We start from the raw sequence: 487,500 nt of genomic DNA, 5'->3' as shown, positions 1-487,500 counted from the left end.
TCATTCAGATTTCCAAAACCGGAGTGATATTTCTTGTTTCTACACTAACTGTAGACTTCAACACTACAGGTTACAACATACGTCATCGTCTTTCATCTTGGATTCTTCGTCAGGACTCGAACTTGAAACCATTAGAAAATTTTATTATTAGGACTTCAAAAAATTGTATTCGTGGATTATTTTTGAATTTGATTCTTAAAACCGTAAGTCATATTTTTCATTTTTACTGAATTTTTTCAGGGAAATAAATTATTGTATTTTTCAAAGCTTGTTGTTTTCACATAGCACGAGAACACACACACACACACACACACACACACACACACACACACATATATATATATATATATATATATATATATATATATATATATATATATATATATATATATATATATATATATATATATATATATATATATGCATTTTTGGGAGGGGGAACGTAAAGCAGCAACAAAAATAATGTCCCTTCCCCTTCTTTTTAACATCATATATTTATAAATGCAGTGTATTTTACTATACAGTGATCAATGGCGAATCGGTTCTTGCATGGACAGTGATGTTTGCACTTTCTTGAAATATCCTGAGATCTGATAAGGACACGGATTGTTGTGATATTGTAGGAAGTAACGTTAAGCATCATCATTGCCATAACGTAGCTTTAAAAAAAATCAGTCATAATGTTACGATGCCTTCAGTGTGACAGTTTATGATGAAGTCAAGCACGGGGGCATCATGCCGCAGACATGTAGCATCATGTCCCACCCAGTCACATTATCCTGACACCAGGCCGACCAATCCTAACACGAACCTCTCAATGCTGAGCGCGTAGCTCGGCAGCCACAAGTACCAGTTTTATAAGTCTTTGGTATGACTCGGCCAGGGATCGAACCTGCTACCACCTGCATCCGAGGTTGACGTTCTAACCACTAGCACACCGAAGTGGTCTACGGTAATGTAATTATATGGTAATGTGAACAAAGTCATTATAATATGTTGAAACAGAATGTATCCAGAATAAACAGGTTTAGTTTGATTTGTAATGCCATTGATCCTCTCTCTCTCTCTCTCTCTCTCTCTCTCTCTCCATAACCGCAGTTGGCATTACCCTGACTTGGCAAATATCTCTCGCAGGCACTTAAATAGTTAGTATACATGATCTTTCAAGACATGGATCCCGGACAATAACTAAACAATATAGCAATCAGACAAACAGTCAGATTTATTGTGAAAATGGAATAGTACGTGTTGAAACTCGACAAAGAAACTTGTTTAACAACTTAGAAAGAATAATGAACAGTAATGATCGAAGACAATATTCATGGGGAGTAAGGAAACTCCAGGTTTTCTTTCTCGACCTCTGACTCAAAGTGTAATTCACTTAACCAGCCCCATTTCATAAATAAACGTAACGAAATTACCGTTTATATAGATGTGGCATTGTAGAAAATACGCAACGCATTATCTTCTTTTTGTGGTTACTACCGGTAACTACGTCTTAAGACGATGCACACCCTAAGATACATGTACTTTTACACTAAACGCTTTTGATTTCGCCATCATAAAAGTTAATATTCATTTATTGAATGCCGTATATACATTATAAAAAAGAAATATTTTTCTGGTTAGCTTTACTTGAATGTCATATTTACGTCTATGACACGTGGTTGAGTTTAGAAATTTGGATATGATTATACAAAATATGTGTCCATCATGACAAAGTAAGCCATTCCATTAGGAAACCGTGCCTTCGATACATAGCATGATGTCATTTATTTCTATTAATTCCTTCTTTGTTATCCTCTTTTCTCCGTCATTCACATTTCACACGTAAGTTTCATTCTGCATGTCCCATACTATTCCTGCTATAATACAAATGCATGGCCTAATGAAACGATTGTAAACGTTGATATCTGTTTTACTTATATTTTAAAAAGTTATGCTTCGATATAAGTTAGTTTTTTATCTAAGTTTACTATGGTTTTGCTTGCGTTTTAATCAAAAGTTATTATGTTTTTAAAAAAGAATTTGAATGTGATTCAGTCAGATTAAGGAAGAATATATTGATATTTAGAGGAATGCTTGCTTGACGGCAAATGTTTAAAGCAGAACATATTTGTTCTTTGGTAAATTTTAAATAAACGTATAACGTACCGGAAAAATTTATAGAAATATTACATACAATGTGCTTGGAATTATTATAACTGATTTTCTAATAGAAAATAATCTTACCAAGCATTTCTGAATCTTTAACAAGAAACCTGTTTTATTTATTTATTTATTTATTAATTGATAATTGGCTCACTTTAACTACCCTCGTATGTATGTATGTATGTATGTATGTATGTATGTATGTATGTGTGTGTGTGTGTACGTACGTGTGTGTGTGTGAGTGCGTGCGTGCGTGTATGACAAATGATGGATCGTCTGATTGGTTAACTAACTGTTGAATCGTCATTTGCTTGTCCTTAACGGTTTTAATTGATGATGAAGAAGTGGCGAAGCCAATATCATTTTCGTTCGTAAATAGGGTATGTGTCATAACATTATATTTTTTTAATTTTTAAAAAAATATCTAAGCCTAAATGTAGAAAAGACACTTACAAAACTTGTAAACATTGTCCCAAAGGAATAAAGAAATAGCTAGGTCATTTATCTCGCAAAACAAACTTGCCACGTTACACATGTCTGCAACAAAATCGCTTCTCCGTAAATCATCGCTGAAAGACATGCCGAGGACGGACCGACACAGAGGTGCAAGTAAAAGCATGTTCACTTGCACTTGCAACATGAGCTTAAAAAGAGTTGTGGGTCAAATTGCCGATGCCCTGACAGGACATTGCCCCTGAAAAAATAAGAATTATGCCCGTGGGCACACTGATGAAAGTGATAAATCTAACTGTCAACCAAAGAGTAATTTATTTTGTGTAAGCCATTACCTCAACGTAGACGTGTGTGTTTGAAGCATCAGTGTTACGCTAGTTTGTCGGTAATCTAGCTTTTTGTTTTTTATTATGCCCATCAGTTTTTATGACGCATGGGTATTATACTTTATTGTGTATAACCTATATAACTTAGTCATCATGTTTGAGTCATATAGGAATAGTATTTGTAATTGGCTTTAATCATCTAAACCTGACCAGTATATACTAGGCAGTGAAATGAGAGAGAGAGAGAGAGAGAGAGAGAGAGTAACTGAATGAAATTTAAGTTTCTAATTTATACAGCTGTACCTAGCTTGTTCCGGATCAAACTGGTTTTATATAGAGCACTAAAGTTACAAACTTGACGGCTAAAGACGTTCAAGTGATCAGCTTTAATGTGATACATTTAAAACATGTGACCTTTTCTCTGCAAGGGAAGGACACACACACACACACACAGGAAGAACATGAATAAACTGTTAACATATACGATTGATGACAGATTCAGCTTCCAGTCTTTCCCCCTGTGAGTGCTGTTTTTATTATATTGTTTTTGTTGTTGTTGTAGGGTTTAACGCCATTTTTCAGCACAAGATAGGCTATACATGGCGGCCAGTATTAGTGGTGGAGGAAGAACCCAGGAAATCCCCGGAAAGAACCACCGACCCTCGAGAAGCTACTGGCAAGCTTTCTCACATACCCACATTGGCCGAATCCGAGACTCGAACCTACGCAGACAGAGGTGAGATGGCAGTGATCCGTAACGGAGAGCGCTTTAGACCACTCGGCCACTCGGGGCCCCTATTGTTTTTGAAAATGTGCATTGTTTTACAAAGATATACGTTTTGTAAATCGCCTTATGTTCAGTGCATTGCTAGAAATGTTGAATGCGTTTTTATCCTGAAGATAAGGTGTGTTCGTACAATTATCATAATAGAGAAAAATACATTAAACTTGTATGTTTTTTCTGCTGTTTTTGTTTGAAGTTAAGTCGAATGTTACGCTAACAAGGAAATTGTGTGTAGTTTGTTGAAAAAACGGTTAGATAATAAAGTAAATGCTTTAGAGGGCATATGTTTAACAAAGACACTACTGGTGACATTAGACACTGACATTGGTATCAGGCAAAGCTTACAAAATATAAAGTTGCATAAAGAAATCGGTTGAAATTAAAACTGTTCAAAACCATATTGTGCTGAATCAAAGTATATGGGTGGCTCTATCATTTAGTGGCCATAGCAACCCTAAATGATAACGTAGAATGCTGATTGTCAAATTTCGACGAAGATCTATTGAATAGAATCCGACACATACAATGTTCTTGACACCCAGTAATAATTAGATGAATAATTTTGTGGAAAAAGTTGGTCAGTCCAACAATCAATGGTCACTGAATTATGATGCATATGGAATGCTGAAAAATCAAGGGAATATTTAATTGGATAAAACGTAAAGAAAAAGAAAACGAATGGATCAAATATCCAGGACTGGAACTCCGTTAAATGTATACGTGGAAACACATAATAAAATCCGAGGACCTATCTTATCAAGCTGTCTGCAGCATTGATAAGTGGATGGAACAGACATTCACATGCACTAAGTCGCTGAAATCGAACCATAATTAAGGAAGGTTTTATGCGGAAACAAAAGTGGGAGGGCCTGATATTATAGGACTATGACTCACTAAACGATTCTGCTTACAATATGACTCACTCTAAATCTCCTCAATATCAAATTCAATGTCGAAGATTAGTTGCAATGCATTCAGACTTAAGGACGGCTTTGAGAAGAAGCAAAACAGTATGTGCGCCTAACAATCTCTAAACAACAAATCTGGCTGAAACTTTAAGCGTGAACTAAAATACGGAAGGAGGAACATGCCAAATGTCTGATCTCCCGTTTTAAACGAAAACCATAGGGCAATTAAACGTTGCCGTTATTATCTTAATTAAAAATGTCTTTTCATTTGAACATTTCATATTACGCTGTTTTGGACTATAACTAAATTTTCCACGTGGTCTGGCATTGTACAAATTCCTGTCGATGAAAAATAGGTGAAATGTTTAAATAGAAAATGTTAGGTCGACATTGTAGAAACGTGATACTTATGTCCGGACTAAAGTTGGCGCTGCATGATTTTACCGTCAACGAAGGCAACTACCGTGCCAGTAGTTGTTACAAACAATTAAAAGTCACTTAGATCTAATTTATATAAAATAAATTAAAAATAAATACTTTTCCTTATCGAAAAATAATTAATTGCAGCTTAGAATACCTGATGCAAACTCGGTAAAAGCTAATACCTGACAACTTTGCGTGGGATGTAGTTTTTGAAAATGGAAGTTGTTTAATGTTTAAAGTAAATCTGGTCTGAAACAAATGTCTCCCATAACTATCACAATCAGTACGTTATTCTCTCTCTCTCTCTCTCTCTCTTTATTCAGACTCTCTTTCTCTCTGACTGAAGTTAATAAAACAAATTTCTAAGGATGAGCGTGGACATTATGTTTTCAAATTTATCCAAATTAACAAGGAGAATTAAGGTTGCATAAATCCAGGTATCACAGTCTTTGATAGATCCTATTAATGTTGGATACATTGTTTAATATGCATCACTCGAAGAGCACATGGTTTGGAGCGGTCCAAACATACAGGAGATTCTGATAAAAACAAGTGCCACCGATTTCAGAGCCCAAGTATTAACAAACTTTGTAACCATGTCGATAGACGTCCATGCTACTCCTAAGGGTGATCTTTCGAAACCATGCTAAACTGAAGATGATGGCGGGAAATAATAGACCAAACTTGATTTATTTCATTTTATACACCCCCGTCTCAAATAAAACCATCCAGGAATTTTGTGTTTGTGGCGATGAAATTTTAAATTACCTATTATATGTTTAATTATATTGTGATTTGGTCATAGATTGATAGTAGGAAAGATTAAAAAAAATGACTATATTTATACACGAGAATAAAATTTTCCTCTAAAACTAATGTCGAATGTCGCAAAAAATGAATAAAATTTTGTCCTGAGCGATAAAACCAAACTCTTGTCAGGACAAACTTCTATGACTGTAAAATTGTTTCGACGAAAGTTATTGTTACCAATCAAGAAACGAAAAAGATATTGAAAATTCTAAAATTTAGAAAGAAAATTAGATCTGTTAAGTGAATTTAGCGCCTTACCTGAATGGAAAGATATACCGTTATTACTTTATTCCTGCTTTAATAAAAGTTAGCTCAGTTTATAAACTGGTGACATATTCCAAGAGGTTCTTGTAGTGGTGGTTTACATTTGCCTCTTCTTTTGGTGAGGTTCATAAGGGAACTGTTCTGTGAAATGCTAAAGAGTTTAAGTTTGTATTACTCCCTCACGTTGATTTGTGACGTTTGCAAGTTTTACGCCTTGTTATGACCTCTCCACACACACTCTTCTCTCTCAAATTGTACATTTCTTCAATAGCTTTTGCTTCATTGCTTTTAGTAACAGCTTATGAAAATTGATTCTGGTGCGTAAGTACTTCTCTTCTCCTAGGTCGTATTCCCTTTCACATTCATAATTTAGGCCTGATAAAAAACTATACCATGCAGACTCTTATTAAAATAGACAATCGTGGTAGTGGGAAAATGGCGGTTTTGTTGGTTACTGACATAGGTCGTCGACTTCTATTACCATTTACGGCTGTCTTGTTTGGTTACACTTGGGTCACATTCACTTTCACTGATTATAATCCATGGGTTGCATATGCATAACTGGTTATATGCAGTCACGGGAGATAGAAGGCCGTAACCTAGATAAATAACATAAAAAGACACAAAGGTTTAAATGAATGAAGCAATGTTACCTACTACTCAGCTCTATATGCATGACTGCAACATTCTTAACAAAACGCCAACAATAATTAAGAACTCCCGAGACCGATTGAACTTTTATATAATAAAGAAGTCACCAAGTTAATGTTCTCAATACCACAACTCCTCTCTCACACACACGTTAACGGGTAGGGTAGGTGGAGGAAATTCAAGATAATTGTTATTCTCCCATAATTTTGTTTCCCCAAAGCTTTCTATACTATACATTATTAACAATCCTTCTCAGCGTCAAGGTTATTAAAACTATATTGTATATTTTCGAATGATTAGTTATCTATTTGATAGTTCTGAATTACTTAAAATGTTAAAATTTAATTTTCAAAATCTCGTATTCTTATACAGAAACAATTCTGTACCACTCATACTTTTTACACACTATCTTCCTGGACCATGTTAATAAATGAGAGCTGGACCACTCATATTTTTCCGAAAAGTAAAAATAAACTCGAGCACAGGACAACAGAGTAATCCATTTAATCACAAATAAAACTACGGAACAAGTATTGATGACTGCTGAAGGAGAGTGTTAGCAGATAAAATAAATTATACGACAACGATGAACCGACTGGTTTGACATGCTTCTTTCTATGGTATTTTAAATGTCAGGGTCATCAAGGTATGTCCAGGTGTAACCAAAGCATAGGATCATATGTCATCTGTTTTGTAGACATGCAGGTACAACATAGAACATCTATCATGCAGTCTGATTTGACAGTATAAGACAATGTTAAAATGCTAACGGAAATAAAACGTTTAGGACAACCAGGGCCGAGTTTAGGCCGAATGGCCCAATCGGGCCCCTCGCTCACAGGGACCCCGCGTGTCAGTAATTTTTAACAATATATCTATAAAGTCATTTTAAAGCGATGGAAGAAAATTTGAAGTTCAGTATCATAAAACACTTGTTAAAAAAGTTTATTTCCAAATGCCATGATCACACGGGGCCTAACGTGTAAATCCCTTGGGGCTCCGCTAAAATGATCTAAATAGGGCCCCACGTTTTCTAAGGACAACTATGCTAAGACACAGATGAGAACGTAAAGGCAACGCTACATCAGCACTACACAGATTTAGACGATTACATGTGCTATGCTGTTGGAATTAGTGATGTTTCGATAACATTTTGTGTTCATCACAAATCTCTCGTGAATAAAAGAGATAAAAAACTGGATTCGTGAGTCTCTGTAGGTAATCAGTCAATGCTTCAATTCTGAACAGCTTACATAATTAAGTCATTTTCAAAGATGGACCAAAAGGTCCAGGTTATGTGGCGTATTTCAACAACTAACATTTAAAAATAATATTTAGCATTACAGTTACTCACAATACACATATACACATCAAGCGTCTATCTAAATTATTTTAAACATAGTACGGATTCTAAGCACCATTACAGCTGTAAGACATGGATTATCTGACAGCCATTTATATCGTTGATTATTTGCAACGTTTAAACAGCGAATATTCAGATATATGTTATATACATTTTTGCCTAGTTGAAATCAGACCAAACAACTCCCAGAAGAAAAAAAAAGACAAAACGGCAAACATATAATACAAACTTTTACTTGTCAGTTATCAAATTAAGAAATTCTCTATAACACCGACAACATAATTTCCACTGCAATGCTTGCAAAGTGATAAAACACCCGATTCATGTGGGTGTCGTTTGGTACCATTTACAGTTACATTTCTCTGGTTCTCTTTTCCATGATAGCGTAACCGATTACACCTTTGAAAAACATAATTACTCCGCTTCCACTAATATGTCCTACTGTCACCACTGCTACTATTTCTACTACTGCTAATACTTTTTTTTAACACAGCAGCAGCTGCGGCTAATAAAAAGCCACTACAGTCTCTTTCTAAGTGTAAAAATCCCGAGACATAGTCGGTATGATAACGCGACAGTTTATGAACCCCTCTGAAATTATGACGCTTCCCTTGCCCTTATCATTGGTAAGTGTAATAGTGGAGAAGTTATTGACTTCACAACCTACGGCTTAGCCATTGGATGGTACCCTGATTGCCTCCCAAAATTCGAAATAGCATGAATTTTGCAGTACCGATATACAAATATCGAAGTCTATTTGAGTACGATCTCTGGTATGTGAATGTTGCAATTTGTTATGAATTTAATTTTGAAAATTTAGTTCTAGGTTAACATTTGTGTGTGTGCGTGTGTGTGTGTGAAATGTATCTGTCAAACTGGTTCTTCATGTAACACATGAATTTTATATTTTATAGGATTCAAGAAGTCATGAATCAGGAACAATGATTATACACTGCATGAATGGCCATTGCGAATTGAAGGAAATCCATGCATAGTGTGTAATAGATTTGCAAGCTTCATAACTTTAAGAGCCCTGTGAAATGTAAAATGCAGTTTTATAATGACAAATAGTTATACAAATAAAAACAAATCTCAAGAAATACGCAGCAGAATTGTAGTTTAGCCATTGTTTACAAATATTGTCAAAAACACGCAAGAAGGGCGCACGAACACACACACACACACATCTATCTATCTATCTATATCTATATATATATATATATATATATATATATATATATATCACTTCAAAGAAATTGAATTTATGTTGGTCAAGGTACAGCAAACGGACCATAATTATATGCTAGATAGTAATTCTGGTTAGTCTGATAAATATATACATTAAATAGTATACATTGATAATGTATACATGAACAACACCAAGTATAGTTTTTATCAGAAAAAAATGCATCGTTTTTTTTTAGTGAAACTTGATCGTCTCTGTGTTGACACTTGCTAAGAACGTGATGATGAGGGTTCCGCCAAAATATGTGTGTTTCCTTCCTTATTATTCGAATGTACTGAAAATGGTGCCATGCAGCCCGATGGATGTATCACGTGGACCGTATTCGAGCCTTTCACTGCCATTACCTGTAGGAGGAAACATAAATCATTGCGCTGTAGATCCAATTACCTGTATTTGTACAAAAATAATTTTGGTGCTATAGAAACAAGAGTGAACGCAAGAGTAATGGTATTTAACAAAATTTTAACTGATGCATGAAATGTGTGAAATGGAAGGAATTTTGTTTGTTCGTTGCATTAAATGTTTTGTTGCGTGGTTTGTTTTGAATGACACTTTTAACAAATTAATTTGCATGTGAAGTGATAGTGCTCTTTGGTTAAGGACAGAAAAGTCTTGTATTTCGTGGCACATAGATGAAAGTTTTATAATCGCATAAATGATATAAGCAGAAGTAAAATGAAACTGTAATTACGGCAGGGATACAGAATTATTACCGATGTTGGCTTGTAAGTGTATGCATATTCCATAAGGAACACAATGATGAAATAAAGCTGAATGGAAGAACTTGACAAGTGCACATCAGAACAAATAATAATAGATGAAATACAATTATGTCTATTAAGCATGGGAAAAAAAACTTATAGAGTAGGGCATGTTGACTCTCACATAAAATTTGACAATTTCAGCATATTACAATACTAAATTAATTCATCTTTTTAAATGTTTGAAGGGCATGGTTCATCAAATAAATAAAATAATCCCAGATGTTTTCACAGTTTTTTGCACCAACGAAACTACTTATTTCAGTAGCAGTAATACCAAAGAAACATTTAAGATGCGTTATGACACTAACTGTACAAAATCTAATATATATATATATATATATATATATATATATATATATATATATATATATATATATATATGCATTTTGTTTCTATTTTCTTTTTTTCTACCAGTAACTTGTATCTACATCACTTCGGTTGACTGTTTTATTTCTACTTTCTACTGTCAATTTGAAAGAATCACATCAGTTGCCTAGATGAAATGATGCTGCGATTGCAGTTCTCAGTAAGAACGGTTGAGCGGTCTCTTTATTAGATGTATTTTGCTGCTTAATTGTATTTTAGATATTTTTTGGTTTGCAGTAAAGAAAATAAAAGAAATTCATGTCTGGTGTCTGGAGTGTCTCTCTCTACTTATTACAAGAACGTTTCCCATAATAGAAATAACGGTGTACCCTGTAAGCACGAAGCAAACGAAACAGCATAAGTGACAAGATCGGACTGACCTTCGTGCCTCTGACAAACGATATTTGATTATAATAGGAGAAATGTGTACACTCCATTCAACAATGTAATGAAAACAGTTTGCATGATAAGAATAATCTATTTTTATCTTTGATGACATGTCCCATTTACGCCTCCTGTGCATCACAGTTTATGGAGGGGAGATCGGTTGAATCATGCACAACATCAGTTTTGAAACAAAATGCACGATATAAAAAACAACTACTACAAAAAAGAATAACCTGAATAAAATAGTTTGATCTTATGTAATTATTTGTCGTCCTTATCAACTCAGACGTGAATTTGTTTTGTGACTGTCAAATCCATTGAACACAATACAAGACTTAATGGTGGTGGGGTGGGATTGACTAGTTTTTATTATAAACCTTATCAGCTACAATTAGGGGGTCACGTGAGCGAAATAGAGTTCTCATATACACTGCAGCTGGATATACTTAGCAATTATAATTTCTGTTTTGTTTTAATTTAAGATTGTCGAATCATCAATCATACCAGGTAATATAGATCATAGTTATTGTGACTTCACTTTCGTTAACGTATTATTTAATTAATATATTAATATTCATATATTCTTTTATAATTTTGCGAAAATATAGTCTAAACATATATTGATAGCAAACGATGCGGTTAGGGTCAGCTATAGCGTTCTAAACACTTATTATCACCTTTACTATAAAATAAGATTTCTAATTCAAAATGTTTAAGGTGGCTACAATATGTACAAAAAATTCATAAGGAACCATCATAATGACGATAATAAAAGCGATAATGGGAGAAGTTAAAAAGAAGAAGACAGGAAAGAGAAGAATCTAGTTTATATGTGACGGATACGGGAAGAGTCAAACGATGTTGGTGGGATCTAACGTTTTGTAGTTTGAAAACCTTCTTATAATAACAAACTTACACAATGATTAGTGCTCTTTGATACATTTGGAATTTCCTCTTCATGTTAGATTCAAATTTAAAATCCACTGCAGGCTTTGTTCATATACTAATTTACATCTTTGATTAGCATGTCTGCTAAATTAAAAGAAATAATGTTCATTGGTTTCAGCGCCTTGCCCACTTACACAGACGGGAGTGTCACTTAAACCTACTCGGTGAAGATGATGTCGTAGGGAGATGCTATTATTCCTCAGCTAGGTCGGTAAAAGCGATAATATTCTATCACAGTGCCATTATGGTTTGAAGTATTAGTTGTTATAAGCAGGCAAGCAGGTATCGTTTGAACACCCCTAGTGACGTAATCTGACGTATGTCCTCTATAAAATTATTCCACAAGTTGATATTGGATAGTATAAATCAATGAATATATATATATATATATATATATATATATATATATATATATATATATATATATATATATATATATATATATATATATATATATATATATATGTTTGCCTCTATTACCTAAGGGAGAATCAATTCTAGTGAAATCAAGTTTTGATTGGTTCTGATTTCAATGAAAGGAATAAAGCCGGTGTCTCAGTTTAATCATTCTTTATTTATTTACTTGACAAGGTAAACTAGTGATAATTTGGTCAGTAAACGCAATACGTTTTCTATTAAATCAAATTCTACTCAATACATTCATTTTGAACTTCACTGGCATAATACCATCTAATTTAAGGCAAGTAAAATTCTAAACAAGTTGATGTGGAAAGTTTATCTACATTGCTCTCAACAATGTATAATTTTTTATTTCCTATTTTGATTATTCCTTTAATCTGGTTGTTACAATTATCGTATTCTGAATCATGAAAACCAACGAGTCAATGAAAATTAGCAAAGTGTAGGTTTTTACCATCTGAAGTAGTTCGTGTGTTTGTTAATTCACCTTTTCAGGGCCAACATTACCTTCATTGTTGTAGCTCTCAGTGTGATTAGCCACTGTTTTGACCAATTATTTAAGTTTTCCAAACAATGTTAAGTCACGTGTTCAGTGAAAGCAGTGTTAGGAGATGAATAATTTAATCATGAGTCATCTGCAACAGGACGAGTACTTGAAATCGTTGATCACATATATCAAGAAAACTCAAGAACCTAGTAATAGACCTTGAGGTACTCCTACATTTATTTTCCTAAAACTGGATAACACTGGTCAACAGTGAAATCATTACTGACTTGAAAAGGCCCTAATCTGTAGTATTTTGGTGTGCCGAACACGAATATAACCGTGAAAAATTTGTATTGGCTCTCGTTTTGAAGATATTCATATACCTCATTTTCTATGTTTCACTGTGTAAATTTCTCCAGTAGGACTGCAGCAACATCCGGAATAATGATGTAACATTGCATAATACCATCATACTCACATCATCCACAGTTGATTGCATCATTTTCTGATGCAATGCAATACTAATGCCATGCGGCTGCTGAAGTAAGTTGACGTCAGCAGTGTACTATACATGTGTAGGCCTATTACACTAATGCCAGGCGGCTGCTGAAGCTGACGTAAGCAGTGTACTATATAAAGCCCAATCAGATAGGTTCAGCATTTAAAATATTTTAGACGTTGTGCGAGACAGTTCAAGCTACTGTTACATAAAACTTATTATTTTATCCATTTACGTACAATAAAGAACAGTAATGCCTCGAAAGTGTGTTAATACCGCGGACAATTTTTGCTATATTTGTGGGGAAGTGACATTTGCCAACCAGAAGAAAAGTATCAATTCTCAAGTGAAGAAGGCATATCATCTTTACTTCGGATGCAAGGTTGGTGACCAAGACAAGCCTTGGGCTCCGCATATATGCTGTGCTACATGTACAACACAGCTTTCACAGTGGTTGAATTGCAAAAGGTCATCAATGCCGTTTGCAGTCCCAATGGTGTGGAGAGAGCCAAGCAACCACCTAAATGACTGTTACTTCTGCTTGGTTCCTCCTCTTTCCGGCGGAATAACGAAGCGAAAGAAGTCGAGAATAGTCTACCCAAACATTCCGTCTGCATTGAGACCAGTTCCACATGGTGAGGGACTTCCTATTCCAGAACCTCCAGCAGAATATTCTCTTGATTCATCTGACGAAGACAAAGGTGAGTCGACCTGTTCTTCTCCTGGTCCATCAGCATGCAGTGATCCAGATTTTCACTGTGGTGCATCATCAACCCCACACAGAATAACACAGGAAGAACTAAATGACCTGATTCGTGATTTGGACTTATCAAAGAACAAGGCAGAATTGCTAGGATCAAGACTCCAACAATGGAATCTTCTAGAAGAAGATGTCACAATTACTGCATATCGAAAGCGCCACCAGCAATTGGAGCCTTTCTTCAGAAAGGAAAGTAATCTGATATTCTGTTCCGATATTGAGGGCCTCATGAATGCTTTAAAAATCACTCATGACCCACAAGAATGGAGACTATTTGTGGACTCTTCGAAACTGAGTCTCAAGGCTGTGCTTTTGCACAATGGAAACATTCTTCCATCTATTCCAGTAGCGTATGCTGTCCACATGAAAGAGACATACGATAACTTAAGGCAGCTACTGAATTCCATTGAGTATAACAAGTACAGCTGGCACCTCTGTGGTGATTTGAAGGTAGTTGCCCTTTTAATGGGACTGCAGCAAGGATATACAAAATACATGTGTTTCTTATGCGAGTGGGATAGCCGAGCAAGGGAAATGCACTACATGAGGAAGGAATGGACTCACAGGCAGAATGTAGCCATTGGAGAGAAGAATATCCAACACCCAGCTCTGGTTGAGGCTCAGAAAATCTTGCTACCACCCCTTCACATCAAACTAGGTTTGATGAAGAACTTCGTGAAAGCCATTGACCGGACTTTGCCAGCATTCCGATACCTGCATGAAAAATTCCCTCGACTCAGCGAAGCAAAGATTAAAGAGGGGTTTTTGTGGGTCCTCAGATTCGAGAGCTTTTCAAAGATGACCGGTTCAACAACTTGCTGGAAGGTGACGCGAAACAAGCATGGAATGCTTTTCGCCTAGTTTCTACAAACTTCCTCGGAAATGTTAGGGCAGAAAACTATAAGGAACTAGTAGAAGACATGTTGATGAAGTATAAGAAACTTGGCTGCAATATGTCTCTAAAGATTCACTTCCTTCATTCCTATTTGGATTTCTTTCCTAGCAACTGTGGTATTGTTAGTGATGAACACGGCGAACGTTTTCATCAAGATATCGCAACAATGGAACAAAGATACCAGGGAAAATGGTCCACTACAATGCTGGCTGACTACTGCTGGACACTCCTCAGAGATGCTCCCGAACAGCTGTACAAGAGACAGGCGAAGAAATCTAAGATGTAGTCAATGACTTGATTTTTTATAGGTAGGCTATTACAGTTGACCTTTTACTATTGGAATGCATTTCGTTATGTAAACATTAATTTCTTGCAGATTACAAAAAAACTAGAGCCAATTTTGCAATTTGACTGTCATATTCGTGTTCAGCACATAAAAATTGATAAGAATTGACTAATTTTATTTCAGTAACATGACTTTTGTAAAAATTTGTTGTCCAGTGTAATTATTCTTTAATAGTAATTCTTTGTTAACAAAAATATAGCTTTCAAACCGGACAACAAGTGGATCATTATTAGTTCATGTTTCCAAAGTTTGAAATCATTTCTTCGATGCAACATTTTGTCGTTTCACTTCGATAGCTCACAGAACACCATACAACTATTTTAATTTCTTTTTCTTGCTAGAGATAGAGTGCGGTAAAGTTCAGTTAACTGAACCGCTATAGATGTGGACGGTAAGACGCCAGACTGAAATCTATATAAAAAAAGAGTCATTGCATAAAAATTATAAACATATTGATAAATAACCTTTTCAAACAGTTTTTCAATGCAGTAGATAAGCTATGTAAGTGCATAGTTGCATACCAGACATTTATCTCCTATTTTGTACATGAGCTGGGAAAGGTTTTCTCTTTCAGAGATCTTCTGAACAACCAGCATAGGATTATATTTAGTAACTGAGAAACAGGTTTAAACACCAAATGACTTATGGCGTCAGACAGTTCGCCTTATCGACATTGCAGCTTTTTATGGTATCCTGTTCTGTACCCTTAATAATTTTGTCGTTTCTTACAAGTCAAAAGGCGAAGTTTGTGAAGGGTCTAGTTTTCATTGTTCCTTATAAGTTCTAATGTTGATGTTTGGAACAGCCTTCTTTTCACTGTTCCTTACAAATTCTAGGGTTGAGGCTTTTAAAGTTCTGGTTTTCATTGTTCCTTATACGTTCTAAAGTTGGGATCTGGGAGGATCTGATTTTTATACTTCACGATTAGTCCCAAGACTGAGATCTAGAAGGGTCTTGCTTTGATCATCAATCATCGATAATGACACAATAAAGGAGTGGAGAAATTCATTTCTTTCAATGTCTTCATATACAAATAAATCTGACTGACGAAGATAGATTTCACCTTCGTCATGAAATTTCTAGTGATTCTCCAAAATGAATGGGAGTGTTTACACGTATGGAGTTAGGGTTGGAACTCATTTAAAACAAACAAATTGTTGCTTAGCCCCCTTTTTCATGTTATTGACTTTATGTGTTCAGTTTTGTATAGTTATTCCAATATGTTGAATTGTTGGTATGAGTAGCCTTTTGTACATAACCTAACCGTTTTTCTATAAACCTATCAAGAACTACGTGTTCCAATGTCTAGAATAAGAACTAAATAAAGATGTCTACAGATTTGATGATTCACTCTTCTTAAGTCTTACCGAGTCAACGCGTCAGTCAATAATGAAATTTGACTGAAAGCAATATGCAGCAAATATTTTAACTATTAAGCGAAGAAACTATTATTGTTAAGAATAGAATGTGAATAGTTATAACAACACGTCTGAAAGTCGTAACGTATGTACTGCACAATCTAGGCTGCAGCAATCAGAGCAAATGGAGCACGAGCGTCCGGCACAAGTGTTGACCACACCTTTTCCCTGGCAATTCTGTGGTTTGTTTACTGAAATATTTGTATGTATTAATATAACCCGGATGTTGCATCACATGTAGGTCAAACTTGAAAGAAATTATTTCGATCAGTGCTATGTTTTCGCGATTTTGTGACAAGGAACACGTTTCATTTCAGTCACCGTTAAGTCGTGTTAACGACCTTGTTTGTGTCCTGTCAGGTCATTGTTCGTTTAAAGTATGAGCAAGGTTTAGAATTAATGCAGCAGACGCAAGACGGATAGACAAAGAACCGACATGTTTTAACTATAGATGCAGAGAGGCAGTGCTGCAGAGGGAAGGTCGCCTTCTTTGAGTTCCCTCAACCTGATTTCGCAAGTGTGAAATACCGTGTATGATTCTCGATACCAGCCCAGGCCATCCCAGGTCGGCTAATTCGGTTCATTCCTGGGAAAAAGTACTTAGCTCCTATTTCATAGTTAGGATGTAGCCAACATCTTGATAAAAGTGCCGTTAAAACCAAAAAAAAAAACAAAAAACAAACAAGCAAACAAAAATGTCACCTGGAACATACACTTTTGATCAGAGAACTAAATGTACCACATAGATGTGTAATCAGTTCGAATTTGATTTAAATAAGTTATCTAGTACAGACGCAAAGAAAAATATATTACCTTTGGGATGAACACGATCAAAATGTTAGCTGTGGTTCCAAGAATGATGAAACCGGAAGTGATACCATACATCAACGTCACATATTCGTCAAGAACGATAGATAAAGTGACAGCAATGGCGCTTAATACCACGACATTATAAATGCACATTCCGATTAGCTGGGAGTCGTTCAAGGCTTCTAACTTCACCTGAAAGAAATGATATGAAGAGTTCAGGAAGCTGGAAATATAAGCCATACAAATATTAATACACTGAGACACTGAACTCGATTTAATTATGTATGGTGTGTACCTCGTTAGCATTACAAGATATTACTTGACATCTGACACATGAATGAAGAATATATTATAATAAAGAAACAAAAGACAGATTAATAAGGGTTCATTGTATTACAATGTAAAAACATTTAACTGCTAACTGATAAACAATTAGTGGATGAATTTATAACAGTAGAATATCAGAATATTTGATTCAGCGTAATACTTGTCGATTCAATATATCCGGCTGAGTTAAGTTCTTCGCTCTTACCTGTCTTGTTTCCCAGGCTAAAAATGCTCCGAAAACTAGCATCACGCCCTCTATGATGTAGAGTGTGAGAGTGAAATATGACGAATATTTCGACACACAAATATGGACGAGTTTCCGCACTTTAATATCGCCGGAGTCATCGATTGCGGACTTGAAAGAAAATGGCGGAAAAGTCAAAATGACAGAATTGAGGAATAGGGTTGTTGATTCGGAACATCGTGCATAACAGACTTTATCACATTTAAACAAAGACCATGTAGACGATATTTATCTTGAACCATAACCAGTTTGGTAAAATTATTAAATTGATAAGGCTTAACCGTAATTAGAATAATATTAATGTCAAGGAATTTAAAATTGCCTTGTCAGTTTATCATTGATTGTTGTTTACACTTTTCGTATAGCATGAAAATGAGTTATCAAAAGTATAGAAACAAAATATTGTAAAAAGTTGTTTTTAGCAGGAATGACTACTAACGTTTGCAAGTACATCAGCTCTGAGCATACAAAGGTAGACTGTCCACACCCACACAGGTACACACACACTATAGTTATGTATATCTAAATTGTGTATTATTTTCATTAGCATAGTGTGCAAGGATCATTTAATTAATAACATTCTAAATACAGTTTGTTTTCTGTGATTGTAAGTTTGCATTTTAAAAATGAGTCATTCGTGTACAGTGCACAAATTCATTCATAAGTTCAAAGGCTGAGTTGAAGTATTAATCCAGGTAAGCATCACGTGATCTCTTTGAAGGACATGATTTCTTGAAAGGCCAGGCTGACCTTATTTCTGACCAGTTAACATCTGATCTGTTTTCAAGTTTTGGTCATTCTAGAAAGAATATGCGTCTTTCATTTGGTACTTAAACTAAGTCTTACCTTATCTTTATGTATAAGAAATATTTACTGGAAAATTATAATATTTTGTATTATTATCAGTCTTGGAAGATATTTAGTTTATGCCTGAGGGCATTGATTTATATAACTGAATCATTCATTGGTATTACAAAATTCTCAGGCTATTTGTTATTATATCTGTACTACGAAATTACTGTGATTCATTTAAAAACAATTTGGGATTATATCATCGTGATTTCACCAATACTATTGGTACATCAGTGTATTAGAGAACATCATTCGGAATACCATTTAAACTCATTTGGATTACTCGGTACTTTTTGAATTGATAGAATATTTTGCACAGTTTATGATTTCATTCACCAAACTGTAAGAATTTTTTTCTTTTTCACTTTGTGCTTTGGGAAATAATTATACTTTAAATTTTACACAACCTGTTGGTTTTTCCCCTTCTTTTAAGACCATCGAGACACAACGATATCAATTATCTCAGACTGAACGAGACTTTTATAGCCTCTACAACATATTGTATATAATTTATTATATAGTCGTGGTCTGGTAGCCTACAAACTTGTTCACTAGGTTTCAAACATAGTGAACAATTTATTGAGTACCAGACTACTTGCAAATGTGTACATAGGGAGTTCTCGAAAGATATTATGTACTTCTGAGAGAGGGACAGGTGTGAGGTGAAGTTGTCTGTATTTGCAACATGCGCAATGGATAGAATGTTGGCATAATTCTTTGTAGTTTTCATATACTGTGGCTGACAGTTCTTTGAATATTGTTGAAATTGTATATGACCTAAGCACACAGTTAATCAAAATGACCTGCCCCATGTGCTCTAAAATTTAGTCTGAATTATTCTAACTACATAACCGTTAGCATTTATTAAAATAAGGAGAACGAATTTTGCCGCATTATACAATGCCAGCTTCTGAATGAATGAATTACAAATTTTATAAAACGTTTTTTTAAAAAAATGGTTGGCTCTTAGTTTGTTTTTTAAATTTATCCCTAAAATCCAGGAAGTGAAAATGACCAAGCGGAGCTAGCAGTTTTTCGTAGATGCATATCCAAAGTAAGGCAAGCTGCTTACTCTATAACCTAAATTGCACCAATCAATCATACACCAAAATAAATGGAAGAAAGAAGTTCTTTTAACAATTCTTAAGATATACAAGGTCTGTTCTTAAATAATCATTATAACAAGTTAGGAAAAGCTGGAGAAAAAAAATTCTTTAAAAAATCTAACTATGCAAATGCAAAACTTTAGACTGCCATCACAATCCACGTACTGTTTCCGCGCAAACGTATACATACAGATGAATATGAAGATGCAATTATGGTTTTCATCACACTGGATGATATCGTTCTTGGCAAATCTGTGAGTGATTCACTTGTGAAATTCACGTTACATGTATTTGAAATATTTGGTATCAAGACGAAAAGTTTATTTTGTACTTTTGTCCATCTATATAGCCGACGTCATTATACAGCGAAAATTATGTACCTAAGGCACTAATCAAATCGATATACAGAAATTGACGTTTGTTGACATGGCATTCAAATAATGAAGTTCGTTTGAAAACGCCACCGCAAGTAACTACTGTACACGATATTACCGAATATTATAGCAGTAGAGAATGCCATGATGTGCATTCAGCTGAGAAGGAAGGGAGCGTTTGTTTTCTATTATTCATTTACTCAGAAATTAGACCTTACCAGGATGACCTCATGGCTATATTTTCAAACATGCTGTAATATATCATTTACATACCAGTTGAAACAATGTAAAATCCGCCCGTCCCTGTGTCGAAATTGTGTTTGTGTCAGGCACCGGTCGTCGGCGGTTTTATGATCATTACTATCAACGCACCTATGTCTTTTCGCTTCTTAGAGTTGCAAAAGCATGCATTACGACAGGCTTTTAACGGTTGTCTCCCATTACAAGGACCTCGTCTATTTTGTCTGATTGTTTCTTTTATTGGTCATATAGATCTGTATGTGCAAATTTAAACATTTCTTTGGCAGCTTTTTATTAATCAGCGTGGTCCCTACCTTTGATGGAATCACACACACACACACACACACACACACACACACACACTGACACACACTCGACTATGCACATCAAGAATTAAAACATTCATATATTAATATATTTAGAACAGTGGTGATTTGGAAGTTTTCTAGATACCTTGTCTGCCACTTCAAAATTCAGTGCTGTTTGCGGATCAATTATCTCCCATATCATCAAGACCATGAGAGGAATGACAACCAGAAGTCCCACAATGCCAATCAGCTCATAGTCCTTGATTACCTGCAATACATTTTTTTGATGTTAAGTTCTAGCATTTCTATATTTGAATGACACTATTTCTGGGTTGGTACAATCAATCAGGTGTTTCATCATATCATGTACAGATACTTGACCTGTCACATCAGTAGAAAGAGTAGAAGTGTAGAGTAAGAAAGATTTTGCCACCGACATCCTCGCACACAAATCAACACACATCCTCGCGGCTCATTCGGTACAGATGCTTTCTAAAACAACATGTAACCAACGGAGCTTTGAACAGTTATGGCTCACTTATACATATGTATGTACAGTTAAAATTTCTCAAAATGCTCAACAGTTAATTGCAATTAACTTTGTTCACAAATCTGTACGTCTTAATTCACTATACAATAAAAGAGGTGAAATTGACGTACGATTTTGTGTCACAAATCTGTACGTCTTAATTTACTATATAATACAAAGGTAAAATTAGCGTAAGATTTTGTGTCACAAATCGCACGTCTTAATTCACTGTACAGCACAAGAGGTCATGTTGGCGTAAAATTTTGTCATGTATCTGTACATCTTGTTTCATTGTACAATAAAAGAGGTCAAATTGGCGGAAGATTTTGTCACATATCTGTACGTCTGGATTCACTGTACAATACATTGGCTTATGATGTTGTGTCAAATAATGAGATGTGTTCGACATGTAGGTGATTGTTATACAATGTTTAGTTTATTTCACGGTACTGCGTTTAGACCACTGCTGAATATCAACGCTTTGTGAACAAAGTACATACTATCCTCTTCATCTTTTTGTTAGAAAATATTTTATACACCCTCCAGGTCTTTGAGAAAAGGGATCCACAAGCTATGGAGAATCCCACTGTTAAGAGCCATGTGCGGAGCTGAAAATAATACAAAAGAAAAATGAATAGAATATTATTGTTGCAAAAAAAAAAAAAAAATAAGAAAAAAAAAATGCCACACCCCTACAGTGGATTATACACAAAACAATAGCTAAACAAGAATTTATTCGAACGATTAAGTAGGTTCTTATGCTCGAAAAAAGCGTCGCGTTATCAATCACACGTTTAGTGAGAAAAGTTTAAAAGACGACCTCCTGTGAGACTGGTTTACTTATAAACATATTTTTCTCAGGTCTTACTAGAACTAACTTAGAACAATGTTCTGAATTTTACGAAAACGATCTTAGCTTATAAGTTGCTTCCAATGGCAAACAGCATAGACCCAATCTGCCGTAGCATATCAGGGTCTATTTCGTTTGCTCTACTGCTTACTTCTCACAGACTACATAGACCCAGATCTGGCAGATCATTATGCGTCTTGGTTACAAATAGCTTTCTAATCTGACGCGAAACCTACAAATTCGCATAGTAGAACGGTTCCCTTCCCAGACCCCAAAACAAACAAAAAAGACACACCCACCTTTCAATACAAAACAAGCAAAAAGCAACACATTTATATATAAAATAGAAGTGAGATTTGAGTTAGGCCCTATGATATTTATTTTATCCATTCATCAATTTATCAGTTAATTGCTATTTCACTCAAATAATCAGCCTCTTAGATAGTTTTGAAATTTGTTAGCGATCTGCAATCCTTCACGTTTTTGGGAACCATGTTTTTCTGTTAAGTAGTATTATAAACTGAGCTAATTTAATGTGTAGTTCCTTGACACCAAGAAGAAAATGTATGCCCTCCATAACTGAATCATAACAGTAAATAATACGAAGTTTATTTCGTGTTAAAATGTCACATGTGTTACTATTAACTTTTCAATGAATTGGAAAGCTTGATAATCGGTGCGGTCTCGAGCAACGAGGTAACCAGATCGTACACATTATGATGGCGGAATATTTTGAGTATAGCTTGCTGGCCAGTTATTTGTATGATTCAAATTATGGTGCGATATTTTTAAAAGGAGGCAATATATTCTCTATCTTCGTGTTATTATTCGTATGGTACATGGACTAGTGGTTTCGAAAAGTCTGAAAAACACTTTAGTTTGTCGAAGCTCTCGATCATAGCTTTGTTGTTCTATCTCCAGGCAAATACGAGTTGCGTCCCATTACACTTTGGACTCAACAGTAAAGTCCTTAAGTGCAATAAAGATTTTGATTATCTTGCCGAAGTTTGTTATGGATCGTGAAAAAAAGTTGATTTGTTTCTGAATTGTTTGAAACAAATAGGTGAAAGCATTTAGGAACTGCATTGTAGAACGTTTGGTCATTTGAAAACGTTGGTATATGTGTGTGGCTGATACATATGTGTCCGTTATCTTCTTCGTTAATTAAACAATTTAAATGAACAAGAAAGGAAGGAAGAACTTTAATCATTCATTAATAAACAAGAAGCGTTCAATATACAAATTTGTTACCTTACCTTACAGAAGACAGCCGCATTGCTCTTGTCAAATGTTTGTAGAAAGTTGGTCGAATAAGCAAGTATGCAGCCAATCAGGAGCACATTATTCATGTAGGGCGACGACATCTTCACAATCCTGTATTAATTAAAATTAGTTTCCATTTACCTTATTGATTTTACGTCAATTTACAGCAAGTGTCAACAACTTAAATTAAGTATCTCAGAGGCTACGGTGTTGCCGCAAAGTTATTATTTTGATGTAGATACAACAAAAGAGCATAGAGGACCAACCAAATACAAATTAGGGCACCAAATTAATTCATGCATCGAAACTGCAAATCAGAGTTCTCACTAAAGAGGGCCGATACGTAAGTGTTACTATTACAGCATCCAAGCTCTGGGTCAAATTTAAACAACAAGCATATTCCAGTATAGTTATTGCATCAATCGTAACATCCAGGAGCTTTCTGCCAAAGAAAGAAAATAAATATAAAAGACATCTAAAATATAGTGGCGATATTATCATATTGAAACTGTTTGAATAAATAAACCATACTAGAACCCATGGTATGTATTGATGAGGTATAATAATCAGTTCACCAGGGGTCATAACTCGTGGGTAGGAATGATGCCTTGCCGAGTTCCTCCGCCTGAATTATGACGGGTGTGGTGGAATTTTGTATCCCATATAAATAGACATGGTGACATTTCTGTCACATTTACGAATACAAACGTATATCTTTTGAACAAAATGGCGTCCTGTTGGTATACTTAAATCATTTTAAAGGCAAAGTCTCCTTTCAAAATTTTGGTAATACACTGAATAATTAAAACAAACTCAAAAATGTGGATAAAATACATATTTCCAGATAGCGTAAGTTCTAGATTGAACCGATGACAAAGTGTACAACTTGTGTACTTAAGATCGACAGGTCACCCCAATGACCTCATTCACATATTAAAGCGCGATATTTACAAAACAGACTCTCTTTGTCCAATATTTCCAACACATAACAATACTAACTTTTTTGATGTTTGTTTCTTTTTTTTTAGAGCGGCATATATATATATATATATATATATATATATATATATATATATATATATATATATATATATATATATATATATATATACATACATACATACATATATATATAGCTAGATTTTACTTTAATAATTGTTCAGATTTTCATAAAAGAGTACAAAACCTGATGACCTTTATATAAAACGATAGGCAGTAATAGTACGTGATAAATACTTTATTTTGAATCTGCTTACTATATCACAGCAGTGCAGGGTTAGTTTAGTTTAATTGGATTAATGGGTGAAAAATAATGTATGTCTATGTTTGCACCAAGATATGGAAATCCCAGTCGTGGGGTTACATTATTTATTATTATCATGAATGTAATCCCTTGACTTGGATTTTCTTGTCTTGGTGAAGACCCCAACATAAATTATATCATTCTCACCCGTGCGGCAGAGAGAAACCTTGCATTTTCGCTAATCTTACTTTTCTTATCTCAGTCCGGACGTCTCAGTCAGTTCGTCTTAAACATGATGTCCACGCGCCAAGAACAATTTATCAAGGGAGACAACCATTATTGTCTTCTGCTTGGATCGAAGGAGTTGTTTTAAAATCAAACAATCGCTGACACGTTCGGAAATTTACCAAAATAGTTTTTGGAGGAGAGAAACAAATAACTTAGTTAAAGAAGATTTAAAAGGAAAACAACTAAAATAATAAGACAAAAAGAAAATGGACTACATCATAGGAAACATCTTGACTCTTAAAGGTTGGAGAGCATAAATCGTACTTGTTTACCACCCATTGGGGACCTAGTCAAAGTACACTGTACATATTTTGGACGATGTAACTTTCCAAACTAGTAATTTATCGAAATTCATCAAGACATGACACAGATTATCTTTCCATTCTTCTCGATGACTGTGAAACAAATGTAATATAGTTGTCTCTGAAACCCAAACAACGTTCGCCTAAGAAAACAACAAAATCAGGAGAGGAAATTAAAAAAAATTGAAACGGTCAAAGAGAGCTGATTTACAGAAGTTACAAATTTTGTTTTAGAGCATGAAAATGTGAATATCAAACGTCAAACATCGGGACACATACAACTTCTAGAAAAATACCTGAATAAAAACAAAGATAGATGCCTATACATGAAGTGCAAGCACCCGATCTAAGCAACATTCTCTCAAGATTTTTCCATTCACTTTGTCAGAATACTCGAATTGAATAGGAGCCAACAACATCGAGAGGTAAACAAGGCCCATATATTGACTAATATTATACAAATTTAATTTAAAGAATCACGTATCAGCAAATAAACTGACGCAAAGAGCAATTTTAGATAATTTCAGTTTGATCAAATATAAAAGAATTTGTGAAAGCTTGGACGAATGGATGATGAAATTACTGATTAATCACAACTCGTTATGTAATGAACAAGAATCTTATTCACAAAGCTTTAAAACGTAAATTAAGGTTTCTTAAATTATACAAATCGTCGAGATCAAGACTTGCCAGATTTGGCTTCAAATCGCATTACAAACTCAAGCGTGAAATGATATTCATGTCAGACACTAATGGAATACAACGTTTGAGACACAGAAGCTGTACACGTCACTGGCCACAAAAATCCTAACACTCGCAACAACTACCGAAATATTAGTAACAATCAGAAATGTGTAGGGTCAAACCTGCTTTCCTCTAACTTTGTGCCCAGTTGAATAAAAGATGTACATGGGGTCAGAAATGACAAATTATACACTTACCAGTAAGAAGGAATCATTTATCCGTCCAAACATTATTCCACAAGCAGATTGCCCTGTAGCATATCCGTGCACTACTAACAGCAACACTTTCCAAATTTGCAAGACAGAAACTATACATTTTCCAAGAAACCGAGAACTGGAATGTCCAGGACTTAGTTACGGCATAGAACGGTGTACTCAGTATCGTATTCATTATTTACCATAGTACATTTATAAATTGGAATTGATGAAAATGAAACATTTTTCTGGAAATAAATATTAATTATTTATTGTTAATTTCATATACAATCCTTCTATTAAGTGTGATAAAGCCTCAGTACTATCAAACGTTTTATGTGATTATTATCTCTCACGTACAAATTTTTTATTTCAGATGCACATATCACGCAACAACCCTTATTAACATATTTGCATTAATGCGGCTTATGTAACCAACATTTGCAAGTGGCTTTCGACCTCTTCGCGAAACTCTTACATAACATAACAATTATAACTGTTAAGTTGTAACTGTTTGTGGGTGGGGATGTATAAGCGGTAAATATAGTTGGATTCTACTGAAATGATTATTCTGCTTTTCATAAAACATTAAAAGTCCGAATGACCTACATATAAATGTGAAGAAATAATAGTGAGTGATGGATACAGTATATGCTGAATGTGCTAATATATTGCAACAATAAAGAGTTCTTTTAACTTTTAAGGGAAATATTGGGTGAGAAAAGTAATCTACGTTGCATCGAGACAAAGAAATCACAGTCCCGGGTTACATTAATCGTCTCCCCATGAGGGGGTGCCGGGACCCTGTTTGATTTCTTTGTCTCGGTGCAAACCCCAACCTAGATTCTCTTATTCTTGACCGAATACATCCCAGGATTATTTCTTTAAACATGAACTCATTTAAGAATACTCTTTTATTAAACGTTCCCAAATCATTACATGAAGATATCATAAATATGTTGACTTTGCTTATATGGCATTTTGCGAATGATTGAGTTCTCCACTAGAGTCATTGATTTCCCTCTTCAAAGCTGTACCACATCGTCGACGCATTTCCGAGATGGTGTGTGTGTGTGTGTGTGTGTGTGTGATTCGGATTTGTAATGTAGCTTTAACAATGTTTCAGTCATATCGCTTCGATGTCTGCAATGTGTCAGTTGACTGCGATGTCTAGCACTTGGGGCATCATGCCGCAGACATGTAGCATGATGTCCCACCCAGTCACATTATACTGACACGAGGCCAAGCAGTTCTAAGACTAACATCTTAATGCTGAGCGCATAGCGATTTAGCTATTAGTACCATTTTTGTAAGTATTTTTTATGACTCTTCCTGGGATCGAACCCACGACCTCCCGCATCCGAGGCGGACACTCTAACCACTAGGCCATCGGAGCGGTTAGATGGAGTTTGATTGAAAAGCCAAGATGTTTTCCGACTAAGGTTAATGGCCGAACTGCCGACAAATATAACCACAACATTTGAACACATTAATCAATCATGTGTTTGTTTCATTCGATTTTTCTGCTCGAGGACAGGCCTGAAATGTTATGTTCTGAATCTCATACATACATACATACATACATACATACATACATACATACATACATACATACATACATACATACATACATACATACATACATACATACATACATACATACATATATCTTATTCTTCTTGGTAGTCTCTGGAGCCGAGGGAGACAAGTTGTGCTATCTCATGGACGGTGGACGCGCATGTGGCTCCTGAGTCCAAATTCCGATGTACAGAGGCAGTTGCAGGTGGGGCATGGGACATATATGGTTGGGGGTGCTGGGATATAGCTCTGTGACGTATCTCACGAGCTGCAGCAAGACGCTGGCAGGTGGTCAGCCTCGAAGATGGAACAGGCTTTTCTGGTCAGGGCTCGCCAGTAGCTTCTTTCTGAGGCAGCGAGCTGGAGCTAGTGGGGTTGAAGGTCTGTGAATTGTGATGTGCGTCTTCAGATTGTCTTTGTACCTCCTCCTTAGTTTCGTTTGCCATGGGCTAGCTCGCCAAAAGAACAGCTGCTTTGGGATTCTGTTTTGATCCATGCGGAACACATGGCAAGTCCAGTGAAGCTGTGCCTGTATTAGTTTGTCTTTGATGCTTGTTGTGTGGCTTTATTAATGACGTCCTGGTTGGTGATTCGGTCTAGCCACTTGATTGGCAAAATGGATCTCAGGGAGCGCTGGTGGAATTGTTCCAACTGACTGATATGCCTTCGGTAGACAGTCCACATTTCACAGCCATACAAGAGAGACGTGAGGACAACTGCATTGTACACGTTCATCTTTGTTGACAGGCGTATGTCCTTGTGCTGCAAGGCCTTGGTTTGGAGTCCTTCGAGTGCTTGACTGACTGTTTTATCCTTGCAGTTATCTCTTTGTCCAGCGAGCCATCACTGGATAGTGTGCTGCCAAGGTATTTGAAACAGTTCACATTCTGCAGCTTCGTTTCGCCAATGGTGATGCAGTGTTGTGAAGAGACAGTAACTGGGGTGGGCTGGATGAGGACTTCTGTCTTTCCTAGCTAATTGTGAGTCCAAATAGGTTGGAGGCTTCATAGAACCTGTCCACGATTGCCTATAGGTGAGTCTCATCTGCAAAGAGTGCTTAAGTGATGAGTCTTTCTAGCGTCTTGGTTTTTGCAGCTAGGCGATGAAGATCAAACACTGATCCATCCAGGCGATATCCAATGTAGATGTCAAGGTCACGGATGGTATGGAGCAGTACTTGTGTGAAGAAGAGGTTGAGGAGTACCGGAGCGAATACACAACCCTGTTTGACACCGTTAGATATGGGGAATTTCTCAGAGGGTTCACCGTCTGAGAGAATCTCTCCAGTCATGTCATCGTGCAAGAGCCGGATGAAGTTGGTAAACTTCTGAGGACAACCAAGCTTCTTGAGTGCTACTCATAGTGCGTCTCTGCTGACTGTATCAAAAGCCTTTGTCAGGTCCACGAAGACGGCATACAGATTCATGTTCTGCTCAAGACACTTCTCTAGGACTTGTCTCACTGCGAAGATCATGTCAACGGTGCTGCGGTCTGGGCGAAAACCACACTGAGGCTCTGGGAGGTTATCTTCTGACACTGCCGCAATAAACCGTTTGAGAATGATGCGAGCAAGTCTTTTGCCAGCTATGGAGACCAAGGAGATGTCTCTGTAGTTACTGCAGTCCACACGTGTGCCTTTATTTTTATAGAGGGTCACAATTGATGCGTCGCGGATGTCGTCTGGCATGTCCTCTTCTGTCCAGATGCTGATTAGCACATCGTGGAATGCCACAAGAGTCTGTTCACTGACAGCCTTGTACACGTCCGCTGAGATACCATCATTCCAGGCGCCCTGCCAGAGTTCATTTATTTAATGGCCGTTCTCATCTCCTCTAACGCTGACGGAACATCCAGTTGGTCGTGCGTTGGCTGTTGGGGTATTTGGTCAAGAACTGATTGGCTGACCGATGAGGGCAGGTTTAGGAGCTGACTAAAGTGTTCTTTCCATCTGTCCTTAATGCCAGCCTTGTTCTTTTTTTAGTGTCCTGTCATCTGACATACATACATACATACATACATACATACATACATACATACATACATACAAACATACATACATGCATACATACATACATACATACATACATACATACATACATACATACATACATGCAGTTAATACATACATACATACATACATACATACATACATACATACATACATACATACATACATACATACGTACATACATACATACATACATACATACATACATACATTAATACATACATTAATACATACATATATGATGAAACATTTATTATTGATAGTCCTACAAAACAATTTATAAACATCTTGGTGGAAAGGAAAATAAAAAATACTGAGAGCATTTCAAACTCAAACATTGAGAGATTGATTGCGGGACAAATGCAAAATAAAACACAAAACCAGACGCAAAGAATACTGTAATAACAAATAAGAAATGAGAACTTACGCAGTGATTTAAAGATGGTTTACCTTTTATTTCTACAGATCATGTTGAAACCGAGGAACAACAGGGCCATCAGTATACCGGCCGCTGACAATGAAGACATCGCAATGTAGATATCCAATGACACGAACACCTCCTGTACTACGATCAAGGAGGAGTCTCGAGGGATAATGTTATCTTGTAAAGAGGTAAAACGTCCATAACTCAAATATAATTCACACAAATACGCGGAATTAGACGAATCGAAGTTTGAACACGCAGATAAGAGAGATTTTATTTCTACAGACGTCTTACAGTTGAACATTTATCAAAACTCTCTCTCTCTCTCTCTCTCTCTCTCTCTCTCTCTCTCTCGTTAAAACAATAATAAGTCTTCACACACTTTAAGACATAAACGCAATTTAAAGACTTCCATTCAAACGGAAGAGCATGCAATTGATTTTAAAGCGAATATCTCGTGAAGTGACGCCCTCTCTTGGTAACATTTGCAGATGCTCATTATACAAATCCATGAATAACTGTCATTGAAATGCAATTTAACAGATTCGTGTGAAAAAAATAATAATTCCGATTTCATAAGATTCGTCTACATTATCACCACCACCATCACCATGACCACTACTATCGTCATCATCATCATCATCATCAAGATCGAAATGATCATCATTATCTTCTTCTTCTTCTTCTTCTTCTTCTTCTTGTGACCATCACATAAAAAAAACAACTCAGTAAGAATATAAACCTTTCCATCTGAATCCTCCATTTCTCCATTCAAACTTTTCAGACTTTTCTGGATGAAAACCAGCAACTGTCACGTGCGTAGAGTCTGGAATACAAACGAGTTCATTCAGACTTTAGCATACTTCTCTTCCAATTTAGTCTCCAATTGGACATCCATGTTGGAAATTATTAATTTTTCTTTGGCGATCCAAATATATCGTTATTGCCATTGCCAGTGGTGTTGCCCAAACGGAGCTATTGATCAAAAGTAATTTTATTTTAATCAGTACCAATATAAAAAATGGTATTTCCTACGACGACTATGGTTGAGGTTCCTGCTTGTGGGAGTTCGATTTCATACTAGATTAAGACAGCTGTTAGGGGTATTGGCATCCCATAAAATATGGACAACACCGTTCGGAAATTCAATTCGACCAACGAAATGGTGAATGTAACTGTTTTCATTTACGGAATTAGGTAACATCATAAACAAAAATACCAAGGGCCTGAAAGAAACGAACCTAGATTACTAAACCCCTTGCAATTTAAAACTACACTACTTCTTTTGTCTTCAGAACAAACGTGTGTATACAGGGAGATGTTTATAAACCGATGAATATAGTTGCATAATATTGCTTATACAAACTGAATCGGAATCCCGGTTGTTTTTCCTAGACACAGACAAGGTCAATGTGTCTAAAAATAGAATAATATCTGAAAAACTAGTATCATCAAACTTTACAATGTACTTCCCAGTTCTAAAATTAGCAACAGATGTAGATAGTGATGAAAAGCATGTTACATGTTTCTGTTTGTGTACTTTTGTCAAACAAGAATTATCATGCCATACCATACCATTCCTCATCAATAGTTGGTAAGGATCAGTGTTGGATTGGAAGTCTGGTGTGATGTGATGTGATTGAATTTTTAACGTAGCTTTAAAAAAAAGTCAGTCATATCGCTACGATGTCTTCATTGTGGCAGTTTATAGTGATGTCCAGTACTGGGGCATCATGCCGCAGACATGTAGTATGATGTCTGACCCAGTCACATTATCCTGACACCAGGCCGACCAGTCATAACACTAACCTCTTAATGCTGAGCGCCAAGCGAGGCAGCTGTTAGTACCATTTTTGTAAGTCTTTGGTATGACTCGGCCGGGGATCGAACCCACGACCTCCCGCATCTGAGGCGAACGTTCTAACCACTAGGCCATTGGAGCGGTGTAGGATTTGAAGTAAGAGTGTATGTTACATATGATATCAAATCCCTGACACTAACTGGCTACCAAGAAAAATTCTGTAGCACGGTATTCCGTTATATTTCTGAACATACCGCTGTGCGTACCACGCCGTATAGCAGTTTAATTAGGGACCAACAATTTAATATTCTGTCTGTTAATAGCTGAATAATATCTTGTTCATATTTATTGCAAAATAATAGCATATTATACCCATTACTTTATTTGAGAGAAGAAAAAAAAAATAAGTATCTGGAGATGAGAGAAAATAAATATCCTATCTCAAACGAAAATCGTAGCCCCTCCCTCATTTCCAAACAGCAGATGAATTTGTAATCTGTATATTAAGAGGCTATATAAGTTGCAATCTAAAAACTAACATGAGCGGGATGACAAAATACACTATTACGGATACTATATGAAAGGCATTGTGCTGATAAAAATAGGAAGTGTGACAATAAAGCTTACAATTTACTATCTGCACTACTGATATAAAAGACAGAGAAACTTTGGGTGGGATGCCACTATGCGGGCAAGATATTTTTTAGATAAAGTAAGTAAACATACAACACACTTACTCAAAAATCGAGGACATATTTATTGCACTTTAGAAACTGCATAATATTCAACAGAAGACATGTACCTTACTGTTAATTGTTTGTAAAGGAATACATGTACTTCAAACATTAACATCTGCTAGTAGATAACTAAACGATGATTGTCACTTCTGTTTTCAAAATTTTGAAATTGTTCCAAATGTTGTACTTTGCCCGAATTTCTATCACATCATTCCATTTGGCCACCGGCTTTCCGTACGTGAGAAGTGAAAACCAAGTGATTAAGGGATTATACGTATTATTATATTTGTAATATTTAAAAATTAGTTTGTGGCAAACACAACTGTTTTTGAAAAAAAGAATATTTTTTTCTTCAAATTATTTGAAGCATGTTGGTAATATAAATACATTCGTAACAAGATTACTTGAGAATTTCCGCAAATTTCTTCCTGACGGAAACTACTGACGTACCGGTACTGTGAAAAAGTACCGTACAACTGGAACAAATTACCTAGGTAAACATGTATAATGCGCAACTCTAACCCTAAACCCCTTTCCATCAGACATTGTTTTGTAATGGTAGGTGTTTGTCCTTAAGGACAAGTGTTGATTTATAATGGTCGATCTTGCCTTATTAGAGTGAGCATTGATAATCATGCAATACCATACACCTATACCAACCATAAAAGGGTTTGTAATGATTTGCGTTGATCTGTAAGGGCTAGTGCTGTCTGTAATTAGGCGTGTATTTTTTGTTCGTAATTCAGCGTCTGTGTCTGTTTATTTGTCCACCCATGTTATCTATCCCTTTGCCATCATATCCTCATGTCCATGTTTAATTTCCTTGTCCAACATTGTCCCGTTCAAGTTTATTTCCTTTGCTCCCCTAAAGTCCCATCCTTGTTAACACAGTCTAACCCATGATAATTACAGCTTTCTCCCACAGTATCTTACCCATGCTACGTCTCTTTTTCCGAGATAAGTTTTCTCATTTCTCCCATATTATGGCAATTACAAACTCCCTTTCCCATATATATATATATATATATATATATATATATATATATATATATATATATATATATATATATATATATATATATATATATATATATATATGTAGTGCGTGTGGTGTAATTGTGTATGTGCATTCTTGTGGCGACGGTCACGTATTGTATTCATTCATTGCGATCAATAAAGCAATCTACCTCTATTGCAAACCGAAAATAATATTTGAAAATTGTACGTGCCTTCAATGTGTTCAATTCTGACGTCGGTAATAATTTCTCCATTTGGGCCAAATGATATTTCACCCGAGATTCCGTGGAACTTGACGTTGTAGAAGCAAGCCGTTATAACGTCGTTTATATGGGCGTCGGCGTAGTCAAATAGATCAAGAGTCTTGTTATAACCTGCAAAATATGTGTAACGGTTTAGAAGAGAGAGAGAGAGAGAGAGAGAGAGAGAGAGAGAGAGAGAGAGAGAGATGAAATGCAATGCAGGTGTATTGGTTAGGTTAACATTTAATGATATGAAAAGATTGGAAGTAAACATATTAGAGCTATTGGTGAGACAGTCAATGCAAACCACTCACCTGAATTGTGACATCGCAGAAAAGGGGTTGAGGGGTGGGGTGTAGGTTAACTGTTATTGAGGAAAACGTTTGCATCGTATTTGGATATGACTTCCCTATAGACGTATTTAAAATACCGTGTTAACGGGTGTTGCCACAAATAGAACCCAAAACAAACCATTGTCTGCACATATGACCAATACGTTTTAATGCAAGTATATCAGAAAAAGTTATTTAAACTAACGAATTTCATTAATAAATGAAAAGACAGTTTATTGCAACTTCACGGAACTTTCAGAAACATTTTCAAGTTTGAGAGAAGTGATAGCATAATGTATTTTCACACACAAATTTATATTTAGATTGTTTAGTCGACTGAACGAGGCGAATGGAAATTGAAGGTAAAGGATATGACATGGGGAATCTTAATTACGTTGCAAGACCCATTTGAAAGCAATGCAACGGTTTATATATGTTTATGTACTAAGCTTTATAAAAGTGTGTGTATATTACATTAAAATATTAAAGAATTGTTGGGTAATTGCAAAACATAATTGTAACTCCTATTACTGTATGTATTAAACAAGAGATTTAAAACAAATTGATATAGTGGAATTTCGTAGTAGTATCATTAATTGGCCAATCGTTTAATGTTCTTGGTATATTGAGTGTATAATATGCAAATGAAGGTTTGAATTTGTAATCATTCTTATCCGTGATTGATTCAGTTTTAAACATTTTTGACTAGATTTGCAGCTTTGTCTAATTTTCTCTAAAATAATACAAATATGTTGAGATACTTCAGATTTTCAAAGACAGAAAAGCCCTAGATTTTACTCAAAAATAGCTCCACTTCAATACTATACCTACTGGAACGAAAGAGGAAATGTAAGTTTAAAAACGTACGTGAGAATACTAGTGAGGGTCTATGCGGAGCTAACTGAATCTGAACAAGGCATGACTAACCATTACCCAACCTGACTGACCAACAACAAAATCTACACCAATTGCAAAGAAACCGAGTTGTATTTTTAAGTCCTTCTGTGTTGCTTTTTCAAGGGAATATTTGCGCAGTAATTTTAAAGCATTCGATGTTGTACAACTACAAACCAACCAATTCTTTTTGATTCTCTGGCATCATCACCAAAGTTTCTGAAAACCTAGATTTCTTTTTCTTTCTCTTCTGGTGAATTTTACAAGCTTGATTTTTCAAAAGAATCCTAACATTCAATGCTGAACCAGTATGACTATTTATAAAATATAAAGTACCAGTTCAACGACTACTACTAATTAATCACTAATACTGCTACTATTACTACTACTAGTAGTACTACTATATAGTCGCAAATAAAACTTTATATATATATATATATATATATATATATATATATATATATATATATATATATATATATATATATATATATATATATATATATATATATATAGTCATATCTCTTGTGGTATATGACGGACTATTATCCGATACATAATACTCAACAGAATTCAATGTTGATACTTAAGTGGGCTTTTCACGGGTAGTTTGATGTGCCATAAGCATTATTTGTTATACATGTTCATTTATTTCCTTGCAGCCACACACACACACACACACACACACACACACACATATATATATATATATATATATATATATATATATATATATATATATATATATATATATATATATATATATATACACACACACACACACACACACACACACACACACACACACACACACACTGACCTTCTTGTTTGAGCTGTTTGTCGGCACAGTCAAAGGCTAATGATGATGCCCATATAACGTCGTAACACTTGGAAGCAATGAATTCGTAAGTTTTGTCGATTTTGTCGTATCCCTCGGTTTTTCTGTATTCCGATTCGAATTCTTGCACTGTCAGGTTAGAGATCATATTGACGGAGTTGGGGTTCAGGTAGAAAAGTCCGGTTATAATACTGCCCTCAGCTGCTTTGTCCATTTCTTCTGGAGTGCACTGAATCCCTTCCAGATATGTTCTCCACCAATATTTTTCATACCAGCCTGGGAACATCCATACAATTTTCGGCCCATACAGACCCTGCTGGTACGCCTTAAAAGATGCAACATACTGTAATTGCCATATATATTAAATTTTCGCGGTGTTTATAATTGAAATCATTATCTCATGTTTCAACTAGTTACATATTTGACGTGCGTAACTAAGAAAAATCAAGAAATTAAACTTGTTTAATGTACTGTGTATGGAAAATTCCACGTTGTATTGTTGAGGCTAATTTTGATTTGTATGTACTCAGTCTATGAATTTGTTTTGTAATCATTTGTATTCCTTCGAAATAAAAGTACTAAATTGTATATATTCCCGCAAACTAGTGAGGTAATTAATACTAGTATTTAATTACTTCTACTATTTTGCTTATTATTCTTGCTCATATATATATATATATATATATATATATATATATATATATATATATATATATATATATATATATATATATACGACAGATAAATCTAGCTGTTTTTACTTTTCGTATCTCAGTCTAGTCATCTCAGAACCGTTTCAGTCATGGTGTCCACGCGCTACGGACTACTTTATCAAGGGACGCAACCATTGTTGTATTATGCTTGGCCTGATGGAGTTATTTTCCGATCAAAACGCTAACACTTTGGGACATTTATCAAAATAAATTTTTGGAGGAGAGAAAAAATAACTAAGAAAAAGAAAATTAGAAAGAAAATGATAAGACAAAAAGAAAATGGACTACAAGCTTGGAAACAACTTGACTCTTACAGGTAGGAGAGCGAAAATCGTAAATGTTTACCACCCACTGTGTACCTATTCCATTTACCACCCACTGGGTACCTATTCCATGTATACAGTACGCTTTTTGGACGATGGAAGTTTCACAAATTATGCTAAACATGAACTAGTAATTTCAGAAAATTCACCAAAGCATGAGTCAGGGGATCTTTCCTTTTTTATTTGATGACTGGGAAACAAACGAAATAAATATGTCTCTGAAACCGAACCAACTTTAGAGAAAATAACAAAATCACGGGTGGAAATAAAAAAAAAACATTGAAACGGTCAAAGAGACCAGATTTACAGAAGTGGATGAACAATATGTCACACATTTTGTTTTAGAGCGTGAAAATGTGAATAGCAAACGCAAGACATTGGGACACATACAACTGCTAGAAGAACACCTTGTGAAAAACAACGAGACGCGCCCTATACATCAAGTGCCGGCACCTGCCCTGAACATCATAATCTCAAGATTTTTCCTTTCAGTTCGTCAGAATGATGGAAGTGAATACAAGCCGACAACATTGAGAGGTAAAAAAGCGCCTACATAATGACTGATAACACACAATTGATTTTAAATAATAATATACAAGCAAATAAAATGATACATTGCCCAAACATAAATGAATTTTTGAATGAGTGCAAGAATGAATAACTAATATTATGTAATGAACAAGAATTTTATTCATAGTTTTAATAGGTAAATTACCTTATAAATTAAAAGAACTTGACTGATAAAGCAATTTAAGCCCTCCCCAACATGGATGACAAATGATAAAAAACAGAGAGAGAGAGAGAGAGAGAGAGAGAGAGAGAGAGAGAGAGAGAGATATTTCACCATAGGTACATGGCTTTTTATATTTAATCATTATTTTTTTATAGGTATGATGGGAAGTTTTGAACGATATCTGAGACGAAACAAATACAATTGCAGCTTGGTTTATGGCCCTGTATTTTATCAAGCAAGAGAGGCCCTAAAAATTAAACAGAAAGCTTTGAAGAAGAATGGAAAAGGAAATAAACCCAAAATAGCGCTGATGCCGAAACTGATGATGAATATAAAAAAAAATGTTAGAATACTTGCTTTTGGGCCACAGCACACCGTCAAGTTTACTGAACACTTTATGGTTTAATAATACTTTGCACTTTGGGGTACGGGGAGGGGAGACGTACACAGAAACACAAAGTGCGGAGACATAATCATTAAAGCAAGATGGAGAACTTAAACTAGACTATTTAGAGTTTAACGAGAGACAGACGAAAGAGAGGAGAGTGGAGGACATAAAATACACGAGAAATGAAAAACCAAGAATGTGTGATAACCCTCTATTTCCAGATATATGTCCGGTAACAATCTACAAATGTTTTATGAACAAACGTCCAAGCGATTTTTGTAACCCTGACCATCCATTTTACCTTGCCCCTGTAACTTACGGCTATGAAAGTAACCTTGCCCGATCTGACTTCTAAACGCATTACAAACGGTAGCGTTAGAAAATATATATGTCAGAAACTAATAGAAAACAAATGTCCAGACACTCAGGCTATTCACATCACTGGCCACAAAGATCCCAACTTTCTCAACAACTACAGAAAACTTAGTAACAGCCAGAAATGTGTTGTGTCCAGCATCCTTTCTTCTAATTTTGTTAAACATCCCCATTATGCCCCAGCTGAATCAAACATATGCATACAATCTTTGATGACAAATAATGCACTTACCAGCCAGAGGGAATCATTTATCCGTCCACACGCTATTCAACCATAACAATTTCCTGTAGCAGATCCTTCCACTATTAATAGCAACACTCGCCTTATTTCCATGACAGAAAATATATATTTTCCAATAAATCGTGAACTTGAAACTACATCACATGGTTATCAGGCAGGGTTTGTATTTGGGGGGTCTTTCATACAGTGTGGTAATTTTACAATCAAAATTAATTATAATACAAGTATGTCACAAACAGCTTCACCACGTCCAAAGAGAATGAGAGTTATATACGAGACTGACTCGGATCTCTAATTACCCATGAATAATCCAAGCACGGACACTTATGCTACATGTAACCTTTCGTCCTAATAAAAGCCTATACATTACAATAAAGGTATGGACCCAGACTCTTTTAATTCTTTACAATATAAAATTCTAAATTGGAACTGATGAAAATTAAACATTTTAATGCAATAAATATTAACTATTTACTGTTAATTTCATATAACATCCATATATGAAATGTGATAATACGTCAATACTATGCAACGTTTTTTATTTGTTTTGGCTCACGCATAAAAACTGTGTACTTCGGATGACATGGTCACGCCACAGTCCTCATTAACATAATTGTATTAATGCACCGCATGTAAACGTTTGCGCGTGAATTATATTGCACAAGTGAGAAGTTCTTTTGTACTTTAAAGGAAATTATTGGGTGAGAAAAAGAATTTACGTTGGGGTTGCAACGAGACAAGGAAATCCCAGTCGCGGGGTTACATTAGATGTCTCCTCCCTCGGCAAGCCTCGAGGGGAGACAACTAATGTAACCCCTTGACTGGGATTTCCTTTCTCGGTGCAAACCCCAACATATATATATATATATATATATATATATATATATATATATATATATATATATATATATATATATATATATATATATATATATAAAGAATGCAAATAATATGGCGAATAACAGTCCTTTCAAGTGCACTGGATCCAGCAAGGGATCATGTTTGTCAGGGATTGATTAAGATAAACTGACTACGAACAGTGCAAAACTCTTATTCCTCATCTAGAATGAAAGATTTTGTAATCGTTACCCGAATAAATGATCATAAATTAGAAAAAAAGAAAATTCTATTTACATTTAGAAAACGTACCTCTATGACAATATGTGCATGGAAGAGATGATACAGAGGTTGGTGCCTACAGGCCTCGCTAATAATAATTATTTAAAATAATATTTCGGGAGTCTAGAGGAAACGTGCGTCCATCTGCAATAACTATTTTGGCATCTTCAGCAAAGTTTTATAATCTGCAAATTATTTTTGTTTTACTTTCGGGAATCTGAAATGAATATATGACATTCCACCATACATAATTGTTGTTGTGGATGCCAAAAGTTTTAAAATGTATTGTTGTCTACAAAACATTTATTGTTGATGCAAAATTATTTAATATAGACGTCTAAATTTGTATTGTAGTTGCACAATCATGTATTGCAAATTACAGAAAGTTTATTGTAGGTGCAACATTTTATAACATTATTCGAAAGCAATTATTCTAGATGCCCAAGAGTCAAAATGTTTAATGTATGTCCAAATTATATTTATTTTAAATGTCCACATGTCCAATTAATATGGAAGGTGCCGAAATATTTGTAATGCGGACAGATATAACGATAGATTTTTGGGAAAAATGACAGTAATATTATAAAAGTAGCCCCTACCTTGCAAAGGACTAGCCGTGCCTTGTCGGCATACATTCCCGTCAGAATGATTCGTGCATCGTGTCTCTAAAAATAAATGTTGATTTATTTGATGAGGTATTTGATTTAGAATAGATCATAGATAGTTAAAGAAGGGAAGAAGAAGCTATTGAAACTGAAGAAGACAATATAAACGATAAAATTAATATCTATCCAGGTTCTTTTCCTGCGGCTTGAGAAATCATTGTATAGAGCTACGTATTGCTATGATAAACCACTCATTTATTATGTTTTTGAGACTTAAACGTCCATCGAAAAGGAGAATATATAACTATGTCCGTTTACAAAACTAGCCTTATTAATTAAACTGGAATTAGTATCGCAACCTATCACTGCAAATGCATGTATATTGCTCCGGCTCAGTTCATTCAAAATAGCAGTGACGACGATAATACGCTTACCTGCAATTGTGGTTAAGCATAGATTAAAATATACTTAGAGTCAGACTTTTCAGATGTTTGTAGAACTGGTACGTTGCATGCATTGCTATCAAACATATGCACTGAAAAAGAACACGCTCTTTCTGAAATGTACTGTAGACACGCGACAGTATATTGTACACGGGAATTGTCACATTCGCTTGACAAGGAGGCTGTAACACCCAGTCGGAAACAGTAGCACCAATTTATATATATTTTTATCACTTTGCTCTAAATATAATTAATGTTACGTGAATCTAATTACGGCCCACTTTATTTATTTTTATTAATCGATGACCTATAGTATACACTAATTTACAATGAGCCTCAGAATAAATACACTTCTGTTAATTATAGATTCTCCTGTATTGTGAAGAAAATAAGGATTGTCTGGGGTTTTCGAAGAGCACTTCGTTGTATAGAACAGTATGAACAGGTTGTGTTCTATTGATGTGGTGATTTTACCTTTAAATTTTCCACCTGTGTACTTGGATCGTTGTGAAAAATTTCTCCTGTGAGTACCGTGATGTTAGTGCCCTTTAGTGATTGAAGTAAGTCATCGGTTACCTATGAAATTGAACGAACAAAGAACGAATGCTAGGATTAGCCTTATCAATCGTTTGTCATGTCATTCCTCTTATACAATTTCCAATAATTCCGTTTATAATGACACTACTACTTTTTATTAAAGGAAAATACATACACAAAAGCACATAATGTAAAGTTCAATTTCGTATTCTCAAGTTTTGTTATAATTACAAAGCAAATCTCATAATGGACAACTAATACAATTTGTTTCATGGCAAGAAGCTGTACATATGAGACTCATTTAGCTCTTATCTAATATGGATTCATATTTTGTTACCCAAATTCGATTTGTTATTTCTTAAATAATTGAAAATGGCATGGATTTAGTTGAAACATTATTTACTAAATCTTTAGAGGATATTTCTGCAAGCACAGTACTAAAACGTTGATATATTCTAGATGGGTGAACCTTCTTTTCATGTAGTATTCCTCTGATTTTTGTATGTGTCATATATATTCAATTAACCTTGCACGAATCATCTTAATCAGTCATCATGAAAGGTGTAGATATCATCAAATAAGTAGAAATTATCACACACTAATTAATCAATTATACCAAAGAGAAATACTCCAGAGCTTCGTGGATTGTGGCTAGTTTGTTCCAATTGAACAATTTCAGTAGAGCGATGCGGGCAGAGTTGTATATTGTGTCCGGTGGTCCCAACCGGAAGAACCTTGGGAACCTCTTCCTGTCAGACAGCGCAGGCGAACCGGAGCCGTATGAGATCTAAACATAGAGAGAACACAATTTTCAAGGCAATAGGAGACTGAACAAAGAGCTTGCTGCGTTCAAATAGTTAGGCTGTTTTATCACTTTAGAATCACAATATTTATAGATCCAACACGTTATAGTATTTGCACAGCATCTTAATTAGCTTTCTTCTCATTGCCAAAACAATCTTCGTTATGCTGCACTTCTATTTCCTCAGGAACTCTTAATGTCTGTCTCTGTAAACCTACTTTTTCTAATAAATGTTTATATTGTTTTTTTTTCTTCTGCCATTGTAGTCATATGATCAATGCTCTCTCTCAATACTCCTTTTATCGATAATTTAGAGAAAACATTAGGATACTATTAGAAATTTCAAAAATGTTAAATACAGTTTAATGATCAAGATTTTTTCTGTTTTTAGCATTTCCTTGATTTTTTCTTCTTGATATCGACACTTTTCTTCTATTTAGAGTAATGAAAATAATAAATCTTCACTTTTCAATCATTTCAATACAACTAATAATATATTTTTTTGTTGTTGCAATTATCGGTAATCCTACTTGAAGATTTAATCGATGAGTTCTAAAATCCCCATTATTATAAGTGGAAAGAAATCATTAAATGTTGCAACATCAAACAACTTGAAAAGGAATTTTTTTGAAGAAAAGCAACACTTGTTTAATTTTCCTGCAACTGAAGAAAGCAAGCAAAACTGACACAAGTATAACAAATTAAACCTATAATGAGATCAGTAGGAGAAAAAAAGCTGACTATGTGTTGCAACAAATAGACGAAAAGCAAATCAAGAAACAAATGAAATCTGTCAATTCAACATCAGATAATATATTTCAGTCATTGTCAGATTTCGTCGTCCATGCACTTCATCCTAATTAAATATTACAATAGTGGATCGATTCTAGTTTCAAGCTTTTCTTTTCTTCTTGTCAGTGAATGCAAACAAGCTACATATTTTCCCTTCAGATGCTCATACCTATTTAGGTTGCAACTTTTTTTAAAATGCATGCCTCCATTCTCACGCCACACAGATTTAGGATAAATAGCCGAATCTGTTATAAACCTAAAGATGCGAATTATACGCATAAAAATAACCCTTGAAGTATTTTATACCCAAATGGAATGTTCAAATGGTTGAGTTCATGATTAATGGTTTTTTTTATTAATCATTATCTAGTTCATTTCTTATTAAGTTTTCATCTGTTTCTCAGAAGGTGATACGTACAGACTGTATAATCTTCTCATCGCATAGATGTTTGTCTGTGTGTGCATTACGGAATTGTATATCATTCTTTGAATTGATATAACGCTTTCTTTATAAAATCGTTGAGACAATGAAGTTATATTTATATATTTTGATTCAATGGTTAGTACTATCTTACATGTATTCTCCGTAGTAAGATTTCCATTCATGACAAGATCAGTCTAAGGTGAAATCAATAACTAAACAGGTCAGGAATGGCACTCGAGTTTGAATGAAACAATTCAAAGTGCAATTGCTCTACAATTTGATTGCTTCGATGAGATTTGAGGGCTATAAAAGGACTGCTTTTTGTTCAAGACAGTTGAACTAGGTTAAAAGCACAAGATATAATTGCAGAGAAATTCTAGTGAATCGGATTTGTTTATTTGAAACACAAAATGACACTATATAAGGAAGATACACGCACCATATTTATTATTCAGTTATAAACAGTGTTAGTAAGTGTTAGAGAGGAATTTGTTGTGTGCTTGTTATTGGGAAAAAACAGAGTGAATATGAATAATCTTTTATTTAAATATTCAGTTCTTCAAGTCATACCAAAGACTTACAAAAATGGTACTAACAGCTGCCTCACTTGGCGCTCAGCATTAAGAGGTTAGTGTTAGGACTGGTCGGCCTGGTGTCAAGATAATGTGACTGGGTGAGACATCATGCTACATGTCTGCGGCCTGATGCCCCAGTGCTGGACATCACTATAAACTGCCACAATGCAGACATCATAACGATATGACTGATTGTTTTTGTTGAAACATTGTTAAAGCTACGTTAAAATCCAAATCACACACACACACACACACACACACGATTAAGTGTTTATTTTCAAAGACTTGAATATGTCATTAATTAAATCGGATTATGCGAAAATATCGAGGACTTCAGTGATATTCTTCGTTGACGAGATTAGTCTAAATGATGATATTTGGATTAATAATTCTGTTGAATTCAGTGTTATCATGGTAATAAATAGGCAATGTATAAGCTTCGTTCGGAATACCTTAGAACAGTTTCCAGATTAATAGGAAATTGAAAAATCAATATCAAATCATCAAGAAAATGTTAAGCTGGTCATATGTGTTATCTGAAAACCAAGCAGAAATAAAGAGACACCTGGAACTTTTAGTTTGAACAATTTACAACGTTTTTATTAATCCTTTCAAACGTATGAATAATCTGCCATTTATGTCCATTTTGCCACTTGCGTTATTAATAAGAAGAAAATCACTTCATTTAATGAGTCATCGTGTGCTATTTTCCATGAATTATATCGCTGTGTTTTCTGAATAGTTGTAGACTGATAGCGTACGATTTACTTGATCTTCGCAGTGCATTGTAAATTGATTTAGTGCATATTACTAACATGAAATACGTATTTTATTCCTTCTTCTTGCGGTGTAGTTTACACTTTGCCACCACGATTATATTTTCATTATATGTGATTTTCAAATCTGAGTAGGATATCGCTTTTGTTACTTGAAAAAGAAAAGCAAACGATTTGCCTCTTGTATATTTTTCCCACACATCTTTGAAAACATCTTTATACCATTCAAGCTTGTAAACAAATATATATATATATATATATATATATATATATATATATATATATATATATATATATATATATATATATACGTCTTATTTCTGGATATTGAGAATCTTGGTTTCATGTTAAATTCATAAAATATGCACATACCCTCTATGAAAACCGTTGAATTTATAATTTTAAAGTTTTGTGTTTTATTTATGCTATTCACGGAATCATATTTTTTATGTGGATGAAAACATGTAGCTGTAAAGTTCACATGACATGCATTTTAGAACTCGATAATTTTACAAGTGGTTTGGAAACTGGAATCGTGTTTGTTTAAGAAAATGTTACAAGTGTTTTAGATCTATCCTAAAATTAGATTAATTAAATTTTAGAATTGAATCAGAAAGAACGTGCCATTGGATTGTATAGATAAATGTTACAAGTGTGTCAAGCTAACCGTACATATATATATATATATATATATATATATATATATATATATATATATATATATATATACAATCAACGACCATTGCTACTACTTTTGACATAAATTTTAATATATCAACAAGTTTTGCTCTGCTGTGTTAGTGATTAGTAGTGAGAAGTGCGTTTTTATTTCTATTAATAACTGAACCAAATCAATTATCCTTCTCCTTATTAAGTGCTATAGCAGACTCAATTGCACATACATTTATAATGTATACCAAATGACTTCATGTGTCCATTGCACGCTATCTATCCAGCGACCCTATTGAAATGACTTCTTGGCTGATAAATATTCTGACTTTCTGACTCTAAAACTATCTGTTATTAAACTTGTACAGATAAGTCCACAAAGTTATCATAGTTTTATTGGAACATTTTCCCTTTTTCCTAAGATAATTTAGTCTTATTACTTCATCGAATTATTTATGATATTGACTTTGGATGAAAGGCCACGAATTGTTCAGACTGAGTACAGTAGAACCAATTATTTGTAAGGAAGATTACATTGTATAAACACTTTTCTTTATTCCTGAAAGTATAAACATTACTTTTATGAATATACCGGTAGCTGTGTCTTTTTGTGAAATACGTATGTCAAACGTGATTCTTGGCCACCCCACAGTCAGAAATGTCAATAGTACTGGGTAAAACCCTAAAAAAATTGTATTGATGCATCCTACAGAAAGGCTTACAACCAATTAGATAGACACCTGTCCTGAAACACTCGCAGAAAACGTGTAAACGTTCTAAATGGCTTGACAATTTGTGCAAATACAAATTAACACTAATTCATACTCTAGGTTTTATGAAATTCAAATCAAAGAGCTGAAAAGATGACATGTGACACATGGAAGTAGACAATATATTGGCTGCTTCTTGAGTTCATTCAACACACACACCTGTGTGAGGTTCCACAGGTGTGATGATTGTGCAGTGGCCTCAGATTCGACTGAGCAGGCGGGGCCAATGATAAGGTGTTTTATCGGATGTTCGTACAGCATCTTATACATCATGTCTACAGCTAATCCTGCATTACACTGAAAAATAAAAAGGATTATATACATGAAATTTAAACCCAATGTCATATCTGTAACCAATACACTAAAATCTTTGCCTTTGTGTAAAATAAATGGTATCTGCTAGACAATCAAACTTAAATTGTACCCGACCCTCTTTGTAATTGTATTTTACTCAGAATCATAGTTTCGTAACATTGCTTTTTCAATTCATACCAACAAAAGATTTTTGGAGATCGTGTTGTCCCTATAGACAACACGCTTATTACAGAGCTTCGACATGGTGGATGGTTTCTTTATTAAAACAGTGGCGTGACTGTTGTTAGAGATATGGCAAAATGATTGCAAAAGGTTACGAGATTTTAACGTAATCATCATTAGCAGACAACTTTAACTGACAGCGAAAATTTTATCAAATCGTGTAGCCGCTAAGCTTATATTGTTTTGATAATGTATTAATGTCAGAGCGTGCTAAAATAGGTGGAAGGAATTAACAAATCTAGAAGACAAAAAGGTATATAATGTACACGAATTAAATGAATCTCTGCACATTATCATCAAAAACCAAATGTGAATACAGATCTCAAAAATATTTTGTTATGATAACCTATGAGGTAGAGTATTAAAGGCACGATCTCCAAAAATCTTTTGTTGGTATGAATTGAAAAAGCAATGTTTATAGTTGTCTGTGAACATTTATATTTCAATAATTATAATTTATATTTCTTTTGGTTTGGGAGTCATTTAAATATCCTATTGACTTTGGATTTTTCTGGTTTTATAAATGAATAAATAAATAAATAAATAAATAAATACAGAACACTAATGCTAAAGCGATTTGTATACGTTCTAGGATAGGGCAGCTTTCAGTGCAGAAACTTGAGAATTTAAAACTTGCACCTGAGATTGCTTCAGACATGTATGTCACCTTAATGAATTATTCCAGTCTCAGTCTGTAAAATGGAGAAAGATCTGTCCAGGAGCAAAAATACATCTTAAGCTTTACACAGGAAATATTATTCTTTGACTTGCAAATATGCCTGTCACTCTTGTATATATACCGATGTCAGACATTGAAAAGAGCGAGACCTCTGACAGTGTCGAGTCAAAGAGCAAGTGATTTTGATAAATGAATGTCCATTTAGGTTGTACCTTTGGAAAGGCCAAATAAAACTCATAATTCTGAAACAGTAGGTTACAATGAACAATCAATAATCTACCTTCGATACAAAATACAAACAAAACCAGAAGACGTTGATTCAAGTGGATAAGATTTGATACCAATACTTAAAGGGAAAGTTAGTTTCACCTACTCCCAAAGAAAACACGAGTTATATACGATAGTAACACAGATCTGTAATTCTCCACGAACAGTCCAGTACATGAATCGTAGTAGAGTACTTAAACACTTCGTAAGAGTTGTGTACCTAGTATCGTAGCATTAGTTACCATAGAACCAGAGTTGAGTACCTAGTATCGTATCATTAGTTACCATAGAACCAGAGCTGAGTACCTAGTATCGTTTCATTAGTTACCATGTAACCTTTACAAATTAAAACTGATGAACGTTAATAGCTACCTGTTAAAAATGTTAATTACTTATTGTTTTTTTCATCTGACATCCAATGAATAAATGTGATAGTACAGTAATAATATCAAGTTGTTTTATGTTACTATTATCTCATGCATAGATCTTGCATACTTAGGATAGACAGGTCACGTCACTGCCCTCATTAACATATACGTATTGATGTGCAGTGATTACCAAAAAAAAAGGATGTTGCTCGAGACGCTCAGGGTGAGCGGCAGATACAGCTATCTTCTACTGAGATAATTAATTATTAGACTTGCCTACAATATAATAGGACTAGATGACATATATAAATAATGTGTGGCAATAATTATGCCTGATGAATAATCTACGTGTTGAAAGTGCTAAATGTAAAGTGCAAAAGTGCAAGATTATTTTAACTTGAATCGACATGGATATATATATATATATATATATATATATATATATATATATATATATATATATATATATATATGCCAGCTTATTTAAATAAGAGCCTAGTAGGATTTATATTTATCCCAAATTCAATGGTTGTTCCAGCCATATGTACTTTTCTTATATGGTCCTTTGTTAATGTATGCGTATTTGTATGAATTTTAATTAAATTCTCTGCCGTATATTTTGAAAATAGGAAAAGAATTTCAAACAATAACAACTTCTAATGCCTTTAATACTCTACCTCATAGGTTATCATAACAAAATATTTCTGAGATCTGTATTCACATTTGGTTTTTGATGATAATGTGCAGAGATTCATTTAATTCGTGTACATTATATACCTTTTTGTCTTCTAGATTTGTTAATTCCTTCCACCTATTTTAGCACGCTCTGACATTAATACATTATCAAAACAATATAAGCTTAGCGGCTACACGATTTGATAAAATTTTCGCTGTCAGTTAAAGTTGTCTGCTAATGATGATTACGTTAAAATCTCGTAACCTTTTGCAATCATTTTGCCATATCTCTAACAACAGTCACGCCACTGTTTTAATAAAGAAACCATCCACCATGTCGAAGCTCTGTAATAAGCGCATGCCTTTTCATTAACCGGTAACTTATCACTGACACAAAATACGAAGAGATCTGGACCATGATGGATTGCATAATATCTAACCAAGTACGAAAGCTTACACATTCTAAGGACAACATCTTGTAGATGATATATTAACGTCAGATGCATGACAATAATTATGAACTTGTTGGATAGATAAAGTGAATTATAATGAACAGCTAAATGTCTAACTGAATTCGGATTATATTAATGCAATGTTTATCTGAGTACAATGATTGCTTATATCATATATTCTACAGGAAGACTGGTTCAGTGGTTAATAAGGACCAGTCTGAGGCAGAAACAACAACACCCGAAGCAGACAAAGCCTCTCCAATGTACTCATACAATCAACTTACGGGTAGAACTAAATTAAGGACACGAGAATATGATATGGTTACTTCAATTACACAAACAATAAAACTCAGAATGAGTTGTGTTCCGTTCAGGTTATGCTTAAATATCTACATAAATTATCAAGATAATGAAATTTTTCATTTGCACATTTACAAGACGGTAATGGAGCCTCTTAGAAAAAACAAATGCTGAATTTGCTGTCTTTGTTAAAAGTAAACAGCTATTATGGCTTCCACCCGTTGTTTTTTTCATACTTCTCACCGCCTATTAAATTTGCCAATACATTCAAAGGGATGTATTATCTCTATTGCTCTAATGACAATCTCATTTACATGTACTTGTTAAATAGAATGTTTGTGAATTTCATCATTTATCTACCTCCAGGTTGCTTACGTTAAAAGTGTTGCTTTTTTCTGTGTAACTTTCATTTCGCTTAAGAATGCTTAAGAAGGCTATATAAAGTAACAGTCACTCAAAATCAGATGCATTTGTCATCATATAACACAATTACTTTGGCTTGAATAATTCCTAAATTGACCGAGGCAGCAGCCGTCCTAAATAAAGTGGAAATAGACTAAAAACATTTTGCCAAAATATTCATTTTGCAAGGCAATTTTCTAGCATGCATTCATTTCGTTTGGATGTTACAGTACATGAAAGCAAGATCTGTAATGAAGCTACTTATAAGGCATTAATCCCCATATCAGTGAAGCACATGATCTGATTGAACTGGGAAGTCGTGACAGCTTTCATATACGTAGCATAGCGAAGCTAGGGCAATTGGTTTAATTAGCGTAAGAACAATATATTTTATAACAATTTCCTTATGTTATATCCTACAAGATACATAGTTCCTCTTCTGTAAACGTACCAACTGTTAAGAACCAAGATTACCTGGATGTTTACATATTTGTTAAAAATCATATAAATTCATCGACGTAAATGGATGACCGTTATTAGCTCACTCTTTCGAAGTTTTAATACGACACATAATGTCCTATATGACTTTCATTGCCGATAACAAATATATTGCTTTATATACGGAAACTATAACAGAAACAGAAAAAATGATTTTCTTATTTTTGTCTTACACTGATATCAATTAAAAGAAAATCTAGTAATATTTTTCTTATAACTAACGATCGAAAAAGAACAAAACAATAATGCCCTTTTTAAAGATTTTGGTGAACACACATAACTAATGTGTTGTAGTTTGTCCGTTTCTCTTCAAATGATTCGATATTGATGCCAAAATCAAAATAAAATGCAATTTGAATGTTTTTTTTTTTTTTTTAATTGGTTTACATACAATCACCTGTTTGCACGCAAATTCTTTTTTATGTACTTTTTCACTGTGGATCTGATTAAACCCAAGTCAATTACACCACGCTTGTGCGTGATTTAGCTGAATAAATCGACTCGTAAAACTTCACAGGCATGCTGATCTGGAGACATTACAGACTTCAAATCCATACCATAATATTTTGCATTACATATGAATAGATTTTGCCTCGAGCACTATTATGTGGTAAGCTAAACATATTTATTCCGTTATGAACATAAAGCATTATCAATTGCAAAACAACATAATTTACAAAAATGTAATTGTGAGATTATTTTAATTGTTTCTTAAAAACGGTTATTAAAACAAACGTTACCCATTAATAAAGGTAAACCATTCTAAATAAATTCTTCCTGTAATAAATGTTAAGTTTATTTGATGAAAGAGGATTTTACCAATGTGCAAGTTTCAATATCGGATTTTGTGTACTTCAGGTTAACTTAATATCATGAGCCTGGTTTTTGAAAAAAAGCAATAAAACTGTAGTCTTCAGATGATGAAAATCTTAAAAATAAAAATAAATATACATTGTTTGATATACCAAGCAAATGTTAGAACGTTTTCATATAAACATTTTCTGCCTATAACGACCTTGACACTGGGCACTGGGCTACCTAAAACATCATATATATATATATATATATATATATATATATATATATATATATATATATATATATATATATATATATATATATATATATATATAAGAATGTCCTTACCTTCCAGACATGTATTGGTATAATTATACTTTGTTAACAGCAAACATATTAATATTAAGATTGTATTGTTATGTAATGTGATCATTTCATAACATATATATTTACATTACGTTATGGTTGCTAATCATGTTGATATAATGTATATTTACACTGATATACTATGACGTGAATTTAGGGGGAGAGCTGTTGAATTGTAACTTTTCTTTTGGCAGCAATTAAAAGGTCACAAAGAGCACGGAAACGACATCTAGAAAGGTAATATATATATATATATATATATATATATATATATATATATATATATATATATATATATATATATATATATATATATATATATATATATATATATATATATATATATATATACATATATAAGATGAAGTAATCATCAATAAATCCGATTAGTTTAACAGAATACAAATATACAACGAACATCAAAATCTGATATTTATTTAAAACGATCTGTCAAAAAGTGATTGGTATAACTGGGAATGCGTGAAATAATACAAAACTGGAGAAGTAAAATGGATAAAATGGTGGATCCTCTATCTGTACATTAAGGACAAAATTTCTTTTCAGTTCTGAGATGAAAAGAAGTTCATTTAGGAAAGTAATGCAAGGCAAAATCTGTCCTGCTAAGTAAGGTCTAACATTCCTCCAGCCATACGTAGTGATTCATCTGATGCGACCGTGGCTGTGTTTATAAGCTTTGACAAGTTGTTATGTTGGCTTAAAAAGATAGCTTTTATCTGGATTTCAGGTCTAGTGCAGGATATACTAAGCTTCACCTTCAGCTTATTATCATGCATGACATCTTAAGTTTGCAGATGAATGAGAGGAGATTCAATTGATATTTGTAATGACATTGGCTGGTTTGCATCCCATTGATACATGAATTAAAAGGCAACGAGTCATTAACACAAAGCTATAAAGGAATATTCGATGCGTAATGCCAGGCGCCTGTGATATATACCATACCTGTACGGAAGGAAACTCCACCCATTTCTGCTTCACGACAAGATTGAAATACATTTTAAAATGCTAACCAATATTGAGGTATATACAGGGAACCTTGTGTTTTGAGCCTTAAGAATATGGCAAACGTGAAATCTGTTGCACTACATTTAACACAAATTAACTCTTGGGCCATACCAAGCAGAAGATATTAGCTGCACATGTATGATGTAACAAATAAGGGGTACATGTATGATGTAGCAAATAAGGCGTACATGTATGATGTAGCAAATAAGGGGTACATGTATGATGTAGCAAATAACGGATACATGTATTTTGTAAATAAAAGAGGTATATGTATGATGTAACAAACAAGGAGTACATGTATGATGTAAAAAATAAGGGGCACAAGTATGATGTAAAAAAGGGTACACGTATGATGTAACAAATAAGGAGTACATCTATGATGTAACAAATTAGGGGTACATGTATGATGTAAATAATAAGGGGGAGACCGCTCCGGTGGCCTTATGGTAAGAGCGTCTGCTTTGGATGCAGGAGGTCGTGGGTTCGAATCTCGGCCTAGTCATACCAAAGATATAAAAATGGTTTTAACATCTGCCTCGCTAGACGCTCATTATTAAGAGGTTAGTGTTAGGACTTGTTGGCCTGGTGTCATGATAATATGACTGGGTTGGACATCATGCTGCATGTCTGTGTCATGATGCCTCAGTGCTAGACATCACTACAAACTGCCACACTGCAAATATCGTAGAGATATGATTGAAAAATTGTTAAAGCTACGTTAGAAAATCCAGATCACACATCATTTAGCTCGGGTATTGGTATCTTCATGTATGAAATAACACACAAAGGGCAAACTCAGAAGGGTATAGGTATAGAGAGGTGTGAGATACCGCACAGGGGGAAAAGATATATTGGGACTTGGTATGTTGATGGTTGATAAAACAAAATAAACATATCTCACGTATTATTTCTTTGAGGTCATGTATAAGTTACGTATCACACAAAAAGAGAGTTACTTTTATCAACAGAATTTGATCTAATTAAAATCACATACATTAATACGTATAGAGAAAATTAAAAAAAGCGAAGATCGTTTATTTTAAGCCGATCAGGAAATAAATTACATTAAACAATAGAAAAAGTGTATCTAGGATAAACAAAAATATCTGATCATTGTAAGAAATAGCTTTAATTCGAGGTCAATGCGCATGCACCGCACGCATATATTAGACATTCTCTACTTTCAGCTTTGTCCAGTAAAGATAAATAACTTCGAAATACAAAGCACAATGAAGAATACAAAGCTTGAAAAGCAACTGCTATGTCTTGCACTGTTCGAAAGTATCAAGAGTGAAGTAAAACAGTTATACCAATATCTTATTGCATATTATTAATCATCCTTGTTATAAAAATAGGTAAATTATATGATATAATTTAATATGAAACATTGAAACTAGATGACCGTGAACAGGGAGGTTCCGAGTATGTAACATTGGTCTTCAGTGTGCGTAAGAAGTGGGAATTACATCTGTCAAAGTTACTTGTTTAGTTTAATGATAGGTATTTTATATAAACAAGCAGATTTTGAAATTTATATTCCGTTTCAAAACATTTTTTATTACGGTGATGGATAGATAGATAGATAGATAGATAGATAGATAGATAGATAGATAGATAGAGAGATAGATAGATATGGAAAGTCAAATGTCATTAATAGAGGGTCTCAAATGAGTAACGATTTAATATTAAATCATTATCCATTTGAGATATTTTTATCACAGTTTTTATTTCAAGGAAAATTATTTATATAGAAAGAAGAACGAATAATTTCGTTCATTCTGACAGACGCTGCACCTTTCATTTGTTGTGCATAAAATATAGTCCCAAACAAAGTTAACTAGTAAAAGTAGATTGTACATATTTACAAACGATAAATCAAAAAAAAAGCTTACATCCGAATAAACAGAACATTTTATAACGACAAAATCATTTTTCAAAACAGAATGATTAATGTGGTGTGATGCCACACTGATATGGTAAACAGTAGGCTTAGGGTACATATTTACCCTAAAATGGCACTTGCAGAACTAAACGTTACGTTGTTGCGATTTTTATGTGAAATAGGATTAATGGATGCAGAAATTACTACATTAACTGCGATGCATTTGTGACCGGATATTTATATTATTTGACTGGAACAATAAACTGTACAGAAGACATATACAAATTTCTTTTTGAGTCGGATTTGCATCCATATATACTGTGTACAGATTTTGTGGTCAGATAAAGTTCTGTTAGTTAGGAGACCCATATATGTCCAAATTCTTCTATGAACAGAGGTGAGTTTATTTACTTCTGTAAGTTAACATTTAAACCACGCTCCTATATACGGTGGATTCTATATCTATGTTACGGATATACCGCTTCCTCACCCCACCCCACCATCAAATAAACAATACCCTTAGTTTTACTTCTTATTGTTGTTCTTGTCTTGTAGTTTTACGTCATTTTTCTCAGTATGATATTGTTATACATGACATAACAAACCCTTGTAGGGGTAACATATCCATATTCAGACAGCCGAGATAATTTTTCCTCAATTTCCTTTCGCGAGTCGAGTTCAAAAATGGCCGCCAAAAATGCTCATTCAAAACCAAACATTACAGAAATCGGGGTTAAAAACGTTTTCCCACGATCCCAGCCACTCAGTAAAGAGGATATTGAGTATAAAGTGCTATTCTAGTGAGCTGGGATGGTTTTATTTTTTCTGGTGATAAGTTATTATGGTCACTGATTGGACTTGTAAAAGACGCTACACCAAGGGAGCTCTCCTTTGCATCATTTGAAGGATATGAGGCTAAATTATGGGAAATCAATTGTGCTTACACATGCCGTAGCTTTATTGTTATAAAACCAATTTGTACGATTTGAACACTCTCAACAGAATATCATTCAAATCAGAATTAAAATTTAAAGTGTGAATTGTTGTAGGGTGATTATCACGAAATTGTACTAGATAAGACATTATTTTTTATGTATCCTTGAACGGATGTTTCCTGTATAATTTCCAATCTGGATGAAGAATATAGTTATTAAAACTACGTTTACAGTATAGAACGAATGATCAGTTATAAACGTGTTTCCAGTTGCTTAAAATTTATCTTGAATTACATTTGATCAGCTTATTATATCACTCTTGACCTAGTACGTTTAATCTTGACCTAGTACGTTTATTCTTGATCTAGTTCTTTTTGCATTTACCGAATAAAACTGTCTCATTACATATTATCAGTGACTATGTAACAGGGATACTAGTGAGATTTATAGTTTTTCTCCATTTTATACTACTATTATCTTTGTTGCCTTTTAAACTCTATCATCAATTCTTCTTGTCACTTGACACTTTTGGGCGACCTTTAACATAAAAAGAACAGATGTTTCGTTCAACAATCTCTCATAGCAATCCACGGCATGATGTTTCCCTTTTCTCCAATTCCTCCGCCAATTTGATCTCTCCTCGACAGCCAGCTTCCCTACTTATCGGAACGTTATTCGTCCCGTCGGTGGTTGCCAAAGAAAGATTAAACTACCGCTGTATACTAATCGATATTGGCATTTGAATCATTACTTACGTTGCTGCTTCAAAAAGTTTTAGCCTTCAAATATAGCTGGAGTTTAAAATTAATCATTATACAAATAGAGCACATTAACATAAACAACAGTGAAAATATGATTAAATATGTCAAGCATTTTTGAAGTTATGAGCTTTCAAGACGTTTCTATAGAAAAAAACACATCTAAGGGATAGTGAAAACGAGCAGCAGGGAAGTTGTACAGACCAGGTGGCTCAGATAAATTTAACCCTCCCACACAAACTTTATCCGTAGAAGCCTCAGAAAGCAGAAATAAAGCCTCCTACGCAAAATAATCCGCAAAATTTCACCCCAAGATGCATTTTCAGGCATAAAAAAAAGGCGGCTTTTTTGGGGGGGGTATTGTAAAATTTGTTTGTTATTGCAGGATTGGGTTGCAATTTTATGAGTAAATTTGATCAAGACCGACTCGATATCTACTACGCGGATCATGAAGATTAATCGTGACAAATCCGTGCGGAGTTGCTTGAGCGTGACTAAAGAAATTTTTAAACTTATTTATATCCATGTCACCGTTGCACCAAGTCTGATGAATATTCCTCAGCGTGTGAGTATCAACGCCATTAAATACCGATAAAATATTACAATTGTCTCTAATAACCTTCGGAATTTGCGTATATCGCTGCGTCACGTAAATCACATCGGTGTTCTTGTGTCGGCCACGCGAGAATATCCTAGCTGGGTTAGTTTGCTTATCCAGCATCACATCATCGAAAACAACAAGATTATTAGTATCGCCGTCTAAACTTTCCACTGATGGAGATTCATTGATATCCGTGATAAATTCTATTGTGCCATCCTTAGTTTTATCGCTAAATTCCTTTAGTACTTTATAACATCGTTGATCATCTACGGATGGCGCAACTAAATATAATTTATCCCATTTCAACCATCTCATTATCAAATTTAGCAATAACTGAGTTTTTCCAGATCCCGACGGTCCAATGATTATCATTCTAATCGAATTCGGTAATGCCTCGGTGTGTTTCACTTCCTCGCGTTTTTTCGTGGCTGAAAAATCAATTACATTCATGTTATTAGAATATTATGGATTCATATTGTATTAAGTGTCGCACTCGAACTGCCACGCTAAATCCAATCGAAGTCGTTACACGCAACAACAGAAATGCAATCAGAGGTGAATGTGCGGTTTGTGGAACAAGTAAATTTAGATTCGTTAAAAAAAAGATAGAAGAACCGGAGGAGACATTGCCGCCTCCATGAAAGATCTGCCAGGATTGCCTTGGGCAAAATATCCCGGAGAGAAACATTTACCAGGATATAATTACTGCGGACCTGGTACAAGATTAGATATAAGACTTAATAATAATAATCAGCCAAATCCTGGCGAAGAACCAGTAAATGCCATCGATAACGCGTGCTACTATCACGATCTCGCATATCGCAGTGGAGATTTAGAACAACGACATCTCGCCGATATTAAATTAATTCACGCAATAGACGCCATTCCTAATAAAAAATTCAAAGAGAAATTGGCAACCTGGTTGATAAAAGGTGCGATGAAAGGTAAATTAGTTTTAGGTGCTGGTTAATTTATAATGGAGCAAATATATTATTCTCCGCGAGGATTCTGGAAAGGAAAATCAGCAATTGCCAAACTTGCCAAGGCTGCAAAAGTAAAACAATCCACCGCTGCGTTATGGTTATCAAAACAAGCTATTTGGCAAATTTATCTTCCTCCGCCTAAGAAAATACCGTATGCGAGTTTCTCCGTCAGTGTACCTAACGAAGTTCATCAGGCCGACTTAATGTTTCTTCCTCACGATACCGTTGATGGAATCACATACAAATATGTTTTGACGATTGTTGATATTGCTAGCAGATACAAAGAAGCAGAACCGCTATCAAATAAAACAGCAACGGAAATAGCAAATGCATTTGAGAGAATTTATTCACGATCTCCATTAACATGGCCGAATCTTCTCCAGATTGATCCAGGACGAGAATTTCTTGGCGCGGTTACTTCATTGATGAAAAAGAATAATGTTAAAATTCGGCGCGGTATAGTTGGTGTTCATCGCAATCAGGCTATCGTTGAAAGATTCAACAAAACACTAGCGGAAAGATTATTCGGATATCAATACGCAAGAGAATTTATTCAAGATAAACGATCTCACGATTGGGTAACAAGATTACCTCACGTGATTAATTCGCTAAATAATGAAGTAACACGAACGATATCAATGAAACCCGCAATTGCAATTACAAAGACAAAAATACCACTAAAGCGAGATTCTACTATTCCACCTGTGCTGGGTAGTGTTATTGTAAGGTATTTATATAAAGAAGGAGAAGCCGAAGGTGGCAGAAAAAGAGCAACCGATCCAAATTGGAGTGTTACAACACATAAAATATCGGCAGTAACAAGATCATCAGGAAGACCAGCAATTTATTTTCTAGATTCACTAGCACCACAACGAGGATTTACCAAAGAAGAACTACAAGTAATTCCAAGAGATACTCAATTACCGCCATCTTCGTTAATGTGAAATCTAATCCTACCTAACTGAGATAATTTTCTTACTCGAGACACGGCCAGATAAACTAAATTTGACCAGGAAATTCTATCATCGACAATCCAAACTTGGCCATCTACTGTTAATCCCTGTGACGAGTGTATTGTTGCTGCGTATCCAAGTTTCCATGGCGATCTTTCTGCGTTTATCGCATCATTGACAAGATTAATATCGACGAAAATAATATCGTTTAAAACTAATATTTTTTCTTCTCCGCATGGCAAAGTAACATTAATATTTTGTTTTCTAGTATCAGCTGGCCTATAGCATAACGGAACCTGCAACGTTGGAAATCTCTCACATTGAAGTTTAAATAGTATTTCCTGAATAGCATCGCGAATAATTTTCCTACTAGCAACAATCAGATGATCTGGACGCCACAAATTTAGAAAATTATCCATCGGAGTCTCATCAATTATTTTTCTCATCACATCACATTGAAACTTATTAGGTTGCAACCGAATTAGTTTTTTAAACTCAGTCAGTAAATTATCATTGGATCTATAATCGGTATCAATCTCTTCATAATAATCTACAAAGTTTCTAAGCCATCCATGTGGAGATTCACCATCAATAGGATCCGGTTGTCCATGATCACCGCACATTATTACTGCGGTATTTTTTTCTTCTAGCCAACTTAGGAATGATTTTAACAAAACTAAATTTACTGTGCAAATTTCATCAAATATTATAATCTTATTAACGTATTTGTTTCCCATTCGAGCTGGATCCCACAATCCACCGCTGTACTTGAAATAGCTGTGATAAGTACAAGAACTAACGCCACGTTGTTTTATTTCTCGTGCTAATCTGTGAGTTGGAGTTAACACGATCATATCAGAGTTTGAAAATAAGTTTATTGCTCTTGTTGTTTTACCACTACCGCCAGGACCATTAAGATAAACGAATTTGTTTCGTGAAATCGGATCAAACGCAGATGCAGCCGTTGATACTTCATCGCATTGGTCTTTGTGAAATTTATCGCAATCTTCTACATCAGCGTCTTCGCAGTAATCTAGAATATCCTCGTTCTTTATTCTCCAGGTTCCCCAATCTCCATTAGTGATTAAATTTTCTAATCTGCACTGATATTTCTTATCGATATAAAACGAATCAGTTGCAACCCTTACCGCGATATCAGCAAATTTATTTATCATTGATAGCAGATTGATACTCACATAAGCGAGCATTGATGATCTTAAATGAGTATACTGCGCCGATTCTCCATCGAGATAAGTTATCACGGTACCTAATTTCGTTCCATCAATAATAATATTTTCTCTGTTGCAAAATATTCCACGCGATACCGTATCGGCAATAATAAAATCCATCTCAGCATCATTGATAAATAACCTAGCGTGGCGATGTTTATGATCAACTGATCCTCCTTGAGTAAATTTACCAATTATTTTTCTTCCAATATCTTTCGCGTTTTCGCAGTCCGTTGGCAACCACACCTCGGTTTGCTTTCTATACGATATAATTGCCTCGCTTACCGTCAACGATATTAACATCGATGAATCCAGCATATATCTCAACAGCACTATGGGAATCCATCTTCGCTGAGATAAATGCCGACCAAACCAAATATAGCAAATCCTATGTAAATTCTCAGCGAGTTCGAACGAAGTAACATTAGCGAATCCTGTCATGACAAAATCAGGTAACGGTCCGTTAATTGCCACTCTCGTCATCTCGCTGGTGGGATGGCCGAATTTAGCAAAATAATCCGCACAATCGCCGTATCCGAGAAAACTTCCAGGATAGCACGCGCTCATGTCAACGGAGATCATATCTTCGAAATAATATTTGGTATTCCATAATCCTCCATGGCCGTATTCGATACAGCTAAGTTGAATATCATTAAGAAACTCATTTTTTGTAGGTTTCCACGAATTTCTTTCTCTCGCGGCGTGAGCGGCAACAGACGGAATAGTAAAGCAATTTGTCAGTAATCGATCTGGATTTGACGAATACTTCTCCGCGATATTTTTCATCGAATCGTGTAATAGTTCATCACGGTAAATATCTCCGCGTGGTAAAATAAATTGATCGTATTTTTCTTCGCTAGAAAATAACCAGACCGATATTGGATCGGACTTGGCTAATAGTTTGATAAACCTAAACATTGAATCAGTACCATCCGTGGAAGATTCCGCGGGATAGAATTTAACAACACGATCTCGTGGAAATATCATTACTGACTGAGTCCACGCATGTGAATTATGATCAACAATTTCGATTGGTGTTCCTCTAGAATTATACGGCGACGAATATAATATTTCACCCGATAGCGTTTTAACCGTAATAGGAAATTTAAGTTTCTTGCTCAGCGCAGCAACATCATCAATCGATGCACCATCAGCAACTGTCTTTGTCCATGAATTAATTTTATTCAATCTCAATTGAGTTAGACCAGATCCTCGTCGTGCGTTTTTCATGTGCTCGATAACTCTCTCAGCAACGCAATTTATCATCGGTGATTCTTTCATCGCTGGTAGATTTTTCGCATCAGGATTGTTATTCAGACGATAAATTCCATAAACAACAGCACTAGAAGGATAAGCTCTAGCGTAATAAGGACCATCAATTCCCAATAACAATCCTGGTTTTGAATTTTTATCAAGAACGACGTTTTTTTTACCACCGCGCACTGGATCTCGTTTGTCGCGAATAATCCAAGTATCGTCCGGCATTTGTGCAATAAATTTTATTCCGAAAATAAATCGCTCTTCTTTGTGTTCAGATTTTATGTGCTCAATTATCTTCTTTGCTCGCTCTAGATTCATCGTAGCATCAATGAAGTTAGTTTTCCACGTCGACCAAACATGAATCGCACCATCATCGAAAAATTCTTTCTTTGCACGATCTACTTCAGGAATGATATATTCTGCCTCATCAAGATCAAATAAATCCATTATTATATTTTAGACAAATGTTTAAATTATAATGAATCAATGTTCATGGATAATAGTCGGATCAACAAAATCATGCGATAAATCCTGCAGAGGTGAATACTGCGGCGCTCATATATACGAAGTTCGACGAGGCAACAAAGGACCACAGCGATGTTTGGTTTGTCAAGTTGGAACTCGAGGAAAGACAAGATTGTGTTTCTCTTGTGGAGGAAAGAAATATCGTGAGTTACGGAGATATTATGAAAAAAGATCCTCGTCAGTGATAAAATGCGAAGAAGATTATATTAATCGATTCAGAGCAAATTTCGATTTAAACAAAGAGAATATCATATATGAATCACAAATCAACGATTCCTGCAATGAAATTCTCACAAGAGTATAAATCACATCCTACCATCGAGGGTTACGAGGCATCTACCGATGGTACCGTTAGAAATATCAAAACAAAAAATCTTGTTGGTAGGGTTGATAACAGTGGATATGCGAGATTTACAATCCGTAAAACAGAAAAACAGAGAAAAATACGTTATTTAAGTCACAGATTCGTTTACGAATGTTATTACGGACCAATAAAGATCGGACTTGTTATTGACCACATTGACGGAAATAAACTTAATAATAAACTTTCCAATCTTCGCGCGGTAACCCAGAGTGAAAATTTAAGAGCTGGTAACGTCGGTAGAAATTTTAAATATGCCAAAGCCGTTGAATCAATAAATCAGGAAACAGGAGAGAGAATTACATTTGGGTCGATGGTAGCTGCCGCGAAATATTATAATATTAATTCAGCATCAGTGCGATTTGCAGCAGAGGGAAAAATTCATGCAACTTTTTCCTACAACCTTAACACTTGGTTCAGATTCTCCTATATCCCAATAATATTTGATTCGGAGAGTGACGAAGAAAATTAATTGAATATTACAAAATTAGTATAATGGACGAAGAAACAATAAACGACATCATTGTAGCGATTGATGATCTGAAGAAGAAAGTTGATCTTCCATCGGATTTAGATACAAATAAAATTCGATCGGAATTCGAAACAATTGTTCAAGGAAAACTTGAATACAAATATACGCTGCCGTCCGAATATAAATTAATAAAAAAAATCCAGATTGCGATATATCAATCACTTGCGACAGTCAGCGATGATCGCATCGAGGATTTTGTTAAATTATCGATGTTGGTAGAAAATGCCAGATCGACTTTATCAGACGCGTATGAGTCACGAAAAATTACAAATTCACGTGTCAGACAACTTAAAAGACTTGTCGATGAAAGTAAAACCCAGAAAATTTCTGGGGAAACAAATTTATGAGCGATTGCTGCAAAACAAAAAAAAAGATTAATTTTTGAAAATTTCCCTGGTTTTTATTTATTTTTTTTCGCTAGTTTTTTCTGGGATATAGATTTAAAAATTTACGATTTCACCAATAGGCTGATACTTAGTGTTTCTCCGCGTATATCAAGTAAATGTCCATCTTGATTCGTTAGTTTGAAATTTATACTTGATAATAGCTGATTGTGACATCGAAGGTAAAACGGATTTACAGGCTCTTTTATTATCAAATAACCCGGAGAAACATTAGGAGAAAACGAATATAATATATATCCTTGCTTTGCTTGATTTGATAATGATGAATCAATAACGTAGCTGCCATCGATAATATCCGCGTGAAGATAAACTGCAATCACATCTGTTATATTAACGATACCAGGCGAAATATGTCGTCCGATTTTTGATGGATCGTTGTCATGCGTAAGAAATAATGCAGATTTTGGTCGTTTATCTACCCACGCGGCATGCAAATTCGGAAAAAACTCATTTACGGTATCGACGATGGATTTTCTCATCGCATCAACATTATAGACGAAAAATTTAATATTTGGTAGCGTTTTCTCGGTTAATTTATATATTTTCATGATTTCTTCTTTCTTATTGTCCGAATTTTTTATGATTGTATCAACAAATATATTGTGAAAATATTCAATATCGTTTGCAAGTTTATTTAATTTTTTTATGTGTTTGATTATTAGTTCGCATGAACTTGATTTGCTTGATATACACTCGTTGAACAGTGATCTTAAGTTAAAATAACCTCTATGGTGTTCGTTATTAAAAGTAATAATAAGTGTTTCTAGTTCGCCGTATTTGAGTATTTTTTTTTTACGATTGGCGTCACCCGATAAATACCAATAAAAATCTACATCTCCGTGCCCAGGTGTTTTTGGGATGACATTATTAACACCAAATATTATTTCGCCGGTTTTATGTTGATTAATTAAATTTCTAACCGATTCGATAATCGGAAGATTTTTTTGTAAAATATCGTATATTTCGTATGAGGCTTCGTCGGTGATAAAATCCGATTTTTTTGGTTCGGGAGGTATAGATAAATCGTCTGGTGCGGTATCTGGCCAGCCTAATATAAATCTAACCGTTGATTGGTAAATATCTACCATATACGGCGACGCTATTTCGATGATTGATGATAATGTTGGTTCGTGAGCTAATATTTTTATTCCCGGTTTAGTATCGCCGGTTAAATTTGATATTCTTCTGGTAAACTCAGTATTCAGTTGTTCTATCTCATAACTGCCCGTTGGTATATTAACATATTTCCAATCCGGCGTTCCATCGGGTTTATTATTCTTTGCAAAAACAAGCGAATTATTTGACATTAACTCACCAAATGATACCGATCTAATATTAGGCCAACTATTATAAACACGCAACTGTGTTAATGCAATTTCGTTGACGCTGATTGGTGGTGGAAAATTAATACTAAACTCGGGTTTCTTTGAACTTAGCGATATTAACGTTGTTGTCGGCGGCGTCGTGTTTGTCACGATCTTGGCTAGTTCGGACATTATTAATATTTATTTGTTCAATCTCCGAGTAAATACCGATCATCTCACAAAATTCTAGATCGGATATAACGCCGTCGTTGAGACTTTCCGAAATCAGCGATGATAATTTCGAATACGCGTCATTGATCTTAGTTAATTTATTTTTGTATAATAATAATTTATCATTTGTGCACGAAGATATTTTTCTTGCAATGATACTTAAAACACCCGCGATTGTTGTTGTTGACGATATTATTATTGTTGCTGCGATTGGCGCGATTACTATTACCGCGGATAAAACAATCCCCGCACCGGCGACTATAGCAGATACCGCGTACACTGCAACATCAATGATAGTTAATCTGCGCTGGTATTTATTTATTTTTATCTGATAATCGTCTATTTGTTTTTTTAGTGAATCCTGCCATGATCGCGCCTGATTATAACGGTAATCCGATGCGGTCATTTATTATTTATTTATTTGGTTAATTCCTGGTAAATTTTCAACTAGTGGGTTTTTTATCTAGTTTGAATACTGTAGTTGTTTCTGTTGGTTTGTGTCCTCCTATTTTGGCAACTGTTGTTTCTGGAACATCATGCCACGTGGCTAAAAATTCTAAAACTATAAAATAATTTATTTGTCCCGTGGTGGTTCTATCCGGTGGTGTTAATTTAAAAGTCTCAGTTTCATTTTCGTTAATGGAAATAACAAAAAATCCAGGGTAATATTCACAAATGCCGTGTTTGACAGCCGTTACGTTAAATTTCATATCTCCAGCGAGAATATATATTCGATAAATACCTTGTATTTGCGAAGTAAAAGAAAAAGAATCATTTTCAGGTGTCCAGATAAGATCTTGTGACCTCAATACAAATGTCACTTGACAAGGTAAATCTTTTACAACTACTTGATCTGGTATATCAATTTTCGAAAGTTTATTAATTCTTAATTTTGATAATTTTGTTTCCGCACCGAGTTGTCTTTCTCGCAAAACCTTAATATCAGCGTCGTACAATAATTGTCTTTCTCGCAAACCCTTAATATCAGCGTCGTACAATAATTGTCTTTCTCGCAAACCCTTAATATCAGCGTCGTATAATAATTGTCTTTCTCGCAAAACCTTAATATCAGCGTCGTACAATGATATATCAAGTTTTTTTGCTGCTAGGTTGTGTGCCAAAGTATTTATCTCGTTGATTTTGTTGGCAAGCTCAATTATTTTTTTCAAATCATCGATAATTTCTTTGATTTTCACATCAGTATATTTTGTTACTGAATCCGACAATTGAGTAAATCGACTAATATGATCGCTGTATTCGTCTCGTTTGATTATATCAATTATTTTGACATTGCTAGTTTGTAATCGCCCTTCGGTATTTTGAAATACAGCAACTTCGCCAGGATCCACCTCTGACAGCGATAAAAGATTGTTAATATCGGTCTTAGTTGCAAATTTTGTTGTATCGATTTCTTTTTCTTCTTTTTTCTTTCCGAAGAAGGATCTACCGTAAATGTCAACCATGATATTTATCTACGGTGTATTCAAATAAAATTTTACGAAAAGGACGGGATGATTTTGAAATTGCATCAAGGACGTTAATTGATTCTGGACCGCATATTGGTTGATCATCTAATGTTTGCGTTGGAAGTGTTGAATACCAAACCGGAAGTTTCAACGAAGAAATATATTTGAAAAATTCGTTTGGTGGCGCTAGTCCATATGAGTCGAAGTAGATGATTTCACGAGGATTAATTGCGTACGCAACCCAGTGAGTGCCAGGACCGGAATTTTTATCGAGGTTTATTATTCCTGTCTCAGTAGGATTTGGTTTATCCGGTAGTTGATCTCGCATAAATACGCCTCTGAAAAATTTTATTTTCTTTTTTTTTGCTTCACTGATTAAATCTAAATTTGAGGCTGGTAGTGCTATTTTAGGTTGGATTAGTATATTGGGGGTCGTCCTAACCGTAGGCCGGATCCTAGTTGCGGCTGCAATAATTTTGCGAGAAGAGAGGAAGGGAGAAATCCTCCTTGTTTTCGATAGGCCACTGCCCTGAGTAATGGTTCGGCGTATGACAGCGGAATTCCTTTTTGTTGCAATACTCCTTTCACGATCTCCATAGCCTTTTGTTTTGCTTCCGCTTGGGTGATATTCCCCCCTTGTCTTAGTCGACCCACTGCCCTGAGCAAGGGTCCGATGTTTTCGATGAGTGACAGCGGAATTCCTCTTCGTTGCAATAATCCTTTCGCGATCTCTTTGGTCTTTTCCCATGATTCCTCTTGGGTGTCGTGTTTTGCCCCCAATTGTTGATATGCTATTCTCGTAAGCATGGGTGTAGCTAACTCCTTTATTTCCTCTTGGGTGATTTTCGGTCCTACTTTTTGAAGTAGTCCCATTATCGACGCCACCACATTCGGCGGAATATTCCCTCCCCTCTTTTTTTTGCGATATCCTCTTCCGACGATTTTACTTCCTAATGCGGTACCTATCCCTCCAAGTGCGCCTAATCCTAATGCCTTTGCACCTGCTATTGCCGCGGGGGCAGCTGCAGCTATCAATCCTGGAATAGCGGCCAATAGAGGGAAAAATCCACCTATTTTCACCATATCCCTGATTGCGCCAACTGAGAGATTTATATGAACTCCAGTATTTGCCGATCTGGCTTTGTTAAAATGACCATGTTGACTTTTAGTTAACGATAGTTTGTTAGGTCCACCGTGAAGTTGGTCATTTTTCAAGTTTAAACTTAAACCATGTCGCCCTGCCATTGCCGATTGAAGTTTTTTTATCTGACCAGGTGTCAGAGTTACACTAACGTGATCGTATGGCATATTATAATATACTTTATCTAAATTTAGAATTTTCTCACATTCGCTCTACGGGAGCATCGATGATTCTCATTCTACCACTGATTCCTTCTAGTATCATTGTTCTATCGCTGAGGAGTATCGCAATTACTTTATGATTAACCGCCCCGGTGTTAATTCGGGCCTTGAAATGAATATCAACAACCGATTGTTTTATTAAGTCTAGATGTTCCAATGAAAAGTAGTAGATGGGATAAAGTTTATTAAAATCCAACTGTGATATTTGTAATCCGGTATCAATATTTTGATCGCGACCCATATAACTTAGCAATCGATGATACGCGCGGGCCGTAGAATACTGATCAAAATCAATGGATATTTCCTCGGAAGGTTCTTGTTGACCGTTTATTCTCAACGAAACATTTGTTGCTGCAACTTTATCAAATACCATATGGTTAAACATTTGATGATATTTACTGGAACGCAGGAAAGCGATAAAAATATGCCTTGGTGCAGAGGTACCTTGCTGCGATGCAATACGCCAAGTAAAATCACCATTAATATTAGTTGTTGCGGAATCAGTTGTTGTCGTCAACCATGACATTATAGTTTTACCCCCCTGATTCATGAACGATAATAATTTTTCTTCTTCTACTATTGATGGGGTCATCGCTGGCATCCACAAGGTAAATTTTAGTAAATTTACTCTACCACCATTATCTGCGGCATCATTATCAGCTGGTACACCAGCGGCAAGTGTACCACTTCGCCAGATAGCATCATCGCTATTTGCTTTTCTGACAAACGATATAGTGTGTTTTGCGCCGTATATAACTTTTCTGAAATGTCTACAAAATCCAAATATATGAGATAACGGAATAGCGCAGGAAAATCTTCTACGATCTGTTATTAGCATAGATTTTCGCGCGGCATATCCGGCATTATAAGTTACATTGGGTTTGATCATTAAAGCTGCAACGTCGGCATCATCGGCGGCTGCGGTAACTTTTTTGGGTCTTCTTATTTCGTATGGTTCACTATTAGGGCTATCATGAGTATCTTTAGCGAACATCATACTAGGACCGGCTGATCTAGTAAAATCATCCGAATATCTTGCTAGACCTATTATTGTTGTTGCTAAATCAATATCATCAGTGATTGATTCAATTTCTCTTCCGTCGATCATATAAGTAGCGTTTTTGAATAATGCCATAATACCGTTGTTGACTAATCCAACATTAAAATTATCTGCATAGGGAGTATTATTTGATCTAATAATTTCACCAACAACTTCGATATATGCCTCGGATGGAAGAAAATATCTTGTTGTATCGTGAACCTGAATTTCCAATCGAGTACTTATATTTGGTTCAATCGCAATATACGAAAAATACTGAAAATCTCGCACCGATGTGTCTCTACTTACAGGCTCATCCATGTCGAACACTTCGTTTGACACTTGTGTGAACATTATTAATAAGATCCTTATCTAAAACGAAGACCGCTGCCTGATATAAAACCTAAATTTGTATCAACAACTCCATTTGTCAAACCCGTTTTAACGATTTCATTTGTCAAACCCGTTTTAACGATTTCATTTACCAAATTCGTCTCAGCAACATCCTTAGCTAGTTCTTTTATTTTTTTATTTGCCGCGATATTTATAACTTTACTGATTTCAGGTGGCATTTCGCTGGTGATAGGTAATTTGACGGATTTCTTTTTACGTATTAAATTTAATATTTTATTTTTGATAAAATTAAAACCCTTACCAGCCAAATTACCGATACCAGAAACAGCGGTCTCACCTATTTTTCCTATCGCTTTCATCCCCAGTTGTTTTAATGCGGGTCCAATTTTGGGTGCTACTCGAGTAACAAGACTTTTAACGATATCGCCGAATCCATTGCCGTGAATATATTTGTATACTGGCAATCTAGAGTTAACTACGCGGACTTGATTAGGTCTGCGTTGATGTTTGTGAACAATCATATTATTTCAATTGTGTTGTTTTAATCAATGAGCTCGTCAATAAGTTCTTTGTAAATATGAGAATCAATTACACCACCGCGAAATAATCGCTGACAAATATCTGAAGCTTCGTTGATTATTTCAGGAGAATTATTTCCAGCTCGTTTTCCTCCGATTAATACTTCAAGACGAGACACGTCGTTGACAACATTGTCGGGACAAACTGAATATCCACTTCCATATCCGCTTCCATATTCAACTTCTGTTTTTGGTGATGCCGATGGCGAGAAAAATCCTTCTTCTTCTTCTTCTTCTAGTTTTGGTTTATCTGGTAATTCTCTTACTGTTTTTTTAAATCTATTATAACTCGGAAGATACGGATCAACTTTAATACCCTTATTAGCAAAAAACACAGCTGGAACCCATTCTTCTTCGGTGTATTTTTCAAATGCCGCGGGACGTAAATACTTGCCTTTTTCATCATAACCATATTTGGCAATTCCGACCAAATCACCCTCAGCTAATTTTTTAAGTCCGGTTAATGTAAAATCATCCTCAGGTTTTTTTTCATTTATTCTTGAAGTTTCTCCTGTCCATGATCCCACAATCGGATCTTTCATAAAATTTTCAAATTGATAATAATGATCTCCTCTAGCCTGAGCTTTTTTATATTTTATTCTGTATATCGCCCTGTACCAGCTATCTCGTGATTTATAAGTTTTTTGTCCTTTTTCATTTAAGTGCATATTTCTATTATCAAAGCTGCGTTTTGCATAATACGAAAGATCCTCAAGATCCGTGGGATTAATTTGGTTTAGTTCATTATTTATTATTAAAAAATTAGCATCCTTAAAATTTTCCTTTATATTCCAGATAGGATCAAGTTTCCTTGTCACTTTTTCTTCTACTTCTAATTCTTCTTCTTCTAGTTCTTCCTCCTCTTTTATTTTTTCTTCTTCTTCTTTTTTTATTTTTTTTTCTACTTGTACTTGTTCTTGCGCTTGCGCTTGTGCTTGTGCTTGTTCTTGCACTTGCGCTTGTGGTTGTACTATTTGCGTTTGTGGTTGTACTATTTGCGTTTGTGGTTGTACTCGTGGTTGTACTCGTGATTGTGCTCGTTGAGTTTGTATTATTCTTTCCGGCAACAATCGAGTGTATTGCTCGATATCTCTTGTCATAGGAATAAGCCCGAGTTCTCTAAGTTTCTTATCTTCCTTTTTACTACCATATGCGACTTGTTCGATCGCTTCGGTGACTGGACTTAAAAACTTTGACGATACTTCGCCAATATGATGTTGTGAATCATCGTATTCACGAACTTTTTTCTTAAATAATTGTTTTGTCGGAATAAGTTTCTTTACTGCTGCTAATTGCTCTCGAGCTAATCTAGCCGAATGAGGCTCTCCAACTGAGTTAGTTTTTTTACTCATCTTATTTTCAATGATATTGTTTTAATGCGAAATAAAATTAGTATCCGCAACCCAATCCTGCAATAACAAACAAATTTTACAATACCCCCCCAAAAAAAGCCGCCTTTTTTTTTATGCCTGAAAATGCATCTTGGGGTGAAATTTTGCGGATTATTTTGCGTAGGAGGCTTTATTTCTGCTTTCTGAGGCTTCTACGGATAAAGTTTGTGTGGGAGGGTTAAATTTATCTGAGCCACCTGGTCTGTACAACTTCCCTGCTGCTGAAAACGAATCGCCCTTTCGTCTTGAAAGGGTAAACGTTATCTGTGCAGAGGGTCGAGTGTACATATTCTACTCTTAACAAATGGTGACATTTAACATTTCTTAAGAGCCAGCGTGCTTCCGTTGTTAATTATTTTTACCTCTTTTGTCCTCTTCTGATCAGAGCAGGACATATCACGAAGGAAGTCAAATTTAGTTTATGCACCTGAAACGGACATAATCTTGATACGAGGATGGAAGCCGACCATACAAATATTACGATGGGAATGAAGAAACAGGTTTACTGTTCTACATTTATTTATAAATTAGAGTGCCCCTTCAAGTCTCTAGATGTGTGTGTCTGTGTGTATGTGTCTGTGTGCAAATCATGAAGTGTTTGATCATTTTCGCTCTTAGGAACATTTACGGCCGTCACCAAGATACCTTGGACAGAGAAATCCATTGACAAATCGGATAATGTTGTTATCTAGAGTAAGTCTTAACTGGACCAGATAAACAATAAAAAAGGTCGGGTAATGTTGACAGTCTAGAATAAGTCTTACCTGAACCTGATTCACTTTATTAAAGACTCATACACAGTCGAATACAGATGCTTGAGCTTGAAAATAATGTATCGGTCACCATTTTGCATTTTCCATATTTCTCAGAGTCAGTGGCAGGATTGATTGCAGTTTAAATGATCACGAAGTTCTACTCAGTGTCCAAGCTAAACCTTTCAGTAGTGCCCAGAAAAAGTGGGTGGCTATTGGGGGTGAGAGTGTGTAAGCTTAATGCAAAAAAAAAAATATTCACAGAGAGATTGAACCAACATTATTCATATCTCCTCGAGTTAACATAGGTACGATGCTGTTATTTCCAGCAAATTGCTATGACAAATTATAATCAAAACAAGCTTCCATAGATGGCATCTGAGTTAAAGGAGCGGTATATACAAAGAGTTTATGCCCTTTGTTTTGCAAAAGAAAACCTGATAACATTTTCCACAATAAAGAATATACATTAATAGAATGTTTTACTATTTAAAATGATACTGTCAATTAAATTTTGTTTGATCTACCAGACCTTATCGACTTAAATTCGCATATGGTTTTTCCTCAGTTTTGGTTGTCACCTGAGGAGTCTCCTTCTTACTAATAATTATAAAACAGTTCTAAGCCAGGATTTATTTTGTCCTAATTTAAAATAGGATATTATATTTGTACTTAAGATATCCATAGAAACCGAGCATGTACGGGAAGCAAGGAAAGGTCTGAGACAATTATATTCACAACGAAAGGGACTCAACTTGAGACGTACAACATAAGCATCAAAGGCTTTCATTATTAATTATTAACAACGACAGGCAAACAATTTCCATAAGAATCGGGTTTTCAATTACAATCAGGTTATGATATAATTATGACAAGAAATCAATTACGATCCAAATGACCTAAACTTGAAAAATGTTGAAATATACTAGATCATCTTCAATAAAATATTAAATTCAAGTTAACATTTTGTTTCGTTTTATCAGATTGACATAAAGAACAAGTCAAATATCTAATTTAACAACAACGTATAATAATATTAAAGATAATATTAAAGATATAACGTATCTAACAACGTATAATAATATTAAAGATAATATTAAAGATAATATTAAAGACAAGATAGATAAATAAAATAAACCACAAACAACTTAACGTTGCTGTGTTGACCTTTCCTATTTAAGTCTATTAAAATGAAAAATCGATGTTATTGATTTAGGTTGAGTACATTAAATAGTCTCACATTTTCAAATTGATGAATTAAGGAAAATTTGTGCCCTTTAATAAATATAAAGTTAGTCATATACGGCTTGTTTTAGGTTGGGATATAAAATGAATATCAGAAATTTATTTAATTTGTCAAAATAATTATCGATTGGCTGAGGTATATAAGAAAATTCTTTCATAATATTTAGTAATGCATATGTGTATATCCGCAGTAGTTATTTATGTATGATGAGCCGAATTTACATTTGAGGTCACAGCGGGAACAGGAAACCCTCCGCTTCCACAGAAGGTGACAAAAAACAGATAGTACAATGACTTTAAAAATAAATTTATATTCTAAGGTTAAATACATACGTTATCTTCAATAATCTATTCTCAGAGTGACGAAGGCAGAATGGAGTGAAAATCTGTCCGAATAATATATCTATAAGAACTCAACAATCACAACTAATGCGCATGCATATTCTCTCTTTGCTTCCTGCTCTTAGCGATTCGGCGCATTACAGCGCGACACTCTTTAATCCATGAAGGTTTTGAAGAAAACTCAATAGCGAGACAATATCAGAGAATATACAGTTCATCATGTGCAGTGATATGTGATATTACTTTCTTACCCATGTGATAGAGAAATCTGCCTGTTTTGCTAACCTTACTTTTCATATCTCATTCTGGTTATTTTAGCCCTGTCGTCTCAGGCAGTGTGTCCCCCCCTCCATTAGGAACCACCTTTAAAAAGAAACCTTTCATGTTTTCTGCTGTGCCTGAGGGAGTTGTTATAAAATACAACAACTACAACACGCACAGACAGACATATATATATATATATATATATATATATATATATATATATATATATATATATATATATATATATATAATAAAGGTCTATCCAACTTTGATAACACAACACAAAACACCTTGACGCATACACACACACACGTCGAGCTATTTGAAAGAGCTCCAGACACAGGCAATACACATCAGTGGTGACACAAAACCAAACTCTCATAAGTGCTACTGCAAAACTGGCTAAAGTCAGAAATGTATTGTGTTAAATTGTTTCTTTTTCTAACTTTGTCGAGCACCTACATTCCTCCCCAGTTGAATCAAATATAAAAATGCAATTTTGTATGCAATCTGCACCTACCAACCAGAGTAGCTCATACATCAGTCCACATGCTATTCCACAAAAAGATTTCCATGTAGCGTATGATTGCACTAGTTATAGCAGCACTTGCCATAATTCCAGGACAGAAAATTTAAATCTCCAAGAAAGTCATTAATTATAAATTTCGTGATGTCACTACACACTTCGTTATAACTGTACCCAGTAGACAGGTATATAACCTTTGTGTACCATAGAACATTTTCTAAATTAGAACTAATGAAAGTTAAAACTTAACTGTATCAAAGATATTAATTATTTATTATTAATTTCACATGACATCCATCCATTAAATGTTATAATACAGTAATACTATCAGATGAATTTATGTCTCTAATTTCTCAAGCGTAGAACTTCTTGTGTACTTAGGTTCGAAAGTTCAACCTATTGCCCTCATTAACATATTCGTCTTAATGTGCAGTATAAACAAAAGCATATGGCTCGAGACGCTCATTGCGCAATACTTCAAATACATAACAATCATAACTTTTTCTTGATTTCTCCCCTTTCCTAAGAGCGGCATTTATATCTAGAATGCACTTAGATAATTATTCAGACCTTCATAAAAGAGTACAAGACCTTATGACCTTAAATAGAGTGAGAAGCAATAATAGTACCTGACGAATACTGTGATTGGAATCTGCTATCTAAATTGCAAGTTTGAAAAGTTAGTTTGATTTAGCTGGAGGAAGAAAAAAAAAACTGCCGAGATCTGTCAGATTCAACATACATAATTGACTCCAAAAGTAGAAATTACGTATGAATTATTAGCGCATATGATTGATTAATTTTCCATTTTCTCTTTGTTACATTATATTGTGGTGAAAATTATAACCACTGGTTATTAACAGCGTGGATAAAAGGCAAGATGGTGTCAGTACCAAGTTATCAGATGCACTTATGTGTGATTTATGTATCGCACATGACTTTTTCTTATGAATAAACTACACCATAATGTCGCAGAAATTAGAGAAAAGGTATTTTGCGCTATAAGATCACCATACATTGTTTTATTTAAGCTAAATCAATAAGACAATAGAGACGCATGTTCTTGCATAACTGTGTGACTATTTCACTTTTGCCTTTGCAATATTTAATAATATAATTACAGCTTAAATGGTAGATAAAGACTTTCTTAAAATTCAGTTTTCTGCAAACACATTGCAACATTAAAACTGTTTATTTTTGTCTGCTTGCTGTAGAGATTTTTTCACCCAGTTTTCTTTTTGGTTGTAGTTGCACTGAATCAATGCACACAAGAAATTTTTCGTCGAGTTACATATCCTATCCTCAAAAGGTGGACACGTTCACCCATTTGAAAGTGTATTTTACAAGCTGAATAATGTCAAATCACATATAGAAACTTCATGTTATTTCGCTTAGTTTTCGTGCATATTATATTGACAGGAAATGCGCTTATTTCTCATTACTGAAGCCTGAAAAATCCATTAGGATCAAGCGATATGGCTGCTGTTTTGGGAAATCTCTGCTAATGATAGTGCTGAGTCCGAAAGAATATTTGTTGTCTCTTTTAGGATAAATTAGATAAACCATGCAGAATGATAAACAAATTACAAAACACGCAAACAGAAACTATAACAGTGGCATTCAGCTCCAAAAATATGGCCCCTTCCATGTCCCATGTTTACGTGCCTTACGAAACCTTGATTCAGAAATAGAATCTACACTGCTCCTTATATATTTACAACCGTCAAACGTAACTGATGTATTTGCGTTCCTTCTTACAACAGTATTATACACTGAACCCGTCTCAAAATCTGAGATTTTAAATGGAAACAGAAACAACTATAGGCAATATGAAGAAATTTATCCGAATGAGGAGTTCTTCAGCAATACAGTGAAATAAAGGAGAAAGACAACCAGTCCCTTTGTAAACATCTAAGGAGTGTGAAGCGAAAGTATGCTAAGAATGAGAAAGAAAATGTGTTATAGAATAGTATGTTCCACAAACCATGAATGTTCTCCACGATCTGCATAAAAAAAATACCGGATCTGAGATACTGTCAAACAATTTGGACGTTATTGGCATCAGTGAAAACCAAGAATGGTGACAATTAACTCTAAACATGTGTTGAAACGTTTCATTGATCAAAGGGATTCCGTAAAATACATGCAAGTGTAGTAATATATATGGTCCAAAAATCACCAATGACGTGCATAACGTAATTATAAACATCGCAGTTTGCCCCACTGGAGACAACTAAAATTATCCAAGAGGAAACTTTGCCAAACTTGCAAGTGGATAAAAGAAAATGCAGTCATCAACAATGGTAACATACATACATACATACATACATACATACATACATACATACATACATACATACATACATGTATTGCAGGTGGGTATAAAGTCAATATGAACAGAACCATTTCCATCGGTCCTCTTTTGTGATCATATTATTTTGTCCTTTTAAAATATCAATTAATTCAAATATATCTTGCAGAGAACACATTTCATATGACTAAGTTTTTTCAATTTGGCCGCATGAAAATTTACTTAGCGAAATTGAAATCTTATTTCAGCAAATAAAAGTATATGAATTACCGTTTGCAGATATATATGGTCTAAATAAAATAATTATTCATTCAAAGTACAAAACTAAAACAAGACGATCAAAATATTCGCATATACGTCCATGTAAACTTATTGTACCTTAATAAAGTAAGATACAGAGGATTCATCAGTACCGAGGTTCATGATCAAGTAATCAATTATTGTCATACACTGTGTTATGTATATTTGTTTTAATTTATATCTGATTTGATTGTTTGTAAGTTTTAAAATCTTTTTATTTTTTTAATTTCATTATATGTAAAAGTAATGTAGTTCCTTTTACCAGGAACTCGCAACTGTTTCCAGAAAATAGTTTGATCTTGGCTGTTTATTTTTGTAAACACATAAGGTTGACCTGGTTCCTGACCTTAATTCAAAATTAGTAACAGTCACGTCAACAAGTTTTTTTTAATTAAATGTATTGTGGGAATAATAAGAGTGAGATAGCGGCTGTATTGAAAACGATACCCTAGGTTTGTAAATAGCTTTATTGAAGTAAAAAACATTTTTAATTTATTTTTTGATAACAAATGATTGTTCTTGTCAGGGCGATGCTGAGAGTACAAGATGTAAACATGATCACGTGACCCTTATCCGGGCAATTGTTTGGCGCGATATTCAAGTGTTAAACCATTGCTTAGAGAGAGATTTCTCAGTTGGGTCTTAATCAATAGGACGTGAAGGTGTTTCTTTTGTTGTGTCATTTTGGGAATTACATTTTAATGTTTATTCGAATTATTTGGATTCTAAAGGATTAATTAATTTTTCCTGGAAATATATGTGTGCTCATTCAGAATTCTTGGACAAAGACAATTTATTAATTCAAACACTTGATTATTTCTTGTGTTTCTAAAAGGAACTGTAGACAACCACACTATATATGATACAGCATACGTCACAGGCTTCCATCTTGGATTCTTCGTCGGGACTCGAACATGAATTAATTAGAACATTTCAATATTAGGACTTCTAAAATTTTATTCGTGGATTGTTCTTGGATTATTTTTGCATTTGATTCTTAAAACCGTAAGTTATTATTTTTTGGGGGGAAATAAAAATTTGTTAAATTTGTCAAAGCTTGTTGTGTTGTTGTTTAGTCGAGCCTAAACACGTAACAAGAACTGTCCATCAATAGATGGTGATGATGATGACATGTTTTCCTACAAGGTGTAAGTTTAATATCAATGTCTGAATGTCCGTCCACTTTATTTTCTATTTATTTTTACAACTCATTGTCTTCATTATTAGGATGCCATTTATGCATTTATATGTATTGCTGTTTGGTACTATGCTTTCGTTCCAATTAGGCTGTGATTTGGATAGCAAGTTTTTTTAAGGCCATATTAGGATAGCGCCATTGTGGGCATTATATAGATTTTGAAGAGCTGTCGAATTTCCACTTTGATTTTATACCAATGAGTTCACAATGAAACCTAGATGGCATTTTCTCTCTGTCTCTGTCTATCTGTCTCTGTCTCTGTCTGTCTGTCTGTCTCTCTGTCTCTCTCTCTCAATGACACTGTATACGATTAATTACGAAATTCAAATAGACATTTAACATTTTTATTGGAAATATAAAATAATAAACTTGATGTTGCATATCATTACAAAAATAACCACTTATTTATTTATGGATATAAGATAAAGCTGTATGTGCCACAAGACTCAGTCCACAAATAGCTATGAAAGGAATATTACAAGAATGATTGTTACAATTAAATTAATTGTAGTAGCATATTGTATATGAATTATGATAACGTGTAGAATTAATTTCTAAGAAATACTGTCAATTTGAATATTTAAACACGCGTTCTTCCTACGCCTGGTCAAAATCAAATTAAGGATATGTCCTCGATAAGTACTCCACTAATGTTCAAAACCAAATAGTTGTCTTATGTGTTTACGTGAATGACAACAACTGCAAAACTGTTTGCTCTTAAAGCGTTATTTTGTATCGATTTCGGTTAAAAAATCGGGAAAGTTCACATTCAGACAAATTTACGTCTATTTATTCTTTCATTCAGTTAAATGTATAAAATTAAAATGAAAAGTAATATAGTCATTTGTGAGATATGCAAAATTATCGAGAAATTTCTTATCATTTTTAATATAATAATGTTACATTTTGAAATAACATTGAATTCAAAATTATGTTCTGTTACGTGCTGTAGATTCGTGAAGCTATAGTCATAAATTCTGCAAATTAAATTTATCAGTGTGGCCTATCTGAATGCCAGTTGTTCCATACAGTCCAAATGAAAATACCAATGTCATGGTCATAAAGACAATATTTTAAAATAACAGTGAGAGTCTGAATAACAGTAATCATATCAACCATAGGTCCATTTTTATTTACGCAAATATATTAATAGAGTGGAATAAATTTGTTATCATTCATGGCCAATGTTTCAATTTTATATTTGTTTTCTGCTTATAATAAATTTGTTATCATTCATGGCCAATGTTTCAATTTTATATTTGTTTTCTGCTTATAATAAATTTGTTATCATTCATGGCCAATGTTTCAATTTTATATTTGTTTCCTGCTTATAATAAATTTGTTATCATTCATGGCCAATGTTTCAATTTTATATTTGTTTTCTGCTTATAATAAATTTGTTATCATTCATGGCCAATGTTTCAATTTTATATTTGTTTTCTGCTTATAATAAATTTGTTATCATTCATGGCCAATGTTTCAATTTTATATTTGTTTTCTGCTTATAATAAATTGCTTCTACATATACATGCAAATTCTGACAACAGTTTAGCTTAGAGAAGTATATACTATTCTGGTTAAATTATACTCAAGTAATGGTTCCTAGTATCGCCTATTCACATCATATCTCATACGTTATTGAAACTATAGTTACGTCTTTTTACGTCTGACGATACAGACTTCTGTTTTTCTCTCTCATTCATAAAGATCATCAAACGCGCTGCCTCCTCAGCGTTTTCTTTGACTCTTTTCTTATCACCGTCCACTTGATATGGTACATTTAGGTGTATAATACAGAAATCAGATCTGTTGGAATAATGCACAAACAGTGATATTTTATTTCTGAACGTAATATTTTACAAGATTCCCTTCATCAAGAAGTCTGAAAATCGATTACAAAATGTGTGAACGTCCATGGCGAAGTATAAAATGAAGCTGCTTTTCAAGCTGGCTCCATAAAGTACAATAAACACGAGATGTGTTGTTTTTAAAATTGCAAATAGTTACAAAGGAAATAACGACTCTCAAGATGTAAATAAGAGAATTATATCTTCATCATTGATTATACATATTTTCAGCGCACACGAGAATTGGGCATAAATACATTTATTGTTCCTTTTTGTGTTACGAACTAATAACTTTTAATTTTTCTGCCTCACAAAAAGCGATTTTAACCAGTCTAAATACTTTAACACAGACTTGATGAATGTTTGAAATTTATTATATGGAAAATAGGAGAATAAAAATCAAATGCAACGGATCTTGAAAAGAACTGCCATAGTGTAGTACGACATTTGCCCCCGGTTCAACATTCAGTTTGTGAACGAATGTTCCGTACCCAGTGATAGGTGGAGCATAAGAACATGGTATACACGAGTCCAAACCGACTGATGTTATGTGTTGTAAAATCTGGAATGGTAGACAAAATAGATGTCTGATCGTTAGCAATGTGATGGCTTCGTTACTATAAATGCACATCGACACTCCCTGAAAAGCTTTACATTAATATGGCCACACAGTAAACCAATTAAGAGAAGCTCTTACAAGCCCCTGAGTAACTACGTAAAAAGGCAGTCCATTTAATTGAAGAAACATATATCATCCGTGTGCAAATACAATAATCAGATACGGTCCAAAACAAACAAACACAAAGTTTAATGTTTATTTTAATAGAATTTTTATTGTTTTCTTTTGTGGTTTTTAACGTTAATCATTTGCATACCTAGCGAACTAGCGTTATTGTAAATAGGAACTCATGCTGCCTGTGTAATTATAGTTTCATCAGGACTAAATTCGCTTTTAATGTGTTCAAACGATTGGATTTAGTTAGATTTATTACAACACATTACAAACAAATAGGTACTTGGGTACTATAAACTGCATTCCTTGCTGAGGGTACATGGAAACATATACTAGTATAGACCTCGTCATTGTATCACATTATTATTTGCATTTTAAACTGCAGAACGTTTCAAGTAAATTTAATTAGAGTCTATGACAATTATAGTAAACAAAGTTATTATGATATCATTGGAATGGGCAAAATATAGAAATAATAACACATAGAGAAAATGCGAATGTGAATATGGACTGAATTAAAATTATTACAGTAATAAGAGAGATGTTTCGTGTGTGTATGTGTGTGTTATTCGGATTTTTAACGTAGATTTAAAAATGTTTTAGTAATATCGCTACGATGTCTGCATTGTGACAGCTTATAGTGATGTCTTGCAAAGGGGCATCATGCTGCAGACATGTCGCATGAAGTTCCACTCAGTTACCATGCTGACCAGTCCTGACACTAACCTCTTAATGATGTGCGCTAAGCGAGGCAGCTGCGAGTACCATGTTTTAAGTATTTGGTATGACTCATCCCGGGTTCGAACCCGCGACCTCCCGCATCCGAAGTGGACGCTCTAGCCTCTTAGGCTAGAGAAAAGTTGAAATTCTCTTCACATTGTACGGGACATAGGCAGACTTAACCTTGTAGCAGAGCTGGAGAAATATGATTTTACATGGAAAGGGGTAGAATGCAAATTTGGCAAACAAATTATCCATACCCTCGTAATATAAGAAATAACAATTTTAGAAATTGGATGCTGATAACTCCAAGTGTTATGGATGAAGAAAATAAATATTGACGAATGCAATAAGCAATAAATGCAGAGAGAGAGAGAGAGAGAGAGAGAGAGAGAGAGAGAGAGAGAGAGAGAGAGAGAGAAAGAGAGAGAGAGATCCTGAAATCAAATATAAATTCATTTATGTTAATTGGGGCTTTGTGTTCTCTGAAATATGATATCAGGCGAAATCTCTGTCTGTCATCTTTCCACATGAGTCTGACGTCAGAGAGTGTTTACATGTTTTGATTTTTACTGGATCGTACCATGTATAAAACAAAGACTCATACACGGGATACGATCCAGAAAGCTGCAAACTCCTTTGCACAGTTCGTATCAAAATACCTCTGTAAATCAATACTTTAATTAGATTTAGTTAGGTGATGTTTTTGTAATTTTATTATGTTTATTGATTCAGGTTTAGTCTACCTAGAGACGTAAACAATATGGAAGAAAATAATTTAAAAGAATAATAAAAATTACGATAGAAAAAGAAATGAGAGATGTAGAATAAATACATGGAGCTGTACATGAACGAACTTGATAAGTATGTACGTTTTACATGTTTAACTCTATAGTATAAATTAAGAAAGTTTTGCTTGATTTCATCTATTTGATACCACTGACAAATTAAGTGCACTTCACCCGTTTCTTTAATGAAAAGGATTTGTGATTCTTGTATTCATCACGATTAAAGCGTGATTATTTTCCCTTCTCTGTCATTACGTGTAGAGAAATCAAATTCTCGTATTATTTTCGGATATCGGTCAGGTAATATACAATGCATTATATTTAAGCCTTACTCTAATATAATGTATGAACCATACACCAGTCAGCTTGAGAGACAATTAGGTCCCTAGACCAGTAGGCTTGAAAGATTATACCAGCTAGAATTTACGCTTGTACGGGTATTGATACAACTACGCCAATACAATGTAGTGAAAATACATGATATATTGTTTGTTAATAGCATTACTTTCCGTAAATTTATTTCGCTTAATCATTATTGTACTTCTATGGGGGCGCTAAACTAATCTCAGTTGTCGCCAATTTCTTTTCCCTCCAACACACACACAAAAGAAAATTACTGTTGTAAAAAGTATCATAAAGGGCTTCCCAATGGAATTTTCCTTGTAGGATCTGGCTGCTATTTAGTTAATGTTAAACCATGTTTATTCATAGATCCAGTTTGCTCTGCTTTTTAAACTAGAGGGTGGTTGATTTATCGTTGAATCATGAATTTATTTATGTTCTTCTGTTAAATAATTTTCCAGTACATAATTTATAAATTATGCAAAATTCGTTACACTAGCAGACATCAGCGACGTTTGAGAAGAAATCTCCAGAAAATATCACCGCGTCACACGTCCACCCCACCCCCCATTTCAAGACAATTCAATAAGTTAAAATGTAGATACTATACTAAAAACAAAACAGTCCAGCATTGTACGAAAGACAACCGCAGAGTGTAGATTGACTTATATATATATATATATATATATATATATATATATATATATATATATATATATATATTCTAAACTTCTCGCATGGTCTTTATTCCCAAATGAGTCATTGCTACATTATGAGATAACGCAAGTCGATAGACTGATTAATGTTCAATTTGTATTATCATGTCGTGCCTTTATCCATCTTCATTCGTAGTTATGGCGCTTATTTGTAGCTGAACTGATTCATCATATTATACAAAGAGTAACGCAAGAAAGCGTACAAAGAGGTAACAGAACACGACAAATCAAATAAAGCAAAATTAAACATATACGACAAAACATGCTGTCAAATTGAATTTAATCGATTTGGAAAATCTCAATCTTTTGTATAATGGAGTACATAATCTGTCGAGGAGAAATGAGATACAGCTTGGAATTTACTGAAGAAAGACAGAAAATATTAATCAAAATAAGTGGAAAGGAATGAAACATAAATATGATGCGAGTGGGAATTTATCTTGACAAGAAGTATCAAATATGAACACACAAACACTTCATAGAATCTAATACTTTTACTAGGAGACGAGATAGTACATTATCAGTAATTGAAAGAAAATATCGGTTTCATTTTCATCATGAATTTCAGACCTACAGGTGATTTGATAATTGAATCTCGTACAGTCGGATATCAAAACTTTGCATTCATATTTATTGTAAGATAAATTCCGTCATATAGGATGTTAAAGAGATGCTGAAATTTAAATTGCGTAAAGGTAAAACATGTCAACATGTAAATGAAACAAAGGTAAAACAAATGTACATGTAAATGACACAAAGGTAAAACAAATGTTCATGCAAATGACACAAAGGTAAAATAAGTGCACATATACGTCTTTAGTAGACGAAACCAGAAAAGCCTATGTAAGGAGATCAAACAAATCTTGAAGTAAATAATCAAACGTTACTTTAATACGTAGAGAGTTGGCGAATTCGTTAGATTTTATAAACCTTAGGTCATTTGGGCATTGTAAAAAATCTGTTACACGTAACCAATGCAAAATTCAAGTTTCCTGTTAAATAATTATATAGGAGTTGAAATGTAGAAAGATAAAAGTTTGTCAAAAACACAGATACGCACGCAGGTATTCCTACTGAAAACTTTTTGTATCAGTTTCAAAATTACTTTGGCAAACAACACATCCTGCCACATTCGTCTGTAATGGAGGGCAGCAGTCCTAGAATGTTTCTATTTAACACAGTTTTCAATTATAATTAACACTATATAAATATTTAGAAATCCTCATTTTTGTTTTCTGACAATGATCTATTTAACGCGCGCGTGCGTGTGTGTGTGTGTGTGTGTGTGTGTGTGTGATTCGGATTTTTAACGTAGCTTTTACAAGTTTTCAGTAAAATCGCTACATTGTCTACAGTGTGGCAGTTTATAGTAATGTCTAGCATCATGCTGCAGACTGAAGCATGTCCAGCTGGTCACATTATCCTGACACCAGGCCAACCAGTCCTAACACTAACCTTTTTCTTGCTGAGCGCATAGCTAGGCAACTGTTAGTACCATCTTAATAAGTCTTTGGTATGACTCAATCCGGGTTCAAACACGAGACCTCCCACATCTGAGGCGGGCGCTCTACATTCGCCACCGGAGCGGTCTGCATGAGCTTAGAGGAAATGGATTATAGTCTAGTGTGATTTAATTAACATCAGACATGCTCGGGCAAATAGGAATCAGACTCCACTAAAGTGTTTCAAGTTCGGTGCTGCTAGAATTACAGTTATAACTATAATGCGTAATCTTCGAGGTTAGTTATGATAATTTACCAATCAATGCACCATATTCAAGACCTCAGTTTCTAGACCAGTCAGCGTGCGAGGAAAGTGGGTCTCTATAACAGTAAGCTTTAAAGACGATTATAGGTACATGTATTTGCTCTTATAAGAGTAAAATATATACCACTGTTCCAAATCACAAAAGGATGGGCACACATAAAGTAGGAAATAGAAACGTAGTGGAAGAAAGTATTTAAGAATTTACTCGGTTGGAACCATTTTATCTGGAACTATTTTTTTCTTCTTCTGTAACTCTTTTATCTGGAACAATTTGATGTGAAAATATCAATAATATATTAAAGTACATATACTATAATATGTGGGAGGGCGTGGGTTCGATCCCCGGTCGAGGCATACCAGAGACTTTTCAAAAATGGTACTAACAGCTGCCTCGCTTGGCGTTCATCATTAAGAGGTTAGTTTTAGGACTGGTTGGCCTGGTGTCAGAATAATGTGAATGGGTGGGATATCATGCTACATGTCTGCGGCACGATGCCCCAGTGCTAGACATCACAATACACTTGCAAATTGCAAACATCGTAGCGACATGACTGAAAAATTGTTAAAGCTACGTTAAAAATCAAAATCACATCACATCACATCATATCACATCAATCTATATTGTATATCTATTAATCTCTAACAACAAATTTATGAAATAAAATATATTTTATCTGGAATTTTTAAACTAACAGACTGGATTTTGATGCATGTAATTTTGTGACTTTAGCTGTACTCAGATATCTGGATGACAAGTGCTTGAGAAAGGTGTTCTCCCCTTAAATAAGTCCATTAGTAGATACTAAATATATAGTGCATATGCTAATCGATAATGATAATGCATGTTCTAATCGATAATGATAATGCATGTTCTAATCGATAATGATAATGCATGTTTTAATCATTAGTGCAGGAATGAAGACCTTCATTGGTATGCTGTCTGCAAATGCTTGCCCCAGGAGAAATTTCAACACTGTGGGCTTTATTCTTCCTGATTGGTTCCGTTAAACGTTGCAACAGAAAGTAAGCAAAGAAATTAGGTCTGATCTATATCACGTGGACACTCTGCTGTACATACATGCAGTTTGTCTTACAAATATTCTGTGAAAACTGAAATTTTACATGCGGTTTTTCTCATATTTTCATTGAATATTTCATTTATATAACATTTCTTGAACTCACAAACACACACAAACACACGCACACAGACACACCCACTTCTGGATGTTAAAACGGGGACACTGTACGAAACAACAAAACAATTCTCAGTGGAAGCCACGAAAATCATATTGTTGACACTGACTCGGTCTCCTTGTATATATACAACACCTTTCGCTTGGTCTTTATACTCGAGTGAGTTATTGCCATTTTTATGAGATAAACCGAGTTGATAGACTGATTAATGCTCAATTTATATTATCATGACGTTCCTTTATCCATCTTGGCAGTTCTGGCGCTAATTGTGGCTGAAGTGATTCATTATATTCTACTAAGAGAAAAGCAAATAGTTGATGAAAGAATACAAATAGGAAACAAGCACGACAAATCATATAATGCCACAATGAAACCTATAGAGCAAATATAAACAATGCATTCAAGATTGAATTTAATCGATAGGCAAGACGTGAACCACTGTATGAATTATGTTTCTACATCTAAAGATTGTAAAGCACATATTTCGTCAGTTCAAAAGAAATTAAATTTAAATTTCTCAGGCATGTCGAAGAACAAACAGGAGATGCCTGTCTCATGTGAGGATGTCGGTATTGCTCATGGTTTGGTCCGGTTTACAAAACCAGCTAACATACGGCGATCTGCCAATTTATTTCCAGGAGGAAATGACTTGGGGAATTTTGAAAAGAAAACGTTTGAAAGGTTCGAGACTTGTAATCAAGGAGGACGTCACTAAAACAGAGGACTTCATGGAAAGCTGAAGTCACGCGAATTCATGGAATTATATAATGTTTTTAAGTTGACAAACACCAGCGTGATCAGAGTAAGACCGGATAACGAATCTCAAAATTAGGAGACTTTTTTAATCGGACAAAGTACAAGTGGTGTTTCATAGCTTGCTGTATTTTTGTTCAACTATTGTTGAATGATATTTTGATACTATATAGTCACTCCATCTCTCGTACGTTTTCCTTCTCACTTCAATTGGGAACGACGATGTTAGCTTGTTTAAGGTTTTTTAGGCAACGTTTCTACCAGTTACAGTTTGAGACCAATAAGAAGTAGCCACTTGCAATATAATGTAATATTACTAATGTAATCTTTCAAAAGCAGAACAATGCACACTGTTTTTTTATGCATATCTATATTGTACGTTCAATTATTGGTCTATGACCTTTGATTCTATGTTTAGACAGAGATAAAACCGCATTAATAGTGAACTTGTTTACAATTTCGAGTAATTTTCTGATTGGATGATTGACTATTGCAAAACATGTCACGTGAGGATTATTTTAAAATATATCGCGTGATGATGAATTGTGAAATATATCACGTAGGGATGAATTGCGACTTACAATAGAGACGCGGACATGTTTACATGTATAAAGACCGAATTAAACAATTATTATTATTCATAATTTCGATTACTGTTATTGTTTGAATATCAGTCTTTATATGTATTTAATGATGCAATTAGATTTAATTTGAGATTAATCATTTACTGAAATTATTTATTGGAATTACAAAGTGCTCATATGACGATCGGGACAAAAGCGACATATTGGGGCTATTGTGAATTCATTCAAATAAATTAGGACTATGCCATAGTGATACATCAAGACTATTGTCACTTGAACGCATTCAAGGATATTAGCACATCAGCACATTCAGAATTTAGAATTCATTCAAAGCACTCTATTCCTTTGGACTTGTGATAGTGCTTTTAGGATCACTTTTGATTTACTTCACAGTACTGTACGTTCCTCTTAAAGTTTCTATTTATAACGTAGATAATTAAATTATTTGTCATGTTTGACAAAACCTTTTGATTTTGACTCTTTCCGTTATGTAAATTAAGAGCATAGAGTCGTAGCGATTTATGCATTGTATCACTATTCATCATATGGAGAATGAGGATCAGTCTAGAAAGGGGTGAAACATAAAATAAACTATACACTGGTTTGACTGGCCAGGACTGGTTGATAAAGAAAATAAAAGTTTACCACGAATGAGTACCCAAATATATATGACGCATTGCACATGTTACGTGTTCATGACCGATGTCGTGTTGAAGAAATTGGTCCTACGTTTGATAATAATAAATAAGTTCATTACCTTAGCGGTGAAGTTTTCAGTGATCTTTTGCGTTTCAACCATTTACTTAAAAGCATAAATGGAAGAGTTTTGGATATTAATCTACAAGTGTAATTATAATATTTAACCAAAATTAACAAGATATTGCACACAATGTTCAATTATTAACTTCCTACAAATATATTTTCTTTGGACACGTGTACGATATTTGGACAGCAAGGAACGAAACATTTAGTAAAACGGCAACAAAATTTAAAGTAATATTGTAATCTTAGAACAGATACTGAATACTTTCGTTCTCACTCCAACCAAAACTGCATTTTTCGCAGCCTAATGTGTTAATTTTTTTTATAACGTATTAGTGACAATTATTCTATGAATAATTTTAAAATTAAAAGATATCACCTTGACATATTTAGTAAAAGGTTTCGCTCTGATATAAATCTCAGACCATTCCTTACTACTTATGTCTTTTTATTTTGATACTTGAATCCACGTTTCTTGGTTAAAGATTCTTTGTAAACAAAATTCAGTGAGTTTGATTTGTAAATTCATTCAATCTTTCCATGATTTTTGAATTTTTTGTATTAAGACGTTTTTCCAAAATCGTTGCATCCAGCTTTTCGTTTTATCATTTCGAAAGGTGTTAAATTACCGTGATCATAAACTAAGTCGTTAAGAACTTCACTGCTGACTTCTTTCCAGGATCTGTATTGATAGGCCTTTCTTGGCTGAAATTTGTTTTAAAAGTCATGGATAAATATTCTGTTGGAATTTGTGGTCTTCCTTCCAATTCGATACCGCCGAAGTTACCTATTTCCGAAAGCTATTTTAATGATCTAACTGAATTCTTGTAATTTCCTTCTCCCTAAATTCCCAGTATCCTTTATACTTCTGAATATAGTTGTATTGAATAGGTTATGTCACGCTCTAGCTTAATTTTCTAGCGATATTTTAACCCATAATGTTTTAATATACCTTATTAATGAATAAATTCGTATCTTAATTAAAACTCTTTCATTCTCTGGGGATACCAGTATATCACATTTAATTCTCTCTACTTTACAACCAGATATAAACTTAAATGGGTACGATTTTTGGATTTGGAAGTGCTGAGGGAAAGATATATGAATATTGGCAGAGTTTTTATAACAAATACTTTATCTACTACTGAAATGTGTCATTGTTCTGATTTTACCAGAATTTTCTTTGCTTTCGTTAGTTACTTCCCAAAATTAATTTCTACCATTTGTTATAAACCTGGAGAAAAATTAATGCCAATAAGTGTAAACATAGAAGAAGAATAGCTTAGGTCCAAACTGGGACGTAGTCTTTAATTGGAAAATTTCTTCCTTCCACTCCAAAAAGCCTATGTTTTGCTGTGGTACCTTAAAGTCCGGATAATAGAGGAACATTGCAAAATATTTATATCTGCCTTAAGAGAAAGATGAGAACAATCGAGAAGAATAAAAGCGTCATCGGCATTCAGACCGAATTTATACTCACCAACCAGTAGCCGTACATCCACATGTCGCCTTGAATGTATAGCTAAAATCATCTCAACACCGATGTTAAACAAATCAGGCGCAATAGACTGTACTATCAATTTAACAATAATGACGTATTTGAATTGTTTATGACGAAACAAAACAGACTAAATACTTAAACTCTGAATCACCAAACTTTAAAGATTGGAAAGCTTTTCCCACAAAACTCCAGCCTTTCGCGTGGAGGCCTTTTTCAAAGTCTATCAACAATAATAACATATGTATATTTTCATTCTCTAACTGACATCATATAAAAGCCTTGTATTTTCTTCATTTAATCTATCTTTCATGACTGCTCCGGTAGCATTGTAGTTAGAGCGTCCGCCTCCGATGCGCGAGGTCGAGGGTTCGAACCCCAACTGAGTCATACCAAAGGGATAAAATATGGTTCTAGCAGCTGCCTTGCTTGGTGCTCAGCATCAATAGGTTCGTATTAGAAACGGTCGGTCTGTTGTCAGTATAATGTAACTGGATAGGCCATAATGACCTCGTCCTTGACATCACTATAAACTGTCACACTGCAGACATCGTAGCGATATACCTGAACAATTTTTAAAGCCACGTTAAAAATCCAAAACACAGGCATGCATAAATTCTCCTTGAGTGTCACTGATTATTGATGAAAGAACTTTTTAATTCTAGCTACAATAGCTCCTTAAGGAAATATATCGTCAATATGAGTGATTTATGTCTCCAGGTTTAGAATATATTCTGTCATTTTCTTAGTTTCTTAGACATGTGATGACTCGTTGAGTCTGAAAATCTGAAAGTTTTACTATGGTATATCCATAATATGTTGATCTGTAAAGAAATCACCAAGGGTCTTCAAAAGAAATTTATAGAACTCTGCAGTAAATCCATCTGAGACGAGACATTTCCCAAGTTTCATCCGTTTTAGAGACATACCGTATTAATTAATTGCAAGTAGACACTCTGATGATTGTCTTTTCTCTTGACTACGTTTGATAGTGTGATTAGAATATCAATTTTGAGCTTCCTGGATCATCACGCTGATCAATTTAACTTTCGTACGATTTCATATAGCGCGTTTTGAGCTTCTAAGACATCTTCTGTGCTTGCTATGTTTGTCCTAATATCCAAAATAATTTCCGTTTTTGTCTTATTTATATAATTTCAACCGACTCGTGCCATTTATCGTCGAATCTAAATACAACACCTTCTCTGGAACTTTCTTATATTCATCTTATTCTGAGTTTTTTTGTTTCTATTGTCCAGAGTTCACCGATCTATGTTATCCGACAATCCCATACCAATTTCCAATGTTTCCTGTTAAATTTTCTTTGATTTTTCCAGTTTTGTTTTCCTGATTTCATAATAGAGTAATATATAGTTTCGACCTTATTTATATGTGCACAATTTTCGAGGACAGTTTATCGTTACAGGAAAGAGAAACACGGGAAGAGTCCTCTGTAACAAGATAACTGGGTTGGGGTCTGATTATAACAGAAGAACACTTTTGATGGGACAAAATACAATGTTTATTGATTCGTGCTCCAACAAAATCCAGATATTGGATATTTAAGAAAATATGCACGAACCTGATGATGTATTGCGATTTAAATGAAATGTGAACTGATGTGCAACATAAAACATTAAATAATAAAAAGACACAACGATATATGATTCAAACTGATTCCACACAAGCAGTAGAAAATATGATTCGCGTAAACATTTACAATTTCCACATGAAAATGATGTAGTTCACTGAAATAGTGAAATATGATGAGTTTTCTCTCAGGTAGTGAAATAAGATGAGTTTACACTCAAATAGTAACATATAATCATTCAAGTAGTGAAATACGATACGAAACATTGGGACATATATCTTGCGGAATCAAACACAAATCAGAAAGGTCTTTTCAGCCCCAACGCTCTGTTGAATGGTTGAGGAGCCACCACTAACGGTCTGCCCGTCCTGGTCTCCTTAAAGATCCGTAAGATATCTTGTTCTCTGCAGACGCGTTGGTCCAGAAGCCTTGGTTCTTCAATATGTGATGACCTTTATCTTCTTCCGGGCCAACGTCACCCACCGACATAAAAAACTGGATATAATACAACCAAATTAGCACCACGGCTAAACAACACCTAGAATACAGTGCATATAAGGAGATACAGCATAACTATCACTCCGTCCCTCCTTCACTCCTTCAGCGCTATACTCAGCATTCACCAGTCACCATTCACCAGTCACAGGCCATCAATCACCCAATCAATCAATCAATCACCAATTATTCCCTTCCGCCATATAATATTCATTTACAGTGTCAGTTATTTATGTTTTGATCAAATCAGTATAAGTATTGTTCCTGAACAGCTGAGCATTAAAGTTCCTATATCCGTTTTCACTTAGACACTTTAAAAAAGCCACACTCAAAATAATAGCTGAATGATCATTTTAGGAAAGTAAGATAATTGCATCAGCTGTATTCTTAAAATCTCGTCAGATGCAAGAACGTAAACTGCTCCACTATGTTTCAAAGGAGATATTTGCCTCCAGGCATACCTATTTAAGTCGTGATTTGAATTTCTCCAGGGTTCGATTAATTCCAGTTCGTTTTTCAGATCTTGGATCGCTGCTCCAGACGGTTGGTGTTTGTCGTATAACATATTACAAGTATCTGAATCTGGGCATTGAACAGTATTCCAGTCTCCACAGATTATATTTATCTCCAATACAAACATATATTTCTTTTGATTTTTAAAAAGCCAGGTTTATCATAGTTATGCCTATACAAATTCACACAGTTATTCATTTTACATGAATTGTAATATCTAACGTAATAAATCTTCCTTGCTTGTCACATCTATCTGTATAGATCGCGAATGCGAATTTGTTCCTAAGGAATATTGAGGCCCCAGCACTGTTACAGTGGCTAAATATACATTTGTATCCCCATTCAGCAGCAGCCCAATATATTTCAACAGTCGTTGTACTTAATAGAACATATCCCTTGGTTTAAATACTGAACCTCGAACATTCATAGATAAACCTTTAAGTTCTTATCCATGAAAACAGCAGAACATTTGTACATTTGCATGTTCTTGTGCATGAAGCTATGAAGTAAGTATCACCTTGAACGTGTCAAACACATGACTTTCACACTCACACAAAATACAAACATTAGACATACAACCATCCTTTAGAAGACAGTACATACTGTAGATTTGGCAGTTAAATATTGATACAGTGGGCAATACTCGACAACTGAATCTAATCCATCTGAAACAACTCGTATGCACCTTCGACGAACCTTACTGGAACTAATTCAATTTAGCTCACCAGTAGGCACAGAAAATGCGAGTATAAATTACAAGTGAATAAATAAAAGAAGACCAAAACAAAAACCGGAAGAAAATTAAACCTTGATCCACATATGTGGATGTGTCTTGCGAACGAATGAATGAGTTCGGATACGGGACTGAAATTTATTTTTAGATGAGTACGGTTGAAAACGATGAGTGAATGATTAAGTAAATGAATGTAAATATGAATGAAAGTTGATGTATGAATTGGTGAATGAATTTATTAACAAAAACTATGACAGTGGATGAATGAATAATGAATATATAGGTTAATGACAGAGCTGGTGAGGAAAATAATAACTTATGGAATGAACCAGTAAAGAATAAAATTAGTTAAATAGACCTCACCAAAAACAAAATAAACCCCAGGAAAAATACTTCTAATAAAACAAGCAAAAAATATGAACAACAAATTAAACTATTTAGCATCAAAATATAAGTTCCACATGCCTCTTTGGCCAATTTCATCCGGCCAATTCAAAAAGACACTTACATTCTAATTTTCTCATCCATTTCGTCATACATGTCATACTAGATCCATTTTCCTGATTCGTATTTTTTGCAAAGAAGCTCAAAGCCATTAAAGTACCATACACTTTCAATCTCCAGATGATTGGTCAAGTTCAGTGCTCTCCTGTTTTGCTTGAAATACTTCCGCTTTCTGAGAATTTGAAGTTTACAACACAAACACCAGAATTTGACAATCACTATCCATAACTGTCCCTGTCGGCAATAAATCCTAGGTACTATGTCCCTATTATCAAAGTTAATTCTTTTGACTTTGTTCAAAATTACGGAATTCTCTCTCTCTCTCTCTCTCTGATTTTCGTTTTCCTCCTTCTCCAGCCCTAACACTTTAACATTAGGCCTCCTCGAGTAGTGTTCGATTTGGTTTGAAGCTGCACTTTTTTGCTTCAAAATTTTGTCTGAGTCTTTCATGCATCTCCTCATTTTTCATTTTCTTTCTTTGCTTCTTGTAATTGTTCTCGCAACTCGTAGTTCTCAGTTTCTTGTGAATCAACCCTATCCATCAAATTTCCTGCCCTCTCCTTTTTTACCCTTTTACATTATACGCGCAGCTCTCTTCTTAGATCTTCCTTAGCGTTCTCTAATAATTCCCTCACAATAGTTCAGACAATGCCCATAAAGTCATCTTTTCTAACTAGGTCGTCATAATAAATGTGAAGACTGGATTTTAAATGCACACTCAGAGGCTTTGCTTTATTTCCGGAAAGTCCAAACTTCACTGAAGCCTTCATCCCTTAGTAAACTACTGTGTGATCTGGTTTTCTTTTGCTTTTTGCTTTGGGTGTTCTTTTCACTTATGGTTGTAGATAATACTGTTTGGACTCATTGTTTGACTACTCATTTGTGACACTAACAGATATTACTCACTATATGCCAAACATTCTTACTAGTGAAGGTAGCTTTCGAACATTGTAAGAAATAGGAAATTAAACTGAAATTATTGAGTCAAGTATACAATGTGAGCAATATCTTAAACAAGCACCACTAAACATCCATCTCTATTTCATCATCCAATAGTTCTAAATGGAAACACATTTTTTCAAACCTGTTTATGGTCTAACAGTAATGTTACCTACCCTGTCTTCCTTAAATATTATGAGATCATCATGACAATTGCTACGACTCTATGGTAACAAACTAAGTAACAGAAGGAAGCAAAACCGACAAGTTGTGTAAACTTTAATAAAACGTCTAATCATGAAAGTTATAAATGAAAATGTAGGAGGAATTTAAAGTATTATGAAGTGAATCCAAAATAATTCTGATAAAGTTCTATCAAAGTCCAAAACAATGAAAAGTTCCGTACAAATTTCCAGACCGGGACAGAACTGTTCCGCCAAGAATCGTGACGTTGTCAAGATGGCGTCATCCAGAGCTCTTTGAATAATTTTCAACAGTTCCAGAATAACATTATATCCAAAGTAACAGCACCTTCTATTTCCAATGAATAGTCCACACAATTGTTTTTTCTCTCGTATACTATCTAAGCACAACAAAAAGCATTCCTGTAGACCTGCAACAGGAACACAAGAAATAAGGATGACTCCAAAATCGGAATGAATCTAATTTATCTGGGGTTCCCGTATATATTCATTCTACTGCGAGTAAACACGTAGCGGATGTTATTACTCGTTTTGCCTTAAACTTGCATATGCATGTGACCTAGCTCATCCCATGGGAAATTGCTGCATTCATTTAGAATCGTCTAAACTCCATCAGCCCATGAAAAATTAAACTAAGGACGTAATTAAGTCTTATTAGTAAGATTGTTTTTAGTAACTGTCAACACATGCGTCAACATCTATGTATAGATCCTATGTACTTTTATGCTCTTAACAGCTTAACAGACTAGGCAAAATCTAACTAAATACATTCTGTTCAATTTAAAATATGAATACAAATTACAAAACGTAATTAACTTCACGTACCAGTTGTTAAAAAGAAAAGATATACATAATACAATTGTGAATCATTTCACTGCAAAAATAATAACAGATAACTACCAGTTTTACAGAGCTACCTCAGTAGCATCCATGTATGGCCGCCATTATTGTCCACGTCCAATTTGCAGATGAGTTTGGCAAACTCATTACTAAATTTAGCATCTGACTCTTTGGTAAAGAACTGAAAACATGTTGATCAAGAATGTATTAATATAGTTTTCTCTAAACAGAAGATGTCATCAAGGATACAGATAAAACGTAGGCTTGATCATGAACATTCAAAAATTCAAATTTATTAAACTTTTAATAACATCTTATTTGCAAGGTTTTATATTTGGAGCTGAATTAGTACCGTCAGTTCGGAAGCTTCCAGTAAACCCCGCTGCAAAATGGAATAGGGGGAAGTATATCTACAGTGTAATAATATATAAAATACTTCCTTAGACTAATGCGGTTCGGGCGATTGTGTTACCTATTTTTGAGTGATATTTTGCACATATCGCGAGTAAGTTTTCGCATAATGGCCACTGGATGCTCAATGTCAACTTTGAGCTTTTTTACACACATTATTATTTGTTTTCAAATATAGTATCACTCATAAGAATAGCTGATAATGTTTTTCTTACTATTGTTTTATTTCTATTTATTTCATTCTTGTCAAGTTGGTTTTCCTTTGCTTTCTTCAATTTTGATTTTTACGTCACTTTTTTTTAAATGAAAAACTCATGTTGTGTTTTTCTTTTTATTATCTTTCCTATTATCATAGATAATTATATTTTGTTTATTTTCGTTAATCTTTTCCGATATTTCCTCCAATTATGATCTACAGTATTACCATTAGCTTGTAGACTTCGATTACAATTAAAGAATTTTACATATCCAAAGCACTTAACTTAGACGCAAAACCTTATCAGCAAACCATATCCAACTGTGTCATCTGGGTTTTATCTGCAATTGTATTTGGTCAACTAAATTTTACACTTCAAAATCTATATTTGTTGTAACATGAATGACAAATTAAAGATTGTAACCATGAATTGTTAGGGATTAGAGAAGTGATCTCTGCACTACTTTAAACAAAAGAAATACAACATATATTTTCGTCAAGACAGCCATTTTAGTTTTGAACTGGAAAATTACATAACATCACCTTGAAGCTATGTGCTTTCAATTCTTTTTCATTAAATTCGATAGGGTTGGCAATCCCACTAAATAATAATGTTCAATTCACCATTCAAAGAACCAAGAGGGACAATGCTGGTAATACAATAAATAATTCTAGATGTATTGTAGAAAATTATAGATTTTCTCTGATTAATATTTACGGTCTTAATCGCGATAATCTAAAGTTTTGCTCAAAAAAAAGAAAAGATGTACCAGACTTTATCTGTTATTGTGTGTGTGTGTGTGTGTGTGTGTGTGTGTGATCTGGATTTTTAACGTAGCTTTACAAAAAAATAAGTCATATCGCTACGATGTCTGCACCGTGACAGTTTATAGTTATGTCTAGTACTGGGGCATCACGCCGCAGACATGTAGCATGATGTCCCAACCCATTCACATTATCCTGACACCAGGCCAACCAGTTCTAACACTAACCTCTTCATGCTGAGCACCAAGCGAGGCAGCTGTTAGTACCATTTTTGTAAGTCTTTGGTATGACTAGGCCTGGGATAGAACCTACGACCTACCGCATCCGAGGCGGACGCTCTAACCAGTAGGCCACAGGAGCGGTCTGTTTTATGTGATTATTAAGTGTGAGTTTAACTTAGTCATGGATCTTGAATTTGATATATGTACTTATAACGCCCTGAATTATCCCAGGCGAGAGCAATGGTTCATGAAATATGTACGGAACATATTTTCTTTGCTTGATATTTTGCAAGACAAATATTGGTACAAAGAGAAACACTTAGAGTAAAAGCAACCCATTTAGGCAAGCCAGATTAGAAATTTCTAATATATCATACTATCTTTCTACAGCAGTGGTAGAAATTGTAAAGGAACCCAGCTACAGAACAATCTTTCAAAATTTTAGTGATTTTGGCTTTTAAAAAAAACTGATAAACATAAAACGTTTGGGAAAGTTAATAACTCAACATTAAATGACAAATTGTACATCTGTCTTGTGATAGAATTCATAATTGCAGATGTCAATATATTTGGTCCATCAAACATCAGATTTTGATGAAATTCCAGCTTCTGAGGTGGTATTCTGTGTCATTGATCAATTTATTTAAAATGTTATTGTTATAAATTTGGGGCAAAATCATATCTTACTCATCCTTTGAAATAAGACAGGAAACCTCAATGGCGAAATTGTTTGTTCATGAAATTAATTCTTTTGGAACAAATTAAAAAAAAACTAATAAATTAGTATGAAAAATGTGGAAGGCGTGATAATACAATCAAGGAAAAATTGGATTAAAGAAGGAAATGGAATATTCGAATAAATGTTTAATTTGGAAAATAGAAAATATTTAGGTAAAATGATGCTTAATCAGTTAAAAGCTAATGGAACGTATACTGGCAATCCGAAGCCATATATCATGAGGTGGATCCAGTCAATCTCGAGTTTCCCTATAACTATAGGGATATTCCTAAACTGCACAGACAGAATCTTCGAATGGTCCTCTAGCCTTAATTGAATTAACATATAATAATAATAATAATAATAATAATAATAATAATAATAATAATAATAATAATAATAAAAGCCTAGGATCAGATAGATTTTCTTTTGGATAGATTATGGCCCATATTATTTAAGGGCAATTCATTTTTCATATGATTCTGAAGACCTTTGATCAACTGAAAGGAAGGTACGGTCACTTGTCTTCAACAAGGGGACAAACCAAAACAGCAATTGAAGAATTGGAGACCGTCTGTATACTTAATGTAGCGTACAAAATTGCATAAGCATTTATTACAGACTAAACCAGGTTCTTCAAGCAAGTATTGTTAAAGATCAGCTTTGTTTCACCAGGTCAATATGTAATGGGTAAATAACCCATATCATCACATGTCTGCTGCTAAAATATAACATATCTGGATATCCTCTCTTAATTGACTTGGGAAAGCTTGTGAATCTGTTGCATTGCCTTTCATAGGTAAAGTATTGGTAAATTTTGTTGGATGTTTTAAAATTTGGTTAATGCGGCTTTAAAAGTCATGCATTATTGTAGTTGGACAAAGTTTAACTTGGTTGGACATTAGCAATGGCAGCAGACAAGGTTATTTCTCTGCCCATTGCTTTCCTTCTATGAGCAGAGCTATTATCCAATAATATCAGAAAGAATCCGTAATATTGAAGGAAAGCATACATATTCTATAGAATATCTTATGTGACAAAATGCCGATTGACACTGCATTCACTCTTGATGGCTCAGAAAATTCATTGTAATCAGCAATTTATCTCATTTATCAAAACGCTTAATTATCAGCCCATAGTATAATTATCAAATAGCAAAATTAATCTGGACTGGAAGTAGAACAGATAATAAAATGAAATATTACCAAGAACACCATTTAGATTGAGATTCATCCTAATTATTTACCTTGGCATAAGATATTCAACAGAGCTACACAATCCCTTGTTCATAAAATGAGTTATTAAACGTACTTATTTTTACTAACGAGTTTACTAAGTCCGGCTCATATAGTGCTCCAGAAACTACTTTTTCTATCTTATAAGGTATTTTGAGTGGGGCAAGAGACAGAATTAAACGAAAAGTAACTATTACAGACTATCAATAGGGATTATAATGATTAATATCAATACATTTATGGAATCTATATTAAGACTGCCCGGATCAGATGAATGGTAAATCTCGAGACCGGCAAGATAAACATTTTATTTGCTCGTCTCTGAAATATAGAATAATTCGGAATAGATTTTTGTAAAAGAGTTTGTATATTGAGTTTTGGATTGATATATTTTCAGCTTACATAAAATAACATAAATGTATTGTTGCACAAAATGTGCTCCTTCAAACACAAATATGGATTAATCACATTATCATTATTTTGTAAATTAATTCTACAGTAATGCATAAACGATGGAAATAAATGGGACCTTCCATACAAATGATGTAGTAAAAGAAGACGGTTTGTGGATGAATCTTGATAAGTTTCGTAATTAAGTTGGAATACATACTAATTTCCTGGAATGTGGGGGGATTTCAGGTGCCATAAAATCAACAGAAGTAAATCGGATATAAGTGTTGATCTGGAATAGCCATGTATGTTCCCCTCTATAATTTGCAGAATAATGAATATAAAGGGCAGTAGAAGAATTTATAAAACACTCATTGGAAATAATGAGGCAGATTCAATTTGTAAATTTAATTGAGAATGAATGGAATAGGCTTTTCCTCTTGCCTCACAATGTAACCAAAAGTCATAGACTTAACTGACTTCAAACTAAGATTTTTTACACACACTTTTAGCAACAAATTATTTTCTTAGAGAAATCGGGAGGAAATTCACGTAACGTGCTCCCTCTCTCTCTCTCTCTGTAAACTCTCTATACAAATTGTATCACATGTTCTATTGGAGCGACCCAAAACAGTATAAATATTGATGAATTAAGTGGAATTAAGAGTGAGTTCACACATCTCTATAAACATCAAAGAGAGAATTTCTGCTTGGCATACCATATCACAAAAGATCAGATGATGTGATTGACTTATTTTCATTCCAGTTAAAATTATATATTTATAACTATATATATAATAATGAATTACAAATTATGTCTCCTTTGAAGACAAAACTGAAGCTACACTTTGTGTCAGAAAGGTATTCTGCAAAGCGACACTTTGTGTCAGAAAGGTATTCTGCAAAGCGACACTTTGTGTCAGAAAGGTTTTCTGCAAAGCGACACTTTGTGTCACAAAGGTATTCTGCAAACACAGACTCCAGTACGAGAAATCAGTTTTACAAATTCCAATCTTACATGAGCCTATTTTGTTACTGCCACTGGTATATGTGCAAGGACATAGACAAAAATTTAAATAGTTAGGGTTCAAGCGAATTGTTGTGTATCATATACCCATGCTTATGCGTCTTCTGAAAAACTCCATTATTGTTTTTTTTTTTGGAAGGGCCTGGTAATTATTTTCCTTAAATCAGCAATTTTAATTTTGATAAATGTGGTATTTACCATACCACCAGATACATTCCATAGTTCATAAAATAATGAGTTGCTTCTGACGCTTAGCTGATTCTCTTGTTGATAGCACTTTATGCTGCAAAGAGAAGGACATTACATAATACGATTTCAGTTGCATTTTCGAACGTCCTTTACTCATCGGTACCGTGAAAGTACACAAAGGATGTGATAAGGACATTGTATTGGCACCAGTTCTGTTGTATCGCATGTCAATTATAAATCGAAATTAAATATAACGGACATAAACCAAGAATAATAAAGTACGAATTGTAATCAGACGAATTATATAGTAGGATATATATTACGTGAATAACATTGGAACCTTTTATGCATCACGTAGCCACATAACCGAATATTTACGAGAAAGAAACGTAACTGGTTATATTAGAAAAGTAGCAATATTAATTTGCCTATCTCTATACACATTCTAACGTAAAAGCTATCACCTTAAACAGGAGAAGTTCCTGAGCTTCATGTTTACACGAGCGCACTCCAGGAATAACACCTCTGGTAAGTGAAATGTGGTCTCTCTCGTATTTGTAATCCTGGACACATTTCCTGCTTAGTTTCCTCTTATATTTTTTAAAAACTTTATATACATTTCAGTATCAATCAAAAATGCTAACTCAATGTTGTTTGAAGTTGAGACTATTTAAAATATAGAAACTAGTATTTCAGCCTGCTTTACAGGGCTGTGTTTGACATTCGTCTGTCAGTAATGTTACAAGAGCCTATGTATCATTACACTTAGGCGGCACGCCTTCTCACAAACGCATATAGTATTGTCTGTTTACAACAGATAAACGCAATCATTTCTTTTTACGGATACGAAGCGTTTCACGTTGGATCTATTATAGAAAACGGTCAGTCATTTTGAATATGGATTGAAGAAGCTTTTGATCAGTTTTCATGGCAAGGAGAGTAACGATGAAAAGGTATGCAAAAGCGGTGACAATGCAGGTTCATTAATCCTTCATTTGGAATAGTTTATGACCGGTATTAACAATTACAAAATCTACATAAAAGCATGCACGATAAATATGCAGCGGCAAAGCATGTGTAATAACCGGAACTTTGCCAATGTAACGGAGTACATGTATGAGACGACCTAGCAAAAGAAATTTAAGCTAAGTCAATTTATGGTCAACAAATTTCAAATAAGTCAGTGTTTAATTAAAAGATTAAGCTGAGTGTGTACATATCAGTGCATAAAAGCGTCTTTGCATGAAAGAAAAATATTTTGGATAACTTTACTTTAAGGTTACAGAGATTGTGAGGAGAATGCAAATTGGGCCGACTGATGCAAATTATTGTATCCGAAAGAAATTTTCCATGGCGATCGCTGACCGGAGAAAGCTTCTGATCCCTAAGATTAAAATGATAAAATTCCAAGAAGGATGGTAAGCATGTGAGGCTGGACCTGGAATTCTGTCCTGGAATTGTAACAGTCCCACACACGAAAAGTTTGTAGAAGATGGCTCTAATAGCAAACTTTCGAATTTTGATTTTCTATTTCTGCATTAATTTCGGACAAATGAGAATAAAACATTGGACAAATCTGGTTTTACTTGTTAGAATTTTTCGGCATATTAAAATAAAGATATGAAATGTTCGGCGGATGAATTGTTTCATTTGTTAGATGTTCATGAACTCCCGACATTACAAATTGTACGTAACCATTTTGATACTAATTTATAGATAACGCGTGATAAGCATTTCTTTCAGTGTCGAAAATATATTTATCTTTCTTGTTACATATATTTGATATAATTTATATTTGATTTAAGTTGTGCTTGTTTTGATTGTTTGAGGGTTTTGGAGTCTTTTTATGTTCTTTACATGTCAACATAATGTAATTTTGTTTACTAGGAATTTTATATTTTCCAGAAAATTCAGTTGGATCTGAGTTTTCCTTAGATACCTAATAATAGAAACAATTGTTTCTATTTTTGACTTAGTTCCTGGCCTTGATTGAGGGTCAAGTAAACAACTTTTTCTAAGACTAAAATGATTGGCTCTTATCAAGGACATACAGGGGCTATGTGACTTTTACATGTAAACATTGATTATGTCATTCTCTATTTCGCAAAGGAGAAACATAGCCGATTGGTTTGATTATGACTGTATCGATGCTTGAACATTATGTATTTAGTCTTTGCATATATTAGTATTAATATGAGCAAATATAAACTCGGTGTAAGAAGAGGTAGATGTTTCAAGCAAAAGAAAAACTGAGGGAATTGAATGCTTACAATAGTATGCATCTAAATATTCTTGGAGGCTAATCTCACTTAAATAGAGCGCCTAAATTATAGCATATTAGATTACTAAAGTAGTTTTGTGAATGAAATTGTTTACATCTTAAACCACGTAGTCCCATCATGACTTGGACAGCAACTAATCATTTTAAAATAAAAATAGAACTTATTTACGTGGCTACTTCTAACTTTGAATCAATGTCAGGATCCAGGTCAACACCTAGTTGCAGATTTTCGCTTGAGACCTCACAAGCCTTTGACAACTTATATTTAAAATTAGAAACATAATCAAGAAGATTAATTTCAGAGTCGTCATTAGAAAGAAGTTTCTCTTTCAATACCTTCAATGGTCCACGCACAGTGTCCAACAACTAGTTCAAAGGGACTGAAACATACAGATTCTTGAACTGATTCCCTCACAGCAAATGAATGCATTCATCCCCATCTTTACCCGTATCAAAACAATATGATCGAATACTATTTTTTAAAGTCTGATGGAATCATTATAATGACCCTTGCCTCTCAAGGTGATAGGCAGAAGATTTGAAATCTTGGGTACGTTATTCGTACATAACTTGCTGGAAAATACCAGTTATGAAATTTCAGCCCTGATCAGATTGGACAGATTTGGGAATGCCAGATTGTGTAAAAGAATAACTTTATCAAAGTTTTTGCTTGTTTTAGATTTTATATTCCTCATTGGAATTTCCTCTGGAAACCTTGTTGACCAACACATAATGGTTAACAGGTACTGGTTACCTGACTTGGTTTTAGGTAAGGGACCAACACAATATACCATAGTTCTACTAAAAGGTTCGTCAAAGGCAGGAATATGTTGTAGATGAGCCTTAGGTATTTTCTGATTGGGTTTTCGTATCATTTGACAAGAATGACAAGATCTACAGTATTTAACAACATCACTTTTGATATTTGGCCAATAGAAGTGAGTTAAGATGTATTAATCCCTAAGTGACCAACCAATACAGTCTCATGTACCAGACTCAGTGTTGTCTGTCTGTAACGTTTTGGAACTACAATTTGATAGTTCACTGACCATTCATCAGCAGCAGGTACCTCAGGAGACCTCCATTTTCTCAGAAGAATTCCATTTTTAATGAAATAACAGACCGGAACTTCAGTAGCTTCAGTTTCACTAATGGCCCTTTGAAACAAACAGGAGGTCTCATGATCATTTTCCTGTTCAACGACAAGTGATTGTCGTTTATCACCGTGATTAGAACAAAAAGAATGAGTCGTTAAAAGAGAATCACTGTGATCAATACATCTGATTGATCCAAACGAGGAGTAAAAGGGACCTCATAAAAATCCTGACCAATACATGGGCCAGCTAAAGGAATGCTTTCCTTATCAACATCATTCTCAAGAGCTTTCTTTTCCATAGCTCTGGTAGCTGTACAAGCTGGGAATAAATCAAGGAATTCTTTTCCAATTGGATCGACTTTCGGATCCAAGCAAGGCTTCTCAGTTACAAGTGGATTAACCACATCCTTGGCTCCAGCTAAGTCATTGTCTACTATTGCATGAATGCCCTCAGCGGGTAAAACTTACACTGTTCCGACTGTCACGGGTCATGAGACTAAGTCTGATGAGACATTACTAAGGCCTTACTCTACTCCCTGAATAAGAACACTCTCATTACAAGAAGACTTCTCAGAAAAACGCAAAGTACCTGACATTAAAAGACTCTGAGAAGCAGATATGTCCCTTATACATTTAATAGGGATATGATTGGCCGAATCATCCAAGGGTGATTTACAACCCTTCAATATGAATGATTCATAATTCTCCATAATAATATCAGACTAGTGTTTTTTAGACCAAACAAATGTATTGCTTTCAATTCATCACCGTGACCTTGACCTCTTAGAAATATGAGCATTTGGAATAGATCTGTATGGTTTTGATGCATATTTGTCAATTTGTAGCAATCAGAAATAAATTGTCATTTTCCCTTGCAATAGGTACATGTAGGAAGAGACAATGATCTTGAATCAAGCTTCTCTGACGTTTGATGTTTAGAAGTTGTGCTAGTTTGAGTATTAAAAGGGCTTATATGGCTGAAAGACTTTTCTGCTAGAAGACTGTTGAGTAGAAGTCTTATTTACAAAATAAACTTTATGAGCTACAGCATAAATGTCAGCGGCACGAGCGGCATTTTCCAAGGTTTCGATCTTATGTTTGTCAAGATCAACCCTAATGTCACTATGGACACAGTTCTTAAATTCTTGAACCAATATGAGTTGTCTGAGACTTTTCATAATCTTTATTAACCTTACTAGAAGAACACCACCTATCGAAAACTGCTATTTTTCTCTAGCAAATTCGACATGAGTTTGTCCAGCTTCTTTTCTATAGTTTCATAATTTTTGCCGATAAGCTTCAGGGACTAACTCATAACACTTTAGGATGCATTCTTTAACCACGTCATAGTTACCACTTTGGTGAACTGACAGTGAATTGTAAATATCACTAGCCTTACCAGTGAGTACACATTGTAATAGCTGAGTGTAATGCTCCCTTGGCCATTTCAAATTTTCCGCAACTTTTTCAAAACGAGTAAAATATTTGTCAGCTTCTTCTCTAAAAGGGGGCACTAAACTAATGTTCTTTGCATAAATTTGGATTTGAAGTATGAATGTGCTTTTCACTTGCCAGTTCCATTTCTTTCATTCCACATTGATATTCCTCTCTTGTTTCTCTTCCTCCAACTGTAAATGTATTTCTTCTTGCTGTAACTATATTTGTTCCTTTGGTAACTGCATTTGTCTTTCTTTCTTTCTTTCTTTATTTCTTATCTAACTGCATTCGCATCGTTTTTTCTTTCTATCTTTCCTGTCTCTCTCTCTCTCTTTCTCTCTCTCTCTCTCTCTCCACTTTCTCACATTGTAACTGCATCTGGTTTTCTTGTAACTGCACTTGTCTTTCTTTCTCCTTTTCTTCTGCTTGTAAATGCATTTGATTTTGTCATTCTTCTTTCTGAAGCTACAGCTTCCTCAACTCCAATTCCATCTTGTATTTTAATTTCAATTCCTTTACTTTGGTGTCAGAGTCTGATACAGACTTTCTGATCGAAACCAAAGCACTTTTATCCAAAACGTTCTTTCTAAAAAGTACGGAACCAAAAGATTTTTGAGTTTTTGTTTCGTTAGGGTAGACTTTTTCTCGAAAAAAAGGAATTTTCTGGTAAGTTGAATCAATTCATCTCTTTTGAAAAGATGTAATTGTTCCTGGGTAGGATTTGAAAGAAATATTTCTACTTTTGATGAAAATGTAGAAACCGCTTGCAGAGTTCATTAAACATTGGAACACATGGGGAATTCAAATTTCAAAAAAAAAAAAATTTCTGAAATATTCTAGCAAACTCAAAATAATCCCTTGGACGAGCCCCAAATTCTTATGTAACGTCTTTAGGTTTGAATAAACAGTAACACAAGAAAGAGTGAAAACAACAATCTTTGAAAATATAATAATTTATTTCCCTGGGAAAATACTGTAAGAAAGACAAATATTTGAACTTACGGTTTTAAGAATTAAATCCAAAAATAATCAAAGAATAATCCACGAATACAATTTTAGAATTCCTAATAATAAAATGTTCTGATGATTTCAAGTTCGAGTCGCGACGAAGAATCCAAGATGGAAGATGATGACGTATGCTGTAACATGTAGTGTGTTGAAGTCTACAGTTTGTTTAGAAACAAAAAATATCACTCCGGTTTTGGAAATCCGAATAAAATTTTATATGAGCTGTCTTTGTTAATGAATTTCGTATGAGCACAGGTATATCTCCAGGAGAAAAAAAAAAGAATTAATACTTTTGAATCCAACTAATTTGACAAACTCCAAACGACACAACACTTTCCAGTGTAAAAGCCCAACTGAGAATATCTCTCCAAAACAAAGGTATTGTATTCTAAAACGCAGTTGCAAAATCGAACAGGGGTGGGGTCACATGATTGTGCTTAAACCATGTAGTCCCATCATGACCTCAACAAGAATGAATCATTTTAAAATACCACTAACTTTGAGTCAAGGTCAGGATCCAGGACAATATCTGGTGTTTACTAAAACGAACAGTCGAGGTCAAATTATTTTCTAAAATTGTATAATTTCCTAGCAAACAGAACTAGATTATTTTGACATATAATGAAACTTTTTTTAAAAATACAAAGATTTTAATAATTACAAACAATTAAATCAGATATAATTAAATCAAATATACTTAACAATAGACACAATCTTTTAGATCTTAAATCTGAAACGCGCCTTTCATAGCATTCAAATGAATACCGTGGGAATATATTTTTATCATGGAATTGACTGCATTCAATTCGTTAAATAATTCTGAGAATGAACATTTATAATTTTCAAATACAAGTCAGTTGCCTTTATGAATTGTCTTGAATTGTATAAATATGCTACCCAGTCTCATGAAATAATCTCTCACATTGTCAAAACGCCGAACGTAATGCCCAGTCGGTGATTATCTTTGTAGGAAAAAATGTCTTGAAAGGGCTGATTTTTAACTCCACAAAAGAGTTTTATAAGTGACGGCATCTACATAATTTCCTATCTTTCTTATCATCCAGATACCAGCGAAACTCCCAAACTCCAGCGATTCCTAAAATGGGAATAATCTATTCGTAAACAGGATATGTTTATGAGAACTTTGTCCATCCGAAAATTGGTTTATTTGCACACACACACACACACACACACACACACACATATATATATATATATATATATATATATATATATATATATATATATATATATATATATATATATATATATATATATATATATATATATATATAGTTTGTTCGACGTTCCGTCTATCCAAACACTTTTCTTGTTCACTTTTCTTGTATTTGTATATATTATATAATGTCCATCTAGAATTACATATGCAGAGGTGACTCTATCTTTTACATCATTTAAGGTTTTGTTTTAAGAAAAAAATTGAAAACCACCCATGAAGTGTTAAAGACCGTAATGTTTCAAATGTCGTGCACATGAATGAAAGGATTTGAATCAAATTTCCGTCACCAAATAATAATTTTCTAGGTTACAAAATCGAACTTGAAATATACATGCATCTTCATGGTCGCGAAAACAAAATCCTTCTTTTCCTATTAGAGTACGCATGCAAACGGTTGCTCTATTTTTTCTCGATCGTTAAGTATGGAGGGATGCAAACTATGACTAGTCATATTTTGGATTAAGTAGCACTCTGCTATACAGCAATTGAGTTAGTTAATCGTGTTTTTAACCAACTGGCTCGATGTTTGTTAACCTTAAATATAACTGGTAAGAGAGAGAGAGAGAGAGAGAGAGAGACAGAGAGAGAGAGAGAGAGACAGAGAGATAAAGAGAGATACAGAGAGAGACAGACAGACAGAGAAAGAGGGAGTTATTTTTTTTTTTCATTCACAAACTGCATACATTCATACTTTCATTTACCTAATATTGGCAAGAATGGATGGATGAATGAATGAATGGATAGGTGCAAGGAAACATGCAAGGAGGCCAAATACATTGGACTGAATGAGTTTACGAAAAATATAATTACCGAACGGTTTTCAATTCTGACAAATTGGAATATATTTTAAGAAAAGTTTTTAAAACTTCGTTGATTTTAAACGTGAAGACTTTTTTCCATTTCATTTAATTACTTTCGGAAAATTATAAAATTCAAAACATACCTGTGTATCTCTCCAAATGAGGTTGAGATTGTAATCGGGTAAGATATCCTCCCGTGCGTTTACATGATCGATGCCCATTTGCATGGCCGGAAGGCATGCGCCTCCTCCTGACCACACGTTCCCCGTCATTGGCAGGAATCCCATCAGATTTAATACTGGTTTCTCTGCCACAGCAACAGCAATTACAAAATACAAAAGCCAGGGAGCATTTTTGTACCATCCTTCTTCCACCATTTCCTGACAGTTATGTTCTAAGCATTGATTTTATCCTACCTTTGTATACTCGTCCGCTAGCCTTGACTGCAGGTAATAAATCCAATACCAGCAATTACTTGAAAATAACAACAAATAAGACATAATGTAATGCAGTGATACGTGGAAAAAATTTCAGTTTATGGAAAGTTCTTAATTAATATGTGTCATAATAATCTTTGAATTATATTCCACATGCATGTAAGCCGTCTGAGGCGATCAGTGTTCGGAAACCAAATTATAATTATTAGGTAATGCTGATATATATATATATATATATATATATATATATATATATATATATATATATATATATATATATATATATATATATATATATAACATACAGCTGAATAGTCAGATAACTATATAATGGTGTGAAATTAGTAGTTTTTGTACTATAGGTAAACAGCGCGTCAGAAAAATACCAGCTATATGTTGCCAATTACAAGTCAGGTTCTGAAAATTTAAATGTGTAGACGTAGCAAAACCTTTGAAAATAATGCCTTCAAACGTTGTCACAAACATCAGGTTATACATTTAAAAGATAAAAGTTTATAAATTATTGAAATTGTATATACAACTAAAGTTTAAAATAAACAAGGTAACATCCGTAAACATACAGACAAACTTTGCAATTAGATCCGAATTGTTTCAGAAAGTCCAAGGTTGAATTATATTACTACATTATATTGTAGTCTTCATGGAGATGACATTCTCTTGGAGTGAAAATAAACACAATCGGCAGGAATGTATTATCATGTCAATAGGCACTGGCAAGTTATAAACTCTATTCAAATTTCACCTTCCAGGCGGTATGCAAATGGTAAATATGAATGTCTGTTACTAGATATACACAAGAGTTTCTAATCTCTGGGATTTGTTATATATGCTGAATGCCAGTCTACAGTGATGGGTTTGATGTCACAAGTTTGTTTGTGGAATTTTCGTTCCTCATACTTTGCTTAGTAGGAAGATCAACCTGATCAATATAATATGTTATGTTAGAATACAGAGACTTCCATTCTTTAACTATAATTGCAAGTCAGCTTTGTTTTTATTTCCTCTTTTGCTGCCATTAATAGCAAGGTGACTAGGCAGTAGCCGATGGCAATCCTTTAGTTTCCAGATTGTACAAGAACATTATGTTTCTGTAAGAATTATCATAAAGAACTTCTAAAATGTCATGTTTCACAAAGCTTTTTTTGTGGAAATGGAATCTAATAAGATGACAAAACCTTATATGTGGGAAGTTCCAATGTAGTTCAAAGAATTACGTACGATTATAATTTGAAGGGTACAAATGGGGCATTGATCCGGTAACCTTCTTGATGTGGTGCCTTAAAGTGTTGTAACAGATGCTAGTACTTTGTTCCTATATTATAAACTGTCTACGTACTAATATCTTAAACAGAAAAATCTGATTACATCAGAAAACAGAAAGTACTAATTGAGAAATTTTGAATTTGCAAAGACCAAATATTATTTGAGAGGATTCCATAAGAACAGTTTTCATTTGGGAATACCAAAGTTTCAATATTAACAAGATTGAATTTTACTATTTCTAGAGTAGATCGATTTCTATACAAAAGTGAAATATACTTTGATGATCAAGGTTGTGTGTTTGGGTAATATCGATAATATCTTTGGATTCGAGGACTGTTTGATAATATGTTAAAGAGCCAATTTACATCACCTTGTATTAAGTGATAGTTTATTTGCCTTAATATAGTCTCTTTCTGAAAAACAAGTACACCTTATTCCAGTCTAAGTCAAAGAACCCATCTGCGTATTGGATCAATACTTTTCATAACATATTTACAAGATGATGCTAATACAGTCGAGCCAGTCAGGTTTTGATCTTTCTTAAGTTTTATTCTTGGCATGTAGTCTCCTGGTCTCCCTTTCTAACCATGTTTGCTACGATCACGTTATCTTCATGGCTTTTTTATACTTATCCCTGGTGCGTATAATATGTAGAAAAAGGGTCAGTCCATGGTAAACAATAGGGTATAAATGGGTTGATATCCTCCACAGCAATGATCAGAGAATTATCAATACAGAATTTGCGGTCATGATGAATTCTCTGAGATCTACAGAAGTTCGTACAAACAAACTGAGATTTCGTAGACCGTAACCTGGTTTATTGTTCCTTTATCTGGATTCTATGTAAGCATACTTGTAGCTGATGATCAATAGCATCTAAGCTCATTGATGTGCAGCAGATCAAATAGTTATCAATGTATACTATATAGCTACTTGATAAATTAAGGCATTTTACTATGTTTGAAATTTTGATGTTGAATAGTGTGACTGACAATAAAAATTTGACTATGTTTGAAATTCTGATGTTGAATAGTGTGACTGACAATACTAATTTGACTATGTTTTAAATTTTCATGTTGAATAGTGTGACTGACAATACTAATTTCACTATGTTTGAAATTCTGATGTTGAATAGTGTGACTGACAATACTAATTTCACTATGTTTGAAATTCTGATGTTGAATAGTGTGACTGACAATACTAATTTCACTATATTTGAAATTTTCATGTTGAATAGTGTGACTGACAATACTAATTTCACTATATTTGAAATTTTCATGTTGAATAGTGTGACTGACAATACAAATTTCACTATGTTTGAAATTTTGATGTTGAATAGTGTGACTGACAATACTAATTTCACTATGTTTGAAATTCTGATGTTGAATAGTGTGACTGACAATACTAATTTGACTATGTTTGAAATTTTCATGTTGAATAGTGTGACTGACAATACTAATTTCACTATGTTTGAAATTCTGATGTTGAATAGTGTGACTGACAATACTAATTTCACTATGTTTGAAATTCTGATGTTGAATAGTGTGACTGACAATACTAATTTCACTATATTTGAAATTTTCATGTTGAATAGTGTGACTGACAATACTAATTTCACTATATTTGAAATTTTCATGTTGAATAGTGTGACTGACAATACAAATTTCACTATGTTTGAAATTTTGATGTTGAATAGTGTGACTGACAATACTAATTTCACTATGTTTGAAATTTTATGTTGAATAGTGTGACTGACAAAACTAATTTCACTGTGTTTGAAATTTTATGTTGAATAGTGTGACTGACAATACTAATTTGACTATGATTGAAATTTTCATGTTGAATAGTGTGACTGACAAAATTTTTTTCACTATGTTTGAAATTTTGATGTTGAATAGTGTGACTGACAAAACTAATTTCACTGTGTTTGAAATTTTATGTTGAATAGTGTGACTGACAATACTAATTTCACTATGTTTGAAATTTTATGTTGAATAGTGTGACTGACAATACTAATTTCACTATGTTTGAAATTTTATGTTGAATAGTGTGACTGACAATACTACACCCCGCATTCGATCAACATCGCGAGGGTAAATTTCTGACAGAAAAGCAGGCACCTTAACTCTGAAATTTCTATATTTCAAAAACTTGGATAGAACCAGGTAGGTGATCCAATAGACACGGGTTGAATTGGTCCGTGGATTTGTTATACTTCCATGTGATGCTATAACCTTTCTTCAAATGGCTGTTTTGTGCTATTTCTTTACAGTCGCCCCTTTAAAAAGTGGCCGAGTGGCCGAGTGGTCTAAAGCGCTCACCGTTACGGATCACTGCCATCTCACCTCTGTCTGCGTTAGTTCGAGTCTCAGGCTGGCTAACGTGGGTACGTGAGAAAGCCTGCCAGTAGCTTCTCGTGGGTCGGTGGTTCTTTCCGGGGTTTTCCAGGGTTCTTCCTCCACCAATTATACTGGCCGCCATGTATAGCCTATCTTGTGCTGAAAAATGGCGTTAAACCATACAACAACAACAAAAATGTTTCCAATCTGATTTAATGATAGACTATACCTTTATGGTTACTGAATCCACACGAAAAGTCTAGAAATAGTTCGTTGGACTCAATATAACATGGTTAGCTTGTGATTCTCTTCAATGCATTGAATAAATACAAGCTCGTAGCTAATTTCCCTGATTCGGAAAAGTCTTCTCTTTCGATTCACTTTTTAAGTTAGTCCATATCATTTTGATTGCAGGTCTTACGGTATTAGTTAGGTTTTATTTTCTGGTGTGCTTTCTCATAATGTAATAATAATACGATTTCCTTTTTGTGCTACTAAATTGCCTCCAAGATCAACTAGGGGACAGAGCTTTATGATCATTTTTAAGTTTCTGATGTGGAGGTTGCACAGAGTGGTATACATGAGCAAATCAATAAACTTTCCTTAAATGACATTAACTACTGCCTTCTGAGGTTATGTTCTTTGCAACATTGCAAGAACAACAACAGGTTTTTCTAATGAGTGTAGTGACCTTACACACATGGAAATCAAATGGAAGCGACTGTCTTTTACAATACCCATGACGCTTGGCATGATTATCTGATGGATTAGACTTCCAGGATTGTCTCACCCTAGAACATAGGACACAACTCACTGCAAACTTGATTCCTCCACAATTTCGCATCTTACGACATGCTCGAGGACGCATCACTCCCATTATGCACAGGAGAGGACGACATGAATATAAGATAAATAAATAGATACACACACACACACGCATATATATATATATATATATATATATATATATATATATATATATATATATATATATATATATATATATATATATATGCGTGTGTGTGTGTGTGTATATATATATATATATATATATATATATATATATATATATATATATATATGTATGGATGGGTAGATAGACTGAGCAAAAATTACTAACTTCTGAATTTGATTTGAACCATTAGAGCTTGCATTTATTTTGCTTCGTGTTTTTTTTTAAAGCTAAACTGTTTTCAAAAAAGATGTAGATATATTTTGCATCTCTCTTATTAAACGGACTGTCCTAACCCATTTTTGGACATTACTGGATAGTTGACAATGCATGCAAAATAAATCTGACATTCTGGGTACATTGTGAGTCCCTCAGTGTAATAATTCAGGAAAATAGTACCTGCATTAGCACCACTGTACTGTACTTACTCATGTAGGCATCTGCGGTCGAGGATAATGACACCCCGTTTGTGCTCGATTTCGTCGATTTGAAACTGCGGATATCATCTTTATATAAAGATGATGATGATGATGATGATGATGATGATGGTGGTGGTGGTGGTGGTGGTTGTGGTGGTGATTCATAATAATGGTTTCTGCTAACGGGATTAAATTTACTTTTCTTGAACACGTTCTTATTTAATGTCCCTTTTTTTTTTAAAAATTGCGTTTTAATTACGCTATTAAATTCAAAGAGAAAACAAAACCCAAAAGATCGAAAAATATTGGAACAATTCTCTTATGTTCTCTCTTATTTGATGCTTACAAAAGAGAGGCAAAATCTGTTCGATCTTTTGCAACCCTTAGCTTAAAACAGTTGCATATTTTAGAAATATGCGCTGACGTTTCACAACGTGAAAGCATTATCACATGGAACTGTTTGTTATTCACCTATTCACGCGGCCACGATGCACGTTTCTTTACGCTTCCAATTTGGTATTAGCTGCGAATTAATGAAACCAGGTACTGATATCGGTAGTTATTGCATATGTTGTCTTCGTGTTAAGAATAATTTCGTTTGTAATTATCCGCAATGCAGACGACATACTATTGCATTCTTTTGTGTTTTTTGTTCTTGCATTTCATCTTTGATGCTTATACTAGTAGTTTCAGTTAACTTTGTAAGCTTCCTGTTGTGTAATTTTTCACTCTTTTGTTATGCCTAGCAAGATTAAGGATTTAGCTACCAGTAGCTTTACTTGGTTTGCTTTTATGCGGCATTAAAAATATTCTATCACACACGTAAGTTTCTATGGCAATATATTAGGTAGAATGTAATTTAGACATTCCAACAGTTTTATCTGGCATAAGCCTCATTCCACACAAAAAATGTACATAGCCATACACTGATAGTACAATTCCACATTGTATAATATTTTACAAATTCATCATTATATCAAATTTGACCAACTCCACATTGTATAAAATTATACAAATTCCACATCATCTTAAATTTTACAAACTCCACATCGTAATTTTTTTTACAAACTCCACATTGTATATAATTTTACTTACTCTACATTGTATAAAATTATAGAAACTTCACATTATATCAAATTTTGCAAACTCCACATGATATCAAATTTGATACTCTCCAAATTGTTCAGAACTGTAATAATTCTAAGAAATCTATTTTTCTGCTTGACAATTCAGTTTAGGTATTGTCTCAATCGTAGATTTAGTATTGTTTTTAACATCCGCAACAATACATGTTCATGGTAAAAAATAAATCTTTTTCTCACTTAAGCAGCTGAATCTTATCTGTTACAAAAACATATTTATTTTTTAAAACAAAACTGCACATATATATATATGAATATAATGTGTTATTATATGTTCATTTTTTTCTCCGTTAACTTTACATAGTCAGAATCGTTCAATATTACCCGAAACTGAACTCGCGTGCAAATAGACATATTGCATTCACGTGTATAAAGGAACTACTTTCTATTGTAAAAAAAACAATGGAAGCAGACGCCAGCACTTTTGATTTGTAAAGAAATTATGTACACTCGCGTAAGAGGTGCTTTACGTTGTGGTTGTTTAAATTTGTTTCTGAATGAACTAAAACAGATGTTTCGTGGACTGCAACATACCAGCTGCTTTGGCACATTCCGCGTTGATACAATGTTTCGGATTTAGGCTAGCTACATTATACAACAGACGTAAGAAAGTGCCCTTACAAATAACATACAAGTGACAAGTCATACACTGTCTTCTTTAGCTGGTTATAAGAATGGCAAAAAAATATACTCACAGTTTTACATCCTGAATTTCCTCAAAATATACTTTCTTAGTTCTGCAAATCCGAATTACATGAGCCATGTATTAGGTTCTCAATCTTGATTACACATTTCGAAATTGTACTGTAATTTCGATGATAAGTGCAATTACATCCTCCTTACTGCACTCAAAATGAAATAAACATGAAATTCCATAGGCTGTTTTTGATAATTACAATTGAAAGACTTCATATTTTTTCCATATTATGATTTCAAACATTCAATGACAGAAACAGAAACATATCTGCAGATGTCAACAGGCTTCTCCCTCACTTCTTTAATCCCATGTATTTCATGTGGAATTGTCACATATAAATCCAGTCCATTATCACGAAATTTCGTAGAATCGAAAAAAAAAAAAAAATACCAAAATCTATTCATTCCAGATCAAGTGGAAAAGTTGTTGCAATGCGCATTCATTCACAATATGACTCCAAATTTCAATTTTAACTAGACACGCCATTTTCTTTCGAAAGTTATGTCGAGCTCGCGACTAAGTTCAGATTTATCTCGGCGGAGTTATGTGCGCAGTAATAATGTTGTTGTGTAATGACGAATATGCGCTTGTGTATTTAGTTTGGAATGCGGGATACATTTAGTTACTTTGTTCCGTGTAGTGCATTTTGTTAATATAATTAAGCATTAGATAGAATAAATAAATCAGCATATAATGAAAAGGTTACTGCATGTGTATGGGAAAATATGAACTCGTTTGTCGGATGGATATACGACACTCCCAGGGTCGTGCAGTATTTCCATTCGAAACACTCGTTCGTATTTTCCCATACAAATGCAGTAATTTTTAAATATTGCACTAAAAATGCAGTGAGAAATTTGGCATTCCTTCACAATATTGGTGATATTTTAAATATGGCTTGTTGCTTATATTTGAGTTAATTTATATTTGATTTAAGTTAATTGTTTGTAAATTTTAAAGTCTTATTATGTTTAATTGCATTATATGTCAAATAATGTAGTTTCGTTTCCTACGAACTCGATATTATTTTCAGAAAATAGTTTGACCTTGACTCTTGACTCTTCAGTTGTAAACACCTAAAGCTGACCTAGTTCCCGACCTTGATTTAGAAATCTGTGAGAGAAGTAAACAATCTTTTCATGTTTTTTTTTATTCTCAGAGAAAATGATTGTTTTTTATCAAGGTCATAATGGGGCTACAGAATTTTGTTTATATGTGAATAGCCTCCATTTCGCAATTCTGGGCTTTCCGAAATTGCGCATTAGTTTGCTTTAATAGCAAGGCTTAGAGAGAGAGAGATCTCAGTTGGGCTTTTTTCTTTACACTGCAGAGTATATGTTGTGGCAGTTTGGAGTTATAATTTTTATTCGAATTATTTTGATTCTAAAAGATTAATTCCTTTTCCTGGAAACATTTGAGTCATAATACAGAATTATTGGACAAAGACATTTATTTAAATTTTATTCGGAAATTCAAACAACGGAATATTATTGACTGTGGAATAAAAAAGAACTGAAAACGATATAACATCATAAAGGTTACAGTATACGTCATCACCTTCCATTTTGGATTTTTCGCCGGGACTCGAACTTTAATTCATTAGAGCATTTCATTACTAGGACTTCTAAAACTTTATTCGTGGATTATTCTTGGATTATTTTTGGGCTTGATTGTTAAAACCGTAAGTTCTTTTCTTTATTTTTAAATGGTTTTCCAGGCAAATAAATTATTTGTTAAATTTTGAAAGCTTGTTGTTTTCACTCTTTCTTTTGTGACTGTTTATTCGAGCCTAAACACAGTAACATATGATGGGTTAGACAGAAAGAGAAAATAGTATGTCTGGAAGACCTTAGTAGGTAAAGTTCTATGTAAAATTCTGAATTTTGGACATAAAGTAAGAGTCTACGAAATAGAAAGAATTGCTATCAAACTTTTCATCCAAAATTATTTGATTCCAATTTTATTTATCATCTAAGATTAAGATAAAGGGAGAAAGAAACTATTTCGCTCAGTGTCATTTGTTTCAAGTGATGTAATAAAATGAAATCAAGGTAATCTTTCACTGTGCATCGAACATTTATTTGTTTGCTCTCGGGAAAACATTAATTCGGTTTCGTGCGACATTTTTCTGCCATTCACAATCAAACTTAATGTATGATCTCATTAGGAAACTCTTGTTAACAGCTGCACACAGTACCAAACTGGGCAAATGTTAACAGCTGCGTACTGTACCAAACTGGGCAAACAACCATTACGAAACTCGGTACAAATATTTAAACGTTTGTCTCTAAACAGAACCATCAGGATGAGCATCCTGATAAAAGCAGTATTTTCCAGGAATGTCTGTCGTACGGCACATAGTACAGTCTGATGTAGATATAATGGTCCGGTGCCAGCGTCTGGTTTTGGAGTGTTAGGGTCTAGAACAGCACCTGCTAGATCAGTTGCTGTCCAGATGAAGAAGGAACAAGTTTCTTATGAGAAGGATAAACCGTACAAGAAACAAAATAAATGTATTGGCAAAGCTTAATTGTTACCTAGTAAATGCAATATAATTGTGTGCAAATCTCAACTTGGGTGGCCTAGTGGCTAGAACGTCGAATGCAGCAGGTAGCCGGTTCGAGCCGAGTCATACCAAAGACTTATAAAAATGGTACTAACAGTTGTCTCGCCAAGCGATCAGTATTAAGAGGTTTGTGTTCGAACTGGTCGGTCTGTGGCAAGATGTCCCAGTTCTAGACTTCACTGCAGACTGCCACACTGCAGACATCGTAGCGATATGACTGAAAAATTGATAAAACTACTTTAAAAATATAAATCACAAACACATACACATCTTGGCAAGTGGAAAATAAGAAGAGCAGTTAGGTATTTGGACCAGACATATGTTAGGCTAATTACATTTACTACAGTAATCTTTTATTATACAATGCCTCTCTCTCTCTCCACAGAACTTTGGTAGAGATAAAGCACGTACACAAAGGCCTCATTAAACACGTCGGTAATTTTGACAGGTATATTGATGGGTATTTTCATAGACCGCCTGGAATCCTGTCAGTTATAAAAAGTGAGTTTTGTAATGTAGTAGCTCTCTGCTAGATTTTGATATATACTAAGTTTTATTTACAATTTTGGGTTTTCCATGCAGGCGAATTTCTTGTTAAGATCTGTTCCGATGATTTGGGCTGGAGTTCTATGTCGACAAGATAATTGTATGGCCCGCTTAATCCTTTTTGGACCGTTTAACCAACTTCCTGAGAACGTTGTTCATCGATGCGGCGTCGGTGACAATATCAATAAGGTAAGTAGCTTTGATCGGGCAATCTCTTGCTTACTCAAGTTCAACCTGCTTGACCAAGAAATTTGCCCAAACATTTTTCCAGCCATAGTGCGCAAATGTCACATGTATAACTCAAAGTGCATTACACATGTCATACTGTAATACGGTTACCTTCCGCCAGCTTAAAGTGTTTGTACCAGATTCACATAATCCTGCCGATTGTGTTGACATCTATAACTACATAAAGTAAAACGATAGCATAATACAGGTGACGTCAATAACTTTGTGAAAGAGGACACTAATGTCTAGCAGAAATGTCCATGAAAGAAAGTTACATGAAACGACCTTATGTAAAACTAAACAGTTAATTAGCATCAGTTATATACTATGTCAAGTACTATAATTAAATCGATGTACTATTAACAATTATTAGACTTCGATGAAGGGACCCAATGTCCATGGCAGTGAGAAATTCTGATGACATTGAAGACAAAAGGAATAGACATCAACTGCATTGATGGTCTACAAAATGGGGGAGTAAATAAATGCATAATTTGCCCCAAAGATTATGACACGCCAATACTGAAGGACAATGAACTAGAGGTCAAAGGGGTGAAGGCTATGATTTAAGTGGCTCCCCCAATAACACGAGAGGTTCAGGCCAAAGTGACAGATTTATTTATCTCAGGTCTCTCTCTAAAAGTAAACACAAGCGAAGTAATAAACAAGATGGAGAACAAACTAAACACAAAAGTGAGGTCATCAAAAATGGCTACCGTCTGGGGATTTCAAAACGTAAAGACGGGGGTTAGGATCATCACAATTCTTAGAGAAGACGCCAAAAGAATCGCAGTGTATTTATTTATATGTCTTAGGTTTTCTCCTTAACACTTGGTACAGAGGCTGTGAGATGGATAGGTTATGCCCCAGATATAAACAGACTGGACATGCGGCAAAAGACTGTACTAATCGGTCTGCAGCAACAAGCTATGCTTCAAAGGAGGGAAGAAAACAACAAACTTGAATGCAGAAGAAAATGAAGAACTACAAACACAGATAGGAAATCTCATAACAGCATTACGACAAGAAACATCGCAAACAACCCAAACACCCCAACCACCTCAAACAATTAGCAATGGCACAAAAGATACAGAGACAAACATACAGAAAACACGGGAATGAAATGTACAAGAAAATGAAATGACGGAAGATGCCTCATTACAAAATGTGGGATGGGAGAACTTCCTCACTGGAGCCCTCACCCCATCCTTTACCCGGACCTAAATTAAAATGTACTTAAGTTTCATTAGGCTTAAGAAAAAAGAAACCAATGGATGGGACAGAGAATCTATGTGGGGGAAAGTACGAGGCAATGACGTCATAGGGCTATGTCACATGGCGCTACGCGAAGTGAACAGGCCCATGAAATAGTTTGGGATAAACACCCCACGTAGAAAATTAGCAGACCATACAGAAAAACAGGGTAATAGTCTAGTTGGCAACTAATAATTTTCAATACCTTTCCTATCTAACTATACAGCTCCCAAACTGTAGAGTTCTTTTCCCTCCCATGGAAATTTCTTTAAACCCTTTTGGATATTTTGGTTAATAGGGTAAATAATAAAGAGGCGGCCAAACTCGAGTCGGGAGAAATACAATTAAATAAAGAAAGTGTGGACCCCCACTCGAGCACAGCCGGCCTCATTCTAGAATTTAACTAATGCGAGGAACGACACATACCAAATAAAACAATAGGTTTATTTTTTAAATGACAAACTCGTAGAACACCGTTCACTCACCGGAATTCAAAAATATTAATTAAAATTTTAAATATCTAAATTTTATCAAAATTATCAAATGGATCTGTGATATCCAAATAAAAATATGTATTAAGACAACTGGGATGAATTGAAAAAGTCGTGCTGTCTCTGCACGAAAACTATATAGCACACACACAATATAGCATGTATACACATAGTACACACACAATATAGCATATATACATTTAGCACACACGGGACGTAGGAGACCTCTAGCCAAGACTAACTAAGAACTCTGGGGAGGGATTTCGAATAAGGTGATAGAAAACGAACTCGGATGAACAACCCTTTAGATAACACTAGGACATAAATACCCCATCAAATATTTCTTAAAATTTTTTGGGATCAAAATTTTTTTATAAAAAAATAATTAAAAACACATACCTGGTGAAAACAACAACACATAAAACACATTCTTTTTTTATGGGGGGGGGGGGCATCTGTCTGGTCCCACCCACAAGAAAAACCTATTACCTGTAGTGCGGGATATTAAATTGATTTCGAGATGTTCTCGAACGTCGAAGTTATATCAATAAAGTGTACATTATTCTACATGGATAGAAAAGGACAGAAATATAGTTGGAGTGTACTTCGTCGTGTGAGAAATATCGTTATAACTGCCCAAAATTCACACGTATAAAATATTTTGTAATGTCTGTAAAAGGGTGTGATTCATAGTACAAGCGGAAGTAACAATGTAAGTACGGAGGGCATTTAGCGTAAATCCCCCAATATAAGGATAAATGACTCTTCTCTGTATCCCACCTAGCTGGTCAAACTAATTTCATTATTTTTATTACTTCAATAAACCCAAAACAAAACCAAAACAAAACAAAACCCCACCCCACCCCCAAAACGAACAAACAAACAAAACAACCATATGAATGCTGGAATTGTGGCGATCGTACACTGATGTATTAGTATCGGGCCATTCATTTAGTGATACAACTAGGAGGGTTCTTCTGAGTTGGTTACGTAAATCCTATAGAAAGATGATATGATATTTAACAACTGATTTATCGAAATCGGCTCTATGAAATGCTTATATACTTTCTAGTTGTTGAAGCAGGCCCCTATATGGAAATTTCCCCGACTGCTCCAATGGCCTAAGTGGTTTGAGCGTCGGTCTCAGATGCGGGAGGTCTTTTTGTTCATAGGTGGACGTAAGATGTAATTTGTTTACAGGCTTTATAGAGGTACCATATATTTTAATCGCTAGTTTCTGTGGCGACATTATGTAGCTGGTGCACAGAAGGACCCTCGTATTTCTCCCACTGAATCTGACAATTGTGTCCAAACTCGTGAGGATCGAAGAGATAACTCGATACAAAATCTCAAAGAAGGGCCTATATCGTAATAATCTGAGGATATGTAAGGTCTAATTATTCAAGGTAAAATTTTATTTCTTTACAGGCCGTTTTCATAACTATGATGATTATCTTCTTTGAGGAAGGAAACGTGAAACATCACTATTCAGCTCCCAGTCAGCCTTTATATACACTGGCACCACGTGACCTATCGCTTTACCAGACGAGTCTGTTCTTAACGTGAGCATCCAATTTCTGAATACCGGTATACCTATCAAAATGGCAGATTAACGATGCAATGAAAATTGCTCTAGCATGATTGGGGCCATACGGGCAATTACGGAATCGTCTTTTTATGGTCTTTGTGAATCGGCCGTGCGAAGTTTCTATTAATTTATTATAATCTTCGACATGGTCTCTAACCAGAAAATGTCAAAAGGTTTCAAATAAACATTTTCTAAGTATGGGTCTTAGTGAACAATATATTACTCTCCATTCCTGTTTACATCCCTGCAACCCGTATAGGTCTTCATCTTTCTCTGATTCGTGTCGAGAAAGTTCCTAAGTATCTCTTTTAAATAATATATGGAGGAAATTGCAGAGTTCATGTATGAATGTAAGGTTGTTTTTTTTTTTTTTTTGTTATATCTACGATATATTTAGCTCCCTATTTCTCTAGCCTGGCTCCACTACTTTTCATTAAATATATCCTACCGTTGGAACAGTTCATGACCTGTAACTGTCCCAGAGGCGTTGAAATTAATTAAGATCCCTTAATAAGGGAATCAGTTGGTGCAAAATACTGATAGAATCGATCCAATGGCGCCTGTGTTGCATTGTCGGTACTTAAACGTTGCCCCTTATTTCGCTGATTCCTTCGACTACATTCATTAGGACATATTTTGTTGGTTGAAAATACCCCTAGAGTTAAACTCTCAGAAAAGTATATTATCAAATATTCTTGGAAGAGGGAATATCAGGGTCCACATATATTGGTAGGTTTTATTAACTGATTGATTGAAATCAAAGTTGATTTAACTTCCTTACTGCCTATGCTATATCCCAAACATATTTCTTGAAATCTGCTCGACAATGTTTGTTCTATTTTTTTACTGTTCGAAACGTTTCCTAACTGGAGGCTGTCAGAGAGGGTTTCATATGAAAATACTTTAAGCAATTGTTCAAGTTATTGCTAATTTTAATATAATTGGTCATCTGTCTCTGTGACCAGTTTTGTATAGTTGGTACTTGCAAGAACACTCCTATTTCCATGATAAGGATCGACTAAATATATCATCTCAACCTCGAGCCCACAGGGTAGAATAGAATAGAATAATTAATTATTTGATTGATGATTGATTGATTGATAATTTGAGTTTAAACTGAATCTAAATTCTAACTTCTATCTTTTGTTTGAAACCACCGTATTTCGCTTTCACGGTCTCATTGTAGATTTGGTTCCTTTCTCTCTTCACATAATAGACTATAAGAATAATAAGTCGATTATCAGGACTTATTTTGGACATGGATGTCGTTGTCTGGGTAACTGACAAATGTAGGCAAAAATGATTTACATCCTTGGAATACTTTGTTGGTCCCTCTGTTTTAAAAATGCCGGAAAAATGGTGTCTGTATTATTGTCATTTTACTGTACTTATTCGTATAGGTATGTGCGGTTGAGTGCAAGTTTATCCCGTTTCTGTTTGAATCATTCGATTTGAAATGGTGGATAACTTCTTTGTATAGAAATATTTTTACTGGGTCTATGCTGTTAATAATAATAATAATAATAATAATAATAATATGCAATACTTGTTTCAGGTACAAAATTTCTTTTTCCGGGAGACGTTTTAATAATAGTGGCGTTTGTTCCTATAGTTCATTTTACTTAAGCAACTAAATTTGATGAAAAACCATAATCAGAATACTGCTTATACCTGAGTTGGATGCATTTGTTTATCTGTTACATTTATTGATAAGAAATATAGGTCAAATATATTATATCCTTTCCAAGTCTTTGCTTCAAAAATAATCTTACAGTTCGAGAATATGCTCATAAGTTTTGCGACGTGACTGTATCATCACGTGGGACTGGTTGCTATTCTATAATTTATGTTGTCAGTCTGCTCGTTTTTTTACGTCGCCAATTTGGTTTTAGCTGCAAAAAAATGAAAATGTTGAATCACGTTTTACAAAACTTTTGCTGAGATCGGTACTTCTTGTATGCAACGTTTCTTCGTCTCGGGAGCAATTTCATGTATAATTACCTGCAAACCAGACGGTATTCCATTTTATGGTTGTTTTGTATAGCTTCCTCGTCTTCACCTTTGACACTAGAACTTCTATTTCCTGTTATAGGCTTGACACTTGTCTGCTTTTACATTATTTTAGTACGCCTACCATAATTAAGTCTTATTTATTTGGATGGTAGTTATCAATAGTTATTGTCGTTTGCCTTTGAAATATTATATCACACACGTAAATGTATATGTATGAAGAATGTAATTAATAACTTCTTTCTGTTTTATTTTGACGCAACCCACTTTTTGTATAGAACTAAATACGTATATAGTCACCGACTGATAATACAATTTATTTTCTTTTTTTTGTGCTGAGAATTTCACATAATATTCAACTTTGAACCACAATTTACAGAAAAAACACCATGCTTAAGTGCTTCATAACTACAATACTTATTGTCAGTATATTATTCCACTTGACAATTCAGTTTAAATATCTTATAAAACCGTTTTGTTTTTGTAAATCATATTTAAATATATATTTCAGAGTTCAACATTAATAAGTTGTTCTCTTCGTCAGCTTTGATCTTATCTTGTCTCCATTTTATTTTGATGATGCATCGTATACCCTGATTCATAATAATAAAATATCATATTCAATAACTGGTTCCATTTTAAAATGCTTTCTTTACAGACAGCAGATCATGAAAATACATTAAATTAATGTTTAATTAATAGGCAATCCTAACGTCATCAAACCATACCCACAACTCAACTTCAATTCACATATCTTACATCTTTACCATGCCATTGCTTGTACAATTAAACAAGAAAAGAAAACAGGATAGAAGAAAAACCTTTACCGTATATGTTAATGTTTGGGTGTTAGCATGTCTGGGTTTACCAGCAAGGCACACATCCCCACATTATGCGTCTTTACTGATATACACAAAACCTATAAAATCTTACGAACAAAACGGATTTATATTTAATTTATTAAAGTGGTATAATCTATTCCGAAAAAAGAATTTTACAAACATCGTAACTGAACTGTGTAAAAAGATACCCCGTTGTAATTCTGATTGTAAAGGTCTTCTAATCCATGTAGGTTCAGTGGTCATGAAATTTTTTTCGACAATATCCCTATAATATTTAATGTAACATATTTGTATCCCTTTTACAGCAATATTTAATTGAATTATATCTCTTGACCTATTTCAAGTAAATGTATAAGACTACTAGGCCCATTACCATCATAATGTTATGGGTTCGGCCGGACTAACAAGATGTCCATATTTTTTATGTAAACTTAAACATTTTAACTATAACACTTAGTTTTGCAAAAGATGTCAAAAGTCTTTTTGACCTCTGAATCAGTACGTTATTTGCATATCACTAATTTTCGGTAAAGCTAAAGCTGATAACTTAAAGAGTTATTTTTACAACAGGTGTCAGAAGTATTCTTGACCTTTGATTCAACATGCTTTTTACGCGGCCCTAGCGTTTAGAAAGATAATAAAGAGCAACATCTGTTTAGAAATTATTTAAAAATTAAATGTCCCAAATAAATTAAGTGCAGAACAGTTAGGATCATATTGTGTGCAGAATTTAGTTTTACTTCTGCTGCTACATTTATGTTTTCTATATTGATACAAAGACTTGAGCATTATGAAAAATGGTAGATGAGAACCAGGGTTGATATTAAGAGTTTCTCAAAATCGTCCTACATTTCTGTATAGTCTCTAAATGAATGCACAGCATAATTGACAGCTGTCCTATTAATTTGAAATATCGCAGGCACTGTAATTCCAACGAATGATTGGATTACATAAACGAATTCTTCTCAACGAATCACTTCCAAGACTGATTTACTCTAATAAGAATGCCTTATGCTAAGGAGCAGCAGAGGAGGTGAACAGACCGTTTGCTAGAACATCATTTTTGAAAAAATAAAGCTTCCTACGAAAATTAAAATATGAGGTCAATAACGTTAAAACGAAACCTCTAACTAAACCCGAGAGTTTCTCTAATTGGTTAGTTTATTTTGATACTTTATCGTTGTCGTTCGTATTTTTTCTAAATTAGTATGTGTGTTCGTATACCCGCCAAACTTTTCATTGAGGTCGCACCTCCTCCGCTGCTATAATTAAATCATTATTATATCAATCTCTCAACCAAATATTTTATCAAGACCTACACGATATCGTGATCGAGGATCATGGAAATTTATTGTTATAAATCCGTGTGGATCAGATTGTGCTTTTGAAAAGAAGTTTTTGAACCTAATCATGTCCTTATCCCCCTACACCAAGTCATATGAATATTTCACAGAGTATGTGTATCGACTCCATTAAACACAACTAAAATATTGCAGTTATCTCTGACCACTTTAGGTATTTGTGTATATCGCTGAGTAACATAAATGACGTATGTGTGTCTATGTCTGCCTCGAGAAAATATTCTTGCTGGATTTGATTGTTTGTCCAGCATATAGTCGTCATATTCTACTAAATTATTAATAAATCCATCGTCATTTATAGATGGGGTTTCATCAATATCGGTGATAAAATTAATAATATCATCACCCTTTTCGTCCAACAATTTTTCGTTTTCATTAAAATCCTTAAGTACATCGTAACATCTCTGATTATCAACTGACGGAGCTACTAAATACAACTTATCCCATTTGAGCAATCTCATTATCAAATTAAGCATTATTTGTGTTTTACCCGATCCGGATGGACCTATTATTATCATTCTGATGGAATTCGGTAATGCTGAAATACGTTTTCTTGCTCTTGGTTTCGTGTCGCTGAGAAATTGTTGTTGTTGTTGTTGTGGAGATTAACGCCATTTTTCAGTACACGATAGGTTATACATGGCGGCCAGTATTAATGGTGGAGGAAGAACCCGGCTAAAGCCCGGAAAAAACCACCAATCCACGAGAAGCTACTGGCAAGCTTTTTCACATACCCACATTAGCCGAATTCGAGACTCGAACCCACGCAAATAGAAGTGAGTTGGCAGTGATCCATAACTGAGAGCGCTTTAGACCACTCGGCCACTCGGGGCCCCTCGCTGAGAAATCAGTGACACCCAAGTTGTATAAATATAATAAATAACATGGATCTTTATTGTTTTCGATGTAGAGCATCCACCCCCACACGTGGATTAACAACAATAATAATAATAACAAAAAAATAAAAAGCGTGCACTTACAGGCAAATGTGTGAAATGTGGTACAAGTAAATATAAATGTATTTCCTCTCGTATGAAGACAGGTGGCGATATCTTTCTTCATCAGGAAAATTACCAGGAACTCCATGGGCTATGTACCCAGGAGTAAACATCTTCCTGGATATAACTATTGTGGTCCTGGAACTTGACTTGATATCCAACTTGACGAGCGAGATCAACCAAACATTGCAGAATATCAAATAAAAGCGACTGATCAAGCATGTCACGTTCATGATGTAGCTTATGAATGTAATGATCTGCAACTACGACATATTGCAGATGTGAAGTTGATTCACTCGTTAAATTCCATAAAAAATAAATTTGTTAGAGAATCATTAGCTAATTGGTTGGTAAGATAATCAACCGATTATTATAAAATAATGGAATGGATTTAATATAGCCCAAGAGGATATTTCAAAGGTAGAGCAGCGATTAGTAAATTTGATGATGCAGCAAATGTTACACGTTCTGTTGCTGCAAAATAGTTAGCACGACAGGCAATATGGCAAATTTATCTACCACCACCTTAAAATTTCAGCATGCACATTTTGATGTCAGCTCTCCTAATGAAGTTCATCAAGCAGATTTTTTTCTACCACATGATACTATTAAAATTGGAAGGCGTCAATCAAGTGCATATAAATACGCGTTAATTGACGTTGGTGTTGCAATTAGATATAAGGAAGCAGAACCACTATAAAACAGGAACTCAAATTTCTTCTTCTTTTGAACGAATTTATCAACGAGGACACTTGCGACGGCCACAACTATTACAGCTTGATCCTGGGAAGGAATTGCCAGGTGCAGAATAATCTCTGATGAAAAGACATAACGCCAAAATTAGACGAGGACATACTGCAATTCATCGTGATCAGGCAATTGTTGAACGATTGAATCGAACACCTGCTAAGCGGTTATTTGGATATTAATATGCAAAGTAAACCTTTCAGAAAGATATGAGATCTCGCAAATGGGTTGCAAGATTACCAAGTGAGATAAATGCATTAATAAAATTACTCGTGCAACTTCTATGAAACCCGCTAATGCGATTACCAAGAAAAGACATACCAACACAACGACATGAATTTTCAAAACAACCTGTATTAGGTAATGTGACTGTAAGATATTTGTATGAACCTGGTGAACTTGAAAGTGGTAAAAAATGAGCGACTGATCATATTTGGAGTATTACGATACATACAATTTCTAACGTGGTAAGATATACGGGTAGACCTGCAATTTACAGATTAGATTCAACTGCTCCTCAACGTGGATTTCTACGCGAGCAATTACAAGTAATTCCTGAAGACACACAATTACCACCGCATTCACTTTTATAAACTAGCAACTCGACGTCGATTACATTCAAGACAGGTCAGCATTACATTTTTGCGCGTATTACCAAAATTACTATTAATTCTGTCTACGGTAAATTTTCTTGGATTATTTTTTGAACTTTGCCACAACATTACTATGTTACAGCTAGCACGATGATTATTCCGTTGTTCTTTCAGTGTCATGATAAATTCAGCACCGAGATCAAAGTCGCGCTTTTTGTTTTGTTTTTGTTCGTCATATTGATTATAACTAACTAATTTTTTTCTTACTTTATCATCGCCTTTGCCAGTAACGGTTTCCTGAATTTCATTATTATGTTCTGTTAATTATATGACAATTCTCCGCAAATGAGATATTCTTCTGACTCGAGACACTGCGAGATAAACTAAATTTGACCATTCGATATGATCATCGACGATTCAAACATTTGTATTAGAGACGGTTAATCCTTGTGATGAATGAATCGTCATTGCGTATCTCTGATAACACCTAATCGATTATCAATCGTTTCGATGTGTGACATACCTGTTTTAATATCGCCCGGTATTGTGTTAATTTCAGAGAGTTTTACGTCGGCAGTCAACGGACTTGCAAATAAATCATCTGCGATTTTATTGAGTTTTTGAAAGTTTATACGAAGAGTTGAAAACATTTACGTGAACGCCATACTCAACTCGCAGCGTGGTTAATTTAGTATTTACTGTATTATAGTTATTGTCTACATATTTTGTTGTTGCGGCATCTTCATCAGATTTTGGATCTCTTAAAACAACTATTTTATTTCCATTCATGCTGAGTTCACCTGTCATTGTATCACCGGTAGATCGTAAACGATTAGCAACCCTTTTTGCAATTTCATTTCTAATAGTTGCGATTGATATATTTGAGTCCCTGATTTTATCGCCTTCCGTAAATACTGGAATATTATCCGTATTAGCACCGGGAACTCTACGAACTGTCATTCCATTTGATGTTACTTGTCTTTAAAAACACCGTATTTATCCTGAAAAAAACACAACTTCATCTCGGTCAACAGTGAGGTTCATAATATTGGCAAGTTCATGTTTAGTCGCGTAATTTGACAGATCGATGTCATCTTTGTTTTCTTGTTTTTGATAGATATCTTCCGTAAATATATATCATTAAACTTTAAGATCGGCTTAAAACGATTAACGGCTAATTGTATACTCGTGCACGACTTTATGAGGAGGTAATGTTGATGAAAATATAGCGTCGAGTACAGCAATCGCTTCATGCCCGCATATTGACGGATCGGTTATTGTTTGTGTTAGTAATGCTGAATACCATACTGTAGTTTATATTGATTTCAGGTAACTTATAAATTCTTTTGGTGGAGCCAGTCCATAAAATGTACCTTACAATCAATTTCAAAACATTGTTCTGCCTTAATGCCGCTTAATACATTCCACATTTCACGTGTGTGCAGGTCAAAGGAAAGTTATTAATTTCAGCAGAAACAGAGACGTTCATTATTCAAGTGAAAGATAGCAAGTAAACGGCTATACAACGCATTGGAATAGGTCAAATGGACAATGAACACTATTTTAAGCAATAAATCGCAGACATGTTGCTGCATCAGTATCCGAAATTTCAACCGCAGCCCAAGAAATGTTGCAATTAGACTTTTGTGCGAAATATTTCAAAGATAAGTATATATATATATATATATATATATATATATATATATATATATATATATATATATATATATATATATATATATATATATATATATATTTATTTATTTATTATATGCTCATTTTTTCTCCGTTAATTTTACATTATCAGAATCGTTCAATATTTTACGGTATTGCACACCTTCATATTGTACCCACGCGCAGAACACATGTGCCCAATAGTGTATTAGGAACTACTTTGTAAACAAATCATGTACATTCGCATAGTAGGCACAATACGTTTTGGTTGACTAAATTGTTTCTGAATGAACTAAAGCAAATGTTTCGTGGACTGCAACATACCAACAGCTTTGCTACATTCTACGTTAACTTTTTGATACATTGTTCCAGATTTCATAAAAGTGCTTGGTACCTACAAACATCATGCAAGCTATAAAGGCATAAACTGTCTACTTTAGCTGGCAATAAGAATGGCAAAGAAATATACTTACATCTGTACATCCAGAATGTCCTCAAAATGTGCATTCTTAGTTCTGCGAATCCGAATTACACGAGCCATGTCATGAGTTATCAAGCTTGATTACACATTTCGAAATTGTACTGTCATGTCGACTAATTTCCAAGAGCAATTACATCTTCCTTACTGTACTCAGAATGAAATAAACATAAATGCAATAGCTTCTGTTTGATAATTGCAATTTAAACTCTTCATATTTTTCCCACATTATGATTTCAAAGAGGCAATGACAGAACAAACACACATGCAGATGTAAATGCGCTTCTGCCAAACTGCTTCAATCCGATGTATTTCATGTACAATTTGCACAGATGAATCCAGTCCAAAATCACGGACTTTCGTAGAATCGAAACAAAATACCAAAACCTGTTCATTCCAGAACAAATGGAAAGGTTGTTGCAATGCGCATTCATTCACAATATGACTGCAAATTTCAATTTTAAGTAGACAAGGCCATTTTCTTTCGAAAGTTATGCCGAGCGCGCCACTAAGTTCAAATTTATCTGGGGCGTAGTTATATGTGCAGTAATAATGTTGTTGTTGCATAATGTTGAATATGCTCTTGTGTATTTAGTTTGGCATAGGGCATGCATTCATTTACGTTATTTCTTGTAGTGTATTTTGTTTATATAATTAATCCTTAGGTAGAATAAAAAACATGAGCATATAATAAAAAGGTTACTGCATTTGTATGGGAAAATATGAACTCGTTTTGTCAGATGGATATACTTCACTCCTAAGGTCGTGCAGTATTCCATCCCAAAAACTCATTCATATTTTCCCATACAAATGCAGTAACATACGACATTGCTCATATCATGTTGTAGTATGATTTTTTATTTGTCTATTTTGCAATTTTGTGTTTTTATGACACGTTATATAAAACATGATCTAACCATTCTCAAATGATTTTTCCTGTATGTGTCACAGTCGATTCTTTCCCATACCTGAATAACCATAACATACATCTCTTTAAATACAATCTCATTAGTAAAGGATCGATTATCTTACTTGCTTTGAAGAGACATCCCTTTTATATCCGAATCAAATCTCAATGAAGAATGAAATTTGTTCTTATATACAAATTCGTCACATATTCTGTGTGTGTGTATGTATGTGTGTGTGTGTGTGTGTGTGTGTGTGTGTGTGTGATTTGTAGTTTTAACGTAGCTTTAAAAAAATGCAATCATACACAGATTCTTTGAAGTGCATGGCTTGACATCAATCATGTGTTCGTTTTACTTTGAATCTGTCATATAAACGTCATGCAAATTATAGGACATGGCCGAACATAAAAAGCTCTGGTATGTTAAATCATGTTATTTGATGTTATTAATACAAACCATTTTAAAGCATCAGCACTTCCGCTTCCGCTTCTAAACCATACATCACTAGCCATTATAGACTTTTAATGTTCCCCTAACATTACACGTGTCGTTTAGGGAGAAGGAAGACAGGTGAGAACATAATAGTCTCTGGAAAAATGGATTTCTTCAGGGTTAGTAGAAATGTACAATATTCACGATTGCCAATCTGTAATGATGCCTGAATGAGATCCGATTTCGTGCCTTTTCGTTCCATATCGCTCATTTTACTGAAACAATGCTGGATCTGACGATTTTGACGCAACAAGCCTACACGGCTAAGATACTTAATTCGCTCTGGTCATTTTACTGGGATTCATGAGATTCAAAAATATAAGAAGGTGTATGTTTGTGCATGGATGGAGTTACGAAGTTTAATTTTAAGGTTAATTATCTTATCTCTGCACCAACATCCGCCTCTCTCTCTCTCTCTCTCTCTCACACACACACACACACACACACCTTTGGTGGAAGTCCTCCTGAAACTGTTTATATGTATATGTCTATTTCCTCAGCTGATTCCAAAAGCAAATCTAAATCGATAAATTCTCCCCTCCGGAGTTATGAAGGTTCTGGGGATAAATAGTAGAGGGCAGGCACTTTTTCATTCAATTTCAATTCTCCGTCAGTTTTATAACGTTTTTGCCTCCTCTTGTTCTACTGTTCTAGTACGCATGGACGCTTGTGTGGATGCCACTGCTGATGAGCACACGTCTGTTAGGCATTTGCATCATCGTCTTCCTGCTCTTCAAACTGAACATAGGGCGGGTGGTTCACCCAATCACAAATTATTTGCTTCTCGAACCCCCTATAGAATACATCCTTTTTCATTGTTTACAATCTCTTTGATAACTGCATTCTATAAATTCAGTTTAGACCTAACACGTCTGTCAAATAAAATTTGAGCAGATTCAATTTATCAATATTTATGAAATTTACAAAGGTTTTTATTTTTGTAGCAGGATAATTAGCATTTTCTTACCTATGTATTTTTGAATCTTTTACATGTCATTCTAAAGAAGGAGAAACTGACCTTCGTTAAGGGTTATCATCGTAGCTCCAAGTCACCAACTCTAAAACATTGTTAGCAAGACAAACATGATTCTCTCCCTTACATCACAAAGCCATTTATTCACAAAGTCATTTCTAGTTTTAGGGTCATGTTGAATACGGAATTGTCTATTAATGCTATGCACACCTGTATTCAATCAGATTTTCAACATAACTGATAATGTATCAAGTTCACGACCAGGTATTCATTATTTAAAGTCGGCGGATATGCTAAGAAGATGATGAAACAAGTTCCAATACGATTGTACAACAATCTACTTAAAACTATAATTTTAGGTGGTAATTCTATACTATAAATATACAGGAATACACATGTAATGTAAGAAATCAATACAGTGGTAAAGACATTAGTAGTAGTATAGTGGGGCTGTATACGAAACATGGAAAATCCAGTCAAAAAGATCGTGGGGCTGTATACTGACAAAATTTATACGGACAAAAGGTTGGGACTATATACGGACAAAAGGTTGGGGTTATATACGAACAATAGGAATGGAACAGGTAAGGTGACGACACAGTACTGAAGATTCGTAACAATCTAGCAAGGGGATGACCTCAATCGGAACCAAAGAGTGGAAAAAAAAACCTAGAACGTTTTGGCGGGACAGAGATATAGATAACACATAAATATACAATATACAAACACAAACAACTATACAACCAACTAAAAAATTTTTACTAAGAAAGCAAATCTTTTCGAGGCATATGAGTGGCCTTGAAAAGGACCTTTGGGTGTTCTTCTTCTATTTTCTCCATTTCTTCCACCATCTCCTCACTTTCTCAGGATGTCCCATCAATCTAAATTTTTCCTATATCTTCATCCAGTTTTCATTCAATCTTTCAAACTCCCCTTTTTCTTTCTGTTTTCTTTGTCCTTTCTGTCTTTAGCCCAGCTGTATTTTATCTTCTTCACCTCTTCTTCCATCACGTTTCTCATTATTTATTCTCCTTTCTTTAGTTGGTCCAGACCCCACTTCACAAATGACCACTCTGTCCAGTGCAATGTGTCTTCTAGAAAGCACCTTACTTTGATGGCAACATCAAGGGCCTCCTTCAAGGTCCCCACTCTTGCATATGGAGGTTGAAAGAAACCTCTTAACTTTACTTCTTCCTCTGTCATACCCTGTACCATATTCCTGGCTTCTTTCAGGCTAGTGACAAAGTCCTGGCTTTCTGGATACTTCCATTCCTTCTCAAGCCTTTCCACCATATAGACTGCATCCATGATCCAATACCAAAAGTCCTTCAATTTGTTGAGTAAATCTATTGTCATCTTCGTTTATTCAATATTGAATGGCGCTAAGGATTGGTTGGTTGGTTGGTTTATTAAATTTACGTCGATTTCGCCCGTTAGGGCATGCTAGAGGATTTATTCCAGCACAGCTGGATTTTTAATTACTCATGGGAGAATGAATTGGTGCCTCATCCCCCAGGCATTTATGTATTCAAAGAACACTTATTAATTTGGCCATCATATCGTGGGACTAATTAGTCCCTAACGACCTGAATTTAGGGCCGTCATGAGTGGGAAGGAACCCAGCACGCACTCATGATTGGAAACATTGGAATTCAGTTGCTATTGAACGAATCATGTGTTAACCCAAGCAGTATGTAACATCCGCTACGATTGGTCTGCAGCGATGACGTCACATTAGGACACCTGGTGTTTTGACGGGTGGAAATGGTTCCACTTTCCGTCAAGATACCATGTCCGAGAGAGGTCAGGAAGAAAGGGACTCGGAAAGCCAGTACTCCCCAAAACGCCAGCCCGTACTTATTTTCAAATCTAGTCCAGTTTGTCTAATGGGCAGTAGAAAGTACCAATAATGTGTTAGCCACCTGTGCAATTAGATCAAATCCACCAAGTCTAAAAATTAGAAAAATGATTCATTCTAAAGTTGGAGTACATTCGATATACTAAAGTTGAAATGACTTATAAATAGTTTGTATCACGCATAAGTAAAAATAAGAGAATACAATTTTGATGGTGGTAACGAAAGAAATCAAATTAGGTTTGTTGGTAAAATAAATATTATCAAATAGGTTCTCTAGCCAAAATGAGAACCAGGCAACTTGAAAATAACTCGGCAATACATCTCGAGTTCAGGAATGTCGTAGCTTGTCCGGATATGGTCTACACTGGTAATCGGCAGGCATGCCCTTCGCTTGTGCGTATCACTAAGTGGCCTCTTCAAACAAGGTCTGCCATCTTTTCCCAGTCATGATTCTTTTTCAGACGCAGCGTGAATACTGCGTTAATAACACGTCCACCACATGAAGTCCCAGCTAATTTGTCTGTGCAGACCCGATGAGGTAAGTCGACAGGTTTCCACGAGAGGCTTGCACATGTCTATTTGCCATGCTCCCTTTTTGCTATTTGAATGGTTCGACGTGGCCCATGTGCAGCACGGTTTATCGCTCCTATCTCTTCCCCTATCGTATGGCGGTCGGCGTTCCGGTTATTTCTTTTGACATCTCCTAGGGTGTTCCTGCACTGTTACTGGCTGTTCCAAGCATACAATTAGCCCATGTATGGCTGGTGGCTTATCATTGCCCCCATATCATCGCAGTAAATCTCATAGTCGCCACGCGTACGTCAGGATATAGTGCTCCACGATGTTGCCTGGTCGACGTCCTCTTGCTGATTGAATGGAATGGAATAGAATGGAATGTGAGCGCGCGAACTAAAGTTGCTCAATTGCTTTGACTTTATATATGTGAAGCACGGACGTGAAGGAAAACATCATGTACACTAACTTCACATATTATCTACTAAACACACTTGGGAAGGACAAAAAAAGCAAGCCCTGACTAAACTATCTACAAAGCCGAAATATACTATGTACACACGGGAAGGAGAAAAACAAACCCTTACTATAATATCCCCGAACCACAAATATACTATCAACACTAAGGTGAGGAGCAAAACCAAAATATACTATCCACACACGGGAAGGAGAAAAATCAAACCCAAAATATACTATCAAAAACCACAATATCTACTATCCACACAAACGTACGCTTTCAAACCCTACAAATCTACTATACACACAAGCGTATGCTCACTTATGCAAACACACACTCTACTATCCACACAAACGTATGCTCACTTATGCAAACACACACTACTATGCACACACACACACACACACACACACACACACACACACACACACACACACACACAATCACATCAGTAAACGAGTGAGTGTTTATAATCACACTACTCCACATTCACACAAATTAACTACCTGAATAGTGTCTCTTTTCTAGAGCTTTGGGTAGCCATGAAACGGGCTGTTTTAGAACACTCCAGATGCACCTGGCACCACAGATGCAACGACGACTTCAATCGTTCTCCCAATTCACCGTTGTGGTTTGCAGCGCAGAGAGGGGTTGATCGGCTTCACTCTCCTAGTCTTCACCTTCAGGGATGGTGAAGACTTCCCTCTGTCTTCTGCTATTCCACACTCTTGGATGTTGTGGCCTCCTTATATCCTGCGCACGCAGCTGTACTTGTACTGGATGTGGTGCTGGTAGAGGCCGCGGTGTTGATAGTGTTTGTCTCTGTGGAGGTGTTCTTGTCTCAGGCTTCACATCACATAAGGTGTCAGCTATTATTGTGTGGAGAGTGAGTTATGGCAATCTGTGATAGTCTAAGATTGCGTTTCTGTCTGGCGGTAGGATTTCCCACAGGTTAGGGTCTGCTTCTTTGGAAAGAGAAGAAGAACTCTTTTGTGTCTACACGACAGTCGAAAAAACCTCTGTCTGGTTCCTGCTCTCTCTCTCTCTCTCTCTCTCTCTCTCTCTCTCACTGCTTTTGAAGTCTGTACTTCTCCTTCTCCTTCTTCTCCTCCTTGATTTTCTCAATGACGAGCACTTTTATCAGGTCTTTGGTCACTTTCAACATTCTGACATTCTCTATCTTTTCAGGCTTAGGTATCAGGTTTTGCCTGACATGATGTAAATTCGCCTAAGCTTGGTTCACCTTGGCTAGTCTTGAGCACATCTTCATAGGTGGATGAGTCAACAATTCATGGTCAGACTGGAGACTACTTCGCTTTATATTGTTCAAGCGCGGACGCGATATAACACATCCCTACACTGTTGAGGGTCAGAACGCTATGACAGTTTGATTTGAGGTTGAGTGATAGAGAGAAGTTAAAGAGCATGTATCATCACAAAAAATTGCAAACAAACGACAGACGCATTTTTTCTAAACACATCATTTTGATTCAAATAACTAACAACCAACAATTAACAATTAACAATCAACCATAAAACTTGTTTTCAAACAATCAAATTAGCTATCAAACGTTGTTTCAAATAACAATTTATTTTTGACAAGGTTGATAACGTTGTGAAGTGAAGCTAGACTTCCACTGATGGAAGTAATTGGGCCATTGATGTAGACTACGTTTCCTAGCTAAAGACAAAAGATAACCAGAATGGTCACAAAACCATCGATCTACTTTCTCATCGTTTCTAGATGAGAGAGGATCAAAATAAGTCACTAAATGTTCTAACGAAAATACACACAATATGTTCCATACACCATGGAACCCGTACCTTGTAATTTCAAATTATTGAATCGTGTTGTCTGGTCATTTCTGCTCATAAAGTCAATGATGGCGTCTTCCAAAGCTGGCAATCCATACCAATTCAAACACTCCACACAAACTTCTTTAACAAAGTAGACGGTTACACAGTGGGTTCCTGCGAGATGATTGTCGTCCGTGTTGATGGAATAAGCTTGATAGTCTTGAGGTTTGCGATCAGGCAGTTCATCTTTACCACACACGACATGATTCCAAGAAGTAGTGCACAAAATGTGGTCCAGAAGGTAATAAAGTTCCCAGGTATCCATTTTTGTGTTGTTTTTTCTTGTTGTTTTCCTTGACAGGTAATGATAAGTTATCAGTTAAATCCGAACTTTTTGTTTGAAAATCTCTGACAAGTAACCGTTTCTTCGCTTCGTGTCCGCACTCTGAGCCAAGAGAGCTTCGATGTGATGAGTCTCTAGGGAGAATAATGATCACGCAAGTCTTTGCATCACTGATGCAACACGACGTCTTCCGAGATGAGACTCCAAGCTTGGTCCAGATACTCGTCCAATTTTTCTTCTTGACTCAGCATCAGACATTTATCGAGTTGAATTTGACTGGGATTATCGTTTTGACATCCATAACAATCTTTCTTGATCAATTCGGTATTTTTTCTGCCAGGTGGTTGGTAAAACAGGAGACTAAATGTTGTTCTTTTCTGGCCATCTGGACTTCATGACTATGTCCTCTTTGTCTTAGCTTCGGGGTTCTACTTCCACGGTATCATCCCATTCCATTTCCATAGATTCTCCGCTATTCAAAGAGGGATTACAGTCTTCTATAGTCTCTAATAGTCAAGAATGACTTATCTCAAACTGTTGATTTCTATGGTATTATCAAATTCGGCATACAGGATGACGTTCACAGTGTTGTTTACGGCTATTGGCTTTGCAAACTAAAGTTCCACAAGAACCTGACCGTGTTTGATAGGGTGTAAATGACCCTCGTCTCTGCCTTGGTCTGGGGTGAAATCAAAGGCCCACAAAGTGTAACATTCTGCATAATCCTCGTACGTAATGCCGTGACTAGTGTTGTTTTCTAACTGTCCCGTGGCTTCATACAGGGACAAGTACGATCTCAAGTAATTTTTCTCGTCACTAAAGTCAGGTTCGAAAGGCCTGGTACACAAAGTTTTGCCATCTCGACTGACTTCAATCTTGGATGCATTGTAGTGCTGGAACTTAAAAGGATTTTTATCGAAGGTTCTATTGAAGGCTGTATTTTTGAAAATACCAATGATCAAACGTTTGGGAAACTGCCCTTTGAACAGATGATCCTCGATCATGTCCGCCGGGAATGGTGAACGTTTTCACTTCCACGCATCGTATCGGATAAATGGCGGTCGTTCTGCTCAATGTGTGACTGATTTCATGTTCCACTTTAGGCAACATTTCCACATGTCGCAAGTAGAATCTGGCTTCTTGGATGATGGTTTTGTAATAGACAACATTACTTATCAAACGGAAAGCGGCACTGCTACGATTCAGTCTCAGGTGGACATCCACTCTGTTCAGAAAATACTTCTCTTGCAACCATATGTCTAAATGCAAACAATCCGTCAGATCTAACTTTATGTTGGGTCCTTTGATTTTGTTTTGTCGGGCAATGAATCCCACATTGTGGTTGGGGTCTTTATGTGTAATCAAATCGGTATCGTCAAACTTGTCAGCTGTGTTAGGTTTCCATACCACGCAAGCATCCAGATGGGTGTTCTCTTGGCTTCTTTTCCATACGAGGACTACTTTATCTTCGTCCTTTATATCGGGACCGTCCGTCGATGTGTCGATCACTTTCCCTTTCGAATACAAGTAACTGCTATTCAGATCAATGTAATCTTTGGGCTGTCCTTTGATTTCAAACTCGATGTGAGCTGATCCTGAGCCCTTGACATAGGAGATATAATGAAATTCGACCCATTGGGATTCTTGCATCGTCATGATAGTGGGCAACATGGCAAACAGGTCCAGTTTCGACATGGAACAGGCACAAGACTCTCTGTGCATCATTTTGTCTTTATGATTTAATAATCAAAAACGTCTAAGTCTCGATCAGTTCTTCTTTTCTTAGTCTTTCTAGGTTTGTGAGTGTGAAGTCGTATGAAGGGTCGTTTTCGTCGTCTCTTTCTGCCTTGTGCTTGCTGTGGTGTCAGGAAAGCAGGAATGCCTGACTGGGTAGCGTCCAGGGCATTTATAGGAGTTTCACAACGGCCCAAAATATTTGCCCGTTTAAAGCAAGACATTTTTGACTGCTCTCAAGAAGGCTTCTTAAGGGTTTTGTTTGTCGATGATAACATTTTGGAGAAATTCTTTACCATGCGTCAATGCGGAATCTTTCAAGGCGTGCAATCCTCGTGTCACCAGGGGTTTCAACACCGGGGCCACTGAACGAAAGGCCGATTTCAGCATATCTCCTAAACCATGTTCTCGCTTTCGAGCGACTCCCCGATACACTGGATACCTAATTTACAACTCGTTAGAGAATCGTTTTCGAAAATGGACCGTGACTTTTCATTTGACATATCCAGTAAACTTTGTAACATGACCGATCTCTCTTGGACTTTGATTTTGGGGGCAGGTACTTTGTGAGCAATTTGCACAGAAGCTTAAGAGAACGAGGGTGTCACCGCTGGAGGAGAAGTTTTTGGAGACGTGGGTTTCCATGTTTTTCATCAACTGAGGAAGAACGGGTGTCAAATTCGGTTTGGCAGACATCACCAACAACGGAGAAGTGGAAGAACCTGATTCTACTAGAGAAGTGGCGCCACCGTCGCTGCAGGTCATGGTTTGCGAATGTAATGTTACGTCCTGGTCGAAGTGTCTCTCTTGCGGGTAGAAGATGCTTTCTGAGGGCTGTTCTTTTCCTGGGTACTTTTCTTTTTCTTTTTTCGTGGGCTTTTCTTTTTCTGGCGTTATGACCTGGTCTTGACATCGTTGATCTTTTTCTTCTTTTGGCTTCGTTTGGCTTTTTGGGGAGTGGTGTTTTTCTTGGGGGGACTTTGGGGATATTATGATCCCATTTTAAGAGGGAGCGAATGGTGACACCTCTTAGAGAACCGCTACCTCCAGGTTTCAAGATGATTTGCTTTTTTGTTTTAGTGTCGAAGCGGAGATCGGCCAGTTGTGTCAAGGCTACTCTGTTTCTCAAAAAAAGCGTTTGGTTTGATGAGCAATGTGAATGATGCCTTGCAGTAATTGACGTGCTGTCACCGTAAACCATCGTTAAACTTCTTTGAGACTGACTTATTAGACACGAGCACGTATTTGTGGATTTTATTGGCGACTGATGCCATACAAGGAAGATGAGACTAAATGGACTTCATGTTGACGCTGTGTGAGACAGATCCAAAAGAATCTTTTTATAAAAATTTTGCTAAGTCGTCAAACGTTTGACAAATTTGATTTTGCCTGTGCCGCTAGGTCCGGGAATTAGCATGGTAAAGGGATCTTGAAGATACAAGGCACGATCTAAGTGTTCGTCGATGACTTTGAAAGTGTAGGAAGAGGGAGCAGAGACAACAGAGGTGACCATAGTTCAAGGAATGTCACTTTTGAAACGAAGGCAGACAAGAGTTTTTATACTATTTTCAGAACACATTTATTGATTTTTTAAAATGGAACAATACGAAAGACAAAATTACATAAAGGCCAAATGGTTAAGTACAGCAAGAAAAAAAACACATCAAAACGATCAAAATGGAGTTTAAACAAGTCACTGTACAACATGTTTTTGGTAACCAAGGTGTCCTAGGGACAGTGTATATTATTCTGAGAGTCTCTACATTAGGTAGAGTCACACAGGTGTCCTCGCAGAATGGCATTTCGGGAATCCCCGTGATAGTCATGTCCTGAAGGGAGTGGTTGTTCTCGGTTTTCTAGCACTAAGACAAGTTTAAAAGTTACTTCTTTTTTTACTGGACGTTTGAATTGGGATCACAACTCTTGGGCATAATTGGCCACTTCTTTGGTCCAAACCTCGAAACCCCAATTTCTCCAGTAACGTACATCTTTCCACTGAGGGTGTAAGTCACAAGCTACACACACATCGTTGTGCACATTTTCAGTGCTTAAAAGTTGACGAATATTGTTCCCATAGAGGCCGAAAAGTATCCAGATGAAAACGCAAGGCTCTAACAAAATGAGTTTCTCGTGCTCATTTACAGGGACAACTTTTATGTTTTATTAGGTGGCAAGTACTGTTTGTAATGTGACGCACACCACACGTCGACCCCAATTCAATAGACACAGTTCATGTCATAAGTGTTGGGAATCCTCTACCGTCTGAATACTCTACACTCATTGAGTTCCTTCCACGGAATTTGTTGTATCACGAATGATAAAAGTTGTGGCATGGTAGCCCGTTTTATACCCTCTTTTGTCGTAGGTAAAAAGTGTACTGATCGTACTCCAGTAGTGAAACCAAATTGTTTAGTCACTAGTTCACACACTACAAATCGCACGGAAATTTCCTTTAGAGACATAATTGTATAGCGTAAAAGATTTAGGTAATCCACTAACTCTTCCTCTGTTACTAGTTGTAGCATGGCCAACATGTGACAAGTAAGATGAGTGGACACCAAAAGTGTTCTGGTCCTCGTCCAGTTGAGCAATGTCTGACAATTGGAACGTTTTCAAATGAATCAGTCCTCTTATATCATTCAGGTACCAGTGGTGTAAACATCTAGGAGGTAACGGATGCAATTGCTATTTGCGTTGGCGAATCTCTCAACTCTACAGGCAAACCATGAATGCTCTGTTGTAAAGTAGATGCATGGTCTCACGTGGAGGTTGACATTGACAATGAAAACCAGTAAAGAGTCCATGATAACGAGTGGCATCGTTTTCATATCCGCCAGGTTTGACACGTACAGCATCACTTTCCACGATAGGTATGGTAGTTGTGGTAGTAGGAGTTATAGAAAAGTTTCCATGATGTGGTACTGCATCACCGAGCTTGAATGATGTCTGTTTAAAAGGATTCATCTTTCTCACTTGGTCTTGGTAGTGACAATGAACTATTGGTCTTTGACGTTGGCCATTTTTATATGCTGTCCAATATTGACGTGTCCGTACGGCACAGTTAAGTGGTTGGGGAGCCGAAATCTCTTCTGGTGCAAGATTTGATCGGCATTTTCCAAAGGTGAGTGGGTAAAAGTACAATCTTGTGTGGTTCGTAGGTTGTCACTTTAAGGTTTCCATCCTGTCCAGACTGCAAGGCTTCTTTCAATTCGCCAAAGTTCACCACTCGACTGTTGCAATAATTGGAAGTCAGTCCTTTCACTTTACACTACGTGTGCACTTCTTGTTTGTCCCGGTATTCGTAGCCTTAATTTTAGGACCGCCACTATCAAAAGTTAGAATCTTGTCGTCGGGGTGTTCGTCTGTCCAGGCTCCTAACGGTCTCCTTCCATGTCAGGGTGACATGGACCCAGGCGATTGATGTAGATCCAACTGTCTGTGTCAAAGTACAGGACAGGATCACCTAACAGTTCTAAAGCTTCGTACAAAAGCGAGCATGGGGTGTCACGTAAGCCGCAATGATGACAGTTCCAAATTTGTCAGCTTCCACAAAGTCCAGTTCCTATACGTAATTGACTAAGATCAAGTCCTCACGAACGACATCCATGTGTTTCATGTATTTGATTTTGTCGTGAATCATCTGAAAGTAACGGGAAGGTTCTGTCAAATACTCTTGTCTTGGGTAAACGCGGTCGTTGTGCCATTTAGCCCCACAAGCAATTTAACATCACTTTGACAAACGATCGCTTCCTTCGTTTTTGTCCACGTGGTCTAAAGTGATGCCATCCTGCATCCAGGATTTCTCTATGAATTTCTTGTTTCAGTTTTAAAAATGAATCACATAGCCTGCGAAAATGCCTTTGTGATTCTTGTCGCCCTTGTGGTACTGTTCTGTCTTGGAAAAGTGTTAAATTTGGTACACTTCTAACAGTTGGTATCCCAAGTCCCGAGCTTTGAACAATTCCACGCTGACCCACGTTTCCGTCAAGACGCGTTCTTCCTGGATGTGTTGCCGGTCTTGGCTGAATGTTTCGTTGCAAGTACGGCACAAGGGAAACATCAGTTTCCATTGGCAATGGTGAGGTAAAACGGGATGGTACAAGTCGGTGGGAGGCAAGACTTTGCACTTGATCAATCCTTCATATTGTCGAATGTTGTCCAGGTCAGTGTGTTCCGTCAGAAAATGAGGGTGCCCTGAAGGAAAGGGACAATATTCGCACACGTATGGATACAGCGAACACACGTACATGTATTTGATTTATTCTCCATTCTCCTCGTCGGCTTGGTTCTTCCTGGCTACAAACTGTTCCGCGGGTTCAGTGGGTCCATCAACTTGTAACTTTCCACGATGCGTTTAAACTCAGAATTGGTTTTGAATCGGTGATCGTACTCATGTTCCCACATTTCCACCACTTGGTATGCTTGCTATTCTAACTTCAAGCGCCGCTGACAAGTGGTCTGGTACAAGTCTTCCATGGTCCGTTGTAAAACTGATTTTTATTGTCACTTTCAGGGATCGCAGAGGGGACATCCGTGAAAAAAGCAACCGTTAAACTCGTACGATCTAGGGGTTTTCTAAGTCCCAGCCATCCACCGAATATCTTCCGCTGGTCTTTTGCCTCCTCCGTTGCAGGCATGCTGGATCAATTTGTCTTCCTTATCGCAGAAGGAATGTAGCCAGCGTATGGCTTTGACGGAGTATTGACTTTTAACAAAGTTGGTCGTTTGAGGGCTGATGACAGCCAGGGTGTTTTCAGGCAATAATCGTTGGCGGTACACGAAGGAACACGCTTTGGCAATGGTGCAGGCTTCATTCAAAGGATCGATCCCTCCGTGTTCCATGAACAGTTCTCGAAATTTTTCAAAGCAACGCCGTAAAATGTTCACGTCCAAACGAGAATACTGTAACATTTCTTCCTGAAAGTCGTTAGGGTCCTAGGCGTGAGTCTGGTACCAAGCGTAGAAAGTTTCTCGTTGTTCGATACGCATTTTGTCGGGGTCTTAGTCGTGAGCCTCAGGCAAATGGGGTAGAACGGCGTGTTGTTTTTCTTCGGTGTTGAAACTGTGCGTAAAATAACCTTTAGCCATTTCTGTCATTCCAAACGTTTTAGGCATTCGACTCAAAGGCATGTCCAAGTAACTCGTTGAATCTTTAAACTGTACTTGTCCCACTTGTATGGATATGATTTTGACTCCGTTCAAAGTCACTTCAGCATGTTCGGTACTTTGTTCCGTATAGTATCACAAAAGAAACTGCCTATCGTATCCAGAGAATTTGTATGTCATTACCGTGGTTTCAAGTCTCGTCGATGCGATCTAACATCCATTGGGTGAAATCGGCCAGCGTGTTTGGTTCCCGAAAGATTTTTTTCACGTCACCAGGAATCTTGCTGCAGTGAGGGCAATGAATAAAGATAGGTGATTGGATGCACGTCTCGCACGCTCTTTGAGCCACTCAGAAATTGGGAATGTGAATGCCAGTCTCTTGCATGCATTCGAAATCGAAAAAATGAAATTGCATTTATTCTGATCATCTTCCTTCTCCTCCTGTTTGTTATGGTATTTTTGAATGAAGCATTCGTGTTCAAAGTCCACGATTTGGTGACAAATGTGACCTCGTTTCGTTCCCGAACATACGTGTGCCTTGGCATTATTGGTACGTATACCTTGTCCACAAGTAGGCACAATCAGAGCAGTTAACAAGCACTTTACTGCTGTGAACCTTGCGTCTTCAGATGTTGTTGGTAACAGGCAGGGCTTTCAAACGTGCGCTGACTAGAAGGAATATGCATTCGTGGTTTTCATTCGTCCAGACAGGATTGAGAGACCAAACATCCTAAGCATTTCCATCCACGATGTTTGTGTTGCTCTCGATTAGTCACATTTCTCACAGTAATAACTGTATCCCGGGAATAGGGCGATACTGGTAATGGCATCGAAATGTTCATCGTGATGATAGGCGTGAGTTTTTTTTCCGTCTTTGAAATCTTTGCCTCGAAACAATAAAGCACTTATTGAGAGTGCACTTTCAATGTGTAATGTGGAGCCAAGACGTCTTGCAATTTTTGCATTTCAGGAATGCCACAGGATGTGTCATTGGATAGCCCCACTTGCTGTAACCGGAGTTCTGCTTCTCTTCCTTGTTTTGCACAATTCGATGTTTGAATAGTTTGCCAAGCTCTTTTCCATAATACCGTGTCATTCTTGTCGGCATACGTTCGTCCCACCACGATGACACAGACTAAACACATCCGGTCTTGAGGATTGTTAATTTGGACGAGGTCTGGCTTGATGCTACGAAGATCTTCCACCAATAACACTTTTCTGCGTCCTGTCCCTAGGGAAAGAGGCACGTGGTCATGAACAGTGTCGCTTTTCCATCGTTGATGTGAAACGTGTCGTTGGATTGTTGCACGTGTTGAATCGTGTCGATTATTTTGGAAGGTGTCAGTTCTGATGGGCTGCTAAACTCGATCCAAACAAGGCACTTCAAACTTTCGTGATGAATGGAAAGTCTCAAGCGATCGTCTTCTTTGTCGTTTCAGTGAGGTTAACAAAGAGTCCCACACCTCGGTAATGAAGCCTTCTGCTTTCTTCAGCGGTACGTTGGACTTGAAAGCTTTATACTTCACCGTGTTAAGTGTAAAATGTCGTTCGAAATTTTTTTCAGGAGCTCTTTTCCGTCTCTCGAATTTAGTAGTACTTTTCAGGGTTTAATAATGGTGGTGAACTTTGGCTGGGTGTAGAATCTCTGGGTCTGGATTCTGGCTCACTCATGTCATCTTCAAAATCACTGGCATGAATTTGTGCCGCGACTTAGCTACTGTACTAGGCGATAAATCACGTTTCTGCCTCTTACTTTGTTTTCCTTTCTCTTGACTGCGAAAAGTCAAATGGCTACATTTTGAACTACAAGGCTCACTTTACATCCTTTTCAGACCAGCGTATACATAAAGGAGGGGGGGGGTCTTCCCTTCCAATGTTAATTTCACTCTCAAACCGAGCAGAACGATGGAAGAGCCCACACAGATCGAACTTCTGATCTGAGATTTACAAGGTGTCATAAGAAAATTTTCTTCAGACAGGCCGACGGACTACTCCCCTTTCCTTTAGAGATAAAAGTCAAGCTACTTGCTATATCTGTAAAAAGAAAGGGCATTGGGCTATAGAGTATCCAGACCGTCAAAAAAGCAAGACAGGTTCAGAAGAGACAAAAGTCAAGATACATGTTATCATTGTCAAAAGAAATGACATTGGTCTTCCGAATGCTCTAAGAAGCAACAGGAATAAGAGGAAGAGAGGGGTTCCGAACAGGAAGAAGAGGTACCATCCACAAAGGAAGAACCCAGACAAGTACGGAGAGAGAAAAAAGAAGAAACGAAGACGAAGAGAAAGTGAGGAATAAGAGGGGGAAAAATCTGTGAAAGTGAAGAAATTCAACACACACAAAAAACAGACAGTGAACAACAACACAAAAGGAGTCTATGAACTTTTTAAAGTGTTGCGTTTTGATATTGAATTGGATTGTAAAATGTGTACCAGAACAGACCAGGCAAAAAATGTAAGTGTCTCTTGGTTTTGATATTTTTAGATTATGGACCTACACTCGCGCACTCACACACGTACATGATGGGTAAAAAAGGGCTTTTGAGGTGTAATTGATTTTGGCAATTGAAATTTTATCTTTTTTCGAAAGAAGTGGGTGGCCCTGAAAAGGACCGTTAGGTATTTGTTTTAAAAATAAAACTCAGGAACGGGACGTAATCATCTTTAAATGCCTCAAGCCTTTGCCACGGCCAAGGACTAATTCTGGACCTGATCATATCAATGATGATTTGGTAGAAATCACTAGGGGTGGTATCGCAGACATAGGAACAGGGATGGGTTGTTTGACTCGGGAAGGTATTTGTCTCTTGGGTCGTATTAAAGAAGTCTGATACATTTGTTTCATACTCCTTAACTCTTGTAACATGCCTAAAAGTACCGTTATCGATTGACTTTCACTGTCTTCCTTCTCTCTTAGACCTTGTTTCTTCTCTGCTCCCTCTTCCTTCTTTCTTCTGCTTCTTCTCGCTGTTGCTGTTGAAGGAGAAAAGCTTGTTCTGCTTCTTTCTGCTGCTGTAAAAATTTCTCCAATTCTTCTTTCTGTCTCTGTTTAAAATTCTCGACGTGTAGTAATGAAGGAGAAGTAGGCGTATTTACTGATACCGAACAAATTCTCGAGAAGAAAAATGCGAATCGACTAAATCCCAATTAAAATCGACCTCTTCTGGAAGTAGGTCTGTGTTGACTTTGGTAGCCACTGCTATACCATCGTTTCTTGTCTCCATGTCTGTCGCATGGATTTCACTGCGTACAAACGATAGCGTACCTATATAGGGAATATGACATCACAGGTAGCTCTCTTCGGATTGGAAGACAGACTCTGCCCTGTGACTGTATTTTGTAACGCTTGTTAGGATTGGTGAATAAACTAAATCCTTTCCGATCAGCTCTTCCACTATAAATAATCACAGTTCACTACATTCCCTTCACCTGTTCTCGTCACAAGACGTGGACGAAGTGACCGTTATTGTAATATGACGTAGAGAGCGCCTCCGGTCGCCCGATTGAAATGGGGACATTTTCCCGCCAATCCCGGTGTGGGCAGAATCACCATGGAATTTGGATGTACCACAGAAGACATTTCCGACAGGAAGGTCAGCTGGGTGGAATCTAGGTTCTAACACGTTTCCAGTACCCTTAACCAAGTATAAACCATAAAACCACAATGACTATGAAATGGATTATTATAAATTAGGAAAGAAAACTTCTTGGTGAAAATGGACTTTGATTTGGAATTTCGGATGATTTATAAAGAATTTTTAAATAACAAGTTCATAGTGCCTTTAACAAGATATAACAAGTGAAACCACAAAATCACAAGGACTATGATATGGAAGATTCTAATCCAGGAAAATTTCTTGGTAATTCAATAAACATAGAAAAAAATGGAATGGACTTTGAATTAGAATTTCGGATGATTCATATGAAAATTTAAAAAGTGTTAACCCATATTTACTACAGATGAAATGAAAAAGAATCTGAACTTGATTACAAATGGATAGATAACAAAATCAATCGAAGAAAAAAGATACCAGTTGGACAATGACTACTAAATTTACTAATCAAAATTGCCAAATTCTTCTTATACAAGACACTGAAACTTATTCAATATGTTACAAATGGACAGACAATGAAATTAACCAAAGAAAAACTATATCAGTTGGATAATCATTACTGATTTACTAATCAAGATTGTCAAATGATGAATTTATTTTATTTAAGAAACTGAATCTCAGTATTTATACAATACTATAATTTGGCGCGCTTTTGACTGATGAATATTTTCTATCACGTCCGCGTGATGGAAAATTTCAATCCTTCCGGAAGTGCCAAGGTACTCCAAGTTTTGAAACAAACTGAAGCAATCCGTAAATAACTACTATATACAAAAAAAGAAACAGGGCTCTCTTGATAGTTAAGCCATCTAAGGATGTACACTCCAAAGAGAAGCTATACGGGAGAGCCTTGTGATTGGCAACTTTAATCTTTTTTATACACTAAACCTTTTAAGTCGGCGTGATAAAGATTTTTTACTTGACTTTTGCATCAAGATGCAAAAAGTAACAAAACTAATTGTATTACAAACACAAATTAATGACAGTGTTTTCTATCACGTCCCCGTGATGGAACATTTCAATCCTCTTTTTGTACCAAGGTGCAACAAGAAAACTAAACACAATTAGACCACAATATGCTACGGCATATAGAAATAACTGAAATACCTATAAAAATACGCAACGTATGCACGCACTAAACAAAAACAAAAGCACTTAGTCACATCATTTTTAATGCTAAATATTTTATTTTTGGCTTGAAAGATCTTTTTGAAAATTTTATTATCACACTAAGCTTAGATAAGAATAAATTACTTCAATTAATTTGATCTAGATAGAGCTGTCCTTACATCTATATGGGCGCAAATACAATACAACACTCATCAATACACAACGCAATGACAAATGACTCTGGCAGAGTCACTATAATAAAACTAACTACGAGGGACAAAAAGGAAAGGAATCCCTCCCTTAGACTTGATGGTCTTACGGAGGGCTAGTACAATCCTAAGTTCAAAGTGATGATAATTTGGAAATCAAGCCCAACGCCAACCCGGGCATAGGGAAGAAAGTAAAATTATCTAAAACTTTTTCTGGGATAATGCAAAACTATGTAATTACCATTTGACGAACAAAACAGAGAGCATCCCTGTTGAAATAACACTTATTTTATATTTTCATTATTACTTTATATTAACACCAAAACATACAACATTGATCCGGTGGACAGGGAAACCTAACACCTTTCAAAACATCTTTAGAAAACCAGGGTGTCACTTCTAAGTCTTAACCAACTATATGTGTTGGGATGCGGCTATCAGGTGTCAACATAGTAGAATCATCTACCCTCATATCGTCAATGCTGTTCCACACGGACTTACCATGTATGTCAGATTATCATGGACAATTATCAGGATCACCGATACGATCGTTTGGAAAAGAAGAATTTATGTTGAGAGACAAGGTTGTTTGATGAGAGTTCTTATCTATGGTCCAGACGTCAGAAGAAGTTTGAGGAAGAGAAGAAAAAAATATGCGTTGCCCTCTATGTTAACGGAGTGATGTTAACACAAAACCAAAGGCACTTTTCAGGGACACTCGTAAGCCTCGAAAAATATTTTTTAGTTGGTTGTATAGTTGTTTGTATTTTTATGTTGTATATTGTATGTGATATCTATTTCTCTGTCCCGCCAAAACGTTTTAGGGTTTTTCCACGCTTTTTGGTCCCGATTGAGGTCAGTCCCTTGCTACATTAGTAGTTATGTGGGATAGGATAGCGACAATGAAAATTAGCATTACAGGACCCCTTGGGAACATATAGCGACAATGGAAATTTAACATGGAGAAAAATCGTGGGAACATATAGCGACAAGGGAAATTTAACATGGAGAAAAATCGTGGGAACATATAGCGACAAGGGAAATTTAACATGGAGAAAAATCGTGGGACTGTTGAGCGACAAGGGGATTTGAACATGGAGAAAAATCGTGGGAACATATAGCGACAAAGGAAATTAACATGGGATTTTTTTTTTAAATTTTAAAAAAAATTTTTTAAAAAAGGGGTAGGCAATTCAAAGACTATCTCTTTTCGAGAAATATGGCTGGCCCTGAAAAGGGCCTTTGGTTTATGTTAATATGCCCTTAACATAAAGGGCATTTGCGACATCTTCTTGTCCTCAAACTTCGTCTTACAGCAGGGCCATACATCAGAGTCCTCTTGAGGCAACCTTGTCTCTCTATATAGACTCTTCTTATCCACAGGCTGCTGCTGGTCCTGTGGACAACGGTCCACTTGGATCGGACATACATGAGTATGTCCGTCCTGAACATCATTGTTGACACAAGGGTTGAAGATTCAACGTCGGTCCACATGTTGAGGCTCCTACAATAGGTGAATCAATGCACTGAACTGCGCTTATTTATAGGGACAGGTAGGATTGAAACGGATTGAGTTCATTCACCAATCCGAACACGCGTTACAGAATTCAGTCAGCCCGCATCCAATCCGAAGAGAGCAGTCTGTGACGTCACGTAGTCAATATAGATCTGTTAGCGCTTGTGTGCAGTCAATCTATGCGACAGTGATTCAACATGACGGAAACTCAGAAAACGATCCAATGGGGTGCACCAGCAGCGGAGACCGCCCAAGGGAACCCGGACTTACTTTCAGAAGAGGTGAATTGGGATTTTGTGGATTTTCTCTCCTCGCAAGAATTTGTTCCGGAACCTTCGTTACCTTCTTCATTACCGCAAGTGGAGAATTTTAGACAGAGACAGAAAGAAGAATTGGAGAAATTTATGCAACGACAAAAGGAAGCGGAACAAGCTTTTCTCTTACAGCAACAGCAACAAGAAGAAGAGGTAAGAAAAAAACAACAGCAAGAAGAAGTAGCAGCAAAGAAACAAGAGGGTGAAAATCAAACGGTCACGGTACTGTTGGATATTTTAGCGGAGTTAAGAAGTCTGAAACAAATGTATCAGACTTCTTTATCACGACCGAAGAGAATACGACCTTCCCGAGCTAAACACGTCAACCCTGTGACTAAGCCTACCGTACCACCCTTAGTGATTTCAACCCAATCATTATCATCATCATCAACATTACGCAGTCCAGAAGTAGGCCTTGGCCGTGGCAAAGGCATAAGACAGTTAAAGTTGATTGCTTAAACTCACCCCTACATCGTAAAAAAGGCCCTTTTCAGGGCCACCCACATATCTCGAAAAGAAATACAATTTCAATTTGCCAATAACTCAAAAAAAAATAACCCACCCATTTTACCCTTATAGTACGTGTCTGTGTATGAGTGCGTGAGTGTAGCTTCTTATTTTAAAATCATAACTCAAAGACTCTTACCTTATATCATTCATTTATTCTTTTCTCCATTTTTTACAATCCAATTCACAATTCACAACACAACACTTTAATAAAAAGTTCATTGACTTCTTCTTTCTCCTTGTTTAGTCTCTCTGTTTTTTGAATTTCTTCACCGTCACACTCTTTTCCTCTTCTTCCTCCTCACTTTCTTCCCTTCTTCTTTTCTTCTCCTGTTTCTTTTTCTTCACCTGTCTGCTTTCTTCCTCTGAAGAATCCCTCTCTTCTTCTGAAGAATCCTTCTTTTCTTCTGACTCCTCTTGTTTCTTTTTTGGGCAATCTGGAGACCAATGTCCTTTTTCTTTACAATAATAACAGGTATCTTGACTTTTGTCTTTTTTAGCTCCTGTTTTTTGACGGTCTGGACACTCTGAAGACCAATGCCCTTTCTTCTGACAGATATAGCAAGTATCTTGACTTTTATCTCGAAAGGAAGGAGAGTAGTCCGTAGGCTGGTCTGAAGAGAATTTTCTAATGACCCCTCGCAAAGCTCTGACGAAACGTTCCATCTGGTTAGTCTCTTCCATCGTTGTGCTCGGCTTGAGAGTGAAATGAATAGTGAAAGGACAAGACACACACCCTTTTATATACGCTGGTCTGCTATGACTATAAAGTAGCTCATGGTGTTTCAACTTGAGTCATTTGACTTTTTGCTTTCAAGATGAAACGATCCCATTCATTCGAGAAGAAAGAAGAAAAAGAAAGTAAGAGGCAGAAACGTGATCTATCGCCTCGTACCAGGGCTGAAATCTTGGCACAAATTCATGCCAGTGATTTTGAAGAGGACATGAGTGAACCAGAATCAGAACCCTCTAAACCAAGTTCACCACCCTTAGTCAACCCTGAAAAATACTATTCCATTCGAGAGACGGAAAAGCGCTCCTCTAGAAAATTTAGAACCACGGCTTACAAATACACGGTGAAGTTTAAAGATTTCAAGTCCGAAGTACCGTTAGAGAAAGCAGAAGGGTTCATCACCGGAGTGTGGGATTCTCTGCTCACTGCACTCAAGCGACAATGTCAACCCAAAGAAGACGATCGCTTGAGACTTTCCATACAACACGACGGTTTGAAATCCCCTGTTTGGATCGAGTTTAGCACCCCTGCAGAATTGACCGCTTCCAAAGTCATGGACAAGATTCAACACGTGCAACAATCTAATGACCAGTTTGACATCACCGATGGAAAAGCCACATTGGACATGACCCACGTCTCTCCTCCTCAAGGAACCGGACGCAAAAAGATGTTATTGGTGAATGACCTTCGCAGCATTAAGCGTAGCCTTGTCCAAATTCACAATCCTCATGACCAGATGTGTTTAGCCCGTGCCATCGTGGTGGGACGAACCTATGTCAACAAGAACGACACGGTAGAATGGAAAAGAACCTGGAAAACTATTCAACGATCCGATCGAGCCAAACAACGAAGTGAAGCAGAACTCCTGTTACGACAAGCTGGCATGTCCAAAGACACACCCTGTGGCATACCTGAGATGCAAAAATTGCAAGATGCCCTAGCTCCACGATACACCTTGAAAGTGCACCCTCAAGAAGTGCGCGGGTCTTTGTTGTTTCGAGGGCAAGATTTTAAGGACGGAAAATACATTCACGTTTATCATCACGATGACCATTTCGATACCATTACCAGTATCACTGGATTCCTAGGATACGGTTATTATTGTGAGAAATGTGATTATGGTTATAACAATCGAGAGCAACACAAGCATTGTGGATCGAAATGCCCAGGATGTTTGGCCTCTCCACCCTGTCTGAGCGAAGAACCAGTGCCTTGTTCAACTTGTCTGCGCACGTTTGTCAGCCCTACCTGTTACCAACAACATTTGAAAACACGAGGTTCACAGAAGAAATGTGCTTGTCAACTCCTGAGATTGTGCTCTACGTGTGGACAAGGCATACTTACCAACAATGCCAAGGCACACGTATGTCGAGGAAAGAAAAAATGTCACATTTGTCACCACATCGTGGACTTGGAACACCAATGTTACGTGCAAAAATACCAACCCCCACCAGAGAAAGAGGACGGTCACAAGAAGAAAGGCAATTTCATCTTTTTCGATTTCGAATGCATGCAAGAGACTGGCATTCACATCCCTAATTTCTGCGTGGCTCATCGAGCGTGCGAGAAGTGCATTCAAGAACCTATCTTCAGTCATTGCCCTCACTGCAGCAAAATTCCTGGAGGGCGTGAAAAAATCTTTCGAGGACCGAACACGTTAGCCGATTTTGCCCAATGGGTCTTAGACCCCGTCGACAAGACATGGAGCCAAGAGGACATCGAACGTTACCGAGATTGTCATCGTCATGCCACAGTGATGGCTCACAATTTCTCCGGATACGATGGACAGTTTCTTTTGAGGTACTATACGGAACATGGCACCGAACGTCCTAAAGTCACTTTGAACGGAGCCAAAATCATTTTCATGCAAGTGGGACAAGTGCAGTTTAAAGATTCGATGAGCTATTTGGCCATGCCTTTGAGCCGAATGCCTAAAACGTTTGGAATGACAGAAATGGCTAAAGGGTACTTTCCACACTTTTTCAATACGGAAGCCAATCAACACGCCGTTCTACCCCATTTACCTGAGGCTCACTATTACGACCCCGACAACATGCGTACCGAACAACGAGAAGCTTTCTACGCTTGGTACCAGGCTCACGCCTCGGACCCTTTCGACTTTCAGGAAGAAATGCTAAAGTATTGTCGTTCCGACGTGGACATTTTACGGCGTTGCTGTGGAAAATTTCGAGAACTGTTCATGGAACACGGAGGGGTGGATCCTTTGAAAGAAGCTTGCACCATTGCCAAAGCGTGTTCCCTAGTGTATCGACAACGATTCATGCCTGAAAACACCGTGGCTGTCATCAGCCCTCAAACGACCCACTTTGTCAAACGTCAATACTCGGTCAAAGCCCTACGTTGGTTACATTACTTGTGCGACAAGGAAGACAAGTGGATTCAGCATGCCCGCAACGGAGGGGGCGAAAAGACCATCGGAACGTATTCGGTCGATGGCTGGGACTTAGAAAACCCCAAGATCGTGTACGAGTTTAACGGTTGCTTATTTCACGGATGTCCCGTCTGCTACCCTGACCGTGGCACTAAAAATCAGTTTTTGCAACGAACCATGGAAGACTTGTACCAGGACACTTGTCAGCGACGCCTAAAGTTAGAACAGCAAGGATACCAAGTGGTGGAAATGTGGGAACACGAGTATGATCACCGTATGAAAACCGATCCCGAGTTTAAACGCCTCGTGGAAAGTTACAAGCTGATGGACTCGCTGAACCCGAGGGATAGTTTGTACGGAGGAAGGACCAATGCCACCTGTTTGCTGTACCAAGCCGACGAAGAGAAAGGAGAAGAAATCAAATACTTGGACGTGTGTTCGCTGTATCCCTACGTGTGCAAATATTGTCGCTTTCCTGTAGGGCACCCGCAATTGTTGACGGAACACATCGACCTGGTCAACATTCGACAATACGAAGGCTTGATCAAGTGTAAAGTTTTGCCTCCCACGAACCTATACCATCCCGTCTTACCTCACCATTGTCAAGGCAAACTGATGTTTCCCTTGTGCCGTACTTGTGCCGAAACGTGCAACCAAGACCAGCCTTGTCATCACAGCCAGGAAGAACGGGCCTTGACGGGAACCTGGGTCAGCGTAGAATTGTTCAAAGCTTTGGACATGGGATACCAACTGTTAGAAGTGTACGAAATTTGCCACTTTCCCAAGACACAACAATACCACAAGGGTGACCCCACTCAGAAAGGCATTTTCGCAGACTACGTGGATGCCTTTTTGAAACTGAAGCAAGAAGCCAGCGGCTATCCTTCCTGGTGTCACACTCCCGAAGACCAAATACAATTCAAAGAGAAATACTACGAACAAGAAGGCATCACTTTAGACCACATCGAGAAAAACGAAGGCAGGCGATCGTTTGCCAAAGTGATGTTAAATTGCTTGTGGGGTAAAATGGCACAACGCCCGTGTTTACCCAAGACGGAATATTTGACAGAACCTTCCCGCTACTTTCAGATGATTCACGACAAAACCAAATACATGAAACACGTGGACGTCGTTCGAGAGGATTTGATCTTGGTCAATTACGAAGAAGATCTGGACTTTGTACAAGACGACCCTTTTGGAAATGTCATCATTGCGGCTTACGTGACAGCCCATGCTCGCTTAAAATTGTACGAAGCTTTAGAACTGTTAGAAGAACGCGTCCTGTACTTTGACACGGACAGTTGCATTTACATCCATCACCCGATTCAACAGCACCCTGACATCGAAGGAGACCGTTTAGGAGCCTGGACAGACGAGCATCCCGACGACAAGATTCTAAGTTTCGTCAGTGGCGGTCCCAAAAATTACGGCTGTGGAGTTGAGAGAACGCATTTACCGAGAGCTGGTGAAAATAATAGTGAAACGTAAAGAACAATTGCATCCGTTACGTCACCAGATCTTTAACCACTGGTACCTGAATGGTATAAGAGAACTGATTCGTCAGAAATTGTTTCAGTGGTCAGACCTTGTTCAACACTTTGAGTTAGTGAATGATCGAAATGTTCATGATTTTGGTTACTTCGAGATTCACCTACAGCAATACATTGAGGAAGACAAGTTAAAGGATTATCAACATATTTTACGTGGAATCCACTTAGAGGAAGAGGAAACTTCTAAACGAACTCTGAAGTTTCGGTTACAGTATGCAAGATTTAGATTCCCTACTGGAGAACGAAGATCTCTGGCTAGAAAGTACGTGTATTGTTTCCGAAACAAAGAGACTATAAAAACAGGCTGCCATGCCACGACTTATGTCACATGTCATCCAACAGATTCCGTGGAAGGAACTCAATGACCATATTCAAACCGTGGATCATTACCATCGATTATTACAAGAACTGTATCCATTCAATTTGGGACGACAAGTGGTGTGTGTCTTAGTGACTTGTTTTTTGGGATTTCGTTTACCAGCCGATTCTTTGTGGACTCTTTACGATCAGTACTTACCACCTCCATGGCCTTAAATGGTCACGAAAAACTCCTTTTGCTCAAAGCCTTGCGTTTTCATCTGGATACTTCTCGACCTCTACGGGAAAAAAAGATTCGTCAACTTTTAGCTACCCAAGACGTGTATGACGATGTGTGTGTAGCTTGTGACTTACATCCCCATTGGACAGATGTCCGTGCCTGGAAAGAATGGGATTTTGAGGCTTGGACCCAAGAAGTGGCCCAGTATGCACGAGAGTTGTTCAAGGAAAAAAGTTACTTTTCAACCCGTGTTAGTGACGGTGCCAGAAGAACCCGTCACCCAGGACAGGACTGTCGTGGACAGACCTGAAAGACCCTTTCGGGAGGACACTTGTGTGACCTTACCCCCTGTTGAACTGGTTAGAACATTACCCAAAAGATGTGATTGTTGTACAGACACTTGTGTTTATTCCACGTTCATCGTTATCATGTGCCTTTTATCCTTGTACTTAAGCCTTTGGCTTTTATGTATTTTTGTCTTTCGTATTCATGTTTGAAAAAAAACATTCAATAAACGTGTTCTGAAAAAGTATATAAACTCTTGTCTTGTTTGTTTTCGTGTCACAAGTGACATTTCTCACACCATGGCTACCTCTGCTGTCTCTGCTCCCTCTTCCTCTACTGTCAAAGTCATCGACGAACACTTAGATCGTGCCAGTTGGGAGGCTTTGTATCTTCGCCATCCCTTTAACATGCTCATTGCTGGACCTAGCGGTTCAGGCAAAACCGAATTCGTCAAACGTTTGATCGAACATAAACATCATTTGATCGATCGGCCCCCTCAACGGATCGTGTGGTGTTACAAAGAGTGGCAATCGGCGTACAACCTCTTGCGAGAAAGTCAAGGCGATTCCATTGTGTTTGTGGAAGGCATTCCTAAAGAAGACGACGGCATCGTCTCTGACTCCCGTCAAACCCATTTGGTCATTTTCGACGACATGTTAGGAGAAGACGAAGAAGAAATTAAATTGTGGTTCACGCGCAAAGGGCATCACCGTAATGCCAGTGTCGTTTACATCACCCAAAATTTGTTTCAACAAAGTAAAGCCCATCGCACCATCAGTCTCAATGCGCATTACGTGGTCTTGTTTAAAAGCCCTCGAGATAAATCGCAAGTGCAAGTCTTAGCCAAACAGTTAGGAACGCCTTGGCTGACTCAGGCGTACGACGATGCCACTCAAACGCCACACGCCTATTTACTCGTCGATTTGAAACCTACGACCCCCGAGGATTTGCGATTTCGTACCCACTTGTTTCACCACTGGTGCCAAGACGGAGGGCTTGTCCTGTACACGTCTCCGTCCTCGACTTCATTTCACTCCCCATAAAAAATCTATAAAAACCTCAGACCCTTTTTCGTCGGTCTCACACAGTGTGAACATGACGTCCCTTCAGTCGCATCTTCCCGTCAAATTGATTCGTGCCTTGTATGGCATCAGTCGAGAAAAAAATCCACAAACACGAGCCCGTGTCTTAGAAGCTAGTCTCAAAGAAGTCTTACGATGGTTCACGGTGACGGCACGTCAATTACTCCAAGGAATCATTCAGATTCCTCATCAAACCAAACGCTTTTTCGATCGAAACAAAGTCGCTTTGGTCCAACTGGCCGATCCCCGCATCGACACTCAAACCAAAAAACAAATCATTTTGAAACCTGGAGGGAGCGGTACTCTAGGAGGGGTCATCATTCGCTCACTCTTAAGATGGGATCCTAATGCCCCCAAAGTTATCCCCAAGACAAAAGTCCAACGAAGCCCCAAGAAGAAAAAGAAAAAGACCAGGTCCCCAAGAAGAATAACTTCTCCAGTGGCAGGACCCTCCTCTTACCAGACACCACCCCGGAAAAAGAAAAGAAGCCCCCAGAAAAAGAAACAGAGAAAAAGTCCCCAGAAAAAGAAAAGTCCACAGAAGAAAACTAGTCGCAAGAGAGGCACTTCGGCCAGGACGCAACCTTACACTCGCAAACCACGACCTGCCACGGTAGTGACTGCGTCTCCGGCATCCTCACGTTCATCCACTTCTCCGTTGATGACACCCAGAACTGAAGAGTACTTGGAGACGTTGATCACACCAAGAACATCTCCGTTGATGACCCCCAAAAGAACTTCCCCAGTGGCAGGACCCTCCAATTTAGTGGCAGTGGCTGCTGCTCACAAAGTACCTTCTCCCAAAATCAAAGTCCAAGAAAGATCGGGCATGTTACAAAGTTTACTGGATTTGTCCAAGCAAGAACTGGCTCGATTTAGTCCGTTGCGTACCCCTGCACGACGTGTCATGCCTGTCCTCAAACTGATAAAACGTAAAGACAATCAGTGGCGACGCGTTCCAGTATAAAAAGAGCCTGTGACCAAGTCGGGGTATCAGTGAACTTGTAAAAAAGATGTCACCTCCAAGAAGCCACAAAAGAAAGAGACAAAGGCAGACGCGTCATCCGACAAAGCGCTTAGCCAAGCATCGACATTACCCTAAGAAAAGACACAGTCGTTCCAAGAAAAAGAGGCGTCAACAAAGGGGAGGATTCCTTGGCGATTTTGGGAAAAACATTGTCACCTTTATGACAAAGCGATAGTCCCAAAAAAAGATAAAAGGGTGTGCGTTAAGTCATCGACGTTAGTGTCTGTTCGGTGAATGTCCCGGAACCCACAAGCAAAAAATGTCACCCTCCAGAAAACCCCAAGGAAAGAAAAGGAAAGGACTGCCACCACGTTTAGCTAAACATGGGGACCTGTTATCTGTCCTGTCCAAAGCTTCTTCACCCCTACGAAAAAAACTCATTCAAACGGCCTCCAAAGAGGTCATCGATACCGTGTGCGAATGTTGTTTGAACGTTTTGAAAGGCACGATCCCTTTGTCCAAACACCAGAAACAATGCTTAGGCAAACATCGTCACGTTCTTCGCCAAATGGTTCAAAAGAAAATTCCCATTCGTCAAAAAAAGAAGATGTTGGTCCAACGTGGAGGTATTTTACCTCTCTTGTTAGGCCCCATACTGAAAGGAGTCTTGGGAACCATGTTGGGAGGACTGATGGGAGCAAGATAAAAAGGCCTCGGAAGTTCCAAGATCTCAGAATCGACCCCTGACAACCCCATGGAAGGACGAAAACTAGCTTTAGTGCCTTACAAACGATGGATGGAATACCATCGGTGGCAAGAACAACGCACCCCGCATTTACCTCCCAATCCCCATTTGAGCGAGATGTCCCAGTTACAACACGAATTGCAATCCTTGATGGATCGCCAAGATTTGTCCGAAACAGAAAAATCGCAAAAGTACGGTCAACTCTTGCAAAGACTGCAACTCTTTCACCAGAAAGCTTTAGACGAAACAGCTTTACCCACTCTAAAAGATTTTAAGACCTTGATGAAAAGTCCAGCACCATCATCATCATTACCACCACTACCATCCCCATGGGTCACCAGAGATGCTACCCCACAAAGACCTGAGGAAGAAGAGATGCGCGAAGTGTTTCAAACACCGTCAGCAGCTCCCATTTCGAGTAAGATTGCAGCATCCTTGTTGACTCCGTCCCCCACACCCCAACGAGAAGAAATGAAAGCTTGGGTTAAAAAGATGATGTCCACGCCTCCTTCGACAGAAGTGAAAAAGAAAGAAGGGAAACCAGAAGCGAAAAAAGAAAAGAAAACCAAAGCCATTCCATTGCCACCTCCACCACCACCACTACCTTCTACTTCTACTCCCGTAGCCCATCGGACACGTAAATCCGTTTCCAAACCACCCTTTCGACCCACCCAAAGTAGCATCACCGAAGAGTGGGTGACTTATTAACACAGCAAAAAAAATGGAAAAAGTCTTAGCTAGCATTTACTACGATCCCTCGCATCCTGCAGGTTACGCAGGAGTTCAAAAATTGTATCGTGCTGCCAAAACGCGACTGAAAAGTCTCCGTTTACCTCAAGTGCAACGATGGTTACAAGAACAAGCTACCTACACTTTGCACAAACCCATTCGACGCAAGTTTGCCAGAAGTCGCACCCAAGTGGAAGGCATCGATCATCAATGGCAAGCCGATTTAGCCGATGTCTCTCATTTGGCCAGCTACAATCGTGGCTACAAATATTTGTTCTGTGTCATCGACGTCTTTTCCAAATTTGCTTGGGTCGTGCCCTTGACTTCCAAATCGAGCAGCGAGTTAGTGCCAGCCCTGCAACGGGTGTTGAAACAAAGCGGTCGTCACCCTCTTCGATGGCAAACGGACAAAGGCACCGAATTTCTGAACCAAGCTTTCCAAAAAGAATTAAAGAAACGTGACATTCATTTTTTTACCACCGAGAATCCCGAAACCAAAGCCAGCATCGTGGAACGTTTTCAACGCACTTTGAAAGAACGCATGTGGAAATATTTTACGCATCACCACACTCTGAAGTACATCGACATCTTACCGCATCTGGTGCAAGCGTACAACCAATCTTACCATCGAAGCATCGGACGTGCCCCGCAAGACGTGACTCCCGACAACGAAGTGCTGGTGTTCGAGCGTCTGTTCGGTACGTCCCCGACGAGGGCTGTCCCCAAGAAAAGTGGAGAGTTGACCGTAGGAGATTGGGTGCGCATTGGCAAAACCAAACGCACTTTCGACAAAGGTTACTTACCTAACTGGACGACCGAATTGTTTCGCGTCACTGGACGAGTGCATGGCCGTCATCCTGCCGTCTATAAATTGGAAGACATGAACGGAGAAGTGCTCAAAGGAACGTTTTATTTGCCCGAGTTACAACGTGTCACCAAAAAAGAAGACGACGTGTACGACATCGAAAGCATTCTCGAACGCAGAACCCGTAAAGTGGGCAAACGACGTGTCAAAGAAGTCAAAGTACGTTGGAAAGGATATCCACCCAGTTTCGATTCTTGGATCGACGCTTCGCAAGTCATCGACTATAAAAAGAAGTGACCATCATGCCCTTTCACACAGCAGACGCAGCTACGTCGACCACTCCTCCTTCACCTAGTTCTTCTGTGCAAGATTTACAAAAACAACCCTTGTGGGTGTGGTGTGGAGAACGTGTGCCTAAAACGCAAATCGTCTTTTTCTGCCAAATCTTCGTGGTGTATTGTGTCATCGGGGCAGCCATCGCCAATTTGAGTTTGCAACAAGGAGACAAACAATTGTGGACCATTTTATTGAGCAGTTGCATCGGTTACCTGCTTCCCAATCCCTCCCTGAAATTCTCCTCGAACGGGAACGTTGTGTCCAGTGCCAGTGCCAGTCACCACTCCAACAACCACAACCAGAACCCCATTTTGGGCGGAGACACACCTCTGACGTCCAGTAATATCCCCTCGGACAGCCACAGAACTCTGGAATTATGAGTCACCAAAACCAATTTTACTTAACTTTACCCAGTGACAGTTCCATGGAGGTGTTTCCCCACAACACGTTGTGCTGTTACACGGCCAAATTACCTCAAGCCATCCCCTTAGATCACGAAGCCCATTGGGAAGTGGCTTTAGTAGAAATGATTCACCCTACACAAATCCAAAACATCACCGAAAAACAAAACTTTTTTGAGGTGGAAATCCTGAACCAACAATTACAAGAAGCCATGACTGACATCGGGTTTTCAGGGATCACAAGACCAGCCAGCAAACCAACCTTCAGTATCTACACCGTGAAAATTCCAGCAGGGTTTTATTTTAGTGGTCAACATTTGGTGGACACTATTGTGGACAGGTTCGAGTTCGCCTTTGGCAAAGCCCTGAACAAAGCCAAAAAAAGTGTCACCCTGGAGTACCATAAAGTGGCTCGTCGCTTACTGATGAAATTTCCAGATACGGACACATTGTCCTTCAGGTTCAATGGTATTTTGTTTGAAATTTTGGGTGGACATTCAACAATGGTCACAAACAATTGGAGCCCCAAGATCAACAGTAATATGGATTTTTACAAAGCTTTTGGAAAACCGGTAGAACTGAACCAAGGAATGAATTTAATGTTCGTGTACTCCGATGTGGTGGAGTATAACGTGGTGGGACACACCTCTGTGCCATTACTGCGTGTCATTCCTTTCAAAGTGGATTCTACCACGAACGTTGACGAGGAAGGTGGAAACACTTACCACGTCCACCGCGAATTTGTCCATCCTCACTATTTGCCGGTCAGCAAGTCGTATTTGGACACGGTCAACATTACTATAAAAGGAGATTTGGGACAAAATATTCCATTCACCAAAGGAAAAGTCACGGTGAAACTCCATTTTCGAAAACGGTTCTCTCACGACTCGTAAGTCATGTATCCAGTGTACCGAGGGGTGGCTCAGCAGCGAGGACACGGTTTAGGAGACATGTTAAAATCGGCCTTTCGTTCGGTGGCCCCGGTGTTGAAACCGATGGTGACACGCGGATTGCACGCCTTGAAAGATGCGGCACTGACGCAAGGCAAAGAATTTCTCCAAAATGTCATCATCGACAAACAAAACCCTAAAGAAGCCTTCATGAGGGCAGGCAAAAATGTCTTGCTGCAAACGGGCAAAGACATTTTAGGCCGACGAGACACACCTATAAATGCCCTGCACGCTACCGAGTCAAGCATTCAGCAAGGACAAGGCAGAAAGAGACGAAGAAGAAAACACCCTTTCACCAGACTTCAAGCTAGAAAGGCCAAGAAAAGAAGAACCGTTCGAGACTTAGACGTTTTCGATTATTGAGAAAAGAGACAAAAAAAATGATGCACCGAGAATCTTGCGCTTGTTCCAAGACGGAACTGGATCTGTTTGCCATGCCCCCTACCATGATGACGATGCAAGAATCCCAATGGGTGGAATTTCACCCCGTCTCCTCATTGACAGCCTCAGCTCCCATCGAGTTTGAAATCAAAGGACAGCCCGAAGATTACATCGATCTGAATAGCAGTTACTTGTACTTGAAAGTCAAAGTTGTCGATGAGGACAATTCGACCCTAGATGGCGATGAGGTAATAGCTCCCGTCAACAATTTCATGCATTCCTTGTTTAGCGGAGTGGACTTGTACTTGAACAACAAACTGGTCAGCAGCAGCATGGATACTTACCCTTATCGAGCGTACCTGGAAAATCTCTTGACGTACGGAATAGATGCCAAGAACACTCATCTCAATGCCTGTGTGCTATGGGAAGCTGACGAAGCAGGCCAGTTTGAAGAATTCGAAATTATTACAAAGGATAAAGATAAACCATACAATGAGGGATTTACAGAACGAAGAAACAGAATCAAAGATGGACAGAGTTTAGAACTGATGGATCGTTTGCATTTGGACATGTGGTTACAAGAGAAATATTTGCTAAACGGGGTGAATGTCCGCCTGAGACTGAATCGTAGCAGTACCGCTTTCCATTTGATAGGTAAAACTGCTTGCAAAACTGTCATCGAGGAAGCCAGGCTCTACGTACGACGCGTAGAAGTGTTACCTAAAGTGGGTAACGACATCAGTCAGACGTTGAGCAGAACGACCGCTAAGTATCCCATCCGACGCGTGGAAGTGAAAACCTTCACCATTCCCAAGGGACAACGATCCATGATCGAAGATCATCTGTTTCAAGGACAGCTACCCAAACGTTTGATCGTTGGTATCGTCGAAAATACAGCCTTCAACGGAGATTTGGGTAAAAATCCTTTCCACTTTCAACACTTTGGCGTGTCCAAGATCGAAGTCAGTCGCGATGGCAAGACCTTGTGTACCCGACCTTTCGAACCTGACTTTGAGAAGAAGAATTACTTGAGATCGTACTTGTCCCTGTACGAAGCCACCGGCCAGTTAGGAACCAACACCAGTCACGGTATTACGTACGAGGATTACACAGGAGGCTATGCTTTGTGGGCTTTCGATTTCACTCCTGACCAAGGCAGCGACGAGGGACATTTCCACCCTATAAAATCTGGCCAGATTCGTGTGGAAATTCAATTTGCAAACCGAATCCCTGATGAAACGGTGAACGTCATTCTGTATGCAGAATTCGACAATACCATAGAAATCAACAGTTTGAGAGAAGTCATTCTAGATTACTAGAAACCATGGAAGACTGTTATCCCTCTTTACCTAGTGGAGAAACTTTGGACATGAAATGTGAGGAGACTGTGGAAGAAGTGATCATGATGAAGTCAAGATGGCCAGAACAAGAAGCCCATTTAGTCTCCTGTTTTGCCAAACACTTGGTCGACAAAATGACGGAATTGATCAAGAAAAATTGTTATGGATGTCAAAACGATCATCCCAGTCAAATTCAACACGATAAATGCCTGATGTTGAGTCAAGAAGAAAAATTGGACGAGTATCTGGACGAAGCTTGGAGTCTCATCTCGAACAAAGACGTGTTGCACCAGTGGTATAAAGACTTGCGTGAACATTCTTGTCCACCATTAACCACTCAAGAGATCCATCGTATCGAAGCTCTCCTGAATCAGAGTGAGGAAACAGAACGAATAACCGTTTATTCGTCAGACATTTTCAAGCAAAAAGTCAGGATCGAATTGACGACTTATTATTACCTGTGAAGAAGAAAAAAACACAAATCAATGGATACCTGGGAACTTTATTACCTTTTGAACCACAGTTCGTATACGGCTTCTTGGAATCCTGTCGTCTGTGCTAAAGATGAACTCCCTCATCGCAAACCTAAAGACCATCAAGCTTACGTGATCAACACGGACGACAGTCATCTCCCAGGAACCCACTGGGTAGCCGTCTACTTTCCTCAAGAAGGATGTGTGGAATATTTCGATTCGTACGGATTGCCCCCTTTGGAAGACGATATCATCGACTTTATGAGAAGAAATGCTCAAACCACCCGATTCAATAATGTGAAATTACAAGGCACAGATTCCTTGGTGTGTGGACAGTACTGTGTGTATTTTCTGCATCATCGCAGCCTGGGCTATTCCTTAGAACATTTAGTGACTCATTTTGATCCTCGTTCTTCTGCTAGAAACGATGTGAAAGTAGATCGATGGTTTTGTGACCATTATGCTTATCTTTTGTCTCAAGCTAGGAAACGTAGTGTCCATCAATGGCCTAATGATTTCCAACAGTGGAAATCACAATTTCATTCACAACGTTGTCAGCCTTGTTTAAAGTAGATTGTATTTGAAGAAAAAAATGTTTGTGATTTGAAAAAAATTGTTTGATGTTATAGTGTTGGATTAGTGTTAAAAATGTTAGAGTTGTTGTTTAGTGTTAAGTGATTTTTGAATAAAAAATGTTGTGTTTTGAAAAAATGCTTTTGTCTTTTGTTTAGCTATAAGAATGTTGAATTGATGCTCTTTCATTTCTTACTATCCCTCTCATGACAATCACTGAACGTTGCGAATCGAAAACCGTGTGGGGGATGTTTTCCTTCACGTCCGCGCTTTCACTATAAGAACCGGGGTTGTTTCCAGTCAAACCATCCATTGTCGACTCATCCTCTTACGAAGATGTGCTCCAAACTAGCTAAGCTCAACGAAGCCTACGTGAATTTGCATAGGGTCAGACACAGTCTGATACCGAAGCCAGAAGAAATAGAGAATGTGAGAATGTTAAAAATCACTGAAGACCTGATAGAAGAGCTCTTCAGAGAAGAAGTGAACAGGGAGAAAGAAGAATGGACAGAGAAGTACAGACTTCAAAAACAGCAGCAACAGCAACAACAACAGCAGCAGCAGCAACCTGAACCTGACAGAGGCTTTGTCGATTGCCGTATCGACACCAAAGAGTTCTTCTTCTCTTTCCGAAGAAGCAGACCTATTGCCAGAAAGTCTATAATCAGAGGACATCGCATTCTTAGAAACTAAAAAAAGAATGCCATAGCAAAACAAAAAACAGCCCTTTTCAGGGCTACCCAATACTCTAGAAAAGAAATAACGATCGATTTGCCAATGTGTGTAGGTAGAGTAGTGTGAAAATAAACACTAACTCTTTATGAATAGTGGAAGTGTATGTGTTGGTGTGTTAGTAAGTGCTCACGTAACTTGGTATGGATAGTAGATTAAAATGATATCTTTTCTTAGTGTTTGAGGTGTATATTTGGGGTTAGATTGGATTGCTTTGCGTATGTGGATAGTCTATTGAAGTGATTTATAAAAAAATTTAGAATAGTGAGTGAGTGTTTCTTTTAGGTCCGCGCGTTGTTGTTGATTTTGGTCACGATCTAGGTAAGATCAATTTTATGTTTTTTAGGGGGATGTTTTCCATCACGTCCGCGCTTTCACTATAAATTGAAACTCGTTCGGCAGTCCAGCTACCCTTGTTGATTGATCAACACCAAAAAATGAACACGAGACTTGAGAAACTGTTGGAGCTTCATGTGCATCTGGAATATGCCAGGCGCATATTAAATGAACTGGCCGCGGAAGCCATTGTCGAGGAGGGAAGGATAAGAGAGGAGGAAAGAAGAAACAAAGAAGAGGAGGAGAGAAGATATAAAGAAGAAGAAGAAAGAAGATATAAAGAGGAAAGAAGAAACAAAGAAGAGGAGGAGGAAAAGGAGAGAAGAAATTTCAAAATCCCAGAGAGCGAAAATTGGGATTCTGAAGCGAAATATCCTGCCTCTGCTCTCTCCCCCCAAAAGGTAAAAAGTAACTGGGGGATAAGATGCGTATGTGGCGCCAGGCCTGGAAGGTGCCACCATTAACCAGGTGTCCATGAAGTTCCAAACAAAACAGCCCTTTTCAGGGCTACCCAATACTCTAGAAAAGAAATAACGATCGATTTGCCAATGTGTGTAGGTAGAGTAGTGTGAAAATAAACACTAACTCTTTTTTAAAAAAATGTGAGGGTATGTGTTTGTGTGATTGTGTGTTTGTGTTTGTGTTTGTAAGAGCTCAGGTAAGTTTGTGTGAATAGTAGATTATGGGTTTCTTTATTGTTTATTAGAGTATGTGGAGAGTATAGTTTGGGTTTGATTATATGAAATGAGAAAAGTGGGGATGTTTTCCTTCACGTCCGCACGTTGTTTGGTCATGATCTAGGTAAGATCAATTTTATGTTTTTAGGGGGATGTTTTCCATCACGTCCGCGCTTTTTGTATAAGAACCCACAGTATTCGTGGTTCAAACCATTCTGCAAAGAATAAAAAAAGATGATGGCTTCAAACCACCTTAACAAAATGGAAAAATTGCAAAACGTCATGGACAATTTAGGAATGTTTGAGCAAATGTTGGTTAACCTAAACGAGGATCACTACTCATATAGTCCCCATAGAGTGAAGATGGAGATAAACAATTTACGAAAAATGAAGGTAATCATCAGTGATCTGTTGAAAGAAATAAAGGAGGAAAAGGAGGATGAAGAGGAAAGAATAAGAATACGCAAATGGAACGAAAAAATTGAAAAAGAAGAAGAAAATGAAAAGAGGAAGAAAGAAGAGGAGGAAGAGAAGAAGAAAGAAGAGGAGGAGAATAAAAAAAAGAAAGAGAAGAAGAGTGTAGGAGATAAAATAAGAACTTGGTGGAGGAAAAGAAGAAATTAGAAGAAGAAGAAGAAGAAGAAGAAAACCCAAAGGCCCTTTTCAGGGCCAGCCATATTTCTCGAAAAGAGATAGTCTTTGAATTGCCTACCCCTTTTTTTATTTTTTATTTTTTTTAAAAAAAAAAATCCCATGTTAATTTCCTTTGTCGCTATATGTTCCCACGATTTTTCTCCATGTTCAAATCCCCTTGTCGCTCAACAGTCCCACGATTTTTCTCCATGTTAAATTTCCCTTGTCGCTATATGTTCCCACGATTTTTCTCCATGTTAAATTTCCCTTGTCGCTATATGTTCCCACGATTTTTCTCCATGTTAAATTTCCATTGTCGCTATATGTTCCCAAGGGGTCCTGTAATGCTAATTTTCATTGTCGCTATCCTATCCCACATAACTACTTACATTGTTACCAATCTTCAGTACTGTGACGTCACCTTACCTGTTCCATTCCTATTGTCCGTATATAACCCCAACTTTTTGTCCGTATATAGTTCCTACCTTTTGTCCATATAAATATTGTCCGTATACAGCCCCACGACCTTTTTGACTGGATTTTCTATGGTCCTTATAAATCGTGTCCGTATACAGCCCCACGACCTTTTTGCCTGGATTTTTCATTGTCCGTATACAGCCCCATATACTACTATCAGTATATTGCTGTTCTTGACTTATACATACACAGACAAATTATAAAGTGAGAAATATTCATTCTGATCAATAAATAGCAGTATACATTGATATACACCATTTTGTGTTTGCATCCATACCCACCTCCCAACGTACTCGTATAGTTTAACAATATATCCATACATACGTCCACCAACATACACACACACATATATATGTAAATGGCAGTGAAAATATATAACTTTGCTGCTTTAATTTAATCTTCATTTTCATTGTTCAAATATCAGAATGGGTATAGGAGATACACGAATTAAAACTACAGTAGTAGTTATCCATTTTTCAATATATACCACGATTATAAATTTTACCAACGTATCTTGCATTCCATCTTTTAGGGCTGTTTACAAAAGTCGTGCTGATAAATTTCTATGCAAATTAAATTTCATCTTTTGCCTCTTGTTTGTTCCCAAGTTTCCCTTAAATGTCCAAATAAATTCAACCAATGACCCCTCGCGTATTCTGCGAAGAAAAGAATACTTTCTTTCATATGCCATTGATGAAATACAGAAACAATATGGTTAACAATGTATGTATCATGAATGAGTTTCTCCAGCCCGTTCCACCAATTCACCGTATGATCTTACAATGCACTGGAAACCTCATCTGCATAACAATAACGACTGGACAGAATTATATGGGATGTCTAGAGAGCTTACGTTAACCCTCTAGCATACTAGTCTCCCAAATTGCGAAATTCCGTGTAAACGTAGATTCTCAAAAAGACTATAAATTGATTCAGTGTTGAATGAGACATGATATATTAAAGCGGATATGTTTGAAAAAGTAGTTATATGTTGAAAAGTCACATTAATAAACATTGCTTGCACATTTGAATGTTAGTATTTTATTCAAAAGTTTGTTATTAGAAAGGTTAGAAACTGGCTCGTGGTCTCCACGGAATGTACATACCCGGATTATCCTTTTAATGTCCTTCATGACGTACATGCTGATAAAATGTAATTATAAAACCGCTGATAATTTCATATCTACGTATATCTTTCCTGGGCTACATTATTTTTATTCTGTCAGTATCTATCCACATAATTTGTTTATAGACGTCCAAAGATAACTTAGTATCAGCCGCACCCTCTCTCATCAACTTCCAATTCATGCTGGACAGGACGATGGAAGTGGGGCGTGGAAAGAAGGAACCTTTCTATCCATCCCGGGTCAGCACTATCATGTTTATAGTTGCTAGTGCATACTGTGCAGACACCAGATACATGTATTGGACAGTAATCCATCGAGGGAAAATTTACGCCACGGGACACGCAATATTGAATTAACATGATATATTATCTTATATGTAGGGATGCGAGTTTGAATATACGAAATCTCTTTTTTCAAAAGAACTCAAATCAGATTGCGTTAATACTGCTATATATTATCATGGGTGATTGTGGCTCAGAGATAATGGAAGAAAATATTAGAGGCTGTATTATACATCTAAGTTCCGATCAATATAAGTCCGATAAAAAAATTCAGTGTACTTAAACAAACTGATTTTCTTTGGTTGCGTAAAAACAACTGCTGAAGTGTATAGCATTATCCCATATTTGTTTTGGTTTTGGATTCTCAGTATCTCTTTCAATTTTTTTAAAAATATTTAAGTGCCGCTATAACACGTCTGTCTATTGCTCCATCTATTTAGCGGATAATGAGCATAAATTTACAAACTTTGGTAATTTATTAATAAATACTGAGCAATGTGTAACGAAGTATGGTTTACTTCTTTATAGTCCTTGCGAGGGATAAACATATCTAATGATTTCATTTCCGTGAAAGATTCATTTTCTCACAAAACTGTATATATGTATATGAAGGTATAGTATGAACAGGTATACAGTCATGTGCATATTGTGGAAATCTCGTTATTAGCCATTTCACTGGGTGAACGAGATCTCGAGAGAGCGATTAGGTGTCAGTTTGATCCCTGTAAGATGGTCTGAAACTATTCTTTCAATTTATTTGTGAAAAACTATAATTAGTGAGTGCACTTTGAAATAGTACGATTACGTAAGCTAGACTGTTTGAGTTTTGTCAACCTTTAAAAATGTTGAACTTCAGTATAATCCAAACTTTCACGGACAAAACCCTAACATTGTATGCATTATTTTTTTTTAAAAAAAAGTATTAATTGATGTTTAAAGGATATAATGAATTTCACTTGATCGATAATTTTTCTAACAACTCAGGTATGTTTTACGTAAAATTGGAACTGATACTCTCAAACTAAAGTCTTTGCTCGGAATTCTTGTGTAGACCATGTGGAAGATTCTGAATTTATGCAGCAATATAATTGCACAAATATATGCAGTGTACAGTAGAAAATCATAATTACATAATTATGTGTACAATAAGGAAGAAAATCATTACAAAATTGTATGTACTGTGCAGTCGAAAATCATAACTACACAAGTGTATGCACTGTAGAGAAGAAAATCATCATTACACTTATCAAATAAATGTTCAGTAGAGAAGAAAATGATCACTACACAAATATATGTACTTTGTGTAGAAAGTGTATGCAATGTAGAGTAGAAAATGATCACTACACAAACCTATGTACTTTGTGTAGAAAGTATTTGTACTGTAGAGAAGAAAATGATCACTAAACAAACCTGTGTACTTTGTGTAGAAAATGTATGCACTATAGAGAAGAAAATCATCACTACACACACCTATGTACTTTGTGTAGAAAGTGGTACTGTAGAAAAGAAAATGATCCCTACACAAACCTATATACTTTGTGTAGAATGTGTATTTACTGTTGAGTAGAATACAAAACGTGATATAACTCATTGATATAAGTTATTTTTATGTGTTCAGTTTCAGTCTTATTTATTAATTCACCAACTGATCAGGCATCTTCATCCTCTCAGCTATCACGTACTTCATACGTACGAAAATAGTCCAGACAAAACGTACACACAATCATCTCTCTCTGTCACACACACACACACACACACACACACATATATATATATATATATATATATATATATATATATATATATATATATATTCTTATGTCACTTGTTTAGGCTCGAATAAACAGTAACACAAGAAAGAGTGAAAACAACAAGCTTTGAAAAAGTACAACAATTTATTTCCCTGGAAAAATATTGTAAAAATGAAACAAATGCGAACTTACGGTTTTATAGAATCAAATCCAAAAATAATCCGAAAATAAAATTTTAGTAGTCCTAATAACAAAATGTTCTACTAATTTCACATTCGAATCCCGACGAAGAATCCAAAATGGAAGACGATGACGTATGCTACAATCTGTAGTGTTGATGTCTACAGTTCCTTGTAGAAGAAAAAAAAATTATCACTATGGTTTCTGATAGCTGAATAACTTTTTATATTAAAAACTGTCTTTGTTCCACAATATTACAAGAGCACACGTATTTTCCAGAAAAATAACGGAATTAATCCTTTTGAATCCAAGTAATTTGAAATAACTCCAAACAGCACATCATAGAACAGTTTAACTGTCCAGCTTCTACTGAGATTAATTCTCCAAAACATAGGTTATATGGACTTTCTTAAACGTAAACAAGGGTCGCGTGATCATCTTCTGTAAGTTTATAGAAGCAAATACGTGTTACAGATCACGTTTACCCAGCGTGACCCTGACGAAAACCAATCAGTTTTACTCTAAGAAACAATAAAAATAAAAATTGTTTATATCTTAAAGACAAAGTCCCATCATGACCTTGGAAACAACCAATCATTTTAAAATAAAATAGAACTTGTTTACGAAGGTTGCTACAAATTCTGAAACAAGGTCAGGATTTAGATGAACACTTGGTGTTCATAAACTAACAGTCAAGGCCAAGCTATTTTCTAAAAAAAGTATCATCTCTAGTGAATCAATTTACATTACAATATCATGTATTGAAAAATACAAAAAAATTAAAACTGACAAACAATTAAATTAAAACTAATAGATATTAAATCAGATATAATTAAATCAAATATACATAACATTGTGTGTGTATATATATATATATATATATATATATATATATATATATATATATATATATATATATATATATATATATATCAGAGACGGAATAAGGGAGTTTAATATTTGACGGCGCAGCAAGACAAATGGATTATTTAGTACCAACGTAACTGGAGTAAAGTGCCCTGCACAAGGCAACACTAATGTTTCTAACCTTGACCAAGGCGACACTAATGTTGCTAACCCTGACCAAGGAGACACTAATGTTGCTAACCCTGACCAGGGCGACACCAATGTTGCTAACCCTGCCCAAGACTATACTAATGTTGCTAACCTTGTCCAAGGCGACACTAATGTTGCTAACCCTGCTCAGGGCGACACTAATGTTGCTAACCCTGCCCAGAGCGACACAAATATTGCTAACCCTGCCCAGGGCGACACTAATGTTGCTAACCCAACCACTGAGTTAATAAGGATACTCCGAGGCAGAGGAGGAAGATAAATTCGTTGCCAATTGTTCAAATTGCGTCGAGATTCGACTAGTTTCTTTAATAATGATTGCTTTGACGGTTTGCCAAGTAGTATGAAGGAATGTCCAGAACTTGATTTCAGGATCTTCATATTCCTATCATTATGCCATAAAATCCTGTGTCCGTACACGTGTCCGCACTTGAAATCTTCCAAATTCTATACGATGCAAGTGTGAGTGATCAATTGTGTTGTTTATCTTTTACATTGTACATTGACACAAGGATTTGCCATATGTGGAGTGGACCTAACAATATGTCGTATAGATTAGCCACTCAGAAAAACCATGAAAAAGGACTTGACAATTATGTGATCCTTGTAAAGCATATCCGACATCTAATTGTAGGTGAAGTTAATGTGTCAACGATCTGTAGATCCGTTACAAACCACTAGAGTAAAGGGCCCTGCCTATAATCAGAGTATCTTGAAACCAATGCATTGATTTTATCCTCGCTAAATATATTTACATTGTAACAGAAAAGACTGAAAAACAACAAGCTTTGTAAAATTCAACAAATAATTTATTTTCCTAAAATACAAAGTGAAAAATTAGGAAAAGAAGAGTTTAAGATATTCCGAATTATATCCCCAAACATTCCTAGAATTACATACACAAGTCCTGAATATAAAAGCTCTGAATAAACTTTAGTTGAAATTTCGATCGATCGATCGACCATCGTAGCAAGATACATTCGAAAATCCTTGAGAAAACGAGCGTAGTGGATTTTTGTTTGTGCCATGCGACGAAGTCTCTAGACCTATGAATAGTGGTAAAATTTACAATCAGACAAACCGACCAACGGCAAGGCGAGAGAGAGAGAGAGAGAGAGAGAGAGAGAGAGAGAGAGAAACAATTGTATAGTGGGTAGCAATATTAATTAATGTATCATATAAGATATCCAGTCATCCAATGCGACGCTTAACTGTGTGTGCGTACAACAGTTGTACTTCCAGCAACAAAAACGAATACTTTGTGAGCTAGAGCATATAAAAAGAAATGCCTTACATTTCAAACATGGACATCAATCTTTGATAAAGATATCTAACAAAACTCTGTTCTTGTTTCTCTTAAGTCATTTCCTTTTAGTTCCTTGACAACAATGATAAAACCTCTGTGATGCATTGCTGAATCGGACTTGCGTTGTTTTCAGATAGGGTCATATAATTTATCGAATTACAAAACGTAATTTCCTGCGACAGATTAGTTCAACCCAATCCTACTGCTTTTTTAAGTCATGTGTATTTATATGAACAGCATATGAAAATGAGATGAATTTGCGAAAAGCGGTTGGGGTGAGCGTGTTGTGCATAGGAGTGAGCTTTATCCTCTAAAATTGAATTCTAGAGCAACTTTGGTAAAAAATATATAATTAAATTTTTCTTTTACCATGTTAATACCGGATTTAATTCATCTTGTGGTACTATAATTGACAAAAACTGTCACACTTTAGATTCCACACGATAAAATATATCCGTTATTAACGCTGGAAAAGAAATTATCATCTGTGACAGTGTGGCATGATGTGACGATCGGCACTTGAGCAGAAATGTTGTCTTTACTATTTACAAAAGTGGTGATTGTGTTTGAAAGAGAAAAGAAGGTGTATAAAATATAATTTAAATCCCTTCTAAATTAAACCAATATTTATAAGCCTTTCTCCAGCTATGATGTCACTAACCTACTATTTTAAAGAAAAATACAATAACATTCCCTCCTGTCTATTTTTGTTTGGCTCTAGCCTATCATATCTGTTTCCATCAAATATATCCCTACCCTCTTTCTTACGTTCAATTCATTTTCTCCGTTCACGAAAACCATCAAGCACTCACCAAAAAAGCATGCGTGTATGCGTGTTTGTGTGGGACATAAAGAGAGAGAGGGTTAAATTCCGGCTCTCTACTTAGAAATCCCAGATCCCGAATAAACTTCAATTATCTAGTATCCATCATCCACTTTTCTAATATCCACCAACTCATTATCTACTATCCAACAACCAATATATGATATCCACTAGCCACTTATACACTATCACCATCCAGTTGTTTCGTATGAAGCGCTCAGATATATACTATTAATCAAACCAATCTGTAGCTATCAACATCAAATTATCTTATATCCACCAACCAGGGACCTACTAAACTTCAGCCAATTATCTACCATCAATAACAAGCTATATATTATCCATCACTATCCATAAATTATTTGCTATTCAGTAGCCAGTAATCTACCATCTACCAACTAGTTATCTACTGCCAACACCCCATTATCCACTATCCAGAACCAATTTATTTAATATCCTCATGCCAATTATATGCAATCCAGTACACAGTAATCTACTTTCCACCAACTAATAATCTGCTACCATCACCAGAGTTAAATGCAATTTACCAACTAGTTATATACTATCGAATTCCTAGCTCTCTAACATCTAGAACCCAGACTAAATTTACTTTAGCTATCTTCTGTTCACGAACCACATGTGCTATCAACACAAAGTTATACACAATCCAGCTCCCAGGCACCTACTATCGAATTCCCTACCATAATCTGAGGGTGATAGATGAAGGTATAGATTTTTACTTAATAATGGGGCTTATCGGGTGGTCATTGAGATAATGAATTTAATTTTATCGATAAGGGATTTAAATGATACGTTATACCGCCTCGTTTACATGTAAAGATGTGAGGTGAGTAGGTGAGCAGGTGTTCATATGTATGGATTAAGAGGATGATTGATATGTATGTATGTATGTATGTATGTATGTATGTATGTATGTATGTATTCCAGGATGTATGTATTTATGTATTTATGTATGTATGTATGTATGTATGTATGTATGTATGTATGTATGTATTCCAGGATGTATGTATGTATGTATGCATGTATGTATTTATGCATGCATTCCAGGATGTATGTATGTACGTATGTATGTATGTACGTATGTATGTATGTATGCATGCATGCATGCATGTCTGTCTGTCTGTCTGTATGTATGTATGTATGTATGTATGTATGTATGTATGTATGTATGTATTTATGTATTCCAGGATGTATGTATGTACGTAAGTATGTATTCCAGGATGTATGTATGTATGTATGTATGTATGTATTTATGCATGTATTCCAGGATGTATGTATGTACGTATGTATGTATGTACGTATGTATGTATGTACGTATGTATGTATGTATGTATGTATGCATGCATGCATGCATGCATGCATGCATGCATGCATGCATGCATGTATGTATGTATGTATGTATGTATGTATGTATGTATGTATGTATGTATGTATGTATGTATGTATGTATTCCAGGATGTATGTATGTACGTATGGATGTATGGATGTATGTATGCATGCATGCATGCATGTATGTATGTATGTATGTATGTATGTATGTATGTATGTATGTATGTATGTGTATTTTTCCGCACGTTGTAAAAGTGTGCACTATACAATAACCAAAACGATTTCAAAGGTAAATAAAGCAGTTGAAGGAATTTTCTATCTGCATTAGCAGTAAACCATTCTGATGCGTAACGTGTGGTACCAATTCTCTACAACGTAGGCTAATTCCTAAGCGATGCTGTCTGGAAATCACACACACACACACACACACACACACACACACACACACGCACGCACGCACGCACACACACACACACACACACACACACACACATCGTATAGTATTTCAGACAAACTCAGTCATGACAGTTAACACAATGATCTTCCAAATTAGTCCTAGCGGTGAAAATAAATTGCGTACGCAGACTTAATCATTTCACTATTATAATCCACTGTCATAAAATGCCATATATTCTTTTCTGTTAGTACATGGTCCTGGCTATTGACCGTCAGTTACTTTACTGTTAGTACATGGTCCTGGCTATTGAACGTCAGTTACTTTACTGTTAGTACATGGTCCTGGCTATTGACCATCAGTTACTTTACTGTTAGTACATGTCCTGGCTATTGACCATCAGTTACTTTACTGTTAGTACATGGTCCTGGCTATTGACTGTCAGTTACTTTACTGTTAGTACATGGTCCTGGTTATTGACCTTCAGTTACTTTACTGTTAGTACGTAGTCCTGGCTATTGACCGTCAGTTACTTTACTGTTAGTACATGGTCCTGGCTATTGACCGTCAGTTACTTCATATGGATGCACATTTTGTTTTTCTCTACTTCCAGTAATGATTTTCTTCCCATCTGATTTTATCCTTTATCTGTCTGGAGGTCCTTTACATTTTCAGTCTGTTCAGGATGGTTTATCTTGACTGTCTTTCTTTTTGACCTGGAGCTCACTGATCATCTGCATAAAATTTTCTTCAGTAACTGCAGCACTGCTTTCATGGTACACATTTAACCAAGAGTTACATGTGTTCTACGCTCACTTATATCCATAATACTTATTCACAAAAGAAACTGAAAGAGAACCCAGAATCGACAAGTTCATAAATCTCAGAAATGATGTCTTGTATCGAAATGTATCGTATATTCGTTAAGAAGTTTATGCTAAATTATGTAGATATATGTGTACGTCTGTGTGTTTCAAATAAATCATTTATGGCAAAAATATGCTTTTGTTCCTATTTTCAAAAATAGTTAATTGCAAATTATGCTAGTATATCAGTTTTAACAAATATTAGGTTATACGGAATGTCACGTTAGAAAATTTAATCGTAGGCTCTGTGACAGACGCAGCAAAATATTATCAAGTGAAACGTTACTAACCAAGAGTACCGTCATCGATACATTATACATCCACGTCTATCTTAATTGTCTTCTTGGTATGATCAAGTTGGACACGGTTGGCTCTTGAGATTTTTTTACCAGTGGGTGAAAAGACCTGGACTTTTGTCAAGATATGCGGTGTTGACCTGAACATACTGAGCAGAAACCATTCTATATTTGTTAGGAATATAGCCATGGTTCTGTCATTAGACTTCAAGACTTCAGATAATAAAGACGTCTTTATTATTCTAAGTGCATGCCATTCAAAAGATGACTCTACGATAAAACATATTCAAGAACCTTTCCTTTCATCCACCACGAGCTTGTGGGTTCTTTAATATTATAAATACAAAATAATAGGCGTCGTCCATGCCTTAAGTGCAAGACCTCCAACCTTGATAAATATATATGGTTGAGAACTGAAAGAAGTGTACATAAACTATTATCTTCCTTCCATCACAGTGACATTGATCTTTGAATTTTATACACACAAATCAACACTTTTTTTCCTTTCCGCATGTGCAAGTTATCAACAGAATTCATTGGAGGTTTTTGATGTATATGTTGTGTTATAACCATGTTTCTGCTTGTTGTCACGGCGACCTTGATCGTTGACGTTTGACCCAAAACAATCATCGTGCTTTCTTTTTACTCAAGTACGTCTTTGATATATAGATTATTATAAAGATTTACAAAGTAAATATATCCAGAGTAGGATTTTGTCCAAGAGATGTTATGTTCAATGTCAATAATTTGAAGTGATTGGTGTTTTGTAAAGGGAGGTTATTGCAGCTTATTTTAACGTTCGATATTCGTTATTATTCTGATCAGTTTATGAAATCTAATAGTTTCTCCATTCATAAAATGAGTCTCGTATGATACAAGCCTTTTGTTTTATAAACATGCTAAGATCGTGTGAAACAGACAATTATTCATGTTTTTAGAAAATATACGACATTATATTAGGTTACTACTTCATACCACTCATTGATTCTGAAATTTATTGTTCTTTTTCATTTCTACCGCCATCAAATAATTTACCTTCTGGAAAAAATAAATTTTCTTCATTTTATGTGTGTTGTGCACAAACATGAGTTGCTTACAGATAAATTTTCGTATGGTTCCTGGTGGCTTTGAATTGGTCCTTATGAAAGTCTCAACAAATATCTTAAGAAGCTTAATAAAGCTGATAAGTGTTTCCGACACACACCCTGACTCCCGGATCAAACATTGTATAAAAGGGTTATACGGGCCATCCAAGGACAATTGCCGTCGCTGGTGGCATATCGTTCGACATTGGTCTGGTATGTATCTCTCTTCTATAGCTGTTTTGCTTTGAGTGATGCTCCGTGACCCTCTATATCTATCCAGCCTCTGTCATTCGTCTCCATTTACTGTCTTTTAATCCATGCCGTATCTATTTATGTTCATTCATATGTATATCGATTTTGGTCGGTCGTTTACATATCTATATCTTGCCTCCATGTGTATGTATGTATGTATGTATGTATGTATGTATGTATGTATGTATGTATGTATGTATGTATGTCTGTATGTATGTATGTATGGAGTAAGAGAGAAAAACATATTGCACTGACGAAAACATTAAAACTGAACTTGTACCAAGTAATCTAAAGTAATCTGGTTCGTCGTAACGGTATGTTAACGCTTTCCTTAGGATCTATTTACAGTGTTCATAATAGCAATGTGACATAGTTGCAATAACCAGTCGACACTAGGCCTATCCTACATGTTAAATTTGTCGGTTATTATGTAGCGTATTTAATGCTTTGTTGTTGTCGGTTCTTAAACATATTACAATGGGCGTACTCCCCCCCCCCCTCCGGATTATTGTAGCTAGATACGGGCGAAAATCGATGAAAATGCGAGCGTTGGGAATTTTCGCTTGTGTCATACGACCTTAACCCTGGACCTATCAATGATGGTAAAGTTTAGTCAATCCGTCCGGGGGGGGGGGGGGGGGGAGAGAGAGAGAGAGAAAGAGAGAGAGAGAGAGAAAGAGAGAGAGAATTTTATAGTCTTTATAAATGTTAATTAAAGCAGAATAATTACTTAGATGAACTGGCAATATATTAAAATATTTTAATTACCTCTTGTTGGTAGGACATTTCGCTTAGTTTCTATTCCACGCTGATTTCCATACGCCAGTACGTGATTGCCTGACAGCTCAGGTTCAGTGTATATGAAGTTAACCAACCGTGTTTGTAGTGCACGACTTTCTTCATGAAAACTATATTTCATGGTTAAATCATTAGTGTGTGTTATATTTATTTAATAAATGTGAATAAAAATACAAAACTCAAAAATAAAACAATCAACTTAATAATTTGCATATGTGAGTGTGAACAACAAGAAAATCGTAAAACTACATTTTGTAGCGGACAGACTCGCGTGGATGTGAGGAGTTCATTCACTCAGTCAATATACAGTTGCCCGAAGCATATCGTAACTCCATTCAAAGCGCAAATATGTGCATTTGATATAAATAAAATATATGTATAGTATGTACGCTGTATCAATGATATAACGCTCGTTGTATAAATTATTCATTAAAAACTTGCCAAGTCTCGTTTCCTTTAAATGAAAGATGTATATATCTCGTGGTATATCATTGATACAGCGTACATACTACACACACACACACACACACGCACACTCTTGTAAAACCTACAAAACTGGGACAATTGATTTTTACCATCAAAACGGGGACATTTTTATTTAACAAATTATTAGCGATAAAGATCTATTTGAATATACATTTGATACATACGTGTCATTTCTAATTGATTTGTTGTTGATTTCCAAGAAACACTGTGTGAGATTCTTTGCCATCAGAACGGGGACACACACATATACAGAATGGGGACACACACATATACACAGTGTTAGAAATTATACAATCAAATAGGGGACAGTCAATAAGCATGTATTTTGATACTTAATATAAATCAATTCAATCTAAATATTGCAGTAATCTCACCTGATACATATAATTCCCATCCACATTAATCAACTAAATTAAAATTATCATGTTGAATCTTTATATAATATTTGTTGTATATATAAGTAAAAATGGTGTCCAGGAGTCTGAAGAAAATGAATTGTCAGAATTGTGTGAAAATACAGAGAATGTGTCCCTTATTCTAAAATAAAATAATCAAAGATCTGCATGCCAATCTTCAGTTAAAATAATTTTATTGACAAGACTACGGTTTAGAATTTAAAGTGTCCCAGACAATAACACATTTTTATTTTTTGGTGTACAAAAATCTGCCACTTTAGTGCAATCCCCTTCATTAATAAACCAATGCATGATGAGATCTCTTCAATAGGAAACACACCAAAAGTTTATTTTTTATGATGGCATGGTTTTGTTTAAGTGAGCTCAGGTCAGAGCCGCATAAGTGTCCCTATCGCAAAATAGTCCCTATTAAAATCTAATTGTGTGAACTGATTGTGTGACGCCATGTGCATTATTCATGACAGAGACTGGTAAATCGTACAATTGAATGATCGAGACTGTCCCGTTATCTGGAGACGCCTTTTATTCTTACTATGATAATAAATATGTTTTAGAGTTACAGGCGAAATGAGGCTTAAAAACATGATTTGACTGAAATAAGGTAGCGTAGGAAAAATAGTTCCCTGTATTTGGTCTTTGAGTTGTGATTTGTATTTTATGGTACTTATGTACCGGCGCTACGTTACGGAAATGTATTAAGGAGAAACAATGCATTTGTATGTACTTGTCATATATATATATATATATATATATATATATATATATATATATATATATATATATATATATATATATACACACTTTAAGAAAAGAATTTAGAAACAAATATCCTACAAAATATTTTATTTAATGAGAAGTTTGGAAATATATAATTTAATTCTAAATGGCAGTTAATGCATGACTAATAGCCACGTGTCTATTCGTTTACACGATTACCAGTGTCATTGAGAATATGTACTGCTTATGCATTTGGTTATGGAAGTGGAATTCATCGATTTTACCTTTTGGTTATGGAAGTGGAATTCATCGATTTTACCTATTTGGTTATGGAAGTGGAATTCATCGATTTTACCTATTTGGTTAGTAGTTCAACGTAGAGACTACGTCTGGTTTATATATCGTTTCGGTAAAGCCACTGTAACAATGTCACACAGAGGTAAGAAATCTTAATAAGATTAAAACGATCGAAAAACAAGTAGTATATATCTGTGCGTGTGTGTGTGTGTTTATTATATTCGAAACATTTGTAACAATCAGAGAGAGTATGACTGTTTATTTTTAAGACATTAATGCTATGTGTGCATCTGTTCTAATGTGACATGCTATGCAAGTTGTACTTGTTATAAATTTGCATACCACTGAAAGAAGTATAAACAGCAAATACGCTGAATGCAAACATACAAAAGTAAACTAAATGCACAAATTTACTTCGTGAATAATCTAATTGTTAAGAATAACTGTACGTTTACAGAACCAAATTGTCGAATTTTCGAATTATTCATTTCTTTAAACAAGATAGGTTGCCATTGGAACGAGTCATACAAAATCTCTTACCGGATTGAAGTTTCTCTAAAGTAAACGTATGTCTTTTAATGTTACTTCTCGTTAAATGATACATGGTTATACGAATAATTTCGTTTCGAGTTAAAAGGAATATCAAGATTATTTCGAGGTCATTTGTACCTTTAGTTTTAAAATATAAATACAGCGAGGAAGTTTGTTGTTTTAAAGATAAACATATTTCTTGTTTAGATGTAGATCAATGGTACTCGTATGAAGAGAGTTAAAAAACACATTTGTCCTTGACGTTCAGCGAAAAATACTTTATATATACATCAAAGAGATAAATTGTGTGTGTTGTAGCTTCAATCTAGAGTTGAGTGCTGCATAATCAAGAGAGTTTTACTTAATCACACCACACCCGTACTTGCTTAAATGATGTACATTTTTTTATTGGTCGACAAATAGGTGCCGTTGTCGCTGTATAAAATAAACAAAGCAGAACAAGAGCTGCAAAGCTAGAAGAAAATTAAAGCAAATTACTACGCAAGTTTTTTGCTGAATTCAAGGCAAGTATATTAATATGTGAATGATTTTATAATTGTTTCTTTAATATCTCATTTGTTAATCGAGTAATACTGAATATTTCTTTACAAAATGTACTAGTTCGCAAACGATCTAGAGTAAACAATTTATGAGTGACATTTATCAGGTAATACCCTAGCGAAATCTGAACCTTTTCCTGGAGTAACAACAGCTCTATATGGCGCTACCAGTATTTAAATAGTGCCCGACGTAAAGTTGCAACTTTCCTTCATAATCGTACACCCATCAGAATTTGAAACAAACGCAAATAATTTAGACAAATTCACTCAATTCCGATCTTAAGCAAGCCTGTCTAATCCAATTGTGTAGTGATTAGGCATTGCTGAGTAACCGGTGAGGTCCAACAAAATGTTTCCGTTGATCATAGCCTCTTTTATTGCAATGAATCGCTAGGAAACATATCACATATGCCACTTATTCAGAATCTGCACAATACATTTATGAGAAACATTATGAAATCGAGAAGGGAAAAACTGTGTTACGTGCTGAGCTGAGACGATAATTGTAGGACATTTATATTAAATCAATAGTGCTTTGAAAAATCTGATATGTGCAAAACATTATATAGTATCATACAAAACGAGCAAACTGATAAAAAATATGATAATTACAAGCTGATTTCTTGCATTAAAATACTCAGATTTTTATCGGTCGATATGATCATTTTCATTACGATTCAATCAACAACCATAGAGTCAGAACACAATGAGTTTACATTGAAGAATGGTATGCAACAATATATGACCTGTACAAGGGAAGAAACTTTTAAATCTTCAAAACAAGGTTTGAAGTTTAAAGATTACATAATCTCGCTCTCAAAACAGATGTGGGGCAACAATTTGCCATTTGTGATTACAAATTGCTAACCAGACATCGACCATAGGTATTAAAATGTTGCTTTAAAAAAATTGCATGAACAAGTGTTTAACACGTTGTGCTCCCCAAACCAAATAAATGATGCTAGTAAAAGGTAAAACCAATAAACGTTCTTAGAAGGCTTTGCTACTGCCTGCAGCACTCCAAAGAACACCTGTCAGATTCTGACACACACACACACACACACACACACACACACACACATATATATATATATATATATATATATATATATATATATATATATATATATATATATATATATATACTGCAAGTACGTCTGCACGTACGTATACTGGTAGGTTTTTAGTCATTTCTATTCTTTCTCTATTTACAGATGCTTCTTCTTTTGGCGGTGTGCATATTGGCAAATACATTCTTTGTCAAAGTAAGTATGCAAATAATTCAATCATTAATTGACAGTAGTTTGTTTAAAATTAATTAGTCAAGGATATAGATAGGATAATGATTATTAAGTGTAATGAACATAGAAATATAATGAATTGCGTAAAATGCACGTAAAAGAAGGTTAGATTACTGTGTCAGAATTGTTTAAGATACCGCATTTAATGATGAAGGAATGCTCATTATGCGTACATTTCATAGCCAGTAACCTATCCCGTGTCCTAAATGTCCAGACGAATAATGTTTATTATAGCCAGTAACCTAAAGACTGCAGCACTATTTTAACGTTAATTAATGGGCAGGAATGTTTAGCCATGTAACTTATGTATCAAATAACGTTCTTGGCTCTCTGCCTGAAAAATAACATTTGGTGAAAAAAATGTAATCTCAGTCTCCATGCTGAATTGATAGTTTCACTACTTTCAGTATGACCTGTCCACATATTTGCATAAAAAGTCTTGTAAAACGTATCAAAGCTTATTACATTGGTCGTATTTCCCCTTGACTTAATGTAATGTGATTTTAGTATTTGAGCTAAGTTCTAATGATGCGTTTCAACTTGTCAAACTCGAATTAGTCTATACACTTGAGACATTTAACACTAATGTAGAACCTAATCTATGCGTGGCCCTTAAAACTGACATGTCCAATGTAATTCTGTGCAGTCACTTAATATCTCGTAAAACTGCTATTTGTCGCTGCTATTAAAATAAACCTGGATTACTCTATATTCTCTACTTTCTACAGCATGTAGGACCTTGACGGTGTGTGATATCCAAAGCTAAGCAACCGTTGCTAAGCAATACATTTCAATCGTTTACTGGCTTGTAACCCTGATAATTGTCTTCACTAATAAGATAACTTGATTTGATCTATATTCTCTTAATTTTAACACAGCTTTTAGGGCCTTTTCAGTTTGTGGTTCCAAAGCGTGGCATCCATTTTTTGTCTTGTAAGTACTGTAATAAGGAGGTGTCGGGTAAGGTTGATTGACATAATGGCACAATTTCTTCAGCTAATAGCATACATTAAATACATACTAAAGTTTGAAGATTTGAAAATTTATTTTGTTTTATAGAGTCTTGTAGTCACAACATTCTTGGAAAAATGCCTTAAAAGAAAAAGAACAAGCAAGTTATTGGAACAAACCCACAAACAAGTCGTTTATATGGCTCATGTTTTCGATCGATCGTCGGATTTTTCGTTTCAAAATATTACTCTTGAGCAAGCCCATACGAAACAAAGAAAAATTCTATAAATACCATTCTATTTTCTTTCCATTTAACAACAAACTTTAGAAAAGTGATTAATAAGTACACTTATTATTTTCAATGAGAAGGTAGTGAGATTTCTTGTAACAATTCTAAAAATGATTTTTATATTTTTTATTCGTAAAAATTAGCACTACCATAGGCCGTGTCGACCAATTAATTGTCTTTAAAATGGACAATGTTTTTCGGTGTGTAGATAAATGGCATTTTGTATGAAGTATTTTAATAAACATACAGTGACTATACTCACGGTCTGAGTGAGCCTTACTGTTGTGACTATTGTACGATGCGTTAAGTACTACACCTTATTTGTATCACTATTGTCTTTGCCACGCATATACTACCAGAAATAAATAGATATACAAAATAGCAACAATAACTGCAACAGTAACATTTAACAGTACTATCATTACAACACAGGAACAACAAATACTAATACTCTTATTGGTAATCATGATAGTATTACAATTACTATCGACAACATCACCAACAACACACCACAGCAATACCATAACAGAATTTGGTAGGTTGAGCGACGTCAAAATTTCATGAACATCCTTGACTTTTACACATTTGCAACTGTCATAAATCTAAATTTCACTGTCAGATTTTAAATTAGGAGATAACCTCATGCTTTCGGTCATTGAACATGTTTACTACTGCATCAGAAGATGTTTTTAACATAGTTGAATATTTATATGACCAGGCGGAGGAACCACAGGAACTACCTAAAATGAAACAGTTAAGCACTTCCATGGCTAAAGGTAGCGACGTTGGCTTGATATGTCCAGACCCAAAATGGTCCTGCCCAGGGATTCAACCATGCTGTTACTCTTCAGGTGGCTGGAGATGTTGCCCATACACTGGTGTAAGTGCTCTTAACCCTATTTGGAACTATTATTCTACAATCAGTGAGGAAGGGTTCGATAACCTATTCTAAGTTTAAGTTTACACCATTGTCTGTCCGTTGCTTGGTATGTATGTATGCATGTATGTATGTATGTATGTATGTATGTATGTATGTATGTATGTATGAAGGCAACATTATCGTTGAAAAGCACCAAAAACAGTTATTACCAATGACACCACTACACAGCATCATCTTGATTCACTTTTCTTTTTGACACGGTTTCATGGCCAACAAAGATACTCTAGATTACTATAAAGACATCAATTACTAATATAGAAACAGAAGTACTAATGCATTTTTACGACAAAGAGTCAACGGCTTTGACTACTACTACTATTATTACTTCCACCACATAACACACGTCAACCAACAACACTACCAACATCATATTTAATAACATTCCCATGATCTCATCCACGGTACCACTGTTATCGTACTGCTACTACTACTAGTATTACTATTTACTTGTACTCTCACTTCTACTTTCAGGGAACTTGCTGTGCCGGTGGGCTACGTTGCTGCCCCAGCGGTCAGTCGTGTATCTGGGGTTTGTGGTGTCTATAAGGCATACATGTGTTCTTAAATGAAACGGAATTTTAAGGAATTCAATAATAAAAATACTGACTCCAAATTTCAGCGCAGTTACATCTGCCACGTTTTCTTTTCTTCCGAAAAATGGCTACTCATCGTTTTGTATCTTCCACAACAAATTCAATTTTTGATAAAGTACAAAAGTATCTAAAACATAAATATCAAGAAATGTAATGATGTCTAACAGGTGACAAAAGTTTTAATAATAATAATAATAATAATAACGTTGAAAAAATTTAGTATTTGAAGTGTCAATAAATCCTCCCATTTCTGACTCAATGTTCTCAGTGTTGTTTCTCTTTTATAAATGCAGGTCGTAAATGTAGCATTTTTAAGGTGGTACATTTTTATAAAACAATTTTGAAGCAAAAATTATAATAGCAGCAACCTGCTATTCTTACTTTGTTGTTTAAAATAATATGTAAAATTATTTCTCTTGACAAGTTTTAAAAGCTTGTATCACGAACGTGAAAGAAATTATTCTACTAAACTGTCTTATGTACTTTATGTTGGCAGTGAGCGGCACACTGCTCCCCACCCATAACAGTTTAGAAATGAGACTAACAGGTTGGAACAATGTACAACGGTAACAGTTGTTATAAGTTTTAGAAAAAATGTGCTTCTTTGACGTTTGATATTTGTCCCTATGCTTGAGTTAGTGGATATTGTAAAACCTTTCATCTGTCTTCCCGTCCGTCCATCTCTAAGGTTATCTCATTTCCTCCTAAACTGCTGAGTAGAAATTCGCCAGATTGGTTAGACAGGTATGTTTGATCACAACCTTGAGGTTCCTGTGAGGGAGTCTTAGGTCAAATATACGAAAGTATGGCGACAAGCCAATAAAAAAAATCATGGGGTTTTGCTTTGGCAGCCAAAGAAGAAAATGTTACATTTACGATTTTATGAGAAATAGCAATTTACAGAAGATCAAGGTCTGTACTAAACGAGTAAACTTAACCCATGATGTTTTACACATGAATGCATCAGTCTAGGATAAACTTCATACCATTCCTAGCACAAAGAATTATTCCTCAAATTACTAAACACTAATACCTTATTATATTCCACGAATTCCTTATGTTTATAAATTAGCGAGGATCCATTTTATGCATATAATATGTGCTACCATAAAGTTTCAAGTTTCGTGAATACCAAGCATTATGACGTCGCTCCTAATAAATGGCCACTTACTGGAATTAAGAAATATCTTCCGAACACACACTTTCAAAATCAAATAAATAAAGTAGAAAAGTAAAATCTAACTTTTTTTGTAAGTATTTTTGCTCGAATTCATATGCTGATCGTGCGGGAAAGTTTAGTAAGAACCCAACCATCCTATTCCAAATTTAAATGAAAATCACCCATGCCAGTTTCATGTAACCCTTCCATATATCACCCATGCCAGTTTCATGTAACCCCTCCATATATCACCCATGCCAGTTTCATGTAACCCTTCCATATATCACCCATGCCAGTTTCATGTAACCCCTCCATATATCACCCCAAATAAGAAAACAATATTGGCATTATGATTTTTTCCCTCAATTTATTGAAATTGGAATGTAAAATTTAATTTTATTGCGATATGATATTATCTAACTAAATTCTTGAAAATATAGATTTATTTCCGCAGTTTCATCATGTAACTTATTTGAGACATTTTTCCTGTATGCTGTTTATCATAAAAATAATTGACGATCTTTACGATTGCCAACTTCATAAATGAATTCAATAAAATGAAAAAATGATTATATAGATAATGGTGTTACACGTTCTTTCAGCAGACTTTGTCCTTATTATATTTTCTCTGCTTTTCAATTTCCTTGTAATAAACACGTTGCTATGTATTAAACGGCATCCTTTATTGCGAATATGTTGAAACACACTGGAATTCGTTAATGGCGAATTTGAGAGTAGTTATTTATTTGCGTATGTATGTATGTATGTGCAGCAAAATTATTCTTCTAATATCTCGTGTATATTGTGAATACAATAACCATTTTGAATGACAAAATAGTTTATATCTTTTATATCATCAGTTGATGTAACTTTTACAAGTGAACTGAATATAATTTTACTTATTATTCGAATAATTTAAGTTATTATTTGCTGAATTCATTACTTAATTCATTCATTTGTGTTTCTTTTTTTCAATTAAAAAACCTTTAATAAAGTTAGTAAACGCGACAAATACGTGAACTGAAGTGAACGTTTGAGTGTGTGTGATGTGGACTTTTAACGTTGCTTACTTGCTGTAACAATTTTTCAGTCATATCGATACGATATCTGCAGTGTGGCAGTTTATAGTGATGTCTAGCACTGGGGCATCATGCCGCAGACATGTAACATCATGTCCGACCCAGTCACAGTATCAAATCACCAGGCCGACCATTCCTAACACTAACCTCTTAATGCCGAGAGTCTAGTCAGGCAGCTGTTAGTACCATTGTTATAAGTCTTTAACAGGACTCTGCAGGGATTCGAACACGCAACCTCCCGCATCCGAGGCCAGCGGATTGGTCAAGTGACAGTTTGAAATTGATGACATATTCTAGCTGACATAGTTTTTATAACGCGAGCATCGTTAATGAGACAATTCGATGAAATTAGTTAGATTTAGAAGTATGATATCACAACTTGAAGCATAATAAAGAAAATCCACCATTACTGCTTCTGGTTAAGAAAGGAATTTTTCAGATGATGATGATGTAGGGCTTAACGCCATTTTTCAGCACACGATAGGCTATGCATGGCGGCCAGTATTAATGGTGGAGGAAAAACCCGAGAAATCCCCGGAAAGAACCACCGATCCTCGAGAAGCTACTGGCAAGCTTTCTCACATACCCACATTGGCTGAATCCGAGACTCGAACCCACGCAGACAGAGGTGAGATGGCAGTGATCCGTAACGGAGAGTGCTTTAGACCACTCGGCCACTCGGGGCCCCCTGAATGTTTCAGAGGAATGTATGCTGTAACAACCTGAATTATAACAAGACTTACACTTGAAGATAAATAGTGCACGAAATATTGTTCCACAATTGTTTAGAATTAATAATTGTGTGCGAATAAATGAGATATTCAATAAATGTGTCTCAATACAGTATATACAGTATCTAGCTCTGACAGTCGTTAGGGCAGATATAACAATTATCATCCCTGCATAGCGTTTTCATGTCTTTATCAGTACTGAACCTTCCTTTGTGTCCAAATCCTACTGAATCACATGTTAACCTAATGTATCTTGAAACATAACCTCAAGGTGGAACATTTTGTCATAGGATAGCTTGCACGTTTCGATAGGCTAAACTGTAAACAAAAACAACGTGCCATGGGTCATACGTTTCACTTTCGGACACGCATGAATGAGAGAATCACTCACTGTGTACTGTCGCCAAAATGCACACAGACAGACAAATCATATGCACAAACCCTAAAGAGTAAACGAATGCTTTTATATCAGCATCAAAAATGCCTATGGTTCCGCTCTACAGGTGCAAACTTTTCCATAGGGTTCGAATTTTAAAGAAAACATTTATGTGGTTTTCCTCAGGTTCTTTCTCACAGATTTCAGCCTGGTTATTTCAAAGGGTCTTTTATATGCTATGTGTTTCTAAAACAATTCTAAATTCCTTTATTTTACTACAGGATTTGTTGGTGTCCTTTTGGTATTACAAGAGCACGGCCTTCCTTCAGTTGCACATTTCTCAAAACAATGCTGGCTCCTTTTGATCCTGTTCACAGCAATAAAACTTCGTTCCGTGTTTTGATACTTTATAATTCATTTATTGCACTTTCTGAAGTCATTAGTGTTCACTCTGGCAATTCTCATTTTCCCTATTATAATTACTGCTACGACTTGTGTACTTTGAAAAAATTCAATCACACGGAAGCAGCTTTTTCAGACAGCTGTTTGCTTTAAGCAGCGCATTATTTCCCTGATATCACATATAAAGAAATTTCAGTCCTAGTACATACAAGAGTAATTTAGGTATATCAATATTCCACCATCAAGCTTGTTGGAAATGCACACAATTTCGCCACATGCTGGTCCAAGTTTAAGAAGTATGTAACAACTGTAGAGAGAAACCTAAATCTAAGCCAATGATCACCAAAAGAAGACGTGGAAAATACTTTAAAATAGATTGGGACTAGACTCATGGGCGCTGTAATAGTTGTAATTTAATCCTATCAGTACCTTAATGGTGGCATTTCAACTGATCCGAAAATGGACGCCCCCTTTACAACCGTAATAAAAAGTTATATGGTGGTCAGTTTATCCGCAGTTGTATTCTAAAAGTCCGATTCCTCAAATAAAACACACACGAAAGGAAACTTTTTTATAAGGTTTCATCGCAGAGATGCTTGCTAACTATCTGTAGACAGATAAAATGCTTGTTTAGATTCAGCCGTGTTTTCAAAGTATTACTACATATGTCTGTCACCTGTGTTCATAGACTACATCAAGGCACATGACTGAGCACATATGAGGCGTTGGACGATATGTCCGCTCCGTCTTTGTTTGACATATACATATTGGTTCTAATTTTGAATCGACTTATGTCCAACAACCAATTATACGATATCCACTAGCCACTTATACACTATCATCATCCAGTTGTTTCCTATGAAGCGCTCTTATATACACTATTTATTCAACCAATTTGCAACTATCAACATTAAATTATCTAATATCCACCAACCAGGGGCATGCTAAACATCAGTCAATTATCTACCATCAATAACAAGCTATACAGTATCCATCACCCAGTGATTTACTATTCACACAAAAATTATAAACTATCTAGTAACCAATAATCTACCATCAACTAAAAGATATTCTACTACCAAGACCCCATTATCCACTATCTAGAACCAATTTATTTACTATCCTGGTACCAATTATATACAATCCTGTACACAGTAATCTACTCTCCACCAACCAATACTGTACTACAAAACCCAGAGTTAAATGATATTTACCAACTAGTTATATATTATCGAATACTTAGCTGTCTAATATCCAGAACCCAGACTAAATTTGCTTTATCTACTGTTCACTAACTATGTACTATCAACATCAACACAAAGTTATACGAGATTCAGCACCCAGGTACCTACCATCGAATTCTCTACCATAATGTGAGGGTGATATATGAAGGTAGAGATTTTTATTTTATAATTGGACTTATCGGATGGTAATTGAGATAATGAACTTAATTTTGTTGATAAGGGATTTAAATGATATGTTATACCGCCTCGTGTACATCTAAATGTGTGAGGTGAGTAGGTGAGCAGGCGTTAATATGGAAGGATTAAGAGGATGATTGTAGAAATATTTTATAAAAGGCTGAACTTATAACCTTATAAGGGGATCCTATTAAAGTTAGTAATATATATATATATATATATATATATATATATATATATATATATATATATATATATATATATATATATATATATATGGTATATATGGCTAGTAGATAGAAAATAACTGGATACTAGCGGTTAGTTGGTTTGTCCATAGCAGGTAACTGAGTACTGGATATATTTCAAGCATTGTGTTGATGGTAGATACGTTTACTTTGTCGGTGGATTGTAGATAACTGAATGTTGGATAGTACACACGTGAAAGCTGATAGCAAATGATTTGTTAGTGGATAGCATGGCTTCAATATTTTCCCACACGCAGTAAACATTATACTATGTAGCCAATAACCAAAACGATTTCAAAGATAAATAAAGCAGTTGTTGGAATTTTCTATCTGCATTAGCAGTAAACCATTCTGATGCGTAACGTGTGGTACCAATTCTCTTCAATATTTCATTTAGTCAAAGGTGTCGAAATATATCATTTAATTCTGACTGGAAGTTAATGCATTAGTATTAGCCACATGCCTATTCGTTTACATGATTACCAGTGTCATTGAAAAGATGTCTTGTTTATGCATTTCGTTATGGAAGTGGAATTAATCAATTTTACCTATTTGGTTCGTAGTTCAACATGGAGACTATGTCTGGTTTATATATCGTTTCGGTAAAAAGCCACTGTAACAATGTCACACAGTGGCAGAGATATTAATAAGATTAAAACGATTAAAAAATCAAATAGTAGATTTTCAACAATGCATGCATCCGGTCATCTTAAACATGAACATATTTTAGTACACTGCAGTAACTGCAAAGGGGACAAGATAAACGATCCCCATGGACACCTGATGTCACAATCGTACAGTATTTCAGACGAACCCACTTTGATCTTTCTAATTCCAAGCGGCGAAAACAAATTGTGTACACAGACCTCATTATTTCGCAATTATCATGCACTGTCATAAAATGCCATCCATTCTTTACTGTTAGTACATGGTCCTGGCTATTGACCGTCAGTTACTTTACTGTTAGTACATGGTCCTGGCTATTGTCCGTCAGTTACTTTACTGTTAGTACATGGTCCTGGCTATTGACCATCAATTACTTTACTGTTAGTACATGGTCCTGGCTATTGACCATCAGTTACTTTACTGTTAGTACATGGTCCTGGCTACTGACCATCAGTTACTTTACTGTTAGTACATGGTCCTGGCTATTGACCGTCAGTTACTTTACTGTTAGTATATGGTCCTGGCTATTGACCATCAGTTACTTTGCTGTTAGTACCTGGTCCTGGCTATTGACCATCAGTTACTTTACTGTTAGTATATGGTCCTGGCTACGGACCGTCAGCTACTTCATATGGATGCACATTTTGTTTTTTTTTTCTACTTCCAATAATGATTTTCTTCTCATCTGATTTTATCCTTTATCTGCCTGAAGGTTCCTAACATTTTCAGCCTGTTCAGAATAGTTTATCTTGACTGTCTTTCTTTGTAACTTGGAGCTCACTGATCGTCTGCATAAAATTTGATTAAGTAACTGCAGCACTACTTTCGTGACACATTTAACAAAGAGTTATATGTGTTCTATGCTCACTCATATCAATAATTCTTATTCACAAATACAAACTCACAGAAAGCTCAGAATCGACAAGTTCACAATCTCAGAAATGATGCTTTGTGTTCACATGAAATCGAAATGTATCGCATATTCGTTAGGAAACTTATCTGCTACATTATGTAGATATGTGTACGTGTGTGTTTCAAATAAATCATTTATGGCAAAATATGCTTTTGTTCCTATTTTTCAAAATGGTTTTGTATAATTGCAAATTACGCTAGTATATCATGTTTAACAAATATTAGGTCATACGGAAAATCACGTTAGAAAATTAAATCGTTGGCTCTGTGACAGACGCAACAAAATATTATCAAGTGAAACGTTAATAACCAAGAGTACCGTCATCGATACATTATACACTCACGGCTATCTTAACTATCTTCCTTGCCTTGTATGATCTAGTACGAAGAAGTTGGCTCCTGAGACTCTTACCAGTGGATACAAAGACCTGGACTTTTGTCAATATTTGCGATCTTGAACTTAAGATACTGAGCAGAAATCATTCTATCTTTGTTAGGAATATAGCAATGGTTCTGTCAGCAGACTTCTGGGCTTCGAAACAACAGACGTCTTTATTTCTCTAAGTGCATGCCATCCAAAATATGATTCTACGATAAAACATATTCATGAACCTTTCCTTTCATTTGCAATGAGCTTGTGGGTTTGTTACATTTTAAATACAAAAGAATAGGCGTCGTCCATACCTTAAGTGCAGGAACTCCTCCATCCTTGATGAATATATATGGTTGAGAACTGTACGAAATATACATTAACTATTATCTTCCTTCAATCACCGTGACCTTGATCTTGAACACATCAACAATTTTGTTTTCTTTTTGCATGTGCAAGCTATCAACAAAATTCATTGGAGGATATTGATGGAGATGTTGCACTGTAACCATGAATCTGCTTCTTGTTACAGTGACCTTGATAATTGACTTTATCTTTTTGCTCAAGTACGTCTTCGATATATAACTTATAATAAGGTTTACAAAGTAAAGATATCCAGAGTAGGATTTTGTGCAAGATCTGTTATGTTCGAATGGTTTGAAGTTTAGAAGTCTTCAACAGATATGCCTTGAAAGTGATTTCGCATTTTGTGAAGAGAGGTTTTACGCAGAGAATTTACAGCTTATTTTAATGTTCATAATTCGTTATTATTGTGACCAGTGTATTTAATCTCATAGTTTCTCAATTCACAAAAATGAGTATTGTATATTAACAACCTTTGTTTTATATACATGCTATGTTTGTGTGAAACAGAAAATTACTCATATTTATTAGAAAATATACCAGAATATATTAGGTTACTATATTTACACACTGATTGATTCTGAAGTTGTTTGTTCTTTTCCTTTTCTACCGCCATCAAATAATTTACCTTCTGGCAAAAATACGTTTTCTTCATCTTATGTGTGTTGTGGACAAACATAAGTTGCTTACAAATAAATCTTCATATGGTTTCTGGTGGCTTTGAGTTGGTCCTTATGAAAGTCTCAACAAATATTTTAAGAAGCTAAATAAAGCTGATAAGTGTTTTCGACACACACCCAGACTTCCGGATCAAACATTGTACAAAAGGGTTATACGGGCCATCCAAGGACAATTGCCGTCGCTGGTGGCATATTATTCGACATTGGTCTCGTACGTATCTCACTTCTACAGCTTTGTTTGCTTTTGACTGCTGCTTTTTGACTCTATTTATATTCTGCCTCTCTCAGTTGTCTCCATGTACTGTTTCTTAATTCATGTCGTATCTCTTTATAATTCGTACATATTATATCCATTTTGGTCAGTCGTTTACATATCTATATGCTACCTCCGTGTGTATGTATGTATGTATGTATGTATGTATGTATGTATGTATGTATGTATGTGTAAGTGTGTGTATGTATGTATGTTTATTGTGTTTGAAAAATGTGTAACAGTCATTTAGTGAGAGTATGACAGCTTATTTTGTGAGACAATGATGCTGCATGAATGGCTGTTCTAATTTGCTATTCTACGCAAATTGTACTTGTCACAAATTTGCTCATAACTGAAGAAATATAAGCAGCAAATTCGCTGAATGCAAGCATACAAAGTAACCTAAATGCACAAATATACTTCGTAAAAAATCTAATCCTTAAGAATAACTGTATATTTACAGAACCATTTAGACGAATTTTCGACTGATTAATTTCTTTCAACAATATACGTTGTCATTGGAACGAGTCATACAATCTCTCTTACCTGATTAAAGTTTCTCTTAAGTAAACGTATAAGTCTTTAAGTGATACTTCTCGTTAAATGATACATGGTTATACGAATAATTTCGTTTCGAGTTAAAGATGATTTTTGTATGGTCAGTCGTACCATTAGTCTTCAAATATACATACAACGAGGAAGTTTGTCGCTTTAAAGATAAACGTACTTCTTGTTTAGATGTAGATCAATGGTACCCGTATGAAGAGAGTTAAATAACATATTCGTCCTTGAACTTCACCTTATATATACATCAAAGAGATAAAGTGTGTGTGTGTTGTATCTTCAATCTCGAGTTGAGTATTACTCAATGAAAAGAGTTCATCCAAATCACATCACACGCTTACTTGTTTAAATGAGGTACATCTTTTATTGGACGACAAATAGGTGCGGTTGTCACTGTATAAAAGAAACAAAGCAGGACAAATGCTGCAAAGCTAGAAGAGAATACGATCAAATTACTACGCAAGTTTTTTGCTGAATTCAAGGTAAGTATATTAATAAGTGAATGATTTTATAATTGTTTCTATAATGTCTTATTCATTAATCGAGTAATACTGAATATTTCTTTACAAAATGTACTATTTCGCAAACGGTTTAGAGTAGAAAATGTAAGAGTAACATTTATTAAGAAATACCCGACCGAAATCCGAACCTTTCTCTGGAATAACAACAGCAACTCTATATGGCGCTACCAGCATTAAAAAAGTGCAAGACGTTATGTTGCAAATTCCGTCATAATCGTACACCGATCAGTGTCTGAGACAACCGTAAATACTTTAGACAAAATCTCTCTATTCCTATCTTAAGCAAGCATGTCTCACCAGTTGTGTAGTCATTAGGCATTGTCGAGTAGTCGGTGATGTCCAACAAAATGTTTCCGTTCATAGCCTCTTTTATTACAATGGTTCGTTAGCAAACATACCACATATACCGCATATTCAGAACCTGCAAAATATATTTATGAGAAAAATTATTATAATGAAAAGGGAAAAGCTGTCACATGCTGAGCTGAGACGAAATTCGTAGGACGTTTATATTAAATCAATAGCGTTTAAGAAAATATGTTATATGCAAAGTACTATATAATATCATAAGAAACGAGCAAACTGATAAATTGATAATTACAAACTGATTTCTTGTATTAAAATACTCTGCTTTTTATCGGTCGATATGACCATTTTCATTACGATTCAAGCAACAACCATAGAGTCAGAACACACTGAGTGTACAATAAAGAATGGTATGCAACAGTATATGACCTGTACAAGGGAAGAAACATTTAAATCTCCAGAACAAGGCTTGAAGTTTAAAGATTACATAATCTCGCTGTCAAAACAGGTGTGGGGCAACAATTTTTCGTTTGTGACCACAAAGTACTAACTAGACATCGACCATTGGGATTAAAATGTTGCTTTAAAAAAAAAACATGAACAAGTGTTTAACACGTTGTGCTCCCCAAAACAAATAAATGATGCTAGTAAAAGGTAAAACAAATGAAAGTTCTTAGAAGGCTTTGCTACTGCCTGCGGCACTCCAAAGAACACCTGTCAGATTCTGATATATATATATATATATATATATATATATATATATATATATATATATATATATATATATATATATATATACTGCAAGTACGTATATTGGTAGGTATTTAGTCATTTCTATTCTTTCTCTATTTACAGATGCTTGTTCTTTTGGCGGTGTGCAAATACATTCTTTGTCAAAGTAAGTATATAAATAATTATATCATTAATCGACATTTGTTCGTTTAAAATTAAATAGTCAAGGAAATGAATAGTACAAAGATAATTAAGTGTAACGAACATAGAATTATAGTGAATTGCGTAAAATGCATGTAAAAGAAGGTTAGATCACAGAGTCAGAATTGTTTAAGATACCACATTTATTGATGTTGGAATGTTCAGTTCGCAAACATTTTATGGGCAGTAATCTATCCCGTGTCCTAAATTTCCAAATGAATAACGTGTATGGTGTTCAATATTCGAAAATTTGCTATTCCTTTTACTGCATACCTCGGCGAACTTTCTTATCTCACCATTGCATCTGAAATAGTTACGATCTCAAAATAAATAGTATTGGTATTATACAGTCTCATGTAAATCAATAATTTTGTCCCCAATAATTCTGACAAAAATATATAATGCATGATCGGTTTTTCATGAAAACAAAATCTTAACAGAAATTTTACCATACTCTGAGCGGTACGTGGCTGGGGGATAAAAAGGGGTAGGGTGGAGGGAGAGCATCAAACAGTAAAATAAAACATAAAGTAATCCTGGTGCCAAACTTTGGTGCCAAAATTATTTACCTCCCTGTGAAACTGTCCAAAGACTGCAACACTATTTTAGCGTTAATTAATGGGCAGGAATGTTTAGCCATGTAACCTATGTATCAACTAACGTTCTTGGCTGTCTGCCTGAAAAATAACATTTGGTGAAAAAAAATGTAATCTCAGTCTCCATGCTGAATTGATAGCTTCACTACCTTCTGTAGGACCTGTCCACATATTTACATAAAAGATCTTGTATAACGTATCAAAGCATATCAATTTGTTTATATTTCCCCTTGACTTAATGTGATGTGATTTTAGTATTTGACCTAAGTTCTACTGATAGGTATCAACTTGTTAAAATCGAATTACTCTATACATTTTAGACATTTTAACACTGCTGTAGAACCTAATCTATGCGTGATCCTAAAAGCTACCATGTCCAATGTAATTCTGTGCAGTCACGTAATATTACGTAAAGCTGCTATTTTGTCGCTGCTATTAAAATATACCTGAATTACTCTACATTCTCTACTTTTAACATCATGTGGGACCTTGACAGTGTGTGATATCAAAAGCTAAGCAACCGTTGCTAAGCAATACATTTCAATCGTTTACTGGCTTGTAACCGTGATAATTGTCTTCACTAATAAAATAGATTCATTTGAACTATATTCTCTACATTTTGACACAGTTTTTAGGACCTTTTCAGTTTGTGGTCCCAAAAGCGTGGCACTCATTTTTTGTCTTGTAAGTACTGTAATAAGGAGGTTCCAGGTAAGGTTGATTGACATAATGGCACGAATTATTCAGCTAATAGCATACATTAAATACATACTAAGGTTTGAATATTTGAAAATTTATTTTGTGTTTTAGAGCCTTGTAGTAACAATATTCTTGTAAACATCCCTTAAAAGGAAAAGAACAAGCAAATTTATTGGAACAAATCCAGAACCAGTCGTTTAGATGGCTCATGTTTACTATCGATCGTCGGGTTTTTCGTTTAAAAAATATTACTCTTGAACAAGCCTATATGAAACAAAGAACAATTCTATAAATACCATTCTATTTTCATGCCATTTAACAGCAGATCTTAGAAAGTGATTAATAAGCACAATTATTTTTTTCAACGAGAAGGTAGTGACATTTCTTGTTACAGTGAGCATGACTCTTATTCTACATACTGACCGTTGTCATACGCGTCAAGAACTGTACCTTACTTGAACCACTATTGGTTTTGAGTTACATTTACTACCGGAACTAAATAGGTATTCAATACAGCACCAATAACAACACTGCTACCATTACAGTACAGAAATAACAATTACTAGTACTCATACTACACAATGAGGCACAAAATTACCCCTACAACAATAACAACAATAACAGCACATAACAACACATAATTATCACACAGAAAGTTAGGTTGAGCGAAGACAAAATTACCTCATCATCTGAGCGAAAATAAAATTTGTCAAACTAAGATTCCATATCAGCTTTCAAATAAAGAGCCTGTCGCATACGTTCGTATCAAAGATGCTGCTATTTACTTCTTCATCAGAAGATCTTACTAACATAGCTGAATATTTATACGACTAGGCCGAGAAACCACAGGAATTACTTGAAATGAAGCAAGTAAGCACTTCCATGGCTGTCAGTAGCAACGTTGGTCTGTTATGCCCAGGCAAAAAGTGGAAATGCCCAGGGTTTCAACCGTGCTGTTACTCACTGACTGGCTGGAGATGTTGTCCACACATTGGAGTAAGTTCTCTTAGGTACCAATTAATATCCTTGGAAATATTATTGAGGATGGGGTCAAAAACATAATGAAAGATTTTTGCTTACAACATGGTATGTCTTGTTTTTCTATCGGTCTGTTTATATGCCTGTCTGTACGTATGCATATAGGTAAGAAACATGGTTGAAAAGCATCAAAACGATAATTACCATTGAGATAACTGAATATCATCACCTTGATTTGGTTTTCTGTTACATCTTGTTTCATGCCGAACAACAACACTACCATTGTTGTTGTATGATGTTAATAAACATACTTTGATTATACTGAAGACCCGACTGAGTATGACTGTATGACTGTATGACATAAAGGGTCATACTACAAGTATAAAAAGTGAAATATTAACTGAACTGATATACTTATAAAACAAAAACTCAACAGCTCAGACTATTATTACTACTTTTACGAGAAAGGTTTGTATCCATCGGAAAGAAATTTATTCATAGACTTTTACGAGAATGAAGGATCATTTAGGAAAATATAGTTCTATCCACCAGCTTTTATGAGACGGATTTTCTCGTAAAATCTTGGTCAAGCTGTTCCATGATATTCGTCAACCTCTTGTTATGAATAATGATGATTATTTAAGAAATGTCTTTGCCCATGGCGAGAGAGAGAGAGAGAAGAAAAGAGTTATGGGCTCTCTTGAAAGAGGGTGCCACTCATAACGGTGTAAATACAGCTACATGTAGGGGAATCTTTGGCTTGCGAGAGTAATCGGGATCGAGCTGCAAAGACAGAAGCTGTTTGAGTTTCTGGCTAGCAAACTTTATTGAAATACTCAACATATAAAATTACATTGCAATATCAAACTACATAAGCTTAAATTACGGATATAAGAGATACATATAAAACTACGATATTCTTTCACTTGCCAACATCACACATTGTATAATATCTGCCGTTTAGAATGTAATACAGATAATTAAATATCGAATAAATTCACGATAGCAAAAGAATCTAAAATTCAATTTTTCAGACTAATATCGTAATTGAAATATATGCTACTGAATTTATTCTAAAATGTCAACATATTAAACTCTATTATTTAAAGAGTGTTTTATTTCTAAATTAGCTATTACTGAGTATGAAGTTGGTAGCGAAAGTTGCTCTTTACTATAATCAATAATATAATTACAAGTAAATATAAGTTCTTCAAACAATTAAACCCTCCAGTACATTATACTAAAGAACAGTAAAGAGATATTAAAATAATCTAATGTTTAAACATACTGATGTTAGATTAACATCTTAACACTAAAAATTCTTATAACACTAAAAAGTTTTATACTATGAAAAATTGTACATAGACGATTATCTTACCTGCAAAGACAGAAGCTGTTTGAGTTTCTGGCTAGCAAAGTGGCGTGAGCCCGTGGCTGAGGCTTTATATATCAGTTTCTTAAGACAAAGCCAAATATGGGCATGAGCTTTGTTCTTTGCGTTGGCCATGATCTCAAAATGAGGCTTCGTAGTCTCTTAAAGATTATCGTCTGGGTCTATGTACATTATTACGTAGTTACTTCTGCAAGATCAGCACATTTGCCCTCTAGACAAATCTTCGGAATCTGTCTAGTTCTTCTATCTACGTAACCTAGCGAATGTACTTCTTGCAGACTTTGAGATACAGGGCAATGTATGTATAAGACGGTTCATATTTGATCATAAGGGCGCAATCATTGTTAAATAGTATATAATTATAATACCGAAATAAATATATTTAATTTCAGCATATTTTATTAGGAAATTGCTTTCAATATAATTTCATCAAAACTTACTTTTAATACAATTTAGAGAAAATTTCAATCTTGTTACTTGTACTAAAAAATTCTGTCCTAATACTACTATTGCCACCACCATACAACACATCCCAACCAACAACACTACATCGACATCATATTTAGTATCATCCCCATACTACTGCTTCAACTAATACTATTGACCTGTACTCTTGCTTTTACTTTCAGGGACACTGCTGCGCCGGTGGGATGCGTTGCTAGTAGTGAAGGGGGATACATTAGCGACAATGGGAATTAGCATTACCGACCCCCCTGGGAACGATTAGCAACAATGGAAATTTAACATGGAGAAAAATCGTGGGAACATATAGCGACAAGGGAAATTAACATGGAGAAAAATCGTGGGACTGTTGAGCGTCAAGGGGAATTGAACATGGGAATAGGGGACTGTATAGCGTCAAAGGAATTTAAACAGGGTGGGACTGTATAGCGTCAAGGGAAATTGAACATGGGATTTCTTTTTTTTTTTTTTAAAAAAAATTTTTTTAAAAAAGGGGTAGGCAATTGAAAAGTCATTCTCTTTTCGAGAAATATGGCTGGCCCTGAAAAGGGCCTTTGGGTTTTCTTCTTCTGCTTCTAATTTCTTCTTTTTCTCCACCAAGTTCTTATTTTATCTCCTACACTCTTTCTCTTCTTTTCTTTCTTTTTTTCTCCTGCTCTTCTTTCTTCTTCTTCTCTTCCTCCTCTTCTTTCTTCCTCTTCTCATTTTCTTCTTCTTTTTCAATTTTTTCGTTCCATTTGCGTATTCTTATCCTTTCCTCTTCATCCTCCTTCTCCTCCTTTATCTCTTTCATGACAATACTTATCATGTCCTTTACCTTTCTTAAGTTATTAATTTCCATCTTTACACGATCGGGACTATAGGAATAGTGGTCTTCAACGAGTCTTATTAACATCTGCTCCATCATTCCTAAATTGTCTAAAACGTCTTGCAATGTTTGCATTTTGTCAATTTGGTTAGAAGCCATCTTCTTTGTAGAATGGTTTGAACGACGAATACTGTGGGTTCTTATAGTGAAAGCGCGTACGTGAAGGAAAACATCCCCTAAAAACATAAAATTGATCTTACCTAGATCATGACCAGACAACGCGCGGACGTGAAGGAAAACATCCCCCACTTTTCTCATTTCATATAATCAAACCCAAACTATACTCTCCACATACGCTAAGAAACAATAAAGAAACCCATAATCTACTATTCACACGAACTTACTTGAGCATTTACAAACAAAAACACACAAACACATACACTCTCACTATGAATAAAGAGTTAGTGTTTATGTTCACACTACTCTGCCTACACACATTGGGAAATTGATGGTTATTTCTTTTCTAGAGTATTGGGTAGCCCTTAAAAGGGCTGTTTTTTTGAACTCCAGATGCACCTATCTAATGATGGCACCTTCCTGGCCTGGCGCCACACACGCATCTTATTCCCCAGTCTCCTTTCACCATTCTTCTGGGGAGCGCAGAGGGAGGATGATTCGCTTCAACACCCCGATCCTCTGTCTCGGGAATATTGTACGACATCCTCTCTCCTATTTTCTTTTCCTCCTCTTCCCTCTGTCTTCTCTCCTCCTCTTCGTTCTTCATTCTTTCCTCTTCTACTATAGCCTCCGCGGCCAGTTCATTTAACAGGCGCCTGACATATTCCAGATGTATCTGGAGTTCAAGAAGTTTGCTTATTCTGCTATTCATTCTTGTGTTGATCAATCAACAAGGGTAGCTAGACTGCCCAGCGAGTTTCAATTTATAGTGAAAGCGCGGACGTGATGGAAAACATCCCCCTAAAAACATAAAATTAATCTTACCTAGATCATGACCAAAAACCAACGCGCGGACCTAAAAGAAACACTCACTTTTTTATGCTGCCCATCACTATTTTAAAATTTTTTATTAACCACTTCAATAGACTATCCACATACGCAAAGCAATCCAATTTAACCCCAAATATACACCTCAAACACCAAAAAAACATTATTTTAATCTACTATCCACACCAACTTACATAAGCACTTACAAACACAAACACAAACACATACCCTCACATTTTTTAAGAAAGAGTTAGTGTTTATATTCACACTACTCTACCTTTACACATTGGCAAATTGATGGTTATTTCTTTTCTAGAGTATTGGGGTAGCCCTGAAAAGGGCTGTTTTTTTTTGTTTGCTATGGCATTCTTTTTTAGTTTCTAAGAATGCGATGTCCTCTGAGGATAGACTTTCTGGCGATAGGTCTGCTTCTTCGGAAAGAGAAGAAGAACTCTTTGGTGTCGATACGACAATCGACAAAGCCTCTGTCAGCTTCAGGTTGCTGCTGCTGTTGTTGTTGTTGTTGTTGCTGCTGTCTCTGAAGTCTGTACTTCTCTGTCCATTCTTCTTTTTCCCTGTTCATTTCTTCTCTGAAGAGCTCTTCTATCAGGTCTTCAGTGACTTTTAACATTCTCACATTCTCTATTTCTTCTGGCTTCGGTATCAGACTGTGTCTGACCCTATGCAAATTCACGTAGGCTTCGTTGAGCTTAGCTAGTTTGGAGCACATCTTCTTAGGAGGATGAGTCGACAATATATGGTTAGACTTGAAACAACCCCAGTTCTTAAAGTCAAAGCGCGGACGTGAAGGAAAACATCCCCCACACGGTTTTCGAGTCGCAACGTTCAGTGAGTGTCATGAGAGGGATAGTAAGAAATGAAAGAGCATCAATCCAACATTCTTATAGCTAAACAAAAGACAAAGGCATTTTTTTTCAAAACACAACATTTTTTATTCAAAAATCACTTAACACTAAACAACAACTCTAACATTTTTTAACAATAATCCAACATGATAACATCAAACAAATTTTTTTCAAATCTCAAACATTTTTTCTCAATTGACAATCTACTTTAAACAGGGCTGACAACGTTGTGAATGAAATTGTGATTTCCACTGTTGGAAATCATTAGGCCATTGATGGACACTACGTTTCCTAGCTTGAGACAAAAGATAAGCATAATGGTCACAAAACCATCGATCTACTTTCACATCGTTTCTAGTAGAAGAACGAGGATCAAAATGAGTCACTAAATGTTCTAAGGAATAGCCCAGGCTGCGATGATGCAGAAAATACACACAGTACTGTCCACACACCAAGGAATCTGTGCCTTGTAATTTCACATTATTGAATCGGGTGGTTTGAGCATTTCTTCTCATAAAGTCGATGATATCGTCTTCCAAAGGGGGCAATCCGTACGAATCGAAATATTCCACACATCCTTCTTGAGGAAAGTAGACGGCTACCCAGTCGTCCGTGTTGATCACGTAAGCTTGATGGTCTTTAGGTTTGCGATGAGGGAGTTCATCTTTAGCACAGACGATAGGATTCCAAGAAGCCGTATACGAACTGTGGTTCAAAAGGTAATAAAGTTCACAGGTATCCATGTTTTTTTCTTCTTCACAGGTAATAATAAGTCGTCAATTCGATCCTGACTTTTTGCTTGAAAATGTCTGACGAATCAACGGTTATTCGTTCTGTTTCCTCACTCTGATTCAGGAGAGCTTCGATACGATGGATCTCTTGAGTGGTTAATGGTGGACAAGAATGTTCACGCAAGTCTTTATACCACTGATGCAACACGTCTTTGTTCGAGATGAGACTCCAGATACTCGTCCAATTTTTCTTCTTGACTTAACATTAGGCATTTATCGTGTTGAATTTGACTGGGATGATCGTTTTGACATCCATAACAATTTTTCTTGATCAATTCCGTCATTTTTTCCACCAAGTGTTTGGCAAAACAGGAGACTAAATGGGCTTCTTGTTCTGGCCATCTCGACTTCATCATGATCACTTCTTCTTTTTCCACGGTCTCCTCACATTTCATCTCCAAAGTTTCTTCACTAAGTAAAGAGGGATAACAGTCTTCCATGGCTTCTAGTAATCTAGGATGACTTCTCTCAAACTGTTGATTTCTATGGTATTATCGAATTCTGCATACAGGATGACGTTCACCGTTACATCAGGGTCTCGGTTTGCAAATTGAATTTCCACACGAATCTGGCCGGATTTTATAGGGTGGAAATGTCCCTCGTCGCTGCCTTGGTCAGGAGTGAAATCGAAAGCCCACAAAGCATAGCCTCCTACATAATCGTCGTACGTAATACCATGACTGGTGTTGGTTCCTAACTGGCCGGTGGCTTCGTACAGGGACAAGTACGATCTCAATTAATTCTTCTTGGTAAACTCAGGTTCGAAAGGTCGGGTACACAAGGTCTTGCCATCGCGACTGACTTCGATCTTGGACACGCCAAAGTGTTGAAAGTAGAAAGGATTTTTAGCGATAGCTCCGTTGAAGGCTTCATTTTCGACGATACCAACGATCAAACGTTTGGGTAGCTGTCCTTGGAACAGATGATCTTCGATCATGGATCGCTGTCCCTTGGGAATGGTGAAGGTTTTCACTTCCACGCGTCGTATGGGATACTTGGCGGTCGTTCTGCTCAACGCCTGACTGATGTCGTTACCCACTTTAGGTAACACTTCCACGCGGAGTACGTAGAGTCTGGCTTCTTCGATTTTGGTTTTGTAATTATCGTCAGTATCAGCCAATAAATGGAAAGCGGTACTGCTCCGATTCAGTCTCAGACGGACATTCACCCCGTTTAGCAAATATTTCTCTTGCAACCACATGTCCAAATGCAAACGATCCATCAGTTCTAAACTTTTGTTGGGTACCATGATTCTCTTTCTTCGTTCTACAAATCCATCATTGTTGTCTTTCTTTTCATCAGTTTCGAAATTTTCAAACTTTTCAGCTTCGTCAGCTTCCCATAGCACACAGGCATTGAGATGAGTGTTCTTGGCATCTATTCCGTACGTCAAGAGATTTTCCAGGTAGGCACGATAAGGGTAAGTATCCATGCTGCTACTGACTAGTTTGTTGTTCAAGTAAAGTCCACTCCACTGAACAAGGAATGCATGAAATTGTTGACGGGAGCTACTGGCTCAGTGTCTATATCAGTTCCAGTCTTATCTTGAACTTTGACTTTCAAGTACAAGTAACTGCTATTCAGATCGATGTAATCTTCGGGCTGTCCTCTGATTTCAAACTCGATGGGAGCGGAATCGGTCAATGAGGAGACGGGGTGAAATTCCACCCATTGGGATTCTTGCATGGTCATCATGGCGGGGGGCATGGCAAACAGATCCAGTTCCGTCTTGGAACAAGCGCAAGACTCTCGGTCCATCATTTTTTTGGGTCTCTTTTCTCAATAATCGAAAACGTCTAAGTCTCGAACGGTTCTTCTTTTCTTGGCCTTTCTAGCTTGAAGTCTGGTGAAAGGGTGTTTTCTTCTTCGTCGTCTCTTTCTGCCTTGTCCTTGCTGAATACCTGACTCGGTAGCGTGCAGGGCATTTATAGGTGTGTCTCGTTGGCCTAAAATGTCTTTACCCGTTTGTGGCAAGACATTTTTGCCTGCCCTCATGAAGGCTTCTTTAGGGTTTTGTTTGTCGATGATGACATTTTGGAGAAATTCTTTGCCTTGCGTCAGTGCTGCATCTTTCAAGGCGTGCAATCCGCGTGTCACCATCGGTTTCAACACCGGGGCCACCGACCGAAAGTCTGATTTTAATATATCTCCTAAACCGTGTCCTCGCTGTCGAGCAACCCCTCGGTACACTGGATACATGACTTACGAGTCGTGAGAGAACCGTTTTCGAAAATGGAGTTTCACCGTGACTTTTCCTTTGGTGAATGGAATATTTTGTCCCAAATCTCCTTTTATAGTAATGTTGACCGTGTCCAAATACGACTGACCGGCAAATAGTGAGGATGGACAAATTCGCCGTGGACGTGGTAAGTGTTTCCACCTTCCTCGTCAGCGTTTGCGGCAGAATCCACTTTGAAAGGAATGAGACGCAGTAACGGCACGGAGGTGTGTCTCACCACGTTGTACTCCACCACATCGGAATACACAAACATCAAATTCAGTCCTTGGTTCAGTTCTACCGGGGTACGAAAATACTTGGCAAAAGAATCGTTGTCGTAAATGACTGGTAATTCGGGTTGTCCTTTTAGTTCTACTTTCTTCCTCAGCTCTATGTCTCCGCCCAACATGTCAAACAATTCAGGACAAAATAAGAAAGTCATCATTTTACGCCCCTCAGGAAATTTCATCAGGAAGCGACGAGCTGTTTTGTGGTACTCCAGGGTGACGATACCTCTAATGAGATTTTCCAAAGCTTTCAGAAACACGCCATTAAACCTGGTGGCTATGGTGCTGACCAAATGTTGGCCACTAAAATAATAGCCTGGGGGAATGAGGAAGTGATAGATGGTGTACCTTTCATTTTTTGTGCTAGGGGTTTTCTTTTCATATTTGCTATGGGTATCCATCCACTGTTGCAATTGCTCGTCATGAACTTCCACATCAAATTTATTTTGATTGGGAAGGACATTGAGGACTTGGGTCGGGTGAATCATTTCTACTAAAGCCACTTCCCAATGGGCTTCGTGATCTAAGGGGATGGCTTGAGGTAATTTGGCCGTGTAACAGCAGAACGTGTTGTTGGGAAACACCTCCATGGAACTGTCACTGGGTAAGGTTAAGTAAAATTGGTTTTCGTGACTCATAATTCCAGAGTTCTGTGGCTCTCCGAGGGGTTACTGGACGTCAGAGGCGTGTCTCCGTCTAAAATAGGGTTCTGATTGTGGTTGGAGTGGTGACTGACACTGGCACTGGACACAAGGTTCCCGTTCGAGGAGAATTTCAGGGAGGGATTAGGAAGCAGGTAACCGATGCAACTGCTCAATAAAATGGTCCACAATTGATTGTCTCCTTGTTGCAAACTCAAATTGGCAATTGCTGCACCGATGACACAATACACCACGAAGATTTGGCAGAAAAAGACGATTTGCGTTTTAGGCACACGTTCTCCACACCATACCCACAAGGGTTGTTTTTGTAAATCTTGCACAGAAGAACTGGGTGAAGAAGGAGTGGTCGACGTAGCTGCGTCTGATGTGTCAAAGGGCATGATGGTCACTTCTTTTTATAGTCGATGACTTTCGAAGCGTCGATCCAAGAATCAAAACTGGGCGGATATCCTTTCCAACGTACTTTGACTTCTTTGACACGTCGTTTGCCCACTTTACAGGTTCTGCGTTCGAGAATGCTTTCGATGTCGTACACGTCGTCTTCTTTTTTGGTGACACGTTGTAACTCGGGCAAATAAAACGTTCCTTTGAGCACTTCTCCGTTCATGTCTTCCAATTTATAGACGGCAGGATGACGGCCATGCACTCGTCCAGTGACGCGAAACAATTCGGTCGTCCAGTTGGGTAAGTAACCTTTGTCGAAAGTGCGTTTGGTTTTGCCAATGCGCACCCAATCTCCTACGGCCAACACTCCACTTTTCTTGGGGACAGCCCTCGTCGGGGACGTACCAAACAGACGCTCGAACACCAGCACTTCGTTGTTGGGAGACACGTCTTGCGGGGCACGTCCGATGCTTCGATGGTAAGATTAGTTGTACGCTTGCACCAGGTGCGGTAAGATGTCGATGTACTTCAGAGTGTGGTGATGCGTAAAATATTTCCACATGCGTTCTTTCAAAGTGCGTTGAAAACGTTCCACGATGCTGGCTTTGGTTTCGGGATTCTCGGTGGTTAAAAAATGAATGTCACGTTTCTTTAATTCTTTTTGTAAAGCTTGGTTCAGAAATTCGGTGCCTTTGTCCGTTTGCCATCGAAGAGTTTGACGACCACTTTGTTTCAACACCCGTTGCAGGGCTCGCACTAACTCGCTGCTGGATTTGGAAGTCAAGGGCACGACCCAGGCAAATTTGGAAAAGACGTCGATGACACAAAACAAATATTTGTAGCCACGATTGTAGCTGGCCAAATGAGAGACATCGGCTAAATCGGCTTGCCATTGATGATCGATGCATTCCACTCGGGTGCGACTTCTGGCAAACTTGCGTCGAATGGGTTTGTGTAAAGTGTAGGTAGCTTGTTCTTGTAACCATCGTTGCACTTGAGGTAAACGGAGACTTTTCAGTCGCGTTTTGGCAGCACGATACAATTTTTGAACTCCTGCGTAACCTGCAGGATGGGAGGGATCGTAGTAAATGCTGGCTAAGACTTTTTCCATTTTTTGTGTTTGTGTGTTAATAAGGCACCCACTCTTGGAGGATGCTACTCTTTTTCTCTTGGGGTATTTTCTTGGATTGCAATGCTTTGCGTGTGCGACCGGCAATAGGTGTTGAAGAGGAGGATGTCTGAGCGGGGGATATCGGTTCTTGTTTCACTTCTGTCTTCACTTCTGTCTTCACTTTCTTTTTCTCTTGTGATGAAGAAGAGGTGGCCATCATCTTTTTAATCCATCCAATTCTGGAGGTAGGTGGTGTTGTTAACTTGCGTACTTTTTCTGGTGGAGTTTGAAACCCTTCTTCTTCTTCTTCTCCTTTTTCTGTCTTGGTCACGGGTAGTGGTGGTACTGGTATTGGTACTGATGCTGGTGATGGTGCTGGACTTTTCATCAAGGTCTTAAAATCTTTCAGAGTGGGTAGAGCTGTTTCGTCTAAAGCTTTCTGGTGAAAGAGTTGCAGTCGTTGCAAGAGTTGACCGTACTTTTGCGATTTTTATGTTTCGGACAAATCTTGGCGATCCATCAAGGACTGCAATTCGTGTTGTAACTGGGACATCTCGCTCAAATTGGGATTGGGAGGTAAATGCGGGGTGCGTTGTTCTTGCCAACGATGGTATTCCATCCATCGTTTGTAAGGCACTAAAGCTAGTTTTCGTCCTTCCATGGGGTTGTCAGGGGTCGATTCTGAGATCTTGGGACTTCCGAGGCCCTTTTATCTTGCTCCCACCAGTCCTCCCAACATGGTTCCCAAGACTCCTTTCAGTATGGGACCTAAGAAGAGGGGTAAAATACCTCCACGTTCGACCAACATCTTCTTTTTTTGACGAATGGGAATTTTCTTTTGAACCATTTGGCGAAGAACGTGACGATGTTTGCCTAAGCATTGTTTCTGGTGTTTGGACAAAGGGATCGTGCCTTTCAAGACGTTCAAACAACATTCGCACACGGTATCGATGACCTCTTTGGAGGCCGATTGAATGAGTTTTTTTCGTAGAGGTGGAGAAGCTTTGGACAGGACAGATAACATGTCCCCATGTTTGACTAAACGAGGAGGCAGTCCTTTCCTTTTCTTTTTTTGGGGTTTTCTGGAGGGTGACATCTTTGAGTCTTCAGGAGCACCAAAAAACACTGATACCCTACTCGGTCACAGGCCTTTTTTATACTGGAACGCGTCGCCACTGATTGTCTTTACGTCGTATCAGTTTGAGGACAGGCATGACACGTCGTGCAGGGGTACGCAACGGACTAAATCGAGCCAGTTCTTGCTTGGACAAATCCAGTAAACTTTGTAACATGCCCGATCTTTCTTGAACTTTGATTTTGGGAGAAGGTACTTTGTGAGCCGCAGCCACTGTTGCGAAACTGGAGGGTCCTGCCAATGGGGAAGTTCTTTTGGGGGTCATCAACGGAGAAGTTCTTGGTGTGATCAACGTCTCCAAGTACTCTTCAGTTCTGGGTGTCATTAACGGAGAAGTGGATAAACGTGAGGCTGCCGGAGAAGCAGTCACCGCTGTGGCAGGGCGTGGTTTGCGAGTGTAAGGTTGCGTCCTGGCCGAAGTGCCTGTCTTGCGACTAGTTTTCTTCTGTGGACTTTTCTTTTTCTGGGGACTTTTTCTCTGTTTCTTTTTCTGGGGGCTTCTTTTCTTTTTCCGGGGTGGTGTCTGGTAAGAGAAGGGACCCGCCACTGGAGAAGTTCTTCGTGGGACCTGGTCTTTTTCTTTTTCTTCTTGGGGCTTCGTTGGACTTTTGTCTTGGGGATAACTTTGGGGGCATTAGGATCCCATTTTAAGAGAGAGCGAATGATGACCCCTCCTAGAGTACCGCTCCCTCCAGGTTTCAAAATGATTTGTTTTTTGGTTTGAGTGTCGATGCGGGGATCGGCCAGTTGGACCAAAGCGACTTTGTTTCGATCGAAAAAGCGTTTGGTTTGATGAGGAATCTGAATGATTCCTTGGAGTATTTGACGTGCCGTCACCGTGAACCATCGTAAGACTTCTTTGAGACTAGCTTCTAAGACACGGGCTCGTGTTTGTGGATTTTTTTCTCGACTGATGCCATACAAGGCACGAATCAATTTGACGGGAAGATGCGACTGAAGGGACGTAATGTTCACACTGTGTGAGACAGACGAAAAATGGTATGAGGTTTTTATAGATTTTTTTATGGGGAGTGAAATGAAGTCGAGGACGGAGACGTGTACAGGACAGGCCCTCCGTCTTGGCACCAGTGGTGAAACAAGTGGGTACGAAACCGCAAATCCTCGGGAGTCGTAGGTTTCAAATCGACGAGTATATAGGCGTGTGGTGTTTGAGTGGCATCGTCGTACGCCTGAGTCAGCCAAGGCGTTCCTAACTGTTTGGCTAAGACTTACACTTACCATTTATCTCGAGGGCTTTTAAACAAGACCACGTAATGCGCATTGAGACTGATGGTGCGATGGGCTTTACTTTGTTGAAACAAATTTTGGGTGATGTAAACGACACTGGCATTACGGTGATGCCCTTTGCGCGTGAACCACAGTTTAATTTCTTCTTCGTCTTCTCCTAACATGCCGTCGAAAATGACCAAATGGGTTTGACGGGAGTCAGAGACGATGCCGTCGTCTTCTTTAGGAATACCTTCCACAAACACGATGGAATCGCCTTGACTTTCTCGCAAGAGGTTGTACGCCGATTGCCACTCTTTGTAACACCACACGATCCGTTGAGGTGGCCGATCGATCAAATGATGTTTGTGTTCGATCAAACGTTTGACGAATTCGGTTTTGCCTGAACCGCTAGGTCCAGCAATGAGCATGTTAAAGGGATGGCGAAGATACAAAGCCTCCCAACTGGCACGATCTAAGTGTTCGTCGATGACTTTGACAGTAGAGGAAGAGGGAGCAGGGACAGCAGAGGTAGCCATTGTGTGAGAAATGTCACTTGTGACACGAAAACAAACAAGACAAGAGTTTATATACTTTTTTCAGAACACGTTTATTGAATGTTTTTTTTTTCAAACATGAATACGAAAGACAAGAATACATAAAAGCCAAAGGCTTAAGTACAAGGATAAAAGGCACATGATAACCATGAACGTGGGATAAAAACAAGTGTCTGTACAACAACAACATGTTTTGGGTAAGGGACGTAAGGGATGCAATTGTTCTTTACGTTTCACTTGTATTTTGACCAGCTCTCGGTAAATGCGTTCTCTCAACTCCACAGGCAAAGCACAAATGTTCTCTTGTAAAGTATCCATGAACAGATGATGGTAAGAAGTTACTTCAATGTCTCGGTCCCACTAAGGGTAAGTAATGACAATTCGGTGACCATCGAGCATGTTCTACGTTGGCCGAATCTTGCGGTTCCCAGTGGTGAAGTGACACACCGCAACTGAAGCACTTGACTTTATCTCCTTCGCCCAAGTAGAAAAATCCGGCTCTGGCTAATTCTTCGGGGGTCGGTCCTCCCAGATACTTAGGCCATTTTCCTTTGAACGATTGAAGACGATTTTCAAAGTCGCAGTATTCCGACAAACGCACAGGAAACGAATATTCGTCTTTCACAGGTTCGTTTCGATGAGGGTTGGGTGACATGAACAGGAGTTTGCTCAAGGCTGGATGACATCCGTAGGGGGGTAGACGTGAAGGTGAACATTCCCCTTTAAACCCAGTAAAGTGTCCAAGAGGACGAGCGGCATCACTTTCGCATCCCACAGGTTTGACACGCACAGCATCCCTTTCCATGATAGGGGTAGTGACACTAAAGTTCCCATGATGCTTTACGGCATCGCTAAGGTCACAGCGTACAGCATCGTACCCATCGCATGGCTCACAATCGCATTCCACTTCCGAAGCCTCACACTTGAATTGTGCCTTTCTAAACAACTTGTTCTGTGTTTCTCTGAAAGTATTCATCTTGTTCGCTCGGTCTTGGTAGTCACAATGAACTATCGATCTTGAACATAGCCCCTTTTTATACTAGTCGCAATGCAGTCTCCAGCTTGTACATCTTTCCTTTTTTACGTTTTTTATGTCCTGTTCTGGAAGGTACCGTCTCTAAGGTACCGTCAACATTGTACCGTAGTGTGATGGGTGGAAAGGCCATAGAAAGGTAAGGGAAGTGCGGAGACCATCGAGTATGTTCCAGAATAGCTGAATCTTTATAGATACATAGATCCATTCGTAACTTCAGTCCGCAAGCGAAACACTGTACCTCGTATCCCAATCCTGACTCAGGTCCCAAGTAGACAAATCCTGTTCTAGCTAAAACATGCGAAGAAGGTAATCCTTCCCTATCCGTAGGCCATTTCTGAAACGTGTCCAATCGACGGGCACAATCACAATAGTCAGGTAAGAAGACTGGAAAATGGTAGGGTTTGAACTTGGAGTTCTCATCGGGTTTCTCACTCGATTCTTGCTGTGGCGAAGTCATCTTTCTGGTGGGGTAACTATCCTCTTACAACCAATGTTTTATACCAACGTGCCCATACGGTAAGGTGAAATGATTGGGAAGTCGCACTCGCTTCTGGTACACGATTTGATAGACTTTTTCCAAGGGCCGACTGAGGATGTGGTGAGTGGGTAAACGTACAATCTTGTTCGGTTGATAGGTGGTCACTTTAAAGTGTCCATCCTCTCCCGATTGCAGGCTTCTTTCAATACCCCAAAGTTGACCACTCGACTGGTACGATAATTCAGAGTCAGTCCTTTCACTTTGCACGTCGTGTGCACTTCTCCTTGTTTGTCCCGGTATTCGTAGCCATAATTTTTTGGGGCCGCCACTGACGAAACTTAGAATCTTGTCGTTGGGATGCTCGTCTGTCCAGGCTCCTAAACGGTCTCCTTCGATGTCAGGGTGATGTTGAATCGGGTGATGGATGTAAATGCGACTGTCCGTGTCAAAGTACAGGACGCGTTCCCCTAACAGTTCTAAAGCTTCGTACAATTTTAAGCGAGCATGAGCTGTCACGTAAGCCGCAATGATGACATTTCCAAAAGGGTCGTCTTGTACAAAGTCCAGATCTTCTTCGTAATTGACCAAGATCAAATTCTCTCGAACGACGTCCACGTGTTTCATGTATTTGGTACAAACTATCCCTCGGGTTCAGGTGGTCCATGAACTGGTAACTTTCCACGAGGCGTTTAAACTCGGGATCGGTTTTCATACGGTGATCGTACTCGTGTTCCCACATTTCCACCACTTGGTATCCTTGCTGTTCTAACTTTAGGCGCCGCTGACAAGTGTCCTGGTACAAGTCTTCCATGGTTCGTTGCAAAAACTGATTTTTATTGCCACGGTCAGGGTAACAGACGGAACATCCGTGAAATAAGCAACCGTTAAACTCGTACACGATCTTGGGGTTTTCTAAGTCCCAGCCATCGACCGAATACGTTCCGATGGTCTTTTCGCCCCCTCCGTTGCGGGCATGCTGAATCCACTTGTCTTCCTTGTCGCACAAGTAATGTAACCAACGTAGGGCTTTGACCGAGTATTGACGTTTGACAAAGTGGGTCGTTTGAGGACTGATGACTACCACGGTGTTTTCAGGCATGAATCGTTGTCGATACACTAAGGAACACGCTTTGGCAATGGTGCAAGCTTCTTTCAAAGGATCGACCCCTCCGTGTTCCATGAACAGTTCTCGAAATTTTCCACAGCAACGCCGTAAAATGTCCACGTCGGAACGACAACACTTTAGCATTTCTTCCTGAAAGTCGAAAGGGTCCGAGGCGTGAGCCTGGTACCAAGCGTAGAAAGCTTCTCGTTGTTCGGTACGCATGTTGTCGGGGTCGTAATAGTGAGCCTCAGGTAAATGGGGTAGAACGGCGTGTTGATTGGCTTCCGTATTGAAAAAGTGTGGAAAGTACCCTTTAGCCATTTCTGTCATTCCAAACGTTTTAGGCATTCGACTCAAAGGCATAGCCAAATAGCTCATCGAATCTTTAAACTGTACTTGTCCCACTTGCATGAAAATGATTTTGGCTCCGTTCAAAGTCACTTTAGGACGTTCGGTGCCTTGTTCCGTATAGTACCTCAAAAGAAACTGTCCATCGTATCCGGAGAAATTGTGAGCCATCACCGTGGCATGACGATGACAATCTCGGTAACGTTCGATGTCCTCTTGGCTCCAGTTCTTGTCGACGGGGTCTAAGACCCATCGGCTAAAGTGTTCGGACCCCGAAAGAATCTTGCTACAGAGAGGGCAATGACTGAAGATAGGTTCTTGAATGCACTTCTCGCACGCTCGATGAGCCACGCAGAAATTAGGAATGTGAATGCCGGTCTCTTGCATGCATTCGAAATCGAAAAAGATGAAATTGCCTTTCTTCTTGTGACCATCCTCTTTCTCTGGTGGGGGTTGGTATTTTTGCACGTAGCATTGGTGTTCCAAGTCCACGATGTGGTGACAAATGTGACATTTTTTCTTTCCTGAACATACGTGTGCCTTGGTATTATTGGTACGTATGACTTGTTCACACGTAGGGCACAATCTCAAGAGTTGACAAGCACATTTCTTCTGTGAACCTTGCGTTTTCAGATGTTGTTGGTAACAGGTAGGGCTGACAAACGTGCGCAGACAAGTTGAACAAGGCACTGGTTCTTCGCTCAGACAGGGTGAAGAGGCCAAACATCCTGAGCATTTCAATCCACAATGCTTGTGTTGCTCTCGATTATTATAACCATGGTCACATTTCTCACAGTAATAACCGTATCAAAGGAATCCGGTGATACTAGTAATGGTATCGAAATGGTCATCGTGATAATAAACATGAATGTATTTTCCGTCCTTAAAATCTTGCCCTCGAAACAACAGAGGCCCGCGCATTTCTTGAGGGTGCACTTTCAAGGTGTATCGTGGAGCTAGGGCATCTTGCAATTTTTGCATCTCAGGAATGCCACAGGGTGTGTCTCTGGACAGGCCAGCTTGTTGTAACAGGAGTTCTGCTTCGTTTCGTTTCGTTGTTTGGCTCGATCGGATCGTTAAATAGTTTTCCAGGTTCTTTTCCATTCTACCGTGTCGTTCTTGTTGGCATAGGTTCGTCCCACCACGATGGCACGGGCTAAACACATCTGGTCATGAGGGTTGTGAATTTGGACGAGACTCTTTTTGGTGTTGCGAAGGTCGTCCACCAATAACATCTTTTTGCGTCCAGTCCCTTGAGGAGGAGAGACGTGGGTCATGTCCAGTGTGGCTTTACCATCGGTGATGTCAAACTGATCATTAGATTGTTGTACGTGTTGAATCTTGTCCATGACTTTGGAAGCGGTCAATTCTGCAGGGGTGCTAAACTCGATCCAAACAGGGGATTTCAGACCGTCGTGTTGTATGGAAAGTCTCAAGCGATCGTCTTCTTTGGGTTGACATTGTCGCTTGAGTGCAGTGAGCAAAGAATCCCACACCCCAGTGATGAACACTTCTGCTTTCTCTAACGGCACTTCAGCCTTGAAATCTTTAAACTTCACCGTGTATTTGTAAGCCGTGGTTCTAAATTTTCTAGAGGAGCGCTTTTCCGTCTCTCGAATGGAATAGTATTTTTCAGGGTTGACTAAGGATGGTGAACTTGGTTTAGAGGTTTCAAATTCTGGTTCACTCATGTCCTCTTCAAAATCACTGGCATGAATTTGTGCCAAGATTTCAGCCCTGGTACGAGGCGATAGATCACGTTTCTGCCTCTTACTTTCTTCTTCTTTCTTCTCAAATGAATAGGATCGTTTCATCTTGAGTGAAAAACATCAAATGAATCAAGTTCAAACACCATAGACTAATTTATAGTCATGGCAGACTAGCGTCTATAAAAGGGTGTGTGTCTTGTCCTTTCACTATTCATTTCACTCTCAAGCCGAGCACAACGATGGAAGAGACTAACCAAATCGAACGTTTCGTCAGAGCTTTGCGAGGGGTCATTAGAAAATTCTCTTCAGACCAGCCTACGGACTACTCTCCTTCCTTTCGAGATAAAAGTCAAGATACTTGCTATATCTGTCAGAAGAAAGGGCATTGGTCTTCAGAGTGTCCAGACCGTCAAAAAAGAACAAAAACAGGGGCTAAAAAAGACAAAAGTTAAGATACCTGTTATTATTGTAAAGAAAAAGGACATTGGTCTCCAGATTGCCCAAAAAAGAAACAAGAATAGTCAGAAGAAAAGAGGGATTCTTCAGAAGAAGAAAGGGATTCTTCGGAAGAAGAGAGGGATTCTTCTGAGGAACAAAGAAGACGGGTGAAGAAAAAGAAACAGGAGAAGAAAAGAAGAAGGGAAGAAAGCGAGGAGGAAGAAGAAGAGGAAAAGAGTGTGACGGTGAAGAAATTTAAAAAACAGAGAGACTAAACAAGGAGACAGAAGAAGTCAATGAACTTTTAATTAAAGTGTTCTGTTATGAATTGTGAATTGGATTGTAAAAAAACGGAGAAAAGAATAAATTAATGATACAAGGTAAGTGTCTTTGAGTTATGATTTTAAAATAAGAACGTACACTCACGCACTCATACACAGAAACGTAGAATAAGGGTAAAATGGGCTGTTTAATATTTTTTTGAGTTATTGGCAAATTGAAAGGCTATCTCTTTTCGAGAAATGTGGGTGGCCCTGAAAAGGGCCTTTTTTTCTTTATGGTGAAGGGGTGAGTTTAAGCAATCAACTTTAACTGCCTTAAGCCTTTGCCACGGCCAAGGCCTACTTCTGGACTGCGTAATGATGATGATTGGGTTGAAATCACTAAAGGTGGTAAGGTAGGCTTAGTCCCAGGGTTGACGTGTTTAGCTAGTGAAGGTCGTATTCTCTTCGGTCGTGATAAAGAAGTCTGATACATTTGTTTCAGACTTCTTAACTCCGCTAAAATGTCCAACAGTACCGTGACCGTTTGATTTTCACCCTCTTGTTTTTTTGCTGCTACTTCTTCTTGCTGTTGTTTTTTTCTTACCTCTTCTTCTTGCTGCTGTTGCTGTAGGAGAAAAGCTTGTTCCGCTTCCTTTTGTCGTTGTATAAATTTCTCCAATTCTTCTTTCTGTCTCTGTCTAAAATTCTCCACTTGCGGTAATGAAGAAGGTAACGAAGGTTCCGGAACAAATTCTTGCGAGGAGAGAAAATCCACAAAATCCCAATTCACCTCTTCTGAAAGTAAGTCCGGGTTCCCTTGGGCGGTCTCCCCTGTTGGTGCACCCCAATGGATCGTTTTCTGAGTTTCCGTCATGTTGAATCACTGTCGCATAGATTGACTGCACACAAGCGCTAGCGAATCTATATAGACCACATGACGTCACAGACTGCTCTCTTCGGATTGGATGCGAGCTGACTGAATTTTGTAACGCGTGTTCGGATTGGTGAATGAACTCAATCCGTTTCAATCCTTCCTCTACCTATAAATAAGCGCAGTTCACTGCATTGATTCACCTGTTCTCGTTGCTTCAAGATGTGGACCACAGTTGAGTCATCCACCCTTGTGTCTTCCATGATGTTTAGGACGGACATGCTCATGTATGTCCGATCCAAGTGGACCGTTGTCCACAGGACAAACACCAGCCTGTGGATACGTAGGATCTACGTTGAAAGACAAGGATGCCTGAAAAGAGTGCTGATTTACTGACCAACAGTAAGACGCAGCCTAAGGACAAGAAGAAGACCAATGCGGTGCCCTTTATGTTAATGAATACATTAACATAAACCCAAAGGCCCTTTTCAGGGCCAGCCATATTTCTCGAAAAGAGAATGACTTTTCAATTGCCTACCCCTTTTTTATTTTTTATTTTTTATTTTTTTAAATGTAAAAAAAAAAATCCCATGTTCAATTTCCCTTGACGCTATACAGTCCCACCCTGTTTAAATTCCTTTGACGCTATACAGTCCCCTATTCCCATGTTCAATTCCCCTTGACGCTCAACAGTCCCACGATTTTTCTCCATGTTAATTTCCCTTGTCGCTATATGTTCCCACGATTTTTCTCCATGTTAAATTTCCATTGTCGCTAATCGTTCCCAGGGGGGTCTGTAATGCTAATTCCCATTGTCGCTAATGTATCCCCCTTCACTACTGTTGCTGCCCCAGTGATCAAGTGTGTATGGATATCGATTGGTGTGCAAAGAGCACAGAAAGCTTCAGTGTTTCTTACTCAGACAATATTCTAAAGAAATCACTGATGAAATAAAAGCTGATTCCTAATTCTGATCCAAGCAATTACATTTGCCAAGTTTTCTTGCTTCCAAAAATGACTTCTAAGCATTTTGTTTAATCCCTAACAAATTGAATTTTTGATAAAATATGAGAGTATGTCAAACGTAAATGTCACGAAATTTAAAGATGTTTCATGTTAGACAAGAATTTTGAATCATAACGCGAATATATATATATATATATATATATATATATATATATATATATATATATATATATATATATATATATCTGTGTGTGTGTGTGATATTAGTAACTAAGTCAATAGGAATTCAGTATTTGAAGTAGCAATAAAATCTGTCTGTCTCGATGTTATCAGTGTTGCTTGTTATTTTTACCTATATATGTAATAATTGTGGCATATTTAAAGCAACAGCCTACTATTTTGTAGGCTTTTGCTATTGTTCTTTAATAGCATATGCAATGAAAATTCTGTTATGATCAGAAAAGTGCGTGCACGTATAAGACTATTATATTTTCCCAAAATTAGGACGGATTTGGCTTATTTTACGCTTCCATATTTGTAATGATAGTCACATGCAAACATCAGAATCTCACTTGCTACTTTAATGGATCTTTTCATGTTTATTCAAATCGTTTTGTACGTATATGTTTAATTCTTGTTATAGTTTATGCACTTGGTAATTGATCATTACAGAATTATGGTCAAACAATTTTTGCTGTGTATAACATATTTTGAGTGCTCATGAAAGACTTTCAATCAACTAGTTTTGGCATCTGGCAAAATTCTTACCACACGATTAGTAGAATGATAGCACATAGGTAACGTTGTATCCCTAAATAAAAATATTTTGCACATTTTTGAAATGGCAGCGGAAGATCGGTAACATTATTACATAAAATAGTTACAAAGTTATTATTGATTGCTTCCGCTTTATTCTATATTTGCTGCAGATAATGCATTAATTCATAGAGCATATGAGTGGTAGAAGTAGCAAAAACATGTCATCCATCTCATTAGCTGTTTTAAAGTATTGTTCCATCTTACTGCTAAACTTCTGTATGTATGCTAAGTTAGCAGTGAAAGGTACTAGCTGTAGCGAGCAGCACATTGCTCCCAACTGTTGACAGTTTAGCAGTGGGAATCACAGGTTGAAAGGCTTAAAAGCTTTAACAGTTTTAATTATTGGATAGAATAAATCTGCCGCGTTTACGTTTGATAATTATCCCGACTCTTTATCTAGTGGATATTGTAAAACCCTTCATCTGTCCGTACGCCGTCGATCTCTCTGTATGTCTGACCCTCCGACCTTTCTCTCGGCTATATCATTTCTTCCTAAACTGCTGAGTGGAAATTCACCAAACTGTTACATAAGTATGTTTGGTCCCTGTCATGGCTTCCATGTGAGGGAGTCAAAGGTCAAATATACAGAAGTTGCGATTACAGTGAAATTGTATCATTTGTTCCAAATGTAATACTTGAATTTATAGGAGGATGCACAATACAAGTAGAGAATTTTGAGTTATGACCCCTGGGTCAAGGTTCAGATCAGTAGTGGTTGGATGATTGGTGGGAGAGTGGCGACGGAAAATAAAATGCGTGGGGTTTTGCCTTTGAAAACATGGAAGTAAATTTTACATTTTCGATTACATGAGAAATAGTCTTTTACTTTAAATCCAGATCTTCAGTTTTCTGTCGGAGTGTACTAAACATTCTAAATTAATGAATGGTTGTTGAACACATGCGTGCATTCGTTTGCGTTAAAATATCAAACAAATCCAGTCCTTTAAATTCCCAACATTAAGTAACTTTTCATGCACGCAAGTGGCGTTGTAAGCGGTCCCCACTACCGGGATACATTAAATAAAATCAGTACACACTAATCGTCCAAAGTAGTCCCTGCATGCGTTCCTCAGTATTTAGACTTCCAGTGTGTTCAAATCCAAATAAATAAATAAATGCCAAAAAAATCTTTATAAATAGATAAGGACTACAATAACTGTCAGCTAGGTCCGACCAGGGAAGAAATTGTCATCGGAATAAATTGACTTTATAATCGGATGAAACAAATGTGGTTAAAGTTTTGCTGCAAAATTTAAATTCATTTAATAATTTCATGAGACCATTGTTTTAAAACTAGAAGGAAGATCGAAATTGCCGATGGTCAAAAACTGAAAGCTTAACTGTGATGTTTGTTGTTTAAGACAATACTGCAAATATATTATACGTAATATCTGCAGTAAAATTATTAAAACAACTGCTACAGACTAGACATGCGGAAGTACCAAAAAAATTCAAGTACATCATCCTAAATATGAGTTTAGGTAAATATCTGTCTCAACGAGTCTAACTTTATATCCAATATTCAAGAAGATAGGCATTTGTGCATCAGATAAAGCAAGTATCCAGATGCACAATAACTGCACCGTACTAGCATCAACATACATACTTAGAAACATATATACATACATACATACATACATACAGACAGACAGACATACATACATACATACATACAAAGACATACATACATGCATACATACACACACACAAACACACACACACATACATACATACACACACATACATACATACATACATACATACATACATACATGCATACATACATACATACATACATACACACACACACACAAACACACACATATACATACATACATACATACATACATACATACATACATACATACGTACAGACAGACATACAGACATACATACATACATACATACACACACACACACAAACACACACATATACATACATACATACATACACACACACATACATACATACATACATACATACATACATACATACATACATACATACATACATACATACATGCATACATAAAAAAGACATGTTTACAGAAGTGTTTAGAAATGGTGCCTCACACTCATATTAATGTTCTTCAATAAATAAACATCATCCATAAGTAAAGTTACACAAATCAGAAGTTATGGTATATACGCTTAGTTATTTCTCAGCTAAAATTAAACTGAATTTGGCATAAATAGATTAACAAGAACAATATTTTTGTTTATATTTTTCAAAATGTTTATTGTAAGAATGTAATAGAAGTTAGTGTAATATATTGTAAAAAAAATTTTAGACCATTTTTTATATGTTTACAAAATTATCTGGTTGAAAATTAATAATCGGCTCCCTAACGGAAGCATCAAAACATTATTGAAAAGTATCATGAACGGTACAATTTACGGCAATCATGTAATTAATAGTCTTCTATGTGTGGAACGTGTAGATGTACATGGCTTACTTTGGAGATTGTTGATCAATGGATTTCAAGTTATTGAATTAAACTTTCTAAACATTTTTGATATATTAAACCTAATAGAATGATTGTGACCCCCGACCTTTAGACCCAAGAATCTACATGGTTCGTTATTACCCTAAGTACCAACTTAGTTTGGAATAAAGTCATTCTAGAAACATATTTTTGTTTCATCCACGGTGAACTTGATATTTTAACCCTTGACCACAAAAGCAATGGTCTTGCCCATACCTTAAATAAAAGATCGCCTCAAAACCTGATTATAAGACATGCCCATAAACTGAAATCGTTACGGAGAAACCAATCTCCATCCTTCAAGCATAATGACCCTGACCTTTAACCTTTAGATCTAAAAATAAACACTTTTTCTTACCCAAAATCTAAGCTGTACGGGGATGGTTGTTTTTTCTTTCAGTCATAGTGATATACAGCTTTGCTCTTTTATCCCCGAAATCATCAAGCGTTCACATGTGCAAGGTATCCACAATGACTGGCTTAGATCTTCTTTCGGGCACAGTTATCTTTGCAACAGACTTCTTACTTGCTCCAACTGCAAACTATGCACACAAGTGCCATAGACACGAGCTGTAGAACTGAATGTATCGTACGAAAAAGCGAAAGTTAACGAGCAGACACTCTCATACGTTAATATGCTCTGTCCACAAATAGAAATTAAAATGTTTTACCATACTCATATTGCTGACATTCAATTCATTTTCTATTGAACTCGAAAGTTGGTTATTATTGTTGTGATTATTTAGGTTTGTTTAAATAATGCTGGAGGAGACCAGGGTACATTCATTTGTTTTAAAAAATGGTGTAGTGCTAGAATTCGGGATTGTTAGATTTATATATAGTTCAATTATGCAAAGAAATTGCAGATTCCTGTTTTCAGCCATACTTGGACAGTATAATCATTCCGAACTATAGAGCGAAACAGTATCGTTGCATCGACCTTACTTTCGATTGGAATATAAGCAAATCTAACCATTCCATGCGAAAGTAGAAAATTTGACTTCTGTAATGTTTGTAAGACCATCATCCATTATATTTTGTTTGTCCACCTTTTAAAGGTTTTTAAAAAAACATACTCTGAGTAGACTTCGTGCAAGGCATGTTATGTTTTTGTAGCATACTTGAAGTCTCTGAATATTGAAACTTCAAAGTAATTGTTATATTGTGTAAACAAAATTAATGAAAAATATGGCATCCTTTTTCACAAAGTATACGACAATTCCGTGAATGTAACTATGTCCATATTGCTACATTGTTTTATTTTCTATTGTAATGATAAAAATGCATTGTCTTGTCTTTTTTGCTACCACAACCAGTTGCTTTATTTTAATACCTGTATATATGCCCAACGGCCAGATGACCTACTCACAAAAAGAGTTTTTCTACTATCTTGGTGTGTTGTGGACAAACATTAGTCAGTTGATTCTCTGTACAGAATCTGGTAGATCTAAATCAGCGTTTATGAAAATGTAAACAAATAACTTAAGAAGCTAAATTAAGTTTACAAGTGGCTTAAACACACTCAGGCTCCCGGATCAAACAATATACACAAGGGCTCTTCACACCATCCAAGGACATGTGTCCTCTCTGGTGTCAAATGGCTCGACACTGATTTGGGATATCTTTTAAATTCTTTATTTTGACTGTTTGTCCGTGACTTTATCAATCTGGACTCTTTCTTTCATCCCTATCATTTAATCCGTGTCATCTCTATCGTACGCTATGCTGGTACTTTTCTTTTTTTTGCATGCATTAGATATGTGTATTGTATTCCATTCATCTATTTCAAGGTCATATCTACTTTCATTTGTAGAGTATAAATAAAGTTATATCATTCGATCTGATGAGCAAATTTGTCGAGTATAGCATACACATTCTTTGTGCTTCAGGTTTTATATAATGGTATAAAGACTGTGAACCGAGATTTGTTAGTCATCGAAACTAAAAAGCATTGCTTTATATGATATATAAGAAGGAAATGGTGTTTTGTTAGATCCTTAATTTATATCAGCAATTGTATATTACCCAATTAAACGAGATTCCCTTCATCACGCTTATATGTATAAATGAGGTACGCAGTTATTTATGAAAGAAAATGTGATCGGTTTTCCCAACAAAAAAGGAAACAAAATATAAGACACTTTTAAAAGAAAATTCGAGGAATCGAATATGCCTGTCGTCTGCTGAATTCAAACTAAATATTTTGCTATGGGATACATTGTGATTATTATTTCTATACTTGATTTCTGTTTTGATAGTATATTCTGAATGCTTCTTTTAAAAAGTATTTATTAAGCAATCGATTTAGAATATATGAATTGAGAATGACTTTCGTTTCTGAATACCCATGTGAATTCTACAATTTGTGCGGGGCAGAAACGACAAATCTAAATGGTGCCGCAAGCGTTACAATAGTGTCCAACGGTAGGCTGCAAGTTCCTTTACGTTTTCACTGACCTATGGAAATTCATCGCCTGAAATTAAGATAAAATACGTAATTTTCAAATAAATAAAAGAAAACCTAAAATAAATCAAACATGCTGTAAAATAAAATTATTAAATCTCAGACAATAAGATCAATGCTCAAACGAAACGAACGCCCCACAACGAAACGAACGCCCCACAACGAAACGAACGCCCCACAACGCCCCACAACGAAACGAACGCCCCACAATGTATCAGACAAATATCAAAAAAGCTAATAAACTACAAATGAAAGAAGTATGCATCAAACGAAATAAAGGTATTTAAAATAATATGATCAAGGCACAAATAAAACAAATGAGGCACAAACTGATGATGATGTTTGTGGTAGCCCAAATCGATCCTGTTTCGATAGTAAATTCGAAGGCGATCTTGATGTTGTCAATGGCACTGGGATCAATGGAGTGGACTGATCAATTTATGATGGTGATGTTTGTGTGAAGGCAGGGCTTCACAACACTTTTCAATTAACAAATTAAAACTAAGCCTAGCATAAATTAAGCACGCACTAACACATGGCAGTGACAAAGATACTTCGTTAGTCTATAGGATTACATCGGTAGGCAGTTATTGCAAAAGCGATATTCTTTAAAATTGGTTCATACCTAAAATGTATGGCATTATTCAAGAACCAGAGTTACATCGTCTCAGGAGAGTAATGCCTTTCATTGTAAACCAGACCAGAAAAATCAACAGAACTTAATGTTGTTATCATTACATCTCTGGAAATACATAAATGGCATCAATTTTTTTTTTGTTGTTGTTGTTGTTGTGGGGTTTAACGCCATTTTTCAGCACGATAGGCTATACATGGCGGCCAGTATTAATGGTGGAGGAAGAACCCGGAAAACCCCGGAAAGAACCACCGACCCACGAGAAGCTACTGGCAAGCTTTCTCACATGCCCACATTGGCTGAATCTTAGACTCGAACCGCCGCAGACAGAGGTGAGATGGCAGTGATCCGTAACGAAGAGCGCTTTAGACCACTCGAATGGCATCAATAATAATAATAATAGTTAATTGAAGTATAAACCTAACACACACACACACACACACACACCGAGTTTGCTTATGTGAAAACAAGGTTATTGTTCAACAGGAAACAGTCGTTTTCAAATATGATATACCAGACCAATAAGATAAATCCGTTCACTTTATCAATTTAATATGAATTAGACCGAGTCCAGTTTCCAAGTAGGTTAAATGATAAACATGCGCCACGCCATTTTCACCGTCTTCGCATGAAATAAACATCCGTTCCAAGCTTCCAAGTACAGATCAAAACATTTAACCCAGTATAATAATACAGAAAAGTTAAAGTTCATTTTGATAAAGAATCATTCGTCCTAAACAAATCAGGAAAGAATATGAATACTTTGAGCAGAACAGCCTACGAGCGAAAAGGACTCAAGTAAATGGGGAATCTTCAACTTTATTCATCACCATTATTAATACATTATTGCCTTATTGTTAGTATTATTCAGCACCATTATCAATCCATTATTGCCTTATTGTTAGTATTATTCAGCACCATTATTAATACATTATTGCCTTATTGTTAGTATTATTCAGCACCATTATCAATCCATTATTGCCTTATTGTTAGTATTATTCAGCATCATTATCAATCCATTATTGCCTTATTGTTAGTATTATTCAGCACCATTATTAATCCATTATTGCCTTATTGTTAGTATTATTCAGCACCATTATTAATCCATTATTGCCTTATTGTTAGTATTATTCAGCACCATTATCAATCCATTATTGCCTTATTGTTAGTATTATTCAGCATCATTATCAATCCATTATTGCCTTATTGTTAGTATTATTCAGCACCATTATTAATCCATTATTGCCTTATTGTTAGTATTATTCAGCACCATTATTAATACATTATTGCCTTATTGTTAGTATTATTCAGCACCATTATTAATCCATTATTGCCTTATTGTTAGTATTATTCAGCACCATTATTAATACATTATTGCCTTATTGTTAGTATTATTCAGCACCATTATTAATCCATTATTGCCTTATTGTTAGTATTATTCAGCACCATTATCAATCCATTATTGCCTTATTGTTAGTATTATTCAGCATCATTATCAATCCATTATTGCCTTATTGTTAGTATTATTCAGCACCATTATTAATACATTATTGCCTTATTGTTAGTATTATTCAGCACCATTATTAATACATTATTGCCTTATTGTTAGTATTATTCAGCACCATTATTAATCCATTATTGCCTTATTGTTAGTATTATTCAGCACCATTATTAATACATTATTGCCTTATTGTTAGTATTATTCAGCATGATTATCAATCCATTATTGCCTTATTGTTAGTATTATTCAGCACCATTGCTACCTTTAACATTTTAAATTCTATTTAAATTCTCTACCTCATTTTCTTTTCTTTTATATTTCGGTTTATATTCTGCGCGTGAACACAACCTTGAGACCTACTCAAGTACAAACTTAGACGTATGGTAACATAATTGCAAATGTTCTAGAAGATTAAATCGCTATATCCTTCATTTCAAACCATATGAGCTGGCTCACTACGACACATTGGAATCCAACTCAAACACACACGCACACATACACACACACAGAAATATATATATATATATATATATATATATATATATATATATATATATATATATATATATATATATATATATATATATATATATATATATATTGCAGTTGTAGATATGAGAAGATGTTTGTTATACTATGAAAACCAAAATTATGTTCTACCCCTAGCTGACATTGTTTAATACGCTTATCAATAATTTACCGTTGGAGGCTTTAATACTGACCATACCTTGAAATCGAATCATGTCATTTAATGTACTCTTCAATATTAATCCGTTGATTTTATCCAGAAACTGTGATTATAAATTTTAACTTTAGCGACTGCACATACAGTAAGTTGTTTATTACGTGCTGACAGTCAGCGATATTTTGTACCTCTAGGAGACATTATTTAATACGTTGAATTAGTTTTCACTACATAACACTTTATTTGATGTCGACTGGTCGAAATAACAAATGTACTTTCTTTAAAAGAAAATATAATAAATACATCATCTTGAAATCTGATAATGTCATTTTATGAGTACGCCAGTTTCTTTCATGGACCAATAAGAAATAATGATAAGTTAAATTTATCTATTTGGTTAGGATCAAATCAAGAATTCTCCCTGTTCTCTTTTGTGAATTTGATTAGGTGGTACGTGCTCACAGGACACGGATCAAATAGTTCTTAGTATTGTTGTTAGAATTGAATGGATTTCTATAGAGTATCAATGAGAGCGGATGCTAAACGTTTATAGTATGTATTTTCCTAATCTCAGTGTACCACTGCTACATAGTTATTTTCCCTATATATCCTGCTCTTCGACATTTACTGTTCGCTTTTATTTTTCTATGGGCGACTAATGGTTGAAGTGATGTTTTAAACTGATTTATTTTTCACTTGATCCAGTGCAGGTGTAATAGGTGTAATGTTCTCATTAACAGAGTATAATTACAGAGAAATAAAAATAGTAAGTGATTATTTACTTGAAACAGCTAATGATGGTATATAGTACATGCTTTGAACACAAAATCCGTGAAGACGTGATACAGTCGCCTGTGTTATAAAAAAAACAAAATAGTTGTTATGTTTTTTTTTAATTTATCTATAGCAAGCATTTCCAGTTTTAGGTTAAAATGTTTACTTTAGTTGGCATTATCGCTATCAGCAAAACAGAATGGATCTTTGAAATATAACGCCGCTTGCGATTGGTTAGAACAAAAATCTCAGCTAAAGTTCAAATGTTTCAGAGTTTAAAACTTTAATGGCCATGAATAATGCTGATATTGAACAAACACAATGAAAGTATTGTGTTGCCTTTTCTAATAAATCTAATATATTGTAAATAAAAAATTAATTTGCAAGTTGGATAATACGTGTAATGTATACTCATAACCAACCTACAACTTTCGATGTATACATTACAGAATTGACCACCCAATAAAAGTTAGGCCACAGAGTCCAAACTTTATAAACATATCTATTTATGAGTCCTTCTAAGGTGTGTATTAGTTGTCGTAAGGAAAGAGTTACATCATTATTTTAATTCTAATTATGTTTTTGACGTGTGTTAGGTGCGGACATTAATACAGGCTATATTTTCAAATAAAATCCACAGATGTTTCAGAGCTGAAAAACCTAATGGCGCTAATGCAGACTTAATTTGTGATAAGCTGTTTGATTTGGAGTGTGTCCTTGACCTTTATGTATATAGCATATGGTGGAAGAGTCTAACCTTGCGCGCTATCTGTGACAAACACTGTTGGCAAGTCACTGCGTCACTTCCACCAGCAGTTACTGCAAAAGCTTAAATCAAGCATTATCCCCGTCACATCTATATTCAATATTTGCCGATGTTTATTTTGAGCTGATATTATATAAAATATTTTCAAGTTTGTTAAGACATTTTACAATCATAATAATTTCAAAAGCTTCGTGAAATACAAGTACAATCATAGGATTTAAGGGGTTTCATAACTTCATACCTTTCAGTTTCATTGTTTTTGTCTTGATCGGCTGATAAACTTTGTGTATGTCATCTTCTTTGTCTAATAAAGAAACAACTCACTTGTAGAAAAATGTTTTACTATCTTATCCCTATACTTATTCTAGTTTGCAAACAGCTTGATCGCATAATAGTGTTTCTCTGATTTTCAATATGAATATGAATTTAGCAGTTCCAAACTTAACAGTTGTCAAATAGGCGTATTCGTTATTCATTCCTTTGATATGTTTTCGTGTCGTGTACATTGACGTTTGATGTTTTCTTCCTACTAGTATAAAGATTTACAAAGCAAATATATCATGATTAGATTTTTGCAAAGTCTGTTATTTACTTTGTTTCTTGTAGTGTATTTTGTTTTATATTAAAAAATTGTGTATATAATAAACGTTTAGTGTATTTGTATGGGATAATATGAACAAGTCGTGTAGTATCCATCCGAAAAAAAAAACTCGTTCATATTTTCCCATAGAAATGCAATAACCTACAAATACTACTCAGCAGTATTACCGACAACAAAATCAATTAATAGTACTATCAGTACAGCACAGAAATAAGTACTACTTTCCGATTGCTAATGATGCTACTATTAACGCTTTAATCAATAACAATAACAACAACACACCACAACAAATTTATAACACAAAATTTAAGGATGAGCGAAGACAATATTTCCTTAATATATGAGATAAACAGAAAATTATTTTACATTCTCACTTTTACCGCTATCATGAATCTAAAGTTCAATCATAAATTTCCAATTAGAGACAATTGTATGCTTCCATGTCATACATGAACCTGCTCAGAGCTTCATCAGAAAATGTTAATAACAAAGTTCAATATTTATATGACCAGACGGTAAAACCACAGGAAGTACTTGAAATGAAACGAACAAGCACTTCCATGGCTGCCAGTAGAACCTTAGGTCTGAGATGCCCGTACCGGAATTGAATCTGCCCAAGGACTCAACCGTGCTGTTACGTTTCCGGTGACTTGAGAGGTTGCCATATTACCATATAGTAAGTCTCATGCACCTAATTGGAAATATTATTCTACAGTCAATGAGGACAGTTTTTCTTCACACCACTGTTTGTCTCTCTATGTTGCCTAGTCTGTCGGTCTGTCTGTATGCATGTATGTATCCATGCATATAGGAAACTATACGGTTGTAACGCATGAAACGATCATTACCATTGACACCAGTACACACCATGACGATGATTCAACTTTTTTTCCTGTCCAACAACAACACTAAGATTACTAAAAAAGATTCAAATTAATAGTATAAAAACTGTAACACTAAATATTGCACTTGTACCAAAAGAAACATCAACAGCTAAGAATTATTAATACTACTATTGTCACCAGCACACAACACGTGTAGACCAATAGCACTACACCAACATCATATTTCAAACATTCCCAGTGATATAAAGTATGATATTATAATCACCCCACTATTATTGCTGGCACTACTACTGTTGACTTGTACTATCACTTCTACTTTCAGTGAAATTGCCGTGAGAATGGACTCAGCTACTGCCTCGTTTCTCAGTGCATTTAGGGTAAAGAAATTGACTCTAAATTCCCATCTATGACTTCTAAATGTTTAGTAACCCCCAACAATTTTTAATATAAAATTTGATGGTATATCAAGCATACATGTCAAAACATGCAAAGATGTGTCACATGTGACAAACATTGTATAATAATAATAATAATAAATAATACCTTAAATTTCAATAAATAATCTGTTCTATTTCTGTGTTTTCAGCATCGTTTCTTTTTGTACATACCTGCTGTAATTGTAGGATGTTTAGAGTGGTACATGTTTATAAAATAATGTGTAGCTACATTAACAGAAGCAACAACCTGCTATTCTCACTTTGTTGTTTAATAGAATCGATAATGGAATTCCTGTTCACATGTTTTAAAAGTTTAAATCGCGAACGTGACATGTTTAAAAAAATTTAATCACAAACGTGACGGAACATATTCCATCTGGCTAATAAACTTCCATATATAAACAATTAGAGTCATTTTAATGCTAATATTAAAATGCTTCTCATTCCGGCCTTTGGCGCGGTATGCGGTCAACACTGCCGGGATGTATTACACACATCACAGTTCACATTTATTTCCCAACTAGTCTCTGCATGCTTTGCTCAATATTTATTTTTCAAGCGTGTCCAAATGTAAATAAGCCAACAAATGCTTACAAAATACTCCATCGACAGATATGGACGTAATAACTGTCAGCCGAGTTCTATAAAGGAGGCCATTTCATAGCAACAACAAGAAAGACGTTTATAATCAAATGAAACAAATGTTTATGACGTGTCCCTGCAAACTTTAAATGATACTAATAGTTATAAACTTTTTCTGAAACAATTGTTTTAAAACTAGAAGGAAAACCAAACTAGCTGACTGTCAAAACTTAGAAGTTTAATTTAGGTATTTTGTAAGATAAAACTTCGGATTGATCTTAACAATGAAATTGTTACTATCTTCATCTGCTGACCATGGTGAGCAAGCTCACCACATTCAATTTTTATTAGAAAGTGTGTAGAACAAGATGAAACAATGAAATATTTAGTACAAACAAAATCGTAGGTGGTTTCTTGGGAAATATCTTTTTAAAAATAATAGAAAATATACCTGGAATATGATTTATGAAATTTCATCAGCAAATACAACTCTTAGCACATGGAAAATAACAACAGCGCCAAGCGAACAGTTGCCGAGACATATATTTGTTGTGCTTCAGAAACAGGAAAGGCCTGGCAGAGAAGAATAAAACAATTATTTTTTTGATAGTGTTGACGTAAGGCGAATATTCGTCTGAATAAACTCTAAGCAATATCATAAATGAGCGATTGGTTGTAACTTTACATATAATAATGCCAGAAACTTATCTAGTGCGTATATATACCTCATGAAGGCGATGCAAAAATATCAGGACGCTGATATTGGATCTCAGATATCTATCGAAGAGTTTCGATCTCTTCACAATATTTCATTTCGTGTCTAAGCACAGCGAACGAGCTATTGAATCTACCGCTGATATTGAGGTAACGTGGACTTTATAAGCTGTTCCAGAAATTGCTGGTCATCCAGTTGTTCCACAATGTTAGCTTATGCACTTATAACATCTGGTAGATACCTTAAACTTGACGCAGTACGAGGTAGGATGACTATAGAGGTTTGGTGATAACAAATATTTTATGTGATAAACTTAATAATGAAATATATTTTGCACGATATTGATTTGTGCCAATGACAAATACAAAAATAAACATTAGCTATAGCTCAACGGAAAGCTGTGTCACTAACAAATAGGTTTCAAAATGCATAATGAGAATGATTCCAGCGTTACACGCAATTACTTCTGACGCAAATACAAATAAACAAAATATTAAAAGAAGATAAACCTTTTATACTTGACCTGTCAGTGTCACAAATATCAACATTTGCCAGATCGAAAGCGATACTTGGTGGATCAATAGGAAGGGCGATAGCTACATTAACACGAACATTATTGCCAAAGATAGTACCTGTGCTAGGAACCTTAGGTATAGCTCTAGCGTCAGGTGCAATATTAGGCGCGACAAAACAATTTTGTATCCGGAGACGTTATAAAACAATTACTTTAAATGGATTGCACTTGAGTGCAAAGCACTCTAGTGTTATTTGATCAATGATTATAAACAGTGCCGACAACACGAACACGAAAAACTCCTATGTCAAAAAAGAAGAACCGCAAGAAGGAACCGCAGTCAGGGGTTGGTTTATAGTCCCGCTGATAGCAGGATAGTTGGATATTTATTGCCAGACCTGTTATGGTTAGTTATACCTAATGCGAAGACGTACTGGTAGAAATCGTGGCCGAAGACTGATACTACCGGGTACCAGAAGATGATATCGTCCGCCTTAAATAATTTATCGGAGCATTTTCAAAAGATGAGTTAGCAAATAGATCACCAGAAACTAAGCTATGTTATTAATATTAAAATTTCAAAGACGGATCTGGAACTCACTGGGTAGCACTTTCCAACAACAAATATTTTGACTCGTTGGGTCTTCCTCCGAATGATATCATCAAACAGTACATCGTAAAAAAATTATATAAAAATAAACAATAACTCAAATCAGCTTCAGCCAGTCGGAATTTAAACTTACAGTTATTATTGCGTTATGTTTATCTTTCAGCTGTCTGGGACGCTAGCGTCAAGGTCTGATGGAGAACCAGCTACCTTTCTAAACTTTTTCTGTACTTTGACCAGTTTCCAAGTATCAACAGTGATTGTCAAGCGGTACTTGGATTGGAAACGATCTTGCCATTAATTTTGTCTGACATCAAGTATACAATGACAACATACTGTCTCAAATGCAGTACTGCAGTACAGAAACATCAGAAACAAATGCTGATAAGAGAAAAATACTAAAAAGTATAATATTGTGCAATGCAAACCCAGAGTGCTAGCACTCCGACAATTTGGTCCGAAGATAAAATTAGTTTAGTAAGCGACAAAAAATAAATTAAGTGTAATTGCAAAGATGTAAACAAAGATATGTGCCTTGAACAAAATAAGATAGTTGCTTATTGTCAGCGTTGGAATCATAGAGCTGTTATCAGATCAGGATTTGATATACGTACAATTATTGGCAAATTACCAAAACCAAAGGGAGGCTGGACATTGCCAGGACACAAATATACCGGACCATGGAAACCACTTGATCAACTACTCGACAAAAACGATAATCCGTTACCAGGACAAGAATCTTACAACGCCGTTGATGCATTGCGATGTGTCATGATATTTATTACCGTGAACACGTTGACAACAAACTAGGTTGCCATCGGGTCATGCTTGACGAACTACGAGATATGAAACCAGATAATATGCAAGAACGATTTAAAAGAAAACTAGTACGAGGGATCATTGGAGCAAAATATAAACTTGACGTTGGCGTACCTGGTAAACGAGTGATGGATACGCTAGCGTATGAGCTACAAAAGTCTAAGAAAAGGTCGTCGCAAACGCAGTTGATGATATCTTGGTTATAGATGTCATAGATATGCAAAACATTGCACAGTACAAAGATAACAAACGGTATATGTTTAACATTATTGATATCGTTAGCAAATACGCGTTTAATGTTCCTGTTTCTGATAAAACTGGATCGACAATAACAAACGTGTTAGAATATATTATTGTTAAGATGGAGCGAAAACCCAAAACAATCTAAACCGACCATTGATCAGAGTCTTTTGACAAAAGTTTGAGAAGTTTCTGAAACTAAATAATATAAAAAATTATGTTACCGGTAACCAAGGAAAAAGTGTCTTTGTCGAACGAATTAATCGTACGGCAAGAGAAAAGATCTACAAATACCTTACAGCAAACAACACTATATATGGATGGTCGCCAGCGATGGTAACACATTACAATAAAACTAAACACAAAACAGTTGGAATATGAACGAACTAAGCTATAAAAGTTCATATTCTTGCAAAGGAGAACATATATTGTAGACATACCTTTAACGTTGGTGATCGTGTCAGAATTTCATCAACGAAAAGCATATTTGAAAAAGGTTTAACCCAAAACTGGTCCGATGAATGATTTGTCGTTGATAAAGTTCTTATGACAATACCAGTAACATATAAACTAAAAGATTTCGCAAAGATGTTATAGAAAGTTTTTATGAGCAAGAACTTCAACTAACAACAGAATATATATTTGTTATCGAAGGAGTGATTGGAAAGAGTGGTAATTTAAGTTTGGTCAAATGGCGTGTTAACGGTGATAGTTTTAACAGTTGAATATCAATCACTTAATTCAACAAGCTTTGACTAGATCGCTTGCGATACGATTACATCGCTGTAGATCTTCTCGTACTTTTGCAGAACAGACTTGCATTTTATAGGTCTGCACAACGATATCAGTTAATGTCTTCGATGTTCTGTTAAATCTGTCAACAAGTTTAAAATCTTTACATAAATAAATATAAATTGTATATATTTTGACAACCATAAACTTCAAGTTGTCCAGTATACATAAACGGCTTAAGTATCTCCCAAAATATCTTATTCTCTGTAAGAATCTTTTGACAAGAGATTTTACATTATATCTTGATTGCGCTGCAACATAAACTTGTTCGTGCTGAGGTATAATACCTTGTTCATCGGCAAGTTGATCCTCATGTACAGGAAATACATATGTTTCTAGATCGAACTCGGAGTGCTTTGCAACCCGGTGTGTTATTGTCGGTCGATTACAATTTTCAATTTTATCTAGATCAGATCGAAGTGCAGACAATTTTTGAAACATATAATATGTTATCAGCGATGTTATGTATAAAACTTTTGTCTGATAAAGAGTAATAAAAAATGTCAGACGAAGTAAGGAGTATTGTCATAGTTACAATATTTTATATGAACCTATTGTTTGACGCGGTTAAAGTTTTCATGAGCAATAAAGCAACAGAACAAAATTATGTTAATCTTGTCGTCGGATATGATCCTTATTCGGCTTTTGACGTACTGTTAACAGATTCTAAGGCATTATAACTTGAGAAAGATAAAAATATTTGTTAGATATGACGTGGAAACTGACATGAAATGCTCCCACTGTTACCTGACTAGAGAAACATTTAGAGAAGCAAAGTAGTTCAATATTGTGCTAAATAGTTGAATAACATGAAACGGTTTTTTACTCGAGCTGATGCTGTGAACACATATCAACTTGAAGAGGCTATAAGAAACATGTTTCGCGGCTATGTTAACGCGATTGCCCACTTCGAAGCAGAACTAGAAAAAATTATTTTATTTTGCTTAAAAACATATAAGTCTATGACATGTTGAAGTACAGTAAGATTGCGATCGAATACGACATATAAGCTTTAAAAACTAGATTAACTTCTGCTTGACAAACAATGATGTTGCCGCTATACAAAACAGTAAGTGAATATCGAATGAAGATTCTATCACCGCTTGTTTTTTGAGAAAGCGGATTTTGTAGTGCCATCAGCGGCATGTTTTACTGACGTTGGATAAATATTAAAATGTTTCGTTGCTGATGAGACTGAATGAAATAATGATTCTTCGTTTGTTGTAATTAGTTGCTATAATATATCTGTGATTTTTAAAGTTGTTTACGTTTCCAGCATTAGCACGTCGTCCATTGTCTTTCGAAGTAACAAGTTCCAAAGTCCCAAGATGATTATCAACTGTATTGCTATTGATATGGTCGATAACTAAGCCACATGGGATGAGACCATGAAAAAATTCCAACACAAAAGGATGCGAAAGATGTAAAGTTTGATTAGCTTGTGTACCTCTGATCATAACCATGAAATAACCGGTGTTACAAACTAACACGAGAAAGAACCCTTTTCTAATGTCCCTGACAACACCTCTTCTGTTAGCCTCATACAAATCATATATTAGATGTGATTTAAAATCCTCTCTTAAAGACCAATTTGCAATGTTATCGTCGGTGACCTGATCATTGATATGGTACTCTTGTATTCCAGCTGGAATGTCAGCATTGAACACTGTGGGTTATTGATATAAACTTACCATTATATATCATACGTTTTTCAAATCTCTAATTGGCAAATTTGTATCGTACTATTAGAGAAATATAACACAAAATTATATGATGTTGAAACTTGCAGATTATGCCGTATTCGATAATAGCTGGAGATTTGGTGATCAACTTTTACTAACAAATTTCTCAACTACAAATCTGTTCATTTACTTCAACCAACTGTAAAATCTGAGCTTGCAAAGCACCATTGTCTGAAGATTATTGTACAATTTTTCAAAGAAGATTATATCATGGGATCGACAATCTGATCAACAGCAATTCGAAGATCATTACATTACTTCGTTATCCCGCCGAGTTTTCATTGGAACACACTTAATCTCATTGTCCGATGATATATTTCAGGAGAAACGGAAACAGATTTATGAATACACAACATCTGGATAGATTCGATAAATATTTTTAAGCCGTTGCAATCAGTACAGTATAATGTAAACATGGGTTCACTGGTTTTTGCTGCTTTTCTTGATACAAAAAAGCATTTGATACCGTGTGGCACAAAGGCCTACTTTTTAAATTATTCGTGTTGGGAATTACGGTTAAATCCCTTTTGATATTTTTTAACATGTATACAAATTTACAGAGTAAAGTTCTTGTCAATAGGCAATTTTCGGATTGGTTCTCAATTGGCCATGGAGTTAGCCAAGGTTTTTTTTGTCAACCTTGATGTACACAATATTTATAAATGACTTGCTGCTACAGTTAGAAAACAATGGATTTGGAGGAAAGATTGGATCATTAGCTGTGGGAAATCCAACCCTAGCTGATGACATTTCACTTCTGGCTACATATCCTATCAATATACAAAAGCTGTTAGATATAGGATACAACTACAGTAATAAATGGCGATTCGAGCTTAGTGTCACAAAGTCATACATTATCATTTTCGGTCCCCAGTACAAGAATTATGTTAATATGTAATGGTATCTTGGCCCGTCATGTTTGCCGGTTACTTCTACGGCAACACACCTGGGTCACCGGATTAACGCAAAGCTGACGTCACATGATGCAATACTCGACGCATACAAGAAAGGAACAAATCTTTTCACGGTCGGTTTGGTATTGGCATTAAATCGAATGGCTAAAATCCTTTGGTTGCTGCAAATGTAATCAAAAAAGTAGTTGTTTCTTCGATGTTTTATGGAAGTGAATTATGGCGTAACATTTTAAAAAGTGACCTTTCTCTATTGGATAAAACTCTGAGGTATTTTGCTAAACATTTACAAGGCTTCATAACACATACAAGATCAGACATCGCCCTAGGAATGCTAGGATGGACATCAGCGCAGTCCGAATTTTATAGAAGAAAATTGATGTTTTTACACAAATTGTGTTTGATGCCTAATAACGTACGTACTAAACGTGTGTTTAACGTTGCGTAATTTCACATCATTTTGATCGGATGCATGTCAAGCTACGGATTAATTTAAAATTTATATTATACGTCAAAGAAGTGTGATTTGCTCTGGTATCTAACTGATTATTTGCGTCATTCCAAAATTCCAGATAAACAAAATTGGAAAGAAATTGTCAGCTCAAAAATTGCTGGTCTTGAAAATAGTCTATGGAGAGTTCGTATGTCTAATCAAGCAGATTTTGATAGATTTTCTTTGATAAACGAATACTTACGACCTGTCTCAGTGTGGCAGTCGGCTAAAATCAGACAGTACACTAAGGTATTTACATGTGTAGCTAAATAATGGGCTGATGTTCCTCAAACACAGCTCGATATGTGTCTTAGATGTGGATTTGTTTCTTCAGACTTAATACTTCATTATTGTGCTACTCGTCCTTGTATGTCGAATTTCATAAACTCTTTCTGGGATTTCCTTACTGATCAATTTCCACTGAGCCTGCACATTACGTTATTTAATGCAGAAGATGAGCTGCAACTACAATATCTTCTAGGTAAAAGGTTACAAGCAGGTGTAATCGACAAAGAAATCTCCAAGCTATTCGTCCTGTATGCAGCATACTTTGTCATGCAGTGTGCAGCTATCTTCTGCAAATAAGGTACTGAAACATGCAACTTTTGCAGATGACGAACACTTTTTGTTGATTGATATACCGTAATAATTTTTATTCTTATGATATTTTTTCATTTTCGTTTTTATTTATTTTTAATTTTTAGACTTATTTATTGATTGTATTCAGATGATTTATTTTTATATCATGTAATCTTCTATGGAAAGAAATGAAGATGATGATGATGATGATGATGATGATGATGATGATGATAATGAGTATCAAATTCCAAACTTTTAGAAACAAAACATTTTACTTTTGTTTGGTGGTATTAATGTATTTAGAGTTGATGATAATACACAGCAAATCTACTCAAGATATATCAGTGACAGATCAGCATCAGATGCAGCAAGATCCAAACAAACAACAATAAACTTGCTTTCTATAAAATCGACTACGTGTGGATCAAAACCTTTAACTCCTTAGTCGTTGGGCTGTATAACAAGCGCAACAAAAAGAAACATTTATGTTTCAAGTGTCTCCACGGAAGTAAATCCCAGCTGATAATAGATCGTCAACTAGAATATTGTTCTAACGTACAACGAATATATATGCGAAGTAAAGATGAAAACATGTTGCAGTTCACAAATGACATACAAAAGATGAAAGTGCCTTTATAATATACTACGATTTAGAATCGATTCTACTTCATGTGCGAGGAGAGGGAAATAACCCTGATAAATCCTCAGCAAGAAACGTACAAGAACATGTTCCTTGTGGGGTCTCATACAAAATTGTATGTGATGATGACAAACGTTTATCAAAACCTGTTAAACTTTATCGTGGAGAAAATCCTGCTCTGTGGTTTTTGACAAATCTAATTAGCAAGGTTGATGCCATTATGATGTTGCTCGGCAGGATGACGAAATTGAAACAATAAAACAAGAAACAGAATTTGTTTCGACATAAATATGTCAGATTTGCAAGCATGGGTTTACGACTCAAGATCGAGTAAAAATCACTGTCATGTTATAGTCAATCTTAAATACACCGCACCAGATATAGTTCCTGTTGTCGCATATAGTTTCCGTGGTATTGACTCTCATACTATCGTAGAAGCATTCGGCAACAAAGATATAATTAACCGCCAAAAAACAACAACAACGATCAAATACAATGCATTCCAAACAATACTGAAAAGTGTATGTCTGAGACACTTGACAAGTTGAGATTTATTGACAGTCTCCAGTTTATGGCGGCATCGTTAGACGAACTCGCGAAAGGGTGTGGAAAGTTTGATAACTTGACTGATCATTTCGGTGAGAAAGTAAACTTACTTACAAGAAAAGGTATATTTCCATATATATCTTGACAACTGGGATAGAATTAATGAAACAAGAGAAATCAGAGAAGTAATAAGCGTCATAACAAAAATTATGCGAACGCCAACAACAAGTACATGAGCAACTATGATGAGATATTGCTGTCGTTTTTCATAGCTTATTTTTGGGAAAATAACCACCATGGCTATATAATGTCTGAGCCGATGCCGTATGACAGATTTCATTGGATAAGTCCAGGGCAGTTTTTCAAAGTAACGGATAAAACTGTACCTGATAATATTGGTTATTTTGTTGAAGTTGATGTAAATATCCTGTGAAACTACATGACGCACATAATGTTTATCCATAATGTCCTGAGTCAATGTTGATCAATTACAATTTGTTATCAGAGCAACAACGTAATTACTCATCTAATGCCATCACTAATGGTACATATGTTGTTCAAAACTAGTACCAAATCTTCTTGACCAACGGAGATATATTCTGCACTATAAAAATCTGAAACAGGGCCATATCACGGTCTGTTGCTATGAAAGGTTCATAGTGTTTCTAAGCTTAATAGCAGCATAGGAGGCGAAGAGACCTTTTCCTGAAATGTAACTTTGAAAACTAAAAACCTCATACGAAAAAAAAAATATAAGGTCACTGACGATAAACCAAAGCCTCTAACTTTACCGAGAGTTTCTCTCCCAGAGTCTCTATTAGGGCTTACTTTTTTGTTGCTTTTTTATTACTTTTTTGTCATTATTGTTTTTTAAAAAGTTTATATGTTGTCAAATTTTATCAAGGTGTATACGATATCGCGATCGAGGATCATGTAAATTTATTGTTATAAATCCATGTGGGGTAGTTTGTGCTTTTGAGAAGAAATTTCTAAATCCGATTATATCCATATTTCAGCTGCACCAAGGTTGATAAATATTTCTCAGAGTATTTGTATCAACTCCATTAAATACAACTAAAATATTGCAGTTATCTCTAATTACTTTTGGTATTTGGGTATATCTCTGAGTGACATAAATTATCTCTGTATTTTTATGTCTGCCTCTGGAAAATATTCTAGCTGCATTTGATTGCTTGTCCAGCATCACATCATCGTATCCTACGAGATTATTAATAAACCCGTCTAGTTCATCTACAGACGGTGCTTCATCAACATCTATTATAAAATTAATAATATCGTCACCATCTTAATTTAACAATTTCGCATTTTCATTAAAATCGTTAAGTGCATCGTAGCATCTCTGAACACCAACTGATGGTGCAGCTAAATCTAACTTGTCCCAATTTAACCATTTCATTATCAAGTTAATTAATAATTGTGTTTTACCTGATCCGGAAGGACCTATGATAATCATTCTGATGGAATTGGGTAATGCTGAAATATGTTTTACCGGCTCTTGTTTTCGTGTCGCAGAGAAATCAATGACATCCATATTGTAGAAACAAAATAAATAATATGAATATATATTGTGTTCTATGTATAGCACATGCTCCTACGAGCATGTTGACAACAATAATAACAAAGAAAAAAAAGACGCGCACTTGCAGGTAAATGTGTAAAATATGGTACAAGTAAATATAAATTTATTTCTACCAGTAAAACGGTGGTGATATCGCTACTTCATTAGGAAAATTACCAGGAACACTATGGGCTAAATACCCAGGAGAAAAACACCTATATGATGGTCCTGGAACCCGACTTGACGAACGAGATCAACCAAAACCTGGAGAGTACCCTATAAACGATATTGATAAAGCATGTGACGCTCATGATGTAGCTTATAAAAGTAATGATTTACAGCAACGACGTATTCCAGATGTGAAGTTGATTCATTCGTTAAATTCCATAAAAAATAAAAATATCAGAGAATCATTAGTTAATTGGTTGGTAAGATCTGCTATGAAAGGTAAACTGTTATTCGGAGCAGGTAATCTATCAATCAGTTATTAAAATAATGGGATCGATTTATTATAGCCCAAGAAGATGTTGGAAAGGTAGAGCAGCAATTAGTAAACTCGCTGATGCAGCAAATGTTACACGTTCTGCCGCCGCAAATTGTATAGCACGACAGGCATTATGGCAAATTTATGCACCACCACCTATACGAATTCAGCTCGCACATTTTCATGTCAGCACTCCTAGTGAAGTTCATCAGGCTAATATTTTATTTGTAGCACACGATACTATCAAGCTTAGTCGACGTCAATTAACATACAATTATGCGTTGACTGTCGTTGACGTTGCAAGTAGGTATAAATAAGCAGAGCCACTATCGACTAATAACAGCTGCTGCAGTTTTATCTGCTTTTGAACGAATTTATCAACAAGGACCCCTGCGATGGCAACAGTTATTACAAGTTGATCCTGGCAAAGAATTTATTGGTGTAATATCATCTCTGATGAAAAAACATAATGTCAAAATTAGACGAGGACATACTGCAATTCATCGTGATCAGGGAATTGTTGAAAGATTTAATCGAACAGTTGCTGAGCGGTTATTTGGATATCAGTATGCAAAGGACAAAATTCAGAAAGATATACGATCCCGCGAATGGGTTGCAAGATTACCAAATGTAATAGCTGCATTAAATAATGAAATTACTCGTGCAACTGCCATGAAACCCATTAATGTAATTACAAATATATATATATATATATATATATATATATATATATATATATATATATATATATATATATATATATATATATATATATATATATATATATATATATATATATATAAACCAATGCAACCACATGATTTTTCAAAACTACCAGTATTAGGTAATGTTACTGTAAGATATTTATATGAGCACGGTGAACTTGAAGGCGATAAAAAAAAAAGAGCGACTGATCCTATCTGGAGCATTACAACGCATACAATTTCTAGCAAGATCTGGTAGACCAGCAATCTACAGACTAGATTCAACTGCTCCTCAACGTGGATTTGTACGCGAGCAATTACTTGTAATTCCTGAAGACACTCAATTACCACCGCATTCACTTTTGTAAACTAGCACATCGACGGCGATTACATTCAAGACAGGTCAGCATTACACTTTCTCTTGTATGACTAAACTTACTATTAATTCCGTCCACGGTAAATTGTCTTGGATCATTAAGACTATTGCTCCACAACATTACTGTATTACAGCTCGCACAATAATTATTCTGTTGTTGATTCAGTGTCATTAAATTAAATTTTATTAGTCACACTGTTTATAGCTAACTAATTTTTCTTATTATATCATTGTCAATAACATCTCCAGTGGTTTCTGTTAAGTCTAAGATAACCCTCCACAACTGTGATATTTTTCTAACTCTAGACACTGCGAGATAAACTAAATTTGACCATTCGATACGATCATTGATTATCCAAACTCGCGTATCAGAGATAGTTAACCCCTGAGATGAATGAATCGTCATTGCGTATTCTAGCGTCCATTGAGTTTTGTCCATAGCTAACGCGCTCTCAACAACATTGGCAGGAACTAAAACAATATCATTTAAAACAAGACTTTGTTTTTCTGACGATCCTGGTAAATCATCGTCGATGTTGTGTCGTCGCGTATCAACTGGTCGATAGCATAATGGTACGGGTAGATTTGAATTTTTTTCTTTATGTAACATAAATAATTGTTGCTGAAGTATATCACGAGCTATATTCCTGCTTGCCACTATCAAATCATTTGGTTTCCAGAAATTCCAAAATCTTTTAATAGGTTTTTCTGAAATTTCTTCACGCATTATTTCACACTGAACTTTAATTGGTTGTAGTCTGATTAATTTTTTAAACTCTCTTAATTCTGGATGAAGCGCTCTATGATGATCAGTTATTTCTTCATAATAATCAACAAAATTCCTCAGCCATTTATGAGGAGACAATCCAATAAAAGGTGGTGGTTCATCATGATCTCCGCACATTAGTACAGCAGTATTGTTTGTTGATAACCAATCAAAAAATGTTTTTGATGTTTCTAACGACACTGTATATATTTCATCCCAAACGATAATCTTTGGAAAGTCTTTTTCGCCCATTTGATGAGGAGTCCATGCTTCTCCTTTCCATCGAAAAAATCTGTGATAAGTACAAGATTCTACTCAACGTTCGTTCATTACTCTGGCGAGTCTATGTGTAGGTGTTAAAACGAACAAATCAAAATTCCGAAATAGTTTAATCACACGAGTTGGTCCATTAAGATAAACTGTTTTATGTTTAGCTACGGGATCATACGCTGACGGTGCAGATGACAATTTTGATATTTGATTATTCTTACTATAAATATCTTTGATTTCAACGTCGGCAGATTCAGAATAATCGAGTATGTTTTGTTGTTTTATTCTTCATTCGCCCCATGATGCATAAGTGCCAATATTTAATTTTTCCAACAATCCTGAATATATTTTATTGATATAAAACGAATCTGTGGCGGCTCTAACCGCGGTATCAGGAAATCTGTTTATCATAATAGATTTATCGAAACGTACGCAAGCATTGAATAACTTAAATGAGTAAACTGTGGTGACTCACCGTCCATATAACCCACCATTTTACCCAATTTAGTTCCCTCCGATGTTAGCATTACTTCGACTGATAAACGTATTTTTTTCGTTGTATCAGCAATTATAAAATCTAGTTCAGCATCATCTATAATCAATCATGTACAATGTCGTTTATGATCGTATGATCCTCCTTGGGTGAATTTACCAATTATTTTTCTGACGAGATCTTTTGCGTTTTATTTTCGTAATCGGTTATATCAGGAGTTTCATCATTAGAATATTTCTTTTGTTGTGGTAGCCAAACTTCTTTCTGCGGATGATATGATATAATTGCTTTATTTACTGTCAGAAATATCAGGATGTTTACATCGAGCATATACCGTAATAATACTGTTGGTGCCCACATTTTTTCGGAATTTTTTGGCCAAACCATAACAAATTGGACGAAGACCTTCGGCAAACTTAAATGATTCGATACAAGCGAATCCCGTCAAGTCAATATCTGGTAATGGCCCGTTTATCAATAATCAGGTCATTTCGTGTGTGGGATGATCAAATCTTTTAAAATATACAGAACATTCTCCCATTCCAAGAACACTTCCGGGATAACATGGAACCAAATCAACCAAGAGAACATCTTTTTGATCGTATTTAGTATTCCATAATCCACTCTGTCCGTATTCGACACAACTTGATATTATATTATTGAGAAAATCGAACCGAGTTGGTTTACACGAATTTTTCTCTTTAGCAAAATGAGCCGCAAAGAAACAGTACAACAGTTCCTCAGTAATCTTTCAGTATCATCGGTATATTTTAAAGCAAGATTTTTCATTTCTTCATTGAGAGATTCTGTGCGATAAATAACGCCATTAGGTCGTACAAACTTGTTTCCATTACCTGAACTCTGAAATAAGAATACTGATACAGGATCACTTTTACTTATTTCGTTAATCAAACCAAATATATCTCCTTGGTAAAATTTAACAGTTCGATTTCTTGGAAATATTGTTTCTGCATTAGTTCCACACATGCGCATGATAATCAATAATTTCAATCGAAGCTCCTTTTGATTTATAATTTGATTCGTACAAAATCTCTCCAATTATCGTTTTTCCTCTTATTGGAAATTTTAGTTTCTTTCCTAGCTCAGCTATATGTTTGAAAGACGCTCCGGTACCCTTAACTATTTCTCCCCGCTCATTTATTATTTTACGCCTTTTATCCGTTAGACCGTTTCCACGAGTCGAAACGGTAAAATGTTCCGTCACTTTTTAGCCTTGAAAATTTCATTGGTGTTTAATTATTAAAGCTGGGTTTATCATTTATCGGATAAATTCCATAAATAACCGCGGTTACAGAGTACGCTCTTTCATAATATGGTTTGTCAATATCAGTCAACGTTCCTGGTTTATAAATTTTACTCAGCATGGCATATTTTCACTATGAAGAACAGGATCATATTTGTCACGGATAAGCCAGGTATCGTCTACTTCCTTAATAAACTTTACTTTAAAAAGATATTTTCGATTGTCGAGATAATTAATGATCGTTGACGCTGGTTTTTCATTCAACGTAGCATCGACACCTTTGTCATTCCGTATGATTTTGAACGTTGACCATAAATATATAATTATTCAAACAAAGGACAAATGCAAGTTGTTAATGTTAAGTTCTGCGACCCCTTGTAGCAAAGCATGCGTTAACGAATTCTGCGGACATCTTTTGCAAAGCGTGCGCAGTGGAAGTTTATGACCAAAAGCGTGTTTGAAATGCGGTGTTGGAGTGAGAGGAGCAACGCGGTTGTGCGTGCAAGTGGTGGTAAAAAATACAGAGAACTGAAAAGATAATATGATAAAAAAATAACAACGAGAATAATGTCCAGGTTATAAAAAGTGTAGAATATTATCTGACAAGATTTTCAAAGCAATGATCTAGACGAATAATCAATTAAACAAATGATATTATATATAAATGTGCCAAAACTTTGAAAGACATCATGTTATAACAAATTATGAAGCAAAGCGTGATGGTGTAATTAGACACTGTCAACTGAAAGAACCAATCGGAAATGTCATTACTACTGGGTATCTCATATTCAGTATCTGGAAAAAGCATATCTTTGCCATAGATTCATATTTGAATGTTTCAACGGTATAAAAATCAAATATAAAAAACAATTGCAAACAGGGTGATTAAGTCTGTAAATTGAGACTGGCGAAAAATTAATATTCCCGTCGATGTATGCAGCTGTTAAATATTTCGATATTCAACCAAAATCAGAATATTTTGTAGCAAAAATATAACCAAATCTGCTCTCTCTAAGAAATATAAACAAAAAAATAACTTTCCATTATTGCTGAGAGAGATAACTGCCAAGCTAAGATATCTTCCGGTATAGTAATTTAGTAGTTATTCCGCTTATATTACTAACTATTTATTTAATTATTTTTTGTCATCATTCAGTAATTAATTAATTATGACACAACTATCAATTTATCATTTCAAACTGATTTATAATGACCGGTTGTGGATGGGACACTAAAAAATCATCGTGAAGGTTTGTAAATAGTTTGTATGGAAACCCTTACCTACTACTCCCAAGAGAGATAATTCTGTGTATCAAGAGAGATCATTTTGTAGTATATGTTTGTCTGTAGATTGTAATTCATTTTGCCATGGTAATTAATTAATTAACCATCTATGTCTTAATTAATATCAGTGAAGTAACATAATTGTGTAATAGTTAAAATTAGTAGAAGGATAATTTACGGTTTCCATCTTACAAACGAAATCAGGGCAGAAAAACACTCGGTACTTTACAATATAATAGAAATAAACCTGACTTGTCAAGGCAGAAATATATTTAATTGTTTTATACAGCTTGTTTCTAAACATAACTAAATTCACGTTGTATTTTTACACAGTACTGTATGTAAAAATCTTTATAATAGTTTCTGAAACGTATGTCTGTAAAATGTCTCGCCTTCTGAGCATTGCTAGAATGTCGTCTGGCAATCTAGGAGTTCACATGAAGGTTGTGTCGTCCTCAAAAACGGTTAATGATGACGTAATATATTTTATTATTATATATATATATATATATATATATATATATATATATATATATATATATATATATATATATATATATATATATATATATATATATATATTAATATATATAATAAAATTAATTTTGAATTTATTAATGATATTATTTCTGCAATAAAAAAGACGGCATAAAAATTCAACTTGATCCAGAGAAAATTATTTCTGAGTTTGAGTCACTGCAAGCGCGTAAATTTGAAGATAAACATACACTACCTGCTGAATACAGGTTCATGAAAATTTTACAACAGGCCATTTTCCAATCTTTAGCTACTGTAAAAGATACGTAAGTTAAAAATTTCGCATTCCTCTCATGTATGATAGAAAAAAATTTGAAAAAATTTAGCTCACGAATACGAAACGAAGAAAATTGTTGACACACGCGGGAGACAGGCGAAGGCAGTAAGGAGAATTTTGAAAGTGAAAGTGAAAACAGTGAAAGTGACAACGTCACTGAAGAAAATGAAACTGATGGCAATGTCGTGGTTAATTATCCACTGACTTTTATTCTACCCGAGAATCAGTAAAGAAAATATTCTGTTATAATTTTTTAAAATCTTTTTATAGAATAAATGAAATTAGAATTTTGATTCAGAATTAAACAATATTTTTTAAGCTGATCAAAATTAATGCCGGAATTTACAATGTTCAGAATCTGATCTATATCACACGTGATCATAGAAATATGTTCTCACCGCAGTTGATTTAATTGTTCCTGCGTCAATAAAAGTCTTCGTTGCCGTATTCATCAATAACGATATTAACACTAAATTGTTCTGTGTTGACTGCAGACTGCGTCATTATTGTTCTGATGGCTTTTTCAAGTACCTCCTCCTTGTCGTGTATTAAAGCTCTCACATGGTACATTATTTAATATACTTCTTGATTTAATTAATTGTAAAGCACTCTGCAAAATCGTTATGATTTTACGTATAAATTTAAATTCAGATATTCTTTCCTTAAATCAATTAAGTATCCCTTCTGGTTTTTAAGTTTTTAATTCATTCTTGATAATAACGAATTATGACGTCGTAGATAAACAGGATTAATAGCTTCTTGTACAATCAAATATTCAGGAGGTACTTGCGGAGTAAAAGTATACAGAATATATCCTTGTTGAGCCTCATTTGATTTTTCAAGATCTATTTGATAGCTGCCATTCGTTACGTAACATACAAGATTTACTGTGATTGTTGATGTTATATTAACGATTCCTGGTGAAATATGGCGCCCGCCTCTATATGGATCATTGTCATGTTCGAGAAGAGAAGCAGGTGGCGATATTTTTCTCCATGCTTCATCGATTTTAGGAAAGTTTTCATTAATAAGATTGTTAAGTGATCTTTTTAGTCCGTCGGTTTCAAATCCGTGAAGTATAGATTTTTATTTGCAAATACAAGCGAATTATTCGCCTGTAATCCATCAAATGATTTTGATCTCATATTTGGCCAGCTGTAATATACTCGTAATTGTGCTAGTGCGATTTCTTTTACTTGAGTCGCATTTGGAAAGTTAACACTAAATCCTGTATTAGTTGAGCTCACTGATATCATCGTTGTTTTGACGGTGTTGTGTTCGTTACGATTTGTTGAAGTAGTTCGTTTGGCGATGTCAGTAGAGTTGACATTGTTATTTAAATCTTGATTTCTAAATCAATCACAGTCATTGCTTCCTTGTAGATTTTGATAATCTCCCTGAAGTCAAAATTAGATATTTCTCCATCACTAAGGCTCGTTGATAATAACGAGGATAATCTGGAGTATGCTAACATCGCTGTGTACAATTTTATTATATAATCATGTAATTGTGCATTTGTGCACGTACATATATATTTTTTTGCAACGATATTAAGTATACCGGCAATCGTTGTTGCAGTTGAAACTCAAATTGTTACAACTGCTGGTGCCATCATTGTGATTGTTGACAATAATACGCCGGTTCCAGCAAGAACAGCAGACGCTGGATAAACAATTATATCAACAATAACTACACGTCTGCGATATTTCTTTATTTCCACTATATACTCGTCAACGATAGTTTTTAATTTTGTTTGCCATTTACGTGTTTGTTTATATCTATAATGTTGCGCTGCAACATCACGTTGAACGTTGATCGGAACACTCATTGTATTTTAATTAGATGGGAATTTAGCTACTAATTCAAAACTCCAATTACAAATCAAGCCGAATTTGTTTTCCTTACGTTCCACAGTAAATGTTACCTCGTCGTTTTGATCTAACATCACTAACATGTATCCACCTGATGAATAACGCCGTGAAATAGTGGTAGATATTATAAATGTTACAACACCGAATACTGAGAGCCTGTATGTACCGGTGACATCAGCGCGATGTTTAATGGTTTTATTGAGTGGTGACCATAATTCTTGATCAGACGCTGCTGTATATACCATGTTGGTAATTTGCTTGAGGGGAATTTTAATCAGATTAATTTTTTTAACGGTCTCAGGAATTTCGCATATAACATCTTTTAGTTTTTTTCTAATCGTTTCAATATCTGATATAGATGTATTAATATTACAAAGTTTTGTGTTAATATCAACGAGGTTTACGTTAACAGTCAACAGGGTGCCAAAAAAAAAACATCTGTGATTTCATTAAGTTTTCGAAAGTTTCTACGAAGTCTTGTAAACCCGCTTACGTGAGAATCCTACTCAGCTCGTAGCGTGGATAATTTAGTGTCTACTATGTCTACATATTTTTTTGTTGCGGCATCTTCATCAGATGTTGGATCTCTCAAAACAACTATTTTATTTCCAGTCATACTTAGTTCACCTGTCATTATATCATCGATAGATCATAAACGATTAGCAATTCTTTTTGTAATTTCATTTCTAATAGATGCGACTGATATACTTGAGTCTCAAATTTTACCCTTCATTGATCAATATTGGAATGTTATCCTCAGTAGCATTGAGAACTCTACGAACTATGTCATTTCATTTGATATTATTCGTCTTTAAAACACCGTATTTATCCTGAAAAATAACAACTTCATCTCGGTCAACTCCACAGAGGTTCATAATATCAGCAAGTTCATCTTTACTCGCTTAATTTGACAAATTAATATCATCTATTTTTCGTCCGTAAATATCAACCATTATACTTTAAGGTCTGTTTAAAACGACGCGGTTACGTGCATAATCATGCACGACTTTATGATGTGCATCGGATGATTTTGACATAGCATGGATCACATTAATTACTTCACGACCACATATAAGCGGATCATTTAGTGTTTGTGTTGGCAATGATGAATACCAAATTGGAATGTTTCTGGCGTATTTTAAAAATTCTATTGGCTGAGGAAGCCCGTGTGAATAAAAAAAAAACAGAACCATGTGGATCAAATGCGTATTCAATCCAATGAGTACCAGACCCTGAATTATCATCAAGATTAATAAAGCCTGTTTCAAAATTGTTGATTGTTTTGGCAATTGATCACGCATAAGAATGCCTCTGAAATTTGTTATATATATATTTTTTTAGCAGCATCGAGTAAATCAAAATCTGCGATAGGCAGAATTAGCAAAGTGTTCCTGGAAGTCTCAGACCTTACCCGCATCGATAAGAGGTTCCTGGTAATCTCAGGCCCGTTATCTTTTTTATATCAGTTTCCTGTCGCTCTCTTTAAAGAAATTCCAGCGGCGTTTCCAACAGCGCCGAGTGCAGCTGCTTTTGCTACAGCTGGGGCTTCAGCGACTATTAATGCTGGTATAGCAGCAAGAAGTGGAAATATTGAGTCTTTAATGGAACCCAGAGAAAGATGAAGTTAAACACCATTCTTTTTAAAATCTAAAGCCTTATTAAAATGTTTGGGTTGAGTCTTGGTTAATGATAATTTGTTTGGACCAACGCTAAAAATTATATCTTTTGGTAGTGATATTTTTGTTCCGCATTTACTTGCAAGTTTTGATTGTAATTTTTTCGGAAGACAGTTTGTCATTAATATGACTATACGACATTTTTATAATATCATGAGTGACTTAATTACATGTTTTCTACAGGTGCGTGAATAACTCGTATTCTTCCACCACCACCTTCAAGTACTATTGCTTTGTCCTGAGTATAATCGCGATTGCTCTGTAATTAACACCATCAGCTGGGTTTACATGAGCTTGAAAATATATATCAATGACAGATTATCTAGATAAATCAAGATGTTCCAATGAAAATTAATAGATCAGATACAGATTTCTAAAATCTAACTGCGATATTTGTAAACCGGTATCTATATTTTGATCACATATCATAAATGTCAGTAAACGATGATATGCATGTACTATGTAGTTATTTTCAAAATTTAAAGTGATATCTTCAGATGGTTCTTGATGTCCATTTATCCATAAAGAAACTTCACAAATGCAAGGTTGTCAAATATCACATGACTACGTTCTTGTGAATTTAATCGATCAGCATTTTGTAAAGCAATAAATATATGTCTTGGCGCAGAAACGCCTTGCTAAGATGCTATAAGCCACGTGAATAACCCAGCAATATTAATTTGAACGCTATCTGTGGTCACTGTTAACCATTATAATAGTGATTTACCACCTTGATTCATAAAAGAAATTAATTTTTTTTTTCTTCCACAAGCGATGAAGTTATTATTGGCATCCACAGTGAAAGTTTAAATAATATTACTTGATAACTTGTAGTGGTAGGTAGAGTCAAGTGGTAGTATGCACTTGAGAACTTGTAGTAGTAGGTAGAGTCAAGTGGAAGTATCCACTTGATAGCTTGTAGTAGTAGATAGAGTCAAGTGGAAGTATCCACCTGATAACTTGTAGTAGTAGGTAGAGTCAAGTGGAAGTATCCACCTGATAACTTGTAATAATAGAACGTAAAGCGAAGGTGGAGCCCAAAGCTGAAGAAAGGAATAGTAAAGTGTAATACAACAACTAAACTGGTAAATGCAAGAGTAATTCGGACCGACCCGATACCCTGCCCTAGTAGCAAGCAGAAATGAATTTGCAGACCCAGTCGACAACTTATAGCATCAAGCAATAGTTGGATAAACGTGTCGACTTTTAATTCCAGCAAACAGAGTGTATCTAATGCATGTAGAACTGAAGAGTCAAGGGTTTAAGGATATTCATTATCCTCTTACCAAACTAATGTGTTAATATAAAGCAAATAAATGTGATAAACGGAAAGAACATGCTATGGTATTTTAAGGAAGAGAAACAAATACGGAAAATAATCATATATGCATTTATTATTTTATTTCATTTTGTTGCAAGCAGCCATGATAGGACTCCTAATAGATTTGTATAAATACCTTTGCCCTTTGTTTGACAATTGCACGCCGTCTGCCCGGAACTTATCTTTGCAATCCTTGCTTTCGACGGGAAAAGGAAATTTACCACTGTGTTCCCAGAATATAATGTACGGAAAGGAAGTGACTTCCGACCACAGAATTTCATTCACCGACCGTGCAACGTCACAGCAATTATATGGTGTATGACCCGCAAGTCTGAAACGTGGAAGCATCTGGCACAATACAATTTGCCTGACATGGTACTCCCGATGTAATTGTGACGCGAGCGAAATCAGTTTCAAGGCCAATGTGTGTGGGTCAGTATCAAGTTGTATGTCATTGTCGCCCAAAAGCAACACTACAATATCGGGACAAAGAAAACAAAGGGACGACATATCAAACTTCATCCATTTATCCACTGTTCTTCTTTCAACACCGTGCAACTTAGCGGAAGCGACGTTTCTCAACTTAAATTCTAAGGCAAGACGATAATCTGTGCCAGAGGTAAGATAATGTGATAGCCATTTACAAATAGAATGGCCAGTAATTAGAGCAAGAGGCATATTGAAAATAGTATTATAAAGAAATGAATAAAACAAATTTGCACTCAGTTAAAGAATATCCCCAAACGGTTAAAAGCAAGTTTGTGTAGGGGCGGCGGTGGGAGTTAAAACTTAATATTCCACATCAAATGTTTTCTAAATCTAGGATTACGTCTCTGCTCCTCTGCTGTTCAGTTGAAAGTGACGCTAATTACCATTCAGTAACTGTGCACAGTTGCAAGCTCTGACTAATGATTGGCCAGTGAAAGCCATGTGACCACTCCGGGGCAATTCAATTGGCCCTTCCGGGCTATGTTCACTGTCTTAACAGAGTAAGGTAAAAGGTAAACCCAACCTCCTCACACCACCCATAAATGTACTTACGCATGCGTAAGTAGTTTTATGCAATCTTTCGAACAATGCCGTAGTTGGTCCCATACATACACTATTATGCAAAAAGGTGCCGCAAAACCTACAATCACACAATCCGGATTTGCCTATAAGAGCAAGGTTGTTGGAAACATTCATTCTGAGTGAAGATTTACACGGACACAATGATAAGGTGCTTCACTATATCGCTTGAATACGAATTAGATCTAGCCCATTTTTCAAGTATGTTAAATGATATACATGCGTCATTAGCACAGTATTATAATGAAATACACATCCGTACTAAGATTGCCAGTAACTAACAAAGCATTTATCCAGGTATAATATAATAACAAAGGTCAAAGTTCAGTTTGATAAAGCCAAACTTAACGATTCGTTCTGGACAAATCAGGACAGGATCCAGCTGCTTGCCGGGAAAGAACGTGCGAGTGAAGCATATACACGAAACCAAATCATGTAAGGACTCAAGCTATGGAGTTATATTCTGCTTATGTTATTATCATCAACGTCAATGTATTATTGTTTGTATTGTTATTATCATCAACGTTATTGTATTATTGTTTGTATTGTTATTATCATCAACGTTATTGTATTATTGTTTGTATTGGTATTATCATCAACGTTATTGTATTATTGTTTGTATTGCTATTATTATCAACGTTATTTTATTATTGTTTGTATTGTTATTTTCATCAGCAGTTATCGTCATCAATAACATTTTCATTTTTTAAACTCTTGACAATATCATCTTGTTTTCGTTTATCAGCTATTAATTGACAGCTGAACACAACCTTGTTGTTCAAAAAGTACAAGCATACAAAATTGTCAACCGCTGCGACGTATGGTAACATAATAATCTATGTTTAAACAGACTAAATGTTCATGTCAAACATTGTGTCTACCTGTCAGTCTATAAACAAACTGAGAAACTCATTAAATGTGATCATACCTTTAACTGATATATTAATTTCTTGAAATCAACTTCATAATAAACAATACTGAAAATATTATGTAAATTTATGATTATCGGAAAATGAATTCCACCAAAAGGTTTTAAAACATGTATCTCCCATATATTTTTGAGGTTTTGTAAAAGTTAAAATTATATTACCGAATGACGCATTCTTTCAGAAACGAAATAAAAGTTGGCGCACATAGTCACACTGTAATCGAACATCAATTATGCGCTCGCTTTCTCATGCTATTATTAATACAATATTATATCACATTTACATTGTCAATATTGGTTGTAGTTGTAGCATTATAGAATAGCAGGAAGACCTGTTTCGCTTGCATCAGCATACTTTTACAAAGATGATAACAACGCAGTATATATATTACATATATTGTAATAAAACATCGTGTTGACACTATTGTAATTTTTAAGATACATATACACTTGAATGATGAACTATGCACAAACAGCAGGGTTACGTTGACATATGTAAAATGCATTTCTTCAGAAACATATACTTGTTCACCCAAACATGCAATTTTCGTTTCCAACGAACCAAGAAGAAAGACGTTTTTGAGAACCAAATACATTAGCTTTGTACTCTGTCTTCTGTCTGTCTCTATCTATCTATCTATCTATCTATCTATCTATCTATCTATCGCGGGTTTTTTTTCATGCATACATAGGACTGGCCTCCATCCGCTTTATTGCTGCAATGTTGCCGCTGTGTAATGAAGTACAATCACTTTGCTACAAAGCATGGAAATCATGTTGGAACAACGGATGTCAACAAGCTAGGGGATACTGTAATACCATTGGTGACAGTTGCTTTTGTCAGCTTTAAAGATATAATGATGACGTCATTATAAACTAGAGAAAGATATATTGATACAAGGAGATACTGATAATCATTTTGTCGACGTTGTATTTCGACGATAATTCTAGCAATGTCCAGAAAATTTCTAACATTCAAAATTGCATGAGATTTTAATCAAAATGTCGAAATTGCAAAGGGATGAAGCTAAGTTAAATTTAAAACTACCCGGGTGACCCACAGGTTAGACAAGCTCTTGGTCGACTACCCTGACATGATGACTTTAAATACAATCGCTCAGCTATTCACACCTTGCTTTTCATTTGGATTGTTCAGCAATGCACTGGAATCTCTGTTTTGCTGCTTTTATGCCCCAAGTCAATTGATAAATTGGCGGTTGATCGCATCTAACAATCAGCTCTGGCATTATAGAGATTTCAATGGTTGATTAATGAGAGCTGTGTTTGTCACTCTGGTCATATATTGGTTACATATATTAATTTGACTCCAACCTCTTGAATGTTTTGGCCACGAAACTGAATCTCAATATACAAGGACCTATTCCGACACCTACTACCAAACTTATTTCGAATATTTACACGTGTTTTAGGCTCACCCATATTCACACTACTTAATCACAAACACAGACACACAGACAGCTTAGAACAGATATGTTCATAACGCTCGTAAATGATGCCCTGCATTCACAGTAATGATCTCCAGTGGATTAATATGTCGGTTAAAAGTTAAATCACGAAAATCAAAATGTATCGCATATTCGTTAAGAAATATCTCTGCTACATTATGCATATATATATATATATATATATATATATATATATATATATATATATATATATATATATATATATATATATATATATATAGAGAGAGAGAGAGAGAGAGAGAGAGAGAGAGAGAGAGAGAGAGAGATAGAGAGGCAGTCGGACAGATGTATATATGCATGCATAGCATCAAAACTTAAACGCTAAATAAAGTTTTGTTTTTGTTTCTCAAACTGCTTATTGTAAGAAAGCAAATTAGGTTACTGTAACATTTTTTAAATATTATGTCACGAGTACCGTCCACTGTAGATTATGCGCCGAATCCTACTTTAATAATCCCCTGAGTGCCAACTAGTAGGACGAGGTTGGATCTGGAAAGTTTTGACAAGTGGGTTTCAGAGACCTGAACATTTTGTCAAGTTATGCGGTTTTGTATTCAAGTTACTGCGCCGAAACCATTCTATTGTTGTTAGGACTGTTGACATGATTGCGATTTCTGACCTCAAGTATAAAGATGTCTTTATTACCAATTGTGCAAGCCATCGAAATCAGTTGACTCTAGAATAAAAGTTATTCTTAAACCTTAATTTTCTTTGAAGTTGACTTTTTACTTATGAACACAAAGAGAATATACCTCGTCTATACCTTAAGTACAAGTTCTTCTATAAACTTGATGAATGTACATAGCTGAGAAGTTAACAAAAGTTGTGCAGAAACCATTTTCTTCCTTCCATCACAGTGACCTTCATCTTTGAGTTTTGTTAAAAATCCAAATAACCTCCTGTCAATGTGTGTGAGTGTGTGTGTGATACATACTTTGCTTATATATATCTAAATTATATTACTTAGGTGACATCCATGTCCATTGTTTCTTTATTCGGAGCATGGATTTGGGGGGGGGGAGGGTATACCAATTTGAAGGACACTGTAGCTATGTGCACGAATAAAAGGGCAAAACCTATTCTAATGAGACAAATTTATGCAAGTCGTATGTGTAATAAATGTCCTTACATCAGATAAAAATAGCCAGCAAATAAAACCTGATTGTAAATATGCAAAGGCAAACTAAGTAAACGAATGTGTATAATCTGACCATTAAGACTAGCTGTATGTTTACAGAACTAAATTGTCGAATTTTCAATACGATTAATATGTTTAAAAAAGATACTGTTACAACCCAGGGGTATTTGCTTGACCGAGTGGTCTCAAACCCTGGCGCGATTCCCGCTAAAAGTCACAAGTTTACCCCATATACATATATAAAGAACAAGCTCGTACTTATAATCAGACAATCACACATAGAAATTACATATTCATACATATACAAATAGGAATACATTTTGTATGTGGAATTGTGAACGCTTTTTTTTTTACCAATAAAATGGATAATTCTTATATTTTCTGAATCAACATAATATATGAGGTACACAATACAGTTATCAAATTTGAGAACTAGCAGAGATGTTACATCAAAATATATGAGCAGTTATATAGGCCTAGTTCCGTAATTAAAACTGTGCAGTCAAGCTATCCGTAAGATAACCCAGCCCGATAATTTTGAGTTCATCCATTCATCTACCTTTTTTTCGTTAGTTAGCCATAAGAAGCTACAGGCTAACAAACATTCATGTAGGCTTTATGCTGAACATATTGCAGCTGAGTGAGATGATATCTTAAAATTTTATGTAGACATTGGGGTCATTCAGTCCACATGTTTATGCGAATTCCCTTCCAGGTAAGTGCTGAACAAATTCTTCGTCAAATATATTATAAAGATATGCACCAAGTACAATATCAAAATTATTGATAATATGCGACCAAAAACAGATCCCTCATTCTTTGAGTTTTTAACGCTAGAGAAGTATATGAGTAATAACATCAGTTTACGCAGTATTGCAATATTGGCAATTATGAAGTGTCATGCTGTATGGAGTTGCCAGAAACCTGGCCAAAAACCTTTGACCAGTTTAAACTCTTTGCTTGACCAAGGTACTTTCCACAAATGGCGGGTTTAATGGAATTATTTATACTTTGGATCTTTGAAAAGATGGATTGTTACAGCACATGTGCTTAAAAAGATTAGTATCTTATTCATGTATGGTGTTCCATACATTGTGCTTCCATTCCTGATTAGCCAGAAATGTCTTATTTTGTATATAAAATTGAAGTCTTTCAAGTCGTATATTTGAAGAATTCGGTATATAGAGGGAATACATCCCATTTGTTTCATACGGTTATTCCTGCAAAGAAAGGTATACAATCTCATAAAAAATATTTTTAGACAACGTATTCTCACGCATATGGCATAATTTGCAAAGGAAATATAGTTTTGTTTTATCAATTTCAGGGACAATTCAATTAAGTCCAAGCATGATTTTGCTCTTAAAAGGAAAAATCTTGATTGTGCTTAACATATTGATGCTGAAATACATACAATCTTTTAATGTCTTTCTATCCAATCTTGACCAAAACTCGCAACCATAAAGCTCTGTTGGATTAAACATTTTCCTTTATGGACTTGTAGTGGTTAAGGGGTTTAATATACATTCCATTTCCGCAATCCCGATAAAGGAATATAATGATTTTCTTCCATTTCCACTTTTGCTACGCAGCTCATGCCAGCTCTACTACGGATACTTACATGCTCGGTAGTTTGGGAAATCGGAATAAAGTTTGGACCAATTCTCCACTTAAAATTGCAATCTCCTGTTTCGTTTGATAATGATATTGCTACTCTTGTTTTCATTGGCTTTCACATTCCAGTTTATCGAATACAAGTGAGCGATACCAAGCACTGCTTCGTAAATGAGCAGAAGTTGTCGTCATAAGGGTATCATCAGCTGACGCAGGGTTTCCAGAAGAAATTTGTCGTACTGTTATTCCTAATTTGGAATCTCCTAACAACTTAACAAATCATTGACGGTCGATCGTTGAAAGACAATTGGGTTCTCTTGGACTCCAAAGTTGATAATTGATGTTGGCATTTTCTAAGATTTGTTTAATCACAAATGTAGGACACCAGAATCTATTTTTCTTCGTTTTAAAAGAGTGGTTTATTTACCGTTTCGTACAAATTGTAAAATTCGAAATTGACAGATTTATATATAGTTATGTTATTCAGCCTTAATTGGACAGTATTATACATGCTTTCAGCTTTAATTGGACGGTATTATCAACTCAAAATTTAGAGTGAAATATGCTAGATTGTGAGCATCGTTGCATCGACCTGTCATTCGCATAGAGTGATACATTGAGTATTTTAATCTCAAAGAAAAAGGCCGAAAGTCAAAATCAAGGAGTACATCCCGTACGGGTGTTATTTCACATGTATGGAATTTACAATTTCAACGTCATGGAAAGTTTTTTCCCTTCTTGTAGGATCATCTGGAAATAAGTGCTCATATTCAAATAATAACTGTTTAAGTTCATTTCTTTCTTGCTCTTGCAAATGTACAAGTTTCTGGTCCAGATCTTTCATAATTTCTGAATTCCAAAGATTTTTCTCTCTAATGTCATTAGAATCCGTTGATATTCCTTCACTTAAATCTTCACTGAGTGTAACAGGTACAACTAAATTGCATATTTAAATTGGATAACTCTATCAATATACTCTTTTAGCATGTTTATGTGACAGAGTTGTTTTTGTTTACTTCTTTCAGAACTCCATTTATTTATTATTATATAATTTAAATCCTTTATTTTCCGGTCAACTATGTTGGGACCATAATACTTGGCCTGAAGAGGATTTTGTGGTCTGGGCAAGAGAGCCAGGACTCCATCAACAGGTTGAAAGCTCCTTTCTTTCAAGTTTTTATCATATCTTGATTTCATGTTTGATTGAGTAGAGTGCAGATTTGATCTTGCCACCTCACAAGCCTTTGACAACTTATACTTAAAATGGGAAACATAATCAAGAAGATTAATTTCGATATCTTTATTAGAAAGAAGTTTCACGATTAATAACTTCAATGGTCCACGTATAGTGTGTCCTAAAACCAGTTCAAACGGACTGAAGCTTAGACATTCTTGAACTGATTCCCTAAGAGCAAACAATAGTAAATGAATGCCGTCATTCCAATCTTTACCCATATCAATTCAATATGATCGAATCATAATTTTCAAAGTCTAATGGAATCTTTCTAATGCCCCTTGGCTCTCAGGGTGATAGGCAAAAGATTTGAATTGTTGGATGCCTAACTTGTGCATAACTTGCTGGAAAATTCCAGACATGAAATTTGAACCTTAATCAGACTGGACAGATTTGGAAAGGCCAAATTGAGTATTAAAACAAACATTATTAAAGCTTTTACTATTGTTTTAGATTTTATATTCCTCAAAGGAATTGCCTCTGGAAACCTTGTTGATGCACACATAATGGTTAACAGGTATTGGTTACCTGATTTGGTCTTAGGTAAGGGAACACATAATCTACCATAATTATACTAAAAGGATCATCAAAGGCAGGAATAGGTTGTAGATGAGCCTCGGGTATTTTCTGATTGGGTTTTCCTATCATTAGCCAAGTATGCCAATATCTACAGTATTTACCAACATCACTTTTGATTTTTGGCCAGTAGAAGTGAGTCAAGATCTTGTGATAAGTTCTATTAATCCCTAAATGGCCAGCCAATGGAGTTTCATGGGCCAAACTAAGTATTTCCTGCCTGTAAGGTTTTGGAACTTCAATTTGATAGTTCATTGACCACTCATCACCAGCAGGTACCTCGGGAGGTCTCCATTTTTTCATAAGAATTTCATTTTTAATGAAATAACAGACAGGAATTTCAGTAGCTTCAGTTTCATTAATGGCCCTTTGAAACAAGCAGGAGCTCTCAGGATCTTTTACCTGTTCGACAAGTGATTGTCATTTATCACCCTGATTAGAATAAAGAGAATTAGTCATTAAAAGAGGATCACTGTGATCAGTACCTTCTGACGGATCCAAACAAGGAGCGAAAGTGACCTCATCAAAAGCCTGACCAATACATGTGTCAGCTAAAGGAATACTTTCCTTATCAACATCATTCTCAAGAACTTTCTTTGCCAGAACTCGGGTAACTATACAAGCTAAGAATAAATCAGGGAATTCTTTTTCAATTGGATCAACTTTCTGATCCAAGTGAGGCTTACCAGATACAAGTGGATTAAGCACAACCTAATCTTCATCTAGGTCGTTGCCTAGAAATAAATGAATGCCCTCAACGGGTAAAACAGACACTGTGCCGACTGTCACGGGTCATGAGACTGTGTGATGAAAAATTTACACAGTGGAGTGGAACAGTAACAAAGCCACATTCTGCTCCCTGAATAAGAACACTTTCATTAGAAGACTTCTCAGAAAAAGGCAAATAACCTGACAATAAAAGACTCAGAGAAGCTCTGCCAGAAGACTGTTGAGCAGAAGTCTTATTTATGAAGAAACTTTATTTGCTAAAGCATAATTGTCAGCGGCACGAGCAGCATTTTCCAAAGTTTTGATCTTATGCCCATCAAGATAAACCGTAACATCACTATGGACACGGTTCTTAATCTCTTCAACCAATATGAGTTGTCTGAGACTTTTGTAATCTTTATTAACCTTTCTAGAAGAGCACCAACTATCAAACTGTAATGATTTTTCCCATGCAAATTTGACATAGGTCTGGTCAGCATCTTTTTTATAATTTCTGAATTTTTGCCAATAAGCTTCAGGGACTAACTCATAACCCTTCAAGATACAGTCCTTAACTATATCATTGTCAGCCCTCCATTCTAGTGACAGCGAGATGGAGATATCACGAGCTCTACCAGTGAGTACACGTTGCAATGCCAGAGTCCAATACTCTCTTGGCTACTTCATCCTTTCAGCAATTTTTTTCAAAATAAGAGAAATATCTGTCTACGTCTTCTTCCAGAAAAGGTGGTACTAGCTTGATATTTCTTAAAACATCTTAAGCAGGGGAGTGTTTTTTTTTTTACGGCTCTGATTCTTTCAACCGAATTTGAAATTCCCTTTCATCCTTCTCTGATTGTAAATGCATTTGCCTTTCTCTCTCCTCATTCTCTTTTTGCAACTCCATTCATCTTGCTTCCATCTTACTGAGACTGCGTTTGTCTTTCATATCTCTTTCTGATTCTGCATTCGTCTTACTTTGCCTCAGCGGTCATGTCCCTGTTAAGGTGAGCATCATTTTAGATAAAGTTGAGGCAAAAGTAGCCCTTTGACAGAATGGCATCTAACTGCCTTTCCTCGGCTCTCTTCCACAAACACTGAAAGCAGACGAAAGACGAAAGCAATACGTTATCTCCATTAGTGGCCTCTTGCAACTTGCTGGTAGGCGTACCAGGTAAACGCTACATCCACGAACCCACGTTGAGGCTGGGGTGCGGTTTACGGTTCTGTTAAAATGAATTTTGTTGCAAAATATATAAAGACATCTATCTATGAAACCGTTAATCAGCAGACCTCCTAAAGGTGCAAAAATTGTACCTTACAATTAATTCCAGTACATTATTCTGCCTTAATGCCGCTTAATACATTGTACATTTCACGTGTGTGCTGGTCGCTTAATACATTGTACATTTCACGTGTGTGCAGGTCGCTTAATACATTGTACATTTCACGTGTGTACAGGCCGCTTAATACATTCTACATTTCACGTGTGTGCAGGTCGCTTAATACATTGTACATTTCACGTGTGTACAGGCCGCTTAATACATTCTACATTTCACGTGTGTGCAGGTCAAAGAAAGTTATTAATTTCAGCAGAAACAGACACGTTCATTATGCAAGTGAAAGATACCAGGTAAACAGCTATACAACGCATTGGAATATGTCAAATGGACACTTAACACTATTTTAAGCAATAAATCGCAGACATGTTGCTGCATCAGTATCCGAACTTTCAACCGCAGATCAATATATATATATATATATATATATATATATATATATATATATATATATATATATATATATATATATATATATATATATAAATAGATAGATACATATACATATATATATACATATATATACATATATATACATATATAAATATACATATATATACATACATACATATATATATATATATATATATATATATATATATATATATATATATATATATATATATATATATATATATATATATATATATATATATATATATATATATATATATATATATATATATATACGACATTGGTCATATCATGGTGTAGTATGATTTATCTATTTTGCAATTTTGTGGTTTTTTATGACACGTTATATAAAATATTATCTAACCATTCTCAAATGATTTTTCCTGTATGTGTTACAGTCGTTTCTTTCCTATACCTGAATAATCATACCATACATCCCTAAAATACAATCTTATTAGAAAAGAATCGATTATCTTACTTGACTTTGAAGAGACATCCCTTTTACATCTGATATAATTCCAATTTTTATGAATTGACTGCGTTTTCTACGCTTTGATTGGATGCAAGTGGTCACGTGATACTGATCTGGAATTTTACACATAAATAAATTCTGCGAACTACTTTTGGTTCCCTGTTACTGGATCATTTTTGATGTGAAGTTTTATCTATATCAACGCCTTACGCCTAATAATAATAATAAAAACAAGCTCCCCCACCCACTCCCGTGATTTCCGATCAAAAATGACAAGCCACAGCTTAAAATCGATCATTAGAAGTTAAAACAATGTACTTGCACAGACCTTCCTGCACTCCAACACTCACCCCTTTTGTCGAAAAAGGCATATTGTAGGCTTTAGAAGGCAATCTTTAGAAATTATTGCATTTTACCTCGACATCATGTTACAGCAGCAGTTATTAAAGGTCAGGGTCATATGTCAACCAAGGTACGACACTAAAATCGGACACGATTTTGCTTTTGAAAGATCGAAATGCGTAGAAAGTAACCACGAAGTTGCTATAACAACACGTGCCATACGCAAGCGTAATTTTCATAAAAAAGGAATATTCCTAGTTTAACAGCAACAACCATTTTTTATATATTAAAATAATGATCATAACAGTATATCACTGGCAAGACCCGCTATGACATTCTACCCAGTATCACTGTATCAAGAATCGATTAATCTTGGCTAGCTAAGATGAGGCTATGTATTCTATTGCAGTTAAGAGGCTAATGAAAGAAAACTTCGATGTACATTAAAGTGAATGTTTTGTTGGTTAAATCTGCTGATCTGATGTTAGAAAGGAAGTAAATTTGAATTATAAGGATAAAAGGATCATGGTTGGGTATTTATCGGACTTTATTTACTTTGTGAGTGATTGGGTAAAATTTATACATCGATAAATACCCAACCATGATCATTTAATCCTATACTGAACCTCACTGAAGAATGAAATTTGTTTTTATGGACAAATTCGTCACATATTGTGTGTGTGTGTGTGTGTGTGTGTGTGTGTGTGTGTGTGTGTGTGTGTGTGATTTGTAGTTTTAGCGTAGCTTTAACAATATTTCAGTCATAAACAGATTCTTTGAAATGCATGCCCTGGCATCAGTAATATGTACGTTTTTCTTCGAATCTGTCATATAAACGTCATGCAAATTACATGACATTAAGATTATAAAAAAGCTCTGGTATGTTAAATCATGACAATTCCAATTTGTACAAATGAAACGGATTTTCTGCAATACGACTGGCTGTAAACGGTCACGTGATACTGATCTGGAATTTTTTACACATCGATAAATTCTGGGACTACAGTAGTATATGGGGACACCCTAGGGACAATGGGACTTACCATTAAAAACACCGTGGGACACTCTGGGGACAATGGAAATTTAACATGGGAGAAATTGCTGGGACACTCTGGGGAATCTATTTTGTGTCAGTCTAGGGACAAGGGAAATTAAACATGGAGAAAACCCCTGGGACTGTATAGGACAAGGGGAATTAACATTAGGGAATAGTTCGTGGGACTGTTTAAGGACAAGGAGAATTGAACATGGGGAATAGAGTTTGGGTCTGTCTAAGGACAAGGGGAATTTAACATGGGAATAAATCGTGGGACTGTCTAGGGAATTTAATATATGGAAATTGAACATGGTGGGTCTGTATAGCATCAAGGGGAATTGAACATGGTGGGATTGTCTAGGGACAATGATGGTAGAGGGTCAAACACAACAGAGACAGAGACATACATACACTAGTACAAGCGTGAGATTTATATATAAAGCATTACCAAGACCTGAAATCTTGCTGGGGTGTTCAAAAATTTGCATAATTGTAATGATGCTATAAATAGCTATAATCAAGGAAATGCTCAAGGACAAAATGGATGTGACTAAAAGTAACGCTAAAATGAACAAATTGTCCCAGAATATAAAGGAAAATAAACATATTCCCGAAAATTAAGTTACAATGGTTTAGACTAAAATGGATAAAATTAGTAACTACTTACAATATCAACTTGTGTGACGATCGTGGATAAACACCCACGTATCTATTTATAGCTATAATCAGCTAAAATTCCTATCACATCCCACTATCTACTTATACTACAACTTGTGGGTTATTCCTTTGGAAAACCCCACCATTATTTTATAGCCTCAGCTTGAGTGACGTTCCTGTTTATGAACTTTAGTAAATATGTATAACTACAACCCCAAGTCCATATTTATAGTCTCGAAATTTCCAGCATCAGTGACGTCACTGTACTGAACGTTAGCGGATAAATCTCAACAGTGTTGCAAGTGGCTCAGCTGAATACACGCTACTGCAGGTAGGTAGGTAGAGTGTATCTGATAGGGATAAAGTGAGTTTTATAGGGACAAACAGAGACCAATGCACACACACACACACACACACACAACAACAACAACGTACGCGCGCAGATATACACACACACACACATACATACAGAGGGAAGAGGAAAACAACAAACCCCAAATATACTATCAACACAGAAGGGAGATAATACAAACCCCAAATATAATATCCACACAAACGTTCGCAAACGCATACAAACCCCAAATATACTATCCATACAAACGTATGCAAACGCATACAAATCCCAAAATATACTATCCACACAAACGTCCGCGAACGCATACAAACCCCAAATATACTATCCACACAAACGTACGCAAACGCATACAAACCCCAAAATATACTATCCATACAAACGTACGCGAACGCATACAAATCCCAAATATACTATCCACACAACGTCGCTAACGCGTCCAAACCCCAAATATACTATCCACACAAACGTACGCGAACGCATACAAACCCCAAATATACTATCCATAAAAACGTAGGCGAACGCTTACAAACCACAAATACAGCAACCATACAAACGTAAGCAAACGCATACAAACCCCAAAATATACTATCCATACAAACGTACGCGAACGCGTACAAACACGAAACATACTATCCACGCAAACGGACGCGAACGCATACAAACCCCAAATATGCTATCCATGCAGACGAAGGCGAACGCATACAAACCCCAAATATACTATCCACACAAACGGACGCGAACGCATACAAACCCCAAATATACTATCCATACAAACGTAGGCGAACGCATACAAACCCCAAATATACTATCCATACAAACGTAAGCAAACGCATACAAACCCCAAAATATACTATCCATACAAACGTACGCGAACGCGTACAAACCCGCAATATACTAACCACACAAACGTACGCAAACGCATGCAATCCCCAAAATATAATATCCATACAAACGTACGCGAACGCGTACAAACCCGAAATATTCTATCCACACAAAAGTACGCAAACACATACAATCCCCAAAATATGCTATCCATACAAACGTACGCGATTGCATACAAACCCCAAATATACTATCCACACAACGTCGCTAACGCGTACAAACCCCAAATATACTATCCACACAAACGGACGCGAACGCATACAAACCTAAAATGTACTATCCATACAAACGTAGGCGAACGCATACAAACCCCAAATATACTATCCATACAGACGTACGCGAACTAATACAAACCCCAAATATACTATCGACACAAACGGACGCAAACGCATACAAACCCCAATATATTCTATCCATACAAACGTACGCGATCGCATACAAACCCCAAAGATACTATCCACACGACGTCGCTAACGGGTACAAACCCCAACTATACTATCCACACAAACGGACGCGAACGCATACAAACCCCAAATATACTATCCATACAAACGTACGCGAATGCATACAAACCCCAAATACACTATCCACACAACGTTGCTGACGCATAAAACCCAAAATATACTATCCACACAACGTCGCTAACGCATACAAACCCCAAATATACTACCCACACTCTGGAGGAAGAAGAAGAAGAAAAAAAACAACCAAATATACGATCTACACAACGTACCCGAACACACACACACACACACACAGGGAAGAGGAATAAACAAACCCCAAATATACTATCAACACAGAAGGGAGATGATACAAACCCCAAATATACTATCTACACATGGAAGAGGAAGAATACAAATCCCATACCTACTATCCACACGGAGGTGAGATGTAAAAAAATAAACCCCATATCTGCAATCTACGCGGGAGGGAAGAAGAAATAAATAACCCAATATATACTATCCTCAAAGAGGGAAGAGGAAAAAGCTATAATATACTAACCACACAGGGAGAAGAAGAAAACCATTATACACTATCCACACGGAGTGAAGAAATAACCCTTCAAATATACTATCAACAGAGAGTGAAGAAAATAACCCATTATATTCCATCAACACAGAGTGAAGAAGAAAAAGTTATTTGAAAGCACCTAAGTCCTCACCTACAATGACCAACTCTGCCAAACACCTACACCACACCCCCACCCCCAACACTACAAAACCCATTTAACCCGTTATTTTATGGCATCAGTGTCTGATTTAGCAAATATCAGGACACAAAGTGATGGATGAATAGACTGACTATTGTTTACCGACTTGCATGCCTAAAGAGCGTGCGTGAAGGAAAACATCCTTCCATTTCAATTTTAACTAAAACATGATCCAGAGGGATAGAGAGAGGTGAAAGAGGACAATTTGATAAAGTGTGAGTAAAAACAAAACACGCCATTATATTATACAATGTTAAGACCAAAGGACACTTACGTTTTCTTTCTGGTCTATTCTCTTTTAGAAGTTAGTATGAAATTTCACATCAGGGCCAACGCATCGGCTCACATTGTCAATTTTTCCATTTCCATGTCTTCAAGTTCTTCCTCATCTTCAATTTCTTCTTCTTCTTCTTCTTCATTCCTCTTCTCTTTTTCGTCTTGTTTCTGTTTCTTCTCTTTTCTCTTAGGGCACTCTGAATCCCAGTGTCCTTTCTCCTGACAACGATATTAGGTATCTTCATTTTTGTCTCTCTTTCTTAGACGAAGCAGGTATTCTGGAGACAAATACCCATTTACCTTTGCGGATATAGCAAACTTCATCAGCACTTACACACTTTCGTATGACTCTCATCAAATCAACGACCAAAAGAGTAAGTTTTGTTGCCACTTTCGCCTGTGAATTATGCTTTCGTATGGCTTTTAGCATATATTTGACCAGCAGGTCGATCTGTGCTGACTCTTCCATCTTCTTGATCGTTTGAGACTGGAATGAATACTCTGATGCTAAGACACTCTCCCTATATACAGGGACCTGCTGCGTATGAAACCTAGTCAAATGTAATTTTGCAATAAGATGAAACGATTTCATTAAGAAAGTAAAAGGCAATGACGTGCCGCGTCGCCTCACACAAGACCTGAAGTGTTAGCTCAAATCCGTGTCAGCAATTTCGAAGACGACATAACTGAGGTTTAATCTATGCTCTCCATTTATGCCACAAAACCACGAGTCCTGATTCAAGCCAAAAGAAATTTCGTTCGGTCCATAAAAAATAGTATCACATCTGAGAAACGCAAAAACGAACTTCCAGAAAACTGAGAACGACGGCTTACACCTACAACGTGAAATGTATGAGTTCAAGTAGTGCGTAAAACTTAGTCAAATTAAATTTTGTATAGTCAAGACGAAACGATCTCTTTTCGAAGAAGAAAGCAGACACCGAGCGACAATGGCGATCCGTGTCACACAACACTTTTCAAAATGTGTATTATCAGAGGTTTGTTCTAGCGATCTGCACGGTTAAATTAAATGTTGATGTATTTTTCAATAAGACGGACACAATTTCCATGGGATCGCCCATGGTACCATTGTTCGTGCATTAGTTTAATTTTTGTAATATTATTTTATATAAATCGCCTATAGGATAGACCCAGTAAAGCATGGCCATTCTCGTCACTGTGTGAATAGCTACTCAAGTCAATTCGAAGTGAACGCGGTAAGAAAATAAGTATAGCCAATGAAATGGCTTACAACGGGTGATGCATTTTGTTCTAGGACTGTGTGGCATAATAATCCCTACGCTGTTGCGTTGTTACCATTACAGTGCAGACAGACTGGAATGTAAACTTACAAGCCCCCTTTGTGTATTGTACCATTTCTTCTACCACATCAAAATACTGAGCTTCACAGTATTGGTTCGCGTTTTCAAGCTGACAATTTTTTTATATCTTACTTAAACATTTTAAGATAAACACTCACACTCACATCGGTAGAGTCGGAACATACGTGTTACAGTTATCTTTTTTTTCTTCAAACTAATAAATTTGGGGTTTTTATGAAGTAAAGAACCGAAAGTACAGTGAACCTCAAGGACGATGACCCAATCTGTCCGTCTATTGATGCGTGTATTTACTTAAGAAGAAATATGACCTCTAAAACACAAAGAGATACGGCATGCATGATTAGAATGAACACAACGATGTTTTCCTTCACGCCCGTGTAATTTAGAGTTTCAATCCTCTTTCAAGACAAACTTGGTCTCCTTTTGTAGGGCTTGAAATAAAAAAAAAACTGAAAAATCTTAAGCACTTTGCTATAGATAATTTCATCAACAGACTAAACAACATAAATACCGTTGCAACACCAGAAAGCCTTAAATCTTCTATCAAAAAGAAATGCATCAAAAAATTAAAGATTAACGATAACTAACCAATGAAACCGAATTTAACAAAGGCAATGACATGTGAAGAAATGTCTCTCACTTTGGAAAGGTAGGCGAATGTAATCTGTTATGCACCATCAACTTGAAAAAATTATAAACAGAGAGAAATCTGAATTCAAAATTCATTTATTTTTTTTAAAAATTGTTTGGTTTCTTTTTTCTTTTTTGGAACAAATCTAAGCACTAATATAGAATGGAAAAGGGAAAATGCGCATAAAAGCTTTGATATTTCTGAAAAAATGAGGGGATATTCCTAACGTTCATAATCACCTATATATGCTTGGACTTGTCTGTGGCTTATCCACAAAACAAGATGTACATATTTCTGGTCAAGCTGCAAGTGTGTGCGTGTTTTGGAAAAGGGTAAAAATTGGATATACAATTTTCTCGTGACACTTATAAAGTGAAGAGTCTGTGCAAGTGTCAAAAGCCAAAGTCATATAAGTTTTTTATTTTGTAGGGCTTGTAAAGATTTCCACTTTAGAAAATGTGAAGTATCACAAGTTATTATCACAAACAGAAGTGGAACATAGGGGCTTGCAAGAAAGAAAATAACCCAGACAGTTGGTGTCATCAAGAGTGCTAGAGACGGTAGCCGAACTTGCTAGCTTGTTTACTTGAATTAAAGTGATTTTCGCTCCAATGGAGCATGTATCACTGGTTTAATCACGTACCGCGTGATTTTTAATTACTCATGGGGGAAGGAAAGAGAGCCTCATCCCCCAGGCTTTTATGTACTCAGAGACTACTTTTAAATTTAGCCACTCAGGTGTAGGACTAACTAGTCCTTAACAACCTGACGGAAAGGCTTTAAACATGAGTGGGAATAGTCTCACCACACACTCATTTGTCTGTCCGAGCGTGGTAAAGGAGGAAAAAACGTGCTCAGCAAGACAGCCATGGATGTTAAGTACTCCCCAAAACGCCAGCCCGTACTTATTTCAAATCAAGTCCAGTTTTTGCTAATGGACAATCAAAAGTACAAATAATGTGTTAGCCACCTGTGCAATTAGTTAAAATCTAACGAGTCTGTTAAATTTCCTACTTCCTAACATATCTATCTAATATTGGTACTTAGTGTACATAAAAATAGCCATACTGATCTTATTTAAATTAATATGTCTAAGCGACATATACCAATTTGGTCACTGTTAGGTTAAACAAGTTAAGTTTGTCGCGGTGTTCCAATGGGTCAAATTTGTTTCGAGAATAGTTTAGTCAAGGAGGGATACCAAGCCAAATATGGTTCCCTATTTAATAAAAGGCAATCTTTTGGAGCCCTTAAAAAGGCTGTTTTTTTCTGCTAGAAGGTAACAGGTTTCTCTTTTGCCCTCACGATCTTTCCCGCACTCCTAGTCTCATGATTCTTGATATCAGGAAATGCGTAGCCATGATGGGCGGCAATGTAAGCAGCGGCTTCTACCCGTTGAATGAGTAGGTATCCAGTGTAGGCTTGTCTGTAGAATTGGGGGAGAACTCTCACTCCAAATTTCCATTGAGAAGGTCTTGGTTTAAAGGTGTCTAGAGATTTGTAGGCAACGTATTGTATGGCTCTTATAAACTGCTCTGCTTTGTTGACGTCATACAATGCTTGATCTAGCCCCATTTCGGTGTACTTCTCAACGAGGGTCAGCGTCCCCCTCCTCCCTCTCAACCGCCTCTATTTCCTCTTCTGGTTCTGATACTAATTCTTCAGTTGAGGTAGATAGTTTCAAATCCGCTTCTATGGTGTCTGTCGCTGTTATTGTTGTTGTGGTTGTTCATTCAGCTGGGATTGCCTGTAGTATCGGAGTGTACGCATTAGCGACGTTGTGTGTATAGTATATTTGGGGTTGCAGCTTGACCAGAAATATGTACATCTTTTTTTGTGGATAAGTCACAGACAAGTCCAAGCATATATAGGTGATTATGAATGTTAGGAATATCCCCTCATTTTTTCAGAAATATCAAAGCTTTTATGCGCATTTTCCCTTTTCCATTCTATATTAGTGCTTAGATTTGTTCCAAAAAAGAAAAAAGAAACCAAACAATTAAAAAAAAAATGAATTTTGATTTCAGATTTCTCTCTGTTTATAACTTTTTCAAGTTGATGGTGCATGACAGATTACATTCGCCTACCTTTCCGAAGTGAGAGAAATTTCTTCACATGTCATTGCCTTTGTTAAATTCGGTTTCATTGGTTAGTTATCGTTAATCTTTAATTTTTTGATGCATTTCTTTTTGATAGAAGATTTAAGGCTTTCTGGTGTTGTAACGGTATTTATGTTGTTTAGTCTGTTGATGAAATTATCTATAGCAAAGTGCTTAAGATTTTTCAGTTTTTTTTTTATTTCAAGCCCTACAAAAGGAGACCAAGTTTGTCTTGAAAGAGGATTGAAACTCTAAATTACACGGCGGTGAAGGAAAACATCGTTGTGTTCATTCTAATCATGCTTGCCGTATCTCTTTGTGTTTTAGAGGTCATATTTCTTCTTAAGTAAATACACGCATCAATAGACAGACAGATTGGGTCATCATCCTTGAGGTTCACTGTACTTTCGGTTCTTTACTTCATACAAACCCCAAATTTATTAGTTTGAAGAAAAAAAAAGATAACATGCCCCTCAATACTGTAACACGTCTGTTCTGACTCTACCGATGTGAGTGTGAGTGTTTATCTTAAAATGTTTAAGTAAGATATAACAAAATGGTCAGCTTGAAAACGCGAACCAATACTGTGACGCTCAGTATTTTGATGTGGTAAGAAGAAATGGTACAATACACAAAGAGGGCTTGTAAGTTCACATTCCAGTCTGTCTGCACTGTAATGGTAACAACACAACAGCGTAGGGATTATTATGCCGCACAGTCCTAGAACAAAATGCATCACCCGTTGTAAGCCATTTCATTGGCTATACTTATTTTCTTACCGCGTTCACTTCGAATTGACTTGAGTAGCTATTCACACAGTGACGAGAATGGCCATGCTTTACTGGGTCTATCCTATAGGCGATTTATATAAAATAATATTTAAAAAAATTAAACTAATGCACGAACAATGGTACCATGGGCGATCCCATGGAAATTGTGTCCGTCTTATTGAAAAATATATCAACATTTAATTTAACCGTGCAGATCGCTAGAACAAACCTCTGATAATACACATTTTGAAAAGTGTTGTGTGACACGGATCGCCATTGTCGCTCGGTGTCTGCTTTCTTCTTCGAAAAGAGATCGTTTCGTCTTGACTATAAAAAATTTAATTTGACTAAGTTTTACGCACTACTTGAACTCATACATTTCACGTTGTAGGTGTAAGCCGTCGTTCTCAGTTTTCTGGAAGTTCGTTTTTGTGCTTCTCAGATGTGATACTATTTTTTATGGACCGAACGAAATTTCTTTTGGCTTGAATCAGGACTCGTGGTTTTGTGGCATAAATGGAGAGCATAGATTAAACCTCAGTTATGTCGTCTTCGAAATCACTGACACGGATTTTAGCTAATACTTCAGGTCTTGTGTGAGGCGACGCGGCACGTCATTGCCTTTTACTTTCTTAATGAAATCGTTTCATCTTATTGCAAAATTACATTTGACTAGGTTTCATACGCAGCAGGTCCCTGTATATAGGGAGAGTGTCTTAGCGTCAGAGTATTCATTCCAGTCTCAAACGATCAAGAAGATGGAAGAGTCAGCACAGATCGACCTGCTGGTCAAATATATGCTAAAAGCCATACAAAAGCATAATTCACAGGCGAAAGTGGCAACAAAACTTACTCTTTTGGTCGTTGATTTGATGAGAGTCATACGAAAGTGTGTAAGCGCTGATGAACTTTGCTATATCTGCAAAGGTAAATGGGTATTTGCCTCCAAAATACCTACTTCGTCTAAGAAAGAGACAAAAGTCATGATACCTAATATCGTTGTCAGGAGAAAGGACACTGGGATTCAGAGTGCCCTAAGAGAAAAGAGAAGAAACAGAAACAAGACGAAAAAGAGAAAAGGGATTCAGAAGAAGAAATTGAAGATGAGGAAGAACTTGAAGACATGGAAATTGAAAAATTGACAATGTGAGCCGATGCGTTGGCCCTGATGTGAAATTTCATACTACCTTCTAAAGGAGAATAGACCAGAAAGAGAACGTAAGTGTCTCTTGGTCTTAACATTGTATAATAAGGATGGTGTGCTCTTTCACCTCTCTCTATCCCTCTGGATCATGTTTTAGTTAAAATTGAAATGGAAGGATGTTTTCCTTCACGCACGCTCTTTAGGCATGCAAGTCGGTAAACAATAGTCAGTCTATTCATCCATCACTTTGTGTCCTGATGTTTGCTAAATCAGACACTGATGCCATAAAATAACGGGTTAAATGGGTTTTGTAGTGTTGGGGGTGGGGGTGTGGTGTAGGTGTTTGGCAGAGTTGGTCAGTGCAGGTGAGGGCTTAGGTGCTTTCAAATAACTTTTTCTTCTTCACTCTGTGTTGATGGAATATAATGGGTTATTTTCTTCACTCTCTGTTGATAGCATATATAAAGGGTTATTTCTTCACTCCGTGTGGATAGTATTAAATGGTTTTCTTCTTCCCTCTGTGTGGTTAGTATATTATAGCTTTTTCATCTTCCCTCTTTGAGGATAGTGTATATTGGGTTATTTATTTCTTCTTCCCTCTGCGTGGATTGTAGATATGGGGTTTATTTTTTTACATCTCACCTCCGTGTGGATAGTAGGTATGGGATTTGTATTCTTCCTCTTCCATGTGTAGATAGTATATTTGGGGTTTGTATTATCTCCCTTCTGTGTTGATAGTATATTTGGGGTTTGTTTTTTCCTCTTCCCTGTGTGTGTGTGTGTGTGTGTGTGTGTTCGCGTACGTTGTGTAGATCGTATATTTGGTTTTTTTTTTTCTTCCTCCCGAGTGTGGACAGTATATTTGGGGTTTTTATGCGTTAGCGACGTCGTGTGGATAGTATATTTGCGGTTTGTATTCATTAGCGACGTTGTGTGGATAGTATATTTGGGGTTTTCATGCGTTCGCGACGTTGTGTGGATAGTATATTTGGGGCCTGTACGCGTTCGCGTACGTTTCTATGGATAGTATATTTGGGGTTTTTATGCGTTCGCGTACGTTTGTATGGATAGTGCATTTGAGGTTTGTATGCGTTCGCGTACGTTTGTATGGATAGTATATTTGGGGTTGGTATGCGTTTGCCTACGTTTGTATGGATAGTTTATTTGGGGTTTGTACGCGTTCGCGTACGTTTGTATGGATAGTGTATTTGAAGTTTGTATGCGTTCGCGTACGTTTTGATGGATAGTATATGTGTAGTTTGTACGCGTTAGCGACGTTGTGTGGACAGTATATTTGGGGTTTGTATGCGTTCGCGTACGTTTGAATGGATAGTACATTTTGGGGTTTGTATGCGTTTGCGTATGTTTGTGTGGATAGTATATTTTGGTTTGTATGCGTTCGCGTACGTTTGTATGGATAGTATATTTGGGGTTTGTATGCGTTTGCGTACTTTTGTGTGAATAGTATATTTGGGGTTTGTATGCGTTCGCGTACGTTTGTATCGATAGTATATTGTGGGGTTTGTATGGTTCGCGTACGTTTGTATGGATAGTATATTTTTGGGGTTGTATGCGTTTGCGTACGTTTGTGTGGATAGTATATTTGGGTTTTGTATGCGTTCGCGTACGTTTGTATTGATAGTATATTGTGGGTTTGTATGCGCTCGCGTACGTTTGTATGGATAGTATATTTGGGGTTAGTATGCGTTCGCGTACGTTTGTATGGACAGCATATTTGGGGTTTGTATGCGTTCGCGTACGTTTGTGTGGATAGTATATTTGGCGTTTGTACGCGTTAGTTACGTTGTGTGGATAGTATATTTAGGGTTTGTACGCGTTCGCGTACGTTTGTATGGATAGTGTATTTGGTGTTTGTATGCGTTCGTGTACGTTTGTATGTGTAGTATATTTGGGGTTTGTATGAGTTCGCGTCCGTTTGTGTGGATTATACATTTGGTGTTTGTACGCGTTCGCCTACGTTTGTATGGATAGTATAGTTAGGGTTTGTACGCGTTCGCGTACGTTTGTGTGGATTGTATATTTGGGTTTTCTACGCGTTAGCGACGCTGTGTGGATAGTATCTTTGGGGTTTGTATGCGTTCGCGTACGGTTGTATGTATAGTATATTTTGGGGTTTGTGTGCGTTTGCGTACGTTTGTGTGGATAGTATATTTGGGGTTTGTATGCGTTCGCGTTCGTTTGTATGGATAGTATATTTTGGGGTTTGTATGCGTTTACTTACGTTTGTATGGATAGTATATTTGGGGTTTGTATGCGTTCGCCTACGCTTGTATATATAGTACAGTTGGGGTTTGTATGTGTTCGCGTCCGCTTGTGTGGATAATATGTTTGGGATTTTTACGCGTTAGCAACGTTGTATGGATAGTATATTTTGGGGTTTGTATGCATTCGTGTACGTTTGTATGTATGGTATATTTTGGGGTTTGTATGCGTTTGCGTACGTTTGTATGGATAGGATCTTTGGGGTTTGTATGCGTTTGCGTACGTTTGTGTGGATAATATATTTGTGGTTTGTATGCCTTCGCGTACGTTTGTGTGGATATTTTATTTGGGGTTTGTATTATCTCCCTTCTGTGTTGATAGTATATTTGGGGTTTGTTTTTTTCCTCTTCCCTCTGTGTGTGTGTATGTGTTGTATGTGTGTGTGCGTATGTCTGCGCGCGTACGTTGTGTGTGTGTGTGTGTGTGTGTTGGTCTCTGTTTGTCCCTATAAAACTCACTTTATCCCTATCAGATACACTCGACCTACCTGCCTGCAGTAGCGTGTATTCAGGTCAGCCACTTGCAAGACTGTTGACATTTATCCCCTAGTGTTCAGTACAGTGACGTCACTGACGCTGGAAATTTCGAGACTATAAATATGGACTTGGGGATTTCCACAGGTTGTAGTTATACATATTTACTAAAGTTCATAAACAGGAACGTCACTCAAGCTGAGGCTATAAAAAGATAGTGGGGTTTTCCAAAGGAATAACCCACAAGTTGTAATATAAATAGATAGTGCGATTTCATAGGAATTTTAGCTGATTATAGCTATAAATAGATACATGGGTGTTTAACCACGATCGTCACACAAGTTGATATTGTAAGTAGTTACTAATTTTATCCATTTTAGTCTAAACCATTGTAACTTAATTTTCGGGGATATGTTTATTTTCCTTCAAATTCTGGGACAATTTTGTCATTTTAGCGTCACTTTTAGCCACATCCATTTTGTCGTTGAGCATTTCCTTGATTATAGCTATTTATAGCATCATTACAATTATGCAAATTTTTGAACACCCCAGCAAGATTTCAGTTCTTGGTAATGCTTTATATATAAATCTCACGCTTGTACTAGTGTATGTATGTCTCTGTCTCTGTTGATTTTGTCCCTAGACAATCCCACCATGTTCAATTCCCCTTGATGCTATACAGACCCACCATGTTCAATTTCCATGTGTTAAATTCCCCTTGACGCTAGACAGTCCCACGATTTATTCCCATGTTAAATTCCCCTTGTCCTTAGACAGACCCAAACTCTATTCCCCATGTTCAATTCACCTTGTCCCTAGACAGACCCAAACTCTATTCCCCATGTTCAATTCCCCTTGTCCTTAAACAGTCCCACGAACTATTCCCTAATGTTAATTCCCCTTGTCCCTATACAGTCCCAGGCGTTTTCTCCATGTTAAATTTTCCTTGTCCCTAGACTGACCCAAAATAGATTCCCATGTTAATTCCCCTTGTCCCTAGAGTGTCCCAGCAATTTCTCCCATGTCAAATTTCCATTGTCCCCAGAGTGTCCCAAGGTGTTTTTTAATGGTAAGTCCCATTGTCTCTAGGGTGTCCCCATATACTACTGACTACTTTCGGTTTTTGTACTGTTTGCAATATAAACAAACATTGCAGACTGGTCACTGTCAAACGATTGTTTCATGTTTTAAATTTTTTTATTCAGCAAATAAATATAAATTATACCCATTTTATACTTTTTCAAATATTCTTCGATTGGAATGCATAATTTACAATTTGGCTTTCGTCTGCTTCATAGTCGCGTGATTTTTCACTGCAATTTTCTGCGGAGTTTTTTGAACATTTAAATGACAAGGAGTTAAAAAGAAATAATAGCAGCAATTGAAGCAGATAAAGATGGATTTGATGATAATGCGATGGATGTTACAAAAGCTAAAATGAAACAGATCAACAGAGATTTATAAATTCCCTCACATGGCACCCAATGAGCTCAGTCATCCTAGCCATTCGCAACAACAACAATAATAGCTTGTGAACTGGGTCAGTCAATTTTGAGGCCGCTGAGGTTGTAAACCAAGATTCGAGAAATTATCTGAGGAGGCCTAAGATGCTATTGAAATAAATCAATACTCAGAGGCTACTAAACGAAACACAAAAATGGGTATTGGCGTTTTCAATGGTATTTTTTTAACATTTTATTTTAATTTTGTTTGCTTATTTTAAAAAACGTGAAACGTGTGTGGATGTTGGTGGTTTGGTGAATATGACCACTTACACAAAAATAAAAACAAGTATTTATGAGACCATTATTCAAAGACTGAAAAAAAGTTTTTAAATGGTAAAACAACCATCTCCACCAATGTGACTTAACATCATTGAGAAATGTATATTATACTCCATAAAGGTGATTGTTTTGCTAATTTAAATTATTTTGAATGTGTAGTCATTAATTCCTTCCAGCACTCCAGCAGTCGACTTAGCAACCAAATAAAATATATGGCCGGTTTTGCGAGGAACTCTACATTTAATAACTGCACATTTAATTTCAGATTAGATAACTGTAGGGGGCTTGTTAAGTATTAATGCTGATGAAAAAGATATAAAATGTTATTCCTGTATACAACATACTATAATAAAAAAAAAGATTGTTATATTTTTATATGAAAATAAATGTGCTGACACCACGGGTAGCCATTGCCTACGATGTAAAGTATGAAGTTGCCGAATAAACGTAACTGTGACAGTAGTTACATTTCATTCGACATTTGATCACTGAACGGGTCTTCACAAGTATTAACGCTTTTGAGAATGATATAAAATGTTATTTCTGTATGCAATTTATTTAATTGTTACCTTTATGTTAGTAAGGGATAGCATCATCTTATTCATATTTCCATGTTGTTCATTGATAAAATCCATTATGATTTGAGGTTTGATTGGAAATTTAATCTAGCACACGAGTACATTCTGTATCAGCTGTTATTATGTAAGGTCATGGTCATCTGATGTAGCAGATGGGACTAAATAAAACTGAACAAGAATGTTGTAAATGAACTAAATGTGTTGAAACCATCGGTAGCCATTGCCTAAGATGTAAAGTATGAAGTTTCTGAATAAACGTAACTGTAACAGTAATCAATATGTTCGTGTGATTCTGTACAGGCTATGTATTATGGGGAGATGTGAAGCGGCGAATGAAAGGAAAGTACGCGCTATTTACATTGGAATGCATTGTTGATGGAATAAGTTGATTTGCCGACGAAATGACGAAATTTTCAGGATTAAATGATCACGGTTGGGTATTTATCGATGTGTAAATTTTACCTAATCACATAAAGTTAACATAAAGTCCTTCGGACTTTATTTACTTTTGTGAGTGATTAGGTAAATTTTACATATCGATAAATACCCAACCATGATCATTTAATCCTATATTATTTTTAATGTTAGTAATACAAACCCTTTTAAAGCATCAGCACTTCCGGTTCCGGTTCTAAACCCAACATCACTCGCCGTAATTGACATTTGTTGTTCCCCAAACATTACATGTGTCGTTTTAGGAGAATGAAGACTGGTGAGAACTTAATAGTCTCTGGAAAAATGGATTTCTTCAAGGTCAGTAGAAATGTACAATATTCACGATTGCCAACCAGTTACTTATTCCCGATTCAACTATTTATACTTACATTTGGTTATTGATTCCTTATTCACAGCCAGCTGGGTATTCATTATTTATAGTTCCATAAATAATTGGCTATAACTTCTAAAGATTAAAAGTCTTTCAGGGCATGCATTGATGTTATTCTAACCCAGTTAGAGAAATAAGAGTGCTCTTTGGTGTTAGCTATATATAGCTGACTAGAGACAAATCACGGACTATGTGGAGGAAGGGGTTAGGATATTGATAGGTATACATAATTACTAATTTGAAATAGGATTAATAAGTTGTGTTAGATGTAGGGGTCGCGTCCTGTTTTGCATGGCGTGAAATATTAGTATTTGTGTTCGAAAGCTTACTAATGGCTCAAGTAAACGTGAAACAACAAAAAAAAACATACAAGTGTGAAATTGGAGATTTCTATTATGTGGTCATAATGTGCTTAGAGAATAATTATTTCAAGTATCTACGGGTTTAGTAAGCCCTCAGTTGACATCGAATGTTGTCTTCAAGCCCGTGGAACTGGGTAAACAATCATACGGGTAGGTGTATGAAACACGTTCAGTGTGAGGCAAATCTAATAATACTTAGTGCGAATTAAACCCGTACCTAAACGATTTCGATTGCAACTTCTAATGAACAGTTTCTATTCAGGAATCTGTTCCAACATAAGCCAAAGTCATTGAAAGAATTTGTTTAACCGATTTCCAGAAATTGGAGCTACATAAATGGGTGGGTGGGTACAGCAAATTCGGCAAGTAGATAATAACTTAATTATACAAGTGGGCCAATACGTCTCCTCTTTAAAGAGTTTTGACATGGACTTTTCACTGACATTTTATCTCTAGGTGGTAGTGTCGAGCCACGAAAGAAATCCTGATGAATATCATTGAGAGGAATTAGCAAAAAAAGGGACAACCTGTAGGCACCGGTTATGAAAAAGACTCACAATCTGGATCGATTGAAAAGATTGTTATTATTGAACCCCAAACAAGAATATATCGATTTCAACGCCTCTCTGAGAATATCTAATTAGGGATCTCTTCTAACTGTATGAAAAGTTTAAAGAAAATTCGTCGACCCAATTTCTTGGAATCCGGAGATGAATATATGATAGTTGTAACAAAGTCCATTAGTAAATTACCTCTTCAGTCCATATCTGGTTCCTATAGTTCACCAATAAAACTACATAACATTTATTATTGTACAATATCTTCTAAACAAATATATCTTTGACTCCCAAAAGCATTTTTGACTGTGTTTGTCTAATGCAAGCGGAAAACGTAAGAGGGTCTTTACGGATAAAAGCAGTTATTAAAACCGTTATAATCTATGAACCGATTGCAACCAAACTTTGCGATACTTGAACCCTTACTCGGAGAATTTTGATTTCAACCCCTGTTTGACAGTCGGTAAAGAGTACCAATCCCAACAGTAAGAAACCTTAGAAGAAAATTAGTCGAGACGATTTCAACGATTTTCGTAGTTAAATTAAAGAGGTCGAGGACACCACATGCGATCAGAATATTAAAGTTGTGCGGGCCTCTATGTCTCCTCTTTAGAGAACTCTGACAATGGACCTTCCTTGATATTCTATATCTGTGCGACAGAGTCCACCCACGAAGGAAGTCCTGACGAATATTGTCGATAGGAAACATCGATGGGTACCGGGTATAAAAAAAAAACGATTAAAATGTTCATAGATTGTATCAAACTTTTGCGCTAACTGAACCTCTACTAATATAATTATGATCACATGGTTGATTTTGGGAAGTCGGTGTCCTCAGCCCGACTAATTAGCCAATTGCTAGGGCAAAACATCACAAACTACAGTGTTTATGAGATTCCAGGATGGATGGTTTTATTTTAAAGTGAGTGCAGGTCAGAGTACCATAAGTGTCCCTGGAAATGTGTAGGCCGTATTAAAACCTAACCATATGTAACGATTATGTGAGTGCATGTGCAGTATTCGTGATGGATGACATGTACATTGTGCAATAGAGTAACTGAGAAGGGACGGTTCAGTTGTCTGGAGACGTTATGTGTTGTTGATATAATGGTAGACATGGTGGAAGGTTATAGGTGAAATGTGGCCTAAAAGCATAATTTCACTGGCCTGAGTATGCGCAGCTAAAAAAGTTCCCTGTCTAGGTGAGTGAGTTATATATTTTCAAGACGTAAAATACTACCGAAACTTTGCGGAAATGGAAGCAGGAGAAGAGTGCAGCTGTGAAGTTGTCGCGAAATCAGCAAAATAAGGGGCGCCATAGGGGTTACCGGCTATGAAAAACACGCAGATGTTAATAAACGGTATCAATAGTTTGTACTCATGGAAACCTTACTTAGAGAATTTTGATTTCGATGCCGCTTATACTGTTTTCAAATAAGACCCCTTTCTAACAGCAGAAAAAAATTTAAAGAAACTTCGACGAGCCGATTTTGAGAAACTCGCGGCTAAATAAAGGAAGTCGAGCAGATCACCTGCCGTAAGATTATATACATGTAGGCCATTGTGTCCCCTCGTTATACTGTCGTGGCTAAACCATTTCGTTAATCCTCAGTTGGGTTGAATAAATTTACGTCAGATAATTTTGGTCAAGTGGCGGTCATAGTGAACACATAATGTCATTCATGTATATGACGTAGTCATTGTTTTTGCAATTCAGTAGCTCGACATTTCTCACGTACTGGTTTATGTTCTCCAATGCGCTTAGGAGATCGTTGTGTGCATCTCTCGTGGCGTTGAAGCTATCCACCGGAATGGCCTACATTTCTTAATCCGACCTGTTTCAATAAACAGCCTCGCAGAAACAAATCCGTCGTCATCAGCGCACCTCACTTCAGGTCGTTATCGAGCGCATTTGCTATCCTTATCGGCCCTTCAGAATTTTTTGAATAGAGTGTGGTAGCCGACACCGCGGGCAAGGCGGTGGTACGCGACTATCCCTACGATCCAAAACCATTCTTTATGTCACGCAATTTTGCGAGTTGCCAAGGTTGACAGTGCCGACCTTTGTACACCTCAGCATGGCAGATGTTCCAGCTCGTTAATCACGAAGCGGCCGGATACGTGCTTTCGGGATGGGCGTTTCGGAGCCGTTTAAATCTGGTGATGGTGCTCGCCGTCTCCCCAGGCGGTTGATGGACTTTAGGGCCACACCAGCTAAGGCGCCTAGTGGCGGACATGATGGTAGCTAATTGCACCGCGATCACCGCCGCCCTGGCAGCAATAGCCAATGACGTTAGACAAGCAAATTTGGGAATCGAAAAGATACCGACTTCTTTGTGATTTAAGAGGGCAAGGAAGTTTGCTTTATTGGACACCCGTATGCGAATATCCATGGCCAATTTTCCAGGTTGCGAGTTTCTCCATATGTTAGAGGATGAGGACTTCAAAATTTATTTTTGTTGAGCATCACATACATGTATGTGTCATGGCTGGGCATCAAATCATTTTTGCTGCGGCAGATTGAAAAATAGTTTTTAGTTCTCCACCGCAAAAGAAGGACTGAAGTTGTGATCTCCATTTGTTCTTTGTTATACATGACATATATTGAAATCCATATCTCTAGAAATCGGTCCCATACATTTTCAATAAATTTATCAAGTGATGGAGCAGATCAATAGACAGAATTCTCCAAGAGGCGCTGATATCAAACTTATCGCAGTACAGTATCTGTAGGTACACAATATTGGTACATTCGACAGCCATAGAACGTGTTTTTCATATCCGATACCCAGAAATACGCCCCCCCCCCATTCAGTGATTTCTCTCACTTCGTCAAGATTTATTTCGTGGTTTCTACATATTACCAGACATATAAACTCAAGAATGGCCAATATAAAACTCTGTAAAGAAGTATTAATGGGACTATGTATATATATCCGATTTAATCAGACACCTTTTTCGAAAAGTGTTACTAAAATCTGCAAAAGGGCTGTAACACTCCACTACTGTGGGTATCTATAACGACTTTCCCAGTAATCACTTTGTTCTCGATTAATGCAGTTAATATATCTTGTCGGAGTCAAACATATCCATATGTACAATCTTTCCAAAGAAAGATCGATCACGGGGTCATTTAGGAGAGAACCGTAGGATCCAGATAAGGATAGAAGAGGCAAGATTCTAGTGGTCATCGTTATAACGATCGTATAATGGTCTCCTTGGATTTGAAGGGTTGTCATCGCCGGGGGCGGACGTGGGAGATAAGCACCCACTTCCCTTGGAAATCTCCCAATGGCTTGCATCTGATAGAGCCTCTGACAACCAAATCCAGCTCCAGGCCTTCACGAGTGGCGGAACCTGTTTAAACTGACTGGAGAAGGGATGACAGGCGAGCTTCTAGCGCCTCAAAACCAGATGCTTCGGGCAGATGGGGCGCGTTAACCTTGGGTGGTCGCCCATCTAGGAGAAGGTAAACTCCGATTTCAAACCTTCGCTGCCTTGCGACTATACCCTCTCATGGGAAAGGCTAAAGGAGTAAACCCCAAAAGAAAATCCGGAGACAGAGTCTCTGAGGCGACTTGGCATTGATTTCAGTGTCATCTCGGCAACTCCTGGGACGCAGCTGGTGCCATGACGTATCGGTTTGCCCTTTCCCTTGGATCCATCAGGTGCGTGGAGAGGGGAGATCAGCTGCATGGGCAACAGTTGATTCTCCATATCAACCTGCCCAGGCTTGCGCCATGGAGAGGACACTTTAACTTCGCTTTACAGCGTCGACACAACACGGAAAGCAGCAGTTTACCGGTTATAAGTCACCGCTCGATTGGCGTAGAGCCAGACGCCAGGGTTGCTTCTGACGGTGGGATAGACCAAAATGTTTTACTGGACAGCTACCGCCCGCCTCAAACTGGGCAGCCCCCAGCCAATAAGGTGCCGTCCCGCCACAGTTCGCCTGCCTTGCTGGGTGCGTAAGGCTTAAGGTACGTGAGTACCTGACAAGCGGACTGCAACTACTGCATCAAGAAATGACAAAATAAAAATAAAAAAGAAGACTTCAGTCCTCAAACTAGGTACCTGGAATGTCCGGACCATGCTGACTGGGCTTTCAGATGATCTCCAGACAATCAACGACGAACTTGCAAGGCTCCAGGTCGACATTGCCTCACTACAGGAGACACGACTACCAGATTCTGGGTCCCTCAGAGAAAAGAACTACACATTCTTCTGGCAAGGAAAGAGCGCAGATGAAGCCAGAGAGTCTGGTGTTTGATTCGCTGTCAGGAACCCATTGCTGTGGATGATAGAACCCTACCAACAAGGAAATGGAAGACAGCTATCCCTCCGCCTCCATACCACAAATGGGCCTGTCAACCTGATCAGCGTTTACGCTCCCACACTAAGATCCTCCACAGATATCAAGGATGAGTTTTATGATGAGTTAAACTAGCTCATCGACAAAATTCCCAAGGAAGAGAACTTGATTTGCTGGGCGACTTCAATGCTAGGGTGGGTACCGATCATGACTCTTGGCCCTCCTGTCTTGGCAAGTTTGGCGTTGGGAAGATGAATGAGAAAGGGCAGCGCCTTCTAGAGATGTGCTCGTCCCACGAACTCAGCGTCACCAATTCATTTTTTCAGACAAAGACACAGCACAAAGTGTCTTGGAGGCATCCCCGGTCTAAACACTGGTACCAGCTGGACTTGATCATTACAAGACGGTCAGCCATGAAGGGTGTGCTTCTTACCCGTAACTTCCACAGTGCTGACTGTGACATCAACCACTCCCTGGTGTGCTGCAAAATGAAGCTTCAGCCAAAGAAAATCCACCGCTCTAGGCAAGAGGGTCAACAAGAGGGTGAGCAAGACATCAAATCCAGACAAGGCTGAGGAATTCACCTATGCTCTTTCCAAGATGTTTGACTCAGAACCCCCCAACGGCAGTGCCAAAGAAAGATGGGATCACATCAGAGAGACTGTATACAGCACAGCCACACGGATCTTTGATAAGAAGAAATCAAAGAACAATGACTGGTTTGAGGCTAACTCTGCCACACTCATGCCAGCCATAGAAGAGCGTCGAAGTGCTCACCTGCAATACAAGCGATCCCCCTGCCAGAAGACACTACATGCATACAGGTCTACCAGAAGCAAAGTACAGAGATTAGCACGGCAGTGTGTCAATGAATACTGACTTCAGCTCTGTCGGAGTATCCAGTCAGCAGCATATACTGGAAACATCAGAGGCATGTACGATGGCATAAAGAAAGCAATCGGTCCCATGAAGAAACTGACAGCACCACTGACGTCTGCCACAGGCGGTACCATCCACAACAAGGGCAAGCAGATGGAGCGTTGGGTGGATTATTACTCCGAACTGTACTCCAAAGAGAACCACGTGACCAACGATGTCCTCAACGCCATTGAAAATGTTCCTCTCATGGCCGAACTGGACGAGAAACCTACTGTAGACGAACTAAAGGAGGCCTTAGAGAAACTGTCCCTAGGTAAAGGCCCAAGGAAGGATGGCATCACAGCAGAACTCATCAAGTGCAGATGTAGCGTGCTGATCACACACCTGCACGACCTCCTCTGCCAGTGCTGGGACGAAGATGCAGTGCCTGAGGACATTTGAGACGCTAACATCATAACCCTGTACAAGAACAAGGGCGACAGAAGCGACTGCAACAACTACAGGGGCATATCAGTTCTCAGCATCGTGGGTAAAATTTTCTCACGCGACATCCTGAACAGACTGCAGACGCTTGCTGACAGAGTTTTCCCAGAGTGGCAGTGCGGGTTCCGCGCAGAGAGGTCAACAATCTACATGATCTTCTCTGTCATGCAAATGCAGGAAAATGCAGAGAACAACACAGACCCCTCTTCCTGGCCTTTATAGACGGACTCTTCACAATCCGGGCGAAAATCGGTTGCTCTCCAAAGCTGCTAAGCATGATCCAGTTCTTCCACGATGACATGAAAGGCACCGCGCAGTATGATGGCTCAACATCCGACCCGTTTGACATCCGCAGTGGAGTTAAACAGGGCTGTGTCCTTGCCCCACGCTCTTCGGCATCTTCTTCGCAGTCCTGCTCAAGTACGTCCTTGGGACGTCCACAGAAGGGATTTACCTGCACACACGATCAGACGGCAGACGGTTCAACCTTGCACGATTGAAGGCAAAGAGCAAAGTGCGTGAATTAACCATCAGGGACATACTCTTATTAGACGATGCTGCTCTAGCCACCCACACAGAAGCTGAGCTTCAGCGCCTGATGGCCCGCTTTGCTAAAGCATGCGATGAGTTTGGGTTAACCATAAGCCTAAAGAAAACAAAGGTGATGGTTCAGGACGCGGACCCCTCAAGCATCATCATCAACAGCTACGAACTTGAGGTGGTGAGTCAGTTCATGTACCTCGGCTCTACCATCACCAACAGCCTCTCGCTCCAGGTTGTCGCAGAGTGTGGAACAACAGCATGCTGACCATGAACACTAAGATCACCGTGTACCGTGCATGCGTGCTAAGCACTCTCATGTACGCCAGTGAAACCTGGACTCTGTACGCCTCACAAGAGAAAAGACTAAGCGCCATTCACATGCGATGCCTCAGCAGCAGAGGGGGCGAATCGGACATTTTGTCCAATCGTTATTTGGCTTAATTATTACTTTCTGCACTCAACGATCTAGTGTCGTCAGCGCCTGGTAAAAAAAAAACGACGACGTCGTTGGGGGATCGTCGCGTCGTCATTTGGTTTAATTAACACCTTCTGCGCGCCGATCCCCAGCGTCGTCAGCGTCCGGTAAGCACATCGACGACCGCGTCGATGTCATCGCCCCCTCTGCTGCTAAGTGGTTATTTACAATGATCTTACAAACAGAGTGATCACTAACTCCTCCTCTTGCAGATCAATTAGGTTATTTGACTGATCGGTAATTCTAAAATTAATTCTCGTTAAAAACCGATCATGGCATCGCATATAGACCGGATTAATCGGACTCTCAACGATTAAAAATCCCGGAGGGGCTGTTGGTGAAAATGAATAAAGGATATATCCCTGTTGAGCCTGATTTGATTGCTTGGTATCCACCTGGTAACTTCCTTCGATAGCATCACACACTAGATTAATCGCTATCACCGATGCGATATTTACGTTGTACGGGGCAATATGCCTACCATCATCTCCGTTATCGTGTCTGAGGATATAAGTTGATGGGGGGGCATCCGCGGGTGGATTCTTAGGCCATCCTAGTATGGTTCTTATTGAACTGTTATAAATATCAACCATATACCCCGGTGTGCTTATTTCAATCGTCGACGATAACGTCGGTTCATGAACCGTAATAGCGATTTTTGATTCCTTTCCTGTGATCGATTTTATTCTGCGTTGAAATTCTTTATTGATTTGCTCTATTTGGTATGACCCAGTTGGTATTGTAACCTCCTCCCAGTCTAGGGTCCCATCGGGTTTATTTTTCCGTGCAAAAACCAGCGAGTTATTAGGTTGTTGTCCGTTAAATGCGTCCGCTCGGATATTAGGCCAACTGTGATATACTCGCAATTTTGCCAGCGCTATTTCCTTTACTGGAACCGGTGATGGAAAGTTTACACTGAATTCGGGTTTCGTTGATGTTATCGATATCATATTTGTTTGTACCGGAGTGGTATTCTCCGCGATCCGCTGAAGTAATCGAGACCCTTCGGGGTTCAGCGACATTATTATTATTCGTTGTTTTTAGTGTCTAATTTTAACAACCAGGTGGTTTCGGCTTCCAGTTGAAAATCCTCGATTTTTGACATCGCGGAGCTATATAACTGGACCATCGTGGAGAATTCAACATCGGATACGAACAAATTATCAATCGATAACGAGATCAACCCGGATAATTTCGAGTATGCGTCGGATACTATTTGATGTTTTACTGTATACTCGTTGAGTTTTTTCTGAAAACACGATGATATCTTCCTAGTGATTGCGTTGGCAAATCCAGCAACTGTTGTCATTGCGGAGACAGCGATTGGAACAGCGATCGGGGCTATCGTGGTCACCGTGGATAAAATAACACCGGCGCCAGCTACTATACCCGATACCGAGTACACGACCGCGTCGATGGCGGTTATTTTTCTGCGGTATTTTTTTATTTTTGCACGGTATTGTTCGGAAAGCGTTTTCAAGTTCGCGGAAAATTCTTTTGCGGTATCGAATCGATATTGATGTGACGTCGGTGATACCTCTGATTCAATTTCCTTGGTGGTCATTTTTATTTTAAAAGAGCTAGTGTTTTTAATTACTTAGATTCGCTGCAAATTCCACATACCATGTAATGTTTGCCCGGGCTAGATTTCTATCAACGGCATAAATTGTAAACTGTTCAGTTGCGTTCCTGTCTATAATTGTTGATATTGTATTGTTAAACCCGGATGAACTCGACGATAATATATTAAACTGCATCATTGAAACCAGTGTCAATCGATAAATACCCTTAACAGTTGCGGTAATATTTACTGTATTCTGTGTAGGAGTCCAATCGAATGATCCATGCCGAATTGTGTATACTGTGTTGATGATGTTCTCATGAGGGATTTTTATTTTTTCGAATTGCTCTGCTACTCTCGGTAGTCCGTCTTTAATCGCTTCAACATCAGTTTTAATCGTTCCTATTTCCTGTATATGCGTGTCCACATCTTTTTTGTTCGCTGCAACCCTAGTAATGAGTGTATTTATTTCCTGTATATGCGTGTCTATACTTTTTTTGTTCGCTATAACATTAATTTTGAGTACTTCTATTTCCCCTTCATGCACGTCTATACTTTTTTTGCTCGCTATAGCATTAGTGTTAATTGTTTCTATTCTCTGTCCATGCGCGTCTACATTATTTATGATCGTTACAACATTAGTTTTGATTGTTTCTATTTCCCGTGTATTCTCGGTCATACTTTTTTTGTTCGCTGCAACATCAAGTTTGATTGTTCCTATTTCATATGTATGCACGTCTATGCTTTTTTTGTTCGCTGCAACATCAGTTTTGATTATTCCTATTCCCCGCCAATACGCGTCTACATTTTTTTTGTTCGCTTCAACATCAGTTTTGATTGTTCCTATTTCCTGTGTATGCGCGTCCACACTCTTTTTGTTCGCTTCAATATCAGTTTTGATTGTTCCTATTTCCTGTGTATGTGCGTCTATATTATTTATGATCGTTGTAACATCAGTTTTGATTGTTTCTATTTTCCGTCCATGCGAGTCTACATTATTTATGATCGTTGCAACATTAGCGCCGATTGTTTCTATTTCCCGTTCATGCGAGTCTACACTCTTTTTGTTCGTTGCAACATTAGTTTTGATTGTTTCTATTTCCTGTCTATACGCAGTGATATCATTTATAGTTATTGTGATCTCATCCGGCTTGGTATTTTTTTTACCAAAGAATTTATCAAAGTTGTCATCGATCCTGTTAACATTTTTTCGTAACGAGGTAAATTGGCCCGGCAGCGTCATAAGATCCGAAATAGCATTTGTTATTATTATAAAATTCGGTTCGGTTGCCGTCGGGGGCCCCCGAAAAAAACTATCGACAATGTGTCGGACATCGTCGAAATGCGTTAGCGTCAACACGATCCGTTCTTCATACGATTTAATTTCACTACGTAAACCTTTTAACGAATTTGACATGGTTATATAATTGTCGCCAAGTGTACTTATTTTTCCATTTATCGTCAAGATGGATTCACCCGGTTTGAGTCGTCCGTCGCTGTTATACAGCGCGATAGTGTCCTCGGCGGCATCACGCTGTCGTATTAAAACGTCATTCAGTGACACATTACCGGATTTCAATTTACCCTGGCGGTCTTGAAATACAACTATTTCGCCCGGGTCAACACTTGTTAGATTCAACATATCAGCGATTTCATCCTCAATTAGTTTTTTTATGTCGGCGGCGTCCGTTTCCGTGGATTCTTTCAGCGCCGAAACCGGTCGCCCCCAGATATCAATCATTATTATTGTAAATGTTATTCTCTAAAATCCGTTGAGCTTCTACGACCCCACTAGTGTATTCGTTTACAACCACATGAGGTGGTTTCCGCGATGATGAAATCGCCGCAAGTACGTTCAATACCTCACGGCCACATATCGGTGGGTCACTTAATCGCTGTGTTGGCAGCGTGGAATAAAAAACCCGGGCTGAACACGCCGGGGCTGAACACGCCCGGATATACCGCATGAACTCTTTCGGCGGAGCTAACCCGTATGAATCAAAATAGACGATCGCACGCGGATCAATCGCGTACGCAACCCAATGAGTTCCCGCTCCGGAGGACCCATCGAGGTTAATTATGCCGGTTTCAATATTTCCTGGTGCCGCCGGTAATTGATCTCTCATAAAAACACCTCTGAAGTTTTTTATCGCTAGCGCGTTTGCGGCGTCTATTAAATCAAAATTAGACATTGGAGTCATAGACTCAGGAGTCATTGACTCCCGAGTCAATAAACGGTTCCCGGTAGTCTTAGACCCTTTCCCGAGTACCATGAATACGGGGTTCCCGGTAGTCTTAGACCCTTTCCGGCCACGGGTCGTTTTTTTTTGTAGCCTTTCCCGGTTGCCTTCTTCAATGCCATCCCCGCCGCGGTACCAACGGCTCCTAACGCCGCCGCCTTAGCCACTGCTGGTGCGGCCGCGGCAATCAATGCCGGAATCGCAGCTAACAGCGGAAATATCCCACCGGTCTTTTCCATGTTTTTAATTGCTGCGGCTGAAAAATCTATTTGAACACCCTTTTTATTCTTCATCGCATCATTGAAATGTTTTATTTGACGCGCCGTCAACGATATCTTATGATTACCACCCGCCATCTGTGACGGCTTCAGCGTTATTGTGATCCCGCATTGTTTAGCCGACTTTGATCGTAATTTCTTGACTTGACCATCAGTCAACTCTACATTGACGACACTATACGACATTTTATTGTAAACGCGTTTTGTGCTTTCAATTACATGTTTTCCACTGGCGCATCAACGATTCTCATTCGTCCACCAACACCTTCTAGCAGCATTGATTTATCGCTGAGAATGACAGCGACCGCTCTGTAATTAACACCAGCTGGGGCTATACGAGCTCGGAAGTGTATATCAACGACGGATTGTCTCGTTAAATCAAGATGTTCCAACGAAAAGTAATAAATCGGATACAGGTTTTTAAAATCAAGTTGTGATATTTGCAAACCAGTGTCGACGTTTTGATCACGACCCATATATGACAGCAATCGATGATACACACGTGCGACATGGTTGTCACCGTAATTAAGCTGTATATCCTCGGATGGTTCCTGTTGTCCGTTTATTCTCAGCGAAACCTCCATGACTCCTAATCGATCAAATATCATATGGCTGCGTTCTTGATTACCCAATCGTTCCCTATTCTGTAGCGCTATGAATATATGACGCGGGGCTGAAACACCCTGTTTTGATGCTAGGTGCCATGTAAACGTATCGGCGACGTTATCCTCTTTAGCATCAGTTGTTACCGCTAGCCAACTCAACAACGATTTCCCTCCCTGTTCCATAAATGCTAACAATCGTGCTTCCGTGGTAACTGATGGAGTCAGCACCGGCATCCACAATGCCATTTTAGTTAAAATGACTTTACCGGCAGCGACGCCAGCAGCATGCCATATTGCATTGTTATCATCGCCCCTTCGCGTCAGCGCGATTGTATGCTTAGCCCCATAGACAACTTTTCTAACATTTCTGCAGAATCCAAATATGTGATGGAGTGGAATCGCGCATGAAAACTTTCGGCGTGGTCCTTGCAACATTCCTATTCGTGTTGCAAACCCTAGATTAAAATTATCGTTAAGACTTTTTGTAACAGTGAACTCAGCACCCGGTCTTGTTCTGCGGTCTGGGTTGGCTGCTTCAGCTTGATTAGGAACTGAAGTATCTCTTTCCACCAGCACGTTAATGTACTGAATATGATCAGCGTTATCGGTGGAGTCCTTTGCGAACATTATAGATGGGCCCGCCGATCTTGTATAATCATCCGAATATCTCGCTAACCCAATTATCGTCGTTGCAACATCAACCTCGCGTTCTATTGATTCAATTTCTCGCCCGTCAATAAGATATCTGGCGCTCTCAAATAACGCCATGATACCGTTGTTGACGAAGCCAACTCGAACACGATGGTCATCTGCGTATGGTGCATTATCGGCGGCATTTGTCACGAGTTCTCCCTCAATTTCGATAAACGCTTCACACGGCAGAAAGTATTTACTGGTATCTTGGACCTGAAGTTCAATTCGCGATCGTAGGTCAGGTTGCGCTGCATAATAAGAATAAAATTGATAATCACGGACAGAATCATCCCTGCGCACTGGGGCGTCCATATCAAACGCGGGATCAGCGGTACGCGCAAACATTCTATTATTTATCATGTTGATGTTTTCAATTGCGATTTTTTCGTCGTAAATTCTTTGAATTTAAACCACTCCCCGCTATCGCGTTCATGAGCGCGTTGGTTGCCGCATCGGCGGATGGCGAAGTCGCCAACGACGGAGTCGTCGCCGCCAACGACTCTAGTTTTTCTTCCACGGCGTTATTTATTACTTTACTGATATTCGCAGGCATCACTGTCGTTGATGGCATCTGTTTTTTTCTTGAAAATCTCTTGGATTTCACCAACGACATTAGTTTGTCCCGCGCGGCTGAAAGCGCCTTTCCGGCAACATCTCCAATAGCACTAATACCCTTATCACGAATAACATCAATAGCCTTCATTCCTAATTGTTTGGCTAACGGCGCTACTTTTGGAGCCATTCTTGTAAATAACCCCGCAATGGTGCTACCGAGACCATCTCCATAGTACGCGCGGTAAACAGGCAATCGCGAGTTTACCACGTAGACGAGTACTGGTTTATCGTGATTGTAGTGTATGATCATCCTTATTAAAAACACCAGTTTTCCAATTAATCATCCACGAGTTCGTCTATGAGCGTTCGATATGCATTAATGTCCATAATACCGCCTGCAAATAAACGCTTGCAAATATCAGCGGCCTCATTGATTATTTCCGTAGAGTTATTTCCGGCTCGTTTTCCTCCGATTAGTACTTCCAGCCGTGATATATCACTGAGAACACTATTAGGACAGGTAACGCCATAGGATTCTTTACCAACAGAGTATCCTTTTCCTTTTTTTGGTGTTATAATCTTAACTTCCTTGTGGAATGCGTCGTAATCGGATTTACTATGATGTGGTAATGCATCTTTATGTTTACTTGCTAAATACACTATTCTTGCCCAGTCCTTTAACGACTTTATATTTTTCTCGTAACCGCTATTGATATGCTTCTTATCTCGTATGTTCTTAGCAAAATTGTTGGCAGTAAAATTAATTAATTCTTCCCTGTTGCTGAAGCCTCTAATTTGATCTATTGTGCTCTTCTTGAGTACAATACGGGGTATATTCCCCTCTTTTTCTTCCGGTATTTCTTCTTCTGGTGTTTCTTCGGGTATTTCTTCTTCTGGTTCTTTCGCAGTAGCACCTAGTTCTTCTTCGTCGGCCATTGTAACATAAGGTTCTTGTGGTTCGGTTATAGCGAGTGGTGGTGGCCTCCGTGTTGTAGCAGCCGCTATTTTTGCAGGGAGTGTTTCTAAAGACCTTTTTGTTTGTTTTGTCTCTGCCGCTATCTTTTCAAGCGCACCAAGAACGGGTACAGTTGCCGCCGTAACATCCTTAGTCGCTTTAGTTACCGGGGCAAATAACTGTTCACTTCCAACAGCAAAATCAGTTTGCATTTGTTGTCGCGTTTGAAGTTTCTCTCTCACTCTGTCTCGTAACGGTATAAACTTTCTAAGCGCTGCTAGTCGCTCTCTGGCTAGCCGAGTAGTAAGTGATTCACCTACCATTATTGCAAATTACTCCGCAAATTTCTAATTTTCCGCCGAGTGTACCATCGGGGGCTCCACGGAGTTTTCGTCTATAATCCTTCTAATGTTTTTGATCTTACTAGAAATCTCCCGGCGTCGTTCATAAACACGTCCGAGTTTTTTTCGTATTATTTCAACGGCAGTGAATAGTCCAATGAATGCATTTGCGTCATTGTGGTACAGGTTCTCATTAATCGTATGTTGTAATCGTTTTATAAAAAAATACTCGCGGGCCAGGGTAAAACGCCCCCGTTTCGACTGTTTGTTAATAATCTCATAATCGGATAATATTTTTTCACTGTCGAGACCATCAGATAATTCAATTCCTTGATTTTTTAATTTTGAAATCTCAGTTAATATATTATTGATGTCTTCGATATTCATTATTCTTATAAAACATCTTATTTCTAATATCAAAAATTTTAATAAAATTATTGGGGCCATTTTTGACCCCGTTTTTTGTATGGACAGTACAATGCCGTAGATCTCCACTCGAGTGTTGTGGCAGATTGCAGGCATACATGGACAGTACAATGCCGTAGATCTCCACTCGAGTGTTGTGGCAGATTGCAGGCATACATGGACAGTACAATGCCGTAGATCTCCACTCGAGTGTTGTGGCAGATTACAGGCATATACATATACTTAATTAAGGACATTCACATCTTGGAACCCCAAAGCATACATCTCCGGGAGGGAGGCCTAGGGTGACAAACGTCATCGTAGACCGCCCAGAAGATATGCTTGGGGGACATCACTACATGTACTTAATTAAGGATGAATATATTTACAATGAAATGATTGATGGATGATGGGACGGCACAAGACAGCACAAACATAAAACGGCGGGGCGGAACTCTACGGCCAATTCAACCAATCAAAAGCAACCCAATTAAATTAACCCGGTTGCATGATTGTGAACAAAAGACAACCACACGCCCGGGTCAAGAGCGTGGGTTAGTTTTGATTAGTTGAATTGGCTTTCGAAAGCCCCAGGCTTATAACGAGTCATCTTATATATAAAGTGACTAATACAGCGGCGTCAGTCACAAGGTGTGTGTTAATTTGAATTCCCTTGAATCGTTTGAATCCTTAAATACTTATTAATGGTGTTTCACGGCATTTAAATGAAAACAAATACTTGAATAAAACATTAAAAAAAAGAATACAGCTGTTAGATAATAGCGTGTATTTCATTAGTTTTCATCGTAAAATGATTAATTAATCGCAACATTAATTGGACTTCAAGGGACGCAACATTAATTAGACTTCAAGGGACGTAACTCTTGTCATGCGACGCTATCACAAAACGAGTTATCTCCCTTTGATGTTATATATGAAAATCGAATTCTATGACCCGTCTTTTTTGAGATCGCTGTTTGATATATTCGTTCTGCAACAAATTGTATTGAGGCGATACAAATGTCAAAATATTTTCCTGCCTCATTCATCGACTGAAATATTTTTTCCTCGTGAGTTGTTGTATCAAATGACTTTACGGGTTTTGCTTTCTTTGAGTATTTACCAGTTTGGCCTTTTTTACTATTTTCACTCTGAGAGATGGCTTGCAGATTACACAGTCTATTATTTTGATAATTAGAATCAATGTGATCAATAACGAGACTATCTTTGATCAATCCGTGGAAACATTCATAGATGATTCTGTGACAGAGATATTTTTTCCCTCCAGCAGTAAACATTAAATACCCGTGATTGTTTTTCCATCCAACCGGCTTCTTCAGTCTACGATTTCTAACAATACCGTCGCGAGATGCCTCGTAATTGACGAGCAGGGGATGCGGCTGAAATTCTTGGTCCATTTGTATAATAATACTACTTGTCTAATTTATTATTTGGTTTAATTATGAATCTTTCAACGTAGTCTTGGGGGGTTTTGATGACGAAGTCGGCGGTGGGGTTGATGACGGCGTTTTTAATTCGCTTGTCATAATAGCGTTTTAGTTCCCTGTATCGCTTTCCGCCACAATTGATACACAACTGTGATTTTCCTCTTACACCGACGTGGCAAACCAAGCACGGGAGGGGGCCAAGAGAACCATTACGAACGCTTTGTGAATGATACCCGCAGAATTCACCTCTACATGATTTATTGCACGGGGTTGTCGACCCAATCATCAACCATTTGCAGTGATTCATTATACTATATTCTTTCATTTAAATACTTGTTTTAATTATATGGATGAGTTCGAGAGATTGGCAGCAATTAAGCCCCGGAAAAATATTAGGTTTAATCTCGATAGAGTCCTCAAGGACACACCAAAAGCGTTAATAAACGATAAAACCCTGTTGAGTAAAATACGCGATTGTATCAATGAATTCAAGCGTGATGGCGCATCTCACAGTTGGTCAACATTTCGAATTGATGGCATTGTTGATGCTACCATGAACGACAACCGCGCAGCAATGATAATATCACAACTTGACGGTAAAAGGTATTTCTTCAGAGTAAAATTCATTGTCCGGGTGGAATCAGGCGATTGGATCATGCGTGATAAATTTGAACCAGTTCTCAGCGACAAGAAAACAGTCACTGTCAGCCGCGACTCCAAGCCGGGGTTGTTAACCGGAATTGACAAACCATACTATGAACGAGCGTATCCTGAAACAGCAGTTGTTTATGGAATATACCCGTTAAATAAGAAACCTGATATCGGAAAACTGAAACCGATGAAACAGTCAACTGGGATAAATTGTGTAGCAGAACGAATAATAGAGCATTTTACAAATGCATGTCGAGGAAACAAATTGACTGATTTACGACGTAGCAAAATCAACCAGTGGGAACTAACCGTAAAAGAGCGTGGAGCAACCATCAGCGACATAGCGAGATTAGAAACATCGCTGAGATTTCCAATAACCGTTACAACGATAACCGGTGAAGTATTATACGAATCGAAGTATAAATCGAAGGGAGCCCCAATCAAAATTATTGATCATAACGAACACGCATGGACGCCCGCGATCACAATATTTCCACGGGATAGAACAGTAAAGTATATACCCGAAGAATTTTTAGGAGAAGAATTCTCCCGGGATGGTTTTCTCGCGGAGAGGAAACTATTTGATGCTATTGCCTACTTGTGTAAAAACGACCCTGTATCAATGTGGTTACTTCGCAGCGCTGAAAACGATGCGGATACCTTTGATCAGTTTGTAAGACCAAACGGTGAATTATATCGCACTGAAGCATTTCACAACAGGATGAAAAAAACCGCCATAGAATTTGAGGAGCATGATGAACAACTGCTAACAAATTGTTTTACGATTCCATCGGTTGTAGCTCATGTTGCAGCAAGGAAAAATGCGTGGAGACCAACGCGCAGGGAATTTCTACCGGATGTACAATCCAGTTGTTTGGAATACTATCACGGTGGACTATGGAACACTGAATACAACCGCGACGCTATGATCTCGGTTGATATGGTTGCCTGTTATCCAGCGAGTTTTCTCGGGTATGGATCCTCCGCTGAGTACTTTAGACGATTTGGACACCCCAGTCATGAAATGACTCGTGTTGCTATTAATGGACCACTGCCTGATTTTGATTTAACCGGATTCGCTCGCATAGTATCATTTGAATTCGCGGCAGGACTCCATCGCTGTTGCTATATTTGGATCGGTAGACACATGGCTGAAAAGAAGTGGTTGCCAATAGCGCTGCTACGGTATATGATTGATTGTAGCATGCTAGTTTCGTTGATTGTCAGTGACGCGATTATATCATACCGGGCACAGACTGAAGTCTGGTTACCAGAACCGGAGCGTCTAGATAGCATAATTGACGAGTCCAGAAAAAACATTGATGCCGACGAGGAATATATCATCGAATGGTCCAGGAGGATATTTAACCAACGAAACCGCGAGGCAAAAGATCTCGGTAGAAGAATAATTGGTAAGTTCACACAAGGTGGAAAAAACCACGACTACAAACGATATTGCTCACGGCTGATTATAGATGACGCAGAATATGATTTCGTAATCAAGGACGCAGTGGCAAAAAATAGATACGTGAACTGCAAAACAGCTTTCTTGTCCAATGGAACGAGGTTGGGTACAGTTGTTACCTACAGCGATGGAGACAGCCCGGCGTATCCACATTTGAGGGCGTCTATGCTGGGTTATGCCGCTATCAATTTATTCTCGATGATAAATAGATTCCCCGATACCGCGGTTAGAGTAGCCGTTGATTCGTTTTATGTTGACGTAGCGTATAAGGGAAACGTAGCCGAGTTTACTAGTCCGGACGAGAGTTGGGGTACATGGAGAATTAAAAATGAAATACGACGCGATTATTCCCCGTCAGCAGATGTCACCGTTGAGAACAACTACTTACGCGGTGATAAATTGTCAGAATGGTCTAATGCACCATCGTGTTCTGATCCAATTTGTAGACACAAGACGGTTTATTTAAGCGGCTGTGGCGGGTCAGGAAAGACGACTCGGGCAATTGAATTATTTCGAACGCGGGCAAGTATAATCGTGCTTACACCGACTCATAGACTAGCGCGAGAGATAAAACAACGAAATGTTGACGCTGTTACTTATCACAGCTTCTTTCGATACAGCGGCGGTGAGTGGACTCCTGATCGAATGGGTGAAAAATTTATTCCCGACATTATCATCTGGGATGAGATATGTACTGTTTCGTTAGATACTTTACAAATGTTTCTTGAGTGGTTGCTGCGCGCGAATACAGCGGTAATCATGTGTGGGGACCATGGCCAACCACCACCATTTGTCGGCGAGGGTCCACATGATTGGTTAAGGGGTTTTGTGGACTATTATGAAGAAACCGATACTGATTACCGAGCACTTGATGAACAACTGCGCGAGGTTAAGAAATTAATCAGATTACAGCCGGATAGAATTCAATGTGAAATAATTCGCGAGGTGATTCCGGAAACGCCGTTAAATGAATTCTGGGAAACATGGAGACCAAACGATTTGATTGTAGCGAGTAGAAAGATAGTCAGAGACACACTTCAGCGGAAGTTGTTTACGTTGCATAAGGAAAAGTTTCCAACGCGTCCAGTGCCGTTATGTTATAGACCCGCGGACACACGGCGGCAGAACATTGAAGTTGAAATTCCAGGCCGGACAGAAAAACAAATTCTCGTGCTGAATGATATCGTGCTCGTTGATATCAGCGTCGTCGAGGACGCGCTACGTGCTGATAAATCCCCGTGGACGCTAGGATACGCAACAACAATACATTCCTCGCAGGGACTAACCATCACGGACACAATTGTTTGGATAGTTGATAATCGCATCGAATGGTCGAATCTAGTCTATCTTGCAGTGTCCAGAGTACGAAGGATAAATCAGCTTCGAAGAATTGTTATTGACGAAGCCACCGACGAAGCCGGCGACAAAGTCACCATCGATGCAAGCGTCATTGATAGAAAACTCTCGGGTTACCGCCAACAGGATAAAAAAAAACAGCGGCGTTTTGATATTGATGCCGAATTAATAATCTCGCTACGACAACAACAGAATAATCACTGCGCGAGTTGCAATTGTATAATGAGTTGGCGTTATTCGGATAAAGACACTCGCCAATTTACCGTGGATAGGATCGATAACAGTCTCGGTCATGTCAAAAACAATGTGAGGTTGACCTGTCTTGAGTGTAATAGACGCAACGGCGCTAGTTAAGACCACGCGGGGGTAATTGAGTATCGTTAGGTATCACTTGTAGTTGCTCGCGTGTAAATCCGCGCTGAGGAGCAGTTGAATCCAGTCTATAGATCGGTGGTCTACCAGTTGATCGTGTTATCGTTGATATGTTATGTGTGGTAACACTCCAAATAGGATCGGTAGCCCTTTTTTTACCGCCTTCAAGCTCTCCTGGTTCATATAGATATCTAACAGTGACATCGCCAAGAATCGGCTTAGAAACGCTATTTATTTTTAATTTTCCGGGTATATACTCGTATTTAATCGCGTCGCTGGGCTTCATGTTGATTACTCGGGTAATCTCGTTATTTAACGCTGCAATTACACCTGGCAACCTTTTAACCCATTCACGAGATCGTTTTTCTTGGATGAATTCCTTCGCGTATTGATATCCAAATAACCGTTCAGCGAGAGTCCGATTGAATCGTTCAACAATTGCCTGATCACGATGTAGCGCAGTATGACCTCGTCGTATCGCGACGCTATGATGTTTCAGCGTTGATAAAACAGCGCCGCGAAATTCACTACCAGGATCAACTTGTAATAGATTTGGCCAGCGCAGAGGACCTCTTCGATAAATCCGCTCAAACGCATCGGCTACTTCAGTTGCTGACTTTGTTTTCAACGGTTCCGCTTGTTTGTATCGACTCGCAACATCAACTACGGTTAGCGCGTATTTGTAACCGTTGTCATGCGGCAGAAATAGTATATCAGCCTGATGAACTTCATTAGGTACGCTGACATCAAAGCGCGAGAAGTTGATTTGTTTAGGCGGTGGTAGATAGATTTGCCATATAGCCTGTTTGGATAACCAATTAGCCGCAGTGGTCTTTGTTACCTTTGCAGCGCTTGCAAGCTTACCAATTGCGGCCTTCCCCTTCCAGTATCCTCTCGGAGAATAATAGATGGAATCCATCGTTTTTCTTGGATGATTGTTATTAATTACCAGCGCCAATCATTAATTTACCTTTCATAGCCGATTTTACCAACCATGAGGCCAATTTTTCTTTGACGGATTTATCAGGAATAGCATTTAGCGCGTGAATTAATTTTACATCCGCGATATGACGCTGTTGCAGATCGCTACTTTTGTAAGCAACATCATGAGCATGACACGCCTTATCGATAGCGTTTATTGGATACTCACCGGGTTTGGGCTGATTTTGATCATCGAGTCTAATATCTAATCGTGTTCCGGGGCCACAGTAGTTATATCCTGGGAGGTGTTTTTCTCCTGGATACTTTGCCCACGGTGTTCCGGGGAGTTTTGCCAATTTGGCTGCGATGTCACCTCCTCGCTTTTTTTTAAAACATCTCCGGGTCTAATAGAAATAAATCTAAATTTCTTTGTACCGCATTGTACACACTTACCAGTAAGCGCCGATCTGTTATTTCTTGTCGTAACGGTTGTCATATCATTTGTGCCAGTACGCACTCTACACTTCACACAATATAGATCCATAATTTATGTATAGAGATATGAATATAATTGATTTTTCGGCGACTAAAACAAGAGAACCAGTTAAGCATGTTGCAGCGTTACCAAACTCGATCCGGATGATTATCATCGGACCATCTGGATCCGGCAAGACGCAATTGTTACTCAATTTAATAATGAGATGGATGAAGTGGGATAAGTTGTATTTGGTTGCTCCTAGCGTAGATGATCAACGATGCTACGAGGTGTTGAAAGATTTCAACGAGAATGCATCAGCGATCGCTAAAAAGAATGTTATTGAGTTTATTACGGATATCAATGATGCACCGGGTATTGATGATATTGATGGCGACGTTAACAATCTAGTCGTGTACGATGATGTTATGTTAGACAATCAAAAGAACCCAGCTAGGATATTTTCCAGAGGCAGGCATAAAAACACTGACGTGATATATGTCACTCAACGATACACTCAGATTCCAAAAGTAATCAGAGATAACTGCAATATTCTTGCTGTATTCAACGGCGTTGATACACACACGCTACGAAATATTTGGCAGACATGGTGCGGCGGTGACATGGACTTTAATGTTTTTCGAAACTTTTTTAGTCATGCTCAGTCGACCCCACATGGATTCATAACGATAAATTTACATGATCCTCGGACACGATATCGTATCGGACTTGACCAAATATTCGGTTAGTTGTAAATAATTTTCATTGTAAATAACCACTTAGCAGCAGAGGGGGCGATGACATCGACGCGGTCGTCGATGTGCTTACCGGACGCTGACGACGCTGGGGATCGGCGCGCAGAAGGTGTTAATTAAACCAAATGACGACGCGACGATCCCCCAACGACGTCGTCGTTTTTTTTTAACCAGGCGCTGACGACACTAGATCGTTGAGTGCAGAAAGTAATAATTAAGCCAAATAACGATTGGACAAAATGTCCGATTCGCCCCCTCTGCTGCTGCCTCCGACGCATACTCGGGACCACCTGGAGCGATCGAATAACAAACAACGAGGTGCTCGAGCGTGCCAAGGTTCCCAGCATGATCACACTCCTCTGCCAACGCCGCATCAGATGGCTGGGCCATGTACTTCAGATGGATGACGGACGGATCCCCAAAGACATTCTTTATTCGGAACTCGCCTCTAGCAAAAGGTCGATCGGACGGCCACATCTCCGCTTCAAGGATGTCTGTAAGCATGACATGAAAGCCCTTGATATCGATGTCAACACCTGGGAAGAGCTCGCTCTAGACAGATCAAGCTGGCGACATGCTCTGATCACTGGTCTGAAAGTCGGAGAGGACATGCAACGCTTGCTAGCTGATGTAAGACGATCACAGAGGAAGAAGAAGCAGCTCCAACAAACACCAGACGCAACCTTCAAGTGTAGCAAGTGCAGCAGGGACTGCCACTCCCGCATTGGACTACTTAGCCAAATCAGACGCTGCACAACCACCAACCGGGACATCTCTCATGGGCGCAATTCCATCGTCTCTCGAGACTAACGGATGCCAACAACAACAATGAGCTCCTTGTTTATCGTAATCAGCTCGAAAATTCTCATTTAAAGGTTTTCTACTGTTAAAATGGGTCCATAACTAGATACTGTCCAACAGACACCGAAACCAAAATCCTCTAAGTAAGGGTACAATTAGTACAGTATTGAGATAATCTATGCTCAAGGTGGGTGTTTCATCTTTAGTACCGAGAAAAGCACCTCTTATTTCTCTGATTCGTCTCGAGGAAATTTTAATGCATACTTCGTGGGTCGATTCCACATATATCTATCTATCTATCTAACTATATATATATATATATATATATATATATATATATATATATATATATATATATATATATATATATATATATATATATATATATATCTGTGTGTGTGTGTATGTGCGTGTGTGTCAAAGAAGGGTCCATGTCAAAGATGCTTAAAGAGGGGACGTAAGGGCCCAATTTGATACGTAAAATAAGACATTCTAACGGCATATGCTGTACCGGCCACATTTCTCTAGCCGAGAATTTCTTGACAGCGGCTCGACAAATTATTTTTATGTTTTCCTACTGTTGCAACAGATCCCGAGCTAGATACTGTCCAAGAGGCGTTGAAATCAAAATCCCCTAAGTAGTCGTCAAATTACTACAAATTATTGATATATTAGATCAGGGTTCTCAAACACGCGACCCTCAAGGCCGTATCCTGTGCCCCGCAAAATGATTGGTGTCACAAGGTGTCATAAGAGATAACAAAAATGGTGCGGCCCTTGGGCCATCAAAAATCCCCTAATGCGGCCATCAGGATGGTTAGAGTTTGAGATCCCTGTATTAGATGAACATTGAGCGTGTTTTTCAAACTAGGTACTCACACGGTGCCCCTTAATTCGCTGATTCCTTCGAACAAATTCGTCGTGGGTCGACGCTGACCCATAGAGATTAAGTGTCAAAGAAGTGTCTATGTAAAAAATTTATTTAAAAAGTCTTCTTAATGCATGCATTGTATCCAACCGCTTGATCTAGCGGACAATTTCGTGAAGTCGGTTCAATAAGTATTAATCAGAACTTTCCTACAGTTGGAACACATACATAGCTAGGCATTCCCGAAGAGACGTTGAAATAAATAGTTTATAAGTAGAAGTTCAGTTAGTAAACATATATTGATACAATTGATGCGTGTTTCTCATACTTGCACCCACAAGATGATCCTTATTTTACCAATTCCTCTTCACGAAATTTATTAGGACTTCCTTGGTAGGTAGACTTCCTCCATTGTAAATAGGGTACGACGTAATGTCTCAGCTGTATACATCGAATAAAATCTTCCAACGGTATGTGTTGTATGCGACAAATTCTCTACAAACTTTTCCTACTGTGGGAACTGATTCCAAACTAGATGAAATCAAAGTCCTCTAAGTCATTTTATAGTTAGATCAAGTTTTAGCTCAATTTGATCCACATTTTGCGTGTTTTTCACAGATGGTACCTCCTAAAGCGCCCCTTCATTCGCAGTTTCATCTCCACGAAATTCGCCAGGACTTCCTTCGTAGGTGGACTCGATCTCCTAGAGATAAAATATCCATGGAGGGTTCATGTCAAGACTGTGTAAAGAGTGGATGCAATGTGGTCAACATGTATATAATCTTAACGGCATGTGATCTGCTCGACTTCCGTTCTTTAGTTTCTCGAAATCTGCTTGACTAATTTTCTTTACACTTTTTCTGCTGTTAGAAAGGGGTCTTATTTCGAAACATAAGAGGCGTTGAAATCAACATCCTCTAAGTAAGGGTCCCATAAGTACAAACTATACATACAGTTTATACACATTTGCGTGTTATTCATAACCGGTACCCACTAAGGCGCCCATTAGTTTGCTATTTCGTCTCCTCAGATTCGTCAGGACTTCCTTTGTAGGTGGACTCTATTTCCTAGAGATAAAATATCAATGAAGGGTCCATGTCAAAACTCTATAATGGGGGTACATAATTTCCCAATTGTATACATTATGTAAAATCTTCTTACAGCATAAGTTGGTATATATATATATATATATATATATATATATATATATATATATATATATATATATATATATATATATATATATATATATATATATATATATATATATGTATATATATACGGCATGTGTGATGCCGAACTTCTTTTTCTAACCGAGAAAATCTCGAAATCGCCTGTCGAATTTTTTAAAACTTTTCCTCATGTTGGAAACGATACCGGGTTAGATATAGCTGAAGATGCGTTGAAATCAAATTCCTTTTAGAAGGGGTTTAAATATTACAAATATTTAACGAATCTGTCCACATTGTGCGTGAGTTTTCATACCCAATAACCATAGGAACCTGCTAATTTCGCTGAATCTTATCGACGAAATTCGTCAGGGCGTCCTTCTTAGGTCGCCTCTATCCAACAGAGATAAAATCGTATGGAAGGGTCCCGTTAAAAATTCTTCAACGAATGAACGTAATGTCCCAAATGTATACGTAAAATATAATTTTCTTACGGCAAGCAGTGTATCCAAATCCGTTATACAGCCAAACGTATCTCGGAATCGGCTCGACTAATTTTCTTTAACATTTTCCCACTGTTGGAGCACTGTTGTTTATATTTGACTTAATTTATATCTTATTTATTTATTTGTCAGCTTTAAAATCATTTTATTTTTTAATGTCATTATATGTCAAAATATTGTAGTTTCGTTTATTAGGAAATAGTATTTTTTCCAGAAAATAGTTTGACCTTGACTCTTCATTTTTATAAACATAAAGCTGACCTGTTTCTCGACTTTAATTCAAAATTAGCAACAGTCACGCGAAGAAGTTATTTTTTATTTATTTTTCATTGTGGGAATAATAAGGTTAAGATCGTGGCTGTTTTGGATATATGACCCTCGACTTGTAAATATCTTTTAGTGAAGTAAACAACTTTTATTCTCGGAGTAATAAGGATACAGGGGCTACGTGATATTTTATATATAAACATATCACGTGATCCTCTATTTTGTAATTAGACATTTCAAAAATTGCGCATTGCTTAGATTAAATGGTGATGTTCAGAGATCGATCTCACAGTCTGGGCTTAAAAACGCTTGATGTCAAGTCGTTTTCTTCTGTTGTAGCCAGTTTTTGAATTATATGTTAATTTTTCTTCAGATTATTTGGATTCTAAAAGATTAATTCGTTTCTCTGGAAATATTTGTTGTGCTCATACAGAATTCTTAAAATAAGTCATTTCGTAAAAATATTTTTTGGATTTCAAAAACCGGAGGATTATTTCTTGTGTTTCTACCAGGAACTGTAGACAACAACATTGAACAGGAGTAGTAAGGTGGGGTACATTAGCGACAATGGGAATTAGCATTACAGAGACCCCTGGGTCAGATTAGCGACAAGGGAAATTTAACATGGCGAAAAATCGTGGGTCAGATTAGCGACAAGGGAAATTAACATGGAGAAAAATTGTGGGTCACTCTAGCGACAAAGGGAATTTAACATGGAACTATAGTGTGGGTCTGTCTAGCGACAAGGGGAAATTAACATGGGGAATAGAGTTTGGGCTTTTGGGATTTTTTTTTTTTTAACTTTTTTTAAATTTAAATTTAAATTTAAATTTAAATTTTAAAAAAGGGTAGGCAATGGAAAGGCTATCTCTTTTCGAGAAATATGGCTGGCCCTGAAAAGGGCCTTTGGGTTTTCTTCTTCTTCTGCTTCTAATTTCTTCTTTTTCTCCACCAAGTTCTTATTTTATCTCCAACACTCTTTCTCTTCTTCTCTTTCTTTTTCTCCTGCTCTTCTTTCTTCTTCTTCTCTTCCTCCTCTTCTTTCTTCCTCTTCTCATTTTCTTTTTCTTTTTCAATCTTTATCTCTTTCATGACACAACTAATCTTGTCCTTTACCTTTTTTAAGTTATTAATTTCCATCTTTACACGATGGGGACTATAGGAATAATGGTCTTCAACCAGTCTTATTAACATCTGCTCCATCATTCCTAAGTTGTCTAAAACGTCTTGTAATGTTTGTATTTTGTCCATTTGGTTAGAAGCCATCTTCTTTTTTTATTCTTTGCAGAATGGTTTGAACGACGAATACTGTGGGTTCTTATACTTAAAGCGCGTACGTGAAGGAAAACATCCCCCTAAAACGTAAAATTGATCTTACCTAGATCATGACCAAACAACGCGCGAACGTGAAGGAAAACATCCCCCTACTTTTTCATTTCATATAATAAAACCCAAACTATACTTTCTCATTTCATATAATAAAAACCCAAACTATACTCTCCACATACGCTAAGAAACAATAAACAAAATCCATAATCTACTATCCACACAATCTTACGTGAGCGCTTACAAAACCCAAACTATACTCTTCACATACGCTAAGAACAATAAACAAATCCATAATCTACTATTCACACAATCGTACGTGAGCGGGTACAAACACAACCACACAAACACAAACACACAAACACAAACACACAAACACATACGCTAAGAAACAATAAACAAATCCATAATCTACTATCCACACAATCGTACGTGAGCGCTTACAGAACCCTAACTATACTCTTCACCTACGCTAAGAAACAATAAAGAAACCCATAATCTACTATTCCCACAAACATACCTGAGCTCTTACAAGCACCAACACACAAACACATACCCTCACACTATCTTAAAAAAGAGTTAGTGTTTATAATCACACTACTCTACCTACACACATTGGCAAATCGATCGTTATTTCTTTTCTAGAGTATTGGGTAGCCCTGAAAAGGGCTGTTTTTTTGGAACTTCATGGACACCTGGTTAATGGTGGCACCTTCCAGGCCTGGCGCCACATACACATCTTGTCCCCCAGTTACTTTTTACCTTTTTGGGGGAGAGAGCAGAGGCAGGATATGTCGCTTCAGAATCCCAATTTTCGCTCTCTGGGATTCTGAAATTTCTTCTTCTTCTCTCCTTTTCCTCCTCCTCCTCTTCTTTGTATCTTCTCTCCTCCTCTTTGTATATTCTTTCCTCTTCTTCTTTATATCTTCTCTCCTCCTCTTCTTTGTTTCTTCTTTCCTCCGCCTCTCTTATCCTTCCCTCCTCCACAATGGCTTCCGCGGCCAGTTCATTTAATATGCGCCTGGCATATTCCAGATGCACATGAAGTTCCAACAGTTTCTCCAGTCTCGTGTTCATTTTTGGTGTTGATCAATCAACAAGGGTAGCTGGACTGCCGAACGAGTTTCAATTTATAGTGAAAGCGCGGACGTGAAGGAAAACATCCCCTAAAAACAAAAAATTGATCTTACCTACATCATGACCAAAAAACAACAACGCGCGGACCTAAAAGAAACACTCACTCACTTTTTATGCTACCCATCACTATTGTAAAATTTTTTATAAATCACTTCAATAGACTATCCACATACGCAAAGCAATCCAATCTAACCCCAAATTTACACCTCAAACACCAAAAAAAAAGACATCATTTTAATCTACTATCCATACCAACTTACGTAACCACTTACAAACACAAACACACAAACACATACACTCTCACTATCAATAAAGAGTTAGTGTTTATTTTCACACTACTCTACCTACACACATTGGCAAATCGATTGTTATTTCTTTTCTAGAGTATTGGGTAGCCCTGAAAAGGGCTGTTTTTTTTTTTTGTTTGCTATGGCATTTTTTTAGTTTCTAAGAATGCGATGTCCTCTGAGGATAGACTTTCTGGCGATAGGTCTGCTTCTTCGGAAAGAGAAGAAGAACTCTTTGGTGTCGATACGACAATCGACAAAGCCTCTGTCAGCTTCAGGTTGCTGCTGCTGCTCTTGTTGTTGTTGTTGCTGCTGTCTCTGAAGTCTGTACTTCTCTGTCCATTCTTCTTTTTCCCTGTTCATTTCTTCTCTGAAGAGCTCTTCTATCAGGTCTTCAGTGACTTTTAACATTCTCACATTCTCTATTTCTTCTGGCTTCGGTATCAGACTGTGTCTGACCCTATGCAAATTTACGTAGGCTTCGTTGAGTTTAGCTAGTTTGGAGCACATCTTCTTAGGAGGATGAGTCGACAATGGATGGTTAGACTGGAAACAACCCGGTTCTTAAAGTCAAAGCGCGGACGTGAAGGAAAACATCCCCCACACGGTTTTTGAGTCGCAACGTTTAGTGAGTGTCATGAGAGGGATAGTAAGAAATGAAAGAGCATCAATCCAACATTCTTATAGCTAAACAAAAGACAAAGGCATTTTTTTCAAAACACAACATTTTTTATTCAAAAATCACTTAACACTAAACAACAACTCTAACATTTTTAACAATAATCCAACAATATAACATCAAACAATTTTTTCAAAACACAACATTTTTTATTCAAAAATCACTTAACACTAAACAACAACTCTAACATTTTTTAACAACAATGCAACACTAAAAGTTTCTCCACTAGGTAAAGAGGGATAACAGTCTTCCATGGTTTCTAGTAATCTAGGATGACTTCTCTCAAACTGTTGATTTCTATGGTATTATCGAATTCTGCATACAGGATGACGTTCACCGTTTCATCAGGGTCTCGGTCTTTAAACTGAATTTCCACACGAATCTGGCCGGATTTTATAGGGTGGAAATGTCCCTCGTCGCTGCCTTGGTCTGGAGTGAAATCGAAAGCCCACAAAGCGTAGCCTCCTGCATAATCCTCGTACGTAATACCGTGACTGGTATTGGTTCCTAACTGTCCGGTGGCTTCGTATAAGGACAAGTACGATCTCAAGTAATTCTTCTTTTTAAAGTCAGGATCGAAAGGTCGGGTACACAAGGTCTTGCCATCGCGACTGACTTCGATTTTGGACACGCCAAAGTGTTGAAAGTAGAAAGGATTTTTTTCGACAGCTCCGTTGAAGGCTGTATTCTCGACGATACCAACGATCAAACGTTTGGGTAACTGTCCTTGGAACAGATGATCTTCGATCATGGATCGCTGTCCCTTGGGAATGGTGAAGGTTTTCACTTCCACGCGTCGTATGGGATACTTGGCGGTCGTTCTGCTCAACGTCTGACTGATGTCGTTTCCCACTTTAGGTAACACTTCCACACGGCGTACGTAGAGTCTGGCTTCTAGGATTTTGGTTTTGTAACCGTCACTATCAGCCATCAAATGGAAAGCGGCACTGCTACGATTCAGTCTCAGGCGGACATCCACCCCGTTCAGCAAATACTTTTCTTGCAACCACATGTCCAAATGCAAACGATCCATCAGTTCTAAACTTGTGTCGGCTCCCGTGATTCTCTTTCTTCGTTCTACAAATCCATCATTGTTGTCTTTCTTTTCATCAGTTTCCAATATTTCAAACTTGGTAGGTTCGTCAGCTTCCCATACCACACAGGCATTGAGATGAGTGTTCTTGGCATCTATTCCGTACGTCAAGAGATTTTCCAGGTAGGCACGATAAGGGTAAGTATCCATGCTGCTACTGACCAGTTTGTTATTCAAATACAAGTCCACTCCACTGAACAAGGAATGCATGAAATTGTTGACGGGAGCTACTGCTTCATCGTCTATAGCACCTCCAGTCTTATCTAGAATTTTGACTTTCAGGTACAAGTAACTGCTATTCAGATCGATGTAATCTTCGGGCTGTCCTTTGATTTCAAACTCGATGGGAGCGGAATCGGTCAGTGAGGAGACGGGATGAAATTCCACCCACTGGGATTCTTGCATCGTCATCATCGTGGGGGGCATGGCAAACAGATCCAGTTCCGTCTTGGAACAAGCGCAAGATTCTCAGTGCATCATTTTTTTTGTCTCTTTTCTCAATAATCGAAAACGTCTAAGTCTCGAACGGTTCTTCTTTTCTTGGCCTTTCTCGCTTGAAGTCTGGTGAAAGGGTGTTTTCTTCGTCGTCTCTTTCTGCCTTGTCCTTGCTGAATGCCTGACTCGGTAGCGTGCAGGGCATTTATAGGTGTTTCTCGTTGGCCTAAAATGTCTTTGCCCGTTTGCAGCAAGACATTTTTGCCTGCCCTCATGAATGCTTCTTTAGGGTTTTGTTTGTCGATGATGACATTTTGGAGAAATTCTTTGCCTTGCGTCAGTGCAGCATCTTTCAAGGCGTGCAATCCGCGTGTCACCATCGGTTTCAACACCGGGGCCACCGAACGAAAGGCCGATTTTAACATATCTCCTAAGCCGTGTCCTCGCTGTTGAGCAACCCCTCGGTACACTGGATATATGACTTAAGAGTCGTGAGAGAACCGTTTTCGAAAATGGAGTTTCACCGTGACTTTTCCTTTGGTGTATGGAATATTTTGTCCCAGATCTCCTTTAATAGCAATGTTGACCGTGTCCAAATACGACTTACTGACCGGCAAATAGTGAAGATGGACAAATTCGCGGTGGACGTGGTAAGTGTTTCCACCTTCCTCGTCAGTGTTCGTGGCAGAATCCACTTTGAAAGGAATGACACGCAGTAACGGTACGGAGGTGTGTCCCACCACGTTGTACTCCACCACATCGGAATACACGAACATCAAATTCAGTCCTTGGTTCAGTTCTACCGGGGCACGAAATAACTTGCTAAAAGACTCGTTGTCGTAAACGATGGGTAATTCGTTTTTCTTGATCATGGTCTTTCTCATGTCAATGTCTCCGCCAAACATGTCAAACAATTCAGGACAAAATAAAATGGACATGATTTTACTCCGTTCAAATTTCATCAAGAAGCGACGAGCTGCTTTGTGGTACTCCATGGTGACATTTTTGTTGACATGCTCCAAAGCTTTCAGAAACACGACATTAAACCTGGAGGTTATGGTGCTGACCAAATGTTGACCACTAAAATAATAGCCTGGGGGAATGAACAAGTGATAGGTGGTGTACTTTTGTGTACGGGTTTTCTAGTCATATTTGACATTGCTATCCATCCACTGTTGCATTTGCTCGTCATGAACTTCCACATCAAAAAAATTTTGATTGGGAAGGATATTGAGGACTTGGGTCGGGTGAATCATTTCTACTAAAGCCACTTCCCAATGGGCTTCGTGATCTAACTGGATGGCCTGAGGTAATTTGGCCGTGTAACAGCACAACGTGTTCTTGGGAAACACCTCCATGGAACTGTCACTGGGTAAAGTTAAGTAAAATTGGTTTTGGTGACTCATAATTCCAGAGTTCTGTGGCTGTCCGAGGGGTTACTGGACGTCAGAGGCGTGTCTCCGTCTAAAATGGGGTTCTGGTTGTGATTGAAGTGGTGACTGGCACTGGCACTGGACACAAGGTTCCCGGGGTTCCCGTTCGAGGTGAATTTCAGGGAGGGATTAGGAAGCAGGTAACCGATGCAACTGCTCAATAAAATGGTCCACAATTGTTTGTCTCCTTGTTGCAAACTCAAATTGGCGATGGCTGCCCCGATGACACAATACACCACGAAGATTTGACAGAAAAAGACGATTTGCGTTTTAGGCACACGTTCTCCACACCACACCCACAAGGGTTGTTTTTGTAAATCTTGCACAGAAGAACTAGGGGAAGGAGGAGTGGTCGACGTAGCTGCGTCTGCTGTGTGAAAAGGCATGATGGTCACTTCTTTTTATAGTCGATGACTTGCGAAGCGTCGATCCAAGAATCAAAACTGGGCGGATATCCTTTCCAACGTACTTTGACTTCTTTGACACGTCGTTTGCCCACTTTACGGGTTCTGCGTTCGAGAATGCTTTCGATGACGTACACGTCGTCTTCTTCGGGGACGTACCAAACAGGCGCTCAAACACCAACACTTCGTTGTCGGGAGTCACGTCTTGCGGGGCACGTCCGATGCTTCGATGGTAAGATTGGTTGTACGCTTGCACCAGGTGCGGTAAGATGTCGATGTACTTCAGAGTGTGGTGATGCGTAAAATATTTCCACATGCGTTCTTTCAAAGTGCGTTGAAAACGTTCCACGATGCTGGCTTTGGTTTCGGGATTCTCGGTGGTAAAAAAATGACTGTCACGTTTCTTTAATTCTTTTTGGAAAGCTTGGTTCAGAAATTCGGTGCCTTTGCCCGTTTGCCATCGAAGAGGGTGACGACCGCTTTGTTTCAACACTCGTTGCAGGGCTCGCACTAACTCGCTGCTCGATTTGGAAGTCAAGGGCACGACCCAGGCAAATTTGGAAAAGACGTCGATGACACAAAACAAATATTTGTTGCCACGATTGTAGCTGGCCAAATGAGAGACATCGGCTAAATCGGCTTGCCATTGATGATCGATGCCTTCCACTCGGGTGCGACTTCTGGCAAACTTGCGTCGAATGGGTTTGTGTAAAGTGTAGGTAGCTTGTTCTTGTAACCATCGTTGCACTTGAGGTAAACGGAGACTTTTCAGTCGCGTTTTGGCAGCACGATACAATTTTTGAACTCCTGCGTAACCTGCAGGATGGGAGGGATCGTAGTAAATGCTGGCTAAGACTTTTTCCATTTTTTTGTGTTGGTTGGTGTGTTAATAAGACACCCACTCTTGGAGGATGTTACTCTTTTTCTCTTGGGGTACTTTCTTGGATTGCAATGCTTTGCGTGTGCGACCGGCAATAGGTGTTGAAGAGGAGGAGGATGTCTGACCGGCTGATATCGGTTCTTGTTTCACTTCTGTCTTCACTTCTGTCTTCACTTTCTTTTTCTCTTGTGATGAAGAAGGGGTGGCCATCATCTTTTTAATCCATCCAATTCTGGAGGTAGGTGGTGTTGTTAACTTGCGTACTTTTTCTGGTGGAGTTTGAAACCCTTCTTCTTCTTCTCCTTTTTCTGTCTTGGTCACTGGTACTGGTGGTACTGGTACTGGTACTGGTACTGGTGATGGTGCTGGACTTTTCATCAAGGTCTTAAAATCTTTCAGAGTGGGTAGAGCTGTTTCGTCTAAAGCTTTCTGGTGAAAGAGTTGCAGTCGTTGCAAGAGTTGACCGTACTTTTGCGATTTTTCTGTTTCGGACAAATCTTGGCGATCCATCAAGGACTGCATTTCGTGTTGTAACTGGGACATCTCGCTCAAATGGGGATTGGGAGGTAAATGCGGGGTGCGTTGTTCTTGCCACCGATGGTATTCCATCCATCGTTTGTAAGGCACTAAAGCTAGTTTTCGTCCTTCCATGGGGTTGTCAGGGGTCGATTCTGAGATCTTGGAACTTCCGAGGCCTTTTTATCTTGCTCCCACCAGTCCTCCCAACATGGTTCCCAGGACTCCTTTCAGTATGGGGCCTAACAAGAGAGGCAAAATACCTCCACGTTGCACTAACATCTTCTTTTTTTGACGAATGGGAATTTTCTTTTGAACCATTTGGCGAAGAACGTGACGATGTTTTCCTAAGCATTGTTTCTGGTGTTTGGACAAAGGGATCGTGCCTTTCAAAACGTTCAAACAACATTCGCACACGGTATCGATGACCTCTTTGGAGGCTGTTTGAATGAGTTTTTTTCGTAGGGGTGGAGAAGCTTTGGACAGGACAGATAACATGTCCCCATGTTTGGCTAAACGTGGTGGCAGTCCTTTCCTTTTCTTTCCTTGGGGTTTTCTGGAGGGTGACATCTTTGAGTCTTCAGGAGCACCAAAAAAACACTGATACCCGACTTGGTCACAGGCCATTTTTATACTGGAACGCGACGCCACTGATTGTCTTTACGTCGTATCAGTTTGAGGACAGGCATGACACGTCGTGCAGGGGTACGCAACGGACTAAATCGAGCGAGTTCTTGCTTGGACAAATCCAGTAAACTTTGTAACATGCCCGATCTTTCTTGAACTTTGATTTTGGGAGAAGGTACTTTGTGAGCAGCAGCCACTGCCACTAAATTGGAAGGTCCTGCCACTGGGGAAGTCCTTTTGGGGGTCATCAACGGAGAAGTTCTTGGTGTGATCAACGTCTCCAAGTACTCTTCAGTTCTGGGTGTCATTAACGGAGAAGTGGACAAACGTGAAGCTGCCAGAGACGCAGTCACCGCTGTGACAGGTCGTGGCTTGCGAGTGTAAGGTTGCGTCCTGGCCGAAGTGCCTCTCTTGCGACTAGTTTTCTGTGAACTTTTCTTTTTCTGGGGGCTTCGTTTCTTTTTCCGGTGTGGTGTCTGGTCAGAGGAGGGTCCTGCCACTGGAAAAGTTCTCCTTGGGGACCTGGTCTTTTTCTTCTTGGGGCTTCGTTGGACTTTTGTCATGGGTATAACTTTGGGGCATTAGGATCCCATCTTAAGAGTGAGCGAATGATGACCCCTCCTAGAGTACCGCTCCCTCCAGGTTTCAAAATGATTTGTTTTTTGGTTTGAGTGTCGATGCGGGGATCGGCCAGTTGGACCAAAGCGACTTTGTTTCGATCGAAAAAGCGTTTGGTTTGATGAGGAATCTGAATGATTCCTTGGAGTAATTGACGTGCCGTCGCCGTGAACCATCGTAAGACTTCTTTGAGACTAGCTTCTAAGACACGAGCTCGTGTTTGTGGATCTTTTTCTCGACTGATGCCATACAAGGCACGAATCAATTTGACGGGAAGATGCGACTGAAGGGACGTCATGTTCGCACTGAGAGTGAGACAGACGAAAAAGGGTCTGACGTTTTTATAGATTTTTTTTATGGGGAGTGAAATGAAGTCGAGGACGGAGACGTGTACAGGACAGGCCCTCCGTCTTGGCACCAGTGGTGAAACAAGTGGGAACGAAATCGCAAATCCTCGGGGGTCGTAGGTTTCAAATCGACGAGTAAATAGGCGTGTGGAGTTTGAGTGGCATCGTCGTACGCCTGAGTCAGCCAAGGCGTTCCTAACTGTTTGGCTAAGACTTGCACTTGCGATTTATCTCGAGGGCTTTTAAACAAGACCACGTAATGCGCATTGAGACTGATGGTGCGATGGGCTTTACTTTGTTGAAACAAATTTTGGGTGATGTAAACGACACTGGCATTATGGTGATGCCCTTTGCGCGTGAACCACAGTTTAATTTCTTCTTCGTCTTCTCCTAACATGTCGTCAAAAATGACCAAATGGGTTAGACGGGAGTCAGAGACGATGCTATCGTCTTCTTTAGGAATGCCTTCCACAAACACGGTGGAATCGCCTTGACTTTCTCGCAAGAGGCTGTACGCCGATTGCCACTCTTTGTAACACCACACGATTCGTTGAGGGGGTCGATCGATCAAATGATGTTTATGTTCGATCAAACGTTTGACGAATTCGGTTTTGCCTGAACCGCTAGGTCCAGCAATGAGCATATTAAAGGGATGGCGAAGATACAAAGCCTCCCAACTGGCACGATCTAAGTGTTCGTCGATGACTTTGACAGTAGAGGAAGAGGGAGCAGAGACAGCAGAGGTAGCCATGGTGTGAGAAATGTCACTTGTGACACGAAAAACAAACAAGACAAGAGTTTATATACTTTTTCAGAACACGTTTATTGAATGTTTTTTTTCAAACATGAATACGAAAGACAAAAATACATAAAAGCCAAAGGCTTAAGTACAAGAATAAAAGGCACATGATAACCATGAACGTGGAATAAACACAAGTGTCTGTACAACATGTTTTGGGTAAAGTTCTAACCAGTTCTATAGTGGGGGGTAAGGTCACACAACTGTCCTCCCGAAAGGGTCTTTCAGGCCTGTCCACGACAGTCCTGTCCTGGGTGACGGGTTCTTCTGGCACCGTCACTAACACAGGTTGAAAAGTAACTTTTTTCCTTGAATAACTCTCGTGCATACTGGGCCACCTCTTGTGTCCAAGCCTCAAAACCCTGGTCTCGGTGATGTCCAACATTTGACTCCTAACCAATCTGGTTTCTTCTTCGTCAACGACATGGTAAGTTACTTCAATGAACAATGAACTATCGATCTTGCCTAGGGTTCCTTTTCATATACAGACCAATACCGACGTGACCGTACGGTAAGGTGAAGTGATTGGTAAGTCGCACTCGCTTCTGGTATACAATTTGATAGACTTTTTCCAAGGGTCGACTGACGATGTGGTGAGTGGGTAAACGTACAATCTTGTTCGGTTGATAGGTGGTCACTTTAAAGTTTCCATCCTCTCCCGATTGCAAGGCTTCTTTCAATACCCCAAAGTTGACCACTCGACTGGTACGATGATTCAGAGTCAGTCCTTTCACTTTGCACGTCGTGTGCACTTCTCCTTGTTTGTCCCGGTATTCGTAGCCGTAATTTTTGGGACCACCACTGACGAAACTTAGAATCTTGTCGTCGGGATGCTCGTCTGTCCAGGCTCCTAAACGGTCTCCTTCGATGTCAGGGTGCTGTTGAATCGGGTGATGGATGTAAATGCAACTGTCCGTGTCAAAGTACAGGACGCGTTCTTCTAACAGTTCTAAAGCTTCGTACAATTTTAAGCGAGCATGAGCTGTCACGTAAGCCGCAATGATGACATTTCCAAAAGGGTCGTCTTGTACAAAGTCCAGATCTTCTTCGTAATTGACCAAGATCAAATCCTCTCGAACGACGTCCACGTGTTTCATGTATTTGGTTTTGTCGTGAATCATCTGGAAGTAGCGGGAAGGTTCTGTCAAATATTCCGTCTTGGGTAAACACGGTCGTTGTGCCATTTTACCCCACAAGCAATTTAACATCACTTTGGCAAACGATCGCCTGCCTTCGTTTTTTTCGATGTGGTCTAAAGAGATGCCTTCTTGTTCGTAGTATTTCTCTTTGAATTGTATTTGGTCTTCGGGAGTGTGACACCAGGAAGGATAGCCGCTGGCTTCTTGTTTCAGTTTCAAAAAGGCATCCACGTAGTCGGCGAAAATGCCTTTCTGAGTAGGGTCACCCTTGTGGTACTGTTGTGTCTTGGGAAAGTGGCAAATTTCGTACACTTCTAACAGTTGGTATCCCATGTCCAGAGCTTTGAACAATTCCACGCTGACCCAGGTTCCCGTCAAGGCACGTTCTTCCTGGCTGTGATGGCAAGGTTGGTCCTGGTTGCACGTTTCGGCACAAGTACGGCACAAGGGAAACATCAGTTTGCCTTGACAATGGTGAGGTAAGACGGGATGGTATAGGTTCGTGGGAGGCAAAACTTTACACTTGATCAAGCCTTCGTATTGTCGAATGTTGAGTGGGGTTTATTTTTGAGTTATTGGCAAATTGAAATTGTATTTCTTTTCGAGAAATGTGGGTGGCCCTGAAAAGGGCCTTTTTATTTTGGTGTAGGGGTGAGTTTAACCAATCAACTTTAACTGCCTTAAGCCTTTGCCACGGCCAAGGCCTACTTCTGATGATTGGGTTGAAATCACTAAGGGTGGTACGACAGGCTTAGTCACAGGGTTGGCGTGTTTAGCTCGGGAAGGTCGTATTCTCTTCGGTCATGATAAAGAAGTCTGATACATTTGTTTCAGACTTCTTAACTCCGCTAAAATGTCCAACAGTACCGTGACCGTTTGATTTTCACCCTCTTGTTTCTTTGCTGCTACTTCTTCTTGCTGTTGTTGCTGTTGTTTTTTTCTTACCTCTTCTTGTTGCTGTTGCTGTTGCTGTAGGAGAAAAGCTTGTTCCGCTTCCTTTTGTCGTTGCATAAATTTCTCCAATTCTTCTTTCTGTCTCTGTCTAAAATTCTCCACTTGCGGTAATGAAGAAGGTAACGAAGGTTCCGGAACAAATTCTTGCGAGGTAAGAAAATCCACAAAATCCCAATGTACCTCTTCTGAAAGTAAGTCCGGATTCCCTTGGGCAGTCTCCCTTGCTGGTGCACCCCAATGGATCGTTTTCTGAGTTTCCGTCATGTTGAATCACTGTCGCATAGATTGACTGCACACAAGCGCTAACGAATCTATATAGACCACGTGACGTCACAGACTGCTCTCTTCGGATTGGATGCGAGCTGACTGAATTTTGTAACGCGTGTTCGGATTGGTAAATGAATTCAATCCGTTTCAATCCTTCCTGTACCTATAAATAAGCGCAGTTCACTGCATTGATTCACTTGTTCTCGTCGCTTCAAGATGTGGACCGATGTGCAATCTTCTACGCTTGTGTCTTCCATGATGTTCCGGACGGACATGCTCATGTATGTCCGATCTAAGTGGACCGTTGTCCACAGGACAAACACCAGCCTGTGGATACGTAGGATCTACGTTGAAAGACAAGGATGCCTGAAAAGAGTGCTGATTTACGGACCAACAGTGAGACGTAGCCTAAGGACAAGAAGAAGACCAATGCGGTACCATTTATGTTAATGAATACATTAACATAAACCCAAAGGCCCTTTTCAGGGCCAGCCATATTTCTCGAAAAGAGATAGCCTTTCCATTGCCTACCCTTTTTTAAAATTTAAATTTAAATTTAAATTTAAATTTAAAAAAATTAAAAAAAAAAAAAATCCCATAAGCCCAAACTCTATTCCCCATGTTAATTTCCCCTTGTCGCTAGACAGACCCACACTATAGTTCCATGTTAAATTCCCTTTGTCGCTAGAGTGACCCACAATTTTTCTCCATGTTAATTTCCCTTGTCGCTAATCTGACCCACGATTTTTCGCCATGTGAAATTTCCCTTGTCGCTAATCTGACCCAGGGGTCTCTGTAATGCTAATTCCCATTGTCGCTAATGTACCCCACCTTACTACTAACAGGATACAGCATACGTCATCGCCTTCCATCTTGGATTCTTCGTCGGGACTCGAACTTGGAATCATGAAAACATTTTATTATTACGACTTCTAAACTTTTATTCGTGGATTATTCTTGGAGTTTGTTTTATGGCTTTGATTCTTAAAACCGTAAGTTCTTATTCTTTTATTTTTACAGCATTTTCCCAGGGAAATAAATTATTTGTTAAATTTTTCAAAGTTTGTTGTTTTCATTCTTTCTTGCGATGCTGTTTATTCGAGCCTAAGCATGTAACATAAGAATTGGGGGCTCATGCGGGATTTTGAATTTTGGCTAAGATATTTTAGAAAACTTTGTTGTCTTTTTTATTTGAATTCCCTATGTTTTTGAAGTCTTAATGAAAGTGACCAACATTTTCTACAACGTCAACAAAAGTGGAATTCTTTCTTTCAAATCCTACCCAGGAACAATAAGATCTTTTCAAAAAAGATGAATTGATTCAACTTTCCATAAAATACGATAATTCTGAGGTAAAGGCTTCCTTAACGAAACAAGAAATAAGAAATATTTTGGTTCAGCTTTTGGCAGAAAAGAATTTTTTGGATAAAATTCTTTGCTTTCGATCAGTAAGTCTGTATCAGACTCTGAAATAAAAGTGAAGGAATTAGAATTAAAGTACAATATGGAATTGGAGTTGAGGAAGCTGGAGCTTCAGAAAGAAGAAAGACAAAAACAAACGCAAATACAAGCGGGAAAAAGAGAAAGAAGGACAAATGCAGTTACAAGAAAGAACAAATGCAGTTACAATATGAGAGAGAGAGAGAGAGAGAGAGAGAGAGAGAGAGAGAGAGAGAGAGAGAGAAAACGTGGAAGCGTTGTGCATAGCCATTCCGATCTATGAACTTACGATTGGCAATGTACAAGGATCTAGGCTCCCGACCCGTCAGACTTCCGATTCCCAATCATCCAAGCTTCGTAAGCTAGGGCTCAGGTAAAGGAAGATAACAAACCTTAACGTAAATTAAAATTACCGGATTCCATTACAGATATCTGCCGCGAAGATTTCAGAATGAGCAAAATTGTGACGCGTCTCTACATGCAAACGCGAAGAAAGCATTATCGGGTACCGTGAGGAAGTGTAAGAACGGGCGTTTCTCTAAATTCCTTACTCGAAAAGGTTTAATGTATAGGGAATACTCTACACTTGATAGGAAGTTCTTGCAACTAGTGGTCCCCCATAAATCCAGGTTGCATGTACTCGAGGTCACGCAGGAGTCGAGTATGGCGGGTCATTTAGTCATGAAGAAAACAACAGAGAGGGTATTAAGAGAATTTTATTGGCCTGGTGTCAATAGCGACGTAGCGCGGTTCTGTCGCTAGTGTGAAGTTTGTCAGAAAACTGTCTCTAAGGGCAGGGTAACTAGAGTACCGTTAGGTCAAATGCCATTGATAGGTACTCTGTTTAAAAGAGTGGCCGTTGACATTGTGGGACCTATATGTCCACATACAGATCGGAAAAACCGACACACCTTGACGCTGGTAGATTGCGCTACCAGATACCCCGAAGCCATAGCTTTGCCATCGATTGAAACCGAACGTGTATCCGAAGCGCTCGATGACATGTTCAGCAGGGTCGGACTGCCCGAAGAGGTTCTTACGGATTGTGGAGCTCAATTCACTTCAGATCTCATGGCAGAAATTAGAAGGTTGTTGTCCCTTAAACAGTTCCGCACGACACCCTACCACCCTATGTGCAATGGGTTGGTCGAGAAATTCAACGGGACGTTGAAGCAAATGTTGCGACGGAACAAACTTAAAGACCTAATAATGTTTCCTGCCTTAAATAAACTCAGCATGTTTTTGTTTCTTTTATGTTTTTAAATTTCATGGTGTTTGTGTTTGTAATCTTATCATTATATATGTTTTTTTATCTTGTAGGTGTTGTCTAATGTTGTAAAGCGCTTAGTAAAGATTAGGCGCTATACAAAGTCCTTATTATTATTATTATCAGTATGTATGCGGAAAGACCTAAGGATTGGGATAGGTATCTGAACGCAATTCTGTTCGCGTATCGTGAGGTTCCTCATAAAAGCTTTGGCTTCTCCGCTTTTGAACTATTTGTACAGTAGGACAGTTCGTGGTCCTATGCGCATTTTACGCGAACTGTGGTCAAACGAAGTCGCGGACGAAGAAGTCAAGACTATTTACCAATACGCAGTAGATTTGCGCTAACGATTAGAGAGTACATGTCGAATGACGGAAGACAAACTCGCGAAATCTAGTCGTAGGTACGCGAAGTACTATAACCGAGGAACGCGGAGTAAAACGTTTGATGTAGGCAATCAAGTGTTCGTGCTTCTCCCAAAAAATAAAAATAAGCTGCTATTCCAGTGGAAAGGGCCATACGATGTCAAACAGGTGAAAGGCGAAATGGACTAAATCATTGACGTGGAGGGTAAATCCAATATATTTCACGCCAATATGCATAAACTCTACCTAGAAAGACCTAGACAAACAATAGATAAAAGGGTCTTGAATGTAGTATGCATAGCGGTGATAAAGGATAAGTCGTGTGACGAATCGGAATCATCTCCAGTACAGAAATGCCCCTTGAATACCCCATTGACGTAGGGAAAGAAGGTATTGACCAGATCAATGTATGCCCGAATTTATCATTGGGTCAGCATACACAGATATTGGAGGTTTTGTCCCAATACCCTGACGTCTTTACGGACAAACCGGGCCGTACTGGATTGATTCAACACGAGATCAAGTTGAATACCTCTGAGCCGATCAGGGTTAAAGAATATCCAATGCCCTTTAATGCGCGGGAGACAATCAACGAAGAAGTGGGGAAATGTTAGACAAGGAAGTAATAGAACCTTCCAGTTCCCCGTGCTAGTCCCCTGTTGTGTTAGTCAGAAAGAAAGACGGGAATAACCGTTTTTGCATCGATTTTCTGCAATAGAACAAAATCACCGTTTTCGACGCAGAACTAATGCCAGATATGGAAAGTTTATTTTCGAACTTGGCAGGTCATAAATACATTACGAAATTAGACTTTACCAAGGGATATTGGCAGATACCAATCGCTGTAATGCCCGCCAGTTAACGGCATTCGCGAATCCGAAAGGTCTTTATCAATTTAAAGTTATGCCTTTCGGTTTAGTCAACGCCGGTGAGTCATGCGTTCGTCTCATGCGCAAACTGTTAAACGGTATGGAAAACGTCGACAGTTTTGTAGATGATATCTTTGTTTATACACATACCCATGTATGAACATGTTAAGGTATTACGGGATCTGTTCGATAGACTTCACACTGCAAATCTTACAGCTAAACCCACCAAATGTAGTATAGGGTATTTTAGCCTAGAGCGTTTGGAACATCTCCTGAGTGGATTCGGTCAGTTGAAACCTCACCCAGATAAAATAGGAGCAATCAAAGATGCACCTAGACCAGAAACTAAAAAACAAGTACGATCTTTCCTAGGTTTGATTGGGTTTTACAGGAAATGTGACCCCAATTTTGCGGCTATTGCCAACCCATTAACAGACTTGACTAGGAAATGTCAACCGAATAAAGTTCCCTGGGGTGTGTGCCAGGAAAAAGCATTTAATGCTTTAAAACAGAAACTGGTAAGAGCACCAATCTTAAAGTTACCAGAATTGAACAAAACTTTGTGGTGAGGACTGATGCGTCCGATAGGGGTCTTGGGGTTGTTTTACTACAGGAGCAAAAGGGGATAAAATTGCCCATTGCTTATGCAAGTAGGAAATTGCTCCCTAGGGAGCAAAATTACTCCGTGATTGAGGAGTGCCTAGCCTTAGTATAGGGGATAGGAAAATTCCATACGTACCTTTTCGGGAAAGAGTTTACCTTACAAACGGACCATCAGTCGCTCTTATACTTGAACAAAGCAAAAGTCACCAATGCAAGATTGGTGCGTTGGGCGTTGTCTTTGCAATCGTATAGTTTCCGGATCGAAGCGATTCGAGGATCGGAAAATGTGGGTGCTGATTTTTTAAGTAAGGTGTAATTAGCTGATCATTTTCGTTCAGTATTCAAATTGGAAGTTTTAACAGTTGTTTATTTCCACATTGCGTGATTTTTCTAAAAGTGTTACCACTTTTTTTTGGGGGGGGGGGTATTGTCACGGAATTAAATTCTTTTATTTATTGAATACATGTACTCGGGTTTCGTTTTTTGTTACAACGATACCCGAGGATGATTTATGTATATTGTGTCATATTTCGAAATAGTAAGTTCGGTTCATCCCATGCAGCACGTGCGAAGTGCTCTCGATGGGACGAACCAATGCATATAATGCACAGACTATGTTTGTGTATAAATACTTCACCGTACGTAAGTTTCTTTACAATACGGAATAGTCTTGTCAGCCGGCAGTCTGCTTCAAAAACTTGCACATCTTCAACTGTCGAGGTATGTAAGTTTATTAATTTCTAGTTTATAAGCTATAACTACTGTACTACCACGTTTATTTTTTAATCTTTGCTATATAGCTTTGGTTTACGCAGCATAATGCACATATTTCTATTCTCGTTTTCTACTTAGCAAGGGATTTATATTAGTATTGAAAAGCTACATTTTCTCAAAAAACTGTTTAATATAGTAGGATTCTTATCGAGCAAGATTGTTTTTTTTTAACCTGTCATTTTGTAATTATTGTGCTGATAATGTAATCTATGTAATTTATCGTGTATAACGTCATTACGTTATTATGCCCGTGTCATGTATAGTATACGGTATTGGATATATTTTCAGCTGTCTGTGACTGGAACGTCTGTGACCGGAGTGTCTGTGTCTCTCTCTGTGACCAGAGTGTCGTGTGTCTGGAGTGACCGGAATTTCTGTCTGTGACCGGAGTGTCTGTGTCTGGAGTGTCCGGAGTGTCTAATGTCCGGGGTGTCCGGAGTGTCTAATGTCCAGAGGGTCTAATGTCCGGAGGGTCTAATGTTCGGAATTTTCCGAGTGTTTCGAAGTGTTCCAAGTGTCCAGAGTCTGTAGCAGCTGTGAAGCTGAACTGTAGCAGCCGTGGAGCTGAAACAAAGTGTACTGATTACGGAGTGTCTGAGTACATGTAATTTGTTAGCGGTGGGCTAATTTTGGGGTTCGTAAAACCCAGCGTATCTTTCGGGACTGTACAGATAAGTTGTATATCTGTCCGTCTTTTTCATCACTATAATTTCGCTACCCGAGTGAATGCATTTTACTACTTGAGTAAAATTTTACATCGTTTACTACCTGAGTAAACTATATCCATCATTTCATTGCCAACTCATTGTGAACCATTCACCTCTTGTCTTTGTATTTGCTAAATTAATTTTTTAGTTTTCATCAAGTCTGTGCGTTCTTATGTTAATTAAATCCAATATTCGGATTATATATACACGCACATATTCATAATTAATTGCTCATGCAAGTCATCCATTATTAAATCTAGTAATATCATCGTCAAAAGTGTTCTGTTGTGAATTGAGAATCCCACCCGGTTATCTTATTACACTATGGTGCGCCCTTATTTCGCTGTTTTCTCTAGACGAAATGTCAGGACGTCCTTGGTTAGTGGACTTTATACCCTAGGATTAAAATATTAAAGAAGGGTCCATGTAAAAACCTAACAAAGAGGGCACGTAATGGCTCAAATGGAAATGTAAGATATAATCTTACAGCATCTAAAGAGTTCTGATTGCTTTATCTAGCCGTGATGTTCTAGAAATAGGCTGGAAAAGTTTTTCTTTCTAATTTTCATACTGTTAGGACGGATCACTACTTTCATACTGTTCAACAGGCGTTGAGATCAAAATCCTCTAATCAGAAGTTCAGTTAGTACAAACTCTTTGATTCAGTCTATTAATTTGTGCGTGTTTTTCATACCTGGTACCCGTCGGACGCACCTTATATCGCGGTTTGCTATCGACGAAATTCGTCAGGACTTCGCTCGAGAGTTGACTCTATCCCCTAGAGATAAAATATAAAAGAAGGTTCCATGTCAAAACGGTATAAAGATATAATGTTCTCACGGCATGTGTCTTACTCGACTTTCATCTAGCAGTAGATTTCTCGAAATCGTCTCGACGAATTTTTTTATATAAAAAAATCTTTTAGAACGTGTACCTAGTTAGATAATATGCAGGAAACGTTGAAATCAAAATCCTCTTAGCAGGTGTTAAATTAGTACAAACTATCGATGCTGTATATTAATATTTGCGTGTTGTTGTTTTTGTTGTTTTTTTTCGGGGGTGGGGTAATACCAGATACCCATAGGGCGTCCCTTATTATGCTGTTTCCTCTCTAAGAAATTCGTTAGGACATTTTTTTGTGGACGGATCTCTATCCCCTAGAGATAAAATGTCAAAGAAGGGTCTATGTTATAATCTTACGGTATGTGTCGTACGAGACCTCCGTCATCTAGCTGATTTCTCGAAATCGGCTCAAACGAAATTTCTCAGGACTTCTTTCGTTACTACAATATCTTCTAGAGATAACATCTCATGAAGGGTCCTCGTCAACTCTTTTTTAAAGATGATACTTAACGACCAAACTGTATAAGTAAGATATTATCTTCTTGCGTCATGTGCTTTACCTGCCCTCCACTTCCCTTTATAACCCCAATTTCTGGAAATCGGTTACAAGTATGCTAAGTTCCCCAGTTCCAAGGACTTCAAGACAATATTCAAGTCAACTGAAGGCTTCTTAAACTCGTAAATACTCTACATAATTCTCCTCTAAGGACATGACGACCACACACGAGAAATCTCCAAGTTCACACTTGTATGGTTTTTTTGTGGTTTCCCTTTTACTTGAGTCATTAGTAAGCTTTTCGAACCCGAATACTAATACTTAACGCTATGCAACACAAGACACGACCCAAATGCCTAACACAACTAATTAATCCTATATCAAATTACAAAACACATATTCCTACCAATATCCTAAACGATTCCTACATATAGTCCGTGATCTGTCTATATTTAGCTTCATATAGCACTCTCCAATCAGGTTACACCACCGCATGCCCTAAAAAGCTTTCATCTGCATTAACTAAGTGGTAACCAATTACACACTGAATTGGAAATAATGAATAAAAAAAATTAAAAAGAACGTGTGAATAAGGAATAGGTATTAATATGTATGTGAAAATATTTGAATCGGGAATAAGTAACTGGTTTACTTATTCCTTATTGAATCGGTAACTGGTTACTTATTCCTTATTGAATCGGGAATAAGGAATAAGTAACCAACTTGATTTCGCTAGGCATATGTCTCTGCATGGATGGAGTTATGAAGTTTAATTTTAAGGTTAATTATCTTATCTCAGCACCACCATCCGCCTCTCTCTCTCTCTCTCTCTCTCTCTCTCTCTCTCTCTCTCACACACACCTTTGGTGTCAGTTCTCTTGAAACTGTTTATATGTATATGTCTATTTCCTCAGCTGATTATAAAGCAAGATTAAATCGATAAATTCTCCCCTCGGGAGTTATGAAGGTTCTGGGGATAAATAGTAGTGGGCAGGCACTCTTTTGTTCAGTTTCAATTCTCCATCAGTTTTATAACGTTTCTGTCTCCTCTTGTTCTACTGTTCTAGTACGCATGGACGTTTGTGTGGCTGCCACTGCTGATGGACCCATATCTGTTAGGCATTTGCATTATCGTCTTCCTGCTCTTCAAACTGAAAATGGGGCGGGTGGTTCACCCCAATCACAAATTATTTGTTTCTCAAACCCCTATAAAATACCTCCTTTTTCATTGTTTACAATCTCTTTGATAACTGCACTCTATAAACTCAGTTTAGACCTAACACGTCTTTCAAATAAAATTTGAGCAGATTCAATTTGTCAATATTTATGAAATTTACAAAGGTTTTTATTTTTGTAGCAGGATAATTAACATTTTCTTACCTATGTATCTTTGAAGTTTTTCACATGTCATTCTAAAGGAGAAACTGGCCATAACGACTTCGTTAAGGCATACAACCTAAGATTTTCGACTTTTTTTGTTCTTGAAAATGCATGATTTTATGACAAGTATAGTACAAATAATGAATAATTACACGTCATCCAGCTTCATAAAATGTACAACTGTCAGTTTAATCAACGAAAATGTAATGATTTTCACACGTATATACGGATTGCTAATTAATTATGCGGAAACGGAATTGACCGATATTCCCCGAAGTCGCAGTGTCACGTGACGAGCGTCAACATATATGGAAGTCGAGGTAAGCATGTGTTTCTTTTTTGATGTAATTATTGCCTTATTCTTAATATTTCTTCGTCTGTCCTTCTCCTTAGTTCTTTATAGTCACGCGCAATAAATGTATTGCTTATAGATTTCTCATTGTATATAATAAATTACAAGAAATAGGCAAAACGGCAATATGATGGAGTAGCATGACAATAAGGGGTTCCTCAAAGGAGCAATTCTTGAAATTCCCATTCCGTATTACTTGTCGTGTTTGTGAGATTGTGTGGTATGTTGCAAGATAAACTAACTAAAAATATGAGAATTCGTATCACTGTAATCAGAACCAATACTAAAAGATCTCGCTAAAGTCGCCTCTTTGACTCAGAATGAAGTTGATTGGCTTGTACATTTGCATTACCACCTCAGGCTCACTAATCCGATAATCGATATGATTTACGCATTTGTTTTTACGCTTCATTAATAATAATAATAATAATAATAATAGTGTTGTGGGCAAGTTCTATTCTAAATAAATATCCATTTCATGGCTATGTCAGTAAGAAACATACTGTACATTGTTATGTGATAAAAGTATTAGCTTCGACAAGTGCAATTAAAAAAAAAAAAGTCCCCTCATATTACAATTGAAAAGCTTGTGATTTTTCTGCCTTTTATCACATATGATTTAAGTATAGGTTTCAGATAACACTGTAAGTGAATCAGTATCTCGGACGTCATCACTTCATGACAGTACTGACAGCCCAGACCAACATCAACTAAGGGATGTTAGAAGAAGAAGAGGTATTAGAAGAAGGGAGTCTATTAGAAGGGTACAGGAAGAGAGTCAAGTAGAAAGGGTTCAGGTAGTAGGGGTAGAGGAAGAGTTACAAGGCAAAGGAGAGGAAGAGGAAATCAAGGACCGTCACTTAGCAGGACACAAGTGGCAACTACAGCTGAAGCCAGAGATCATCAGTTGAAGGTAAACAAGATTGTTGCTATCCGTTACAGTTAGCTTTTGTATTAAGACTTATAAATTTATGATTTATTTTTTCGTCAGTTTTTTTCATAATGTTGAATTCATTTCTTATAGGAATGCATGGCCAATATGACAAATGAAAGAAAAGATAACCTTTTGGCTCCAATATGCCAAAAACACCCCAACATGGTATTTGAAGTGATAAAGGGCTCATCAACGGAGCAACAAGAATATCATCCAAGACCAGGAGGTGAATCACCAACTTGGTGCATATGCAGTAACTGCCGTGAAATGCCAAATGATGAGGAAAAGCAGTGCTGCAAACAAATAATGTCAAACTGCTATTCCAGGCTTCCTGTGAGTAATTTTTGTGTAAATTGTGTCTTTCTAGTTCTACTTTCCATAAGTCTCGCGACTGTAATCTGCCTCAATTGCCCAACCAGAGTTAATATTTTTATTATTTAGTATTTAGTATTAATGAATTAAGCAGCTTATTGAAACACTTGTTTATCATTATGTTTGCTTCATTGCATAACACAAGAATCAATATTTTCCAACAGAACATTTAATGCTTTCATCTTTTTGGAATATATTTTAATGACAATTTTTTATAATTTCTGCATGACTTTGACCTGGTTGTTTTAGACGAAGTCGTGCTTCTTGTTGCACAGAGGTATAGGCAAGATGTCCTGGCAGCAGAAGAAGATAATGATTACAACCGGGGGGAAAGGCATGCTGCTTATAGGCAGTTTATTTTATGGACTTATGGATACCTTGGTGCTGGCAACAGACGTGTCATTCCAAGCTGTTGTGTATGGCATATAAGGGATAAATACCCAGATAGTTTTGGCCAGTACCGTGGCTTTACTCAAGGAAGACTTGGGTGATCTTTTTAGTGATGTGATGTGTGAATAATAGAATCTATGATGAGGTTTGCACCAAGACAAGGAAATCCCAATCAAAGGTTGGGATTTCATTGTGTTGGTACAAATACTGACGTAGATTATTTTTCTCACGCAATTTTTCTAAATAAAAGAACCTTGTAATTTTGCAATATAGTTAGCAGATTCAACACATATTAGGCAAGTACTATTATTGCCTCTTACTTCATAAAAAGTCATCAAGTCTTGTACTCTTGTATGAAAATAACAATAATTACTTAAATAGAATCTAGCTTTATATGCTGCTCTTAGAAAAAGGAAATAAAGAATTTGTTTTTAATTGTTACATGTTGGAAGTACTGCACAATAAGCATTTGGAACAATGTGCTATTGTGTATGAATACAGCACATTGATACAAATATATGAATGAGGGCAATTGGGTGACCTGTCAACACGAATTACTCAAGTTCATGCATTAGAAAATAAAAAAATAAAAGAATTTGATATTATTGCTGTATTATGATGTTTAATTGAAAGATGTCTTATAAAAGTAACAATAAGTAATTAATAGCTTATATACTCCTAACCTTTAACTTTCCTCAATTTGAAAAACATTCTGTGGTATGCAGCAGCATGATACTGTTCAGTACAATACTGGGTGCACAGTTCTTTCTAGGCACGTAATGACTTTTATGAGATTTTGAATTCATGACTTACCTGGAAATTTATATTTTCTGTCCTGGAAATATAGCAAGTATTGCTATTACTATTGAAATGGTACACTACATGAAAATCTTGTGAAATAGCAAGTGCATGAGTTTCCCTTTGCAATCTCATTATGATGTTTGATTCAATTGGGGCAGATTCAGATGTTTGATTTGTTTTGAAGAAAACAAACAAATTTGACATAACACATTTTTGGTTGTTGCTGGCTTTGCAGTAGTTCTTGAGAGAATTTGGTTTGTTTTAACCAGTGACATCTATTGCCTGTGCGTCTGGAGTTCTACCAAATAGATCAACTTCTTGTATATGTATGTGTGCATGTCTCAAAATAGTTTGTATGGTGTGTTAATAAAGTTGGAGAAACTAAGTTGCTTTAATTTATGACCGAATATATATATATATATATACATATATATATATATATATATATATATATATATATATATATATATATATATATATATATCCGACAAAGCAGAAGACAACAAGGATTTTTCTTTTTAAAAGTAGACAGCCAGGCTGAGAAAAGAAAAGCAACATTAGCAAAATAGCAAGATTTCTTGGTCCCACGGGTGAGAAATTGTGTTATTTGGCATGCATCTTAAATTTGTAATTGAATATTTGTATATTAAATATAATATAGATGTAGTACCTGATTTGAGATATTAATTTCATGGAAGGATTCTCTTTCTTAGGAACTTGTGATTTTATTTTAAGTTGTATAAAGCATTTCTTTTGTTTCATGCAATTTTTATTTTGCATGAACAAAATTTGTTAAACATTTTATTAGCTACCTACCCAGTAAAGAATAATTATATGTATGGCTATGTTTTAAAAGCAACTCTGAGGAGACCATTTATTGGTATGATACTACTGGTATTATACAGAAAATTTATTAAAAACATAGGATGAATTAAGTTGACTAGCATTGTCATGGGATGCAAAGGATGTAAGGCACAAAAGTATAGGATGAACATGATTGTTTTCTTGCATATGCATGTTAAGTAAAATGATAAATAACGCCTATTCATAATGAGTTGAGACAGGAAAACTTATTGCAGTGTTTCATGAATACAGATCGGTTTGTAAATATCAACAGAACTACAAAGACTAGGATACTATTCTATCCAGCACAATACTGCTCATTAGTTATGGCATTTCAATAAAAACAAAATGGCTCTAGAAACTTCAATAAAGTTTTTAAGACTAAAATACTAGTTCATCAAATGCAACTTTGAATGCTATATTACATATATGCATCATCAGTCATCTGATTACAACTAAACCAAACGTTATACTTGACATCAGTTAAAGCATCAAATTTTCAGTTCTTTCAAATGTGTTCATTCACTACAAAAATAATAATACCCTTGATATGAAAACCCAAATGAATGTACACAACTGCATACACTGTGAAACTAACTGTTATATATTATGAAATTTACTAAACTTATATAATTACAAATGTGCACGTACAGACATAACTTTAATTCAAGAGTATAGTCAGGTATCAAATGTGCACGTACAGACATAACTTTAATTCAAGAGTATATCCAGGTATCAAAAACTGAACAATATCATCTAAGAATAATTATGGCGTACATATAAAACTCTCTCCACATTATAACTACAGTATTGCTACTATATTATATAATTCTCAGCAGTTTGTTTCAAATTTATAGATGGACCTATCAGCTGAAGTCATTGTATCCAGAAGTGACTTGTCCATCAATCTCCATCTTTACATTAATGGAGTTATTTTACACAGTTTATGATAAGAGCATTGTTCCATAAAAGTCATACAACTGACTTTTATATGAGGAACTAGTCTACCATTGCTATAAAGGATTGGTTACAGACATCCCAGCACAAAATACTAGCCAGTTTTATAGAACTTACATTGAAGTTGTATTATCCTGTGTTGGTTTATATGCTTTTGACTGATTACCATTTACTCAATGTCAAATTTTAGTACACCGCCTAAACAAACTACTGCACGGAAACAGATAGTGTACTTAAGCCGAACCCCATGTGTGTTTCCTATTGCATTTGTTTTAAAATTAGGGCAGCTTGGTACTTTAGGGGCCCCGAGTAGCCGAGTGGTCTAAAGCGCTCTCCATTACGGATCACTGCCATCTCACCTCTGTCTGCGTGGGTTCGAGTCTCAGATTTGGCTAATGTGGGTACGTGTGAAAGTTTGCCAGTAACTTCTCGTGGGTCGGTGGTTCTTTCCTGGATTTTCCTGGGTTCTTTCTTCATCATTAATACTGGCCACCATGTATAGCCTATCGTGTGCTGAAAAATGGCGTTAAACCCTATAACAAGAACAAAGCTAGGTACTTGCTAAACTTGCGATAATGACTTCGCCCTCTGATTTTTCAGACGTAAAATGACTGGCTGTAGTTTATAACTTCCTCGATGTAGCCATTAAGTTCTGGCAGTGTTGTAACCAAGGGGAATTGTATTTATGCAGCATTGATACCAATTAGCCTACGCCGACAAACGCTTGCACATTCACGGGCGTGTTTTAATTGCTAACTGACCATTAACCCTGTCCGCAGCAAGATATCACTGTTCAATTTCATGAAATTGGGCCTGCTGTACTATGATGAAAATATACCAAATTCTGTTTCAAAATTTAAACATCAATATGTGTGTGTGCGATTTTGATTTTTAACGTACCTTTAAACAAATTTCAGTCATATCGCTACGATGTCTGCAGTGTGGCAGTTAATAGTGATGTCTAGCACTGAGGCATCATGCCACAGAAATGTAGCATGACGTCCCACCCAGTTACATTATCCTGACACCAGGCTGACCAGTCCTAACACTAACCTCTTAACGCTGTGCACCAAGTGAGTCAGCTGTTAGTACCATTTTTATAAGTCTTTGGTATGACTTGGCCAGGGATCGAACCCCATGACCTCCCACATCTGAGGTGGATGCTCTTACCTCTAGGTAAATAGTAATTTTGTTGTTGAAAAATATAATCGGTGAAGACCATTTTCTAATTTATTTCTTTTTTAAAAAAGGACAATTTAACAGCATTATTATTTTTATAAAATCAGTTTGAAACCGTACGTGAGCCTGTAATGGTGGACATCACTGCATCTGTGATATACCACTTCGTTAGATTGTATACTTAAATAATTGGGCAAATAGATTCAGGAAAATATATAATTTAAGGAAAACAAAGTTTAAATATTATGTGATAGAAGATTTAGCCTAAATATTTAATAATGTTGGTCAGAAACATGGGACAATATTAGGTTGTGGAATTCGAAAAAATGTTATGGTCAATGCTGTTTTCTGATGTAATTCATTTTCGTGAAAATACGAAAAATGTTTATATAATGTAGTGAAGCAAATATTCTTTAACCAATGCATATCGTTACTATCAGTATATAGGCAAATAATAAAACCATAAATATGCAGCCCTATTAATGGATTTTTGTAATAAATCTAGAAAGGGGGTAATTAATTATGCACTCACATGGCACAACACATGTTCTTTGATGTATTCGTTTGGAAATAAGGGCCCAGTTCAGTTATATATCAATTTTAATGCTACAGTGTGTTGTCTATGGATAGTTACAGTAATGTTTTACCAGGAACAATGGAATCAGGACGAAAGTATGGTTTGAAGTCACTTGCTCATTTGCTCCAATGTACATGTTGTAGGGGTTGTTTCAAAGTATGCTAGAAATCTTTTTGACTGCAATTTTACACAAAACATTTAGAAAATAAAATAATTAATTGGTACTTTATTATGCATTATTACTGACTTGCAATTACATGATTTTAATCTTGTTACTCCTATCATTAAAATGAATTACAATGTATAGTTTCTGCTGTGCTTTCTTTTTTTACATCATATGACCAAAATACACTGTATTTACCTCAAACCAAACATACATAAAAGACTACAAGTATAAATACAATGGGTATGAATATAGTAATTTTTATACAGGAACAGAATGTTTTAATAATAAATATATAACAGATTTTTCATCTTGAAAATAAGGTATTACTTACAACTGATAAATGCATACTGAGGAATATGGGACATAATTAAAGCAAGAAACGCTGTTTAGCTTCCACTTCTCCCTGTTCTGTCTAAAAGAAGTCACTTCTCCCTAAAATTTAAGTCTAGCTTGACCCCTGGGAATATTTCTTACCATAAAGGTAAAATTTGCTAGGGTCGGCAATAAGAAATGGGGATGGTTGGCTGACTGAAAACAAAAATATTTTTAAAAACTTGCCTTATGCATACCCTTATACTGATTTGTTGAGAGTGACTATAACGTATTGTCAAGTTACAAAAGGTCTTTCACCTTTTTGTTAAAATACATTTCTAACAAAGTATCAGTTTTAGGTCTTTAAAAGTTTTAAGAACATAATCAACTGTGGTCTGAAGATAAATTGCTACTTGGAAGTCAAATAGAAGCTGGAGTTTGGCTCAGGGTAGGCACTTCAAGAAATACTTAATCCAAGCCTTTATATGGGTCCAAGGTATGGATCATTTGTTAATTTACATGCACTAGAATAGTCTCTCCATAACAATTTGATACCAATACATGGTACCGGACTAAAAGACCTGCATCATTGTAACTTAAAACGAGATTTCTGCTTTGTAACAATCTCTTCTGTAGGCGGTGGTGGTATTTGAGCGAGTACAGCAGATATTCTTCTTGGATCACTCATTTCCAAAACAACTGGCTGGTTCATGCCAACTCCATCATCTATCCTCATTTTCAATATTTTCGTAATTATTTCCGGAATATGCAGGTACTGTTTATCAGCTCTCTTCGGGTTTTCATACCATCTCCCATTTTTTTTATTGAATGACCTTTGGTATCTGACAGGAAAATGTAAAATTTCACTGACAATGTCATTTCATATTTTGTGAATTCGATAAAGTCCAAACATAAACAGCATAAAATTACATGTAACAAATCATTTTGCTACAGATGGAAATGTCAATATACCAAACCTGTACCTTACCAAGATATCAAAAAATGTTTAGATTATTTACAGAATTTTCTAATTAAAATATAGACTAATCCTAACCAAAATTGGTTTATGAAATTAAGTTATAAAACTTTTCTTCTTTATTATGTTAGATTAAATTGTACCACACGCAGATGGTTTATCAACTTTCAGGTAAAGCATTAATGTTTTAACAAAAATGAATTATTACATTAAAAAACAAGAATCAAGTTTATTACCTTATTGTTCCATCTCTGTTAACAATCACATCTCGGTCAATATGATTGTTATGATCAAGAGCTGCCAGAAAATTCCTAGCTCTGAAAGCTGGTGGCTTATATGAATGTCTTTGGAGGCATACAATAAAATCAAATTCTGGAAATTCTCCAGTTCTGCTGTACTTCTGAAAATTAAAGTAAAATGACTTAATGAATAAATTGATTCAGATGCAGAAAACTATTTCATTTTTATAAGTCCCCATAAAATAATCTGTTTTGATGAAAATACGAATATTGTACAGTAGCATTATTTATACAGTGCAGAGAATAATCAAGTCAATCAACCCCAAAGATTATTTTCATTTTCACCTGAAATGGGGGTAGGGAATACATTTGTGGGTTAATTCTGAATACATCCAAATGCATCTGCTTCCAAGAGTTTTTTGCTTAGATTGATGCCTAGGTGTGCTAAAAACATCATTTGGCATGTGCAGGAGGGTAAAAGTTGGAGTTATTTTTTCTTTTCTGTGCTTACTGACCCATCATTTTCCTTTCCTGGCCACTTTTTACTCCCAATCCCCAACTTATCCTACTTTTGCAAAGGTTCACCTGTCTGTGTGTAGTTCAGACTGGTCTGAATTAGATCGCAGGCAAAAAAAATCTAAAATCCGGACACAAAGTCAGATTCTAACAATGGGTGACCTTTTGCTAAAAAAAAATTGGTCTGAAAAAATATGTTTTTCCCCTCTGCATTTTGTAATGCAAGTAGAAAGTCCAGATTATTGGGTATGTTGCAGAGCAACATCTTTCTGCTTTCTTTTAATACTGCCCACTTTGGAAGTATGATACAGCCTCATCATGCCTGCAGGCGGGATTGGGGCTGGATGAGTTAAGATAACAAAAATGCAGTACACAAGTTTAGAAACTAATCATTTTTGTAATGATTGTTGCAGCTAAAAGAATATCAGTAAAACACCAAAACATTTTTTCACACTTACCTAAAGTTAAGGTAGTAAGGAATCCGGTTCAAGAGCCTGTTATCCAGAACAATTCTGCGCAGTGCAACATGAGGTGGACTGTCCTTTTTGAGCCATTCTTTACTTCTTTCACTGGGAAGAGGTCCATGATTACATGCATTTGTTTCACTTTGATCATGTGGTAATAACCGTTCATGTTCATTTACAACATGGTGCAAAATACCACTCCATACACCCTATAAATAGGAAACAATATATACAATGTATTTTAAACTTTAAATGTTGTAAACAAAACAAAAAGAATGGAAACATTTCACTGACAAAAAATCAGTCTTACATCATTATAAAGCAACAAGAGTGTTGTATATGTACTTACAGTAAAATCCTCCCTGTTCCCATAAATTTGTGCACAGTGCCAGAAATGATTAACAACATCTTTGGTCCACTCCAATAGATTTCGGTTTTGTTTCTCCTGACCAGCCTACAAATCAAAGTACTAATTATTAATTCTCATTCAAACATTTGATCTTTCATACATACTAAACTTTTCTTTTATGTTAAATATTAGATTGCTGTTTTTCAAGTTCTATATCTGCTGGTAATTACTTGAGTTCATATTTCATATTAAAATTTTCTTGTGACTTACTTGAATTAGTTTTTTGCCTAAATTCTTTGCTCCATGCCATACATCATGTGAATGCTTGATTTCTGGAAACTCTTTCTCTGAGGATTAAAAGTAAGACATCAGTGGCATGCACCGAAAAATTTAACTATAAACTGTTGAATTTAAATACACTTATCATTATAAATAAAGTTTCTGATTTTACCTTCAATGCTTCAGAACTAATATACTGCAAACCAAACATCTTAATTATTACATGTCACACGTGCTGTTCACAAATTGTTGTTTAATTAAGCAAATTGACACTAGGACATAACTATGCACAACAAATTTACTTGAAGGAGTCAATGGTCACAAAATTGTGCAAGTCAGTTCACCATATTTACTAAATAAATAACCTGTTATGAGTAATGTGGATTATATATATATATATATATATATATATATATATATATATATATATATATATATATATATACGTTATTGTGATTTGTTTGAATGTGGTTATCTTCCCAATGTAAACCTCATACCATTGATTACTGTTAGTGCACGCATGCAGCACAAACCAACATTGATATGATAGGCTAAAGACAGTAGAGTTTAAGTTCATTATCAGCAAAATATCATATAAATAATGAAGAGGAATACACATTATTTTCATGAAGTGGCATTAGACTTAATTTCAATATTTGGTATTACTCGGGATGATATATAATTCTATCCAGCATTCAGTACATGTTTATATCACGTTTTTTATATTTAAAAATAATTATCAAAATTTATATTTGTCGCTTATTAAGAAAATAATCATGCACATGCGTTCAGGTCATTTCATTATGTCAGAGTAATTACGCAAAAGCCAACTTACTCATCAGAGCAGATCTGTAAATGTGAATCCGTGACGACTTCTACAATTTTTATTTTCTTTTCCTTTAAGAAATTCGGCCCTTTTACAAAGCATGCCTTTTCTAAGTTTGTGCTTTTCCTGTCTGTCATTCTTTTGTCCATTGTTATGATGCACACAATTTTCTTACTGGAATTTTCCATGAATGTGTATGTGCAATACTGGGCTGAATGTCCAGGGCTGTCCATTCTGCCATCTCCTAGAAAAAAGGATGCAGTTCATATTAGCTCTAAGTTTCATATAAGCATTTGTAATAAATATTAATAATAACTATCTTATAATAACAACTGCCACATTGTTTTTGAGTAACATACGATCAGATCTGGGATTTAGCATAACATTAATTACTAAATAGTGAAATCCAGCTTTCCCCACCTAAATTTCCAAATATGTTTACAAGCTGAATGATCAAATTTCAAGTCAACGTGTTAAGAACAGATAAGATACAAAATATTTTGTATAATGTTAAGAGATCATGAGTAACAAGGTAAGCACATTGATCACCTGGATACGTTGTTGTAGGGTTTAACGCCATTTTTCAGCACACGATAGGCTATACATGGCGGCCAGTATTTATGGTGGAGGAAGAACCCGGGAAAACCCTGGAAAGAACCTCCGACCCACGAGAAGCTACTGGCAAGCTTTCTCACATACCCATATTGGCTGAATCCAAGACTCGAACCCACGCAGACAGAGGTGAGCGGGCAGTGATCCGTAACGGAGAGCGCTTTAGACCACTTGGCCACTCAGGGCCCCATCTGGATTTGTCTTCGTTCATCTTTCAACAACTGGTTACAGTTTACATCAAAACCAAGTGCTGAGCATTATGGAAAAAACCATCAATTGCTATGTTATTTTTGGGGGCTTATAGGTGTTTTCATGATATCTGAATTTTGAAAGAACATGTATATCTTGGATATACTTTTAATTTTTCTGATAAATTTGAAATTTAGCTATATTAACTGAAATTTGACTTACCAAGAATTACAACTTCCTTTCCCTGTAACGATTGAAGTATGTGTTCCTGATGGTCAATCCAATATTGGTCAATGGATGGAATTAAATACGTCCTTTGAATTTTATGAAATGTCGTAGAACTTAAAATAGGTAGCTTCAGAAATTTTGAAAACATGACCATCTTCTGAGAGGTACTGCCAGACAATAATATGGTAGATGCCAAACGTAAATCACCACCTTGTAGTTGCCGATTCAGCAGAGGCTGTGAACACCATTTCTTGGCACAATGTCCATTTTCACAAACCTTTAGATAAATATAAAATCTGATTTTATTTCCATACCATAAAGAGTTCTTTTTTATATTTAGTGTGACAGTTTTGTGTAATAAATAGGGACTTCTACATATATGTTTATGTTTATTCTGCCATTTACTAAATGTGAACCTACTGACATTAACAGCTAACATATATGCATGACCACAAGTATAGTATGCATAAATAAGTCTAACAATTCAGGAACATTAGTTTATACCTAGACTGATATGACGACAACATGTATGGTAATATAATGTGAATAACATCCTCCAGTTTGCAAAACTCTGATACTTTTCAGAGCACATCTAACAGTTTTGCTGGTAATGGAGTAAATGTATCTTTGTAAAAGTAAAAACAATATTGATAAATCTCATGAAAATTGCAATATAAATGATGCTTAAGAATGCATATTACACTGAAATGTAACTTAGCTGCAATCTTATCCATTTTAAATATAATGCTTATCCAACAACTTGTCTGCATAGTGATATATCTGTCCCACGTCCCTTGGATCTGCAAGTAAGTGGCACATTTGTCTTCGCAAGACTTAGAAGTGCACTGGAATAAACTAAAGAAGGACTGTCACCAACAAAGTTAAATGTATCTTCAACAGTACGGATACGCCAAATATCAGGTCCTTCTTCTATTTCTGGTTGATCACTACCATCATCCTCATCATTTGTGTCATCTTCTTCTTTAGCATCTTCCAAACAAATGTTACTGTCTGGTCTTAAAGATAAAAATGAAATATTTATGACATTTCATAAAATGCTGTAAGAAGAGAAGGTTATATCTTATGAAATTTTAGTATACAAATCTAATATTTGTTGGCTTTTACATACGTATTCAGTAATTTTGATGAAAAACACAACCGATGATATTACTATCTTCATTATCTTTTCACTATCTATTACACAGTTACATACATGATAACATTTTAATCCAAAAAAATTCTTTATTGAAAAGATACAAAAATGTTCATTACCTGAATGAAAGATTTAAACTTGGCTCATGATCTTCATCTGAAATATCGTCATCAGCTTCAAAGTTGATCTCAGAAACTTGCATTGTAAGACTAGAAATAAAACATAATATTGTCAGGTCATGCGAAAAATATTCATACCCCTCTCTCATACCAAGCATTCAAATTTTGGTAGGTTAGTAGGACATTTTTATAAAATATTTTGTGTGTGGGAAAGCGCATTAGATATGGAAAAGTCCAGTTGTTACTTTCAAAAGAATATATATATATATATATATATATATATATATATATATATATATATATATATATATATATATATATATATATATATATATCAGAAAAATGTAATTTTCAGTCAGTGGCGTTTTAGCTCAGTTGGACAGGTAAGTGAAAACAGAAAATTTTTAAGGGGCATCCATTTAATACGTACGCAAAAATCTGGCAAAGCTTGACCCCTCCTCCTCTCCCCATTGTACACATGCATACTGTCTTACAAGCACACCCCTCCCCCCGAATTCTATAGAACAACCTATATTTATTCCATGCAGAAACGATCAAGGATTAATAATAATAACATGTTTAATAAAGCAGACAGTCCACCAATGTTGAATGTCTGGTTGCATCAAAGAAATAAGCTGCATAATTTTAAAAAGTTTGTCTAGTGTACACTAAAATTCAAAAACTGACTGAACTCACTACAACGGGTTACGTATTAGACAAATTATTATCTAGGTTTTACCCCAGCCGTTTCCTATGTGTACATATATTATCAGTAGACACCTCCCCCCTCCATACGCAAGCATATGCATTTGGGTTAACCACCCCTCCCAACTCCATCCGTATGTACTAAATGGACGGCCCCTAACTATGGCCTTAGTGCGGTTTTTATTTATAATACAATGTATTCATTTCCTTTCGATGATAGCTAGTATACCTTCATGATTTCAAGTATGCATCTATACTATATTTAAGATATATTGTAATTACACTTTGTAACTTGTATGTTCATACAGAGAAAAGAAAGCTTTCGTAGGAGCAACTTTCTCGTTCATACACATATACCATCTACTGATATATATATATATATATATATATATATATATATATATATATATATATATATATATATATATATATGTGTGTGTGTGTGTATATATACACACACACACCATTGATTTTAGTTTAGTTACATATATCATGAATGTATCACATATCTTACACAAATACTATCCTTTTAAGTATCACAATTATTACTGTTAGTATACTTACTCAAATGGGTTTATATAACTTTTAGACTTTTCCATAATAACACTTTCCTTCTCCTGAAATTCTTCAACTCCAGACAAGGCTGAATCACTAAATATAAAATTTTGAAATATGTAAATACTAAGGTTGAATTTGGAAAACCTTACAGTTTTTTTATCATTCAACATAAACAAAGCATTATCATTTATCATGGTTATGATGATGGAAATGAGATATAATGCTTCAAATAATAATAATAATAATAATAATAATAATAATCATATTTTATTTACAGAGGGTGACTCATTTAGTCAAGGACAATTCTCTCTTGAGGCCCTATAACTAAAATACCCACTGCATGATGAGGAGCATTCAATTGTAAAGCAAATATCATTTAAAAATAATGACACAAGGCACTTTTCTATCTTCTGCTTAAGCTACTTATGCACTCTTTTTTCCCAAATGATCCATGTTTTTTAATAAATTTCCATGTAATAATTAAATTCCTTAGCTATGCATCTACCAAAACATTTTTAAACAAGTAAATACACATACAATTTTAATAAAATGTAGTAATACTTACACAACTGCCATATCTGATTCTGATGTGGTTATATCAGACACAGCTGGAATAGCAGCAGAGGGGGCGAATCGGACATTTTGTCCAAACGTCATTTGGCTTAATTAATACTTTCTGCACTCAGCGGATCCGGTGTCGTCAGCGCCCGGTAAAAAAAAAACGACGTCGTCGTCGTTATCATCGTCGAGGGGCCAAATCGACAATTGTCCGGACGTCATTTGGTTTAATTAATGCCTTCTGCGCGCCGATCCCAGCGTCGTCAGCGTCCGGTAAACACATCGACGACCGCGTCGATGTCATCGCCCCCCCTGCTGCTTACAATTTAACCGAATATTTGGTCAAGTCCGATACGATATCGTGTCCGAGGATCATGTAAATTTATCGTTACAAATCCATGTGGGGTCGACTGAGCATGACTAAAAAAGTTTCGAAAAACATTAAAGTCCATGTCACCGCCGCACCATGTCTGCCAAATATTTCGTAGCGTGTGTGTATCAACGCCGTTGAATACAGCAAGAATATTACAGTTGTCTCTGATTACTTTTGGAATCTGAGTGTATCGTTGAGTGACATATATCACGTCAGTGTTTTTATGCCTGCCTCTGGAAAATATCCTAGCTGGGTTTTTTTGATTGTCTAACATAACATCATCGTACACGACTAGATTGTTAACGTCGCCATCAATATCATCGATACCTGGTGCATCATTGATATCTGTAATAAACTCGATGACATTTTTTTTAGCGATCGCTGATGCATTCTCGTTGAAATCTTTCAACACCTCGTAGCATCGTTGATCATCTACGCTAGGGGCGATTAAATACAACTTGTCCCACTTCATCCATCTCATTATTAAATTAAGTAACAATTGCGTCTTGCCGGATCCAGATGGTCCGATGATAATCATCCGGATCGAGTTTGGTAACGCTGCAACATGCTTAACTGGTTCTCTTGTTTTAGTCGCTGAAAAGTCAATTATATTCATGTCTCTATACATAAATTATGGATCTATATTGTGTGAAGTGTAGAGTGCGTACTGGCACAAATGATATGACAACCGTTACAACAAGAAATAATAGATCGGCGCTTACTGGTAGGTGTGTACAATGCGGTATAAAGAAATTTAGATTTATTTCTATTAGACCCGGAGATGTATTAAAAAAAAGCGAGGAGGTGACATCGCAGCCAAGTTATCAAAACTCCCCGGAACACCGTGGGCAAAGTATCCAGGAGAAAAGCACCTCCCAGGATATAGCTACTGTGGCCCCGGAACGCGATTAGATATCAGACTCGATGATCAAAATCAGCCCAAACCCGGTGAGTATCCAATAAACGCTATCGATAAGGCGTGTCATGCTCATGATGTTGCTTACTACAAAAGTAGCTATCTGCAACAGCGTCATATCGCGGATGTAAAATTAATTCACGCGTTAAATGCTATTCCTGATAAATCCTTCAAAGAAAAATTGGCCTCATGGTTGGTAAAATCGGCTATGAAAGGTAAATTAATGATGGGCGCTGGTAATTAATAACAACATGGAATCCATCTATTATTCTCCGAGAGGATACTGGAAGGGGAAGGCCGCAATTGGTAAGCTTGCAAGCGCTGCAAAAGTAACGAGGGCCACTGCGGCTAATTGGTTATCCAGACAGGCTATATGGCAAATCTATCTACCACCGCCTAAACAAATCAACTTCTCGCGCTTTGATGTCAGCGTACCTAATGAAGTTCATCAGGCTGATATACTATTTCTGCCGCATGACAACGGTTACAAATACGCGCTAACCGTAGTTGATGTTGCGAGTCGATACAAACAAGCGGAACTGTTAAAAACAAAGTCAGCAACTGAAGTGGCAGATGCGTTTGGGCGAATTTATCGAAGAGGTCCTCTGCGCTGGCCAAATCTATTACAAGTTGATCCTGGTAGTGAATTTCGCGGCGCTGTTCTATCAACGCTGAAACATCATAGCGTCGCGGTACGACGAGGTCATACTGCGCTACATCGTGATCAGGCCATTGTTGAACGATTCAATCGGACTGTTGCTGAACGGTTATTTGGATATCAGTACGCAAAAGAATTTATCCAAGAAAAACGATCTCGTGAATGGGTCAAAAGGTTGCCAGGCGTAATTGCAGCGTTAAATAACGAGATTACCCGAGCAATCAACATGAAGCCCAGCGACGCGATTAAAAAAACGTATATACCTGTAAGATCAAAAATAAATAGCGTTTCCAGGCCGATTCTCGGTGATGTCACCGTGAGATATCTATATGAACCAGGAGAGCTTGAAGGCGGTAAAAAAAGAGCTACTGATCCTATCTGGAGTGTTACCACACATAACATATCAACGATAACACGATCAACTAATAGACCACCGATCTATAGACTGGATTCAACTGCCCCGCAGCGGGGGTTTACACGCGAGCAACTACAAGTGATACCTGACGATACTCAATTACCCCCGCGTGGTCTTAACTAGCGCCGTTGCGTCTATTACACTCAAGACATGTCAACCTCACATTGTTTTTGACATGACCGAGACTGTTATCAATCCTGTCCACGGTAAATTGGCGAGCGTCTTTATCCGAATAACGCCAACTCATTATACAATTGCAACTCGCGCAGTGATTATTCTGTTGTTGTCGTAGCGAGATTATTAATTTGGCATCAATATCAAAACGCCCGCTGTTTTTTTTTATCCTGTTGGCGGTAACCCGAGAGTTTTCTATCAATGACGCTTGCATCGATGATGTCGTTGTCGGTGACTCCGTCACTGGCTTCGTCAATAACAATTCTTCGAAGCTGATTTATCCTCCGTACTCTGGACACTGAAAGATAGACTAGATTTGACCATTCGATGCGATTATCAACCATCCAAACAATTGTGTCCGTGATAGTCAGTCCCTGCGAGGAATGTATTGTTGTTGCGTATCCTAGCGTCCACGGGGATTTATCAGCACGTAGCGCGTCCTCGACGACGCTGATATCAACGAGCACGATATCATTTAGCACAAGAATTTGTTTTTTTGTCCCCGACGCTGTCGGGGCCGGGATTTCAACTTCAATGTTCTGCCGCCGTGTATCCGCGGGTCTATAGCATAACGGCACTGGACGCGTTGGAAACTTTTCCTTATGCAACGTAAACAACTTCCGCTGAAGTGTGTCTCTGACTATCTTTCTACTCGCTACAATCAAATCGTTTGGTCTCCATGTTTCCCAAAATTCATTTAACGGCGTTTCCGGAATCACCTCGCGAATTATTTCACATTGAATTCTGTCCGGCTGTAATCTGATTAATTTTTTAACCTCGCGCAGTTGTTCATCAAGTGCCCGGTAATCAGTATCGGTTTCTTCATAATAGTCCACAAACCCGCTCAACCAATCATGCGGGCCCTCGCCGACAAATGGTGGTGGTTGACCATGGTCGCCACACATGATCACCGCTGTATTCGCGCGCAGCAACCACTCAAGAAACATTTGTAAAACATCTAACGAAACAGTACATATCTCATCCCAGATGATAACCTCAGGAATAAATTTTTCCCCCATTCGATCAGGAGTCCACTCACCGCCGCTGTATCGAAAAAAGCTGTGATAAGTAACGGCGTCAACATTTCGTTGTTTTATCTCTCGCGCTAGTCTATGGGTCGGTGTAAGCACGATTATACTTGCCCGCGTTCGAAATAATTCAATTGCCCGAGTCGTCTTTCCTGACCCGCCACAGCCGCTTAAATAAACTGTTTTGTGTCTACAAATTGGATCAGAACACGGTGGTGCATTAGACCATTCTGATAATTTATCACCGCGTAGGTAATTGTTTTCAACGGTGACATCTGCTGACCGGGAATAATCGCGTCGTATTTCATTTTTAATTCTCCATGTACCCCAACTCTCGTCCGGACTAGTAAACCCGGCTACGTTTTCCTTATACGCTACGTCAACATAAAACGAATCAACGGCTACTCTAACCGCGGTGTCGGGGAATCTATTTATCATCGAGAATAAATTGATAGCGGCATAACCCAGCATAGACGCCCTCAAATGCGGGTATGCTGGGCTGTCTCCATCGCTGTAGGTAACAACTGTACCCAACCTTGTTCCATTGGACAAGAAAGCTGTTTCGCAGTTCACGTATCTATTTTTCGCCACTGCGTCCTTGATTACGAAATCATATTCTGCGTCATCTATAATCAGCCGTGAGCAATATCGTTTGTAGTCGCAGTTTTTTCCACCTTGTGTGAACTTACCGATTATTCTTCTACCGAGATCTTTTGCCTCGTGGTTTCGTTGGTTGAATATCCTCCTGGACCATTTGATGATATATTCCTCGTCGGCATCGATGTGTTTTCTGGACTCGTCAATTATGCTATCTAGACGCTCCGGTTCTGGTAACCAGACTTCAGTCTGCGCCCGGTATGATATAATCGCGTCACTGACAATCAACGAAACTAGCATGCTACAATCAATCATATACCGTAGCAGCGCTATTGGCAGCCACTTCTTTTCAGCCATGTGTCTACCGATCCAAATATAACAACAGCGATGAAATCCTCCCGCGAACTCAAATGATACTATGCGAGCGAATCCAGTTAAATCAAAATCAGGCAGTGGTCCATTAATAGCAACACGAGTCATTTCATGTCTGGGGTGTCCAAATCGTTTGAAATACTCAGCGGCGGATCCATACCCGAGAAAACTCGCTGGATAACAGGCAACCATATCAACGGAAATCATAGCGTCGCAGCTGTATTCAGTGTTCCATAGTCCACCGTGATAGTATTCCAAACAACTGGATTGTACATCCGGTAGAAATTCCTTGCGCGTTGGACTCCACGCATTTTTCTTTGCTGCAACATGAGCCGCAACCGATGGAATCGTAAAACAATTTGTTAGCAGTTGTTCATCATGCTCTTCAAATTCTATGGCGGTTTTTTTCATCCTGTTGTGAAATGCTTCAGTGCGGTATAATTCACCGTTTGGTCTTACAAACTGATCAAAAGTATCCGCATCGTTTTCAGCGCTGCGAAGTAACCACACTGACACAGGGTCGTTTTTACACAAGCAGGCAATAGCATCAAATAGTTTTCTCTCCGCGAGAAAACCATCTTGTATAAATTCCCCGGGGATATACTTTACTGTTCTATCCCGTGGAAACACTGTGATCGCGGGCGTCCACGCGTGTTCGTTATGATCAATAATTTTGATTGGGGCTCCCTTTGATTTGTACTTTGATTCGTATAATACTTCACCGGTTATCGTTGTAACGGTTATTGGAAATCTCAGCGATGTTTCTAATCTCGCTATGTCGCTAATGGTTGCTCCTCGCTCTTTTACGGTTAGTTCCCATTGGTTTATTTTGCTACGTCGTAAATCGGTCAATTTGTTTCCTCGACATGCATTTGTAAAATGCTCTATTATTCGTTCTGCTACACAATTTATCCCCGTTGACTGTTTCATCGGCGCTAGTTTTCCGATATCAGGTTTCTTATTTAACGGGTATATTCCATAAACAACTGCTGTTTCAGGATACGCTCGTTCATAGTATGGTTTGTCAATTCCGGTCAACAACCCCGGCTTGGAGTCGCGGCTAACAATGACTGTTTTCTTGTCGCTGAGAACCGGTTCAAATTTATCACGTATGATCCAATTACCTGATTCCACCCGGACAATGAATTTTACTCTGAAAAAATACTTTTTACCGTCAAGTTGTAATATTATCGTTGCTGCGCGTTTGTCGTTCATGGTAGCATCAACAACGCCATCAATTCGAAATGTTGACCAACTATGAGATGCACCATCACGCTTGAATTCATTAATACAATCACGTATTTTATTTAACAGGGTTCTATCGTTTATTAACGCTTTTGGTGCGCCCTTGAGGGCTCTATCGAGATTAAACTTAATATTTTTCCAGGGCTTAATTGCTGATAATCTCTCGAACTCCTCCTCCATATAATTAAAACAAGTATTTAAATGAAAGAATTATCATATAATGAATCACTGCAAATGGTTGATGATTGGGTCGGTAACCCCGTGCAATAAATCATGTAGAGGTGAATTCTGTGGGTATCATTTACAAAGCGTTCGCAACGGGTCCCTTGGCCCCCTTCCGTGCTTGGTTTGCCGCGTTGGTGTAAGAGGAAAATCGCAGTTGTGTATCAGCTGCGGTGGAAAACGATACAGAGAGTTAAAACGTTATTACGATAAACGAATTAAAAACGCCGTCATTGACCCCAACAACGACAGGATTATAAAAACCCTCAAGACTACATTGAAAGGTTTATAATTAAAGCAAATAATGAATTAGACAAATAGTATTATTATACAAATGAACCAGGACTTTAGACCTCACCCCGTGCTTGTTAATTACGAGGCATCTCGCGACGGCGTTGTTAGAAACCGTAGACAAAAAAAGCCAGTTGGATGGAAAAACAATCACGGGTATTTAATGTTTACTGCTGGAGGGAAAAAATATCTCTGTCACAGAATCATCTATGAATGTTTCCACGGATTGATCAAAGATAGTCTCGTTATTGATCACATTGATTCTAATTATCAAAATAACAGACTGTGTAATCTGCAAGCTATCTCTCAGAGTGAAAATATTAAAAAAGGCCAGACTGGTAAGTACTCAAAAGCAGCAAGGGGCGTCAAATCATTTGATACATCAACGCACGAGGAAAAAATATTTCAGTCAATGAATGAGGCAGGAAAATATTTTGACATTTGTAGCGCCTCAGTACGATTTGTTGCAGAACGAGTATATCAAACAGCTTTCTCAAGTAAAAACGGACATAGAATTCGATTTTCATATCTGAAGGGGGATAACTCGTGAGGGTATGACGAAGTCGCCATGATAGAGTTATGCTGTCACGTGATTGCAAATAGTCGTCTGTTTCAATGTAAATGAGTTACCTATGCGCGTTCACCTGGAACGCACTACGTGCTTATATTTTTTGAAAACTCGTTATTTGTTAGGTGCGTCCGTAGTCCGATGCAAACATGTTTGACTATGAAACTCGAGTCAACAATTTACGCGTTCGCGCCTCGCAGCGGGCAATTGCCTGGCGGGAAACGGTTAGATTTTTTTTTCTATATAATTGGGGCGGAGGGGATAAAGCCCCCTTCGTTGAAGTTCAAAACGAACCAAAACGCAGCCCACACTATCATTCATAGTGTGCGCGGTTGGTTTTTTCCAACTACGCAACCATGATTGATTTTTATGGGTTGCGTTTTGGTTCGGTTGAGTGCAAACCACGCCCCCGTCATTGTTTGTACTGTCCATAATTAAGTATATGTATGCCTGTAATCTGCCACAAACACTTCTGCAAAACATCGAGTGGGGATTTACGGCATTGTACTGTCCATAATTAAGTATATGTATGCCCGTATAATCTGCCACAAACACTTCTGCAACATCGAGTGGGGATTTACGGCATTGTACTGTCCATAATTAAGTATATGTATGCCTGTATAATCTGCCACAAACACTTCTGCAACATCGAGTGGGGATTTACGGCATTGTACTGTCACATACAAAAAACGGGGTCAAAAATGACCCCCAATAATTTTATTAAAATTTTTGATATTAGAAATAAGATGTTTATAAGAATATGGATCCCCAAGACATCAATAATATATTAACTGAGATTTCAAAATTAAAAAATCAAGGAATTGTATTATCTGATAGGCTCAACAGCGAGGAAATATTATCCGATTATGAGGTTATAAACGATCAATCGAAGCGGGGGCGTTTTACGCTAGCCCGCGAGTATTCTTTTATAAAACGATTACAACATGCAATTAATGAGAACCTGTATGGCAATGACGTAAGCGTATTCATTGGGTTATTCACTGCCGTTGAAACAATACGAAAAAAACTCGGGCAGCTTTATGAAAAACGCCGCGAGATCTCTAGTAAGATTAAAAACATTAGGAGGATCATAGACGAAACCCCTGTGGGGAGCCTCAGCTTGAAGTTACCTGTGCCCACGTCGCGTGACGAAGTCGGCATACCAATGTAACATTATATATATGTGATGTACACAATGACACGATATATTTCTGCCACCATGGAAAGACCCGGCGGAAAATTTTATTTGAAATTGCGAATCAATTTACAATAATGGTAGGTGAATCACTTACTACTCGGCTAGCCAGAGAGCGGCTAGCAGCGCTTAGAAAGTTTATACCGTTACGAGACAGAGTGAGAGAGAAACTTCAAACGCGACAACAAATGCAAACTGATTTTGCTGTTGGAAGTGAACAGTTATTTGCCCCGGTAACTAAAGCGACTAAGGATGTTACAGCGGCAACAGAACGAGCAATATATGGAGATATTCCTAAGGAGGGCGAACGGAAAGAGGCGCCTCTTCTTCCTGTACTTGAAAAGATAGCAGCAGAGACAGAACAAACACAGCAACGGATAAAACAACTTTCCAGTGATATAAAAACCCAACGAGAGTATGAACGATTAGCTGATATTGATGATTCCGAACAGGGTGATGTTGGTGAACTTCAAAAAATTTCCACTCAAAGAGGGGTTCCCTTTATAGATAAACTCACTGAAGAGGCTATAACACAAATAAAACGACCTCAATTACTGAAATCCGACGATTATAGGATTTTTGGTAATTTTGCCGCTCAAAGCTATTATTCAAGAAATGACTTTTTAAAAGACGAGTATAAAAACAGTAATATAAAACGAGATGACTGGGTTAATTGGTTGTATAAAACGAATAAAGGGGTTGATCGCCTGCATACAAAAGAATTGGGATATAAAGAATTTAGAAAAGGAATTGATGATTATGATATACAACAACAACAACAAGAAATACTACAACAGCAAAAAGGAGAAGTCCGAGGAAAACGTCCAAAAAAAGCTGGTTCTAAAAAAACAAGCGGAGAGGGGTATCCAAGTGGTAGTGGTCTAGTTGAAAACGCTAGTGTTACCTGTCCTGGTAGTGTTCTCAGTGATATATCACGGCTGGAAGTACTAATCGGAGGAAAACGAGCCGGAAATAACTCTCCGGAAATAATCAATGAGGCCGCTGATATTTGCAAGCGTTTATTTGCGGGCGGTATTATGGACGTTAATGCATATCGAACGCTCATAGACGAACTCGTGGATGATTAAAAAAATTATAAAATTATCGTTTTGTTAATTTTTGACCGTTTTTTGCCATTTTTTGACTGTTTTTGGCCATTTTTTGACTGTTTTTTGCCATTTTTGACTGTTTTTTGCCATTTTTTGACTGTTTTTTGCTATTTTTTGAGGGCAAAAAGCCCAGGAAATCATTTAGAGAAAATCGATGTTTTTGCTGAAAAATCGAAAAAAAACGACTATAGGCAACAAAAAACGACCAAAAATGACTAGAAATCAAGAAAAAACCAGAAAAAAACCGGATTTTTATCGAGGGCAAAAACCCAAGGAAATTTTGATAAAATTTATTCCGGTTTTTGATTCGGTGGGGGGGGGGGGGTGATCAATCACTGGTGATCACAATCACTAATTGGAAAACTGGTGTTTTTAATAAGGATGATTATACACTACAACCATGATAAACCAGTACTCGTCTACGTGGTAAACTCGCGATTGCCTGTTTACCGCGCGTACTATGGAGATGGTCTTGGTAGCACCATTGCGGGGTTATTCACAAGAATGGCTCCAAAAGTAGCGCCGTTAGCCAAACAATTAGGAATGAAGGCTATTGATGTTATTCGTGATAAGGGAATCAGCGCTATTGGAGATGTTGCCGGAAAGGCGCTTTCAGCCGCGCGGAACAAACTAATGTCGTTGGTGAGGAGAAAAAAACAGAAACCACCGGTGATGCCATCAACGACAGTGATGCCTGCGAATGTCAGTAAAGTAATAAATAACGCCGTGGAAGAAAAATTAGAGTCGTTGGCGGCTCAGTCATCCGCCGATGCGTCAACCAACGCGATCATTAACGCGATAGCGGGAAGTGGTCTTAAACAGAATTCAAAGAATTTACGACGAAAAAATCGCAATTGAAAACATCAACATGATAAATAATAAGATGTTTGCGCGAACCGCTGATCCCGCGTTTGATATGGATGCCCCAGTGCGCAGGGATGATTCTGTCCGTGATTATCAATATTATTCTTATTATGCAGCGCAACCTGACCTACGATCGCGAATTGAACTTCAAGTCCAAGATACCAGTAAATACTTTCTGCCGTGTGAAGCGTTTATCGAAATTGAGGGAGAACTCGTGACAAATGCCGCCGATAATGCACCATACGCAGATGACGATCGTGTTCGAGTTGGCTTCGTTAACAACGGTATCATGGCGTTATTTGAGAGCGCCAGATATCTTATTGACGGGCGAGAAATTGAATCAATAGAACGCGAGGTTGATGTTGCAACGACGATAATTGGGTTAGCGAGATATTCGGATGATTATACAAGATCGGCGGGTCCATCTATGATGTTTGCGAAGGACACCACTAATAACGCTGATCATCTTCAGTACATCAACGTGCTGGCGGAAAGAGATACCGCAGTTGCTGATCAAGCTGAAGCAGCCAATCCAGATCGCAGAGCAAGACCAGGCGCTAATTTCAATATTATAAAAAGTATCAACAATGATTACAATATGGGATTCGCAGCACGAATATTGATGCTAAAAAGACCACGCCGACAGTTTTCATGCGCGATTCCACTCCATCACATATTTGGATTCTGCAGAAATGTTAGAAAAGTCATCTATGGGGCTAAGCATACAATCGCGCTGACGCGAAGGGGCGATGATAACAATGCAATATGGCATGCTGCTGGCGTCGCTGCCGGTAAAGTCATTTTAACTAAAATGGCATTGTGGATGCCGGTGCTGACTCCATCAGTTACCACGGAAGCACGATTGTTAGCATTTATGGAACAGGGAGGGAAATCGTTGTTGAGTTGGCTAGCGGTAACAACTGATGCTAAAGAGGATAACGTCGCCGATACGTTTACATGGCACTTGGCGTCAAAACAGGGTGTTTCAGCCCCGCGTCATATATTCATAGCGCTACAGAATAGGGAACGATTGGGCAGTCAAGAACGCAGCCATATGATATTTGATCAATTAGGAGTCAGGGATGTTTCGCTGAGAATAAACGGACAACAGGAACCATCCGAGGATATACAACTTAATTACGGCGACAACCATATCGCACGTGTGTATCATCGATTGCTGTCATACATGGGTCGTGATCAAAACGTCGACACTGGTTTGCAAATATCGCAACTTGATTTTAAAAACCTGTATCCGATTTATTATTTTTCGTTGGAGCATCTTGATTTAACGAGACAATCCGTCGTTGATATACACTTCCGAGCTCATATAGCCCCGGGTAATGTTAATTATAGAGCGGTTGCTGTCATTCTCAGCGATAAATCAATGCTGTTGGAAGGTGTTGGTGGACGAATGAGAATCGTTGATGCACCAGTGGAAAACATGTAATTGAAAACACAAACGCGTTTACAATAAAATGTCGTATAGTGTTGTCAGTGTAGAGTTGACTGATGGTCAAGTCAAGAAATTACGATCAAAGTCGGCTAAACAATGCGGAACCACAATAACGCTGAAGCCGTCACAGATGGCGGGTGGTAATCATAAGATATCGTTGACGGCGCGTCAAATAAAACATTTCAATGATGCGATGAAAAATAAAAAGGGTGTTCAAATAGATTTTTCAGCCGTAGCGATTAAAAACATGGAAAAGACCGGTGGGATATTTCCGCTGTTAGCTGCGATTCCAGCGTTGATTGCCGCGGCGGCCCCAGCAGTGGCGAAGGCGGCGGCGTTAGGAGCCGTTGGTACCGCGGCGGGGATGGCATTGAAAAAGGCAACCGGGAAAGGCTATAAAAAAAAACGACCCGTGGCCGGAAAGGGTCTAAGACTACCGGGAACTCCGTATTCATGGTACTCGGGAAAGGGTCTAAGACTACCGGGAACCGTTTATTAACCCCCATGTCTAATTTTGATTTAATAGACGCCGCAAACGCGCTAGCGATAAAAAACTTCAGAGGTGTTTTTATGAGGGATCAATTACCGGCGGCACCAAGGAATATTGAAACCGGCATAATTAACCTCGATGGGTCCTCCGGAGCGGGAACTCATTGGGTTGCATACGCGATTGATCCGCGTGCGATCGTCTATTTTGATTCATACGGGTTAGCCCCGCCGAACGAGTTCATGCGGTATATCCGGGCGTGTTCAGCCCCGGTTTTTTATTCCACGCTGCCAACACAGCGATTAAGCGACCCACCGATATGTGGCCGTGAGGTATTGAACGTACTCGCGGCGATTTCATCATCGCGGAAACCACCTCATGTGGTTGTAAACGAATACACCAGTGGGGTCGTAGAGGCCCGGCGGGTTAATTAAAGACACCGTTTTTTTTCACAATAACGATGATTGATATCTGGGGACGACCGGTTTCGGCTCTGAAAAAGCCCACGGAAACGCCCACCACCGATGACATAAAAAAACTAATTGAGGATGAAATCGCTGATACGTTGAATTTAACAAGTGTTGACCCAGGTGAAATAGTTGTATTTCAAGACCGCCAGGGTAAATTGAAATCCAGTAATGTGTCGCTGGATGACGTTTTAACACGACAGCGTGATGCCGCCGAGAACGCTATCGCGTTGTATACCAGCGACGGACGACTCAAACCGGGTGAACATCTATCGACGATAACATTAATCCGAGACGGTTTTACAAGGTTGAATAAATCGGTGACCGAACTTGACGCGCAGGTGAAAAAATCTGCCACCGAGGTGAAAAAATCTATCACCGATATACAACTCACTACCGTTAGTTTTTTCGGGACCCCGACGGTAACCGAACCGAATATTACAACAATAAGGAATACTATTTTGGATTTTGCAACGCTGTCGGGCCAATTTTACACGTTACGAAAAAATGTTAACAGGATCGATGACAACTTTGATAAATTTTTTGGTAAAAAAAATACCAAGCTGGATGAGATTACAATAACTATAAATGATATCACTGCGTATGGACAGGAAATAAAAACAATCAAACTTGATGTTGCAACGAACAGAAATGGTGTAGACGTGCATGAACGGGAAATAGAAATAATCGGCGCTAATGTTGCAACGATCATAAATAATGTAGACTCGCATGGACGGAAAATAGAAACAATTAAAACTGATGTTACAACGATCATAAATAATGTAGACGCGCATACACAGGACATAATGACAATCAGAGCTGATATTGAAGCGAACAAAAGGGGTGTAGACGCGCATACACAGGAAATAGGAACAATCAAAACTGATGTTGAAGCGAACAAAGGGAATATAGACGCGTATTGGCGGGGAATAGGAATAATCAAAACTGATGTTGCAGCGAACAAAAAAGGTATAGACGTGCATACATATGAAATAGGAACAATCAAACTTGATGTTGCAGCGAACAAAAAAAGTATAACCGAGAATACACGGGAAATAGAAACAATCAAAACTAATGTTGCAGCGAACAAGAATAATATAGACGCGAATTGGCGGAGAATAGAAATAATCGGAACTGATGTTGAAGCGATTAAAGACGGACTACCGAGAGTAGCAGAGCAATTCGAAAAAATAAAAACCCCTCATGAGAACATCATCAACACAGTATACACAATTCGGCATGGATCATTCGATTGGACTCCTACACAGAATACAGTAAATATCACCGCAACTGTTAAGGGCATTTATCGACTGACACTGGTTTCAATGATGCAGTTTAATATATTATCGTCGAGTTCATCCGGGTTTAACAATACAATATCAACAATTATAGACAGGAACGCAACTGAACTGTTTACAATTTATGCCGTTGATGGAAATCTAGCCGGGGCAAACATTACATGGTATGTGGAATTTGTAGCGAATCTAAGTAATTAAAAACACTAGCTCTTTTAAAATAAAAATGACCACCGGGGTAATTGAATCAGAGGTATCACCGACGTCACATCAATATCGATTCGATACCGCAAAAGAATTCTCCGCGAACTTGAAAACGCTTTCCGAACAATACCGTGCAAAAATAAAAAAATACCGCCGAAAAATAACCGCCATCGACGCGGTCGTGTACTCGGTGTCGGGTATAGTAGCCGGTACCGGTGTTATTTTATCCACGGTGACCACGATAGCCCCGATCGCTGTTCCAATCGCTATCTCCGCAATGACAACAATTGCTGCAGTTGCCAACGCAATCACTAGGAAGATATCATCGTGTTTTCAGAAAAAACTCAACGAGTATACAGTAAAACATCAAATAGTATCCGACGCGTACTCGAAATTATCCGGGTTGATCTCGTTATCGATTGATAATTTGTTCGTATCCGATGTTGAATTCTCCACGATGGTCCAGTTGTATAGCTCCGCGATGTCAAAAATCGAGGATTTTTAACTGGAAGCCGGAACCACCTGGTTGTTGAAATTAGACACAACGAATAATAATAATGTCGCTGAACCCCGAAGGGTTTCAATTACTTCAGCGGATCGCGGAGAACACCACTCCGGTACAAACAAATATGATATCGATAACGTCAACGAAACCCGAATTCAGTGTGAACTTCCCATCGCCGGTTCCAGTGAAGGAAATAGCGCTGGCAAAATTGCGAATATATCACAGTTGGCCTAATATCCGAGCGGACGCATTTAACGGACAACAACCTAATAACTCGCTGGTTTTTGCGTGGACAAATAAGCCCGATGGGACCCCAGACTGGAATGAGGTTACAATACCAACTGGGTCATACCAAATAGAACAAATCAATGGAGAATTTCAGCGCAGGATAAAATCGATCACAGGAAAGGAATCAAAAATCGCTATTACGGTTCATGAACCGACGTTATCGTCGACGATTGAAATAAGCACACCGGGGTATATGGTTGATATTTATAACAGTTCAATAAGAACCATACTAGGATGGCCTAAGAATCCACCCGCGAACTTGCACACGAATAATCAATCGTATCATGAGATTAATCCCAATTATCTAGATAAATTATCTATTATAAAAAGCACGTTATCACCCAGTTGGTTTTTATTTCAACACAGGAATATCATGCAGTGGTATTTTCAGCATAAGGAAACTACTGAATCGGTCGCCATATTAATATTTATTTTAAGTGATATCACTGATATGTTTGCCGAGATTAATCATTATTACCAATTACAACTAGAACAGCTACGGGAAACAAAAGAACGAAAACACGTTGAGGTGTTAAATCAACTTATATCAGACATGGAATATATCAATGAACGAGTCGTTAAAATGATATCCGATAACAGCGATGGTAGTAAACAAAAATTCCTAACCGAGTATAATATCACAGAAGCCGATTTACCCGATTTCAAGTTTCCAGGATACAACGCGCCAGAACTAAGAAAGTCTCTTAATGATTTTCTCGGTCCATCAACTTATATCCTCAGACACGATAACGGAGATGATGGTAGGCATATTGCCCCGTACAACGTAAATATCGCATCGGTGATAGCAATCAATCTAGTGTGCGATATTATCGAAGGGAGTTACCAGGTAGATACCAAGCAATCAAATCAGGCTCAACAGGGGTATATCCTTTATTCGTTTTCACCAACAGCCCCTCCGGGATTTTTGATCGTTGAGAGTCCAATTAATCCGGTCTATATGCGATGCCATGATCGGTTTTTAACGAGAATTAATTTTAGAATTACCGATCAGTCAAATAACCTAATTGACCTACAAGAGGAGGAGTTAGTGATCACTCTGTTCGTAAGATCATAGCAGCAGAGGGGGCGATGACATCGACGCGGTCGTCGCTGTGTTTACCGGACGCTGACGACGCTGGGATCGGCGCGCAGAAGGCATTAATTAAACCAAATGACGTCCGGACAATTGTCGATTTGGCCCCTCGACGATGACAACGACGACGACGTCGTTTTTTTTTTACCGGGCGCTGACGACACCGGATCCGCTGAGTGCAGAAAGTATTAATTAAGCCAAATGACGTTTGGACAAAATGTCCGATTCGCCCCCTCTGCTGCTGGAATCGGTATCCGATGAACTGTTGGCCCAGGTGTAGAAGTTGTGGCCATATCTTCTGTGACATTCCTCTCTGTTTCTGATGAATCTCTTACCGTTTTCCTTGCACTGCCATTCAGATTCTTATACTCTTTCTTGAGAAGTACAGTCTGTTGTTTTATCGTCTGAAAATGGCAAGGACAAAGCAAACAGTTTAGAAGTACTGGACCCCCAGCAGGACTATCTTTACTGTCCATTACGGACTCCAAATCTTATCAAGGGTAAGAATCAACTTATATCTAATATCAAATATACAAATACAAATATAAAGGAAATTTAAAATTTAACATGGAATATCAAGAAAGCGAAACCAGAGCACGTGCAACACGAGGCAATATGGCGACTAGAAGAGAAGTCAATTACCTTGAGAAATTCTTCAAGCTGAAAAGGATTGAGACGCATGAAAGAAGCTACCTGCAATGTACATATAGATAAGGTACACAAAATATAGATATGAGGCACATACAAAGGGAAAATATACCTAATCTTACTACGGTAATGATAGCCATGAAAATAGCCAATCCAGAATGTATAAACAGAGTATACTCCGTAAAGTCTAACGGATACAAAGGTTACATCGTAAGACCGAAAGGGAAGACACCGATTTTACCATATGGAGAGATTGTATTGGGAAAGAAAAGGTGACAGTAAAAGAACCAGCACCCCTGCTAAGGGAAATAAAAAACGAACAGGAGAACTACATGTAACAGACATCCCGCTTGAAATTCCAATAGAAGAAATAGTGAAGCGTTTTGAGGAAAAATTTCATATTCCAGTTAGCTTAGCCTGGAATAGAACTATAGAAACAACATCAATATTAGACGGAACACGGATATTAGAATAGAAAAAAGTAATATGAAGAAGGTCAAGAGAGCCTTTTACATATTCGGGTTCCTAGCCAAGTCTTAGTACAAAGGATGCATATATGACCGTACATGCAATAGATGTGAGAAAACAGGTCACACACCATTCAAATGTCCCCAGAATCCAGAAAGGGTAGTGCCTACAACGACAACAACAAACATATCCAACAGACAAATGGTAATAGGAAATATGCAGCAACAACAACAACCAATATCACAAGATGGGTTACAGCAACAACAACAACAACAGCTACAAATACACGACAGTCGACAAAACCACTGTCTGGTTCCTACTGTTGCTGCTCTCTCTGCTCTCTCTGCTTTTGAAGTCTGTACTTCTCCCAACATTCTTTTTTCTCCTTCTTGATTTCCTCAATGAAGAGCAATTTTATCAGGTCTTTGGTCACTTTAAACATTGTGACATTCTCTATCTTTTCAGGCTTAGATATCAGGTTTTGCCTGACATGATGTAAATTCGCGTAAGCTTGGTTCAGCTTGGCTACTCTTGAGCTCATCTTCATAGGTGGATGAGTCAACAATTCATGGTCAGACTGGAGACTACTCTACTTTATATGGTTCAAGCGCGGACGCGATAGAAAACATCCTTGCTCTGTTTAGGGTCGGAACGCTAACTCTATGACAGTTTGATTTGAGGTTGAGGGATAGAGAGAAGTTAAAGAGCATGTATCATCATACAAATTGCAAACAAACGACAGCATTTTTTCTAAACACAGCATTTTGATTCAACTAACTAACAACCAAAAATTAACAATCAACCATAAGACATGTTTTCAAACAATCAAATAGACTAACAAACATTGTCTTCAAATAACAATCTATTTTTGACAAGGTTGACAACTTTGTGAAGTGAAGCTAGATTTCCACTGATGGAAGTAATTGGGCCATTGATGTACATTACGCTTCCTAGCTAAAGACAAAAGATAACCAGAATGGTCACAAAACCATCGATCTACTTTCTAATCGTTTCTAGATGAGAGACAATCAAAATAAGTCACTAAATGTTCTAAAGAAAATATACACGATATATTCAACACACCATGGAATCTGTGCCTTGTAATTTCAAATTATTGAATCGTGTTGTCTGGTCATTTCTGCTCATAAAGTCGATGATGGCGTCTTCCAAAGATGGCAATCCATACCAATTGAAATACTCCACACAACCTTTTTTAGGAAAGTAGACGGCTACCTAGTGGGTTCCTCGTCCCTTTTGATGACATAAGCTTGATGGTCTTGAGGTTTGCGATGAGACAGTTCATCTTTACCACACACGACAGGATTCCAAAAAGTAGTGCACAAACTGTGGTCCAACAGGTAATAAAGTTCCCAGGTATCCATTTTTGTGTTGTTATGTTGTTTTTTCTTCTTGTTTTTCTTCACAGGTAATGATAAGTTATCAATTAAATCCAAACTTTTTGTTTGAAAATCTCTGACAAGTAACCGTTTCTTCGCTTCGTCTCCGCACTTTGAGCCAAGACAGCTTCTATGTGACGAATCTCTAGGTAGAGGAATGATCACGCAAGTCTTTATATCACTGATGCAACACGGCTTCTTCCGAGATGAGACTCCAAGCTTCGTCCAGATACTCATCCAATTTTTCTTCTTGACACAGCATCAGACATTTATCGTGTTGAATTTGACTGGGAGTATGGTTTTGACATTCATAGCAATCTTTCTTGATCAATTCCGTATTTTTTTCTGCCAGGTGGTTGGCAGGAGACTAAATGTTGTTCTTTTCTGGCCATCTGGACTTCATGACTATGTCTTCTTTATCTTAGCTTTGGGGTTCTACTTCCACGGTATCCTCCCATTCCATTTCCATAGATTCTCCGCTATTCAAAGAGGGATTACAGTCTTCCATAGTCTCTAATAGTCAAGAATGACTTATCTCAAACTGTTGATTGGTAGGGTATTATCGAATTCGGCATACAGGATGACGTTCACCGTGTTGTTTACGGGTATTGGCTTTGCAAACTGGAGTTCCACACGAATCTGACCGCGTTTTATAGAGTGTAAATGACCCTCGTCGCTGCCTTGTTCTGGGGTGAAATCAAAGGCCCACAAAGTGTAACCTTCTGCATAATCCTCGTACGTAAAGCCGTGTCTGGTATTGGTTCCTAACTGCCCTGTGGCTTCGTACAGGGACAAGTACGATCTCAAGTAATTTGTCTCGTCAGTAAAGTCAGGTTCGAAAGGTCCTGATACACAAAGTTTTGCCATCTCGACTGACTTCAGTCTTGGACGCATTGTAGTGCTGAAACTCAAAAGGATTTTCATGGAAGGCTTTATTGAAGGCTGTATTTTTGACGATACCAATGATCAAACGTTTGGGCAACTGCCCTTGGAACAGATGATCTTCGATCACGTCCAGCGGGAATGGTGAACGTTTTCACTTCCACGCATCGTATCAGATACTTGGCGGTCTTTCTGCTCAATGTGAGACTGATGTCATTTCCCACTTTAGGTAATATTTCCACATATCGCAAGCAGAATCTGGCTTCTTGGATGATCGTTTTGTAATAGACCCCATCACTTATCAAATGGAAAGCGGCACTGCTACGGTTCAGTCTCAGGCGGACATCCACTCCGTTCAGCAAATACTTCTCTTGCAACCACATGTCTAAATGCAAACGATCCGTCGGATCTAAATTTGTGTTGGGTCCTTTGATTTTGTTTTGTCGGGCATTGAATCCCACATTGTGGTTAAGGTCTTTATCTGTAATCAAATCGGTATCGTCAAACTTGCAGAATGACGGCCACGTACTCATCCAGTGACACGAAACAATTCAGTGGTCTAGTAGGGTAAGTAACCTTTGTCGAAAGTGAGCTAGGTTTTGCCAATACGTACCCAGTCTCCTGCGGCCAATATTCCACTTATCTTGGGGACAGCCACCGTCAGCGACCTACGAAACAGAGCTCAAAAACGGTCACTTCTTTGTCGGGAGTCACTTCTTGGTGGGCACGTCTGATGCTTCGATGGTAAGATTGGTTGTATGCTTGAACCAAGTGTGGTAAGACGTCAGTGTACTTGAGAGTGTGTTAAGACGTATAATATTTCTACGATCGTTATTTTAAATTGCGTTGAAAACGTTCCATCATGTTGGCTTTGGTTTCTGGATTCTCGGTTGTGGAAAAATGAATGTCACGTTTCTTTCATTCTTTTTGGAAAGCTTGGTTCAGAAGTTCGGTGCCTTTGTCGGTTTGCCATCGAAGAGGGTGACGACCACTTTGTTTCAACACCAGTTGGAGGGCTCGCACTAATTCACTACTCGATTTTGAAGTCAGTGGCATGACCCAGGAAAATTTGGAAACGACAACAAATATTTGTAGCCACGATTGTAGGTGGCCAAATGAGAGACTTCTGCTAGATCGGCTTGTCATTGATGATCGATGCCCTCCACTCTAGTGCGACTTCTTGAAAATTTTCGTCGAATCGGTTTATGTAAAGTGTACGTGCCTTGATATTTTAACCATCGTTGCACTTGAGGTAAACGGGGACTTTTTTGTTGAGTTTTGGCAGCATGATATAATTTATGAACTCCTCCATAACCTCCAGGATGAGATGGCTCGTAGTAAATGCTGGCTAACACCTTCTCCATTTTGTAATAAATCATCCACTCCTCGCTGATGAAACTTTCGATGGGGCGAAATGGTGGTCTGTAAATGGGTTCACGTGTCCGACGTACCAGGGGAATAGAAGTCGAAGGTAGTGGTGGTGGTGGAGGTGGTAAACGGGTGGCTTTGGTCTTCTTTTCTTTTCCACTTCTGGTTTCTCTTCTTTCTTTTCTACTTCTGTTGAAGGAGGAGTGGACATCATCTTTTTAATCCAAGATTTCATTTCTTCACGTTGAAGACAGCGGGAATGGGTCAACAAGGACGCTGCAATCTTGGTAGGAATGGGAGCAGCTGACGGTGTTTGAAAGACTTCTCGTACCTCTTCTTCATTAGGGATTCGTGACGCTGCGTCTGTCTTGACTGTTGGGTGGTGGTGATGATGGTAATGGACTTTTCATCAAGGTCTTAAAATCTTTCCGAGTGGGCAGAGCTGTTTCGTCTAAAGTTTTCTGGTGAAAGAGTTGCAGTCGTTGCAAGAGTTGACCTTACTTTTGCAATTTTTCTGTTTTGGAAAAGTCGTTGCGATCCATCAACGACTTCAATTCGTATTGTAACTGGGACATCTCGGTCAAATTTGGATAGGGAGGCAAATGTGGGTCCGTTGTTCTTGCCAACGATGCTATTCCGTCCATCGTTTGTAAGGCAATAAGACTTTTGAGGTCCCTTTTATCTTTTTGATCCTTTTTATCTTGCTCCTATGCATCCTCCCAGCTATGTTCCCAATACTCCTTTCAGCAAGGGTTCTAACAACTAAAGCAATATTCCTCCGTGTTGTACCAACACCTTCTTCTATTGACGAATGTTTCTTTTCTTTTGAACCATTAATACGAAGAAAGTGAAGATCTTTGGATAAGCATTTTTTCTGGTGTTTAGACAAAGGTATCGTGCCTTTCAAGAGATTCAAACAACATTCGCACACAGTGTCGGTGACATCTTTGGAGGCGGTTTGAGTTTTTTTGTCTGGGCGAAGAAGCTTTGGACAGGACGGACAAATTGTCCCCATGACTTAATAAACGAGGAAGCAGTCCTTTCCTTTTCTTTCCTTTGGGGTTAGAAGAGGGATGACTTCCGGCAGGTGATATCTTTGAGTGTTCAGAAGTACAAAAAACACTGATTACCATGATTTGCCTCAGGTCTTTTGTATTCTGGAACGTGTCGCCACTAATTGTCTTTACGTCGTATCAACTTGATGACAGGCATCACGCGTCGTGTAGGGGTTTGCAACGGACTAAATCGAGACAGTTCTTGCTTCTACATATCCAGTAAACTCTGTAACATGACCGATCTCTCTTGGACTTTGGTTTTGGGGGCAGGTACTTTGTGAGCAATTGACATTGCAGCTAAAGAGGACGAACGGGTGTCAAATTCGGTTTGGCAGACATCACCAACAAGGGAGAAGTGGAAGAACCTGATGCTACTTGAGAAATGGCCACCGTCGCTGCAGGTCGTGGTTTGTGAATGTAAGGTTGTGTCCTGGTCGAAGTGTCTCTCTTGCGGGTAGAATCTGTTTTCTGAGGGCTTTTCTTTTCCTGGGTACTTTTCTTTTTCTTTCTGGTGGGCTTTTCTTTTTCTGGGGTTATGACCTGGTCTTCACGCCGTTGCCCTTTATCTACTTTTCGTTCGTTTGTTTTTTTTGGGAGTGGTGTTTTTCTTGGGGGGACTTTGGGGGCATTATGATCCCATTTTAAGAGGGAGCGAATGATGACACCTCCTAGAGAACCGCTACTTCCAGGTTTCAAGATGATTTTCTTTTTGGTTTGAGTGTCGATGCGGAGATCGAGTTGTGTCAGGGCTACTCTGTTTCTCAAAAAAAGCGTTTGGTTTGATGAGGAATGTGAATGATGCCTCGTAGTAACTGACGTGCTGTCATCGTAAACAATCGTAAGACTTCTTTGAGACTGGCTTATAAGACACGAGCACGTATTTGTGGATTTTGTTGGAGACTGATGACATACAAGGAAGATGAGACTGAAGGGACGTCATGTTGACCTTGTGTGAGACAGATCCAAAGTGAGCTTTTTATAAATTTTGTACTAAGTGGTCGACGAGGACGTGTACACGACAGGTCCTCCGTCTTGACACCAGTGGTGAAAGAGATGGGTACGAAATCGCAAATAATCGGGATGGGTGGGTTTAAAATCAACGAGTAAATAGGCGTGTGGGGTTTGAGTGGCATCGTCGTACGCATGAGTCAGCCAAAGCGTTCCCCACTGTTTGGCTAAAACTTGCACTTTCGATTTAACTCGAGGGCTTTTAAACAAGAAAACGTAATGAGCATTGATACTGACGGTGCGATGGGCTTTACTTTGTTTAAATAAATTTTGGGTAATGTACATGACAATGGAATTACGATGATGAAATTTGCGCGTAAACCACACCTTAATTTCTTCTTCGTCTTCTCCTAACATGTCGAAAATGACTAGATGGGTTTGACTTGGGGCACACACGATTCCGTCGTCTTTGCTAGGAGTGCCTTCCACAAACATGATTGAATCGCCTTGACTTTCTCGCAAGAGGCTGTACGCCGATTGTCATTCTTTGTAACACCACACGATCCGTTGAGGTGGACGATCGATGGAATGATGTTTATTTTCGATCAAACGTTTGACAAATTCGGTTTTTCCTGTGTTACTAGGTCCAGCAATAAACATGTTAAAGGGATGGTGAAGATACAAAGCCTCCCAACTGGCACGATCTAAGTGTTCGTCGATGACTTTGAAAGTGGAGGAAGAGGGAGCAGAGACAACAGAGGTGACCATATTCAAGGAAAGTCACTTTTGAAACGAAGGCAGACAAGACAAGAGTTTTTATACTTTCTTCAGGACACGTTTATTGATTTTTTTAAATGGAAAAAATACGAAAGACAAAAGTACACAAAGGCAAAAAGGTTAAGTACATCAAGAAAACAACACAACAAAATGATCAAAATGGAATATAAACAAGTCGCTGTACAACATTTTTTGGTAACCAAGGTGTCCTAGGGACATTGTGTATTGTTCTTAGAGTCTCTACATTAGACACACAGGTGTCCTCCAAGAATAGCATTTCGGAATCTCCATGACAATCCTGTCCTGAAGGGAGTGGTTGTTCTCGGTGACGGGATTTTCTAGCACTGTCACTAACGCAAGTTTAAAAGTTACTTTTTATTTTACTGGACGTTTGAAATGGGGATCACAACCCTTGGGCATAATTGGCCACTTCTTTGGTCCAAACCTCGAAACCCCAATTTATCCAGTAACATGCATCTGTCCAGTGAGGGTGTAAGTCACAAGCTACACACACATCGTCGTACACATTTTCAGTGCTTAAAAGTTGACGAATACTTTTCCCATAGAGGCCGAGAAGTATCCAGATGAAAACGCAAGGCTCTAACAAACGTTTCTCATGTTCATTTACAAGGATCATATTAGGTAGTAAGTACTGTTTGTAAAGTGACGAACACCACACGTCGAAGCCAATTCAATGGACACAGTTCTTGTTATAAGTTTTGGGAATCGTCTACCGTCTGAATACTTTACTCTCATTAAGTTCCTTACACGGAATTTGTTGTATCACTAGTGATAAAGGTTGTGGCAAGGTAACCCGTTTGATACCGTCTTTTGTCGGAGGTAAAAAGTGTACTGATCGTGCTCCAGTAGTTAAACCATATTGTTTAGTCACTAGTTCACATACTATACATCGCACAGAAATTTCCTTTAGAGACAAAATTTTGTAGGGTAAAAGATTTTGGTATCCACTATCTCTTCCTCTGTTACTCGTTGTAGTATGGCCAACATGTAACAAGTAAGATGAGTGCACACCAAAAGTGTTCTGGTCCTCGTCCAGTTGAGCAATGTCTGACAATTGGAACGTTTTGAAATGAATCAGTCCTCTTATATCATTCAGGTACCAGTGGTTTAAACATCGGGGACGTAACGGATGCAATTGCTATTTGCGTTGGTGCATCTCTCAACTCTACAGGCAAACCACGAATGTTCTCTTGTAAAGTATCCATGATTATGTCAGTCAGTATTATTTTATTTAAAATCTTCTCCTAGAGCGAACGTAATGGACATTGTGAGTAATATCTGACCACTGCCATTCAGGATAACGGTCAAGAATGTCAATACAATCTTCTGATGTAAACGGTCTAAAACGGAATAATCGGATGATCGCAGACTTGATTCAGAGAAATCTGACGCGTTTGTTGACTATTTTTACTTTCCTATTGTGAATTTCTCGACACAAACGTTCTACAGTCACCAGTTGAGATTTTGCTCTGTCAAGTCCCTGCCAAACTTCCTTGTAGATCTTCTCTTGCAATTCGTTTGGTCATCCTTGAATGTTATGTTCTAAATGGGGTTTAAATACTGGTCTAGGTGTTGTCCTACGTTTGACTCCTAGCCAATCTGGTTTCGTAAGCGACATGGTATGCCACATCAATGACTAGGTCCCACTAAAGGTAGGTATTGACAATCTGGAGACCATCGAGCATGTTGCAGGTAAGTCTAATCATTCTGCTCCCACTGGTGAAGTGACACACCGCAACTGACGCACTTGACTTTATCCCTTCGCCCAAGTAGAAAAATCCGGCTCAGGCTAATTCTTCGGGGGAAGGTCCTCCCAGATATTTAGGCCACTTTCCTCAGAAGGTGTGGAATCGACTTTCAAAGTCGTCGTATTCAGGCAAACGCACAAGGTACGAATATTCGTCTTTCACAGGCACATTTCGATTCGGGTACGTTGAAATCCTCATGAGTTTTCTCAATTTTGGATGACATCCATAGGGGGTAGACGCATGGTCTCACGTGGACGTTTACATTGACAATGAAAACCAGTAAAGAGTCCACGATAACGAGTGGCATCGTTTTCACATCCGTCTGGTGTGAAACGCACAGCATGATTTTCCACGATAGGTATGGTAGTTGTGGTAGTAGTAGTTATAGCAAAGTTCCCATGATGTGGTACTGCATCGCTGAGGTCACAGCGTACGGCATCGCTCTCATTGCACGGCACAGCATCGCACTCCACTTGAGAATCACCGAGCTTGAATGATGTCTGTTTAAAAGAATTCATCTTTTTCACTTGGTCTTGATAGTGACAATGAACTATTGGTCTTTGACGTTGTCCCTTTTTATATGCTGTCCAATATTGACGTGTCCGTACGGCACAGTTAACTGGTTAGAGAGCCGAACTCTCTTCTCGTACAGGATTTGATCAGCATTTTCCAAAGGCCGACTGACGATTTGGTTAGTGGGTAAACGTACAGTCTTGTGTGGTTCGTTGGTTGTCACTTTTAAGTTTCCATCCTGTCCAGACTGCAAGGCGTCTTTCAATACGCCAAAGTTCACCACTGGACTGTTGCGATAATTGGGAGTTAATCCTTTCACTTTACACTACGTGTGCACTTATTGTTTGTCCCGGTATTCGTAGCCTTAATTTTTAGGACCGCCAGTATCAAAAGTTAGAATCTTGTCGTCGGGGTGTTCGTCTGTCCACGCTCGTAACGGTCTCCTTCAATGTCAGGGTGACATGGACCCAGGCGATTGATGTAAATCCAGCTGTCCGTGTCAAAGTACAGGACAGGATCACCTAACAGTTCTAAAGCTTCGTACAATTTTAAGCGAGCATGGGGTGTCACGTAAGCCGCAATGATGACAGTTCCAAATTTGTCAGCTTCCACAAAGTCCAGTTCCTATTCGTAATTGACTAAGATCAAGTCCTCACGAACGACGTCCACGTGTTTCGTGTATTTGGTTTTGTCGTGAATCATCTGAAAGTAACGGGAAGGTTCTGTCAAATACTCTGTGTTGGGTAAACGCGGTCGTTGTGCTATTTTGCCCCACAAGCAATTTAACATCACTCTGGCAAACGATCGCCTTCCTTCGTTTTTGTCTACGTGGTCTAAAGTGATGCCATCCTGCTTCCAGTATTTCTCTTTGAATTTCTTGTTTCAGTTTTAAAAATGAATCCACGTAGTCTGCGAAAATGCCTTTGTGATTCTTGTCGCCCTTGTGGTACTGTTCTATCTTGGGAAAGTGTTAAATTTCGTACACTTCTAACGGTTGGTATCCCAAGTCCAGAGCTTTGAACAATTCCACGCTGACCCACGTTCCCGTCAAAATGCGTTCTTCTTAGATGTGTTGCCGGTTTTGGTTGCACGTTTCGTTGCAAGTACAGCACAAGGGAAACATCAGTTTCCTTTGGCAATGGTGAGGTAAAACGGGATGGTACAAGTCGGTGGGAGGCAAGACTTTGCACTTGATCAATCCTTCGTATTGTCGAATGTTGTCCAGGTCAGTGTGTTCCGTCAGCAAATGCGGATGCCCTGAAGGAAAGGGACAATATTCGCACACGTATGGATATAGCGAACACACGTACTTGTATTTGATTTCTTCTCCATTCTCCTCGTCGGCTTGGTCCTTCCTTCGTACAAACTGTTCCGCGGGTTCAGTGGGTCCACCAACTTTAACTTTCCTCGATGCGTTTAAACTCAGAATCGGTTTTGAAACGGTGATCGTACTCATGTTCCCACATTTCCACCACTTGGTATGCTTGCTATTCTAACTTCAAGCGCCGCTGACAAGTGGTCTGGTACAAGTCTTCCATGGTCCGTTGTAAAACTGATTCATATTTTCATGTTCAGGGTAGCAGAAGGGACATCCGTGAAATAAGCAACCGTTAAACTCGCACCACCTTGGGGTTTTCTAAGTCCCAGCCATCCACCGAATACCTTCCGATGGTCTTTCTCCTCCTCAGTTGCAGGCATGATGGATCCATTTGTCTTCCTTATCGCACAAGTAATGTCGCCAGCGTAGGGCGTTGACCGAGAATTGACTTTTAACTAAGTTGGTCGTTTGAGGGCTGATGACAGCCAGGGTGTTTTCAGGCAATAATCGTTGGCAGTACACTAAGGAACACGGTTTGGCAATGGTGCAGGCTTCATTCAAAGGATCGATCCCTCCGTGTTCCATGAACAGTTCTCGAAATTGTTCAAAGCGACGCCGTAAATTGTTCACGTCGAAGAGAGAATACTGTAACATTTCTTCCTGAAAGTCGTTGGGGTCCTAGGCGTGAGTCTGGTACCAAGAGTAGAAAGCTTCTCGTTGTTCGGTAAGCATGTTGTCAGGGTCGTAGTCATGAGCCTCAGGCAAAGGGGGTAGAACGGCGTGTTGTTTTTCTTCGGTGTTGAAACTGTGCGTAAAATAACCTTTGGTCATTTCTGTCATTCCAAACGTTTTAGGCATTCGACTCAAAGGCATGTCCAAGTAACTCGTTGAATCTTTAAACTGCACTTGTCCCACTTGCATGGATATGATTTTGGCTACGTTCAAAGTCACTTCAGGACGTTCGGTACTTTGTTCCGTATGGTATCTCAAAAGACACTGTAGATCATATCCAGAGAATTTGTGTGTCATTACCGTGGCTCCAAGTCTCGTCGATGGGATCTGACATCCATTGGGCGAAATCGGCCAACGTGTTTGGTTTCCGAAAGATTTTTTCACGTTCTCCAGGAATCTTGCTGCCATGAGGGCAATGACTAAAGATAAGTGATTGGATGCACGTCTCGCACGCTCTTTGAGCCACGCAGAAATTAGGAATGTGAATGCCGGTCTCTTGCATGCATTCGAAATCGAAAAAATGAAATTGACTTTATTCTGGTCATCTTCCTTCTCCTCCTGTTTGTAATGGTATTTTTGAATGAAGCATTTGTGTTCGAAGTCCACGATTTGGTGACAAATGTGACCTCGTTTCGTTCCCGAACATACGTGTGCCTTGGCATTGTCACAATCTCAGCAGTTAACAAGCACTTTGCTGCTGAGATCCTTGCGTTATCAGCTGTTGTTGGTAACATGCAGGGCTGTCAAACGTGCGCTGACTAGCAGGGATATTCATTCGCGGTTTTCCTACGTCCAGACAGGATTGACAGACCAAACATCCTGGGCATTTCCATCTACGATGTTTGTGTTGCTCTCGATTGTTATAGCCATAGTCACATTTCTCACAGTAATAACTGTATCCCAGGAATAGGGCGATACTGGTAATGGCATCGAAATGCTCATCGTGATGATAGACGTGAATTTATTTTCCGTCATTGAAATCTTTGCCTCGAAACAACAAAGCACTTATTGAGAGTGCACTTTCAATGTGTAATATGGAGGCAAGACATCTTGCAATTTTTGCATTTCATCAATGCCACAGGATGTGTCATTGGATAGCCCCGCTTGTTATAACCGGAGTTCTGCTTCTCTTCCTTGTTTTGCACAATTCGATGTTTGAATAGTTTGCCAAGCTCTTTTCCATTCTACCGTGTCGTTCTTGTCGGCATACGTTCGTCCCACCACGATGACACGGGCTAAACACATCCGGTCTTGAGGATTGTTAATTTGGACGAGGCCTGACTTGATGCTACGAAGGTCGTCCACCAATAACACTTTTCTGCGTCCTGTCCCTAGGGGAAGAGACACGTGGTCATGAACAGTGTCGCTTTTCCATCGGTGATATGAAACTTGTCGTTTGGTTGTGGCGTGTGTTGAATCTTGTCGATTATTTTGGAAGGTGTCAGTTCTGATGGGCTGCTAAACTCGATCCAAACAAGGCACTTCAAACTTTCGTGATGAATGGAAAGTCTCAAGCGATCGTCTTCTTTGTCGTTTCAGTGAGGTTAACAAAGGGTCCCACACTTCGGTTTATGAAGCCTTCTGCTTACTCCAGCGCTACGTTGGACTTAAAATCTTTATACTTCACCGTGTTAAGTGTAAAATGTCGTTCTAAATTTTTTAAAGGAGCGCTTTTCCGTCTCTCGAATGTGGTAGTACTTTTCAGGGTTTAATAATGGTGGTGAACTTTGGCTGGGTGTAGAATCTCTGGGTCTGGATTTTGGCTCACTCGTGTCATCTTCAAAATCACTGGCATGAATGTATGCCGAGACTTAGCTACTGTACGAGGCGATAAATCACGTTTCTGCCTCTTACTTTCTTTTCCTTTCTCTTGACTGAGAAAAGTCAAATGACTACATTTTGAACACCAAGGCTCACTTTACATCCTTGTCAGACCAGCGTGTATATAAAGGGTGTGTGACTTCCCTTCCAATATTAATTTCACTCTCAAACCGAGCAGAACGATGGAAAAGCTCACACAGATATAGCTTCTGATCAGAGATTTGCGAGGTTTCATAAGAAAATTTTCTTCAGACAAGCCGACAGACTACTCCCCTTTCCTTTAGAGATAAAAGTCAAGATACTTGCTATATCTGTAAGAAGAAAGAGCATTGGGCTATAGAGTGTCCAGACTGTCAAAAAAGCAAGACAGGTTCAGAAGAGACAAAAGTCAAGATACATGTTATCATTGTCAAAAGAAATGATATTGGTCTTCTGAATCCTCTAAGAAGCAACAGGAACAAGAGGACGAGAGGGGTTCCTAACAGAAAGAAGAGGTCCCTTCCACAAAGGAAGAACCCAGACACGTACGGAAGGAGAAAAAACAAGAAACGAAGACGAAGAGAAAGTGAGGAAGAAGAGGAGAAAAACCTGTGAAAGCGAAGAAATTCAACAACAAAATAAAACAGAGAGTGAACAACACAGAAGAAGTCTACGAAATTTTTAAAGTGTTGCGTTGTGATATTGAATTGGATTGTAAAATGTGTACCAGAATAGACCAGGCAAAATATATAAGTGTCTCTTGGTCTTGATTTTTTTAGAATATGGACCTACACTCACGCACTCACTCACTCACACACGTCCATTATGGGTAAAAAAGGGCTTTTGAGTTTTAATTGATCTTGGCAATTGAAATTTTATCTTTTTAGAGAGAAGTGGGTGGCCCTGACAAGGACCGTTAGGTATTTGTTTTAAAAATAAAACTCATGAACGGGACGTAATCATCTTTAACTGCCTCAAGCCTTTGCCACGGCCAAGAACTAATTCTGGACCTGCTCATATCAATGATGATTTGGTAGAAATCACTAGGGGTGGTACCGCAGCCGTAGTAACAGGGATGGGTTGTTTGGCTCGGGAAGGTATTTTTCTCTTGGGTTGTATTAAAGAAGTCTGATACATTTGTTTCAGACTCCTTAACTCTGTTAAAATGCCTAAAAGTACCGTTATCGACTGACTTTCACAGGATTCATTCTCTCTTAGACCTTGTTTCTTCTCTGCTCCCTCTTTCTGTTGTTTCCTTCTTTCTTCTACTTCTCGTTGTTGCTGTTGGAGGAGAAAAGCTTGTTCTGCTTTTTTCTGCTGCTGTAAAAATTTCTCCAATTCTTCTTTCTGTCTCTGTTTAAAGTTCTCGACGTGTAGTAAAGAAAGAGAAGGAGGCGTATTTACTGGTACCGAACAAATTCTTGAGAAGAAAAATGAGAATCGACTAAATCCCAATTAAAATCGACCTCTTCTGGAAGTAGGTCTGTGTTGACTTTGGTAGCCACTGCTATACCATCGTTTCTTGTCTCCACGGCCGGTGCACCCCAGTTCATTGTCTTCTTAGGCTCAGTCATGTTTGGAAACTGTCGCATGGATTCACTGCGCACAAACGATAGCGCACCTATATAGGGAATGTGACATCACAGGTAGCTTTCTTCGGATTGGAAGACAGACTCTGCCCTGTGACTGAATTTTGTAACGCCTGTTAGGATTGGTGAATAAACTAAGTCCTTTCCGATCCGCTCTTCCACTATAAATAATCACAGTTCACTACATTCCCTTCACCTGTTCTCGTCACAAGACGTGGACGAAGTGACCGTTATTGTAATATGACGTAGAGAGCGCCTCCGGTTATTATGTAAGTGCCCGTTATTCATATCGGACGTCTTCATAATTTCCTCCGGTCGCCCGATTGAAATGGGGACATTTTCCCGCCAATCCTGGTGTGGGCAGAATCACCATGGAATTTGGATCTACCACAGAAGACATTTCCGACAGGAAGGTCAGCTGGGTGGTATCTAGGTTCTAACACGTTCCCAGTACCTTTAACCAAGTATAAACCATAAAACCATGAAACCACAATGACTATGAAATAGATTATTATAAATTAGGAAAGAAAACTTCTTGGTGATGGAATGAACATGGAAACGAAAATGGACTTTGATTTGGAATTTCGGATGATTCATAAGGAATTTTTAAATAACAAGTTCACAGTGCCTTTAACAAGGTGTAACCCGTGAAACCACAAAATCACAGATACTATGATACGGAATATTCAAATCCAGGAAAATTTAAATGAACATAGAAACAAAAATGGACTTTGAATTAGAATTTCGGATGATTCATATGAAAATTTAAAAGTGTTAACCCATATTTACTACAGATGAAATGAAAAAGAACTCTGAAATTGATTACCAATGGATAGATAACAAAATGAACCCAAGAAAAACGATACCAGTTGGACAATGACTACTAAATTTACTAATCAAAATTGCCAAATTCTTCTTATACAAGACACGGAAACTTATTCAATATGTTACAAATGGACAGAAAATGAAATTAACCAAGGAAAAACGATATCAGTTCGATAATGATTACTGATTTACTAGTCAAGATTGCCAAATGGTGAATTTCTTTTATTTAAGAAACTGAATCTCAACAGGTATACAATACTATAATTTGGCGCGCTTTTGACTGATGAATATTTTCCATCACGTCCGCGTGATGGAAAATTTAAATCCTTCTGGAAGTGCCAAGGTAATCCAAGTTTTGAAACTAACTGAGGCAATCCGTAAATAACTACTATATACCAAACAAGAAACAGGGCTCTCTGGATAGTTAAGCCATCTAAGGATGTGCACTGCAAAGAGAAGCTATACGGGAGAGCCTTGCGATTGGCAACTTTAATTATTTTATACACTAAACCTTTTGAGTCGGCGTGATAGAGATTTTTTATTTGACTTTTGCATCAAGATGCAAAAAGTAACAAAACTAATTGCATTACAAAAAAAAAAAATTAATGACAGTGTTTTCCATCACGTCCCCGTGATGGAAGATTTCAATCCTTTTTTTGCACCAAGGTGCAACAAGAAAGCTAAACACAGTTAGACCACAATATGCTACGGCATATATAAATAACTGAAATACCTTTAAAATACGCAACACATGAACGCACTAAACAAAAACAAAAGCACTGTCACATTATTTTTAATACTAATTATTTTATTTTCGGCTTGAAAGATCTTTTTGAAAATGTTATTGTCACACTAAGCATAGATAAGAACAAATTACTTCAATTAATTTGATCTATATACAGCTGTCCTTACATCTATATGGGCGCAAATACAGCACAACACTCATCAATACACAACGCAAGGACAAATGACTATGGCAGAGTCACTATAATAAAACTAACTACAAGGGACAAAAAGGAAAGGAATCCCTCCTTGATAGTCTTATGGAGGGCTAGTACAATCCTAAGTTCAAAGTGATGATAATTTGGAAATCAGGCCCAATGCCAGCCCGGGCATAGGGAAGAAAGTACAATTATCTAAAACTTTTTCTGGGATAATGCAAACATATGCAATTACCATTTGACGAACAAAACAGAGAGCAACCCTGTTGAAATTACACTTATTTTATGTTTTCGTTATTACTTTTATATTAACACCAAAACATACAACATTAATCCGGTGAGTAGTGAATAGGGCCACCCTAGCGTCAATGGACTTACCATGCAAAAACGGTCCATGCACTCTGGGACAAGTACAGTTTAAAGATTCGATGAGCTATTTGGCCATGCCTTTGAGTCGAATGCCTAAAACGTTTGGAATGACAGAAACGGCTAAAGGATACTTTCCACACTTTTTCAATACGGAAGCCAATCAACACGCCTTTCTAACCTGTTTGCCTGAGGCTCACTATTACGACCCTGACAACATGCGTACCGAACAACGAGAAGCTTTCTACGCTTGGTACCAGGCTCACGCCTCAGACCCTTTTGACTTTCAGGAAGAAATGCTAAAGTATTGTCGTTCCGACGTGGACATTTTACGGCGTTGCTTTGGAAAATTTCGAGAACTGTTCATGGAACCCAGATGGGTTGATCCTTTGAAAGAAGCTTGCACCATTGCCAAAACGTGTTCCTTAGTGTACCGGCAACGATTCATGCCTGAAAACACCATTGCTGTCATCAGTCCTCAAACGACCAACTATGTCAAACGTCAATACTCGGTCAAAGCCCTACGCTGGTTACCTTACTTGTGCGACAAGGAAGACAAATGGATTCAGCATGCCCGCAACGGAGGGGGCGAAAAGACCATCGGAACGCATTCGGTCGATGGCTGGAACTTAGAAAACCCCAAGATCGTGTACGAGTTTAACGGTTGCTTATTTCACGGATGCCCTCTCTGCTACCCTGACCGCGGCACTAAAAATCAGTTTTTACAACGAACCATGGAAGACTTGTACCAGGACACTTGTCAGCGACGCCTAAAGTTATAACAGGAAGGATACCAAGTGGTGGAAATGTGGGAACACGAGTACGATCACCGTTTGAAAACCGATCCCGAATTTAAACGCCTCGTGGAAAGTTACCAGTTCATGGACCCCCTGAACCCAAGGGATAGTTTGTACGGAGGAAGGACCAATGCCAGCTGTTTGCTGTACCAAGCTGACGGAGAAGAAAGGAGAAAAAATCAAATACTTGTACGTGTGTTCGCTGTATCCCTACATGTGCAAATCTTGTCGCTTTCCTGTAGGGCAACCGCAATTGTTAACGGAACACATCGACCTGAAAAACATTCGACAATACGAAGGCTTGATCAAGTGCAAAGTTTTGCCTCCCACGAACCTATACCATAGCGTCTTACCTCACCATTGTCAAGGCAAATTGATGTTTCCTTTGTGCCGTACTTGTGCCGAAACGTGCAACCAAGATCAACCTTGTCAGCACACCCAGGAAGAACGCACCTTGACGGGAACCTGGGTCAGCGTAGAATTGTTCAAAGCTCTTGACATGGGATATCAACTGTTAGAAGTGTACGAAATTTACCACTTTCCCAAGACACAACAATACCACAAGGGTGACCCCACTCAGAAAGGCATTTTCGCAGACTACGTGGATGCCTTTTCTAAAGAAGCCAGTGGCTATTCTTCCTGGTGTCACACTCCCGAAGACCAAATACATTTCAAAGAGAAATACTGGGAACAAGAAGGCATCACTTTAGATCACATCGAGAAAAACGAAGGCAGGCGATCGTTTGCCAAAGTGATGTTAAGTTGCTTGTGGAGCAAAATGGCACAACGACCGTATTTACCCAAGACGGAATATTTGACCGAACCTTTCCGCTACTTCCAGATGATTCACGACAAAACCAAATTCATGAAACACCTGGACGTCGTTCGCGAGGATTTGATCTTAGTCAATTACGAAGAAGATCTGAACTTTGTACAAGCCGACCCTTTTGGAAATGTCATCATTGCGGCTTACGTGACAGCCACGGCTCGCTTAAAATTGTACGAAGCTTTAGAACTGTTAGGGGATCGTGTCCTTTACTTTGACACGGACAGTTGCATCTACATCGATCGACCGGGTCAGCAACACCCTAACATCGAAGGAGACCGTTTAGGAGCGTGGACAGACGAACACCCCGACGACAAGATTCTAAGTTTCGCGAGTGGCGGTCCTAAAAATTACGGCTACCAATACAGGGACAAACAAGGAGAAGTGCACACGGAGTGCAAAGTGAAAGGACTGACTCTGAATTATCGTACCAGTCGAGTGGTCAACTTTGGGGTATTGAAAGAAGCCTTGCAATCTGGAGAGGATGGAAACTTTAAAGTGACCACTCACCAACCCAACAAGATTGTACGTTTACCCACTCACCAAATCGTCAGTCGATCCCTGGAAAAAGTCTATCAAATCGTGTACCAGAAGCGAGTGAGACTTCCCAATCACGTTACGTTGCCATACGGTCACATCTGTATTGGTCAGCATATAAAAATGGACAACTTCCAAGAACGACACTTCATTACGAGGACAAGCGACGAGAAAGATGAAAAACTCTACGCAGAAGAAAAAAGAGAAGGAACAAACATCATTGACCTCTTTCACCACCATACCGTCACGGCAAAGTGCGTTGAAGAAGGGAAATGATTCAATAGACCTAAAGGAGTATTTTAGCATCCAAATGACTCAGACAGCGACCTCAAGAAAATTTAGAACGACAATTTACACCTACACAGTGAAATTTAAAGACTTCGCGTCTGACGTTCCAGCCGAGGAAGTATCAGGTTTCGTTACGGATCTACTTGACTCATTGTTAGAGGACCTCAAATGTCATTGCCAAGTCAAAGATCGAGGTCGTTTGAGCTTATCTATGTACCACGACAGTTTGAATTCGCCTGTATGTCTCGGATTTAGCACACCTGCAGAAATAACTTCTTCCAAACTTTTGAGGGCTATTGAAGACATGCAGTCGATGAGAGAAAAATTTGACATCACCAATGGAAAAGTGACTATTCATATGGCATATGTTGTACCTCCATGGGAAGAAGACGATGACTGCTCTTGATCTGCTTACCGATAAGTGTACCTAGCACGATGGACGTAACAGCAGATTTACGACTGAAAGGGAGTACGTGATGAGAAACATCTATGCTGGGACACAAGTGGTAGCTGACCAGATTTTAAACAACGTGTGTGACGGATAGAGAGACAAACATGAACTTTCTCTTATTTGATTATTCGTTGCTTGTTTTATTTTATCTTTTTCTTATAAACGAACATTTAATGTAAATTTGTTACATATAAAGTGATTTTAGAAAGGAGTGAACGTTAATTTTAAACATTAGATTACTAGAGTCAATAACTAAACAACTCGTAAATAGGTTTGTTTTATGTCCAAATGTTCATGTATTAAATGGATAGTGCTTAGACCAAAGCATAGGCCAGATTGCCCATGTATGTACTTGAATAAATGTTTTGAACCCATACAACAGACTTTTCTTTTTAGAGTCTCTATTCTATCTGTGAGTCTTTCTTTAGAATATTTCTGTCCTCTTTTCTGTGTGTTTGGATGTGTATTTGTTTGTTTCTGTATGTCTATGTTTGTCCCTATCAACCCTTTGTCCCTACAAATACATTTCATCCTATAAAAGGTTTTGACCCTATAAACCTATGACGTCACCAATGTTTAATTCCCATTGATCCCCAGGTGACATTCCCATGTTCAATTCCCATTGACGCCAAAGTGCAAACCCCATATTTTAACGTTAAAGTCCCATTGTCGCTAAAGCACCGGTCCTGTTCAATTTCCATGTTCAATTCCCCTTGACGCTCTACAATTCCATCCATGTTAAAATTCCCCATGTTAAATTCCCCTTGACGCCAGAGTGCATGGACCGTTTTTGCATGGTAAGTCTATTGACGCTAGGGTGGCCCTATTCACTACTCCGGTGGACAGGGAAACCTAACACCTTTCAAAACATCTTTAGAAAACCAGGGTGTCACTTCTAAGTCTTAACCAACTATATGTGTTGGGATGCGGCTATGAGGTGTCAACATAGTAGAATCATCTACCCGCATATCGTCAATGCTGTTCCACACGGACTTACCATGTACGTCAGATCATCATGGACAATTATCAGGATCACCGATACGATCGTTTGGAAAAAGAGAATTTATGTTGAGAGACAAGGCTGTTTGATGAGAGTTCTTATCTATGGTCCAGAAGTCAGAAGAAGCTTGAGGAAGAAAAGAAAAAAAAACTATGCGTTGCTCTCTATGTTTACGGAATGATGTTAACAAAAAACAAAGGTCCTTTTCAGGGACACTCGTAAGCCTCAAAAAGATTTGCTTTCTTGCATAAAATATTTTTTAGTTGGTTGTATAGTTGTTTGTATTTTTATGTTGTATATTGTATGTGATATCTATTTCTCTGTCCCGCCAAAACGTTCTAGGTTTTTTCCCGCTTTTTGGTCCCGATTGAGGTCAGTCCCTTGCTACATTGTTACCATTTTCAGTGCTGTGACATCACCTTACCTGTTCCATTCCTATTGTCCGTATATAACCCCAACTTTTTGTCCGTATATAGTCCCTACCTTTTGTCCATATAAATATTGTCCGTATACAGCCCCACGACCTTTTCGACTGGATTTTTCATTGTCCTTATAAATCTTGTCCTTATACAGCCCCATGACCTTTCCGACTGGATTTTTCATTGTCCGTATATAGCCCAACAATACTACTATTAGTTTATTGCTGTTCATGGCTTATACATACACAGACAAATTACAAAGTGAGAAATATTCATTCTGATCAATAAACAGCAGTATACATTGATATACACCTATTTTGTGTTTGCATGCATACCCACCTCCCAACGTACTCGTATAGTTTAACAATATACTCATACATACATGCATCAACATACACACACATATATATGTAAATGGCAGTGAAAATATATAACTTTGCTGCTTTATATTAATCTTCATTTTCATTGTTCAAATATCAAAATGGGTACAGGAGATGCACGAAATAAAACTACACTAGTAGTAATCCATTTTTCAATACATGCCACGATTATAAAGTTTACCAACGTATCTTGTATTCCAACTTTTAGGGCTGTTTACAAAAGTCGTGCTGATAAATTTCTATACAAATTAAATTTCATCTTTTGCCTCTTGTTTGTTCCTAAGTTTTGCTTAAATGTCCAAATAAATTTAACCCATGACCCCTCGCGTATTCTGCGAAGAAAAGGATACTTTTTTTTACATGCCATTGATGAAATACAGAAACAATATGGTTTACAATGTATGTATCATGAATGAGTTTCTTCGGCCCGTTCCACCAATCCACCGTATGACCTTACAATGCACTGGAAACCTCATTTGCATAACAATAACGACTGGACAGAATTATATGGGATGTCTATACAGTTTATGTTAACCCTCTAGCATACTAGTCTCTCAAATTGCGAAATTCCGTGTAAACGTAGATTCTCAAAAAGACTATAAATTGATTCAGTGTTGAATGAGACATGGTATATTAAAGCGGATATGTTTGAAAAAGTAGTTATATGTTGAAAAGTCACATTAATAAACATTCCTTGCACATTTGAATGTTAGTATTTTATTCAAAAGTTTGTTATTAGAAAGGTTAGAAACTGGCACGTGGTCTCCACGGAATGTACACACCCGGATTATCCTTTTAATGTCCTTCATGACGTACATGTTGATAAAATGTCATTATAAAACCGCTGATAATTTCATATCTACGTATATCTTTCCTGGGCTACATTATTTTTATTCTGTCAGTACCTATCCACATGATTTCTTTATAGACGTCCAAAGGTAACTTAGTATCATCCGCACCCTCTCTCATCAACTTCCAATTCATGCTGAATAGGACTATAGAAGTGGGGAGTGGAAAGAAGGAACCTTTCTAGTGAATACTGTGCAGACACCAGATACATGTATTGGACAGTAATCCATCGAGGGAAAATTTACGCCACGGGACACGCAATATTGAATTAACATGATATATTATCTTATATGTAGGGATGCGAGTTTGAATATACGAAATCTCTTTTTTTAAAAGAACTCAAATCAGACTGCGTTAATACTGCTATATATTATCATGGGTGATTGTGGCTCAGAGATAGTGGAAGAAAATATTAGAGGCAGTATTATACATCTAAGTTCCGATCAATATAAGTCCGATCAAAAAAATCAGCGTAGACTTAAACAAACTGATTTTATTTTGTTGCGTAAAAACAACTGCTAATGTGTATAGAATTATCCCATATTTGTTTTGGTTTTGGATTCTCTGTATCTCTTTCAATTTGTTTTAAAAATATTTAAGTTCCGCTATAACACGTCTGTCCATTACTCCATCTATTAGCGGATAATGGTCATAAATTTACAAACTTTGGTAATTTATTAATAAATACTGAGCAATGTGTAACGAAGTATGGTTTACTTCTTTATAGTCCTTGCGAGGGATATACATATCTAATGAGCTATAATTTCATTTCCGTGAAAGATTCATTTTTTTACAAACTGTATACATGTATAAGAAGGTATAGTATGAACAGGTATACAGTCATGTGCATACTGTGGAAATCTCGTTATTAGCCCTTTCACTGGGTGAACGAGATCTCGAGAGAGCGAGTAGGTGTCAGTTTGGTCCCTGTAAGATGGTCTGAAACTATTCTTTCAATTTGTGAAAAACTAGAATTAGTTAGTGCACTTTGAAATAGCACGATTATGTAAGCTAGAATGTTTGAGTTTTGTCAACCTTTAAAACTGTTGAACTTTAGTATAATCCAAACTTTCAAGGACGAAACCCTAACATTGTTGCATTATTTTTTAAAAGAAAATATTAATTGATGTTTAAAGGATATAATGAATTTCACTTGATCGATAATTTTTATAACAACTCATGTATGTTTTAAGTAAAATTGTAACTGATACTTTCAAACTAAAGTCTTTGCTCGGAATTCTTGTGTATACCATGTGGAAGATTCTGAATTTATGCAGCAATATAATTGCACAAATATATGCAGTGTACAGTAGAAAATCATAACTACATAATTATATGTACAATAAGGAAGAAAATCATTACAAAATTGTATGTACTATGCAGTCGAAAATCATAACTACACAATTGTATGTACTGTAGAGAAGAAAGTCATCACTACACTTATCAAATTTATGTTCAGTAGAGAAGAAAATGATCACTACACAAACCTATGTACTTTGTGTAGAAAGTGTATGTAATGTAGAGAAGAAAATGATCGCTACACAAACATATGTACTTTGCGTAGAAAGTGTATGTATTGTAGAGTAGAAAATGATCACTACACAAACATATGTACTTTGTGTAGAAAGTGTATATACTGTAGAGAAGACAATGATCACTACACAAACGTATGTACTTTGTGTAGAAAGTGTATGTACTCTAGAGAAGACAATGATCGCTACACAAACGTATGTATTTTGTGCAGAAAGTGTATATACTGTAGAGAAGAAAATGATCACTACAAAAACCTATGTACTTCTTGTAGAAAGTGTATGTACTGTAGAGTAGAATACAAAACGTGATATAACTCATTGATGTAAGTTATTTTTATGTGTTCAGTTTCAGTCTTATTTATTAATTCACCAATTGATCAGGCATCTTCATCCTCTCAGCCAACACTTACTCCATACGTACGAAAACAGTCCAGTCAAAACGTACACACAGCCATCTCTTTCTGACACACACACACACACACACACACACACACACACACATATATTCTTATGTCACTTGTTTAGGCTCGAATAAACAGCAACACAAGAAAGAGTGAAAACAACAACCTTTGAAAAAATACAATCATTTATTTCCCTGGAAAATTTTTGTAAAAATAGTTAAAATGCAAACTTACGGTTTTATAGAATCAAATCCCAAAATATTCCGATAACAAAATTTTAGCAGTCCTAATAACAAAATGTTCTACTGATTTCACGTTCGAATCCCGACGAAGCATCCAAGATGGAAGACGATGCCGTATGCTGCAATCGGTAGTGTTGAAGTCTACATTTCCTTGTAGAAATAAACATTGTTACTCCGATTTCTGATAACTGAATAAATATTTATATAAAAAAAAAACTGTCTTTGTTCCACAATATTACATGAGCACACGTATTTTCCAGAAAAATAATGTAATGAATCCTTTTGAATGCAAGTAATTTAAAATAACTCCAAACATCACATCATAGAACAGTTTAACAGCCCAGCTTCTACTGAGATTAATTCTCCAAAACATGGGTTATATGGGCTTTCTAAAACGTAAACAAGGGTCACGTGATCATCTTCTGGAAGTTTATAGAAGCAAATACTTGTTACAAATCATGTTTACCCAGTGTGACCCTGACGAAAACCAATCAGTTTTACTCTAAGAAATAACAAAAATTAGAATTGTTTATATCTTAAAAACAAAGTCCCATCATGACCTTGGAAACAACCAATCATTTTAAAATAAAATATGACTTGTTTACGAAGGTTGCTTGAAAATCTGAAACAAGGTCAGGATTTAGATCAACACCTGGTGTTTATAAACAAACAGTCAAGGTCCAACTATTTTCTAAAAAAAATGTATCATCTCTAGTGAATAAATTTACATTACAATATCATGTAATGAAAAATACAAATGTTTTTAAAACTGACAAACAATTAAATTAAAATGAATATATATTAAATCAGATATTTGTAAATCAAATATGCATAACTATATATATATATATATATATATATATATATATATATATATATATATATATATATATATATATATATATATATATATATATATATATATATATATATATAAGTAGTGAAGTGGGACGATAGGGGGACTATAGGGACTATCAATAAAACCACCCTGGGACGATATAGGGACTATAAATTTAACATGGGGAAAAGTAGACTTCCCTTATAGGGACAATGGGAATTTAACAATGTAGGATGGGACTGTCTAGGGACAAGGGGAACTGAACATGGGAAAAGAACATTAATCTTTCCCATTGTCCCTGTAACTGGACAAACATGACAAACATCATAGGCATTATAGGGACAAGGGGAAAATGGAACAGGGTCGGGACCCTATTTTAATAAGGTCCCGACCTTATGGGTCTCTGGAAATTGAACATTTGAAAATTTAAACAGGGAGGGTCTGTATTTTTTTATATAAAAAAATGGGGTAAGCAATGAAAGTCAAGATCTTTTCGAGACCTATTAAGGGGCCCTGAAAAGGGCCTTTGGTTTCATGTTAATATACCCTTAATATTAACATAGAGGGCATCTGTGAGATCTTCTTTTCCTCAAGCTTCGCCTGACTGAACGGCCATATACTAACACCCTCTTTAGGCATCCTTGCCTCTCCACATATATCCTTCGCATCCACAGGCTGGTGTCTGTCCTATGGACAATAGTCCAGTTGGATCGGACATACATCGATATGTCCGTCCGGAATATCATTGATGAGATTAAAGTCGACGATTCAACTGTGGTCCACATGTTGGGGTGCCATGAACAGGTGAAGGAATGCAGTGAACTGCGCTTATTTATAGGGAGAGGAAGGATTGAAACGGATTGAGTTGGTTAACCAATCCAAACACGCGTTACAAAATTCAGTCACCCCACGTCCAATCCGAAGAGAATAGTCCGTGACGTCACATGGCCTATATAGATTCGCTAGCGCCTGTGCGCAGTCAATCCATCCGGCAGTTTTTCAACATGACGGAAACTCAGAAAACGATAAATTGGGGTGCACCAGCCGTGGAGACCACCCAAGGGAACCCGGACTTGCTTTCAGAAGAGGTGAATTGGGATTTTGTCGATTTTCTTACCTCGCAAGAATTTGTTCCGGAACCTTCGTCACCTTCTCCTTCATTACCGCACGTGGAGAATTTTAGACAGAGACAGAAAGAAGAATTGGAGAAATTTATACAACAGCAAAAGGAAGCGGAACAAGCTTTTCTCCTACAGCAACAGCAGCAGCAAGAAGAAGAGGTAAGAAAGAAACGACAACAAGAAGAAGCAGCAGCAGCAAAGAAACAAGGGTGTGAAAGTCAAACGGTCACGGTACTGTTAGACATTTTAGCACAGTTAAGAAGTCTGAAACAAATGTATCAGACTTCTTTATTACGACCGAAGAGATTACGACCTTCCCGAGCTAAACACTCCAACCCTGTGACTAAGCCTGCCGTACCACCCTTAGTGATTTCAACCACATCATCATCATCAACATTACGCAGTCCAGAAGTAGGTCCTGGCCGTGGCAAAGGCTTAAGACAGTTAAAGTTGAATGCTTAAACTCACCCCTACCCCCAAAGGCCCTTTTCAGGGCCACCCATGTCTCTCGAAAAGAGATAGACTTTCAATTGCCAATAACTCAAAAAAAATCCATTTTACCCCTATAGTACGTGTGAATGATGGAGTGTGTGTGTGAGTATAGCTTCTTATTTTAAAATCAAAACCCAAAGACACTTACCTTTATATCTAATTTATTCTTTTTTAAATATTTACAATCCAATTCACAATTCACAACATAGCACTTTAAAAAGTTCATAGACTTCTTCTGTCTCATTATTCACTCTGTGTTTGTTCAATTTCTTCACAGTTACAGTCTTTTCCTCCTCTTCCTCATCACTTTCTTCCCTTCTTCTTTTCTTCTCCTGTTTCTTTTTCTTCACCTGTCTGCTTTCTTCCTCTTCTTCCTCTCTATCACTCTCCTCTTCTTCTTCTTGCTCCTCTTGTTTCTTAGGGCAATCTGGAGACCAGTGTCCTTTTTCTTGACAATGATAACAGGTATCTTGACTTTTGTCTCTTTTAACCCCTGTTTTACTTTTTTGACGGCCTGGACACTCTGAAGATCAATGCCTTTTTTTCTAACAGATATAGCAAGTATCTTGACTTTTATCTCGATAGGAGGGTGAGTAGTCCCTCGGCTGGTCTGAAGAAAATTTTCGGATGACCCCTCGCAAAGCTCTGATGAAAAGTTCGATTTGTGTAGTCTCGTCCATCGTTGTGCTCGGTTTGAGAGTGAAATGAATAGTGGAAGGACAAGACACACACCCTTTATATACGCTGGTCTGTCATGACTATAAAGTAGGCCATGGTGTTTAAATTTTAGTCATTTGACGTTTTGCTATCAAGATGAAACGATCTAATTCATTCAAGAAGAAAGAAGAAGAAAGTAAGAGGCAGAAACGTGATCTATCGCCTCGTACCAAGGCTGAAGTCTTGGCACAAATTCATGCCACTGATTTTAAAGAGGACATGGGTAAACCAGAATCCAAACCCAGAGAGTTTTCCTCTAAACAAAGTTCACCACCCTTAGTCAACCCTGAAAAATACTATTTCATTCGAGAGACGGAAAAGCGTCCCTCTAGAAAATTTAGAATCAAGGCTTACAAATACACGGTGAAGTTTAAAGATTTCAAGTCCGAAGTACCGTTAGAGAAAGCAGAAGGGTTCATCACCGAGATGTGGGATTCTTTGCTCACCACACTCAAGCGACAATGTCAACCCAAAGAAGACGATCGCTTGAGACTTTCCATACAACACGACGGCTTGAAATCCCCTGTTTGGATCGAGTTTAGCAGCCCTGCAGAACTGACCGCTTCCAAAGTCATGAACAAGATTCAACACGTGCAACAATCCAATGACCAGTTTGACATCACCGATGGAAAAGTCACACTGGATATGACCCACGTCTCTCCTCCTCAAGGGACCGGACAACGCAAAAAGATGTTATTGGTGAACGGTCTTCACAGCATTAAGCGTAGCCTCGTCCAAATTCAGAATTCTCAAGACCAGATGTGTTTAGCCAGGGCTATCGTGGTGGGACGAACCTATGTCGACAAAACGACACGACAGAATGGAAAAGGACCTGGGAGAACATTCGAAAATGGAACCGAGCCAAACAACGAAATGAAGCAGAACTCTTGTTACAACAAGCCGGTCTGTCCAAGGACACACCCTGTGGCATTCCTGAGATGCAAAAATTGCAAGATGTCCTAGCTCCACGCTACACCTTGAAAGTCCACCCTCAAGAAGTGCGCGGACCTCTGTTGTTTCGAGGGAAAGACTTTAAGGATGGAAAATACATCTACCTCTATCATCACGATGAACATTTCGATACCATTACCAGTATCACCGCATTCCTGGGATACGGCTATTACTGTGAGAAATGTGACTAAGGCTATAACAATCGAGAGCAACACAAGCATTGCGGATAGACATGCTCAGGATGTTTGGCCTCTCAACCCTGTCTGAACGAAGGGCAAGAACGAGTGCATTGTTCGGCTTGTCTGCGCACGTTTGTCAGCCCTGCCTGTTACCAACAACATCTGAAGACGCAAGGTTCACAGTAGAAATGTGCTTGTCAACACCAACAAGAGAAAGAGGACGGTCACAAGAAGAAAAAAGGCAATTTCATCTTTTTCGACTTTGAATGCATGCAAGAGACCGTCATTCACATTCCTAATTTCTGCGTGGCTCATCGAGCGAGTGCGAAGTGCATTCAAGAACCTATCTTCAGTCATTGCCCTCACTGCAGCAAGATTCCTGGAGGGCGTGAAAAAATCTTTCGAGGAACGAACACGCTAGCCGATTTTGTACAATGGGTCTTACACCCCATCGACAAGACATGGAGCCAAGAGGACATCGAACGTTACGGAGATTGTCATCGTCATGCTACGGTGATGGCTCACAATTTATCCGGATACTATGGACAGTTTCTTTTGACATACTATACGGAACATGGTATCGAGCGTCCTAAAGTCACTTTGAACGGAGCCAAAATCATTTTCATGCAAGTGAGACAAGTACAGTTTAAAGATTCGATGAGCTATTTGGCCATGCCTTTGAGTCGAATGCCTAAAACGTTTGGAATGACAGAAATGGTTAAAGGGTACTTTCCACACTTTTTCAATACCGAAGCCAATCAACATGCCGTTCTACCCCATTTGCCTAAGGCTCATTATTACGACCGCGACAACATGCGTACCGAACAACGAGAAGCTTTCTACGCTTGGTACCAGGCTCACGCCTCAGACCCTTTCGACTTTCAGCAAGAAATGTTAAAGTATTTTCTTTCCGACGTGGACATTTTACAGCGATGCTGTGGAAAATTTCGAGAACTGTTCATGGAACACGGAGGTGTCGATCCTTTGAAAGAAGCTTGCACCATTGCCAAAGCGTGTTCCTTAGTGTACCGGCAACGATTCATGCCTGAATACACTGTGGCTGTCATCAGTCCTCAAACGACAAACTATGTCAAATGTCAATACTCGGTCAAAGCCCTACGCTGGTTACATTACTTGTGCGCCAAGGAAGACAAATGGATTCACCATGCCCGCAACGGAGGGGGCGAAAAGACCATTGGAACGCATTCGGTCGATGGCTGCGACTTAGAAAACCCAAGATCGTGTACGAGTTTAACGGTTCTTATTGCACGGATGCCCCGGCTGCTACCCTGATCGTGGCACTAAAATCAGTTTTTATATCGAACCATGGAAGACTTGTACCAGGACACTTGTCAGCGACTCCTAAAGTTAGAACAGGAAGGATACCAAGTAGTGGAAATGTGGGAACACGAGTACGATCACCGTTTGAAAACCGATTCCGAGTTTAAATGCATCGTGGAAAGTTACCAGTTTATGGACCCCCGGAACCCGAGGGATAGTTTGTACGGAGGAAGGACCAATGCCACCTGTTCAAATATAGTCACTTTCCTGCAGGGCTCCCACAATTGTTAACGGAACACATCGACCTGGCCAACATTAGACAATACGAAGGCTTGATCAAATGCAAAGCTTTGCCTCCCACCGAATTGTACCATCCCGTGCTACCTCGCCATTGCCAAGACAAACTGATTTTTTCCTTTGTGCCGTACTTGTGCCGAAACGTGCAACGAAGACCAACCTTGTCAGCACACCCAGGAAGAACGCGCCTTGACGGGGACGTGGGTCAGCGTAGAATTGTTCAAAGCTCTGGACATGGGATACCAATTGTTAGAAGTGTACGAAATTTGCCACTTTCCCAAGACACGACAATACCAAAAGGGAGACCCCAGTCTGAAAGGCATTTTCGCAGACTACGTGGATGCCTTTTTGAAACTAAAGCAAGAAGCCAGTGGTTATCCTTCCTGGTGTCACACTCCCGAAGACGAAAAGACATTCGAAGAGAAATACTGGGCACAAGATGGCATCACTTTAGATCACATCGAGAAAAACGAAGGCAGACGATTGTTTGCCAAAGTGATGTTAAATTGTTTGTGGGGTAAAATGGCACAACGGCCGTGTTTACCCAAGACGGAATACTTGACAGAACCTTCCCGCTACCTCCAGATGATTCACGACAAAACCACATTCATGAAACACGTGGACGTCGTTCGCGAGGATTTGATCTTAGTGAATTACGAAGAAGATCTGGACTTTGTAGAAGCCGACCCCTTTGGAAATGTCATCATTGTGGCTAACGTGACAGCTCATGCTCGCTTAAAACTGTACGAAGCTTTAGAACTGTTAGGGGAGCGTGTCCTGTACTTTGACACGGACATTTGCATTTACATCGATCACCCGAGTCAACAGCACCCTGACATCGAAGGAGACCGTTTAGGAGCCTGGACAGACGAGCACCCCGACGACAAGATTCTAAGTTTCGCTAGTGACGGTCCTAAACATTACGGCTACGAATACCGGGACAAACAAGGAGAAGTGCACACGAAGTGTAAAGTGAAAGGATTGACTCTGAATTATCATACCAGTCGAGTGTTGAACTTTGGCGTATTGAAAGAAGCCTTGCAGTCTAGAGAAGATGAACACTTTAAAGTGACCATCTATCAGCCCAACAAGATTGTACGTTTACCCACTCACCACATCGTCAGTCGACCCTTGCAAAAAGTCTATCAAATCGTGTACCAGAAGCGAGTGCGACTTCCCAATCATTTCACCTTACCGTATGGAATTGTTGGTATTGGTCTGTATATAAAAGGAACCCTAGGCAGGATCGATAGTTCATTGTGACTACCAAGACCAAGCGAAAGAGATGAATACTTTCAGAGAAACACAAAACCAGTTCAGACAGGCACAATTCAAGTTTGGGGACTCTGAAGTGGAATGCGATTGTGAGCCTTGCGATGGGAACGATGCTGTACGCTGTGACCTTAGCGATGCCGTAAAGCATCATGGGAACTTTAGTCTCGCTGCCCCTATCATGGAAAGTGATGCTGTGCGTGTCAAACCTGAAGGATGCGAAAGCGATGCCTTCGTCCTCTTGGGCACTTTACTTGGTTTCCTTTTAAATATGGATATCAACCTTCACGTCTACCCCCCTACGGATGTCATCCAGCCCTGAGCAGACTCCTGTCCATGTCACCCAACCCTCATCGAAACGAACCTGTGAAAGACGAATATTCGTTTCCTGTACGTTTGTCGGAATACTGCGACTTTGAAAATCGTCTTCAATCGTTCAAAGGAAAATGGCCTAAGTATCTGGGAGGACCAACCCCCGAAGAATTAGCCAGAGCCGGATTTTTCTACTTGGGCGAAGGGGATAAAGTCAAGTGCTTCAGTTGCGGTGTGTCACTTCAACACTGGGAACCACAAGATTCGTCTTACCTAGAACATGCTCGTTGGTCACCGAATTGTCATTACTTACACTTAGTGGGACCGAGACATTAAAGTAACTTACCATGTCGCTGAAGAAGAAACTAGATTGGTTAGGAGTCAAATGTTGGACATCACCGAGACCAGTATTTAAACTTCATTTCAAAAATGATATTGAATCATTACCTAAAGAATTGCAAGAGAATATTTACAAGGAAGTTTGGCAGGGACTTGCCAGAGTGAAATCTCAATAGGTAACTGTAGAACTTTTGTGCCGAGAAATTCACAAGAGGAAAGTGAAAAAAGTCAACCAGTGTGTTAGATTTCTCTGGGTCAAGTGTGCATTCATCCTATTATATCACTCTAGACCGTTTACATCAAAAAAGTTTAATGAGATTCTTGGACGTTACCTTGAATGGCAGTGGTCAGAAATTACTTACTATGTGGATTACTTTTGCTCTAGGAAAAGATTGTGAATTGTACTAACTGACCTATTCATGGATACTTTACAAGAGAACATTTGCGCTTTGCCTGTGGAGTTGAGAGAACGCATTTACCGAGAACTGGTCAAAATACAAGTCAAACGTAAAGAACAATTGCATCCGTTACGTCACCAGATGTTTAACCACTGGTACCTGAATGGTATAAAAGAACTGATTCGTCAGAAATTGTTTCAGTGGTCAGACCTTGTTCAACACTTTGAGTTAGTGAATGAACGAAATGTTCATGATTTTGGTTACTTCAAGATTCACCTAGAGCAAAGCATTGAGGAAGACGAATTAAAGGATTACCAACATATTTCACGTGGAATCTGCTTAGCGGAAGAGGAAACTTCTAAACGAACTCTGAAGTGTAGGTTACAGTATGCAAGATTTAGATTCCCAACTGGAGAACGAAGATCTCTAGTTAGAAAGTACCTTTATTGCTTCCGAAATAAAGAGAGTATAAAAACAGGAATCCATGCCACGGTTTATGTCGCAAGTGATTGAACAGATTCCGTGGAAGGAACTCAATGACCATATTCAAACCGTGGATCATTACAATCCATTATTACAAGAACTGTATCCAATCAATCTGGGACGACGCACAGTGTGTGTCTTAGTGACTTGTTTTCTCTGATTTCGTTTACCAGCCGATTCCTTGTGGACTCTTTACGAACAGTATTTACCACCCCATTCAACCTGAAAGTGGCGCCTTTAAATGGTCACGAAAGACTCCTTTTGCTCAAAGCCATGCGGTTTCATCTGGATAATTCTCGACCTCTACGGGAAAAAAAGATTCGTCAACTTTTAGCTACCGAAGACGTGTATGACGATGTGTTTGTAGCTTGTGACTTACACCCCCATTGGACAGATGTACGTGACCGGAAAAAAGGGGTTTTGAGGCTTGAACCCAAGAAGTTGCCCAGTATGCACGACAGTTGTGATCCTTCCTTTCAACGTCCAAAGAAAAAAGTCATTTTTGACGACATGTTAGGAGAAGACGAAGAAGAAATTAAACTGTGGTTCACGCGCAAAGGGCATCACCGTAATGCCAGTGTCGTTTACATCACTCAAAATTTGTTTCAACAAAGTAAAGCCCATCGCACCATCAGTCTCAATGCGCATTACGTGGTCTTGTTTAAAAGCCCTCGAGATAAATCGCAAGTGCAAGTCTTAGCCAAACAGTTAGGAACGCCTTGGCTGACTCAGGCGTACGACGATGCCACTCAAACTCCACACGCCTATTTACTCGTCGATTTGAAACCTACGACCCCCGACGATTTGCGATTTCGTACCCAATTGTTTCACCACTGGTGCCAAGGTGGAGGTTCTGTCCTGTACACGTCTCCGTCCTCCACTTAATTTCACTCAACAAAAAAATCTACAAAAACCTCAGGCACTTTTCGTCTGTCTCACACACAGTTTGAACATGACGTCCCTTCAGTCGCATCTTCCCGTCAAATTGATTCGTGCCTTGTATGGCATCAGTCGAGAAAAAAATCCACAAACACGAGCTCGTGTCTTAGAAGCTAGTCTCAAAGAAGTCTTACGATGGTTCACGGTGACAGCACGTCAATTACTCCAAGGGATCATTCAGATTCATCATGAAACCAAACGCTTTTTTGATCGAAACAAAGTCGCTTTGACCCAACTGGCCGATCCTCGCATCGACACTCAAACCAAAAAACAAATCATTTTGAAACCTGGAGGGAGCGGTACTCTAGGAGGGGTCATCATTCGCGCTCTCTTAAGATGGGATCCTAATGCTCCCAAACTTCTCCCCAAGAAAAAAGTCAAACGAAACTCCAAGAAGAAGAAAAAGAGAAACGGTGTCAAGACCAAGTCCCCAAGGAGACCCGTGTCTCCAAGAACTTCTCCAGGGGCGGGACCCTCCTCTTACCAGACACCACCCCGGAAAAAGAAAAGACCCCAGAAAAAGAAACAGAGTAAAAGTCACCAGAAAAAGAAAAGCCCACAGAAAACTAGTCACAAGAAAGGCACTTCGGCCAGGACGCAACCTTACACTCACAAACCACGACCTGCAACGGCAGTGACCGCGTCTCCGGTAACCACAGGTACATTCACTTCTCCGTTGATGACACCAAGAACTCAAAAGTACTTGGAGACGTTGATTACACCAAGAACTTCTCCGTTGATGACCCCAAGAACTTCCCAAATGGCGGAACCCTCCAATATAGCGGCAATGGCCGCTGCTCACAAAGTACCTTCTCCCAAAATCAAAGTCCAAGAAAGATCGGGCATGTTACAAAGTTTACTGGATTTGTCCAAGCAAGAACTGGCTCGATTTAGTCCGTTACGTACCCCTGCACGACGTGTCATGCCTGTCTTCAAGTTGATAAGACGTAAAGACAATCAGTGGCGACGCGTTCCAGTATAAAAAAGGCCTGTGACTAAGTAGGGATATCAGTGTTTTTGGTGCTGAACACTCAAAGATGTCACCCTCCAGAAAACATCCCTCTTCTAAACCCCAAGGAAAGAAAAGGAAAGGACTGCTTCCTCGTTTAGTCAAACATGGGGACATGTTATCTGTCCTGTCCAAATCTTCTACACCCGTACGAAAAAACTCATTTAATCAGCTTCCAAAGAGGTCATCGATACCGTGTGCGAATGTTGTTTGAACGTCTTGAAAGGCACGATCCCTTTGTCCAAACACCAGAAACAACGCTTAGGCAAACATCGTCACGTTCTTCGCCAAAGGGTTCAAAAGAAAATTCCCATTCGTCAAAAGAAGATGTTGGTCCAACGTGGAGGAATTTTACCCCTCTTGTTAGGTCCCTTACTGAAAGGAGTCTTGGGAACCATGTTGGGAGGACTGGTGGGAGCAAGATAAAAAGGCCTTCTGGATCCCAAGATGTCAGAATCGACTCCTGACATCCCATGGAAGGACGAAAACTAGCTTTAGTGCCTTACAAACGATGGATGGAATACCATCGTTGGCAAGAACAACTCACCCCGCATTTACCTCCCAATCCCCATTTGAGCGAGATGTCCCAGTTACAACACGAATTGCAGTCCTTGATGGATCGCCAAGATTTGTCCGAAACAGAAAAATCGCAAAAGTACGGTCAACTCTTGCAACGACTGCAACTCTTTCACCAGAAAGCCTCAGACGAAACAGCTCTTCCCACTCTGAAAGATTTTAAGACCTTGATGAAAAGTTCAGCACCATCGCCTCTACCACCACCACCACTACCAGTGACCAAGACAGAAAAAGGAGAAGAAGAAGAATAAGAAGGGTTTCAAACTCCTCCAGAAAAAGTACGCAAGTTAACAAGACCACCTACCTCCAGAATTGGATGGATTAAAAAGATGATGACCACCGCTTCTTCATCACAAGAGAAAAAGAAGGTGAAGACAGAAGTGAAACAAGAACCGATATCCCCTGTTCAGACATCCTCCTCCTCGACACCTATTGCCGGTCGCACACGCAAAGCATTGCAATCCAAGAAAGTACCCCAAGAGAAAAAGAGTAGCATCCTCCAAGAGTGGGTGCCTTATTAACAAACAAACACAAAAAGGAATGGAAAAAGTGTTAGCCAGCATTTGCTACGATCCCTCCCATCCTGCTGGTTACGCAGGAGTTCAAAAATTGTATCGTGCTGCCAAAACTCGATTGAAAAGTCTCCGTTTACCTCAAGTGCAACGATGGTTGCAAGAACAAGCTACCTACACTTTACACAAACCCATTCGACGCAAGTTTTCCAGAAGTCGCACCCGAGTGGAAGGCATCGATCATCAATGGCAAGCCGATTTAGCCGATGTCTCTCATTTAGCCAGCTACATTCGCGGCTACAAATATTTGTTTTGTGTCATCGACGTCTTTTCCAAATTTGCCTGGGTCGTACCCTTGACTTCCAAATCGAGCAGTGAGTTAGTGCGAGCCCTGCAACGAGTGTTGAAACAAAGCGGTCGTCACCTTCTTCAATGGAAAACGGACAAAGGTACCGAATTTCTGAACCAAGCTTTCCAAAAAGAATTAAAGAAACGTGACATTCATTTTTTTACCACCGAGAATCCTGAAACCAAAGCCAGCATCGTGGAACGTTTTCAACGCACTTTGAAAGAACGCATGTGGAAATATTTTACGCATCACCACACTCTGAAGTACATCGACATCTTACCGCACCTGGTGCAAGCGTACAACCAATCTTACCATCGAAGCATTGGACGTGCCCCGCAAGAGATGACTCCCGAGAACGAAGTGCTGGTGTCTGATCGCCTTTTTGGTACGTCCCGACGAGAGCTGTCCCCAAGAAAAGTGGAGTGTTGGCCGTAGGAGATTGAGTACGCATTGGCAAAACCAAACACACTTTCGACAAAGGTTACTTACCTAACTGGACCACCAAATTGTTTCGTGTCACTGAACGAGTGCATGGCCGTGATCCTGCCGTCTATAAATTGGAAGACATGAACGGAGAAGTGCTCAAAGGAACGTTTTATTTGCCCGAGTTACAACGTGTCACCAAAGAATGCAAAAGTACTTGAATACCCATGTCAAATATGATCACAAAACCTATGATGACAAAACTCAAAAGTGGACCTACCACTTGTTCGTTCCCTCAGGCTATTATTTTAGTGGTCAACATTTGGTCAGCACCATTACCTCCAGATTTAATGTCGTGTTTCTGAAAGCTTTGGAAAGTGTCAAAAAAAGTGTCACCATGGAATACCACAAAGCAGCTCGTCGCTTCTTGATGAAATTTGACGGGAGTAAAATCGTGTCTATTTTATTTTGTCCTGAATTGTTTGACATGTTGGGCGGGGACATGGACATGAGGATGGCGATGATCAAGAAAAGCGAAGAACCAATCATTTCCGACAACGATTCTTTAAGCAAGTTATTTCGTGCCCCGGTAGAACTGAACCTAGCACTGAATTTGATCTTTGTGTACTCCGATGTGGTGGAGTATAACGTGGTGGGACACACCTCCGTACCGTTACTGCGTGTCATTCCTTTCAAAGCTGATTCTGCCACGAACGCTGACGAGGAAGGTGGAAACACTTATCACGTTCACCGCGAATTTGTACATCCTCATTACTTGCCTGTCAGTAAGTCGTATTTAGACACGGTCATCATTGCTATAAAAGGAGATCTGGGACAAAATATTTCATTCACCAAAGGAAAAGTCACGGTGAAACTCCATTTTCGAAAACGGTTCTCTCTCGAGTTGTAAGTCATGTATCCAGTGTACCGAGGGGTTGCTCGACAGCGAGGACACGGTTTAGGAGATATGTTAAAATCGGCCTTTAGTTCGGTGGCTCCGGTGTTGAAACCGATGGTGACACGCGGATTGCACGCCTTGAAAGATGCCGCACTGACGCAAGGCAAAGAATTTCTCCAAAATGTCATCATCGACAAACAAAATCCCAAAGAAGCCTTCATGAGGGCAGGCAAAAATGTTTTGCTGCAAACGGGCAAAGACCTTTTGGGTCGACGAGAAACAACTATAAATGCCCTACACGCTACCAAGTCAGGCATTCCTACTTCCTTGAAGCCACAGCAAGGACAAGGCAGAAAGAGACGACGAAGAAAACACCCTTTCACCAGACTTCACACGTCTAAAGCTAGAAAGACAAAGAAAAGAAAAACCGTTCGAGACTTAGACGTTTTCGATTATTAAAGTATTGAGAAACAGAAAAAATGATGCACCGAGACTCTTGTGCTTGTTTCAAGTCGGAACTAGATCTGTTTGCCATGCCACCCACCATGATGACAATGCAAGAATCCCAGTGGGTCGAATTTCTTCCCGTCTCCTCTTTGACGGAATCAGCTCCCATTAGGTTTGATATCAAAGGTCAGCCCGAAGATTACATCGATCTGAATAGCAGTTACCTGTACTTGAAAGTCAGTGATCAAAACGGACAACTCCAATCCCGCAGACACTGCTAGAGTAGCTCCTGTCAACAATTTCATGCATTCCTTGTTCAGCGAAGTGGACTTGTACTTGAATAACAAACTGGTCAGCATCAGCATGGATACTTAACCCTATCGTGCCTACCTGGAAAATCTCTTGACGTACGGAGAAGAAGCCAAGAATACTCATCTGGATGCTTGCGTGGTATGGAAACCTGACACAGCGTGTGATAACACGTTTAACGATACAGCACTGACAGCAGATGACGATCCTCACAATGTGGGGTTTAATACACGAGGAAAAAAATTCTGCAAGGACGTAGTTTAGAACTGATGGATCGTTTGCATTTGGACATGTGGCTGCAAGAAAAGTATTTACTGAACGGAGTGGATATTCGCCTGAGACTGAATCGTAGCAGTACCGCTTTCCATTTGATGGCCCATGCTAACGAGTACAAAACCATCATCCAAGAAGCCAGGCTCTACGTGCGACGCGTGGATGTGTTACCCAAAGTGGGAAACGACATCAGTCAAACGTTGAGCAGAACGACTGCCAAGTATCCGATACGACGCGTGGAAGTAAAAATGTTCACTATTCCCTGCTGGACAGCAATCCATGATCGAAGATCATCTGTTCCAAGGTCAGTTACCCAAGCGTTTGATCATTGGTATCGTCAAGAATTCAGCCTTCAACGGAGTCCACAACGAAAATCCTTTCCTGTTTCATCATTACAACGTAACCAAGATCGAAGTCAGTCGCGATGGCAAGATATTGTGTACCCGCCCCTTTGAGCCTAACTTTGGTGACAGGAATTACTTGAGGTCCTACTTGTCCCTGTACGAAGCCACCGGACAGTTTGGAACCAACACCAGTCAAGGCATATCGTACGAGGATTATGCAGGAGGCTACGGCTTGTGGGCGTTTGATTTCACTCCAGACCAAGGCAGCGACGAGGGACATTTCCACCCTATAAAATCTGGTCAGATTCGATTGGAACTTCAGTTTACTAATCCTCTACCTGACACAGTGAACGTCCTCCTGTATGCAGAATTCGATAATACCATAGAAATCAACAGTTTGAGAGAAGTCATTCTAGATTATTAGAAGTCATGGAAGACTGTTATCCCTCTTTACCTAGTGGAGAAACTTTGGACATGGAATGTGAGGAGACCGTGGAAGAAGAATCCCAAGACAAAGACGAAGAAGTTATCATGATGAAGTCGAGATGGCCAGAACAAGAAGCGCATTTAGTCTCCTGTTTTGCTACAGTCCTGGCAGAAAAAATGAAAGAATTGATCAAGGAAGAGTATTATGGATGTCAAAACAATCATCCCAGTCAAATTCAACACGATTTATATATGATGCTGAGTCAAGAAAAAAAATTGGACGAGTATCTGGACGAAGCTTGGGGTCTCATCTCGGACGAAGTCGTGTTGCATCAGTGGTATAAAGACTTGCGTGAACATTCTTGTCCACCATTAACCACTCAAGAGATCCATCGTATCGAAGCTCTCCTGAATCAGAGTGAGGAGACGAAGCGAAGAAACGGTTATTTGTCAGACATTTTCAAGCAAAAAGTCAGGATCGAATTGATGACTTATTATTACCTGTGAAGAAGAAAAAAAAAAGAAACACACACAAAACATGGATACCTGGGAACTTTGTTACCTTTTGAACCACAGTTCGTACACGGCTTCTTGGAATCCTGTCGTCTGTGCTAAAGATGAACACCCTCATTGCAAACCTCAAGACCATCTAGCTTATGTGATCAACACGGACGACAGTCATCTCCCAGGAACCCACTGGGTAGCCGTCTACTTTCCTCAAAAAGGATGTGTGGAATATTTCGATTCGTATGGATTGCCCCCTTTGGAAGACGATATCATTGACTTTATGAGAAGAAATGCTCAGACCACCCGATTCAATAATGTGAAATTACAAGGCACAGATTCCGTGGTGTGTGGACAATATTGTGTGTACTTTCTGCATTATCGCAGCCTGGGCTATTCCTTAGAACATTTAGTGACTCATTTTGATCCTCGTTCTTCTTCTAGAAACGATGTGAAAGTTGATGAATGGTTTTGTGACCATAATGCTTATCTTTTGTCTCAAGCTAGGAAACGTAGTGTGCATCAATGGCCTAATGACTTCCAACAGTGGAAATCACAATTTCATTCACAACGTTGTCAGCCATGTCCAAAATAATGTGTTAGTTAAAAAAAAATGTTTGTGATTTGAAAAAAAAATGTTTGATGTTATATTGTTTGATTATTGTTAAAAATGTTATAGTTGTTTGTTAGTGTTACGTGATTTTGAATTTAAAAAAATGTTGTTTTGAAGAAAAAATGCCTTTGTCTTTTGTTTTGCTATAGGAATGTTGATTCATGCTCTTTGACTTCTTACTATCCCTCTCATGACACTCATTGAACTTTCCGACTCGAAAACAGTGTAGGGATATTTTCCTTCACGTCAGCTTTTTGACTTTAAAACCGGGTCAGTCTCCAGTCTAACCATCCATTGTCGACTCATCCTCCTACGAAGATGTGCTCCAAACTAGCTAAGCTAAACGAAGCCTACGTGAATTTGCATAGGGTCAGACACAGTCTGATACCGAAGCCAGAAGAGGTAGAGAATGTGAGAATGTTAAAAGCAACAACAGCAGCAGCAACAGCAAGCTGAACCTGACAGAGGCTTTGTCGACTGTCGTATCGACACCAAAGAGTTCTTCTTCTCTTTCCGAAGAAGCAGACCTTATCCTGTGAGAAAGCCTGTCGTCAGAGGAGGCCGCCATCTTAGAACCTAAAAAAGATGGTCATAGCAAACAAAAAAAAAACAGCTCTTTTCAGGGCTACCCCAACCTCTAGAAAAGAAAAAACAATCGATTGCTTATAATAAGTTAAAAAATAGAAGTGCGTGTATAAGCACATGAATAATTTATCTTGCTTAGAAAGTGTGTGTGTGTGTGTGTGTGTGTGATTGTAAGCGCTCACGTACTTTTGTGTGAATAGTAGATTATGATAATGTTTGTTTATTTGTTTGTTTGTTTTTTTTTTGTTGTTGTTTGAAGTGTGGGGATAGTAGATTTGGGTTTGATTTGACTGATTTACGTATGTGGATAGTATATTATTGATTTAAGTGATTAATGAAAATTTTTAAATTAGTAATGGGTAGTAGAAAAGTGAGTGAGTGTTTCTTTTAGGTCCGCGCGTTTTGGGTCATCATCAAGGTAATACAAGTTTAGGGTTTTAGGGGATGTTTTCCTTCACGTCCGCGCTTTTCGTATAAATTGAAAACCGCTAGGCAGTCTAGCTACCCTTGTTGATTGATCAACACTACAAAATGAGCAGAAGGCTAGCGAAACTGCTTGAACTTCATGTGCACCTGAAATATGCCAGGCTCATACTGAATGAGCTAGCTGCAGAGGCTATAGTGGAAGAAGGAATGATGAAAGAGGAGGAGAGAAGAAAAAAAGAAGAGGGGGCAAAGGAGAGAGGAATGGCTGTACCACAGCCACAACAAGGAAATTTCAGAATCCCAGAGACAGAAGATTGGGATTCTGAAGCCACTCATCCCGCTTCTGCACTCCCAGCGAAAAGAGTGAAAGGAGACTGGAGTAGAAGATGTGTGTGTGGTGCCAGGCCGGGGAGGTGCAACCTCTAACAGGTGTCTGTGGAGTTGGAAAAAAAACAGCCCTTTTCAGGGCTACCCATACTATAGAAAAGAAATAGTAATCGATTTGCCAATGTGTGTAGAGCAGTGTGAATATAAACACTCACTCTTTTTTCCTAGTGTGAGTGTATGTGTTTGTGTTTGTAAGCGCTCAAGTACGTTTGTGTAGATATTAGATTATTGGGTTTTGTAAGTGATCAAGTACGTTTGTGTGGATAGTAGAATTGGGTTTAATTTTAATGCTTTGCGTGTGTGTATGGTAGATTTTGGGTTTAATTTTGCTGCTTAGCGTGTGTGAATAGTATAGTTTGGGTTTTGTAAGCTCTCACGTACGTTTGTGTGGATAGTAAATTATGGGTTTGTTTATTGCTGCTTCACGTATGTGGATAGTAGATAATATGAGATGAGAAAAGTAGGGGATGTTTTCCTTCACGTCCGCGCGTTTTAAGTGATGATCCAGGTAATATAACATTTGGGTCTTAGGGGGATGTTTTCCTTCACGTCCGCGCTTTTCGTATAAAAACCCACAACGTTCGTCGTTCGCACCATTCTACAAAGAATAAAAAGAAGATGGCTTCGAACCACCTTGATAAAATGACAAAATTGCAAGACGTTCTGGACAATTTGGGGATAATGGAACAGATGTTAGTAAGACTGGACGAGGATCGCTATTCTTACAGTCCACATAGAATAAAGATGGAGATCAACAATTTAAGAAAACTAAAGGAAATCCTCAGTGCTCTGCTGAAAGAAATAAAGGAGGAGAAGGAGGATGAAGAGGAAAGAATAAGGATGAGAGCTTGGAATGAAATAATTGAAAAGGAAGAAGAAAATGAGAAGAGGAAGAAAGAAGAGGAGGAGAAGCAGAAAGAGGAGAAATAGAAGAAAAAGGAGGAAGAAAAAAAAGAAAAGAAGAGAAAAAGTGTAGGAGAGAAAATAAGAAGATGGTGGAAGAATAGAAGAAATTAGAAGAAGAAGAAAACCAAAGGCCCTTTTCAGGGCCCCTTCATAGGTCTTGAAAAGATCTTGACTTTCATTGCTTACCCCATTTTTTTATATGAAAAAAAATACAGACCCTCCCTGTTTAAATTTTCCCATGTTCAATTTCCATAGACCCATAAGGTCGGGACCTTATTAAAATAGGGTCTCGACCCTATTCTATTTTCCCCTTGTCCCTATAATGCCTATGATGTTTGTCATGTTTGTCCAGTTATAGGGACAATGGGAAAAACTAATGTTCTTTTCCCATGTTCAATTCCCCTTGTCCCTAGACAGTCCCATCATACCATGTTAAATTCCCATTGTCCCTATAAGGCAAGTCTACTTTTCCCCATGTTAAATTTACATAGTCCCTATATCGTCCCAGACGGAATAAGAGAGTTTATTATTTGACGGCGCAGCAAGACAAATGGATTATTTAGTACCAACGTAACTGGAGTAAAGTGCCCTGCACAAGGCGACACTAATGTTGCTAACCCTGACCAAGGCGACACTAATGTTGCAAAACCTGACCAAGGCGACACTAATGTTGTTAACCCTACCCAAGGCGACACTAATTCTGCTAACCCTGCCCAAAGCGACACTAATTTTGCTAACGCTGCGCAGGCGAAACTAATGTTGCTAACCCTGCCCAAGGCGACAGTAATGTTGCTAACCCTGACCAAGGCGACACTAATTTTGCAAAACCTGACCAAGGCGACACTAATGTTGCTAACCCTGCCCAGGGCGAAACTAATGTTGCTAACCCTGCCCAAGGCGACACTAATGTTGCTAACCATACCCAAGGCGACACTGATGTTGATAACCCAACTACTGAGTTACCAAAGATACTCTGAGGCAGAGGAGGAAGAGAAATTCGTTGCCAATTGTTCAAATGTCGCCGAGACTCGACTAGTGTCTTTAACAATGATTGCTTTGACGGTTTGACATGTAGCCTGAAGGAATGTCCAGAACTTGATTCAGGATCTTCATATTTCTTTCAATATGCCATAAAAACCCATGTCCTTACACATGTCCGCACTTTAAATCTTTCAAACTCTATACGATGCAAGTGTAAGTGATCAAGTGTTTTGTTTATCTTTTACATTGTACATTGACACAAGGATTTGCCATATGTGGAGTGGACCTAACAATATGGCGTATAGATTAGCCACTCAGAGAAACCATGAAAAAGGACTTGACAATTATGAGATCGTTGTAAAGCATATCCGACATCTAATTGTAGGTGAACTTAATGTGTCAACGATCTGTAGATTTTGATAGATAGACGTTACAAACCACTGGAGTAAAGTGCACTGCCTATAATCAGGAAACTAATGCATTGATTTTATTCTCGCTAAATATATTTGCATAGTAACAGAAAAGACTGAAAAGCAACAAGCTTTGTAAAATTCAACAAATAATTTATTTTCCTAGAATACAAAGTGAAAATTGGGAAAAGAAGAGTTTAAGATATTCCGAATTATATCCCCAAACATTCCTAGAATTACACACACAAGTCCTGAATATAAAAGCTCTGAATAAACTTTAGTTGAAATTTCGATCGATCGATCGACCATCGTAGCAAGATACATTCGAAAATCCTTGAGAAAACGAGCGTAGAGGATTTTTGTTTGTGCCATGCGACGAAGTCTCTAGACCTATGACTAGTGGTAAAATTTACAATCAGACAAACCGACCAACGGCAAGGCGAGAGAGAGAGAGAGAGAGAGAGAGAGAGAGATAAAAACAATTGTATAGTGGGTAGCAATATTAATTAATGTATCATATAAGATATCCAGTCATCCAATGCGACGCTTAACTGTGTGTGCGTACAACAGTTGTACTTCCAGCAACAAAAACGAATACTTTGTGAGCTAGAGCATATAAAAAGAACTGCCTTACATTTCAAACATTGACATCAATCTTTGATAAAGATATCTGACAAAACTCTGTTCTTGTTTCTCTTAAGTCATTTCCTTTTAGTTCCTTGACAGCAATGATAAAACCTCTGTGATGCATTGCTGAATCGGACTTGCGTTGTTTTCAGATAGGGTCATATAATTTATCGAATTACAAAACGTAATTTCCTGCGACAGATTAGTTCAATCCAATCCTGCTGCCTTTTTAAGTCGTGTGTATTTATATGTACAGCATATGAAAATGAGATGAATTTGCGAAAAGCGGTTGGGGTGAGCGTGTTGTGCATAGGAGTGAGCTTTATCCTCTAAAATTCAATTCTAGAGCAACTTTGGTAAAAAATATATAATTAAATTTTTCTTTTACCATGTTAATACCTGATTTAATTCATCTTGTGGTACTATAATTGACAAAAACTATCACACTTTAGATTACACACGATAAAATATATCCGTTATTAACGCTGGAAAAGAAATTATCATCTGTGACAGTGTGGCATGATGTGACGATCTGCACTTGAGCAGAAATGTTGTCTTTACTATTTACAAAAGTGGTGATTGTGTTTGAAAGAGAAAAGAAGGTGTATAAAATATAATTTAAATCCCTTCTAAATTAAACCAATATTCATAAGCCTTTCTCCAGCTATAATGTCCCTAACCTACTATTTTAAAGAAAAATACAATAACATTCCCTCCTGTCTATTTTTGTTTGGCTCTATCCTATCATATCTGTTTCCATCAAATATATCCCTACCCTCTTTCTTACGTTCAATTCATTTTCTCCGTTCACGAAAACCATCAAGCACGCACCAAAAAAGCATGCGTGTATGCGTGTTTGTGTGGGACATAAAGAGAGAGAGGGTTAAATTCCGGCTCTCTACTTAGAAATCCCAGATCCCGAATAAACTTCAATTATCTAGTATCCATCATCCACTTTTCTAATATCCACCAACTCATTATCTACTATCCAACAACCAATTATATGATATCCACTAGTCACTTATACACTATCATCATCCAGTTGTTTCGTATGAAGAGCTCAGATATATACTATTAATCAAACCAATCTGTAGCTATCAACATCAAATTATCTTATATCCACCAACCAGGGACCTACTAAACTTCAGCCAATTATCTACCATCAATAACAAGCTATATATTATCCATCACTATCCATAAATTATTTGCTATTCAGTAGCCAGTAATCTACCATCTACCAACTAGTTATCTACTGCCAACACCCCATTATCCACTATCCAGAACCAATTTATTTAATATCCTCATGCCAATTATATGCAATCCAGTACACAGTAATCTACTTTCCACCAACTAATAATCTGCTACCATCACCAGAGTTAAATGCAATTTACCAACTAGTTATATACTATCGAATTCCTAGCTATCTAATATCTAGATCCCAGACTAAATTTACTTTAGCTATCTTCTGTTCACGAACCACGTATGTGTACCAACACAAAGTTATACACTATCCAGCGCCCAGGCACCTACTATCGAATTCCCTACCATAATCTGAGGGTGATAGATGAAGGCATAGAGTTTTGCTTAATAATGGGGCTTATCGGGTGGTAATTGAGATAATGAATTTAATTTTGTCGATAAGGGATTTAAATGATACGTTATACCGCCTCGTTTACATGTAAAGGTGTGAGGTGAGTAGGTGAGCAGGTGTTGATAAGTAAGGATTAAGAGGATGATTGATATGTATGTATGTATGTATGTATGTATGTATGTATGTATGTATGTATGTATGTATTCCAGGATGTATGTATGTATGTATGTATGTATGTCTGTATGTATGTATGTATGTATGTATGTATTTATGCATGTATTCCAGGATGTATGTACGTATGTATGTATGTATGTATGTATGTATGTATGTATGTATGCATGCATGCATGCATGCATGTATGACTGACTGACTGACTTTATTTCCTCTTTAAAAAGAGATTACATCAGATTAAACAAATTCAGAATAATACAAGATCATAAAATAGAACAGAAAAGTAACAAAGATACAGTAGTAATACAATTGTAATACTGTGTAAGCTACCGTATTGACAAAACGAAATATCTCAATACCTGCAATTATGCAAATCTGCAATCATTTGGCGGAGCATGGCACTGATCTTTTAACAGTTGTTTGATGATGATAATATTTCGAAAAGTTAATACGTTTCTATCTGCATTAGCAGTAAACCATTCTGATGCGTAACGTGTGGTACCAATTCTCTTCAACGTAGGCTAATTCCTAAGCGATGATGTCTGGAAATCACACACACACACACACACACACACACACACACACACACACGCACGCACGCACGCACAAACACACACACACACACACACACACATTGTATAGTATTTCAGACAAACTCAGTCATGACAGTTAACACAATGATCTTCCAAATTAGTCCTAGCGGTGAAAATAAATTGCGTACGCAGACTTAATCATTTCACTATTATAATCCACTGTCATAAAATGCCATCTATTCTTTTCTGTTAGTACATGGTCCTGGCTATTGACCGTCAGTTTCTTTACTGTTAGTACATGGTCCTGGCTATTGACCGTCAGTTACTTTACTGTTAGTACATGGTCCTGGCTATTGACCATCAGTTACTTTACTGTTAGTACCTGGTCCTGGCTATTGACCGTCAGTTAATTTACTGTTAGTACATGGTCCTGGCTATTGACCGTCAGTTACTTTACTGTTAGTACATGGTCCTGGCTATTGACCGTCAGTTACTTTACTGTTAGTATATGGTCCTGGCTACTGACCGTCAGTTACTTTACTGTTAGTACATGGTCCTGGCTATTGACCATCAGTTACTTTACTGTTAGTACCTGGTCCTGGCTATTGACCGTCAGTTAATTTACTGTTAGTACATGGTCCTGGCTATTGACCGTCAGTTACTTTACTGTTAGTACCTGGTCCTGGCTATTGACCATCAGTTACTTTACAGTTAGTACATGGTCCTGGCTATTGACCGTCAGTTACTTTACTGTTAGTACCTGGTCCTGGCTATTGACCATCAGTTACTTTACTGTTAGTACATAGTCCTGGCTATTGACCGTCAGTTACTTTACTGTTAGTATATGGGCCTGGCTATTGAACGTCAGTTACTTTACTGTTAGTACGTAGTCCTGGCTATTGACCATCAGTTTCTTTACTGTTAGTACATAGTCCTGGCTATTGACGGTCAGTTACTTTACTGTTAGTACATGGTCCTGGCTATTGACCGTCAGTTACTTCATATGGATGCACATTTTGTTTTTCTCTACTTCCAGTAATGATTTTCTTCCCATCTGATTTTATCATTTATCTGTCTGGAGGTCCCTTACATTTTCAGTCTGTTCAGGATGGTTTATCTTGACTGTCTTTCTTTTTGACCTGGAGCTCACTGATCATCTGCATAAAATTTTCTTCAGTAACTGCAGCACTACTTTCGTGGCACACATTTAACCAAGAGTTATATGTGTTCTACGTTCACTCATATCCATAATACTTATTCACAAAAGAAACCGAAAGAGAGCCCAGAATCGACAAGTTCATAAATCTCAGAAATGATGTCTTGTATCGAAATGTATCGTATATTCGTTAAGAAAAGTTTATGCTAAATTATGTAGATATATGTGTACGTCTGTGTGTTTCAAATAAATCATTTATGGCAAAAATATGCTTTTGTTCCTATTTTCAAAAATAGTTAATTGCAAACTAGGCTAGTATATCAGTTTTAACAAATATTAGGTTATACGGAATGTCACGTTAGAAAATTTAATCGTAGGCTCTGTGACAGACGCAGCAAAATATTATCAAGTGAAACGTTACTAACCAAGAGTACCGTCATCGATACATTATACACCCACGTCTATCTTAATTGTCTTCTTTGTATGATCAAGTTGGACACGGTTGGCTCTTGAGATTTTTTTACCAGTTTGTGAAAAGACTTGGACTTTTGTCAAGATATGCGGTGTTGACCTGAACATACTGAGCAGAAACGATTCTATATTTGTTAGGAATATAGCCATGGTTCTGTCATTAGACTTCAAGACTTCAGATAATACAGACGTCTTTATTATTCTAAGTGCATGCCATTCAAAAGATGACTCTACGATAAAACATATTCAAGAACCTTTCCTTTCATCCACCACGAGCTTGTGGGTTCTTTTATATTATAAATACAAAATAATAGGCGTCGTCCATGCCTTAAGTGCAAGACCTCCAACCTTGATAAATATATATGGTTGAGAACTGAAAGAAGTGTACGTAAACTATTATCTTTCTTCCATCACAGTGACATTGATCTTTGAATTTTATACACACAAATCAACATTTTTTTCCTTTCCGCATGTGCAAGTTATCAACAGAATTCATTGGAGGTTTTTGATGTATATGTTGTGTTATAACCATGTTTCTGCTTGTTGTCACGGCGACCTTGATCGTTGACGTTTGACCCAAAACAATCATCGTGCTTTCTTTTTACTCAAGTACGTCTTTGATATATAGATTATTATAAAGATTTACAAAGTAAATATATCCAGAGTAGGATTTTGTCCAAGAGATGTTATGTTCAACGTCAATAATTTGAAGTGATTGGTGTTTTGTAAAGGGAGGTTATTGCAGCTTATTTTAACGTTCGATATTTGTTATTATTCTGATCAGTTTATGAAATCTAATAGTTTCTCCATTCATAAAATGAGTCTCGTATGATACAAGCCTTTTGTTTTATAAACATGCTAAGATCGTGTGAAACAGACAATTATTTATATTTATTAGAAAATATACGGCATTATATTAGGTTGCTACTTCATACCACTCATTGATTCTGAAATTTATTGTTCTTTTTCATTTCTACCGCCATCAATAATAATTTACCTTCTGGAGAAAATAAATTTTCTTCATGTTATGTGTGTTGTGGATAAACATGAGTTGCTTACAAATAAATCTTCGTATGGCTCCTGGTGGCTTTGAATTGGTCCTTATGAAAGTTTCAACAAATATCTTAAGAAGCTTAATAAAGCTGGTAAGTGTTTCCGACACACACCCTGACTCCCGGATCAAACATTGTATAAAAGGGTTATACGGGCCATCCAAGGACAATTGCCGTCGCTGGTGGCATATCGTTCGACATTGGTCTGGTATGTATCTCTCTTCTATAGCTTTTTTGCTTTTGACTGCTGCTCCGTGACCCTCTATATCTATTCAGCCTCCGCCATTCGTCTCCATGTATTGTCTTTTAATCCATGTCGTATCTGTTTATATTCATTCATATGTATATCAATTTTGGTCAGTCGTTTACATATCTATATCTTACCTCCATGTGTATGTATGTATGTATGTATGTATGTATGGAGTAAGAGAGAAAAACATATTGCACTGGACGAAAACATTAAAACTGAACTTGTACCAAGTAATCTAAAGTAATCTGGTTCGTCGTAACGGTATGTTAACGCTTTCCTTAGGATCTATCTACAGTGTTCATAATAGCAATGATACATAGTTGCAATAACCAGTCGACACTAGGCCTATCCTATATGTTCAATTGGTCGGTTATGAGAAACACATTATGTAGCGTTCTTAAACATATTATAATGGGCGAACTCTCCCCCCCCCCCACGGCGATTATCGTAGCTAGATACGGGCGAAAATCGATGAAAATGCGAGCATTGGGGTTTTCGCTTGTGTCATACGACAATATACGACAATAACCCTGGACCTATCAATGATGGTAAAATTTAGTCAATCCGTCCAGAGAGAGAGAGAGAGAGAGAGAGAATTTTACAGTCTTTATAAATGTTAATTAAAGCAGAATAATTACTTAGATGAACTGGCAATTTATTAAAATATTTTAATTACCTCTTGTTGGTTCGACATTTCGCTTAGTTTCTATTTCACGCTAATTTCCATACGCCAGTACGTGATTGCCTGACAGCTCAGGTTCAGTGTATATGAAGTTAACCAACCGTGTTTGTAGTGCACGACTTTTTTCATGAAAACTATATTTCATGGTTAAATCAATAGTGTGTCTTATATTTATTTAATAAATGTCAATAAAATACAAAACTCAAAAAGAAAACAATTGACTTAATAATGTGCATATGTGAGTGTGAACAACAAGAAAAATCGTAAAACTACATTTTATAGCGGACAGACTCGTGGGGATGTGAGGATTTCATTCACTCAGTCAATACACAGTTACCCGGAGCATATCGTAACTCCATTCAAAGCGCAAATATGTGCATTTGATATAAATAAAATATATGTATAATATGTACGCTGTATCAATGAAATACTGCTCGTTGTATAAATTGTTCATTAAAAACGTGCCAAGTCTCGTTTCCTTTTAATGACAAATGTATATATCTCCTGGTATATCATTGATACAGCGTACACACACACACACAGTTGTAAAACCAACAAAACTGGGACAATTGATTTTACCATAAAAACGGGGACATTTTTATTTAACAAGTTTTGAGCGATATAGATCTATTTTAATATGCATTTGATACATGCATGTCATTTCTAATTGATCTGTGGTTGATTTCCAAGAAACACTGTATGATAATCTTTGCCATCAGAACGGGGACACACACATATACAGAATGGGGACACACACATATACACAGTGTTAGAAATTATACAATCAAATGTGGGACATTCAATAAGTATGTATTTTGATACTTAATATAAATCAATTCAATCTAAATATTGCAGTAATCTCACCTGATACATATAATTCCCATCCACATTAATCAACTAAATTAAAATTATCATGTTGAATCTTTATATAATATTTGTTGTATATATAAGTAAAAATGGTGTCCAGGAGTTTGAAGAAGTTTAATTGTCAGAATTGTGTGAAAATACAGAGAATGTGTCCCTTATTCTAAAATAAAATAATCAAAGATCTGCATGCCAATCTTCAGTTAAAATAATTTTATTGACAAGACTACGGTTTAGAATTTAAAGTGTCTCACACAATAACACATTTTTATTTTTTGATGTACAAAAATTTGCCACTTTAGTGCAGTCCCCTTCATTAATAAACCAATGCATGATAAGATCTCTTCAATAGGAAACACACCAAAAGTTTATTTTGTATGATGGCATGGTTTTGTTTAGTGAGCTCAGGTCAGAGCCGCATAAGTGTTCCTATCGCCAAATAGTCTCTATTAAAATCTGATTGTGTGGACTGATTGTGTGACGCCATGTGCATTATTCATGATAGAGACTGGTAAATCGTACAATTCAATTGAATGATTGAGACTGTCCCGTTATCTGGAGACGCCTTTTATTCTTACTATGATAGTAAATATGTTGTAGAGTTACAGGCGAAATGAGGCTTAAAATCATGATTTGACTGACATAAGGTAGCGTAGGAAAAATAGTTCCCGGTATTTGGTCTTTGAGTGTGATTTGTATTTTATGGTACTTAAGTACCGCCGCTACGTTACGGAAATGTATTAAGGAGAAACAATGCATTTGTGACGTAGGCAGGCAATTGTGAAGTTGTGATGTAAATATGTAGTTGTGATATTGTTGGTCATGCATTAATTAGAGGAAAATTATTATACAGTAGTTTGTTTCATTCGTTCACTAAAGAGACCTCTTGTATGTAACATTATTAATGTTCTGCCTTTCGCTTAGTGAAGTCAGTTGTACATTTAATGTTGCGTTTTTGTGGTCATTGATTGATTAGAGAAAAATTGACGAATGTTATCAATGGGTCCTTAGTAAGAGGGGAAAACAAGGGACTTACGGCCAGAAAGAAATGAGGCTAGCAAGAAGGAAGAACGATAGCCATAAGTAACGAAGCCGAAAGGCCGAGAGAGAGAGAGAGATAAAATAAAAAAGGTATTGACTAAACGAGAATAGACTGTGAAATATTGGATAATTTACCTCTGAGTCAAACAAAATTTATCTGATTGTTTTCTTTCACATTATTGATACTTCAGCCAGCATGCACATTTATGATACATCGAGAAACACTAAATTTAAGTATAAAATCTTGTATTTTCAGCGCCTTAACTGGTGCCATGTACAAGCAATTACAAAAGTTATTTTTATTTCCTACTGGCTCAATTTTAACTCGTCGCAGTTACCTCTAATGCGGTTAATTGGAAGAAAGAAATGGTATTATGTTTTGGTTACCATGTAAACTGTTCGTTATTATGCTTCTACCCACATTTGCATGAATTAAAATCAATGTTGATATTTTCCAGTGTATTTCTTATCAAAATGTGCATGGCTCAGAGTCAAATAGGAGAAAAAAATATACAAGCACAGGTGAATTTCTAGAATCTCTTGTCCATCGTAAAAACCGTGCATAATATCTGCATGAAACCTTTTATTCAGTTTTCTTGGTTCTCGATTTATTTGGCAAAATGTGTTATGAACGTTGGACTACCCATTAATAAACATGTATATCGATATTGCTCTCTGTGTTAAAATAGAAAATATATCATATATATTTGTCTATGTTTATATAAATGATTTAAATCCTGTCAGCTCTTCTTGATAGCATCTTCGGTCAGTGATTTGGAAGCAAAGTGCGCAAGCCGACAGCATAACGGTGTGAATTTTTACAGCGTTAACGCGGACGCAGTTTTCCGACTGATACACACTAGGCTTTGATTCGAGTGGGACGTGTGTATTGTTGTGTATAGCATGATGTGATAAAATGCCAACAAAATGGGGACATGTCCAAATATGCTTATTTTAAGGTTTGTATCATTCAATAAGGTCTTGGCATTCCATTTGAGCCGACATTAAAAAACGGATAGTCCCTGTTTCGAGGTGTGTCCCCGGTCTGTTGGTGTATTCACAATGATGTCCCCGCTTCGCGCCTTTTACAAACACGCACACACACACACACATACACACACACACACACACACACATGTACTTGTCATATATATATATATATATATATATATATATATATATATATATATATATATATATATATATACTTTAAGAAAAGAATTTAGAAACAAATATCCTACAACATATTTTATTTAATGAGAAGTTTGGAAATATATAATTTAATTCTAAATGGCAGTTAATGCATGACTAACAGCCACGTGTCTATTCGTTTACACGATTACCAGTGTCATTGAGAATATGTACTGCTTATGCATTTGGTTATGGAAGTGTAATTCATCGATTTTACCTATTTGGTTATGGAAGTGGAATTCATCGATTTTACCTTTTTGGTTATGGAAGTGGAATTCATCGATTTTACCTATTTGGTTATGGAAGTGGAATTCATCGATATTACCTATTTGGTTAGTAGTTCAACGTAGAGACTAGGTCTGGTTTATATATCGTTTCGGTAAAGCCACTGTAACAACGTCACACAGAGGTAAGAAATCTTAAAAAGATTAAAACGATCGAAAAACAAGTAGTATATATCTGTGCGTGTGTGTGTGTTTATTATATTCGAAACATTTGTAACAATCAGAGAGAGTATGACTGCTTATTTTTAAGACATTCATGCTATGTGTGCATCTGTTCTAATGTGCCATGCTATGCAAGTTGTACTTGTTACAAATTTGCATACCACTGAAAGAAGTATAAACAGCAAATACGCTGAATGCAAACATACAAAAGTAAACTAAATGCACAAATTTACGTACTGTACGTTTACAGAACCAAATTTTCGAAAGAATAATTTCTTTAAACAATATACATTGTCGGTGCAACGAGTCATAAAAATTCTCTTATCGGATTAAAGTTTCTTTTAAGTAAACTTCTAAGTCTTTTAGTGATACTTCTCGTTAAATGATACATGGTTATACGAATAATTTCGTTTCGAGTTAAATGAAATATAAAGATGATTTATTTCGAGGTCATTTTTGTATCTTTAGTTTTGAAATATAAATACAGCGAGGAAGTTTGTTATTTTAAAGATAAACATACTTCTTGTTTACATGTAGATCAATGGTACCCGTATGAAGAGAGTTAAATGACATATTGACGTTCAGCGAAAAATACTTTATATATACATCAAAGAGATAAATTGTGTGTGTTGTAGCTTCAATCTAGAGTTGAGTCTTACATAATCAAGAGAGATTTGCTTGATTACACCACAGACGTACTTGCTTAAATGATGTACATTTTTTATTGGTCGACAAATAGGTGCGGTTGTCGCTGTATAAAATAAACAAAGCAGAACAAGAGCTGCAAAGCTAGAAGAAAATTAGAGCAAATTGCAACGAAAGTTCTTTGCTGAATTCAAGGCAAGTATATCAATATGTGAATGATTTTATAATTGTTTCTATAATGTTTCATTTGTTAATCGAGTAATACTGAATATTTCTTCACAAAATGTACTAGTTCGCAAACGATCTAGAGTAAACAATTTATGAGTGACATTTATCAGGTAATACCCTAGCGAAATCTGAACCTTTTTCTGGAGTAACAACAGCTCTATATGGCGTTACAGCATTTAAATAGTGCCCAACGTTAAGTTGCAATTTTCCTTCATAATCATACACCGACCAGAATTTGAAACAAACGCAAATAATTTAGACAAATTCACTCAATTCCGATCTTAAGCAAGCCTGTCTCACCAGTTGTGTAGTGATTAGGCATTGTTGAATAATCGGTGAGGTCTAACAAAATGTTTCCGTTCATCATAGCCTCTTTTATTACAATGAATCGTTAGGAAACATACCACATATGCCGATTATTCAGAATCTGCACAATACATTTATGAGAAAAATTATTAAAATGAGAAGGGAAAAACTGTGTTACGTGCTGAGCTGAGACGATAATTGTAGGACATTTATATTAAATCAATACTGCTTTGAAAAAACTGATATGTGCAAAACATTATATAGTATCATACAAAACAAGCAAACTGATAAAAAAATATGATAATCACAAACTGATTTCTTGTATTAAAAGACTGATTTTTATCGGTCGATATGATCATTTTCATTACGATTCAATCAACAACCATAGAGTCAGAACACAATGAGTGTACATTGAAGAATGGTATGCAACAGTATATGACCTGTACAAAGGAAGAAACATTTAAATCTTCAAAACAAGGCTTGAAGTTTAAAGATTACATAATCTCGCTGTCAAAACAGATGTGGGGAAACAATTCGCCATTTGTGAGTACAAATTGCTAACCAGACATCGACCATTGGTATTAAATGGAATCACTGTATGGAATTCCTTACCAATGAGGATACGTAATTCAACTTCCCTTGCTTCTTTTAAAATATCATTAAAGAAATTCCTTCTAGACCAGCTGGAATGACATATTAAAAGCTCTGAATAGAAAACTTTAAAATCATATCCATAATTGATATATATTTGTATGTTTCCCAGTATAGTCACACACAGTCATTCATGTCAACTATGTACGAATGAGTGTGCGACGATACATGGTTATGTGCATGAACTTCTATTTTTATTATTTTATTACAAAAACTGAGGACCACATCGCAGATGGGTCAGCCATGACCAAATGTGTTATCCTCGTTAAAGTTAGTTTGTTATTATTACTATTATTATTATTATAAAATGTTGCTTTAAAAAAAAAATTACATGAACAAGTGTTTAACACGTTGTGCTCCACAAACCAAATAAAGTATGCTAGTAAAATGTAAAAACAATAAACGTTCTTAGAAGGCTTTGTTACTGCCTGCAGCACTCCAAAGAACACCTGTCAGATTCTGACACACCCACCCACACACCCACACACACACATACATACATACATATATATATATATATATATATATATATATATATATATATATATATATATATATACTGCAAGTACGTCTGCACGTACGTATACTGGTAGGTTTTTAGTCATTTCTATTCTTTCTCTATTTACAGATGCTTGTTCTTTTGGCGGTGTGCATATTGGCAAATACATTCCTTGTCAAAGTAAGTATGTAAATAATTATATCATTAATTGACAGCAGTTTGTTAAAATTAATTAGTCAAGGAAATGAATAGTATAAAGATAATTAAGTGTAATGAACATAGAAATATAATGAATTGCGTAAAATGCATGTAAAAGAAGGTTAGATTACTGTGTCAGAGTTGTTTAAGATACCGCATTTAATGATGAAGGAATGATCAGTACGCGTACATTTCATAGCCAGTGACCTATCCCGTGTCCTAAATGTCCAAACGAATAACGTTTATGTACATTTTATAGCCAGTAACCTATCCCGTGTCCTAAATGTCCAAACGAATAACGTTTATGTACATTTTATAGCCAGTAAACTATCCCGTGTCCTAAATGTCCAAACGAATAACGTTTGTGTACATTTCATAGCCAGTAACCTATCCCGTGTCCTAAATGTCCAAACGAATAACGTGAATGATGTTCAATATTCTAAAAGTTGCTATCACATTCCTTTTACTGCATACCTCGGCGAACTTACTTACCGCATTATTGCATCTGAAATAGTTACGATCTCAAAATAAATAGTATTGGTATTAGATATTCTCATATAAATCAATACTTTTGTCCACAATTATTCTGACAAAAATGTACAATGCATGATCGATGTTTCTTGAAAACACAATATTAACAGAAATTTTACCATACTCTAAGCGGTACATGGCTGAGAAAAAAAGGGGGGGGGGGAGAGAGAGAGAGAGCATCAAACAGTAAAATAAATGCAACATAAAGTAATCCTGGTGCCAAACGTTGGTGCCAAACTTATTTACCTCCCTGTGAAATTGTCCAAAGACTGCAGCACTATTTTAACGTTAATTAATGGGCACGAATGTTTAGCCATGTAACCTATGTATCAAATAACGTTCTTGGCTCTCTGCCTGAAAAATAGCATTTGGTGAAAAAAAATGTAATCTCAGTCTCCATGCTGAATTGATAGTTTCACTACTTTCAGTATGACCTGTCCACATATTTGCATAAAAAGTCTTGTATGACGTATCAAAGCTTATTATTTCCCCTTGACTTAATGTGATGTGATTTTAGTATTTGAGCTAAGTTCTAATGATGCGTTTCAACTTGTCAAACTCGAATTACTCTATACACTTGAGACATTTAACACTGATGTAGAACCTAATCTATGCGTGGCCCATAAAGCTGACATGTCCAATGTAATTCTGTGCAGTCACTTAATATCTCGTAAAGCTGTTTTTTGTCGCTGCTATTAAAATAAACCTGGATTACTCTATATTCTCTACTTTCTACAGCATGTAGGACCTTGATGGTGTGTGATATCCAAAGCTAAGCAACCGTTGCTAAGCAATACATTTCAATCGTTTACTGGCTTGTAACCCTGATAATTGTCTTCACTAATAAGATAACTTGATTTGATCTATATTCTCTAAATTTTAACACAGCTTTTAGGGCCTTTTCAGTTTGTGGTCCCAAAGCGTGGCACTCATTTTTTGTCTTGTAAGTACTGTAATAAGGAGGTTCCAGGTAAGGTTGATTGACATAATGGCACGAATTATTCAGCTAATAGCATACATTAAATACATACTAAAGTTTGAATATTTGAAAATTTATTTTGTTTTATAGAGTCTTGTAGTCACAACATTCTTGGAAAAATGCCTTAAAAGAAAAACAACAAGCAAGTTATTGGAACAAACCCACAAACAAGTCGTTTATATGGCTCATGTTTTCGGTCGATCGTCGGATTTTTCGTTTCAAAATATTACTCTTGAGCAAGCCCATACGAAACAAAGAAAAATTCTATAAATACCATTCTATTTTCTTTCAACAAACTTTAGAAAAGTGATTAATAAGTACACTTATTATTTTCAATGAGAAGGTAGTGAGATTTCTTGAAACAATTCTAAAAATGATTTTTTATATTTTTTATTCGTAAAAATTAGCACTACCATAGGCCGTGTCGACCAGTTAATTGTCTTTAAAATGGACAATGTTTTTCGGTGTGTAGATAAATGGCATTTTGTATGAAGTATTTTAATAAACATACAGTGACTATACTCACGGTCTGAGTGAGCCTTACTGTTGTGACTATTGTACGATGCGTTAAGTACTACACCTTATTTGTATCACTATTGTCTTTGCCACGCATATACTACCAGAAATAAATAGATATACAATATAGCAACAATAACTGCAACAGTAACATTTAATAGTACTATCATTACAACACAGGAACAACAATTACTAATATTCTTATTGGTAATCATGATAGTATTACAATTACTATCGACAACATCACCAACAACACACCACAGCAATACTGTAACACAATTTGGTAGGTTGAGCGACGTCAAAATTTCATGAACATCCTTGACTTTCACACATTTGCAACTGTCATAAATCTAAATTTCACTGTCAGATTTTAAATTAGGAGATAACCTCATGCTTTCGGTCATTGAACATGTTTACTACTGCATCAGAAGATGTTTTTAACATTGTTGAATATTTATATGACCAGGCGGAGGAACCACAGGAACTACCTAAAATGAAACAGTTAAGCACTTCCATGGCTAAAGGTAGCGACGTTGGCTTGACATGTCCAGACCCAAAATGGTCCTGCCCAGGGACTCAACCATGCTGTTACTCTTCGGGTGGCTGGAGATGTTGCCCATACACTAATGTAAGTTCTCTTAACCCTATTTGGAAATATTATTCTACAATCAATGATGACGGGTTCGATAACCTATTCTAAGTTTAAGTTTACACCATTGGCTGTCCGTTGGTATGTATGTATGTATGTATGTATGTATGTATGTATGTAGGCAAGGCAACATTATTGTTGAAAAGCACCAAAAACAGTTATTACCAATGACACCACTAGACAGCATCATCTTGATTCACTTTTCTTTTTGACACAGTATGATGGCCAACAAAGATTCTCTAGATTACTATAACAACATCAATTACAAATAGAGAAACCGAAGTACTAATGTATTTGTACGACAAAGAGTCAACGGCTTCGACTACTACTACTACTATTACTTCCACCACACAACACATGTCAACCAACAACACTGCCAACATCATATTTTATACCATTCCCATGATCTCATCCACGGTACCTCTGTCATCCTACTGCTACTACTACTACTATTACTGTTTACTTGTACTCTCACTTCTACTTTCAGGGAATTTGCTGTGCCAGTGGGTTACGTTGCTGCCAACAGGGTCGTCACTGTATGTGGGGTTTGTGGTGCATATAAGGCATACATGTTTTCTTAATTGAAACGAAATTCCAAGGAAATCAATAATAAAAATACTGACTCCAAATTTCCATCAGCGCAGTTACATCTGCCAAATTTTCTTTTCTTCCGAAAAATGGCTGCTCATCGTCTTGTATCTCCCACAACAAATTCAATTTTTCATAAAGTACGAAAGTATCTAAAACATATATATCAAGAAATGTAACGATGTGTAACAGGTGACAAAACTTTTGATAATAATAATAATAATAACGTTGATAAAAATTTAGTATTTGAATTGTAATAAATCCTCCCACTTCTGACTCAATGTTCTCAGTGTTGTTTTTCATTTGTAAATGCAGGTCGTATATGTAGCATTTTTAAGGGGGTACATTCTTAGAAAACATTTTTGTGGCAAAAATTATAATAGCAGCAACCTGCTATTCTTACTTTGCTGTTTAAAAGAATAGGTAATGAAATTTCTCTCGACAAGTTTTAAAAGTTTGTATCACGAATGTGAAAGAAATTATTCTACTAAACTGTCTTATGTACTTTATGTTGGCAGTGAGCGGCACACTGCTCCCCACCCATAACAGTTTAGAAATGAGACTAACAGGTTGGAACAATGTACAACGCTAATAGTTTTTATAATTGTTAAAAAAAAATGTGCTTCTTTGACGTTCGATATTTGTCCCTACGCTTGACCTAGTGGATATTGTAAAACCCTTCATCTGTCTTCCCATCCGTCCTTCTCTCCGTGATCTCATTTCCTCCTAAACTGCTGAGTAGAAATGTAGCTATGTTTGATCACAACCTTGAGGTTCCTGTGAGGGAGTCTTAGGTCAAATATATGAAAGTATGGCGACAAGCCAATAAAAAATCATGGGGTTTTACTTTGGCAGCCAAAGGAGAAAATGTTACATTTACAATTATATGAGAAATAGCAATTTACAGAAAATCAAGGTCTGTACTAAACGAGTAAAATTAACCCACGATGTTTTACACATGAATGCATCAGTCTGGGATAAACAGATAAACACATTATAGTCCCAAAATTACAAAAGTACTTTCCATTTCCCAAAGTGGCTCTGTAAGTGGTGCCCACTACCGGGATGTATTACATGGACTGTCTACACTTATATTTCCGGAAACTCCCTCAAATAACCACCGCACACCTCACCTTACATACACAAACCAAGATTCGCTTGTCATTTGAAATTTGACCATCATTTTATTCTTGCGTACGTTTATTAGGTACTACGCACACTAAGAGTAAATAGACAGACTTTTGTTTTGGTACTCTTTCGAGGAAAGTCAAGGCCCTTTTTAAATTTTGAACCTACCCCCCCCCCCCCCCACACACACACATGACCTGATCCGGCCCTGTGCACATGGTCTGGATATGTCCCTATAAATTATGGTACCGATTGCATGTGTCTGAGCCGAGAAAGACTGAATTTAAAAGGCGACACCTCCAACACTTCCAAATTTCTTTATTACAATAAAAAATAAAAACATTTCTGTTTCGAATATGTTCTTTGAAACACTAGATTAACCAGTTGCACCCGAATCAAAGCAAATAAGCAATGACGCCTTAATCATGATGATTACGTTTCATAAGTTATTGTAACAGCAAGAGGTCGCACTAACGAGCGAATCAACAACAAAAAAATACAACAAAAAAAAAAAAAAAAGAAAAAAAGAAAAATGAAAATTGAAACAAAACCAATCGCCCGAAACAACACCAGCGTGAGTTTGGTTTAAGTTTATATTTCCCATTTTCCAAGGACTTCAAGATAACAGTTGTTGTCGACTGACGGGTTCTTAAACGCGCGAAAAGCACAACTAACTTTCTTCCTTCAGCTAACAACCACCCGGGCTTCGCACTTGCATGATCTTACTTCGCTTTAGTGTTACTTCACACCATTCCTAGCACAAATAATTATTCCTCAAATTACTAAACACTTATACGTTATTATATTCCACGAATTCCTTATGTTTATAAATTAGGGAGGATCCATTTTATGCACCTAATATGTGCTACCCTAAAGTTTCGTGAATACCATGCATTATGACGTCGCTCCTAATAAATGGCTACTGACTGGAATTAAGAAATATCTTCCTGGCACACACTTTCAAAATCAAAAAAAATAAAGAGTAGAAAAGAAAAATCTAACTTTGTTTTAAGTATTTTGCCCGAATTCATAAGCTGATCGTGCGGGAAAGTTTAGTAAGAACCCAACCATCCTATTCCAAAATTTAAATGAAAATCACCCATGCCAGTTTCATGTAACCCCTCAATATATCATTCCAAACAAGAAAGCAGTATTGGCATTATGATTTTTTCCCTCCATTTATTGAAATTGGAATGTAAAATTTAAAAATTTTATTGCGATACGATATTTTCTAACTAAATTGTTGAAATATAGATTTATTTCCGCTGTTACATCGTGTAACTTATTTGGGAAATTTTTCCTGTATGCTGTTTATCATAAAAAAAATAACTGATGATCTTTACGATTGCCAACTTCATAAATGAATTCAATAAAATAAAATAAAAATGATTATATAGATAATGGTGTTACACGTTCTTTCAGCAGACGTTGTCCTTATTATATTTTCTCTGCTTTTCAATTTCCTTGTAATAAACACGTTGCTATGTATTAAACGGCATCCTTTATTGCGAATATGTTGAAACACACTGGAATTCGTTAATGGCGAATTTTAGAGTAGTTATTTATTTGCGTATGTATGTATGTGATGTGATGTGATTTGGATTTTTTAACGTAGCTTTAACAATTTTTCAGTCATATCGCTACGATGTCTGCAATGTGACAGTTTATAGTGATGTCTATCACTGGGATATCATGCTGCAGACATGTAGCATGATGTCCCACCCAGTCACATTATCCTGACACCGGGCCGACCAGTCCTAACACTAACCTCTTAATGCTGAGCGCCAAGCGAGGCAGCTGTTAGTACCGTTTTTGTAAGTCTTTGGTATGACTCGGCCGGGGATCGAACCCACGACCTCCCGCATCCGAGGCGGACGCTCTAACCACTAGGCCACCGGAGCGGTACGTATGTATGTATGGATGGATGGATGGATATATGTATGTATGTATTAATGTATGTATGTATGTGCAGCAAAATTATTCTTCTAATATCTCGTGTATATTGTGAATACAATAACCATTTTGAATGACAAAATAGTTTATATCTTTTATATCATTAGTTGATGTGACTTTCACAAGTGTACTGAATATAATTTTACTTATTATTCGAATAATTAAAATTATTATTTGTTGAATTCATTACTTAATTCATTCATTTGTGTTTTTCTTTTTTCAATTAAAAAACCTCTAATAAAATTAGTAAACGCGACAAATACGTGAACTGAAGTGAATGTTTGAGTGTGTGTGATATGGACTTTTAACGTTGCTTACTTGCTGTAACAATTTTTCAGTCATATCGATATGATATCTGCAGTATGGCAGTTTATAGTGATGTCTAGCACTGGGGCATCATGCCGCAGACATGTAGCATCATGTCCCACCCAGTCACATTATCAAATCACCAGGCCTAACACTAACCTCCTAATGCCGAGCGTCTAGTCGGGCAGCTGGTAGTAACATTGTTATAAGTCTTTAACAGGACTTGGCAGGGATTCGAACACGCAACCTCCCGCATCCGAGGCCAGCGGATTGGTCAAGTGACAGTTTGAAAATGATGACATATTCTAGCTGACATAGTTCATCGTTAATAAGACAATTCGATTAAATTAGTTAGATTTAGAAGTATGATGTCACAACTTGAAGCATAATAAAGAAAATCCACCATTACTGCTTCTGGTTAAGAAAGGAATTTTTCAGATGACGATGATGTAGGGCTTAACGCCATTTTTCAGCACACGATAGGCTATACATGGCGGCCAGTATTAATGGTGGAGGAATAACCCGGGAAATCCCAGGAAAGAACCACCGATCCTCGAGAAGCTACTGGCAAGCTTTCTCACATACCCACACTGGCTGAATCCGAGACTCGAACCCACGCAGACAGAGGTGAGATGGCAGTGATCCGTAACGGAGAGCGCTTTAGACCACTCGGCCACTCGTGGCCCCCTGAATGTTTCAGAGGAATGTATGCTGTAACAACCTGAATTATAACAAGACTTACACTTGAAGATAAATAGTGCACGAAATATTGTTCCACAATTGTTTAGAATTAATAATTGTGTGCAAATAAATGAGATATTCAACAAATGTGTCTCAATACAGTATATACAGTATCTAGCTCTGACAGTCGTTATGGCAGATATAACAGTTATCATCCCTGCATAGAGTCTACATTTCTTTATCAGTACTGAAACTTCCTTTGTGTCCAAATCCTACTGAATCACATGTTAACCTAATGTATCTTCAAACATAACCTCAAGGTGGAACATTTTATCATAGGATAGCTTGCACGTTTCGATAGGCTAAACTGTAAACAAAAACAACGTGCCATGGGTCATACTTTTCACTTTCGGACACGCATGAATGAGAAAATTACCCACTGTGCACTGTCGCCAAAATACACACAGACAGACAAATCATAATGCACATACCCTAAAGAGAAAACAAATGCTTTTATATCAGCATCAAAAATGCCTATGGTTCCGCTCTACAGGTGCAAACTTTTCCATAGGGTTCGAATTTTAAAGAAAACATTTATGTGGTTTTCCTCAGGTTCTTTCTCACAGATTTTAGCCTGCCTATTTCAAAGGATCTTTTATATGCTATGTGTTTCTAAAGCAATTCTAAATTCCTTTATTTTAGTACAGGATTTGTTGGTGTCCTTTTGGTATTACAAGAGCACGGCCTTCCTTCAGTTGCACATTTCTCAAAACAATGCTGGCTCCTTTTGATCCTGTTCACAGCAATAAAACTTCGTTCCGTGTTTTGATACTTTATAATTCATTTATTGCACTTACTGAAGTCATTAGTGTTCACGCTGGCAATTCTCATTTTCCCTATTATAATTACTGCTACGATTGGTGTACTTTGAAAAAATTCAATCACACGGAAGCAGCTTTTTCAGACAGCTGTTTGCTTTAAGCAGCGCATTATTTCCCTGATATCACATATAAAGAAATTTCAGTCCTAGTACATACAAGAATAATTTAGGTATATCAATATTCCACCATCAAGCTTGTTGGAAATGCACACAATTTCGCCTCATGCTGGTCCAAGTTTAAGAAGTATGTAACAACTGTAGAGAGAAACCTAAATCTAAGCCAATGATCACCAAAAGAAGACGTGGAAAATACTTTAAAATAGATTGGGACTAGACTCATGGGCGCTGTAATAGTTGTAATTTAATCCTATCAGTACCTTAATGATGGCATGTGAACTGATCTGAAAATGGACGCGCCCTTTACAACCGTAATAAAAAGTTATATGGTGGTCAGTTTATCTGCAGTTGTATTCTAAAAGTCCGATTCCTCAAATAAAACACACACGAAAGGAAACTTTTTTTATAAGCTTTCATCGCAGAGATGCTTGCTAACTATCTGTAGACAGATAAAATGCTTGTTTAGATTGGGCCGTGTTTTCAAAGTATTACTGCATATATCTGTCACCTGTGTTCATAGATTACATCAAGGCACATGACTAAGCACATATGTGGCGTTGAACGATATGTCCGCTCCGTCTTTGTTTGACATATACATATTGGTTGTAATTTTGAATCGACGTATGCCATTTATTATTATCATTATTAATATTATTATCCAAATACAGCAATTAATATGTATGCCGATTTCAGTAGAGTTATTTAATGAATTGGTTGTTGTTTTTCTCATTTGTGTTCCATGATAAGGGTTCTTCCAGGAAACAGACGATCATAAAAGAGCTAACTCAATTTGCCCCTTAGGATCTGCTAAAACAAGAGAAAGTAACTCATATAGTGTTAGTCAATATGCTAAAAAAGTTGTTTGTACTGATTGCTAGCGTTCAAATTAAAGATAATTCGAGAGTTCTGCATACAAACACAAAATCAATATTAGGGAAAGATAAGGAAACGTTGACTCTGATTTGGAGCACACAAGTGTTTTTAATTGAGAAATTGATAATATTGGATAGCTTTTGATTGTTCAGAGTGCCTAAATAATTAGAATCAATTAGCTTCTGCATTGATATACTTCGGTAGCTGACGCGAATGGACTCGATGGTAGGATTCGAACACATTCTCCTCTAGTCGCAAGTCAGGCACGATAATTATGTAGCTTTATGCTTTTTTAATGGGGTGTAAACATCGAATTACAGTGTTAATTTTGATCGCATAGCTTCATTGTTGCATATTAGAATAATCTGGAATTTAAAAGTGTTCTAGTTTCACTTTCCGTGCAAGAGTTTCCGTAATCAATATTGCATAAATTACAAATTGTAAGTGTTCTCGCTTTTCCATATACATAACCAGAATAGCAAGTAAATAACTGTCTGACCTAGTCATGTTTAATATTGTACTCGCATCATGATATTCACAGCTGGAACGGCAAGTACGAACATATTGGTACTGAGGTCAAACGTTTAACATTGTGAACACGATGACCAAAACGTACCATGAATGGTACATTGTACACCCACCCCGTCCTGATAGTTTCGCGTCAAAGAACTTGGATGTTTGTGAACAAATTATGTCTTATTTCAGCCATATAATTTGTTCCTGTCTTGATGCAATTTGCGTTTAATCACATGCTCTCTTCGTTCATCGAATGAGTCCCTTATGATACAACTCTGACGTTTTATAGACACACTATCATTGTATTAAAGAAATAAATTGCTTATATTTATTAGAAACTGCACGAAACCACCTTGAATGCACGTATCATCATGTTATTACTTTCATACCACTGATTGTAATTCTAATTTTTTATTTGTTCTACGGCCATCAAATAATTTACTTCTATATCTTCATATTTGCCCAAGGGTCAGTTGACCTAGTAGCGAAAATACTTATTCGTCATTTTTGCTGAGTTGTGCACAAACATTAGTTGCTTACAAATCTTCGTATGATTTATGGTGGCTTTAAATCAGTCATTATGAAATCTTTAGCAAATATTGTAAGAAGCTAAAAAATGTTGACAGTTGTTTTCGACACACACTCAGTCTCCCTTGTCTAAAGTGTGTAACGGGTTACATGGGTCATCCAAGGGACATTTTTCTCTCTAGCTCGACATTATTTTCTTATCTCTGTTTCTTTCAGTTTCTTTGCTTTTGACCGCTTGTCCGTGGATATGTCTATCTATTTGGCCTATCTTGTTCGTCCCCATGTACTGTCTTTTCATAAATGTCATATCTGTAAGTAATGCAATATATATCTAACTTTGTACGTCTTGTATATGTCAATGTTTTCCTCTGTGTGTCTAACATCTCTCTCTGTGCGATAAACTTATATATATATATATATATATATATATATATATATATATATATATATATATATATATATATATATATATAAGGTGTCTTCCATGTCAGAAACTTTATGAAGATATTCCAAAAAAATTACATTATGATGAAGAGATTTTATCTTTTCTTTCATATTTAATTTCGCACATATTCAAGATCTTTACGATTTACATTTATCTTGTACTTGATAATTACATTTATTTGCTGTTTTTGTTGGGAAAGGATCAATTCATTTTTAAATATTTGGAACATTACCTTAGTTGCAACCATATAACCAGTATTGAGCAAAATGATACCGTAAAACAATACTACATGCATATATTTTTTTGTAAATACCTTCCTATATTTGTTTGTGCAATTGACAATTATATATATATATATATATATATATATATATATATATATATATATATATATATATATATATATATATATGCATTCCCTCCATCGTACGTTAAATTTACGTTAAATTTATTTTTTCAGTAAACGAAAACCAATCAAACAATCACCAAACTAAAGTATGTGTGTATGCGGGTTTGTGTGTAACAGAGAGAGAGAGAGAGAGAGAGAGAGAGAGGTGGGGGTTAAAGTCCAGTTATCTACTATCCAATGCCCAGTTATCGACTCAGAAAGCCCAGAGCACTTATAAACTTAAAATCCAATCCCCATTCTATCATATCCTTATTCCTCCCTTACCTGCATTTTGAAAACAAAATTACCATCCTTATAATCTTTACAAATAAATACCAAAGTATCTGCTATCATCTACCTAGTTATCTAATATCCAGCACACACATTACATTTGTCCAACAGCTAATATTTACTATCAACACCCAGTTATCTACTATGCATCAAACAATTATCTATTACCCATCCTCCACTTATCTAATATCCACCACCCAGTTATGTACTATCCAACAACCAATTATATGATATCCACTAGCCACTTATATACTATCATCATCCAGTTGTTTCCTATGAAGCACTCTTATATACACTATTTAACCAATTTGCAACTATCAACATCAAATTATCTAATATCCACCAACCAGAGGCATGCTAAACATCAGTCAATTATCTGCCATCAATAACAAGCTATACAGTATCCATTACCCAGTGATTTACTATCGACAAAAAAATTATATACTATCCAGTAACCAATAATCTACCATCAACTAAAAGATATTATACTACCAAGACCCCATTATTCACTATCTAGAACCAATTTATTTACTATCCTGGTACCAATTATATACAGTCCTGTACACAGTAATCTACTCTCCACCAACCAATACTGTACTACAAAACCCAGAGTTAAATGATATTTACCAACTAGTTATATATTATCGAATACCTAGCTGTCTAATATCCAGAACCCAGACTAAATTTACTTTATCTACTATTCACTAACTACGTATGTACTATCAACATCAACACTAAGTTATACGAGATTCAGCACCCAGGTACCTACTATCGAATTCTCTACCATAATGTGAGGGTGACATATGAAGGTAGAAATTTTTACTTAATAATGGGGCTTATCGGGTGATAATTGAGATAATGAATTTAATTTTGTTGACAAGGGATTTAAATGATATTTTATACTGCCTCGTGTACATATAAAGGTTTGAGGTGAGTATTTGAGTAGACGTTGATATGGAAGGATTAAGAGAATGATTGTAGAGATATTTTATAAAGGGCTGACCTTATAACCGTATAAAGGGATCCTATTAAAGTTGGTAGCATATATATATATATATATATATATATATATATATATATATATATATATATATATATATGGTATATATGGCTGGTAGATAGAAAATAACTGGATACTAGCGGTTAGTTGGTTTATCCATAGCAGGCAACTGAATGCTGGATATATATTTGTCGGTGGATTGTAGATAACTGAGTATTGGATAGTACACACGTGAAAGCTGATAGCAAATAATTTGTTAGTGGATAGCATGGCTTCAACGTTTTCCCACATGCAGTAAACATTGTACTATGTAGCCAATAACCAAAACGATTTCAAAGATAAATAAAACAGTTGTTGGAATTTTCTATCTGCATTAGCAGTAAACCATTCTGATGCGTAACGTGTGGTACCAATTCGCTTCAAAATTTCATTTAGTCAAAAGTGTAGAAATATATCATTTAATTCTAACTGGAAGTTAATGAATTACTATTAGCCACATGCCTATTCGTTTACATGATTACCACTGTCATTGAAAAGATGTCCTGTTTATGCATTTCGTTATGGAAGTGGAATTAAGCAATTTTACCTATTTGGTTCGTAGTTCAACGTGGAGACTAGGTCTGGTTTATATTTCGTTTCAGTAAAAAGCCACTGCAACAATGTCACACAGTGGCAGAGATATTAATAAGATTAAAATGATAAAAAAACAAATAGTAGATTTTCAACAATGTATACATCTGGGCATCTTAAACATGAGCATATTTTAGTACACTGCTATAACTGCAAAGGGGACAAGATAAACGATCCCCATGGACAACCGATGTCACAATCGTACAGTATTTCAGACGAACCCACTTTGATCTTCCTAATTCCAAGCGGCAAAAACAAATTGCGTACACAGACCTCATCATTTCGCAATTATCATGCACTGTCATAAAATGCCATCCATTCTTTACTGTTAGTACATGGTCCTGGCTATTGACCGTCAGTTAATTTACTGTTAGTACATGGTCCTGGCTATTGACCGTCAGTTACTTTACAGTTAGTACCTGGTCCTGGCTATTGACCGTCAGTTACTTTACTGTTAGTACTTGGTCCTGGCTATTGACCATCAGTTAATTTACTGTTAGTACATAGTCCTGTTTATTGACCATCAGTTACTTTACTGTTAGTACCTGGTCCTGGCTATTGACCATCAGTTACTTTACTGTTAGTACATGGTCCTGGCTATTGACCATCAGTTACTTTACTGTTAGTACATAGTCCTGGCTACTGACCATCAGGTACTTTACTGTTAGTACATGGTCCTGGCTATTGACCGTCAGTTACTTTACTGTTAGTACATGTCCTGGCTATTGACCATCAGTTACTTTACAGTTAGTACCTGGTCCTGGCTATTGACCGTCAGTTACTTTACTGTTAGTACCTGGTCCTGGCTATTGACCGTCAGTTACTTTACTGTTAGTACATGTCCTGGCTATTGACCATCAGTTACTTTACTGTCAGTACATGGTCCTGGCTACCGACAGTCAGCTACTTCATATGGATGCACATTTTGTTGTTTTTTTCCTACTTCCAATAATAATTTTCTTCTCATCTGATTTTATCCTTTATCTGCCTGAATGTTCCTTACATTTTCAGCCTGTTCCAGATGGTTTATCTTGACTCTCTTTCTTTGTAACTTGGAGCTCACTGATCGTCTGCATAAAAGTTGATTCAGCAACTGCAGCACTACTTTCGTGGCACACATTTAACAAAGAGTAACATGTGTTCTACGCTCACTCATATCAATAATTCTTATTCACAAATACAAACTCACAGAAAGCTCAGAATCGACAAGTTCACAATCTCAGAAATGATGTTTTGTGTTCACATGAAATCGAAATGTATCGCATATTCGTTAGGAAACCTGTCTGCTACATTATGTAGATATCTGTGTACGTGTGTGTTTCAAATAAATCATTTATGGCAAAATATGCTTTTGTTCCTATTTTTCAAAATGGTTTTGTATAACTGCAAATTACGCTAGTATATCATGTTTAACAAATATTAGGTCATACGGAAAATCACGTTAGAAAATTAAATTGGTTTCTCTGTGACAGACGCAGCAAAATATTATCAAGTGAAACGTTACTAACCAAGAGTACCGTCATCGATACATTATACACCCACGGCTATCTTAACTATCTTCCTTGCCTTGTATGATCTAGTACGACGAAGTTGGCTCCTGAGACTTTTACCAGTGGGTACAAAGACCTGAACTTTTGTCAATATTTGCGATTTTGAACTTAAGATACTGATCAGAAACCATTCTATCTTTGTTAGGAATATAGCAATGGTTCTGTCAGCAGACTTCTGGACTTCGAAACAACAGACGTCTTTATTTCTCTAAGTGCATGCCATCCAAAATATAATTCTACGATAAAACATATTCATGAACCTTTCATTTCATTCGCAATGAGCTAGAGTGTTTGTTACATTTTAAATACAAAATAATAGGCGTCGTCCATACCTTAAGTGCAGGAACTCATCCATCCTTGATGAATATATATGGTTGAGAACTGAACGAAGTATACATTAACTATTATCTTCCTTCAATCACCGTGACCTTGATCTTGAATAAATCAACAATTTTGTTTTCTTTTTGCATGTGCAAGCTATCAACAAAATTCATTGGAGGGTTTTTATGTAGATATTACACTGTAACCATGAATCTGCTTCTTGTTACAGTGACCTTGATAATTGACTTTTTCTTTTTGCTCAAGTACGTCTTCCATATATAACTTATAATAAGATTTGCAAAGTAAATATATCCAGAGTAGGATTTTGTGCAAGATCTGTTATGTTCGAATGGTTTGAAGTTAAGAAATCTTCAACATATATACTTTGAAAGTGATCTGGCATTTTGTGAAGAGAGGTTTTATGCAGAGAATTTACAGCTTATTTTAACGTTCATAATTCGTTATTATTGTGACCAGTGTATTTAATCTCATAGTTTCTCAATTCACAAAAATGAATATTGTATATTAACAACCTTTGTTTTATATACATGCTATGTTTGTGTGAAACAGAAAACTACTCATATTTATTAGAAAATATACGACAATATATTAGATTACTACATTTACACACTAATTGATTCTGAAGTTGTTTGTTTTTTTTTCTTTTCTACCGCCATCAAATAATTTACCTTCTGGCAAAAATAAGTTTTCTTCATGTTATGTGTGTTGTGGACAAACATGAGTTGCTTACAAATAAATCTTCATATGGTTCCTGGTGGCTTTGAGTTGGTCCTTATGAAAGTCTCAACAAATATCTTAAGAAGCTAAATAAAGCTGATAAGTGTTTTCGACACACACACAGACTCCAGGATTAAACATTGTATAAAAGGGTTGTACGGGCCATCCAAGGACAATTGCCGTCGCTGGTGGCATATGATTCGACATTGGTCTCGTACGTATCTCACTTCTATAGCTTTGTTGATTTTAACTGCTGCTTTTTGACACTATTTATATTCTGCCTCTCTCATTCGTCTCCATGTACTGTTTCTTAATTCATGTCGTATCTCTTTATAATTCATACATATTTATATCCATTTTGGTCAGTCGTTTACATATCTATATGCTACCTCCGTGTGTATGTATGTATGTGTAAGTGTGTGTATGTATGTATGTTTATTGTGTTTGAAACATTTGTAACAGTCATTTAGAAGGAGTATGACAGCTTATTTTGTGAGACAATGATGCTACGTGAATGTCTGTTCTAATGTGCTATTCTATGCAAATTGCACTTGTCATAAATTAGCTTATAACTGACGAAGTATAAGCAGCAAATTCGCTGAATGCAAGCATACAAAGTAACATAAATGCACAAATATACTTCGTAAATAATCTAATCCTTAAGAATAACTGTATATTTACAGAAACATGTAGACGAATTTTCGACTGATTAATTTCTTTCAACAAGATACATTGCCAGTGCAAAGAGTCATAAAAATTCTCCTACCGGATTAAAGTTTCTCCTAAGTAAACGTATAAGTCTTTTAGTGATACTTCTCGTTAAATGATACATGGTTATACAAATAATTTCGTTTCGAGTTAAAAGGAATATCAAGATGATTTATTTCGAGGTCAGTCGTACCTTTAGTCTTCAAATATAAATACAACGAGGAAGTTTGTCGCTTTACAGATAAACGTACTTCTTGTTTAGATGTAGATCAATGGTACCCGTATGAAGAGAGTTAAATGACACATTCGTCCTTGAACGTCACCTAATATATTCATCAAAGAGATAAAGTGTGTGTGTGTGTGTTGTATCTCCAATCTCGAGTTGATTATTACTCAATGAAAACAGTTTATCCAAATCACAAGCTTACTTGTTTAAACGAGGTACATCTTTTATTGGACGACAAATAGGTGCGGTTGTCGCTGTATAAAAGAAACAAAGCAGGACAAATGCTGCAAAGCTAGAAGAAAATACGATCAAATTACTACGCAAATTTTTTGCTGAATTCAAGGTAAGTATATTAATATGTGAATGATTTAATAATTGTTTCCCTAATGTCTTATTTATTAATCGAGTAATAGTGAATATTTCTTTACAAAATGTACTATTTCGCAAACGGTTTAGAGTAGAAAATGTAAGAGTAACATTTATTAAGAAATACCCGACCGAAATCCGAACCTTTTTCTTGAGTAACAACAGGAGCTTTATATGGCGCTACTAGCATTAAAAAAGTGCAAGACATTATGTTGCAAATTCCGTCATAATCGTACACCGATCAGTGTCTGAGACAACCGTAAATACTTTAGACAAAATCTCTCTATTCCGATCTTAAGCAAGCATGTCTCACCAGTTGTGTAGTGATTAGGCATTGTCGAGTAGTCGGTGATGTCGAACAAAATGTTTCCGTTCATAGCCTCTTTTATTACAATGGATCGTTAGCAAACATACCACATATGCCGATTATTCAGAATCTGCACAATACATTTATGAGAAAAATTATTAAAATGAGAAGGGAAAAACTGTTACATGCTGAGCTGAGACGAAAATCGTAGGACGTTTATATTAAATCAATAGCATTTAAGAAAATATGTTATGTGCAAAGTAGTATATAGTATCATAAGAAACGAGCAAACTGATAAACTGCTTTTTATCGGTTGATATGACCATTTTCATTACGATTCAATCAACAACCATAGAGACAGAACACACTGAGCGTACAGTAAGGAATGGTATGCAACAGTATATGACCTGTACGAGGGAAGAAACATTTAAATCTTCAAAACAAGGTTTGAAGTTTAAAGATTACATAATCTCGCTGTCAAAACAGATGTGGGGCAACAATTTGCCATTTGTGATTACAAAGTGTTAACTAGACATCGACCATTGGGATTAAAATGTTGCTTTAAAAAGAATAACATGAACAAGTGTTTAACACGTTGTGCTCCCCAAAACAAATAAATGATGCTAGTAAAAGGTAAAACAAAAAAAAGTTCTTAGAAGGTTTTGCTACTGCCTGTGGCACTCCAAAGAACACCAGATTTGACAGTTTGTTGTGGCTTATATATAGGTATTTAGTTATTTCTGTTATTTCTCTTTTTACAGATGCTTGTTCTTTTGGCGGTGTGCATATTGGCAAATAAATTCTTTGTCAAAGTAAGTTTGTAAATAATTGAGTGCTAGCAGTTCGTTTAAAATTAATTAGTCAAGGAAATCAATAGTATAAAGATAATTAAGTGTAACGAACATAGAATTATAGTGAACTGCGTAAAATGCATGTAAAAGAAGGTTAGATCACACAGTCAGAATAGTTTAAGATACCACATTTATTGATGTAGGAATGTTCAGTTTGCACACATTTTATAGCCCGTAACCTATCTGTCCTAAATATCCAAATGAATAACGTGTATGGTGTTCAATATTCGAAAAGTTGCTATCACGTTCCTTTTACTGCATACCTCTGCGAAATTTCTTATCTCACCAGTGCATCTGAAATAGTTACGATTTCAAAATAAATAGTATTGGTATTATATAGTCTGATGTAAATCAATAATTTTGCCCCCAATTATTCTGAAAAATATGTACAATGCATGATCGTTGTTTCACGAAAACAAAATCTTAACAGAAATTTTACCATACTCTGAGCGGTACGTGGCTGAAAAAAGAGCATCAAACAGTAAAATAAATGCAACATAAAGTAATCCTGGTGCCAAACTTTGGTGCCAAAATTATTTACCCCCCCCCCCGTGAAACTGTCCATAGACTGCAACACTATTTTAACGTTAATTAATGCGCTGGAATGTTTAGCCATGTAACCTAAGTATCAAATAACGTTCATGGCTGTCTGCCTGAAAAATAACATTTGGTGGAAAATAAATATAATCTCAGTCTCCTTGCTAAATTGAAAGTTTCACTACCTTCTCTAAGACCTGTCCACATATTTGCATAAAAGTCTTGTATAACGTATCATAGCGTATTAAATTGTTTATATTTCCCCTTGACTTAAAGTGATGTGATTTTAGTATTTGACCCAAGTTCTACTGATACGTATCAACTTGTCAAAATCGAAGTACTCTATACATTTTAGACATTTTAACACTGCTGTAGAACCTAATTTATGCGTGACCCTAAAAGCTGCCGTGTGCAATGTAATTCTGTGCAATGCGTGGCACTAAAAGTTACCACCTCCAATGTAATTCTGTGCAGTCACGTAATATTACGTAAAGCTGCTATTTTGTCGCTGCTATTAAAATATACCTGAATTACTCTACATTCTCTACTTTTAACATCATGTGGGACCTTGACAGTGTGTGATATCAAAAGCTAAGCAACCGTAATACATTTTAGTCGTTTACTGGCTTGTAACCCTGATATTTGTCTTCACTAATAAGATAGATTCATTTGAACTATATTCTCTACATTTTAACACAGTTTTTAGGACCTTTTCAGTTTGTGGTCCCAAAAGCGTGGCACTCATTTTTTGTCTTGTAAGTACTGTAATAAGGAGGTTCCAGGTAAGGTTGATTGACATAATGGCACGAATTATTCAGCTAATAGCATACATTAAATACATACTAAAGTTTGAATATTTGAAAATTTATTTTGTGTTTTAGAGCCTTGTAGTCACAATAGTCTTGTAAACGTCCCTTAAAAGCAAAAGAACAAGCAAATTTATTGGAACAATCCACAAGCAGTCGTTTAGATGGCTCATGTTTACTATCGATCGTCGGGTTTTTCGTTTAAAAAATATTTCTCAAGCCTATATGAAACAAAGAACAATTCTATAAATACCATTCTATTTTCATGCCATTTAGATGCAAACCTTAGAAAGTGATTAATAAGTACAATTATTTTTTTCAACGAGAAGGTAGTGACATTTCTTGTTACAGTGAGCATGACTCTTATTCTACATACTGACCGTTGTCATACGGGTCAAGAACTGTACCTTACTTGAACCACTATTGGTTTTGAGTTACATTTACTACCGGAACTAAATAGGTATTCAATACAACACCAATAACAACACTGCTACCATTACAGCACAGAAATAACAATTACTAGTACTCATACTATACAATGAGGCACAAAATTACCCCTACAACAACAACAACAACAATAACAGCACATAACAACACATAATTATCACACAGAAAGTTAGGTTGAGCGAAGACAAAATTACCTCATCATCTGAGCGAGAAAAAAATTTGTCAAACTAAGATTCCATATCAGCTTTCAAATAAAGAGACTGTCGCATACGTTCGTATGAAAAATGCTGCTATTTATTTCTTCATCAGAAGATCTTACCAACATAGCTGAATATTTATATGACTATGCCGAGAAACCACAGGAATTACTTGAAATGAAGCAAGTAAGCACTTCCATGGCTGTCAGTAGCAACGTTGGCCTGTTATGCCCAGGCATAAAGTGGAAATGCCCAGGGTTTCAACCGTCCTGTTACTCATTGACTGGCTGGAGATGTTGTCCACACATTGGAGTAAGTTCTCTTAGATACCAATTAATATCCTTGGAAATATTATTGAGGATGGGGTCAACAACATAAAGTTTTTTGCTTACAACATGAGTAGTGAATGGGGTCACCCTACGTACAATGGGAATTAGCATTACAGGGACCCCTGGGTCAATCTACGTACAATGGAAATTTAACATGGCGAAAAATCGTGGGTCAATCTACGTACAAGTGGAATTTAACATGGGAATAAATCGTGGGTCACTCTACGTACAAGGGGAATTTAACATGGGATTTTTTTTTAAATTTTAAAAAAAATTTTTTCTTTAAAAAAAGGGGTAGGCAATGGAAAGGCTATCTCTTTTCGAGAAATATGGCTGGCCCTGAAAAGGGCCTTTGGGTTTTATGTTAATGTATTCATTAACATAAATGGCACCGCATTGGTCTTCTTCTTGTCCTTAGGCTGCGTCTTACTGTTGGTCCGTACATCAGCACTCTTTTCAGGCATCCTTGTCTTTCGACGTAGATCCTACGTATCCACAGGCTGGTGTTTGTCCTGTGGACAACGGTCCACTTCGATCGGACATACATGAGCAAGTCTGTCCGAAACATCATGGAAGACACAAGGGTGGATGACTCAACTGTAGTCCACATCTTGAAGCGACGAGAACAGGTGAATCAATGCATTGAACGGCGCTTATTTATAGGCGGAGGAAGGATTGAAACGGATTGAGTTCATTTACCAATCCGAACACGCGTTACAGAATTCAGTCAGCTCGCATCCAATCCGAAGAGAGCAGTCTGTGACGTCACGTAGTCAATATAGATTCGCTAGCGCTTGTGTGCAGTCAATCTATGCGACAGTGATTCAACATGACGGAAACTCAGAAAACGATCCAGTGGGGTGCACCAGCAGGGGAGACTGCCCAAGGGAACCCGGACTTACTTTCAGAAGAGGTGAATTGGGATTTTGTGGATTTTCTCTCCTCGCAAGAATTTGTTCCGGAACCTTCGTTACTTTCTTCATTACCGCAAGTGGAGAATTTTAGACAGAGACAGAAAGAAGAATTGGAGAAATTTATACAACGACAAAAGGAAGCGGAACAGACTTTTCTCCTACAGCAACAGCAACAAGAAGAAGAGGTAAGAAAAAAACAACAGCAACAACAGCAAGAAGAAGTAGCAGCAAAGAAACAAGAGGGTGAAAATCAAACGGTCACGGTACTGTTGGACATTTTAGCGGAGTTAAGAAGTCTGAAACAAATGTATCAGACTTCTTTATCACGACCGAAGAGAATACGACCTTCCCGAGCCAAACATGTCAACCCTGTGACTAAGCCTACCGTACCACCCTTAGTGATTTCAACCCAATCATTATCATCATCAACATTACGCAGTCCAGAAGTAGGCCTTGGCCGTGGCAAAGGCTTAAGGCAGTTAAAATTGATTGCTTAAACTCACCCCTACACCATGAAGAAAAAAGGCCCTTTTCAGGGCCACCCACATTTCTCGAAAAGAAATACAATTTCAATTTGCCAATAACTCAAAAAAAAAACTCACCCATGTTACCCTTTTAATACGTGTCTGTGTATGAGTGCGTGAGTGTAGCTTCTTATTTTAAAATCACAACTCAAAGACACTTACCTTATATCATTCATTTATTCTTTTCTCCATTTTTTACAATCCAATTCACAATTTATAACACAACACTTTAATAAAAAGTTCATTAATTTCTTCTTTTCTCCTTGTTTAGTCTCTCTGTTTTTTGAATTTCTTCACCGTCACACTCTTTTCCTCTTCTTCCTCCTCGCTTTCTTCCCTTCTTCTTTTTTTCTCCTGTTTCTTTTTCTTCACCTGTCTTCTTTCTTCCTCAGAAGAATCCCTCTCTTCCTCTGAAGAATCCCTCTCTTCTTCTGAAGAATTCCTCTCTTCTTCTGACTCCTCTTGTTTCTTTTTTGGGCAATCTGGAGACCAATGTCCTTTTTCTTTACAATAATAACAGGTATCTTGACTTTTGTCTCTTTTATCCCCTGTTTTTTTTCTTTTTTGACGGTCTGGACACTCTGAAGACCAATGCCCTTTCTTCTGACAGATATAGCAAGTATCTTGACTTTTATCTCTAAAGGAAGGAGAGTAGTCCGTAGGCTGGTCTGAAGAGAATTTTCTAATGACCCCTCGCAAAGCTCTGACGAAACGTTCCATCTGGTCAGTCTCTTCCATCGTTGTGCTCGGCTCGAGAGTGAAATGAATAGTGAAAGGACAAGACACACACCCTTTTATATACGCTGGTCTGCTATGACTATAAAGTAGTTTATGGTGTTTGAACTTGAGTCATTTGACTTTTTGCTTTCAAGATGAAACGATCCCATTCATTCGAGAAGAAAGAAGAAGAAAGTAAGAGGCAGAAACGTGATCTATCGCCTCGTACCAGGGCTGAGATCTTGGCACAAATTCATGCCAGTGATTTTGAAGAGGACATGAGTGAACCAGAATCCGAACCCTCTAAACCAAGTTCATCACCCTTAGTTAACCCTGAAAATTACTATTCCATTCGAGAGACGGAAAAGCGCTCCTCTAGAAAATTTAGAACCACGGCTTACAAATACACGGTGAAGTTTAAAGATTTCAAGGCTGAAGTGCCGTTAGAGAAAGCAGAAGGGTTCATCACTGAGGTGTGGGATTCTTTGCTCACTGCACTCAAGCGACAATGTCAACCCAAAGAAGACGATCGCTTGAGACTTTCCATACAACACGACGGTTTGAAATCCCCTGTTTGGATCGAGTTTAGCACCCCTGCAGAATTAACTGCTTCCAAAGTCATGGACAAGATTCAACACGTACAACAATCTAATGATCAGTTTGACATCACCGATGGTAAAGCCACACTGGACATGACCCACGTCTCTCCTCCTCAAGGGACTGGACGCAAAAAGATGTTATTGGTGGACGACCTTCGCAACACCAAAACGAGTCTCGTCCGAATTAACAACCCTCATGACCAGATGTGTTTAGCCCGTGCCATCGTGGTGGGACGAACCTATGCCAACAAGAACGACACGGTAGAATGGAAAAGAACCTGGAACACTATTCAACGTTCCGACCGAGCCAAACAACGAAACGAAGCAGAACTCCTGTTACAACAAGCCGGACTGCCCAAAGACACACCTTGTGGCATTCCCGAGATGCAAAAATTGCAAGATGTCCTAGCTCCACGATACACCTTGAAAGTGCACCCTCAAGAAATGCGCGGGCCTCTATTGTTTCGAGGCCAAGATTTTAAGGACGGAAAATACATTCACCTTTATCATCACGATGACCATTTCGATACCATTACCAGTATCACTGGATTCCTGGGATATGTTTATTATTGTGAGAAATGTGACTATGGTTATAATAATCGAGAGCAACACAAACATTGTGGATGGAAATGCTCAGGATGTTTGGCCTCTCCACCCTGTCTGAGCGAAGAACCAGTGCCTTGTTCAACTTGTCTGCGCACGTTTGTCAGCCCTACCTGTTACCAACAACATCTGAAGACGCAAGGTTCACAGAAGAAATGCGCTTGTCAACTGCTGAGATTGTGCCCTACGTGTGGACAAGGCATACGTACCAATAGTACCAAGGCACACGTATGTCGAGGAAAGAAAAAATGTCACATTTGTCACCACATCGTGGACTTGGAACACGAATGCTACGTGCAAAAATACCAACCCCCACCAGAGAAAGAGGACGGTCATAAGAAGAAAGGCAATTTCATCTTTTTCGATTTCGAATGCATGCAAGAGACTGGCATTCACATTCCTAATTTCTGCGTGGCTCATCGAGCGTGCGAGAAGTGCATTCAAGAACCTATCTTCAGTCATTGCCCTCACTGCAGCAAGATTCCTGGAGGACGTGAAAAAATCTTTCGGGGACCAAACACGTTAGCCGATTTTGCACAATGGGTCTTAGACCCCATCGACAAGACGTGGAGCCAAGAGGACATCGAACGTTACGGAGATTGTCATCGTCATGCCACGGTGATGGCTCACAATTTCTCCGGATACGATGGACAGTTTCTTTTGAGGTACTATACGGAACAAGGCACCGAGCGTCCTAAAGTGACTTTGATCGGAGCCAAAATCATTTTCATGCAAGTGGGACAAGTACAGTTTAAAGATTCGATGAGTTACTTGGCCATGCCTTTGAGTCGAATGCCTAAAACGTTTGGAATGACAGAAATGGCTAAAGGGTACTTTCCACACTTTTTCAATACGGAAGCCAATCAACATGCCGTTCTACCCCATTTACCTGAGGCTCACTATTACGACCCCGACAACATGCGTACCGAACAACGAGAAGCTTTCTACGCTTGGTACCAGGCTCATGCCTCTGACCCCTTCGACTTTCAGGAAGAAATGTTAAAGTATTGTCGTTCCGACGTGGACATTTTACGACGTTGCTGTGGAAAATTTCGAGAACTGTTCATGGAACACGGAGGGGTCGATCCTTTGAAAGAAGCTTGCACCATTGCCAAAGCGTGTTCCTTAGTGTACCGCCAACGATTCATGCCTGAAAAGACCGTGGCTGTCATCAGTCCTCAAACGACCCACTATGTCAAGCGTCAATACTCGGTCAAAGCCCTACGTTGGTTACATTACTTGTGCGACAATGAAGACAAGTGGATTCAGCATGCCCGCAACGGAGGGGGCGAAAAGACCATCGGAACGTATTCGGTCGATGGCTGGGACTTAGAAAACCCCAAGATCGTGTACGAGTTTAACGGTTGCTTATTTCACGGATGTCCCGTCTGTTACCCTGACCGTGGCACTAAAAATCAGTTTTTGCAACGAACCATGGAAGACTTGTACCAGGACACTTGTCAGCGACGCCTAAAGTTAGAACAGGAAGGATACCAAGTGGTGGAAATGTGGGAACACGAGTACGATCACCGTATGAAAACCGATCCCGAGTTTAAACGCCTCGTGGAAAGTTACCAGTTCATGGACCCGCTGAACCCGAGGGATAGTTTGTACGGAGGAAGGACCAATGCCACCTGTTTGCTGTACCAAGCCGACGAAGAGAAAGGAGAAGAAATCAAATACTTGGACGTGTGTTCGCTGTATCCCTACGTGTGCAAATATTGTCGTTTTCCCGTAGGGCACCCACAATTGCTGACGGAACACATCGACCTGAAAAACATTCGACAATACGAAGGCTTGATCAAGTGCAAAGTTTTGCCTCCCACCAACCTCTACCATCCCGTCTTACCTCACCATTGTCAAGGCAAACTGATGTTTCCCTTGTGCCGTACTTGTGCCGAAACGTGCAACCAAGACCAACCTTGTCAGCACACCCAGGAAGAACGTGCCTTGACGGGAACCTGGGTCAGCGTAGAATTGTTCAAAGCTCTGGACATGGGATACCAACTGTTAGAAGTGTACGAAATTTGCCACTTTCCCAAGACACAACAATACCACAAGGGTGACCCTACTCAGAAAGGCATTTTCGCCGACTACGTGGATGCCTTTTTGAAACTGAAGCAAGAAGCCAGCGGCTATCCTTCCTGGTGTCACACTCCCGAAGACCAAATACAATTCAAAGAGAAATACCGGGAACAAGAAGGCATCACTTTAGACCACATCGAGAAAAACGAAGGCAGGCGATCGTTTGCCAAAGTGATGTTAAATTGCTTGTGGGGTAAAATGGCACAACGACCGTGTTTACCCAAGACGGAATATTTGACAGAACCTTCCCGCTACTTCCAGATGATTCACGATAAAACCAAATACATGAAACACGTGGACGTCGTTCGAGAGAATTTAATCTTGGTCAATTACGAAGAAGATCTGGACTTTGTACAAGACGACCCTTTTGGAAATGTCATCATTGCGGCTTACGTGACAGCCCATGCTCGCTTAAAATTGTACGAAGCTTTAGAACTGTTAGGGGAACGCGTCCTGTACTTTGACACGGACAGTTGCATTTACATCCATCACCCGATTCAACATCACCCTAACATCGAAGGAGACCATTTAGGAGCCTGGACAGACGAACATCCCGACGACAAGATTCTAAGTTTCGTCAGTGGCGGTCCCAAAAATTACGGCTACGAATACCGTGACAAACAAGGAGAAGTGCACACGACGTGCAAAGTGAAAGGACTGACTCTGAATTATCGTACCAGTCGAGTGGTCAACTTTGGGGTATTGAAAGAAGCCTTGCAATCGGGAGAGGATGGAAACTTTAAAGTGACCACCTACCAACCGAACAAAATTGTACGTTTACCCACTCACCACATCGTCAGTCGGCCCTTGGAAAAAGTCTATCAAATTGTATACCAGAAGCGAGTTCGACTTCCCAATCATTTCACCTTACCGTACGGTCACGTCGGTATTGGTCTGTATATAAAAAAGGAACCCTAGGCAAGATCGATAGTTCATTGTGACTACCAAGACCGAGCGAACAAGATGAATACTTTGAAAAAGACATCGTTTCAGTTTGGGGATTGTAAAAAAGTTGTATCTTCCTCTAGTGTGACTAATATTGGATGGATAAGACCCATGCATTGCGACGGAAAATGTCCGGAAGGAAACTGCGATTGTCCATGTGGTTACCATTGTAATTGCGTAACGGAGTTTGCAGACGAGTGCGATTGTGAGCCTTGCGATGGGACCGATGCTGTACCTTGTGACCTGAGCGATGCCGTAAAGCATCATGGGAACTTTAGTGCCCCTACCCCTGTCATGGAAAGTGATGCTGTGCGTGTCAAACCTGTGGGATGCGAAAGCGATGCTGCTCGTCCTCTTGGACATTTTACTGGGTTTCGTTTTAAAGGGGAATGTCGACCTTCACGTTTACCTCCCTACGGATGTCATCCAGCCCTGAGCAAACTCCTACCCATTTCACTCAACCCTCATCGAAACGAACCTGTGAAAAACGAATATTCGTTTCCTGTGCGTTCGTCGGAATACTGCGACTTTGAAAATCGTCTTCAATCGTTCAAAGGAAAATGGCCAAAGTATCTGGGAGGACCGACCCCCGAAGAATTAGCCAGAGCCGGATTTTTCTACTTGGGCGAAGGAGATAAAGTCAAGTGCTTCAGTTGCGGTGTGTCACTTCACCACTGGGAACCGCAAGATTCGGCCTACGTAGAACATGCTCGATGGTCACCGAATTGTCATTACTTACCTTTAGTGGGACCGAGACATTGAAGTAACTTCTTACCATAATCATCTGTTCATGGATACTTTACAAGAGAACATTTGTGCTTTGCCTGTGGAGTTGAGAGAACGCATTTACCGAGAGCTGGTCAAAATACAAGTGAAACGTAAAGAACAATTGCATCCGATACGTCACCGGTGTTTGAACCACTGGTACCTGAAGGCTATACAAGGACTGATTCAATTGAAAGTGTTCCATTGGACAGACATTGATCAACGACCTCCTGGTTATAAAAAGGAATGGTTTGGTATTGACGATTCTATCTACTACATTGTAAACGTATTGCATCGAATTCCAGAGGAAGAGTTAACGAATTACCAACATCTTTCACACAATGTCAACTTGGTGAAAGCGGAAACTTCTGAACGAATTGTAATGTGTAGATTAGTGACTCAACGATTTAAATTCGACACTGAAGTGAAACCATGTTTGTGCAAAGAGTACATTTCTTGTGTCAGACCAAAGAGGATTTAGTATGACCTATTCATGGATACTTTACAAGAGAACATTCGTGCTTTGCCTGTGGAGTTGAGAGAACGCATTTACCGAGAGCTGGTGAAAATACAAGTGAAACGTAAAGAACAATTGCATCCGATACGTCACCAGATCTTTAACCACTGGTACTTGAATGGTATAAGAGAACTGATTCGTCAGAAATTCTTTCAATGGTCAGACATTGTTCAAAACTTTGAGGTCGCTAATGATCGACATGTTCATAATTATGGTTACTTCGAGATTCACCTACAGCAATACATTGAGGAAGACAAGTTAAAGGATTACCAACATATTTTACGTGGAATCTACTTAGAGGAAGAGGAAACACCTAAACGAACTCTGACGTTTCGGTTACAGTATGCAAGATTTAGATTCCCTACTGGAGAACGAAGATCTCTGGCTAGAAAGTACGTCTATTGCATCCGAAAAAAAGAGAATATAAAAACAGGCTGCCATGCCACGGTTTATGTCACATGTCATCCAACAGATTCCGTGGAAGGAACTCAATGACCATATTCAAACCGTGGATCATTACCATCAATTATTACAAGAACTGTATCCATTCAATTTTGGACGACAAGTGGTGTGTGTCTTAGTGACTTGTTTTCTGGGATTTCGTTTACCAGCCGATTCTTTGTGGACTCTTTACGATCAGTACTTACCACCTCCATGGCCTTAAATGGTCACGAAAAACTCCTTTTGCTCAAAGCCTTGCGTTTTCATCTGGATACTTCTCGACCTCAACAGGAAAAAAAGATTCGTCAACTTTTAGCGACCCAAGACGTGTATGACGATGTGTGTGTAGCTTGTGACTTACACCCTCATTGGACAGATGTTCGTGATTGGAAAAAGGGGGGTTTTGAGGCTTGGACCCAAGAAGTGGCCCAGTATGCACAAGAGTTGTTCAAGGAAAAATGTTACTTTTCAACCTGTGTTAGTGACGGTGCCAGAAGAACCCGTCACCGAGAACAACCACTCGCTTCAGGACAGGACTGTCATGGACATGCCTGAAAGGTCATTCCGGGAGGACACTTGTGTGACAATACCTCATGTAGAGACTGTAAGAACATTACACACTGTCCCTAGGACATCTTGGTTAACCAAAACATGTTGTACAGACACTTGTTTATATTCCACTTTGATCGCTTTGCTGTGTTTTATATTCCTGTACATCACTATTTGGGTTGTATGTATTTTTGTCTTTCGTGTTCATATTTGAAACATTCAATAAACGTGTTCTGAAAAAGTATATAAACTCTTGTCTTGTTTGTTTTTTCGTGTCACAAGTGACATTTCTCATACCATGGCTACCTCTGCTGTCTCTGCTCCCTCTTCCTCTACTGTCAAAGTCATCGACGAACACTTAGATCGTGCCAGTTGGGAGGCTTTGTATCTTCGCCATCCCTTTAACATGCTCATTGCTGGACCTAGCGGTTCAGGCAAAACCGAATTCGTCAAACGTTTGATCGAACATAAACATCATTTGATCGATCGGCCCCCTCAACGGATCGTGTGGTGTTACAAAGAGTGGCAATCGGCGTACAGCCTCTTGCGAGAAAGTCAAGGCGATTCCATCGTGTTTGTGGAAGGCATTCCTAAAGAAGACGACGGCATCGTCTCTGACTCCCGTCTAACCCATTTGGTCATTTTCGACGACATGTTAGGAGAAGACGAAGAAGAAATTAAATTGTGGTTTACGCGCAAAGGGCATCACCGTAATGCCAGTGTCGTTTACATCACCCAAAATTTGTTTCAACAAAGTAAAGCCCATCGCACCATCAGTCTCAATGCGCATTACGTGGTCTTGTTTAAAAGCCCTCGAGATAAATCGCAAGTGCAAGTCTTAGCCAAACAGTTAGGAACGCCTTGGCTGACTCAGGCGTACGACGATGCCACTCAAACGCCACACGCCTATTTACTCGTCGATTTGAAACCTACGACCCCCGAGGATTTGCGATTTCGTACCCACTTGTTTCACCACTGGTGCCAAGACGGAGGGCCTGTCCTGTACACGTCTCCGTCCTCGACTTCATTTCACTCCCCATGAAAAAAATCTATAAAAACCTCAGACCCTTTTTCGTCTGTCTCACACAGTGTGAACATGACGTCCCTTCAGTCGCATCTTCCCGTCAAATTGATTCGTGCCTTGTATGGCATCAGCCGAGAAAAAGATCCACAAACACGAGCCCGTGTCTTAGAAGCTAGTCTCAAAGAAGTCTTACGATGGTTCACGGTGACGGCACGTCAATTACTCCAAGGAATCATTCAGATTCCTCATCAAACCCAACGCTTTTTCGATCGAAACAAAGTCGCTTTGGTCCAACTGGCCGATCCCCGCATCGACACTCAAACCAAAAAACAAATCATTTTGAAACCTGGAGGGAGCGGTACTCTAGGAGGGGTCATCATTCGCTCACTCTTAAGATGGGATCCTAATGCCCCCAAAGTTATCCCCAAGACAAAAGTCCAACGAAGCCCCAAGAAGAAAAAGAAAAAGACCAGGTCCCCAAGAAGAATAACTTCTCCAGTGGCAGGACCCTCCTCTTACCAGACACCACCACCATCACCCCGGAAAAAGAAAAGAAGCCCCCAGAAAAAGAAACAGAGAAAAAGTCCCCAGAAAAAGAAAAGTCCACAGAAGAAGAAGAAAACTAGTCGCAAGAGAGGCACTTCGGCCAGGACGCAACCTTACACTCGCAAGCCACGACCTGCCACAGCGTCTCCGGCAGCCTCACGTTTGTCCACTTCTCCGTTGATGTCACCAGGAACTGAAGAGTACTTGGAGACGTTGATCACACCAAGAACTTCTCCGTTGATGACCCCCAAAAGAACTTCCCCAGTGGCAGGACCTTCCAATTTAGCGGCAGTGGCTGCTGCTCACAAAGTACCTTCTCCCAAAATCAAAGTCCATGAAAGATCGGGCATGTTACAAAGTTTACTGGATTTGTCCAAGCAAGAACTGGCTCGATTTAGTCCGTTACGTACCCCTGCACGACGTGTCATGCCTGTCCTCAAACTGATAAAACGTAAAGACAATCAGTGGCGACGAGTTCCAGTATAAAAAGACCTGTGACCAAGTCGGGGGTATCAGTGAACTTGTAAAAGATGTCACCTCCAAGAAGCCACAAAAGAAAGAGACAAAGGCAGACGCGTCATCCGACAAAGCGCTTAGCCAAGCATCGACGTTACCCTAAAAAAAGACACAGTCGTTCCAAGAAAAAGAGGCGTCAACAAAGGGGAGGATTCCTTGGCGATTTTCGGAAAAACATTGTCACCTTTATGACAAAGCGATAGTCCCAGAAAAAAAAGATAAAAGGGTGTGCGTTAAGTCATCGACGTTAGTGTCTGTTCGGTGAATGTCCCGGAACCCACAAGCAAAAATGTCACCCTCCAGAAAACCCCAAGGAAAAAAAAGGAAAGGACTGCCACCACGTTTAGCCAAACATGGGGACCTGTTATCTGTCCTGTCCAAAGCTTCTCCACCCCTACGAAAAAAACTCATTCAAACGGCCTCCAAAGAGGTCATCGATACCGTGTGCGAATGTTGTTTGAACGTTTTGAAAGGCACGATCCCTTTGTCCAAACACCAGAAACAATGCTTAGGCAAACATCGTCACGTTCTTCGGAAAATGGTTCAAAAGAAAATTCCCATTCGTCAAAAAAAGAAGATGTTGGTCCAACGTGGAGGCATTTTACCTCTCTTGTTAGGCCCCATACTAAAAGGAGTCTTGGGAACCATGTTGGGAGGACTGATGGGAGCAAGATAAAAAGGCCTTCGGAAGTCCCAAGATCTCAGAATTCATCCCTGACAACCCCATGGAAGGACGAAAACTAGCTTTAGTGCCTTACAAACGATGGATGGAATACCATCGGTGGCAAGAACAACGCACCCCGCATTTACCTCCCAATCCCAATTTGAGCGAAATGTCCCAGTTACAACACGAATTGCAGTCCTTGATGGATCGCCAAGATTTGTCCGAAACAGAAAAATCGCAAAAGTACGGTCAACTCTTGCAACGATTGCAACTCTTTCACCAGAAAGCTTTAGACGAAACAGCTCTACCCACTCTGAAAGATTTTAAGACCTTGATGAAAAGTCCAGCACCATCACCAGTACCAGTACCAGTACCAGTACCAGTGGTCAAGACAGAAAAAGGAGAAGAAGAAGAGGAAGGGTTTCTAACTCCACCAGAAAAAGTACGCAAGTTAACAACACCACCTACCTCCAGAATTGGATGGATTAAAAAGATGATGGCCACCCCTTCTTCATCACAAGAGAAAAAGAAAGTGAAGACAGAAGTGAAACAAGAACAGATATCCCCTGCACAGACATCCTCCTCCTCTTCGACACCTATTGCTGGTCGCACACGCAAAGCCTTGCAATCCAAGAAAATACCCCAAGAGAAAAAGAGTAGCCTCTTCCAAGAGTGGGTGCCTTATTAACACATCAACCAACACAAAAAATGGAAAAAGTCTTAGCCAGCATTTACTACGATCCCTCCCATCCTGCAGGTTACGCAGGAGTTCAAAAATTGTATCGTGCTGCCAAAACTCGACTGAAAAGTCTCCGTTTACCTCAAGTGCAACGATGGTTACAAGAACAAGCTACCTACACTTTACACAAACCCATTCGACGCAAGTTTGCCAGAAGTCGCACCCGAGTGGAAGGCATCGATCATCAATGGCAAGCCGATTTAGCCGATGTCTCTCATTTGGCCAGCTACAATCGCGGCTACAAATATTTGTTTTGTGTCATCGACGTCTTTTCCAAATTTGCCTGGGTCGTGCCCTTGACTTCCAAATCGAGCAGCGAGTTAGTGCGAGCCCTGCAACGGGTGTTGAAACAAAGCGGTCGTCGCCCTCTTCGATGGCAAACGGACAAAGGCACCGAATTTCTGAACCAAGCTTTCCAAAAAGAATTAAAGAAACGTGACATTCATTTTTTTACCACCGAGAATCCCGAAACCAAAGCCAGTATCGTGGAACGTTTTCAACGTACTTTGAAAGAACGCATGTGGAAATATTTTACGCATCACCACACTCTGAAGTACATCGACATCTTACCGCACCTGGTGCAAGCGTACAACCAATCTTACCATCGAAGCATCGGACGTGCCCCGCAAGACGTGACTCCCGACAACGAAGTGCTGGTGTTCGAGCGCCTGTTCGGTACGTCCCCGACGAGGGCTGTCCCCAAGAAAAGTGGAGAGTTGACCGTGGGAGATTGGGTGCGCATTGGCAAAACCAAACGCACTTTCGACAAAGGTTACTTACCTAACTGGACGACCGAACTGTTTCGCGTCACTGGACGAGTACATGGCCGTCATCCTGCCGTCTATAAATTGGAAGACATGAACGGAGAAGTACTCAAAGGAACGTTTTATTTGCCCGAGTTACAACGTGTCACCAAAAAAGAAGACGACGTGTACGACATCGAAAGCATTCTCGAACGCAGAACCCGTAAAGTGGGCAAACGACGTGTCAAAGAAGTCAAAGTACGTTGGAAAGGATATCCACCCAGTTTCGATTCTTGGATCGACGCTTCGCAAGTCATCGACTATAAAAAGAAGAAGTGACCATCATGCCCTTTCACACAGCAGCAGACGCAGCTACGTCGACCAGTCCTTCTTCCCCTAGTTCTTCTGTGCAAGATTTACAAAAACAACCCTTGTGGGTGTGGTGTGGAGAACGTGTGCCTAAAACGCAAATCGTCTTTTTCTGCCAAATCTTCGTGGTGTATTGTGTCATCGGGGCAGCCATCGCCAATTTGAGTTTGCAACAAGGAGACAAACAATTGTGGACCATTTTATTGAGCAGTTGCATCGGTTACCTGCTTCCCAATCCCTCCCTGAAATTCTCCTCGAACGGGAACGTTGTGTCCAGTGCCAGTGCCAGTCACCACTCCAACAACCACAACCAGAACCCCATTTTGGGCGGAGACACACCTCTGACATCCACTAATATTCCCTCGGACAGCCACAGAACTCTGGAATTATGAGTCACCAAAACCAATTTTACTTAACCTTACCCAGTGACAGTTCCATGGAGGTGTTTCCCCACAACACGTTGTGCTGTTACACGGCCAAATTACCTCAGGCCATCCCCTTAGATCACGAAGCCCATTGGGAAGTGGCTTTAGTGGAAATCATTCACCCGACCCAAGTCCTCAATGTCATTCCCAATCAAAATTTTTTTAATGTGGAAGTTCATGACGAGTCATTGCAACAGGAGTTGAATAAGAAAGTCACGTATGACAATAAAATCTATAATGAGAAAACTCAAAAATGGACCTACCACTTTTTAATTCCCCCAGGTTATTATTTCAGTGGTCAACATTTGGTCAACGTCATAGCTGCCAAGTTTAATGGCGTGTTTGGGAAAGCTTTGGAGCATGCCAAAATAAGTGTCACCATGGAGTACCACAAAGTAGCTCGTCGCTTCTCGATGAGATTTGAGCGGAGTAAAATCATGTCCATTTTATTTTGTCCTGAATTGTTTGACATGTTGGGCGGAGACATGAACCTGAGAATGAGCATACTCAAGAACAACGAATTACCCATCGTTTACGACAACGAGTCTTTTAGCAAGTTATTTCGTACCCCAGTAGAACTGAACCAAGGACTGAATTTGATGTTCGTGTACTCCGATGTGGTGGAATACAACGTGGTGGGACACACCTCCGTGCCGTTACTGCGTGTCATTCCTTTCAAAGTGGATTCTGCCGCAAACGCTGACGAGGAAGGTGGAAACACTTACCACGTTCACCGCGAATTTGTCCATCCTCATTATTTGCCGGTCAGCAAGTCGTATTTGGACACGGTCAACATTACTATAAAAGGAGATTTGGGACAAAATATTCCATTCACCAAAGGAAAAGTCACGGTGAAACTCCATTTTCGAAAACGGTTCTCTCACGATTCGTAAGCAAGTCATGTATCCAGTGTACCAAGGGGTTGCACGACAGCGAGGACACGGTTTAGGAGATATGTTAAAATCGGCCTTTCGTTCGGTGGCTCCGGTGTTGAAACCGATGGTGACACGCGGATTGCACGCCTTGAAAGATGCGGCACTGACGCAAGGCAAAGAATTTCTCCAAAATGTCATCATCGACAAACAAAACCCTAAAGAAGCCTTCATGAGGGCAGGCAAAAATGTCCTGTTGCAAACGGGTAAAGACATTTTAGGCCGACGAGACACACCTATAAATGCCCTGCACGCTACCGAGTCAGGCATTCAGCAAGGACAAGGCAGAAAGAGACGACGAAGAAAACACCCTTTCACCAGACTTCAAGCTAGAAAAGCCAAGAAAAGAAGAACCGTTCGAGACTTAGACGTTTTCGATTATTGAGACACAGAAAAAATGATGCACCGAGAGTCATGTGCTTGTTCCAAGACGGAACTGGATATGTTTGCCATGCCCCCCACCATGATGACGATGCAAGAATCCCAGTGGGTGGAATTTCATCCCGTCTACTCTTTGACGGATTCCGCTCCCATCGAGTTCGAAATCAAAGGACAACCCGAAGATTACATCGATCTGAATAGCAGTTACCTGTATTTGAAAGTCAAAGTGATCAAAACTGACAACACCAATCCTGGAGCCAATGATAGGGTAGCGCCCGTCAACAATTTCATGCATTCCTTGTTCAGCGAAGTGGACTTGTACTTGAATAACAAACTGGTCAGCAGCAGCATGGATACTTACCCATATCGTGCCTACTTGGAAAATCTCTTGACGTACGGAAAAGAAGCCAAGAATACTCATCTGGATGCTTGCGTGGTATGGAAACCTGACACGGCAGGTGCAGGCACGTTTAGCGACACAGCCCTGACAGAAGATGACAATCCTCACAATGTGGGGTTTAACACACGTAGAACTAAAATTTTGCAAGGACGTAGTTTAGAACTGATGGATCGTTTGCATTTGGACATGTGGTTACAAGAAAAGTATTTACTGAACGGAGTTGATATTCGCCTGAGACTGAATCGTAGCACTGCCGCTTTCCATTTGATGGCCCATGCCAACGAATACAAAACTGTTATCCAAGAAGCCAGACTTTACGTACGCCGTGTGGAAGTGTTACCTAAAGTGGGAAACGACATCAGTCAGACGTTGAGCAGAACGACCGCCAAGTATCCCATACGACGTGTGGAAGTGAAAACGTTCACCATTCCTGTTGGACAGCGATCCATGATCGAAGATCATCTGTTCCAAGGACAGTTACCCAAGCGTTTGATCGTTGGTATCGTCAGGAATTCAGCTTTCAATGGACTTCATAACGAAAATCCTTTTGAGTTTCGACACTCTAGCGTGTCCAAAATCGAAGTCAGTCGTGACGGCAAGACCTTGTGTACACGACCCTTTGAGCCTAACTTTGCCCAGAACAATTACTTGAGATCGTACTTGTCCCTGTACGAAGCCACCGGACAGTTAGGAACCAATACCAGTCACGGTATTACGTACGAAGATTATGCAGGAGGCTACGCTTTGTGGGCTTTCGATTTCACTCCAGACCAAGGCAGCGACGAGGGACATTTCCACCCTATAAAATCTGGCCAGATTCGTGTGGAAATTCAGTTTGCAAATCGAGACCCTGCTGATCCAACGTTGAACGTGATCCTGTATGCAGAATTTGACAATACAATAGAAATCAACAGTTTGAGAGAAGTCATTCTAGATTACTAGAAGCCATGGAAGACTGTTATCCCTCTTTACCTAGTGAAGAAACTTTGGACATGAAATGTGAGGAGACCGTGGAAGGAGAATCCCAAGACAAAGACGAAGAAATTGTCATGATGAAGTCGAGATGGCCAGAACAAGAAGCTCATTTAGTCTCCTGTTTTGCCAAACACTTGGTCGACAAAATGACGGAATTGATCAAGAAAAATTGTTATGGATGTCAAAACGATCATCCCAGTCAAATTCAACACGATAAATGCCTGATGTTGAGTCAAGAAGAAAAATTGGACGAGTATCTGGACGAAGCTTGGAGTCTCATCTCAAACAAAGACGTGTTGCACCAGTGGTATAAAGACTTGCGTGAACATTCTTGTCCACCATTAACCACTCAAGAGATCCATCGTATCGAAGCTCTCCTGAATCAGAGTGAGGAAACAGAACGAATAACCGTTTATTCGTCAGACATTTTCAAGCAAAAAGTCAGGATCGAATTGACGACTTATTATTACCTGTGAAGAAGAAAAAAACACAAATCAATGGATACCTGGGAACTTTATTACCTTTTGAACCATAGTTCGTATACGGCTTCTTGGAATCCTGTCGTCTGTGCTAAAGATGAACTCCCTCATCGCAAACCTAAAGACCATCAAGCTTACGTGATCAACACGGACGAAAGTCATCTCCCAGGAACCCACTGGGTAGCCGTCTACTTTCCTCAAGAAGGATGTGTGGAATATTTCGATTCGTACGGATTGCCCCCTTTGGAAGACGATATCATCGACTTTATGAGAAGAAATGCTCAAACCACCCGATTCAATAACGTGAAATTACAAGGCACAGATTCCTTGGTGTGTGGACAGTACTGTGTGTATTTTCTGCATCATCGCAGCCTGGGCTATTCCTTAGAACACTTAGTGACTCATTTTGATCCTCGTTCTTCTGCTAGAAACGATGTGAAAGTAGATCGATGGTTTTGTGACCATTATGCTTATCTTTTGTCTCAAGCTAGGAAACGTAGTGTCCATCAATGGCCTAATGATTTCCAACAGTGGAAATCACAATTTCATTCACAACGTTGTCAGCCCTGTTTAAAGTAGATTGTCCATTGAGAAAAAAGTTTGTGATTTGAAAAAATTATTTGATGTTATAGTGTTGGATTATTGTTAAAAATGTTAGAGTTGTTGTTTAGTGTTAAGTGATTTTTGAATAAAAAAATGTTGTGTTTTGAAAAAATGCCTTTGTCTTTTGTTTAGCTATAAGAATGTTGAATTGATGCTCTTTCATTTCTTACTATCCCTCTCATGACAATCACTGAACGTTGCGAATCGAAAATCGTGTGGGGATGTTTTCCTTCACGTCCGCGCTTTCACTATAATAACCGGGGTTGTTTCCAGTCTAGCCATCCATTGTCGACTCATCCTCCTAAGAAGATGTGCTCCAAACTAGCTAAGCTCAACGAAGCCTACGTGAATTTGCATAGGGTCAGACACAGTCTGATACCGAAGCCAGAAGAAATAGAGAATGTGAGAATGTTAAAAATCACTGAAGACCTGATAGAAGAGCTCTTCAGAGAAGAAGTGAACAGGGAAAAAGAAGAATGGACGGAGAAGTACAGACTTCAGAGACAGCAGCAACAGCAGCAACAACAGCAACAGCAGCAACAACCTGAAGCTGACAGAGGCTTTGTCGATTGTCGTATCGACACCAAAGAGTTCTTCTTCTCTTTCCGAAGAAGCAGACCTATCGCCAGAAAGTCTATCCTCAGAGGACATCGCATTCTTAGAAACTAAAAAAGAATGCCATAGCAAAAAAAAAACAGCCCTTTTCAGGGCTACCCCAATACTCTAGAAAAGAAGTAATGATCCATTTGCCAATGTGTGTAGGTAGAGTAGTGTGAAAATAAACACTAACTCTTTCTTAAAAATTTTGAGGGTATGTGTTGGTGTGTTTGTGTTTGTAAGTGATAAAGTAGGTTGGTGTGGATAGTAGATTAAAATGATGTTAGTTAGTTTTTTTTGGGCTGCTTGAGGTGTATATTTGGGGTTAGATTGGATTGCTTTGAGTATGTGGATAGTCTATTGAAGTGATGGGTAGCATAAAAAAGTGAGCGAGTGTTTCTTTTAGGTCGGCGCGTTGTTGTTGTTTTTTTTTTGGTCATGATCTAGGTAAGATGAATTTTATGTTTTTAGGGGGATGTTTTCCTTCACGTCCGCGCTTTCAGTATAAATTGAAACTCGTTCGGCAGTCCAGCTACCCTTGTTGATTGATCAACACAGCCAGAAGAATGACTAGCAGAATAGTGAAACTGTTAGAACTCCAGATGCACCTGGAATATGCCAGGCGGATAGTAAACGAACTATCAGCGGAGGCTATAGTAGAAGAAGCAAGAATAAAGAAGGAAGAAGAGGAGAGAAGACAGAGGGAAGAGGAGGAAAAGAAAAGAGAAGAGATGATGTCGTTTAATATTCCTGAAACAGAGGATTGGGGTGCTGAAGCGAATCATCCTCCCTCTGCGCTCCCCAGAAGAAAGGTGAAAGAAGACTGGGGAAGAAGATGCGTGTGCGGCGCCAGGCCAGGAAGGTGCAACCATTAGATAGGTGCATCTGGAGTTTAAAAAACAGCCCTTTTCAGGGCTACCCAATAGTCTAGAAAAGAAATAACTATTAATTTGCCAATGTGAGTAGGTAGAGTAGTGTGAAAATAAACACTAACTCTTTTTTAAGATAGTGTGAGGGTATGCGTTTGTGTGTTTGTGTGTTTGTGTTTGTAAGAGCTCAGGTATGACCGTGTGAATAGTAGATTATGGGTTTCTTAGCGTATGTGAAGAGTAAAGTTAGGGTTTTATTATATGAAATGAGAAAGTAGGGGGATGTTTTCCTTCACGTTCGCGCGTTGTTGGGTCATGATCTAGGTAAGATCACTTTTATGTTTTTAGGGGATGTTTTCCTTCACGTTCGCGCTTTGAGTATAAAACTAACAGTGTTGGCCATTGGAACCCATTCTACGGAATAAGCAAACAAGAAGATGCCAGCAGCTTCAGCTTTATATAACGATCTTATGGGAAGTTGGTATTGGATGGTAGATGGATTGAGTGTAGTAGAAAGGGTTGAACAGGAATGGAGGTATGCAGTGACAAAAGACTTCGTCTCAAGACAAGTAACCAGCCTCCACTTATCCGTAAATATTGTAAAAGAAATGATACAGGATGAGGAGAAGAGAATCAGAGGTTTAATTAACCCAACGTATGTCAAAGTGGGTAAGTTAAAAGAAGCGATAGATCATGTGACGAGTGCAAGGTGCTTTCTAGAAGACATTGTAGAATGGACAGATTGGTGTTTCGCGAAGTGGGGGTTAGAAAAACTTAAGAAAGCTGAAGAACTAATGAGGAATGTGCTGACCGAAGAGGTCAAGAAGATCAAAGAAAAGTGGTTAAAGGAAAGAAAAGAAGAAGAAAATAGAAAAAAAAGGGATGAATTCGAAAAACTGAACACAAACTGGATGAAAATCCAAGAGAAGTTCCGGGCCATGGGCCACCCGGACTGGTTGCCGGAAACAGAAAAGAAAAAGAAGAAAGGAATGATGGACAAAATAAGAGGATGGTGGAAGAAGTTAAGAAGTTAAAAGAAGAAGAAGAAAAAACCCAAAGGCCCTTTTCAGGGCCAGCCATATTTCTCGAAAAGAGATAGCCTTTCCATTGCCTACCCCTTTTTTTAAAAAAAAAATTTTTTTTAAAATTTAAAAAAAAATCCCATGTTAAATTCCCCTTGTACGTAGAGTGACCCACGATTTATTCCCATGTTAAATTCCCCTTGTACGTAGATTGACCCACGATTTTTCGCCATGTTAAATTTCCATTGTACGTAGATTGACCCAGGGGTCCCTGTAATGCTAATTCCCATTGTACGTAGGGTGACCCCATTCACTACTAACATGGTATGTCTTGTTTTTCTATCGGTCTGTTTATATGCCTGTCTGTACGTATGCATATAGGTAAGAAACATGGTTGAAAAGCATCAAAAAAGCATCAAAACGATAATTACCATTGAGATAAATGAATATCATCACCTTGATTTGGTTTTCTGTTACATCTTGTTTCATGTCCAACAACAACACTACGATTGTTGTTGTATGATGTTAATAAACATACTTTGATTATACTGAAGACCCGACTGAGTATGACTGTATGACTGTATGATATAAAGGGTCATACTACAAGTATAAAAAGTGAAATATTAACTGAACTGATATACTTATAAAACAAGAACTCAACAGCTCAGACTACTATTACTACTTTTACGACAAAGGTTTCTATCCATCCGAAAGAAATTTATCCATAGACTTTTACGAGAATGAAGGATCATTAAGGAAAATATAATTCTATCCACCAGCTTTTATGAGACGGATTTTCTCGTAAACTCTTGGTCAAGCTGTTCCATGATATTCGTCAACCTCTTGTTATGAATAATGATGATTATTTAAGAAATGTCTTTGCCCATGGCGAGAGAGAGAGAGAGAGAGAGAGAGAGAGAGAGAGAGAGAGAGAGAGAGAAGAAAAGAGTTATGGGCTCTCTTGAAAGAGGGTGCCACTCATAACGGTGTAAATACAGCTATATGTAGGGGAATCTTTGGCTTGCGAGAGTACTCGGGATCGAGCTGCAATGACAGAAGCTGTTTGAGTTTCTGGCTAGCAAACTTTATTGAAATACTGACCATATAAAATTACATTGCAATATCAAACTACATAAGCTTAAATTACGGATATAAGAGATACATATAAAACTACGATATTCTGTCACTTGCCAACATCATACCTTGTATAATATCTGCCGTTTAGAATGTAATACAGATAATTAAATATCGAATAAATTCACGATAGAAAAAGAATCTAAAATTCAATATTTCAGACTAATATCGTAATTGAGATATATGTTACTGAATTTATTCTAAAATGTCAACATATCAAACTCTATTATGTAAAGAGTGTTTTATTTCTAAATTAACTATTACTGAGTATGAAGTTGGTAGCGAACGTTGCTTTTTACTATAATCAATAATATAATTGCAAGTAAATATAAGTTCTTCAAACAATTAAACCCTCCAGTACATTATACTAAAGAATAGTAAAGAGATATTAAAATAATCTAATGTTTAAACATACTGATGTTAGATTAACATCTTAACACTAAAAATTCTTATAACACTAAAAAGTCTTATACTATGAAAAATTGTACATAGACGATTATCTTACCTGCAAAGACAGAAGCTGTTTGAGTTTCTGGCTAGCAAACTGGCGTGAGCACGTGGCTGAGGCTTTATATATCAGTTTCTTAAGACAAAGCCAAATATGGGCATGAGCCTAGTTCTTTGGGTTGGCCAGAAGTTCAGAATGAGGCTTCGTAGTCTCTTACAGATTATCGTCTGGATCTATGTACATTATTACGTAGGTACTTCTGCAAGATCAGCGCATTTGCCCTCTACACAAATCTTTGGAATCTGTCTAGTTCTATTTACGTAACCTAGCGAATGTACTTTTTGCTGACTTTGAGATACAGGGCAATGTATGTATAAGACGGTTCGTATTTGATCATAAGGGCGCAATCATTGTTAAATAGTATATAATTATAATACCGAAATAAATAGATTTAATTTCAATATATTTTAATAGAAAATTATTTTTAATATAATTTAATCAAAACTTACTTTTAATAAAATTAGAGAAAATTTCAATCTTGTTACTTGTACTAAAAAATCTGTCCTAATACTACTATTGCCACCACCATACAACACATTCCAACCAACATCACTACACCGACATCATATTTAGTATCATCCCCATACTACTGCTTCAACTAATACTATTGACCTGTACTCTTACTTCTACGTTCAGGGACACTGCTGTGCCGGTGGGATGCGTTGCTGCCCCAGTGATCAAGTGTGTATGGATAGTGATTGGTGCGCAAAGAGCACAGAAAGCTTCAGTGTTTCATACTCAGACAATATTCTAAAGAAATCAATGATGAAATAAAAGCTGATTCCTAATTCTGAGCCACGCAATTACATTTGCCAAGTTTTCTTGCTTCCAAAAATGACTTCTAAACATTTTGTTTAACCCCTAACAAATTGAATTTTTGATAAAATATGTTAGTATGTCAAACGTAAATTTCACGAAATTAAAAATGTTTCACGTTAGAATAGAATTTTGAATCATAACGCGAATATATATATATATATATATATATATATATATATATATATATATATATATATATATATATGTGTGTGTGTGTGTGTGTGTGTGTGTGTGTGTGTGATATTAGTAACTAAGTCAATAGGAATTCAGTATTTGAAGTAGCAATAAAATCTGTCTCAATGTTATCAGTGTTGCTTGTTATTTTTACCTATATATATGTAGTAATTGTGGCATATTTAAAGCAACAGCCTACTATTCTCAATGTTATCAATGTTGCTTGTTATTTTTACCTATATATGTAGTAATTGTGGCATATTTAAAGCAACAGCCTACTATTCTCAATGTTATCAGTCTTGCTTGTTATTTTTACCTATATATGTAGTAATTGTGGCATATTTAAAGCAACAGCCTACTATTCTCAATGTTATCAGTCTTGCTTGTTATTTTTACCTATATATGTAGTAATTGTGGCATATTTAAAGCAACAGCCTACTATTCTCAATGTTATCAGTCTTGCTTGTTATTTTTACCTATATATGTAGTAATTGTGGCATATTTAAAGCAACAGCCTACTATTCTCAATGTTATCAGTCTTGCTTGTTATTTTTACCTATATATGTAGTAATTGTGGCATATTTAAAGCAACAGCCTACTATTCTCAATGTTATCAGTGTTGCTTGTTATTTTTACCTATATATGTAGTAATTGTGGCATATTTAAAGCAACAGCTTACTATTCTCACCTTTGCTCTTTAATAGCATATGCAATCATCTGTTATGATCTGAAAAGTGCGTGCATGTATAAGACTATTATATTTTCCCAAAATTAGGACGGATTTGGCTTGTTTTACGCTTCCATATTTGTAATGATAGTCACATGCAAACATCAGAATTTCACTTGCTACTTTAATGGATTTTTTCATGTTTATTCAAATCGTTTTGTATGTATATGTTTAATTTTTTTTATAGTTTATGCATTGGTAATTGACCATTACAGAATTATGGTCAAACAATTTTTGCTGTGTATAACATATTTTGAGTGCTCATGAAAGACTTTCAATCAACTAGTTTTGGCATCTGGCAAAATTCTTACCAGAAGATTAGTAGAATGATGGCACATAGGTAACGTTGTATCCCTAAATAAAAATATTTTGCAAATTTTTGAAAAGGCAGCGGAAGATCGGTAACATTATTACATAAAATAGTTACAAAGTTATTATTGATTGCTTCCGCTTTATTCTATATTTGCTGCAGATAATGCATTAATTCATAGAGCATATGAGTGGTAGAAGTAGCAAAAACATGTCATCCATCTCATTAGCTGTTTTAAAGTATTGTTCCATCTTACTGCTAAACTTCCGTATGTATGCTAAGTTAGCAGTGAAAGGTACTAGCTGTAGCGAGCAGCACATTGCTCCCAACTGTTGACAGTTTATCAGTGGGAATCACAGGTTGAAAGGCTTAAAAGCTTTAACAGTTTTAATTATTGGATAGAATAAATCTGCCGCGTTTACGTTTGATAATTATCCCGACTCTTTATCTAGTGGATATTGTAAAACCCTTCATCTGTCCGTACGCCGTCGATCTCTCTGTATGTCTGACCCTCCGACCTTTCTCTCGGCTATATCATTTCTTCCTAAACTGCTGAGTGGAAATTCACCAAACTGTTACATAAGTATGTTTGGTCCCTGTCATGGTTTCCATGTGAGGGAGTCAAAGGTCAAATATACAGAAGTTGCGATTACAGTGAAATTGTATCATTTGTTCCAAATGTAATACTTGAATTTATAGGAGGATGCACAATACAAGTAGAGAATTTTGAGTTATGACCCCTGGGTCAAGGTTCAGATCAGTAGTGGTTGGATGATTGGTGGGAGAGTGGCGACAGAAAATAAAATGCGTGGGGTTTTGCTTTTGAAAACATGGAAGTAAATTTTACATTTACGATTACATGAGAAATAGTCTTTTACTTTAAATCCAGATCTTCAGTTTTCTGTCGGAGTGTACTAAACATTCTAAATTAATGAATGGTTGTTGAACACATGCGTGCATTCGTTTGCGTTAAAATATCAAACAAATCGAGTCCTTTAAATTCCCAACATTAAGTAACTTTTCATGCCCGCAAGTGGCGTTGTAAGCGGTCCCCACTACCGGGATACATTAAATAGAATCAGTACACACTAATCGTCCAAAGTAGTCCCTGCATGTGTTCCTCAGTATTTAGACTTCCAGTGTGTTCAAATCCAAATAAATAAATAAATGCCAAAAAAATCTTTATAAATAGATAAGGACTACAATAACTGTCAGCTAGGTCCGACCAGGGAAGAAATTGTCATCGGAATAAATTGACTTTATAATCGGATGAAACAAATGTGGTTAAAGTTTTGCTGCAAAATTTAAATTCATTTAATAATTTCATGAGACCATTGTTTTAAAACTAGAAGGAAGATCGAAATTGCCGATGGTCAAAAACTGAAAGCTTAACTGTGATGTTTGTTGTTTAAGACAATACTGCAAATATATTATACGTTATATCTGCAGTAAAATTATTAAAACAACTGCTACAGACTAGACATGCGGAAGTACCAAAAAAATTCAAGTACATCATCCTAAATATGAGTTTAGGTAAATATCTGTCTCAACGAGTCTAACTTTATATCCAATATTCAAGAAGATAGGCATTTGTGCATCAGATAAAGCAAGTATCCAGATGCACAATAACTGCACCGTACTAGCATCAACATACATACTTAGAAACATATATACATACATACATACATACATACATACATACATACAGACAGACAGACATACATACATACATACATACAAAGACATACATACATGCATACATACACACACACAAACACACACACACATACATACATACACACACATACATACATACATACATACATGCATACATACATACATACATACATACATACATACATAAATACATACATACATACATACATACAAAGACATACATACATACATACATACATACATTTATACATACATACACAAACACACACACATACATACATACATACACACACATACATGCATACATACATACATACATACATACACACACATACATGCACACACATACATACATACATACATACATACATACATACATACATACACACAAACACACACACATACACACACATACATACATACATACGTACAGACAGACATACAGACATACATACATACATACACACACACAAACACACACATATACATACATACATACATACACACACATACATACATACATACATACATACATACATACATACATACATACATAAAAAGACATGTTTACAGAAGTGTTTAGAAATGGTGCCTCACACTCATATTAATGTTCTTCAATAAATAAACATCATCCATAAGTAAAGTTACACAAATCAGAAGTTATGGTATATACGCTTAGTTATTTCTCAGCTAAAATTAAACTGAATTTGGCATAAATAGATTAACAAGAACAATATTTTTGTTTATATTTTTCAAAATGTTTATTGTAAGAATGTAATAGAAGTTAGTGTAATATATTGTAAAAAAAATTTTAGACCATTTTTTATATGTTTACAAAATTATCTGGTTGAAAATTAATAATCGGCTCCCTAACGGAAGCATCAAAACATTATTGAAAAGTATCATGAACGGTACAATTTACGGCAATCATGTAATTAATAGTCTTCTATGTGTGGAACGTGTAGATGTACATGGCTTACTTTGGAGATTGTTGATCAATGGATTTCAAGTTATTGAATTAAACTTTCTAAACATTTTTGATATATTAAACCTAATAGAATGATTGTGACCCCCGACCTTTAGACCCAAGAATCTACATGGTTCGTTATTACCCTAAGTACCAGCTTAGTTTGGAATAAAGTCATTCTAGAAACATATTTTTGTTTCATCCACGGTGAACTTGATATTTTAACCCTTGACCACAAAAGCAATGGTCTTGCCCATACCTTAAATAAAAGATCGCCTCAAAACCTGATTATAAGACATGCCCATAAACTGAAATCGTTACGGAGAAACCAATCTCCATCCTTCAAGCATAATGACCCTGACCTTTAACCTTTAGATCTAAAAATAAACACTTTTTCTTACCCAAAATCTAAGCTGTACGGGGATGGTTGTTTTTTCTTTCAGTCATAGTGATATACAGCTTTGCTCTTTTATCCCCGAAATCATCAAGCGTTCACATGTGCAAGGTATCCACAATGACTGGCTTAGATCTTCTTTCGGGCACAGTTATCTTTGCAACAGACTTCTTACTTGCTCCAACTGCAAACTATGCACACAAGTGCCATAGACACGAGCTGTAGAACTGAATGTATCGTACGAAAAAGCGAAAGTTAACGAGCAGACACTCTCATACGTTAATATGCTCTGTCCACAAATAGAAATTAAAATGTTTTACCATACTCATATTGCTGACATTCAATTCATTTTCTATTGAACTCGAAAGTTGGTTATTATTGTTGTGATTATTTAGGTTTGTTTAAATAATGCTGGAGGAGACCAGGGTACATTCATTTGTTTTAAAAAATGGTGTAGTGCTAGAATTCGGGATTGTTAGATTTATATATAGTTCAATTATGCAAAGAAATTGCAGATTCCTGTTTTCAGCCATACTTGGACAGTATAATCATTCCGAACTATAGAGCGAAACAGTATCGTTGCATCGACCTTACTTTCGATTGGAATATAAGCAAATCTAACCATTCCATGCGAAAGTAGAAAATTTGACTTCTGTAATGTTTGTAAGACCATCATCCATTATATTTTGTTTGTCCACCTTTTAAAGGTTTTTAAAAAAACATACTCTGAGTAGACTTCGTGCAAGGCATGTTATGTTTTTGTAGCATACTTGAAGTCTCTGAATATTGAAACTTCAAAGTAATTGTTATATTGTGTAAACAAAATTAATGAAAAATATGGCATCCTTTTTCACAAAGTATACGACAATTCCGTGAATGTAACTATGTCCATATTGCTACATTGTTTTATTTTCTATTGTAATGATAAAATGCATTGTCTTGTCTTTTTTGCTACCACAACCAGTTGCTTTATTTTAATACCTGTATATATGCCCAACGGCCAGATGACCTACTCACAAAAAGAGTTTTTCTACTATCTTGGTGTGTTGTGGACAAACATTAGTCAGTTGATTCTCTGTACAGAATCTGGTAGATCTAAATCAGCGTTTATGAAAATGTAAACAAATAACTTAAGAAGCTAAATTAAGTTTACAAGTGGCTTAAACACACTCAGGCTCCCGGATCAAACAATATACACAAGGGCTCTTCACACCATCCAAGGACATGTGTCCTCTCTGGTGTCAAATGGCTCGACACTGATTTGGGATATCTTTTAAATTCTTTATTTTGACTGTTTGTCCGTGACTTTATCAATCTGGACTCTTTCTTTCATCCCTATCATTTAATCCGTGTCATCTCTATCGTACGCTATGCTGGTACTTTTCTTTTTTTTGCATGTATTAGATATGTGTATTGTATTCCATTCATCTATTTCAAGGTCATATCTACTTTCATTTGTAGAGTATAAATAAAGTTATATCATTCGATCTGATGAGCAAATTTGTCGAGTATAGCATACACATTCTTTGTGCTTCAGGTTTTATATAATGGTATAAAGACTGTGAACCGAGATTTGTTAGTCATCGAAACTAAAAAGCATTGCTTTATATGATATATAAGAAGGAAATGGTGTTTTGTTAGATCCTTAATTTATATCAGCAATTGTATATTACCCAATTAAACGAGATTCCCTTCATCACGCTTATATGTATAAATGAGGTACGCAGTTATTTATGAAAGAAAATGTGATCGGTTTTCCCAACAAAAAAGGAAACAAAATATAAGACACTTTTAAAAGAAAATTCGAGGAATCGAATATGCCTGTCGTCTGCTGAATTCAAACTAAATATTTTGCTATGGGATACATTGTGATTATTATTTCTATACTTGATTTCTGTTTTGATAGTATATTCTGAATGCTTCTTTGAAAAAGTATTTATTAAGCAATCGATTTAGAATATATGAATTGAGAATGACTTTCGTTTCTGAATACCCATGTGAATTCTACAATTTGTGCGGGGCAGAAACGACAAATCTAAATGGTGCCGCAAGCGTTACAATAGTGTCCAACGGTAGGCTGCAAGTTCCTTTACGTTTTCACTGAGCTATGGAAATTCATCGCCTGAAATTAAGATAAAATACGTAATTTTCAAATAAATAAAAGAAAACCTAAAATAAATCAAACATGCTGTAAAATAAAATTATTAAATCTCAGACAATAAGATCAATGCTCAAACGAAACGAACGCCCCACAACGAAACGAACGCCCCACGAAACGAACGCCCCACAACGCCCCACAACGAAACGAACGCCCCACAATGTATCAGACAAATATCAAAAAAGCTAATAAACTACAAATGAAAGAAGTATGCATCAAACGAAATAAAGGTATTTAAAATAATATGATCAAGGCACAAATAAAACAAATGAGGCACAAACTGATGATGATGTTTGTGGTAGCCCAAATCGATCCTGTTTCGATAGTAAATTCGAAGGCGATCTTGATGTTGTCAATGGCACTGGGATCAATGGAGTGGACTGATCAATTTATGATGGTGATGTTTGTGTGAAGGCAGGGCTTCACAACACTTTTCAATTAACAAATTAAAACTAAGCCTAGCATAAATTAAGCACGCACTAACACATGGCAGTGACAAAGATACTTCGTTAGTCTATAGGATTACATCGGTAGGCAGTTATTGCAAAAGCGATATTCTTTAAAATTGGTTCATACCTAAAATGTATGGCATTATTCAAGAACCAGAGTTACATCGTCTCAGGAGAGTAATGCCTTTCATTGTAAACCAGACCAGAAAAATCAACAGAACTTAATGTTGTTATCATTACATCTCTGGAAATACATAAATGGCATCAATTTTTTTTTGTTGTTGTTGTTGTTGTGGGGTTTAACGCCATTTTTCAGCACGATAGGCTATACATGGCGGCCAGTATTAATGGTGGAGGAAGAACCCGGAAAACCCCGGAAAGAACCACCGACCCACGAGAAGCTACTGGCAAGCTTTCTCACATGCCCACATTGGCTGAATCTTAGACTCGAACCGCCGCAGACAGAGGTGAGATGGCAGTGATCCGTAACGAAGAGCGCTTTAGACCACTCGAATGGCATCAATAATAATAATAATAGTTAATTGAAGTATAAACCTAACACACACACACACACACCGAGTTTGCTTATGTGAAAACAAGGTTGTTGTTCAACAGGAAACAGTCGTTTTCAAATATGATATACCAGACCAATAAGATAAATCCGTTCACTTTATCAATTTAATATGAATTAGACCGAGTCCAGTTTCCAAGTAGGTTAAATGATAAACATGCGCCACGCCATTTTCACCATCTTCGCATGAAATAAACATCCGTTCCAAGCTTCCAAGTACAGATCAAAACATTTAACCCAGTATAATAATACAGAAAAGTTAAAGTTCATTTTGATAAAGAATCATTCGTCCTAAACAAATCAGGAAAGAATATGAATACTTTGAGCAGAACAGCCTACGAGCGAAAAGGACTCAAGTAAATGGGGAATCTTCAACTTTATTCATCACCATTATTAATACATTATTGCCTTATTGTTAGTATTATTCAGCACCATTATCAATCCATTATTGCCTTATTGTTAGTATTATTCAGCACCATTATTAATACATTATTGCCCTATTGTTAGTATTATTCAGCACCATTATCAATCCATTATTGCCTTATTGTTAGTATTATTCAGCATCATTATCAATCCATTATTGCCTTATTGTTAGTATTATTCAGCACCATTATTAATCCATTATTGCCTTATTGTTAGTATTATTCAGCACCATTATTAATACATTATTGCCTTATTGTTAGTATTATTCAGCACCATTATTAATACATTATTGCCTTATTGTTAGTATTATTCAGCACCATTATTAATCCATTATTGCCTTATTGTTAGTATTATTCAGCACCATTATCAATCCATTATTGCCTTATTGTTAGTATTATTCAGCATCATTATCAATCCATTATTGCCTTATTGTTAGTATTATTCAGCACCATTATTAATACATTATTGCCTTATTGTTAGTATTATTCAGCACCATTATTAATCCATTATTGCCTTATTGTTAGTATTATTCAGCATCATTATCAATCCATTATTGCCTTATTGTTAGTATTATTCAGCACCATTGCTACCTTTAACATTTTAAATTCTATTTAAATTCTCTACCTCATTTTCTTTTCTTTTATATTTCGGTTTATATTCTGCGCGTGAACACAACCTTGAGACCTACTCAAGTACAAACTTAGACGTATGGTAACATAATTGCAAATGTTCTAGAAGATTAAATCGCTATATCCTTCATTTCAAACCATATGAGCTGGCTCACTACGACACATTGGAATCCAACTCACACACACACGCACACATACACACACACAGAAATATATATATATATATATATATATATATATATATATATATATATATATATATATATATATATATATTGCAGTTGTAGATATGAGAAGATGTTTGTTATACTATGAAAACCAAAATTATGTTCTACCCCTAGCTGACATTGTTTAATACGCTTATCAATAATTTACCGTTGGAGGCTTTAATACTGACCATACCTTGAAATCGGATCATGTCATTTAATGTACTCTTCAATATTAATCCGTTGATTTTATCCAGAAACTGTGATTATAAATTTTAACTTTAGCGACTGCACATACAGTAAGTTGTTTATTACGTGCTGACAGTCAGCGATATTTTGTACCTCTAGGAGACATTATTTAATACGTTGAATTAGTTTTCACTACATAACACTTTATTTGATGTCGACTGGTCGAAATAACAAATGTACTTTCTTTAAAAGAAAATATAATAAATACATCATCTTGAAATCTGATAATGTCATTTTATGAGTACGCCAGTTTCTTTCATGGACCAATAAGAAATAATGATAAGTTAAATTGATCTATTTGGTTAGGATCAAATCAAGAATTCTCCCTGTTCTCTTTTGTGAATTTGATTAGGTAGTACGTGCTCACAGGACACGGATCAAATAGTTCTTAGTATTGTTGTTAGAATTGAATGGATTTCTATAGAGTATCAATGAGAGCGGATGCTAAACGTTTATAGTATGTATTTTCCTAATCTCAGTGTACCACTGCTACATAGTTATTTTCCCTATATATCCTGCTCTTCGACATCTACTGTTCGCTTTTATTTTTCTATGGGCGACTAATGGTTGAAGTGATGTTTTAAACTGATTTATTTTTCACTTGATCCAGTGCAGGTGTAATAGGTGTAATGTTCTCATTAACAGAGTATAATTACAGAGAAATAAAAATAGTAAGTGATTATTTACTTGAAACAGCTAATGAGTTACATCATTATTTTAATTCTAATTATGTTTTTGACGTGTGTTAGGTGCGGACATTAATACAGGCTATATTTTCAAATAAAATCCACAGATGTTTCAGAGTTGAAAAACCTAATGGCGTTAATGCAGACTTAATTTGTGATAAGCTGTTTGATTTGGAGTGTGTCCTTGACCTTTATGTATATAGCATATGGTGGAAGAGTCTAACCATGCGCGCTACCTGTGACAAACACTGCTGGTAAGTCACTGCGTCACTTCCACCAGCAGTTACTGCAAAAGCTTAAATCAAGTATTATCCCCGTCACATCTATATTCAATATTTGCCGATGTTTATTTTGAGCCGATATTATATAAAATATTTTCAAGTTTGTTAAGACATTTTTCAATCATAATAATTTCAAAAGCTTCGTGAAATACAAGTACAATCATAGGATTTAAGGGGTTTCATAACTTCATACCTTTCAGTTTCATTGTTTTTGTCTTGATCGGCTGATAAACTTTGTGTATGTCATCTTCTTTGTCTAATAAAGAAACAACTCACTTGTAGAAAAATGTTTTAATATCTTATCCCTATACTTACTCTTGTTTGCAAACAGCTTGATCGCATAATAGTGTTTCTCTGATTTTCAATATGAATATGAATTTAGCAGTTCCAAACTTAACAGTTGTCAAATAGGCGTATTCGTTGATTCATTCCTTTGATATGTTTTTGTGTCGTGTACATTGACGTTTGATGTTTTCTTCCTACTAGTATAAAGATTTACAAAGCAAATATATCATGATTAGATTTTTGCAAAGTCTGTTATTTACTTTGCTTCTTGTAGTGTATTTTGTTTTATATTAAAAAATTGTGTATATAATAAACGTTTAGTGTATTTGTATGGGATAATATGAACAAGTCGTGTAGTATCCATCCGAAAACAAAAAAAAACTCGTTCATATTTTCCCATAGAAATGCAATAACCTACAAATACTACTCAGCAGTAATACCGACAACAAAGTCAATTAATAGTACTATCAGTACAGCACAGAAATAAGTACTACTTTCCGATTGCTAATGATGCTACTATTAACGCTTTAATCAATAACAATAACAACAACACACCACAACAAATTTATAACACAAAATTTAAGGATGAGCGAAGACAATATTTCCTTAATATATGAGCTAAACAGAAAATTATTTTACATTCTCACTTTTACCGCTATCATGAATCTAAAGTTCAATCATAAATTTCCAATTAGAGACAATTGTATGCTTCCATGTCATACATGAACCTGCTCAGAGCTTCATCAGAAAATGTTAATAACAAAGTTCAATATTTATATGACGAGACGGTAAAACCACAGGAAGTACTTGAAATGAAACGAACAAGCACTTCCATGGCTGCCAGTAGAACCTTAGGTCTGAGATGCCCGTACCGGAGTTGAATCTGCCCAAGGACTCAACCGTGCTGTTACGTTTCCGGTGACTTGAGAGGTTGCCATATTACCATATAGTAAGTCTCATGCATCTAATTGGAAATATTATTCTACAGTCAATGAGGACAGTTTTTCTTCACACCACTGTTTGTCTCTCTATGTTGCTTAGTCACTCGGTCTGTCTGTATGCATGTATGTATCCATGCATATAGGAAACTATACGGTTGTAACGCATGAAACGATCATTACCATTGACACCAGTACACACCATGACGATGATTCAACTTTTTTTCCTGTCCAACAACAACACTAAGATTACTAGAAAAGATTCAAATTAATAGTATAAAAACTGTAACACTAAATATTGCACTTGTACCAAAAGAAACATCAACAGCTAAGAATTATTAATACTACTATTGTCACCAGCACACAACACGTGTAGACCAATAGCACTACACCAACATCATATTTCAAACATTCCCAGTGATATAAAGTATGATATTATAATCACCCCACTATTATTGCTGGCACTACTACTGTTGACTTGTACTATCACTTCTACTTTCAGTGAAATTGCCGTGAGAATGGACTCAGCTACTGCCTCGTTTCTCAGTGCATTTAGGGTAAAGAAATTGACTCTAAATTCCCATCTATGACTTCTAAATGTTTAGTAACCCCCAACAATTTTTAATATAAAATTTGATGGTATATCAAGCATACATGTCAAAACATGCAAAGATGTGTCACATGTGACAAACATTGTATAATAATAATAATAATAATAATAATAATAATAATACCTTAAATTTCAATAAATAATCTGTTCTATTTCTGTGTTTTCAGCATCGTTTCTTTTTGTACATACCTGCTGTAATTGTAGGATGTTTAGAGTGGTACATGTTTATAAAATAATGTGTAGCTACATTAACAGAAGCAACAACCTGCTATTCTCACTTTGTTGTTTAATATAATCGATAATGGAATTCCTGTTCACATGTTTTAAAAGTTTAAATCGCGAACGTGACATGTTTTAAAAAATTTAATCACAAACGTGACGGAACATATTCCATCTGGCTAATAAACTTCCATATGTAAACACTTAGAGTCATTTTAATCCTAATATTAAAATGCTTCTCATTCCGGCCTTTGCCGCGGTACGCGGTCAACACTGCCCGGATGTATTACACACATCACAGTTCACATTTATTTCCCAACTAGTCTCTGCATGCTTTGCTCAGTATTTATTTTTCAAGCGTGTCCAAATGTAAATAAGCCAACAAATGCTTACAAAATACTCCATCGACAGATATGGACGTAATAACTGTCAGCCGAGTTCTATATAGGAAGCCATTTCAATAGCAACAACAAGAAAGACGTTTATAATCAAATGAAACAAATGTTTATGACGTGTCCCTGCAAACTTTAAATGATACTAATAGTTATAAACTTTTTCTGAAACAATTGTTTTAAAACTAGAAGGAAAACCAAACTAGCTGACTATCAAAACTTAGAAGTTTAATTTAGATTTTTTTGTAAGATAAAACTTAAATATATTGATATTAATGTTTGATAGTACGATAATTAGAAAAGGCTATATATTACACGTGCTGAAGTACTAAAAAGCAACAATACGGATCTGACACATCTGCGGCAATATCATATAACAGCGACTGATACTACCGGAAACCAGAAGATGATATCGTCCGCCTTAAATAATTTATCGAAAAATTTCCAAAAAATGAGTTAGCAAATAGATCACCAGAAACCAAGCTATGTTATTAATATTAAAATTTCAAAGACGGATCTTGAACTCACTGGGTAGCACTTTCCAACAACAAATATTTTGACTCGTTGGGTCTTTCTCCGAGTGATGTCATCAAACAGTACATCTTAAAAAAATTATATAAAAATAAACAATAACTCAAATCAGCTTCAGCCAGTCGGAATTTAAACTTACAGTTATTATTGCGTTATGTTTATCTTTCAGCTGTCTGGGAGGTAAGCGTCAAGGTCTGATGGAGAACCAGCTATCTTTCTAAACTTTTTCTGCACTTTGACCAGTTTCCAAGTATCAACAGTGATCGTCAAGCGGTACTTAGATTGGAAACGATCTTGCCATTAATTTTGTCTGACATCAAGTATACAATGACAACATATTGTCTTAAATGCAGTACTGCAGTACCGAAACATCAGAAACAAATGCTGATAAGAGAAAAATGCTAAAACGTATATTGTGCACTGCAAACCCAGAGTGCTAGCACTCCGACAATTTGGTCCGAAGATAAAGTTAGTTTAGTAAGCGACAAAAAATAAATGAAGTGTAATTGCGAAGATGTAAACAAAAATATGTGCCTTGAACAAAATAAGATAGTTGCTTATTGTCAGCGTTGGAATCATAGAGCTGTTATCAGATCAGGATTTGATATGCATACAATTAGGGCAAATTACCAAAACCAAAGGGAGGCTGGACATTGCCAGGACACAAATATACCGGACCATGGAAACCACTTGATCAACTGCTCGACAAAAACGATAATCCGTTACCAGGGCAAGAATCTTACAACGCCGTTGATGCATTGCGATGTTTCATGATATTTATTACCGTGAACACGTTGACAACAAACTAGGTTGCCATCAGGTCATGCTTGATGAACTAAGAGATATGAAACCAGATAATATGCGAGAACGATTTAAAAGAAAACTAGGAGGAGGGATCATTGGAGCAAGATATAAACTTGACGTTGGCGTACCTGGTAAACAAGTGATGGAAACGTTAGCGTATGACCTACAAAAGTCTAAGAAAAGGTCGTCGCAAACGCAGTTGATGATATCTTGGTTATAGATCTCATAGATATGCAAAACATTGCACAGTACAAAGATAACAAACGGTATATGTTTAACATTATTGATATCGTTAGCAAATACGCGTTTAGTGTTCCTGTTTCTGATAAAACTGGATCGACGATAACAAACGTGTTAGAATATATTATTGTTAAGATGGAGCGAAAACCTAAAAAAAAAATCTAAACCGACCATTGATCAGAGTCTTTTGACAAAAAGTTTGAGAATTTTCTGAAACTAAGTAATATAAAAAATATGTTACCGGTAACCAATGAAAAAGTGTCTTTGTCGAACGAATTAATCGTACGGCAAGAGAAAAGATCTACAAATACCTTACAGCAAACAACACTATATATGGATGGTCGCCAGCGATGGTAACAGATTACAATAAAACTAAACACAAAACAGTTGGAATATGAACGAACTAAGCTATAAAAGTTCATATTCTTGCAAAGGAGAACATATATTGTAGACATACGTTTAACGTTGGTGATCGTGTCAGAATTTCATCAACGAAAAGCATATTTGAAAAAGGTTTAACCCAAAACTGGTCCGATGAATGATTTGTCGCTGATAAAGTTTTCATAACAATACCTGTAACATATAAACTAAACGATTAGGCAAACAAAGATGGTATAGAAAGTTTTTATGAGCAAGAACTTCAACTAACAACAGAATATATATTTGTTATCGAACGAGTGATTGGAAAGAGTGGTAATTTAAGTTTGGTCAAATGGCGTGTTAACGGTGATAATTTTAAGTTTAATATCAATCACTTAATTCAACAAGCTTTGACTAGATCGCTTGCGATCCGATTACATCGCTGTAGATCTTCTCGTACTTTTGCAGAACAGACTTGCATTTTATAGGTCTGCACAACGATATCAGTTAATGTCTTCGATGTTCTGTTAAATCTGTCAACAAGTTTAAAATCTTTACATAAATAAATATAAATTGTATATATTTTGACAACCATAAACTTCAAGTTGTCCAGTATACATAAACGGCTTAAGTATCTCCCAAAATATCTTATTCTCTGTAAGAATCTTTTGACAAGAGATTTTACATTATATCTTGATTGCGCTGCAACATAAACTTGTTCGTGCTGAGGTATAATACCTTGTTCATCGGCAAGTTGATCCTCATGTACAGGAAACACATATGTTTCTAGATCGAACTCGGAGTGCTTTGCAACCCGGTGTGTTATTGTCGGTCGATTACAATTTTCAATTTTATCTAGATCAGATCGAAGTGCAGACAATTGTTGAAACATATAATATGTTATCAGCGATGTAATGCATAAAACTTTTGTCTAATAAAGAGTAATAAAAAATGCCAGACGAAGTAAGGAGTATTGTCAAAGTTACAATATTTTATATGAACCTATTGTTTGACGCCGTTAAAGTTTTCATGAGCAATAAAGCAACAGAACAAAATTATGTTGATCTTGTCGTCGGATATGATCCTTATTCGGCTTTTGACGTACTGTTAACAGATTCTAAGGCATTATAACTTGAGAAAGATAAGAAATATTTGTTAGATATGACGTGGAAACTGACATGAAATGCTTCCACTGTTACCTGACTAGAAAAACATTTAGAGAAGCAAAGTAGTTCAATTTTGTGCTAAATAGTTGAATAACATGAAAAGGTTTTTTATTCGAGCTGATGCTGTGAACACATATCAACTTGAAGAGGCTATAAGAAACATGTTTCGCGGCTATGTTAACGCGATGGCCCACTTCGAAGCAGAACTAGAAAAAATTATTTTATTTTGCTTAAAAACATATAAGTCTATGACATGTTGAAGTACAGTAAGATTGCGATCGAATACAACATATAAGCTTTAAAAAACAGATTAACCTCTGCTTGACAAACAATGATGTTGCCGCTATACAAAACAGTAAGTGAATATCAAGCGAAGATTCTATCACCGCTTGTTTTCTGAGAAAGCGGATTTTGTAGTGCCATCAGCGGCATGTTTTACTGACGTTGGATAAATATTAAAATGTTTCGTTGCTGATGAGACTGAATGAAATAATGATTCTTCGTTTGTTGTAATTAGTTGCTATAATATATCTGTGATTTTTAAAGTTGTTTACGTTTCCAGCATTAGCACGTCGTCCATTGTCTTTCGAAGTAACAAGTTCCAAAGTCCCAAGATGATTATCAACTGTATTGCTATTGATATGGTCGATAACTAAGCCACATGGGATGAGGACATGAAAATATTCTAACACAAAAGGATGCGAAAGATGTAAAGTTTGATTAATTTGTGTACCTCTAATCATAACCATGAAATAACCCGTGTTACAAACTAACACGAGAAAGAACCCTTTTCTAATGTCCCTGACAACACCTCTTCTGTTAGCCTCATACAAATTATCTATTGGATGTGATTTAAAATCCTCTCTTAAAGACCAATTTGCAATGTTATCGTCGGTGACCTGATCATTGATATGGTAATCTTGTATTCCAGCTGGAATGTCAGCATTGAACACTGTGGGTTGTTGATATAAACTTACCATTATATATCATAAGTTTTTCAAGTCTCTAATTGGCAAATTTGTATCGTACTATTACAGAAATATAACACAAAATTATATGATGTTGAAACTTGCAGATATTGCCGTATTCGATAATAGCTGGAGATTTGGTGATCAACTTTTACTAACAAATTTCTCATCTACAAATCTGTTCATTTACTTCAACCAACTGTAAAATCTGAGCTTGCAAAGCACTTTTGTCTGAAGATTATTGTACAACTTTTCAAAGATGATTATATCATGGGATCGGCAATCTGATCAACAGCAATTCGAAGAAATTGCTGATCATTACATTACTTCGTTATCCCGCCGAGTTTTCATTGGACCACACTTAATCTCATTGTCGATGATATATTTCAGGAGAAACAGAAACAGATTTATGAATGCACAACATCTGTTCCAATCAGTACAATATAATGTAAACATGGGTTCACGGGTTTTTGCTGCTTTTCTTGATACAAAAAGCATTTGATACCGTGTGGCACAAAGGCCTACTTTTTAAATTATTCATATTGGGAATTACGGTTAAATCCCTTTTGATATTTTTTAACATGTATACAAATTTACAGAGTAAAGTTCTTGTCAGTAGGCAATTTTCGGATTGGTTCTCAATTGGACATGGAGTGAGCCAAGGGGTTGTTTTGTCAACCTTGATGTACACAATATTTATAAATGACTTGCTGCTACAGTTAGAAAACAGTGGATTTGGAGTAAAGATTGGATCATTAGCTGTGGGAAATCCAACCCTAGCTGATGACATTTCACTTCTGGCTACATATCCTATCAATATACAAAAGCTGTTAGATATAGTATACAACTACAGTAATAAATGGCGATTCGAGCTTAGTGTCACAAAGTCATACATTATCATTTTCGGTCCCCAATAGAAGAATTATGTCAATATGTAATGGTATCTTGGCCCGTCATGTTTGCCGGTTACTTCTACGGCAACACACCTGGGTCACCGGATTAACTCAAAGCTGACGTCGCATGATGCAATACTCGACGCATACAAGAAAGGAACAAATCTTTTCACGGTCGGTTTGGTATTGGCATTAAATCGAATGGTTAAATCCTTTGGTTGCTCCAAATGTAATCAAAAAGGTAATTGTTTTTTTTTTCAGTGTTTTATGGATTGAATTATGGCGTAACATTTTAAAAAGTGACCTTTCTCTATTGGATAAAACTCTGAGGTATTTTGCCAAACATTTACAAGGCTTCATAGCACATACAAGATCAGACATCGCCCTAGGAATGCTAGGATGGACATCAGCGCAGTCCGAATTTGATAGAAGAAAATTGATGTTTTTTACACAGATTGTGTTTGATGCCTAATAACGTACATACTAAACGTGTGTTTAACGTTGCGTAATTTCACTTCATTTTTATCGGATGCATGTCAAGCTACGGGTTAATTTGAAATTTATATTATACCTCAAAGAAGTGTGACTTGCTCTGGTATCTAACTGATTATTTGCGTCATTCCGAAATTCCAGATAAACAAAATTGGAAAGAAATTGTAAGCTCAAAAATTGCTGGTCTTGAAAAAGCTCTGGAGAGTTCGCATGTCTAATCAAGCAGATTTTGATAGATTCTCTTTGATAAACGAATACTTAGGACCTGTCTCAGTGTGGCAGTCGGCTAAAATCAGAAGTACACTAAGGTATTCACATATGTAGCTAAACAATGGGATGATGTTCCTCAAACCCAGCTCGATATGTGTATTATATGTGGATATGTTTCTTCAGACTAATACTTCATTGTTATGCTACTCGTCCTTGTATGTCGAATTTCGTAAACTCTTTCTGGGATTTCCTTACTGATAAATTTCCACTGAGCCTGCACATTACGTTATTTAATGCAGAAGATGAGCTGCAACTACAATATCTTCTAGATAAAAGGTTACCAGCAGGTGTAATCGACAAAGCAATCTCCAAGCTATTCTTCCTGTATGCAGCATACTTTGTCATGCAGTGTGCAGCTATCTTCTGCAGATAAGGTGCTGAAACATGCAACTTTTGCAGTTGACGAACACTTTTTGTTGATTGATATACTGTAATAATTTTTATTCTTATAATATTTTTTTCCATTTCGTTTTTATTTATTTTTTATTTTTAGACTTATTTATTGATTGTATTCAGATGATTTATTTTTATATCATGTAATCTTCTATGGAAAGAAATGATGATGATGATGATGATGATGATGATGATGATGATGATGATGATTATCAAATTCCAAACTTTTAGAAACAAAACATTTTACTTTTGTTAGGTGGTATTAATGTATTTAGAGTTGATGATAATACACAGCAAGTGTACTCAAGATATATCAGTGATAGAGCAGCATCAGATACAGCAAGATCCAAACAAACAACAATAAACATGCTGTTCTATAAAATCTACTACGTGTGGATCAAAACCTTTAACTCCTTAGTCGTTGGGCAGTATAACAAGCGCAACAAAAAGAAACATTTATGTTTCAAGTGTCTCCACGGATATAAGTCCCAGCTGATAATAGATCGTCACCTAGAATATTGTTCTAACGTACAACGAATATACATGCGAAGTAAAGATGAAAACATGTTGCAGTTCACAAATGACATACAAAAGATGAAAGTACCTTTATAATATACTACGATTTAGAATCGATTCTACTTCATGTGCGAGGAGAGGGAAATAACTCTGATAAATCTTCAATAAGAAACGTACAAGAACATGTTCCTTGTGGGGTCTCATACAAAATTGTATGTGATGATGACAAACGTTTATCAAAACCTGTTAAACTTTATCGTGGAGAAAATCCTGCTCTGTGGTTTTTGACAAATCTAATTAGCAAGGTTGATGCCATCATGATGTTGCTAGGCAGGATGACGAAATTGAAACAATAAAACAAGAAACAGAATTTGCTTCGACATAAATATGTCAGATTTGCAAGCATGGGTTTACGACTCAAGATCGAGTAAAAAATCACTGTCATGTTATAGTCAATCTTAAATATACAGCACCAGATATAGTTCCTGTTGTCGCATATAGTTTCCGTGGTACTGACTCTGATACTATCGTAGAAGCATTCGGTAACAAAGATATAATTAAATAAAACCAACAACAACGATCAAATAAAATGCATTCCAAACAATACTGAAAAGTGTATGTCTGAGACACTTGACAAGTTGAGATTTATTGATAGTCTCCAGTTTATGGCGGCATCGTTAGACGAACTCGCAAAAGGGTGTGGAAAGTTTGATAACTTGACTGATCATTTCGGTGAGAAAGTAAATTTACTTACAAGAAAATGTATATTTCCATACATATCTTGACAACTGGGATATAATTAATGAAACAAGAGAAATTAGAGAAGTAATAAGCGTCATAACAAACATTATGAGCGCCAACAACAAGTACATGAGCAACTATGATAAGACATTGCTATCGTTTTTCATAACTTATTTTTAGGAAAATAACCACTATGGCTATATAATGTCTGAGCCGATGCCGTATGACAGATTTCATTGAATAAGTCCAGGGCAGTTTTTCACAGTAACGGATAAAACTGTACCTGATAATATTGGTTATTTTGTTGAAGTTGATGTGAATATCCTGTGAAACTACATGACGCACATGTTTATCCATAATGTCCTGAGTCAATGGTGATCAATTACAATTTGTTAACAGAGCAACAACGTAATTACTCATCTAATGCTAGCACTAATGGTACATATGTTGTTCAAAACTAGTACCAAATCTTCTTGACCAACGGAGATATATTTTGCACTATAAAAATCTGAAACAGGCCCATATCACGGTCTGTTGCTATGAAAGGTTCATCATGTTTCTAAGTTTAATAGCAGCATAGGAGGCGAACAGACCTTTTTCTCAAATGTAACTTTGGAAACTAAAAACCTCATACGAAAAAAAATATAAGGTCACTGACGAAAAACCAAAGCCTCTAACTTTACCGAGAGATTCTCTCCCAGAGTTACTTTTTTGTTACTTTTTTGTTACTTTTTGTCATTATTGTTTTTTAATAAGTTTATATGTTGTCAAATTTTATCAAGGTTTATACGATATCGCGATCGAGGATCATGTAAATTTATTGTTATAAATCCATGTGGGGTAGTTTGTGCCTTTGAGAAGAAATTTCTAAATCCGATTATATCCATATTTCCGCTGCACCAAGGTTGATAAATATTTCGCAGAGTATTTGTATTAACTCCATTAAATGCAACTAAAATATTACAGTTATCTCTAATTACTTTTGGTATTTGGGTATATCTCTGAGTGACATAAATTATCTCTGTATTTTTATGTCTGCCTCTGGAAAATATTCTAACTGCATTTGATTGCTTGTCCAGCATCACATCATCGTATACTACGAGATTATTAATAAACCCGTCTAGTTCATCTACAGACGGTGCTTCATCAATATCTGTTATAAAATTAATAATGTCGTCACCATCTTAATCTAACAATTTCGCATTTTCATTAAAATCTTTAAGTGCATCGTAGCATCTCTGATCACCAACTGATGGTGCAGCTAAATCTAACTTGTCCCAATTTAACCATTTCATTATCAAATTAATTAATAATTGTGTTTTACCTGATCCGGAAGGAAATATTATAATCATTCTGATGGAATTAGGTAATGTTGAAATATGTTTTACTGGCTCTTGTTTTCGTGTCGCTGAGAAATCAATGACACCCATATTTTAGAAACAAACTGAATAATATGAATCTATATTGTGTTCAATGTATAGCACATGCTCCTACGAGTATGTTTACAACAATAATAACAACAAAAAAAAAAAGATGCGCACTTGCAGGTAAATGTGTAAAATATGGTACAAGTAAATATAAATTTATTTCTACCAGTAAAACGGTGGTGATAAATTTATTTCTACCAGTAAAACGGTGGTGATATCGCTACTTCATTAGGAAAATTACCAGGAACACTATGGGCTAAATCCCCAGGAGAAAAACACCTATATGGATATAAGTATTGTGGTCCTGGAACCCGACTTGATATTCGACTTGACGAACGAGATCAACCAAAACCTGGAGAGTATCCTATACACGATATTGATAAAGCATGTGACGCTCATGATGTAGCTTATAAAAGTAACGATTTACAACAACGACATATTCCAGATGTGAAGTTGATTCATTCGTTAAATTCCATAAAAATAAAAATATCAGAGAATTATTAGCTAATTGGTTGGTAAGATCTGCTATGAAAGGTAAACTGTTATTCGGAGCAGGTAATTTGTCAATCAGTTATTAAAATAATGGGATCGATTTATTATAGCCCAAGAAAATGTTGGAAAGGTAGAGCAGCAATTAGTAAACTCGCTGATGCAGCAAATGTTACACGTTAAGCCGCCGCAAATTGGATAGCACGACAGGCATTATGGCAAATTTATCCACCACCACCTAAACGAATTCAGCTCGCACATTTTGATGGCAGCACTCCTAGGGAAGTTCATCAGGCTAATAATTTATTTGTAGCACACGATATTATCAAACTTAGTCGACGTCAATTAACATACAAATACGAGTTGACTGTCGTTGACGTTGCAAGTAGGTATAAAGAAGCAGAGACACTATCGACTAATAACAGCTGCTGCAGTTTTATCTGCTTTTGAACGAATTTATCAACAAGGACCCTTGCGATGGCAACAGCTATTACAAGTTGATCCTGGCAAAGAATTTATTGGTGTAATATCATCTCTGATGAAAAAACATAATGTCAAAATTAGACGAGGTCATACTGCAATTCATCGTGATCAGGAAATTGTTGAACGATTTAATCGAACAGTTGCTCAGCGGTTATTTGGATATCAGTATGCAAAGGAAAAAATTCAGAAAGATATACGATCCTGCGAATGGGTTGGAAGATTATCAAATGTGATAGCTGCATTAAATAATGAAATTACTCGTGCAACGGCCATGAAACCCATTAATGCAATTACAAAAAAAAAAATAAACATAAACCAATGCAACGACATGATTATTTAAAAACTACCAGTATTAGGTAATGTTACTGTAAGATATTTATATGAGCACGGTGAAATTGAAGGCAGTAAAAAAAAGAGCGACTGATCCTATCTGGAGCAGTATTACGCATAAAATTTCTAGTAAGATCTGGTAGACCAACAATCAACAGACTACATTCAAATGCTCCTCAACGTGAATCTGTATGCGACCAATTACTTGTAATTCCTGAAGACACTCAATTACCACCGCAATCACTTTTGTAAACTAGCACATCGACGGCGATTACATTAAAGACAGGTCAGCGTTACACATTCTCTTGTATGACCAAACTTACTATTAATTCTGTCCACGGTAAATTGTCTTGGATCATTAAGACTATTGCTCCACAACATTACTGTAGTACAGCTCGCACAATAATTATTCTAGCTAACTAATTTTTCTTACTATATCATTGTCAAAAACATCTCCAGTAGTTTCTGTTAAGTCTAAGATAACCCTCCACAACTGAGATATTTTTCTAACTCTAGACACTGCGAGATAAACTAAATTTGACCATTCGATACGATCATTGATTATCCAAACTCGCGTATCAGAGATAGTTAACCCCTGAGATGAATGAATTGTCATTGCGTATCCTAGCATCCATTGAGTTTTGTCCATAGCTAACGCGCACTCAACAACATTGGCAGGAACTAAAACAATATCATTTAAAACAAGATTTTGTTTTTCTGACGATCCTGGTAAATCATCGTCGATGTTCTGTCGTCGCGTATCAACTGGTCGATAACATAATGGTAGATTTGAATTTTTTTCTTTATGTAACATAAATAATTGTTGCTGAAGTATATCACGAGCTATATTTCTGCTTGCCACTATCAAATCATTTGGTTTCCAGAAATTCCAAAATCTTTTAATAGGTTTTTCTGAAATTACTTCACGCATTATTTCACACTGAACTTTAATTGATTGTAGTCTGATTAATTTTTTAAACTCTCTTAATTCTGGATGAAGCGCTCTATGGTTATCGGTTATTTCTTCATAATAATCAACAAAATTCCTCAGCCATTTATGAGGAGACAATCCAATAAAAGGTGGTGGTTCACCATGATCTCCGTACATTAGTACAGCAGTATTGTTTGTTGATAACCAATCAAGAAATGTTTTTGATGTTTCTAACGACACTGTATATATTTCATCCCAAACGATAATCTTTGGAATGTCTTTTTCGCCCATTTGATCAGGAGTCCATGCTTCTCCTTTCCATCGAAAAATGCTGTGATAAGTACAAGATTCTACTCAACGTTCGTTCATTACTCTGGCGAATCTATGTGTAGGGGTTAAAACGAACAATTCAAATTCCGAAATAGTTTAATCACACGAGTTGGTCCATTAAGATAAACTGTTTTATGTTTAGCTACGGGGTCATACGCTGACGGTGCAGATGACAATTTTGATATTTGATTATTCTTACGATAAATATCTTTGATTTCAACGTCGGCAGATTCAGAATAATCGAGTATATTTTGTTGTTTTATTCTTCATTCGCCCCATGATGCATAAGTGCCAATATTTAATTTTTCCAACAATCCTGAATATATTTTATTGACATAAAACGAATCTGTGGCGGCTCTAACCGCGGTATCAGGAAATCTGTTTATCATAATAGATTTATCGAAACGTACGCGAGCATTGAATAACTTAAATGAGTAAACTGTGGTGACTCACCGTCCATATAACCCACCATTTTACCCAATTTAGTTCCGTCCGAAGTTAGCATTACTTCGACTTATAAACTTATTTTTTTCGTTGTATCAGCAATTATAAAATCTAGTTCGGCATCATCTATAATCAATCATGTACAATGTCGTTTATGATCGTATGATCCTCCTTGGGTGAATTTACCAATTATTTTTCTAACGAGATCTTTTGCGTTTTATTTTCGTAATGGTGATATCAGGATTTTCATCATCAGAATATTTCTTTTGTTGTGGTAACCAAGCTTCTTTCTGCGGACGATATGATATAATTGCTTTATTTACTGTCAGAAATATCAGGATGTTTACATCGAGCATATACCGTAATAATACACATTTTTTCTGAATTTTATGGCCAAACCAGACATAACAAATTGGATGAAGACCTTCGGCAAACTTAAATGATTCGATACAAGCGAATCCCGTCAAGTCAATATCTGGTAATGGTCCGTTTATCGATAATCTGGTCATTTCGTGTGTGGGATGATCAAATCTTTTAAAATATACAGAACATTCTCCCATTCCAAGAACACTTCCGGGATAACATGCAACCAAATCAACCAAGAGAACATCTTTTTGATCGTATTTAGTATTCCATAATCCACTGTGCCCGTATTCGACACAACTTGATATTATATCATTGAGAAAATCGAACCGAGGTGGTTTCCACGAATTTTTCTCTTTAGCAAAATGAGCCGCAAAGAAACAGTAAAACAATTCCTCAATAATCTTTCAGTATCATCGGTACATTTTAACGCAAGATTTTTCATTTCTTCATTGAGAGATTCTGTGCGATAAATAACGCCATTAGGTCGTACAAACTTGTTTC

At 37.4% G+C, this 487,500-nt stretch overlaps 5 protein-coding genes across 6 annotated transcripts; 3 read left to right on the top strand and 2 right to left on the bottom strand.

Moving 5' to 3' along the window:
* Positions 1-9,409: 9,409 nt before the first annotated feature.
* LOC149776182 (gamma-aminobutyric acid type B receptor subunit 1-like) lies at positions 9,410-108,866 on the bottom strand. The gene is made up of 16 exons (XM_089942613.1): positions 108,633-108,866; positions 46,659-46,796; positions 42,308-42,478; positions 41,629-41,730; positions 40,706-40,771; positions 36,197-36,539; positions 34,184-34,282; positions 31,096-31,179; positions 30,380-30,632; positions 23,566-23,683; positions 21,960-22,067; positions 21,076-21,198; positions 20,860-20,876; positions 18,012-18,141; positions 17,483-17,671; positions 9,410-9,723 (listed from the first exon to the last, which is right to left on the bottom strand). The coding sequence occupies exons 1-16, from the start codon at positions 108,864-108,866 to the stop codon at positions 9,589-9,591; spliced, it is 2,310 nt and encodes a 769-aa protein (XP_089798739.1). The 3' UTR covers positions 9,410-9,588.
* Positions 108,867-180,322: 71,456 nt separating this feature from the next.
* Positions 180,323-188,639, top strand: LOC149776181 (progranulin-like). The gene is made up of 5 exons (XM_089942492.1): positions 180,323-180,467; positions 184,175-184,275; positions 185,526-185,576; positions 187,571-187,732; positions 188,264-188,639. Exons 3-5 carry the CDS (start codon positions 185,526-185,528, stop codon positions 188,336-188,338), a joined length of 288 nt encoding a protein of 95 aa, XP_089798618.1. The 5' UTR covers positions 180,323-180,467; positions 184,175-184,275; the 3' UTR covers positions 188,339-188,639.
* Positions 188,640-198,016: 9,377 nt separating this feature from the next.
* On the top strand, positions 198,017-423,233 carry LOC149776179 (progranulin-like). The gene is made up of 4 exons (XM_089942490.1): positions 198,017-198,091; positions 419,626-419,676; positions 422,187-422,348; positions 422,857-423,233. Exons 2-4 carry the CDS (start codon positions 419,626-419,628, stop codon positions 422,929-422,931), a joined length of 288 nt encoding a protein of 95 aa, XP_089798616.1. The 5' UTR covers positions 198,017-198,091; the 3' UTR covers positions 422,932-423,233.
* Positions 338,472-344,424, bottom strand: LOC149776180 (uncharacterized). Its single transcript, XM_089942545.1, has 10 exons — positions 344,338-344,424; positions 343,823-344,081; positions 343,060-343,342; positions 342,046-342,280; positions 341,718-341,761; positions 341,202-341,278; positions 340,932-341,036; positions 340,577-340,791; positions 339,600-339,763; positions 338,472-339,229 (listed from the first exon to the last, which is right to left on the bottom strand). The coding sequence occupies exons 1-9, from the start codon at positions 344,418-344,420 to the stop codon at positions 339,625-339,627; spliced, it is 1,440 nt and encodes a 479-aa protein (XP_089798671.1). The 5' UTR covers positions 344,421-344,424; the 3' UTR covers positions 338,472-339,229; positions 339,600-339,624.
* A 12,160-nt stretch (positions 423,234-435,393) lies between the features above and the next one.
* LOC149776178 (uncharacterized) lies at positions 435,394-462,640 on the top strand. 2 transcript variants are annotated; one of them, XR_016416240.1, is made up of 4 exons: positions 435,394-435,516; positions 436,479-436,579; positions 439,860-440,059; positions 462,298-462,640. XR_016416240.1 is itself a non-coding variant. In XM_089942489.1 (3 exons), exons 1-3 carry the CDS (start codon positions 435,498-435,500, stop codon positions 462,433-462,435), a joined length of 357 nt encoding a protein of 118 aa, XP_089798615.1. In that variant the 5' UTR covers positions 435,402-435,497; the 3' UTR covers positions 462,436-462,640. The 2 variants fall into 2 exon arrangements, 1 of the variants encoding a protein (XP_089798615.1); XM_089942489.1 differs by lacking the exon at positions 436,479-436,579 and having other exon boundaries at positions 435,402-435,516.
* The last annotated feature ends 24,860 nt before the right edge of the window (positions 462,641-487,500 follow it).

This window comes from Sinohyriopsis cumingii, chromosome 18, assembly GCF_028554795.1.
Source record: "Sinohyriopsis cumingii isolate HCF-2022 chromosome 18, ASM2855479v2, whole genome shotgun sequence".
NCBI lineage: Eukaryota > Metazoa > Mollusca > Bivalvia > Unionida > Unionidae > Sinohyriopsis > Sinohyriopsis cumingii.
This window is presented reverse-complemented; position numbering and strand designations above follow the sequence as displayed.

Excerpts from the sequence above, each read along its gene's own strand:
- LOC149776182 (XM_089942613.1), bottom strand. The coding sequence starts at position 108,866 with ATGGTGGAAGAAGGATGGTACAAAAATGCTCCCTGGCTTTTGTATTTT. Across the intron at positions 31,180-34,183 it reads CAAGTTCCACGGAATCTCGG|ACTCTACGCACGTGACAGTT; the intron begins GTGAAATATCAT and ends TTTGTATTCCAG. Across the intron at positions 30,633-31,095 it reads TGGAGGATTCAGATGGAAAG|AAATAAAATCTCTCTTATCT; the intron begins GTTTATATTCTT and ends AGACGTCTGTAG.
- LOC149776181 (XM_089942492.1), top strand. The coding sequence starts at position 185,526 with ATGCTTCTTCTTTTGGCGGTGTGCATATTGGCAAATACATTCTTTGTC. Across the intron at positions 185,577-187,570 it reads CAAATACATTCTTTGTCAAA|GCGGAGGAACCACAGGAACT; the intron begins GTAAGTATGCAA and ends TTATATGACCAG. Across the intron at positions 187,733-188,263 it reads GATGTTGCCCATACACTGGT|GGAACTTGCTGTGCCGGTGG; the intron begins GTAAGTGCTCTT and ends TTCTACTTTCAG.
- LOC149776180 (XM_089942545.1), bottom strand. The coding sequence starts at position 344,420 with ATGCAAGTTTCTGAGATCAACTTTGAAGCTGATGACGATATTTCAGAT. Across the intron at positions 341,762-342,045 it reads TTACAGATCTGCTCTGATGA|CCTATCATATCAATGTTGGT; the intron begins GTAAGTTGGCTT and ends TACTGTCTTTAG. Across the intron at positions 340,792-340,931 it reads GGAACAGGGAGGATTTTACT|GGTGTATGGAGTGGTATTTT; the intron begins GTAAGTACATAT and ends TCCTATTTATAG.
- LOC149776179 (XM_089942490.1), top strand. The coding sequence starts at position 419,626 with ATGCTTGTTCTTTTGGCGGTGTGCATATTGGCAAATACATTCCTTGTC. Across the intron at positions 419,677-422,186 it reads CAAATACATTCCTTGTCAAA|GCGGAGGAACCACAGGAACT; the intron begins GTAAGTATGTAA and ends TTATATGACCAG. Across the intron at positions 422,349-422,856 it reads GATGTTGCCCATACACTAAT|GGAATTTGCTGTGCCAGTGG; the intron begins GTAAGTTCTCTT and ends TTCTACTTTCAG.
- LOC149776178 (XM_089942489.1), top strand. Across the intron at positions 440,060-462,297 it reads GATGTTGTCCACACATTGGA|GGACACTGCTGTGCCGGTGG; the intron begins GTAAGTTCTCTT and ends TTCTACGTTCAG.